The 576,716-nt window shown below is 41.7% G+C and overlaps 15 protein-coding genes, 2 long non-coding RNA genes and 1 pseudogene across 34 annotated transcripts; 10 read left to right on the top strand and 8 right to left on the bottom strand.

The window, feature by feature from the left end:
• The first annotated feature begins 1,419 nt into the window (after positions 1-1,419).
• Positions 1,420-2,495, top strand: LOC146644345 (uncharacterized). Its single transcript, XM_085395417.1, has 2 exons — positions 1,420-2,323; positions 2,407-2,495. The coding sequence occupies exons 1-2, from the start codon at positions 1,420-1,422 to the stop codon at positions 2,493-2,495; spliced, it is 993 nt and encodes a 330-aa protein (XP_085251543.1).
• An 898-nt stretch (positions 2,496-3,393) lies between these two features.
• LOC146644344 (uncharacterized) lies at positions 3,394-4,084 on the top strand. Its single transcript, XR_014909343.1, has 4 exons — positions 3,394-3,414; positions 3,599-3,715; positions 3,847-3,929; positions 4,028-4,084. It is a non-coding gene; the product is annotated as an uncharacterized LOC146644344 (long non-coding RNA).
• A 307-nt stretch (positions 4,085-4,391) lies between these two features.
• LOC146644343 (protein mono-ADP-ribosyltransferase PARP9-like) lies at positions 4,392-11,430 on the top strand (annotated as a pseudogene). Its single transcript, XR_014909342.1, has 15 exons — positions 4,392-4,451; positions 5,529-5,600; positions 5,694-6,348; positions 6,703-6,789; positions 7,306-7,380; positions 7,623-7,747; positions 8,279-8,399; positions 8,766-8,848; positions 9,150-9,351; positions 9,463-9,612; positions 9,782-9,925; positions 10,023-10,170; positions 10,287-10,352; positions 10,600-10,781; positions 10,879-11,430. The product of XR_014909342.1 is annotated as a protein mono-ADP-ribosyltransferase PARP9-like (transcript).
• Positions 11,431-16,237: 4,807 nt separating this feature from the next.
• Positions 16,238-19,611, bottom strand: LOC146644342 (uncharacterized). The gene is made up of 5 exons (XM_085396025.1): positions 19,472-19,611; positions 18,660-18,735; positions 18,404-18,559; positions 17,870-17,959; positions 16,238-17,429 (listed from the first exon to the last, which is right to left on the bottom strand). The coding sequence occupies exons 3-5, from the start codon at positions 18,506-18,508 to the stop codon at positions 17,214-17,216; spliced, it is 411 nt and encodes a 136-aa protein (XP_085252151.1). The 5' UTR covers positions 18,509-18,559; positions 18,660-18,735; positions 19,472-19,611; the 3' UTR covers positions 16,238-17,213.
• Positions 19,612-59,938: 40,327 nt separating this feature from the next.
• Positions 59,939-64,217, top strand: LOC146644341 (uncharacterized). The gene is made up of 5 exons (XM_085395416.1): positions 59,939-59,977; positions 60,544-61,581; positions 61,675-61,830; positions 63,192-63,281; positions 63,897-64,217. The coding sequence occupies exons 1-5, from the start codon at positions 59,939-59,941 to the stop codon at positions 64,215-64,217; spliced, it is 1,644 nt and encodes a 547-aa protein (XP_085251542.1).
• Positions 64,218-77,777: 13,560 nt separating this feature from the next.
• Positions 77,778-101,164, top strand: LOC146644339 (uncharacterized). Its single transcript, XM_085395415.1, has 6 exons — positions 77,778-77,810; positions 77,907-77,918; positions 78,026-78,045; positions 78,131-78,242; positions 78,321-78,494; positions 100,556-101,164. Exons 1-6 carry the CDS (start codon positions 77,778-77,780, stop codon positions 101,000-101,002), a joined length of 798 nt encoding a protein of 265 aa, XP_085251541.1. The 3' UTR covers positions 101,003-101,164.
• On the bottom strand, positions 82,340-91,770 carry LOC146644340 (uncharacterized). Its single transcript, XM_085396904.1, has 12 exons — positions 90,749-91,770; positions 90,325-90,547; positions 89,983-90,148; positions 89,819-89,901; positions 89,564-89,740; positions 89,031-89,123; positions 88,249-88,314; positions 85,743-85,829; positions 84,263-84,397; positions 83,204-83,257; positions 82,982-83,050; positions 82,340-82,438 (listed from the first exon to the last, which is right to left on the bottom strand). The coding sequence occupies exons 1-12, from the start codon at positions 91,768-91,770 to the stop codon at positions 82,340-82,342; spliced, it is 2,274 nt and encodes a 757-aa protein (XP_085253030.1).
• A 26,109-nt stretch (positions 101,165-127,273) lies between the features above and the next one.
• LOC146644338 (growth factor receptor-bound protein 10-like) lies at positions 127,274-180,158 on the top strand. Of its 3 annotated transcripts, none has more exons than XM_085395151.1 (17): positions 127,274-127,409; positions 131,218-131,323; positions 137,379-137,472; positions 148,625-148,862; positions 151,197-151,320; positions 162,979-163,135; positions 165,418-165,533; positions 166,635-166,709; positions 167,433-167,570; positions 167,725-167,835; positions 169,437-169,535; positions 169,637-169,714; positions 170,888-171,004; positions 171,477-171,543; positions 171,655-171,742; positions 173,350-173,443; positions 174,480-180,158. In XM_085395151.1, exons 2-17 carry the CDS (start codon positions 131,273-131,275, stop codon positions 174,624-174,626), a joined length of 1,794 nt encoding a protein of 597 aa, XP_085251277.1. In that variant the 5' UTR covers positions 127,274-127,409; positions 131,218-131,272; the 3' UTR covers positions 174,627-180,158. The 3 variants fall into 3 exon arrangements, with proteins under 3 accessions (XP_085251277.1, XP_085251278.1, XP_085251279.1); XM_085395152.1 differs by lacking the exon at positions 127,274-127,409 and adding an exon at positions 130,803-131,001; XM_085395153.1 differs by lacking the exons at positions 127,274-127,409; positions 137,379-137,472 and having other exon boundaries at positions 131,240-131,323.
• Positions 180,159-185,724: 5,566 nt separating this feature from the next.
• On the bottom strand, positions 185,725-265,035 carry LOC146644337 (triple functional domain protein). Of its 12 annotated transcripts, none has more exons than XM_085397047.1 (63): positions 264,298-265,034; positions 244,324-244,374; positions 229,337-229,411; positions 226,108-226,222; positions 224,294-224,486; positions 220,610-220,714; positions 220,195-220,391; positions 219,668-219,908; positions 218,827-218,949; positions 217,816-218,007; positions 214,963-215,094; positions 214,622-214,852; positions 213,830-213,952; positions 212,295-212,486; positions 211,689-211,858; positions 209,424-209,598; positions 208,363-208,558; positions 207,708-207,874; positions 207,465-207,584; positions 207,179-207,370; positions 206,952-207,101; positions 206,730-206,844; positions 205,279-205,394; positions 205,074-205,196; positions 204,789-204,983; positions 204,587-204,705; positions 203,849-203,915; positions 203,583-203,692; positions 203,406-203,475; positions 202,875-202,964; positions 202,699-202,791; positions 202,493-202,604; positions 202,191-202,381; positions 201,953-202,054; positions 200,846-200,875; positions 200,183-200,325; positions 199,976-200,075; positions 199,618-199,861; positions 198,907-199,029; positions 198,506-198,699; positions 198,252-198,422; positions 195,776-195,871; positions 194,798-194,946; positions 194,618-194,684; positions 194,413-194,516; positions 194,243-194,312; positions 194,058-194,147; positions 193,883-193,975; positions 193,684-193,734; positions 193,491-193,568; positions 193,211-193,402; positions 192,133-192,313; positions 191,762-192,019; positions 191,202-191,668; positions 190,194-190,441; positions 189,933-190,071; positions 189,824-189,851; positions 189,367-189,529; positions 189,106-189,227; positions 188,942-189,020; positions 188,649-188,849; positions 188,415-188,553; positions 185,725-188,273 (listed from the first exon to the last, which is right to left on the bottom strand). In XM_085397047.1, exons 1-63 carry the CDS (start codon positions 264,365-264,367, stop codon positions 187,722-187,724), a joined length of 9,285 nt encoding a protein of 3,094 aa, XP_085253173.1. In that variant the 5' UTR covers positions 264,368-265,034; the 3' UTR covers positions 185,725-187,721. The 12 variants fall into 12 exon arrangements, with proteins under 12 accessions (XP_085253173.1, XP_085253172.1, XP_085253174.1 ...); XM_085397046.1 differs by having other exon boundaries at positions 189,933-190,074; positions 264,298-265,033; XM_085397048.1 differs by having other exon boundaries at positions 189,933-190,074; positions 198,907-199,014; positions 264,298-265,033.
• A 9,704-nt stretch (positions 265,036-274,739) lies between these two features.
• Positions 274,740-278,445, top strand: cfap90 (cilia and flagella associated protein 90). The gene is made up of 3 exons (XM_085395626.1): positions 274,740-274,933; positions 275,363-275,479; positions 277,078-278,445. Exons 1-3 carry the CDS (start codon positions 274,817-274,819, stop codon positions 277,255-277,257), a joined length of 414 nt encoding a protein of 137 aa, XP_085251752.1. The 5' UTR covers positions 274,740-274,816; the 3' UTR covers positions 277,258-278,445.
• A 1,038-nt stretch (positions 278,446-279,483) lies between these two features.
• adcy2b (adenylate cyclase 2b (brain)) lies at positions 279,484-354,164 on the bottom strand. 2 transcript variants are annotated; one of them, XM_085395624.1, is made up of 25 exons: positions 353,375-354,164; positions 337,551-337,748; positions 326,834-326,998; positions 325,852-326,001; positions 320,683-320,831; positions 317,630-317,741; positions 316,723-316,850; positions 314,885-315,043; positions 314,161-314,293; positions 305,067-305,243; positions 304,948-304,991; positions 304,740-304,820; positions 303,510-303,579; positions 302,931-303,028; positions 302,204-302,288; positions 297,336-297,482; positions 291,618-291,737; positions 291,065-291,249; positions 287,009-287,093; positions 284,839-284,997; positions 282,383-282,529; positions 282,035-282,142; positions 280,717-280,831; positions 280,493-280,617; positions 279,485-280,404 (listed from the first exon to the last, which is right to left on the bottom strand). In XM_085395624.1, the coding sequence occupies exons 1-25, from the start codon at positions 353,762-353,764 to the stop codon at positions 280,252-280,254; spliced, it is 3,483 nt and encodes a 1,160-aa protein (XP_085251750.1). In that variant the 5' UTR covers positions 353,765-354,164; the 3' UTR covers positions 279,485-280,251. The 2 variants fall into 2 exon arrangements, with proteins under 2 accessions (XP_085251751.1, XP_085251750.1); XM_085395625.1 differs by lacking the exon at positions 282,383-282,529 and having other exon boundaries at positions 279,484-280,404.
• Positions 354,165-363,368: 9,204 nt separating this feature from the next.
• LOC146644334 (uncharacterized) lies at positions 363,369-366,003 on the top strand. Of its 2 annotated transcripts, none has more exons than XR_014909391.1 (4): positions 363,369-363,993; positions 364,379-364,557; positions 364,779-364,860; positions 365,385-366,003. XR_014909391.1 is itself a non-coding variant. In XM_085396804.1 (4 exons), the coding sequence occupies exons 1-4, from the start codon at positions 363,946-363,948 to the stop codon at positions 365,498-365,500; spliced, it is 387 nt and encodes a 128-aa protein (XP_085252930.1). In that variant the 5' UTR covers positions 363,373-363,945; the 3' UTR covers positions 365,501-366,003. The 2 variants fall into 2 exon arrangements, 1 of the variants encoding a protein (XP_085252930.1); XM_085396804.1 differs by having other exon boundaries at positions 363,373-363,993; positions 364,417-364,557.
• LOC146644333 (uncharacterized) lies at positions 365,691-367,248 on the bottom strand. The gene is made up of 2 exons (XR_014909393.1): positions 367,081-367,248; positions 365,691-366,296 (listed from the first exon to the last, which is right to left on the bottom strand). It is a non-coding gene; the product is annotated as an uncharacterized LOC146644333 (long non-coding RNA).
• An 8,276-nt stretch (positions 367,249-375,524) lies between these two features.
• tent4a (terminal nucleotidyltransferase 4A) lies at positions 375,525-397,916 on the bottom strand. Of its 2 annotated transcripts, none has more exons than XM_085395983.1 (13): positions 396,854-397,916; positions 392,561-392,684; positions 390,918-390,964; positions 390,660-390,780; positions 387,833-387,940; positions 382,370-382,498; positions 381,951-382,164; positions 380,592-380,718; positions 380,399-380,502; positions 380,076-380,257; positions 379,647-379,805; positions 379,355-379,408; positions 375,525-377,205 (listed from the first exon to the last, which is right to left on the bottom strand). In XM_085395983.1, exons 1-13 carry the CDS (start codon positions 397,669-397,671, stop codon positions 377,059-377,061), a joined length of 2,334 nt encoding a protein of 777 aa, XP_085252109.1. In that variant the 5' UTR covers positions 397,672-397,916; the 3' UTR covers positions 375,525-377,058. The 2 variants fall into 2 exon arrangements, with proteins under 2 accessions (XP_085252109.1, XP_085252108.1); XM_085395982.1 differs by having other exon boundaries at positions 379,235-379,408; positions 396,854-397,915.
• Positions 397,917-401,219: 3,303 nt separating this feature from the next.
• On the bottom strand, positions 401,220-414,428 carry srd5a1 (steroid-5-alpha-reductase, alpha polypeptide 1 (3-oxo-5 alpha-steroid delta 4-dehydrogenase alpha 1)). Its single transcript, XM_085396279.1, has 5 exons — positions 414,011-414,428; positions 413,615-413,781; positions 411,359-411,460; positions 403,696-403,846; positions 401,220-403,567 (listed from the first exon to the last, which is right to left on the bottom strand). The coding sequence occupies exons 1-5, from the start codon at positions 414,319-414,321 to the stop codon at positions 403,501-403,503; spliced, it is 798 nt and encodes a 265-aa protein (XP_085252405.1). The 5' UTR covers positions 414,322-414,428; the 3' UTR covers positions 401,220-403,500.
• Positions 414,429-417,063: 2,635 nt separating this feature from the next.
• Positions 417,064-434,823, top strand: nsun2 (NOP2/Sun RNA methyltransferase 2). The gene is made up of 19 exons (XM_085395668.1): positions 417,064-417,283; positions 417,722-417,879; positions 418,089-418,193; positions 418,273-418,378; positions 418,507-418,578; positions 424,490-424,574; positions 424,688-424,880; positions 425,409-425,483; positions 425,646-425,776; positions 427,345-427,418; positions 427,521-427,651; positions 428,174-428,270; positions 428,415-428,632; positions 428,783-428,875; positions 428,961-429,096; positions 432,599-432,679; positions 433,162-433,300; positions 433,948-433,987; positions 434,096-434,823. Exons 1-19 carry the CDS (start codon positions 417,218-417,220, stop codon positions 434,415-434,417), a joined length of 2,322 nt encoding a protein of 773 aa, XP_085251794.1. The 5' UTR covers positions 417,064-417,217; the 3' UTR covers positions 434,418-434,823.
• Positions 434,824-462,249: 27,426 nt separating this feature from the next.
• On the bottom strand, positions 462,250-479,012 carry ube2ql1 (ubiquitin conjugating enzyme E2 QL1). The gene is made up of 3 exons (XM_085396488.1): positions 478,789-479,012; positions 477,134-478,097; positions 462,250-465,724 (listed from the first exon to the last, which is right to left on the bottom strand). The coding sequence occupies exons 2-3, from the start codon at positions 477,878-477,880 to the stop codon at positions 465,593-465,595; spliced, it is 879 nt and encodes a 292-aa protein (XP_085252614.1). The 5' UTR covers positions 477,881-478,097; positions 478,789-479,012; the 3' UTR covers positions 462,250-465,592.
• A 2,492-nt stretch (positions 479,013-481,504) lies between these two features.
• Positions 481,505-484,477, top strand: med10 (mediator complex subunit 10). Its single transcript, XM_085396796.1, has 4 exons — positions 481,505-481,766; positions 481,854-481,937; positions 483,114-483,216; positions 483,625-484,477. The coding sequence occupies exons 1-4, from the start codon at positions 481,645-481,647 to the stop codon at positions 483,718-483,720; spliced, it is 405 nt and encodes a 134-aa protein (XP_085252922.1). The 5' UTR covers positions 481,505-481,644; the 3' UTR covers positions 483,721-484,477.
• The last annotated feature ends 92,239 nt before the right edge of the window (positions 484,478-576,716 follow it).

Raw genomic sequence — 576,716 nt, 5'->3', positions numbered from 1 at the left:
ATCTGCAGATTCTGACAGAAATCTACAGCTATCCTTTGAAGCACTGCTCCTCTCTTAAACGGCAATAAGGATAATTATTAGGTTATTTACATTATTATGTAAATAACAAAATAACTTAAAGCAAAAATTGGGAAACGTGAAGACCGAAGTCTTTATATTAAGGGCCATCAGTCAAACAATACTGTTGCTCTGGGTCTAAACAGAGCGCGTTGTGTGTGACATCTTCTTTTGCGCATGCGGGCCGCTTTGAGCGTTCACACTAGAGAGCGTTTGCTGTTGCATTTTATTTGTAGTGTGAACGAGCAGACAAAAAAATCGGATTTGATCAAAAAATCGGAATTGAGCATTAAGACCTGCAGTGTGAACGTAGCCTTAGGCGTACATTTAAAAGTAACACCCTCCATTTAAGCGTAGTGAAAACTGTTCAGTCGTTTGACTTTTGATGTTGTATCTTTTCTTAAATATATATATTCATTAAGAAAAAGAAGTGATAACACATTGAGATAATTGAAAAATACGTAACATTTTCTAGTACGAACAAATACGTTAAAACAAAATCAATGTTTGGTTGCATTACTTGTAAAACAACCATAATAAGTAACACTGTTCACCATGATAAATAACTCATCTTACAAAAGTGTTTTTGTCACATAAGGTCATAAATTCTCTTTTAAGCAACGATTTGCATTGGCTTGACACAATGACTCTTTCAAGTCATGGTGATTGTGATAATGATTGTAAAGTCCGTTCGGAGCAACGGTCTTTAACAGCTTGTTTTTGTGGTTTAGGAGCCACTCAAAATGTATATGTAACATAGTATGACATTATTAATATTAATAAATCAATTAGGGAATGTGTATTACACAGTGAATTAGTGCTTGTGTTTTTTAACTATAGTGTTAATTACAGTAATTTGCACTGTGAATTTTACAATTTAGAACTTAGAGATAGTTTCTTAGCAAATAAACGTTAACAAGGGCTGTGTTAGTTAGCGCGTGTATGTCCAAAAATCTAAATGCTACCTGTTATGTTGTTGGCATAGAAAAAGGATTTTCATAGAGACACTGTAGTGACAAACATTGAAAGTGTTTATATATATATATATATTTTTTTAATGTATATCTGAATGTTGCAGAGGAATGAATCAGATGAATCAGCTAAGGTCAACACAGACAGTAGCAGTTCAGAAGAAATATTTTTCACATCTGGTTTGCCACAGCAGAAAAGTTTCTTCTTCATAAATGAGAATAAATGGAAGGAGTTACGGCAACATCAGTCAGGAAGACTATTTAAAGGACTGCAAGTGGACAAATATAATTGCCAGTGGAGTCAGAACCCTTAATCCGTACTGCAGTTTTGGATTTCGGAGACAGTGTGAAAAAACTCTCTTCAAGATCAAAGGCACCGGTTTTCAGGTTTATGGGGTACTGCAGATTTCAGGACTGCCCTGTCACTGTGGCTGTGGTGGTTTATGACAAAGAGACACTGAAAGCAGAAGTCGTTTTCAAAGGAGGTGAGGTCTGCCATAATAACAAAGAGCTGAAAAGGCGGCCTGTGCGTGCACAATCACGTCAAAGTGCTGGAGAACTCCTCAAAAACAAATTACCAAGGAGCTTGTACTTGGAGTCTTTACAGAAAGTGCCACAAAAGGTGATCCAATCTGGCAACAGGGATGATGCTCCAACAAAAGAAATCTTGAAAAACATTACATGGTCTGAAAGAAAAGCCAGTAGAGCAGATCCCAACGAGTTGATTAGCTTACAAAAGATAATTCAACAGTATCAGGACACTGAAAAGGACGTACTGCAGAAGATTCTGATGCATCCAAAGGGCGTAATGCTGTGGTCTAAGAAAACCTGGTCAGTTTTCCATCAAAGATGCAAAGAAGACATTGTGTACTTTGATGCCACTGGAAGTATAATAAGAAAAGAAAGTGCTGGAACGCCACCATACTATGTGTATGAGTTGGTTGTCAGAAACCCATCCAAAGGTGCTTCTCCTCTTCCAGTTGCTACATATGTCACATGTGACCACACTACAGCCTCTGTGACATACTTCTTGCAGGCCTTTCAGACTGATCTGGTCAGAGCATTTGGTAATCGGGCCTACAACAGGCCTGTCATGTTCATGTGTGATGGATCCCTGGTACTCCTCCGATCCATTTCCATGACATTCTGCAGAACAAGTCTAGAGGATCTGCTGCAGAAGTACTATGTCTTACTGAGTGGCCAGCATTCAGCACAGCAATTCAACATTCCCATTCTTCATCGATGTTTGAGCCATGTCATGAAAAATGCCAAGGACCTTCGTAAAAAACATTTATATCAATAATTAAAAAAGAATACAAGATTTGTAATGTAAAGGTCCTACTAACAGTGATTTCATTCGTTCATTTTCCCAGCATTCCAGAGAACTACAGGCTTGGAATGCATGTGTTTGGGCTCCTTGCATGCTGGGATAACTTAAAAGTAGTGCTGTCAAAATTATCGCGTTAATTGTTAAGATCAACGCGAAATGTTTAATGCATTAAAAAAATTTAACGCTGATTTTGTTTTTTTTATTAATTTCCTGTAATCTAAGACCTTTAAATTCATGAGCACCTCTGGAGGAGGGGGCAACAGTGTGCTATGCTGGCGTTTGGCCTAACAGAAATGATTAGAAGAAGAAGTGACACCATGCTACTATCTAGCTAACACTAGCTAACACACGCAAGCATGGACGAGGGCGGACTTTTGGGTGGAAAGTTTCTCTTTAAGAAGTTGCCTGATGGCTTGTTGGACAAAACGAGAGTAAGATGCACAATTTGCAACGCTGAATTCAAGTACCACAGAAGCAGTTCATCACTGGCGTATCACCTGAGAGCAAAACACCCAACTGAATCCACCTCTACGGGACCTCGCCAGTCTACGCTTCAGGAGTATGGTGCTTGTGGACGAATAACAAAAAATGTGAGAGAAAAGGTAACCAATTCCTTGGTTGTTTGGATAGCTAGGAACCATTGTGTCGAGACTGCACACTTTGTATGGGGACCAGAGGGCTCAGCAGTCCAGCAAGCTTGTGCAAGTAAGGAATGTCGCTCTCACCGGAGACCACTGGACTTCGGTGAACAACGATAATTACTTAAAATATAAAGAATAAAAAAAATGTAATTGGAGCCAGGCTATTAATAAAGTAATTGAGATTAATCGCAATTAATAACAGAAAATTGTGAGATTAGTTAGTTAATTTTTTTTAATCTATTGACAGCACTACTTAAAAGACATGGATGATGTTGTCCATAGTGCAGCAATAGTGTTTTGCAGTCCTTGTAGTGGAAGGAACGTAACAAAACACTACAACAACTTGAAAATCCTTATGCAAAAACGGGGGACCCTGGATTTGGATGAAAAGACTGTGATTGCTGAAGATTACAAGGTTAGCTAAGATTTATTTTTTAAGTAACCATATTAATAACATTTTTACTTGTGTCTGACCCAAATGAATTAACGAATTCACATTATTTTAAAAATATGTATTTTAAACCACAATGACATTTTATATAATTAATTTTTCTATGGTTTGATAACTTGCTGAATACAGATATATATCTGTTTTACAGACTGATGTTCAGAATGCCCCCTTGAAGACCCATTTCCAGACAATTGTTGACAATGCAACACTGGACTGTGAGGGCGAAAGAAACATTTTTCATGCACCCAAATTTATTGCCGGTCTGGTAAATCACCTTCTACCACATGCAACTTTGTGGTCATCAATGATGTATTACTATCTTAAATTGATGTAAATGTGCTAAATGTTGAATTATCCATTTTAATTATGTTTTTGAATTACTTGTATTCTCCTTAGGGGATCTTGGACATCATGGTACTGGTCCTGCTTACCAGCAGCTCAGTAAACTCTATGGTGACATTCAGCAATCCAAGAACCAGGTATCATAGCGAGAAGAATAAGTGAAAAAGAAACATAAATTGTATATAAATTTACAATACATAGATACTGACTTAAACAATGTACTATTGCATTTAAGAATTTTACACAAGACAACAGAACCCAAGGAATCATGGAGAAAAGCCAGTGGGATTTGAAAAAAATCCATATCCAGAGAAGGAGACTGACAAGGCTTGATGACTTTGTGGAAATTTGTCAAAAAATGCACGATGCCCTCCTGCTTGAATATGCAGACATGAAAAAATCAAGACAAAAAGGTATGAATAACTTTCTAATAATGAAAATTGTGTTTTATACAACTAGAACAAGAAACTAAGAAAAAGTGAAAACATTTGGCTATGACTATAGAATTAAGAGATAATAAAATAAGTAAGCATTAAAAGTATGTATGTGTAATCAACAGTCTTTTCGCGTGGAAATGGAAAGACAAACGCCTTAAACGAAAAGGTGTGTACGTGTCACCGTTAGTGACAGAACTGCCACTGAAGAAAAAGAAAACTGAGGTAAGTCATCATGTTCCCATTATTTTCAATAATTAAACCTTGTGATGTCCTCCCGATTGCCATACTCCTTTGGTCCTCTGGGGTAAAGCGTCTGCTTTGACTATTTATAAAGCATCAATTATAAATTTGCCGCAAAGCAAGAAGGTCCTGAGTTCAATTCCACCATCAGGCCGGGGTCTTTCTGTGTGGAGTTTGCATGTTCTCCCCGTGTTTGCGTGGGTTCCCTCCGGGTACTCCGGCTTCCTCCCAAAGACATGCAGCTTGTGGGGATAGGTTAATTGGATAATCCAAATTGTCACTAGGTGTGAATGTGCGAATGAATGTGAGTGTGAATGGTTGTCTGTCTTTGTGTGTTGGCCCTGCGACAGACTGGCGACCTGTCCAGGGTGTACCCTGCCTCTCGCCCTATGACAGCTGGGATTGGCTCCAGCACCCCCCACAACCCTGAAAAGGATAAGCGGAAGCGAATGGATGGATGGAATTATAAATTATCATCCGTCTCCATGTTTCAATGTTTTATCAAACTGTATTCCAACTGATTACCTGAAATCTTTATGTGTTTTGACATTTTTTTACACCTAGGCATGGGCCTTAGTGAACCCCCACTTTAATGCCAAAAAATGCATGTCCATAGGTGACATAAGTGCAGGAGGAAGCTCAGGTTTTTTGCTTTTTGCTGGTCACACCATGTACAGCTTTGTTTTCAGCAGTTGTAGGCCAAGGGCATATGAATTAAACAAGCTTTCAAGGGTGATCATTGTCTTTTGGAGACCTACTGTATTTAGCAATCTACACTAGCATGTTCTCTGTACAGCTGGACCGGGCATCACATACTGACAATGTTTTTATCTCATAGTTCCTCTGTTTACTTGGGATGTAATGTTGGACAGAATCCTTTAAGGGGACTAGGCACTCATACACAGTCATATCAGTTCCTGTATGGTACACCAACAGCAGGACAGATGCTCACTCGTTACATACATCTCAAATCAGAACACGTTTGTCTCATTCATGACCATATTCTTTTGTATAATATATTCTATTATATAAAGTCATTCAAAAATGTTCTGTTAAGAGGTAAAAGGGAAGAACACTGTTCAAACCTTTAAACAGGAACAGCACAAACAATATGATGCTTGTCAAAACCAGGTATTTTTAGAAATGTTTTTAATGTCTACATTTATGTTTTGTGTGTTATTGTCATAAATGACTCTGAAAATTGACATGTGTCTATCTTTGTAGGATGAGAGCCAGGAACAAATAGCCGTTTGCCAAAAAATAGCAACATACATGGCTAATAAAGCATCGGTCACAGTACGGAAAAGAGATTTATGTGCCTTCAAAGTGGATGCAATTGTTAATGCAGCTAATGAAAGTCTCTCTCACATGGGTGGACTTGCAAAGGCACTGTCTGCTACTGGAGGACATACTATCCAAGCAGAGAGTGATCTCTTCATTGCCAAAAATGGCAAATTAAAAGGCTGGACAAGTTGCAGTTACCACAGCAGGCAAACTACCTTGCATGAAGCTGATTCATTTGGTAGGCCCGTGTCTGCAGAATGACCCAACAGTGCACATGATATCCCATGCAAAGAAACTTTTGACTAAAGGTATTTTGAACGTCATGACATGTGCAGAGGAGCACAAATTTTCCTTTGTTGCCATTCCAGCAGTGAGCTCTGGAATATTCAACTTTCCAGTCTCAATTTGTGCTGATGTTGTAGTCACCACAATCAAAAAGTACTTTGAACATAAGAACCGCACAAGTCCTCCATTTGAAATACACCTGGTAAAAAACGATGATCCAACCGTGAAGGAAATGGAAAGGGCCTTCAAAGAGATCCTTTTGGAGCCACTCTCTGATGTCAGGAGGACAGCGAGTATACCCATTTCTAAAGTATAATTGTCATCTTTAGTGTTAGAAAAACAATTATAACAATAAGCATGAATAAGTAATTATTATGAAATAATAAGTGAAACTTAAGAATTAGAGCATCTTTGATGCATAGAATAACCCTTTTCAAATTGTGCAATAAAAATTAGCAGTCATTAAATACATTCAGGCTATGTTGTTCTTCTTCATTTGTTATGATTTTGTAATCACCGCACTTAGTGAGTATTATGTGAAATATATCAACATTAAAAACGTGTAATTCATGCAAAAGGTAATGCAATTTTTTCCTTAATAAAAAAATTAAAATGATCACAGCAGTAACAAATATTTTCGTTTAAATTCAAACCACAAATCAAGGGGCCAGAGGATTCTCCATCTACACTGGAAAGGACAGAGCACCTTGTGAGAAAAACAACCGGTCTGACAAAGGACACTGCATCACAGGTGATGTTTCACAAACAAACTCATTCACAATCAATTCAATAACTATGTCATCTGTTTGAAAAACCAAGTTTGTTTGTACATATTTTTGTAATTATATATTAGATTTTATTATATGTATGTGTTGATGAATGAAAAGTACAGACCACAGAAAAATGACAAATGTCAGTCCAACAATAAATGTAACTTTTACATGTTACTGGCCTTAATATTACAAAAACAACAGTAACTGACTCAATTTTTAATTTCTTAATGTAGTTTAACATCTCAAATAAATTACATTAAAATCTATGTCAAATTTGGAGATGTTTTCGTGTTGTTGCGTCAGGTACAAAAATACTTTTAAAAATTAGATTTAAAACCGTTGTAATCGATTACAATGAATGTTCTCATAAGAAGAATTATTTGAATTTAGTTACTATTGTCTTCAAATGTGTTGTCCACAAATATGCGACACAGGTCGCATATTTGTGGAAACAACAGTAAACGGAAGTTGTTGTTTCTGTGGTCCCATCTCAGATTAGAGGTAACAACTTTGTCATACATCACAGTGAGTTCCTGACCCTTAGACCACACAGCTGGCTTGTTGGAGAGGTATGTAATCCAGTTAATTAAAAAAAGAAAAAAGTACTGCATAAGGTTAACGTTAAAGCTGGGGCAGAACATTAGTTGTTCCCTACACATTCAGTAAGTACTGCTTTAGATCGACATTCCAGGCATATCCTCATGACCGAATACTGAATATACGCAAGTAAAAAAAAACTTTATTAACCTTTGTATTCCAAAACTTTATCATGTTTACAAAGTAATAAAAGCTTATTTATTATACTCCTCAGGTCATTGAAAGTCTCCTGCACCACTGGGCCTTTCGGAGCAGAGTGAAGCTGACCCCCCCACCCACTTGAAACGTAAAGGCAAATAGGCGGAGCGGTTAGTGCTACGTTTGTGCAGATTTGTGCAGGTAAAATTAGCGTTTGTGCTGCTACGGTTTCCGAGATATTAAACTTTATTTTATAGGTCATTCAAAGGTCACCATCCCCCCAGACTGCTCCAAAACAAACCAAAATGATCTACTTTTTTAGTGCTACGTTTGTGCTGCTACAGTATCTGAGATATAATGATTTTAATTATCACGGCCTACGCTGTATAACACCAGTGTCTGTGGCAGTGAGTTTCAGCAGCTGTGGAGTTTTGCACTTTTTCTAGGCTTGCTGCATATTAACTTTTATTAGTTTACACTTTAGGAACACAATTTATTCAGCGGAAAGGTTGATATTTCTTTTGTTACTAGTGCAGAAACGTACACAAGGTAGGCTAAAGTTTTTATTTTTTCTGTGGCAAAACTGAGTTTCATGTGAAGTGATTCACGTATACCTAAATTATTATTATTTTTTACATACCCAGTTGGCCTCTATGATTTTGTTTTTTATTATATATGTTCATTATTATTAATGTAGCTGTCTCAGAAAAAATGAAGTGTTTGCTTTGATAGGTTGTTACCTACGTGTAGAAAACTGAATATTCCACAGCACCCAGGCGAGGGATCTTCAACCTGCGGCTCTAAAGCAACATGTGGCTCTCCGGCCCCTCCACTGTGGCTCTTATAAGACCAAGTAAGTCATTTTTTTATTATAAAGACAACAAGAAAGGGTTCTGTTAACAGTTTTTTTTTTTTATGAAATATCTGCATTGACTATTCACTGAATGTACAAGGCTTTTAAAAGTGATTTAATGTTTCTTAGGTTCAAATCTGTTTACTGTAATTTTCAAGTTGGTTGCCCATCTTTCCTAATTTTCAATTATTATGGAAAGGACTCACGTAGCTGGCTTCATTTTAACAAATACTTTTTTCCGTTATAAAGCTTTGATGATTCATTGTCTTATCAAATCTAAAAATAAGCATTTTTATTTACATTTCCATAGCTTACACGATACAACAACTCATTTTCTAGATATTTATAGGCTCTTTCTTTTTTTAGGCTCTAGACAGGTTTTGTAGCAGCAGGGGGAAAAGGGGCCCTTTGAAATGAAAACGATGCTGACCCCTGACTTAAGCCACCAGGTAAACACAAAACAAATACAGAAAAATTATTGACAGAAAAATGGAACGGGTACTTTCAAGGCTACGGGTGAAGGTGACTGGGTGTGTAAAAGCAAATATGCATCAGACTGACAAAGAAAAGAGTGTTAAAAGATTTTTAATTTAGAACTTTAACTTTATGTGCAAAACTGAACTTACTGATAACACACACTAGCCATTTGAACACATGTAACTGTAATGAACCAAATAAAACAGAAAAATGCAGGCAGCACTCATTATAGTGTGTATAACACAGCATGGGGTTGTATTTTTTTCTTTTCAGATGCTCCTGTCACTCCATTTCCCAGGTCATCATAGCACTCCCACACACATGGAGCTCTCCTGCAGTATGCAGTGTAATGCCCCAAACTATCAGTGGTCATCTTTCCATGGAAAGCAATTAATGCCCTCAAAGTGAACGACTTTCCTTGGAGAACCAGGTTGGAGGGAAATTCATTCAGTGGAAATTCTGTTTGGTTTGCAAGGTCAGTATCAATCCACACGATATCTCCAATGTTGTAGCTGTGAGTAACTGTCCCTGCACAGAGCTCATTTCCTGTGGTGCTGTCTTCTGTTTTGAATTCTGATGGACACAGAGATGGATTGGACAGTGGCCTGAGGCAGGTAGACTCAGGTAGGCCAAGTCCTGCTTCCACAGCCGTGCCAAGATGAGCCATACCAGACTCTTTGAGGACAGAGATGGCAGGAGAAACAAATGGCACTTCCCTTGTCATCCCTTTGCTGAGGTAGCAGTGCTGTGAGGAGCAGTGTTTGGTAAAATAAACACTTGAGATGTTCCTCATTGTCTTAGCAATTACAGCGGAGATATTGCACTGAGCATCGATTTGGATCGCAGCAGACCTCAACGAGACAGCTTCAAACATTACACTAAGCAGCTCTGCTCTCCTCCTGTAGGTTTGTTGGGTCACACCATCTGTGGCAATGGCTTTCACCAGCTGCAGGACTGGGTTTTCACTGTCTTTCAGAACAGCATTTTGAAATGTGGAGCTGTCACAGAAGGCACAACATAAGCACTGAAAAAATGCATCAAATGCACAGGTATTGAGCACAGAGATTGTCGATTCCCCTAATCTAATAGGCTGATTGAGGTTTCCATTTTTTAATAATCCCACTTTCACTCTTTTGGCCCCAAAAGTTTCATCTGCATGGAGCCATTCGGTACATGAAGAGAGGTAGGAAGTCCTCTTCCTTTTTTTGGGTGGAACAGCTAGGCCCCTCCAGTTCTCAACTGCATCCCCATCAGCCGGAAGAATGTTTGTGGCAGCATCAGATCCCACAAACGGGTGAGCATCCATTTTTATTTTGTCTTCTGCATTGTGAGTCGTCATGGATCCAGAATTGGCATCTGTGACTTTCAGTGATCCCACTGTTGCCTCATCTTTGACCTTTTCTTTTGCAGAACAAATCCGCATATTTCCCTCGATGAATGAAAGATGACGAGCAATGAAGCGATCGACTCGAAGAGGCAAGTTGTCATGTTTGAAAAGGCCATGTTTTATGTTTTTGAACTCAGCTTCAACAGTGGCTGAACTTGCTGTGATGCTGGTGCTTTGGAAGAGAGGGACCATTATTCCTGTCCAGAGTGGCAAGTAACTTGCCAGTCTTATTATATGAGGAATAATCTCAGGGAGAAAGTGAATATTATCTCTATCCCCGTTTGCTGCAGCAAGTGACCTGCTCTCCTCACATATTTCTGTTACCCACTGTCGTAGGTCAGTCTGGATCTCATCCACTGAATCCACTCTCTCACTTTCCTCCGTCTGTTCATCTGGAATGATGATGGAGTCTTGAGCAATTTGGGCTTTCAAGTATTTCTTGCACCTTTCTGAAGGAAGAGGGGCTCCAGAACTGTCATCACCTTCTGCCTCACTGAGGGCCACAACAGTGATAGCATGTAGGAGCTGTTTTGCATGGTCCAAACATTGAGACTGAAGAAGTTTTGCTAATGACCTGACAAAGAAATCTTTAACACAATGTGTTTTCTTCTTCAGGCAGTCCCACTGGCATATCATCTTGATGCAGTGCGCAACATCAACCCTGATATAACAAGGGGGGAGTTTGGCAGACTGGGTTCCAAGAAGGACATGAAAGCATTCATTAAGGTAGGACTTCAGATCAGGATGAGGAGTGAAAGCCTTGACCAGAGCTCCCAGAATTGCCAGAGAAAAGTCACTCACAGCTTCCTTTGGCACAGGTGCACCTGCACGAATCCATTCTGTCAACCAGTTTGCGATGGCATTAACATCATGTTTCTCTGACAGCATTTGCACCACTGGGACACTGGGGCAATTGTTTTCTTTCAGAATACCTTGATAAAGGAAGATATGGCCAGATTTGCCATTTGGTCTCAGCAGTTTTTTCACAACTGAACCGGTTGCATCAAAACACACAGTTGGGGGAGATTTTTTTGACAATGTCTTATAAACATGCATCTGTGTTTGACTCCAGTAGTGACAGAAAAACTTGTCCAGTCCAATATCTCGGATGCTACCACTGTGAGGAACACTATATTTTAACAATTGCAGAGATGCAATGGGGTCCTTATCTCCTAATTCCAAGTCTTTTCTCTCTGGTTTGGCTTTTCGCAGTGTGGCCAAATTTGGAAGGTGGCTTGGCTCAGGATCTCCAACATCCATCAGATCTGCTGCCCTCGCTGACCTCCATACAGCTGGTTCCATTCTGCCCTCACACAGCTCTTTAGCGATCTGTTCACGCAGGTTTCCAGACATGAACCGCTTGGAGTGGCCAGTGTGCAGGGAGAAATCTGTATTTCTCATGAAACACTGGAGCACCATTGGACTATTAATTGCTGGCTGTCTGTCACATGACATTTCTAACTGGCCATGACACTCCTTACAGTCGCCTCTGATGTCCAGATATTTATTGGTGACAGTTGGATGGACCTTTGCTCTACGGAACACAAGTGTACATGTATTTTTGATCTTCCATATAAGATCGTTGATGATATGAGTCCAAGTGCCAGGTTTCAAAATTGTGTATTCCCTTTTTTGGGTAGGAGAAAACTTGTCATTGTATTCAACCTTTTCAGGAATAAATTTAACCCAGTCCTCAAAAGGGACTTCTAGTTCAAAAGCTTGACAGTTTTCTTGTCCAGGAGAAATGCAATGTGAATCTAACTCTCCTTCACTATTACTTTCCTGATCACTGATTTCCAAAGCTGACCAGATGTTGTGTCTATTTAGCTTCACAAAAGTGTACAGGGCCTTTGCTGACATCTTGTCTTCTAGCTGCTGACTCAGCTCTTTCCAGACTGATGCAGCTGGAGTGGCTATTTTGCCATTTTGGACTATGGCCTCTTTTGAATTGCAAAGAACTGCAAAAATGGAAACCTTGTCTACAGATGGCTTTCGAGGCATCTAAAAAAAAACAACAACACACTGATTATGATGGAGCAAAATGTGATTTCTGAACTATATATACAGCCAGGAGCGACCCCTCCCCCAAGTTCTCCACCAATCTACACTTTCATATTTTGTGGAATTATTGTTTTTAAGATGGAGCTATTGAATTTGTGAGTTTATTAAATTGAGTCTGAGTATTTAACCCATGTACTGTACAGCACTTTAGTCCAGTGTACTACATGTTTTAAAGTGCTTTAGAAACTTTTTTCTTGGACATTTTTGAAAATGTTTAACATTGAAAAAAAATCCTTTTGATCCAGACAGTTAGCTATATCATGTATTAACTCAGTAACTAAAACCTCAGTATTTTAAATGTAAGCTTACCTTGTTCAGAAATCAGATGAACGCTGTTCTAAGAATCCTTCAGACACAGTAATGCCAAAAAATAGTTTTTTCTGCCAGAAAATGTGTATTTGATGCAAAAGACTGCTAGCTTGTTCGTTTCTCAAAAAGTGTTCATGGGAGTGTAAAATGTTCAAATGTAGTTTTCAATAAAGTTTTTTTAATCCACTCTAAAAAAAATAAATACTCAAGCATTTGCATCGTGGTTTCATGAACAAAAAGTGATTGAAGTAAAGAAATTGAAGTTTAAAAAAAAAATACACTTATTACAAATTTAGCTTATTAAATACAACAAGAGGGTTTTTTTAACAGAACTTTATTGAACAAGTGAACACACAAAGTGAAAGGTCATTTGAAAAAGACATTTTTCAGCAGTAAACCATAACAGGATATCTCAAATCACAGGAGCACAAACGCTAATTTTACCTGCACAAATCAGCACAAACGTAGCACTAAAAAGTAGACCATTTTGGTTTGTTTTGGAGCAGTCTGGGGGGATGGTGACCTTTGAATGACCTATAAAATAAAGTTTAATATCTCAAAAACTGTAGCAGCACAAACGCTAATTTTACCTGCACAAATCTGCACAAACGTAGCACTAAAAAAGTAGACCATTTTGGCCCGTTTTGGAGCAGTCTGGGGGGATGGTGATGTCATCAGCAAAAAATATAACTTTTAATATCTCAGATACTGTAGCAGCACAAACGCTAATTTTACCTGCACAAATCTGCACAAACGTAGCACTAACCGCTCCGCCTATTTGCCTTTACGTTTCAAGTGGGTGGGGGGTCAGCTTCACTCTGCTGCCATTCGGCTAAATCTGGGGAATAATATCTACATTATGAACCACTACACGAGCGATGTGATCCTCTATAGAGAGAACTAATCAGGAGACAAAGCTTGTCCAAGGTAAAAAAAAATAAATTAATATATTCTAGAATTAATTTTTTAAAATTTTATTAATGTCTCGAGATAAATGGAAAAAGTATTGTTGCAAATATGTAATTAATTTCTAATATGTCACAGGTGAACTTTGACAACTACAGAGCCATTTTATCCTTTGTGAACATTGGAAATGTACACTGGAAGTTTCTGGTTAGTACAAGCAGCATTTCTGTGAAAAAAAGTTTGTTTCAGTAACACATTCTTCATAATTTATGTACTTTTAAAATTTATATATCTATCGCAGTACATAAATGCAGATGACAGCTGTCTGTATTTTGTCGATCCGTCAAGAAACTCTTTGGAGCAGGAAGAGTCTGACCGTGCAGCCAAAAGATTCCGGTAATTATGCGTTATTACATCTATATAATAACATAAAATATTAGAAAAGTGACAGGAGGACTTAGGTCTTTTTCTAAAGGTGAACATATGGTCGTAGATGAAAGTTTAATAAAATCCGTGGTTATCAGTTCTTTAAAGAATTTAAAAAAAAACTTCAAAATTACACACATATGTAATTTTAAATAATAATAAAAAAAACCCTGACAGTGTTTAAGCAGTGAGACATTTGAGACAGTTAACATTTGTAGATTTAAAAAAAACATGTTATTAATTTTGATACTTCATGTAACATAATCTAGAGCACAGGGCTTTCTGACACACCATTAAAAACATAGTGATATGTATTATATGTGTCTGTGATTTATGAATGTTCTTTTTATGTGTGACTTTTATCTTTCATTTGTATATAAATGTGATACGTTATGTTCACAAAGTGAATACTTTCACATACTTTGTATGTCTTTGTATGTCTCTACCAGCTTTGCACATCTAGAGACTGGTAGAGACATACCCTAAAAGACTGGCAGCTGAGTATTGAGTCAGGGGGCTGAATAATTACGCACACCCCACTTTTCAGTTATTTATTTGTAAAAACTGTTTGGAATCATGTTTGATTTTCATTCCACTTCTCACGTGTACATCACTTTGTATTGGTCTTTCACGTGGAATTACAATAAAATTGATCCATGTTTGTGGCTGTACTGTGACAAAATGTGGAAAAGTTCAAGGGGGCCGAATACTATTGCAAGCCACTGTAGTAATTATTTTCTCATCAAATTCGTAATGTTGGTTAACACACTTACACCCCCCCTTCTCCCTCTTCAGGTGCAGTGTGAGTTTTGTCTCAGATGGGCACATTTTGGATGTGCTCAATATGAGAGCAGCCTGGTCAAGTACTTGTGTAAAAAATGTGCATAGTTTGTTATGAATACTGTTTCTTTTTCAGCTCTTTCTCCCTGTGTTCTGTTGGATCTGTAAATGTCAAATATATTTATCTGTAAATATATTCAGTAAATATATACTGTAACTCTAATGGAGTGAGTTCATTGTCAAAGTTTATATAGTCAGGTCATTTCAATGGTGACAGGTGTATAACTTAAGCACCTTGGCATGCAGACTGCTTCTACAAACAAGTGCCAAACCATGCTACCTTTGTTATTATGAGCTAGAAGCATACTCTGACAGGAAGAATTACGTGCCAAACCATGCTACCTTTGTGAATGTGACCTACAAGCACACTTTAACGGGTAAAAAGAAGTGGCAAACCGTCCTGGCTTTATGACTATGAGCTACAAGCTCATAGTCATAAATTTAAATTTATGCTGGAATTATTGTGTGGCAGCAGAAATGTGCATAAATTACGTACAGTAGGACATTTTGCCAAAGTAGGGCAGTTTGTCAGGGGACACCGTAAAATTATCCTACTGGTAGGACGGTTTACCAAAGTAGGGCAGTTTGTCAGGGGACACCGTAAAATTATCCTACTGGTAGGACGGTTTACCAAAGTAGGGCAGTTTGTCAGGGGACACCGTAAAATTATCCTACTGGTAGGACGGTTTACCAAAGTAGGGCAGTTTGTCAGGGGACACCGTAAAATTATCCTGCGGGTAGGACGGTTTACCAAAGTAGGGCAGTTTGTCAGGGGACACCGTAAAATTATCCTACGGGTAGGACGGTTTACCAAAGTAGGACTGTTTGTCAGAACACCGGTTGTTTGTTGAGCTGACTTTTGTGTATTTAATCACGGCTTGTTTTTGTTGTGTTTTGTGGTTGCAAAAATGGGTTACATGAGATTTTAGCTGAGATTCTGAGGTTTCTGAGGGTACCACACATGTCGGGACTTTTATATTTATATATTATATTTCTGACCCAGTGTTATAACCGATTAAACTTGATCTAATTCCCTTTTTCCCCTGGTACCGGGGGTGTGGGGCTTAATAGGTAAGGCTAGACAGCTTTATACACTCTAAAAAAAGATCTGCTGGCTTAACGTAAAAAAATTAAGGTAACAATTTGCATGGATCTTTTTAAGTTACTTCAGCTTAGCCACTATAGCGTAAATGCCACAAGAGTTCTCTAGTTAGGCAAACTCTATTCCTTACGTACAAACAACATGATTTGCTTTGTCCTCTACAAGCTTAATTAAGTTGAACCAACTTAATTTTAATTGTTTAAAAAATTACTCCATTTAGTTATTAAAACTTATTTTTTTACTTTTATTCTACTCAGAAATATCCATGCAAATTGTTACCTTAATTTTTTTGAGTACTAATAACTTACAATAACTTATAACTTACAATTATACAATAAATTACACATTGAAATTCCAGTTTTATGATCAAACTGTTTATTAGAACACCAGTCCACCATTCCAGACTCATTGACATTTCAATAGCAGACAAAATTGTTGCCTCCATAAAATAAATGACATAAAACACCCCTGTAAATCTGTCTCAAAAAGACTGAACATTTTGACAGTCATGCTCTGATTCAAGTTTGTTTGTGTTAAAGTGATAGTTTAGGTTTTTTTAAGTATGAAGTACATTGTGAGTGTATTACACACAGTAGACAGCAGTCAGCACATTCCTGCCACCAACACGCACGATAGGCTCAGTTTGTTTGTGTGACTTTGGTAAATCTGAACTAACCCGAACTAACACCAAAGTCACCAAATAACACAATTACACTTACTGATCAAGGCAGCAGGAGACCAGCAACTCCTGTGTGCTGTCAGGTAAAATTGCTGTTTTTGTCCATGGACGCTGGTGGGCCAGAGCAATTGAAACAACAAGCAGTAGAACTTCTCTTTCCTCACAGAAAAGGCTGTCTGATAGCAAAATAAAGCAGTAAACATATTCTTGATATAATGTACATTTAAACTGACATCAGTTTTATTAGGATGGAGGCTCATCTTGCGTGCCGGTGGCCCCGTCTGCTTCTCCGTAGGTGGAGCTTACTGACTGCCATCTACTGTGTGTAATACACTCACAATACATATGTACCTCATATACAGCCTCACTTCAAAAGACCCGAGCTATCCTTTTAAAGTGCATTATTTTTAACTAGGTGTACTTAATGCTCAACGCTCAACTTTACACCTACTGCCTACTGTACAGTATGTAACACAACACATTGCAAACAACAGTGGAACATTTCCCGTTTAATTTGAGGATAGCCTCACTCTTCACATTTTTTAGTACAACAGTTTACTTTTTAGTGACATTACCTTAGGACTGGCTTTCAGATCATCCAGCTCGAGGAATATCTTTTGAAACACTTCAAAAGTGTTTTTCAAAAGTGTTTTTCAGTTCTTTTGGGTAGCTGAGGTTGAGTGCATATATCAGCCCCATTAGCAAGGCACAGGCTCTGGGTACATCCAGGTCTGCTAGGACTTCTGTTCCTTCAAGTATGATCCTTGCGCTGGCTGGATCAGACGTTGTGGCACCTCTGGTTACAATCTTCATCACTTCATTGGTAATATCGCCGCCACCATCCTGGTAGATCAGAATCAATATAAATGTTTTAAGTAATCATACTTATACATGAGAGTAACACAAAATAGGGCTGCAACTAACAATTTTAGTTATCTGATTATGTCTGTGAAGGTTCTCTTTGCAAGCTCCTTTGACGATTATCTGATTAGTTGTTTGGTCCAGAAAATGTCAGAAAATGGTGAAAAATGTCAATGTTTCTCAGAGCCCAATATGATGACCTCAAATGTCAAACATATTCAGTTTGCTGTCATAGAGGAGTAAAGAAACCAGAAACGATTCACATTTATGAAGCTGAAACCAGAGAATTTGGACTTCTTTTTCTAAAATAATTACTTAACCCGATCAATCAATTATCAAAATAGTTGCCGATTAATTTAGAAATCAATTAATAATAGATTAGATCGTAGCTCTAATACAAAGTATAGTCATGTCTGATTTACCTGCTCTTTGAAGAGATCCTCCTCCTTTTCCCTGAGATACACCACTAAGCCACGGATAGCGACCTCTCGCCTTCTCTCCACAGAATCGTCCTGTGAATAAGAAAAAGAATGTCGAACTGCTCTTCGAGGAGGATGGGTTTTTGATAATTACATCCAAAAAAAAAAAAAAAAGGATTGACTTTATATGGCCTGAACTGTACCAATTATAGATTTCCAGTGATAATCAAAATAATGAATTGATCATTTCAAAGAGCCATTTCTCTGAAATGATCAATTCATGAACTTGAAAAATCCAGGTAACAAATAGAAAAACTGCAAAATCTTGCAAATTACTCTGCCAATCATGATCCACATCACCTGAGATTTGTTTTATTATTAAGTATTTATAGTTTTAATTGATATTTGTGCCTCAAGCTCTAAACAATAATTTGACATAGTTGAGTTGTAAACAGCTACCTTTTAAGACTCAATATCACCTATTGGAAAAAAAAAAGTGGATTATCCTATTTGAAATAAACTACATTTCATTCATACCTCTAGCAGCATGTTCTGGATGCGCCGAATGCGCATTTTTGCAGCCCCTCCTCTTGAGGACAGCAAGGACATTATTTTCTGAGAGTACTGGTCCAGCTTTGCCATGAATGTTGTCTCCAGGTTAACAGTGGTGATCCTTCTGAATTCTTGGTTTATCTGTATAAAAAAAAAGGCACAAATAGGCACAACATGTTAATGTATACAGTTTACTTTAAAAGAATACATACTGCAAATTATCTTATGGAAAAATATTTACCTGAACTGCATCAAAAAGAGCAGGCCATCTTTCTTTCAGGTCATTGATTTTTGGTGCTTGATTGACAACTTCCTGCCTGCGAATGGAGAATGTTATGTTATGTTTCCAAATCAAAGATATTTTTTCTTAAGTGATACAACTGCGCTTATGTATCTGCAGTTAACACCCAAAAAAGCAAAATTATATTTTATGTGCTAATGCACACTCAATGTAATGTCATTAAAACAACTAGTTTATGAATGTTACTTAAGATCTTTCCTGTGGCGTTTCTACAACATGGCGTTCGCTTCCTCGCCCGCGTTTTTTGACTGAACTTTGACACAGGCTGTTCTTCAGCTAGGGCTCAATTAACAAACTTCAATCTCACATAAAAATAACTCTAGGACTTAAACATCAAAATGCATCGATGTTAAACCGAATGTATACTCAGTAACCTACATTTGTTTAGTCATGAATGTAAAATGGCCCAGCCTTTTGCTGGTCAAACCATCAACGCTGCAACGATTTCAAAGTAGAAAGAAGAAAAACGTGTATTACCCTGTCTTTGCAGAGTTAAAACTACTGCTACAGAAGCTCAGTGTCAATTAACACCATTTGGCTGCCACCGTAAAACAAAACTTAACAAAGACTAATGTTACGGTCGAATTACTTCACAAGTTAGCCAGAAGTGTAACGTTACTAGCTTATCACCACCACTCGCCGAGGAAGAGTTTAGTGTTGTGTAAAAAGGATTTCTTGCAGTGCGTGTTGATAGAGTTAAAGTTAGAGTTATTAGCTGCTGTGAATAAAACAAGGCAAAAAATTGTACTCACCACAAAGCTTTAACGTTTGATAATGTTCCGTACAAAATGCCGCTTCTCTGCTTTCTCTCTTTGCCTCCGTTTCTTTCGATCAGTGGTCTGAGAGCACAACATGTCCGGGCAAGTCAGCCTTGTACTCAGCTTTTAAAGGACGCTTACGAGATTTTTAAGTTGTATTAACTGAATACACTTTCATGTTAAGTTAACACAGAAATGTCTGTTCAAAATCGATATATTACTGAGCTAAGACTGTTTTCTTTATTTTCATTTCGACCAACTCATTAAATTAAGTTATCAACTGATTACAATGTGTACATGCAACAAACTTAATTTTTTATGCAGAAAAAGCTATTAATTTTAAGCTTTACTTACTAACCCCATGAATCATTTTTTAGAGTGTAGTAGAGGATAAGAAGTCACTGAGCTCCAATTAAAATAACCTGGCTCAAATTATCTATCTATCTTGAATGTAGATGCCATTTGAGTACAGTGAACTCATTGTTGTGTTTAAGAATGCAATTTGAGATTATTTGAGCTTTGTCACATGGTGTATTATCCTCCTGGAAGCAGCCATTATGAGATGGGCACTTCTGATGGCTAGGACATATTTACTTTTTAAAAAGTATTAAATAACACACAATTGAATATTATATTACATTAGAGATTATATATTAATGATATATTTCCACCAATAGAAGCTTACTGTAGAGGAACCAGCTTTTAATATAAAAGAGAACATGGCAATATATGTATCCTTTATATGAAAGCATGGGCTTTTCTGCAGAGTACTCCAACAAAATTTACCAGTGTGATTAATAATAGTTCTTTAAAAAAAATACTTGAAACAAAACTATAGTTGCTTACAAATTGTCTATACAGTCTTACAGAGACACACTTTGTAGCTCCCTACTAAAGCCAGATGGTCTTTCAGATTCAGTCTCCTATTTGTGAAGATATTTTTGGAAAATACGCTGGTAACACTACATGGAAAGCAGACCCTCAAGACCTTAAATGGTGTTTTGAACTGAACGGTCTACAAAAGTTACCATGCCATTTCTATAGAAGAGAGCTTGTTTAAAAAAAAAAAAAAAAAAGCCTCATTCACACCCACTTGCATAAGTGGGTGTGAATGAGGCATGTTGTATACAGCGCTTTGAGTACTCCGGGAGAGTAGAATATATAAGAATCAGTCCATTTACCATCATGTTTTAAAATAGTCAGCTGAATTCTGTACTGATTGAACGTTCTGATTTGGGGGGGAGGGGAGATTTCTAAACACGTATGTCCTTTCAAAAATTGGATCATGCAAGTTAATCCTCACTGATATTTACAATACAGATCCACAAAGGGAACTTGGAAGTGAGGTAAAGTGGCTTCTTTTATGGTTTACATGCTAAAATTTTCCCAGGAAAATTGGTTGTAGCTTACTGAACGTAATAGTATTGTAAATATGTTTTTTTAAACTTCAGGTTATTAATGCTTATCTGACGCTCTTGGTGAGCAAATTCAACAAAGAAAGTGCTGACAGAGCATTTATGGTCAACACATTTGAAATGACACTCCTATGGAAGCAGAATAAACCAAAAATGTACGTATTAAACAATGTTCTGTCATTAAGTTGTCTTTAAAAGCTTCATCATTGAGGTGGGTCTAGTTAACGTGTTTTTTCACTGTCTTACAGATTGACCCAGGGTTGTACAAGTACATTTTGGGAGTTGCCAATGAAGGTCATCACTGGATGCTGGTGGTAACAATTTTTTCGTACTTCATGGTCATTGCCGTATATACGTAATAGGTGACAAATTAAATTCTCTAAATTATAGACTTGGAGAATTAGTTGCAATGAAGAAAAGAGAATGTTGAAAAAACATCTAACTAAGACATTGTAGGTATTGTTTTAAATAGTTTGTTACCCATGTCGATCTCATGGTCAAGCATAAATAAAGTAGTGCATTCAGTCTGTAACTCTAAACTCTAGTACTTCAACATTTAGGTGATCATATCTGGCGAGAGAAGCAGCATTTTTCTAGACCCACTGGGTGAAAGCAAAAAGCACATCAAACACTGCCAGGACATTACAAGGTAAAGTAGTCTCTGCATACTTGAAAACACAATGTAAATATAGTATCACAAAAAACATTGACAATTTAGACATTGACATTTAAAGTTAACATAAAACTGTAGTAGTTGCAGTGATCTTTAGAATAACCCATTTTATGAATCCCCGTCTGGCATTTCGGAGTTGATGTATGTTGGCAAAAATATAAATACACAAACCAATCAGACAATTTTAATTCTAACAAAACTCCACTGATGGTTAATCAGGTATTGTATGCATGCATGTTCTTTGTGTCTGGGGATGGGCATCCAGGTACACACCGGCTCACTCCTTGGCGGCCGCTTATCGGGGCCTGGAGCCTGGGGCTCGCTCGGGCCACTTCGGAGGTGGGGTGCCCCCGGCCTCTCGGCCTGGGGCTCGGTCACTCAGGCACGGCTGGCTGCCGGCGGAGCTCACGGGCGCGTCACTGCAACTCCCCCTGGCTTCTGCTCGGTGGCTGCTGAGTGAGCCCTCATCTGGGACTCTCCTCAGCTCTTACTGGGACAGTGGCGCGGCTGTTGGTCTTCCTTGGTCTCTTGTGTTCTGGGGGCCTCTGGATGTCTGGAGTTTTGATCTCCTCCATACCTGCCTCACACCCTGGAGGACGGGGCTGTGGCTCCCCACACTCCCTAGCAGATCGTTACATGGAGAAACCTTTGGAATGCAAGCATGCTGATCCACACAGGTATGCACACAGGTGTACACACGGGTATTCACGGACACGGACTACAGCTTTCTTGGCTGCTGCCTCAAAGCACATTGTGCGCTGTCTATCTTGCGTGCTGCACAATATCGTTTATTATTTAGTATCTACTGATATCTACTGCTAGCTAGTTTATTGTGATGAAGCTGTTTTGTTTTTTTTATTATGTTGCTCTTTGTTGTTTGCTTTCTCTTCTGTTTTTTCTCCATACAGGTGACCCAGGTGTTTTTTTTTTTGTTTTTTTCTTTCTTCCCCCCCTTCTCATCGTCTCTTCTCCCCTTTGGTTTTCTTTCTCTCCCTCTCTTTCTTTCATTCTTTCTCCCTGTCCTATCCCCCAGTCATGTCTGTCCCGTTTGTAGCAACTGAAAATAAAATAAATTCATAATTATAATAAAGGTCAATCAAATGGACTTGGCATCTTTCTTGGCCTTAAGACAACAATTCTGATGGCTAAAGATCCAAACGGGACACAAAAAAAAAAAAAAAGGTATTGTATGCATGCTACAGTCAGTGTGCCTAAAAGCAATTAATGCTTCTTGTGTGTAAACAGCATCTTCTTTTGGGAATAATGCAAAATCTGCTTTGTACCCCAGAAATAATTTTGGATAAGAGGGCAGATTGTATCCGTTAAAAATACCCTCAACCTTTTAAACATTAAAAGAAAAAACCCATTCCATGCGTGCTAGACGAGGTAAGACTTTCGCTTGTTAAAGATTATTTTTCCTCCTAGGATTGTATAGACTTGTTATGTTCCCTAAACACACTTAAAATGTCATTAAGTATTTGGATTTGTGGATTACAACAGCACAATTTATGTCACTCTCAGCAGATTGCTTCCCTGATTGGACATCATGAAATGGACATCCAAGGTGGACTGAGACAGCTCAAGATATGTAGCAAAAAACAAACAAACAAGACACCTTTATTGTCCTCCACATCTGTATCTCTGACTGGTGAAAATTCACTCATGCACTCCATCTCCATGTCCAGTTCTGATAATACATCTAAAAGAATCATGGCTGGCACGAATATGTAGCTGGCGCAGTGATGACTTATCTTCCAGACTACAAAAATAAATAAATAATAATAATTATTAAAAAAAACTGATGGAACCATTAAACTAGTCGAGGGTGTCGGTTGTGAAACATGACTGTTCAGGAATATCGTCATCACTACAGCAAATGTGCCAAAGTTGAAAATCTGAGCAAAGTGCTTGCGAATGAGATGCAAGAGTGAGTATAATACTATGTGACTTGAGGAGAAGGAGGACACAAAAGATTTGTCTGCTGTTGTTAAGGGATACCAGATCAGGATGGTGGTTTAATGTAGTATTTGATTATATTATAAAATACAAATTTCTATTCTTCTGCTTTGATATATAGAAGAATATTACCTAAATGTCACCTATCGTGCCCATCTGTAAATAAGAAAAAAAAAAAAACTTAAACTACTTGTTTGAGTTTTGTTGAAGTTCTTTTGTTTCAGCTACATTTCATGATTTACGGCAACCTTTATTTAATATCGCAATTTTTTCTTTGTATGCTCTGTCTGAATTAAGTTATGTGCTTATTTGCCACATATGCACACAGTCTCCTTCATGTATCATACAATGTGAAGTGCAGTTGGGACCGAAATGCAAGGATGCAGAGAGGCCAAAAAGAAGGCAAAAAGCATAAACTTAGCAGGGGACACGGAAGAACAGACTCTTAGCCATTAAACTGATATAAAGTAAAGCAACACGACCAGACAGCGTACACAGTGTGACAAGACAAAGAAGCATTACAAACGGAGGCTTTAAATACATGCAGGAGATAATCAGGGAGAGTGGAAACATAAGGTAACAAGTCACAGCTGAAACTAATTATGACAAAGGAGGCATGACCAACAGCAAGGCACAAGAGACAGTGGATTATAATCCTAAACATGGAGACAGCAATTTTACAAAAACATACAAAGTTGTAAAGAGGAGGCCAGAATAAACTAAAACAAAATTAAATATTAATATACTCCAAGAAAGACAAAGTCCCAATAAACAAACAGTAAAACTTGTTAAAAGCTACCTTTCAATATATTCAGTTTCTAAAAGGCACAATGACCAGATAAAGCATGTGGCAGTGTTGATATTTAACACAGACCATCAAAAATGTTTTTGATGAATCAACTGTGGAATTTAACGTATCTAAAATTCATATTGCGGTATAATTTGAAGCATGTGTGGTAACAATATATGTATCGTGATATTCTTTTCTTGTGTGTCATATACATGTATATGATCTTAAAATGACTCAACATACACATGTCAGATATATTGCAGATGAATAAACACACTTCAAAAAAGTACAGAATGCCGTTTTAAGAACATTTATTGTGCAAAACTTAAAACAAATTTAAATGACAAAACTTTAACTTTTTCCAAACAATGTAACACAAAATTCTTAAATAACAAATACAAATGAAGATAAATGCACGAACATTTCTGAGTAAAATGCAAGTAAAATATCAGTAAAACTCAAAATTGTTTAAAATAAAGTGCAAAATGTAAATAAATACACATTACAATTCTCCCTGCTGTCCTGATTACTTATTTATATTGCACATAAAGCTGCACATATTTGAATTGAAAACCCTTCACGTTTAACAGGTGTTACGGCCGAGACCGTTTTGGACGAGTGACAGGACTCAAACGCAGGACGCCGAACAGCTCGTAAGTAGATTTTAAGAATAAAGTTTAATGTTTCCACAAATATTCATAAACAAAAAGGTGAGAGTAGACAAGTACGACGTTCCACCACTGAAACTAAGTAATGATCTGGTCCGGGTCAGAGAGGACAGCTATTCCAGGGATTGGACTGGAAAGCAAGTCACATTTGATCCAGGAAAAGGTCGGGGTCACTGTAACAGAGTGCAGATGTTCAGATACGGATAAGGAGACATATGAATATGTTGCTGGTTCAGAATCCTCCTTCGTACTGCGTACTTGCCAAAGGAGGTCGGAGATGACGTAGAGGGGTGAGTAGTCCGGGTGTGAAATCCAAAAAACTCCTGGCGTGGAGGCAGAGAGGCAGGTAGGTAATTTGGGTAATAGCCTGTGGGACTGCCAGATGGTCCAGCATCCAAGTAGGTGCTCTTCGACAGGAGTTGACAGTTGGGTGTAGCTAAGAGAGAGGCGCACAAAAGACAAACATACAGTGAGGCAAAGTGATTCACAAAATACATAGGGAATGATGGTGGTGGCCTGCACTGACTGACGTTAGCAGAGAATCTGGCGAAGAGAGATTGAGTACGCTGGCCTTATGAGTCCCCGGCTAAATTACCCACAGGTGTAAGCGATCAGCAAAAACACTGAGGCCCCTCCCCGGGGTGGAGACGCCGGCTCGGAGGGAGACACACTGGCACACACCCGGACCATGACAACAGGTTCCTTTTCTGTTAAATATAGCACAACAAATTTCAAACTTGCGATATGTAGTGCAAATACAAACACAACAATCACACAGATTCTGTCATGTCAGTGCCCTGCCAAGTTGGTACCAGGTGCCTGGTTTTTCTGTCTGCTTTCAGGACCTGTGATTAGTCCTTCTCCTGTTCAAGCACCCGTTGAATCATCTGTTGTCAAGACTTTTTCCCATTGTAAGAAAAGGCACTTACTATTTTCTTGCACTTGCCAATTGCACGTTCAACACAGGTGTCTTTCATACTTCTCTCTCTCCAGTAGCTGGAGTTTGTAAGGGTGCCATTTGTGAGTAGCTAATATCCGCCGAAGGGATGTTCGACTAATGCCACTCTCCAGTGACATGCAGCGAGTGCTACGCTGTGGGCTCTTGCTGAATGAAGCTAGGACAGCCACTGATGTTTCTTCATTAGTGACAGTTTTCTTGCATCCACATTTTGGCAAATCCAACACTGAACCAGTTTCACGAAACTTAGCAAGCAGTTTGCTAACTGTAGCATGGGAGATGGGTGGTCTCGTAAGGTGTCTTGCATTGAAATCTGCTGCAATGACCCGGTTACTGCGTTCACCAGATATCAACACAATTTTGATCCGCTCCTCACGTGTTAACCTCTTTGTTCACAGCCATTGACATGTCAAAGAGAAAGTATTCAGAATACGTTGCTCTCATTGAGTGACATAACAGAATATGTTACAAAATACATTTTGGGCCATGTAATCTCTAATCTGTAGTGGAATACATTTTAAAAGTAGTCTTCCCAACACTGACAGAGATGATTGTGAGAGACCTACAACCTCTTTCCATAGTGGAGGATGATGGCTTCGGGAATTTTGTTTAGACACTTGACCCCAGGTACAAAATTCCAGGTAGAAAATCTTTAACGGAGGGGAAACTACCAGCTTTTTATGAAGACTGTTGTGCTAAGATTAGAAAGGCACTGAATGGTGTGGGCAATGTTGTGCTCACCACTGTGATGTGGACATCAAGAGCCACAGAAGCATATTTAACAGTCTCATGCCACATGATTGATGAAAACTGGCAAATGGTGGCATACGTGCTATAAACATGCTGTGTTCCTGGATAACACACTGCAGACAATATTTTTGCACAATTAACTAGAATTACAGAAGAATGGGCCATAAAGGAGAAGATTCTGGCTGTTTTAACAGATAGTGCTGCTAACATGGTTGCTGCTGTGCGCAAAGCAGGATGGAAACACTACTCATGTTTTGCAGACACTTTAAATTTGGTGGTGAAAGACTCCATTAAAGCCCTGCCTGACTTGCTTGAGCTTCAGCAGAAAAGCAGTGCTATTGTTGCTTTCTTTCACCACATCACTAAAGTTGCAGACAAGACAAGAAGCAGCAGAAGTTCCCTGAACAAAAACTTATTCAAGCAGTTGAGACAAGGTGGAACTCCACATTCTACATGTGGGAGAGATTGCTTGAGCAAAAAGAGGCAGTTACCACAGGTCCTCTGTGTCCTTGGGAAGAGCTCACTTTGTTTAAATGAGGAAGAATGGTCTGTCATTCATCTCTCCATCAATGCACTGAGACCATTTGAGGAAGGAACCAGAGAGAGGGATCAGGATCCACTACTTTGGTGGAAAAACAATGTACAAACATTCCCCTCTCTGAGCAACCTTACCAAAAAATACCTGACAGTGGTTGCAACATCAGTGCCAGCTGAGAGGATTTTTTCAAAAGCAGGGCAGTTAGTGATTAACAGAAGAAATGCATTAAAGGGAAAAAAGGTTAATATGATACTGTTTTTGAACGAAAACCTGTAACCAAAACCTTTGTTCTGCACAGACAAACTGAAGGCTTTGGGGGTTGTTAAGTTGTTTACTTAGTATTTATATTTTCACCAGTTGTTGTTTTTGTTGTTCAGAATTTTAATTGTTATTTTTTGTATTATAGTTTCTCAACTGTACTTGTTTGTTTAAATTTGTTTACTGGTTTGGGTGCACTTTTTTGTAAAGGTTTTTCTAAAAAATATTCATAATAAAGCATTTTCTATGTAATTATAAATTTTCTCCTGATTATGTCCTGGGTTTTAAAAAAAAACACTTAAGGTCATGAAAATTAATTGAGATTTATCAATTCAATGACGCATCCACCTTATTTTGGGGCGATCGTGGCTCAAGAGTTGGGAGTTCGCCTTGTAATCGGAAGGTTGCCGGTTCGAGCCCTGGCTCCGACAGTCTCGGTCGTTGTGTCTTTGGGCAAGACACTTCACCCGTTGCCTAGTGGTGGTGGTCAGAGGGCCCGGTGGCGCCAGTGTCCGGCAGCCTCGCCTCTGTCAGTGCGCCCCAGGGTGGCTGTGGCTACAATGTAGCTGCCATCACCAGTGTGTGAATGTGTGTGTGAATGGGTGGATGACTGAATGTGTAAAGCGCTTTAGGGCCCTTAGGGACTAGTAAAGCGCTATATAAATACAGGCTTTTTTTTTTTTTTTTTTTTACCATCAGCGATAGTGGCACGTGTTTACTTGGTATCGGATTGATACCAAAATATGCAGTATCGCACACTACTACTAATAAGCTTGTGTGCTGCAGGGTAGCTTTAAATTTTAATTTGATAAGTTCTGGGACCTGCAGGTAAAAGAACCTTGGGAGGTGCTGGGTATGGATTTAATTGGACCACTCCCAGAAACACGTCTAGACACACGTCCAGGACTGCAGCGGAGGTCTCTGCAATCATGAACTCTAAGTTACACATGTTTGGGATGGTCAGGAAAATCATCACTGACCAAGGAAAGGAGTTTGTGAACTTGTGAAAGTGTTATTCGTACCTTGACATATGATATGATGTATTTAGGCTAAGTCTGCTCATGCAGCTCAACAACAGCATTTTCAGCATGCTGAATGTTAAACATGCTGTCTCCAGTGCTTACCACCCCCAGACCAACATTTGGATATCTAACCTCGAGTAACTCATATGAAATTAGTCATGCTTATTTATCTATTCTACAATACAACTCAAAGGATGAGAGGACCAACCAGAACATTAAGCGTGCTCTCAGAAAGTACGTCAACCAGAACCACGATGACTGGGACGTTCACCTTGCTGCTGTGGTGTATGCTATCAACACTGCATTCCTGTTTTGACATTTTGTATTACTTTTAAGATACTTTACAGTGTAGCATCATTTTAAGAATGTGTTTTTAAACTTAATTTTAAAAAAAAGTTATTGACAAGTGCAAGAGAAAATGAAATAATGGAGAGATTTTGTGTGATCAGTACTCCACCCGTCACAGTCCCTATTTCCTGCTCTTCCACCGACATCCACGTCTTCCTGCTGTGATGAACACCTGTCCCATGGGTGAGGACTTTGAGGTTGCAAACCCAGAAGAGGACATCAACACAAGAGTTGAGGAGATGACGGTTCTGATTAAAACGGTCTGTACAATTAAAGAAGGGTGAGTGACAGGGAAAGGAGATCTGTTGAGGCAAAAAGGGAAAATGTAATACAGTGTGTTGGTCAAGCAGGTGATGATGCTCTTTTGTCAGGTGATCCAAAAAGGAGACAAACTGGAGATAAATTATTCAGCCAGCACCAAGGACCGTACACTGTGGCCAGCGTCACACCAAGTGGGGTGGCCAGTATTGTGAAGGGAGCAACTTGCCAGAAGGTAAACATGTCCAGGCTGAGGAAATACCACAGATCAAAAAGTAAGAGTATGAGTAGGGTTGCCAACCGTCCCTTAAAATACGGAATCGTCCCGTATTTCGAAACAAAAGTACACGTCCCGTATTGAGCTAATAAGGGACGCACTTTGTCCCGTAATACAGTGAGAATCAAAAGTAGTCTATAACTTTTAATGGAATTAACGCTTTGTTTGAAAACATAATTCCCAGCCCCTCTCCTGCTTTGTGACCAATGAGCTGACAGCACACTTACGAGTATGACAATTCAGATTACCGCTCATCTCATTGGTCGAGGAAAGGTCGCTTACGGAGAAAATACCGGAAGACAACAGATGACCACAACAAGAAGCATGGCCAACAGGGAAACAAACGCCGACACTGCGGTGCAAGTAGTGATGGTGAGATGAAGCCTCATGATGAACTGAAGCTTCCCATCCAACTGGTCGACTCATGGTTCGAAGCATTGTGATGATTCATTTGCTCTACTGCGCCATCAAGTGGACAATTCAAGTGAAACGGGCTCAATGATTATAATGATGTGATGTGTAAACCGCTAAACTGAATAAATAAATTGTTTTTCATGGTTATTTATCCCGAATATTGTCTCAGTATGTCTGATACAAAAGAGAAAGTGGAAACTATCAGTACACAGTTTTTGGGATGATTGTGTAACTGCGTAATCATGCTTATGTACATCTCAATAATGACACAAACTAGTGTGTGGCACTTCAAGTTGAATGAATAAAGGAATTACTATTGTTCATGACACCAATAACTGAACTCTAAATATTAGTTATATTTAATATTATAATAATTTTATATTATATTAATTTAATTAATGTTTGTGTATAATTGGCAGCTTAACACAGGAAACAAAAAGGGAGGGAGTTGTGATGTGACTTGTGACTTGTGACTTTTCCCTAGTGTCATGAGCACTGTTATAAAGTTTTCATTTGTTTTTATTCAAAAATAGCAGCTTTTCCACAGTGCTGGGCTTAAGACGGTTCCTCTTTTTTGAGAGGATTTCTCCTGCTTTTGAAAATATCCTCTCACAGGGCACAGATGAAGCAGGGGTTGCAAGAAAAACCACAGCAAGTTTATACAAGTTTGGATAAAGAAATTTGTGTCCAGTACTCCAGTAGCTATGTAACACGTACGTAATCCAATTCCACAACACGATGTGATGGGGGAATCAGCTGTGTTTTGCTGTCCATTTTATTTCGAATCTGGCGCGAACCGGTGAACCAGTTCCTGAATCAGTCACGTGGTACGGACTGCCCGCGAGGCCTCGAACGTCACTGCATACGTAATCAACGCAAGCCTCGATACGCGCTTCAGAAAAACGCCCCCGCGATTACCCGACGCGCGATTCGAAGCTTCGACACACAGGACACATCACTAGGTGCAAGTCTCGGACGACAGTAAACCTAAAGCTGGGCAGACACTGTGCGATTTTTTCAGTCACGTTATTCAGCTCCTGCTCAAACTGCACGATTGACTCGCAGGGGTTAGAAGTTGGTAGGTCACGATGTACTCTCACACTATACCGCCCGATGCTCTAATGCGACCTGAGTGCTCACACTGTGCCTCCATAAAATGAAGGTTATAACAGAAAATCTGTCGCGCTCTCTCTCTCTCCGTCTTACACTCACACAGACACACACCACCACCATCAACTTTGCTAAATTGCTAATGAAAAACATTGATCGGGCAGCTGTGACTGAGCAGCAATGTAAATCCAACTATTTTCACGGTTGTGTGCCTCCATCGCTTGTGTCCAGATCACACGCAGCACTGCCGTGCTGCTCCATCTTTTACACCAACGTTTACGTGTTTGCGCGCGAGCAGTGTGAGCGGCTGTGGTGAGACCCTCACGAGCGATTGATGATCGGGAGCTGGTCGTGAGGTGTTAATCACTTCTCGTTACCCCACGTATACTACACGATGCACGATGAAGGCCAAAATCGGTCCGATCACTCAAAAATCGGCTCAAAATGGGCCAAAAATCGCACAGTGTAAGCCCAGCGTTAGAGCAGCAATGTTTGTTCCCCTCAGAGAAAGGGAAGAATGGGAAAAGGAAAACACCTGGCTGGAAAAAGTTAATATGGGCATGTGCAGTGAATATCAGTGCTATGTGGCCAGAAGTGTGATAATATAACTTATTTTGTGTAATAAACAACTGCAAGGATAGATGATTACAACAAATAGATGACTAATACATAAAAGTAATACATAGATGAATAATGATGATGAGTTATGATGCGTAGTCATGGGAACAAGCGGGTTTACAAACAGGAGCAGCTGATTAGCATTAGAAAAGCTGAAATAATACCTCAACTGAAGCCAATTGTACTAAATGCACTAAATGTGCACTGTTACAAGAATGTTTTTCTTTCTATTGTTTTCTATTATTTTAAGTTAAGCAGGACAGAGTTAAAGAAAGATTTACCTGCCTGTACCGCCGGTCAGAGGAGGACACAAGAGATTCAGCAGGTTGTTTACGCTGAATAAATGGCTTACAGTGGGGCAAAAAAGTATTTAGTCAACCACCGATTGTGCAAGTTCCCCCACTTAAAATGATGACAGAGGTCAGTAATTTGCACCAGAGGTACACTTCAACTGTGAGAGACAGAATGTGAAAAAAAAATCCATGAATTCACATGGTAGGATTTGTAAAGAATTTATTCGTAAATCAGGGTGGAAAATAAGTATTTGGCCACCTCAAACAAGGAAAATCTCTGGCTCTCACAGACCTGTAACGTCTTCTGTAAGAAGCTTTTCTGTCCCCCACTCGTTACCTGTATGAATGGCACCTGTTTGAACTCATCATCTGTATAAAAGACACCTGTCCACAGCCTCAAACAGTCATACTCCAAACTCCGCCATGGCCAAGACCAAAGAGCTTTCGAAGGACACCAGGAAAAGTATTGTAGACCTGCACCAGACTGGGAAGAGTGAATCTACAATAGGCAAGCAGCTTGGTGTGAAAAAATCAACTGTGGGAGCAATCATCAGAAAATGGAAGACATACAAGACCACTGATAATCTCCCTCGATCTGGGGCTCCACGCAAGATCTCATCCCGTGGGGTCAAAATGATCATGAGAACGGTGAGCAAAGATCCCAGAACCACACGGGGGGACCTGGTGAATGACCTGCAGAGAGCTGGGACCAAAGTAACAAAGGTCACCATCAGTAACACACTACAACGGCAGGGAATCAAATCCCGCAGTGCCAGACGTGTTCCGCTGCTGAAGCCAGTGCATGTCCAGGCCCGTCTGAAGTTTGCCAGAGAGCACATGGATGATACAGCAGAGGATTGGGAGAATGTCATGTGGTCAGATGAAACCAAAGTAGAACTTTTTGGTATAAACTCAACTCGTCGTGTTTGGAGGAAGAAGAATACTGAGTTGCATCCCAAGAACACCATACCTACTGTGAAGCATAGGGGTGGAAACATCATGCTATGGGGCTGTTTTTCTGCCAAGGGGACAGGACGACTGATCCGTGTTAAGGACAGAATGAATGGGGCCATGTATCGTGAGATTTTGAGCCAAAACCTCCTTCCATCAGTGAGAACTTTGAAGTCCTTAGGGACTAGTAAAGCGCTATATAAATACAGGCCATTTACCATTTAAATAAATGCAGATGCTTAATAACACAAGCTGTTGCTACGAAATTGATCTAACCTTGTTCATTCTTTTATAGAACCTCACAAGACATTACAGAAAGGTCACACAAGAATTATTTGGTAGAGGACTATTTTTGTGTGTGTGCATGTGTTTGTGTCCATTTTTTGGTTTTGTTTTTGTGTCTCCCACAGCCTGTCATTGCTGGATTTTAGTTCAGCAGATTTAGCCTGATAAACTGGCAGATAAACACAGAGGCCACACAGTAAAATGTACTGCCAAATTTTGCACCATTCGCTAATATGCACTTCTGAAGGAACTTTGGCGGAGACATTCAACTGATGTCTTTTGTTTTCATGTGTGAGGATCGTTAGGGGAGGCGGGGGGGGACCTTGAGTTGACACTGTTGAAAGAATAGGGTCTAAGGTGAGACTGAGACACAAGATAAAACTTTGTCTTTTGAGAAAGCCAAGGGTGTGGACAACAGTTATGGAAAGTAGTCCCCTGCTGAATAAAGGTCTATCTACTAAAGGGAGAAAGAAAGTGTTGAGTACTGTTCACTGTGTTTCCATTAAAATTAAATTTGACATGACAAATGGCATATATCAATAAACAGTGAAGGTTCAGTTCAGTGTCCCATTTTAAGATATGGGACATAGAAAAAATACTCTATGAACTACTATGGAAATTCTGGCTACATGCAAACAAACACAAAGTGTTTATTTGGAAGAGTTTGTGATGAACCATTTGGAGAAAAGTGTGAACCTATGATTATTATCATGTGTTGTTGTCTCCATTTGTTTATTTGTTTTTTTAATAAGGTTTAGATGTATGCAAATATCATTTTTATCCATGCAATTTTTTGATTGCTCTATACATAACAAATGTGACTCAGGCCACCACTCAGACAGGGGAAGAGTTGTGACAGATGTGTGAATATGTTATAATAAATGTTCTTGTTTTAAATTTTGGTTTTCGTTGACTGTTTATTCATCCTTATGGTATATGTGTCATTAGTTTAAATTCTCAAAAAGAGATGTAGGAAGACTAAGAGGAGGATGAAACTTTTTCACATGAAATGTATAATAATAACAACAAGTATTGTGAATAAGAAATGCGTTTCTAACAGATGTTTATGAATCAAGATTTATAAAACACTAGTTATGTAACTGGTATCATTTTGGCTTTAAAATAAAAACAATCGAACTTGTGTTTTATGAACAATTTGATGTTTTGATAATAATTAATAACTGCATTCAATGTCACTGATAGTTTTAAAGACATTAATATTAAAATGTATAAATTACACTTGAAAGCTGTACACTACTTCATTTTCAGTGTTTGTGAGCTTTTCCTTGCTCAAAAGCAAGGTAAGCTTTAGGTGACACTGTTGAAAAGAGTAAGGTGTAAGGCGAGGGAGATGTTCAAACTGAGATGATAGATAAAACTGTGTCTATTGAGAAGGTCAAGATGTGGACTACAGATGTGGAAATTAGTACCCTGCTGATTAAAGCTTTTAACTAGTAAAGGGGGAAAAAGGTCTTGACTACTCTATGTTGTGTTTCCAGACTGTTTTTTAATTAAAACATGAAAACAACTTTGCTGTCCATTTTGACAGCTTCTTTGTTTGACAAACAAGTATCCTCTGTAGTTAAATGTAGTTTCTACTAAATGCATCAAATCCCCAAGGCCAAGTACTGCATACCACACGAGGACCTTAAGAAAGTTATTCATGCTTTTGTGACCTCTTGATTAGACTATTATAATTCCCTTTACTTTGGTCTCCACTCCACCCTTCTTTATAGATTGGAGCTTTTGCAGAATGCTGCAGCACGTTTTTTCCCAGGAATTGGAAGGTTTGCCTCTATTACCCTGGTCCTTCCTGACCTGCATTGGCTTCATATCAAATATAAGTTAATATGAGCATTGAGTTTAAAATTCTGTTGCTTACCTTTAAAATCATAAACAGTACTGCGGCATGTAACCTTAGGAGAGCCGTAAGACTATCAGGACAATGACTTTTAGTGCAGCCTAGATCTCAGCTAAAGCAAAGAGGTAACCATGCTTTTGCCCTGGCATGCCCGAGACTCTGGAACAATCTTCCTTCTGCTATTTGCGTCTTTTATTCCATCCATTCATTTAAATCAGGGTTAAAAACTTAACTGTTTGACTAAGCATTTTCAGTGAGTTGTTGTTCATTCCCTTTATTTTATTCCCATGTTATTTATCTTCTATTGATGTACCAATGTATAAATATGGCCACCTTATATTTACAAATAGTCATTGTGTTTTTTTAAATTATGCTGACATAATTTATTTCTCATTTTATCTGTATTGTTTGTTTAATTATCATTTCTATTTTGTTAGTTTGTACTCTGTTATGCTGTTATGTCTGTTATGTTTGAACCTTGTTGTGAAGCACTTTGGTGTACCGTATTGTAAATTTGACATGACAAATGGCATATATCACGGGAAATTCATGTAAATAGAGCTCCTCCAGATATTGGCTTAATTTTTATATAATAGGAAGTAATTGAGTAATGCTGCTTAATTTTTGTAATAATTATTGGTTATTTTGTTTAAAACCAACAACAAACAACCAGTGTTGTAGAAAAGTAGAACCCCTAACCTTTCCCCCTCCTGACCCCTCCTCTTTAGTTTTACACTCCCTTCCTTACAGTGGCAGTGATTGGTTAAATCCTGTTGAGTGATGTTCTCTTCAGGTTGGGTATTTAGAGACTACGGCTTAGATATTTTGTCTTAAACTTTATTGCACGGTCCGAGGTATCGGCTGAATCATCCTGTTTCCCCTTTTCGGCTCTTCTCCTTCTCCACGGCATCCTCCTCCTCTTCTTGGGCTTCTTCTGTACATCCTTTCATGTGTTGTTAATTATTAGTCCTTCCCCCAATGTCTTTATTCCCCACAATCCATAAAAAGGTATAGTTGACACACTCTGCAATGTCACCTTTTTTGATAGTAAAAGACCCATAGCCACAAATCTCCCATAACTCTCTGGAGGGGATTCAGGCTCCAAGAGAAAAGAACTTTATCATTTTGGTTTTCTTATTCATATCAAACAATAATATGTAACCCATGCAATTAGTATTTACAATAAACCATCACACTGTTAGTGTTTCACTCTCTGTTCAAACCAGTTATCATGCAATTCTGTTACGGGGACTTATGGCTATCAGGAGTACATATACCACTTTAATCTTGACTTTTTAGTCTTGGATTTTTTTTTTTTTTTTTTTTGTGACAATTTGCCCTGTAACACAATTATGATCTGTTCCTCCACATATACATTTCTATGCTTTAACAGCAAACAACAGATTTCCAGACCATTTTCTTGGTTGAAACTTTCTTTATTTCACACTATACCTCTAAAACCTTACCTCTATAAGTATATTCTAAGGTTTTATTCAATTTAGCCTCATATAACAGTCGGAGAATACGATGAGGTATCCGGGCTTGGCTCCTGAAAATTACAACAGGAAATCCAGATCTTTCTGCCCTCCCTCCCTCAGACATTGAAGTCTCCACGGATTATTTTAGACCATATTATATATACTTCATATTAACAACATCATAGGAATACAAGATTATTAAGATCCAAACCCATAACAAATATATACAAATAAAGAACCAGAGAAACGTATTTCCCACAAACGTTTCTCAGGCAGACACATTCAGACCCGTTGGCATATAAGTTTTCAGTCTGTCTATCCAGATCTTCTCCATCCTCCTCCGCTGACCGACCGACCAACCCGGATTAGCCTGCAGGCCCATGATGCTCAGGGCCTCCTCTGTGTGTTCCCTGAAGTGGATGGCCACTGTGGAACACGGCTCACCTGCCCGAACGGCATACAGGTGTTGCTGTAAGCGCCCTCTCAGGCAGGCCCCAGTTTCCCCCACATACATTATCCCACAACACCTACACTGTATTGCATAAACCACATTTTTTACCTCCAAGGAAAATCTTCCAGAGACCGCCCAAGAGGCCCCACTATGCGGATTATTAATCATGTGGCTATATGTCAAAAAGCGCTTGAGTGCATCAGGTGGTTCTCTTTCCCTCCCCCCCCAGTTTGGCCCTAACCAAAAGGTCACCCAAACTAGGATTTTTCCTAAAGGCCTTAATCAAACGTACCTCAAATACACGACCCCGAGTTTTCATGTCACCAAGGTTCTGTTGGACACCGGCAAGAAAAGGTTTGTAACTCTCATGGAACGTACTAACAAAAGGTAAAAGACTATCCCTTTCAACTTCATCCCCGATGGCATTTGGATCGAGAGGAGTGCCCTTATCATCCTCCTCACGGGCGCTCGGAGTGCAGAGGTTCGAGAGTGTATCTCTGTATACTCTCCTCAAAAAGGAACGTGAATAGCCCCTCCTTCTCAAACTTTTAAACAATATGCGCGTTGCATTATTGAAGTCCTCCCTTTTACTGCATATCCTGTGAAACCTTAATATCTGTGATTTTACAATCCCTCGGAACGTGTGAGGTGGATGGTAACTGGATTTGTATGAACGCATGCGTATCGGTGGGCTTAAAGTATACTCTCGTGTGCAGCCTCTTCTCCTCCTCCCCCTCCTCAAAAAAAACCCGTAGTATCTAAGAAATTAATCTCAATATGGCTATACTCATACTTCAACTTTATTGATGGGTGGTGAGTATTTAATATATGTACAAACTGATGGAAGGTGTCCTCCCCGTGTGCCCACAATATCATCCAAGAAACGTAAATAAAATACTGGCTGTAAAGGGCACTTGGCCAGCGCCTCTCTCTCCCATTCGCTCATATAAATGTTCGCGTATGAAGGAGCATATCTTTGGCCCATCGCCGTGCCCTCCATCTGTAAATAGACTTTATTTTCAAATTGAAAGTCATTATTAACCAGGCAGATTTCTAGCAGCTTCAGAATCTCCACGTCCGGACGCGCAGCATCCGGATAACGGCGGAAGATATTGCTGACTGCCCTCAGACCCATTTCAGTATTGATGTTCGTATACAAACTATCAATATCTATTGTGAATAAAAATGCATTGATGGGCACTGACATAGAGCGAATGATATTTAAAAAATGATATGTATCCTTGAGATAGCTCGGGTGCCTATTAGATAACGGCCCGAGAAACGAATCAATATATTGCGAAACATTATATGTGGCGCTACTACAGTCCGAGACAATCGGCCTCCCGGGTGGAATTTCAAATTTGACAGTCCAAGTATCGGGGCTCTTATGGATTTTAGGCAAGAGGTAAAACAAACGCAGGCGAGGATCATCCGGGCCCAAGAAATAGTCACGTTGCTTAGCGGAAATATGTTTATTATAGTACAATGAATAAATGATCTTCCTGATACTCCGCTGCACTTCAGATTGGATCGAATGTGAAATACATTTATAATACTTTGTATTGCCCAGCTGTCTTTGGGCCTCCAATCTAAACTGTTGTTTATCCATGATGACTATTTTGGACCCTTTATCCGCCGGTTTTATCACAATGTTTTCATTCTCCTTCAGTTCCCTCAGAGCCTGCCGTTCCTCCCTCGAGAGACCGCCCTCCCCACCCACCTGCGGCCGAAATGAATGAAATAACCGGATATCCCTCTTTATTAGATCTCTGAGCGATTCACTCAAGGTTCCCCACTCCGGCTCCCAAACGGATGGCTGAATAAAGGGCTCTCTACAAAAATCATCATTATCAAAGTAGTCCCTCAACTTTAATCGTCTATGATAATAATGCAAATCACGACGGAGTAGCTCTCGGGAGAAACTACGCGGCTTTGGGCTGAAAGTAAGGCCCTTCTCTAATAGACTTAGTTGTGCTGACGATGGAACAAAAAGCCTGGAAAGGTTTAACACGTTGGAGGAAGAGGACCAACTTAAATCTAGCAGAGGAACAGGATTCATCTCCTCAATCCGCTGCTCCACTCGCGGTTCTATCATCCCTCTAAACCCTCACTAAGTCGCAGGCTTTCGCACCAGCTCCCAAAGATTTTTCCAGCAGTCTCCTTCGTCCAGTGAATACCATCTGCTGTAGTGTGAAAATGTTGCTGTGATATACATGGCAAATAATTGTAATGCGTGCTAATGAAATTATTAATCATGGTGAGATTATACTGCTGAGTTTTGGACAATGACTTGGAGAAATGGACGTGAGCTACAAAAATATCCGCATTCGGAAACGCGATTTTCTCACCATTCACCACCCTACGCAATTGCTTGATTGAAGTCTTTTGAGGGTCCTGATCCTTATTATTTAGGCCTATAGATAGCACCACCAGTCCCGTATTGTCACATACCAGTGCTGTCTCCAACAAGTTGAAGAAATGATAGAAATTCGCACCCGGATAGCTCTCCACTTGAATCTGATCGTTATTGAAGGGGGGTATCCTACTTAGATTAGAATCTCCCAAGAAAACTATAGGTTTATTAACCTTAATTCTCCAATCCTGCAGTTTACGACTAACCCGCGCCCGATGGTAAATTGGCGTATGCCACACCCTCTCCACGCTCTTCGTCTCGGCCCTCGCCCCAATCGACTCTCACCCCTGTGGGCTCGCGTCTGCTGCGATCCTCAGTTTGCTTTTTTGACCCCACGGTTTTAAATTCTTCGACAGAGTCATTGCTCTCATTATCTTCCTCGCTCAGGTGAAAATTGCTTTTAATATTAAAATAGTAGGGATCAGCGCGGTCCAGTGAGTCACTGCTCAAGGCGCCCGCTGGCTCCTGCTGTTGCAGGGCCTCAATCGTCATCTCACCCACTTCCCTAACCCTAACCCTCTGAAGAAGCGACAGCAGTCGCGAAACGTTAGGGATGCCCCTCAGACCAGCGTGAACCAGGGTTGTAACTCCCCCAGAACAAGGTAATTTGGAGTAAAAACTGTTTTTTTAGCCTCACTTTTTTACTGGGAGTAAAACACAATTGGTTCTCCCAATGTGGGCTTAAATTGAATGATTGAACAAGGCAGTGGGTAATTTAAGTCTCCCACTTTTTGGTTTTAAACCTTTTTATTTAAACTAAGCAGGAATAAGCAAAACTAGCCCTCCCAATTCATATTTTACTTTTTTAACTAAGTGGGAGTAAGTTAACATAGCCCTTCTGCTTCAAGAATTATCTTCTGGGGAAAAGGAAAATTAGTTATTGAGCCCTAAACCAGGAAAGTAAGATTTCTTTTAACCCCCTTCTGGATTTTAAGAGGGGAGCTCAAGTGTGTTTTTAAGCCTATATCTTCCTGTGGGAACTACATAAGACTGCAGCCATCCTAAATGAACTCCAACAAAATAGACTATATAAAGGAGTAATATTATGGGGGAAAGGACACGGTTAAAAGAAACCCAAAAAGGTACAGCACACTGTACAGGAACCACGGAGCGGCAGGCGAAGATGAAATGCATTATGGTGAACCGCCCAAGCTGTTACTGGTTATCACGCATACCAGAAGACTGCTTCGGTGTGATCCAGTGGACTCAGGCTACACGTGGAAAGGCAGGTGAGCTCTCCGGTAAGACTCCTTTTGAAATCCAGATGGATGGGGGTTGGAAGAGGGTCGTAAGAGCTGGTCTGAGGGGACAAGCAAGGTGGGGCAGGGGGGAGAGGTTGATGGACATTCCATTTTTGAAAGCTAAGATAGGCACTTAACATGTAACACAGAGTATGAGTATGTTCAGGTATCTTTTTATGGGTTGGGGAGGAAGGAGGGAAGGATAGTGAGGGAGGGATTAGGTGTAGCACACATTTTTTTAGGAAGATAGCTAAGATGAGGTTTTATTGGATGTATTATTTATGAAAGATTTTATTGGTCTTTTAACTTTTTTCCCCTTGTTTTTGTATCTGGCCTGGTTAAACATAGACGCCTCCTCCACACGGGAAGATATATGACACAATCAAGGTAAATCACAGTCTAAACAGACAAACTATAGGGGAGATGATGAGAAATGTCCAAATATGAGTAATATCCCATGGTACCACACAGATCCCCTTTATTCTAATAGATTAATAAAGTGATACCTTAATTGAGGCAGCATAGTTGAAACTAACATTGCTGCCATTGAAAGAATTAGTCATGGAAACGTGTGGTTGTATTATTAAAGGAGGATGCTGCCACATTGAGGAGAGGGCTAGATTGACTAAAGGGATGTAATTCGGCTAGTTGGCCTTTAGGACCATTCAGGACGAATCTGCAAGAACTTTCAGGCAAAGTGTCCAGTCTGGAGATGCAGCTGGAACAGGAGAGTCAGGAGAAAGAGACGGCCCTGTCAAATCTAGATGTGGAATAAATCAGGACGAATAAATCTAACCGAAAATCGTCCGTTAATGAATATAGCATCCAGATTGACAGCTTCATCAGAGCGGGTCTTTTAGATCTACACAGGACGGCCTGGCAGACATTGGAGGAGTGATTCTTTTATGGGGAAATATGTTTTAAGTCTTTTATGCAATTCGGTGTAAAGAGGGATGATATAGTTCTGTTTTTATTATTTATTAATAATTTTATCCAATTTTATTGGTTTTTATGTTTTTTATAGAATAAATGTAGCCAGCATTGGAGGCTAAATTTTGACACTGACGGGTGGGCTGATCTTCCCTCACTGAGGAAAGTACTAACATTGAGGTGTGAATAAAGAGTTCAACTAAAACTAATATAGTGTGAGTGCTGTGGTTACTAACAGCTGCATGGACTCTGATATTTACTAACACACAAATAAAACAAAAAATGTCATAAAAACCTGAATTCTGTGAGGGTGAGATTCCCCTCATGGAGGTGAGGGAGGATCGGCTCACCTGTTGGAGATAAGTCCATTTTAATTCTTTTATGTTTTGTGCTTATATATTAAGCATTGTAGATTTTTTTTCCCTATTGGTTGCATTCACAGAAAATGGGGACTAAAAGCGCTGTATTCCCCTTATATTGTATACATATTAAGATAGCTAAGGCTGACACAGTAGGACGCAGGAGGCAAACAAAGGAGGAACATAAACCACACTGGGACATTGAATGGAGAGTAAGGGTCCAGTCGGCCGCTAGGACCGTGCACCTAAGCTTAAAAAAAGCCAACTAAGCCACAATTCCCTAATACCTAACCCCCTAACCCTAATACCAACAATCCTTTTCTTTAAGCAAATTGGAGCAGCAGACATAAGAGTTGGCGAGCATTATCTTAATGTCATACATTGACTCATTTACACATTCATTCTGGATGTGTAAAGTGCTTTGGGGTCCTTAGGGACTAGTAAAGCCATTTACCATTTATATATACACGTTTTGTCTTTTTTGAATGAATGTAATCGCATTACTGATCACTATTGTGAACTAACTACATGTTTGTGTGTAAGTAAAGTCTCTTTGAAGCTCTCATGTTTGCATATTGTTTGAATGTTGTGTAAAATGTAACTAATTAACCTCATACTTTATCATAAATAGAGAATTGTCATGGTCCTGGGTCGGTGACCCAGCGCTTTGAGTTCATGATTATTATTTTCTAGTTTATTCTGATTTTGTATTAGTTCTTGGGATTTGGTTGTCGTGTTTATTTTCCCTACCTGTGTCTCCCTCTGTGCTCTGTACAGGTCCCCGACTTTTGTGTTGTAAAGCAGTCTGTGTGTTTCCTGTTTTACTTTGTAGGTCTGTGTCTCGCTATGCCCATTAGTTCCAGCTGTGTCCCCTCCTGTGTGCCATTTCCTGATTACCTGGTGTGTGTATTTGTGTCTGCCTGTGCTTCTCGTCGTGTCGTCTGTGTTTCTCTGTGTATCTGCCGTGTGTTTAATGTTATTCCGTGTTTCTCTGAGTCTCTCTGCTCCTCGTCCTCCTTTTCCAGTTTAGGTTTATGTTCAGTTCTGCCCACACCGTGGTTATTGTGCACTGTAAATAAAACCCACTTGCACCTCCGCCACTGTCTGCTTTTGGATCCTCCTTCCTCAGCTCCACACAACTGCCGCCCCAGCCGTGACAAGAATGGCATATGCTTCCCCAACAAAGTTTGCTGGGATTAATGATCCCGAAGTTGAAGCGTTACGTCAAGAATTTCAACTATAAACTGTAATTAACAAATATTTAAATTGTATTTAGTGTAGAAAAATCTGTTTTTACGCTACATTACCTGTTACAGAGCTGGGCAGGATGCTGTGTTTAGGGTTTCGCTTGCTTGCTTGCTTGCAGTCACTGTTAAGCTGTAGACTTTTATGCAGCTGTTGTTGTGATCTGGCACTATTTTGTAATTTCAGTATGCCTGATTGGACCCAGGGGTGAGCAGAGATGATCTGTATACAAGGTGCCTTCAAGTTCATGCAAAGGCAATGGACCTCTTGGTTCGGCAGGTGCGGCTCAGGCGTGCAGCTGAAAGAAAGGTTTCTGTTTTAAAAGAAGTGCTGAATAACACTGCCCAGGAGCTGGATGCATTGCAAGCTTCTGTTATATTTGCACGTGATGGTAAGTCTTAGTGTATTGTTTGGATGGTATAAACAGTGAATGTTGGCTTACAGTCGGCGCACACCAAGAATCGCCTCTGGTAAGTCCAATGCTAACCCAAATGTTTGCATTTGTGCAGAGAAGTTGCAAGCATCCATTGTTGCTGGGACTGCTGTTCAAGGTGCACCATTCACTTCAGATGTGAATGCCTCAATTGCCCGCAGTGTTGTGGCTGCAATCAAGCATATGATAGCTCCAGTGTGTACATGGAAATGGGAGGATGTTGATGATATATGTGTAGAGGGGTGCCAGTTAGTTAGGTATATAGCTATGGCAAGACAGGACAGTGGCAGCAAGCATAGGGTTTACAGGCTGATAGGAGAGCACACTGTGTTTGGTCAAAAATGGAAAGTCGATATTGGCCCGCCAGTTTACAGATTTTGGGCTGTCGGAAGGGGAGGCTGTGTTGTATGGAAAGCAGGAACATCTGAGGGATGGCATGTGTCTGTTGGATCTTCACACTGCAGTTAGTGTCATCATTAATCACATGAATTATTTTGTTGTTGTTGATTGTGGCACACGTAATGCAGCTGGGCTGGCATCTGAGATTGGCACAGCTGTGGCTGTTTTTAAACACATGCCTTGACGACCTGATGCTTTACATCAGAAATCTACAGAAGTCTTTAGATGCACAATGGTATGCTGTTAGCAGCATTTCTGTGCAGGCAGGTCAAGCTGATGTTGACGTGGAGAGTAGTGCAGTGTTTGTGGACAGGGATGTTGATACAAATCTTACAGCTAAACTTGATAACACTTCTGTCAACCTTGAAACTGTTAATGCTGTCACAGGAGTTGGAGCAGAGGATAGAAGTTGCATTATAAAGAGTGTGAGAGGATCATTTCCCCAGGCTGATGATCAATTTAAATATGGAGGAGTTCAGTGTATGGCTATAAGTCTGGTTAGCCTGGCAAAACATAAAGTTGATAGCGTCCTTTCATGGGAGACAAAACATCTTGACAGAGTTGTAGTTTTAGGTGACCTTTTGTACATCAATTTGAGAGACTGCAACATGATAAGCACTTCATCCAGTGTGTTGTGTGTCCCCGATTTGCCTAAAAGTTCTTTTATTGATGGGCAAAACTTTGAGTTTAAGTATGGAGATTGTTGATGTGCTTGATGGGGAACTCATTGAGAATGGTGTCTACACTACCCTGCAGAGTGGACTGCAAAAGATTTGTGCCATGTATGATACATGTCTTCTGACATTGTGTGGGAGTACATGTGCAGTCATTTCTGAGAATGGACAATATGCAGTAGTTGATTCTCATGCACACAGTGCTGTGGGTTTGGTGAGTGAGCAGGGAAGAAGTGTTGTTTTGTGCTTCAGGTCTCTTGAAGATGTGTTCGGACACATCTGCCGGCTGGCAACTGGCCTGAGTCAGAAGCAAAAGCCTTTTGAAGTAGCTGGTGTTTGTGTTAGGTACCTTGTGGCGTCAGAAAGTGCCAGACCCAAAGACAGTTGTGAAGAAACTAGCAAAACCTTTACACCTGAATCAAGTTTTGATTCAACCCAAGATGAACCAGACATCAGTGGTGTTGGCATTGTGGAGTCTTTAATAGAGGCAGAGAGTTGCAAAGCTTCTGGTAAGACCATGACTAGTTCTGAGTATGATTTAGGTTTATTGTGTAATGATGCAACAAGAAAGCGCAAGATTTCAGTGGGTCACAGTGAAGCAAAAAAGTTAACAGTATGATGTGTCTCAGGTTAGTGAAGTGACAAACAACAAGCTGTTGGTTTGTCAGGCTTTGTGCACACAGTTTAATGTGGAGTTTGAAAAAATTAGTGTAACAGCATCTACATGTGTTGGTTTGTTAGGTGTTCCATGCAAAAATGAAAGCATAGTGGCAGATGGGAACTGTTTCTTCAGAGCTATTTCTCAGGTTGTGACTGGCACACAAAAGCACCATCGCAAGATAAGATTTGCCATTGTGAAAGAGTTGGAGAGGAATGCTGCAATATATAGAAATATTTTAAGAACAGTATTCATCAGTTGCAAACTACATTCAGAAATCTAAAATGAGAAATGTTAACAGCTGGGCTACAGAAGTTGAAATCCAAGCAACTGCAAACAGTTTAGGAGTTGATGTATTTACATTCTATGATGACCGTTGGCTAAAATACAGCTGCAATGGCAAGCTTTTGTCAGTAAAGGGAATATATTTAGAAAATCGTCATGGGAATCATTATGAGACGGTGGTTTGTGTTTATAAGCCTGAACTGCAGACCTGTTATGGCTACTGCAAAACCAGTCCATCTGTTATCGGAGGATACAGCACTAGGTCTCAGAGTAAGGATAAAAGTACTTTTGAGAAAACACAGGATCACACATTTTGTGCAGATGCAGTAGTACTAGATACAGATGCTGATCTTGAGGTTTTGAATGATGAAGGTCAGGGAAAGATTAGCTTTAGTCCTCTTTCTAATGGAGTTGCACATACTTTATGCTGCAAATTTAATGTTGAATTTGAGAAGCAGGATAAAAACGTTCATTCTGTGTATGGTCCTTTAGGTGTTGTTTGTAAAACATAAGGTTGTAGAGGATGGAAATAGTTTCTTCAGGGCTTTATCTCAATCAATGGTTCTCAGAAGAGTCATAAGAAGATAAGGCTTGCTGTTGTAAAGTACATAGAGAATAATGGTGAAAAGTACATGAAGTTTGTGGGAAAAGGTTATGCTTCAATATCAGAGTATGTTTTAAAGTATGTTGGACATTCTGCTACTGACACAGAATTTCAGGCTGCAGCAAATGCTTGTGGATTGGACATTTATATTTAATGGTGACAAATGGAAAATGTACAGCTGCACGAGTACTGTTGTCATAAATGAAGGGATATATTTAATGTGTCAAAATGGTCATTTTGAGCCAGTAATTTGTGTGCAAGATGTTGATATAACAACATAAGATGCGTGTTATTGCTGGTGTCAAATTAAAAAGGCAGCAAATGAAAGAAAAGGCAGAGCAGTCTGATTTTGTGATGACAAAATTTTTTAAAGTAAAAGATGGACCAGATTTTGTTTGCTGTGTCTGCCATAGGTTGTTATTTAGACATCAGGTGTTACATTGTCAAAAAAGCTATTATAACAAAACTAAAACTGCAGCACTGATTGCAGAAAAATGTATAACTGAAGACTATTTACACAAATGTAATAAAGATTGTGTAAATCCATGTCACTGGTTGGACACAGCTAAAGCTAAACTGTGGATCCGTTATACATGCCATTATAAAATTAAAAATGAAGTGCCTCCAGAGTCTGTAAAAAATAATTTAGAAGTGCAGCCAATTCCACCTGAATTGGCATGTTTAAATAGCTTAGAACAACATTTAATAGCTTTACATATACCATTTATGAAAATGCTAGTCTTACCTAAGGGTGGACAAAATGGAGTACATGGACCAGTGACATGTGTTCCAGCAAACATTGTAGAAACCAATGTCTTACCCCGTTCTAGCATGGAAGGCTCTTTATTACCAGTAAAACTAAAGCACAAGTTGGCTTACAAAGGCCATTATCAATACCAGTTTGTTGACACTATCCACATAAGACAGGCTTTGCAATATTTAAAAGAGTCAAATGTGCATTATAAAGATGTAGAATTCAATGAAAGTTGGCAAAATCACTTTTGTATGCAACAAGATGAAGCTCTGGAAGAGGAGAGCAATAAAAATGCTGTAAGCAGTGTTGCATCTTCAAATGTTGATGATGAGCTTTTGCATCACAGACAGCAGCACTGTATGTTTCAGGATACATGTCTCATGCCTGTTGATATTGGACAGGAAGCACTAGATCAATATTTTACTAACATATTAAATCTAGCTCCAGCAGAAGGGAATAATCCTGTAAAATTACTTTCTGATCATGCAAATGAAGCCAAATGTTTCCCAGTGTTGTTTCCAAAGGGGGTGAATACGTATCATGAAAACGGAGAGAAGCGTTTGACATTGTCCCGTTGTTTTAATAACCGAATTTTACATGCTGATGGGCAGGTTTGCACAAAATGTCGAATATATCTTTTTTTGCTCAGTATATGTCTGAGATTTAACAGGTTATCTCAAATGTTTCAAAAGCATTGCGACAAGGAAAAGGTGATTGTACATATCAGAACGTTAGCCATGAGTTATTGAAAGATGAAGAGTCTTTGAAGAGGTTGTTGGAGTTTGATGATGGGTACCGTTTTCTTAAGCCTATTAGAGGTACTCCAGCTTTTTGGCAGGCAGCACAGCGTGACCTCTTAGCTTGTGTTTGTCAGCTTGGTATCCCCACTTGGTTTTGTTCATTTTCGTCAGCTGACATGCGATGGACAAATCTTCTTTATAGTATTTTGAATCAGCAAGGTAGAACAGAAACAGTTGAACAGTTAGAGTGGGCAGACAGGTATGATTTGCTGCGTCGAAATCTTGTGACTGCAGCAAGGATGTTTGACTTTTGGTGGCATTGTTTTCTGAAGGAGGTACTCATGTCTCCATTGCATCTGATTGGTAAGATTAAGGATTACTTTTACAGAGTAGAATTTCAACAGCAAGGTTCACCTCATGTGCACTGTCTGTTTTGGATTGAGAATGCTCCGCAGACTGATAAAAATACAGATGAAGAGGTGATTCAGTTTATTGATGAATATGTAACATGTGAATTGCCTTCACAAGATGAAACTTTATTGGACATTGTCTCATTTGTACAACAGCATTCAAAGCGGCATTCTAAAACTTGCAAAAAAAAAAAAGAACACAGTTTGCCGGTTTAATTTTCCCAGGCCACCATCCAGTCGAACATTTATGTCGTAGGAAAATTGATGGCGGTGGCGCCACGGCCTCACTGTATCGCGAAAACTCAAAAGCTCCACAATTTAACATGGCCCAGGTGTGTAGTTGACACTGACCAAAGATGAAGCTTATACGACCAAATCCCAAGGAGGAGTTCGAAAAAGTTCGTGGCATGGAAATGGCAAAATTAGAGTCAAAATGTCACCTTCACTACTAAATTATGGACTTCCTATTGGGTTTGCGTCAATGGGCCCACTGACTTTGTTGTTCATCTTGCCATGATACATATGTGTGCCAGATTTTATACATGTAGCTCAAAATATGTGTTCGTAGGGCTGCTTTTAACAAGGCATAGGTGGTGCTACAGAGCCAGTTTCACATGCTCATATGTAAAACCATGAAAATACAAAATTTTTCACCAGACCTGGCATGTGTGCAAAATTTCACGAGTTTTTGAGCATGTTTAGGCCCCCAAAAAGGCCCTTGTTTTGCCTGATTAATAATAAGAAACGGAGCAGATACAATAGGGCCTTCGCACTCTCAGTGCTCGGGCCCTAATTAAGCAGTTTCCTATCAAAATTGCTTAAACATTTATTTTGTTTATTTTTATTTTATTAATATTTTCCTTAAATGTGTCAAATATATATTTTCTCATCAAAATGTCCACTGAGCTGTGAGCCAGCGGGCGGCAATGCGCCTTAACATTGGTTGCCAACCAAGAAGAAGCAGCTGTGAGCCAGGAGGGAGGGGGTGAGCGAGTGATTCGTTCGCTCTATGATTCAGCACAGGGAAGGGAGGGGGTGAGTAGCTCAAATGTGCTGTTAGCATGTTAGCAGAGCGATGCTACTGTGAACCGAGGAGGTATTGTCTTGATGTGAGCTTCTACTCAGGGTTTTTTCTTCCAGTTCAGAGCTGAGTTTTTTTTTTGTTAAGATACTGGATGTTGTGTTTTTCTCCACAATTTTAATTATAAGCTAGATACATTGCTGCTAACAGCAACAGGGATGAGTCAGTGAGTCAGTTGGGCTTGTGAATCATGATTCAAGTGATTCTCCAGTATTGAACGATTCATTCATGATTCGCGCATCACTAGTTGTTTGAGTTTTATTGAAGTTCTTTTGTTTCAGCTACATTTCATGATTTACGGCAACCTTTTTTTAATATCGCAATTTGTTCTTTGTATGCTCTGTCTGAATTAAGTTATGTGCTTATTTGCCACATATGCACACAGTCTCCTTCATGGATCATAAGATGTGAAGTTTAGTTGGGACCGGAATACAAGGATGCAGAGAGGCCAAAAAGAAGGCAAAAAGCATAAACTTAGCAGGGGACAAGTAAGAACAGACTCTTAGCCATTAAACTGATATAAAGTAAAGCAACACGACCAGACAGCGTACACAGTGTGACAAGACAAAGAAGCATTACAAACGGAGGCTTTAAATACATGCAGGAGATAATCAGGGAGAGTGGAAACATAAGGTAACAAGTCACAGCTGAAACTAATTATGACAAAGGAGGCATGACCAACAGCAAGGCACAAGAGACAGTGGATTATAATCCTAAACATGGAGACAGCAATTTTACAAAAACATACAAAGTTGTAAAGAGGAGGCCAGAATAAACTAAAACAAAATGAATCAAATATTAATATGCATTAATATAGTCCCAATAAACAAACAGTAAAACTTGTTAAAAGCTACCTTTCAATATCTTCAGTTTCTAAAAGGCACAATGACCAGATAAAGCATGTGGCAGTGTTGATATTTAACACAGACCACCAAAAATGTTTCTGATGAATCAACTGTGGAATTTAACGTATTGGTTCAGAAGGACAATCTAAACCACTTTATTTTCAACTACAAAGCCAACCTAGACTTTAACCTTTTAAAAGGCCACTAAACTGGTTTATGGCTTTGGACTTTCACAACCATTTTTAACAAAACAAATACTATTGTTACTATTTTTTACTTTATTATTATTATCATTTAAAGTGTTAAATGGGGAATAAAGTGTTAAACAGAAATGTTGGTTAAATGTAAATGCAGTTTATTTATGGATAGATTTGACATTAATAGATGCCACCGATGTTCAAAAGCTGCCACAAGGCATTAAAATAAATACAGGGGTTAGGAATATACAGTTCATATTAGAGCTGGGCGATATGGCCTAAAATCTATATCGCGGTATAATTTGAAGCATGTGGTAGGGATATATACAGGGTGGGCCATTTATATGGATACACCCTAATAAAATGGGAATGGTTGGTGATATTAAAGTCCTGTTTGTGGCACATTAGTATATGTGAGGGGGCAAACTCCTCAAGATGGGTGGTGACCATGGTGGCCATTTAGAAGTCAGCCATCTTGGATACAACTTTTGTTTTTTTCAATAGGAAGAGGGCCATGTGACACATCAAACTTATTGGTAATGTCACAAGAAAAACAATGGTGTGCTTGGTTTCAACGTAACTTTATTCTTTCATGAGTTATTTACAAGTTTCTCTTTATTCACAGCCATTGACATGTCGAAGAGATTAACACGTGAGGAGCGGATCACCAACCATTCCCATTTTATTACGGTGTATCCATATAAATGGCCCACCCTGTAGTTGCTTCATGAAAAGGTTCATTTCTCGAGGCTTCGCACGCACATAAGCACCCTCTACTTTCAGGTCCTGAAAGCAGACAGAAAAACCAGGCACCTGGTACCAACTTGGCAGGACATTGATGTGTTGGAATCTGTGAACAAGACACTTCTCCCCCTGATGGAGTTCACAGATGCTCTGTCGGGAGATGAGTATGTGAATGTGTCGTATGTCAAACCTGTGCACCACCTTTTAAATAATGCAGTTCTTCCTCTAGCTGATGAAGACACAGACCTGACGAAGGACATGAAGAGAGCCATCCTCAAGTATTTAAATGAGAAGTACACAGACTCTGCAGCTGATGACCTCCTGGATATGGCCTCCTTTGTCGACCCGAGGTTCAGATCATCGTATATAGCTGATGACTGAAGAGAGTTCATCTTGACAAAAGCAACAGCAGATATTCAGTCACAACCTCTGATGTGCAAGAAAGTTTAATCACTGCACGCAAGGACCATAAACACTGATGTTGTGTTTGTATTTGCACTACATATCGCAAGTTTGAAATTTGTTGTGCTATATTTAACAGAAAGGAACCTGTTAAACTTGAAGGGTTTAATTCAAATATGTGCAGCTTTATTTTTGTGCAATATAAATAAGTAATCAGGACAGCAGGGAGAATTGTAATGTTTATTTATTTGAACTTTATTTTAAACCATTTAGAATTTTGTGTTTTACTGATATTTTACTTGCATTTTATTCAGAACTGTTTGTGCATTTATCTTCATTTGTATTTGTTATTTAAGAATTGTGTTACATTGTTTGAAAAAAGTTGAAAAGTCTTGTAATGTAATTTTTTTTTTTTTTTCACAATAAATGTTCTTAAAATGGCATTCTGTACTTTTTTGAAGTGTTTATTCATCTGCAATTTATCTGGTATGCGAGTATTTCAGCCATTTTGAAAAACATTTTTTATATATCGATAGATAGATATTGATAGACTGAATTAAAAGCTAAATTTGCCCTGGGCCATATATAAAGTATAGCCCAGAGCCACCATATGAAAGTTTAGGCATTTCTTTTGGCCCGAGTTTGTTCAAATTTAAATTGTATTGGGGGGGGGGGGAAACCAAAACAAGTTCATGTGAATTAATTAATAGCTACTAATTAAACTTATTTTATTTTTCCACCAGAAATGGACAATATCATTAGAAGAACTGCCATGAATGATGACAAAATAGGGAACTGGAAAAGAAGAGATACGCAACTTTGTGTTCATGTGTCAAAACGCCAGGTGGACTCAATCATTAACCCTTCATTATAAATGTTTCAATGTGGGGTCAGGTGAAGACAAGAAAAGAGACTATTACAATTTAACCGCATCAGAGCTAGAAAAAAAAAATCAAAACAGCTACAGAGCAGTGGGCTTTAAGGCCTGTGTTTTATTTAAAATAATAAAACTTTGGAAAGACCACACAGTCATTGTGCAGCATGTCATATGATAAGCATTATGGCCACAAAAAATGCACATTCTAACAGTATGTGTGTTAGCCCTGTTGAGTCCTACTGCAACTGTTCATAAGTGGAGTTCTTTGCAAGTATCTAGTGCTACTTGCAAAATTAGCAGAGCTGGACAATGACAACTATCCAAACATGGAAACAGACATTTCTACCTTGGCCTACATTTCTACCTACACTGTGCCAGCCTCTCTCTTCACATGTTGCCTCCTGTGAGATTCCTGACACCCCTCCCCCACCCATCACCTTCACTCAATACCAGGTTGAGATGCAAATGAGGAGACTTCACTCAGGCAAGTCTGCTGGACCAGACGGAGTGAGTCCCCTTGTCCTCAAGGCCTGTGCCCCCCAGCTGTGTGGAGTCTTTCATAAACTGTTTATGCTGAGTCTGAGTCTGCAGAGGGTCCCGGTGATGTGGAAGACATCATGCCTCGTCCCTGTACCAAAGACGCCTCGTCCCAGTGGCCCCCAGGATTACAGGCCCGTGGCACTGACCTCCCACATCATGAAGACCCTGGAAAGGCTCATCCTGGACCAGCTGCGACCCATAGTAAGACCACATCTGGATCCCCTTCAGTTCGCTTATCAGCCTCGTCTCGGAACAGAGGACGCCATCATCTACCTGCTCAATCGTGTCTACACCCATCTGGACCAGCCGGCGAGCACTGTGAGGGTCATGTTTTTTGACTTTTCCAGTGCTTTCAACACCATCAGGCCGACCCTCCTGGGTGATAAGTTAGCAGCGATGCAGGTGGATGCTTCTCTGGTGTCCTGGATTGTTGATTACCTGACAGGAAGACCACAATATGTACGTCTCCCACAGTGTGTGTCTGACAAGGTGATTAGCAACACAGGGGCACCACAGGGGGACTGTCCTCTCCCCCTTCCTCTTCACCCTCTACACCACAGACTTCAGCCACTGCACAGAGACCTGCCATCTTCAGAAGTTTTCTGATGACTCTGCGGTGGTTGGATGCATCAGCAGGGATGATGAGACAGAGTACCGGGCTGTGGTCGACTCCTTTGTCACGTGGTGTGAGCAGAATCATCTGCAGCTCAACGTGGCAAAGACCAAGGAACTGATCGTGGACTTCAGGAAGACCAGGAAACACTTGACCCCTGTTTCAATCCAGGGGGTCAGTGTTGACATTGTGGAGGACTATAAATACCTTGGAGTACACATTGACAATAAACTGGACTGGGCTAAAAACACCACAGCACTTTACAGGAAGGGCCAGAGTTGTCTCTATTTTTTGAGGCGACTGAGGTCCTTCAACATCTGCCAGAAAATGCTGAGGATTTTCTATGAGTCTGTGGTGGCCAGTGCGATCCTCTATGCTGTTGCATGCTGGGGGAGCAGGCTGAGGGTCGCAGATGCCAACAGACTTAATAAACTGATCCGTAAGGCCAGCAATGTTGTGGGGATGGAGCTGGACTCCCTCAAGGTGGTGTCGGAGAGGCGGATGCTGTCCAAGATAAAGACAATGTTGGATAACACCTCCCACCCACTCCATGACATGTTGGTCAGTCACAGGAGCTCGTTCAGTGAGAGACTGAGATTACCGAAAAGCACCACTGAACGACACAGGAAATCATTCCTGCCTGTGGCCATCTCCCTGTACAACGCATCCACTTAACACACTGTTTGCTGCTACAGCTACACATGTTTCTTTTCCAAATATTTATTTATGAGTGACTTATGTATGTATGTATGTATATATATGTATATATTGTACTATTCTTAGTTAGCGTATTGTCTGTCTTGTCTTAATGTTGGTTTAAAATGGAGCACTGTAACAAAAAATAATTTCCCCCAGGGATCAATAAAGTATTCTGATTCTGATTCTGATTCTGATTGGCAAAAATTGCAATGAAAGAAAGGCATTACTCTGTACACTGTGAGGACTCAAGTGATAAAAAATAAAAAATAAAATACCAAGTTTGTTTGGAAATCTGTTTTTTTTTGGGGGGGGGTTGCATTGACTGAAACATTTCAGTGCACTTGTTGTACATTCTCTTACTATAACACTAGAATATCTAATGAACAATCTAATGAAAATCATTCTGAAAACTCCTTTATCAACTTTGAATGTTGTGTAGTACAAAGCACAGAAGATGCTGTTGAAAAACTAAATAATGTTTTAGAAACTGTTAAAGCCAAGTCTATGCACAAGTACAAGTAGACTCTGCATCTTATGTACATGTAGACATTTCAAAGGGACTGCTTCAGTTGCCTAACTTTATTGAAAACTAAAGCTGAATAGCTAACTTAACTTTCTGCCAAGGAAAGAAATTGTTTGGTCTCTAACTGTCAAGCAGGTGTTGTTTGAAATGTGTTTTATTCATTACTTTACTTACTACTGGGGGCGATCGTGGCTCAAGAGTTGGGAGTTCGCCTTGTAATCGGAAGGTTACCGGTTCGAGCCCCGGCTTGGACAGTCTCGGTCGTTGTGTCCTTGGGCAAGACACTTCACCCCCGTTGCCTACTGGTGGTGGTCAGAGGGCCCGGTGGCACCAGTGTCCGGCAGCCTCGCCTCTGTCAGTGCGCCCCAGGGTGGCTGTGGCTACACATTCACATCACAAGTGTGTGAATGTGTGTGTGAATGGGTGGATGACTGGATATGTAAAGCGCTTTGGGGTCCTTAGGGACTAGTAAAAGCGCTACATAAATACAGGCCATTTACCATTACTTTAGGTTGGTTGATTGTATTTTGTACTGCTTCATCTGTGCCCGTCATTTTTCAGTAGGGTCTTATTTTTATATTACTGTGCATTATGAATAAAAGATTACTTATTACTAAAGGTCTGCTTTTGTAATTGTTGGTATTATTCATAAAATCTTCACTCTTAATTTTTTGCTCCATAAAACAGTACCTGGCAGTTTTTGGACATGGAGTGGCAGAGGTTGAGGTCCTGTGAGTCATCCAAAAGGGAAGTAAAAGGTTTCAGCATCCAGCCTTTTTATGATTGAATGCAGAGTACTATAATAGAGTTATCGTTAAGTGATTTTGCTAAAAGTTAATGTCTAATTGCAATTAAGAATATAACCAGGTATAAGTCTTAATCATAATGATGAATAAGAAGAATCTATAATAGGAGTCTCAATATCTGACCTCTCACTGAGATTCTCTTTAAAGTGGCATGTTAGTGCTAATGCTGACCTTGGGGCTCAGAGGTTCTCTGTGTGTATGTATTCAGGAATGTTAACTTGACCAATGTCCAATGGTTTGGCTGCTTTCCTGTTGGATTGTATAACACAGAACTAATGCCCCAGTGGCCAGGGCGTGCCCACCCTCCTCTCTCTCCTTCACCCCAACATCAGTATTAGAAACCAGCATTAGCTCAGAGTAGATTGGATTTCTGTATAGTGCAAGTGATTTGATTCTATGATTATTTGATTCAGCTTTTGCTTTGCTCTTGCTAAATTAAATATCTCTTCAAAAATGATAAATTATGGACATTATCTTTTTAACCCTCTGTGAAACACTAAAGGTAAAAACCTGTGTAAAAAGTTTACATCTATTTAAATAGCTCTCACAGATTACTCCGGTCTTTAAAATGACCAGATCTCTGGGGCCTGTTTTCCAGGCCACTAAATTAAACCCAGTCAATTACCAAGTGCACCGATCCTAATCCTAATAGGCACACAAGTCCAAACATCTAAATGTTTAATACAATAGACAGGCACAACTCAAGCATGGAGAGTCAGACACCAATCCAAATATGGAGCATATACAAACTCAAAGTGAGTAATTATCTGATGGTTAAATAATAAGACTGACTCAATAGAGAAACAATAATAAGGGAAGACAAAGAGGAAATAAAAATGACAACAGTTTAAACATACCAAGACTCATAAAATAAAACAGGAAATTAACTGAAACCCAAGAGTGTGACACATATACATTTATTGACACATGTGATTCGTTTCTTTCTTTGCCACATTTGTGCGATATGTGACGTCACTTACGTAACATTGTGTGGATTAGGAACCAAAAATTTTGCTCAACAGTTAACTCAATACAAAGTCAAAACATGTGAACATTTTTAACCAATCCTGTTTTACAGATGACATTAATAGCAAAAAAAAAAAAAAAAAATTCAACAAGTTTCATAATTTAAGAGAGGTGATCCATTTTGTCACAAAGGAAAGAAAAAACAGAATCCACTGCTGAAAGACCAAAGGTGTTAACTTTCAGGTTTTCTTGGATTTTGCAAAGACTCTGTTATTATAAAATAAGTGTATTAAGAATATTAAACCAATAATCCAGATAAGTGGAAATGTCTCATATCACCAAAAAAGATATCATTTTCATTCCTTTGTTATATCTGCACTTGAAGGATTGATGCCTTTACAGACTTGTGTCCCTTGTGACATCACAGGCCAATCTTCCAGCAAAGCCAAGGCCTAACTCCCCAGCCTCTTCACTCAGGATACTGAACAGAGTCAGTTTAGTTTGGGCCTTCTTGGGGCTGTCAAAAACCATCGCAGGTACACTGAAAAAAATGTTTTTTTGGCCCTGTAATTATTATTTCAATTAGCTATATAAATTTTACAAAAAAATACAAATTCAGTGCTATTACTTTAAAATAGCAGTTTTTCTTGTAGTGCATTACTTGAGGATTGTTTGTAATTATGTGTCCTCAGTTTTGTATGTAAATTGAATCATTCGATCCAAGTAATATTCACTAAACCAATTCATTGGCTTAATTAGTTGATATTTCCAAGTAAAATGTAATGGAGTGACATCAGTGAATATGGCCACCTTCTCTGCATTCGGAGCATGACGTCAAAGCCCCTCCCCACATTTGAGCGGTCTTTCTTCAGACATACCATGGTTCACATTTCGACGGTTGGCAGACTTGACGGAAATGGGAAGAAGTAGAACCATGAATGTAAGTTTTAAGCGGAACAAACTTTGTACGTTCCTGTTGGCTCACCTACTTAAGTCAGTTTCTCCGCACTGAAAGAAGCTGCGCTAGCAAATAGTGTATTTTCCTGCTAGACTTGCTGACTAACTTTCCTGGCAGGAGGTATGTCCAGAATTTCCCACAGCACTTTACAGCTTAGATGGCCACCTAAACAACACACGCCTGCTGCCTTAACTAACGTCTTTGTGAATAAAACGACCACGGTCCAGTTTAAAATAATTGCTGCACAGCTGCCATGAGGTGTATTTTGAAAAATAACAAAACAAAAAACGATATACGCACTCGATTTCACTCAAGTCTTCATATTGACCTGTTTTAAATTTGCCACCGAACTAACATATGTAAAAAAAATAATAATAATAATAAAAAAAAAAAATTAATATCAGTGTGCATCCTTGAGTTAGTAGAAATTAGTTGAAAAGCATATAGATAACCTTTTTTCTTTTTTTTCCTTTTTTTTTCTTTTTTTTTTACAGAACATAGGACCTTCTGACTGCTAATTTGAACTCCACAAGGTAAGATCAAATTAGTAACGATTAGGTTTAACTTGTCACATAATTTGTCTGTTTAAGGTGCCACAACATGAGATGGATGTGTAAGATATGTAGCTTTGAGTCAGAGAAGAGGTTGGGATTGTTAAAACACTACAGACTAAAGCATGGAAATGGTGGTCGCAGCCAGTCAGTCCCTTGTCTTCACACTGATTGCCCTTGCTCGTTTAAAACATTTAATGCCCTTAAGACCCATTTGTCTTGACACCATGTGAAGATGGTCACACAAAGTGGACCTCTTTCATTTACTTGTCTACTTTGCTGCTCTGTTTTTTTTAATTCAGAGAAGCAGTATTTTGAGCATCTTAACAACCACTTAAGGAAGTTTGAAGTAGTTGCATGTGTCTTCAAAGACTGCAACTTCAGTACAAATATTTATTCCACCTTTGCTACACATAGACACAGAAAACACCAGTCACACACCCTTGAGGATTTTAAAACTGAAGTATTAAAAAGCAAACCTAATGAACCCATGTTTGCTCAGGATGAGACCTATGTGGAAGAGAGCTTAGAGCTTTGGGATGGGGAACCACAGGAGTTGTCTCAAGATATAAAAGAGAAATTTGGCCATCTATTTTTAAAGTTAGAAAGCATGTTCAATGTCCCAAACAAATGCATTGATGAAATAGTAGATGAGCTTCAGTTTATATCCACCTCTGCATCTGGTCCACTTTTAAGAGATGTGGTGGTGTCCACCTTGAAAAGCCATAACTGTGATCTGGATCCAGCCATTATCTCAGATTTAGTGAAAAATCTTTGTGAGACACACCCTATAAGTACTGCCTTGGGGACAGGTGGCCCTTTCACAACTTATTACAAGAGAAGAGAATTTATGAAGAAGCATTTTTCAGTTGTTGAACCAGAAGAACACATACTTGATAAAAAAAAAAGGGCAAAACCTTCCAGTATGTCCCAATATTGCCCTCCTTGGTGCAGGTCCTAAGTAAGTCTTTTCAAGAAAACACATTTGAAGGTGAAAAAAAAACTGAAAATGACTTTAAGTACCAGACATTTCGTGATGGATCTCACTATCAAAACAACAAGTTTTTCTCTGTAGAGGAGAACAGAGTGAGTCTCATCCTGTACGTTGATGACTTTGAGGTATGTAATCCTCTTGGGACATCTCGAAAAAAGCACAAAGTCACAGCTGTCTATTGGGTGTTGGGAAACATTCCGGTGCAATTACGTTCCACATTGACATCAATCTACCTTGCAATTCTGTGTAAGGCTGAAGACACCAAGCAGTTTGGATTCCAGCGAGTTTTAGAGCCACTGTTAACAGATATCCAAAGCTTGGAGAAAGATGGTCTTTTTGTTCCAGCGTTAGGGAAAGCCATTAAAGGGACTGTGGTCAGTGTGGTGGCAGATAATTTGGGGGCGCACTCTGTGGCAGGATTTGTCGAAAGCTTTGCAGGGTCATACATCTGCCGGTTTTGTGTTGGGGAGCGATCCAAGTTTCAGTCCAATGAAGTGAGATCTGGGTCTTTTCATCAAAGAACCAAAGATCAACATACACTGCATGTACAGACAGCTGTGTCTAGTCCAGATCACCCTCATTGTTATGGTGTAAAAAAACAGTGTGCATTGTCAGAAAAACTTGAGCATTTTCATGTTACATCTGGTTACCCTCCAGATGTTTTACATGATCTGCTGGAGGGTATTGTTCCAGTGGAACTGGCTTTGGCATTTGATAACTTGATCAAGAAAAAATATTTTTCTCTCATGGAACTGAATGATGCCATTTCCAATTTCCCATACAAGTGGAGTGATAAAACAAATCGCCCTCATCTCATTCCTGCTAACTTTTCGACTCGAAAATCAGTAGGGGGCAACGCACATGAAAATTGGTGCTTATTACGTCTTTTGCCTCTGATTATAGGTTTAAAAGTACCCCAACAAGAGCCTGTATGGCAGATGCTGATGACACTGAAAGACATTGTGGACCTTGTCATGTCTCGAGCCCATACTGAAGAAAGCATTTGCTATCTTGACAGCATCATTTCAGAACACCGAAGCAGATTCCTTGATGTTTTCCCCCAACATAAGCTCATTCCCAAGCACCATTTCCTTGAGCACTATCCTCAGCTCATTCGGGAATTTGGCCCCCTAGCTGCCCTCTGGACAATGAGATTCGAGGCCAAACACAGCTTTTTCAAGAAGGTGGTAAGACACACTGGTTGTTTCAGGAATATTTTGCTGTCTCTTGCAAATAAGCACCAGCTCATGGTTGCATATCATCAATCACATTCTGTCAAACCATCACTTGCGGTCACAAAAACAACAGAGGTCTCTTTAGATGTGCTTAAGGATGATCTAAAAGACCTGGTGAAATGCAGATTCCCTGCTGTTACAGCTGTGCATGTTGCCAATAATGTGTGCAGTTTAGGCACCAACTATGCAGTGAGAATGTTGTTGTGTTGTGGTTCCACTGCAGGACTGCCTGACTTTTCTGAAGTGTTACAGATAATGGTGATTTGTAACAAACTGACTTTTTTCGTGAGACAACAAAATACATGGTACAATGAACACCTGAGGAGTTATGAGCTGGAGAACACAGGGAGTGTGCAGTTACTTGAGCAAAGAGAGCTTAAAGATTTTTATCCTTTGGCTTCATACACCCTTGCAGGAAGACGCCTGACAACTTTAAAGCACCACATTTGCCTATCTTTTTGAAATGTGAGGAGAGAAGCTTGTGAATAAATGTCTGTATTTCTCTTCTGTTGTTGCAGCTTCTTCCTGTTGATATGGCACCCTCAGCGAAACTGCGGATAATTTTTGGGGAGGATGATGTCCACAAACTACTTTTACCTGCAGGCATCCCAAGCACACTTCAGGACCTCAATGATGTTCTTCGAGAGACATTTGATATTACAGGACCATTCACTGTTATGTACCAGGACATGGATTTCGATGGTCAGTTCTTCACTTTGACCTCGATTGAGGAAGTACAAGATAAAGCTAACCTCAAAGTAGTAAAAACTGAACCAGTAATCTTAAGTCTCACTACTGTGGACATGTCAGAAGTCGAATCTCCAGTTCCACTATCTACAGAAGCAAGCTCCTCCTCATCTGTATGCGACACAATCCTGTTGTCCTCCCCAGATGAGAGTGGACCATCCTACAGGTCTAAGCCATGGCCATTTAAGTTTGAAATACCAGACTTCTCTTATGATATAGACCTTGCACTGGAAGCAGGAAAGCAAGCTTATGAAAATGATGGCACACTTTTGAACAACCCAAGCGTAACTAGTAGCATTCTTGAGAAGCTTGCAGAGACTATATTTGGCTTCACAGCATATCCAACTGGTGTCCAGATTTTAGCTGTTGCTGAAGCCTTGGTAGCAAAATACCCATGCCTCAAAGAGCCAGGTTCTTTTAATGGCCTATATGGTTGGCAACAGAGGATAAAGTATAAAATGGGCAACTACAGGGCAAAGTTAAGAGGTCGCCAATTAGCCATTCCAGAGCTCGAGGTGAACACACTGAAGAGACGATGCTCCAGTGAAGAGGGTTCACTTAAAGGCTTTAAAAGGGCCAAAAAAGCTGAAGTCAACTATCTGCCACCACTGCCATTCGGTGAGACTGAGGAAACCTTAGAGATGGATAGACTAGATTTGCTGAAGGAAATGAAGAAGAAGAACAATGAGAGGGCAATTAATGAGAAAATGGAGAAGTCTTTCGCTATGAGAAGAAAAGAGGTTGTCAAGGATTGCCCCGCAATCCAAGACCTCTTAGAGAGGTGGCCTTCTCTGTTCTGTGAAAATCAGGTAAATCCAGTTCTTGTTCATGCAGCAACTAAGTGTATGTGAGATCTCATGAGTCATCTTTGACATGATTTTGTGTTTTATCTCTCATTTCAGATCAAAGAGGAGTTTAAGCGAATAACCACAATTCATCTGGAGCGAACGTTTTTGTCCAGATTGGACAGGTACACCACCAAACTCCTGGAGATATTTCGAAGGAAGGGCGGGACTGCAGGGACCAAAATAAAACCAATGTTGGACTCACTCAATAAGGTAAAATTTTAAATTGTTTTAATTACATAATCTAATGGAAAAGATGAGGTCATACACACTGAGAATGTATCACTCTTATTTAAAGGACAAGTTGACAAGTTTGTTATTTTAAACTTAAAGCTTTGTTTTCAGATTGTTTATGATGAAATCGAACGATTTTGATTGAAATTTGGACACATGCTGCTGGCCGGAGCTTTTTTGGTTTCTGTGGTAGCACACCCCCACCTCCACAATGGCTTCATACAAAGACGTGAAACTCACCGAGTGGTCAGGGGTGTTCACTGATATGTTCACACACAAATCGTTGCAAAAATGCTTTCCAACAGGTGTTTTACCATTTGTTGTAAAACTGGACCTATTTTTTCAAACGCCTTACACCTGTACATTCTTCCGCCGAGAGCTTGAATAATAGAATGGAATAGCGGCGGACTAATACCGTACATCACAGCACATCTAATACAAGTCAATGGAGTTGGACAAAAACTACAATAAAAACCAGTTGGAAAGTATCTTTTGCAGCGATTTTTGTGTGAACATATCAGTGAACACTTCTGACCACTCGGTGAGTTTCACGTCTTTGTAAACGACAGTTTTATGCATTTTAGGAAGGATTGTTCCAGTGCACCTATGAAGCCATTGTGGAGGTGGGGATGTGCTACCACAGAAACCAAAAAAGCTCGGGCCAGCAGCATGTGTCCAAATTTCAATCAAAATCGTTCGATTTCATCATAAACTGAAAACAGGGCTTTAAGTGTAAAATACTGAACTTGTCCTTTATTCTGATCAGTGTCTGTGTTGGCTGAAACTGTTCTCCTGATCCTGACACTGTGGCCACAATTAACAATTTATGCACATGATTGTCTCTACAAGTGTATACAAACCTGTCATCTCTCCCTTAATATGCGCTCAAAAGCAGAGAAATTTACAGAATTTTCAAAGTGACCCTCTGAGTGCAGCGAGATCCCTTCCTGCTGCCCATAGACTCCAATACAATTATTTCCCAAAATATTACTCTTGTGTGTGGGAATTCCTGTCCTTGACTGGTTAATATTGTGATAGGAGGTACTGATATGTTGCAAAAAATTCATTTGCATGTCCAGTGATGAGGCAGAAAACTTTCCTCACTGGGCAGAGACAGTTTCTGGACCCACAGATTATGACATGCACTGGACTCTTGTCTTAACACACATCGTTGAGAAATTCATGTTAAGTTGTACACTTCACAACGTTAGAATGTAGCTGCAGGCTTACATTCTCCATGGGTAACTTTCTGTTTACATCTGTATGTGCTGTTATGTATGTATGTTACATATGTTATGTTGTGTATTTTCTGCAATAAATTTTCTTTTTGGGTTTAATAGCATCATGTCGATGGCAGAAGGGACATTATCATTCGTTGCTTAGTTGAGTATCTTGGAGAGAGTGGAGAGGAGCTGATCAAAGACCATCAGGTATCTGATGATCATAATGACTGTATTAAAATTGTCTAACCTTATAATCTGGTCTTCACTTGTGATGATATATTGAAGGTCAAAGATTCTCTACACTCGTGATGTTTTTTAAAAAAGACTCAAGATTAATATTTTCAATCAGGCTTTTAACTAATTTCTTAAATCTTTATGCTCTTACCCTTTATTTTTTAAATCATATTTAATCTTTATCTTATCTGCCTTAAACTTTAACTTGCCTTTTGTCTGGTTTTTTTCTGACTATTTAACGATCACTTATTAACTTTATTTTATGAGCAAAAGAGTATTTAATTTGATTATACCTTTATAACCTATTTTAATGATTTAATGGTTCTGGTCTACCAACACGCGTGCCGTCCCATGGACAGCTCCAGGCTGGATGGCCCCCAAAAGTGATTTTCTTTGTCTCAGGGTCAGCCTCTGTGAAACACGTTCTGTAACTTTACGTATGAAAAGTGCCATATGAATATTGTTTGATTTGAGTATACTAAATTGAGTATACCTCTTTTTTATTTTTACATTTTTTTTCTCTTAACCTTTTCTTTTACTTGGAATCTATTCTAGTTATTTCTAATTGTGGTTTGTTTGTTTTCACAGGAGGACGTCAGCCAAGAAGCATTGAAAGAGGACTGCAGTAATCACATGATGAAGATCATCGTAATCCATCCCAATGTGGCACAGGAAAACCAAGATCCTGTGAACGTGTCGGTCATCATTGAGGGGACAGAAATTCTGGAGGACTGCGGAAGTGTGACAAACGCTTGCCTCCTGCTCATGGGTGTCATCTATGCTGTCAACTTAAGTTACCCACTGAAACTGAAATATACGTTTGAAGTATTTCAGAAGCTGTTTCTTGAGCTTGACATCCTTAAAATGTCACCAAAGGTCCAGTCCCTCCACAAGAAACTTTTAGCGTGAGTGTTCCAGTATTATTTGTGCTTTTGTCCAGTACAATTAATTTGTTTGCATTTTGTCTGTTTTCTGACAGTAATTTCAAATGTTGCTCAGTTTTATACAAGTTCTTTCTGTCCTGAACGTTCTGAGAATGTCTGCAAAGGTAGTGATTGCAACTGTTAATGGACAGAGTTGATGTATGTGTTCTGAAAGTTGATTAGAAGAAAGGGGACAGTGCACACTGAGTTTTTGAATAGCATGTTTTTTTTTTTTTTTGTATATGTGTATATGCTCTGTTTTGAAATTTGCGATCAAGAAGTTCTATGGCCATGTTTTTTGTGGTTATAATGTTATGTAGATATTTTAAATATATCTATGCCATTTCAACTGTGAAATAAAAGTGTCTCTTAAGCTGCAAATATTTGTTTTGGAAAATATTGATTTATTATTTAATAGAATAATAAGAATATTTATTCAATTCGATTAATATTAACTAGTACATTCATAATAAATATTACTTAATAATTACATAGAATATAACAAAGAAAAGATGAGTAAGAAACACAAAGAAATATCAGCAATGTTCACTTGGGTTTTGTAATTGGATGCAATGGTATTCTGAGTAAAAGTTACAACCTATAGATGAGTATTGCCAGTGCAATTTACTTGTGTATTTCACATAAAAAATAGATGGTTCTAGTAAGTAAATATTACTTAGAAATAGCCCGAGTAAAGATTACAAGCACTTTCTGTGTGGAAAAAGTTGCCTAGCTTTTTTTAAGTAAATGTCACTCCAATTTTTTTTCAGTGTAGTTTGCCTTTATGACCCTGAAGATGACATTTACCCGATATTCTGAAGGAATCACTATTTCTGTAAGGACAAAAGAACATTACATTTGGATGTGTTACACTTCTTTTTCATGAGTGAGTACAGCCATTCATTTTCATTCCATTACTAACAAGCTATGCTCTGTTGTGGGCAAAAGACCTGCAACTGACAAATAAAGGCTCTCTCATCTCTCTCTCATCTATCATATGATGGCCCAGGACAAATTTAGCAATTTTTTTAAAAATTGCCTTAGCTGAACCCACAGTGCGCTACACAACCAATACACACTTCCCCAGTTCTTCTAGTCACTAGTGATGGGATTTCCGGCTCTTTTTTTAGAGAACCGGCTCTTTCGGCTCGGCTCACTAAAAAGAGCCATCTCTTTCGGCTCCGAACCGGCTCTTCAGGTTGTTTTGTTGCTTACATTAATTTATTATTAACAATAATATAAAATTATGCACAAAAGGAATTACTAATGTAAAAAAAAAAGTGGTTTTATTTATATATGTTTATATATAAATATATGCGGTGGCCCCTAGAGACAAAACACGTACAAACTCCAAAACACATTTCTAGCGTTAACTGAACTTCAAACTAAAGTGTCCACCCTAAAACCAGTCTATTGTATTGTAAATTGTGATTATTTATTCTGAATCATTCTTAGAGACTACAATTGATTGTCTAATTGCTTTTGAAGGTAACATTTTCGTTCACTCAGCTTTTACTCGGGGTTCTTGGCTAGTTTAGCGTTACCATGCTGTCTTGGCGGATGCTTGCTAAGAACCAAAGTTATGATACCAGCTTTATTTTTGGTTGTTTCTGACCGGGATGCAGTTTTCCACTTTACCATTTATGCCATCTTTTGTGCAATAAAAATAATTGCTCATATCCATGCTGTAGACTGCGTCGCTATTTTCCTCCTCTGACACATGAACTGTAATCAGCTGTTTGTCGTGCAAGTGCAAGACCCGATAAGCAGGATTAATAGACAGTCAGAAAAGGAGTTCAAAGGAAGTGGACTATTAGGAGCCCGTTTTCTACAGGAAGCAGTTCTCCATTTCCATTCCTACCTGAAATCACCCCTGTCCCTGGAAATAATTTAACTTCATGGGCACAGTATGCACTGCCACTCAGTTAAATTTCTTGCATGTAAATTCAGCTAAGCAGCCAAGCCAACAAAGCAGACGTCACACACACAAGAGTGTCTGCTAGTGATGGCCCATTTGAAGCTGAAGCTCTGGCACATGTGTCAAAAAAGAAAAAAAAAAAGGAAAAAATATGAACACATTGCTTCAGAAACACTGAGCTGAAGCTTGGTTCGTCTGAACAGAGTCATGTGATCAATGATGTCCCGAAGCTTCATTTGGCACGTCACTGCTTCAGTACCCAATTCAATGGTTTATAACAGGGGTGCCCAATCCCGGTCCTCGAGAGCTACCGTCCTGCAGCTTTTAGATGCATCCTTGTTCCCCAACACCCGAATCAAATGAATGGCTTGTTATCAGGCCTTTGCCAAACATGATGGCATGCTGAAGAGGTAATCAAACCATTTGATTCAGCTGTGTTGAATCATTGGCAGGATTTGTGTTGTGTTTTGATTATTTTCTGTGTTATTTTTGAGGTAGTGAACCAGTGTGTGACATATTTAGAGACATGGAGCCAGACGCTCTGCCTACTCCTAAATAAAAACCAGTTCATCAGCAATTCTGCTTCCAGGGCCCTATTTCAGGAAGCCGGTTTAGTGCAAACTCTGAGTAAGTATACCCTGAGTTAACGAAAACTCTGGGTTTTCGGTTTCACAAAGCGAGTTTAGATTCATTCTGAGTGAGTTACTATGACGACACACTCCGTGAAGCTAACCTGCCCCCTAGCAGGTTTACTTCAACTAACCCTGACGTTCTCCGCCTCTTTGTCAGAAACCTGACTGTAGGAAGTGTCAGACATGGCGTGCTCCTTCCTTGAAGAGCCAGTAGATGTTGAAGCCCAAATTCTCCGCAGAGCTCTCCGCCGGGAGAGAGTGATTAGAGCGCGTTCGGACATTTTATCATTTCCTGATGATTTCCTGTGTGAACGTTACCGTTTTTCAGCACAGTCTATAATTTATTTGAATAACATCCTCAGGCCTAATATTGCTCATGTGACACATCGCGGACATTCTCTCAGTTCTGTACATATTATTTGTATTGCACTTCGGTTTTTTGCAAACGGGAGCTTTCTGTATAATATTGGTGATGCTGAGCACGTTTCCAAGGCTACCGTCTGTCGGGCAGTCAGGAATGTTACAGTTGCACTGAAACGTCTCCTGTACGTTTTTCATATTTATATCCTGTTCATAGCCTGTACATAGCTTGTACTCACTACAGCCTTTACATACTTAGTTATAGAATATTCACAACATACTTCATACCGTGTACATTATAACATACCATAATAGACCCATTTCTGTAGTATACTTACATATCTATACTATTGCTAATATATATTGTAATATATCTATATCACTAAAGCACTTCTGGATGGATGCAAACTGCATTTCGTTGCCCTGTACCTGTGCATGTGCAATGACAATAAAGTTGAATTCTATTCTATTCTACTCGTTTGTGGTGTTCCCCGGTCATAGACCCACAAGATTTATCAAAGAGGGATGCCACAAAATTGCAGGTATCAGGATGAACGAAACTTAATTCATGATGTGGTGATACTTGAACTACTACTTAAATTTTACATTTATGTTCACGGTTCCCAGGCGTGATTGGCTGTATAGATGGCACTCACATTCCAATCATTGCTCCTTCAGTAAATGAAGGAGACTATGTGAACAGGAAGTCTTTCCACAGCATTAATGTACAGGTACATAGTTCCCTGTAGCATTTCAAACTAACAAATTATTTCATTATAGTAATGGATGCTAATTTGTGTTCCTTGCACTGTGAAGATCATATGTGATGCTGCCAACATTATCACAAATGTGGAAGCCAACTGCTCAGCCTCTGTGCGTGGTGGTGGTGGAGGACCCCCACCTGTTTTTCGGGCCTCCGCTTTTTTTCTGTTGGCCATAACGGGTCACATTTGAGCATACAGAGTAAGCAAATATGTACTTGTAATGTGCTCAGATAATTTCAATAAGTGCTTACAGAGGGGAAATTAATGTAGCCTCTAACTGCAATTGATTTACATGGGACAAACAGACCAAGCACTATGGCTCATAATACAATTACACCTTACCTGTTTGGACTATATTTTTATATTTCATTTTTACTTGCTGCCAGGAACGTTTGGGGCCTGTTGGGTTGCACCTGCGCTCAAATCACATCACAAAATAAAATGTATGAAATACAAAATAAAATGAAATATAATAAAATAACGTGTTAAATGGGTGGAAATCCCTAGATCAATGTTTAAATTAACACTCACGCATTGACTCTGTCGGCTATGTTTTGCCATGCATGCTCCCTTTCTTTTGCAGCTGAGGCTGCGTTACTTTTTTTCCCGCAAGATTTGCATGTTATCAGCATATGCTGCCATCAGAATTTCGGCCTCAAGCGCTGTAAAATACATTGACCGCACCTTCTTTCCCTCCGTCTCCATGGTGACTCGCTTAATCTGTGCTCCACTAATCAGGGCTTTATGTATCCTCGTGCGCGCGCTTAACTTGGGGTTAAAGCAACTCCGCGTTGACTGAACTACTTGTTATCAGCCTTTCTGAAACCGAATATTCCGAGTTGGACAGTTCGGGGTTACTCAACCGTGAGTGTCGTTTTTCACTCTGAGTTTTCTTTTTTTTTTTTTTTTCTTTTTTTTTTAAATGACATCAGAAACAGCAGTATGCGACATTACGTGATGGCAGAGCTTCAGTTCATCCTTTGTCTTTTTTTTTTTTTTTTTTTTTTTTTTAATAAATAGGACAGGGGGAATGAATGAGAGAAAGAGGGGGAGAGAAAGAAAGAAAACCAAAGGGGAGACGAGACGGTGAGAAGGGGGGGGAAGAGAGAGAGAGAAAAAAAAAAAAGAACTCCTGGGTCACCTGTATGGAGAAAAAAACAAACAAACAAAAAAAACAAACAGAGGAGACAGCAAACAACAAAGAGCAACATAATAATAGAGAAAACAAAGCACCATCACAATAAACTAGCTAGTCATAGATATCAATATTTACTAAATAATAAACGATATTGTGCAGCACGCAAGATAGACAGCGCGCAGTGTGCTTTGAGGCAGCAGCCAAGAAAGCTTTAGTCCGCGTCTGTGAATACCCATGTGTGCATACCTGTGTGGATCAGCATGCTTGCATTCCAAAGGTTTCTCCATGTAATGATCTGCTAGGGAGTGTGGGGGGGCCACAGCCCCGTCCTCCAGGGTGTGAAGCGGGTATGGAGGAGATCAAAACTCCAGACATCCAGAGGCCCCCAGAACACAAGAGACCATGGAAGACCAACAGAGGGGCAGCCGCGCCACTGTTCCAGTAAGAGCTGAGGAGAGTCCCAGATGAGGGCTCGCCCAGCAGCCGCGGAGCAGAAGTCAGGGGGAGTTGCAGTGACGCGCCCGTGAGCTCCGCCGGCCCCCAGCTGCGCCTGAGTGACCAAGCCCCAGGCCGAGAGGCCAGGGGCACCCCACCTCCAAAGGGGCCCGAGCGAGCCCCAGGCCCCAGGCCCCGACAAGCGGCCGCCAAGGAGTGAGCCGGTGTGTACCCGGACGCCCACCCCCAGACACAAAGAACCACCAACACACCGACACCTGAGGGAGTCCGCCACCGGCAGGGGAAGTGGTGGTGGGTGGAGATAGGCCTCCAAACCTTGGAGGGCCTGAGGTGTCCCCAGAGAGGTGGCGTCTGATACCCAACCTGACATATAGACACAGAAATACAGGCACACACAGATACAAACATCCATTCCCACCCTCATGCTCTCATATGCACTCACTCCACACTCAACCAACGTGGAGACAGACATAAAGAGACGCTGTACACACGATCACACTCCCCAAGCATACTCTACAAACCGGGTCTAGGTACCCTTGCCCCTGGAGGGGGGAATTGCACCCAGACCCAGGTGGTGTTACCCTTTTCCCTGCGGTGGGGAGAGGCAGACCACCCCGACTCCGCAGCAGCAGGGAGGCCCCACACCCCAGACCGCAGTCGGACGGCCAACTCCTCCTACTAGCCCTCCCGCTCCAGCAGGCCGCAGAGAATGGGGGTGGGAGAAGACTCCAAACCTCCCTCCACCCGCTCATTGTAGTGTTGATGCATGTGTGTTCTAAGGTGCAATTAAAACCCAGGAGGGCATGGAGCTACCTGCCATGGAGCAGCAGGTAAGCGCATAGTCCCTCCTGCTAGCCCTCAATGACTAAGTGTATTTAAAATTGAGAGGTGGGCAACGACGTCAGGGGTGAGGTATACACCCTGATGGTAAATTGGACTCCGTGATTGTGCCCACCCCCAAGATCCTATATGTATGTGTAATGAGAGTGTGAATAATGTGAATGTCTAAGTTGTGGGATAAAATTGAGGCAGAGGCAGCCAGAAGGGGACGGGGGGGGGGGGGGGGGTAGCCTCCCCTGCACCCTGGTGACATACCCCCACTCCAAGGCCCTGCATGTGTGGGTGGTTGTGGAGGAGCGGGAAGAGGGAGGCAGCTGGAGATGGGGAGGGAAGGAAGGGAGGGGCAGGTAACCCCTCCCTGGGGCCAGCTCCCCCGCTGACCCCAGTAGGCACTCCCACCCTCCGCGACCCGCCAGGGAAGGGGGTTTTCTAAACCGGCTTCCTGAAATAGGGCCCTGGATGAAGTAATGTGAGATCATTGGGTGGCTTAAAAGGGGCTACGCATCGATAGTAGAAACATTGATCGGCAACCCTTTGATTGGTCGGCGAAAATGTCGAAGGAGCGCGCTCAGTATTTTTCGGCAGCAGAGCAAGAACTCTTTATTGAGGAATTTCAGGAGTTCCAGAGTTTAATTAAAACGCAAGGGAACACTGCAAAGGCTGCAAAAGCAAGGAGAGAGGGCTGGCAGAAAGTTGCTGACAAATTAAACACGTAAGTAATTCATTATATTATATGACATTATACCATATTATATTATATCATATTATATTATATTACATTATATCCTCTTTCACATTAGAGCCACAACAGGACCCACTAGAACATGGGAACAAGTAAAAGTGAAATATAAGAATATTCTACAGAATGGTAATATTCATCACTTATATTGCTTTTAGTCTCTTGAAAAGAGACCCTGAAACAATCTGTTTGGTTGTGTATAACAGCAACCAAGAAAAGGGCAGAGCAAAAAAAGACAGGTGGTGGTCCTGCACCCCCTCGTCACACCCCGGCAGAGGAGCTGGCCCTAGGGTTGAATGCCACCAGACCCATTGTTGAGGGCATCCCTGGGGGCAGCTCTTCCTTAGACCAGCAGCCGGGGTGCAGTAGCAGCAGCACCTACATAACTGGTAAATGAGCTCATAATTCTATTTGTAGAATGTAAAATATTTGGTTGTTGCCTTAATTAACATGCTTTTTGTACTTTGACATTTATTGACATTATGGGTTTTTTGTGTGTAGTTTTACATGACACTCCATCACTTTTACCTGTTCCCATGCAAGGGGTGACTGAAGCATGCACAGTAAGTTGGGAGATATATATATCTTTCTTTTTTCAATTATTTAGACCAATAGGCTGTACCACATCCCTTTGTAACACCATTTTGTTTCCATTGCACAGGACAGTGACGCAACCCTGTCAGATGACTGTGGTTTAGAGGAAGTCCCTGTAAGTTCATGCATAATTTGGCCTGAATTTCCATCTAATTGTGTACTGCTATGTGTTTCTGACTGCAGTATGATTTGCAGGCCAAGAGGCCGGCAGAGAGGCCTGATACAGAGGTGGGCAGTGTTGTAATTAATTTTACTTCCTATATGACATGTATTGACCGTTAAATGTTGTTTCTACAATTGAAACAGGGTGACATTCGTTTGCTCTATAAGAGCAGTCTCCAGCAAAAAATGGAGTATACTGAGCTGAAGAAACCAAAGCTCCTAGGTGAAATCGAACTTCAAGCTCTAATGAGGCAAAAACTTCAACTAAAATCGAGTTGCTTCAAAAGGAACTTCAGAGTAAGTAAAAATACACTTTCATACAGAGCACTATTGATGACCTTGCGTGATACAGTATATATGATTTTTTTTCCAGGCAAATGATGACTGGCTTGTTTTTGATGAGACAGACAAAGATGCTCAAATAAATTTCAATGACAAATATGTTTTGTCATGTTTTTAATATTTGAAATTGTGTTGCACAATTCTGTCCCGTGCAGCTCTGCCACTAGGTTGGTCCAAGTGTACTGGCTGGAGGTCATCATCAGGCTGCACCTCCACCACAGGAGTCCTCTCTTTTCTGATGGTGGCAATGTTGTGCAGTACGGCACATGCAACAATAATGTCACCTGCCCTGTCAGGTGCAACCCTCAGGCTTTTCAGACACTGAAATCTTCCCTTCATTTGCCCAAAGGTCATTTCAATGCGTGCCCTTGTCCTGGCTAGAGCTGCATTGTAGCGGGTTTGTGGCCCAGGGTTGGGGTCAGGGAACGGTGTCATGAAGTACTGCCTGCATGCATAACCCCTGTCTCCAAGGAGAATCCCATCGTAGGCCCCTAATGGAGGAATGCTGTTATGTTAGGCCCAAAATAAGTATGAAATATCAAAATAAGTCTGTTTTTCTTACCACGCTCAAATAATGTGCATAACCCTGACTCTCTGAAAATCCTCGAGTCATGCACTGATCCAGGCCATTTAGCTTCCACATTTGTGATATGGCACATAGAGTCACACACCATCTAAGAGATTTCATTATATGTGAACACACTCCTTCCATTATATATTACCATCTGAAATATTAGTATTACTCACCTGCATATTTATACTGTGAACCCCCTTTCGATTGACAAAGTCCCCTTCATTGGGGCCTGGGGGGGCCTTGATCGCAATGTGTGTGCAGTCTATGGTACCAATCACATTAGGGAAGCCTGCGGACAATCGAGCTATAGTTACAGACATAGGTCATGATTGCATCACATTCATTATCGAATGTAATGTACCTGCAATGGCAAAAAAGCCCTGTTTGACAACCTGTGGTCTTAAGTGGCTTGGAAAAACCACAAACACACCCAGGAAATGCTTGAGTGCCAGGTATACTTTGCGAATGGAACGGCAGACCGCACTTTTGCCAGAAACGTGCCACTTGCAAAGAAACGCAAGGCAATGCACACAGTTTGTGCAGTTGTTAATGCCCGACTACGGTGAGTGGAACTCTTAACATAGGGATCCAACAAGTTGGTTAAGTAGATAATACCCTCACGGGAAAATCGGTATCTCTCTATGAGCCAAGGCTGGACTGGGACAAAAAATCGGCCCCGGCATTTTGACTAGAGACCGGCCCACCAGGATAAATGTGACATCATTCAGGGGTAAAACCGCAAAGGATTCTGGGAACTTATGGCAAGAGGTACTAGCGCACGCAGGCTTTCAATTGAACTCCGTTACACAACGATAAAAAGAAACCTAAAAAATGGCCAGAAGCTGTTGTATTATTAACTTCAATAGCCGGTCGCATGACAGCCACGGGAAGCCGACGGGTAAAGTGATCGTTTTTTTAATCGGATTATGTCGTTGAAGAGAATTTTTTTAAGCCATGTTTCCGAAGTAAGAGCCGACGGATGGTCTGGATATACCAAATATAACTTCTCAGAACTCTCCAGCTCACATATTAGTCTGCTCCAAGCATTCCCACAAAGATCAGAGTTTTGTAGTAGTTAATACGTCATTTTTCTTAACATAATTGGTGATATAGGTTACAAGCAAGTCTGGCGCTGAACAGAAATTGTCGTGCTATGCTCCTTTGTTTATTGTGCATAAATAGTGAATTGTCCTGACACAATATTGCGTTTCGCTTCTGTTATTATGGTACACTGACAAAAACATATACTTTTATTCACAGGATAAAACAGTTGTTTTGTATCACTAATTGTCCAGTGCGATTACAGCATACAGTATTATTGTCACTGCTACATTTCTGTAATGAACCAGAAATTATTTCCACTACTAATTAATTACCGTTGAGCTAAAAGGTCCTATTAATAAACGGTTAACGAATGTGTATTTATGACGACGATTTGTGAGACTGGTAAACTTACCTTTGTTCGTACGATGGTCTTTCGTTCTACACGGTGCATTTCAAGGTCCTGTACCCATCCGTCGGTAAACTGTACCTGGGCTTGTTGCAGTGACCTGAAGTTACTAAACTTCATGAGTGTATGCACTCACTCCAAGAACCGTGTAATTATAAATATGAGCGTGGTGAAAGTGGGCAGCACGCCAACGTATTTTGTCCCTCTGTGTGCTCGTAAGGGTCTGACCCTTTCACTCCTTTGATTTTTTCCTCATATCTTTTCTTTGTCTTTTCGTCGAGTCAGTCTTTGTACAGACCGGCATTGTTCTTCTTTTGTTTTGTACATTCCTTTTTTGTGCGGCAAAGAAAAAACAAGAAGGTATTGGAACCAGAGAATGAATGTTTTGCGTTGCTGCAAATGCTTGCATTTGATGCGGTACTTGGATTGTTTTGCCACGGGTTCCCGGCATGCAATGCGTGAAAATCACGTGATTGCTAAACAAGGGGGAGGGTGCATCTGGCCTCCTCGGCTATAATTGGTCCAGCCCAGAGTCGATAATGACCAACTGGCCAATCAAACACCTTTCATTATAGATACCCTTCCTAAAAAAAAAAAATCCATCAGCCCATAAAAACAAAAAATCACCAGCGGCCCACCAGGCAAATGCCCAGTACGCCCGATGGCCAGTCCAGCTATGCTATGAGCACACTGTCGCGCTGAGCTAAAGGATCCTGTCTATCCCGCAATATACGCTGAATTCTGAAAACTCTCCTTATCAATCTTGCACCTTCCGCAATGGGTTGCTCGCGTACAAACGGACAGGACATGGCTGCGACAGACTTCCCAAATCCACCTTCGCTTTTATAGCCGTGGTCTCTCATCTTGATTACACGACGTAATTTACTATTACTACTCTAAAATATTGTTACGGCTGTGGCCATAAGAACACTGTGTGGGCTGTTTTGTTCTGTGTCTCTATACTGTGTTTAAGACTCTTTACAGGTCCCTCCCCTAATGAAGAGTAGTGAGCAGGGTTAGTATTGTCATTTGTTTGTTCTGTTTCTTTCTTAGGGTTTAGTTAGTTGGTTTTGTTTATTATTTTGGCCTGGGTTCACCCTGGAGCTATGCTTCATTACCTTCAATAAAATCACCTTATTTACTCACAACTGGTTTTGGATGTCTGGCTTGGGAACCAGGGCGGGGATTTGTCTCTCTCTCCTCCAACCTTATGTGCGTCTCTACACGCCTAGACTAGGGGCGTAACAATATGAATTACATCTGAAATAATCAAATACATGAAATAGAATGGTTAATAGTACATTTCCCTTTTTTTAGGAAATGACCTGTATGTATCTGTATGAAATCAATAAAAGGATCAAGTGCTGCATTAACTTTAGTTAAATTCAAATCAAATCAAATTCAAATTTTATTTGTCACGTACACAGTCATACACAGTACGATATGTAGTGAAATGCTTGGACAACTGCTCGTGACCTAAAGAAAACAAAAAAAGGAAAGGCTATGAATAAGATAGGAAATAAATATGAAAAATTAAAAAGGGTAAATTTAACTAAGAAGGAATAAGATAAAATATATAAATTAAAGTTGAAAATAAAATAACTGTACAACAAAATACACAATATAGAACTATATAAGAATGTATGAAGAAATATAAATAAATATATACACAATAACAGCAGCTGTACAAGTATTAACCGGAAATAAAGAAGGTAGTGACCAGTGTTGTGCAAACCACATTATGTCTTGTGCAGTGCAAATATGCTTAAAGTGATTTAAGTGATGAAGTGAAAACAAAGTCCAGAAAGTCCAGTGTGTGTGTAAGAACCATATGTGTGGGTCAGTACTGTGTGGTGGTGTGATTGAGAGACCGTATCGCCTGCGGGAAGAAGCTCCTCCTCAGTCTCTCTGTGTTGGTCTTCAGGGAGCGGAATCGCTTTCCTGACCTCAACAGAGAGAACAGTCTGTTGTTGGGATGGCTGAGGTCCTTCACGATCTTCCTGGCCTTGGTCCAGCACCGCCTGCTGTAGATTGAGTGCAGGTCAGGGAGCTCGGAGCGGATGGTGCGCTCAGCTGACCGCACAACCCTCTGTAGAGCTCGTCTGTCCTGCATGGTGCTGTTCCCGAACCAGGTTAAGATGTTTCCCGCCAGGATGCTCTCTATGGTGCACGAGTAAAAGTTCCTGAGCACCTTGGAGGGCAGTTGGAAGTCTCTCAAGCATCTGAGGTGGTAGAGACGCTGACGGGCCTTTTTCACCACGGTGTTGATGTGACAGGACCATGACAGGTCCTGTGTGATGTGAACTCCGAGGTATTTGAAGCTGTCCACTCTCTCCACTGGGCACTCGTTGATGACGGGGGTCTGGTAGTTCCTCTCCTGCTTAGTGCTGAAGTCCACTATCAGCTCCTTTGTCTTACTGACGTTTAGAAGGAGGTTGTTCCTCTGGCACCAGTTCTCCAGATTCCTAATCTCCTTCAGGTAGGCCGTCTCGTTGTTATCAAAGATCAGGCCCACCACGACGGTGTCGTCAGCAAACTTGATGATGGTGGTGGAGCTGGTAGTGGCCACACAGTCATATGTGTACAAAGAGTACAGCAGGGGGCTCAGGACACACCCCTGGGGGGCTCCAGTGCTGAGAGTGGTGGAGGCTGAGACATGTCCGCCCATCCTTACTGCCTGTGGTCTGCCAGTTAGGAAGTTGGAGATCCACTGACACATAGATGAGCTGAGTCCCAGATGCTCCAGCTTGGTGGTGAGTGTGGAGGGAATTATGGTGTTAAATGCAGAGCTGTAGTCTATGAAGAGCATTTTAACATAATTCCCCCTTCTAGTGTCCAAGTGAGTGAGTGATGTGTGGAGGAGATGAGAGATGGCATCGTCTGTGGAACGATTTGGACGGTAAGCGAACTGTAGTGGGTCCAGTGTGTCTGGTAGTGAAGAAATGATGAAGTCTCTGACCAGGGCCCTATTTCAGGAAGCCGGTTTAGTGCAAACTCTGAGTAAGTATACCCTGAGTATCGTTTTTCACTCTGAGTTTTCTAAACCGGCTTCCTGAAATAGGGCCCAGGAGAGCAAATGATAAACAAAGTGTTACGGCCCTAGCAGGGCCTCTCTCTCCTGAGGGTGCCTGTGTGGGCGTGTCCCACTACCTCCTGCCTGAGATGCCACCTTTCCCGCCGGTACAGCTGATTCCCATCAGCGATTAAAGGTATTTAAGCCCAGAGCAGGGTGAGCTCTGGGCCAGAGTGCCATTTGTGTGGGTACAGCTAGTGAGCTGTGTAGTGTGGTTTCCAGCTAGTGAGCTGCGCTTTCCTTTTGACTTTTTGCTTTATTTGACCAACGCCTGAGTTTTGTTTGTGTTTCTTTTATGGTGATAACGGCTTGTCCGTCTCTTTTAGTTGAATTACTTCAATAAAACTGTTTTATTTAACTGTTTCGCCTCCCTGACTCCTTTTTCTGACCCGGTCACTTTTGTTACTTCCCCCTCACCGCCTAGACCCCCCCCAGGGGAACGTAACAAAGTGATCAGCGGGTGCATATTAACCTCCACTAGCTATTACTAGGAGAGTTGCTCGCATGCTCTCCCGTGGAGCTGTTTTCTACAGTAGAGTAAGAGTCCAGTGCAGGGCTGGTCTTCTTTAAATCACATGAGGAACCATTTTAAGGCGGAGGCTGCTCGCTCTGTGCTTTCCGTTTCATTCTTAGACTGCAGCAATGGTGAGTAGCAGCTTTTCACTTCTTCACTGTCATCTTCTCTGCCACCAATGATAGTTATTTTATTCTGTCAATATTAAATTAAATGTTTTCTCTCATGTTCAAAATAGGCTGACCAAGAGCAAAACAGGTATGTCTGCAGATTCTGCTGAAGCCAAAGTTATCAGACCTCTTGTGTTTTTAAATCCCTAACAGCTCACTCATTATCATTTTAGAAAAGAAGAATTTCTGAAAACTCAAGGTTTCAGAGAAAATGCCTACAAGATTATCATGAAGATGGATGACTGGTCTAACATGGCCCCAGGAAGTAAACACTTAGTGGATGAGGTGGGTTAATTTTGGCACCTTTAACACTGTCCTGTTATGTCACTTGTAACATTAAGTAAATGTGTTTTCCCTCAACAGATTCTTCACAGCATCTTCTTTTTGGGCAAAATCAATAAAATCCCTTTTTCTCCAGAAGAAATAATCTCTGATGGTGATATTTTGAAAGCCTTAAAGGAAAAATTTCCCAGACCTTTTCAATTCTATCTGACTCAGCTTCCCAGACGGAGTCCGTTCTCCTGTGTGCTCGACACGGTAAGATGACTGTTCTCACATTTTCAGTCAATCTGTCAAACTTCCGTTTTAAAGAAAGTAAGAAACAAAGATGGATTTTTGCTTGTTGATTTGAAATTAGATATATTTTGAACTATTCCACTCCATCTCTTATCTAAATAAAAAGCATCCAATTGTCCTGCATAGCTAAATAACTCAATAGACTAAACATCTTGATCATATATATATATATATATATTAGGGGTGCAACGATATTGAACCGTTCGATACAGTGCTTTCGGTTCGGTACGCATATGTATCGAACAATACAACATTTGTAATTTATTTTATCAATTTTCCTTCTGACGATGCTGTCTGTGTTGAGCGCTCAGTGAATCTGCGTTCGACTACTCCGCCTAGGCTGCACTGTCGAGCGCAGATCCACTGAGCGCTCAACACAGACAGCATAGTCAGAAGGAAGAGCGCAGGGCAAGCTAGCGAGACAGAAGTTAAGCTCTACTTGCAACAGGCAAATTGAACCTCATTCAGATCTGACTGCGGTAAAGTGAGCCGTCATTTGTGAGCCGCGGTCAAGCCAGCCGCCTCCTATCCGCCGCATAAATTTCCTTGCGCTTTTACACCAGTCTTTACGGTAGCGCCTTTTCGCTTTATATCCTGATTGAAAGCCTAGACTCGCGCACACATGCACGTGCGTGAACAGTCACACGCACGCGCGCACACAAATTACAATGGAACAGCCCAATACAGCCATCGTGACAGTCTGGTTGCATATTCAAAAATTCATTAAAAATCATTCTTAAAAGTTGATGCCAAGCTTTCAACACAATCCTCTTCTCGGACACCTACTTTACCTCTGGGGCAGGTTTTACCCAGATTTACTGTAATATTACTCAGAAATCACAGTAAACTCATATTCAGTGCAATACAGCCAATGCACTACAATTATGTCAATTTTCAGAAATTCATTAAAAATCATCCTGAGTAGTTGATGTACAACTTTCAACACATCTCCCCTCTGGGACACCTACTGTACCTGTGTGCCAAGTTTCATCCAGATTTACTGTAGAATTCCTCAGAAATTAATGGGTACTTGTATTCAATGCAGTCGGCCAATACAGTAGAATTATGTCAATTTTCAGAAATTCATTAAAAATCATCCTGAGTAGTTGATGTACAACTTTCAACACATCCCTCCTCTGGGACACCTACTGTACCTGTGTGCCAATTTTCATCCAGATTTACTGTAGAATTCCTCAGAAATTAAAGGAAACTTATATTCAATTCAATACAGTCAATACAATAGAATTATGTCAATTTTCAAAAATTCATTAAAAATCATCCTGAGTAGTTGATGTACAACTTTCAACACATCCCCCCTCTGGGACACCTACTGTACCTGTGTGCTGGAAGAAACTTGAACATACAACAAGGCAAAAGCAATTTGTTACAATAACTGTAATTAATCCTGAAATGGGCGAGAGTAAAATACGACTGTTATTAATATTACTGTGACTATGTCAACACTACTACAGACCTGAACATGATGGCGACCAGCAGTATGACATAAAATATGAAGGGGTACACCCAAGACTTGAACATGAGAAAGGAAAACAGACTCTTAAAACAGGAAACATGACGAATGTATACCTCACATTAACAAACAAGGGCAATTGGAATGAATTGTAATGGTAGGTGACACGAAACGATCTATTTAAACAAAGCAGTAAAGAATGAGCAACTATGAGGTGTCTGGGAGAATTAGAAGAACATAACAAAGTATCGCCAAATAAAAAATACTAACTAATAAAAGCAAAAACAAGAATTACATACATTGATCAATAGTAATCTTAATCAACAAATACCAAAACTAATGCAAAAAATGTTGTGTCACAAACCCAAAGTGCGAGAATCGCATTATTTTCTAAACTTAGTGTAATTTTTTACAAAAGCTATTAACATGAAAAAGAATGGAATACAAAATCTAAACGAACAAGCTCTATTTACATTTCGGAAATACATAACCTACATATGTACACATACAAAATGTATAAAAACAATTTACATCTGTTCCTTAGTTTCTATCAATACAAATAATAATTTACATGACATTATTCAACCTTATATACATTTTATAAAATAAATACAAGTATTTATTTTTCACAGAGAGCGCACTCCCATTCTGCAGCCTCTGCCTTCTGAAACAGCTCAGTGTTCATCTGCAGGCACTGTGTGTGAAACCACCTTGAACAGCTGTCACACTGGATCTGTGAATTTTCAACAAACCAAAAATACAAAAAATTATTTAATCACATGATTTAACATTAATATCTTTATTAATCTGCCATTAGTATGTATTGCATATTTTTTCATTATCAACTATTCTAAATAACTGACACACAAACCAAAAAAAAATTTACATGCTAGTTAAGGCTATATTTCCCCTCTTCCTCAAAACAAAAAAACCAAATAACAAAAGCAACTATACACAATAGATTTTGTGAAATAATATCCCCAATTACAAATCCGTCTTACCCATTTGGTGATTGAAAGCCCTGGAAAAGGTGGTTTTGGAGTTGAGCACATGGCGCAATTGTTTTCTGCCTCGAACACTAGTACAAACATAGTAAAATTTGTTATTGACAATGAATATTTAAATCAAGTCATTTCTTTGTGCTGTAACACTTCACAAACCTGAGGCTCCCAGTATATTTAAAGCAATGGCTTCACGCTGCTGTGCCATTGCTTTAATTGTTGTTTTAAATGTCATTTCTGGTATGTTGGGAAATGACTCCATGAACGCCTTTGCCATCTATGTAAATAGCAAAATATTAAAAAATTATTTAGTCATATTCCTTTTCTATAGCAGACACAATTTTATAATGCACCATCAGCACAAAAATTATTTGAAACTCATGTCTTCGTTACTTTACCAAGATGACAATCACACCGCAGCTATTTGTCCTTCTGTACTGGGTGTTTCAAAACTCCTCCTTTTAACTTGACATCCACCCAGTCAGTCTTGTTGATCGCAGTACGCCTCATTTTGAAGAACTCCCTGTGAAAGGGTTATACTATCATGTCCAGGCAGGAAAAGTTAAGAAAATGCAGACTCACGGAAACAAAATTCTGAACTTAAGTACAGCTTTAATGCTGGACGGCAAACAGAATGTTCTGAACTAGAATACAAAATCTGCCCGCTCGGCACGCTGCCAGACAGGCAGGTCATTACCTTATTTTGAATGTTCAATGTCAGCACACACAGTTTGAAAAAAACTCTACTATAAAACATTTTGGAATAACATGTGGCTTAATTTTATGCCACATTCTTTATTTATGGGAAACAAAGACGGTCGAGAGATATCACTTAGACAAAAACTAAAATAGCACTGGCTTTGAGTACTGTATTAAATCATCTACAGTAATCACAATTCACTATTGATATTATTTACACAGTTCCAACGCCAATATGGCTGCACCACCAAAAAACACACAGAATAAAAGAAACTGTAATTCAATGGAAAAAAAAAGGGGAAAGTCATATATAATTAAAGAAAAAACAAAAATCAACCATCACATTACAAACACAAGCTGCTGCATCTAAACTGCTAAAGCAAGTTCTTAAGGCCAATGACTGACCCATCTACTATTGGGACACATACAGTTTACTTAATACTGTGATTTAACACAATATTAAGTAATATAATAAACTAACAACCAACTTGTACTTTTTCATGCTAAAATGTAATTACTGAGGCACATTACCATCCCAGCCCACCGATAAGGCCTGGCCTACAAATTTGGAAAACACTGCACAACTATAAAAGTAAATGATAATTTTTTAATTTTAATTTTGGAAAAAATAACATTTACCTGAATTTTTGTGCTGCCACTTTGGATTCTTCAAGCTCTCTTTTGTTGCGTGCTGGATCAACAAGGTAAAGACAGCTGTCTGCTTTACTTAGGTACTGTAACAGAAAAGATAATACAATTAATTCTCTAGCCAGTAATTACAGATAAAAATATGTCTTTTATCATGCTTGAGAGGTTTGAATAAAACTAGTTTGATCAGTTATTACAGCTGATTGTTAAAATGAGCCCAGGAAAAGCAGTTATAAAAGATATTATTACATCAATCCCCATCAATCCCTATTACAATAAGTCAAGGTGATTTACAGATTCCATTTGCTATTATCTTATTTGTCCACACAAGATTTACTACAGTCGAATACCGTAAATTTCAGTTTTTAATGGAAAATGATAGGAAACAATTAGCATTACAGTATACTGGCATTTGACGCGCAGGACTTCATAGTGGGAGATCAAAGACACCACAAATCTGGGTTTGATGAATCCATTTGTCTCACAAAGTAAAAAAGGTTTCCAGGGATGAAATTTTATGGCACTAACAGGACATAATTTGAAAAACAAAACCCTAATTATTCCATAATATTGCGTTTTTTTTATTCAAAATATGAATTTTCTGGAGGAAAATTTGTGTTAGTACTAACCAGGAACTTCCAGTGAACATTTCCAACGTTCACAAACGAAACAATTGCCTGGTAGTTGTCAAAGTTGACCTGTTAACAAAGCATTAACACAATGTAAAATACAAATATATTTATATTGAAATATGTATATGTATTTATTACCTTTGACAAACAGTGCCTCCTCATCATTTCTCTTTTCCCGAACAGGATGACACCGGCAGTGTAGTGGTTCAGTATGTATACCTTACTGCCCAAATCCAACTTTCCGGCAATTTCATGCAGGGCACACTCTATGATCTTGTACAAAAAAAACATTGAATAATGAAGAGAGGTCAACTTAAACTGCTAATTATGTTACATTTTAGAAAATATGTAATCCATGATTAATTAATAATGTAGTGCTATCAATGTAAGAATTTTACTCTCTAAAGCACTCAAACGCACTTTCATTTTCAGTGATTGGCTGACTGATTTTATATGTGATTTTCTCTATCAAAATATAGCTAGTTTATGTCAAACATTACAAAACGAAAGAATATATTGAGCTAACAGTATAATAACAGTAACTCAAATAAACACTATATAAAACCAAAGTACACAGAAGACAAATTATGAAAATACAACAAAGCAGATATCGAGGCAGAAGGTTTATATCAACCGAAGACCACACTGTGGGTGACTCCTGTCAGCCATGAACAGGAGATTGAAGCAACATTTTGTGCTTATTAACGTTTCACATTTTAATAAAAACAGATTTAAAAAACAATATACTCCAATTAATATCAAAGTTACAATATCACAGAACATTATTAAATCCTTTAGTTGTGTTTTCATGGAAAATCTGGATAACAAAATGTGACTCAAGACTGAAAGTTCGTCTTAGACAATTTCACTTTTTTAAATAATTTGATAGATATTTTTTTAATTTTTTACGGCTATTTATTTATTTTAAATTAAAGCAATGCTGGTCATTACGCATGAAAGTTAGCGATCTGGAGTTGTGACTGACAACAGTATAAAACCTTTTAAGATTCAAGTGCATCAGCACAGTAACAAATCCATTTAAGACTAAAGCATGTATAAACAATAGCTCTGTCTATAAAAACATTCCAACTGTGTAACGTGGATGCTAAAATGTGTTGTTGATATGGGAACAGCATTAAGATCAGTGATGTTTTTGCTCTATGAATAGCAATAAACCAAAACAAACACCAGGAAATTAAATTTTTGGTTTGAAAGGTTATGTAACACAGTAATTAAAATACAGCTTCATTTATTTTGTAGTCTGTCTTTTCCACGTACCTTGCCTGTTAACCATTGATGAGGTTCCAGTGATTTCAGCTCGCTGTGGTGAACTATAAAGTTGTTCCCTTTTATTTGTGATGGAATCACAGCAACAACAATTTCGGTTTCCTGTCTTTTCCACAGTGCAGTGACCTATGGGCAACATAAACAGTGTATTTGTATTTGTGGCACAAGAGTAAGTAATGCTTTTGACATTGTCAAAAAAGTACACAAATAACTCCAGATGTACCGCATCTTACAAAATGTACATTTGCATACTGACTCATGGGCATTTATTAGTGGTCTTTGATGAGTCGTTCTTGATCAATGGTCATACCAATTTGCATAGTTATGATGAAGCAACTCACCCCGCAACTGATCATTACTTCAGTTTGCTGGTTTAACTTAGAATGATAATGTTCTCTTTATAATTTGGGGGAAAACTGCAGTAAGATTAGACTGAAGAAGTCACTTGGATGATTGACGAAACTTTTCTCCCACTGAAAAAGCTACGTCCAGATGAATGGAATCAAGTTTTTCAGTTTGACATAAAAAGGATGATTGACAATTCATCAAGACATATAAATGACTATGTGTTATACCATTATAGAGACCTAATACATTTTTTATGACAAGTATTTATTGAAAAGTTGTTTGATGTGCACAAGATTGTTACTTTCAAATTTAATTTGTGAATACTAATAACTCAATTTGACATCAGTCTACCTACCACAATCAATAATTAATTAGCTTGGAAAAGCTGTAAAAAGGATGAATAGTTTAAAGGGAACAGAAAAAGTTTTCATCATAACAGAATACATAAGCCTTAGTTTTGCACAAAAATTTCAAACATAAAAATTCACATTGTAAGCGCCAGATGTCTGCTTTATATTTTTATTTACGATTGAGTTCATGTTTGTTTTATAATTCATAGATTCATTACATAAGTCATCTTTTCAGGATTAATAAATGTGAAAATATGTGTTTACATAAAGTAATTTTAAGTCACTGTTTTGGGATTGGAACCTAAAAGGGGGTACCTCTTACTAAGTATGTAAGTGCAATAGTAGCATGAAACCCTGTGTGAGTGTGTGAGAGGGAAGGGGAGGAGCATGGACATAGAGGTTAGGAGTCTCACGGTTTTCTGACCGTGTGCACAGCTAGTTATGGATAACTGCTATTTTTTGGAACTTTCATGCTTTTTTAGGAAGGAGTTCATTGTTACATCTTCAGTTTGTAATAAATAAACAGTCTTCAAATCATAATGCAACTGGAAGCATTTCTTTTGGAAACCAGGAACACGCGTCAGCCATAGACTCTCCTTTTTTGAACTTGGTTTATTGGAAATTACCCTACACACATGTTATTCTCATGTAACCCTCTGCATGTTTCCGAACTGTGTCTGAATGACATAGCAGCAACTCTAGTGATCATGATGTTATGACTTTTTGTTGTGATTTCATTGAAGCTACAGACAGTATAATACACATTGATTTACCTGTAATTTATCCAATGTGTTGCCCTTTTCCTCCTGTACTTTTCTGGAGGTGTTTCGCACATCGCATCGTTCTATATCGTCTGTGCTCTATCATAAATTAAAACACATTACCATTTAAATATTGTTTAATATGTGTGGTGTGCTACTATATTCTAATTCACTGTTTTAAAGTGTAATTTTTGCCTTGCATTTAATATTTTCAAATTGATATAAATCAAAAATACATTACCATAATTAAAACCTTAATATCACAAAAACCATGATCACCTGACTTATGGAAGTTGGAGTTGGATCCTCATTCTGATTTCCTTGTCCTTCACTGTTTGGAAATGGGTCCTTCAACAGTTCTTTGCACGCCCTCTCCAGTTCCTTTGCATTTTTTTCCTCCTTGTCCACAAGATTTATTGTAAATGGTGCTGATTTTTTAGTCTTATTTTTTACATGGTCATAGATTGTTTGAACAATCACATCAGCACATTCCCTGGCAGGAAAGTTGTATATTCCTGAACTTACTGCTGGAATTGCAATAGAACACATTTTGTGCTCCTCGGCCTTTTGCAAAACACTGATTATGGCCTGTCGCAACATTGGTTTTGCTTGTGTGACATCTTTGGCTGATGGTTTGCTTTGCAGACATGGTCCCACTACGTGAATAATTTTTTGGCAAGACAGGTTCCCAGCACTTGTTACAATAGCTTCTCCAGTCCGCAGAGGTCCGTTTTCTGCTATGTAATTATTGCTCTCTTTCTGTATTTTTGTCCCACCACATATACAATATTTATATCTATAGCCAATGATTAAAAACAAAATATATTGTCACTGTTCAGGGATGTAATTTGGCCATTGGTGTTGTTGTTTTCAAGGCTTCTTCGAGGAGCATCCGGGAGAACTACTTTCAAAGTATTTAAATGAAAAGCAAGCTTGCTTTTCTTTTAGAAGGTTCCCTTAATAAATATTTACTAGCAACATCTTTAAAATGATAATTAAGTGTTAGTGTTTACAAAAAAAAATAAAATAAAGTAAAGTAAAATCAGTAATTATAATAATAGTTTCTTTGATACAATTAAATAATTTATATAAATACATATATATATATATATATGGTAACGAATGGTAACAAAGAGAGGGAAGGTAATCAGAACTGAGGGGATTGAACTACCAGAAGGCAACATTGCAGACATAGAGGACAGTTACAAGTACCTGGGGATCCCGCAGGCAAATGGGAACCATGAAGAGGCCGCTAGAAAAGCTGCAACCACCAAGTACCTGCAGAGGGTCAGGCAAGTCCTGAGGAGTCAGCTGAATGGTAAGAACAAGATCCGGGCCATCAACACGTACGCCCTGCCCGTGATCAGGTACCCTGCTGGGGTAATAGGCTGGCCAAAGGAGGAGATAGAAGCCACTGACATAAAGACAAGAAAGCTCCTTACCATGCATGGAGGGTTTCACCCCAAGTCCAGCACCCTGAGGCTGTACGCTAAGCGGAAGGAAGGGGGCCGGGGACTGGTGAGTGTCAGCACCACAGTCCAGGATGAGACAACGAACATCCAAGAATACATTGGGAAGATGGCCCCAACTGACCGAGTGCTCAGTGAATACCTCAGGCAGCAGAAACCCAAGAAAGAGGAGGGAGACGAGGAACCATCATGGAAGGACAGGCCCCTGCACGGTATGTACCACCGGCAGATAGAGGAGGTGGCTGATATCCAGAAATCCTACCAGTGGCTGGACAAAGCTGGACTGAAAGACAGCACAGAGGCACTAATCATGGCAGCACAAGAACAAGCTCTGAGCACAAGATCCATAGAGGCTGGGGTCTATTACACCAGGCAAGACCCCAGGTGCAGGCTGTGTAAAGATGCCCCAGAGACAATCCAGCACATAACAGCAGGGTGCAAGATGCTAGCAGGCAAGGCATACATGGAACGCCATAACCAAGTGGCCGGCATAGTGTACAGGAACATCTGTGCCGAGTATAACCTGGAAGTCCCGAGGTCAAAATGGGAGATGCCCCCAAGGGTGGTGGAGAATGACCGAGCTAAGATCCTGTGGGACTTCCAGATACAGACGGACAAAATGGTGGTGGCTAACCAACCGGACATAGTGGTGGTAGACAAACAGAAGAAGACGGCCGTAGTGATCGATGTAGCGGTTCCGAATGACAGCAATATCAGGAAGAAGGACCACGAGAAGCTGGAGAAATACCAAGGGCTCAGAGAAGAGCTCGAGAGGATGTGGAGGGTGAAGGTAACGGTGGTCCCCGTGGTAATCGGAGCACTAGGTGCGGTGACTCCCAAGCTAGGCGAGTGGCTCCAGCAGATCCCGGGAACAACATCGGAGATCTCTGTCCAGAAGAGCGCAGTCCTGGGAACAGCTAAGATACTGCGCAGGACCCTCAAGCTCCCAGGCCTCTGGTAGAGGACCCGAGCTTGAAGGATACAAAAAATAAATAAATAAATAACCGCCCGCAGGGGCGTGCTGGGTGTTGTGTATGTATATATCAAACCTGTTTAGTGACAGCTTCAGTCTGCTCTGTGGGCACATCTGAGTGTGGTGGTTCTTCTTGATGATCCTTATAAAAATAATATTATTATTATTATTATTATTATTATTATTATTATTATTATTACTACTACTTTACATGGAAGAACACAGATTAATTACAGAACACACATGACAATGTATGTCTTTAGCAGAACTTAAATTATTCTTGATCTCTAATACATACATAGGTTTAGACAATATACAGTCTTTGTCTGTGTTTATATGTTACTGCATTTTCCGAACAAAATTTTAAGTGATATAAATGGTCTTCTACAACAGCAATAACTAACAATAATGATAATTATTTCACTAACATCAAGTATTTTATGGGTAGCTGTTGCCATGTGTGGAGTGTACAATATCAAGATTTTCATTAACAAAGTTTTCCTAAAAGCTGTGAAAGACTAATGATGTTTTTAATTAGAAAATGTATTATGGGACTTAACATGGTTATTTGATGTATACAAAACATTTTTAACACATAGATGAGTTATAATTACTGTACATTTATGTATAGTTAACATCGTTATTTACTTTCATAAATATGCATAAAATGAATTAAATCACAGGAGCATAAAGAGAATTACAGTAAGATTACAGTATTTTTTACATAACTAATTGAACAATTGTAAAAAAAAAAGAAAAGCAAAGTACACATTTAAATTTGATTAGAACACACAACCTTTCTAATAGAAAATGTTTTAGTGACATGCATAGATGATAGAAAAAATGATGATACCTTACCTGTTTGACTCGTTTTCCCATCAGAGGAGTTACATAGAAGCCTTTTCGTTTTCGACTTTTTTTCTTCCACTTCTCGGTCTCCACTCGGTAAGACTGAAAAGTATAATTTTTAAATAATTAACAATACTTTTTAGATCTGATCTTCATGTTTAAAAGATTACAAACATGCAAACCGTCAAGGACATTTACTGTAATCCCAAATTTAGTTACCGTAAAATGCTTAATGCTTCCTGTCTTTTGTTTAATTACAGTTGTTAGTCTAATAATCTCCTATATTTATCACGTCTGAAATGTCATTCTAACCACATGTAATGCATTTGAGAAAATGTTTGTTAATAACACAAAGTCACAATGACAGTACCAAAGACATTTTAGACTAAAGAATGCACAAAAAGAAAAAAACATTTCTAATGTGAATGTGAATATACATTACAGATTTGATAAATTCAAAAACAGCAGTGCGAATGACTGTTGTTGTGTAAAAACTGCACAAAATCTGTCCCAAAATTTAAATTATCCTATTTAAACCTCACCTTCATCCTTTTTTTGCCTACATCGCCATATTCTCGGAGAAGAGCATCATGTTTCCTTTGATATATTTGCACAAAGTCATCTAGTCTAGTGAGACGCCTTCGTTCAAAGCGAATCCTTTTCAGGTCCCATTGACTTTTTTCCATTATCCCTTGCGTTCGATTGTCTTCAGTGTAGTTCTGAAAATGTTAATTACATCATTTACACTTTGGCCGAATTCAGCATAATGTTTCTTTTACTGTATTAACTTATTCTACCTGCTTCTTAAACTTCGACACATGATTGTACCGTTTACTGAGAAAGCGATACGCTGAGCCTTTCCCATGCCGTCCAAGGTCTCCTAAAGAAAAGACATAATTTTTAATCAATAAAGCACATAAATAACAACATATAAGTGTTGATTGACCAAAACAAGACATACCAAGCAGCATTCCTGACCACAAGGTAGCATGTGGTAGAAAGTACTTTGAAATACTTGAAATGAATGCTGGTGCATAGTACACATTCAGTGGTCCAGTCACATCAAGGTGGGCACTGGCAATTACTTCGACAAAGTGCTTTTTAAGTGATGAATGAACAATATCTGTCTGAAATAAAAATTGAAATATCATATGATTACAATGTCTTTTGATTTTTAAAGAAAGTCTTAATCGTTTTTAAAAACACATAAATATACTACAAAACGATGTTATTGGTGTCACACTACATCATGAACACAATTAATATCTGAAACATTGAAATCCAAGATGAATTTTAAAATTACCTTATAATCCTCTGGAATGATGTCTGTTTCTTCAGCATCCCCATTCCCCGTCTGATCGATCAGCATTTTGAGGTTCTGCAGGTGTTTTTTCACTTCTGGTCCACTGCATGGACTTTTGAAAACAACTGTTGCACTTATAATGATGCCATCCATGTCTTTCAAGTTTGAAGAACAGGCCAGTAATCCAAAAACGTGTATGCCAAATTTGTAGTGTTTCTGTAGTCTATAGTGAAAAAAAGCATATAAACAATATGCATACTAAACACAAAGTCTAATCATTAGCAGAAAAAACAATTGCAAAATATAATTATAATAGACATGAATTAGAAAGTCAACAATAACTACAAGGGCAAGTACACTAACACCGGAGAAATACTTAAAACAGAAAAATAACAATCGTACTCACAGACTCGAGCACAAATACCTCTTTTTGCAAAGATCCTTTGCGTTCTTCATGATGTGACTCAAACACCGGTGGAGAATGGGTATGTTGAAGTTATCCGTGTCTAACTGTCCTGTGATAACCTGGAAGTATCGCTCCAAAAGGTCTTCCAAACTTGCTCTGCAGAATGTTACAGCAATGGACTGGAGAAGCACCAGTGAGCCATCACATATGATCATTACTGGCCTTTTGTTTGCCCTGCTTCCATACATTCGTGTAAGCTCTGTTTGAAATGCTTGTAGAAAATATGTAACAGAGGCAGTGGTATGGTCACATGTTACAAAAGTTGCTGTTGGTAGAGGTGATGATCCCTTGAAGAGATTTCTAACTATCACTTCATACACATAGTACGGATTAGCAGAAGCATTGTCTTTAGAGATAATGCTTCCTGTTGCATCAAAATATACTATGTCGTCTTTGCACCGCTGGTAAAACACTGAAAGTGTTTTTGTGGACCACAGCATTATACCTTTTGGATGCAGGAGCACTCTCTGAAGGACTTCGTTTGGAAGTCCTTGCTGTCTGTCTATTAACATTTGCAGACTGGTCATCTCATTTAAATGAGGTCTCTGTTTTTTTCTGTGGGACAAGGCAATATTTTTCAAGACATCTTTAGATGGAGCCTCATCCCGACACCCTGCTTGGAAAGCTTTTTCTGGTATTTGATTTAGAGAATCCAGATAAAGACTTCTTGGCAATTTGGTTTCAAGTTTTTCTGCTATTACATCTCTGGACTGTCCACGCACAGGTCTTGTTTTTATTTCCTTTGTGCTGTGGCACACCTCACCTCCTTGGAAAAGCACATCAGCCTTCAGGGTTTTTTCATCTTTAACCTCCACTTTCACAGTCACTGGACAATCCTTAAAACGGCAGTATCCCGTACATGAGAATACAGCCGTCTTAGAATGTGACTGACTGGTCTTGATGGTATGCCTCTTAAATCCAAAACTGCAAAATGGGTGTACTGACTTAATGCCAGTGGCTACAACATTAGTCCACTGCATACTTTTGAAAAGCCTCCCTTTCTGTGTTTTTTTTATGTCTTGCCAGTCTTTCTGATCAATGAAAAAAAAGCATGGCTGCTGTGGCAAAGAGCATTTGTAGAATTCCTCTTCAGCATTACTACTGTCACTTGTGTTTGATGAATTTCTACTCCAGTCCTATAATGCATCAGAAAGACTTTATTAAAAATAGGTGATGTAATTTCATGACAGAAATGTTATGTGGAAAATACTTTACCTTTTCGAGGGATGTAGACGATTGTGATGGAGACACACCGGGTTGTTTCAATTCAGGAGAAATGTTTTGGACAATGCCATTGTCATCACTCTCCTCCACAACATCCTTTGAATATCATTTTATTTGTCAAACAAAGAAATAACTTTTAAATAGAGACATTGTTTTCATAGAGTAAAAGTAGTTATAATTAATGTAATAAATAATTCCAACCTGTTTGAGCAAATGGAGAGATTCATTTCCTTCCATTGCAGATGGACACATCTCCAGTGTTTCGTCGCCAGTGTTTCCTTCATCCTGAGTGTGAAATAATTATTAACTCATGAGTATAGTAAGGTAAAACAAGAACTACATGTTTTATTTTAAAAGGTTTAGCATAGAGCTTACTCTATATTACAAATTTAATAGATGTTTATATAACCTATGCAAAAAGGCATGGAAACTGTATAATAGAAATGTGAAATCAACTACTCTGTATTGCATGTTGTCACAGCAAGTTCTTTAGTAGAGTAAAGAAGCAATGTTTGTTGAACACTACAGTGTTGTCAAGCCTTATATATATTTATATGGCTTTTATATGAAAATATTGTATTCTGCAGTGTGGACATAATACAAGTAATTTACTTACTTTATGTTAATGAGAGTGTGGGGGGTGAGTTGGAGGGCAGGGTGGGCTGCTTTTAACCATGTAAAGCACTTTGTGCTACATCTTTGTATGAAAAGTGCTTTATAAATAAAGATTGATTGATACACACACACACATAGATGATAAATGGACTGATTTATATATATTGCTTTTCTGCTCAACCAGAGTACTCAAAGCTCTCTGAGTCAGTGTCGTGTCGTCCCTCAAGCTGTGTGTTTCCTTGTGTGCCTCTCTGCAAAGTGTGAGTTTATATTTTCCAAGTTTAGTTTAGTATGCTCATTTTCTGTGACCAACAAATAAAGCTGTGATTTTGATTTGCCCTTCAAAAAACAACGGTTTATGTTTTTTGTGCCTCCATCCATTAATGCAATGTGTCTCATGTTAGGTGTTTATTATTAACCACTAATAATAATGGATTGGATTTATATAGCGCTTTTCAAGGCACCCAAAGCGCTTTACAATGCCACTATTCATTCACTCTCACATTCACACACTGGTGGAGGCAAGCTACGGTTGTAGCCACAGCTGCCCTGGGGCAGACTGACAGAAGTGAGGCTGCCATATCGCGCCATCAGCCCCTCTGGCCAACACCAGTAGGCAAGTAGGGTAAAGTGTCTTGCCCAAGGACACAACGACCAGGACAGAGAGCCCGGGGATCGAACCGGCGACCTTCCGGTTACAGATACGCTTCCCAACCCCCTGAGCCACGGTCGCCCCACTACACTATGGACTTACCACTACACTACAATTTATAGAAAACAATACATTCATGTGTAAATGATTGTTTAACCATGTAATCTAAACATTAATATAATTTAAAAAAATGCAACTTTTGAATTCATAACAATATATGTAACATCAAAGAAATCATGTAATTTTGTTTTGAAATACGTACCAAAGCAGATGAGTTCTCTGCGGAGGTCCCACTATCACCTTCAACATCGATATTTTTTGGTTTGTGTATGACTTCCATGGTTCTCTGTTTAATACACATGTAGTAATTACATTTTCATCTATCTGTAATGTAAAACTGTATCCTTCCACCTTGTTATACTTAGGTGTGCCTGTGCAAGGCCCAATTTTTATTATTCATCCACTGTTCTTCATGTCTAAACAAACTTCTGTTGCTCACTCAACTTTTGCTCTGTAATTAATTCAGAGCTTAAAAAATGTTTGCCACTCTCCTTGATAAATACTAAGTCCAGAGTAGTATTCAGACTCTAAACATAGATATCATAGAGTGCTTACCTTTTGGTAGTGCAGAGCAACATGATTAAGTTTTTTACGATTTGTATAATTGTTTGGCACTCCCAAGTCTTTGCACACGTTGCTCCAGAATGCGTCTCCTCGGTGAACACTGTGTTTCTTTCTGTTTTGTCTTTCGGAGAAAGTCTCAATGCATTTTAGTATATGTTCATGTTTCAAACGAATTTTCCGTGTCTGTAAATGCAAGTAAAAAACAAATAAAATAGAGAGAACTATACAACTATAAAATTATATTTCAATTTTTTTACACAATATAACTTCTAAATATTGTTTAAGGATAAAACTTGCCTTTCCAAAGGATGAAAATGTGGAGGTTCTGTAACACAAATAAGAAATTAAAAAACAAAGGCTTCAATGTATTTGCCAAACAATAACATTTTCAGTTTTTGTCATGCACTTGTTATATTTACATATTTCCTGTATTACTCGAAATGACCTATTTAAAACCACTGGGGTGAGCGAAATGGTCTCGGATGGAAACAGACTAATCATATTATTGTTAACGCACCATTACAGTCAAAGATATGGACAAAGCAACAGTCTTATGATTTGTGTTTCGGGTTCAAGGAAATAAGCCTACATAGGAAAAGTTATTAAATTATGTATTAATATCAAATTTATTTCTAACAAAGTTGTTTAAAAGTGGTTGTTTGTTTATAGGAGCTACCGAGAGCATCACGTGGTCATACCACATCTATTACGTAATGTGTCCCTACCTAAATACATAGTACTTAAAAACACGTTAAAACCAAATTTAACTTAGAAAACAGTAATAGGAAGCAAATAACATATGAAGCAAAAAGCCATAAGGAAAACTTCATAAAATTTTTTGTCAATAAGGCAAACGTAATGACTTGTGGCTTAAGCTAATTGCATGCTTACCTTATCTGTCGTTTTGCGTCGCTCATTATTGTCTGTTGCAGAACCACGGGAACTCGTAACTTTTCCAAGTTTACAAACGTAGTGTATTTAAGACTGTCAAGTAAAATTGTAATTCCGTAGTTCCTACAGTTGTTGAAGCATGTGCACGCATCACACCGCCACCGCAAGTACTTGACTCATTGGGCTATAGGCTACTATCACCTTCACCCTTAATCAGTGTCCCGGATCAATAGTCACCGGATATCCTCGGACGCATTTCAGAAAAGTAAAATAATGCGCGATTTAGAAATGTTAATACTTGCCTGTTCAATTTTAATCATTTGGATAATTGATATTAGTTACACATAAATAGTGTTTACAGATGACCTTTGACTTTCTCCCCACCGCAGGGAAAAGGGTAACACCACCTGGGTCTGGGTGCAATTCCCCCCTCCAGGGGCAAGGGTACCTAGACCCGGTTTGTAGAGTACGCTTGGGGAGTGTGATTGTGTGTACAGCGTCTCTTTATGTCTGTCTCCACGTTGGTTGAGTGTGGAGTGAGTGCATATGAGAGCATGAGGGTGGGAATGGATGTTTGTGTCTGTGTGTGCCTGTATGTCTGTGTCTATATGTCAGGTTGGGTATCAGACGCCACCTCTCTGGGGACACCTCAGGCCCTCCAAGGTTTGGAGGCCTATCTCCACCCACCACCACTTCCCCTGCCGGTGGCGGACTCCCTCAGGTGTCGGTGTGTTGGTGGTTCTTTGTGTCTGGGGGTGGGCGTCCGGGTGCACACCGGCTCACTCCTTGGCGGCCGCTTGTCGGGGCCTGGGGCCTGGGGCTCGCTCGGGCCCCTTTGGAGGTGGGGTGCCCCCGGCCTCTCGGCCTAGGGCTCGGTCACTCAGGCGCAGCTGGGGGCCGGCGGAGCTCACGGGCGCGTCACTGCAACTCCCCCTGACTTCTGCTCCGCGGCTGCTGGGCGAGCCCTCATCTGGGACTCTCCTCAGCTCTTACTGGGACAGTGGCGCGGCTGCCCCTCTGTTGGTCTTCCATGGTCTCTTGTGTTCTGGGGGCCTCTGGATGTCTGGAGTTTTGATCTCCTCCATACCCGCTTCACACCCTGGAGGACGGGGCTGTGGCCCCCCCACACTCCCTAGCAGATCATTACATGGAGAAACCTTTGGAATGCAAGCATGCTGATCCACACAGGTATGCACACATGGGTATTCACAGACGCGGACTAAAGCTTTCTTGGCTGCTGCCTCAAAGCACACTGCGCGCTGTCTATCTTGCGTGCTGCACAATATCGTTTATTACTTAGTAAATATTGATATCTATGACTAGCTAGTTTATTGTGATGGTGCTTTGTTTTCTCTATTATTATGTTGCTCTTTGTTGTTTGCTGTCTCCTCTGTTTGTTTTTGTTTGTTTGTTTTTTTTTTGTTTTTTTTCTCCATACAGGTGACCCAGGAGTTTTTTTTTTTTCCTCTCTCTTCCCCCCCCTTCTCACCGTCTCTTCTCCCCTTTGGTTTTCTTTCTTTCTCTCCCCCTCTCTCTCTCATTCATTCCCCCTGTCCTATTTATTAAAAAAAAAAAAAAAAAATGACAAAGGATGAACTGAAGCTCTGCCATCACGTAATGTCGCATACTGCTGTTTCTGATGTATTTTTTTTTTTTTTTTTTTTTTTTCTAAATGACAAGTACCCTTTTATATCTGAGGAATTCTACAGTAAATCTGGCTGAAACTTGGCACACAGGTACAGTAGGTGTCCCAGAGGAGGGATGTGTTGAAAGTTGGACATCAACTACTCAGGATGATTTTTCATGAATTTTTGAAAATTGACATAATTAAATTGTATTGGCTGACTGCATTGGATACAAGTACCCTTTAATTTCTGAGTAATTCTACAGTAAATCGGGCTGAAACCTGGCACACAGGTACAGTAGGTGTCCCAGAGGGGGGATGTGTTGAAAGTTGTACATCAACTACTCAGGATGATTTTTCATGAATTTTTGAAAATTGACATATTTGTAGTGTATTGGCTGTATTGAATTGCATATAAATGTCCTTTAATTTCTGAGGAATTCTACAGTAAATCTGGTTGAAACTTGGCACACAGGTACAGTAGGTGTCCCAGAGAAAGAATCTGTTGAAAGTTGTACATCAACTACTCAGGATGATTTTTAATGAATTTTTGAAAATTGACATAATTCTATTGTATTGACTGTATTGAATTGAATAAAGTACCCTTTAATTTCTGAGGAATTCTACAGTAAATCTGGCTGAAACCTGGCACACAGGTACAGTAGGTGTCCCAGAGGAGGGATGTGTTGAAAGTTGGACATCAACTACTCAGGATGATTTTTAATGAATTTTTGAAAATTGACATAATTGTATTGACTGTATCGGGCCGTTACATTGTAATTTGTGCGCGCGCGTGCACGTGTGCGCGGGTATAGGCTTTCAATCGGCACATAAAGCGAAAAGGCGCTACCGTAAAGACTGGTGTAAAAGCGCAAGGAAATTTATGCGGCGGATAGGAGGCGGCTGGCTTGACCGCGGCTCACAAATGACGGCTCACTTTACCGCGGTCAGATCTGGCGTTTGGAATTATTTTGGTTTTCATGTGACGTATGACCCTGAAGGTAAGCGAGTCATGGACTAAAGTAAAACAGTATGTTGGATGTGCCATGCAATGCTCAATTACATTGGTGTGAACTAGTGTGTTAGCGCCGTCTAGCCCCATGCACGGAGCGATCGGCGGTAGCTCGTTAACGGAGATTTGCCGTGTTGTGGCGTTAAGGTCATTTCAACGAGATTAACCTGAAAGCACTAGTGGGAACACACCGAATATGACTGCACATTTACGCCGACATCATCGTAGTGCAAAGACAAGTGGAAGCAGACAAAAAAAAGCAAGCATGCTACTAACTTTAGCAGAGTCATTTAGACAGCTGTTAGCACATGATTCTCCTTATGCTGCTGAGAATATAGCCCAGAAGAAGCGGATAGTATAGCTTTTATTTTGGAAAGAGCCATTTCTCTGTAATAAACTCTCTTTTCCAAAGATGAGTGATTCCGCAATCAGATACAGGGCTCGCAATATCGCTAGCCCGACGTCCTGGAGCTAGCGATTTTTTTCAGTCGGGCTACCAAAATCTTTCTCTTCCCTGCCCATCGGGCTATTGTAGGAAAAATATATGTCAATGCTTTTGCATTCTTTCAGAAATGTAGCTGGGTAATTATGTCATTGGCATCGGTGAGCCACTGTCAATATGTGACATATTGAAGTCGCGTTTGAATTTGCGCTTGTTTTTTTGCTTTCACTTTGCAATCGCGTGAACTGTGTATAGAGAGCGACAGCACTGATCTGTGAGTGATGATAATTTGCGCACCAATTCCTCTGACATCGTCTTATTAATCGTTAGCTTACTATGCAAACATGACAAGTGAAATCTCCCGCAGCTTACACATGTGAGAGGTTGATCGCGCAGAGAATCGCTGAGCTTATGTGAGTGAGCGTGTAAAAGCATTTCAGTTCTGCTGAGCCAAATAAGACAGGTCAGGGTGAAGAAGTGACAGCCAAAGAAAAGCTTACCACAAAACGGAGAAGTTATGACAAATCAGACTATGGCAAAAAGAAAGTGCAGCTTTATGGTTTCATGGACAAAAGAATTTCTGTGGCTGCGATATGATGAGCTAAATAACCAGGGCTGCACATAAGTGGTCCGCAGGTGCGCATTCGCTGTCAAAATAAAAAACACGCACAAGGGTTAGGGTTAAATTTAAAAACTGTACTTTTGAGTTAAAATATATATTTATAATTTTAATAAATGACAAATTAAAAATGCATGAACATTTTTTGTATCGAAAAAATATCGAACCGTGACACCAAAGTACCGAACCGTGAATTTTGTGTATCGTTGCACCCTTATAGATCGATCGATCTATAAATTTTATTTTCCAGTTTTTCCCAAATTATAGAAAGGTGGCTCTGTGCCCTAAGCCTACCTTTGTGTCTAAGGTTAGGGAGTCTACCATTGGAGCTATCAGTTTTTCATCCACCGGCCATTTGCTGATGAGAGCCAGAGGCGGCTTAATTCACTTTGTCCTGTCTGCGCATTATGCATTTAGCTAAACAGGACTCAGGGGTTTAGGAAAAGCAACCAATTCTTTGTGTCCTGGGCTACCTCTCATAGAATGAAGCCTATGTCACATCTATGGCACAGGGGCTATTATAAAAGGATGTCTGTGGACCCCGTGTCCTCGAAATTGTTGGTTCGTCTTCGAGAGACGTTGTGGTAGTAGAGCTTCCATGATTGGTCACGCCAGAGGGCACTTCCCACAGTGAGATATCTCACTTGGTTTTTAGAGAAAAGGGGTTACGGATGTCATCAAGCATTTCCATGTGTTAGAGCCCCAATTTAAGCTCAGGATATGAGGCTTGAGCCGACATTTTATCCAGATGACATTCCCTTTCCTTCATGTTTTTGCTTCTTTGGTGAACATAGATCCTTGATATCTTCAGTCTGAAGCTGCAGAGAAATTAAAAAAATGCCTCCATAGTATGTAAAAGAATATGAATTCTGCTCTGGTGAACTATGTATGCAGCTTGCCTCTCGCCACATACATAATGCGATTAGGCGGAACGGCGAAAAAATGTTTTAATATACAAGGAATTTCAAAATAAAGAAGCGGTATAATATGTTGTCAGTTTTTGTCTTAAATAAAAAAGTTATTGTCACACATATTATTTAACTGATGTTTTTATGCATAGGGTAATTCATGTTTTGTTTTGCTTTTTTGTCCTTTCACAGCTGACACACCTCAGCAGTCACCCAAGAATTGGACTGAATCTGAAGTAAGCACCTGGCTAAGATCAATTGGAGTGAAGGAACAGTACATAGAAAAGCTCCATGAAGAAGAAGTAAATGGACAAATCCTACTTGCACTAAATGAGGACTTTCTAAAAACAAAAATCTACATGAAGTCAGGGCCTGCTCATTTGATTATTCAGAGAAGAGATGAGCTTATCAACTCCCAGCAAAAATGTCAAGAAAAGAAAAAAAAACTACTGGTTCCAAAAGAACTGAGTTTGAGGAAAAGAGGAGTCAGAAATTGGTTCAGTCTGTTTCAACAGTAAGTGATGGTCCTCCAGCACAAACTACAGAGACAGAACAAGATGTCTTTGAGGAGAACCACGCTTCTCAGGAACAATGTGTGTTAATCTCAAAGGAAGACTGTAAACCAAGGCCATTTGATCAAGAAGGGATTGATTTTTTATATGTGAAACACAGAATCCTGCAGCCTGAATCAGGTGCTTTTAATCTGATATCGCCATGCCACGAATTTAAGTCTTTTGCTGTAGCTGCTACATTGGATCGCACAAGACTCCAAGCTAAGTTTGCCAAAGAGGTTCTTAAATTTGCAGCTGGTTGTATGAATATCAGATCAAATGGCACAATACACTTTGGTGTGATGGACAGCAAAGAGGATGGAGAATATGTGCACGGTGAGATAACTGGTATCTCTGTAACAGACAAGGATATTTATGTCGATGCTTTGGACTACATTGAAAGGAGTTTCAACTCTGACACAGAACACATACGCCAGTGTGTGCGACCGCCAAGGATCAACTATATATTAAAAGAAATCACAAAAATCTCATGAATTAGAGTCAGATATTTATAAAAATATTAGTTACAATATAAACAAATGGAAGCTGATCATTTCTAGGATGCTGGTGTAACATTTAGGCTGTATTTGTAACTATTTCCAGATTGTCCTGCTGAAGAATCCAGAGAACGAAGAGCAAATAAGAAAGAGTCTGCAAGAACTCGTCAAAAACCTTGCTCCACTTTTTCTGGTCTCCTCCACCATCTGCATTTCCCAGAAATCCAAAACCGACCAAAATTCAGAGAGGTACTACGGAGTCTCCATGTCCACCAACGGTCCTAACCCGGGGAAAATTGTGATTGCTGCCTCCTGTCTTAGCAAATGGGATGAATATGTATCTGGTGCAGTGATGACCTATTATCCAAAAAAGGTCAAGAAAGATTACTTTGATGGAACCATTGAAGTACCTGGAGACATCAGGTGTGAGGCATTTAATCTCAGTAATGATGAAAAAATGAACCCTTGCAGATCATGTCACAATTTGTTTGGCTTGAACACAGACGACACCAAAGACTGGCCTTTGGTAACTGTGCTGAACCCGAGAGCCTGAGCAACTTGCTTACAAATGAGGAAGAAGTTAAAAATAAAACATGTGCACGAACACTCAGCTGAAAACAGGCAGAGAGCAGAGGAAGAGGTTCGTAAGGATCTTATGAATGTGTTGCGAACAATTCAGTTTAAGACATGGACAGGAGAATTTTACACCCCAGAATCATAAGGTGCAGAGGTGACCTGATACATCTGCTTTGGTCTGATTCTGATGAATAAATGATGCTCTGACAGAATGAGTGTGGATTTGCTCAAACTGTTTACTCTCCAGCTCCGTATAATGTGCTTGTTAGAAATTATATGTAATAATAAAATCAGGCTTCTACGTTTTAAAATGCAATATGAAGGATGCGAGACAGCAATTATTGGGAAGAAACACCTTTATACTGGTCTATACCCAGGATGCACATGAAGTAAAAACAACAAAACCATTTTTTCCTTTTATGATCCCATCTATAACCTCTTTCATAAGCGCTACACATGTAGTTATAATAGTTGTAGCAGTTATAGCACTAATTATATTTCTGCATTGTAAAATCTAACTTGTTTCAGTTTAATCCTGTAAAGTCTCAACCATGAAATAATTGACAGAAAACTCAACTGGAGTGCTTATTGAACCTTCTAACAAATAAAATAAATAAACTGCATATGTGAGTTGTTTTGTTTTTTTCCCACATCCAGCATTTTTGTGCAATTTATTGTTTTTAACATTGTGTGTCTGCAGATTCTACTGATGAATTTATCAGAGCTGTGACGGGTTTTTAAATCCATAACTGCTCATTCATTTTAGGAGAGCAGAATTTCTGAGAAATCAACAAAAAAAAAAAAAAAAAAAAAGAAAGAAACTTGAAGGTAGTGATGGCCCGCTTGAAGCTGACGCTCCGGAGCGTGTGTCGAAAAAAAAAACAACACACTGGTTCAGAAGCACTGTGTCGAGGCTTGCTTCGTTTGGCAAAAGTCACGTGACCAGTGACGTCCGAAGCTTCATTACGCACGTAACTGCTTCGGTACCTGATTCAAACAGATATAAGGAAGTGAATCATCCACGGGATTCGTGGAGTGTGCTGATGGTGACAGATAGCGACGAGGTGATCATTCCACTGACAGATATGGAGCCAGCGAGGAAGAGAGGACGTTCTGGCGTGTGGGAATATTTTGAGTTGATTTTGCTCAATTCATTTTATCTGCCGAAGTGAAAAACTTGAAATGTCCAAAATCATGTTTTCATAATGTAAATATCATTACAGCATATGACTTTAGGAACACTTCCATGTGAATTAAAGCTGATGAAGACTACAAAAATGTATTTGACACTATACGTACATTACATTGCTACACAGTTTAGAAAATCATTTTGTTTATTGTTTTTAGGTGATAGTCTGCAGGACCCAGGAATACCTGCATATCTACCAGCTTGCAGTGTGGTTCCTGCACTCCACAGCCTCTTCTGTTCCATGCAAGTGGATTTTCTCCAGGGCAGGAGAAACTATTTCTAAGAAAAGAAACAGACTCAGCCAGCGCACAGTAACACTAATCCTCTTTTTAACTGTAAATAACAAAAGGGCTACCTTACATAGATCATGTTTTTACTTTGCAAGTTCTTGATTAGGGGTGGGTTTTGACTATCGCTTTTCTGATTACAATCCATGCTAAATTGAATAAAGTGATATTGATTCATTAAAATCCCGTGTCGATTTGTAAATTAACGTTATTATGCCTGAAACGCCAGCATCTCAGGTTAAACCTCACAACATGTCGTCAAACACCATACAGTAAAACAGTAACTGGGAGCAGGTTTACGGATTCTGCATACAAACGTGAACACAGAGCGCGGACCCGACGCGTCAGAGTCAGATTTTGATGTGTCGGCGGGTCCGCGCTGTGTTTGCCTCTTTTTTCGCTGGCTTCTGCAGCTGCAGGTTTCATAACTCTCTGTTTACATCTCTAATTAAGTCTCACATGTGTCAGCTTTCTTTTAATAGATACGAAATTATGGATATATACTGTTAAATGATCAGACTTGTAATATTTCTGACTGAGGCAAAACTTTCCAGATTCCAATCAAATTGAATCGGATCCTGTATCGAATCAAAATGATTCTACAAATCAGTGACGATGCAGCCGTACTCAGCTCCCTAAGCATTTTCCCTTTCCAGTTCACAATCAATCCCACCCCTAGGTCAAAAATATGTATAGGAATTGGCCTAATCTAATATTTTGTATGAACCTGTCCAGCTGTCCAGTGATTAAACGACAAGTAGATGGAGGCAGGACTTCACAGCAGGGGCATACTCCATAATGTGCTGTGCATTATCATATGTATATTATATATATTGCTCACTTATTGTATTTACCAACATCAAGGAGTTATGAGCAAAGAAAGGCCACCATAGTGCATGTTTAAATAGGGAAAGTTTATTGATCAAAATGTATTACGCAAATACGCATTACATTTTTTTCAGCCCCCCAATCGAGAAAACAAAACCAATTACATGTTCAAAGCAACGGAACGGTGGCCCAATATCAGAGAGAACTCCACTCTTGAGTGAGCAGTGATAATTGAGCAGTCCGTTTTATTTTGCAGATTCAAGCTGCTCTTCAAAATTTTCACCACCAGATGTCACCGGAGAGGACTGTGTTGAAAAGCTTCGAGTAATGAACCGTTTTTCAATACAAGCTTCAGTGCTTCGGAAAGCTTCATTTGGCCATCACTACTTGAAGGCATTTCTTGTCAGGGCTCTGTGTGCGGGCAGGTGGAAATGTGGATCCAAATGCAGGACTCAGAGACGAAATGTAACTAAAACCACAGCTTTTATTGCTGGCATGAAACCAAGCAGGCACACACAGGCAGGGTCTGAGGGTACGACGCGACACTGAGCACAGGAAAACACAGGGCTAATATACACAGGGTGGTAATCAGCGAATGGGCAACAGGAGGGAGACACAGCTGGGAGAGATCAGGGTTAACGAGACGGGGGGAACCAAGCTGCACACAGTAACATAAGACAAAGACTTTCACAATAAAACAGGAAACATGAATTACTAAACAAGCATGCAGACTTTACACTGAGAGACAGACAGACAGAGAATGACACATGGAACCTGAACTAAACTAAACGTGAGATATAACTGAGAACAAATCCTTAAGCACGGATAAACAGAAACAAGAAATAATAATCGTCATCACTACAAGAATAAGAAAACAATCCATGAAGCAGAATTAAACCGAAATATAATAAACTCAAAATACTGGGTCCAACGGACCCAGAACCGTGACATTTCTGCCTTCAAGATACTGAAACAGATGCAGGAGTGGTGTAACATGCCTCAAGGAAGTAAGAGGTGGAAGGAACGCTTAATGGACAAGGCGGGTTAAACTGCAAGCTTTGGAAACAGGACCATTGTGCAATCTGTAATTTAACAATGAATTCATGTGCTTTCACTTAGCAGACTCTTCACAGCATCTTCTTTCTGGGAAAAATCAACAAACCTCCCTTTTTTCCCCAAGAAGAAATCATCAGGGATATTTTGTCAGGCTTAAAGAAAAAAAATATCCCAGGCCTTTCGACTTTTATCTGACTCAGCTTCCCCGGCAGAGCCTCCAGTTTCATGTCATGTATAGTGCAGAGTACTTTCATACTGATGAATTCAAAAGCTGAAAAACCTAGTGTACATTATGTTTCAGCAACAAACAGTGAAGAGTCGGGCACTTTTTAAAGGATCTGTAGATTGCAAACACAAAGCTAAAAGACTGAATGTCAATACTGGACTTAGATCCTTGAGGATATCAACACAACTCCAGGGAGGTGATACTCTTTATTACTGTGGAGTTCATGGATGTGCAAATATCCATAATGTTGACATCTTCTTATACAAGGATTGCATTCAGCAGATGCTTTGACAGATTACGTTTTTGATTTCAAGTCTGAGATAACAATTAAAATTGTCTCTCCCTGTGTATAATAAAAAGTAATGGCCTCATTTATGTCCTCAAGAAACAAACCTTACGTGTCTCTAGCCAGTACAAAACATCACAGCTTAAAGTTTAAACTTGTACGCACACCATGATTTAACACCAGCGATGTGGCCGCAGTCATAGCAATAGCGATAGATTTATTTAACTGATAGAAAATGTGGGAAAAGAACAGCAGTAATGCTATCATTTTTATTATTGCATGTGGTGTTGTTATGCAATTAAATTTAGTATAAAAATGTTCAACCTGTGCAGACACACAGGTTTCTTTTCTTTTTTTCTTTTTTTATTTCATTGACACAATCGCAACATTTCACTTTTAAATGAATTACATCACCCTTAATTTAAACACAGTAACACAAAAGCTAACCAATTATGAACCTAATAAGCTTATATCCTTATATTTCTAAATAACATTAAAGCTACACTCGTTGACACAGTTCTAATTAGGCATAAATCCATCTATTCTTAATTCACTGAAAATAAGCAACTGTTAAAAAATAAAATTAGTAAATGGTATGTATGAATTTTTTTTTTTTTTTTTTAAAAAGCACTTACTTTCATTTTAATGACTGGAATTTAATTTCTAGCAGATCTTAGTTGGCAGTTGACTGTATCTGTAACCGTTTCCAGATTGTCCTGCTGAATAATCCAGAGAATGAAGAGCAAATTAAGCAGAGTCTGCAAGAACTCATCAAAGACCAAGCTCCACATTTTCTGGTCTCCTCAACCATCTGCATTTCTCAGAAATCCTGTTCAAAGAGATACTATGGAGTCTCCATGCCCACCAACGGTCCTAACCCGGGGAAAATTGTGATTGCTGCCTCCTGTCTTAGCAAATGGGATGAATATGTATCTGGTGCAGTGATGACCTATTATCTAAACAAGGTCAAGAAAAATGACTTTGATGGAACCACTGAAGTACCTGGAAACATCAGGTGTGAGTCTGAGTAATGATGAAAAAAAATGAACCCTTGCAGATGAACTTAGTTGTGATTTATCACAAGTTTGATAAATAAATCAAACTCTGCTGTTATAAGTGTGGACTTGCTGTAATCACAGATTCAAACACAGCACACTTTATTACCTCAAACTCTTTACTCTGCAGCGCCTCATAATCCTGAATCCTTTCAATTAAATGATAATAAATGTTATGCGGAAGTGTGCAAAGTCGGAAAAAGGTGTGTTGATCGTCCTGTTAATTAGAAAAGCAGACTGTGATATTAACCCAAGTTCCAAGGTACTGGTTCTAAGGTACTGACTGATAAAAAGGCAGGAATAAAGCTGGAATGTTTCTTCGATTTAAGAGCTGCTGAAGAAGAGACTGCTCGCTTTGTCTTAGAGCTATTTACTCAAAATTTATACATTTATAATAAAATCTAGGCCTTTATGTAACTTTTAAAATCAGAAGTCACAATGAGACTTCCCCAAGTGATGACTTATATTATAAAGTAATCGGGGGGGTTTTTAAGTTTCATGCTTAAAAAAAAAAAAAAAAAATAGTACAGCTGAGGTATTATCTTAATAACCGTGCATTCATAATTTGTATATATTGGCAAAGACACATCAAGTGTTTAAAATAAACATCTAATGACATTTTCCCTCCACTAGTCTGAAAGAAAACATTACAAAGAATGAAAACAGCTCCAAATCTTATATTTTTCACTTTCATGCAGCTAAAAACGACAGAAGCAGCAAGTGGACGCAGTGTTTATCCCCCTTTGTGTGTTTCTTTCAAGCGAAAAATCTGTGTTGTCACATTGTCCCCAAAAAGTCTCACCAGTTTTATGCTTTCCATTAGCGCAGAGGTGAGAAACTCCAGGCCTCAAGGGCCGTTGTCCTGCAGATTTTATATATTTCACCCTGGGCCAACACACCTGAATCATTAGTTCATTACCAGGCCTCTGGAGAACTTGAAGACATGTTGAGGAGCCCAAAAAGGTTGATTCTGTTCATGTGGACGTAGCGTTTTCAGTGGGAGAAACGTTTTGTCACTCATCCAAGTGACTTCTCCACTCTCAGTCTGTTGAGGAGGTAATTTAGCCATTAAATCAGCTGTGTTGGATCATGGACACATGGAGTTCACCCCCACTCTAGCGGGGGTTGCCACTGGCCATGTGCACCACTAGATGGCAGCACAATCATTTCAGTTAAAATTTGCTGTAAGAGGCAAATCAAAGTAATTTTTCCAGCTTATGTAAAACTATTTTGCTCCTGGCAGCCACAGGAGAAACACATTTTCACATCCCACCCTGGATTTGATTGGACTTTGGAAATAACGTGTAATCCTAATAAAATGTCCTCACGCTTGTATTGCAATCTTACAGATCCTGCTCCTTGAGCTAAGGCCTATCCCTTTAACTGCAAACAATGTGAGGAAACATAAAGAGTCTTTACTTCTTTTATGGGGGGGAAAAAAAAAAAACCTCATTGTGCAACAGGAAGAGCAAATAATTCACCTGTCATCAGGAATTATTTTAGGGGTACTCAGAGGAAAGGAAATCCAGCGTTGAATCTAATTAATTTAAAAACCATGCAAACAAACTAAAAATTAGGCTGCAGGTTATTTGGATTGTTTCTCTAACAGTGATCAGGGAAGTAGCTCAATCAAGACAGACTGATTAATCATTAATCACAGAGCCTGTCTGTGCTTTTGTGTGTTTCTATGCGTTGCCAAGGTGGTCATTTCTGAGTCTTGAGAACCAAACAAAATGCCATTCATCAGGAAGGCTTTAACGTCTAGTGAGTGATGGGAAATGGGATTTATTTTCAGCTGCCACGTCACAGACTCTTTGTCCAGCTTTCCTGTGGCCCTCTCTCCAATAACATGTTTGTTTTCAGGTTGATATTTGTGTAGCCAACTGCTACCGGTGAGGGAAATCCTGTCTGACCTTCTCAGCTTGTTTCTGGTGAAAACACTGGCACTCTGTGACGTCCGAGACACTAAATTTTTCTTTACACCTTATGTAATATAGAACTGTGTCTGAACAGACAATCCTGGGAGCTTTACAGGAGCACAAAGATGTGGAAGTGGCTGCCATGGCAGGACCCTCAAACACTGTTTACTATGGGAGCACACACAGATGATGAGTGCTGCATCACGCTTGCGTGCACACACGCAAACACACACAGATGGTTGCACTTAGACTGTAATATTTTTGCTGAAGTTGCCCTTGGTGTTTCATGTCTGGAAAATCTGAGTCATGCTTCTCTGTCAAATAATCTCTGATCTAATGTAGGCTTTGTTTAATCACCCTATAATGCATTAAAGCCTTTTTGTGGGCAAAACAAACACAGATAATTGACAAGCATCGTTGCTGTACTAATTTACAGTATGATTAATAGCAGCGCAGTTTATTTTCCGTCTGTTTAATCATTTAATTCCAAATGTGTGCAGGGTATATCTAGAATCATGAAATTTCCAGTTTACTACCCTTAGCTTCAATTAACGCAGTCTAGCCCGAGAGTCCTGCAATAAAGCCCAGCTTCATAAAGGCTATATTTGTCAATGTGTTTTAAGTGAGTGGCAAACCAGTACACAAAAACCAACCCACTACCTCTGGACATGATTTAATGACCTCAGCTCCAGTTAGACCTCCTGAAATAGGAAGCCATCACATTAGCTCCCACTCCCAGAGCAATGTACATTTATGGTTCAATGGAGTCACAGTGGTGTGTTTAAGCTGTGTGCACCTAGTGCCAGCTTGTTCTGGGCCTGAAAAACTAAGCAAATGAGCATGTGCCAAAAACTGTGGCCACTTGATGCTGGCTCTAAAAGGGATACTATAGTCATATACTTCCATACTGAAATGCAGAAAACATACTTACAGCCTGGCACTAAATACACAAGGTATGCTGATACTGAGGGCTGTTGCTAGCTGCATACTTGTCCTCCTCTTAGCTAAGTCTAGGAACTAAACTAGACTACTGTTGCTAGTGTTAGCCGCACTTGAAGCGTTTCTAATAAAATTTTCTGACAAATACTGTGGGTTGATGTAAGGGATCCCAAGAACTCCAGTTTGGGTGAGTGAAATTATAGAGTTTCTGTCTATAATTGTATGACAGTGTGTTACAGCAATGCAGTTTATGGATGTAGCTTGCTAATCAAGCTTGCTAGTCTTAGCATCCCACCTTCTAATCCAAATATAGTAAATAATAAATGTAATAAGTTATAAAGTTTAAATTTATTATTATTTTTGCTTGGATGTTATACTTCTAACACCATTTTCGAAGTAAAAATATTTATTCTCCAACTAGATGGTAAGAAATTGCTGAAGGTGTCAGTTTGTTAGCAAACGCTGGCTAGCTACTAGCTAAGCGATAGTGAAGTGCACAAATGGCAAATAGAGAATGGTCACCTTCAAAGTAAAAGTGCGTCTCAGCGCTGCAACCAGCACGTTTCAAAATCCACAACTCACACTAAACATAAACAGTCCCTATTTGCGGTTTGTGCTGTACCTTTTGGTTTCACTCCCACTTACCCAATAGCTTTGGAACAAGTTGATGTCATCCATGCAAACTACAGGCGATAGCAGCAACCTGCCAGTGACCAAAGCAATCGCAGAGATGGTTGCAGACTGGTCTCCAGTCCAGACAAACAAAACATGAACAATATGGCATTGGCCATATAGTTCACGGTGAACACTACTTTCTGTAGCTAATGCTAAGCTCTTCTTAGTACGGACCTTATTAGCAAAGCAGCGAGCAGTATCATTTGTTTGGGTGTAAACAGTGCAGAAGAGAAACTGACGTGTGTGTGTGTGTGTGTGTGTGTGTGTGTGTGTGTGTGTGTGTGTGTGTGTGTGTGTGTGTGTGTGTGTGTGTGAGAGAGAGAGTGGGAGTGAGAGAGAGTGGGAGTGAGAGTGAGAGAGAGATGAGAAGAATAGTGGCCTGACATACTCAGCTACTTGTTGCTTGTTAGGGAATGCTGAAACGGGCCAGTCCTTGCCACACACATCGACTGCACTAACAATAGCTTTTGTGAATGAATTTTTTTTGAGTGTCTGTCGTGTTGTTGAATCTGTCTACAACCACTGATCCAGGTCAGGCAGCGCAGCAGGGGGTTTGGGGGGACCACCGGACCACCACTTCCAATCATGCCGTTCAGTACAGCTAGTTCTGAATGAGTGACTCAGCGAGCCCATGATGGCCATTCTCATGTCACCGCTCTGTAACAAAGACAGGAAAGCAACACAATGCCCCGCGTTGTTGTGTGCATAGATTAAGTCTGGCTATCAGAGCCCAGGTGTTGCTTATACAGTCCCTAATAAGACTGTGTGTGTGCTGTATGTTTTCCTCCACTGATGTATTTTTGCCAACATTTTGGCGTCACAGTTGTAGGGCTAATGGCATACTTGTCACAGAGATAAACATGAGTAAAAAGAAGAGTACGAGTGTGACTGTAGCACAAATTGGGAATAGGTGCTCCTCTTTGGCACATAAAACCTGACATGAAATCATTTATAAAGTGTTGCTGTTGGAAAATACAGCAAACGCACCCGCATCATTGGAGGTCTTATATAACAGGTCATATACCGAGCAAATGGGCCCCAGCCTCTGTGAAGCTGTCATCTGCTCGAGTAGTAAAACAATCGGAGTGAAGGGTGAGAGATAACAGAGCCCTTCCCCTGCTGTGATAATAACACTGTGCGATGGCTATATTTAGGGCTCTCTTTTGACAAAACTGCTTGTTGCCGCACTGGTACACTGGGGTGCCCGGAGCTCCAAGCTATGCAGCGCCACAACAGCTCATAATTTAACCTTGCCAGTAAAATCGCTTTCCAGTGCACTAATGTATTCGGCACCCCTCCCTCTGCAACAGAGATACGTGGTGTCAAATAAAAAGATCGGTAGACAGTTTTATTTTACAACAAGGGCTTAATCGGGATGCCTGTTCCCTTTAAAACTCTATAATACGATATAAACTTTCAGTTCCCCTAGTAACAGCTTGTGTCATATAGCTAGTGATTGGAGGTATGGTCTGTTCGCTATGAGGCCCACAAACACAGGCACACACTCTTCTCACAGTTTTAAATTTGACCTTTTCTTAAAGGGACATGCTAACCTTTCACCTAGATTCTCAGGCCGAAGCAGACTGCTCATTAAACCAGCACCAGAGCCTGCAACAAGAGCTTTTCTCCAATAAAAACAGCTCCAGCCTGAACAGCAGAGGGATAACTTTTCACTAGATTTTTTACTCAGGGTTTGAGGCCAGCTGATGCGTATGGATGATGGGAAATAAAGCTTTGCTGATTTGCTGTCTCTTCCTTGACTCCAAAAACGACTGAAAAAAAATAGTTCCTCGCCCCAGTTTCGTTAAGTTAAATAAAACCTGGCAAAGAAAAATAGACCGATAATCCATTTTAATGTGAACTGTACACAACATTTATCCCAAGGACAGCAAAGGTGTATAATAAATCAGAAATGTGCCCTGGCGCTGTTCATGCTGGCTCACAATGACATTAGTTATACCTGATTTTCTGCTACGACTAATTAAAAATGACATGCAAAGGTCACCTAATATAACCAGGTGGCAATAAGAGAAGAGCAATCTCATAAACAAGAAAAAGATCCCTCTCTTTCAGGCTTCTGCAGTGTTCTTAGCTGGTCTTCTGCTTTTATTATACTTCCTGTATCCGCCCCCCAAATCTTTTTTGGAGCACAATTTAAAGTATTGTGAAAAAGTGTTAAGCCAACCCTCATTCCTTTATATGTTGCTAGGAAATATTTACACCAATTTACTGAAATGGACATACAGTATAATTAAGACATACAGACATAACAGGAAAATGAGTAGGGAAGAGGTTAATGTGGAACTCAACAGGTGGGGGAACCCTGAAATCAGTTGTAGTGGCTCAGTGTGGGGATGATCTTGGATGTAATTCAACCAGATGTCAGCAGATGTTTTATCTTGTCCTGGCGTGTTTTCCATACTCTACACTGATAGTACACGGTTTATGCTGTTTATTTTCTATACGGTATAAAGTTGGTATGAAGGTGGAATTCAGTGAATCTAAGCATCATCAGCTAAAAATGATAGGAATCTCTGCTACACTTGATGTAACCTGACTGTGAAACCACAGCCACTGTGTACAGGTCACACACTGTTCTTTACTTTAAATCCATCACAGGACAGTAAACTGAACTGTTTATCCTGCAGAGGATTTTCATGCAGTCTTTAAATAACACAGTCTACCTCAGTTTGTTTTGCAGCATGTTTCACAATATGAAAAAAAACAAAGAAAAAAAAAAAACCCCAACATGTTACATGTACAGACCCAATAACATGAGGACTTAGATGTAAGCTTTAAATTTGCAGTTCATCAAATCCCACCGAGCAGTCCTTACCGTTAAATCTAACCTCTCTCTTCCTCTCCTGTCCTGTCTTTCTCATCTTTCTCCATCTTTGAGTGAAGTTTTCCCTTTCTTTTCTCTTCCTGTGAAATACAGCAGCTGGACCTGTAGTCAGCAACACACTGTGACAAACTGCACACAAACAGTTTGTGTTTGCTGAGCTGATAGAAACTCTGCATTTGAAATTAGCTAACACAAAAGTAACTCCCTCTCATGCTCGCTCCTCTTCAGTAGGACTAGCAAGATCCCAAAGTACTTCAACCGCAACTTACAGGCACCTGCAGTCATTCCAGTGTTGTGGCAAAAGCAAAACACCGCCCTCCAGAAATAAATAAATAAATAAATAAATAAATAAAAAAAACACTACTCAAGTGCAGTAATGAATTATATCTGAAAAGCACCTATACCACAAAGAGGTGAAGCCTAACATCCATCTGTCAGTCAATGTGACTACACCTACAACTAGAAATTTTATGTAGTCTTCTTTTTTTGCAACAAGCATTTTAAAATGGGAGTCAGACTTTTGTAGCCAGCCCCAAGTGGCCATATGGGGAACTGCAGCTTTTGGAACTTTCTTGTTGATTATTCTCAACCTGATTTAACCATGAAAAAGTAGCTACTGACATTCTTGAACCACACTCAACATCACATCTTGTACTTGTTGTGGCCACACTTCACTATGATGCAGTGTTTCCTGTTGCTAGCTCTGCATAGGGTGTGAAAAAAAAAAAAAAAAATCATGCTGTCATGTCTGGCATGGAGAGCAGGATTAAGACCATCTGCAGCTACTCTGGACCTGAGCTTTTAAATTTACTATATGTCTGGAAATGAATAAGAAGCTGAATAATGTGCAGCTTTATTATGGAGCGGCATAGGTTGGCCTACCTTAAAACCGAGCAGATGTCTAATGTATCGTTTGCTTAAGTAGCTACAGCAAGCTTGCTAATGTCGCTACTGTGGTTATACCTAAATTCATATTTTGCTTTGTTTTTCTTTTGCATACTCAAAGTAGCTTTACAAAGTGATAATATGTTTGCTACAGCATGCAGCACTAAGTTTGTATGCCTTCATAAACCAGCTAAAAGAAATTAAATTATTTTAAAAACAATATGTGGAAACAACCTACAGGGGGAATGACAAGGCCTTGCATGTAATGAAAGGCTATATCTAGTGTAGACTCCTCACAGGTTCACTCCTTGTGTGTCTCAGCACAACGGGTTTTCTCGACATTGACTGGGGCAGAGTGTTCCCTCCAAATGTTTTTATTGGCTGGCAACCAGGTTTTCTGAAGCCATCGTGCAGAGATAAGCCAATCAGAGCGGCCAGGTTAACCTCAGGGTTATCATAGCTACTATTTACCTAACCATGTTCACCACAGATACTCAGCACGTTTGGACGTGTGTTCACAGCTCCGGAGTGTTTTGCAGGCCTTTACAGTACAGTGTGTGTCCTTGTTACCATTTGAAATGAGCGTTCACGGGTGTGATTGGAATTAACCTATAGAATCTCTCTCTCACTCACACACACACACACACACACACACACACACACACACACACACAAAACAGCCACACTGTGTTCCCCCTCCTCCCTCTCATTTGGTCGTTAGACTCTGGACAGATGTGTCAGGGCTTGGGGGAATGCCAGTTCCAAAGATATAAGAAGTTCAGACACAGCCCTGCAGAACAGGCTCTCTGTCATGCGCGCGCGCGCGCGCACACACACACACACACACACACACACACACACACACCTCTCCCCCCCCCCTTCCTGTTGGATTTTGTTCCTGCCGTTCTGAGAAAAATGAAGCTTGACTTTTAAAAGAGAATGTTCTGGACTCTGTCAGCAGGGTTTGGTACCGGCCGCCCAGCCGCACTCTCAGTCTTACTTGTTACATCATGCTCCTCAGATTTGCTCCTACTTGACCTTTCCTCGCCACTTTTAACGGAAAGTCCTGCTGGGCACAGACAAAGCAATAATCTTTTGCTCCGAACTGAGCTGCTGGGCTGCAGTGAAAGCAGGAATCTGTGCTGTACTACACTTTAGATTATGGGTGTCACAGTGTGTGCTGCACCTGGAGAGATGCTCTGAAAAATACCCTCCTCCCTAGCTAACAGTTTGATCCTGAGTCACCCGAGTGGACAAGCAATGGGTCTTTAGATTCTTTACAGCTCTGATAACTTCCACCAAAATCAGCGTTGTGCGCTAGATGTCGCTGTTTTAAGTAGACGCCTCCACTTATTTGAGTTCTGACACTTGCAGAAAAAGTCTGTTAAAGTGAACACCAAAGAAAAGACAAATGTAATGAAACCTAACACTGCCATTTGAATTCAAATGCATATTTATAAATGCTAAAAATAAACTGCTCAGAAAGCTCAGTTGATTGCTGTGCAGCAGGACTCACAGATCCCCCTCACTCCAGCTGGGATAGTCCAGCTCCAAGTTGCTGAATGCTTAGCTCGCACTCACTGCCACCAGTTTCAAAATGATTAACGTCCTCAATCGATTTTTCCATCTCAGTCAGTTAGCTCATCGTAGATGTGTTTAGTTTATCTCGTTGCATTGCCAGAGTCATTTGAATTACTCTGTTTAATGGACACTGAGCTCAGCCTTGACCTAAACAAATGTGGTTTAGATTCTGGGAGTGTTGCTATTAATATCCAGTCAGGCTTTTGGCAGCAGATAGCTGATACTTAAAGAGGGAGACGGGGCATGATGGGAGGCAACTGCCTGCCTGCTTGGTGCACAGAGGAAAATCTTTGCATAACCTAAGAAAAGTTTGTTGTAATCTGTTTTACAGTCAGTAGTTTAATATATCAAAGAGTCTGCAGTTACACAGCAGTATTTTCAATGGTATGTTTTTGTTGTCGTTTTTTTGTTGAGTTGGAGTAGAGCTGATAAGCACCAATTGGAGTGCAGTTGCTTTATTTATATGACTCCGTTTGAGGGGTTGTATAAATGAGAAGTTCCATCCAAACTGTGGCAACATGTTGATTTTTTATCCAATGTCAGCAGTTACCCAGCAGTTCACAGTTTGCTCTGGACATTTCAGATCTGATTGCAGTTTAGGTTGTAATACAGATAAATCCTCACTCTGAGAACTTGATGACAAATGCGAAAAGATTAATGTGAAACACCTTTTTGTTTGTTACTTCAGAAACTAATTTACAGTCCTCACTGAGTGTTTGTTGCTGTGTTTATCTTTCACTTGACAGCTCTAATTTTTCCTGCCAGCCTTCACTTTCTCATAATGAAAATCTGTGGTGCCGGGACAGACCCCCGTTTTGGAGGTGCAATGCAAACATTCCAAGTGATTTAGCTGAGGCAAAATTAAATTCCTCAAATGATTATTGCTCAAGTACTGTTTTGTTCTGGTGTGCTCATAAAAGTGAATACTTAGCGATGCAGGAAGAACATTCCTCTTTTAGAACGGGACTTCTGTTCCCCGCTTACTCAATTGCTGTGGCCTACAGAGGCTGAAGCAGAAGAAAAGAGGGCACTCCACAATGAACAACATTAACTAGATTATTATACTGCACCCATTCTTGTTTCTGAAATTCCACTGAACAGATTAGAGAATTTAGTAAGCATATGCCACAATTGTACCTCTCAGCAGACTTCTGTAAGGATGGGGATGGCATTGGACAATAGATTGATGGATGGATTCAAAAGTGCTAATGCAGTATCCGTCTGCAGAGTGTAACAAAGGTCATTTTTTAGCTTTCTGCTAAAGACGTCAAACAGAGGCAGTAATTAAGTTAGTTTTGAAGAGAGGGCAGCTGTTATGATGCACACAATGAATGTGTCTCTGATTGAGCCCGTTCAAAATGGCCAGATTGCACGTTATAGCTTTCTTGTGAACTGCTTATTCAAACTCCAAGAGTGAGAACCCAGTTAAGTTTTAGGGACCACATTTTGATTGAGTAGGAACTTTTTGGCTGGTTCTTTTTTTCAGAAGCCAGTGTCAGGGACAAAATTAGATTTTAGGTTCAAAGTTGAAATTTGGTTTGTGCTACATTTAGTGTCTGTCACAGTGAGCTGTGTGGCGGGTGGGGATTGGACCCAAATGCAGGACTCTGAGATGGAGTATTAAACTTAAAGGTGGCAGTTTTTATTCACTGGCAAAAAATGACTAAGACACGCAAAACATGAACGCTAGAAACAAAACCACAATTCAAACTAGGAAGGATGACCTGAACTAGGAGTTGATGACCTTGCATGACATAACCTGACCAAACATGACACACGAGAAACACACAACTAATGCGGAGGATACAACAACAGGCAGGGAAAAACACAGGGCTTAATCACCTAGTGAGGTGATTAGGAAATGTGAAACAGGATGGAGACACAGCTGGGGGCAATGCAGGCATGATGAGGCATGGGAAAGCAACACAGAAAACCCTAATCCAAAGACTAAGAATATAACAAACAGAAGATCACAAATCATAATAATAATCAGAACTAACAGTTCATTACTTAAACATAAAGCACAGTGTCTTGCACTTAGCTGTGATGTTTAAACTTGTGGGTAAAATGCTCTATACAAGCAGCAGATGTTTGCTTTTTCCGAATGGTGGCTGAGCTGTCCCTTAGCAATAAGATAAGGTGATCCAGCTGAGATGGTTCAGGCATCTGACTAGGATACCTCCTCGTTATATCTCTCAGATGCCTTTGAAATGGTTCACTGTCCCACTGGATGAACTGGGGGAGGTGGTTGGGATCAGGGAAGTCTGGGCTTCTCTGATCGCAACAACCTCTTGATGCTTAAAACTCTGAAGCTAAAGATCTACAGCTTGCCTTGAAAATATACTTTGTTACCACGATCCCCTTGGCCTAAAAAGACTAAATGCCTTCTGATTGAGTCCTTCTGTTCAGTCTGGCTGAAAGGAAGTAGCATATCATAACAAAACATTTTTTAGTGTCCATCATAAATGCACTTCAGTTCAATTTAATTGTGCACTATTAATAGAGCACCAAATCACAACAATGATTGCCTCAGGGCACTTCATATTGTAAGGTAAAGATCCTGCATTAATACAGAGAAAACATTATCAACAATGTGAAAGATTTCTAACATTAGTTTTCTTTTCTTTTTTTAATTTATTGTGAAAAAATGCTCACTTTTTTTGTTATTGAATGGCAATCAAGTAAACAGCAGTGCAACCCAAACACCTGCCTGGCAATAGCCAAGGCCCCATGCAATATCATTTTTCCTTTTTCGGTGGAGACTAGCTGCTTCAGGCGGGGAGATAAGCATTTGAAATAAATTTGGTAGTACTGGAAGTTCATGCAGTTAATGCTGATTTTTATCCAGGCACTCAATCAACTGTCATACAGAGAAGTGGAAGCTTCTGTTGCTTTCACGTCAAATGCTAAAGAGACATTTTGAAACTTGAGTTCAACACTTGCTAGCAGTGCGTGCCTTTTAGAAATACAACCAAGACAAAATCCAAAAACACTTCACACTTCAATTTGTCTTCAACTTTGGACATCGAGTGGCTTCCCTCACACTTTGGCCGACAGTTTACCCCTATAAATCTCCCAATCATAACAGAAGAATCTCCATTGTTAAGATCTACGGTATTTAATAGTTGTTTTTAAAATTAGAGCTCAGATATGATATCTGTGCGCTGGTGCTGCTGCCGACGCTCGCTGGCACTGATGTACCAGGCAGCCAGAATGAAAAGAATGTTCTGTTATTAGTGGAAAAGCTCCTGTTATGTGGATTAATCTACAGCTTTGACTTTGATCTCTGAGTCACTCTAAGCGACTTTGGAGGGGAGTGGGGGCAGCGCACACACATCAACACGCTCAGAGAATACAGTACATGCTGTGAATAATGTCCATCATGTGTCATATAATCTAGATTGAAAACACGGTTAATTCTTTCACAGCGAGTCAAAACAGTCAAATTTCTGTGTTAATTAACAAAAAAAGTACAATAATACTCTATTGAAGTTTCCTAATGATGACACTTTGCTTTAAACTGACCCAAACAAATGGAGCTTGTACAATTCCTCACCCAATTAGTACCAATGTTCCCATGTTAAATCCTGAAGTGGAGATCAAAGGAGGTTTTGTGTTGGATATAGATTTACTGTTAATAAAACAATTAAAATGTACTTGTCTGTGAATGTCTGTGTGTGCGTGTTGTGGGCTTATCGACATCAAGACGAACTCCAAATCTCTGAATCCAAGCACGGTGTTCCAAGCTCTTAATAAGATTTAAGTTTGTAATGTAGATGCCTGATTATATCCCAATCCCACAAGGAGGAGAAAAGACTGAAAAAAATATTTTGTAACTAATAGATTTAATGATTATAAAGGTTTTGGGGGATTAATGAGGCTTGAAATGATATCAACAACCAGGGTTAGTTTTAAAACAACAGTGAAGCCCAGAGAAATGTGCCAGATATGTGTTGGAAAGCAGTGACATTCTGCATCTTATGTTTGGGAAATTTTATGGAATACATTTTATGGAAAATGTCTAAAGTTTTATTTGAGTGGAAATTAATATGTGGTAATGTTTTCATGCTAACATAGCTACAGGGAGAGGTTTGTTGAAGGCTTTTAACCATAACACGGTCAGGAATTATTCAACTTAATCAGAAACCTGCTGAAACTAAATATTCACATAAAACGTAAAAGTGCTGTGGCTGTGTGATGCCATCATATTTTCAGTTTAGTTCAGTTTCATCATATGAATCAACTTATTTACTGCAGGTGAGTCCAACTTAATTTAATTGAGTTAATTCAACTCGTGCAAATTACGTTAGTCCAACAAAAGTACTTAATGCAAATAGAACCTCATTTATTATGTGGAAATCCATTCCATGATTGTTTTAAGTTCATTTAAAGAGTTGTTCTTTGGTGCATTCAACAAAGTGTAGAGTCTAATTAACACATTCATAGGCAATTTAGAATCATCAATTAATCGAACCACACTTGCATGTCTTTGAACTGTGGGTGGAAGCAGGAATACCCAGAGAGATTTGAGTCCACCTTCTTACTTTGAGGCAACACTGCTAACCGCCGCACCACCGAGCTGTCACTGCATACTTCAAACAACAAGGAAAGCTATGATTACAAAGCCTAATACAGAATTTTTGTTACATTGTAATCTTGTGAGTCCAGGCAACTGACCACACTTTTGCTAGACTGTATCACGTCATCGCAACAAGAATAAATTTAACGAATGTGTTTGTTCAAATTTCACTTTTTTGGGTGTTCTGTTCAGACAACTTGCACTTGCACTTTTCAGTGCACCACTGATTGCTTCAAAAATTTAAAGATGGCAACTTTTCAGCTTGAATTTCAGTTTGGGAAGAGTATGACGTCACAGGGTGCCAGTTCTAATGAATGAGGCTGGTGTAGGTCAGTTGGATGAAATGGTCTCGGAACGTATCAGGACATTATGGTAGAATGCTGTAAAGGCAGTCTTACACCAAGGGGGGAATTTTTACACTGAAGACTACTGTTTGGTGTCAGGGCCATAGCCAGAGACTTTGACATATTTGCTCTCTGTCTCGGCCAAATAGCCAGGCTTGAAGGTGATAGGGGCCAAATGCAAATAAGGGGTGGTGCTTGATTTTCAGCAGTAGAGTTCCATAAATTTTGATTGCTCCTTATGTATTTAGCCCCCATTTTGCTAATTCAAGTTTAGAAAAAGCTTACAGTTGCTATCGGAGAGCTAATTCCAGCTTTCTGGCATAGTGAGTGACTCTTTCATTGTCTTCTCTCTAACTACAATTTGTTGAGTTTTGTGAAATGGGTTAAAAGACCACCACTGACACACCGACTGGAAAAATCTCGGTTTATTGCTTGTGTCACATATCTGTTTTCTTATATAACCTTTAGTGATGGCCCAGGAGTACTATTCCAATTTGTGAAAAGCAAATCTCCCTTTCTTGATGTCTAATAGAAATTATAGCAGTATAAAAATCTCTGAAGCAGAAGTTGGGAAAATCCAGCAAATTTTCAAAATTTACAATAAGATCACTGTGAACATTGGCGTAGCACAGGCCAAAATCATCCAGTACTGCTGAGCTTTTTCCATCTGGTCCAAAGTGTTGGAGGGGTGGACCGCACTGCTATTCCTAGAAAGAACTAATCATCTCTTGTGCATTATTTCATGTAGGTCTTTGCTTTCTTGGCCACCATTTTCACCTCTCTGCACCAAACCGAAATCTCTGTGCTCTATTATGTTTGGAGAAGCAGTGGCATTCCAGCTCAGAGGTGAATATCAATTAAAAAACCAGCAGGCTGTCAACAACGGCTCCTAGACCACCCAACCACAGTCAAGTTGTCCACACGGACACACCCACAAACACAAACTTACACAATGAATCACCTGCAAAACATGCTGTGAGTGCACACGCTGTACCCTGCAAGAAAGGACACACACTAACACCGGCATGCTCTGACCTAAATCCATGTGATCGGATTCAGTTTTGTGAACTTTGTGGAGCTTTCACAGGTTTCAAGACTCTTGTGGCACGATAGGTCGAGTCTGTGACGTAACCATTCATGGCATCCCACCCGTTTTACACGTAAGTCTCCCGTTCACACCCAGACCAGGGTAGTGCTTTGAAGTTACTTTAGGCTGTCAGACGTCACGTGTTAACATGCTGCACACTGAACTTACAACTGGAGACAATTAAGCCCACAGTGTTGTGTGTGTTTTCTGAACTGACCTCCCATGTCCTTGAGAGACTCAGATTCCACCACATCTGGGAAGGCTGTTTCCCAACAAGGGTCAGAGGAATTTTTATGTAACAGCCACGCTTCTCCTGTGTTTTCAAAACACTGCGCACGTCCATGTGTTTGTGCGGCTGACCCATTTCAGTGGGAAGCGTCAAGCTGCTTCTGCTGCCATTGTCTGTTGCGTAACGCTGCTGCATTTAGCCAATGAATGCAAACAAACAGAGCGGAGGGACCAACTGGTCATTGGACCAAGCCAGACCTTTAAAGCGTTCCTAGAAGGCACTTTACTTTGAAGTGGCTCTGGGTCTCTGGTTTCAATTGGGCTCTGATTTCTACAGTCGCACTGTACCTATTAGTAAAGAAAGGGGGAAATGATTAAAAACTGAACAAATCCTTGTTCTTTGTGTTTTGTCTTTTTACAGTTTCCAGATGCTTTCCTATATAGCCCGTTAGAAACAAGAGATGTTGCAGGGAAAACAAACACTGCCATTAATTTAAAGAAACTTGAAACATTCAGAATTCACTAAATTTGTATGCAGATTATGAATAAATGACAACTATACTGTTATGTTGAATGTTCGATGGCTCAAGTCTTTGAATAATACCCTTTGGACCTGAGGAAGTAATACTCATAATTTTTGACTTCCTGTAAAAACCTGTTGAAGGACAGGCATTCAACAAATGGTTGGGAGTGTTTGAGGATTGACTTTAGTAACCTTTGAAGAGCAGAATTAACCAGAGCTCCAACTGTCTGGGCTTTTTTCCCTAGCCAATCACCTCTTCCACAGTTCTGCTGTCGAATAACTACTAGCATCAGGGGATGTGCACAACTGGAGGCTTGGTGCAGCCATTAAGCTAATATTTTGTAGTCTCAGCAGTGATTTCCTGCCCCACATTTCTTTTCCTGGACTCTGCTAGAGCAGCTTTGCATGATTCCCAGTTAATAAGTTGATCCTCTGTCTGAAACATACCATTTTATCTTCTTTCCCATCCTTTTAAACCAACTCTCTCCCGATTGGCTTCCTCTTGCAAACAGACGCCCTTCACAGCAGGTGGGTGAGACTTATTTTTGTCTTTTATTTATTTATTTTTGCATCTTACAGTTTGTGTCAAAATTGTCGCTTTTAGACTCACTGGGCTGAGGTTTCTTATTGTGCTGTGTACTATTTTGAGCTCTGATTGTGTACTATTTTTGATACTCTGCTCTGGCTGCTGTAAACACCAGCCCAAAGACCACAACACACCGCTTGAAATCTTCAATCTGATAAGAACTGGAGTCTTTATGTTAATGACTACAACTGCTACAGAACTGCCTCAGATGTCAGACCAGTTCTGCCAAGTTCTGGGTATAAGCACTCCCATGTGATGATGAGGTGTTTTGATACTCCATATGTTTTTCCTCTCTATCTTCTAATGTGGGTTTTGTAAACAAAGCCCTACATGGAGCCCACGATCTGTAACTAGCTTTTACCTTTGACCTATTTACAGAGCCCAGTTTCCTCTGAAAAGTTCATGGACATCCAAAATACACGTGGCATCGGGCTCATGCACATACAGGCTCATGTTTGAGATTTTGCAGGCTTACACAGAGGGATGTCTGCTTGGAGCTACAGAAAAGCTTATTTCTACTGTCAGAAGTTCAGCTGTCATACTGGCAGAGGCAGCGTCACCTTAAGCGTCCAGAAATGTCTGACCTTGAAACAAATGAATGCTGTAATGAAATAAGGGTTATCGTCATCCAAATAAAGTGTCCTTCTCCTTGCCGAATCTACTTCTCCAAGCCTCCTTGTTATCTGCTGTCAACCCCCAACATGTGTCCTCAGTCTGACAGTAGATAAAGTGGAGGGCTTAGTTAACCTATAAGTGGATGAAACCTGAGCTTGCAAATGGCCACTGGCTGATAGATGCAAATAAAAGGAGGTGTTGAAGATAATCTAGCACAGCGCAGACAATCTAATGCCTGTAAAAGAAGTTGTTGCTAGTATTGCTGAGAGCTGTGTAGTTGCAGCTACCACTGCTGTGACTTATTTCAAGCTCTGTTGGTTTGGGATATGGGTTATTACTCACTCACTTAAGCCAAATATTGATGATGCTGACTGTTTAAGCCTTGAGATTGAATGGGAAAAAGCACTGGAGAAGTTAAACAAGCTGCAGTTTGAGATGTGAAAGCTAGCAGGCAGACAGCCGTCTTTGTATAGAAAATTAAAACAGGTGATAGGTGACTCATTTAAGCATTAATGTATTGTTAAGTATAAAATAGACCTATACCTACAACCTTATTAGCCAGTAGTTCCTCATCAGTTGCTGTCTTCTCAAGCACATCAACTGAAGGCTGGCAAAACAGAGTCTCTCATGATCGTGCAAATCTCAAGTGAATTCAGCCTCCTCACACTCACAGAGTAAATGCACCACTGCACTGATGGGATGTACTCAAAGAAGAATGACCACAGCAGCTTAACACAGCATACTCCAGCCCCACCATGACCTTGATGAGGATAAGCGGAAGAGAATGAGTGGATAGGTGTCTTATTATTACTGACCTCCTTGTTTAGTAGGGGTGCAATGATACAGAAAATTCACGGTTCAGTCCGGTTCGATACTTTGGTGTCACGGTTCGATATTTTTTCGATACAAAAAAAATGTTCATGCCTTTTTAATTTGTCATTTATTAAATTTTCACGGCACATTCTGCACCACATCTCTGTGCGTTCATCATTTGTTTGAAGCCAGCTCACCTCCTGCAACTACTTTTCCGAGAATACGTGCTTCTTTTGTGGTTCGGACTCCTGACATTTCTTTGGAGGTGGAGGAACATCACAGTAATTGCTTAAAGGAGCTTCTTCGACATCTTTAAGAGTTCTAAACAAATGTCTGTCCTCCTCCTGAAAATCTTATGTACGCAAGCACGCGTTGCAACTTCTTATCTTGTGCGCGTTTTTTATTTTGACAGCGAATGCGCACCTGCGGACCACTTATGTGCAGCCCTGGTTATTTAGCTCGTCATATTGCAGCCACAGAAATTATTTTGTCCATGAAACCATGAAGCTGCACTTTCTTTTTGCCTTATAGTCTGATTTGTCATAACTTTTCCGTTTTGTGGTAAGCTTTTCTTTGGCTGTCACTTCTTCACCCTGACCTGTCTTATTTGGCTCAGCAGAACTAAAATATATATCCTGCTGCTTTTACACACGCACTCACATAACGCTCAGCGATTCTCTGCGCGATCAACCTCTCACATGTTTAAGCTTGATGCGGGAGATTTCACTTGTCATGTTTGCATAGTAAGCTAACGATTGATAAGACGACGTCAGAGGAATTGGTGCGCAAATTATCATCACTCACCAATCAGTGCTGTCGCTCTCTATACACAGTTCACGCGATTGCAAAGTGAAAGCAAAAAACAAGCGCAAATTCAAACGCGATTTCAATATGTCACATATTGACAGTGGCTCACCGATGCCAATGACATAATTACCCAGCTACATTTCTGAAAGAATGCAAAAGCATTGACATATATTTTTCCTTCCTACGATAGCCCGACGGGCAGGGCAGAGATAGATTTTGGTAGCCCGACTGGAAAAATCGCTAGCCCCGGGACGTCGGGCTAGCGATTTTGCAAGCCCTGTATCTGATTGAGGAATCACTCATCTGTGGAAAAGAGAGTTTATTACAGAGAAATGTCTCTTTCCAAAATAAAAGCTATACTATATGCTTCTTCTGGGCTATATTCTCAGCAGCATATTAAACATATCAGGTCCCCATAAGGAGAATCATGTGCTAACGGCTGTCTAAATGACTCTGCTAAAGTTTGTAGCATGCGTGCTTGTTGTTTTTGTCTGCTTCCACTTGTCTTTGCACTAGGATGATGTCGGCGTAAATGTGCAGTCATATTCGTTGTGTTCCCACTAGAGCTGTCAGCGTAAATCTCGTTGAAATGACGTTAACGCCACAACACGGCAAATCTCCGTTAACGAGCTACCCCTGATCGCCCCGTGCATGGGGCTGGACGGCCAACACGTTAACGAGCTAACTGCGCTAACACGCTAGCGCCCACCCATGTAATTGAGCATTGCGTGGCACATCCAACATACTGTTTTACTTTAGTCCATGACGCGCTTACCTTCAGGGTCATACGTCACATGAAAACCAAAATAGTTCCAAACGCCAGATCTGAATGAGGGTGGGGGAGGTTCAATTTGCCATGTTGCAAGGAGAGCTTAACTTCTGTCTTGCTAGCTTGCCCTGCGCTCAGTGAATCTGCGTTCGACTACTCCAACACAGACAGCCTCGTCAGAAGAAAATTAATTTAAAATTTTGTATTGTTCGATACATATGCGTACCGAACCGAAAGCACTGTATCGAACGGTTCAATGTCGATACGAGTATCGTTGCACCCCTATTGTTTAGCTTTATGTACAGAAAGGTGGTGTCCCTAGTGAAGGATCTGTCAACCAGGCCGAGCAGCTGCATCCAAACCTTACCTCACCAAGTACAAGAAGGAAGAAGGAACTTCAGCACACCAAGACATTTTGGACAATTTCACGCTTCCAACTTTGTGGGCACAATTTGGGGATGGCCCCTTCCTGTTCCAACATGATTGTGGACCACTGCACAAAGCAAGGTCCATAAAGACATTAATGAGCGAGATAGGAGGAATTTGACTATTCTGTACCAGACAGAACCCCTTTGGGAGGAATTAGTCTGGAGACTCTGGGCCAGGCCTTCTCACCCAATGTCAGCGTCTGACCTCATAGATGTGCTTCTGAAGAATGGTCAAAAATTCCCATAAACGCCTAAACGTTGTGGAAAGCCTTCCCAGAAGAATTAAAGCTGTTATAGCTGCAAAAGGTGGACCAACATTATATTGAACACTATGGATTAAGAGTGGGATGTCACTCAAGTTCATATGCGTGTGAAGGCAGACAAGTGAGTACTTTTGGCAATCTAGTGTTGCTAGTCTCATACTGTAATCCTTATTTTCCACTTTTGATGCTACCGTTCTGACCCAAATCAGTCCATGACATTCTTCTTCCGCCACACCACCCTGCCCTCACTCTCTTCTTCACATCTTTTAGGCTTTGTCCATTTCACTGCACAGTGAAAGACAAGCACTTAAACTCTTGCCTTCACCACCTCTGCTCCTTGCATCGTAACCCTTCCACCGTCCTCTCTCTCTCTCATTCACAAACGTATTCTTCCTCGGATCTGCTGAATTTCATTGCTCCAGTCTTCTTTCCAAAGCGTACCTCTGCCTCTCCAGCTTCCCCTCAACCTGCTCTGTCAGTACAAACCATGTGCTCTTCAGATATAGTCCACAGAGAGTCTGAGCTTGTCCATCAACGTGTCCATTGCTGTTGCCAAGAGGGGAGCCCAGGCTGTCAAATGTGCGCCATTTCCCATGTAAGATATGACCCCAAGCAACACTAACAGTGTACAGCCTTGGAAACAGCTCAGTGTGATTTGATTTAGATGCAGAATGCTTATCTGTCCCCTTTTTCCGTGCTTACCTGTCAATAAGGTTTAAGGTAATATTTGCCATGCTAACTCTTGCATGCTGTTTAACAGAGCTTCTACTTTGCTAGAGACCCTTCCCTATTGCACAGGTGGTCAAATATGAACTTTCAAGCTCATTAGAACTGCACAAACTCTATTTTTGCCTTCATATACTTTATTTCATGCATGTTTGGAAGTTTCAATAAACACTTCACTTATTTCCCATTTTCCAAACAAAATATAGAGAGATAGGAGGAGGCTCCAGGCTTTTGCACAACACTGTATGTTGCTTAAAAAAAACAAACAACAAAAAAACTTCATGGTGACTCCATTTTTCATATGCAGTTTCCACCATATGTAATTTTTTTTCTGGGGCTGCCACTGGCTCATACATTGAAGTCCTCCTTCTGCTCGGAGGGTTACAGCCAGGTCTTGAACACACTGCAAAAATAGTCCACTTTTACAGACATGTCGAGCCAATAAAGTAAAAAAGGGGTATTTTTTGCAGTGTGTTCTAGTGAACAGGGCGGGGAGAGAGAAGGAGGAGGAGGCTGTCCTTCGCTGGCGTGTGTCTGCGTGCATGTGAGAGAGAGCGAGAGGAGTCAGCTGGTCGAAAAGTGCGGAGTGAGCTGTGCATGCATGCGTGTGTTTGCATGTGTGCGAGCGCGGGTGAGCGAGCGTTACTTGTGTGAGCGTTGTACGTGTGCAAGGAAAGCACCTCGGGGTGGGGTGGGGAGGGGGGAACAAGGTGAAGACAACAGAGTGGAACCTGGGGGGGTGGAGGTAAGGGGGGGAAAGCAGTTTGTGCGGACATCCAGACGAGGATAGCCGGAGCGCACCGGGTGCTTCTCCGTCCTGGACACGATTTTGCCTTTTCATTACCGTAAGCGCTTTGCATACTTGTTTGGGAACTAATATCTCTCATCAGGACTGCATATCGTTAAACTCAGTATCAGCCGGTCTATACATACTTACTGGTCATGCGCCGGGACGCAAAGGAGCTTTAGAGATGATGTAAACTCAATTTATGAGCTACCTTGTTGGTAGAAAAAAGGTATTTAATGACAGTTATTGCTGTGCTGTGAGAGGCAAAGTCATTATGTAACTCTTTAAATTTGCCACACTACTCTAAGTGATCAGATTCTTCGCTTTTATGGAGATGACTGTAAAGTTGTCATATATTTATTTTTTAATATTAGAAACACGCGTTGGCTGTAGTGGTGATAGTGAAGGAGGGGATTCAATCTTTCAGCTCACAGCCGTCATATCACCTCATAACACAGTCAGACTCAGATGCTCCATCAGTGCCTAAAGCTATTGTACCTCCTCCCTCTTCCACTAATTCCGATTTTGAACTGGGACAAGAGTTATCTGAAGCATCAGCATGGTAGGGAACTGCTTCCCCAGAGAGCATAAGCTAGGTGTGTGTGTGTGTGTGTGTGTGTGTGTGTGTGTGTGTGTGTGTGTGTGTGTGTGTGTGTGTGTTTTAATGGGCTGTCATAAAGCTCCAAGCTGTGCCTTAATGTAGGTTTAATCTTTGTATGCTGTTAAACTTCCTTCCTTCTTATCTTATGCACAAAGTAGACTTCATGTCTGTTTGGGTCTCAGGTAATATTAAGGAGTTTTGTGAGTGTGTGCTCTTCATAAGACAACAGACCGTGAGTGTAGCTAAAAATCTGAATCCTTATGCACTTGGAAAGATGTGGTAGTAGTAGTGGGTGTGTTAAACACACTCACACACGTGTGACATTATTAAGTTGCTCCCTGCCCTGTTTAATTTCTCCAGATCTCCCCATATGACCAGCGAAGCTGAATTGTTCCCTCTCTCCACAGGAGGAATCACAAATGTCAGGAAATGTCAAGCACACAGAGCTCTGTCTTTGGCACTTTCAGGCTTATTAATTTGCACGTACGACGGCGGCACTTGCCCTTTTGGCCAGGACTTTGGTTGCTGCGAACAGCCTGTGCAATAACATGTAATATATTAAGAAAAAAAAGTGTGCAGTTATCAGGAACGCAGAGGCTGCACTGCAACGTATGCCTCTGACAGAAGAGCAAACCTAAAGATAGCAGAGCCCCAGTGGAAACAGTAATTAGTGGGGTGAAGAGAGAGGGAGGAGAGGAGAGAGGAGGAGGAGGAGGAGGGAGGATATTGTTTGAACCATCTGATATCTGTTATATAATGACCTGTACAATGGAGACATGCTGGGAGAGAAAGTGAAGAGGAATCGTCAAAGAGTGAGAGGAGCTATTTAGTGAGAGAGAGAGAGGCAGCTCTGTGTGTGTTTTCAGCAGATTGGGTTTGCTGAACCTTTGTTGGAAGCAGTATCAGTTGCAGCAGTTCCCTAAAAAATGTGTATGTGGGCTGCATAACATCATTTCTCTCTTTGAGGAAGCTTATTATTTTTCCTCGAGCTCACAGATGAATCCAGTCTGTGAGCTGGGCATCTCTAATATGTTATTGCAGCTCTCCGTGAAATTGGACAGGCAGATAGGAGTTAAAGAGGATCAGCGATTAGATTTCAACAGTGATCTGTAGGGCTGAACGATATATTGCATTTGCGATAATATCGCGACATGATCAAGTGCAATTTTCTAACCGCAAAGGCTGCGATTATACTGCGATTATAAGGCTGTCCAAATTACTACCATATCCCAGAATTCATAGCGCGGCCCAGCCAAACTCCAGTTTCCAGCAATGGCGGCCGCTACTAAGTTTTAAAATTACTCATACTAATCTTTCTGGGTCACAAAATAAACTTTTAACATATTTTCAGGCGAGAAAGTAGTTGTGTAAACATCAAATATCTGCTCGGTTTATCAAGATATCCCATATTTGCAAAAGTGCTTCGACGTTTTCAGAGGCGTCTGCTACCCACCAGCTCGACAGCTAGCCGGGAGCTCGAGGGTTACTGATGCGGCCGAGAACGGCACAACTCCCGGCACATCATTTTCAGATCACCGCGGAGTTTCGCTGCTCGGGTTAAACGTAATATATAAGTCACTTAGACAACCTAAAAATGTTATTGTTGGGCTTTTTTCAGTGTTTTGTTTGTTCGTGAGTAAATCGGTTTGGCTGAGATTAAAGTTATTAGATTAGATAAAATAAAACTTTATTAATCCCCCGGGTGGGTTCCTCCTTGGTTTTCACACAGCTGACTAAACGTCAAACAGAAAACTTATTAAACAGACGTATGAGACAGTCGAGAATTTACACCAGTGTCTGGTTATATTTTAGATAGCAAGAAGCAGACGGCCGAGTTTATTAAACTCCACCGAGACAGCGGTGACGCTAATCAGAACTAGACCGTCCAATTTCACGCCTTTAAACTTTAAAGGCGTGTTTGTGTGTGTGTTTATACAATTGCTATTATGTTTGCACTTTATGTGTAATGTTACTGACTGCAGAGATCAGTAAGATGTGTGTATTTTTTTTTTATTAGTTTTATTTATTTAATATTATTTTTTAATTGAATGACAGTCTAGTAGTTCACAGATGTCGAAAAACTGAGTGTGGTAAAGCCACTGATTTTTTTTATGTATATTTCTGCAATCTGCACATTGTACTGACTTTCATTTTAATGTTTACACCAGGGTTCCTTGTCAGCACTTTATGCTCAGATGTTTGTAAGCTAAAAATAAACTATTGTGTATGTTCAAATATACTGTTGTGATTGAAGAAGTTAAATAAAAATGTCAGTCATCAATTCATGCATCACCTCATGTCATCATAACAGAGGTCTGTCTTCCAGGAAAGAACAGTTTAAAATTAATGTAATATAGTATTGGCCATACTATATGATGTATTGCTTGTCTTTGTTTAATAATACAGAAGACAAAGACCTTAAAAAATAATCGCATATCGCATCGCAATCGCAATATTGGGGCAAAAAATCGCAATTAGATTATTTTCCATAATCGTTCAGCCCTAGTGATCTGGGACTTCCACCAGCAGGCGAGCTAAGACGATGAAACAAGTTTAAGACAGAAATCTGATTCCAAAGTGACATTACACGGGGCTTATAATGAGCCTGTTTATCTTCATATGAATGTGACTGCAAGGAGTTTTTGGTATGTAAATGCAAGTAAGAGTTTTTTTTCTTTCTAAATGCTGCAGACAAATAAACAGAAGACTAAGTGCTGAACAGCTTGAGATGGATTTTTGTGTGTGTGTATGTCTGTGCTTGCGAGTCCTCTTTCCAAACACACACATGCGCGCAACTTCCTGCTGCTTACTCACAGCAGATAATGCAGTGGAAATAGACGACTCCTAGACGACACACACACACACACAGGTGGTGGAGAGTGGTCATGTGTTGCTCACTCGGAGAGGAGAAATTCTTATTTAGTTCTAAGCCACTGGCTTTGTGAAGGAACTGTGTGTGTATTGTATACAATGACTGTGTTTACACTGTGTGTGCACATGTTCAACCGTGCATGCACACTAAGTCGCACAGACAAGCTTTGCTGTTTAGGTGAGAAGGAGGTGCAGGACTTTTGTCTTTAGAAAATTGATACCAGTTGTGCAAAGTTGTTGTGTAATGTATAGCACAAAATCCCAGATCCACCTTTAGTAGTTAGTGAAATTTGTTAATTAAAACTTCATTTTAACCCTGTGTTTTTTTTTCTTACTGACTTTTCTCTGTGATTTTAGTGCTGTTCTTCATTCAGTCTGTTTCTTTTTTGTGCAGAGTGCTGGTGAGACCAGAGGGTTATTCCCTGCAGAGGGAACGCTGAAGGAACATCATGGCATTAGCGGGATGCCCTGACTACTTCTTACGTCATTCGAACTACCAGGTAAACATTTAATGTTCCAGCTGTATGTGGGTTTGTTGGTAGAACGGGAATAAAAGTAATGTTAAACTGGAGTTAGTCTTAAAGTTGATTAACTGTTACGTGAAAACTAAGTGACACTTGCTGGTTGATGAAGAATTCTTAATTTTTGTGTAATTTTAGACAAATTTTGGTATAATCTTGGACCGAACAAAAATTATTTTATTTTACTTTTATGAGTTTGCCTGTTTGACATGGTGCACATTTACCATCATGCTTTTAGAAGATGGTGCTGTCCTGTGTGCATGCTAACACTAAAGGCCTCGGTATACCAGTTACGTTGGTTGTTTCATGCAGTGTGCACTAGGGGACATTGCTTACCTAGCGCACTGGTTGGTAGCTAGCGTTGGTTGGTGGCTCGCGTTGGTTGGTGGCTCGCGTTGGTTGGTAGCTAATGTTGGTTGGTCGCTTTGTCCACTAGGCAACATCACCTAACAGTCACTTATATTTATTCCTGTTTTTAAGGCCTTGGTCGCTGCTGCGATACAATAAGTGTCGCCACTAAGACAATACTGCCACATCAGCGCTGTTATAGGAGGAGAAGTCAAAGCCGGGAAAAAAACCCCATTGCCAAGTGGGGTTTTTTCACCAAGTATTTCCCATGTCTCATGTTTTCAAATTGTTGTAATAGCGCCCTCTGTATAATCTTTGACTATTAAAATGGCCGTAAAAACCAACATGATCATGCACTGGTGTCTTCAGCCCAGCTGCAGCAGCACAAAGTTTGCAGTTGGCTAACTGCTGTGCTAGAAATAAGTTGGAGACTAAAATGTTATCAAAACGGATACAAATAATAGAAAAGATTGATATTCTCCGAGTAGTAAATAAAAAATATGACATTATTATTTTATAATATTGTCAAGAGACTAGCAAACAGTTGCCTATTCATATATAACAGATAGTTAAATTATCATTTGTTTGAAATTTGTGTTGCTGCTCCAAGAATAATTGCAGTTGTTCAGTTCTCCGACTTCCTAGTAAGCTAGCCACCTTTGAATGCACTCTGGTGCTGAGTGCTTAGCAGTAACGATGAGCAGAGCTTTTTTTGTGGAAACCAGCTGCTGTACTGAATATGTCAACTGGGTAACCAAGATAAACATTAACAGATGAAACCACCGAAATATTGATTATGAGGCAAGACCAAGGTTAAAGTTTAGCAGTGGGCTAAAGTTTGCTTGCCTCAAAGTGAGCGAATCCCAGCTTAGTTTGGTGAAATATGGCATTGGTGCAACACGACAGACCTGGTTCCACTGTCCAACTCCTGCAGAATGAGCCCTTTGTTTCTCAGCTTGGATTTTCTCCTTTCCAACCCTCCAGTAACCTAAAGAATTTGGCTAAAGAGCTTCATGGAGGTCTATAAATAGAGTGCTAAGCAAACAACAATAACAAGTTTGGGCTTTGTTGTGTGACAGGCCTAAAAGCACTGGATTGATGGTATGATGTCTTGCTGGGACCCATGGAATGATGGAGGTGATGTAGTCTCCGCTGTCTTTTTTTCTCTTAGTGGAGGGACAAAAATCCTGCTCACCCAAACTGTGGGACTGCTGAGCCCCTGCTGAGCTGACATTAAGTTGGACTGGTTCACGTTAGCTTCCAGGAAAGAGTTTTGCCCCAGTAAGGCTGCAGTGAATAGTGAATTGAATCCCCATCGAAAAACAACATTCCTCCACCCTGCATGTAGCAGAGAAAAACCAAAGTTTGATAGTTTGATGGAGAGAAGTGGGTTACAACATTGCTCTGTTTGTGTTGGTCTGTGTGTATGTTGCTCATGTAAAGCTTGCCAGTTGTCATGAAACAGCATGGCACACATGGAGTCTCTGCGCGGCAATGACTTTATGCTCAGTGTTTAGAGATAAGGAGCAAATAAGCCCCTTTTCTTTGTACTTACATAACACTATACATAATGGTGGTCATGTTTGGGAATTTGGGCAGCAAAGTCTTATGTGTGTTCCTGTGTCTCGCACTCTTACTGAGAGCGTTGGACCTGTGCCAGGGAGGTCTCAGATTAAACGGGCGGCGACCCTTGCTTTCCCTTTTTTTCTTATGGATGTATTTGTAAATGTGCACACACATGCTCTCCACAGACCAAGAGACCACTGTCCACAGTCTCAAAGCTCTGATGAGTTATGACTTTAACTGCTAAGAGCGGAAAGAATGAAGCGTTTAACCTCTGCTCCTCTCCTTCAGCGTCAGCATTGATACCATTTGTTCCTAAACATGTCTGTTCTGCCTGACAGTTTGTGTCTCTATATTCTCAGACGTCAGGTAAGTGGTTATGTGCGAGCATGGTGACGGGCACGCTCAGTTGTGTTTGTGCTTTCGAGGAAGCGCAGCCTTTAAAGCACTTTGTTGAAGTGCCTTGATGTCAGTGCTTTGGGCAATGGAGTGAAAGGGGAGCTCGCTATTTATGAAGGCGATGTCAAGAGAAGTTACAGGATGTCTGTCCAAAAGCAACCCCAGTATGTCAAGCTGATGGAAACTGTAGAGCCACAGCATTCGTTCAGTGAGATATAGCTTTAATGCTCCAAAACCCAGGACAAGAAATCACTCAAATCTTGGAAAACTGCTCTTCAATATTTAATGCTAGTTTCTGGCCCAGAGACATTCTGGAAATCAGCGTAATGCGACAGCGAGACGGAGAATCAAAGCATCGTTTTGAGAAAAAGAATGTGCAGCCAACACCGCTACCTCCAACGTAGCAAATCTTTCAAAGATGGTTTTAGCACAGATTTTTGTTAATGCATATAGAAGTATTTTGGCTAAGTCGGATGAGATTGTATGCTTTGTCAAAGATACAAAAGCTTCCCATCAGTAGACCGGAAGTATTTATAGTGGCACCATTAAGAAATTATAATTTTCCGTTAAGAACTAAAGTCAACTTCTAGTCTTAGGCTCTGGATCCACACACAGAAATTGCAGGTATTGCCCCACAAAAAAACAAAAAGATGTGCTTCTACTGCACATAAAACAAAGATGAACATTGTCCACAGTGGCTTCAGTGTTTACTTCCATATTACACAGTGCTGTGTTGTTGTGGTTGCTTTGGGCAAGCCAGTCATTTTAGGGTCATGATGAGAGTTACAGTGCTGTGAATAAGCATCTGACGCCATTCATTTCTTTATATTTTGCTTCCAATGAGACAGATTTTCTTTGAATATGTTAAAAAGGTTTTGAGCAGTTCTCTAGGCTTTCAAAGTTTTCTTTGGACATTGGCTGCTTTTTCATTAATTTTCATTCCATTTCAGATTATTTTATATGTGTCATTCAAACATAAAAAGGTATCTCACTCAGACAACGTAGCAGCTGTTCACCAAAATCTCATCAGAAATGATCTTGGTGGCTATCAGTGGGGAGAAAAGTTATGTGTTAAACACGGTGGAGGCACAGTAATGAATTGGGGGCTGCATTTAGGTCAGCTGTGTTGAGGATGTTAGCCAACTTAGTGCAATTATAAACACAGAAAGGTAATATGCAAAACCATCTGTCAGCAGCTTTATTTTTCAAAAAGACAATGATCCCAAACACACTGCTAATGTAGTAAAAGCATACCGGGATAGAAAAACACACACACAGAGGACCAGTATCAGTCATGGACTAGCCCAAATCTCAACATTACTGAAGCAGTGTCGGCTCATCTGGACAGAAAACAGAACAAAAGGCAGGCAAGATCTAAAGGAAAGATTTAAATGTCCTTCATGAAGAACTATTCCTGAAGACTAGTTAAAGAAGACAAGAAAGCTTCCCTAAGAGGGTTCAGACTGTGTTGAAGAAGGAAAGCAGTTACACCAAGACTTTTGCACAGTACTGTATTAATAACCTTTGGTCCTCCGTGCCCCCTGATCAGACTTATGCTTGCCCATAAATGCAAAGCCACAATGCTAAAAAGGCTCTGTAACTGTAATAAACTTCTATGGAAAAATACTAAGATGAACATTCAAAGTAATTCAGTGTAAATGAGATTTGTTAAACGATGCTGTGTGTTGTGAAACAGAAAACACACGACTGCAGGAATGACTCACAAGCCGTAAAACTACAAGAAGAAAGCCTCCCTTCATGTACTGTGCCACTCAGTATGCCCTTAAGACTAGTTATATGAAGAATGCTGTTTTGTTTGCTATAACTATTGTGCAAAACAGTCCACATCTGGTAAATGATTTTAGCGGGAAATCAGTGCCTCTTTCTAAGAAACAGGTTCATGTCTTTCAAAATTGGCTTTTTCTACTCATATAACCACCCAGGTGACGGCTGATGTAGCATCACTACTCGATTTAGAGTTCCAGGTGAGTTTTTTATGGGGAATGTGGCCATTAAAGCTGACCCTTTTACTGCAAGAGCGCTGCAAAGGAAAGGGTAATTTTCCCTACGTTTGCTTGTAGCTATATGTTAACACTGCTGCTACTGATAGCTCTTTAAAGACCTGGAACATCGTCCTGCCTCCAATTCCAAACAGTGTATACCCTTGTGCCTGGGAAAGCCCAGACTCTGAACAGTGCCGAGAGAAGATTGATTAGTATGATTGCAGTGAGTAAATCACTTGATCACTTGATATCATCAGATTAAAAACATTCACTTATAAATTCTCTGCGTACTTTTTCCAGCTTTTCATTTTAGCTTTAGGTATCAGGTTTTGCTGTTTATGGAGATATTCTGTCTTTATAGGTGTGGTGATAAAGTTTTTCCATCTGACTTAAAGGAGTAGCATCCCTGATTTGCTTTTGTGTTCAGGGTTTGGTGTGAAAATTAAGATTAGGTCCATTAAAAGGGGTTACAGCTAGCACTTAGCTTAGCACAAACACTGAGCACTGGATTAAAGAGGTGGTCTGGCTGAAAACTTACCTACCGGTGTATTTAAAGGATATTAAATAATATTTTCATAACGTTTTCTTAAGATATATTTAAAAATTGAGGTGGATATCCACATAATCATGGAAGGTTTTACTCTCGTTGTGCTAACGTAGCCTAGCTTACCACTAGACTATTTGTTTTGGAAGGTTTTAAAGAAAGAGCCACAAGTAGATCTGCTAGTAGTTAAGATGCAAATAAAAGGTCATCTCAGTTAATTTGGTAAAAGTCTCACTTTCTGTAGATTTGGAGTAATGCCTGGTGTTGTGCAGTATGTATGTATTTGATATATATGTGTGTATATATTTATGGGTGTTTAGCAGCTTGTAAGTTATTGTGCCTCAGTCTTAGCTATAGCCTGGCCTGCAGACTTTCTCTTTCAGCCCATAGGCCCTGCAGCCAAGTTGCCTTCCTTGGAAAGCTTTTGGCTGATGCTGCTTCTCAGAGCTATAAATCTTACTCTGGGCATTTATGGATGTTTTCGAAGCACCGAGGGGAGCTGCGAGTGTGTGTGTATGTGCATGAATGTGGACTGAGACCTCTGGCCACGAGCAGTTCCTGGAAGCAACGCTTCCGCGTTCTTCTTTTTCCTGGAAAAGAGAAGATTGAAAATTTCATTGGCTTTTTTCCCTCTCTTTCTCCTCTGCAGCTTTCTTGCCTTGAGGCTGCTTCAAATTAGACAATGTGTGAAGAACTTGGCAGGATGTGTGCGTGTATCTTCAGACGTGTGAAATTGTATAAGTGGGCTGGGACTGGTGGGTTTTTTTGGGTGGATTTTTTTTTTTCTAAAAATTATTGAATTGATTGATAATCTTCTTTTTTCATGAAATACATCAAGGTTTAGTTAATTAGTGAGTTTCACAAGTTTAAAATAAAGCTCAGTATACCTGATACAGGGAGAGAGTGTGCATAAAGGAAAGGTCAGAGGGGTCAGAAAGCCAAAGTGACAAAGTGTCACCGGGCTCTGAATGCCTGACTTGGCATTCCTCGACAGCCGAGGCCTGAACCCACCCTTTGCCCGACCATTTGAACTCTGTGAAAATGACACGCTGTCTTCCCGTTTTACTAAAATATCTGACATCTTAAACACATTGCATGAGGCTTTTTTTAACCACGTGCTCAAAATTGTTCTTTTTTAAAATGTTTTTTTATGTCCTTTACTTTTTTTTTGGGACAGGAAAGGATGGACCGCACTTCCACTCGCAGGCCTGACGAGCTTATTGTTCCTGGCTTTCAGCGCTCAGCCAGTCAGAATTTGCCACATCACCATGGTAACTCTTCTCTCTTCTCCTTCTTGAACCTATGTTGGATTTATTAAAAAAAATTGGAACATTTAGGTTGGATTATAATAACTGGTTATTACCATTGGTCTTTTCTGGTATGTCCTGAGTGATTAATGAAATCCTTCCATCTAGGGCTGAACGATTATGGAAAATAATCTAATTGCGATTTTTTGCCCCAATATTGCGATTGCGATGCGATATGCGATTATTTTTTAAGGTCTTTGTCTTCTGTATTATTAAACAAAGACAAGCAATACATCATATAGTATGGCCAATACTATATTACATTAATTTTAAACTGTTCTTTCCTGGAAGACAGACCTCTGTTATGATGACATGAGGTGATGCATGAATTGATGACTGACATTTTTATTTAACTTCTTCAATCACAACAGTATATTTGAACATACACAATAGTTTATTTTTAGCTTACAAACATCTGAGCATAAAGTGCTGACAAGGAACCCTGGTGTAAACATTAAAATGAAAGTCAGTACAATGTGCAGATTGCAGAAATATACATAAAAAAAATCAGTGGCTTTACCACACTCAGTTTTTCGACATCTGTGAACTACTAGACTGTCATTCAATTAAAAAATAATATTAAATAAATAAAACTAATAAAAAAAAAATACACACATCTTACTGATCTCTGCAGTCAGTAACATTACACATAAAGTGCAAACATAATAGCAATTGTATAAACACACACACAAACACGCCTTTAAAATTTAAAGGCGTGAAATTGGACGGTCTAGTTCTGATTAGCGTCACCGCTGTCTCGGTGGAGTTTAATAAACTCGGCCGTCTGCTTCTTGCTATCTAAAATATAACCAGACACTGGTGTAAATTCTCGACTGTCTCATACTTCTGTTTAATAAGTTTTCTGTTTGACGTTTAGTCAGCTGTGTGAAAACCAAGGAGGAACCCACCCGGGGGATTAATAAAGTTTTATTTTATCTAATCTAATAACTTTAATCTCAGCCAAACCGATTTACTCACGAACAAACAAAACACTGAAAAAAGCCCAACAATAACATTTTTAGGTTGTCTAAGTGACTTATATATTACGTTTAACCCGAGCAGCGAAACTCCGCGGTGATCTGAAAATGATGTGCCGGGAGTTGTGCCGTTCTCGGCCGCATCAGTAACCCTCGAGCTCCCGGCTAGCTGTCGAGCTGGTGGGTAGCAGACGCCTCTGAAAACGTCGAAGCACTTTTGCAAATATGGGATATCTTGATAAACCGAGCAGATATTTGATGTTTACACAACTACTTTCTCGCCTGAAAATATGTTAAAAGTTTATTTTGTGACCCAGAAAGATTAGTATGAGTAATTTTAAAACTTAGTAGCGGCCGCCATTGCTGGAAACTGGAGTTTGGCTGGGCCGCGCTATGAATTCTGGGATATGGTAGTAATCCGGTTGTTCAGTCTGACGTCACTAGCTGTGTCTGGGTCTAAACTCCGCTGCAGGTCCATATATCAAACGATCACTATGGCATTACTGAGAGTTGAAAAACTGTCTAAAGTCTTTCATCTTTAATAAAATTATCAGCGTTCTGCTCTACCAGGTGTAACAATTGAGTTTAACATCCAGGCATCCATGAAAACGGAATTTATGACATTAAACGGAGTTAGAAGTTAGCAGGGAGTTAGCTCGCTAGCTTCTATCTAAATACAATATAGCATATCCTGACTGCGGGGTTTTGGAAACAAATTAAAACGTACAGCTCTGTTATCACTTCCAGCATAAATGAAGACAGAAAACTAAACAGCAGTGACGTTTGTAGGGTTACTGAAGTTGGGCTAGCTGGTATATAATGATGTGCTACGTGACCGCTAGCAACACAGCTATGTTAGCATAATATAAACAAGCTAACTTTTTTTCCACTCGATAAAAGTTAACGTGAGTGTTCTCGGTGGTCAGAAACAAATGTAATCGCATGGCAGAATGCTGTAAAAGGACCAAACTTCAGCTAGGAGAACAACTGAGATAATCCATCCACAATACGAGGTTAGTCATTCATATACTGCTGCATGGGCTGGGCTGTAGTTACATCCTAAGGTTTTAAAAACTGAGCTTAAATAAATGATTAGCGGTAATAAAAGCCGAGGAGGTCAACAGGGATCACTGACTGTTTTAGGAGCTTTTTGAGATCAAATAGAAGAAAATACATAACATTAAACATGTTAACAACACAAAAGCCATATTAAACGCAGACTACTTTAGACCCGGAAGTAGGATTCGTCGCGTCATCACTGAACAACCGGATTTGGACAGCCTTCGGCGCGTCGCTGTGACGTAATCGGTCTACAAATGCGGCCTCAGGAGGATGCAGCCCATGAATTTGGACATGTCCAGAGTATAATCGCAGCCTTTGCGGTTAGAAAATTGCACTTGATCATGTCGCGATATTATCGCAAATGCGATATATCGTTCAGCCCTACTTCCATCTATATTTCTTTTGTCATTTCCTTTCTTCATACCTTTCTTTATGGGATCAAAACCAATTTATCGGCCTCTTAACACTCTTCCTGTCTTCCTAGAAATCCCCCCCTCCTGCTCTATCTCCATCTCCATCAAGGACACTGTCTCCCTCCATCACTACATGCTATGCTCTCCAGATGGAGAGATTATTGACAAATTTTAAACTCTCCCCTCCCTCTACCGCTGCTCGGCACTATTTTGAACTCTTCCCTTCCCCACAGTGCCTCAGTATTAAATCTGCCCCCATTATATTTCCAGAATTTCATTCACACTTCCAGGAAAATCTTGGGAATTCTTGGCTAGTGGTTATCCTGTGGATTAGCTTTTTTTTTTCTTTTGGTTTGGTGATTTATTGGACTGGCTTCACTTCTGCTGCTTGTTGGTCATGCTCGTGTATTGTAAACATGGTTTCACAATAAGTGAATGGGTGCTTACATAGGTCTATAGGTCAAACAGTTCAGAGCAGAAGGGAGTTCATAGAAAGTAAGCCATAGGTCTGTGGGTCAGGGTTGTAGATAGTAGGAGGTCAGCAGGTTCATACTCTATTCAGGCAGTGACGCCACTGGAGTGATCAGCCGTTTGCCACTATCACACACTAGACAGTAAAACAGCACTTCCAGAATCTTTTCTTGTTGTTAGTGATAGCTTGTAAAGTGTAACTGCTACAACTAAATATGGGGTCAAGATCATGCAAATGTAAATGCATTGGCACAATAGACGCAAGAATCTCTCAGTCTGTGCACAACTTTTTATAGTAACTCAACAAACCAACAAGGAACAAGTCTCCACAAGGAACCATTGAAATGATGCTTCTAGTTTCTGGAGCTTTTCTCTGTTTTGTTTTTTAAGTTAAACATTTACCAAGTTGAATTCTCAAGTACAACAATAAAAATAAAGCAAAACTAGCCTGCAAAAATTTATGGACATGGCCAATAATCAGTATATGCATCCATTTCCCAAACCCAGCTGATAACATGCAGATAAATAGTCAGCCCCTCAGTTATGTAATATATGATCATATATTTTGTACACAAAATAATAGACTGTTCAAACAAATTGGTTTGTTTACACAGGGTGAACCTGTTCTAAACAGTGAAAAGTACACAGTGCCTATTCTGGTATTCTCTGGCAAATCAATCAAGCTCCTCGGTGCTGGGCAGTGAGCACAGGGTCCACTAGGATTCTCAGGTCACCCTCATGAAGTCAGTTTCTGGTTGTTTGGTCAGAGACAGTCACACCAGTGACCTGCTGGAGGTCATTCTGTAGCTCTCGCAGTGCTTATCCTGTTCCTCCTTCCAAAAAGAAACAGATAGCAGTCCTCCTGATAGTTTAAGGGCCTTTGACGGCCCTGTCCACTTCTCCCAGAGTAACTGCTTGTCTCCTGGAATCTCCTCCATGCTCTTGAGACTGTACTCGGAGATACAGCAAACTTCTGGCAATGGTACGTGTTGATGTGCCATTTTGGACAAGCTGGGCTACCTGTGCATCCTCTCTACGCTCCACGTATCGCCTCATGCTACCAGTAATGACGCTGACCGTAGCTAAATACAAAACTACTGAAAACCAGCCAGAAAAGATGTGGAGGGAAAAAATGTCAGTGGCCTCCACCTGTAAAACTATTCCTGATTTAAAACCACTGAAACTGATTAACGACTCCCTCTGCCACTTGACTGACCGAATCAGTGTCCCAGAAGTTTAACTAATTTGATGCTATACATATAAAAATGTTTCTTTGTATTTTCAGCAGTGTACTTACCTCTCTTGATATCTGTCTATATAATTCACAGGGCTCTATGTAGTACTAGAAAAACTAAGTACATGATTTAGAAGCTTGCAGAAGCACCTTTAGTAGTAATAACTTAATAATCATTTTCCGTAAGACTTGCTAGAGACTATCAGTCTCTTACATTATCATTCCAACTTTGCATCAATTCACTGAGGTTTGCAGGCATTCGTTTGTGCACAGTTCTCTTGAGGTCCCACCACTATTCTGCTGTAGGTTCCAGTTTCCAGCCAGCTTTAGCTGACAGTCAGATAGCCTCACATTTGTCACTAGAATACTTTGGTATAAAGAGGATGTGTCCAGGTCTGTAGGTGCCAAACAAACCCAAATCATCACACTTCCACTACCGTGCTTGACAGTTTGGTATGAGGTATTTGTGCTGTATGCTCTCTATCCGGTGTTATTCCAAATATGGTTCTAGAAGTCGTGGTTTGTTCAGATGAAAGCATGCAAACGCAAGCTGTGCTGCCATGTTCTCTTTAGAGAGAAGAGGTTTTCTCCTGGAATCCCTTCCAAATAAATTATACTTGTTTAGTCTTCCTCTAATTGTACTTTAATCATAAAATTTAACATTTAACATGCCAAATGAAGTCTAGCACCAAATCACAACAACAGTCGCCTCAAGGCGTTTTATATTGTAAGGTAGAGCCTACAATAATACATACAGAGAAAAACCCAACAATCAATGAGCAACTATGAGCAAGCACTTTGGCGACAGTGGGAAGGAAAAACTCCCTTTTAACAGGAAGAAACCAGGCTCAGGGAGGGGCGGGGCCATCTGCTGTAAACCAGCTGAGGAGAGAGAAGGAAGACAGGATAAAGACATGCTGTGGAAGAGAGCCAGAGATTAATAACAAGTACGATTTAATGCAGAGAGGTCTGTTAACTGAAAAGGAAAAACTCAGTGCATCATGGGAGTCCCCCAGTAGCCTACGCCTATTGCAGCATAACTAAGGGAGGATTCAGGGTAGGGCTGCTCGATTATGGCAAAAATGATAATCACGATTATTTTCACTGAAATTGAGATCTCGATTATTTGACGATATTTATTTAACAATAACAATGTATTGAATAATGACTTTAAAGATTGTCAAAAAATAATATAAAATAGTGTGCAAATACTGATAACAGTGCAAATGTTTGCAATATAAAAAATAAATGAAAAATGTAAACATCTATGTTTAGTGAACTTTGCAGTGTTGCTCTGTGGTGCAGCTACGACACCGTAGCAAAGTTTACACACTATGTCTATTTGATCCATGTCTGACTCCGCGAACCCATAATGTTTCCACACCACTGAAGTTTTTTTACCTCTCTTTTCAACCAACGGCAGTCACTCTCCTCTCCAAATAACTTCTGCTTAGCTTTCCGAGCTTCCCTCGGGTCCTCTTAATCAGCGGTCCCCAACCCCCAGGCCTCGGATCGGTACCGGTCCGTGAGTCGTTTGGTAATTCAGGGTCACCTGGTCCAGCCCTAACTATATGCTTTAGCAAAAAGGAAAGTTTTAAGCCTAATCTTAAAAGTAGCGATGGTGATTAAAGGGGAATGATGTTCAGTAATCAGGTTAGCAACACTTGGCTGCTACTTCCCCTCTTTTCCTTGGGGGCAGTAGGGATGTACTTAGTTTATTAAAGGACTGTATATAGTTTATCTGATAAAATGTTGTGCAGGACAACACTTCACTTCACTGAAAAGGCAAGAGTCAAAGTCACCCATCTCCAGTTTCATTCTGGCTTTGGTTGGTAGCTGAACCTTACCTCAGCCTCACTGATGGATGTGCTGTATTTTTAGATCATGACTGGCTCAGATTACATGCCCTTCATTTATGCTAGATGTGGGGTTTTTTTCTTACAATCTGATGACATGTTGTCATCTGCATGTAAGCCCACCAATTAACAGTAGATTTAATATTTTGTTCATAATTTTCTTTTATCTGATTTATGTGCTGTCCTCCGGTCCTGCAGCTGAGTAATAAGCAGATTTCTGCAGATAGCTTGAGGCTTTCACAGCAGTAACACTCATTGTCACGATAGAAAATCATTCATTTTATGCACCTGTAGTTACACACTAAAGTAACTTTGAGAGTGTTTGTGCCTCCAACAATGCAAAATGTAAATGCACTGACAACATAAATCCTTTTCAAATAAAAAACAGCAGCAGCAAGAAAAACCTACTGAGAAAGTACCAACGCAAAAAGGATGCTAAATATAACCCCTGTGTTTTTGTTGCATAAAAAGAACTCCGTTGCGCTTTGCCCTTGAAAATCTGAACATTCAGCTCTCTTCGCTGACCTCTAGACTGCTGTCAGAGATCGATGATTGCAGGTTGTCGTGGCCAGGGACAGAGAGCACTCATTCAGTATATTTTGGGATCTTACAGGACTGAACTGGCCACGTTTGTATGGTAGGTTTTGTCATCAGATGCTAGCCAGACGGCTGGAGCGAGTCATCTACATTCCAAGTTATAGTTAGCGGAGGAGACGGAGAAGACATTTTCATTCTATATGTCCTCTGGGTTCCCTGTCCATAGCCAGCAGCGCCGTGTGGGCCAAGCCACAGGGGGAGGGGGAGGAATGCCAATGATACCATCATTATCCTCTTAAAGTGGCACTGGGATACTTTTTTTTTTGTAAAAGTTCTCTTTTAGCAGCAAGAACAAAACCTTTCAAACTCACAATAATTAGGATGATGAAGAATCTTCCTGTGAGCAACTTTAAATATTATTGCAAGTGTTGTTTGCCATTGCATTGATGCACATTAGCAGTTGAGAGAAAAATAGACTAAATGTTAAGTTTTAGCATCCTACCAAACGTACAACACTGTGCAAAAGTCTTGAGCCACCCTCATTTCTTTGTATTTTGCTAGTAAAATGGGAAGTAGCTGCAGCCATTTAGAGAAACGCATGTAAACAGATGGAAATACAGCATATAAGATGAAAACAGAGTTTGTACATTTCTTAGCTTTAAAGTCAATATTTGTTATTACTACGTTTATTCTTCAACAAAGGCTGAACTCTCTTGTAATTTCTTTAAGTAGTCTTCTGGAATAGTTCTTCAGACTTCTTGAAGGACTTCCAAAGCTCTTTTTTGGATGTTGGCTGCCTTTTGTTCTGTTTTCTGTCTAGATGAACCCACACTGCTTCAGTAATGTTGTGGTTTAGGCTTGTGAGACCAACCTATGGGTTGATACATTGGTATTGTGTGTTTTTCTATCCAAGTGTGCATTTACTGCACTGGCAGTGAAGGCTTTGCTAATCAGACAAAAAAATCTGTGGTACTTTTCTGTGTTCATCGTTTCATCATCGTGTTGCATTCAATATAAAATGTCGCCCCAAACCATGACAGAGCCTCCACTATGTTTCATAGATGGATATGAACACTCACCGTTTGTTATACCTCAGACTTTTCTCCCCATTTTGCTTCCCAAGCAATGGTTTCTTTAAAGCCATCCGTCCACTGAGACCATTTCTGATGAGGCTCCAGGGAATAATAAATGAATTAACTGAAGGGCCAGATGTATCTGTCAGGTCTTGGCTGGACTTGTCCTGCTTCTTAAGGACGCAACTTTTACTAAAAATCACAAAGTAGCATAACTTTTATTATGCTATGGAAGGAAAAACACAGGCATTAGTAATGAGACGAATGACAACACCTCTCGCTTTTACAGATCATGAGTCCACATTATGTTACATCTTTATATAACAGCCATGACTGTCTCTCCTCCTGCGTGGTCTTGTTCTTTTCCTAGAACATCTTTTGCACACACAGCCCCCACCCCACCCAAGCAACCATGTCCCACTCATGAACCCCAGCATCACATGACCCAATGTCCCAGACTGTGCTCTGTGTTTGTGTGTGCGCGTGACATGCATAACTCCTTATAACCTAAGATGAGCGACTCCTGTTGTTTTTGGTGCAGCAGCTTTTCCCCCCTGCTCTCACTGTGGATGTTCACAGTGTTTGTGTACATTCGGTGCACTGCTGCGTTTCCTTTTAAATTTCTCCTCTTTAATTAGATGCACATGTACATCAGCACTGCAGAGTGCACATAGTGTCCTGTCCTCATTCCTGTGTGTCTGTTTTGATGTCCTACTTTGTCCCAGTCATTTGGCCACCATGTGTCATGAAAAGGCCTGGTTAACGTTCCCAGAGTGCTGTAATTTCGTCTGAGAGGAATGTCAAGAATTCTGTGTGTGGTGTTGGGGTGGGACTCACGGAGGACCAAAGGCCTTTAGACACACATACACACACATAGCGAAACACATTGAGACCACAGTTGTGAGGACGTTTAACAGAGCTTATGTAAAAGTTGATTCACTAGAGAGATTTCTCTCCCGCTAGCAGGCTTTTCCCCCACAAGCTGACAGTGCACATTTACTTTTTAGAAAGTTAAGAGTAGAAAAATCTATTGCTGCGAGGTTGGAAAACTGTTAGTAATGACTGCCATACACAGGATTATCTCCATCTGTCCCCAGAAGGCATTTCATTTTGCATTATAGAGTGCTGCAAGAAGTGAACCAATTCATCATCAGATAGCACCACATGAACAGCATCAAAGCCTTGAGGGAAGCCCAAAGTGGGGCTTGCAAATCCGGGCCTGGCTTTAGCTAATTAATAACAGTTTACGGTAAAAGATCGGCATCGACATCTGACCTGCACGACCAGGGGCCCATTCACTCTGGTTTGCTTTGGTTAGTCGTTTGGTCTGTGGGCGAGTGCTGGTTCGAAACTGCTGCTGGCTGCCAGGAAGGCTTGTCAGCCCCTTGAATGACAGTTTACACACAGTTAGGCCAAAGGCAAGCCAGGGAGGTGGTGTACTACACAGGAATTGAATGAAATCCAAGCCAAAGAGGAATCCAACACAAGGAAGAATGATACTTCACATCAGGGCTGTGCTTTCTCTCACTCTCTCTGTCTGCTGCCATGCTTGATAATTCAGGGCCGTGATGTTTTTCTGGCAATATTTTTATTGCTTAAATTGCTGCTCTATCAAAGTGCCATTGAGGTTTCAGTGTCATTGTCTCAGTATGTACTGTAGACATGATACAAAGGTTATGAGCTGTTTGCTCAAAGTAAAACTAGTGCCCAGTCTGTGTTTAATTGCAGACATAGATAAAGAAAAGGTTCACTGACACAATTGTCTCTCTAATCAGACTTTATTGGTTCCTCTTTTTTTTCTTTCTTTTTTTTACATCTTATAATGAGTCTTTTATTTCAACTGCTGAGCCTGCCAAGGCGGGAAAACTGTGTAGATAGGTGTGGGAACATGTTTTAATAGGGTTAGTTGGGCATGTGAGTTGAAAGTATAAGTTGGCAATTCTCGTCCTCCGGAAGCATTCTTGCATCGGGATTCTGTTTGATGAAACTTCTAACTCCTTGGCTACCTTTCCTCTTGCTGGTAAAAGTTTACCTGAGATACTCGGCAGGGATGCCTCCAGAATTTTTTCATAGTGGTGGCCAGAGATGGGCAGTAACGCGTTCCGCGTTACTGTAATCCGATTACTTTTTTCAAGTAACGAGTAAAGTAAGGGATTACTATTGCAAAAACGGTAATTAGATTACCGTTACTTTCCCGTAGGAACGCTGCGTTACTGCGTTACTAAAACCGTGATTTTTTTTGCGAGAATGTCTCATGACAGTGACGTAAGCGAGTGCGCCGTTAGTGACAACAGCTGTGTGCAGATCAACAATCCACATATCGATTGTGGGAGAGAGTATGAGCGTGCAGCGTTTAAAGCGTGGAAGTACTGACCTTACTTTGAGTTTGACTCCATAAAAAGTGACAAAAACATTAGTGTCCGCTGTGCGTGGGAAGAAAACTTCTTTTTACAGCGAAAAAAACCCCTAAACTTCCAAGCAAACACCGAGTAGCTACGACGTAATGGGAAACTCACAGAGAAACTCGCGGATTCTTCAACTGACCGCGGCACACCTGCACCAGGGTAAACCTCCGCCTACCCCACTCCTGCTTTACAGGTGAAAATAGAGCAACAGGACCGCTGAGTCTTTGACTTTATTTATTTTCTGCTGTGTTTTACTTGCATCTATTTGAAAGACTGAGTGTAAACACAAAAAATATTTTATTTTATGTGCTGGAATGTGCAGAAAATAGGTTTAAATGTTAAACTAATTTCTTCCAGTCAGAGAATGTTGCATATAATTAAATTTTTGCTTGATGCATAAAGTTAAAAGATTAAAACTGATAAAACAAGTTAAAAAAAAGAGACTTTTCCATTTGATTACATTTTGTATGATGGATTATGCAGAAAAAGTAGAATTGGGCTGAAAGATCTATCGCTTTATCACCTCTTCAGGTTGTAAATCGTGTTTTAAAAAAGTAACTAAGTAACTAAGTAATTAATTACTTTTGAAAATAAGTAATCAGTAAAGTAACGGGATTACTTTTTTGGGGAAGTAATCAGTAATTAGTTACTGATTACTTTTTCAAGTAACTTGACCAACACTGGTGGTGACCATATGAGGGCCACTAAAAATATTAGGATGGCAGAATTTCCAGTTTTATTATGCTGTTGTCAAATATAGGTTAAAAATAAAAGAAATATGGCAAAAAAAATAAAATAAAATAAAAATGTTTGTAATAGAATGTGAAAAATAACTTTTTTAAATTTCTATTTTAGGTTGTAGTCCTGCCACCCAGCAGGGGGCGCTGCAGCATTGTCACCCTTTCTTTTCTTTACTGTCCTGCTTGTGATTCCACAGCTGTGTTTTCTTCATCACTAACTTTGGTTGCTGTAGTGTTAAACTACACTGGGATGATTTTGATGACTGTCAGCTGCTTGTAGATGCAATGCATCACTGTCACTCATTTCATTCTCCCTTTGCTCATCCCGCTGTCCACCTGCATCCGCAGATGATGACGTGGATCTGGAGCAGCTGGTGAATGACATGAACTCCTCTATGGAGAGTGTGTACTCCACACAGACAGACACGGCGGTTCTTCTAAACAACGGCCACGCCCCTCACCACCACCATCAGGTGCACTCTTCCTACCTGGGACACAGCCGTCGCCACACCCCAGCCCTGCCCTCTTCTTCCCCCTCCAGAGAAAGGCTGAGACACTCTCAACCCATGCACATCAAAGCTGTCAGGTAAATGCTCATAACCTGGGCCTCTACATTGATCGCACTGGTTTATGTTCAAGATAAAGATAAAAAGATCGCTCTGCTACACCTGCAGAAATAAAGATATGAATAAAAGATAACGTAGCACTGCCAGCAAAAGAACACTCTGCTATTATATATCTGTCTGTCTGTGCCATTCTTGTAAACATGCTATCTCAGGAACACCTTGGACGAGTGATGACGTTTCATATCCCAAAGGTCAAAGGTCAGCTTCACCGTGAAATCAGTTTTCTGCAGAAACCTTTTTTTTTCTGGCCACTATTAAAGGCCATGATCAGGAACAGAAGGGGAGAGTGTGACCATGAATTAACTTCTGGTAACTCTGTAGTTGCAGTGATATTATATATTGCTTTTTTGTGTTGCCACATTTAAGATGTGTGTTGAACTTCTCTGTGGGTTTAATCAGAATCAGCTTTCCTGGCCACAGCATGTGTATACATACAAGAAAAGTGACTGCTTCTAATCACTGTCAGTGAACCTACGCACTAATGAAATAGAAGTTCAACAAAATAAGTCATAAATTAAAAAAACAAAACATCAACAACATAGACATCAAAGGTCTGAAGCGCAAACATCATCCACCGTCCTTACACCCTCAACTGAGATGATGAGCATTTCTCATTTTCGGGATCTAAACTGCAGTCTGACTGCTTGTCCCACACAGTTTGCTCATGTTTTTACAAATCTGGCAGGTGCACCATGTGATCAGGCAACCGATCTGTCTCCAGTGTTCCCTCACTCTATTTCAGTTCCATCTCACCAGACCTTCAGATAGAGTAGACTCAATAAACACTTACACAGATTAACTGCACTCATACAGCGTGTTATTTCATTCACTTTAAGCCCTTTGGCACCCTCACATTGCCAGTTAACCTAAGATTCTTGTCTTTGGAATATGGGAGAAACATCCCGGCTGACCAGGACATTCATACCCAGAACCTGCTTGCTGTGAGGAGACAGTGCTGACCACTGCACCGCTGTGTTAAACAAGAGAGTGCGATACTCTGTAAAAATCATATTTATTGCGTTCTCCAGCGTTTTAATGTTACTGTAACTGTATTTTGGGGTCGTCAGGGTATCTGCTTCCACAATTTCCAAAGAGTGGGACATAAATATGTACAAACCTAGAAATATTACAAATGTAATAGTTAGAAGCCGACAGATGATGAGAGGTTTAATGTAATTGACCGACGTTGACGTTAATAACAGCCGATAAGTTAAAATTACACACGTAAAGAAGAGACGACACCCTTCAACCATGTTACGAGTGTTGATGTTGCATATTTTACTCACCAGAGGGCACTGCAGTTTCCTTTTTGGCCACATGGCACAAACAAAAATGAGCTGATCCAAGCAGAGTCAGAGTAAACAAGGTTATAAATGAGTACACATAACAAATGTGTCTATTGAAAGAGATTAAAGGACTAGCATTAGCTAAAGGTAGTCACTTGCTTACATTAATCCCTGCCTGTCCAAGGTGCTTTGCAACCCACCCCCATCCCAGATCCTTCAGTTCAAGCTGTTTTTGTTTTTTCTGACCATCTCCATTGTTATTGTCAGCAGCTCTTGCAGTTCTTGCTACTGCTCTCTCTTCCTCAGGCTTTCGAGGCAAGTGGACAGCGGGGTAGGTCAGGCCGATGCAATGGAAACTCTACTGTATATAAATTACTGCAGATCTAATAAAGAGGCCCGACAGAGCTATAAGTCTATGCAATTTAATATTTTAACCATCTTCATGCAGAATAAAGGTTATAATGTGTTGAACATACTTGCACAATGAGTGTAAAGCAAGCTTGGAAACACAACAATTTAAAAGAAACGTGCAATAATTGGCAGCAAGTCTGAGCATTTGAGCATGATAAAGTTATTTTAAAGAGAAATGCTTGTTGTTTATTTAGACAGAAGTGGATTAATATCTAGGCCAGAGGCCGTCCAGTGGTCAGTGAGCACCGACTGTCTTCTTGCCCTTTTCCTCCACTGTTGACTCTGAACTTTAACAGAATATCCAGATCAGTGTGCCCTGTTTGAAAGTGTCATTATTCAGAGTGACACTGAACAGAGTGAGCCTGGGACAGCTTCTGCTAATCTGTGTGAATAAATTACAGTAGCTAGAATTTAAACTTTTTAAAAAGTTTAGTGGTCCAGTCAGAGTTCAGATTAACTTTTAAGCTGAAACCATGTTGATTTGTATTCCTTATTATACCCAAATGACACCCATAATCATGTGTATATATATCCTCCAGTGTTAGTCTCTCACTGGTAACCTGAGGCAGTGTCATGAATGTGTGTCTCCCTCTGCAGGAACCTGCAGGAAGAGCACCAGCTGCGTCCAGCCTCGCTGCCAGCCATCCCCAACCCTTTCCCTGAGCTCTGCAGCCTAACTGGATCCCCTATTCTGAGCCCCATACAGACCTCTGACAACTATGTAAGTTCACCTACACACACGCCACGTGCACCAGCACGCAATCACTGAGAATGGTACAGCTGATTTGGTAGAGGCACAAGTGGTCAAGGGATTGGCTACATTTTTGTTGCCCATGTTAATTAGATCTTGCATTTGTGTTAGTGTGTGTTTTCAAACCAGCTGACTGGCCTGTTATGTGCGGGTCAGAGCAGCATGTGTTGACTTTGGCTGCGCACATCCTTTATCCATTACACAACAACTCAGCCGGGGTTATCTGGCAGTACATGTGTGTTATTGTGGAATCATCATCATCAATCATATTTACACACGCATGCAGACATGTGACGGACATGTTTTGCTGTGGAAGAACGAGGTGAGCCGCGTCTCCAGGATGCTGCGGACAGAGTGCAGACTTCCCGTGGCAGAGCCAGGAATACGGCTGGGAACATCTGCAGGTCGGATCTCTCTGAACCTTCTGAATCCGTCTGCTGGCTCCGGCAAGACAGGCGCCCTTTTCCGGTTCACACGCTTCAACCTCGGCTCCTAGCGTCACTTCGAGAGAGTCTCTGTGTGTGTGTGTGTGTGTGTGTGTGTGTGTGTGTGTGTGTGTGTGTGTGTGTGTCACAGCCTTGCCCTTCCTTCCCCCTGCTGAGCCTCCTGTCCCAGGAATGTTCCATCCTCCTCAAAGATGTTTTCAGGATGCCCACCCTGAACAATAAAAGTTATTTTAGATGCTTATTCACTCGCTCGCTTTCTTTACATACACACGCACACTTTTTTTGTGTGTTGTTAACGCAGTTATACACACACAGGTGGCATTATTCAGTTCACACACGCACAGAGACATGTGATAAGCCAAAGCATTATTTTTGCATTTCGTTGACATCAACTCACAAGGTCTGGAGTCAGAGAGCAAGTTTGCAGTTTGTACAAAGGATCTTTTGTGTGCGCGGTCGAGTCTGTGAGAGCTGACTAAACATTGCTTCATTTCTCTTTCCCAGATCATCTTCATTTCGTCCACAGTTCTTGTTCGTTCAGCGAGCCAAATAACCAGCCAGTAGCAGTTACGTTTCTATTTTTCTCTTATCTCACGCGGCTTTAACTTGTGTTTTCTGTCCAGTTATTCATACAGATAATGGCTGAGGCTTGGCACCATTTTCATTCGTCCTTGTGTCATTTTTCATTGCTCGTGACAACTTTAGAGCAGGCAGGACATTCTTTAACAGTGTTTAAATGCACAAAAACAGGATGGCGGTAGTATTTCTGTTTAGGCGATAGAGCTTGTGGAAGGAGTAAAAAGCACGTGGAAAAATCACCTCTAACATTCCACCATGTTTATCATAGTCAGCAAAAGCATTTTGTCCAAAGGAGAAGAGGAGGTGGCTGTGAGACTGATAAATGTGTGGCTGAGGGTGATGGGGATCATGGGAACTGGACACCACCCATGTAAAGAAACATCTCCACTGATTGTCAGCAATGATTCATTAATAAATAACTGGGATGGCTGTGTCAGGCGGGTGGATGGCCATGGAGTTTAGCCAGCCAACTTCTTGACTTTGGCTTTTACCTCTTTGGTTTGGGGTCTCATAGCTGGTGCTTGCAAAAAAGTCCAGAATTATTTTTTTAAGCAATTTTAATCATGTTTTCAATCGTAGGAGTCTAAGCAATAGATATAGTTCAGTTTTCAAGAGGTTTACAGCAGCAGCCTTCTGACAACATGTTCAATCCTCCCAACCAGCTATTTGGTTTAACTCCACTCTTAACGCTTGTTGTAAATACTTTTTGGAAACTGGCGCCATCGAAGGACTATTCCTTGCTAAACTGCTAAAGCCCCATTCATGCAGGCTTAGAGACCTGCCTGAATGGGTGTTTGCTGGCTGTTGTCAGTGTGAAACTGGTTACAGAGAGGTGTCCTACACAGAAACCGTCCTTCTGCTAGCAAACAAATTAATCACAAGGAAGTTTTGGGTGTGACTAATAACCAGCAACCACACACCAGCTGGTCAGGAAATACACATTTTTTTCTAATTACTGCATATTACCAGGTTAGTCTCCAAACCATAATCGACTGAGGTCCTAATCAACCAATCATCAAAGTGCTAAAGTTTTATGGACAAAATTGAAATCCCTGAAAGAGAAATGCAGGAAAACTGATATTATATCAAGTCCAGTCACGGGTCTCAGTCAAGCAACTCCACAGCCACACGTGGCTCGTTTGCTCACCTCCATGCTACCTGGCTTAGAGAAAAAGAGATTACAAATGTGATGAATATAAAAATGGGGGGAAAAAACTTATTTTTATTCATGATTCTTCAAAATAATTAATCAGTTGTTAAAGAAAAAATAATAATTTTAATATAGTTCTAATATCTGTGTCATAGCTTGCGTGTGTCATCTGACACCATAAACTCTACATTTTGCTGAACCTCAGTTGTGCGTCTAGCATGTAGGTAAACACATGAGGACTAGTCAGGATTCCAAAATCTTATTTGAAACTGACTAACAAGTTCTAGCGGTATGTCTGTGAAGGTTCTCAGAGCGGCTTTTGGTGTAGCCTTTTGGTGTAGCCTGTAGATCCTTTTTTGTTTTGGGTGTTGACCTTCTAGAACATATAATTAATAATAATCTTTGTGTAAACTTAACTAGGGCTTAAGTAATCATTTGAGCAGTTTAGTTTAAATTTGTCAGTACTTGATTAAGTACAGACAAATATGACTTTGGCTCATTACTAAATACCTGCAAAAGTCATGTAACTTGCTGTTACTTGTAACCAGCGTGCTTCATACTGATCATAATGCCGATAAACAAACTGGTGAATGCGTTAATCCTTATTTTTCTAAATGTCTGTGTTAGCTTTGTTGCTGAGCACAGTAGAGAGGGCAAGGCTGATGTTAGCATTTAGCTCCAAGCACTGCCGTTCCTGAGTACACTCTCACAGAGCTGCAGGCATGTCTGTGGGCTGCTTATTTACTAATTTGTTGACTGTGTAAGATCTTCCTAAACCAGCCTCCTATTGATTGGGCTGCTTTGGGGCATGCCTTTTGAAACATTGTACACTTTAATGGATTCTAATGCTCTAAAATGAGCTTTTTCTAAATCAAATTAAGTAAAACGTCCACTGATCAAATTCCTTAAATTCAGCAAATTTAGGGTTAGACTGTCTACAGCATGGCCTTTCAGGCTTTCACTGTATCTAAGATAACAGAAAGTTAGCGAGTTTAAATTTTACTGGCGCTGGAGCAAATATGTGCATTGATGTGTGCAGATCAGGTGAATATATTTAAGCCTGAGGAGTGCTGAGTATGACTTACACAACAATGCAGATGGGACCGTCACACATGCGTGCGTTGGTCTGCAGACATACTTGCATTGTATTTGCATTGGCAAAGGTTTATCGGAGGATCTCGCTCCCTCCAGCTGTAGAGTTGGAATCTGGACATTCTTCACTGAGCTTCGGTTTTTCTCAAAGCGATATGCTGCTCACATTGTGAGCCAAGTAGAGCAGTGTCCTCGTAGAATCATAAGCAGGCTGGAAATATAAAAAACTAACATGATGCTGCATCTCCATCAGATTTGTGAAACTTTCTTTCAGTGGTCTGATTCTGCTCAATAGTGGACTGGATAATGGCCATTTCCCACGCATGTTGTTGCAGTATTACACCATAGAGTTCAGTCATGTTCCCCTGGCTTTCACAAGGATTTGGTCAGGTTTTGTCTGTCATTGCTGGGCAAATGAGTTTGCTTTGGCACCGCGACCATGGCTGCAATGCAACTTGTGCTTTTATTTGTGGCCAGAGAGAGCATTACGAACATCAGTGACAGCAGGGAGCCCCGGTAGTTATAGAGACCAATCTCTCAGCCTCAACCAAAGCACCGAAGCCCCATGTGTTGGCTAACCTCCATTCTTTTGAAGTAGTTAGTGAGCAAGACACCGAACCCTTTTCAGTGACCTTGACCTCTGACCTCTTCTGGAAAGATTTAAGAGAAAAGAGGGTTTTAATTTAAAAAAAGGATGTGAAAAACCCCTTTTTCTCATGGTTTGTTGTTCAGCACATGGTTTCATTATTGAAATGTTTGATGCTTGCAAAATATTTCAAAGGTTAAAGCTGATTATGTACAAAGAGGAATCATACTTGGCTGCGGTCTACGGTCTTTAGCTGTGCCAGCGGCAGGACTCTAGGGATGATTTTTCAGCAGTGTTGCCACTCGCCAAAACTAGCCATTAGTTTTGGCGAGTCCTTAATTGAAACATTAAACAAGAATTTAAGGATTCAGATTCTGTTACTGATATCACTTATTGATTCCTTATTGATTCTCACTGGGTTCTCATTGGCTTTGAGAGTCACCACCATTGATAAACAGCATATCAAAGACATTACATTCATGCAGATTTATTGATTGCATTGTGGTCAAATCTTTGTGCATGTTGGAGGTATTTCCCCTCTTCGTTGTGATCATTTTGTGGTCGTTACTCAAAAAAAGTAATTATTACCCCGAACACTTTTCTTAGAAGTAATGCATTACATTACTTGCTATAATACTTGTTACATTACTTTCATGTTACTTTGTAAAATAGCTGAAACACAATGTCTTAGAACTACCATTTAACAGTTTAAACCTGAGGCTAGAGTCCTACACACCAACACAAATCCCTATTCTAATGAGAACACACGTGGTCTTTCTCTTAGTATTACATATGAACACAAAGCCAACAACACAAAAAGACTTCAAAGTGATCTCCACAGTGATTTCACTTTGAACAGGTAGAAACAGAGGCTGCAGCCTGACTGCTCAGGCTGTGGCTGCTGGGCCGGGGTCGGCGTTGACTCGGCGTGTTAACGTCACTCTTGGTTCTTGGCTAGCTTAGCGTTAGCAAAAAAGCTGAAGTTATGTTAGCAACATAATGCATTTGTGTCTGTCCTGGATGCACTTCGCTCTTTACCATCACTCTCCATAACGCTGTAGACTGCGCCGCTGTCACCTCAGATGTACGAACTGAAATCAGCTGATTGTAGCGTGAGGGCAAGTAGAACTGATTAGTGGGATCGATAGGCAAGCAGACTAACAATTCCCCTAGCAACTCCAAGGAATTGAACTACTGGGAACCAGTTCAGGCTAACCCAAGAACTGGTTCTTGAGTCCCATCCTACTGTGGCGTTGTCCTTGAGCAAATGTCTGCAAACATCAATGAACTAAAGCAAATCTGTAAAGAAGCGTGGACCAAAATTCCTCCACAGCAATGTGAAGATAAAGATAAGAGAAAAGGTCATATAAAAAACAATCACTTGTGGCTAAAGGTGGTTCTAAAACCTGCTGAATCATTTTTCACAGGACTGTGAGTACAACATGTAAGTATTCACTGGTACACACAAGTTTTGAAAACATTTATTAAATAAATAATGCAAAATATTGTTGTGAGCAGCTATTTAATAGCTGTTCTGTATGCAGCCGTTATTCTTATACATAAGTGTTAAAAGCAGATTCATGTGGTGATCTGTAGCTGTGTTATTAAAAACTAATTTAAGACTAAAGCCCTGAGTCATTCAGTCTCTATTTAGTACTCCTACCTCCCTCTTTGTCTGTGGTCAGCTGATGTACTTCTGCACGCAATGGTCTGCTGACCCACTGCAATCAGATAAGGTGCATGTGTGTGTGTCTCTGTGCATGTAAAGATGGCAGTGAAAGCTTGCTCACCCAAGTCAGCCTGTAATGACAGGATGCACAAGCTCCTCGTTGCATAGTCACGAGGTCGCTGCATAGTCTCGCATAAATCATCATGCTTTGTGATCAATTTTAATTTAGTTACTCACCTGAATAGGATTCAGTACAGTTATGTGTGTGTGTGTGTGTGTGTGTGTGTGTGTGTGTGTGTGTGTGTGTGTGTGTGTGTGTGTGTGTGTCATGATGATTTACAGGACTCTGACACACATACTCACTCAAGCTTGAATGTAATTTCTGAGGATTACATGGGTCATTTCTGTCATAATAGACTGTAGATTGAGTTTTCCCATTGAAATCATAATAATGAACGGAAACAATGAAAAGTCTTCTAAGGGATTCAAAATGTAGTTGCTAGTGTTGTAATATTGTGGAGATATTTCCCTGAAATGACCTTGGTGTTCTGGTGCAGGAACTTTTTGCATGTTCTCTGCTGAAAAAGCAGTCACAGCAAAGCCTCCGTAGATTTCATCGTAAAGCAGAGCAACAGCTGTATCCACAGCTGCATCCTCAGCTGCATCCTCCTGCTCTGACCATTTGGGGGTGCTGTACAGATCAGTGCTTGTTTCAGGTCCTTTTCTCCCAGTTTGGAAGACAGAAATTCTTTGTCGGCATCTGATTGCTGCTCTGATATTAACATGTGCTCAATCCAAATTCCTGAAGAGGGAGTTTACCCACATTCTTTGGACTTTTTTTTAATCAAAAAAGATCAGTGAGACTGTATCCTCTACATAACCAAACTATGCAGCAGGTATTGATTTTGCTGTGGAACTGGAGAATGGTGAGCTCAGACAAACTAGATGAAAGAAGATGTGTGGAAGGGATGTGGACCTTTGCATGGAAACATAATGTGCTCTTTTAACTCTTTTTAAAAAAAATATTTTGCTGTGTGGTGGAGCTAGAAACTTGTTGTACATTCTGTCTTACTGGATTGATTTCACCGTGCCCACATGAGCGATCTTTAAACCCGATAAGTTCCTCGAACTGAACAGTAGATATCCATCAAACTTTTGGCTGATATATGTTTGTGCGTGTGTTTGTGCGCGTGCAAGTGTGTGTGGGACAGACGGTGTGCCCTGTCCGTGGTGGGTCGCAGGGAAACGAGCCACTAGACGAAGTTCTGCGATGGCTCTCCAGTGAGGTAAAATTGAGTTTGGCCTGTCTGCAGAGCTAATCAGCTCTGTCTGGCCTGAAACCCGACCACTCAGACATGAAAGGCAGATGACGCTGTAACAGAGCAGGGTGGGAGTCACCAGCAGCCAGCATTCAAAAATTGGCATTAGTGATGGGTGTGTTAGCTGACTGTGGCTGCATAGTCAGCTATCAGTGGAGGTGTTGGTTTCTGCTGGTAATACATTTTCAGTGTTTGAAAATATTCAATTAAATTCAGTTTTATTTATATAGCACCAAATCACAACAACATTCACCTTAAGGCTCTTCAGATTGTGTGGTACAGAAACTACAATAATGCAGAGAGGACCTAAACAATCAGATGAACCCCTTTCAGCAACCACTTGGCGACAGAGGGAAGGAAAAACTCCCTTTTAACAGGAAGGAACCTCCGACAGAACCAGGCTCAGAGAGGGGTAGCAATAAACCTGTAGAGTTTGAAGGGGCCTAGATGAACAGTTGTTAAGATGGAAGAAACAGATGTCCATACAGACATTTCTCAAGTGCGTCAGTCAGATTTTTCATTTTGCATTGGATGATAACAACCCATTAAAAATGTTTAGGAGACTGGAAAACGTGTGATGCTGAAATAAACTCCCGGTGGAACAATTCAGGTGGAGTAATAAAGTTATTTATTTATTTATTTTAAAGATAAACATGTGCTTATAAAACATTTGTAATAAGTAAAATTCCGAGAGTATTCAGTTAAAGTTAAGGAAAATGGAAAATTGTAGGTATTTGTTGTATTTCAAACCAAACCCCCTCACCAAAAACTTTGAACAAACTCCAGAAACACTGCTGCCTTCCATGGTCCAAATGTCTCCTTAAGAATGCACTGAACCAAAGTGAAAAACTGTCCTATGGTCTGACCAATCCAAAATTTGGACTTCTTTATGTTAATTTATAGGCCTTGCATCATCTGGGTTACGGAGGAGAGGGGCCACCTGGCTTCTTATCAGCACACAGTTAAAAAAAAAACCTAAAAAAACCAGCCTGTTTGATGGTACGGCCTCATTGATGATACCAAGACTCTACATTGCATTGTATATATATTACAGCAGCTTGGCTCCATAGTCAAAGACCCTACACCTGTCAGCCATTGGACTACATCTAGCAAGATTTGAAACGTCAAGGACAAGAATGGGGTGGTGGTGGAGCTCCGCCAGTGTCCGGGCGTTGCTGTCAGCACAGCAGTTTGTCCCAAACAACATGCTTGGGAACTGGAGGGTTGGGGGTTCTTTTTAAAAGTGCCGCGTGCATCATTTTTCATTTGTAAATGTTATTTAAAATATTTAGGAAAGTCTGCCTGCTGGTGAGCATTTGCAGCTTTTGTCTGTTTATATGGATTGTACTGCTGGCTACACTAAATGTCCTGCGTGCCAGAAAACAGGAGAATGAATCTATATTCTGAACATTTCATGGTTGATGAGCAACAAGAATCACATTTATATACAGTATGTATGCAATTTTCCATTTCTCACAACGGCCAAGAAACAGTAAAGCCTTCCAGAGTTTATCAGTTGTGCCACTTAAAGTTTTTACAAGATGGAAAAAAACATGTTAAGAAGTTTCAACTAGGCTCCCTGTGGATCTTCTCACAGTGGCACTGGCATGGATTTACACAGTAAACTCAAAGTGTGTGTGTGTGTGTGTCACTTTTAGCTTGTGGTTTAAGGTCCCATAAACTTCCTGGTCAAGTGGGTTTGACCCTGGTGTAAGTTATTTTGTTTGACCTCTGACCCGATGTGTGCAGTGTGTGTGCACGCGGGTGTCTGTACATGACCTTCCAGTCCGGTATATTGTTGCTCACGGCCCTCTTTATGTGTTGCTATAAGCAGCAGCAGGCGTGTAACCTCAGCCTCAGCCTGGAGAGAGATGAGAGGGAAGTGGAGGGGGGGGGCGGCAAGGTGAGCTAAGTTTCATGATGGAAACATGAAACTAGGTAAAGGGATTTTAAACTTTCCAAGGACCCTGGCAGTAAAAACATCGACTAAAAAAAGTCGAAAAACACAAATTGAAGACTCCAAAAGTGAGCTCATTATCTCTTCCAATCTTTTCTCTCATCATATTTGGGATTCTCTAATATCTGTAATCAACGTAAACTCTGAGTGCCAAACTGCAGCATGAGGCTGGAGCAAACGTCGAGCAGTAACGTATAGGAAAAAAATCTCCTGGAGCTCGTCTTCATAGTTTACATTTTGTCTTCCCCCTTTGTACCCGTGTCTGTGCTGGAGCGCATGCACCTCATAGTTGGCGTGCACACTGTATTAGGGGCCAGCTGGGCTGGCCTGTGCTCTACACATGAGCCTGATTATGACTCAGTATTGCATTACTGACATTCCTCCATAGCTCTCGCTCTTTTCTCTTTCTATCCCCCCCCCCACACACACATGTTATCGGCATGTTCCTTTTTCCTCCAGATTTGCTGACCAACCTACCCGCCTATCCATCCATCTATCCATCCCTCCATTTCTAGCCCTCCCCTCCATTCCCACCCCAAAGACTGTTTGCCCAGCCGGCACGTGATCCGTGCAGCTTCAGATCGAATCACCCCAACTTTTATTCCTTTTTTTTGCCTTTAAGACTTCCTGCTGCCTTCTCAGCGACCCTTGAAGCCGTCATTGTGCGTTACACATGTTGCTCTGGTCCTAACACCGTCTCACAGTATTTCACATACAGCTGAGGAGGAGGAGAGGAAGAGGAGGGAGGACAAGGGGGAGGGAGGGGTTAGAAATTGAAACCATTAGGCAGCTCAAAGAAAATGTCAGTGTGTGTGTGTGTGTGTGTTTGCTCAGTGATTGGCTTAGTAGTTTGAGCTTGTTCTTTCTGTCCTCGTGCATGTGAGGAGGTGTGGGTGTGTTTCAGGGAGAGGGACTGCTACTTCTGGTGCGGCGCCATCAGTAAAAGGAGCTGACAGTGTTTTGTTTTTGGGAAGTCGGGTTTGGAGGAGAGGATTGAAAAGCAACCCTGAAGATAAGAGTGGTAGCGTACGTGACAGGTAGCAGCTCACCGTTTTAAAAATCCCACACTGGGTTAATCCTGTGTGAGGAGACGAACGGAGGGAGGGGAGTGGTGGAAGAGGAGGAGGAGGAGGAGAGGAGCTACTGTTCAGACCACTCCTTGCAGCTCAGTCTTTATGCTGCCCAGCACGAGAAGACTGGAGAAGTCGGGGGCTGTCTCTCTCTCTCTTCCTCTCTCATCCTTCCTCTGTCACTTCCTCCCCCTTCTTTCCTCTTTCCTCTCTAGCGCTCTCCTTGCCAATCCGTCCCTCCCTCTCTCTCTCTCTCTTCCTGACTTCCTCTCCTCTCGCCTCCTGTTTCCCTTCCCCTCCCCTCTCTCTCTCTCTCTCTCTCTCTCTCGCTCTCGCTCTCTCTCTGTCCCTGTGTGTCACTGGAGAGCGTCTCAGTGTGAAAATGCCATCCTGCTCTCCAGACTGTTGCCTCTTACAGGCTGTGGAGGTAAGAGACTTCTGCATGTGTGTGTGGGTGTGTGTGTTTGTTTCTTTTATGGGTCTCTGTCATCAGTTTTGTGTGTGCGTGTCTGGTTGCCAGTTTGCATCCCCCCCCCCCCCTCAGGTCAGTGTGTTTAAAACTTTTCTCAAACAAACTAATGCGTCATAAATGCAGTTTTTGTCCCCCCTCCTTTGTGGCATCTGGGAAGAGAGGAGGCGGTCTTCGGGCTCTGCAGGGGCAAAGAGTGCCGTGACGTTGTTTCTGGTTGCGCTGGGAGTTTTTCTCCATGTCTGCATGCTGTTGCTCCTGACGCTCTGTGTCGTTTCCAGACCACCGCGGCTGCCGTTTACTTGGCATTTTTGCGTATTCCCGCTCTACGGGGGCCTTGGTCTGAATTAATTTTCCGTGAACCCCCCAGCCGCCCGCCAGCCGCCCACCACCTTCCAACCCTTCGCCCATCACTAGGTTTTTCTCTTGTTTCATGTAATTTTCAACAGTTGCTCCCTGGTTGGCAGTCTGTGAAGTGCAGGGCAGCCGAATCCCCGGCTGTGACCAGAGGATGTTGGGACGTGGGCGTGTGAGAACACACACAAGAGCCACCTACCATTTCTGAGATTTAGAAGATAATTTTGCCTCTGTGGTTTGCTCATATTTGTGAGGGCAATCTGTCCCTATGTGTGTGTGAATCTGCTCGTAGAGTGGTGTGAAGCAGCTGGCCTGTGGTTGTCTGTGCAGCAACACACTTGAAGAAGCCAAAAAAAAAATACACCCGGCTTAAATGTCGGTCTGGGCACTTTGGCTGAAATGGTTCAAAATGGCGCAACACTGGGAGGTACTTTGAACTCTGCCCGCTTGCTGCTCCCAGCGGTGACATTTTTAATGACAATATACAACACGTATAAATCCACCACACGGTTTCGCCATCAAAGTTCAAATGTCGGGGTGGGGGGGCAGATTTTTAAGCTTTTCCAAGTGCAGATATTCTCGTATGTGAGGGGAAACGTCCGTTTCGCTGACGTCCGTTTGCTGCGGACAAAAAGGGCTGAACTAAACACTCAGGGACCAGCCAGCCTTTCCTGGACGTCATCCTTCTTCTTATTTTAAGACCTTCTTGTGTTCGAGTGACAGAATATTGTGAACGGGACCAACCAGAGCACCTGGTTATGGAGGTAACTGCAGCTGGTCATCTGTTGTAGTCTCAGCTTTTGTTTTTCCTCTCTCTGCAAATGCTCCTGACAGCAACTTCATGCCTCGTACCTGTTTTTGAAAACATGACCTTTGCTGCTGTCATGTACACATATCCTCACCATCCCTCTTATGTGTGTGTATGTGCTTTCAGATAGTGAAGGTGTGGAGCGAGGATGGGGCCAGCAAAGTCGTGGAGATCCCGGCCGACATGACGACTCGAGATGTGTGCCAGCTGCTGGTCTACAAGAGCCACTGCCTGGATGACAGCGCCTGGTCGCTGGTGGAGCACCACCCCATCCTCGGCATTGGTAAGAATCTCAGTGTTCTGTGTGGATCCCAGTGCGGACAGCGATGCTCGATCCTCGCCTTTTTTTTCCTCCTTTCTTTTTTGCAAGAAAAGGGATTAAAGCTACTTTGGTTCTTGTATTGTGTTTATGCAGTGATGAAAAGGTGATTAAACACCATTAGAAGTTTCAGTGAGGTCGTCAGATTGTTACAAATCTGTTACATTATAACATTTTCTAAAAAAAACCTGGGAGCTTTGATTTTACTTTCCTGTAGATTAAAAGAAAAAAGCACATAATGCGATCCATGAAAAAAGGAATTTTTTTCTTGTAGCTTCTAATAAGAGAATAAACGCTTCCTGCTAAATCTCTGCATATTTGCCTTGCGTGTGCTTTTCTGCAGGTGTGTGTGCCCTGTGTATTCACTTGATCACAGCACCAGTGTTTGCATGGCTTTACCACTTGAGAGGGAGGTGTGGTGCTTGTAGGATTAAGCATTTTCCATGTTCTACTCACATGCTTTTCCCTCCCAAATAGTTTGCTCAGAGAGAGGGTGGGGGGAGCGAGAAAAAAGAGGTAGAGGGGGCGGGAAAAAAAAGGAAAACATAGGACTCGTGCTTCGTTTCTTCACTTTTGCCGTGTGTCCCTTTTTGAAGCTTTATTTTTTTTCTTCTTCTTCTCTGGGTCTGCCTTTGTCCTCAATGAGGCTTTCCTCCTCTCGAGTCGTATTTTTAGAGTCAAAGGATTGCTTTGTGCTTTCCTGCTTGATCTGCGTTTCTGGGGGGGGAAAAAAGTGCACCGGAGCGATGGAATGTGAGGTGAGGAGAGGAGAGGGAAGAAGGGAAGGAGAGATGAAGGGAGAAAGAAAGAGAGAGACAGACAGAAGGTGGGGGTGGAGGGCGGAGAGGCCTGGGACTGAAGCGTCATACCAGAGCTGCGAGGAACCAATCGCCGGTCTCTATTGGACGAGCCCCTAGCCTTTCTAGCCAATCGGCCCTTTCCTGACTGTCCACAGGAAATTCCCCCACTTGTAGCCAACGAGGGCGTGCACGAGCGGACGCGCGCAGAGTCCAGACATTTCCACCCCTTAACTACAGCCAGAGCTAAGCAAGAAAAAAAGAAGTGAGTACAGCTTCAGTTTAGAAATGTGTGTTTGTGCCTCAGTGAAACAGGAGAACCCTGCCTGCACGTCCACGTCTAACTGGAACATCCCACCACTATCAAATTCTTACCTGCATCACTCTGAGATCATGTGCCCTCAACTTAAGATAGACGAGGACACGCACACACAAGCAAGCACACACACAAAGAAAGTAACTGGGCCTCCGTGGTGCACAGTGAGCAGGTTAGGTCTATGTGAGCCTGTAATGTGTGGTTGTGTGTTTGTCTGTGGTTTGTACTTTGCTTATGGCTTTGCTGCTCTCAGCAATCAGCCTAAATAAATGACATCATCTTCCTGCAAACCCCCCCCCTCCTCCTCCAACACCACTACCTTCACCTCCTCCCTCCTCTGCCTCACAGCGCTTCTTCCTCTTCACCGCCCCTCCTTATTTAACCTCTTAGTTCCTCGCCCGTCTCTTAGTAACAGGCGATGTTTTTAAAAAAAATCAAAAGTATTTATTTCTTGCTGCGTCATTGTACACAATGCTGATGTGGGGGTTAATGTGGCTAAATTTCTGCTGGAGACATCTTATATGGATCTCTGCATGTTTTTAATTCATGGACTCTGGCATAGCAGCTTTCCATGAATCACAGTTCTAAATAATCCTTATTATTATCTTTGTTCATCCTCTATCTGAAACAAGCCAGCATTCTTCTGATTGGCAGCAAGCAAACAAAAGGTTCTTGTATTTATTCATATATGTGAACAGCTTATTAATACTCTGTTACTCTGCGAGACACTTTAAAATAAAAATATCCTCGACGGTTCCAGTGTATGGCACTAGAATTACATTCAGGTTCAGCGCCTCAAAAGCTGTTTTGTTCAGCATGCTAGGGGATGCAGTTACAGCTCACAGTAAGTCCTTTAGTGACAAGGACACTTCTAAATATGCTGTCAACACAGGAGGGAGGAAAAAAAGTGGAAATGTATGCAAAAGAGCTGCTTGTTATGCTGTGGATGAATCCCTAAAATGAATCTAAATAAGAACAATGAACGGTGTTTTTGACATGAAAATCTTTTTAGTATACAAATGAGCCCTAAAAGCCGCGCTCGCAGATTTAAAACCGGACGGTTTCTGTTCGACGCCGTCCCCAGAGGGCAATTTCTTTTTTTTAACATTGCCTGTGTCTGTGCCCTCATTCAGAGAGATGTGTGGAGGACCACGAGCTGGTGGTTCAGGTTCAAGCCTCCATGAGCGGTGACAGTAAATTCCTCTTCAGGAAGAATTATGCCAAATATGAATTCTTCAGGAACCCCCTGGTGAGTCTCCTGCATCCCTAAAGTGACCTTTCTGTGACTGCCTCGGTTTAGCACGCATCCCCCACAGAGCCACGTAGACACAGCAGCACACACACACACAAAGAGTGAGAGAGGGGGAGAGAAATTGGGGTTCAAAAGGTTTTTCATCTTTTGATGTTTTTGAAATGCAGCAACAAATTTGTTGCTAGCAGCCAGCACCTCTGTGTTTAATCGTTTTAGCCAAAAATTAGAGGATTGTTGTGTTTTCGGGGTTTTTAAATCACCTTTTAGTCATTTTTCTGTTCAGGAATCGTCAATTAGTATAAGACAAAGAGTCACAGCTGGGGTTTTAAGCCCTCATTACATGACGGGTAAATGGCAATGCTAAAGTATTTTAGCTACACTCTCTGCATTTCCCGTTTCATTCTTCCTCCTGGAAGAAGCTAACGGTTTCAGTTAAAACTCATCATTATCCTTTTATCCTACCTTCAGACAGGTGCTAAAATCTCAAAATGCAAAGCCGATCGTCGTTTTTTTAAAGACGTACACGTCCCTACTTCTGGCAGCCAGCGACTCTGCGCCGAGCGGCCTGCGTGGCATCTTTTCTGGCGATGGACGCAGCGTGGGGCTGTTACTGTTGTGTGCTGGCCGGGTATACGGTGACATTATTGCTGTGGGTGATTTAGGTGTGTGTCAGAGCCAGCAGGTGACCTCAGCTCTGTGGTAATGAGCACAGTAAAACACAGGAGTGCTGGCCACGGCTTGTCAATCACGCTAAGAGTAGCGCTGCTGGTTAAAGGGGATTACATCAGCGGGTGAGATCATACTGCATCTACTCCGAGGGCTGGAGTGCCCTCTCTCTCTGTCTCCGCACCACTTTGGCTCTTAGTCCTTGTGTTGATTGAACACTCACACATCCCATACACACACACACACACACACACACACACACACACACACACACACACACACACACACACACACACACACACACACACACACACACACACACACATTCTGGATAGAGAAGCACTATCCTAAGTGGTCTGTAGTGCCTCTCTCTCTTTCTTTGTCTCTTTGTCTCTCGCTCACTGGCGATCTCCGTGTGTCTTTTCCATGCAGAACTTTTTTCCGGAGCAGATGGTGGCTTTTTGTCAGGAGTCTGATGGCTCAATTCCTCCGTCACAGCTCTTACAGGTGAGTTGATGACTCAGTGAAGCAATACTATGAATTATACGAGCCCTGATATCTCAAGAGCGTTACCATCTGTTCATCCAAAAATATGCATGCGCATGCACAGACAGATTATGGTGCTGCGCTCAATTTGCTTCCCGATTTTTAGAAATATAAAATAAGCTGCCTCATTATTTCACTGCGATATTCATTTTTAATTCAGATTTTCATTATGATCTATTTTAAAAGCAGATACCCAAACAGTGCTGCATTCACTTCCCCTGCAGCAGTGCTATTATAGTTATTTTTATTTTATTTTGGCTTGTTCTTTTTAATTCAGTTTAGTTTTTAATATTTGAAAATGTTTGTTTAGTTTTGTTTTCTCTTAGCTTCAGTTTGAGTTTTAAGGTCACAGGTCAGATTTGGGGAAAATCACAGTTATTGCAATAAAAACACAGAACGTGTTGAACGCGGTTGACTCATAGAGACTCATCCAGACTTTCAGCAAACACGTCCACTAATGCCTCATCAGGCAAGCTGTAATACAACTTTTTACCCAACTAACAAACACTCAAACTAAGGATATTTATTTTAGTTTGTTTTCCAAGTTCCACCAAATTATTTCAGTTAATTTTATTTATTTATATTTTATTTTAGTTAACAAACCATATTTAGTTTTGGTTAATTATAATATCCTTGCCCTGCAGCAGTATTAACGATAGATGTTGTTGTGCGTTCGTTTTCCAGAACTTTCTGAACTCAAGCAGCTGTCCAGAGATTCAGGGCTATCTGCATGTGAAAGAGCCTGGACGCAAGTCCTGGAAAAAGCTCTACATGTTCCTGCGCCGCTCCGGCCTTTATTACTCCACTAAAGGAACATCCAAGGTGAGAAAGTATTGCTTTATTGATTGTGGAAGTGGTGTGAAGTAAACTAGATCTAGGGCTTGTCAGCTGCCTAATCCCACAATTTGTGTGTGTGTGTTTGCGCTTGTTGTGCATTAGCTTAAATCATATATCGCCACCCTCACAACCCCCACAGGAGCCCCGGCACTTGCAGGTACTGTCAGACCTGGAGGACAGTAACGTCTTCACCGTCATCACGGGCCGAAAACTTCACAACGCCCCCACAGACTACCAGTTCTGCATCAAGGTAACACACAGACAAACCACAGACTGTAAATAAAGATGCAGCCACAGTGACATCACCCACTGGTTTGTGAAATCATGTTTTGAGGCTTCAGATTTTTAGGATTTTGGCCGCTTGGTTGTTATTTTTGTGGAGCCAGAGGTGACTGCGTTTGGGTGGTCAGAAAGCTGCATCCATAAACAGATATGTGCTATATTTAGCCATGATTTCATCCTAATTTTTGCTAAATAACATGGAAGTAGAACTTGACTCAGCAACACTGAAGCTAAGAGTTCTCGAATAGTTTGTTAGTAGAAGTAGTCACACTTCAGGCCTTATTATTAGCCACATAATTACACACAAAATGCTCCAAAAGGTACCAAATGCACAAACGCAGTTAAAGTGCAGTGATTCAGATTAGCTGAAATGTAGCTCAGCGGGCAGCTAGCAGCTACAGCTGCTAATCCGCTAATACTGCATAACTTCAACTTTAATAAAGTTTCAGTGCATCAGTAACAATGACTGTATACAGTCATTGGTCAGTAACAACACATCTCACCTCTCATTCTGTGGTTATAGAGGAAAGAACTGGCTGAACAGACTGTAAACATGCTGGGAAGTTGTGCTAACATGGGAGTCTGTGGGGATTGGTTCAGTCTTAGAGTCAGCCTCTAGTGGTCATTACAGGAAGTGCAGTTTTTAACTTCAGGGCTCCCACTAGAGATGAATATTATTGTTCTTTAATAGCTAAAAAATGTCTCATTTGACAGATTTTTTCACAGTTTTGAAATCTTTATTTAAAGTCAGTACTTCTCTGCATATGTTGTATGTAGTGGGCGTGTCTGTGAGGACACATGGGTTTAAAACAGCACAGCAGGGGTTTAAACACACTCTAGTACTGTGCCCCGCTCCGGGTGGTATCTGCGGTGGGCGTACCTGCTGATCTGGGATAAGCTCAGGGGGATAAGCAGGGATGGCACAGGGAATCTGGCCCACCTGACCTCTTCACCTCTCTTTTACACACACACAGACACACACGTGCTAGACGATTGGCGTGTCAGATGCTGTCAGCGGGGGTGACAGTGCAGGATTGGGTGAGGGATTTTTCTTGGTGGGGTGAGGGGGTGGTGGGGTTTGTTGCCATGGTGACATGAATGAATTTATCAGTATGGGGTTGTATTTAGGGAGCAGTGTGCCTCATGCCCTTATTGGTGGTGGAAGGAGGAAAGGAAAAAGGAAAAAGTCTAAGCTGTGATTTTGGACAGAGTTGCCTGGAAAGTCGCAACTCTGTCCATAAATAAATCATAAAAAAATAGATTTTCCTAACCTTACTGTATCACTTACTTTCATGTTATTTGACTGCATGCAGTGTATAAATATTTAATAAAGATTGGGTCATGTGGAAAATGCTAAATTCTTTTCAATCGACTCCTGATTGCCACTCTAACCCCCAAAGCAGTCAGATCTTTGCTGTGATTAGGGCGCAGACCTGTGCTGACGAGCACAACAGTGGCTGCACTGTGACTGTGTTCTGGCACGGTCACATGAAGCCTTATTACTGTTCATGTTTGCGATGTGCATCTCGTTAATCTAATTCCCCGCTGCGTCCTCTGTTTGGTCGACAGCCCAGCAAAGTGAGGAGCGACTGCAAGGAACTGAAAATGCTGTGTGCGGAGGACGAGCAGAGCAGGACTTGCTGGATGACTGCCTTCAGGCTGTTCAAAGTAAAAACCCTGCACTTTTCTTGCGTCGCAGTTAAACATTAATTAGTTAGTTGGTGCTTGGATGTTAAGCTGATGCCTTCTCCTCTCTCCTGCCCCCGTAGTACGGAATAGTGCTGTATCAGAGCTACAACGTGCCCCAGCAGAGGAAGTCTAACCTCTCGCCTTTTACTGCACCTGTGGTGAGGATCTGCTCTCTGTGACATCGCCTTACTGCAGCTCTGCTCTAACAGCAGGGACGAATCCAGATTGATGCATGAATTAGCCGATAGTAATCTTGGGACGAAGTTCAAAGCTTCTTAAGAGGAAAAAACTTGTTTTATTGAAATGCTGAAATAGATTTTTATATTCGGATGACCAGGCTACTGCTGACGTTTGCTGCTAATGTAAGCAGACAGTTTACAGCAAAATGGCATCCATTAAAAAACATCTTATCCTATTTTTTTAATAAGTGAATATTTACATACTGTTCCAACACATGCACAGTTAACAGGAGAATTGTTTTTTGCAGGTGTGATGTGTAATCCCCTCGCACCATGAGGTGTTGAAAAAGGTGTCATAAGCTGCTTTGGAAAGATTGTGAATAGAATTAGTCGCAATTCTCCACAATTGAAGTCTGTGCCCTAACCTAGAGATTAGATACTTCTACAGCGAGTTAGCCTGTGTTTAAAACTTCACACACATACTCACAAACCCCGCTATCTGAAAGTGTTAGGCGATCAGTGGCAGCTCAAACTAAAAGCAGTTCCACTCAGTTTTCCTGATGTTTCCTGAACTCAGCGTTCAGTTTAGAAGCTGAAGCTGGGTTTGCCACTGCGCTTGTTCAATAGAGTAATGGTGTATGATTATCAAAGCTTTTAGGAAACGGTTAGAAAGACCGTGAGAAAAAATTAACACAGCAGATCTTCGAGCATTATGTTTAATTAATGTAACTTCTTCTGAAAGGTGTTAGGATATAATATAACAACGACTCCTAAAAAGGGGAAAAATTAATGTTGGATTATTTTGTGAAGAGTAATATTATTATATTATATTATATTATATTATATTATATTATATTATATTATATTATATTATATTATATTACATTTATTATAAGAAAGTCTTGACTAATTTGAGTCCCACAGCCAGATAGCCAGCAGAGGCTTGTGCTTTTCCTCAAAAGGGGCATTTGTGGATTGACTAAAGTGGGTCTGTGTGCAGACAGGATTTGTCATGCTCCAGTGAGTGTGTCTGGCTTGTTTAACCCTTGACCCTTGTCTACCACCCCTCCACCCTTTTTCTTGTATGCCCCCTCCCTCTAACCCCTACCCAACCACCATCACCCTCCACCCACCCTGCCGCTCTCCAAACAGCGAAGCGTATCTGAGAATTCCCTGGTTGCCATGGACTTCTCCGGGCGGACCGGTCGCGTCATCGACAACCCCATCGAGGCCCAGAGCGCCGCCCTGGAAGAAGGGCATACCTGGAGGGTAAGCAGAGGGAGCAAGGATTCTGTTCTGCAGGGTGGGCTTAGATAGGAAATAGAGGATATCTGACTAGAAGTGCAAACGTATTCAAGCCGCAGCTGCTTTGTGTGATTACCACAGAATATGCAGGAGTTTCCCAGTATATTTAAAAATTGACTGCTTTTATGGATGGTATGCACTGAAGCCTTTCATACCCTACAAGGCTGCGTTTTCTTTGTGAATTAAAGTGTGTAGTAGTTGCACTTTACCAAAGCTGTGCATCCTTCAGTAGAGTGTTTGTTATTGGACTAAAAAGAATTGAAGAGAGTGATTCACAGTAAAACATTCCTGTGTTTGTTTTGGTCCAAAGTGATGTTTAAACATAGTTTAGTTTGCCATGAGGGTTACACACGTGATGGGCATGGCTTAGGGACTTTGACTTTGAGGGAGTTTTGTTTTACATGATGATATCTAACGATAAATGTGGTGTTTATAGAAAAGGAGTCAGCGTATGAATGTCTTGGGCAGTCCCAGTCCCCTGCATCCATCTTCTCTGAGCACAGGTACTCTCATGTGGCCTAGCAATAACACCATGAGCAGTATAAATACATTTACAAATATATATAATATGGTTGTGTCTGTCTGTGTGCGTGAAAACCTCCCGTGTTTTTCAGTGATTCACAGGACACAGGTGTGGTTTCATGGTCGTATCATGAGAGAGGAAGCCCACAAAATGATGATACAACAAGGCCAAGTCGATGGGTGAGTTACGACATTGTCGAACGGAGAGCGCTCCTCACGTGAAGGCTCCGGGAGGAAGATAATTTTGTCAAAGTAGTCCAAGTGCTGTCAGGATGATTGTGCTTTGGTTCGTCAAAGCAACAACACACACAGAGCAAGTTTTAATGCTTTCCAGAAACTGCAAAAGAACACTGCTCAAAAAATTACTGGAGCACTTTTTAATCAGAATATTGCATCAAGTCAGTTAAACTTCTGAGACCTGATGTGGTCAGGTTAGTAGCAGAGGAGGTTTTAATCAGCTTCAGCTGCTTTGGTGTTGATGAAATAAACAACAGGTGAACTAGAGGGGCAACGATGAGACAACCCCCAAACAGGTGGAGGCCACTGACATTTTTCCCTCCTCATCTTTTCTGGCTGTTTCTTTCACTAGTTTTGCACTTAGCTTGGGTCTGTGTCACTACTGGTTGCATGAGACGATACCTGGACCCTACCAAGGCTGGACAGCTTGGACAGTACAAACCAATCAAGATCAATGCGAGCCATTACTAGAAGATTTGCTGTGTCTCCCAGCACAGTCTCAAGAGCATGGAGGAGATTTCAGAAGACAGGCAGTTACTCTGGGAGAGCTGGACAGGGCTGTAGAAGGTCTTTAACCCATCAGCAGGGTCCACTGTGCAAGGAGGAACAGGGTGAGCGCTGCCAGAGATACAAAATGACCTCGAATAGGACACTGGTGCAAATGTCTCTGACCAAACAATCAGAAACTGACTTCATGATGCCTGAGGGCCCGACATCCCCTAGTGGACCCTGTGCTCACTGCCCAGGACATTGGAGCCAGATCTGCTTTTGCCATAGAATACCAGAATTGGCAGCTCTGTACTTTTCACAGATGAGTGTAGGTTCATCCTGAGGACGTATTAGAGACATTAAAGGATGTGGAGAAGCCGTGGAGAACATTATGCTGCCTGTAACATAGCATGACCGATTGAGTGGTGGGTCAATGATAGTCTGGGAAACACACAGACCTCTACAGGTTAGGTGACAGCACTCTGACTCCCATTAGGTATCAGGGTGGAATCTTTGGAGCCATTCTCAGACCCTACTCTGGTGCTGGGTGGATCCTGGTTTCCTCCTGTTGAATGGGAATCTCTGATCTCATGTGGTGAGAGTATCCACTCAATTCCTGGAGGATGAAGAAATTGATACCATTGACTGGCCCTGCTGGCCTGACCTAAATGCAACAGAACACCCCACATTATGTTCTATGTTTCAGTGCATCTGAGCAACCAGGTTGCACCTCAGTCATGCCCTGGTCCAGATCTGGGAGGAGATGCCCCGGTACACCATCCATAACCTGCTGCATCATTTTAAATTTTCAGGATGTCTTTGAATTCAGCTTTCTGTAGGTTGATCATTTAGTTTTCATCAAACGATGTGGCATCTTTTCATCCTAACACATTACCCAGTGGAGTAATATCCAACGTGATTTTTCAAAGTGGTCCATTAATTTTTTTGAGCAGTATATTCAAGGTGTGTATTATCAAGCATATGGAAATTCATGGTAGATATGTCAGTCCTTTTTATAAGGTGGTTGAACTAGTTCTCATGATGTAATCTTTTTCTTTCAGGTTATTCTTGTTGCGGGACAGTCAGAGTAATCCCAAGGCATTCGTGCTCACCTTGTGCCACCACCAGAAGATCAAGCACTTCCAGATCCTACCGGTCAGTGTGATTACAAAGCAAGAAAAATCTCACCGCCTCTGTTAAGATGCACTGAAATGAGAAACGGTGTGAAAATGACACAAATTTGACTTCTTGTTATAGTCTGACTGCTAAACTGCAGTCACAGTCTCATAAACCAGCTGCTGTGGCTTGTTGGCATCACCGGCAAAGGAGTATATTTGTCCCCAGAAGCAGGTCCATCTTTAAAAATAGTCTGCGATGCAGTTTAATTCTATAGTGTAAAAAAACCCTACGGCAGACTCTGCCCAGCGAGCCTGCTACACTCATTTAGCATCACCACCAACCCGTGTCCAAAGTACGCTGTGCTTTTTTAAGATTTTAAAATGTGTTTTTTGCTTCCTCCCAGGCAGCCGTGCACTTAGATTTGTTTTGCTGCAGGACAGAAATCAGCTCGAAACAGCTCAGAGGAAACAGATCAATCAGTTATTGACAAAGATGCAGTTGCATGGAGAAAGTGTTTTAACTTTATTTGGAAAAAGGTATATATGTATTTCAGACTGATTACATTGAACTGATAATAGATGGCCATTCTCCTCCAATGGAGTTTCTGTCCGTTCAGTCAAAAGTGTAAATGTTAAAAATGCCCAGTTGATAAAACTCATTCATGTTCATCCATCCCTGATATTCTAGTGTGGATCAAAGTGACTGATAGACAAACTAATCTGTAGGAGTATAAAATTTGTTAGTTTGTAGTTTATATCGTCAAAGAAATGCAAAAAGTAGCCAGTCGGATCACTCCACAGACTGTACTGAATATTAATGTCATCTCCAGGTCTGAGAAGGGATAATGTCCTAAACCTAACCCTAAACCTAACTGGCTTCATTAGTGTTTGATATTAAATCATTTGCTTATCTTATAAATGCAGTACAGTGGCCTGGCTATGTAGACCTGGATGTGATCATCTGTTTGCACTCCTGTCAGATGTTCCATGTTTTATCGTTACCTCATAAAGATCAGTCTCTGTCATGTGGTGTCTAAACTATCTCCTCTCCTCCATCTGATTCTGCTCTGAAGTGTGAGGAGGACGGTCAGGTATTCTTCAGCCTCGACGACGGCGCCACCAAGTTCACCGATCTGATTCACCTGGTGGAGTTTTACCAGCTTAACAGAGGAGTGCTGCCCTGCAAGCTCAAACACCCATGCACCGCTGTGGCCTTGTGACACTCCTCCCCCCCAAACCTTTCTTTGCACACCTCTCTCCCTGAGATCTCCCTCCCTCCCCTTCTGTCCCCTTTACCCCTTCCCTTACCAACGCAGTGGGGGTTGAGGAGATGGAGAAAAGTTACGTCCTGTTTTGCGGATGTGAACAACTCTGCTAGGAGCCAGGACTGGAAGTCGATGTCCCCCAGTGGGTAACGGCCAAGTGTCGAAGACTGTGGACTCCTGCGGTTGTTTTGTTATTGGTGTTCAGACCCCAGAAAAAGACCAGCGTGATGTGAAACCACAAGATGGCTACAGTATGTTTCCAGTGGGTCTCTTGGATGGATCCCTTCCTTTAGAGTCCCAAACCTTTCAGCCCCACCCACCCACCTTCCCCATCCTCCAGGCCTGATAAGCTGTGGTGCCCGCCCTGTCCTCGATACCGAGGTGGGCGGGGAGCGCCACCTTCTGACTTCCTCAATGATCATCAGGGATGGACGGGAACCTCCCTGGGTCCCATCAAACTTGATCCAGGAGTTTTCTCAACCTGTGCAGTCCAGTCTGGATAAGCTGACACCCTGCCCTCCACCCCCCCGGAAACACATGACGTGGCATCGCTGCCGTGTCCCGACCCACAGACCCCTGATGCAACCCCAATCCCGCCTCCACACGAGCTCAGAAAAAAGTCGGGAGAGAAACGAGAAGTCGCTGAAAGGCAAGACGAGCAGAGCAGGGGCGAGGGTTTGCTGAAAGGACAGAGGAATGTTTATCAGGAAGGCTGTACAAGCCTCTCTTGTAGAGTTGATTACTTGATGTCATTTTAATGCTGTTTTATTACTGTTGATTCAATGAAGAACTTGTTTTGCACTCCCGAGCGGACAGACGACAGCTCTTTAGCTAAGAGAAGCTGCCTCCTCTTCCTCCTTCACTCCCCTTCTGAAAAGCACGCATGTGAATTTCCATCAGCTCTGGCTGGATTACGGTGGTGTGGGAGCACAGTCACATCATGCAGTGCTTTCCAGTAAGGTTTAAGAACATCTAACTAACCTCCCCAGCCGTGTGTGTCGTACCAACAAGACCACAACAATTAAAAAACATGAATGTGCTCTTGAACCAGCTGTAGGTGTCTCAAGACTTTAAGGAAGAAGAGGAAGATTTTCAAATAGACTCACTTTAAAGTGTGTCGAGCCCAAGCTTTCTACCATTTCGGTCTTTTTTTTCCAATCAAAATGGTTATTTTATCTGTTGGTGAATTTGTCTTTGAATGTTTTCCTTTTACTAAATAATTTCTGAGCTCTCTGCTTGCACATTTTTAAAAAAATCAGCCTGATTTGTTGTCGATGGGTTGGAGCTGTCGTGTTCGGATTCTGACCACTGTTCCCTCGTTGAAAGCAACAAAAGCACTCTCGAAACTTTTATTAAAAACATTTTAAATATGAAATTTGAACAAATTACTTGAAACGTGAACTCAGTTGTCTGTGTGTCAACAAGCAGTCAAATGAGCTTCACTCGCCTTAAGTGAAAATTGTGAGCCTTGTGTATAAAATTGAAGCTATGTTTTAAAAAGTAATGCACATAGAGTAACACGTTTGGGATTTTTTATTCAGGGGTGGTGGAAGAACATCATGAGTGGGGAGAAATGGTGGGAGATTTGGGAAACAGTCCTTTTTTGCTTTCTTGTCAAGAAATGTAACACACTCACAGGATCTGTACGTTAAATATGAGGCTAATGCTAGCGTGACTAGCAGTCTTGACTCTGTGCAGTTAGAAAGTCTGCCTAAAGCCACCTCTAAAGTCAGTAATCAACATGTTTTATCATCCTGGAAACAACAGTTTGTGAAAGTTATCTGATGTTTTTACTGAGCTTGGCTAGCTGGCTGTAGACTGCTAGCTAGCATCACACATAACTAGCTAGCTTCTCATCTCTGCCTTCTTTTCTAACAGGAAAGCAAAAAATATATTTTCCAAAAGGTCTAAAAGATTCCTGTAAAGTAAAAATCCATTGGAACAAAACTTTGAAAACATGTACTGGTGATGCAATCTCAGATCTGGATAAAATGTCAGTTAACTCTATATTTAGATATTTCCATTAGCTGCATGAAGTGAGCACCATTGTTAAACATCAACAGGGTCGCTAAATTACAATCAAGCAGAAATGGCTTCTTTCTTGATTTTACAATCAAGCAGAAATGGCTTCTTTCTTGATTTTACAATCAAGCAGAAATGGCTTCTTTCTTGATTTCACAACCAATCCATCAAACAACAAATCCACCGCTACAGAGACATAGGAAGCTAACATTACAGAGGGGTTTCGCTTAGTTTAGTAGTACCAGGTCATTGTTTGAGTAAATTAAGGGCCAACAAGTATTTGTTTTTGTTCTTTCATTTTGAAAAAGTAAAAGTATTCAATTATTCAAGCTTCTCAAATAACAGGTTTAGTGAACTGAACCTCCAGTTTCAGATTGTTGTACTAGCTGTGTCACCTTTGGTTCTTGAGATTTTTTTTCCATTCTTTATTTTTTGTAGACACATGACCCCTAACCATGTGACATTAACTTGTCGGCCATTTTGGACATGTGACAATGTAGGATAAAGTGAACAAGGCCCCAATCACACAAGCCTACAGACTGGTCTGCAACCAGCTGGAAACCACTGGTCATGATGGGGAAATAAGTATTACTTGAATGCTTGCAAGTAGTTAATGGAGGTTGATGGTTTTCACTCGAAAAATAAAGTCTCAGTCACACATGCCTTCCGGGTGGTCAGTGGCCCCTATTTTTCCCCAATGACCCACCTGTCAGTATGGAAAACATTTTGGAAACTGTAAAAAGTGCAGCAAAAAAAGGAAACAAGGAATATTTGTATTTATGTAAAAGTTGTCCTTTTTTGAAACATGCTGGTTGTAAATCTCAAGCACAGCTTTTACTTTGAAGAAGGAATCCTCTCCATCTCTGGTTTGTGTGACAATTTACTACTGCTCAGAGAGTAATTACAAATATCTTTCAGACATACATGACACACAGCGATGCAAATATGCTAGCAACCAAAGGAGTCATTGGGAGGTTTCCATTATAGCACCTACTTTGCAACTGATTTCACCCAGCGAGAGCCACCAACCTCCTGGAAGTACTACCAACCAGTCCGTAAATATGTTTCCCTGACAACTAGTGGTTGTATCGTTTCTAATATGATGCCATGTGAGAAATCTCAGTACACCAAAATTTGACCAAAATCTTCTAAATTGACTAAATTGGATATTAGTGATGGTTAGTCTGTAAGTCTAGCTGCTGTGATAGTAGATCTCATGGAAAACATTTGTCACGTGAATGTGTCCAAAATGTGTTACCATTTTACTGTTTCGGTTTCCTTGAATTTTTGGTTGAACGCTAGCTTTATACTAGAACATACCACATGTATGTTACAGAGAACGAGTTTGCTAATAGGTGGCTAAATGCTAAACACAGAACCTTAACCTTATGCCCAATCTTAGCATTCATGGTTCAAAACTCATTAAAGTGGCATCAGTTTGTGAATCAGTCGGTATCATAAGCTTTTTCCCCCCTCTACCTAGTTGGTCTACTGAAAAAAAATGAGCTGTCATCAACCAATTCATGACATGTAAGAGAAAATGCCAATTGTTGATGCTTGTTGCCAGGTCTCTAAAAATGAATCTGTAATAGTCAGCATAGAGATCAGTTCCAAAGAATTAGATTCACATAGAAATTCCTCTCAAAGTAGCTTAAACAGATCACGAGTTAGTTTATTTTTGACCTTATTTATAGTAACAGGAAAAAGATGCCCAAGAAAGGAGACGAGGAATCCTTTTTGTCATTCCTACTGTCACATGACCAACTGAACCCGTGTGACATAACACCTGCTTTTGTGCAGCACCCGTCCCGCCCTCACCTGCAGTTTCCATCCATCCTACCCCAGATTCACAGGGTTAGAATGAGGTCGGCAGACTCTAAGCACCGACACTGATACACACACACAGACACACACACAATCCACTGCCGCCACCAGCCAACTAATCGCGTGACTTAAACGACTCACCAGCTCTGCACTCCACCAATCAGGCCTTTCTGGTCAGTCAGGTCAGACTCTCTCCAGGGATTGGATAATGCTTGAATCCCCCGCCCCCCTCTCCCACCTGTGTCCAGCCTGTAAGCTATATGACCCTGTGGTAAATGTGTGTGTTGGTGTGCGGATGACCAGACTGTTATATTCACTCTTCAGGAAGTCTGCTGGCTAACGCGCTTGCCCTTTTAGAGGCGGTAAGAAGACAGTCTGGTAAAGTCGGGGGGGTAAGCTGCAGATTTAGAGGAGACGGGAGTTTGACTGGAAGTTTCCCAGCATTCCCAGTCATCAGTTTAGGTTCTTCCCTGTCTGACAGAGGATGAAAGCCACGTCACTATGGGTCAGCGGGGACAAAATCACCGTCCTCCCTCCATTTTTTTTTTTAAGTCACTGTGCTACAATGCAATCGTTCACAGAAGTCCAATCATATGAATATATACCAGTATAAAGTCTTGTTTTCAAAGTATGTGAAGCTATGGAGAAGATGTAGATCTAACACTGTACCTAGGTCACAGATCACTATGTATGGGCTGTTATGCTTTTGCTCATAACTCCATGTAAAATGAAGAATGATTTGTTTTTTCCTTTTTTTTATTTTATGATTGTGTGTATAACTTTATTGTGTATTGTCTTTGGTTTGCCACAAAATGACGTATACCACAGCATATACAGTATTAATTAAATTAAACTTCTTTTTTTATTTTATTTTAAGAAATCAAACTGGATTTTTGGCATGTGTCAAATTTCTGAACTTCAGTTGTGTTTATAAGCTGACAGGCTGTCGGAGTCTTCATCTCTGCCAGGTTTCAACTCTTTCAGTATTCCCTCTCTGTCATTTATACTCCATGTTTGGATATTAAGCCCACACACACAGCATTGTTTTTTGATGGAGAGCGCACACGCTAATTCTTAAGCTTTTCATCACAAGTAGTGCAATTATAAGCTGTAGCTCCAGAGGATTGTGCATCTCATTATAATGTCTATGTTGTCTGATTATTTTTCTTAAAGGCGCGTAACATTTTTTTGTTTTCTCTCGCAGCACGTGCCTCTTTCTGAAACGGTCACAGCTCCCTAGTTGCCGTCCGTCCACTCTCACACTGCGTTTCAAATTAGCTGTGACTGTGAAATGCAGCCTTACCGGAACTAAATGCTAATGTGGACGTCACACGTCAGTCCCACTGAACTTCGGTGACTTACACTATAGGTGCAAGTGAAGCTAACTCATTGTTTTTATTGCTGGGTCAAAGTCATCATAAGTTGAAGTCAAATATAAAATTCCAGGGAGGAAAAAAACAAAGGATCAAATGAACTGTAATCATTTTTTCTGATGTACACTCCTCCACTGTGCTTTGCTTCATTCTGTCTGTGCGGCTCCTGGATCTACATTGTATCCTTTTCAGGTATTTTTTGTACAAATAAGGGACTGATATATTCTCTGTTTATTGGAAATTAGAATAAAAGACAACATTGCTATAAACCAAACATGCCTGACTCCTGCTCTGTTGTTCTCTGCTGTTTGAAGTTTGGATTAGATACGCTATGTACTCTCACTCGCTTTTATTCTTGCAACCAGATTCCAATTTTGGACATTTTCATTCTTCATGGAAGATTTTCAGGATTAGTAAATCAGATACTCCTTAGAGTATTCCAGTCTAATAAGGTACAGGAAGCTGTCTTTCTCATTTTGCCTTTTTATCATCAATTAATCTTTCATTTGAAATGTGAAGCAAATATATTTAACTGTAATAAATAATGTAATTTAAAGGCTACAGAGATAGCTAGTTAGCTTCTAGGATTGTCCATTGTATCCAAAAAACAGTTACTTTTGAGTATTGTGCCACCCCTTATTTCTTTATATTTTTCCAGGAAATGGGAAACAGCTGCAGAGATTTCTGGGGGGAAAAAACACCTGACACCTTTTGCCGGTTTCTAGCACAAACTGTGATGGAGCCTCCACCGTGTTTTACAGGTGACTGTAGATCCTGCAAGTCACTGTAGAGTTTCTGCAAGTTTTTGTTGCACCAGAACTTTCAAATTTGGATTCATCAAACCTGTTCCTGGTTTTCAATCCAGGTCTCGCATACTTTGCATATCTCTACATTTCCCTTCTCGTGCAGAAGATAAAGTAACATTAAAAGGAAATTGCTTTTGTTTATTTATTTTATTCTTTTATTTACTTCTTTTGATAAAACCCACTAGCCATTTGAGTAAAAATAGATGAGCCTTAGACCCCAACCAGTCACGGCAGATGGCTTCCCCTACCTGAGCCTGGTTCTACTGGAGATTTCTTCCTGTTAAAAGGGAGTTTTTCCTTCCCACTCACTCATACAGAGTTATCTGATTGTTGGATTGTTTTCTGTGTTGCTGTATGGTCTTCATCTCACAATATGAAGATCCTTGAGGTGACTGTTGTTGTTAGTTAGCGCTATATAATTACAACTGATTTCAATTGAACTAATAATTTGTGCGGAGTGTAGTACAAATGATACTTTTTGTTTTTAGTCACATCTCCCGGATGGACCACTTCACTGGTTACCTGGCTCTCCACTAAGGTCCCCAAATATTCCGTTTTTTACGGTGGCTCGAGATTTAGAGCACATTGTCCAACACTCATAAGGTCTTCAGGTAAGACAGTGAACCCTCACTACCCCCCGATCTGTCCATCTAGGTGTGTGGATGCAGCTTGCAGTGCAAAAAGCCAGTCCAGTGCTTTTTTTTTTTAGACCAATTACCACTAAACTAGGACAGGGTAGAACACTAACTAACCTCACATGTAGTTAGGCTAATAAATGTGTAAGTATACAAATAGCTGGGCAACACAGTGGTGCATCTATCACCTCACAAGTTGCTATTATCAGTGTTATCAAATGTTACTGAAGCAGAAAAGGATAACACCTCAACCTGCACCACTGCATCATTGGAGCAACATGTTGAATGTCACTGGAATTACTTTTGTTTACCTGAATCAAATAATTTATTTTATTAGTTTGACTTACCTACAGACAAAAGCACGAGTAAAGTAAATCGATGCAATTTGATCTTGCTTGTGTAACATGTTATATTCCTGTTTGCACACTTTAATCTTTAATCTTGCCCGTCCTGTGCAAAAGCTGTCAAAGCCAGTTCAAGGCATGTGGAGAGGTGTGCCCATGCTGAGGTCAGTTTTATTTCAGTTAAAAAGTACTGGAACATCCCACTGCACGTGAACGCCCCCAGTGTCAGAAACCTGCTGACTTTGAGTCATACAAGTTCAAATAAGGCACCAGATGGTGCAAAGATCTGTTCACACATAAGTGTTTCTAACTGGTCTTTAATGTCTTATAAAGAGTGGAAACTGTGAGCACGAAACGGAAACACCGTATCGGGTTTTTAAACCCACATTTGTGCACATCTGGAGAAGAAATAATAATTTCACGGTATTACAGCAGCAAAAAATATTCACTAACCCAGGATTAGAAAATTATAAATGCTGCTTGCTTCAACCCTGCAGTAACAGGTTTTATTATATACTAATTAACCAGAGCTACATTCAGCTGCTCCCTTATTTCCCAAGAGGTCACCACAGCAAAATGATCCAAATGTCTGATTTGGCACAGATTTTACACCGGATGCTCTTCATGAGACAGACTTCCCAACAATCAGGGCTTGTGAACTAGCTAATGACCCTCTGAGGGTGGGTTTTGTGTATCCTCACAGTACCAAACCAGGAAACTTTCACGTATAATGCAGATGTTTTAACCACAATACCAGAAAGCCACATTTGACAAAAAGATTAAATAAATACAATAAAATATTAAAAAAAAAAGATTAATAACGGCTCTGCTATACCTAAAAAATTGTCTTTAGAAGGCATTTTCTACAGAAGCTTTTTGGACATTCTGGATGGTTTAAATGAATGAATTTGGGCAAATGTTATAGGATATTTGACCTATCGCTCTGTTCATAAGGTGAAATGTAGATATGTGTACACAGAATATCTGTTTCCCACCCAAAACAACTTTTAAGTCGTCAATATCTGTGAGGTTTGTAAAGCAGCCGCTCGTAAATATAAGAGAAGAGCCACTTGGGGGCGGTACAGACCAGGTATTTGACTAGAACCCTGCAAAGGCCGCTTCCATAGCTGTTAAAGGGTAACATTTTTCAGTTGTTCTTTAAAGAAACTTCACTACTTTGTAGCGGATAGTCAAACAAGCTTAGCTTGCTTTACTACCTGTGGCAGAGATCACAGCCAGGCCGACAGGGGAGACCGGGGATAGTTGTGACATTTTTGACATTTCTGTAAATTAGAGCTCTTTTAAGGTAGTGGATTCAAAATGTAATGCAAAGTATTTACATGTCTCTGCTATTACATAGTGCAGCTATTTTCTCTGCAGCACAATTACCCATTGCATGGTATGGCCTCAAACACAAAGAGTGAAATGTTACAATTAACCCCATAGTCTGGGTTAGTTGACAGTACTGACAAAACATTAACATGTAATCTTTTTTATTCAACACATGAATGCACTTACATCCATTTATGTAGCTGTGTGTGTGACAGAATGCAGAAATCTAGCTTTTGAACATATTCCAACCCCCCAAAAAAGACAAGTTATGGAATTTTCTGCAACTGAATATTTCATTAATTTTGGTTGGTCTTCCTTGAGTTTGGCCTCATTGGCTCAGTGGGCATTATAACCTACAACTCTTGCACCAACTTTTGAACATAACAATGAAGCTGAAAAAATGTAGTTGTTCACCAGCATCGCAATTCCATTACTTTTTATCATGGTTTACCTTGGTGTGGTTTGCAAAGTGCTTCAGAAAGATGAGGAAATCTGTTTCTTGCACTCATCCTGATTTATTTCCACTACCAGTATTTCCTACTGGTCCATCTCTGACACAGTGGTCTGCATAATGTATGTGTGGGAACACAAACAGTGGAGGAATTGTGTTGCCAATGGCATTAACCGCATATACAAAGGTGACCAGTGAACCTCTCTCTGCTGATGTCGTTGCCCCAACTTGTTTAATATAAGTTAAAGTAATAGTGTGGTAAGTTGTAACATCTGCATCATTGTTACAACTGACCCAGACTCCTATAGCCATGAACTAGCTAACATTACAGCCAATGGCTAAAACATTAGCACTAAAGACTTACACAGAATATATCCCCATAGGCATACAAATAACATAATTCAAGTTTGATGAGTTTAACTGCAAAGCAGATAATGCTATTAGAAATTGAAATAAAGTAGAAAAACTTACTTTTTGGCATACAAATTACTTTTTTTCATGTTAAATTGTCTGTGTTTGACAAAATGTGCTGATTTTTCACATGTGATAGCAGAACTGAGTTGGGCATGCACAGGATGAGTCACATCATTTGAAACTTAGCCCTGATTGGAGAAACTGGAAGTAACTGACCCACGTTACAACTATCCCCGGTCTCCCCTACTGATCTTTGTAAATGTTTCGTGGTAACTCAGATGCTAAATGGCTGCTAATCTAATCTAACTACACACACACACACACACACACACACACACACACACACACAATATAAAATGTTGATGTAAAATGATGTAATCGACTGATTACGCATATCGGACAATATTAAAAGAATCCTGTGGAGTTTTCTTCATTCATTTACTTACCATAACATGCCGTTCAGTACAGATACATGTCCTCACCTGTAAGCAACAACCAGTGGCTCCACAGCACTACTAGTTGTGGGAGTCTTTAAAATTGTTATTCAAGTATTAGGAGACGTAACAGCTGACAAATTATGAGTGTTATGGTGAAGAAACAGCAGATATGCAGTGTGCAGATAAGTGTCTGTACCATAGACCACATATAAAAGATGGATGCAGCCAACTGTGACATTTCTTCATCTTGTGGCCTGATATATAAACAGTGGACACACAGAACAACCTTTGCTTTCCCCGTGTTTTTCATCTAATATATATTATTCATATAAATTTATTTATAAAATACTGATGAAGTACGTACAGTTTAACAGACAACGAGCTGAAGTGCAAAATATGCTTAAAAAAGTAAAGAATGTTCACTGAAACCACTGTCTTTACCTTTCACGCTGTAGTTTTTAATATTTATTTTAATTTGTTCTTGCTTTTCTCCCATTGCTGGTGAACTGTTTCACCTCACTCGTCAACAACTCAGCATGTGAGCGACACACAGCGTCGTCCACGTCGAGCAGAGTGCAGCAGGGATTTCTGAGGATTGCACTGGTTGAAAACCTGTCTTCTGCAGGCAAATACATGCACAAACGAACATGACTGCCCTGCTGTGAATGAAGCGTGAGGCATTCCCAAGCCAGCTGAGGGACATCTTCTTTCTCCTGGTCTGGGATGCCTGAAACACTTCAACTGCCTCCCATCGATGTGGAGGAAACTTTGGGTTTAAGCATAGTCATTTCATAATAACACCGTGTAGGAACAGTTAAAATATGAAACCATGGACTGAGACCATAATTGTATCATGTGCATTTTTAATTGCATCCCCTTTTAATTTTCTTTGCAAATGCATCAGTCTCCCCCTGCTGGTCACTAGGATTAATGCCACTTTAAAGCACATGTGCACTGGCTTTTAAATCCTGAAAGTTCTGTTTATCTTTCATATAGAGCTCAAACGGTATGAGTTTCCAATGCAGAACAAATCAAGAAAAGAAAAAGTCCCAATGAAGAGTTTTGAAAGTGTTAAGTATTTGTAGGTATTTTAGGCAAGTGTGAGCGTCAGTTTGTTACCAGTCCTGTAAATGATGACGTCAGCCTACGTCACTAAACTCGAACACGGAATTGTACAAAATCAAACCATCTGACCTGTACAGAGAAAAAAAAAAAGAGAGAAAGAAAGTGGTGAGCAGATGATGGGAAAATGAACAAAGTCTTGAAAATGTTGCAACCCGATCTAAACAAAACTTGCTTTAATGTTTATTTCAGCGTTTAAAGACCCTCCGCCCCACTCCCCCCACAAGAAAATAAATAACTAAACAAACAAACAATAAAAACAAACACAAAAGAACGTAAATGTCAGACGGGGCCTGTGTGTTCATGAAGTTTAATTTTCAAATGAGTGATGGCAAAATGACACTATTTACAGGAGAGAATATGTATGATTTGTACAAAGAAATATACATGCAAACATAATAATAATAAAAAAAAAACAATTTATGAAACAAAAACGGGAAAACAAAAACACAGCAAAGTGACAAAAACAGAAAAATCAACAAAAAAACCCCCAAACTGAGGTATCCAGTCCAGTCTTCTTGTTTTAAAATGGCCTGTGTGTACACCTTTTGAAGTAAATTAAAAAAGGTTAAGAGGGGGCTGATTTGATCATAACCCCTTACTGGACTTATCTGTGCTATTGTTACCATAGTAATCTTGTGTGGTTACTGGTTAGGTGTTTTTTTGTTGTTGTTGTTTTTTTTGTTTTGTTTTTTTTAAATGGAAGAAATATTTTGGCAACATGTATCTGTACATAAAGTGAAAACAACACTTTGTAAGTAAAATCTTGCATTCAGCTCCCATCCAAGAGTACATTTCAGTCCTTTAATCTCCCACCTTTTTAATAAAGGTATAAAGAGAGTAAACTAAAAGTGTTCCTCTGACATTTACTCGTGTAAACAATCTTTTAACATGGTCATGGATGGCCTAACGCAAGTGAAACGTAATCACAATAAAACCATTTCTTTATTAAGTACTATAAAGCTAGAGCAACTTTGGTGTACCAATACTACAGAGGCATACAGTACAAAAAAAAGTGTTAAATTAGTTTTGATCAAAACGTGATGATTGTAGGTCGTGACCTCTGACGCGGCCTGGCCCCGGAGCGGTCGTTAACACTCGGCGATCGAATGAACACAAACTACCAGCAGTGCTTGCAGTACCAAGTACATGCTTTTCTCTAGATTTATTACAGATACAACAGATGTTTTCATAAATAGTTGCATAAAATGTTAAAGCCGCAACATTGCACATGATAATCAAACATAACATACAATGAGTGCATTTACAGTAAATTCATCTTCCGCCGCCTCCACATTCAGCGCTGCCACCGAGGGCTCCAACAGTCTCGAGTCCACTGCGAACGTGAGGGGGAAGAAGGCCGAAGTCTCTATACAAGGTAAGGCTTAAACATGTCATATCTGCGCAACACAGGAAAAGACAAAAGAAAAAAGAAAAAAAAAGACGAACGTCTATTGTTTCTTCTCGGGTTGGACAGTGCAGCATTTGTTACTCACGACACGGTCATCATGGTGTTCTCAGATTAGATTAGGGTACATTAATGTAAGCGCAGCCATCGAGAAGCTCTGATGTATAAATGTCTCAGCTGATGAGCTCTGTCGCAGTTTCCGCCTGTCTGCAGTGTCCAGAGTAGCACACGAATCTTCAACTTATGAGCGTTTTCTACAATGATGTGTTTGTTTTTTTCCTCCTTGGAATCAGAGACACTACTGTGCCTTTCTATACACTGTTTCTATAAGAAAGGGTTGCTTCTCAAAAGTATGCCAGTTACTGTTTAAGGGTAAAAGACAAAAACACACCGTCTGTTCCTGGAGGGCGATTTGCTCTCTGTGGCGAGCTCCGTTGGCATCGGTTTCTCCTGAAAGAGCTGCGCCCGTGTGGTGGCGTTGAGGCTCGATCGATTGGCTCTTCTGATCAGCTTCAACTCGCGCAGAGGAAAATAACTTACTTCATAATAGTTTTTTTTAAAACTGTTTTTGTTCACTTAACTACAAAAAGACGAAACCAGCAAGCAGCAGTAGACGAGGGCATCCATTCATTTATGATTGGTGAGAACTCCGTTCTCTTGGGCTCTGATTGGCTGAAGACCTCAGCAGGTCTCAAATAAACAACCTAAAAGGATAACAGGATTTTATTTAGTGAAAAATCTGTGAAAGAGGATGAGATCAGCTTTCATTTTTTTCTCCTTCTTTTTACATCGAGACCATAAAGAGTCTCTTCAACCTCAGTGCTGGACCCCAAACTGAGCAGCGTCTCCTGCTGTGGTCGGAGCGCTGAGGCTGAGAGCTGCTCAAACCCGAGGCTGAAGGCGACCGTGAATGAAGCTCCTGACCCCTCCGATGGGCCGGGCATCGGTCTGATGTTTTCTCCTGTCAATGAAAGAAATGAGGCGGGAGGTGTCCAAGCAGCCCTCTGCCCGGCCGTCGCCTTGGCCAGCCTGCAGCCACGGCTCCTGGAGGCAGAGGCCGGCCGGGGGCCTTCTGCCCGGGTCGGTCTTCAGAAGCAGGCAGACGAAGTCCCGGGCCGCCTGGCTGACGCCCTGGAAGTAATCCCTGGGGAAGCTGAAGTCCAGCCTGCAGATGTTCAGGCAGGTCTCCTCTGCGCTCTCGTCAAGAAAGGGGGAGGCGCCGCTCAGCAGCACGTAGGTGACCACGCCCAGACTCCACAGGTCAGAGGTCAGCAACACGGGCTCTCCGAGGACCAGCTCTGGGGAGGCGAACTCAGGGCTGCCCAGCAGAGGGTGAACATAGTGGGCACTGTTGAGCTGCACGGCATCACCGAAGTCTGTGAGCTTGACTATTGGCTGGCCGCTGGCGGTGTGGGACACCAGCAGGTTCTCAGGCTGTAACGAGAGCAAAGATTAGCCTCATGGATTCTCATTCATTCATCATCATGGTTTGTACATGACCGCACTGCATCCACATGTCAGTCAACCTTTTTATGGCTTCAATGTTTGGAGGAAAATGAAAAAGTGAGGACTCACTTTTATGTCCAAGTGTGCTATTCTGCAGTTGTGTAAGTAGTGTAAAGCTTCTAAAACGTTCCTCAAGTAGCAGGCCACCTTCTCCTCAGTCAGATTCCCCCAGCTCACGATGTAGTCCAGCAGACGGCCTTGGTCGGCCCTGAAACCCAAAGCAAAACATCAGGTCGGAGGTATGACGTGTCAGAGCTGTGTGTGTGTATGTAGGGTTTAACTCCGCCTTTGCTGTTTACTCACATCTCCAGGACTAACGCGTAGCTGCTGGGAGTTTCGTAGGTGTCAATCAGGGTGACTATGTGCGGGTGCTGGAGTCTCTGGAGCAGATTGAGCTCCTGGGTCACTCTGTCTCTCCTCATCAGCTTCTTGTTGACGTGTTTCACAGCCACCGCGCGTTTGGTGCCCCGGTGGTCGCAGCGCTTGACGACAGAGAAACGACCCCTGACGAGAAGACGACACAGTCGGTCCGTTTACTTTATCGTTTTTTGTTGCCGTAGCTTTTATATTCTGAATTCTCACAGCGTGTCTGTTACCTTCCCAGTTCAACCACCTCAGTGTAGTGAGACTCAAAGTTATCCTTCCAGCTCACTCGGACCCCGTCAGTGGACACGGCTGAGACACATGAAAGCAGGAGGTGGTTCAATAAAATCTGCAGTGACACTCATCGCATACGTTTCACGTCTGTCTCTACGCTCACCCAACACTCTGAGGCTAGCTGATGATGTCACACTGCCCAGCTCGTTGGTGGCAACACACGTGTAAACGCCATCGTCCTCAGAGGCTACGCCGATTATCCGCAGAGTCGCTTCACCCGTATCACTGAAACAAACACACACTCCTTTATTCATCTATTCCATCATAACAGGGTGAGTGTAGCTGAGTGGGGCGGCAGGTTCACTCTCGAGTTAGTGTGTTCAACAAAGCTGATGCGAGGAGTAAAACCTGCTCGGCTATTTACCTGTAGGCGATGCTGAAGTGTCCGTTGTTAGTGAGGTTGCTCTGGTTGGGCCCTTTCCAGCTGACTGTAGCCCGGGGTCGCCCACAAACCTTACACCTTAGGGTGACGCTCTCTCCGTTGTCACATGTCACATCACTCAGAGGTACAAGGAACTCTGGGGGAACTGAAAGGAAAGAAGAGATTTGTTGTTGTCATTGTTTGACAGACAGGCTCCAAATCTGTGTAATGCCACATTGAGCCAATGAGAATGCAGGTTATGGAAAATCTGCAGGGAGCAAGTGAGCATCACATGTCCCGCCTCCAGCAGCACCCTCTACCCCACACCTAGCCTAAAGCCAACTGATATTTGCAGTGCAGTGAGAATGCGTCTGATACAGACAAGCTCCTGCAGTGTGCTGCAGTGACAAAGAGAAACCTGGAACGATGTTGAGGGATCGGGTCTGGAGCTCAAACTCACCATCATAGATGTAGTTTGGGTTTAGAAGCTGGAAAGAAAGATAAACAAATGTCAACAGTCTGTAACTTCGAGGCATCGCTGTAGAGTTTTGAAGTGAAGTGAAACTCACCTTTACAGAAACTTTATTGGCCAGGCCATCTCTGGACTTCCTGTAACCATTTTCCAGCTTTGTCTCCTTCTTTGCCTCCTTCTCCTTTTTCTCAGACTTCTTGCGAATACGCAGGGATGTGTGCCAGGATGAAGACTTCCTGCTAGGAGAACGAAAATGACGGCAGTGAGCTCAGTGTCTTGATAAAAACGGCAGATGAGAATCTCAAGTGCACATATTATGAATTTGAAAATAATCCCCCCCCAATCATCGTGCTCTTACTTGATGGATCCCTCGGGACAGTCGGGGACAATGGTCGACGTGTGTCCCAGCACAAATCCGGGGATCCAGCCCTCGGCGGCGGGGCCCTGCTCGGTGGATGCTCTGAACACCAGAAACATGTTTTGCTGGTTGCTGGCCAAGATCTGGACCACCTCGCCCTGAATGACGCTGATCTCATCCTCCTTCACAGCTGTGTAGTCCTGGGTCACCAACATGGTGGATACGCTACTGCTGCTGCTACTTTCACTCTGCACCACAGGGATGGAAAACGGTAAGGGCAAACTCAGATGGACATGCAGCGATTATGCATTAAACACGGTAACTTTTTCAAATCTAAACATGTGGGGTGACATCTCTAGCGAGTGCCACTTTTGATGAGATAAAGAGAAAAAGAAGTGGAGGCTTTGTAAAAAGAAATTCGAGCGGAAGAAAGACAAAACAGGGAGTTATTAATTTCTTCTCGGAAAAGGCTAACTGGATGAAGAAAGGCAGGAATAAGATGAAGTTTTCCATTTCACTCGTCTTTGCTCTGCAGCTCGACGCAAAGACGAGAGGAGAAACGTTAGGCTGAATGAAAGGATCTCTGAGTACGTTTGCAGGTGAACCGCAAACGTCAGAAGTTAGTTGCAGGAAAAGTACATTTAAGTAACACACCATGAAGACGGCCCAGAAGAAGTCAAGTGTTAGTATAAGCTTTGTTAGAGTTAAGAATCTAGAGACAGCCTTAAAAGATAATCAGTGAAGAGGTGAGCGAGGTCCGCTAGAAAGATTTTGAGCCTGAAAACATGTTGACAGTTGAAGCCTTGTCTAGAGATTGTCCTCAGAAACCGTCTAAAGCTACAGAGGATGACGCTGAAGAGCAGTGGAGGTTGTCAGAGATGCGTAGTAAGGGACAGATTAGTAGCGCTGGCAGCAGGACAGGAGACAACAAGGCAGACAGGACAGACCGACCCCCCCTCTGCCGCTGGGTTAGTCGGATCAGCACTGGGCAGCAGGTAGTGGTCTTACCCCGTTACTCTGGGTGGACTGGATGGACTGCTCGCTGGCCGATGAGCACGTACTCATGCGGTCGGCCTCCTTGCTGTGCGTGGAGTGTCTGTGGGTTTGGCTCTGATTTGAGCTTTGTCGCACCGGAGTCTCTCCCGCTTCACCCGGAAAGGTAAATGAGCCAGGCCGGCTGGCTGGAGAGCCCGGCATTGAGCTCCAGAATCCAGATCCAGACTTTTGGTTTTGGCCTGGGCTGGGAGGGGGAGGGGGGAGAGTGTCCTTGCCAAAGGCGGGAGTGGCCATGGGGGAGGCCATGGGAGACACGGCTCCTGGCCGTGGTTTAGAAGTGGGTGTGGAGGGCAGAGGCCCAACGGTAGCACGTGGGATGGGGGTATAAGCTTGGTCCTCTGTGGTGTGGATAGGGCGCTTGCCCTGCGGGCTGCCCCCCACAGGGAGTAGAGGAGGAGGGACAGGACGAGGGGACAAACCTGGATCACAAGCGAGTAAAACTCAGACTTCAGTCACATCTTTCATTGGGTCAAACAAGTCAAATTTCACAAGGACAGACAGATGTTTCATACCTGACATCTTATTGGAGCCATCCGGGTCGGCCCCGGGGTGGTGACGTAGGGGTTGGGGCAGGCGGGAGGGTTGCGGGATCCTGGACGGCCGACGAGAGCCACCCTGGGGTCCCGAAGGGATGGAGCTACTCTGGGAGCTTCCACCTCCACCTCCGGGGGCTGCACTAGAACCGCTGTTGCCCCCACCTGGAGCTCCGATGCTGGGCGCACTGCTTGCCCCTACATGGTTCCTCTGATACTCTATTGGTGAGGTCAGAGCTGTGATAAGATGCAAGAGACAAGGGTGGCCATGTACACAGCAGTTCTTTTACATCACCTATAAGTCCTCTGTGTGTGTGTCTGTGTGCGTCTGTGTGTGTGTAGCAGCCTACCATTGAGGAAGTTGCGTTGGCTCTCGAGTATTTGGCTGATCTGAAGGGTCCAGACCTCGCGCACCCCTGGATGGGAGGAGTGAAGCACGAAGGACTCCACGGCGCCGTTGGCTGACCGAGAAGTGAGAATGAACTTGCAGGGATCACCTTCCACATTCTCCTCTAAACCCAAACAGCTTATCTGGTGTAAAAAAAGAAAACAGGGAAAACACATCAAACAGAGTCAGCGGCACAGAAATATTGAGATTTAATCATGTCAACCTTTCCTAAATTTGTATTTTTTTATTTCCCATGGGCTCAATTTCCTTACTTTCCTCTGTTATACGCAAAGGCTTAAAGGTTCACTACAGGCAGAAGGAAATGTTTGAGAAATAAAATCAAATGTCATTAAAAGCAGCCCTGAATGAAGGGTTAACGCCAACTGAGCACAGGGCTTTTAAATTAATGTAACTACATGCTCCATCAAGAATGGTATACAGTATTTTGTCCCAACATCTCGACCCCTCCCTCTCTCACACATGTGAAAAGTGCTCTTGCAGAGTACAGCGAAGTTCAGGATGCGTTTTGAGGCTTAACCAGCACTGTTATTGAAAGCGCGGACACGCCGTCCTCTCACCTCACGCTCACCTGCCTTACAGATTTAAACTACTCATAAGAGATGTTTAACAAAGGCAGCTTGGGACTGCACTACTATTGTGTGTCAAGAGTCCATTGCTAAAATCAGTGCAATGCAGCAACTTAAAAAGAGCAGCGTCTGAGCTTTTGTTACATGAACTTGATGAGGAGCCAGACAGACTGACAGACTAAGCTCTGCTTCAGGTAAATGTCTTTTGCTTTTGAAGCTGAGCCAAACGAAGCCTGCGGCCTATTTTTATAGAAAACATGGTTTATTCTTCTGAGAAAGATATTCTTCTGACTTTAAAACTGCTCACTAAAACAAGATTACACAACTAGGAATAATTAAATCAAGTTAACCTGCAAACAACAAGGAGAAATGTTCGTCATTGTTAGCATATTAACAGACATTCTTCAAGTGGGGAAAGTAACAAGTGTACATCCTCCCTCCTTAAATCATTACCTTGATGCTGTTCTTATAGAGGAAGCCTGGCAGAGAGAACCCTTTCTTTTTGTCCAGGGGCTCACTGAAGATGACAAGCTGCTCAAACAGGAAAACCCTCCTCTCCTTCATCCGGCCGAGCAGACCGCCGTCGGGGTCGGACACCATGAATGTGTCCTGCAGCAAAAGGCGGCCCTGAGCCACAATCTTCCCCTGGAGGCAAAGAGAGAGAAATGTTAACGCACGCTTTAAGGAAGATGTTGTATTGCTTGACCGATCACTGAGAAAAATGGCTTCTTACATCAAACCCTTGAAGCCGGCCGACATTCATCATATCGTTACACCTTTTTGGAACAATGCACATGACCTCCACTGCTTTCTGGAAGAGTCAGAAATAAACAAGACTGGTATAATCGCTCAAACTGTTTTGCATAATTTCTTTTTCAAATTTATGTTTTGTGTTTTCTTTTTGGGGTTTTTTATTTGGATCTCACTTCCAAATCCGGAGACTCGAGCCCAGCCTTTTTAGAGTGCTTCAGGAAATCCTAAAATGCACAAACAAACACAAGTAAAATAATAGCTTTGTACATTACGTGTAACAGCGAGGGGCATTTGGATACAGTGCAAAATATAAAGGGTATGTAAGCAGCAGCTGGGGCTCTGGCGCCCTCTACTGCATAGAAACAGCCTAACCTTGAGCAGCAGCTGGTACTTCATGATCCTCTGGACTGGCTTGATGAGCAGGTCTGTGATCTGCAGTCTGTGTCCCAGCCGCTGCTTCAGGTCCTACAAAATCAAATGTGTCTCTTTAACAGCTGCATAATGAGTTACACTTGAACCTAAAGCTGCCAAAATACCAGAGTCTAACCTCAAAGTAGGTGTCGATATACTCGGACACGATGTGCTCTGACTTGGGCTTGTTCTGACAGTACACTACGTACATGTTTAGTCTCCGTTCCTGGATAGATAAAGCACACACACAATTACACTTTGATCAGATGTGTGGAAGCAATTACAAAGAAGGCAGGAGCTGGAAATTCCCTGCAGACCAACCTGTTTGAGAAAGAGTGGTCCCAGTCTGTCAGGGTCCTCCAAACACTTCTCCAACTCCCTGAGGAAGAAACTGAGCGACACAGAAACAGAAGTTACTGAAGCGCCGATTCTGGACAGGGAAAACTCTACAGTCTCCACACGTCTGTGTGTGTGTGCATTCCCCTACATACTCTTTGTGCCAGTCGTAGATCTGATGGATGTTGCCAAACACAATTTTGTCTTTTCCCTTCATATCATCAGGGACACCCTCCTCCTTCATTCTGCTCATGTAGCCCTTGTGATGGAAACACACGAAGGATTCACAACAGGAAGTCGCCAAAGCTCGCAGAACTCATTTTAAGATCCATCACATAGAAAATGTTTCACTAAACTTACCTCCACCACCAGGCCGAGGTCTCTGACGTAATCTCTCTCCGTCTCCACCAACTCCAGCAGAATGAAACTAGAGCAAGAGAGGAGAACCACAGATGGCAGACTTAAAATGAGAGCTATAAAAGCAGCGTTAGAGCTCCCTAAACATTAGTCTACTGTTGCGTGAGATCGCAGTAGACTTACTGTCTTTTTTTGAGGACGCTGGCCCTGCGTTCGTCCATTTCTTCAATGGGGGAGGAAGAGGAGAGGAGGGAGTTGTCAGAGGGGTTGAAAGAGGGAGAGCTGCTGTCTCCTTGTTCTACAGACAGAGAGCTGGGTCTGTCCTCCAGAGCCTGCACAACAAAAGCAGTTTGTTCACAAGAAGAAATCCTTCTTTCCTTTATATAAAGTCTCTTAATCCTAATGACTCTGAAATGGACACAACTAAGCTTAATAAACAGAAAATGCAGAAAAATATATTTAATTTAGCTGATATGAAGCTAACAAAGAATTAATGCGATTGAATCAAGCAGAAACTTCTGGAGCTGGAAAACAAAGGAAAAGTCTAATGCCAAAACCTGCAGTTCCTCTGATGGCCACTTGAGGCAGACTCATTTTCATCATACTTACTTGATTGCTAGATGGTTTCTAAAGCTACTTTCGCTCTTCGTAAACACTGGACTGTTGTTTTTAAACTCACCTAATTAGATTTTGTTCTTTAAAGTTTAGGGCATGTGGACACTTTCAGTGACAGCTATGCTAACGTGGGCTATAGCTATAGCTGCTAGCTATCTGTCCTCACCACTTTTACTCAGAGTCACTCAACTGGACCTCAAAACCATGTTTCCTTTCTTTTGTTTTCTTAATGTTGGTGTATTTTTGAACATTTTAATCAAATTTTGGACAAACAATGCAACCTTTGTTCAAGAAGTTTATACTTCAGCTTTACTGAGTGAAACTCAGCAACTTGCCAATTTAAGCTTGCTAGCATTATCTTAGTATTAGCTTAGCACTCCACCCTCTCGTCTTAATATGTTCACTCCAGGCTCCGAAAATTCACATGATGGCAGTCAAAATAAGGATTTGGCAATAGCATGGTTGCTACGTCCATCTTTTATATACAGTCTGTGGTATCTTCTGATAAACTGGGCCTGGTTGGTGTGAGTATTTGATATTTCCTACCATCTTGCTTTTGACTAGCTCCTCGATGGCGCTCACCAGCTCAGCGGCACTGGGCGTTTCTGAACTGGACGGGCGGACCGACAGACGAGAAGAGGTCTAGGCAAAAAGCAGAGAGATGAGAGGAAGGAAAACCAACAAGCGTGAGAAAAGCCATGCAAGTCGACAGTCTAAATTTTGAAGTAATAACTCTCTTTAGGGAAAAAAGGAACCACTAAACTTTTCAGAACTGAATCAAGCCTCATCACACTTTAGGAGTAATTTCCATCCTTTCTGAAACAGAAATAAGTCTGTTTCTAACGTAATCCTAAAGTAAGTTGTAAGAGCTTACAGTTAAAAGCCATGCTGGAGTTTTCATTGAGAATAACTTGAAGACAAGATTCAATTATCTTTTGGTGGTGGCATTTAAGTGGATTTTAGTTGTTGATGTGAACAATGACTTAGTGAAAATGTTTGTTATATGTTGCAATCTGAAGAGATTCATCCACGATATGCTCCCATCAGTGAAACCCCCAGGACAGGGGGCGGGGTTTTTATAACTCTAGGTTAAAGAAAGTCAAAACGTATATGAACTTCATAAAGCGGCCAATGAAAAGGTAAAAAAAACAAAACATGAGGCTGAAAGTAGGGTGACTGAAATGAAGATAAGAGAAGAAAAATAGAAGTCTTTGAAATAGTGATGGGCAGAAGGTCAAAAAAATGGTGATGTGTGAGTGAAAGATGTTTGTGTTGCTTTCTCAGATGGTGATGAGCGGCCTTTGGAATAAAAAAAAGAATGCTAACAGAGCTAGAATGAAAGAGGTAATATGTAAGTATGCATATATAGATATATATATATATATATATATAGTTCAGGAGACTCTCACCCTTGCTGTGCTGTGCTTCAAGACATTCCCCAATTAGGTTTTCTGGGTGATGCTGTGTGCCCTTCTGGCCTCGCCAGCATTTAGAGATGCCAATTACTCGCATGGTTAATGAGGTTAACGCACAGAGGGTAAAAGGAGATGAGGACGAGCAGGCGGGGGACGGAGTGGGTGGTGAGGAGTTGGGGGAGAGGAAGAAGGGGTGCTTATGAATTTTCACCTCATTGTGGCCTCTTCGTTAGATTATCCAGCGGGGCTGCTGGGGGATCTTACCGCTTTATTTTCAGATTTAGATCCACTAATTTTATGGTCAATCCCAGCCTATAACTGACAAACATGCAGAAAAAAGCTGGAGTCTTGCGCTATGCTTACAGACTAACGAAAACAGAGTTAGGAGCTACATGCATCCTCTCCTTATGTACATTTTGCTTTAAAGCCCTTACTCATCCGCCAGACACCTCTCTGCTCCAGAGGTGTGATCAAAGAAACGAGGCAGAAGTCAAAACATGTAAAGCTTAAAAAACATAGACGAAGAAGAAGAAAAAGGGGGAAATCTTAAGTAGAGAAATCCAGGAATGTTTAAGAGTTTGCAAAAAATACAAAAGTTAGGCAGAGGGACAGAGAAATGTGGATTTCAAAAAAAGGAAAAAGAAAAAAGCTTCTATCTTCATGTTTCAGGTTTTAGAAAATACAATTTTGAGTTGAAGAGTAAGGGGGAAAACGATAGAGAACTGAAGAAGTGACCGAGGGAAGAGACAGAAGGGGAAGAGCGGGACACTTCAGATGGAGAGGTATGGAAACTGAGACAAAGCAAAGACAGGACATAAATCAAGGTAATGCTACAGCATGGAAAACAGCAAACAATACAACCAGGAAACAAAACAAAAAAAGAGAAACAGAAATTAGTGTCAGAGGAGTCTCCACTTGAGTCGAGGAGGAAACGTGGGCTGCGTGAGACTTTGCATTGCTTTCTGTTTTAGAAGAGAGGGGAGAATATGATGCAACACGCCAAGATAAAATGCTATGCACAACTGAAACTAAGGGTCACTTAAACCGTGTCAGGAAATGGTCCTATTTGGGAAAAAGTGGGAGAAACTTAAATGAGTGAAAGTGTTTTCCAGAAACCAATGACTGCAGATGTTACACCACCTCTTACACCAACCCCCGGCCTCGGCAAGCGACCAAATGTGGGTTTGATTCGGTTGCAGATTTAAAATGAATACTTACTAGATCACAAATAAATGTATTTAAAAAACCTTTAGGACACACTTCTATTGAAAGAAAACACTGCAGGCAGCTAGAGATGACTTCAGATATGCATCTCATCATTTTGAGCAAAACAAGCCAATTTTGAATGGGGTAGATTTTTGTGGATAGTAAATTTAACACTTTCTAACACTTATAAATACTGAAGACAAAATCTGTGTGACTCCGTTTGTCTACCAGAAGTTCAGAACACAAAGCACGCTGGCAATTTCCAGATCAACACAATCCTAAAAAGCAAGCCTCACAACACGATTCTTCATGCCCTTTCTTGACCTACAATCTTAAAGAATGATGTGAGCTGATTACATCTGGTCCCCGGTCCCCCGCTGTAACGCCCCAACTCTCCTCACCTTGTCATCCTGTGAGTCTGGCTGCAGCAAGCTATGCTGCTGGATGGCCATAGGTGGAGGCAGAGGTACTGAGTCTGCACCCTCCTCGCCCTCCTCCTCTCCGCAGCTCTGCATTCCCGAAGAACTGGACTTGGACAGCGTACCGCTCGATAGGCCCTCGTTACGAACCCTCTGCAAAACACGAGGACGACAAAGCACCATTTAACTCTCTTGTAACAGGTTTGAGGAGTGTCAAGCGTTCTGCATCCACCCACCTCCTCCAAAGTTTCATCCTGAGGCGTAGCAGCACTGTCGTCCGAGTCTTTCTGAGAGCCTATCGTCATCTCTCCGCTCTTCCTCACCTCACGGCTCTTCTTGTGCTTGTGGGCCAGCTTCTTCACGTGGCCATCTGCCTTACCGCTGCTTAGCCGTCGCACCGGGCTGGTCAGCCACTTCCGTAGCGTGTTACCTAAGAAACCAAAACACACGCACAAAGCACAGGTTAAAGTTAATTCACCGGAACTGCAGCGAACAGTTAAAAACTCTGGATTTTATCTACAACTACAGTTGACAGCTTCATCACTTTGTTCCTCAGTTTGAAATTTAAAATACTTTGTACTTTTTTTTTTAAACAGATTTTTTTCAAAGCCTTTCAAATAAAGGTTGGCGATCTCACCTGGTCGTTTAGGCCCCGGGGAGGTGTGGGAGCCGATGCCGTGACCGGGCTGCAGCGTAGCAGAGGAACCTGGCATGATGGAGTCATTGCTGCACACTGACAGTGTGTCTGTGAAATACAGAGCTGTAAGTGAAAACAAGCCCTGTGATGCCAATTCCAGAAATGAGACCAAAAACAACAGCTGTACTCAAAAAAGACAAGAAACAATACAGTCATCTGTAAAGTTAAAGCATATTTTTTAAATATTATTAATTTTTGTAGATGGCAAATCAGAATGTGAAGGCCGAGAAAATTCATTTTAGTGGAAGAACATCATCTGATTTTGAATATGATGCCAGCAATATGTTCCAAAAACATCTGGACACTGAGGAGACCAAATGTTGCAGCTTTCTAAGTGAAATGCTTAGAAAAGGCCAGGATTTCAGCTGCTAACCAGCCTGCGTCCCAGACCCTTTACTGCAGAGCCAATGTGTGTAATATGTGCAGTGCATGGTTAATAAGACAGTTCTTCTCTGAAATCATCATCATAATCATCAGCACAAGCTAGATAGCAGCATCTGTCCCCAAAACAGTATATAGTTATTCAGCATTAACGGTGCCTTCAGAAATATGAGTGTTTCCATGGCAACATGGATGCAAGCTTGGATTTTCTACACTTCATCATATCAGTGACTTTTTGCCAGTGAAGCAAATTAGGTTACATTTTTGTACCTTTGTGATTGAAGATGCCTTCCATCTCCATGGAGGACCTGGAATGGGCGATGCAGAGCATAGAGCAGGGCACCAGGCCCTCCTGGGCAGGAGAGCGGTCTGTGGTCCTGACCAGGCACCAGTCTGGTTTGTCGTGACAGCGCTCCAGGACCTCCACAGTCTGACCCCGCCGCACCGTCAGCTCGTTGCTGTTGCTGGCCATAAAGTCGTGTATGACCACAGTCAGCTCACAGCCGCCGGAGAGCTGTGGAAGACGAGACCATCACTGAGACCTTTGCTCCAGATGACATTTGTTTTTAAAGCTCATAATTGCAGAAGGTCTGGGCATCATTTCTGAGCTCTGTGTGTGTGTTCTCACCTTGTCGCTGTCCAGTGTGTTCTGAGAGGTGCGTGATGCCAGAGAGATGGTGTCTGGTTGGCTGCTGCCTTCACCCTGACTGTCCAGGTCCTCTCCATCCCTAGCAGGAGCACACACGATCAATAAAAGGTTTCTTCCCTTCTTGTATAAAAACAGTGAGATAAACTTCCTGTTCATAGATTAATCCCCATTTAGAGCTGTGTTTACCTTCGTCCCTTGTGGTGCTTGGTGGTGGCTGTTTTGGGAATATGAATGGGTTCTTTAAGTGCTCCTCTCAGGTGAATGGTGCGCTCTTGGATCACCTCTCTGATGTGTTTGATCCAGTCTTGCTTGTTCTCAATGCTGGATGCCTGTTATCGGCAGTCAATCATTGTCAAGAAGGCAAAGCTTGTCAAAAAATCCTCAATTTGAATTCTTGATTCACACATATCTGATCTCTTAATACGTTACAAAGCCTTTATTTCACATATACATTTTACTCAGGTTCTCTCTGCCTGTAAATGCCTAACACAGTGGCTTCCCTGCATTTATTTTGTACAGCCACTGCAACAGCTCTCAGAGATGAAGAACCACTTCCTCAACACCACCCACCATCTGAATAATCTGAGTTAAAGTGGATGTTACTTAATGTATTAGTCATACAAACATGAACAGTGAACAGTCAGTGTTTAGGTTTACTTTACTACCCTCATTTGGGAATCACCGTTATTGATTATTTTGTACCTTTCAGGTCTGAAGATGTGATATTGCTAAGGTTACAGCGGCTTGATGCTAAAGCTCAAATATGCTGCTTTAACCCATTACACTAAGCTAACTTTAAGACTTTTGAAAAATGGTTGAGGGCTGTGTTGTGGGATTGTTTGTACTCACCATGGCTCCATGTTTGGATCCCTGACTTAGCTTTGAATTTAAAATATAAAAAAGGGAATTTCACTGGTTTGCTTTTAGAAGGTGTACAGGACATTTTACAAGCTGACAGAATGATTTGAAATGATAGAAGTGCACAACACTGACATTTTGGTTTGACAGTATAATGAAGGCCAATAAAATGCCTAGTGAATAGTAATGGATAGTGTGTGTGTGTGTGTGTGTGTGTGTGTGTGTGTGTGTGTGTGTGTGTGTGTGTGTGTGTGTGTGTGTGTGTGTGGTTAGTAACAAGACACACCTAATTTACAATACACATAACACATGACTGCTTCTCAGTGGTTAGTCTGGGAGTCGGTGTGTATTTATGTTGAAATGCTCAGTACTGAACGTGCTAGGACTCTGGCTTCATGCTGGTCCAACAGCTGACAAGTTTTAATCCATCTGTGACACTACTCAGCAGGAAGAAGTCTTACATGGGTGATACGATATTTAGAAAAATTAATTAAAAACTTCAACAGTGGCTGTAAATCATTATTAAAATATATATTTTGTGGTAGAGAAGGATAGCTAAGTCGCTGCTTTGATAAAGCAGCAGCGAGTCAGGCTGGGCGATTGTGGGCGTTCAGGGGCTGAATCAGCATCACCAGCGTTGGTGGAAGCATGTCGGCCCACATAGAGAATTAGAGATACAAACATCCACAGAAAACACAGCCCCAGATATACACATGTGTGCCGTGTTTTGTTAACAGATGGAACAAAAGCAGAAATCTAACCAGGCTGGAAGACGAGAAGGAAGGAGGAGACAGAAGAGTGACTACAGAAAGCTTCTCAGCCACCCTGAAGCTGCTCATGCATTTAAACGGGACAGAAGAGAGGACAGTAGAGATAAGAAGAAGAATAGAAAAGGTCTGAATGTGGAGAGGAAACTGGGTTAGACCAATATTTATGCTTTCAGCACACTCACATGGAAGATTCACGTATTTTCAATGCTAGTATTTGGACTTTATTGAGACCAAATTACTCATCAGATTTGCTTCAGGAAGCTATATTGGTCCAACCCAAGAGGAGGAGTCTGCGAAGCAAGGAGGAGGAGGAGGAGGAGTGTTTTACCTTGAGTACAATCTTGTTGTCAGAGGTCGGGGTGCGTCCCACCCATAGAGCAAACTTACAGGGGTCTCCTTCAACGTGTTCAGTCACCCCTAACTCTGATGTCTGCAAGGAAGAGTAATATGAGAAAACGTCAACTTTACTTTGCGACTGTCAAATGATTTAAATTTTTGTAACTGTGTAAAGTTCTGAGGTTTCCATAATCACAAAAATGCTCCTGACTTCATCATCGTGTACTTACAAAGAGTTTGCTCTTATAGATGTATTTGCTCCGGCCATTTGAGTCTTTGACCTCCTTGCTGAAAACAAGAGACATCTCAAAGAGGAAGAGGTGGCGCTCTCGTCCCTTTCGGATCAGAGTCTTTGGATCCCAGACCTGGAATGAATCCTGGAGAATGAGCTCACCCTGCGACTCGATGTTTTCATCAAAACCTAGAGAAAAAGGCCAGAGGATGACTTGATGAAAAATCATTAAAGAATAAACACACAGAGGTTTGCTGTGAAATTATAGCTAATAGTACAAATACGTGATCAATGTCTGACCTTCCAGCATTGAGAGGTGCATGGCATCGTTGGCTTTCTTGGGAACACTGAGCATCACCTCCAGGCCGTCCTTGATCTCTCCTTTACCTTCTTCGCAGCACGTCAACAACTCCTAAACAGGATGCGGGCACAGAAACCATGACAACAGGAACCATGGAGATGCTCAATACAAGCATCTTGTTGTTTTTTTCGCTGTGGTGGCTTACCTTCAGCAGGAGCTGATACTTGGTGATTCTCTGCACTGGCTTGATCAGATAGGATGAGATGGAGTTGGCCAGTCGGTGCCTCTGTTGAATTTCCTGCCATTAACAGAGGAGAACAGTGAGGTGACTGTACGTGACTGACATTCAGTCTCATCTCAGTGATCAAAGGTGGTACTCACATCAAAGTAGTTGCCAGCATGCTCCAGTATGAGCTGGGTGGAGTCCGGCTTGTTCTTACAGTAGTTCACATACATCTGGAACTTATCAGCCTTGACCAAGAAAGAAACAGATGACAATGAAAAATTAATACCCATCAGATCTCAGCTTATGAACCATTTTTCTTACTTCCAGAAATATTAAAGGGACCATTGATGCTCATTTTCAGCTCCATTTTTTAAATTTGTGGACACTGCTGGGAATATGTCTGCAGAGCCACTGTTCAAAATAACCTTAATTTATGTTTCTCTTTCTGAAACAAGCCTTTTGCTTTTTGCTTTAAGCCAGCCTTCTTTTGATTGGCTACTCCTTGTAAACAAAAGGTTAGAAGAGCAGGTGGGTGGGGCTTCTGTGCTAACAGCCAGAGCTATGTTCCTGACATGACATCATACTGAGCCAGGAGTAGAAAAAAGCTCATATGCATTACTTAGAAATCTAAATGCACACGTACACAGTACAAAATACATTTCTCTGTAAGACACAATAATACATACCCATGTGACGAAGCAATGCCCAACATCCTCTGGTAGCTGCTCATATTTCTCCAACTCTTTGAGGAAGATGCTGATTGAAAGAAAAAAGAAAGAGAGACAGAACCATGAGATACCAGAAGAAAAGATTAGAGCTTTCTCTAAAAATGAAAAATAGTGGAAGGAGGACACGTTTCTTACTTATGGTGGAATTCATAAAGGTCTTGCATGTTTCCAAAGATGATGTGCTCCTTGTTGAGGATCCCTGGAGGAATCTCCTCCACTCCACTGGTCATCTCCCACAGGTAGGTCTGCAATGGAGGAAAGAGGAGATCATAACTATAAGAATAATAATGGTTTTATTTTTCATAGTAGGATTCTGAAAGATTTTTAAATTTAGTTGAAAAGTTGTTGCACAACTCTGCACTAAGCAGGTTAACAGTGGTGGGTTGACAAGTTGAACTTACATCCATGCACTCCCGCAGGTCTCGCACGTAGGCTTTCTCTGTCTGAATCAGCTCTGCCATGATGAACCTGACCACACACAAAACACACAGCGACACAAATTAGCAATTTTCATATCATCCTTGTTCACGCGGTGATAAATCAGCAGCTCCCTTTCAGCCTGTCGACTTCAACCATTTACATTAATGAACGATGACTTATGGGCCATAAGACGTGGTCATAAAGCAAGCCATGAATGACGGAAATCATGCTTGTGATTTGTGCCGCTCATATAAAAATGATGCAGGCGCTTTTTCCTGGACTGTGTCCGTCCACTCATTTGTTCTGAGCCACAGCTCGATGGTTCAGTCTGCAGTTTTTGTGCTGGCACAGCAGAGAGGAGGCCGGACGGAGGAGCGTAAATCAAGCAGGTTCATTATGTATATACATTTACACTGAGCTCCTCTTCCAGCTATTGACCAGGTTCAGTGCTGACACTGCTGTGGACAGGGACACTGGCAGGTAACCTGCTCATAGTCTGTTAACTCTGAGTGCTTTGCAGTAATAAAACATTTTTCAACAAGTGGGAAAAAATGTTGCTGACGTACAACAAAGACGGTTCACACGAGGAGCTTTTAACTACTAGCTAAACAATTCTTCAGGTATAACCTGGAGCACTTGCCAATTTGCTAAATAAGAATTATTCTTCATCTATTAATTTTTCTGTTTTTCTGTTTTTAAAGCAGGAGGTGGTAACATACTCCTTTCTGCGTGCAGATTTGCGTTTCTCCTCATTCAGCTCATGGGCGGCAGCATCCCTCAGCTTGACCTCTGACCCTGGAGCCGTGGCTGGGATGATGTCCAACTGGAGATCCTTGCTCTGACACGGAGAGAAGCAAAGTGAAAGTTTAGGTTTCGGGGTACAGAGCGAGCAGCTGCCTAGCAAAAAACCTGAGCACTCACCGCCTTGTTGGAGTCGGAGGAGATGCCCAGAGCTTTCTCAAGACTGCAGCGGTACTTGTCCATGCGCAGCGAAAAGTCTCGATAGCGCTTGTCCACAGCTGTCACCCATTTTTTGATCTCCCCTGCATGACTGTGGCCTTTCTCGCAGAAACCATCGGCCAGCTGGATCAGCAGCTTAACGCGCTCCTTAGTTTGCTAAGGAGAGAAACAGAGCCAATGTGGTCCTGACGCACATGCATGCAAAGATCAACACAAGGTTTCTGTGCGCACGTTCGCGAGCCCAACCTTGGCTGTGATGTGGAATTCCTCATGTTCCTTCAGCAGCTCCTGCGTGTGATGGATACTCGAGCCTGTGGATGTGTGTGTGGACAGGTAAAACTCCCCGGTGTCGTGAATCCACTCCAGAGCCTTAAAAACACACAGAGGATGTTTGTCATAAGTAGAGTGTGTAGATGTGTCGCTGTAAAATTGCAGCGTGCGCTTTGCGTACCTGTTTGGCGCTCCGTTCAAACACCACGTACTGCTGGCATTGATCCAGCCTGCGTTTCTTCATCGTCCAGAAGTGGAGAACGCGGTTCTCTCTTTGCAGTAGCTCATTAAGGATGTCTACACGCAAAACAGGGAGAAAGAGATTTAAGCCAAAAGGTAAGAACCTTCCTGCAGCCACAGTGCAAAGTGTAAGAACCATTTTGCTCAAACTCCCCTCTCTATGATTTGGCTCAGTGTTCGTCACCACAGCTCTGCTGCAGGGTCAGGTTTTCCCAGCACCACCGGCGGTGTTCCAAACATGTTTGTAAGTAATCTTTACTTACACTGTGCTCCTACTTCAAACGTTAGGAGCCAGTGGTTTTGATCATTTATCGGTTATCGGAGTCTTTCAGTGTTTGACTCCATCATGTTTGAGTTCCTATATTTTCTTAGATGTTTTTTCATTTGAATACTTTTTAATATTTTTTTTCAATTCGGTTTAGTTTCAGTTCGTTTCTAGAGTGAATTAAACTGTTTCTGTTTGTTTACTGTTCTTAATCCTGAACTTTTCTTAATTCTAATATGAAGGAACAAACACAGACTGAACCAGCAGCCATGTAACAGATTATTTTCTGCCACTGACAGAATTATTTTTTTTAAACAATGGTGGAAAAATCTGAAGGAGGTCCGTCTTCAGACAGATGACTGACTGCACGAGTGAATTATTCACAGTTACTATAACATTAAATAATTCACATGTAACAATATCAACAAAGGTGCAGGCAGCACCGTCGATCGATCTCTTTCAGAACCGAACATTAAACATAAACTGTAGAATCTTCCCACCACGGTGCCATCCTATTACAGCGTCACATCTACAGGAGCTGCGCAGCACTGTTTTTGTCAGCAGAGAGCTCGTGACGATTATGCGCTCGGCGACATCGCTCTGTGACTTGTTGCAACAGTGCCATCCTACTACAACATCACAGTGGTGTTCTTGTATTTAGTTGCTTTTATTTAGTACTTTTACCCCTAAAGTGAATCTAGTACAGCTGCTCAACTGTGAACTGGCTCCAGTGATCTCAGTGCTCAGTGTAGAAGCAGAGGTAAGGTTCAGCCTCTGGAATCAAATCAAATAAGTACAACGTCTCTGCAGCAACCTCCCACGATGCATCAACGGCTCAAACGAGCACACAGTTTAAATCTCTGTTAGTTCAAATTTGTCTGTTTATGGTGTTTTAGTGCCTCCACTTCAACTGCAGGGGAAACATTCATTTTCTTTTAGTGTCAATGCGAGAAGTGAGCGCACAGTTGGTGTGCATCTCATGTCTTACGCAGCGCTATTAAATATGTGTCAATGTGAATTCAAATGAAAGGTAAAACAAACTTTTGCTGGACTTTATCAAAACGAGGGCTAACGAGGCCGTTGATTAGAAAGTCTGCATGATGTTAAACGTGTCTTCTTATACTCACTTTTGACCTGCTGTTCTGGTGCTTTGACGTGGCTCAGCATCCCGGGCATGTTAACACTGTTCCTGTGCATGTACTTGAGGAAGACATCCGCATTTCTCCTTGCCAGCGTGCACGCCTAATTAAAACGTAAAACACGCACAGTAAGATCAGAAGTGTGAGTTAAAGCTTTGCTCCGCTCTGATTCTGACTCATACTCTGTGTGTGTGGGAGTGTGTGTGTTACTTTTAGGAAGGCCTCCTTCTGCTCCAGGTGCTTGCTGATCATGGGGGTGACGTGGTCTGTTTCACAGTTGGGTCCCAGTTTGTCAGCTCCTCCACACCAGTCCTCCTCTCTCTTGTACTCTTGCTCCAAGCTCTCCAACACGCTGCACACCTGTTGAGAGAAACGTGCAGTCAGTTGTGTTTGTGTGGACTGTCGAGGAGACGGTAAAGCTAACTCTTCTCTCATACCTGTTCAGAGGTCTTGTAGAAGGCGACAGAGGCATTGACAAGCTTGAGTCGGTCCTCCATCTTCAGCATGAGCTGTTGCCAGTGTGAAGCCACGCTCTCGGCACAGTCTCTGATCAGGTCCATGTCGTAGTGGTTGGCCTGAAGCAGAGCCTCCGCTTTCTGCTGAACCTGCAGGGCACTCTGGTGTGTTTTCTGCAGAAAGGGGAAAGATCAGGATTACAGTTAGTCAAAGAAGAGGAGAAATCTAGCTTCAAACGGGCTGATGGGATAACACAAACTCTGTTACCTCAATAGCATGCTGAAATTGTTCGTGTTCCCTCTGCAGCTGCTCAGCTTCCTGCAGGGAGCTGGCTGTTATCAGACCAGCGTTTAGCATCGACTCGCCATTACGAATCCAACCCAGAACCTGTAAGAGAGACAGAGAGAGCTTTTTCCTCACAGAACTTGCAGATTTCTTGGTATTCTGGCGTTTGAACCTGTTTAACCTGCAGATGGTGCCTTGCTGCAGGTATGTGACCAGGCATTTTACCTGCTTGACTTCTGCCTGCAGGTGTCTCAGCTGGACACACTGCTCCAGGTGTCTGCGGTGCTGCTCAGCTGCTAAATCGAGCTCTTGCTGCTTTTCATGAAGAAACTCCAGCAAGTCCTGAACCCGCGTGGCCATGTCCACATCCCGATCGCACAGCAGCTCCACACCTGGACGGAAGACGCGTAACCGTATAAGACTTGGTGTGGAGGAGCAAGTCAAATAACTTTCCCGACAGTCTTAATTATCAGTCACGTGTGCATCAATTCAAACTCATGTTTAATACACGTGGCATGGCGCAACCATTCCTTGTGCCGTTTTAAAGAGCACCTATTAGCATGTGAGATCACAGGTGAGTTATTATGGTTAGTGAGTGGGTGCCTCTCATCACAAACGCTGACTGAATCTGACCCGCGACACCTACACAGCATCAATATTAAAACTAAGTTAGCCAACACAGAAATCTGTGCAGCAGCAGCCAACATGAGCTACATCCTGACTACACCCTCAGATGGAAGATGACAGAGGTCTGAGGGAGGCCACCGGGCGACAGTCAAACACCTCCACAGGTTTACTTTACAGCACTTAAGGGCAGATGAAGAACTGGTAATAAGAAAATGTCTAAAAAAAAATAATGGAGTCTGAGGAGCGGACTCACCGGAGGCCTGGACTTCGTTGACATACTGCAGCAGCTCCTGGCCCTGGTGGATCACATCGAAGGTGAGGTTGTTCATGGTCAAGGCCTTGTCAGCGTGGTGCTGGAGCCTCTGCTCGGCCAGCGTCAGGTCCTCCGTGTCAAAGTCATTCATCTGACCTGTCAGCTCCTCGTTCCACGACTCCAGGTCAGAGATGATCTGAGGAGGGAAGAGATTGAATTTAAAGGAAGCGTAGTATAGAGTAGCTTTAGTGAGTCACGAGTCTGTGAGATTGCTGCACTAAGGCACAATGCTGCGTGGGTAGATGTTTTTCATACAAATTACACGCATTATTCTTCCAATATCATTAATTCTAAATGAAAAATACTTTTGCATTTAAACGTGTGAACAGCACATTTTCACTTATACATTATACAGAAGCACAGGTTGTTCGATTCTGTGTCCACACGCAACCGTCTTTGTACTTGAAGCACCCGTGACCTCATTTTCAGAGCTATCGAGGGATTATTGTTGCTTAGCTACAAAAAACGGTTTCTAGTGCTTCTGCATTCCTTCTTTGTGGACATCAGGTCTCTACAGTTTGCTTAAGACTGTTTAAACATTCTTATAATGGCAGATAACTGGGCTGTCACTGAGAACAGTTCAATTCTCCTCCACCCGTCTTGACAGTGTTTGATGTCCTAATTTCCTCCCCTTTCTTTGAATGTTTACCTCTTGAAAGCCTACTAGGAGTAAGCACTGACGCTCTTTTATGAACGGAGCAGTTTGTGTCACATTTCAGACCTTGCTTCTCAAATAAAATGACTGGGTTTGCATCAGCAGTTAGCAAAGGTAGTCTAACCTTGGAAAAAATACACAAACTATTCTAACGATCATTAGAATAGTCAATAATTTGTAATTTAGGGTACAGGGGAGGTATTCAAATGTCTGATGAGAGAGAAGTGACACTGATCAGTTGTAGCTGAACCATTTACAGCTAAAAGTGCAGTGAGTGAGGCTGAACTGAGAGTTTCTTTCGTATAAACAGCTTCCTGTGGAAACAAATCCACCTATGAGGACTCACATCAATGGCATCCCTCTCAAAGATGCGGAGCTGCAGGAAGAGCTCCAGTTTGATCTTCCTCTCCTGGAAGAGCTCCTCCATCTGTGCCTGGGCTTCATCCAGCTGCTGGAGGACGCTCTCGATGTGGTTGATGGAGCTGTTGTGGGGCGTCTTGTTGCTGGAGATGGCGGAGTCCCTGCAACACAAATGCACAAACGGCTATTAAACCATGTGATGAAGTGCTGACCATAAAAACAAGGGACGCAGAGCAGCTTTAAAGGGACACCGCAGCACAACAGGGAGAGCCATTGTGCCGATATACTGTCTTATATCAGGATTTGGTTCAGCCAAATCACAAGCAGCTGCCCCTTTATGTTTTCCTTCTTCTGATTGGCTGTCCCTCTTAAACAGGAGGGTTGAATGACTCCCGAGTGAGACTTCTGTGCCAGTTATGTTTGTAAGGGGACAATATTTGGGATGTCCGCTCACTTACACCACACAGAGCAGAAGAAACTGAGACGCTGTATTTGAGGAATTACATATTCAATGCACATATTAAAACTGTGGGCATGTTTAATAGGAGCACCCAGCATCGTGACAGACTCCCTCTGTCCTTCATTTTTGTGACAATATATTGAGTGTTTGAAATCCTGCAGCCTGTCAGCAATCTTAAATGGATTTCATTACTTAATGAGAAAGATTTCTAGTCCATAACACAGCACTGGAGCCAAAATAGCAACATATATTTTACTGTTTCACCACAAAGGAAAACTGAAGTCGTGCATTTAAGCCATCGAGCTGGGATCTTCATAAAGTAAGACAAAACATTAAACCTGCACAGAAGTGTTAATGCGAATATTAAATTGAATAAACAAATCAGACGACCCTCTGTGAGCAAGCACTTGGCAACAGTGGAAAGGAAAAACTCCCGTTTAACAGGAAGAAAAATCCGGCAGAACCAAAACCACAATCAGAGCCGTGACTGGTTGAGAGTGGGGGGAGGGAGACGGGACAAAAGAGAGATTAGAGGTGTCTGAACACATTGAGAGTGAAACTGGATCATGGGAAGCCCCCAGCAGCCTAGAACTATTACAGTGTAACTTGGGGGGGTTAGTGTCACCTGAAAAGCACAGACAGCATCTGTGTCCCGATCCCAAACTGGGAGCTGGTTCCACAAAATTACAGAAGCTCCTCATCTCTTTTTAAAGAGAAGGACTATTGCATATTTTCAGGGATTTTAGAGCTAGAAAAAATAATAATGAATACGTATTTATTACAAGAGGTGAATGAATGAATTAATAAATACAAATTAGTGGCAACTGTGGACCCAGTCCCAGCCTTTCACAGCTCTCACTCTCAACCAGATGCCAATCGTTCAAATTTATAAAGAATTAAAACGGCCTAAATCGCTCCGAAGCGCACATGTCGCGTGGGCAACGGGGTCTGCAAAGATGCATATATTTTTGTTTGAGAAGAGAGAGAGAAAATGAAGCAGCTCATACACATTCTGACTCATCAGTCTCACAGATACACGTATGGTGCACAAACATGCAAACAACAGTTTTGGGGAGGCTAGATATGAGCAAGCAAAGAATCGGAGGTCAGGTGTGTTCTGATTGGCCGATCGCATTGGTTAATCTGTGCAGCGGGTGCACTCCTAGTCCTGCGCACACTCGTTAGCAGAAGGTGTGTGGAGTTACAGTTGCCTCCTGGGGAGAGTGTCACACCATTGGACACGCATTTTTAAAAGCAGTGTTATGTAAGACTTCACCGTGGAGCCAATACACCGTGGAGAGCGAGCAAAGAGAGAAAGAAAGAGGAAAAAACTGGGGGGGGGGGGGGGGACTGGAACGTCCTCTGCATAAAAATAAAGCTGGATAATGAGGGTCAACTGAATCCTCTTCTCCAACACCTCCTCCTTGCCTCTCAGCTTTGTCGCTTTTCACGCACTGCCATTAACGTCTTCAAAATGACACATATTGAATATTTTGCGCTTTCGCCACAAATTTGAATTCCAAACTCATCCCCGGTTAAATTAACCTGCCAAAACTACAACTGAGAGAGACACGGGAAGAGTACTATTACATAAGGAGACATGAGTTTTTTCTTCCCTCCTTGTCTTGACACGTTTTAATATCCCTGCATATACGTGGGCAGAACATGTGCACCATTATCTGTTACTAGTAGCTGAACGGATTTTAAGGATCGGTTGGATTGCATTACTTTTGCATCAGAACATCTTTGTTTTGAGAGTCCATACTCGAAATACAATCTCATTTGCACTACCTGAGCTGCTGGATGAGGTCCTCTCCCTCCTTGATGACGTTGACGGTGACCTGCAGCGTGGTCTGCTGCTGCTGGCCGAAGCGCTTGATCAGATCCTGGACGGCCTCCACAGACTCGGCATAAACGTCGTCCAGCAGCTCCTTCTGGAGCTCCTCCAGCCATGTCCACAACTAGAAGAAGGGTCAGATTTTTTAGAAATCTTATTCAGTTTGATTGCAGGTAAACTAGTCTAATGGTTTATCCACTGGGTTTCTGGTAAGTCTCATACACTGCATATACATGAGCCTGTGTGACACCTCTTTTTTGTTAACACTCGTGTTCTCACCCTGACCACAGGACAGGATCCGGCATACATTAATCACCTTTTTCTGTATTACAAATGGCGATTATCAGAACCTAAAGGGAGGACAGTATAGTTACTGACCGAGTCCTCTCACCAGTTTGAACAACGTTAATTGCGCTCTGACTAAGTCCATTAAACACAAAATATAAACATTTCACCTGGTAATTATTTCCCTCTTGCTCAGAGAGCCCTGTGAAAGCTCTCAACCACACACACATGCAGCCCACCATCCACTTCAACGTTATGTCATCCCTCCTGCCCACCTCTTTGACGTGCGTGTGGAAGGCGACAGACATGTCCAGCAGGACTTTGCGCTGCTCCACGCGGCGAACAAAGTCTTGGATCCTGTCTTCGAGCTGGTGGGCGGCCTGGTAGATCTCCTCTGGGTCGCACTCTCCTGTCTGGGCCAGCTGCTCGGCCGCCTCCAGCAGCTTGTCTGCATTGGTGTACGTATTCTACACCGAGGCCGGAGGTAAAGGGGGAGACGGATTAGCTGAAGAAGGCAGTGTAAAACAAGCGCAATGCAGTTCGAAGATGGGCAGAGAGAGAGAGAGAGAGAGAGAGAGAGAGAGAGAGAGAGAGAGAGAGAGAGAGAGAGAGAGATCGTACAGGCAGAGACAAAAATAAAAAACAGGATATGAAGACGTGTATACTGATTAAATCAGTGACAGCAGAGCTTCACAGAAATAGGTAGTGAAAGGAAACATACAGACAGCGGGTGAAGGGGATATACAAAGAAAGGTGCAGAAGCAAACGGAAACAAATGGCTGTGTTACGGTGGGACGTCAACAAGTTGTTGATATTTTTTGGTTAAAGTTAATGAGGCTGTCGGAGTATTCTACACTACTAGTGTGGAAATATAAAAGGATTACAGCTGTAACAAATGCAAAACATAGTATTTTTAAGTATATGCAAGTAATATTTTACATGCTTGCTGTATAAATATAGTATGCAGTAACTGAAGGTGTTAGATAAATATATGCAAGCAAAGAGTAGGAACACAGATGTAGCAGGTGCACACCACTTCTTAGTGTTTATATAAACAGATAAAAAAATAAAAATAAAAAACCAGTACAGTTAATACAACATCTCAACCATATATGGCAGTATAACCCAAACTGAAGAGTCACGGGGTAAGCTGGCATTAAGACATTTTTACTGCAAACAGCTGCACATGCAGATGCAAGTCTGTGTGTGCAGCAGGTGTCTACACATTACTTTGGGTGAAATTGTTAAAAACCTACTAAGAGCTTATCTAGTTTGTAAAATTATTTTAATCAACTAAAATCAAGGCAAGAACCTGACCTTGGCCAAACACCTTCACAAAATGCTGGGAATGCGTTAACTTTTACTTGGGACAAATACTGTTCATAAAAAACTATTTAGAAAATAGAGTTAAGCTAACACTGAAACTAATAAAACCAACAATGTCAAACAATAAAACCTAGAAACTAAGTCTTTATAAACAAAAACTAAAGTATCTCTGCTAGCTTGAATAGCTAATATTTTACATTAACAAATTAAAGCTAATAAGCTTTAGCATAGCCGAGATTTGCTAACCCTCACTGCACCTTTACTTTTTTTCCATTTTTTCCCCCAATGAGTCAGAGTGTCTTTCACTAATAGTGAAATACCCAAAGATTGTAAATTAATATAATAACATGGAGACACAACAGAGTAGAAAACATTACAGTGGCAAAAGAAGAAGAAAAACAGCACACAGAAACAATACAAACACCAGCAATGCAGTGACTGGTGCACTGGTTTAAACCTGACAAAAGGCCAGGAATCAAGCTACCTGTGCCACTTCCTCAAAGTCTTCATGGCGTTTCTGGAGAGCTCTGGCTCGGTGGAGAGACTTTCCCACCCCTGTGTGTTTGCTGAGGAAGGCCTCGCCATGGTTTTCTATCCAGTCCAAAACCTGTGCAAAGACCACATTACCCACTGTGAAACGTATAACACCACAAGGGGGCGCTCTGACGTGGTATTACTGCCACAAGTGTTAATGATGAAACCTGTACATGAGTGCAAAGGAATGGCAGAAATAACCATGAGCGCGGTTAACAGGAGCCACAGCACGGAGTCTTTCTTTGCACACTCCCCTCTGTGCACTTTGTCCTTCTTAGGATGAACAGCATCTGCATGGCCATATGACCCAATTCAGTTGCCATAGCAATAGTTGCCATGTCAACACACTGAGGAATGCCTATGATTTTTGGACAGTGTGCAGCGGTATTGTCATGTTGGGACCATTTGATTACAGTATGCAAGCTTTTATTCTGCAGAAAGCCTTTTTATTTCAGGCCTTCATCCAGTGCTCCTATCCACAGCGACATGTGAGGACTGAACGTGCATCGTCCCAGCAAATAACTCAAGGACATGTCGATAGGAAACATGCCTGCGGTTGCAATCAAACCCTCTATTAAGTGTAGTATTCATCTAGCCATAAGCCTAGCCTGCTATTTTCAAATTAATGTCTAACCCTGGCAATTAAGCTCGGTCCTTGGAATTGCAGTGTGCTCGAACAAATGCGCGCATGCATGAAGGTATAAACAAAAATACACGCAGTAAACTGGAAACGTGTGCGTACCTGCTGGACGTCCTGCTGAAACACGCAGAGCTGCAGGCGCTGGTGCAGACGCACTTTACGGTGCTGCCAGATGTTTTCCAGCTGTCTCTGGTGATGCAGCACCTCGTGGATGATGTCCAGGACGTGGTGCACCGCCTTAGAGTAGTTTGCCGTTGCCGTCAGTGAATCGGCACTGCCTGGGGTCAAAGGTCGCTGCAGCTTGTCCAGCAGAGTTTTGCCATCTTGACTCACCTGAGGTTAGAAAATGTTTTGAACTCTATGTGAATCGGAAAGATAAATGCCACTAAAGCTAATTCTGCCCTCTGGACAGCAGACTAACTCCATCGTGTGTGTGAACTTGCCTCCGAGTAAGCAGCTGTGATGTGCTCGTACAGGCCTTGGTGATGGTGGATGGCATCTTCGAGGTCTTGTAACTCAGAAGGCAAGTCCACCTCGCCACATGCCTTACACCAGGAGTCCACATTACTCATGTACTGCAGCGAGAGGAGAAGCATAGTTCACATGACACACTGGTGGTTTATACAGTGGGGCAAAAAAGTATTTAGTCAGCCACCGATTGTGCAAGTTCCCCCACCTAAAATGATGACAGAGGTCAGTAATTTGCACCAGAGGTACACTTCAACTGTGAGAGACAGAATGTGAAAAAAAAATCCATGAATCCACATGGTAGGATTTGTAAAGAATTTATTCGTAAATCAGGGTGGAAAATAAGTATTTGGTCAATAACAAAAATACAACTCAATACTTTGTAACATAACCTTTGTTGGCAATAACAGAGGTCAAACGTTTACTATAGGTCTTTACCAGGTTTGCACACACAGTAGCTGGTATTTTGGCCCATTCCTCCATGCAGATCTTCTCGAGAGCAGTGATGTTTTGGGGCTGTCGCCGAGCAACACGGACTTTCAACTCCCGCCACAGATTTTCTATGGGGTTGAGGTCTGGAGACTGGCTAGGCCACTCCAGGACTTTCAAATGCTTCTTACGGAGCCACTCCTTTGTTGCCCGGGCGGTGTGTTTTGGATCATTGTCATGTTGGAAGACCCAGCCTCGTTTCATCTTCAAAGTTCTCACTGATGGAAGGAGGTTTTGGCTCAAAATCTCACGATACATGGCCCCATTCATTCTGTCCTTAACACGGATCAGTCGTCCTGTCCCCTTGGCAGAAAAACAGCCCCATAGCATGATGTTTCCACCCCCATGCTTCACAGTAGGTATGGTGTTCTTGGGATGCAACTCAGTATTCTTCTTCCTCCAAACATGACGAGTTGAGTTTACACCAAAAAGTTCTACTTTGGTTTCATCTGACCACATGACATTCTCCCAATCCTCTGCTGTATCATCCATGTGCTCTCTGGCAAACTTCAGACGGGCCTGGACATGCACTGGCTTCAGCAGCGGAACACGTCTGGCACTGCGGGATTTGATTCCCTGCCGTTGTAGTGTGTTACTGATGGTGACCTTTGTTACTTTGGTCCCAGCTCTCTGCAGGTCATTCACCAGGTCCCCCCGTGTGGTTCTGGGATCTTTGCTCACCGTTCTCATGATCATTTTGACCCCACGGGATGAGATCTTGCGTGGAGCCCCAGATCGAGGGAGATTATCAGTGGTCTTGTATGTCTTCCATTTTCTGATGATTGCTCCCACAGTTGATTTTTTCACACCAAGCTGCTTGCCTATTGTAGATTCACTCTTCCCAGTCTGGTGCAGGTCTACAATACTTTTCCTGGTGTCCTTCGAAAGCTCTTTGGTCTTGGCCATGGCGGAGTTTGGAGTCTGACTGTTTGAGGCTGTGGACAGGTGTCTTTTATACAGATGATGAGTTCAAACAGGTGCCATTCATACAGGTAACGAGTGGGGGACAGAAAAGCTTCTTACAGAAGACGTTACAGGTCTGTGAGAGCCAGAGATTTTCCTTGTTTGAGGTGACCAAATACTTATTTTCCACCCTAATTTACAAATAAATTCTTTACAAATCCTACCATGTGGATTCATGGATTTTTTTTTTCACATTCTGTCTCTCACAGTTGAAGTGTACCTCTGGTGCAAATTACTGACCTCTGTCATCATTTTAAGTGGGGGAACTTGCACAATCGGTGGCTGACTAAATACTTTTTTGCCCCACTGTACATCTGTGCGCTCTTCCCAGGGGTCAGAAACAGCAGAGCATAGAAAGACATCGCCTGGGTGTAAACCTGCAGAAATCATCTTTTGCCCATGAGATCTATTAGAAGAATTATCTGTAGCTGAACCTGCTGTTCATTGGCCTGTGGTGACTTCCTAGAAGCTTCCTGTACCCCCCTGTAGGAGTGATGGGTGAAAACATAACAATCATTAAGATTGACCTCTGGGAAATATCTCCATCTTAATGATTTGCCTTTTAAACACCTCTCACATCATAATTGGAATCACATACAGAAGAGAAGCTTGTTTTAAGTCTTTGTTCTCTTCATGTATGTGTGGAGTGGAAAAACCTCTGGGAACAAAATGCCCTTTTCTATTTCATCTTACAAACATGAAAGGCTGGTCTGATGACGGCAGCATTCCAGGTCGGAAAAGTCGCACCGCCCATGTTCCCTGGCTGTTATTCTGCTTGTGTACTTTTTAAGGCCATGAATCATTCCATAGTGGCCAGACTAATGAGCTCGGGCAAAAATACCAGCACACACACACACACACACACACACACACACACACACACACACACACACACACACACACACACACACACACACACACACACACACACACACACACACACACACACACGTAAATGAAATGTATGTGCTAGTGTTTATTCAATTAAGCCAAATGGGTACTTTACAATCCAAAAAGTGTGCACGTGTGTATTCATTTGCATTCATTACAAAAGGTCAACACCTCGGCTACCTGAACAGCACATCAGCACGAGGTTTACCGATTGGTTCCCACTGAACCAGTGTTCAAGGACTAGTTAAGACTTTTGAGAAACAAGCTACTTATCATAAGAGCTAAAAATTGATAGGGTTGAGCTTAATTACTAAAGTGAGGGTACAGGATCTATTCTTTTTTGACATTTCCATTCATTTATAAAGAAAACAATTAAAGCATGAGTCCAGCATTTTTCAAATCACAACATTAAAGGCTCAAACGATAAATTCTAACAGATTCAGTCCATGAACATTTCTTGCCATTTACCAAACCGTCACACTCACCTGGTCACATTTCTGATGGAAACTGGCTGACATCTCTAACAGCGTGCTACGTTCATCCAATGCGGCGGCGAACGCCTTCCACTCCTGCTCCAACTGACTTGAGATCTGCTTGATCTGCTGGGAAGCGTAGTGACCCGACTCCAGCAGCCGGTTCCCCACGGACATGATCCGGTTGATGTTGACGTACACATTCTGTACAGGACGATGAGGAAGAAAGGCGCGAAATGGCAGAATATTTTCAATCACTAATTCATAAAGAAGCAAAAACTTGGTCTAACATCCGAGGCCACAGGTACGTGCAGACGAGAGAGGAACTGAGAGGAGGAACCAAAAGAAGGTTTAAAGCGGTATATTATTGTGAGAATGGGTCGTTCTGCACATTGAGCATGTTTACTTCAGGTACTCAGGTATATTTTTAAGGTAAAGCTTCCACGATTACTCAATTTACATTATAACATCGGTATTAGGTCACACGGCTGCACATTACCCAGAAAATAATGCACATATTTTTGTGTTTTTATTTCTGAAATACCAATAAATAGTTTTTTTGTTTAAAAAAAGTATTTTTTTCCATATGCAAAAAAAGACAAAAAAGTGCCTTAGACGTGAAAACACGGTTAATACATCATCGTTTAATAAGTGAATAGGCCAGAGAAAATGGCAAACTGAGGAGCTTAAGACACTATTGGTCTGCTACTGTTTCTTTCTCATCCGTAAGCAGAAACCCTCAGCGGCTGGATTGATTCCTCGTCTCAGCAGTTTCATAATGGTTATGTAAGGCGGACTGTGGATAGAGAATAGGATTACTTAATACCTGGTTGTGTTGCTCCTAACATGGAGAAAATGTGCAAGCGCACGGAAGCGCAGGCTGCTCTAAACAAACACTCAAACCCAGCAGTAGAGCTTGACACTAAGTGCAATAACTATATTATTATACAGTGTAGGGCACCGACTTGAGTCCAAGTGGGAAGAAAAGCATTATCTCCTGCTGCGAATCAGTGTGTGTCTCACCATGCAGTTCATGGCGAAGTGGCTGTGCTGGGTTTGCAGCTCCACAGCATGGGGGTGGTTGTTGCCGATCTCTGTGTAGCCTGCCAGGAACAAACCCTTGTTGTGCATGATCCAGTCGAACATCTGAAGCATGACGACAAATACACACACAGAGAAAAAATATCAATAAAAAAAATGAAAGCACAGACACACAAGGGTTGGGTTCATTACTAACTCCTGCAGATTGTTGCAAGAACAGGCACAAACAGCTGGGACTGAGCCGTGTGGGCAAACCTGAGCGTGTTTGCTCACTGCTGCAGTGTTCGAACATCTATCCAGGCCAGCATACAGAGAAATGGACTGCCTCTATTAAGAGCATCCTCTCTGGCTCTCTTAGAGAACAACTTGTGGCCTATGGTGTCCTAGCAACAAGCTCCTACTACTGCAGTGTATCCAAGACTGCAGCTCGCTCTGTGTTGCTGCAACCTGCTATTTTATTCTACTCACTCCAACACAGATCTGTGCATTTCTCTCCCTGTCTCTTCTTATTTTGTGACGCAGCTGTCATCGCCTGAGCCGTCTGTGTGGCAGCCAGAGTAGGTGGCGGTGCACCCGAGTGAGCTAGCCTCCATCTTCCCGCCTCTCACGGTGGAGGAGGGCAAACCTGTTTAGTGTTTAAGATCCCGAGGGCTCGACTACAGTACACGAGGTCTTCGCAAACAGCATCAGTCGATGCTTCTCAGTGTGTGTAATTGCATTTTTTTTTAAATATGTATATTGGCATTTGTGTGCCCTGCAGTGATCACCAGCTCTGGTTATAGATTATCACTACATCACAGCTCACAGAGAACCAGCCACAGACCTTCTCTGCATCCTGCTCGAACAGGCGCAGCTGGAAACACTGATCCAGTTGGAGCTTGCGGACGTGCCACGCCTGGTGGAGGTGCTGCCGGGTGGAGTGCAGCTTGTCCAGCAGCTGGGTGATGCGCGGCACCAGGCCTTGGGTGTCCGCGTTGCACACTCCACTGCCGCTACTGCTGCTGCCGCCGCTGCTGCCATTGCGATTGGAGAAAGACTCGCTGCTCTGAATGCGCTGGAGCAATCTGGAAACAGATTTGATGTTTGCATTAACATCAAAGACTTTTTGCTACTGTTTCAGTCAAGCTAGCCTCCGTTGTTAACTGATAACCCCAAAAAGGAGAAAAAAAGGGTGGAAAAAAGAGCACTGCCCAAACTCTTGATCACGCTCCAACCTGTTGCCCTGTCCATCTTTCATACAAATGATCTGGATTCACATACACAACCAGAACTAAGACTTAAAAACAGGCATTTCTGATACATTATATATGATATATAGAAAGATGCAAAACCACTGTTTTGTTTTTTTACCTTTGCCCTTCAGTGTCCAGTTCCTCTATAGGAGCTTTAATGACTTTCTTCTTCAGTGTGGCGTGCTCTTCTATCATCCGTCTGGCTCCTTCCAGGTCTTGGGGAAAGTCTTTCCTTGACACGGTTTCCTGCATCTCTTCTAGTCGAGCCAGCATTTGGGTAGCATGGCCAGAGAAATCCTCAAATGCTACACGCACCTGGACGGAAACACCAGCAAACAAAAAAAAACACTGAGTTATGGTGACCCACTTATGGGCAGTTTGGTTGACTGTCTTAAGAAGGAAACAATCAGATCAGAAAGAAGAATAATCCTGTGTCCACTTGTGTCTTAATCATCCGATTTGGACATCACTGGGGATTTGGGGGATCTTGGCACAGACAGTCTGAAGTGACAGGACGGCTGAGCTGATCGTACCTCTATCCACTCTTCGTGGTTGTAGTCCAGGCTGCCGTCAAAGTCTGCTGTCAGCTGAGAGGGGTCCACCACTTTCGTCAAGCCTTCGAGTGACACCATGGTGGTCTAGTGGAGCGAGAAGCAAAGAACGAGGGTTTAAAGGAGGGAGTTCAGGTGGACACTTGAGTGGTAAATGCTTCTAATCTTTCACCTTCTGCCGTGTTTCGTTGCTGAAAAGTACGATTTTTATTTACTCACAGAAAAGACAATGCGGAGATCGCGGAGCTTCTGCTGAAGGTCACATAGAGATGTGACCTTCAGCAGAAGCTCCGCGATTAATAACATTGAGATGCTGCTAATTTAAGAACACTTCTCCCCCATCTACCAAAGAGATCCTCCCCAAACCAAAATGTTGTCTTTGAGACTTCAAAACTCAGAACTAAACCTTTAACAGCCTGCCGCAACGTTTCTTTGCCTCCTTGATGTTAGACTTAAGTGAATTTCAAATCCCCAGCATGATATCAATTTCAGTGATACGCCGAGGAAAAGTCTCCCTGTGTTGCCTGTGTTTCCACCTCCGCACAAAACACCCCCACACACATGGCCAGAGATGGATGGAGTCGGAGCGATCGCTTGGATAGGCTTTGTGTAGGCCAAACAATGCAGAGATGCACTGTTGTCCTTGGGTAAAAAAGCACAGCGGCTCTTGCCAGGGAAAAATACTGATGCTGCCGCGTTCGCTATTGTACCGATTTGTACTCTGCTGAATGGAGCGATAGTCGGCCAGGGACGTTTGGGTAGCATTTTATGCTTGTGCTGAACTGTGCCATTTATCAACAATCGAACGGAAAAAAGAGAGATTGCGACCGGCTCTCTGAGCTTTGCTTTCTTTGTGTATGAACTGATGACAAAAAGGGAGGAACATGTCCTACTTCTGGTTTCTATTGCACAAAGCGAGAGAAAAATCCTTGATGCACACACTGAATGCTGGACGCTCACACACATACGCAACTGTAGTCCTAGCAACAGCCCTATATCAATTTTGCATGAAGAGTGCAAGATGAAAACTTCTGAAATCTTAATAAAACATAAAGCATGGACAGGGGGGATGAAGCCTGCACATGAATGCACATGCACGCTATCCAATCAATGCTTGTGCGGCATGACAGACCGGTGCATGGATAACTATAATGTTCCCTGTGGCTATTCTTCCTATCAAAAGATCAATATGATATAATGAGACTACAGTGAGGTCGTGTTCATACACGTGTGAGCAATCACAGTAAATTTCCACACTCGTGCGTTCTCCTACGTAGCTATAATCAGAAGCTAGAGGGGAAAATTTCCACTCCATATCAGAAAAACGCACTGCATAAAAAACCAATAAAGACAACACAGGAGCTTATGCCAACCCAAGTTTCACCACAACAAATGAGAGCTGATGATCATCGTAGTAAGCAAGGCTGGCTAATGACAGATCAAACAGGGGGAGGGGAATTGTTATTCCGCTCTCATCAGAAGACATTTACTACACAGGCTTGTAATCAGATGAAGTCGAGAGCTCCGCTGGTGCACATTTCAGTGTCGAGTTGATGACGACGAAATGGTCAGAGGGTAAAAAATAAGCCTGTTCGTGTGAACGCATCACTTAATTAGCTGTGAAAATGCCTTCTATCGCTTGACTGACAGCATAACGAATACTCGTCCTCGTGATCTGCAGCGAGCCGTTTTTGGGTTCGATGTGATGAAATGTTTTTCCCTATGGCAGACAGCTGGCTGGTGGTGTACGCACCCAAAGCAGCGGGGAGAGGAAAATAATGAAATGTGCTGACAATGAGCAGCTCGGGGGTGTGGAGGGAGGGGCGGCGGCAGAGCGGTTGTTATCACAGCTCAGCTGACAGCAAATTGGAGGGAGGTGAGGGTGGGGGCTTTTTAAAATGCTTTTGTGACGAGTTCCTTTAAAATGCCAAATGTAAAACTGATACGCTTGACAACAGGCAGCTGTGAGATATATATGCTCACATATCAACTGCAACAGTTCCCTTAAATCAGGGATGTCAAACTCATTTTACATTGTGGGAAACGTACCGCCCACTCTGAGCTTCAGTGGGCCGGGCTGGTGTAAAGAAGTTATTTTAACATAAAAAGAAGTGCAAAATAACACATCTCTATGGCAGAAAACAGGAACTTTCTTACTTTTAATTGTTTACAACTTATTAACTTTGGTCTAGTATGAATGGTGATGGGGGAGGTCCTTATCAGCAGAAAAAAGCAACAAAATACAGTTAAAAGTCCAAAATTGATGCCCTCCTTCACACTTCCCAAAGTCAACCAGTGAGCCGGACTGGAGTCTTTGGCGATCTGGTCCGATTCTGGTCCCGCTCCCCTGAGCTTTATGTTTAACGCCCTCGTCCTAAACCTTCCTTGCTTTAAAGACCGATATAAATCGTTAGATAATAATTTTTAATCCTTCTGAGGATTAAGGTGATGTACACTGGATGAAAAAGGTACTTTCGGCATGTAGATGGATACTTTCATTTATCCGAGCTCAGAATCGGCAGTAGGAGTTCACCGGGCAAGGTCTGTGTCTCCAACCGTGGATCTTTTGGATGTAAGGTAAACGTTTAACCACTATGCTGTGGACACGACGATGACGACATAGAAACATCTGTTTATTTCACAGTGTTGCAAAACTGTGTACACCAGTGTTTATTTCATCATTTGGATGGATTGTTTTCCACTTTAAAATGCAAAATTTTAAAATGTAGAACAAGTCCTTTGTATGTAGTCATTATATTATTTGACAGAAAATGTACTATACTGTTACTTTTAGCACAATCGGGGTATGAGATTTTGGTCATCCAGCCCTGCCACCTACTAAACCCTCTCGCTCTTATTTTGAAAGCTCAGTCTCTGCTAAACATCCAACACCTGCCGACAGTCAAACAGACTCAAACTCCACCAGCTTGGACTGCAGCTGGTGACGCCAGTCCTTGTTCTTTTGGGGCCACTTTAACCAGAACCTGCAGCAGGTGGAGGTCTGCTCCGTGCGCCGCTACGCCAAGCTCACCGACCGAGGCTGCACAGCAGAACGAGCATTAGCAGCTGCAGTCCAAGAAGGCGAGACTCCCTGGAGAGGCAGCTGATTATTGCGAATGTTATTGCTTATCGCATAACGTTTATTAGAGGGAGGGAAAAAAATGTAATGAAATTCTGGACAAATTCTGAGTGAGAATTTAGTTGACGGCAATATTGTTTCCCCCTGTTATTTATTATTCCCCTTTGCACCAGGGAAATAAAATAAATCTTCATTTAAAAAACAAAAAGAAAAAACAAATTAACCCGTTTTAAAGTCTTTAAGCTCTTGATTGATAAACTAGAGCAAAACTGATGCCACACACTCGATAACTACCATCTTGTTAGGTGATTTCAGTCAACATGGCTGATATCTGCTCATATTTGGATGATAAAGCGCCGCATCACCAGTGTGAATAGTACAACCCCTCCACAAACAGAGTCCGAGTCTTTAAATCTAACAGTGTTAAGATCACTGATTAATCTGGCAGTGCGAAACAAACCAGAACCTGTTATTTCAATGAAAATCACTGTCTGTTGCTTCTATTCACTCAACAGCTTCCAAAGCTATTTTTGAGTAAGACATCAAAATATTCTATCACTGCCTCGAACACTGGCTCAACATCCTACCTCGAATTCAAACTTGGAGCTGCCGAAGTTGGTCCTCTGCTTCTGCCAGAAGTTGTCCGGTTTGATGATGAGCGCGACGTGGATGCAGGACGGGAACGACTCCTGCAGGATCTTCAGCAGAGGCTTGATGCTGTCCCACTTGGAGCCACGCATGTCAACAATGACCGTGAAGCCATGTTTACACACCTCCTCGCTGGGATGGACAGAGGATGGACAGAGGATGGAGGTCGGCGGGAGTGGGAGGAATTAAAGAGAAGAGATGGGGGGGTGGGCATGGGGTGGGTGGGGGGAAGGGGGCCAAGAGAGATTGGTGAGAGTTTAATCCGGAGAGAGAGAGATGACAGTCGTGGGAAAGGATGAAAGAGGGATGATGGAGAGGAAAGGACAGATGGAAGAAGGAAGAATAGAGAAGAAGAGGAAAGAGAACCAAAACAAACAGTGAGATGACGCATTTTCTATACTGTGAGAAGCCTACGCAGCAAATCCCACACACACACCCACGCACCCCTATGCACACACAGTCACACACACACACCCACACGTACGCAGAAACCTGCGACGAATGAATCACAAACGCATATATGCATACATATATATGTATATATATAAAAATACAGTTCAGTCCGTTTGTGCATCAGCAGCCTCTTCCCCCTGTGGTGCTCTGCTCTGACCATCATCATCTTTATTATCGCTGCACAAGCTTGCATACACGCACTGAAGCTGAAACCTGTCACAGTTATCTGACATGCCACAACAAACAGAATTTGTCTTTAGGATTCAGAATATTTTGCAGCTCATCTGCCATCTGTCCGTTTCCATGTCATTCCAACCACAACTACTTTATTCAATCCACAAACTCAGATCGCTGCATTCCCTTCTAGTATGTCATCGTGTTGTTTAAAAAAATAATAATAAAAAATACATCACTTTAAAATCTTTCCATCACTGCATCCCTAAATACCTCCATCCTTTCCCAAGCCTCTCTCCCTCCCTCTCTCGGTGGAACAGCTTGTCGCTACACACACAGTGTGCAGCGATGTGCAGATGTTCCCTTTCACAAACACAGGGATGCCAAAAACCCCAAAGTTAAGAAAGATGTGCAAGATGTGACACGATGACGTGAGGTTTTCAAAGCCCGAAATTCAACTTGGAGTCTAATTTTAAAAAAGCAAAAAAAAAAGCAAACATAATGTTATGGAGGTGAGTGTAGATGAAGAGGGTGGATGCTTTTGAGAGATACGCAAGGAGGAGAAGAAGAAGCAGCATGCCGGGTCAAAAAAGGAAGGAGAAGGAGGCGGATGAGCGACGCTTTACCTGGGAGGTGAGGAGCTGCTCGCCTACAGGAACTGCTGCTGCACTGCCTCGGCTACTGCGACACTTTGTTTTGCTTTCATACACTCCCTCCCTCCCTCACACACACACCTCCTCACACATGCGCTCTCCATCTCTGTCAGCTTTAATCCTTCCACCCTCTGCCCATCTCAGCAGCCTCCTCTCTCTCTCTGTTTAAACCTCTTTCCTGTTTTTCCCTCTCCATTTCTTTTTCTGTTGCATGTCGCCTCTGTTAGCTCCAGGCTTCTCTTCTCTGTCTCAGCATCTCACCATCTTTAGAAGCGATTTCTGGCAGCCGAGAAGCTGCAGCAAGATAACTGCTCCTGAATTATTACGCTCTCCGTTCCTATCACATGCTCATCTCAGCCCTCTCACGTGTTCGCTTATAGAGCTTTGAGCACTTGCTGTGGGAGTTCATGTCATTCTGAGGCACTGCCACACACACCCACCCACACAAAATCACATGCAATGAAATAAGTAACCTGGGGATGCCGGCGAGGTAAGCGATCAGTCTCCTCAGGTCGTCTGTTCGTATTCTGTCGTGGTTGCTGCGTGATGGGAACGTTAACACAGGACCACCACGTCTGTCTCTGCCACCTGAGGTGATGCACAAGCACACACACACACACACACACACACACACACACACACACACACACACACACACAGATTGGAGTAAGGACAAGTGTGTATGTGGCACAGAGTTTTGCAGGTTTAGTGGTATCATTTGCACCACTGGAGCATAACAGAGATGATCGTAGGCAGTTAGCTAACCCAAAAATGAGCGACAGGCTAGATATATGTGTGACCCCGAGGCCGCTGAGCCGAATGCTAAAAAAATAAATAAAAAAACAGAAGTTTTTGTTTTTTTGTTTTTTGGGTTTTTTTTAAAGGACAGGAGATAATTTAGACTGAAAGTGTTTTATCGTTCTCTCTGTGCAGTCGAGCTGTGAAAAATGAAGTGGACCTGCTTGCAATGGGCTCGTGGCCACGCTACAGGCTGTTTGAGACTGCACGGCGGCACGGCAGCACTCACGTTAGCTGATGAGCAGCGCATGCAGCAGTTCTTCACTGTAGTAGTGGTGGTGTGCTTACATTCACTAATTAAGAATAAACACAAAACACAGCTGGTGATGACAATGAAGTTAAGCTTTCATTTATGAGCAAAAAAGGGAAAAACTATCTTAACAGGGTGAAGGTCACAGACGATAAGTGGACCTTTTATCTTTGACAGAGTCCTGTGCAGACCCTCAGTTCATCCACTGTCTGAAACAAAACATACAGAAATAACCCCTGACGCCCCTCTCTATGACCTCCATTACTCCTGATGAGCTACTAAACACATTTTGTTTTGTAAATGATCGTCACCATTAGGGCCAGAAAGGAGGAGAAAGCTTTACTTTGTGTTAAGTGAATCATGACACTGCGTTTCAAAACAAAGTTTCTTCAATTATCTGCACGATGGCTGAACAGACTGATTTCAGTCTATGTGCAGGCAGGAGGAAACTGTTTCTTCAAATATGAAGATTCCTTTGATTTTCAGTAAACAGAAAGGATGAGAGTGCGATGGCCAAGTGCAAACACCATCCAGGGCAGAAATGACTGAATTATACTGCTAACACAACATCTGTGCAGAGAGCCGAGAAGTGAAGTTAAAGATGAGCTCAGCTCAACACAGAGGCAGCGATGAGCAGTCCGGCTTGTAGCTTACATTTCTACCTGCACCTTTTTCTACAGCGCGATCACCGTGACGACTGCTCTAAAGCCTCTCTGGGCTGGTTCTCAACGCTGCTTTGTTTTATTGGCTTTGTGTTCGTAATTAATCGCTAGAAGAAAGATCTTGTGTGCGCACGTGTTAGTATAATGATTTATTTTAGGGTGTGAGACTGTAGCCTAAGCTTGGTAATTATGTGACAAAGCATTTCAGGCCATGCTGCTGAGTAATGTGAAAACAATGTAACGTCTATTATATCAAATGACTTTTTCCTGGCAACGTTTAAGTAAGGCAATGCACTGCTTTAGAAACAAAGTAGCGAGTCGTTTGTGACACACCATTTTTGTGCACGGCCCAACATTGCTTGTAAATGGCTACATGGTAGCATTTAAATGTGCAGTGTTCAGGTTCTCAGTTAGTCGCCCCTTCTGAGTCACATCTTCTAAACATCAAGATGGTAACGCTGGTGGCTACATCCATCTTCTATGTACAGTCTATTCGCATAGCCATAGCTACGTGCCTGACCTCACCTGATGTCACAGAGCCCAATGTTAAAAAAACAAAACAACTACTGTCTGAATTGAAGCATGTAGAGCAGTCTGAAAGGGTTTTGTTTAGACTGAGCATTTTCTGAATATTATTAAAGCCATATCTAATATTAACACTGCACTATAACAGAATACGACACAACAAGGAGAAGCAGAGTCTGTTCCTTTAAAAGAACAGAAAAGATAAAGAAATAAATCAAACATGTATATATGATTGGCTCTCTCCAAACAGCAAGCAAGCCAAATGCATACATTTTGTTATGCAGAAACTGTGCACTGTTTTTTTGTACATGGTGTTTGAATTCTGCAGTGTTTGTTTGTGATATTTTGTGGTCTTTTAAAGGATTTTTCAGACCTTTTATCTTCTCTGCAGTCATATTTTGTGCTGTAATAATATTTTGCTCCTAGTTTCTGGCCACTTGCAGAAGAAGAAGGCTGCTTCGCTCACGTGGGAACTCATAAACACAGGCCCTCTCTGCTCAGCCCGCAAATTAGTGAGTTCAGTCGGGTTGCTGGGCGCCTGTAGGCTTGACCCTGCCGCTCAGAGGAGAAAATCAAACGCTCACGTGGCAACAGACAAACATGAGAGAGGGCGAACATGGCCGATTTATTAAGGGGCCAAATTGGGGATAATAGGCTTAGCTTATTTACCCTGCTTTTCACTAGCGGTCCCTCCTCTACCTTCATTTCAAAGCCAATTATTCCACCAGTGTCCACTATGGGAAGCTGGCAGTAAGTCATCTCCATGGCAACGCTGCCCTGACTCTCCTTCTCTCAATTTCGCTGTTTGTCAGAGTCCTTTTCCTCGTCATTGTGTTTCTAACTGTGACCTTCTCTGCCAGCGCACGACGCACACACCGATTTCACTTTGTTATTCCATTTGGCTCTTTGGAGATCTGAGTGCTTGCATTTGCACGAATACGCACAAACGTAACAGTAACACGCACGCACTCAAAAAAAAATGCTTTTGTGTGTTGTGCAAATAATCCTGCTGGATGTTCTTGGCAATCCGCATCTCCAGCTCAGCCTCCTGTGAGTTTTCTCTGGCACCACTCGAGTGTGTGAGTGCGAGTGTGTGTCGGACGTGGTTGCTGTAGCTCTCTACGCTAACTGTCCTGCTGATGACGGTCAAACAACAGATATCTGTGTGCATGTCAGCGTGTGTGCTGTGTGTCAACTGGGTGTACATGCGTGTGCTTAAAGACAGGTCAAGAGCCAAGTGTCTGGGCCTCAGCCTGACCCCTGCACAGCTTGTTACTGTGTGCGTGTCTGTGCGCAAGAAAAAGAGGAAGTCAAAAGTACAGCTTACTACCTAGCAACTGTCTGTGTGTGTGTGTATACAAACTAAGTAGTACAAAGTATACATCAGGCTCTATTAGCTTTATTTGCCATGATCAGACAGCAGGGGGTGGTACATTTTTGAGACCAGACAAACACACATAACCTTACCTGACAGAAAGGCAACCTTCTCTTTGAGGATGGGAAGCACCTCCATCGCTCTCATCTCCTCATTTCTCCTGAAACCTGTGAAGAGACGAGGAAAGAAAACATGGGGTTTGAATACAAGAACGAAATTTAAAAAAGCTTTTCCCTTTTTCACCGTTCTTGTGCAGTTGAAGAGCCCAGATTATTTGGGACAGAGCAGATTTTGTCTAGTTGTAATCTGGTGATCTGCAGCTTTTAAAACTCAACGTGTTCAGTCCCAGTTTTGGATTGCTTGCATCAAGAGGAAAAAGTCTGTAAGATTCCCGCTCTCACGCTCACACATACACACAATGAGACAGCGGTCAGAAACAGTAATGGTGAGACTGTGAGGCCAGACGCAGAGCTGCTAAAGCTCTTAGTGTAGCAGAGGTGAAACGGGGTAAAGAAACATTAAATGTCACAGGCCACTTTAGCTCCCATCAGCTAGAGTAATAATAAAATGTCGCATTTATTGAAAAAGACTGAGTAGCTGGTGAATTTTCACATCTACCAAACATTGAGTGGTGGAAACGCTTGGACTATGAAGATTAAACATAAAGGAACCTTTAACTAAACTTTGCTCTGCAGTGTAGCGATTAACATATTCACCTGACATGTAAAAATAAGAGCTTCCCAGTTAGAGAGCACAGCAGACACACATACACAGTTCGTCCCACCCCTGGGTAAGAGAGTCACTGAAAGCATATGTACTGTGTTCACAGTGAAAGCAACGTGGCGACCACAGCGGAGCATCCACAGGCGACCAGAGACAAACTTTTCTCAACTTCCAGGTGAGCGACTGATGCAACGACCAATGAGAATGGCGAATACGGTTCGCATAAAAGTTTTGAATGTTTTACTCATTTATATACAGGCTTTGCAAATAACGGCTCACATACCAGGGCAGAGCTATTACCATGATGGTTACCACGTGGTGACACGGACTTTGATCCTGTTTTTCCAGAGTTGTTTTATAACAACTCTAATTATTCAATTCAATAAGAATATCTTCTATGTCCACGTCACTCTGTAATCACTGCAACTTTGATTGCAAGCAGATTGTGTTGGAGGTAACGAAAATGAACAAGCGGCACTCTGAAAGCGCGAGGCAGCTGGGCAGCATTTACTTTTAAGGGATTAGTGTTGGAATTTTTACATATTCGTTTTGCTTTCTTTGTCCTTTGTAAATGTACAGGTAAGATAGTCCAGCACAGAAGCTCAGACACAGCTATACAGAGGGTGATGTTGCAACTGATTAAAGCTGTTATAGCTCAAGATTCCTGTCTAACTTAAGAATTATAAAGTAGTGTGCTGTGTTTTTATTGGACAGTCATAATGGCACCAAGCGGACCAATCATAGTCGTCACAGTCTACACTGTACTATATATCAACAGATGACTATAACACATGAAGTCTACGGATTGCCAGATTGACTGCATTTTATTCACCTTGCAGGACTATAAAAGTCAGCACCAAAGTGCACAGCAGTCTATCAAATATCTATAAATGTCAACCTCATTGTGGTTTTAGGGGTCGTCAGGGATGCCATATCATTACGACTGACCTTCTAGAAAAGGTGGCTGACAAAATGTTGGAACGGCAGGCAAGAGACAAACACTGTTAACCATAAAGCCACAAAACAAATGATTCTGCTACATAAGTAACAAAGCCTGCCTCCTTATTAGCCCAACACAACTGTGTGTTTTAATACCACAAGCACTTCTGTCTCTGCGACTGCAACCCATAAATCCCGGGCAACTCCAACTGACTGTCAGCAACGAATGTAGAAAGCATCTCGACTTTCCTAATTCCCCTTCCTCTATCTGAGGAAAACATGATGATTTCTAAATGGCACGGTTATTGAAGGCCATCGAGCTGTCAGCCACAAAACATGAATATAAATAAAGTTACCTTCACCGCTTCCTCTCTCAGTCTCCCAATGACTGACATTTTCCTATAAATAGTACTTGCTTGTATTCACTGATGAATCACACAATGGTGGCTGACCCTTTGGTTTCCTCATGAAAGCATAAACTTTCTCTTCATCGCGGCTTCTCTGATACTGCCGGAAAAACTCCTCTGGTGTAGACCATAACGACTGATGTGTTTTACATACTGGTTTGTCTAGAATAGATAATGAGAATAAACTGGAGAGAAACCCAACAGTGATAATGTGGGCTGTAAACTGTCGCCATGGAAATGTCAAGCTGAACCTCATGGGTGTGACGGTGTCAAACAAGAGACACCTTGCCGGAAGAGAGTGAACAGCTGGACGGGGATAGTCAATAAGAGCAAACCTTTTCAAGCAACTCCTGTAAACACAGAAATCCCTGAAGTGATTAAACCCACGGCCTTAAAACACACACACAAACACACACAGGCAGAATAAGCCCCAATTTTGTCCTTCAGACAGAGCAGAGGTCTAGTTTATATGACTGATGGCCCAGACGAGTTATATTTCCCATGTGAATCTTTTTCTCTTATTCTCTCCTTGACATTCTGTGTCCCACTGACGTTTGCCTCCTTTTTATTGTCAACCTGGGTGTCAGAGTCATGCCTGCTTTATTTTACTGAGTTAAACCTTCAGTGTGTGTAATGGTGTACATCTATCCCCTTATGGGCGATTCCAGAAATATAACTCCACAGCATGGCAGCAGGTAGGTGTTTGGCAGTAATATGCAGTGTAAACACAGTGTATGGATTAGCACAAAGATAATACAGTGCTGTGCAAAAATCTTGAGCCACTCTCCACTCTTACATTTTGCTAGGAAAGTGGGAAATAGGTACATAGAGTTATTGTAACATGACTGATGGTGCTCCTTTGTGTGTTATCCTGTCCAGGTAAGCTTCTACTGCCCTGGCAGTGTGTTTGGGATCATTATCAGGGTAAAGAATGAAGCTGCTGCCAATCAGATGCAACCAGATATTATCGCAAGGTGGATTAAAATCTGATGGTACTTTTCTGCATCCATACTTCCATCAATTTTGACAAGATTTCCAACACCACTGGCTGAAAACCACTGTTCAGCCAAGTTCTTTTCCAATTCTGTATACCTTCTCCCTGTTTCCCTTCCTTAAGAATAGCTTCTTGAATAGCTCCCTAATCCAGAATTGTATTCAACATACTCCTCCTCGCATACAAGGTCTTGAACAATCTTATCTTAATGACCTTATAATACCGTATCACCCCATTACACTACTTCACTCTCGGACTGCGGGCTTACTCTGTGTTCCTAGAGTATTTAAAAGAAGAAAGCTGGAGGCAGAGCCTTCAGCCTCTTCTGTGGAACTGGCTTCCAGCTTGGGTTTGGGAGACAGACACTATCTCTACTTTTAAAATCAGGCTTAAAACTTTCCTTTTTGCTAAAGTATATAGTTAGGGTTAGATCAGGTGACCTTGAATCCTCCCTTAGTGCAATAGGTATAGGCCCAGCAGCCTTTACCTATTGCAGCATAACTGAGTATTTCTTTTTCAGTCACATTTCTCACTCACTCTGTGTTAACTGACCTCTGCATTGAATCTTTACTTCTTATCAATCACTGGCTCTCTTCCACAGCGTGTCTTTTATCCTGTCTAACCAGCCGCCCCTCCCTGAGCCTGGTTGTGCTGGAGGTTTCTTCCTTTTAAAAGGGAGTTTTTCCTTCCTACTGTTGCCAAAGTGCTTGCTCATAGGGGTCATATGATTGTTGGGTTTTGCTCTGCATGTATTGAAGGGTCTACCTTACAATATAAAGCACCTTGAGGCGACTGTTGTTGTGATTTGATGCTGTATAAATAAAACTGAACTGAATTGACAGCCACCCTTCCACTGTGATCATTTCTGATGAGGTTTCAGTGAATAAAAGATGGGTCAACTGAAGGGCCACATGGTTTTCCCAGGACCTGGATATTCCCACTTCTGTTACCCTCCATTTTTCCAGGCCCTGCAGGACACACTCCACACCATGCCGAGATTTGCCAAGTTTTAGGAACTCTTTGGGAATCACCACGTTGGTGCAAAAATGTGATTTCATTATTTATCATAGATTCAGTTAAAAAAAACAACAAAAAAAAACAAAAACCGGCTGCTAATAATAAACTGCCTAAAGATACGAACTCCAGATATCGACAGACTAAAGTGAGAAAGCAGCCGATGTCCAAGAAAACCTTAAAGCCTTGTTCAAACCCACTTTAAATAAAGCAAAACAAAGACTGGCTTCTTGGAAGGAAAATATAAAGAAATAATGGATTTTTTCACGTACACTACCTCCATGACAGAAAATGTAACAAGCGGTTACTGTATTTAGCTCATTATTGTGCAGTAAGTGTGTAGACACACACCATTGGTATTATTTCCATAGTTCTGGCAATTTTAAGTCTTGTCTCCTTCTGAGAGTTCAGTTACATTAATCATTTTCCAAGATTTATCAGCTCCAAATCCAGCTCAGCTTCGTGATGACAGAGCTAACGTAAATAATAACACTACCCGCTGCAGAGGAAATTGAACGCAGTACTACAAATTAAACTCAAGAGCCCTACGCTGCGTCCTCTCAAGCACCTTCAATACGTGTACCTTCAATAAGATTAAATAATAAACAAACGCTCAGAAACACACCCCTCTCGGGCACTGAAGTGTTTTTGAAATTGCACTCCAGTCTCTGGTCTCTGCATGGCGTCGTATTTACGACTGTATGCTAATGAGATGCTAATTCATTCCTGCCACCGGAGGAGATGGATGAGAATCAGGACTTGTCTCTATTTTTACTATTCTTCTCTCCTCTCATTTGTCTCCTTCCCTCCCTCAGGGTGCCACAAAAAACAAATTAGCATGATCAACTACATTTCCCACTGCGCTCCTGTAGAGAATGAGCTTGTAGCTCTTTATAGATGAAGCATGAGAGGAGGGGAGTGCAGACAGAGAGCGCTTGCTCTGGCTCTATTTCTGGGAGCTGCACATGGTCCAGATCCGCTCTCTGAGGAGACGGAGAGCGCTGGGGGAGTCAAACTGGGTTGAATCTCAGGATTATTTATTGATCGCTGCGTTTCAAATTCGACTTCATCAAACTTAAAAAGACGTAAGCTTGGGTTGTCCGAGCAACACTTAAAGCCAAAAAAGGGATGGTTCCAAAATGTCAAAGAGGCATTCATCTGTCACGTTTGAGAAGCTGCAGCCAGTGAGACATTCACAGTTATTCTGTGGCAGACTGGAGACCTGTGCAGGCTACACCCTGCCTCACCCTACGACAGCTGGGAAAGGCTCACCCCCACCTCTCTCCATATGATCCTGCTGCATCGGCAGCTTTACCTTTAAGTCTCTTTATGAAAAATTAGGACACAAGGTATTAGGAATCGCTAAATGTGCTATCAATATGGGTAAAAGTTAGCCTATTTTTCTCATCTGTCACAGACGGTATGTTCCAACAACACACCGTCATAACAAACAGTGATGTTTTCTACCCTTAACTCTCTATAATGTGAGTGAGAGTGGCTCACTCCAACATGGTCCTCTCAGGCACAAAGCTTTGGCCTACCGACCTGCTGATCACAGCTTCCGTTTACAACGAGCAGCCAATCAGAAGAAAGACGTCTTAAAGTCATGGGGAAGGGAGCTAAGGCAGCTTGTTTCAGGCAGAGGAACTGAGAAGCTGCAGAGGGCCCAAGTAAAAGATAAACAGGGATTGTTTTGTTTGTTAACTCATGTAAAGCTAGTGTAGTGGAGTTAGAACTGAAAAAAGTCACTTAAAAAATGTTTATACTTCTTCTAGGTGTTTTTAATGTTACATTGAGTGATTAACACATTAGCAAGAAATGAAACACCTATTCAAGGTATATTTATTGTAAACACCGATAACAATTGTGAGCATTTACTTGTTTTGACTTACATGACAAGGTTTGGTTGGATTTTAGAAAACTGGGATAAATGCTTTTCATTTTCTAGACAAAGAGGTGTAAAACATGTGACCTGGGAGCCAGAATTGGCCCAGTAGTGACTTCAGAAAAACTGAGCTGTGCTATTTAAAAAAAAAAAAAAAACAAATTTTTTTCTTATACAAGGATAACTCAGGAATTAAAAGTGTCTAAATGTCTTTACATTGACAGAAGGCAGAGTTTCACCAGTTCGATCTATCCTATGAGCTATATGTGCCGTACGTCCCCTTTGATTGAAGATGAGTTTGACATCACTGATCTAGACCAGCTATGAAAATGATCATACTTTCTATGAATTACAACCTTACGCGACACATACAACTGCTTTGGAACAGATTGTCTAATGCTGTGGTCATCATGTGACAATACGGCCATTAAATTACAAGAAAGCTGCTTTTGTAGCAGCTGCCTACACGCTGCTCCCTGAACATTACCTCGCAGCTTAGCTCGAGCGCGATGTTTATCGGCGCCACTTATTTACAGCAGCGATGCCAAGCTAAATGCTCAAGAAGCGCGCTTATCGAGGTGAACTGCAGCATATGCGCACAAACAGATAAGTCAGCATGTTTTCACCACAGAGTGATTCATCTTCTGAAGCAAAGACAATCTTTGATGTTGCTTGCAAACCTGCTGTCTGATTGGCCGGCTGCCACTGAGCAGGAGGATAATCAAAGGTCAATGAAAAACCTAATGTTGACAAGAGACGAGCAGAAAACCGCTGCGTGTTTGGAAGAGTGTGAGCGTGTAAACAGAGCGCACAGTGAGGCCTTGTAGTTGTTTGAATTTGCTACTGTACGGCGACTTTTATCAGATTAAGGTTTCACGCAGACTGACCAAAACACACACACACACACACACACACACACACACACACACACACACACACACACACACACACACACACACACACACACACACACACACACACACACACACACACACACCCCTTCTTATTTCCAGAGTTTATCTGAGCAGTATTTTGGGTGGATTTCTTCTTTAATCATCAAAAGTAAAAGGTAAGTTTAAAGACACAGCCACCCCATCCTCCATCACCTCCCAGCACTCTGCAGTGCTCTGGGAACAGAGAAAGTGGCACAGCAGCTAAATATAGAGTGGCCAGGTCACACCCACACCCGCACAGAAGCAGACTGGAGAACAAGGGTTTCTGGGTAAATGATGAACAAAACCAACTAGGAGGAACCAGGAAAATTAGTAAGCTAATGAAACACATCATTGTGTCATAACTAGGCTGAGGAAAGAGAGAAGCGGTGTATGACAGCGAAGGAGGAATAAAGTAGACGTCAGGGAACGATGGAGGGACGACTAAGTTCAGTTTCCATTGGGTTGATTGAGGAATGACGAGGAAGAGCACAAAGGAAAGGATGGTGCTGACTGCATGGTAGATTCTACGTCCCCCTCTCCTGTGCATCACCAGACAGGCAACACTGTACCTGTCAGTGGGACGAGGGAGGAACCAGTATAAGCATACTGCCACTTGTGATTGGCTGTCCAGCAAGCCATGCTTGAAAATTCTTCCCTAAATTGTAAAACCTCCATAAATTGCTGTGGATTTGGCTTCGGCTGCTGCTGGAGAAATGCAGCCCGCTCGCAGCATCATCTAATCATAGAGTGACTGGCCGATGTGCCGACGGGATCCCAGTCCGCTGCAGGCAGAGCTGCCGCAGCTGAAGCTAATCCTGAGATTCCTGAGGGGAGATATTCCAACCCTGCAGACAACCAAAACCACCCATTTTTGGTGATGTCTACACATCCATATGGAAAGCTGGAGCAAACATTTCCAAGGAGAAATTGGGTTACCGGTGCAGACACTTGGGCTCTGTGGATAAACAGTGAGAACCTCGTGTGGCATTAGGTGAGCTGCTAATCTGTCTGTCTTTTGGAGAGACAGGTAAATGGAGGTAATCCTCAACGTGCAGGAGGGGCAGCAATTATAATATGCCTGCACTGCATTTATGAACGAGGAGAAGCCGCTTAGCACAGGAAGTGAGTCGTGAGGTTGTAGGCAAAACGCTTCAGCTCCGCCCACGTACAAAGTGATCTTCTCATAGTTCACTGCTTTGCAGCTACTGTAGCTAACCCTCTAAGGTACTTAGCAGATTGCCATATGTCAATCGAGTGCTTTTCCTTCACTCGTATAGGTACTTGCTTCAATCGGCTCAAATCACCCATGTTGTTGCTCTGCAGCCGCTCAGTATTAACCTATGCTAGTAGAGGCTGGGACTGTATATGTAAACGTTGACTGTATCGACTTGGATTTACGGCACCTCCTCCCAAGAGCCAACAGCACTTAACTCGATGGTGATGGTATGCCAAGACAGATTGCTGACTGGTTGAAAGTGGGACTTGCACACCAAAAAGACCGATCATAGCTGTGTTCACTTGACAAAAAAGAAGCAGAAAAACGAAAAGGAACAAAGTATGACCCGATGATGGAGCGTTGTTATGTTTATCTCTTTACTACAAAGAAGTTCTTTATATATCAGGATTTCTGTCTTCTCTGTTGGGCTAAAGTGAAGAACCAGAAACAGCACGAAGTACTGCATTAAACATTAGTTATTATTAATCTAATCTCACCTCGCTTTCACTGTGCATCTTTTCCTTCGTCTCCGTCCCCTCACTGGTCACAGCAGATGGCTGCCTCTCCCTGAGCCTGCTTCTGCTGGAGGTTTCTTACTGTTAGAAGGGGTTTTCCTTCCCACTGTCTTCACTCTTTAGCTAACAATCTAAAGCACTTTGAGGTAACTTTTGCAATTTGGTGCTTAATGGCACGTTATTGCTACATCTTTAATGCATTAAACAGATGTGATTTAATTCTAGGGACCTACAAAACTTTAATCGTCTGATTAAAGTATTAGTATAGTAACTACATTTCAGCACTACATGCAATGTTCAGTAAGTGCAGAGAAATTCATGCAAATTGGTTTTTAGTTCACCAAGTCTAAGAATTCTTAAAACTTAAAGAGGACAGTGTATTAAATACAACCATGACTCTGTATAAGGACGTATTCGTATTAACGTCACAGAGTTTATGTTACAACCAATGCTTTAACTGAGTCACGTTGGAATGCTGAATTCGAGGAAGTGCTTGCTACGAGAGTCATCAAACAGCCTAACAAGAAAATTTACGATCCATTCACAGCGCAATGAAGTACACAGCCAGTGTTCATTTGAACTTTTCCAATTCAATGACAAACTGTGAAAAACAAATTACATTCCTCTTTTCTTTATGATCAATAAGCCATTAGCTACCAATGAGGAGGTCATTACCTTGCTGATGATGTCTACATTCAGGAATTCAGGGAAACTGGCGTCCAATGCCAATCACTAAATGAAGAATTATCTGAGAAGTCGAGACAGAGGAAAACCGTATCCCATAAGACGAAAAAAAAAGCACACCTGGGTGAATTTTTCCAAGGCAACAAAAAGTCCCAACATTTCCCGTGTCGCCTGTGCTGTATGAAGTGGGCGAGACAAAGTTATCACTGATATGACTACACCCATGGGGGTGATGCCAGGAATGTCCATCATCCTTTGCTGAAACTCCCGGATCACGGCCAGTTCTTCTTCGTTGCAGGCCACGACTGGAACTGGGCTGTGCTTGTGTTACAATATGTACATACTTGGCACACACCTCAGAGGCCTGAGATTTGTAGTGGCCTCTGAGTGGGCATTACTCAGTTTGCTAAACACCACAACAACAACAACAACAAGTCTTCCCCAGAGGCACTGTAACAAATACCTCAGGGGTCGGTGTGTGTGTGTGTTTCTGAGTTCAATATGAAGACAGAATGCGACAGCTGTGTGCACACCAACAGATGGGACGGGTGGTACAGTCAGCTGAGAGGAGGAGGAAACACTCGCAGCATCTTCCCGTGAGATTAAAGAGCAGTTATATCTCATGAGGGCTATCCAGCAGCTGACTGGGAGCCATCGCTCCTAAACCAGCTGTTACGGGTCAACAGAAACCAGATTCGCGCGCAAGAGTGTGAATCAGTGCATAGCTGTGGACTTCCCACATTCACAGCGTGCCATAAATTCCCTGCTGAGGGATGTGTGGGACTGGCAGGAATTCCTCTGGGATAAAGGAGTGGACAGCAGTGTCTCCATGACAAAAAAAAAAGATACCAGACAGAGCAATTTTATTTGATTGCATGCCCATTTTACTCATAAATACTACACGCTCAATGGATTTAATTTCATTTCTACACTTTAAATTGATTTAACCGAAGCGTGCATTAAGCTATTTTATGTTTCCTGTGGTCTAAATGTTAATTTGAAGGCATTTCCTTTCCTATGAAGAAAAAGCAGTACTAGAAAAATCTAAATGAAATACATTTAAGACTATAATCTTCCAGACAGATTCATCTCAGATAAATCCTAAACTGCTAAGCCTTACCTCCTTAGTAAATATTAAGCTTCTCAAGCTCCCCCCCCCTCAATTTGCATATGAAGTTTACAGTGCCCCTAGCATTGTTCCACAGAGTGCTGCTTTTCTGTGTTAAACACATTAAGAATATTGTTTTAAGAACAAACAGAAAGGGAGACACAATGGGGAACAACAGCAGCTCTCCTCCCCCTTTGCAACTCTATTACAGCTAACCTGGCTGTATCGCACTTAATAACAAACATGACACACAAGTGTTCGCAGGTGTGACTGCAGTTCCAGCTCTACTGAATCGACTGTATTTGTCTTTTTGTCAGCAGTTGGTTAAACTCCTCTGTTACTTTTAATGTTCTTCTGAAATGTTTCTATAATGCAATGATGCCATTTTGCTTAGTTTTAAGGCAGGCACATCAGCAGATACACTTCTACATATCACATAAGATGCCTCCGCCACAGTTAGAGACTGGTTGGTGAACTTCTGGTTGCTAGGAGGAAAACTGCCACAAAGAGGGTGCTGTACCAAAAACCTCCTTGTGATTGCCTTAGTTGCAAGCAGTCTGCAAATGCTCACTAACCACTAAAGGGGTGCAACCCCATTTGGAAATGGAGAAGGTCCATCTTCAAAGTAAAAGCTGATTTTTATCCTAAAATCAACCCATTTAAAACAAATAAAAAATGAAAAAAAAATGTGCAGCTTCTGCTTTGAAGAATGACAAAGACAGTTTCACAACCACTTGGTGATTGGTCAGTGAGTTTTGCACAAAAGTCTTCTCTACAAACTAAATGTGACAATCTGCTAGCAACCTAAGCATTCCCAGTGAGGTTTCCTCTTCGAGACTGCCAGCAACCTCCAGCAATCACCCAAAACCAGTCAGTTAATGCTAATTTTTCCCTACCAACTGGTGGTTGCCATGCAGTCGCCTACAGGTCTCTGCGTCTGCGTGACCAGGGCCTAATGGACTACTTGAGCTGCTACTTTTGCACAACCTGCAAGCAGCTTAATAGCCCACCTGTGCCCTAGCTCTGCCTTTAGTGCCGTTTATGATTTTATCACAGTTATATCTGTTGCCACAGACTCCTGTTCTGTGAGATCTCAGAACAGAGCCACAACGCCAGATCAGTGCAGATGAAAAGAACAATCTTCTTTTGTCTATATGTGGTTTGAATTCTTGACAAATGGCTCATGTCCCATCTATCAGTCCTACTGAAGCAGCTCTGATTAGCTGCTGCACAGCTTACCTTTGACTGGCTGCTGTGCCAATATAACAATGACCTCACTGTGGCCACAGCTCACACTGACTGTACATACACACAAAGTTAGAAACCAGTTTAAGTAAGAACGTGTTCATCTGGTCAATTAGTCATGTTTAGGTGCCATCTAAGTAAATTCTGCATCAAATGCACTCTTTCAATCCAATACAGGGACAGTGTCACTACTTTCCCTTTACCACCCTTACACTGATAAGGTATCTGTGTAGCACTTTCATTGCAGTGAAAATCATTTGCCGTTGATGAAAACGAGCAGCGATCTAAAACACCGAATTGACAGCATTCAAGACTGAACAGCACAGCCTGGGTGTTTGTTTCCAGTCCGTTCAGATTCTCCGTGTCCTTCCCAATTTTCCCCTTTGTGTCCCCAAATCGGAGTTTTGGCTTGGGAGACCGAGACAGAGCGCACACCATCTTTCCCTTACCCCCGCCTCTTCCTGTTCTCCCCATCCATCCAGACCTCTAATAGCAGGGTAGGCTAACCGAGCGAGAAACAGGCCAGGGTTACCCCAGCGACCCAAACACAGCAGGGGAGAAGGGAAAAGGGAGAGTAGAGGAAGCAGGAATAAAAGAAAGACAGCGAGAGAGACAGAGAGAAAGAAAAGGCAGCTTGTTATTGGTGCCAAGAGTTCAGTCGGCCGGGTCTTTTAATGCCACCTGATCCTATTCTGACGAACCGTGACGAGACAGAGAGAAAAAGACCGTTACAACAACAAGTTGTTTTGTTTTTTTGTTTGTTTGTTTTTTAACCCTCCACCCCAAAAAACCCTTCTACTGCTGTAATAGTGAGAATAAAAACTCATTTTCCTTCCACACGTTGCTCCTGTCACTTACTGAGATTACACAGTAAGTGACAGAGGAGTGGCTCTTCTACAGACGACTGCTGCAGATCAGACACTCCTGCAGCATTTTTGTGCTTCAGCTCTTCCAATCTGCTCGAACACGCCATCTTGAGGCGATGCTTTCAGATTGCAGATTGCAGCTGATTGCTGAAGATTTATGCCAAATCATTTCAACAAGCACTGAGGCAGATTACACCGGGTACTTCTGGACAGACACAGACGAAAAGGGTTGAGAGAGAGAGTGAGACGGTGATAGAAAGCACATCTGTCAGGGTTCGAAAGCTTTAACATCATTACATAAGAGCACTCGCCTCACCCTCCCATCCCTTGCAACCCACTTTCCAGTCACCCAGTCAGACCAGTGGATGAGGAGGCCCAACAGATGGACAGACATAATCCCCCCCACCCACCACCTAGTCTAAACCACGAAGTGATAACTGTTAAGCAGCAGGATGCTTAAGAAAAGCACCATGCAGAAAGGCTAAACAGTCACACTAAAGCCAAGTGTTTTTCAGATATAACCGCGTTTGTGTTGCTTTCATCGCCTTTTTCCTACGGGCACTGAAGCTTTCTCTATAAAGACCCTGAGGCTTTGGAGCAACCTGCCAACTCACTGTCCTCCTTTGTGTGTAGAATTTGAGGGCTGTTTTTGTTTCTCTTTACAAAGCCAATACTGCTGATAGTCTTAGAGTTTCTAATTAAGAGGTTTGCACAAATGGCTCTATTCTAATTTCCTATGAAATAGTAAAATTTCTCACTGAAGAACAGAGCAGAAATAACTTTATATGTCAAATTGGTCATTAAATGTGTCGTTTCAGCAGCACATATTAACCCTCACATGAGGAACATAGCCTACTTTTTAAGTGTCAGCTGCACCATGAGGATAATAAAAGGGAAGATTCAGTACAACTGATTGGAGAAAGGACACAAGGAAAAGGTCATTTAGGGTGAGTGATTCTGAATGAATGGCAGTTTGTGTGAATAAATCATGGAGCAGGCAGCGTAAGTGTCCATCTCAACTCATTGCTAATAGCCTGTTATAGCTATGGGGAGAGGTGCCAGACATGGGTAGCTGTCCACATCCTGTATGTTTTGGGAATAGATGGGAGAGGTGGAGACGAGGATGACAGGAAAAGTGAGGACATGTGAGATTTAGGATGACAATGACCTGTATTGATACTGGGAGGGGCAGAGCATTGAACCGCCCTTCATCAGTGCTATTAGACAAGAACCTTACAATGTCCAACACCAGCAGACAAGAGAATGGACAGGAACAGGGGCGAAATTTAACAGAGCATCCAAAAAGTATTCACCCCATAATGACAAAGTGAATAAACTCTGCTTGAAATTCTTGCAAATTTATCAAAAATGAAAAACAAAAATATAACAAGTACATGTATTCACAGCCTTTTCCATGACACATACAAATCGAGCTCAGCTACCTCCTGTTTCCAGTGATCATCTGTCAGATGTTTCTGACACTTGATTGGGGCCCACCTGTGGTAAATTCAGTCGACTGGCTATGATTTGGAAAGGCACACACCTGTCTTTATCATTGAGGATAGTAATGAGCACAGTGGCCTCCATCATCTGAAAACAGAAGAACTGTGGAACCGCCAGAAGTCTTCCTACAGCTGGCTGGCCAGTCTGGGCAATCGAAGTAAAAAGGCCTTGGTCAGGCAGGTGACCAATAACCTGATGCTTACTCTGGCAGAGCTCCAGCATTACTGTGGAGAGAAGAAAACCTCCCAGCAGGACAACCACTTCTGCAGCTCTCCAACAATCAGGGGTGTATAGTAGAGTGGCCAAGCTGAAGCCATTCCTCAATAAAAGGCTCATGACATGACCTGGAGTTTGCTAAAAGACACCTGAAGGACTCTCAGAGGATGAGAAACAATTTTCTGGTCTGATAAAACCCAGCTTGAGCACTGTGGTCTGAATGCAAAGTATCACATCTGGAGGAAACCAGACACCGCTCACCAGCTGGCCAATACCATCCCTAAACTGAAGCATGGTGGTGGCAGCATCAAGCTGGGGGATGTTTTTCAGCAGTGGGACACTAGTTACGGTCAAGGGAAGGTGAATCCAGCAATGTTCAGGTCCACCCTTGATGATGACCTGGTCCAAAACGCGCTGGTCCTCAGACTGAGGCAAAGGTTCATCAACAGGACAACAACCCTAAGCAAAGAGCCATGATACCAAAGCAGAGGCTTCAGAACTACTCTGTCAATGTCCCCGAGTGACCCAGCCAGACTTGAATCTGACTGAACATCTCTGGAGAACATCTCTTTACCCACTTAATGTATGCTAAAACCCTTAGCAGGATAATACTTTTTAAATTTAAAAAAGGTCTACATTACATCTGTAAAAGGGCTTTAGTCTGCTCGTGTGCATGTAAAAATACACCAAACACACCATATTTCTTTTGAAATATACCGACCTCCCCGACCCTCCACCCTCAGTAAAATACACTCCCCTCTTGCACCACCAGCACACACATGGATATAAACGGGCCTTGCAAGAAAAAAAAAACAATCTTATGTTTTACCTGCTATCTGGCTCGATACATCTCCTTTTGGCTCTTTAGGGAGGGATCCATCTGTAGAAACACAGATAAAAAAAAGAGCAACTGTTTTTATCCCCAATTAAAATGCATGACACAGAAATAAAAATACACATCGCAGCCAAAACGAATTTGGCAAATGAATTCACTCAAAACGAAGTGGAAAGAAGTCCTGTAAGCATGACTACATGAAAACATATTAAAAGAACATTGTATCTTTAACAGCATTAATGATAAACATCATATGAATGTTTTTTTCAATATCAGAGTTACTATCAATACCAGTGTATCATAAACACTTCCAGTTAAAATGCTCCTACATTTGCTATTAAATAGAATAAATGGTAAGTACGGCTGAAGGAAAGTTTGTGTTTTAACAGTTTCTGGTAAAGTAGTGGAATAATAACAACTATGCTCTATGCTACAAAGTGATTAAAGTTGATCTGAGCAGGATCAGAATGTTAGCGATCAATTCCATGAAAAACCATCCCATATTTGTTGAGGCTTTAAAACTCCAAAGCACAACAAACACAAACTTGTCAGGTTAACATGCCATCAATGTGGCTAAAAAACAGAAGACTAATCAACTTCCAGAAAAAATCTCAATAATTAAGAACACTGTTTATTACCAGCAAAGCCTTGGATAAAGAAGATAAACAAGAACTGGCTGTCTTGAAAGGGCTTCCGCATTACTTAGGATGGAAAAATCCCCAACATTAATAAGAGAAGTGATATTGCCTTAGTCACAGGAAACACCTTACTATGGGGGGAAGAGACTACCTTCATCATGCTCTCCTCCCTTAACTAGTAAAACATTATAGCAAGGCACCAGGAACGTGATGATTCCCACGACCCCTAAACAGCATGTTCTGCTTACACCGGACCCGAGCATGCCGGAGTCATCTTCTCATCAGCCTATAACTCATGACCAAAGCCCGGTGGTTTCTCTGCAAATTCAACAATCAGTCCATTGATGCAGCCTATAGCCTGTGAGTGAGTGAGGCCGCTGCTGTGACGGAGGGGAAGATACCGTCAGCGTCATGTGCTGTCAACATGTAAACAGGGTGGACGCTCGACTGGCTGACTCACTGACACATGCTCGATCTATTCTGACTCAGGATTGCTGCTTCCTGTTTAATGGTACAGATCGCTGCGCTGAGGCAGAGAGATGCTGACTGTGGTACTGAGTACATGATCTATACCAAGTATCTACAATATGCACTGAGGTACGTGCAGTTTGATTTCCACTGTTAAGGTAGGTGCTCATATGAAACATGGCCAACATTTCAAATAACAGGGTCGGTGTATAAATGAGCAGAAGAATGATTTTCCCCCTTTATGATATCACAGAGAGCAGATATCCCTAATATGGCCATCCCAGGCATAGATCTCCAGCTGTGAGCACACAATCTCTACCTACTGACCCTCTCTTTGCAAGAGACAACCAATCAAAAGAAAGTATCTTTAAAGGAAGGGCAAGGGAGCTAAAACAGCTAGCTTCAAACAAGTTAGACTGAGTGCATAAAGGCCTTTTCACATAGGAAGCAGTACCTACTACACTCTGAAACCTGTCTATCCTATTACTGAGCAAAGCGCAGCATAAGCTCATTGGTGAGGAGTACTCACGCATGACGTGCTGTGACCGACGCCTACAGTTGATTCTGTGCGTATCTCAGTTTAAAGAACTTCATGAGAAATTTACGTGCAAAGCAGTGTTGTGGAAACATGCTTCGAGCTGTCGATCCTGCAGAGTCTAGCAGAGTCCATCACTAAAAATATGGAGCTGGAAATCAGCATTAGGGCGTTTTCACACCTGCCTGTTTAGTCCTTTTAAAGCAAACTGCAGTTCATTTTCTCACTTGGTGCAGTTAGTCTGAGTACTGTGTGACATTGCAAGTTTGGGTAAAAATACTTCTGTACTGGGATGTGTTGAGGAGCTGTAGATGTTCAAATGTCAGTGTGAGTCGGCAACTAGATGTGAAATGAATGTAAACTCTCAGTATTTTCCAGTTGTCCAGAACGCAGCACCTTGTTCCTGTATTTACATTTGTTGCTCCCAGACACATCTGGCCAATAAGCGGACAGGACATTCTCACGTGGTCTGTAATGACACGTTGTGGTTTGCTCAGCGTTCACTTAGATTTTTCTCTGTGTAAAAAGAAACCAAATCACAGGGAAAAGCTACACGTTTACAAACTCATCAAAGGATTCGGACCAGAGTAAACAAACAGGTGTGAAAACACCCTCAGTGTAGAAGCTCATTTGAGACATAACTAGAGGCTACCTGGATCCCTCTGAGGAAAGCATGCAAATCATTTGTGTTGCGACACACTTTTGTTTACCAGGAAACCCTTTCGGCCCGGATGGCACTAAGGCATCCCTGTAAATTTCTACACTGGCATTACAGTTCCTCTCTTACAGCTGAAAAAAGATTTCTCTGAAGTAATAGTTTAAGCCGCATTAAATAAATTCCTTAAATCACACCCAGAAGAGTCCGCTTTTAATTAAAGCAGCAGCAAAACCTGCTCTTCACTGAACTTGCAAACTTATGAGACATCTATCCAACATATACCACGTTCATAATCAGGTGGTTTAAGGTAAGAAAATGAAATCCAAACCAGGAAGTCCAACAGCAGAATAATGCTCTGGACAAAGATTTATAGCACTCTTTGACAGGATTGCAATTATTTTTCATTAAACAATGATCCATCAGGAATCTGCACCTGCAGGTGTGTGACCGAGCAGTAAAAAGCAAAAGCTGCACTAGTTTCAAACTTTTAGCCAAGATTGAAACTAGTGACTCTGCTTTGTTTTGCAAAAGTCTTCTTTAAGGAGGTCCAGCCTGGCTCCATTCATGCAAAAATCAAACATCTTCTGCTGTGAGCTTAGGTAGTAGGTAAGCAACATTTTGCTGGTGGCAGTTCTCAGTAATGAACATTTAGCAGCAGAGTACACATAAAACTACACAAGACCTAACTTGCAGGCAACAGCAGCCTCACGCACAAAACACTGCATGGGAAAGTAGAGCCGAGCTGTCGAGAGAAGGCCAAAGATATCAAGGAAATGTTCTCTAAAGCCGTGTACCTGGAAAACCAAAATCTTCACAAAGACTGAAAGAGGTGAAGGGAGAAGGCAAGAGAAAGACCAAACACCTACATACTTCACATATTTGCCATGCCAAAGATGTCCGCTTAAGCCACAGTGTGCAACAATGTAATACCAGACTTACAGTAGTGGCAGCCCACAGCTTATCCCAATCTAAACAACAACACTTGTAGCTGAGCCAGTAGTCAAACATGCATGAAGGGGGGGTAAAAACACAACACGTGTGCACGAAAACAGGCTTTTCCTCTGCGATGTGGCCGTTACAGCAGTGGGTTAATCCAACCGCACACAAACAGACATGCATACACTCTGAGCCAACTTTGTTAAGACCATAGTAGGATAAGCCCACTGCTGAACCGTCAGCCAAGCTCTTTGGATGAACTTAAACAGAGCTCGCACACATACACACCAAACGGCTTTTGAGGAAATGACACGGCCAAAACTCCAACGGCCCGATTCCCATTGAACAAATCCAAACTTTCCTCTCCCAAAAACTGAGATAGAGTGAACTCACCGAGCCCTGCTGAACACTGGCTGCACTGTATCCTTATGGAGCCCCTTAAAAAACAGACAGCTCTCTCTTGTCCCGACACACACCGTTTCTGACTCTTAGCCCGCATTAACACGGGACCACCCTTTCTGTGGGCCCCTGCCTTCAGCTTCTCGGCAGGCACACTCATCGTTTGACTCACACACAAATAGGAAAGAGTCCCTTTCATTTAAAAATACCGACTGTCTGGCTCACACTGACTGAACTGAGGTGAGTGTCTTAAAAACAATGAGCAATACCCAGCTGTCAAGGCTGCGTTGGAGAGTTTAGAGGCAGATATAGCTGCAGGGTGGAGAAAATGTTTAAATGTCAGAGGCCACAGAGAGAGCACTTAACAACATATTACCTAAGGGATCATCTGTGTGAGAGGGGGTTTTGTTGCTTGCCATGAATCATTACACAATACACAGATATTTGGGAAACAGAAAGTACCACTACTGACTGAATTAAGGGGTGGGAACTTGATGCAGTATAGTATAACGGTCTTTTGCGTGGTGATTTTGCATCCATAGAGGAATACCAAATACTACAAGAGGGCTCAAGTCTCATGATAGAAGGCCACCTTTCTGAAAACAGTCGCAGCCTGACTTGGACGGACTGCAGTCGCTCTCAGAGAAATTGTCAAAGCTTTGAAAATAATTCCTGTCTAATTTACAAATGCAGACAAATTATCAACATGTTGCCATCACTCTGAATGAGTGTGTCAATAAGCACAACACAAGGGGACTCAACTCCAGCACAGAACGAAGGATCAAACAGATGTGATTTTTTTGTTACAGTTAATATCTGTTTTATCAGAATCAGACTGCATATAATTGCCAACTTGACCCCATTCAGCCACAGACTGATATCAGACTGACTCAGGTATTGACCAACTTTAACTTTAAGGACATCATTTGCAGTTGGGGGAAAGAATAAAAAGGGGTATCTGTTCCCACTTTAAGCATCTTTATAGGTCCTGTGACGTACCCATCCCACTGACAGCATTTATCCTGGTGTTACTTCCACTGCAGCTGCACTGCCTAAACGCTAACTGATAGTTACAGTGGGGCAAAAAAGTATTTAGTCAGCCACCGATTGTGCAAGTTCCCCCACCTAAAATGATGACAGAGGTCAGTAATTTGCACCAGAGGTACACTTCAACTGTGAGAGACAGAATGTGAAAAAAAAATCCATGAATCCACATGGTAGGATTTGTAAAGAATTTATTCGTAAATCAGGGTGGAAAATAAGTATTTGGTCAATAACAAAAATACAACTCAATACTTTGTAACATAACCTTTGTTGGCAATAACAGAGGTCAAACGTTTACTATAGGTCTTTACCAGATTTGCACACACAGTAGCTGGTATTTTGGCCCATTCCTCCATGCAGATCTTCTCGAGAGCAGTGATGTTTTGGGGCTGTCGCCGAGCAACACGGACTTTCAACTCCCGCCACAGATTTTCTATGGGGTTGAGGTCTGGAGACTGGCTAGGCCACTCCAGGACTTTCAAATGCTTCTTACGGAGCCACTCCTTTGTTGCCCGGGCGGTGTGTTTTGGATCATTGTCATGTTAGAAGACCCAGCCTCGTTTCATCTTCAAAGTTCTCACTGATGGAAGGAGGTTTTGGCTCAAAATCTCACGATACATGGCCCCATTCATTCTGTCCTTAACACGGATCAGTCGTCCTGTCCCCTTGGCAGAAAAACAGCCCCATAGCATGATGTTTCCACCCCCATGCTTCACAGTAGGTATGGTGTTCTTGGGACGCAACTCAGTATTCTTCTTCCTCCAAACACGACGAGTTGAGTTTATACCAAAAAGTTCTACTTTGGTTTCATCTGACCACATGACATTCTCCCAATCCTCTGCTGTATCATCCATGTGCTCTCTGGCAAACTTCAGACGGGCCTGGACATGCACTGGCTTCAGCAGCGGAACACGTCTGGCACTGCGGGATTTGATTCCCTGCCGTTGTAGTGTGTTACTGATGGTGACCTTTGTTACTTTGGTCCCAGCTCTCTGCAGGTCATTCACCAGGTCCCCCCGTGTGGTTCTGGGATCTTTGCTCACCGTTCTCATGATCATTTTGACCCCACGGGATGAGATCTTGCGTGGAGCCCCAGATCGAGGGAGATTATCAGTGGTCTTGTATGTCTTCCATTTTCTGATGATTGCTCCCACAGTTGATTTTTTCACACCAAGCTGCTTGCCTATTGTAGATTCACTCTTCCCAGTCTGGTGCAGGTCTACAATACTTTTCCTGGTGTCCTTCGAAAGCTCTTTGGTCTTGGCCATGGCGGAGTTTGGAGTCTGACTGTTTGAGGCTGTGGACAGGTGTCTTTTATACAGATGATGAGTTCAAACAGGTGCCATTCATACAGGTAACGAGTGGGGGACAGAAAAGCTTCTTACAGAAGACGTTACAGGTCTGTGAGAGCCAGAGATTTTCCTTGTTTGAGGTGACCAAATACTTATTTTCCACCCTAATTTACGAATAAATTCTTTACAAATCCTACCATGTGGATTCATGGATTTTTTTTTCACATTCTGTCTCTCACAGTTGCAGTGTACCTCTGGTGCAAATTACTGACCTCTGTCATCATTTTAAGTGGGTTAACTTGCACAATCGGTGGCTGACTAAATACTTTTTTGCCCCACTGTAGATTCATTGCTGAAGTATAAGTGTTAAATCCTTCCAACAGATTAGGACTCCACTACTGGCAAAAGCAGTGTTGGTAGTGCTGAGCACTTTAAAGGAGGAAGAGGCAAGCTTAACAATATTGCTGTGTTTTAGAAGACTTTGACTGTTAAAAGAAAATATAAAAGAACAGAGCAATAATCCTCTAGTTGCACAGATAGAGTAATTGTTCTGTGCACGGCGGTGCAGGAAGCAGTCAAATACCCCCTGCAGATTCAGGTTAGAGCTGCAGTTTGTAGCCAACTTCTCCAAAGAGGAACGAGGACTACCATCACCAGCTGTGCGGTCTCTAACTGGGAGATGAGAGACTTAACCAAATAATCTAAAGTCCACGACAACAGTGACTGGACTTTCAAAATAAAAGGGAGCAAAACATGCACCAGTGTACTAACTGCGGATGACAATACATAAAGAGCTTTTTTGCCAAAGCCAACTGTTTTGCCAAGTTGCCAAATGCTTACACCGAACTTTGGCATTCCACCCAAGTAAAGTCTAAGCGTGGGAAACACTGCCTGTCCTGACAACTACAGTCAAGTAATTTTGTGTTGCTCATGGCTCCTGATATTTTTAGCAGTAGCCCTTAGATCTCAGGATAACACCTTCATACCAGCTTTATGAAGCTGAGATGAAAAACATCACATGTACGCTTGCTAATTTGTCAAAAGCAACGAATAACTGTTAATAACTTTATTTTACACCAAAATATGGAGATTAGAATCAGTAAAAAATATGTATGTCATATGTCTGAGATAATGAAATATATTTGCCAGCACAGCCGGTGTGCTTGCAGGATTGAGTAGTGATCAGGACAGAAACGCCACAATTTCTTCTTTCAGAATGATTAATTCTCTATAAGAAACATAAATATACATGACTTTCATCACTCCGACTGATCTGAGGTTCAAGGAATGTGACATTCCCACGTCCTCGTTTGTTCTTGGCATACGAACCTCACTATATACACGTGCTTACTTGCACACTACTGAGAGAAAGCAGTAAAATATACATGACCAACAGTCCGGAGAGCTTGGCGTTCACGCACACGCAAACACTCAGGTAAAACAGAGCTCTTATCTAACCCCAAACATCATTCACCATAACTCAAACATCAACCACACTCCAACGCTGCTCACCAGGAAACACGCCAGAGAAAGCTGACTCAATCTTTACTCAAAACCTCAACTGTGGCAGAAAAGAGGAAAATAAATGTTGGGAATGTACTTTATATTCATTTATCAATTACAGACGTGTTTCTAGCCACACTGGTATCTGCCCTCAGCATGGATCCCAGGTGTATCCATGCTGAATGCCAAAACAATGAAAAAAGCCTCGCTCTGCCCCCCAAGATCAGAGCTAAAGGCCACCGCTTTAAACTATTCTTCATTTCGGCTGGTACCTCTGGGACCATCTCAAGGAGCTCAGCAGTCAACAGCCTTTTGCTTTAAGACCTAAAAAGCTACAAATTGTGATGTTTGCAGTGAATTGGTTTCTTTTCTTTCTTTCTTTTTATTACTCGATGCTAGGAGAAAAAAAGGAGGTGAAAAGTAGTCAAAGGAAGTGAGCGAGATGGGGAGGGCAACAGTGAGATAGCAGTTTTGAATGCACTGGAGACCCAAAGAAAAAGGAGTACAATGGTCTTTCAGGACCTGTCCTAGTTCGCTTCACTCTCAGTCTTTCTGCTCTCAGAAAAAGCCCACAGATCCCGGCAAATATTTCAAACCGATCCAAATCAATTGTGAGGTAATTCAGTCTTTTTAGTGACCCCTTTCATTAACACAGTTTGCCACTCAAAGGTGCGCTTCTCTCGTTGTTTTTCCAACGTCTGCCTCTCTCGCTCTCTTTGAATTTCCCAGCTCTCTCTTCTTTCTCTTTCACCTGCACTGAGCAGACTCTCTTATCTCGCTCAAGCACAACCCAATAATCACTCCCTCGCTCCAAAAGCTGGCTGTTTATGCTCCTCTTAGGAGGTTGCATAAAGACAGCAGCTATCAGCAAACAAGATTTCACAGCAACTCGCAACCTGCGCCCGCCCCCCCCCGACTCCTCTCCCCTCAAAACGTACCTCCTGTCTCCTTCTTCTCCATCCTCTCTCCATTTTTCTCTTTGCCCCCTCGACTCGCTCGCCTCTCTTGTTCCAGTTTGGGTTTTTTTTAAGGAAGACGGCGGCGGGGCGGCAAATCTTTCCCGAGCTTGCGCCAATTAGATATCGCGCCGGAGAAATTACAGAACGAGAGCGCGGTAGATGAGAGGGAAAAAGTGGGACAAGCTCCTTTTTATAAACACGCAGCGAGCGGCGAGAGGTTTGCATATGTGTGTGCGTGTGTGGAGGTGCGTGCGTGTGCTGTTCACTTGCTCCTGAGGGGGATTTTTAAAAAAGCCCAAATTATTTCCATTTGCACATCTGACAAACACTTTACCACACTAATGGCCTATATTTGGCATTATTATATTTAATTTTAAGCAACTTTAATTCAACAGGGGGAAAACAGTGCTTGTAAAGGCCAACTGCTGCTCGACACCCCTCCTCACTCCCGCCCGCCTTGTAAAAGTTTTAAAGACGAAAATACCTCGTTTTGCAGGTTGTGATTAACACGTATTCTCGTGGACAGCCACGCTGCTTCACGAGCAGCCCTTTAGCTCTGCCTCATGTTCACACCACACAGCAAAATCTGTTTGTAATGCAACCGAATGCAGAGCGTGATCCGCCCTTGAACTGCAGATTGCAGAAGCTCACTGTGGTTATTAGCTCTTATCAGCTGGCCTTTGCTCTTATCTGGGCGGTGACTTACACGCCTGTGCGAGCAGTAAAGGCTCAGTGAGAGTGCAGGCGTTTGCCGACCTGGTTTACATAGACCTGTTTGTACAAAAAATAAAAAAAACATAACACGTGGTCAGACAGGATGACATGGATAGCTGCTGTTGCCATGGTGACAGACTGAAAACTCAGTCTGGACATTAAAAAAAAAGGGAAGATAAAAAATGTCCCTATAGCACTAAAAGACTTTTCCCCCCTTTTTGTGCAAGTGTTAAACGTTCATACCCAGATACAGCGATGCATAAAACCTCAATGCTGCTTTAAATATGAAAACAAAGTATCCCTGGCACACTCAGTGTAGTTATAACTGTAGCTGCTCTGTGCAGAAAGTATTTTTCACTCATGAACAGATTAATTCGCATAAAATAATCTGTGTAAAGCATACCATTTAGGATTCTCTGTTTTATAAAGACACTGTGACAATTCTGGATACTCATATGAAAAAAACAAAAACCCCAAAACAGTTCCAAATAATGAAGTCAGCATCTGTGTAATTAATCCCTGTGAGCCAAAATCTCAGGCTTTAAACTCCTCTAAATGCTCCTTTTAAGACTCTTTTTGTTTTTTTGTTTGGCTGTAAATAAAGAAGGTGTACAACCACACGATTTTTAATCAAAGAACTTCTAAACACTCGTGAAGACGGACTCACTGAACTTCTTGTTTCACAGAGTTTACTCAAAAGACAGCCCAGAATGACAGGGCTATGCAGCTGCAGGAAACACTTTTAAACAAATATCTGTATGTTTTTAATAGATGGGGCAGAGATAATGGATGTATTTTAATTTTTTGACTTTTTACAGCTTTGACTGTAAATTATTAACAACATCACAGCACTACAAGCCGCTTTATGGCATCTGCTCTTTTGATTTTATGCACAAAGCCAGTACCCGGAGATGATCTCCACTAGTAGCCACCTGATAGCGGGCACCTCTGAGCAAAACAAGCAGCTGCTTGTTTTACACATATAAAAAAATGGTGTGATGCAACAGTGTTTCTAGAGTATAGTTAGAAAACGGTGCCATCAGTATGGAGTATATCCTGCTGTAAATCCATAACCAGCTGACCAATCAGCATTCATTCATCCAGAAACGGAGACAACATTTTTCTTAGAAGTAAAAGTTGTGCAACTTTTACTTTTAAGGCAACCGTCTCTGTTCTTGGTTTTTATCAAACTGTTCTCAGTTTCACTACCACTTGGGGAGCAGGTGGCGAGAGTTTGCAGATAAATAGATCTGTACCAACAACTGCAACAATCCGCTACTGACCAAAGCAATTGCAAGGAGGCTTTCAGTCAAGAGTTGTGCACCTCTTTGCAACCAATTTTACCAGTGAGAACAAGCAACCTCCAGTCCAGGATAAACCAGGCCCCAGTATAAAATAAATAGAGGTTATTTTGAACTGTCAATCATGCAAAGCTACTCTAACACTCCAAGAGAAAAAAAAGCTGAAAATTAGCTTGGTAGGACCCCTTTAAAGTTTTGCCAATTTTTATGTATATATGTGCAAAACTGTATTCATTTTCTTAAGCAGATGATGATAACTACTCTCATACCACTGAAACCCACAAACAAGCACCTGGAAGCAAAGGGATACAGCTAGCTTGGCACTGCTAACATTTACAAATCACCACATTATGTTTGTTTAACTCTACACACCCCCTCTGTGCGTGTGTAACTGTGGGTGGTGACTCACACAGATTTGCTCCACCCCTATGTGCACCAAACCCACACACACAGACTCACACCAAATCCACCCTTTGCTCCACCTCTATGTGCGCCACACACACACACACACACACACACACACACACACACACACACACACACACACACACACACACACACACACACAGTGTAATCCCAGAGAATAAAACGCCAGATTGGATTAGGTCAGCGTGTGTAATCCAATGAACTCTCACCTCTAAAATGCCTAATGCTGTTAGAGCTCACATCATCACACTGTCACACTGCTCGGCTGCCTTACACATCACATAGAAATACATCTGTACAGTTTAATCGTTCAGCATAAAGCACTGCACACATCTGGAACATAACTTCACTGCACATATACAGAAACACCCCCCCCACTTAAAGATTTCCAGAACTAGTCCTCCCTGATTGGTAAGCTCCTGCAGAACATTTTGCATTGGCATGTATGGCACATCTGAAGACGTACAAAACTAGTTTATCTGCATTTGACTGTTGAGGAAGTGAGCGTTGTTCCCTCTGAAAAGAAATCTAAGGCTTTTTGTTCGAGTTTAGGTATTATATTACTGTGTACAACTAAAAGTTCACACTGACATCATTTCTCCTTTAGGCTACAAACAAATCAAGTGACGCTGTTTGTTCTACTTCGTGGCTCTTGATGGCTTCACTCACTGCCTTCTGATTGAAAAATTACAGCCTTTATAGTCCAGCCAGTCATCTGTGAGTCGGGTTTTCCGATCGTTTCTGCAGTGGACCCAAAGTCTTTCAGGTCAAACAATAATCTTTCCCTCTTTGTCTGTTACTATGATATTTCCCAATATCCATTTATCCATTTGGCACAGGAGAATTGTGCGTCTAATCTCCTTTCTGGACTGCATTTTAAAATTGCTGATCAGTTGGTTATAATCTCATAAAGTTCTCCCTTTTTTTCCCTTCAATCTATTTGCTCGTAATTGATAAACTTGGTACAGTTAAGACAAGACGACCATTAGAAAGTCACCTCTTGGTTCATCTCATGACATTAATTCAAATTCGACCAGAATAAAAAAATGCTAAAAAGATGGCGGGGGAGCAAATCTTGAGTTGGCACACTAGAACACGTCATTCCGACACTGAACCAGATGACCGGTCTTTACGAGCCTGTGATACGATACACAGATGAGCGGCAAATGCCTTGAGCGGGATGATGCAATGTGCCAGTTGGGCAGAAAGTTTACCCACAGATGTTAAGAGCCAAGCTGACAACCACAGCTGTGTGTTTAGCAACCTCATGCTAAAACCAGAGGCATGGACCTATAGTGACCAGCTGGCCAAAATTATTTGATTTTTTTATATTTTGGAAATGAAGCGCCTCCCAAAGTGTCCATTTAAACAACTCTCTGAGCTCACAGGCTCTCTTCACGCTCTTGATTCGCAGCTAGATTCTTCTTCTGCTTCTTCCAGATAGCTAAAAGCAACCTAATCCAGCCAGTTTTTAGGGGTGGATTGCTGGACTGATGAAGGCTGGCTGAAAATACTTAACAAATTGTCCAACCCTAAAGTGCACTTTCTCCCTCTTCTTCTCAGCGTTAATTTACTTTCTCTTTGCCGTCCTTGCTGGTGTGAGATTAGCTGCTTTTATGTGTCTGCGTTGTGATTGTTAAGACGACTGTTTGATGTTAGGATGGCTTTCGCAACCTGTTAATCATTTACCAAAACTTTGACGATAACGCCTCAGCTTTCAACAGATTACAGTTTAAACAAAACAAAACCCTCCCACAAAAAACAAACAAACAAACGAACAAAATATTAGCCTTCCTCTCAAACTGACCTCAGAGCAGATTTAGGGGGTCTGGCTTGCTCTGCAAAATGCCTTTAAAATTTAATGCGCCTGCACCTGTTACAAGGGGTGAAAAAGATTATGTGTTTACTTAGCTACTCATGGGAAATGTAAGCACTTTAAATTATTTAAGCCAAATTTTGCTAGCTGGCTGATTCTCAGCATTTTCTGAGCAAAAACACGAGTATATCACAGGGGTTATTTCTTATTTGGGACATGAAGCAAATGCTGGCACAAAAGCGATCACATATGGCTCTCAGTGATATTATTTGTTGTAGTTTTAGCACCAGATATAAAAATTTTTATATGTTGATGAAATCCCTTGAAATTTCCATCCTTATCCACGTGTAAAGACGTTTGCGCCCCTCTCTGCAGCACTAATGGTTTCCAAGTGCCTGAGCTGCTGGTCTTGTTGCCATGTGCTCCGCGTTATATTAGTGCTTCATTTTAAGGGATGAATGCCTTTCTAAGTGAAACATTACATTTTTAATGCCACAATAAAGAGAACAGTTCAAGCAGAAAGAGGCTTTTTTTTATCCTTGTGTTTTAGCCTAATCTCCGGCCCTTTTCAAAAAGGCTTTTTACTCAACCATCCATTTGCTTTTGATTGAAGCTGCTTCGGCAAATAAAAGCTTTAACTCTCATAACCATCATCTTTCCCTCCAGCTGGCTCCCATTTACTCTGCCCTTTTTACTCTCTTCTGCGTGGTTACTTTGAGATGCGTCGACTACCTGATTTTCATGTGTGCCTGAGTAAAACGAAAAACAGCCACCCTGTGTAGTGAAGCAAGGCAGAATGTAGCACGCCGTGACAATACCAACACAAATGACGGGGGTCAGTGGGAACAACAAATTGGGAGAAAGTGCTCGTGTGAGTTAGCGTGAAACGCCATTGACAGAGAACAGTGACTACTGGTTTCACAAAGAGTACTGCGAACCACGTGATGCCCGAGTGCAGAGACGAGTTCCACTTGATTACTCAGACGGAGCATCTCAACATTTGGGTTTCAAACGCACTGATTTCTATATTCTGAAACATTTAATGAATTCTGACTGAATTAAACAGTACAGCCATACACAACACACCTTTGCCATCTTCAGGATGCAAGCTTGTCATGTCTGCATTTGCCCCTTACTGTCCTATTACCTGATATTTGGCAGGTTATAGCTGTTTAATGCAAACACTTATTATTAAAACAAAGAATAAGAAAAAAAAAAAAACAGGTTAAAGTATATGCCTGTTTAACTGCTCGTTAATGCAAATATCTCATCAGCCAATCATGTGGTAGCAACTCTATGCGTTGGCTTGTAGACAAAGTCAGCAGGACCTGCTGTAGTTCAAACCAGAATGAGGGACTTCAGCAGTGACTTTTAAGTGACTTTGAACGTGGCACGGTTGTTGGTGCCAGATGGGTTGGTCTGAGTATTTCAGGAACTGCTGATCTGCTGGGATTTTCCCACACAACCATCTCTAGGGTTTACAGAGAATGTTCCGGAAAAGAGAAAATATCCAGTGAGCAGCAGTTCTGAATGAAAATGCCCTGTCGATGCCAGAGGTCAGAGGCGAATGGAGGACTCCTTGGAGATGATAGGAAGAGAACAGTAACTCAAATAGCAACTTGTTACAAGCAAGGTGTGCAGAAGAGCTTCTATGCACCAACAACATGCTGAACCTTGAAGCAGATACAGCAGCAGAAGACCACACTGGCCTGTTCTCCTGTCATCTAAGAGCAGGAAGCTGGGGCTCTAACCGGCACAAGTTCACCAAGATTAGCCAACAACAGACTGGAAAAATGTTGTCTGGTTTCAAGAGCTAAAATTTCTGCTGGAACATTTGGATGGTAGGGTCAGAACAACGTGAACCCATGGACCCATCCTGTATTAGTGGTTCGGCGTGGTGATGATGAGATATTTTCTAGGCAGACTTTGATACCAGTTGTGCATCATTCTAACGTCACACCTTGCTGAACATGTCCATCCCTTTATGCCCACTGTGTACCCACAGTCACAAAGCTCAAATCACCTCAAACTGGTTTCATGAAAATGAAAGGACGTTCACTGTACTCAAATGGGCTCCACAGCCACCAGATCTCAATCATAGAGATCTGATGGAATGAGAGATTCCCAACATGGACGTGCAGCAACTGTGTGATGCTGTAATGTCAACATAAACCAAAATCTAAGGAATATCTACAGCACCTTGTTGACTCTATGTCTCAAAGAATTAGGGCATTTCGAAAGGCAAATGGTGCCCCTAATACAGTGGCCAATGACTCTACATGCTAGGTTGGTTTTTACAGAGGAGATTTTTGTAGCTAGTTCAACATTTTTATTTAATTCTTCCTCTTACAAGTCTCCAACATTTCTCAGAGAAAGTAAATAGATGCCTCAATTACAAATCAAACTATTGATTTGCTGATTTGCATTGATAAAAATTCAAATTGCAAATAGAAAGAAATGTAGAAAAATAAACCAGTTTGTGCAAATGAATGCAGTAAATAAAACTGATAAACTTAAATTTTAATAACTTGATCAATTAAAGAACAGAATTAATACCACTTCTTTGTTTAATTCATCTAGTCATTTATTTTGGATTTTGGCCGCTCTAGGCTAAAAGAGCAAAACAAAGTGACAACAACCTTAGCCTTGACTTATTTGTCTGTATTGATCTGCGATGCACCAATCCTTTCGTTTGCCTCCATCCAACAAACACGGGATGATAAAAGAAATCTGCTTTGTGCAGCATTAGGCTTTAGCCTCTGCTCTGCGTCTGACTTGGCAGCTTTAAGCCTGGAGGAAACCTTCACTGAGGGACCTCAATCAGTCTCCATCTCCTGGATCAATATCCATTAGTCTCAGAGAGAGCGCATGTGTGTGTGTGTTCGCATTGAGCGTGTGCAGAGATCTCAACCTGGGTGAATGGGCCTGAGTCATAAATGCAAACTCTGGATCACATTTCTCCCTCCCTCTTTCCCTGCTTGTCTGTTTCACTCAATTTCTTGCACACACAGACGCACACAAACACACGTACACACTGGTGTCCATTCAAACACAGGCCGACGTTATGAACGGCACTTTGTAGCCTCTAAATGTTCATTCACGAGGGGCCAGTAGTGAGGACTGTAAATTTTCCCGCTGCGAATGGTGCCCCAGCACTACCAACAAGTAATAAATGTATGAAACTGACACCAAATCAATCTCTGAGTCATCGTCGGTGTAGCTAAAGATACATTCGGAGTGGAATAATTTGAGGATTGACAACATGCCACAACAAAGCTCCCTGTATCACAGCTCTGAGGCCTTGGTATTAATTCCAGTCTGGGAGACAGAGAGGAAAGAGATAGACAGAGACGCAGGGAAGCATTTTTCTTTTTTAATATTAGTTGTCATTTTGCATCAGGACGGAGAGGACCGACACGACGCAGCATGAACGAACAGGGAGGGAAAACATGAAACAGACATCGGCAAATGAACGCTCAGCCAGCAGGCAGAGAGACAGACGGACGGATGGAAGGCGAGAAAGGAAAGAGAGAAGACATGGGAAAGACAAAGAAACCAAACGCTAAAGGATGGAAAAAAAGAGACGAGGATGGAGCTGGGGACGGAAAGAAAAAAAAAAAAAGCATAGCCTGCCCTGTGGCGAGACACTCAAACCTGTCAGAACAAGATTCCCACAAGTTCAGCAGCAAAACAAAAAAGGTGGAGAGCCCGAACGTGACACTTAAGCTCCCACCGAGCTGGCTGTATAAAGACAGTGGTAGGCTGAGGCCTGTATTAGTTTCAATACTGGTTTCACTACAGACATGGCTGACTCACAGCAATACAGGGATGCTCCATTTAAAAATGGTTTGAAACAATAAGAAAAAGCTCATTTATTATCAGACAGAACAGAGAAAGCTCAAGGAAGTGGAGACTGCACAGTGTGAACCAGCATATCAGACAAATAAGCATTTCCTTATACCCTAAAGAGCTGCACACTGGACGTGGCTCGCAGGTTGTTACCCAGTCCAGTTACATTTACAGTAAATCTCCATCCATAACTAGAATGATCTCATAAAGTAGGTGGTCTTGTCAATCACTGTCCTGCTGAAAGCAACCCTGTAAGTGCCGGACACACGGGCACTGAAACCTTTCCACTAGTACCTACTCGACTTGGCTCACCTTCGTTTTAGGATCTTCCACTCATATTCATATACGAGATGTATTGTTGAAATTGCCCTTCATTTCACGAAAATAAATATACTTGAGGGATTAAAAGTGTAGCTAAACTTCTGGTGCGGCCGACTCCTGATCAAAGTGGGCTTTAGTAAGGAAAACTGAGAATGTGCCGACTAAGAAAGTCTGGATGGATACAGATGTTTGATATTGTTTTTATACCTCCTTAATTTTTCTGTGTAATAATTAAGTTCCCCAATAAAACAGACCAGTTGTTGGGCATGAAGTCTTTCAGCTCTTAACTACAGTAAACTCTGAAAACTGAACTGACATAAACAAATATCAGCCGTCGATTTCAGACAAGAGGCCTAGTATCGGTATCACATCAGCTCATTTCTAAGGAAAAACAGGGATATACTTTCCCTTAACACAAACGGATACACACTCTTGTCACTCTTAGCTTCACATAGTGTTAAAAATCAGAAATAGTCGCCTAAAGTTTAAGGTTAGTGCTTGAACACAGGCAGGATTTGAATCTCTGCCCATTGACAGGTTGATTGAACGCATCAAGTACAGACTGGCCTGAAATATAAATGACACTGGTGTTAAAATATTCATACGATTAAACAAAGCCAGCTGCAGATAATGGCACGAAATGTTCATTCGCGACCGTCGAGTGTGTGATTTCTTCTCACTGTATCAACAATTTCAGTTCTAATAATTTGACAGAGGCAGCCCAAACCATGCTAAGTTCAACCCCAAGCTCACACACACAACACAAGCTAATTATCGCTCTCACTGCTTCTCGCAGACAAACAAAAGTTAATATAAGGCTGAAGAGCTCTTTTGGTAACTAAAGAGCTATTTCTAAACTATAAATTAAAACTGGAGCAGATGGGCTTGTGGTAATAAGAACAGGGGGTGGGGTGGGGGGCATATCTAGAAATTTCAATTATACAATAAATAAATTAGGAACGGATCCGATTAACAGTGAGGCAGAATGGCTGCAGCTGTGCAACATCAACAAAAACACACAAAGTGCGGTCGTTAGCGAGTTACAGGATGCCTCTTCTTGCCTCTCTTTCCTTAAGAGGAAGCCATCAGATCAGCTCAATACGGATACCAAACTTCCCTCTGTGGCTTATTATCTCACTAGACACAAAACCACAGGAGCCGAGGAGGCTGAATGTCAATACGCTGCATTCTCATCCTTGTTTACAGCCCCTCTAAAGTGTACTTCAAAATCTACCAGACATGATGCTGTAGTAGAACATGCAGTAATTTTTGGCAGAGTACATTAGCACCCGCTGCATTTTATTCCTCATACACTTCACTGTTGTATATTTCTGTGTCAGGTACTAAAATGCATAGCACCTGAAAACAAACAAACAAACTGCAGATACCATTACACATGATACGCAACCAACAACCGATTCACTAAGAAGAAATGGTTTTAGCGCTTCTCAGCAGGTTACTCTTACAAACTTGCAGCGTGCAACAGTAACCACTGGGGTGTATTTAAGTGGAGTTAGATGATGACACTTGCAGACATGACATCAAGCACTGGATCTCAATCAGCAGCCCCTCTGAGACGAGCTAAGGGTTATCCAGCACATGCAAGAGGATTTTCAACGGGATTTTCACATGAAAGACCCACAAACACTGCAGGCAGACCTTCAGCATTTCATTCGAGTATATTGTGATTATCTGTACAAACTGTGTGTTTCATGCTGCACGTTTACTGACAGCCATGCATAACAAACGCCATCCTTGAGTCACGTTTTCACGGTGTCAAATCGTGAAAGTGATATCAAATCGTACGGCCTGTATTCCACTGTGCTCAGACGTCCGGTAGTGTCCCCAGGAATTAACATGTTTTATGAGCTATTGTTGGAGCCGATGCAATGACTGTAGGCCCGTGTTAAGACTTCAACACAGTCCTCGCTGACAAATTAGCCTGCTTAGCTAATGCTAGCGATTATGCACATGCGACGGGGTAACATCTCTATATTGATATAATAAAGTGTGTGTTACATGGAGAAATGTGTGTCACTGACATTCGGAGGTTTGACCGAGGAAAAAGACGCTTTCGCTTCTGCTAGCCATGTTACAAAACTAGCTTATCCTGCACAGTGCACACCCAGGCTATACGTGCCACGCCGGGTATTGTTTACATAGCTTGCGCCGTTGTGCTATTTTTTTGACAGCATGGAAAACTACAAACAAAACCGACTTGACGGAATACCAAAGCTAAGCGGACACTCCTCATATACGTTTCCTCCCAATACACAAAAAAAACCACCCACCAACAAACCAGCTTTAACTGCCAGGCTAACTAAGCTAAACCAGCTAGCGAACAGGATTCACCAAATCTGATCAGGATTCACTAGCTCTGAGGTTAGCAGCACTGGTAGCTGCTGTTGGAATAAGCAAGCTCCTGGGTCTATTATCGGACAGCTGTGTACGGCTCCATGTCTCTTTCTAATAAACTCTAAAACTACTCCGCTAGCTTAAACCTAAATATACATTAAAGTTGTCCCACTTTAACGCTTAATTAACACCAATAACCAAAAGTCGGCAGAATCCAAACCAGTCAGGCTGCGTTTGAATAGAAAACGCATATTTACAATTGCTGTTTTACCCCCTTCTTTTATTTCTCCTAACGCCAGCCTGTGCCATTTCACTTATTTTTGCTGTCAGTTTACATCGATGTGAGTGGTTTTAAGTTATTGGATCGGGAGGTTGGTAACACGGAGTGCTGCACTTCTTAAAATACTGCAATATCTAGGCGAGGTGTCCGGAGATGGAACTCTGGTCATTAGCAACCCGGCAAGCGTTGTCTTTCCATAGTCTGGTTGAGCTATAGGATGCAGCTGCTCAGAAAAGGAAGTCAAGGAACATATTTCGGAGATGCCCGCAGCTGTGTGGGTCACTGGCATTTATTGTGAGTTTCATTTATGTCGACAGTTATGAAATTCAATGGCTAAAACCTCCCATATTCTTCACTGTGCGAGCCCCAAACCTTTCAACATGGACAGGAAAAAATGTCCCTCACAGAGCTGGACCAGAGGAGAGCTCTCCGCGGAGCTCAGTCCGACCTCTCCCACTCTTTTCCTGGGCTTACCGGTTTTGAAGAACGCCTCTATGTCGCTGGCGTCCTTCGTGGTCTCATCCGCTCCTTCCCCGGAGCTCATGGCTGCCACAACCCGAATCTGGAGCTCGGTATCTCCCAAGTAGAGCCCCCCAAAATATCGACAAAAAGATGGCACACAATCACTCCTGTCCTGACAAAAGCGTCATTAAAGCCACACGGACGGTTGCGGGGAGTCGTTGACGCTAGCAGTGCCATCTGCAGACCTCCATCTTGGGGTAACGTAATTGGAAACGATCAGCCGGGGGCACCGGGTTCCTCCTCGGAGTGGAGCCGAGGGGAGAGTCGCTGGAGCGGTGACGAGAGGGGGGGACGGGAGGGGCTGGGTCGCTGCTCGGTGAATCTCCGTAAGCTTTCGGAAATGAGCAGAGGCTGGGTCATCGACGAACGACGGCGGTCACAGTTAACGCGTGTGCGACCAACTTACGGCGAAATATAGGTAAAAAAAGCCGACACACAAACACTGAAAAGAAAATAAAGTCCGACGGTTGTGGTAAATACGTAAAAAGGACCCGTTTAAAAGCTGTCTAACCCACACTTTCGGGGAAAGCACCAACTTTTATGGAGAAAAAATACAACCGTTCCACATGGTTCAAGTGCTCCTGATTGTTTCAGCGACTCAACCATAAAAAGTGTATAAATGTTACGTTAGCCTACTGAAAGCAAAGAGCAGAGATAAGATAACCTCCCGGATACAGCCATACATGAAAGGTCCTCTGTTTTGATTCAGGCCATCTCATGATAATATTTTCCCGGAGCGCTGATTGTGACCTGGACTACTCACGCCATCTGCCGGCCAATCCTGGAAGTGCTGCTGTATCAAGCAAGACATTTACCCCCCCCCCACTATAACGTCTACAGCAGGGGTGTCAAACATAAGACCCCGGGGCCAGAATCGGCCCCTCAAAACACTCCCACTTGGCCTACTGGACTATATTTTAATACATTTTACAGCTTGTCTTACTGATAAACACTTCCTCCAGTCTTTCATACTACACCAAAGTAACACATACGTGACAGAAAAGTTCTTTTTTTTTCTCAACTGCTTCACAGTATGTGGCAAAGCTGCTGTAATATGTTAAGAATGTGTCTCAACATTTATACTTTTCTTCAAAGATTTAATTTAATTCACTGAAATGAGCATGTGCATGTGTCCTAATACAGGTTGTGCTTTTCTATCGGATGGTACTTGATGGGCTGTCCTCCATAAAAGAGCAAAGTAGACAGCTGCAAAAGAAAAAAAGTGCATTTTTGAGTCAATATCCAGCCAAATTTGATGGAAAACAACAACAGTGAAGTATAGAGCTGCAGAAAACAATGTACAGTGACAGATAACAAGAACTAAAAAGTAGCATTATAACTGATGGTATTCCTTATTTTCCTTATATGAAATTCAATCAAAACAAAATGAATTACAAACATAGAATTACTAAATTATTAAGTAAGCTCATAAAACAAATAAAACAACCAAAACACATCCAACATACCACTTATTCTATGTTTATAATAAGTTGTTTGTTTGTTTTTTAGAAATAACACAAGTATGGCTCACCCATAGAATAACGTTTAAACTATGTAATGCGTGGTTTTCATCAGCTTACCACTGGTAGCTTTGATGTGACGACCACAAGTGTGGGAGCAGGTTAGGAGCAAAAAACTCAAATTTCCCAAATTCAGTAAAAACACTGAAGTTTGAAATGCTCCAGGCCATTATTGATTGGTCAGATGCAAATATGTCACTATCTGTCGCACAACCTGATCTTTGCTGATTGGCTGGGAGAAATCCATGTTTTTCTAATAATCTCACAGTGGGTCATGTGGAGGGATAACTTAATCATGTCTGCACTATATTTGTGAATAAGAGTCATGGTTCATTGTTTTTTGATGACAAGCAACAAAATAGCAGGAAGCTATGAAAGCTGAGCTGTAACTGTGGTGAGGGGCACTGGTGTCAAATGAAGATTTGAGCTGCAGTAAAGGCAGGATTCATGTGCATTTTTGTGAAATGAAGATCGATGAAGTAATGTAAAACATTCAGATACATCCAGATGAACAAATGGATGACATAAGGTCTTATAAGACTGAGCCATCACTTGACTCTGCGAGGGACAGCAGGCCTGACCGAGAACATAGCTTGAGCTCATCAAGCAGAGGTCTTCCAGCTTCACACAGCTGATGTTTCAGTTTAAAGTAGACTGGTTTTGCTCCCTTTGCCCTTCCTTTGAGCTCGCTTTCTTCTGATTGGCCTCTCACAGGCCAAAGCCTTGAACAGCAGCTGGGTGTGGCTACTGTGACTCACACTAACCTAGGTGTTCATTGTTTGTATGGTTTCTAAGCTCATCTTCTCTCTTTCCTTTCACTCTAACCGGTTAAGTCGGACGTCTGTCGAGCCAGAGGCTGGTTCTTCCTGTCTCTAGGAAGTGTTGTTGTTGTGTTTTTATGCTTGCTTACACAAGGAGGACCAGTTTGTTTTCTATAACATGAACATTTCTGTGTAACCTGTGAAAGTAATACACAAACAGACCCTTACCTCCTACACCCATATACGCAGCATGCTATCAAATAATTGAGCAAGTGAAAACAGTTATATTGACGTCTGAGGAGGTGTAGTGTCCCACAGCAAAATTGATTTATCAGTGGGATGACATTATAATGTACTCCTGACTGGAGTTCAGCATGAAAGTGACCTTTAGCTGTAATGTATTCGCTGCACTAGGTTCAGGACTGGAGATGCTCTGCAGTCTTTCCTCTGAAGCAGCTGTTAACAACATGATTTCAAATGCAGATCTACAAGTAAAGATGCATTTTTACCTGTGTTTGCAAAATGAGAAAAAAAACAACAAAACAAAAACAAACTATGATGCATGTGCTCACAGTTTACGGCCTTTTACGTGTGGAATTCAACTTTGGACCGAGTTTATTTTTTCTGCCCATTCATTCATTAACAAAAAGTAAAAAAAAAAAAAATCCCTCTGAAATGAGAACTATTCTTGTTCCTTGTCTCACTTTAAAACAGGTGTGTCAAACATCAGGTCTTGGGGTCAGAAATAGCCCACCAGAGACTCCAATCTGGTCCGCTGGACGACTTCGGAAAACATGCAGGAGGGCAGACATTTGAGACTGTATTTTCCTAGGTTTTAAAGCTTTTATTAATGATAAAGACTTCCTCCATGGGTGCTCACACTTCACCAGTGGTAATAAGTAATACATAAACAATTAACTAACAGGGAGTTTCTGTTTTTCCACAATCTAGTACAGACATTTATGACATTTACATTGGCTCTAGCCCACTTAAGAGCAAAGTGAAATTAGGTTGACACCTGTGCTTTAAAACAGATGATGAGTGTCAGTGGCTTAATGTGCATCCACTACAGCTGATGTCATTCCCAGCCTCTTACCTGTAAACCCAGTAAGACAAAGACCATGTCGGAGTTTGTGTTAAACATCACAGACCTCTGTGCTGATATCATAAGGAATAAATGATCTTCTTCGCTCACCAACAGCTGATTTAAATAAAGTATGTTGGCATTTTAAATCAGCAAGTGAAGCTCATTTATTACCTACTTTGCCTTCTTATGCAGGCGCTCATGTGTTGCTTGTGAAACATCCAGAAGGGGGCAGGCTGACACTAGTGACTGACTGGTCTTCTTCCACATGGGTATGTAAGGTTTTACATATCAGGATATAATAAACATCATGTGGTTCTTAGCGGGCCTTAAAATGAGGGTGAGTGGCATCCAAGTGCTGCTAATCAACTGCATTTGATAAACTGATTAAGGTGGAAAAATATCATCAATGACCTTAAGGAAGCTGTCTGGCTCATCTACAGAAGACCTTTTCCAAACATTCTGAACAGAAAGAGATTATTCAGGAGCGGTGAACATTAAAGCTTGTTGCCAACCTTCCCAGCAGTGGATGTCTCGGTGAATTCACCCCAAGGTCAGACCAGCCAGTGCTCAGAGAAACTACAAAAAACCCAAGACTCTACAGGCCTCAGTTATGTTAAATGTTAGATTTCATGACAGTACAGTTAGAAAGAGACTGAACATGTATGGTCTGATTTGAAAGGTTTCCAGGAAAAAGCCTCTTTTCTCTAAAAAGAACATGGCAGCGCAGCTTAGATTTGCAAAGTTGCATCCGAACAAACCCTAAGACTTCTGAATCTTCTCAATGCTTGGCGATAATGCACAGAGTCGTGTTTGCAAAGAAACAAACATGCCATATCAGCACAAACACAGCCACGGGACCTGGACACTGTGCCGTCACTGAGTCGGCCATGATGTCCTCTGTGTACCAAAGTCCAAGGAGCTTGGAAAGAAAAGCGTCTGGACTTCTTTAAGTTTCTTCAAGTTCTCAGATGAAAGGAAGAAACTTAAAGTCCAGATACTTTTCTTTCCAAGCTCCTTAGACTATGATGACCTGGATGACTGAGAACTTTCACAGACACTTTGTATACCAAAGTATTCTAGAGTCAAATGTGTGAGGCCATCTCTCTTAAAGCTAACACTTGGCCGAGCAGCCGTTCTACAGCAGCATGGCTGGAAAAGACAAGAATCAAGGTGTTGCAATGGCACAATCAAAGTCCACACTTTAACCCCGTTAATGTAGCAGGACCTTAAGAGAGCTGTGGATAAACAAATGCTTGCAAACCTCATTGAAGTGAAGCAACACTGTAAAGAAGAGTAGGCCAAAATCCCTCCACAACAATGGGAGAGACTAAAACTTTCAAACTTAACTGAGAGAGGAGGTACTTGCTTTTAAATTAAGCGGCTGTTATTAATGATTAAAAATTTTTTTTTTTTTTAAAAAGAGCTCGAAATCTCTTGCAAAATTCTTCTCATATAACCTTTTTGTCTCTTCTTTGAACAAGAAACTACACCAATAAAGACATCATGCCTGGAGAGATATGTGACCAGTCAGTTAAAGGTTGCAACTTTCGCTAAAATCTTGTTTTCAGCGTGAACCAAACTGCTTTTGTATTGATACTGAATGAGAAAAACAATTTTGAAGGCCTTTAATTGTGAGTCCAAAGTTGATTTCGTTAGTACTTTAAATCAGTTTGGATTAGAATTTAAAGTGATGCCTGTATCGTTTCTAATTAGCATTTCATGAGTCATTTGCTGCTCAGGTGAGTTATCATTCTGTACAACGCTTCTGCAAGAAAAACCCCTCATCATCAGCTGAAGCTGTGCATCCGGCCTCGCACAGATGAGGACTTCAAATACCCAACGCTGCTCTGAATGACATAAACCAGGTGGATATGCCACATTTCATTCCGCATTAATAAAACACAATGTGAAGAGATGGGATGAAACTATACAGATGAGAACGCGGCTCTGTGGTGGTGATCTCTATTTAATAACTCGGAACCACCAAACGGCTGACTCCTTCCTTCAGGTTGTTTCATTCCCACAGTAACCCCTGCCAAATAGCAATACATCCCTCTGAAATGTCAGCAGTAATTACTCCTGTGCTCTGAGACAACCTCTGAAATGAAATGAAAGGAAGCGGGAAGTGATGGGGCTCTGTCTGTCCCCCCCCCCACCTTTTGTTTGCACATCCCCGACTTTCCTCTACGTCACGCCTATTGAACTGTGCCACCGAACCTCTGCGTCAGAACCCGGGCTCCCCAGATCTGCTGCAGTCAGGGCCAGCTAACAGCAGAACGGTGTCCTCTCATTGGCCGTCTCCTGCTCCTCCGTAACAGTTACGTGGAAGGAGAGAAAGACAAAAGGGTGGGTGAGACTGGCACAGAAACAGAAGGTGTGTCAGTGCATCACGGCTGCTAAATGGAAAAAGGCTGAGAGGTTAACTGGACTGTCATGTCTCTAACAAAAAGCTTTCTTTCAGTTGACTATTACTGTGCAAGACACACACGTGCACACTCTGCACACTGATAGATTAAAGCGTGCATGTGCGAGAAGCTCCTTTTGTGGTCATTTCTGTGCAAAAGTTAGTGTTTTGTCCCATCATAAAGAGACTGCTTTGGTAGCACGTGCAAATGTTTTAGGAAATGTAGACAGGTGACTGAGTTGTCTACAATTTGGATGGACCAATATCGGTCGCTGAAGAAAACAGACAGCGTTCCAATATGTGCTGACATTTCTCTGTATAACTGTCAAAATCTGCAGGGGCCAGTGGTATAAAATACAACAGCAGCATGCAGGAGATTCAACAAAACACCAGCATTAACCTGGGAAAGGCTGTAACTCGCCCAGAATCTTTCCTCCATGTTTTTGAGTCACTGAATAAACCGTTTCCTCCAAAATGACAGCACATTTTGACAACATATAACCCGGGGTGATCAAAATGTTTGAGAAGGAATCTGGAAGAGTGCTCCTTCACTGACACCGAGTGTGCTGTCTTTAAACGAGGACATTTCTAAATAAAACGAACCTCTGTCGTGGATCAGAGGGAATACTCTTAAGATGCTGATTTCCACAGCATGTTGCTATATTTAGAAAAAAGAGCACTTATGTTTGCATGAACTGAGAGGAAAAATATTTGCCTTTTTTAAATATTTATGTTTGAATTTTGCTTTTAACTGACAGTTGAGCAGTGATGAGCAGATAGAAAGGGAGGGCAGGCGGAGGCATACAGCAGACGGCCTCAGATCGGGGCTGATCGGCAGCTGGCAGCAGGTTCGCTCCTCGACCAGTGAGCCAAACTGACACCCGAGGAAAAATATCTTTCATCCAATGGTCACAGTTCAATAAATTATAATAAACAGCCCCCTCCACCCACAGCACACACATCCATCCTCTGCACTCTTCTGTATCTTCTATTCTCTTTCCTTCTCCTTACTAAACTGACTAAGTGACCAATTTATTAGGTATACCTTGCAAATACTAGGCTGGACCCCCTTTTCATGTTTTAATGCAGATTTTACAGCTGCACATCCACGATCTGAGTCCCCCACTCCAGCTCAACCCAAAGATGCTCTACTGTGGAGGTCGTTTGAGTACAGCCTCAAACGGCCTCCACAGTAGGAGGAGGCCGTCTCAAACTGGTTTCCTGAACACTGTCGTGTTCAGGAAACCAGTTTGAGATGATTATTTGGAAGCAGCCATCCAAAGATGGTCAGCATCAATACTCAGAGAGGCTGTGATGTTTAAATGAGGCTCAGTTGGTACAAAGAGGCCTAAAGTGTGAAAATCCCAGTAGATCAGCAGCTTCTGAAATCCTCAGACCAGCTCATCTGGCAACAGCAACAATAATACATTCAAAGTCACTTTAATGACCTTTCTTCTCCTTTCTGATGCTCAATTTAAACTTCACCAGACATGTCTCCATGGATAAATGCATTAACCCTGGAGAACCCATGGGGTCAGAGCCGACCCCATTGGTTTACTAGGGAAACCATGGGGTCCTGCCATGTGGTTAACTGATCAGATATTAACATTAATAATGAGTTCAACAGGTGTACCTAATTGGGCTTCCTCCTGGATGGGTAGCTGCTGTTCACCTGAGCAGACCCCGCAATGTTTCGCTGTAAACCAGCTGTTGAGGTGCCGTTGCAGTAATGCTGTATGAATATGTTTTACGAGACTCGCATAAGTGACTCGACTTTGAAGACTAGATGGACTCCACTCTGCACTCACACTTAAATAATAAACAATGCCAACATATTTTGGAGAGGAGAACTATTCAGCAGATTGAAATATTACCCACTTATTCCTTCCAGACTTCGTTTGTGCCAGAATGTCCTAAAATGAGAGAAGTGAAAGATTCTTTTTATTCCACGTACACAAGTAACAGACAGTTTTCATAAACAGTTTAGGGGGCACGCCTTGTCCTCTTCCTGCCTGTAGAAGAGGAGTGAGGATGTGAAAGACAACAGAACACAAGAAGGCACAGAAGATAGTTGTGGTGCACTCTCCAGCTCTTCCTCCCTAAGGAATGCAAAGAATAGCACTGAAGAGGATCTGTGATCAAACTAGAGGGCCTGGATGTCCACTAATCCACAGCACTGTTGTATTGTATGTATGTCCTGTTGTATGTGATATAGTATTGCATACAGTAGGCAATGCTTTGTTTCGTTTTCACCGAATGTGTTATTTTGGTACTGACAGTTTATGTGTTGGTCTGTTCAGGGCTATGACTGCTGTCCCGTGTGATTGAACAAATGTCATTTTGACACTAGAACTAAAGGTTCAGGGAGCGTTAGTCCCCGTTGCACACTAACTGTAGCTTTTCTGAAAATCCATCTTCAGGGTTGAGACCTTCAAAAACTATGTTTGAAGTCTTGTATTTCTAGCAGCTTTCTCGGTTTAGCCGCTGAAATCAGTCTGCCACGATGAACTCGAGGTGCACCATCTGTATCTTTATGCAGTGCTGAGGGACTGAGAGGTTATTTATACTTAATCTGAAGCCCCAGCAAATTGGGCTTCCTTGTCAGCCGTAACATAACCGCATACACCACACCGCGCTTGAGGCGTAATCTGTCCGCTGTTATAAACTAATTCTGCTGCCAGACTCACACAGCAGATGCAGTGAGAGACCTTCTGAAGGGCCTCCGAGGGACAAGTGTTATTAGCATAAAGGAAGACAGTGATGCAGCTGTGCAAAGATGTGCCATCATTTGATTTTCCACCGCTGACTCTTAACAACCTTGTAGCAGTAATTCAACTGTGTACCGGCTGAGAACAGCAGGCTTTCAGTCATTTATAGAATTTGGGTCAGTAGACCTTCCTGTCTTTAACTTTAGTTAGAAAATATGGTGCACCATAAACCAGTTTCATAAACAAATGAAATCACAAGATTGTACTGGCCTCTCCACGAGTTGCAAATGAGCAATTATAGAATTGTTGATAATTAATGGCTGCATTAATGCAGCTGTGACAGTTAATAAGAAAAGCCCCCGTGGTTTGGTATCTTCTTCCAGTCACAATAGCTGAGAAGTCAGAAAATTAGACACCAGTAACGATTTCCCCAAGAGGTCGTTTAACAGAGTGTGACTTTCAAAATGTGTCCAAAGGCCAAAAGCAGCCAATGGAAATATCCCCTCGCAGCTGATAGTTTGGTACCAACATACATCTATGTGTCACAATGATTTATTGCGCGTTGGGATCTTGTACTAATAACACACACACACACACACACACACACACACACACACACACACACACACACACACACACACACACACACACACACAGAGAGAGAGAGAGAGAACAAACTCAGTTGAGTTAACTGTGTAAAACAGGGATGTCAAACTCATTTTTCAGAGGTTTAACTCCACACTGACTTCCTGCAAAAATCTCAATATAAGAAAAAGGAGGAACTTCAACAGCACATCTCACGTTTTACTTCATGATAGAGACATGTGGCTCTATTTCATGAAGGAAATCTGTCTGCACGACTCTTTGGGGCTTAATTGTTAAAGGTATACCTGTCAAATTACAGAAAAGGTTTTAGTAGCTCACACCACAGACTGTACTGTAACTAAAAAGAAGGCAAAGTTATTGTTAATTCACAATAAGGTCCTATTTTATTAATTATTTTAGCATGAGCATATTGTAAAAAGACAGAAATTTCTATAGTAGATTGTCACAGTCTGGCTGTGTTGCTAAAAAGGACTCAAGTGCAGACCAAAACTATGAAACGTGACGTGGATTAACAGAAAACAAGCAGTTTATTAAGGCTGGCAAAATAAATACAAACAAAGGGCATGGGTGAAACTAAATAATAACCTAAACTGGGTGAACTAAAACTAAAACATGAAAAAACCCGAAACATGGTGAACTGACATGGATACCTGAAGATGCGACGTGACGAGCAGACGACCTGACAAGGAATGACTGAAAACTAAACTAAAACTAAACACAGAACACAGGAACACAGGACTTCTTCAAAATAAAACAGGTAACATAATGAGATGCAGACATGAGAACATGAACTTGACAACACAAGACACACAAACATGAAACACATGAAGGGCAAGGGAGACTTAACAGGGGTTAAAAACACAAGGGGAAACTAATAAGCAAATGAACTTATAGCCTAATGAACTTAAACATACCATGAACATCAAAATAAACTAAAACTCAAAACGCTGGGTCAAAAGACCCAGGATCGTGACATAGATAGTGAAAAAAACCCAAACTTTTCTGTCATTTAATGTTTATCTATTACTTTGGTGTACTGTGAAGAATGTTGCAGAGGTATTTCTCATTAGGAAAAGCTGTAAACGTTATGAAAACACAGTTAGAATTCCAAAATGTGCGCCCTCCTTCATATTTTCCATGGAAGTCCAGTGGGCGAGATTGGAGTCTCTAACCTGATTTTTAGGTTTAACACACCTGCTTTGAAAACACTTGATTTAAAACCTTCAGCAGCAAGAGACTCGGAAGTACACGAAACTCCAAAAGCATGTGAAGGCAGCACATCAAGTTGCTAGGTTGGTATCTTAGCAACCCCAGACGCCTGCGGTCTGACTGGACAGTTTGACTGGACTTTTCTGGGGTTTTGAGACAGGTTTTGAGCTAGAACGATGGACGTTTCACTCGAGGCAAAAACCAAACCGCTGGCTACACTGTCAGCCTTCAGCTACGTCACACCGCGAAGAAATGAGCCCAAACAAATGTCCTACTTTAACAACGAAGCGAAGGTAACACTGGTTAGCTAACAGAACCTAGCCAGTTATATTTATTACTGAGTGTTATTTAGGATAACGCTCAGTTATAGTTATAGTTATAGTTATAGTTTGTATCTATAACTATAACAATTAACAAAATCTCCAGTTAACAAAATTGGGAATATTAACGCGGGTTAATACATTAAATTGTACCTACTTAAAACTCCTTTCTTAATAAAGTTGCGTTGGTGCTTTTGAACTCCTTTTGAATTATAAACTATATAAAAACGGTTCACCACTCACCCTTTGTATATTTATACATGTATTATGTATTTGCTAGCACTCTTGCGTTCCCCTCTACTATTAACACCTACTTCTCATTGCCCAAAGTGACAAAAAAAAGCATCTCCTTCCACAACAGGAAATACTTTGAATGCTGGACTCTTTCTTCTCCACATTTAGGTCTCAGATGTGTCCATGTATGACCGATTACACAACCATGTTGAGGGTTTTGATATGTGGCTCCCCCGGGATGACAGAAAACACTGGAAAGGAAGAGGACTTGACATAAATAAAGAGGTAATGGTCACGTAATGTAGTGCATACACCTCTTACGGATGCAGAAATACGGGGCATTTAACAAACATTAATTGCATTAAACAACTGCCGCAGACTCCAAGGACAAAAAATATGGAGTTAAAAATGAGAATAATAATTTAAAAATGTTTCATTTTTTTCTCATTAGAGCATGATGACAGTGTTCTATTTTTCTTCTTCTGTTTCCACTGAATGTAATTGTAAAAATATAGACCTACCAGAGCCAGAAGCACATACTGCCTGACCTTTCTGAAGTCAGAGGTTCCTGGTGTTAACAGAGCTATTGAAAAAGCCCACCCAGAGACACCTTAGTGCCCTCGATAATAATGAGCAGCATGTGTATTTCAGTTTTCCCAAAGACAACAGGGGATAGCTCATACAATTTTGGAGGGCAGCTTTCATTTCTGTCAGTGTGGGACGTAGCAATAAGAAAGAGACTAAATCGAATCTAATCAGAGGAGCAAACCACGATAGTTTCATTAAGTGCAAAAATACCTTTACTTCAACTGTCTTACTGATCAGAACAGTAGCAGGTTTAGTTATCGACCTGAAGCTGTACACTTCAAAGCAACAGATTCACTGGTCTGGTTTTGGGGTTTAAACAGTTAACAGTTAGTTGTTGTTATAGCATTGTTATCTAATGGACACACCCTAGATGTGATGTTTTTAATAGCAAAGAGCCACAATTTTACTTAATTTGCATCTTGTAATAAAAGGTGGAAATATAGCTGTATTATAGGAAATAGTTATATTGAGGTGATAAAGCTGTCCTGGTAGCAGCAGCTCAGAAATATGTTATACAAGGTGTTCAGCTGTATGTCCAGTGAGTGGTGAAGTGTGTGGTCACTAACCACAGCTACAGTCATTTTTTTCAATGAATTCTGTCTTAACTGATGGAGAAATCCATAAACTGTGTCTGCAGCAGCTGATGGAGGAATCCATTAGCTACATCTGTAACAGCTCTGGCGTGCTGATTCAAACAGCAACAGGAATGATGAATCCTTTCAGCAAGTAATACGGACACGTTCCAACAGCTAGCAGTTCAGTATTCATGCCACAGACACATTCCTTCTGTGCAACGCCTCCACATTTCTTTTTACCGCTCAAATTAATGTCTCTGTTCACCTGAAAATCAGGTACAGTTACACTGTGGTCCTTATGAAATGTAAGACACAAAACCAGCTATGTGTGTAACAATTAGCAAGAAAAAAAATCAACTTCAGCAGGAGATAATGTTGTTTAAAAAAAGGCTGCCTGGTGCCAGAAAAAAAATAACTAAATCTAAATGATCAGTGATGGGGTTATTTTATATGTATATGTATATCTGTGTGTGTGTGTGTGTGTGTGTGTGTGTGTGTGTGTGTGTGTGTGTGTGTGTGTGTGTGTGTGTGTGTGTGTGACATTACCTCAATGTAACTTTGTCATATGAACATAATTGCTGTGGAAACCTCCTGCTTCATGTTTCCCTAAACTTCCTCTTTTTAAAATATGCAACTTTGTGGAAAGAGAAGTCCAACACATGCATCACAGCTAGCGCAGCTTTAACACTTCTTCCATGTGGCCATGCTGCTCCCTTCCAGGAGAGGTCCAGAACTGTGCCGGTGCTGTCCTCGTCAGAGTATGGCCGTCGTCCCGCTCCCACACTCTACTTCACAGAGAGGCAGTATGCGCGTGTAGCCTGCATTAAATCTGAAATCTACATGAAAAATGGGATCTTATGGAGTGTGGAAGAAGGATACGGATCAGTGAGACCTTCTTAAAAGTCTGACGTATCAGTGCATGAAGGCGTTTTTTTCTCACTGTGGAAACTCTAATAATAAACAATGTTGTGCTCTGTAGATTGTTTAGTAAAAGAATGCAAGTGTAAACATTTAACCCACTGACATAACTGTTGACTGTAGTAACAAGACAGATTTTTATTCTTAATGACTAGAAAAGACCTTTATTTTCTACGAAAGTCCACCTACATTTTCTTCTTCAATCAGCATGAATATAATGTTTCAGTCGAGACTGAAGTGAATCATAACGTATTTCCCAGATTTAGTGGGTGAATTCTCTGTATGGCTCAAAGATTAGATTTTGTTTTCTGACTGCCTTCTTGTGTGATGTTTGTTTTTACACTCTGGGTGTCAGGAATAATGTGAATTTTTGTAATGGGATTTTGTATGGAGCAAATTTGAAAGGTTGAAGCCAGCGTTGGAGTAGCTGGCCAGTTTCTCTCAGGTACTGATCATTTGAACAACCCATTCTTTTTAAATTAGCTTCTACATCAGTGTACGCTGCACTCCCTGCATTTGATCTGTTTTTTTCTTACTGTTTTTTTTTAGTTCACCTCGCCTTACATAAATGCATTTTTTTTACCTCACTAACCTCCTCGGTTCACTAAGTTCTCAGATTCTTTTTGTGTATAAATACTAAACCCACGCAACAGAGATCAGCCTCCTACACGATAAGATTATTTTTGAGTGCAGACAGCTCTCATTTGCTTCTGCCTTTGTACTGTGGCTGAAATAGAGCTCTTATTCTTAGAAACTTGACAAGATTTAAATGTATGTGGTGCTAGAACTGCAGTGATGTTAGGGAGCTGTTAGAGGAGTTGGTGTTTCAAGGTTACAGTGACAAGAAATACCCCGCCCCATAATATTTCCTGGTGTTAGTCCAATTTATGAAGTCCAAAGTCTATTAGCCATCTACCACAACTCTACCAGGCTCTTGTCCGTATTATGTCTTTTGTCCTGTCTGTCTCCCCCAACCTCAAACAGTCCATAGCTGCCCCTTTCTGAGCCTGGTTCTGCTGCATGTTTCTTCCCGTTAAAAGGAAGTTATTCCTTCCCACTGTCACCAAGTGCTTGTTCATAGGGAGTGGTCTGATTGTTGGGGTTTTCACTATTATTTTAGGGTCTTAACCTGGCAATACAGGCTGATACAAGTGTTGTGATTTAATGCAGTATAAATACAATTAAATTGAAATGAATTAAAATGAACTTCATGCTTTCATCTGTTGACAGTCTTTATGGACATGCTCACTTGCTTTTCCAGCAGCACTCAGCACACCTGCCCACAGCACTTAGAGTACTACCGAATGGTTTTACTGTCCATGTTATTACTGTACATGATTGACCAGTCAACTCACCTGATCTGTACCTCACACTGTGGTGTATTATTAAACTACTACAAAAGGAAGACAGGAAACAGACGAGGTGAAGGCTATGATCAAGAACATTTTAGCTGTGCCATAAGCCATAAGAGCGCTGCATTGATCCTGGAATTAATGATAAACGAGCCTCAACCAAGCACTGAGTGTAGAAATATATATATTTTTCAGAAGTTGGTCATTTCTATATTGTAAAGCAGTTTTGATTTTCATCTATTGTGTATTGAATTTCTAAATCTCAGGAGCCATAAACCACAATGATATTTTCTAAAAGATTTAAAATCTTTGCAATCGTGAGCAATGAATATAGAGTATATGAACGGTTACCTTTTTATGAACCTGTACATATATAGTACATATATTTATAGCAAAAGATGCTCAAAATAAACATGAACAGATGTTCAAATAATCACTATCAAGCTTGTAATGACATTGAGATTAGCTGTTGGTTATCAGGGTTTTGACTCTTGGCTCTGTGCCATGTCAAAGAGGTAAAAAGTTCCTAATATATGTAAGTTGAAACCTTCTGTTTATGAGGGGCAGCCAATCAAGAGAAAGCTAGCTCAAAGGAAGGTGAATGGCAGAGTGAAATACTGAGCTTCACCATAGCTCTGAGCAGGTAAACACTCTAAGGGTTATTTTGAACTGTGATTCAAGCAGCGTAAGACTAAAGATACAGAACTGGAAATGAGCATCACAACTTTAAAGCTAATGAAACTAATGAGCTACTGACTCCAGTGAATACTTCGTGTGTTTACAGTGTGACAGATCTTTTATCGTGCTCTTCTGTTTAGAGCACTAAACCAAAGACAGACAAAGGACGTCAGTTTATATACAAATGTTTAATGAATAACAAAAGAATGGCAGTGGACATTTACACACATGCGGTTGGTTTGGTTCCAGATGGATTATAAAAAAGAAACCTCTACTTTTGAGCCCGCGCCTGAGTCCACCTGCTCGAGTGGGACACAAACGCGGCTCTGTAGTTATAAATACAAATCACAGGTTCTGGCAAACTAACCATCACGCTGGCATTTTGTTGGCAACAATAGCTCTAAATGACAATAAACTATTGTAACATCCATTTGCAATAAAATGGAACAAACCGGCTCACATTGCCAACCAAGCGTAGATAGGGAAAAAACAAAAAACAAAAAACCACAGCTCGGCAGGCGGCTCAGTTTGCTCGAGTGTAAGGCTCTGAAGCACAGCAACACTGGCATGGGTAATTAGCTCCACACCGCTACTATTGTACAGACGGGTGACTGCGGTCCTTGAGAGCTGCACTAATTTAGCAAACCTCCCTTTGAGTCAGGCACTCCTTTAGACAGTCAAGTGACCCCTCAGAGTGAAGTCCTTGTTACACTTGAGATGTGAAAACCATCTTAAGTGCAGCCTTGAAGGACTGCGGCGGTGCACCTTGGCTCCAGCTTACACTGTGCTGCTAAGGACAAAAGTGGTTCTTTACAATCATCTATCCGTCGTGCTGCTGGCTTCTGGTAATGGGTTTTACTTAACAGAGAATGACAAATCACTTCTACGGCCACTTTGTGTGCGCAATTGTGTCGTCAAGTCTATTTGTTCGGTTAGCGTGGCGTGCTCAAGGCATCACGGTCCCTTGTGACAGAGATCTGGTCATCTCTGTGTGAACAAAGTAGGTCTTCAGCTCTCCTTTACCCTTCACATTGATGATGCCGCGACATGAACACATGTACCCTAATTTTGTTAAGATTTCACGTGTCTCCTCTGTTACCTGCACAGAAGGACGAGATGTGATTAAAAAAAAAAAAAATCAATAAAATTTGGCAAGAAATACAAGAGTGCTTTGGAAGACATCCCACCTGTATTTTTCCCAGTAACCCAGTGGTTTCCATCCTACTGGCCACATTCACACTGTTTCCCCAGATGTCATACTGAGGCTTCTGGGCCCCAATTACTCCTGCAATCACTGGCCCATGGTTTATGCCTTACAAATAGACAAAGCAGTTAACATTTCAGAATGATTACACACCTTTATGTAAAGTGAAATCTGTGCCGTGTTCATGCTACGAGGAAGAGCTCTCACCGATCCGCAGTCTGAAGTCATTAAAAGAGTGCTTGTTGATGACATCCAGCTTCCCAACGAGAGCAAATGCAAACTCCACCATTGTGCCAATGTGCATGTACTGTCTGTCGTGTTCCTGAGGGTAATGAAGAGAAAACAGTCACAGGGGACACTAGTGCGAGATTGTGACTGTTTATGTTTTTAAAGTGATAGTAGCTTGGTTTTACACTGGGCAGTAAACGCTTTGGAGATGAAGTTTACAGCAGCACAGCTGGATAGCAACAGAAACAGGTTGCTAAGCCGGTTACGGTTGGGCCATAATAAAATGTTAAATTTATAGTTTATTACACCTAGCCAGCATTTCCTACATGAAAATACTTCCAAATCTCAATGCTCTTACAAGATGTTCCCCTTATTTGTTGTCGCATAGCTTAACTGAGTAATATTTCTGCCTCACAAGGGTTAAGGCTTTTAATTTAATTGTCTAATTTAATAACTACGCATATCCCTAGTATCTGGGGAATACTTGTCTCTGTAACACCACAAAAAGGGGTTAGGAGTAAGCTAGTTTCCCAAACTTGCTGCTTAATGAGTTAATGCTAAAATCCTCAAAACCTTTTCATGCCCAGATGTAAGGCAAAGCATTTAAAGAAGATAAATCCTGGTTCTCTACACAGAACAAATGATCTAGCCAGGGCTGTGACTGATCTGCTCTCATTCCATTTTCATTTATAATACTGGAACAAAAACACTTGATTCAAAACAAAGCTAATCCCCCCATGTTATTTACTGATGTCATGTACAGTATTGTGCGATCAAGTGGGTTTTGTTTTTTTTTAGCTTTACATGCTTCTTTATCAGCAAGCTGGAAACATTAAAAAGTGACAGAGTTGGCAACAGCTGATACAATCAGCCTGCAGCAGTCCAGCAAATCAGCCATCAAAGAGACGCCTGCTTCTGTCTGCCCCTGTGTGAAATCAGCTACGCATTGTTATAAAAATTACCAAGGATTCTGAGTGCAGAGCGCTCTTATCCCTGCAGACTACATTATGTGCTCTGCTAGAAGATGCAGGTGCAGCAACAGTGACTGGGGGGTTTGGGTGGCTGGTGGGGGCTTTGCAAATGTCAATTAAGCACATTTCCACCAATCAGGAAGGTTTTTTTTCTTTTAAACAAAGCACAGTGCTGCCACATTTCTGAACGATGATCTAATTTGCTTACACTGATGTATTCAAAGTGCAGTAATGAATCACTGGTGCTTGAATGATATGCAGATTGTCTGGAGCAGCAGTAAACACTGTGTGGCTCTTTGTGAATGCAGACGTGTGTAGAAACTTGCCTGTGCACAATCTGGTCCTGGCGTCACGTTGAGTCCAGTCGCAGCCATGTAGGTAGAACCGATGGTCTTAATCTTCTCCACTCCGCTGAATTTTGGCTTGGACAGCAGCTGCGGGCGCAGGAGGAAAAGAGCCCATTATATTACATCTACAAGAAGCAGGAAATAGCGGTGGCTTTCAGCCAAACGCTGGCATTTTCTTCTGCTTTCCCTGCTACTTTAGAGCATAATAACCAAGTGTGATTGCTTCTCAAAAAAAAGCAGCAGGGGAAGGTTATTTTTTCTTTTTCGTTTTTTCCTTTTTCCATTGTGACTGAGACAGCAAGGATGATCAATATGAGAGGAGTTTACCTCATCAAAGTCTGCTATGATCTCGTTGAGAAGACGGAGACACTCCAGTCCCTCCTTATTGACATCAGACTCAGTATAAAACTCTTTGAAATCTGGGATGGAGGCGAACATCACACACACCGACTCGTACGACTGATGATAAAGGTCCTGGTAACGAGCGAGAAGAAGATAACGGCTCTATGGGTTGTATTGATCTGGCACAGGTGAAGGAAATCTATGAGCTGAATAGCTCGTGCTGAACAATGACACCGACTCTTTAAATAAATACGAAGAAGCTTTAATCATGTCTGCGGGGGGACTCTGGGTGTTTGCAGGAGCAAAATAGTAACAGCGTTCATTACAAGACAGACAGAAGTAAGAGCAGAGCAACTGAGGTGAAGCACGGGAACGGAAAGTATGTTAAGCAAGTAGGCCACGTCTAATACAGCGTCTGTGGAAAGAGTGAAATAACAGAAATCAAAAGGGAATGTGTTTATTAAACTCCACTGGGAAAGAAAATGATTTGAACAATATGTGACAGATAAGGAATATCATTATAAAGGATATGTGTTAACAGCACATATAAAATATGCAGTTTTTATCATGTATTTTTCAGTCAGTACCACGATAGTCAAAAGAAGATTATTTCCATCTGCACTGATTTATGCTTGGTGGTGTGTGCTATTCTAGTAGATTATCATGAAGATGCCAACCACGAAACAGAGGAAACATTAGTGACGACAGATATGACCCTAATTAAGTCAAATATAGCATTAGGAGGTAATTTATTTTATTTTTGATATTTTTTTGATTTATTGATTAGCATTCAAATATCTCAGTGAATACAGAATAAAGATTACCACAAAGCAAGAAAGCGCGAGACAAGGGTAGACAAAGGTATTGGCTGAAGCATATGCTTATTACGCCAACCCTTTTAACAAAAGATCATTTAGCATGCAGCTCCTGTACACAGGGCTCGAAGCAAAGCTTAAAACAAAGCAAAAACAAACAAACAAACAAACAAAAACTTTCCACCTTAGATAAGTAACTACATCAAAGCAAAACAACCAAGAGTTCCAGTATTATTATTTTTGCTCTTTTCATTCTTGATTTATATATTTTTCTAATACTTTATTTTTAAACTTGTTTTTAAACAAGGAAAATGAACTCCACCTTTTTAAATCACTGTCATAACTATTCCACAAGTTATCTCCTCTAACAGAAACACATCTCTGCTTTATGTTTGTCCCAGGTGGAGGTGGGTAATCAGGTGGAGGTGGGTTGCAAAGTGGCTTGCAGGTGCACAGCATTGGTGGGAGGACTATGAAAGCGTAGACCTCATTCACAGAGGATTAGAGACCAACCACTGGTTGCTGGGAGAAAATATAACCTTCCTGACCAGTTGGCAAGTGGTTGCTGGCTGTCACAGGTTGATATCGGTCACAATGTGGTGCTGCACTGAAAACCTCCTTGCGATGACTTCTGTTGCCAGCAGATTGCCATCATCACCTCTAGCTTGTATGGAAGATGCCAACTTGTTTGCAAAAAAACTACTGAAACTTAAAAAAGTGGAATGCAAAATGGGAACAAGGAATGTTCACCTTCAGAGTAAAAGTTGCATCTTACTGCTGCAAGGTTTAGGTGAACAGTTCCCATTTCCATATATTAGCCGTGGCCAGTTTCACATAGCGACAGCCAGAAACCTTCCACAACTACCCACCAACCGACTGGGCCATACTTAGTTTTCCCTAGCAACAAGTGTTTCCCAAACAGTCTCTGACTGGTCTCTAGGCCTGTGAGATGGGGGCCTATGTGAAATTTGCTCATTGGGTCTTTAGAAGGGTATCAGCTGTATCTATGGTGATGGGGCGGACATCAGGATCAACGTATCTTCTGGGATAACGGCTGAGCTACCTGAACTACCTCTTTACACAATTAGTTTGATATTTTGTATTTTTCTGCATGGTATATTTGAAATAAAAACAACTATATTAGCTTAAGCAAGAAGATTTAAAACAGCGGGAAACAGGTTCTTTTCTAAGTACTAAATCTCATTTCAGTACTTAATATTTCTGGGAAGCCAGTGTTTTTTGGCCCAATTCAGTAATTTCCTGGGGAAACTGCTGATTTCAGAACATAACACTCACAATGTGCTATTCTTTACTCTTTTCTTTTCTTTTTTTTTGATTAAAGCCTTTCACCTCCTGAAAAAAGGGTCGGGAAAAGAACAAATGACGCAGGGATGTTACTCGAGGTGAAAAGATGGGTGCATTAAATCTCATTCTCATTTATTGAGTCATAACTCATTCGAGTCTCAGCACACAGTAATGTGTATCCTAATTTTAGGTTCACTGCTGGTTATTGTAATTAAATGTCCATAAATCTGCTAAAAAACTGCGGAAGGCTTTACCTTCTATAGTACTAGTGCTAAAAATGGGTACACTTGAACAGGAATGCATAACAATACAGCACTCTACCTCATTTTTCCAGTTTCTCCCCAGGAAGTGTTCAGCCACGTGAGCTGGTAGGACGTTCTCCAGCAGAACCCGGTTGAGGTTCTCCATGGTTTCGATCTCCTCACACTCCCTCTTGAACTTATCCCTCCACAGGAAGTCTAACCTACAGTAATATTCATTCTGTTACAGGAGGACACAGAGTAAAGAGACACCAGCGTCATTCACACCCAGCACTCTCTCAGTAGAAACTTGAACCAAAAACAGGGGAAAAAAAAAACTAATACACAGAGAAGAAAGCGAATTTTAAATTAGAGTTAATTGCAAATATTCATTTTTTATAACACAAATCTAATCACAGACAGGATGCTGTAAAAACATCTTCCATATATTCGTCCACGATATGGGAGCATTTCTCAGCGACCGGCTGCCCGTATCCCATTCTAATCATCGCCACTGAACGGAAACTTCATAGGCTATCTCGAGCAACCTCACCGACTGAAACTAAAGGGCATGCTTGGTATTCATAGAAAATTAAAGCTCCAATAATACAACAATGAAACAATGCGTGAAGCTCCGCCATGATGGCTCAAGGAAATCGAGAACAGACAGGGCTGTTTTGCATAAAAGATAGCCACTGCTTTTTTTTGTTTTTTCTGCTCTTTGCTTTTTCAAGCTTGAGGTAGTTTTGAACCGTCTAAATATGTCAGGAAGATTCATATAGGGAGGTCAAAACATCCCAGGAGTGTGTGTGTGTGCATCAGGCAGCATCCCCTGAACGCACCATCATTATGCTCTCATGTATGTGAACGCTGCAGGCTTCTTGTGGGCTGGCCCCTACGGTGTGTGTTTGCGTGTGCGTGGGAGCATTTTTAGTGTCCTTCGAGATGTACTTCATGTGTGTGGTTCGTAGTCTGGATGATGTATGTGTGCACTAAATACGTTTCCCCTGAGATTAAAGTATGATGCCTATTTAGAAGACTAACAGCGCTGAGATCTTGCGCTATAGTGTTGATAGCCTGAGGCTGAAATGCAAATACAGAGGAGCTTCTTGCCCTCTGAGGACAGCAAGTCTGAACCACTTGTCACGGCGAGTGAGAAGAGCCGTGTGAAAAAAGGAAAAAGAGAAGAACTGTGACACCACTTGTTCGTGCGCATGTATATATGCGCCTATGCACAGTATGAGTATGTGCAGTTTTGTGGCACAATAAATTCCAGTACCTCTTTTAGGCTGAAAAAGTAGGCCGAAAGAAGTAGAGCTCATATCAGATGCTGTTTAGAAACCAGCTAAAAAGCCTGTAAATGAGTTTTGCTCCATTGCGCAGCTGTTCTTCAGGGATGAATTACAGATGCCTTGTTTACAGTAACCTGCTTTCCCCTCTCTTTGACTAAATGCCTGGGAAAAGCCTCATTAGAGCTAAAGATGAAGAATTTGTAAGGCAAATTTCTTAATAGCAGCCTAAAGCATATACAGCCAACTCCAGTGGAAAATGTGAGCAATACCACTCGAAAGACCTTTTGACCTGTTTTAGAAATGATATTTCTCAATAACCCAAAAGCATTGTTAAAAAAAAAAAAACCCAATTACCTCATGATCTGTACGTGACAAAGAGTTTCACTCAGCAAAGTTGTGTTTCCATAACAAAGTCCCCCCTCTTTTCTGCTGAGAGTGACCCAGAATGAGAACAACACAGGGAGCTAGTTTGGACCAACTGTGCCTCTCAGAGGAGCCCCAGTTTGGGTACTAAAGCTCTTGTGGCTGTCCTTCTGTCCCGAACATCAGCTTTGAGGTCAGAGATGATGGATGGTATACCTCACAAAAAAAAAAAGAAGATAAAACACAAACACCCAATGTGTGTCAGATGAGTTTGGGTCTTATGAAGTGAGGATGGTGGGCACAGAGGAGATGGAGGCAGTGGGCCAAACTGGCAGATCTAATGCTCCAAAGATATTTTGATCTTTCTTTATAATGAGCCAAGTCCTCCAACACTGTTTAACTGTCTTTCATCTGTTCCAGAATAATTTCTACAAAGTCATAAAAGTCGTTCCAGAACGACCGGGGCTAAATTTCCCAAAAACATCTCTGCTCCACTGAGTCAGTCGCTGATTCTGCGATTGTGCTGAATGACCTGAAAAGAATCGTAGCGTTCAAAGGGAAAAAATTACACGAGACCACTTTGAGGAAGCTGCTCACCTGCCTGGCTAAGACCAGTAGCGTAATGAAGAAGATGAACAGAGATACAGAACCCATGGTCTTTAGATCCTTCAGGACTCCCGGTCTGTAAGGAGAGGAAAATGCTATAACAACATTCAGCATTTTATTCTGAAAATTCAAAAGCTTAATGCTCTCACACACAAACTGTGGTTTACATTATTCCATCACACATACACTCCATCCTACTGCTGGAAACAGCTACTGGTAAACCAGGTTTGTGCATGAATCCACATGAAAGCCCATAAAATGCAATTTTTCCTCCTGCTTCAGTAACATTTGGTAAAAGTATGGATACCGACTGTTATTTTAGAAATCACTGAGCCCCTTTTAAACTAAGGCCATAAATAAATAAGTTTTAACATATATACATAAACAGTATATTGCCAAATGTATTAAGTTATCTGCCTTCATATGAACTTGAATGACATCCCATTCTTCATTCATAGTTTAAGATGATGTCAGCCCACCCTTGTAGCTATAATGGCTTCCACTCTTTTCGGAATGCTTTCCTAAAGGTTTTAGGAGTGTGTCTATGGGATTTTTTGACCACTTCCTGAAGTGCATTTGTGAGGTCGGACGCTGATATTGGACCTTGGTCCTGGCTCAAAGACTCTGCTCTAATTCTACCCAAAGATGTTCTGTCAGGTTGAGGTCAGGGCTCTGTGCAGGCCGGTCAACAAACTCGCTCATCCCTGTTGTGTTGTAACAGGAAGCGGCCAGCTCCAAACCGTTTCAAGAGTTTCTTTCATAGAACTAAGGGTCCCAGTCCAACTCCTGAAAAACGAACCCCCACCATAATCCCTTTTCCAGCAAACTTTACGCTTTATGCCGTTTTCCTGGCAACCGCCAAACCCACTGGATATCCAGATGAAGAAGTGCGATTCGTCAATCTGGAGAACATGTCTTTACTGCTCTAGAGCCCCGTGGCAGTGTGCTTTACACCACTGCATCCGACACTTTGCATTGCACTTGGAGGTGTAAGGCTTGGATGCAGCTGCTCGGCCATGGAAGCCTATTCCTTGAAACTCTCTATGCACTGTTCTTGATCAAATCTGAAGCCCATTTGGAGGTCTGTAGCAATTGGCTCTGCAGAAAGTTGGGGACTTCTCTGGACTATGCACCTCAGCATCTATTGACCCGAATCTGATTTTACGTGGCATATCACTTCATAGCTGAGTTACTGTTGTTCCCACTCACTTCCACTTTGTTATAATCCCACTAACAGTTGACTGTGGAATACTTAGTAGTGCGGAAATTTCACGACTGCTTAGGTGGCATCCTATCAATGTACCACACCGGCAACACATTCTTTCACAAATGTTTGCAGGAGCATTTTTTCCCTTGCTTTTATATAATTGTGGCCATAGAAGTGATTTAGATAGGTGGTGAGTGAATACCTTTGGCAATATTGGCCTAGACACAGGGTTTGTGACATTGCTTCATCTGTGTCTATGATACAACATGCATCTGTATGTTAAACGTACCAACAGCAGAGACAGAGAGAAAACACTTGTCGCACTTGTGGAAATGAGTATTCTCAGCATCAGCTCTAGTTACGTGTAACCACACTTTTCAGCGTGTAGTTTTCTCTGCTATTGTCACTAAGTAAAGTGGCAAAGTGAGTGTGTTTGTGTGTCGCTGGGTGCTAAGGTGCTGCTGCAGCTGCCTAGTTGTTAGATGAATGTGCAAATCTTACTGGAAATAATAAAAGCTGATCAGACATTTGCAGATCTTTCACAGAAAAGTGCACAGGGTGCTTAAGTCACGAAGCTGACACATTCAGATGCTGTCAAGGACTGTATGTCTGAGAGAGGACTGACTGACTGCTAGGTTTGGCCTTTTCTTTGTAACTGTTTGCTGTACGGCTTCTCTCACATCGATGTGGAGGGATTTTAGTCCACTCTTCTTTACAGTGTTGCTTCATTTCATTAAAATCTGCAGGCATTCGTTTATGCACAGCTCTTTTAAGATCTTACTATTTACTACTTCAGTCAGGTTGAGGTCTGGACTGATTGGGCCATCGCAGCACTGTGATTCTTTTCTTTTTGCTGCTTGTCTTAAGATAATTGTCCTGCATCACTCAGTTTGGGCTAAGCTTCAGCTGTCAGTAAGATGGTCTTACCTTTGTCTCTAGAATACTTGATATTACTTGAGTTGATAAGCTTTTTGTTTTGGTTAAGAAACAGTAATTCGATTGAGTTTTATTTTTTTAAGACTCTAGTTTTGAAGAAACAGAAAAGAATTTGGGAAACAATTAGCCCCCAAAAAATCAGTGTCCACAGTTTTTATAAATTGGCATAACTATGAACAAGCACTGCTAGATTCTTCTCTTTTGTATCTATTCATTTTTTGAAAACTTCCCTTATTATCCCATTTGAACCTTGTGTAAATTTTCACCAGTAGATTGTGGTCAGCCTAATTCTGGTTTTACTGCCCCTCCTAATTTAAGTTCATAATCCTAGTAATGGTAGATGATAAAGGACAAACACATTTTAGTTAGCCAAAAGAGAGAAAAAACATTAAGGTTAGACTGAAACCCATAGCAGTCATGGCTATGGGGTCCAGAAAACAGATGAGGTCAATTAAACATTATGCAGTGTTTTATATTTGGACCCCTGGCTGTGGTTCATCTGTAGGAAGTGTACTCAGACAGCAAAGTGACTCTTGACCTCTAAGTTTTTCCCTATTGAGTCAGCTGTTTACCTCAGCTGTCAGTGTTGGGTGAGAAACATCCACTTTTTATATTCTGGAGGAAGCTGTAAAACTTTGTGAAGGGACTCTGAAACGAACGAGTTGATGAGTCAGCGAAGCTCACTTTTGACTGAGTTGTTGAGGATACCCCGATCTTTTCTATTCATAACTTCTGCTGTTTTTGCTTTTGTTAGCTGCTGTTGGATGTCTAATCTGTTGACAATAGGTAACTGTGACAACTTGAGGAATAAATGAGCATGTTTATGCAAATGCTCATGTGTTAGAGCCTTGACTTTGGTTCAGGAGGTCAGGCTTGAGGTTAGGAACAAGATGACATTTTATCAATACTGCTTGTCTCTTTCTTTTTTTGGTAAAGGGGACCCTTTCTCCGATGATAAAATACAGGTATAATATTTCATGTCTGCAGTTTAAAAGGGCAGGCATGAATTGAAATGTGCCTCCACAGCATGCCCAGGCCTAAAACTTCCCTTCTCCTCCCCTCTCTTCTCCTAACGTACTTTGTATGTGGCTGATGTGTAGTCATATAATTAAAATCTATTTGGTCAGAAGGGAGATATCCTTCCTGGCCACTGTATTTAAAAATGGCAGAAAGCCTGCACCCACTCCTCTATATTTTTAATACATGAACTATAAATTTATCAACTTACTTCAATGATTAGTAGCTGTAGCTTCTAGCTCAACAGCCTGTGGATATGTAATCCTGTGCCTGTTATAACACAGACAGTACAACTAAAGTTCTCCTTCAAGATACTAAAGTGGAAATTACTATTTGTCAGCCCTGGTCTGTTTCTTTTTTGTTTTTCCACTTCATTGCTATTCTTATTTACTTGCCTCCGTGCTCTGGCAAAAGCAGTATTGTCTTCATGCTAATAACAGCTGAGGTGAAGAAGACAAACAAAAGGAGAAATATGAGCTTGAGAAAAAAACTTTTTCTTTCCGCAGTCTCTCTAGGTGCCCTGGAAACTTTTTGCATAATGGGATTTTGTCAGCAGTGAGACTCTAGCTGTCAGTCAAAAGTGAATTGAGCTCCATCAACACAAACTGCTGCCATTCATCATCCCCATCTCCAGGGGTTACACTTGATCGACAGTCACATGGGATATCGCTGCCTCAGCATCAGTCTTCCCCCGTGGTCCGGTCTCATTAGTCATTTTAATAAGCTCTTTTCTACTGATGTGAGCAGGCTGCAGGGTCAGCGTGATGGAGGGTTTCAAACAGATAATATTAACCTAAAGTTGGCCTAAAAATGATTTCATCATTTCCTAAATAATGAAGCAGAAAGGATGTGTGGAGGAAGAAGGGAGAACGAGTGCATGCAGGTACCTGTCTGGTTTATCTGTGCGGTATAAGGCTTTGTTAAATCCATCCAGTAGAGTTGCATGTGTCTGCAGGATGATGATGTTGTAGATTACCACGGCGACCAGCATCACCACCATCTTCAGCTCGTAGTTGATCCTCAAGAACACGGAGCATGACACCAAGCCCAGTATACAGCAGTAGATAAAGTACTGAAAGAGAGTAAAGGAACATCAACAACAGATGACCCAATATGGCATGTGCTGTGTGACTGATAAGTTATATTGCATACTTTGATAAAAATGTGGGATACTTTTAGTTTTGTGAGGCCCAAATGCTGCCTTAAAGGGAGCACAGCTAAAACAGCTCGTTTCTGATAGACAATGAACTGAGGGGCTGCACCAAGGCTCACCTGTTCTACTAGAGTCCAAGAAAAGATACAGAGCTGGACACGAACACAACACAACACAACACAACACAGAGACACAGATGTCTCATTTTGCTTGTTTAGATGTCATTTTAGATGGCCGCAGTACTTTCTCTGCAGGTCATGTTGCTGACCTCTCACTGCTGTACTTACTGGCAGGTAAAACTTGTTTTTGCCTGTGTTGTCCACCATGTAGTCCAGCTGGCTGTTATTGGTTAGATTCACAGTTGGCAGGATGTCATCCACAGGTCCTCCAGGATCCTCCACAAAAAACTAACAAAACCAAAAGAGATCCAAGCAGAATACACAGAAAATAAAACATGTCAGGCGTTGACATTTCGTCAATGTCATTGTCAATACAAATCCATATAAAAATATCAATCAACAAATACATCAGTTTTTTTCTAAATTAGTTTCTGTCAGTCACATCACATGGGTCTCTAGCCTTTCTAAAGCTCTTTCCAAGGTTTTCTTTGGTCACTGGCTGCTTTTTCACTCCAGTCCGGTGCCAGACCATTTTCAGAGGGATGTGTTTGAGCACTTAACACTGACCAGTGAATCACTCAAGCATAAAAACGTGCCAAACTCAAGAAATGAAGCTCTATTTTCTCTACACATAACTGACAACTGAGCAAAGAACCAATTTAATTTGTATCTTTAGGCACTATGTTTTTAGCAGCCTGTCACAAAAACACATAATTTGTTCCCATTACTTTAGCTGAATCTATGAATATGGCAATGCCAAAGGTTACACACATTTTGACAGGAATAAAATAGCATTTTACCACGAAAAAGGTGATTCCAAAAAAAGATACTGATAACAACTTTGATTGCTATTTGAAGCTATTCATTTTTAAAGAAACTCTCTTATGATGAGAAATAGAACCAAGCCCACAAACCTGATTATGATTATAAATGGATTAGATTACTGTAACTTGAAGTAAGCTACATTTTTAACCAAAGATCTGTGTAATACTTTGCTATGGTATGACACCTGCATACCTCAACATCATGCACGAATTGAGTCCAGAGATGCACAAAAATAAGACTATTAGTTTATGAAAGTTCCTTTAGAAAATAAAGGCAAAGCCTCCAGTTTCATAAGTATATGTGAACATATCTGATGTATGAGCATCACATTCTGAAACATCTCCATTCTTCGTTATAGGCGTGAATCTGGATCAGTTCCAAGAGTTAATCTCTAATTCGGTGAAACATTGTAGCCTTGGGAGTGAATTTCCTGTTTCCATCATTGAACAGAAGTCATTCTAAGAGAAACATTTCAAGCTTTTGAAATATTCTTTTACACTTTGGCAGTAAAATTCTTTAAAGATTTCACCTTTATCGTTATTGTATAACATACATGTGTAATGCGCATATTCTGTGACACATTTCACGCCTGTTTCCTGCTGCATGCCAAATGATGCTGTTCACACTGACAGCGTGTCTATTTAACATTTGAAAGAAATCCCCCATTTAATCACCATAAGCAGGGACTCTCATGCTTGACCTGGACAACATATTGTATGGAAAACCACAACGCTAAAAAAATACAACCATCGCTTTTGGGAGAAAAACCTCAGCAGTGGTACAATTGACCTCCACAGCTGCTGTGGTGTAATCAAGTGGGTAAAAATAGAATAGAAACAGTAAATAATGAATGTGTATTTTTGATCTTGTGTATTTCTTCTACAATTTTCAAAGGAACAGCAGCTGACTGACACAGGCTGAATGCACTAACTAAAGGGAAATTCCTGAAATAGTCCAGTTTTGTGTGGAACAGTACAAACCCAGATTTTAATGACGGTCCCTGTTTTTTTGCAGAAAGTGTGCACCAGTGATATAAAACAGCAAGTTTTTTGTGTGTGCCACGGGAACTGTATTCTTGCTCTCTAATTACTCACATTGCCTGCAGCTACATGACATTTAGCTGCCAGGAGTTGAAGGTTTCAGGTGTAATTTGGGGGAGAAAAAGCTATTCTTCACAGACTTGTTTTATGTTATTTTTATTTCTTTGTGCATTACTCCTGTGTGGGTTGTTTTGGGCCATCGTAACAGTGTGAAAGGCTCACGTGTATATATATATTTGTGTACTCACATTTTAATGTTTGTGTACAGTGATGTGAAAAAGTCTTGTGAAACCCCAGTTTCTTAATGTTTTGCTAGGAAACTTTATTGAGACATGTGCAAACATACATGGAAATGAAGCTCATGGGTAAGTTCAATAAGGAAGATCTGTGATCAGTCATCTGCCTGCTTTCATTGGTCTTCGGCTGCTTTTCTGTTGACATTATGTACCGCGTTCCCACGCTGTCAATCTAAATAATGACATCATTACTCTATTCCAATCATCTTCTCGCCTGCCTACTTTGAGCCTATCAGCCTCCACTTTGTGTTCAGACTTTCTTTCTCTGAGACTTTCTTCACCACCACTAGTGTCTAGACTCTGGGAGGTCCTGTCCTAAATCCTATCACCGTTGGGATTCTGTTCTAACATGTTGGGTTGGAGTCTAATTACTAAATACATTAATTTCTATCTCAATACATCATGTCAAATTCTTCCAAGTGATCTCTCTGTTATTGAAATACAGGTTATAGTTTAGACAAGTCTAACAAGCTTATTGACATGAGTTGTGGATCAGGACCCTGAATGCAGACTTAGCATAGGCAGGTGAGATGGAAATTAAAGCATACCTTTATTGAATGGCAGCTGAAACAGTCTAAAAATAAAGGGTAACAAATTTAGGGGAAGAAAGGAGAGCAGGAACAGAACTAACTGAAAATGCTTAAGAAGGGAAAACCAAACTAAAAGTGACTGAAAATATTACAAGTGTAAATAACAGGATCTAAGGCAGACTGGACACACCCTGCGAGGGGTAAAGAGATTTACTGATAAAAGAGAAAGGCCTGATTGGGCTCATATGCACACACAGTAGGGAATAATGGGAACTAGAGGCAGCTGTAGGGAACACACAGGTGCAGACAAACGGGGGAAACAAGACTCGGGGAAAGAAAACTGAACAGCCACATGAGACAGAGAGTACCAAAATAACACAGGAAATGACCAAACATGAGAACACCTAACACAGACGGAGACTTAACAATAAGAAAACACCAGGACATACAAGGACTGGACTGAAAGGGAGTGAAAAAGCATCCAGTGTTCAAAGAAAAATGTCAAAGATTTACAGTAAAGTCTTATTCCTTGGAAGGAAACCTCAGAGAGTGCCAACCTCTGCCATGCTCTGGGCAGTATAGTGCTGCCTTTTGTGCATACTCATTTTGTTTTCGTTGTCCCTTCTAAACATAATTTAAGACATTTGTAGTGCAGTAAAAACACATTTTTGGGTCAACTTGAAAGAATGGCTGGTGTGACATGTAAAAGTGAGGTCAGAGGTCAAACGTGACATGATATTTGGATGCAGACTTTAATGCATTACTTTAATGGAATAATTCCCATAATGAGTATCGTATCCTAAATGTTGCCAACACAAACAAAGGCAGAAGAGTTTTAATCACAGTTTTAAAAATTAAAGGCATTTTATCAAAGTTTGGCCTTATTTGACCTTGAAGACGAGGTCAAAGGTTCAAAGTGATGTGATATTTAGAATCCCCACATATTCACATTCCCTATATGCCCATATGTTGTCAATACAAACAATGGCAGTAAGAAACATAGTTTTAAATAGCTCTGTGTCGTATTATTATCACTCTGACCTTCGGATCAATCTATTGACCTTGAAGAAGAGGTTAGTGATCAAATGTGACATGATATTTAAGATACCATATTGTAAGATACTTTAGATATGTTGATCAATTGTTCAATTTTCAACCACTAAATCATTAAGTTGACCTTGAAGACCTTGGTGGGGGATGACTTTGGGTTGGCTTATGTTTATGTTACGCACGATTGTCTTTCAGGAATGACCATTAAGGTTCAGTTTATGCTCTGTGGGCACCATTTCCCTCTTCGAAACAATCTGGGTATTCATAGAATCCATTATGTCGACCACATGATCAGGTTCACCAGTTTCCTTAAAACACCTTTCCACAGGAAGGGCATTAACCTCATTTCAAAACCTCTGATTGCTCTTAGAGAAGTATTCCTGTTTCTCCCACTTATAAGTTTTAAACTTCCATTGATCTACTTGCCTTTTAAGGTGTAAGGACATTTTTCTGACCTTTGATTTTGAGACAAGACTTGTATCTGGATTACTGAAGAAAATTCAATGTAGTTATAAAGTTCCCCAAAAGCTTCATTTATAAAAACACACACTGGTAAACGTCAGTTGTAGCAAGTGGTTAAAATTATTGTTACTATTAAGAAGGTTTGATTGCAACCCCGTGGCAACTGTTTTTCTCCTGTTCTGTCTGCAGCACTGATTTATTTCAACTTGACATAGTCTGCAGTGCACAAAAAACAACATAAAAATGTTAACCTCTGACCTCAAGGTCAGGAAATCTTGTAAATGCGATAACTTGAGAACGAGGCGACATAGGAGTTTCAAACTAGGTACATCTACTAGGAGGCTGAGTTGAAGTCACCGGTGAGACTTGTGAGATTCCCGGGCTTCGTCTTTGCCTGTTTTTGTTTTGTTGTTTTTGTTTGTGCTGCGTCACATTTCTGTGATAAATAAGTGGCTGCTGCCCTAAAAAACAAAGAAATGCTTGACAGGGGCTGAGGCAGTAACTTGGGGGGGGGGGGGGGGGGGGGGGGGCTTAGCTAACGGTCAGCATGTTGTCTTGCACTTCGTCTGTTGGCTCCACGGGGGAACCTAAAGAAACTATTTTAGTAACGGAGATGATTTCTTCTTTTGTCACAAGGATGCTGAAATGTGAACGAGATGACAAATACTTTGTGTACATAATACCGATTTCATGTAACATTTGGCATTAATCATCGTTATAAGCTATGTTTTTCTTTTTTTAAATGTATTATTGTTATTTTCCTCTAATGAAATGCCTTTTTTTCTTTTCTATTTTTTGAAAATTCAAAATTCACCAAATGGCCAAAGTGTAAAATACTGATATACATTGTACATAAAGAAAAATACGAGAGCAAATAATGAACACGGAGGCGATCGGAAGCGCTCACAGTTGGCAGTTAAGTTGATGCTGAATTTAACTTAGCAATTATCTATGCATTCTTTTGATCTGGAGAAATGGAAAATCATGAAAAGCCTTGCATGCTCTGGGATGGCTGAGAGAGAGAGAGAGAGAGAGAGAGAGAGACTGTATGTATTGAACAGAAATATTTTTTATTTTATTTATTCTATTTTATAAAAGGTATATACTGATTTTTATTAGTTGGGGCAAGTAAAGTCTCATGGCTGTCATCGTCTCAGTCCCCGGTTAAGTCACAACGCTACAACAAGCTCCGCTTTGCAGAACACAGCAGGTTATGGCCTATATCTTCACCTTGTACAGTGTACCGAGAGCTGGGAGTCCACTGCTCCGTCTGAACCGCTGACCGGAGGGTGAGGAGGAAGATTGTAGCAGCAGTGGACTCCTTGCATCTCTTGTCAGTCTTGCACATAAACAGCGTGCGCACACACACACACACACACACACACATATATATATACACTATCCATTTCCCACTGATGGATGTGTCTGCTTCCGTTTGCTGCTCACTGATTTGTACACTTTATCAATGTAACCAATTGTGAGAATAAACAGCATTATAAAAAAAAAAAAGTTAAAGTTTAAGCCAGTATTGGTGCAGTCTATTCAAACCAAATCATATAAATATCCGCTGTGCTACTGCAGCTTTTATCAGAAAATGCACGGCACAGTTATCTGACGCTTCAGCAGCACTTCCAAGAACCAGCAGTCAAACCACATTCACAACATTTAAAACTGGCTTCTCACCATGTTAAAGACAGCCATGACCAGCACGAGAGCAGTGGTCGTCATGGTGAGGACCAATCGCAGCCAGGGGTTATTGGTGACGATGATGCGAGAAGAAGTCGGAAACCATGTAAGAGAGCAGAAGGACCCCTTCCTTCCCTGCTGTGGCTACAAAGAAACAGAGGGAATGACATGAAGGTGAGGAAACAGGGAGTGGGAGTGCTAAACAGAAACACTGCTTTCCTCTGGGGATTAATTAAAAATGATACTGTAAGCTGGAAAACAGTATATTTAAAACATCACATTTATTTTATTTATATACAGTCCAGGGTAGATGATTCCTAAGGCATAAAGATATAGCTACAGCAAGCACATGGCACAAGTTCAAGAAGGTCATTCATTCCCATGTGGTGTCTTGTGATATAGGAATAATTAGTGTGCGGAATTCAAAGAAAACAGAAAGATCTCTGAACTGGAAAAGTTGCATGCTACACATCCATCTGTTGTTAATATGAAGGTAATGCTGGCAGCAGGACCATCTTTGGACTCTCTTTTACTTAGAAGGCTGAGCAGTGTATTAAATTTGCATATGTGGTAGAATGTAATATACAGTAGAGCAGTGGTCCCCAACCTTTTTTGCGCCACGGACCGGTTTATGTCCGACAGTATTTTCAAGGACCGGTCTTTAAGGTGTCACGAATAAATATAACAAAATAAAACCAGTACCGGTACCCAAAAAAAAGAGATTTATTCATAACACACTGGAAACCGAGTTAACGATAAAAACGATAAAAAAATCACAATGAAACCCTGAAAACCATAAATTTCACGGCCAAGCCTCAACTATCGCGGCCCGGTACCAAATGACTCACGGACCGGTACTGGTCCAAGGCCCAGGGGTTGGACCCCGGCAGTAGAGTGCAGTAATACTGTAATATACGGTAATATGCAATGTAAATATATTATGAGACAAGTAAACAGGAGGCAAGACTCACAGACATCTTAATGCATGCAAAAAACAACTAAATGGTATTAATAATGAGTTTTACCAGTGACCTGAGCTAAATGATAAACAGCAATAGATCCAAACATATGGGATTTGATTTTATAGTCAGAACTTATTGGTCAATTCAGTTCTATCTGTATAGCACCATATCACAACAACGGTCACCTCAAGGTGCATAATACTGTCTGGTAAAGACATTACAATAATACAGAGAAATCCCAACAATCAGACAAACACAAGAGCAAGAACTTGGCGACAGTGGAAAGAAAAACTCCCTTTAAACAATAAGAAACCTCTGGCACAAGCAGGCTCAGGCAGACGCACACATCTACCACGAACAGTTGGGGATGGGGGAGAGAGAAAGACCTCCTTATCTGGAGATGTGTTATGATTCCTCTGATAAAGGCTCCCTTTGCCAGATCCCTCACTGAGGCCAGTGTTGCCTTCACACATACTCATTCATGCTGTTCTAACACTATCACCTTCTAGGTTGGTGCATTTCAAACTGTGGCAGTTTTGGAACAGATGTGTGTAAATTAGAGGCCGACTGGACACCAGCCTGTTCCAATCACCGGCTTATTGATCAGTGCATGTCTAATAATAAGTTTAGATGCAGTAAAGGCCTTTGAAAGACTTCTATCCACTCTGCTCTGGCACACAGTACATTAGAGGGTTATGCAAGCAGAGCCTGGAGTGCCCACTAATGACCAACTGTCATCCCCATGTACATACACAGGGAATAATGCTGCCATTGGCTACGTTGGGCTTGCTTTTACATGCAACGAAAGCTCTACTAAGGCTTCGTTTTCAAATGGCAACCCCAAACCTGATTCGTAACAAGAGCAGAAAACCAATCAGTTGGTTTATTTCTTTAGAACAAGCAGAAACTAGCATTAATAAAAGGATAAGCTACAAAAAGAGAGAGGTCTAGCAGTTTTATTAAATAGTTAAGAGGATTAATAATGATCCTTAATCAGCGTGGCTAGATATGGAATTATTTAACCCAGGTAGGATACTATTAAGTCTATTCTTTGCCCTATAGACCCAAGAAAAATCAAGACTGATGTGGATAATAACATAATAATTTGAACTTCTCAACAAGCCTGGCAGGGGAAAAAGAAAGCTACTCAAGAACATTGTCCTCCCTGGCTGCCATACAGAGTAACATTGATTTCTCTGAGGCCTGTTCAGATGGAGGATTCAATACCAGGAGGAGAGAGGGGGATTTTGACAATGGGGCATCTGTTTGACAAAGCAGTGATGCTTATACTAGAATAAATCCAACACAATTATCGTCTCCTCTTAAGAAAAAAAACCCCCCAACTTTTCAGGTCTTTTCAAATTGTAGCTTTTGTCAGAGAAACATTATTTTGTGCTTTTTCTGTGCTCAATTTAACCACACTACTATAGTTCCGTGTCCTCGGGACACTTTCAGCATATATCAAATGATACATTTAAGCTGACAAATAAAAGAAATTTGGCAATTTACCTCAGGCAGATATATGATCTAAAGTAAGTTATATAAGTGTATATTAGCTTGCCGGCTAGTTTCTGATTTGTCACCCTTCCGGACGGTATGTTCACACATGCTTTGTTTTGTGTCCTTGTATTTTGCGACACTACAGCAGTGACAAACAAACAAAAAAAACACCTACTCTGGCTGAAATGGTGAGCTTAGCTCATCTGACTTGAAAAGACATTTTCCAAGAAATGTGTTTGATCACAATAACCGTGTAATGCACTCTTTCACAGATGAATGGAACATGTCCTTTAGCTATTATATGCCCCATTAATAATGACTTACACAAACCCAACCGGGCGCACGGAACCAAAGCACACAGAGCATGCAAGGTTTCTCATTAGTCACATGCGTGACCACTGCAGCTTTAACTGGGAACATATTGACTGTTAAAATCATGGTTAGTGCAAACTCATCAAACTTAAGCTCTCCTTATTTTTCCTTTTTGAATATCTAGGTCAGGAGAGACCCACAGTTATTGATATCTCCCCACTAACTAGAAGTGACCCACGTCTATTGTGTGATAATACTCTCTAGAGAAAGGAGGACAAGGAAATGGGTTCTTAAGGGAGAAACCATTATTGATTGTCCATAAATCCTGTGTCAGCTTCTTGTGGCTGACTGAAAACAATACCCAAACCAATACTTATGTTGGAAAGCTAGCTGTAGCAGGGAATTCATGCATGCGCTAATTTATGAAGGAGAACAAAAGAGTGGATTAGCTCGTATACTCCTCACATGTAATGATAGCAGCTGTTCCTCTGCTGAACATCTGTTAATCTTTTCTCATAATCAACCATCTCTCAAGTATAAAGGATCTAATTACACTGTTATTTATAGAGATACATTTTATGTAGGAGGTAGTAAGTGCAAAAAACATTGTCGTTTTACTGTATATATAAAACATAGTTACGTGTGGGTAGGACCAGGCTGGTTAATTCCTCGTGGCACTAATTCAATCAGTTGCTGGAAACATTCCTCTGAGAGTTTAGCCCATATTGACATGATAGCATCACACAGCTGCTGCAGATTTGTCAGCTGTACATTCATGAGCAGAATGTCCTGTTCCACTAATTCCCAAAGGAATCTGTTAAACCGAAAGACCGTTTGAGTACAATGCACTTATTGCCATGTTGAAGAAACCAATTTGAGATGATATGAGCTTTGAGACATGGTGCGTTACTCTGCTGGGAGGAGTCATTGGTCAGTAACAATACTCAGTCAATGCTCAGTGTGCCAAGAAAATCCCCCACACCACTACACTACCAACAGCCTGAACCACTGATACAAGGTAGGATGGATCCAAGCTATCATGTTGTTTATGACAAATTTGACCCTACTATCTGAATCTCACAGCAGAAATCGGGACTCATCAGACCAGACGGGCTTCAAGGTTTGATATCTTGTGTATTCAGAGATACTCTTCTGCATATCTTGGTTGTAATGAGTGGTTATTTGAGTTACTATTTCCTTCCTCTGACCTCTGGCACAAGCAAATCATTTTTCAGCAGTCCGTCTTGACCATGTCTACAAGCCTAAGCGCACTGAGTTGCTGCCATTTGATTGACATATTCAGGATTTGTGTTAATGAGAAGCTGAACTGGGGTACCTAATCAAAGTTGGCTCGTAAATTTATATAGCATAGTTAGAGCTTTACACCAAACATCAACCTCTGGCCAATGTTGAGATCCCAAAAGCTGCAATTCCTTAAATGGCCACTTGGGGCTAACTGTAAAAGTGAGCTCATACCCACAGACTCTCACCACAACTTCAGCTATGAAATGAACAAGTTCACAGTCTGATTGGTCCCTATTTGAACATTTAAACCAAACATGTTCTGAGGTACAGCCTGTCCAAGAAGTTTGCCGTACACTAAAAACAAGTCAAGTATTTATTAGTGTTATTGAGCACTTTTTAGAAGGCATGCATAGTTTAAGAATGAAGCATTTTAACCCAGCTTGCTAATAACCTACCACACCACCCAACTGTCATCTTAAAATGGGTATTTCTGGCTCCACAAAAATATAAATAGTAGCTTCAAGTTGTAGGGTTGAGAAACCAATGGTAAAACCACTGTGTTCATCATTTACATACAGTCTATGATTCTGGTGGAGCGTTATCAGGTACCACTAGCAAACTAGGTTAATAAGACACATCGCGAAGCTGTATTGACGCCATATACAGACAGCGATACTGGCTAATTAGTGCTAAGTAACAGACTAATGACATACTAGAAGTTAACTCATCAAAACTGGGGCACAGACTTATTAAACAGGCCATCTTAGGGTTATGTTGTGCATATGTTTATTAAAACTGGGGTTTCTTTGAGTCTGCACATGCTTTTCTGTGTGTATTTGAACCTACCAGAATGTGACCAGCGAAGCAAAGGAGCAGGATCAAAGCCAATAACAGGAATGCCATCCCAAAGGAGATCCCGAGCACAGCAGTTCTGCAACACACACACAGACACACACACATTACTCTTTAGTCTCTTGGCACCTCTCAGCCTTTTAAAGTGCCATCCAGGCCAATAAATATCACAGAACTTTTAATGTACTCTGCCTCAGACCTGCAGTTCGTTTACACTAAGGCAGAATAACATGGATCGTGTGGCTCAAAAACAGGTTTGCTCATGTTTCAGTTTTCCTGTGGAGTAACACGGTAACGGCTGATTTAAGGACGCCTGCCATAAAACTGATGATGTCACGTCTAAAATGTGCGACGCGATGCTGCAGCAAACAGAGCAAAGGTAAAGAGGGTGAGACGGCTGAATTAGAAAATCAATGGCCTCTCAGATGCTGAATTACACTTTTGGCTCCCAGAAGCAGTAAATTAGCATGACCGCGAATCTCTCTCTCCCCGCTATTAAAGAGACGCCACACTTTGATTCACCTGATCTATAATCACTAGCAGACACGCTGCCCTTTCATCTCCATCGCCTTTTTTAACATTCCGCCTCTTGCTCCCCTGCCTCTTTCATTTCAGCGCGGTGCCCGTTGATGAGACAGCTGGCGTCAAATGGCTTTTTCACATCAGCCCTGCTGTCACAGCTGGAGTTCGCGTAAACCCTGTAAGACTGGCACAGACTTACTTGGGCAAGACGAGGACCTGCACTATGAATATACAGGAGAATATGAGGCAGGCGCAGGTGACGTAGTACTTGAAGGCAGGTAATGTGGTGGATCTGTACTGCAGAGAGAAGATCGAGACCATGAGTGCAGAAATCAGAGTCAGAACGAGCACTAAACATGCATTGCAAACAAGTTAGAATTGTTCATGTGTGAAAAAAATGATAGTGCTTAACATTTACCATGTAATTGCTGTGAATTCAGGGTTCAACTTTCAGCACCTACAAGTTTATACTGGTTTCTAATGATACTCTAAATTTAGGTAGCGTAAAACAAAAGAAGTAACAACAATCAGTTTTAATGGAAAGGACACTCTAGCTATAGTGTACTAGTGTAATATAGTGGTAATCTCCAAATGATGAGACGAGCATGGAAATTTGAAGTCAGAGGTGTAGTATAGAATATTTAGTGGACACCCCTGTGTTCTATAAGCCTTATATAGCCTGCATAACAACTTCTTTTCCACCGATACCCACACAGTTGCATTGATTTGTTTCTCCCAGCGAGCGATGCCGGCTGTTGTTTTGTATGCAGTCGCCTACCTCTTTCTCCAGGGCTTTGTTGTGAAAGAACAATGAGATCCTCTGGATGTCTTCAGACTTCAGCCACTGTCTGGAGACAACAAGTGAGACAAAGTCCAGAAGTCATTCCCCGGATGACTAATGGTCGCTGTATCCTCAGTGAGAGATAAAATCAGCTGGCGCGGAAAAACAATATTACACGTCACAATGTGCCAACGGCTATGTATAGAACAATAATGCACGTCCCAACCACATAACAGCTGAAGAGTGTGTGAGCTTCGGTTTTACAACTCATCCATTTTGATATTGCTGAGGTCAGAAGTTAGGGGTGCAGCCCACTTCCTTTATTTCCCAAGGGGTGGGCACAGTGGATGGGTCCGCATGTTTGATTTGGCACAGTTTTACGCTGGATGTCCTTCCTGATTCAGCCCTCCTGGGCGAGGTATGACCAGCACTAAGAGTACACCAGCTCATGACTCCCCTGAGGCCGGATTTGTGTCTCCTCTGAGTCTTGAACTGAGGATCTTTCACCTGTACGGTGAATGTAGTGACAACTACACAATTGTGTACTACTATGGGAAAAGAACTCCATTTATAAAGAGCTTTTCTATCCCTGTGATACACCAGAGCCACTTTCACCAACTGCACACACATGTATACAGCGCTGGAGAACATGCTGAAGACAGGGTTCATTTTTGAGAATGACTCTCTGAGGACACTCTGAGGACACCCACTCCACTTCTCGAGAATACACATAGGGTATTTTTTTCCACACGGAGCAAAGTACATTTGGATAGCTTTGTTTTCCCTTCAAGAAGAAAAATTAATTTTTGTATTTACTCAGGTTATCTTTGAGCAAAAACAAAGAAATTGGGAAAAGGAAAATACTTTTTCACTGCACTGTATTATACAGTATTTCTATTGTTATACCTCTCATGGGAGGGTCTTTTTACTTGCTTGAAACAATATCCCAAAGGTGCTTTTTCTTATAAATGCTTACTTTACTTTAGATTTATCTGCTTAGTGCTGTAATCGTCTCCTTTTTCCTTCATCATATATTACTTAAAATTATTCATCAGTGCATTAAAGACTGCTTCATCATATTTAAATCATAAAACATGACTAAAAAAAACAGACCTTCATCTGCATCTGTCACTTCGGCCCTGAATCCGATGACGTTCTTTGACTGCAGACTGACTTCAGAAATGTGAAGCAGAACTAGATAATGCAGCGGACACAGCGCTTACTTACTTTTGTGAGTTAATGCCGTCAATGGTGCGAATCATCCGTTCATTGAGTTCTTCTTCAAACCTCCTCCTCTGGGATTTGGACCTGGGTTTAAAGTGAGTGACAGAAAGAACTGATACATAAGCAGGATAAAAGTGGTTCTGTGTAACTGCTTGAATAAACTGTCCTGAGGGCGGAGCGATCACGTGTCATAAATATGCCGCTTGCTAACCTTTCTCGTCTCATCTGGAAGTGGTACTGGCCCATCGGAACGTCCTGAAAGAAGAATCGGACCATGAGTAAGTCATATCTGAACCTTTGTGTTCGCATCTGAGAAAGAGCAACACTCACTCTGGTGTTGATTTTGCCGTTGTCTGTGGTCATGCTGTCTCGATGGTGGAGATTGGCGAAAGGTTTGGCAGCTCCCCAGGACTCCAGGTATCGGGTCATCCTGACTGATGCTCTCATCTTCCCGCTGTCCAGAGAGGGACGAGAGCGTACACCTAGCAGCGGGCTGTGCCTGTCGGTCTGGGAAAAGCATCGGGAACAGAGAAAAACAGACCTCAGAATGAGTGGACGCTAGAGCAGGGCCAGCAGGGTAGTCCTCGTCACTTTGATTGGTTATGCATGTCAACAGTCAAGGCTGCTGTGGATATTTTACTGCAAATATCCAATATTAGCATCAGGTCCAGAGTAAAAACCTCATTGTTGTACTCTCACTGCAATGGTGTAGTGTTCAAAATGGTAAAAGAGGACATTCAAACCCCATAATAGTAAAAAGCTAGCACGCGAAAGGACAGCTGACTGTGATCCATCAGTTGTGCCTGTGTAATCCAGACTTTGACACATAAAATGTGCTCAAACCGAGTGGGTGTGAAGTGAAAAGGACCGGCTGCTTTGAGAACAGTGGTCATTTGACAGCTCTTGGTGTCTCCGACCTGCCCGTCAATCTTTTTGAGCTACTTAAACACTTTCAGTCAAGAATAATGCATCTCTATCTCTCTCTGTCTGTTTTTTTTAAATCCAAATTTTGTGATGAGTGCTTTTTCCCTGACAAAAAAACGTACCACTTTAGCACCGCCCGAAACGCTGACAATCTGGGAGGATGACAAATGCCACATCTCTGGTGGTATATTTTAATTACTCACAAAGACAGGTATTGCGAGGGACTAAACATGCGCACACATGCTTGTGACGACCACACCGCACACACACACACACACACACACACACACACACACACACACACACACGGTCCACGATGACTGTGTTCATTTCCTGAGGGTGTACCCAAACAGCTCTGACAGTGACAATCAATGAAAGCGAAGGCAGGGATGACACCTCTTGTGATCGATGCTCCACGTTCGGCCTTGATCCATTTTAAGGCTCCTTGAACATGACAGAGACCTGCAGCCTTTTCACAATATCTGATAGGAAATCAAAAAGCCATCTCTAATAAATAATAAGGGCTACAGAGTGGCATCTTGAGAGACACTCGTGTAAGATCATAACACTACTGTATTTTGTAAGAAGGTAAGTACCACAGTTTAAACACCCAGAGGCTTGGGTTAGGTCTAAAACTGCTGTTTTTGTAATTACTGTAGCGCTGCATTCAGCAAAAGTAATTTAGGTCTCTCTACTCAAGTGTCACTCTGCATTTATAAATAGGATACTAGGAGAAAATAATGAAAAAAAACTTTCATAAAAAAATCTAAGAAATCAACACGATGAGTGCCAATCTCCCATAAAATGTACCAATCTACTGGAGAGAACAGAGGGTGCTGGTGAACATTTACGCTTTTTGCATGAATATAACATAAACTCTGAACCCTGAATACAAGTCTAAAGACTGGACACAGGCTAAACAAAAGCACGAGAGAGGCAGGAGAGCACAATCCTCCACCAAGGCAGCTCACTCTGTGGGTAGTGTTTATTTTGAAAGGAATGGTGTTGTACTTCTTATAGAAACTTTTGTAGAAGTAGTTAATGGATAATAGGTATTGATTTCTACATTCAGCTGGAATATTGGTGGATTTCCTCACGCAAGCTCTGTGCGAACCTTCAGGTTTGACTCAGCCGTTCCAAAACATTAACTTTCTTTGGTGGGCCAGCGTGTGTCCCGCTCACGAGCTGCATGAGCTGGTTTCTGCTGGGATTCGGTTCACAAATCGATGTTCTGATATTGCGCTTTAGAGTTCGCTGGTGTAATTTAAAAGTTAGTGGCTCCATCAGTGAAGTTGAGCCGTCCCTACTTAGGTGGAATGAAAGACTCAAACGGCTGAATGATGGAAAAGATCATCATAACAGTGACCTCACCAGCAACTCAGCTGGTAGGAAAACATGAGGAAGGACCAGGGCTCCTCACTTCCTGTTTGAGAAATGAGTAGCTCAAAAGGTTTAAAAATGTTTTCCACATGAGCGTGGAAAGTTCACCAGTGAACTAGCTTCAAAGTCGTGCATGACGAGTGAATTGGGCCCTGTGTAGACGCAGCTTTGGGGGCAACAAATTAAAGTGTAAGAAATGTTAGAATTCTGCATGAAGTGAGCACAACATGAAGTCTGAATTTAGGGGGGTCACCCAGTGGGGGGCCTTGGATGTTTTTACACACTAACACCCTTCAGGGTATTTGTATCTCTGGCAGGAAGTGAACCAATCGACCTTTTGCTTGCCAAACAAACTTGCTAACAGTGTCCTGTACATTAAAAAATAGGGCTGCTGTAATCCCATACGAGTATTTGTAATGTAAAATACAATCCAGCATTTTATACTGAATTCTTATTTCTTATTTTAAGCACAAAAACTCTCCAAGTTTGTTTTTTTCTCAGGTTTGCAGACCAAGTCATCAGACATCTGAATGCCGTTCCAGCAGCTAATGACTGCAAAAAGCCTGACCGAGTTTGAAGTTAGTCTTGGTCAGGCAGCTCAGATTAGTTCAGAGCTGAGTTACTGAAGTGTGACCAGTTAATGATGAAGAGAAATGCTTCAGGAATTTAAGTGGAGACTTTTACTCTCTGCTGCTCGGCATGACTCTCTGTTTGAGCCATCGGGAGCCTCTTGAGCACCGTGTATAAATACTGACAGGCGGAGTGCATTGCTCCATTAATGAAACTGCAGCAGTCGAGATTCCAGATTGCACCGGCTTCACTCCAAACTGAAAATCTATGATCTTGCATGCAAATTTGCCAGATTTTTATTGAGCTGAAGACGCCAGCAGATAAAGATGAAACCATCGAAAGCATGCTCTCAGGGTTTGGTGAAACGTTCTTTGAATTCACTGGAGTGAGTGTTAGTGTCGTGCAGGAAAAATAAGACATTGTTTTTCTCATGCAGAAAAAAATAAAGCTAAAGATTCTTGGTAAAGCTCTAAATAGAAGAAGAAAACACACAAGCATATTTGATTTGAAAAGATGTGGGGAGAAACACAAAAGCCAAATTTCTTTTGATAACACATGCCGGCGTTGCACCGAGAACTGAGCCCGGTGCAGACAGTGAGCAGAAGATGCCTGGAGTAGGGATATTTTGGGGAGTGGGTGTGATGTAGCCAAGTTATGGGGGGGGGGGGATTAGGAAGGAAGACTGTTAAGCACGGGTTTTCATTTGCCAAGCTAAAAACTCTGAGCCCAGTCTGAATGCCAGCAGCATATTCTATACAGAAATAGTCTCAACACAGTTCACAGAGGAGGCCGATCTCTTAAATGCCCTTAATCAGCCCTCCATGCCCTGTGTGGACAGGAGGAGCCGTGCGGTGTCACAAACCACTTGCAATGCCTCGAGCTTCCAGACTAACCCGGCTCGTACTCAAATGTTGTCATTTGATAACAAACTGTGGGCGCACTGCATTATTTTCCTCTTCTTGACATTGCCAGTATTGACTAGCTGCTCGCTTTAGCAGGATGAAGAGGGGATGATGTATTTCAGTGCATTTTTCGTGTCAGCCTGACCAGCATCCAAATGATTATGAAGCAGCGGCATTGTCCATGGTGTTGAAAATAGATTTCCCATGTGTTTGTGGACTGCCTCTTTACATCTACAAGAAGTTACATAAAAGCTTAAGTCATTACCCAAAATATATAAAATGTAAGTAGATACTGTGGTCAAGGTTTGACGGGTTTGATCAATAAAAGAGATTTTTTAGAAATCAGGGAATCAGTGGCTTTCCTAGATAAATCTCCTTTCTGGTGGAATTTTTTTGATAAATTACTGTAAAAGTTTTGTTTTTTTATTTTTTACCCCAACTACAGACGTATCCTGTCACAGCTTTGTTGCTCCAGCTGTCTGCCAGCAGCAGAAGATACACCCAAGCCGAGCTTGATATGAAACAGGTATACTGTCTTTGGCCATTTAGCAGTTTCCCTATGACTGATCAGCTGGCTCTAGTAGTGGCTATATAGTTTTCTCACTAGCCTAGTAGTCAAAGCATTACTCCATCACAGCAGCGTTCGATACTGTTGACCATAATATCCTATTAGAGCGATTAGAACATGCTGTAGGTATTACAGGGACTGTGCTGCAGTGGTTTGTATCATATCTATCTAATAGACTCCAGTTTGTTCATGTAAATGGAGAGTCCTCTTCACACACTGAGGTTAATTATGGAGTTCCACAGGGTTCAGTGCTAGGACCAATTCTGTTTACATTATACATGCTTCCCTTAGGCAGCATCATTAGAAGACATAGCATACATTTTCACTGCTATGCAGATGACACCCAGCTCTATCTGTCCATGAAGCCAGATAACACACACCAATTAGTTAAACTGCAGGAATGTCTTAAAGACATAAAGACCTGGATGGCCGCTAACTTTCTGCTTCTTAATTCAGATAAAACTGAGGTTATTGTACTCGGCCCTGAAAATCTTAGAAATATGGCATCTAAGCAGATTCTTACCCTGGATGGCATTACCTTGGCCTCCAGTAACGCTGTGAGGAACCTTGGAGTCATTTTTGACCAGGATATGTCCTTCAATGCACATATTAAACAAATATGTAAGACTGCGTTCTTCCATTTGTGCAACATCTCTAAAATTAGAAATATCCTGTCTCAGAGTGACGCTGAAAAACTAGTTCATGCATTTATTACTTCCAGGCTGGACGACTGTAATTCATTGTTATCAGGATGTCCAAAAAACCCACTGAAAAGCCTTCAGCTAATCCAAAATGCTGCAGCAAGAGTCCTGACAGGGACTAGAAAGAGAGAGCATATTTCTCCTGTTTTGGCTTCCCTTCATTGGCTTCCTGTTAAATCCAGAATTGAATTCAAAATCCTGCTCCTCACATACAAGGTCTTAAATAATCAGGCCCCATCTTATCTTAATGACCTTGTAGTACCATATCACCCTATTAGAGCACTTCGCTCTCGCTCTGCAGGCCTACTTCTTGTTCCTAGAGTATTTAAAAGTAGAATGTTAGGGAGAGCCTTCAGTTTTCAGGCCCCTCTTCTGTGGAACCAGCTTCCAGTTTGGATTCGGGAGACAGACACTATTTCTACTTTCAAGATTAGGCTTAAAACTTTCCTTTTTGCTAAAGCATATAGTTAGGGCTGGACCAGGTGACCCTGAATCCTCCCTTAGTTATGCTGCAATAGACATAGGCTGCCGGGGGATTCCCATGATGCATTGAGTTTTTCCTTTCCAGTCACCTTTCTCGCTCACTATGTGTTAACAGACCTCTCTGCATTGAATCATATCTGTTATTAACCTCTGTCTCTCTTCCACAGCATGTCTTTATCCTGTCTTCCTTCTCTCACCCCAACCGGTCGCAGCAGATGGCCCCGCCCCTCCCTGAGCCTGGTTCTGCCGGAGGTTTCTTCCTGTTAAAAGGGAGTTTTTCCTTCCCACTGTCGCCAAAGTGCTTGCTCATAGGGGGTCATATGATTGTTGGGTTTTTCTCTGTATCTATGAAGCGCCTTGAGGTGACTTTTGTTGTGATTTGGCGCTATATAAATAAAATTGAATTGAATTGAAATGAAATGTAACATTCCAACTTCCCCCTTAGTGTGTTTGTTGGGCAGCTTAGATAATGTCACTTCAGAAAAGAATATCGCCCATATGGTTTTCACTGCCCTATGCATAGCCAAGAAAACTGTCCTCATGAACTGGAAAAATAAAAATAATCTTAATTCTAACCAATATAGAAATTATCTATTAGATTACATTAGTCTTGATACAGCCTCTGCCACCACATCAGATCAATTGCTCTGGGCTCCTTTGATCAGCTCCTTCACCTAGTGGGGGTGGGGGGTCATAGTTTGGTCCCACCTTCACTGTTGTGATTGGTGTGGGGGTAGGGACAGGCTTAGGGCGTCGGGGGGTTCCCCGGAGGCATTTTCCTTGGGGGGCTCAACCCGGGGTAGCGGTCATGTCCGGGTGGGGGCTCTTTTGGCTCTCGGGTGACTGTTTCCTCGCGGCTGCGTGCAGCGGGGCTAGGGGAGGGTCTGTGCTGACGGACGTGGGTTACTGACCTGGTAGCCTGGCTGCCCCTGGGTGGGTCCGGGATGGGCGTGAGGTTCTGGGGGCGCTCCGTCTCTGGGCTGGGGCCCAGGCCGGGCCTCGGGGGCTTGGGTCCTGGTTGGTGTGTTGCCAGGGTTGTGGGCGGATGGGTGCATGGGGGCCCAGCCCGGGAGCAGGGTGCCGCCGGTGCATCGAGCCACCTGGGCGGGCTCTTCAACTGGTGGGGAAGATTGTCACATCTTGCAGGAGCTTTCCTCTCCTCAGGGGCTCTCTCTGCAGGAGGGGGAGATACAGGAGAGGTGGAGGAAGATCTCAGCCTGGGTGTTTATTGTCTTATGTAGTCTGGAAGATGACTGGATGGTGGGGTGGGTGCAGTTTTCTCTGTGGTGGGGTTGGGTGGACTGTCCCGGGCTCTGTGGGGCCGGGAGGCGCTGCTGCGCTGGGCCCCGGTCTGGATGGGCCTGGGCCCCCTTTCCCTGGCGGGTCACGGAGTATGGGAGTGCCTACTGGGGTCAGCGGGGGAGCTGGCCCCAGGGAGGGGTCACCTGCCCCTCCCTTCCTTCCCTCCCCATCTCCAGCTGCCTCCCTCTTCCCGCTCCACCACAACCACTCACACATGCAGGGTGGTTGTCACCAGGGTGCAGAGGAGGCTACCCCCCCTCTGTCCCCTTCTGGCTGCCTCTGCCTCAATTTTATCCCACAACTTAGACATTCACATTACTCACACTCTCATTACACATACATATAGGATCTTGGGGGTGGGCATGATACACGGAGTCCAAATTACCATCAGGGTGTACACCCCACCCCTGGCGTCGTTGCCCACCTCTCAATTTTAAATACACGTAGTCATTGAGGGCCAGCAGGAGGGACCATGCGCTTACCTGCTGCTCTCTGGCAGGTAGCTCCATGCCCTCCTGGGTTTTAATTGCACCTTAGAACACACATGCATCAACACTACAATGAGCGGGTGGAGGGAGGTTTGGAGTCTTCTCTCACCCCCGTTCTCTGCGACCTGCTGGAGCGTGGGGGCTAGGAGGAGGAGTTGGCCGTCCGACTGCGGTCTGGAGTGTGGGGCCTTCCTGCTGCTGCGGAGTCGGGGCGGTCTGCCTCTCCCCACCGCAGGGAAAAGGGTAACACCACCTTGGTCTGGGTGCAGTTCCCCCCTCCAGGGGCAAGGGTACCTAGACCCGGTTTGTAGAGTACGCTTGGGGAGTGTGATCGTGTGTACAGCGTCTCTTTATGTCTGTCTCCACGTTGGTTGAGTGTGGAGTAAGTGCATATGAGAGCATGAGGGTGGGAATGGATGTTTGTATATGTGTGTGTCTGTATTTCTGTGTCTATATGTCAGGTTGGGTGTCAGGCGCCACCTCTCTGGGGACATCTTAGGCCCTCCAAGGTTTGGAGGCCTATCTCCCCCCACCACCACTTCCCCTGCCGGTGGCGGACCCCCTCAGATATCGGTGCGTTGGTGGTTCTTTGTGTCCGGGGATGGGCGTCCAGGTACACACCGGCTCACTCCTTGGCGGCCGCTTATCGGGGCCTGGAGCCTGGGGCTCGCTCGGGCCACTTCGGAGGTGGGGTGCCCCCGGCCTCTCGGCCTGGGGCTCGGTCACTCAGGCACGGCTGGCTGCCGGCGGAGCTCACGGGCGCGTCACTGCAACTCCCCCTGGCTTCTGCTCCGCGGCTGCTGAGTGAGCCCTCATCTGGGACTCTCCTCAGCTCTTTCTGGGACAGTGGCGCGGCTGCCCCTCTGTTGGTCTTCCTTGGTCTCTTGTGTTCTGGGGGCCTCTGGATGTCTGGAGTTTTGATCTCCTCCATACCTGCTTCATGCCCTGGAGGACGGGGCTGTGCCCCCCCCCCCCCACACCCTCTAGCAGATCATTACATGAAGGAACCTTTTAAAAAACAAGCGCGTCCATGCTCACAGGTGTACACACGGGTGATCACACCCACAAACTACACCCTTTTTGGCTCCTACCTCAAAGCACACTGTGTTCTGTTGATCTTATGTGCTGCACAATAATGTTTAACATTTAGTATTTACTGTCATATTCCCATATATCATTGTGATGTTGTTTATTCTATTACTCTTGTTCTCTTATGCTTGTTTTCTTTTTTCTTTCTCAGCAGGTGATCCAGGTGATTGATATATGCATATTTTTTTTCTTTTTTTTCCTGCTCATTCTGTTGGTTTTTGTCTTTTGCCCTTCTCCCCCGTCCCTATTCTCAGCTGTTTCTCTTTCCCTCTTTCTTTCTCCCCTTCTTTCCCCCAGTCAAGTCTGTCTCGTATTCAGTAAGTGAAAATAAAATAAACAATAAAAGGTGAATCAAATGGACCATTACGGCAAGGCTGGGATGGTCAATTTGGTAAAGTAAATCCGTTGGGCATCTTTCTTTGCCTTTAGACAACAATAAAAGCATTCTCCATCAGCCTCATTTGTGTTTATCATTAGCAAATATACATGCTAGCATGCTACTATGCTATAGCTGACCACGCATATTTAGGCTAAAAGTTTCTGCTGCAGTGACTGCTGCCTGCTCCACTCCGTATGTAGGGGGAGAGAGGGGCACCCACAGGCATGCTCGTTTGGCTGTCACCCACATACATTAATGCATTCCCAGCAGTAAGTTTAGCCTTCAGAACTAACTATAACCTAAACCTCTTTCTAACTTTAACCCTGAACTCGAGTCTTTACAAAAGGCTGTTGGAAGGTTGTGAAAAAATGACGTTTGCAAAATGTAATAACTCTGATTGTCCAAAACTAGAACGGGTCATCATAAAGATACATGGACATGCTTTATCTTAACTCATCACACACACATGGACACAAAAACATTCAGTGAGCGTATTCTTACAGCTGTCCTCTTTTCAAGACAGTAACTTTATAACTACCATGTGATGCGTTTAGGGCACATCTGTAAATTTTAGCTAACAAGAAAAACTCCTCTGCTGCTTTCTGACTGAGACTACAAGAGCTGTCATGGTATCTGACCTTGGGGTTGATGACCAGGTAGGTGACCACGTTATGTTCTTTTAGGTAGGAATCTCTGGTCTGTCCATCTCCAGGCTCTACCTTGTATGAGCCTTTCAAATGCTCCAGTGTTACTGAAGAGATATGGACCCTCCTGGAAAAGAGTAAGTGGATAGACGAAATCAGTTGAAGACTGAAGAGCTTGCATCACTGCACCACCGACGGCTCAATTGAACTTTTTTTTCTGCTCGAGCTTTGTAACTACACTACCCTGTAATTCTTGCTTTTCAGCTCGGTTGCCCTGCAAACAGAGATGGAAATATGTTTTGGTTTTTTTTCATCTGGCATATTTTTCAGATAGCTTTCAGCAGGCATAACAGGAGACAAACTATTAGCAGCCCAGTGAGACAACACTGTGGCATTGGAGAGCTTATTTTCAGAGTAGCATACACATAACCACCGGCCAATTTTCTGGAGCTTGCTACAGCGCTGGGATGGCAGCCCTAATGGCCACAGAACAAATGCAGAGCTGCTTGTCAAATGAAGTAGCTATAATTGACAAAAATGCTCATAACAGGTAGAATTAGAGGAGACGGATCCCATGTCCAAAAATGTCTCAAAATGTTACCATTATTATGATGTAAAACATCTCAACAATGGAGCAGGGAAGTCAAACACTAATTGCAAAGTAGCTTTGCACCAGCAGTGAGATGAAGTAAAGCATTCTTCGGTTCATTAATCTTACCCAGGCACACCTCCAGCCTCCATGTGATTTGCTAGCGTTACATCATGTGACCACACATCATATTGCCACTTCCGGAGGCCAATCACGCCACAGAGGACATTTCCAGAATGAACGCCAACACGCATGTTGATGTCGACTCCAGTGGCGTCTCTGACCTTCCTGTGGACAGTACAGAAACGCCCTGATGTATTGTGCTCACTTTCTGTAAACAAGATCAAAAGCTTAAAGATGACTTGTTACGCCAAATTCAAGATTAATATTTTTATTCCAGGACTGTGGAATAGCTTTGCATAGTTCACACCCCGATTTGGTCTTATTGGCTATCCTTTGCAAACAAAATTTGAACAGTGGGTGGGTGGAGCTGTGTGGCTGTGATGACATTAGGGATACCAGCTATCACTGGCATTGTTCAAATCCAAGCATAGAAAAAAATTCAGAGTAGCCTGAAATCTGAGATTTTGGCTCGCAGCATAAAGCATTTCCATCCATCCGCTTTAAAAACGCCCACCATTATTAAAAGCACATAAATGAAAGAAAATAAGGAAAAGCATAACATGTTTAAAACAAATCACAAAGTGTAGCAATGTTGCGGTTCACCTTTAGCATAAATCTGGGAGTAAAAGGAAATAGCTAGCCTGGTTAAATCAGAGGGTGAAAAGCTATGAACCGCAGACTATATAAAAGATCTGCTATCAACAATGTGTAACTGCTTTAACTCTTTACCCCCTTGCAAGCCTACCAGCAGTAATCCTTCAAGCTGAGCAGTTTCTGTCATATTTCAGACCTGCCTATAGAACAAAATGACTGGGTGTGCATCAGAAGCTAGTGAGGGTGACACGTTAGCCAAAGTGCTAGCAGCATCCCCGACTCACGTGTGCTTCGCGTTAATGTGACATTTTAAGCTGGAAGTGCTTCGGTGAAAAGAGAATTCCTTCTTGCACAATGTGCATAAGACTTTATGTCGGTCGACTGTTCCGTCTTGTTAGTCTTTTAATACTCAAATTTCCCATCGAGGGGGCCAATCTGCGTTTATCATCTTCCATATTGAGCTGATTGGTTCAGCTGCCCGTCACTACCAGATCAACTGCCCATTTGCACATGTGCGAAGGTAACTCTACTTGGACAAACTGCCCGAAACACGTTGATGGAAACATTTCAGGGATTTTGAGTCATTCTGCACTCCAGATGCGTTAATTGCGTGAAAATTTTTAATCGTGTTGACCGTGATGGTGGATTAATTTGCGTTAACGCGTTCATTTTGACAGCACTAGTTTATTTTGCAAATTATGGCTGCATTTAGAATCAGAAAACAAGAAAATTGTTGAGTTTTTTTCTGTATTATTATAGGGTCTTTACGTTATAAATAAAGAACCTTGAGGTGACTGTTATTGTGATTTTGTGCTAGATAAATAAAACTGAATTGAAAGTGTCTAACCAACCAACCACACTCTGTCTCAGCATGTCACAGGTGGCCATCTTTAATCTGATTGTGATTAAAGGTCAGTGTTGAAAAGCTAATATATTAGCCTATGAAACGAATGCGCGTGTGTTCACGCGTGAATGGAGACACACAGACAGATAGCAGAAGAGGGAGAAACCAGGCTAATATATTTTGTCGTTTGTTTGAATATTTTATTTGTCCATTCTGGAGGCTTATCGTATTGCGTTCACACTGTGTTTACTCCAGAGTTCAAACAGAGCTGGAATCGAGTCTGGCATTCCTTCTGCTCAGTCTGTTTGACAGCTGTGTGTTTGTTTGTGTTTGCGTTTCCCTTTGTGTGAGAGAGAGCGGAAAAAAAAATACGGGTGAAAAGAGAAGTAAAGATCTGGTGTTTTACTTGATGGCCTCACACATATCCAGGCCCATCTTCACGCAGTTCCTGGCGTGGTCAGGCAGCGATTCGGGCAGGCCAGACACACAGTAGTAACAGTCTCCCAGGATCTTGATTCGCATGCACTCATTTTCCTTTAAAAAGCAGAAAGAGAGAAGGAAGCGAATTGCAGCCATTATCAAACTCTTTCATATCCAAATCTGTCCAAAATTATTATCATCTTTATTAATCCTCAACTATTTTATTCCTTCCTTACCTCCATCTAACCCTCATGCACAGAGTCACATCCATCAAGCCCAAAATCATACACCCACACGTAAAGCATATTAGCTCTTATTCCACATGTGGGAAGTGTAACAGCTCATCGTTGGACTGGGTTTATGTAACAGCAGCTTTGTCAGACGGGAGGACAGAGCTGCTGGACACAAAGCAAAGACAGCCTGACTAAACTGTTGAGACCCACGTAGCTGAGAACCCCCGAGACCGCGAGATACACTCTGACCAGCCCACGCACGCACGCAGGGCGCTCCGGGAAAGCGCGGCAGGAAGGCTGACAGAGGCCGCAGGACCGAGAAAAAATGTATTTCGAGGCCACGTTTCATCTGGTAGACAACACCAGACAGACCTCGTTCTCTCATCTTGGTTACTTTCTAATTAAGCCGTTCTAATTTAGTACATTAATTCAAGCTTCAGATGACATTACCCTGAAAGCACTACATGTGAACCAAGACCAACTGTTTCATGTCTTCCATTATTTCCTCATTAAATTCAAATGAATTTCTGATTAAAATGCCATTTGCTGCTTTGATTTATGGATGCTCTTACTGCATGATGCATATGACTGTGTCTATTTTAATCATACAGAGTGGGTATACGTACAGTAAATTCAGTTGAGAGTGTCTTTTCGGTTTACCTTCGCGATCTGGTCAAACTTGCCGAAGAGTTCGTTCAGCATGTGCACGAGCTCGCCTGGGGAGCAGTCACTGGCCAGCCTGGTGAAGCCCACGATGTCTGCGTAGAGAATGCTGTAAAAACAAAGATAAAGAACACTGTTAAAAGGAAAACCATTGTGTAATGTAGTGCAGTGCAAAAGTCCTTCTTTATATTTTGCTTCCATGTACTTTTAAAGTGGTCTCGAGCAGCAGTTTTCCAGACTTTTTGAAGCAATTTCAAAGTTTTTCTTCAGTCATTTGTTGCTCTTTCACTCATTTTCAGTCCAGTCCTTTTACTGACAAAGGATCAATTTTAAATGATATCTTTAAGTACTTTGTTATCAGCAGCAAGATGCAAAAATGCCAACACCAAACTTTTTGTCAGGACCTGGGTCTGTGGGACCCCAAGGTTTGAGCAGTCAGTAGACTTGTTTACTTGTTGTTGATGTGTGTGTATATTATGCTGCTGTCCCTGTTTCCCTGCTTGCGGGCGCGTGTGTGTGTGGCTGTACCTGGCAGGGACACCCACCTTCAGGTCTGGTGGGTGTGTCCCTGCCAGGTAGCTGGCCACACCTGAGGAAATGATCACACACCTGCAGCTGATCAAGCCTCGTCGGAGGAGCTACTTAGGAGTGTGGTGGAGCTTTCTCAGTGAGAGTAAGCCTGCTGCAGTTTGAGAGTGTCTAACGTCTGCCTCTGTCATTTCCCAGGAGGAGCGTGGAAATGAGAGGGCAACAAGCATGGGGTGCGTGGACACTTGGAAGCGAGGACACAGAGAAAACACGGCACCGGAGTCTGGGGCGCGCAGGGATTTATTTGTGTGTGATTATTTACTGCACTGTAAATAAATGCACTGCTGTCATTGTAGAGTCCTGCATTTTGGGTCCTCCTTCCCCGCCTCCCCACGGTCTGCCATACAGACCGTGACAATTTTATTCATTGATAAGAGTTAAGAACACAGAAAACCACCATTAGATTTTGAGCCACTACTAAATACCACCTAGGAAGTATCTGAATGGTTTAATTTTTCACAATGACAATCATTCCAAACACTCCCAGTGCAGTAAAAGCATATCTGGATTGGAAAACAATAAGTCATGGATTGGCCTCCCCAAAACCCAGAACTCAACATTATTGAAGCAGTGTCGGATCATCGTGACAAAGAGTAGATCAAAAGGCAGTCCACATCCAAAGAAGAGCTGTTAATGTCCTTCAAGAAGCCTGGAGTACTACTCCTAAGGACTCCTTAAAGAAATTACATGAAAGCTTTCCTTTGGAGTTCAGGCTGTGTTGAAGAAGGAAAGCCATTAGAACTGTTCAAATTTTGTTTTTACCTTATATACTTAAGCAATTTGGGATCATGTCGACAGCAAACATCCAAAGAAGAGCTTTTAATGTCCTTTAGGAAGCCTGGAGAATTATGCTTGAAGACTACTTGAAATGATGAGAAAACTGTCTAACAGAGTTCAGACTGTTATGAAGAAAAAGGTGGCCATACCAAATATTGACTTGTATATACTGAATTGTGCCAACTGTGTTTTTCTGTGCTGTCTGGGAGCATTTTTAATGGAATTATCTGACAAATAATGAAGCTTCTGTGGGCCAAGAAATCCAAGAAGTTGTGTTTCAGTTTTGTTGGATGAAATTCAAGGATTTTATTAATCTATCGCTAAGCCAGCAGGTATCTGTGAGTGTGCACGGCGTCTGTAAAGTTTAGAGATAAAGATGAGCTTATAACTTTAGCGCTCCACCATCTGGTTCAAATATAGCTTCAAAAAATTAGCACTGCAGTTGGCAATATACCGCCACTGAGGCTTTACAGTGGAAACTAGGATACCCAGGCAATAATATGATTTACATATTAGCAGCAAGTAACGTTGGTAAGTTGATACAAAACGCTGGAGAACTCGTGGGATTGGAGTCCAGAGTTCACAAACCAATAAGTGACGTAACGGTTGCTGCATCAGCCTTTATGTAACTCTATAATGACAACAGCTCTCTAACACCTGTGCTGCTGATTCAACTTTTGGAGGCTGTAGTTTCTCATCATTGTAACTCTTATATAGCAGCATAAACTGCATGTTCTATACTTATATACAATTTTTAATGGTTAAAATGTATTTTTTTAAAAATAGGAAAGGTGTGTGCACTTTAAAGCAACCATATTCACACGTTACATTTCCAGCTATCTATCTCGCGATGTGCCAGCGTTTAGTATGTGACCATCTCCCGAAAGAGAAAGAATGGTATGATCTTCAGCCAAGCCTATTACTGCAGCTGGAGAACTGATAATGGGGTAGTACCTGTTTGGCTCTCTGCTAGCTGATTCATTTAAGAGGATCCCAGCAAAACTGCATTTCCACCTGTACCTGTTCTTTGTTCTGGAAAGATTTCCCTTGTCTCGGCCATCACTGTGAGCTGGACCATGTGAGATTTTGTTATTATTGGAGAGATAATAGGCAGATCAACATGAGACACACACATTCATCCACACACACACACCTGAGGCCTGCTTAAATGAGGCACGGTGCTATTTCTCCTGTGAAGCTCCATGATGAGGGTAAAAACAGATTTTTAGAGGGCATTTGGTGAAGAGGCTCTCATAGTAAGCCTGGGTTTGTGTACTCTGTTACTATGAACCCCCTCAGTACAGAGGAGGATGTCATCGGGAAACAAGGACAGAGGCTCCTGCTCATTTCGCAAAGTGACCTCAGAGGACAATAGAGGTGGATTAACTCTGAGGTGAATTCAGTCATGAAAGGAAAGAAGAAAATGGGATGTAAAGAGGATGGCCCAAAAAGAGTGGTTTGAGGAAAAGAAATGAAATTACAGGACATGACAGAAGATGTGAAGATTGCAGTAATATACAGTAGGAGAGATCCACCTATAAGAGCTGGTGGAGGGTGGAGGACAAAGGTGGGTGAAGTGTGAGCAGGAGGACAGGATAGCATACGAGCAATCAGGAGCTAAGATGAGAGCAGAAAGTAATCATCTTTATCATGTGGAGGTACAGAGAAAGGAGAGGGACACTTACCTGACATTGGTGTGCCGCTGCACGTAGAGGTTGTGGAAGTTGTTGGTGCTCTCAGTTCGACCGAAATTCGGTCCCTGAAGCCTCTGGATGATCTCAGCTTTCATCACTCTGGCTATGTGAGCAGGCAGTAGGGATAACAGCAAGCGCTCCTACAGGGAGGGAGATGTGGGGGGAGGAATGCAAGGCAGGCAAGGCAGGCGGTTAACGTAGTTTAAATGTTAACAGTGAATAACAATGGCAGGTTGATAAAGAGACTTTGTCTTTCTGATATACTATGATATGGAAATAATCGGTTTTGTTTCCACCAATCAAACAGAAAGGCTCCACGAGTACAAAAATCTTAATTCCCATTCAAACTGGTTTAAATAATTTGCTCCCTGAAACTGAAAGCTGAGCTCCTTTTCTAGGAGACCTAAAGGATCACATGTAGTGTCTGACAAGGAGTAGTGCATAATTAAGTCTGTTCTACTCTATTCTCTTCTGTTGTCATCCACAGCTAATATTTAACCTATTTTTACATCCCTTAATGATGGCTCATTGGGGCTAATTTTTCAAGCACTGAGCACAGGAAGCCAAAGTCAAGCACTGAAAATCTCTCGAGGCACATTTTCAAATATGCAGTGTGTCATGGGAAACCAGGTTCTGCGCATTTTTAGGCTGCCGGTTAAATGAGTGATTGAATGGAACATTAAGGTAAATGCACTTGGTAACCTCCAGTGGTGTCAAAATTAATGTGGAAGTGCAAAAATTGCAGTTCAGTCAGCGGTACTATAGATAATAACAGTAATTTATATTTGGAGTTGTGGCGCTGCTTGGGCGCTAACAGCCACTGCTGAAAAGATCGGCAGAGAAGTTATCAATGACAACAGAGCTGACACTAATTCAGAAAGAGCAAGAAAGCATAAGATGCGGTCCAGGTGGGTTGCAAAGTGGCTTGCAGACAAAAGCATTTTTTTAAGCCGCTTTCAGCCACTCCCTTATTTACATGGGGTCCTCGAAGCAGGTAGCTCTGCATGTTTGATTTGGTAGATTTTTGTAGGAGAAACCCTACCTGCCATAATCCCAAAGGCATTTGTGTTTTCTCTTGAGACTGAACCAGGCATATGAGTTTTGGCTGTCAGCTTTTTTGTCAGCATTGAATCAGGAGATTTGCTGGGATTGCAGCTGAGGTGAGCTTGACGTTGTTGACTATGTGAGCTTCCACCATTAAAAAATAGTTAAATAGCCCCACTGGGAATTTTTTTTATAACCACCCATTCAAATTGTATTACCCATTTAACATCCACCAAATCACCTGTCTACTCCATTAGGATCCATCTGTTTTTATCAAATTTTTGGGTTGTTGTGCATAACTAAATGGAAATGCTAATGAAAGAAGAGCTGCATAGCAAAATGCACTGTTGAAACTTTAGTTTCTGAAAAATGTGATTCTTTAGCATAAGGTACCAAATGGTAGTCCTATCCCTAATGGGTGACAGGTATATGTTGTTCTATTATTGTAACAGCTAGCTATCTGCTAAACATCACCTCAAGCCGGTTTTTAGTCAGTGAACTGGATCCCTGAGTGTGTTTTGGGGTGACAACTGATGACTTGCTGAGAGGTTTATTATTGTATTAACAGTCCAAACAAAAAATGAGCTCAAGTTTTATATTATTTTATTTCAGTATGTATATGTAGGCACTTAGGCGCTACTTGCATCTGTATGATGCGCCAGTTGTCACAATGAGGATTGATGAGGACCGAAATGCATGTTAGCTAGCTGATCACAAGTCAAATATGAACCAAGTCCAAAGGGAGGTGGAAACAATCAGAGAATTGATGGGAGACAGACATGAAGTAAAACTACAATAGGTAACCTACAAAGTTGTACAGCAAGTTCATGAAATGCAAAATAAAAAATGCAGCGAGAAGGTCCGTGCTAAACATGAAAGCAGACAAGGGAACAGGCAAAAGATAAAGATGAGACAGAGGACGGAACAGACGGGGAAACACATAGGGAACTAAAACGACTACAAAGAATGAAAATAAGTGAATGACCCAAACTGTGAAACTGAATCATGTACATCCATTTTTTATATACAGTCATAATGAAAATGTAGATGCCATATAGATGTACCTTTGCAGTGATGTAAAATTTATTTGACCTATTATAGTCCCTAGTCCAAATCATTGATTTCTTTCTCATTTTGTAGGTTTTTCTACATTTCCCAAAAAGCATCTTAAGCATCTGATGAACACTGCTGTGCAGCTGCATTTGCTGGAATATCTCAGAAACTGAAATGCCTCGTGGCTGAAGTTAACAAAAGCACACAGGTGGCTGTTGGCAGTGATCTGGGTCTGTTTATCACATTTTGCTTCCGAGGATTCATCTCTTGTCTGATTTTTGAAGGCTACATTATTGTTGCACAAATACGACTATACAAACGACTCTGACAGCTGCTGGTGATTTTTTAGAAAGTTTACCTACGCTTTGGAAAAGTCATGTCATTATACAGTGAGGAGAAAAATGCAGAACCAGAGATGTAAGATCCATCACCCTTCGCTGTTGTGTAACCAGAAGTTTTTGCTTTAATTTAGCACCATACACACTTGCATAGAGGGTGATTTTGGCGTGCATGTGCAAGCGTGTGGGCATGTGTGTGGGTGTGTGTGCATGTTAGAGAGAGTGAATAGCTGCCTGAGGGGGTGTGACTCATAAATGCAGCTCACAGCAGAGAGGGTCATTACATTGTTCACACACCACGGGCTCATTTCCTAAAACACAGCAGCAAATTAAGTCGAGAGAGGGACCAGGGGCTCTAAAAATAGAAACCAATAGCAACACTTGCTCTTATTTACTTATTCAGCGCCGGAGCAATATGAACACTCCACTGTGAGCATGCACAATAGGTATAATAGCCTGGGGAGATGTAGTGTTATTAATCATGTGTTTGATTAATCAACTAAAGTTGTGTGTTCAGTCGCTGAATGAGATTTGTTTTATGCAGTGGCATTTGTGTGCGTCCTCACACAGTGATGCAGATACTGGTGCTGAGGAACAGATGCCAGCTTAGTTATAAAACATAGATCAACAGATAGACTCTGCTGACCTATGTTCACAAATAAAACATGTAAATAACTTAACAAGAAATAACAAGAAATGGTAACTACACCTAAATTCAGCGTTTTTACAAAAAAGATTCCTGTAGTAAGTAAGCAACTTTTTACAAACTTAGCAAGTTAAAAAATGATTTAAAAACTCATAGTCAATGCCAAGTGCGTACACTGCAGGTTATTAGTGTGCACGTTCATATGTCATTTCCCTGGTTGGAAAGAATGGCTAATGTCAGGGCAAAGACGCTAATGTCAAGCAAATGTCACCGCATAATGCCACTTAGACATGACGGACTTACCAACTCCTCATCCCTGACAAAACTAAGAAGTGAAATATTTTGGCAATTAAAACAGAGGCGGTTTGAATTTAATGTGGGCACTCATATTAAGAGACAGATAGCAATAACGAGGCTTAGGACAAGGCAGAGGCCAGCAAGGCCTTGAGCTAATTATAAAAATCAGCATGCAAATAGGATGCTTGCCTTTGCCACTTAGCAGTAAACACTAAGTATAGTCAAGGCTAAATAGAAATATTACATCTGTGTGTTTGTAAAGGTAATACATTTTGATTGATTACGGTGCTTGGTAGAGATCACGCAAGACATCAAATCCTGGATTAGAATCCATCTAACCCAGGACCATCTTTAGGGTTTACAGAGATATATTCACTCAAATATCCAATCATTACAACCAAGGTATGCAGAAAAACCATCTCTGCACCAACAACATTTTGAACTTTGCAGCAGATCATTTACAGCAGCAAAAGACACTCTGTGAGCTAAGAACAGGAATCTGAGACCATAATTCGCACTAGCTTGCCTAAATTGGACATTATAAGATTGGAAAACGGTTGCCTGATTTGATGAGTCTCAAGAATTCATCAGAATTTGGTATAAACAGCATGAAAGCATGGATCCATCCTGCTTTGTATCGGCGGTTCAGGCTGGAGATGGTGATGTAATGGTGTGAGAGGATATTTTCTTGGCACAGTTTGGGCCCATTAGTAGTTGAGTATCATTTAAATGGACATAATGGGAGTGACATTTCGGACTATATCACAAATCTCAAACTGTTTTCTGAACAAAACAGTGAGTTAACTGTACTCAAATGGCTTCTGCAGTCACCAGATCTCAGTCCAGTAGAGCACCGGTGGGATGTGGTGGAATTCGAGATTCAGATGATTGATTGACAAAATCTGCAGCAATTGTGTGATGTTTTCATGTCAACATGGACCAAAATCTCTGAGCAATGTTTCCAGCACCTTGTTGAATCCATGCCATGAAGAATTAAAGCGGGTCTGAAGGAAAAAGGGAGACCAACTCAGTCCTAGCAAGGTGTAACTAATGAAGATTAGTTGGGTACCATTAGTTGATGTCAGTGGGTGAGTGTAACTAATCTCAGGACACCTGAAAGAGATCCCTGAATCAGATATGTGGTCAATGGATTGATATGTTTACTAATGAGTGGATGAATGGAGCAAGAAAAGAAGTCAAAGATAATGACTCTCTACCAAATTCACTGCAATCTATCCAATTAGCGTAGCTATTTTTGAATGTATTTAATACTTTTTTTAGTGCCAAAATTTGACAGGCCTGTTTTGTAACTTCAAAATGGGAACTTCTCCAACTCTTAACAGCTTGTGGAGTAATTTCTAAGGGAACCGTGGATGGATGGATTCTAGGCAAAAATACATAGGATATGACGCTTGTCATGCACAAAGTTTCAACACAAACTCTGCTTGAGAACCAAAAGCTGTTGTAGTTTCAGATAGTATTTTGTTAGCGATGGAACAAAATGATGGAAAGTGGCTGGAACGTTGGGAAGGAATCAAGCTAGTTAGCAAGTTAGCCCCATAGCTGCTATTTTGGTAGCTAATGAATTGTCCGAGTTAGCAACAAAACTAAAGCTGACAAACATTAGCCAGCCTCCAGTACACATAATGTTTGAGCCCCAGAGTAGAGTTAGCATGACTGTTGGATTTGCAGACAGTCAAACTAGTGGACAGAAGAAGCAAAAGCAGGATAATAACCAAGAAGTAACTTCAAGAACTAAAGTATGGCTCTCAAAGTGTGTACCTGTTGGTGCTTTTCAAACTCCAGCTTGATGGGAGACTTGATGCAGTTGCAGGTGTCCTGATAGGTCTGTTTGAGTGCCAGGTCCATCAGATGCTTGTGATATGCCCCAGCCAAGTTTCCACAGGTGAAGATTATCACATTGGCTAAGATCTGCCACACACAGGCACACAAACATGGAAGAAATAAGCAATTAAGAGCTGACCTATATTGCAAATATGATTGTGCCAGTCATTTTTCCACTATACGACCTTTCCACTTAAGCCTCTGTTATTACCTTGTAAAACCAGGCGAGAACACACACTTTTGCAGTGCTTTCCACCACCGTGTCAACCACAAGCTCTTTACAGTGTGGACCTGCATATGAATAAGTTGTCCTTGGTGCCGTATCCAAGATCATGCTTTGCCTTTGAACACTGGTTTATTGGTAGAGTACTTTTCCACTCTGCATGTGTGAGTGTGTGAGAGCGAAGAAAGCTATTGAAGGCTGTTGTGATTACAGTGTTTTTACTCTGATGGTTGATTGGAGTGTGTGTGTGTTTGTGTGTGCGTGTGTGCCAGCAGCAGCAGAAATGGATCTGATGCCAAATCAATTCTAGTTCACTTCATGTTTCTGCACGCTTATTGACGTTTATGGATAATATTTTTCTCTTATCGGTCTGCGGCGAGACTCTCTTTGTTTTACTGTATTAACAGTCCATTCAGTTAGAGCCAGTTTTGAAGGGCTGTTCCCTGAGTGCGGTAAAAGGCCCTTCACATTACTCTGGAGGCCCTGCTGAATGTGCTCGATTATACAGGATAGGTTCATTGTTTTACAACCCAGACACTGCACCTCATCATTTTTAATCATGCTTGGAAAAACATTAGAGAACAAGTTTTCATGCTGCAGCTAATATGGAGAAGAAATTACATATGCAGCACAAGCAGGAAGTCATGGAAAATATATCGGCAGATTCCAACAGCGTGGCTGTGTGTTCAGGTTTACCTGCCAGACTAAAGGATCCTCCAGGTCTGTGTCGCGGGTGGTCAGACAGACACTGAGAGTGATAGTGTGTGAGAAGCAGGTGATTCCACTGGCGATAATGGCCCCTCTCATGGAGAAGGGAAGCATGGTGTAGACAACAAACACGATAAAGAGGAAGAAGGAGACCTGGAAACGGGAAAGCAAGAGCAGGTGAAGGTGCAAATTTTTCTAAATTAAACCACACGCATTAATACAAACAGCTTTGACAAGAAGTTCCCAAATGTAGAAATATGCTTGCAGCTGAATCCCAGCAGAGATCTCTGCTGTACGTGTTCCCACTTTGTCTGCTGTTTGCCTAAATACAGAACACAGCTGAGTGGGCTGCCAGTGCTTCTTTGCTAAGAGATCCAACGATAAACTGCTGATCCTGTGATAAATCATTAGAGATGAGTGGGCTGCTCACTTAGTTTTCACAAAAATCCTCTGCTAAATTGTCCAGAAAACAAGAATACAACAAATCAGAGCATCAAGTTATTAAATGACTGCTCAAATATGTCTTTACATGTGGGAATAACATATTGTAACAATTACACGAGGAGTTTGTTGCTTGATTTCTGTGATCAGTTGTACCTCTTTTTTTGATTTCCATGAGACATTTTTACTCCGATTGCTTATCAGCTCCTGCTGTGGATGTGCGCATGCATGTTTCTGTGTGCTGTGCGTGCGCATCAGCATATTTTTCACTGATACCTCATGCCTTAACCTCCCACTTCGTCTCTGTGCACTTCCCCTGCTCTCACTCCACCTCTTCCTGTTATGGTGGCTGTGGTGGCAACCAGCGTGATGAGGTCACAGCTTCAACTAGGACACCAGATCAACTTTGACCTTCCTGCCTGTCTGTTTATTTCCTGTGCCTATCAGGTTCAGAAAGTCAGACTGCAAACAGTACTTCACTACAGGTGACAGCTCTGAGTGGATGGTTTCTCCTGAAAAGAAACCGATAATTCCTAGACCTCGATTTGTGTCTTACCTTATTATGCATGTAAACTTTAAGCTTTAAATACACTATGGCCTGCATTTCTCAGTTATTTCAGGGTTTATATGGATGCTTGGAAATCCTTTGAGTCCTTGGGTTTTGGATAAAGTGTTTGAAACTGCTAGAAATTTATTAGCTTTTTTAATAAGACTAAATGAAAAGCTTGCTTTTGGGAAAACATTTCTCTTTGAGCCTCACTTAACACACAGTCTGTAAATGTGTGGTTAAAGTATGAGCGGTGCTCTCTAATGATAGTGATGTGCGATACCACTGATTTCCTTTCCGATCCGATACCAAGTAATATCCAGGGTGATATCGACGATACTGATCCGATACCGATACTCTGTACAAAAACTTATTTTATTTATTGTATCTCAAATTATAGCGTCATAATGATTACAGGACATCAGATTACTTGTTCTTATCACTTAATAACGCAGGATTCATCATATAGAAATAAAAAAAAAAAACTGAAGTTGTGTGCTATTTGAACAGCTTGCCTGCCTGCAGCACTAAAGTACTCCGTGGGAGACGTCTGTCTCGCCCTAGCAGCACCTGTCCCTCTCCTCCACTTCAGTTCGCCTGAACATACGCTCGTCATGTTCTGTGATGTGATTTACTCTGAGGTGTTTGACAAGGTTAGTGATGCTGCCACAACCATACATGCCAACCCTGCTGATTTTTCCGGGAGAATCACGAATTTCAGTGCCCCTCCCGGAAATCTCCCGGAGCCACCATTGTCCCGAATTTCTCCCAATTTTCCACCCGGACAACAAAATTGAAAAACCATATCGCAGAATTCATAGCGCGGCCAGCCAATTCCAGTTTCCAACAATGGCGGCAGCGTCTTAGTTTTAATATTACTCCTATTTCTCTTTCTGGGTCGCAAAAAAACCTTTTAACATATTTTCAGGTGAGAATGTAACTGTGTAAACTTCAAATATCTGAGCTGACCTACACATCGTTTTCAAACCCCCGCGGTCTTTCACTACTCGGGTTAAACATGATATATAAGTCACTTTGATAACTTAAAAATGTTATTGTTTGACTTTTTCAGTGGTTTATTTGTTCGTGAGTAAATCGGTTTGGCTGAGATTAAAGTTTACATTAAATTAAATGTAACTTTATTAATCCCTCGGGAGGGTTCCTCCAGGGTTTTCACACAGCTGAATAAACATCAAACAGAAAATGATCAAACAGAAGAGTTTACGTCAGCGCCCGGTTATATTTTAGATAGCAAGGAGAAGACGGCAGTTTCACTCCACTGAGGGAGCTCGTGACGTGCTACCCGGCTTTCTTTAGACCGCGAAGGCCGGGTCCTCAGGTAGAAGCAGCCTCTGAATTTGGACACCCCCGCTGTTTCTGAGCCGGCCAATAATAACAGTGACATTTAACGTATTTTACCCGATAAATAAACCCTGTAAAATGTATCTATCACCCCCCCAACAGCCCTTTTGAATGTCTCCCTAATTCTGAGGTCTCAAGGTTGGCAAGTATGGCTACAAGACCTCACTTTTTTGCCACATGTATCGCAAACCACATCTCAGCTGTTTGTGGAGGTAAAATACGTTCACACATGACTCCAGTTACGCTCAGCCATTGTTGTGAGTGCGCACGCCAGGGGGCTGCAAGACATTTATACAGCCGTATTTCGCACATGACTATGAAAGGCGGAAGAGGAAGTAGTTCCTTTGAAAGTAGACAATCCGAATGTTATAGTTTCTTTCCACTGCGTTCATTTTAATGATAAACTACAAATTTACCCTAAATTACTAAAATATCGATATTTTAATGTGAGAATCGATTCTAGAACATAAATGATTGGTATCGGAGGAATCGATATTTCAGGATCGATCCACACATCACTACTAATGGAACAGTGGGTGGGACAGGACAGCATGCCAGGAGGTTGCTGTTTTAAGAAACATTGGCTTTAAAAATATAAATCAGGGTTCAAATGAGGACCAAATCCTCAGTGATGCTTCAGTAACTGATGGAGTCATTTACAGTGGGGCAAAAAAGTATTTAGTCAGCCACCGATTGTGCAAGTTCCCCCACTTAAAATGATGACAGAGGTCAGTAATTTGCACCAGAGATACACTTCAACTGTGAGAGACAGAATGTGAAAAAAAAATCCATGAATCCACATGGTAGGATTTGTAAAGAATTTATTCGTAAATCAGGGTGGAAAATAAGTATTTGGTCACCTCAAACAAGGAAAATCTCTGGCTCTCACAGACCTGTAACGTCTTCTGTAAGAAGCTTTTCTGTCCCCCACTCGTTACCTGTATGAATGGCACCTGTTTGAACTCATCATCTGTATAAAAGACACCTGTCCACAGCCTCAAACAGTCAGACTCCAAACTCCACCATGGCCAAGACCAAAGAGCTTTCGAAGGACACCAGGAAAAGTATTGTAGACCTGCACCAGACTGGGAAGAGTGAATCTACAATAGGCAAGCAGCTTGGTGTGAAAAAATCAACTGTGGGAGCAATCATCAGAAAATGGAAGACATACAAGACCACTGATAATCTCCCTCGATCTGGGGCTCCACGCAAGATCTCATCCCGTGGGGTCAAAATGATCATGAGAACGGTGAGCAAAGATCCCAGAACCACACGGGGGGACCTGGTGAATGACCTGCAGAGAGCTGGGACCAAAGTAACAAAGGTCACCATCAGTAACACACCACAACGGCAGGGAATCAAATCCCGCAGTGCCAGACGTGTTCTGCTGCTGAAGCCAGTGCATGTCCAGGCCCGTCTGAAGTTTGCCAGAAAGCACATGGATGATACAGCAGAGGATTGGGAGAATGTCATGTGGTCAGATGAAACCAAAGTAGAACTTTTTGGTATAAACTCAACTCGTCGTGTTTGGAGGAAGAAGAATACTGAGTTGCATCCCAAGAACACCATACCTACTGTGAAGCATGGGGGTGGAAACATCATGCTATGGGGCTGTTTTTCTGCCAAGGGGACAGGACGACTGATCCGTGTTAAGGACAGAATGAATGGGGCCATGTATCGTGAGATTTTGAGCCAAAACCTCCTTCCATCAGTGAGAACTTTGAAGATGAAACGAGGCTGGGTCTTCCAACATGACAATGATCCAAAACACACCGCCCGGGCAACAAAGGAGTGGCTCCGTAAGAAGCATTTGAAAGTCCTGGAGTGGCCTAGCCAGTCTCCAGACCTCAACCCCATAGAAAATCTGTGGCGGGAGTTGAAAGTCTGTGTTGCTCTGCGACAGCCCCAAAACATCACTGCTCTCGAGAAGATCTGCATGGAGGAATGGGCCAAAATACCAGCTACTGTGTGTGCAAACCTGGAAAAGACCAATAGTAAACGTTTGACCTCTGTTATTGCCAACAAAGGTTATGTTACAAAGTATTGAGTTGTATTTTTGTTATTGACCAAATACTTATTTTCCACCCTGATTTACAAATTCTTTACAAATCCTACCATGTGGATTCATGGATTTTTTTTTCACATTCTGTCTCTCACAGTTGAAGTGTACCTCTGGTGCAAATTACTGACCTCTGTCATCATTTTAGGTGGGGGAACTTGCACAATCGGTGGCTGACTAAATACTTTTTTGCCCCACTGTAAATGGTGAGCAACTGTTGGAAATTTTCAAGTAGGCTAAAATTACACGTCTCATTTGTTTAAGCTAGCTAAGCTAATAGCCAATTTTGAAACTGTGCTAGTATGAGGCCTGTCAGTCACTTACAGCACTTTCACTCATATATACCATCATATGCACACTACCTGTACGTGTTTGCTTGGAGTGTGATGGTTTGAAAATGGAAAATGTCCACTTTTTCTATATACCACTTATGCTAGTTAGCCATGTAGAGCTGTCAGTGGCTAAAGCGCGCTAATCTGGTGAAAGCTACAGCGCTTCAAGATTGTTCAGGTAATTAATGAAACTGGAAAAGCATCAAAATAATAGAGTTTATCTTTTTTATGATCCAGTAATAATGGACTGATCATTATAGTTGAGAAAGTCTTTCTTGAGTCGCCCGGGCTGAAGAAAAATATGGACTTGTTTTAGTAGACCCTGTGTCATAAAAAACAACACACACCCACACAGTATTTCACTGTCAAAACTTGTACATAATGTATATATTTTTTTTAACTGAATTCACTTAACTTACTTTAAATTTTTATATACAAATTTCAGCCGGCACAGTGCATTTCAGAATTTAATGAAGCATAACATACAACCATTTTAGCAGTCAGATTTGAAGAGTTGGTTGAAACAGCATGAAACCTCACATGAAACTGAATTATTAAACATCCATCACAATAAAAACAGCTAAATCCGTTTAGACTTCCTCTTCCAAGCACCTGATGTCCATGGAAATAGATTTCTGAGCCAAGGTGATAAGGCAACTTTTCAGAGGATTAGCAAAACTCTAATTAAATTTTGAATTAATGTTTAGCTACTGAGTAATTTTTTTCTTGATTGGAGGTCTAAAATATGTTTAATCGGTACATACCCTCCAATGCTAGATGCTAAAATTGGGTTCAAATTGCTTAAAAAGTCAAAGTAAAATAGATTTCTAGATAAAAACTAAATAGTCCAAAAACAGTAAATGGGCTGGTTCTTATGTCATCTATGTCATAAAAGGAGCTTTTTACAACATATCTCCTCATAACAAGAGGAGTGTTCTTGTTTGGCAACGTCATTCTTAATATCTTTTCAAGGTCTTTTTGTTGGGTGGGTCCCAAACTTCCTGTCTATGAAGTTCTCACTGGAAGTGTAAATTAACTTTGTTCTGCTTTCCTGCAGTGAAGTCAACAATTGATTGAAATTTACAATCATTTCTAATTTAATTTAGTTGCACTTTGAAAACCCTGGCTTTAGAATTTGTCAGAATTTTTAGCACAGGACATGGCTTTAGTGTGACTATGTATTCTTATGTGTACCACAGATGTCTTGGGCTAAAAAAATCCATCTTTAGAGTGACTTTGTGAGAGCTGTAGAAACCCTGCGCTCTGTTCCGCTTGAGAAAAAAAACAGATAGTCAAAATCAACGCTGCGGACATAATTTGCAGCAACGGGTTACAGAGATTTCTTCTCTCGCTAGCATGCAGTGTTTTATCAAGCCAAATCACAGCTAGAACATTGGATATAAGTAATTTTTTGGTTGACCTGAATGCAGCGAGCGCACACACACACACTGAGGTGTTTTTGTGTAGGCTTAGACCTTCTGTTACTAAGGGAACCAACAAAGGGAAGGATGCTGACGTCGGAGCAGATGTAGCGTTTTGAAGGCCTTGTATATTTTTGCCATAACCTTCAACTCCTTACCCTGAACTCTCACCTCAGCATCGGGGAGGGGGGTGACTAAAGGGGTATGTGGTTAGTCAGAGTGTGTGACACTGGGTGTGTTCAGGTGGCTGCGTGGAATTGAGAATGGCAGTCCAATTTCAGGTGCGTCACCTGCTTCTGTGTGCCACACAGACAGGCAGGCAGACACCGTCTCCACGGCTTTCTATCCTGAATCCTAATACAGCCTCAAACACTCCCTCATGAGTCCTGCAGCCATCATATCACTTCAGCACCTTCCATGACTTTTTCTCCCTCTGCCCTGCTCTGTGTGCTTCAAGCATAAGCAATGCATGCTTACCCGCCTCCTAATGCAAACACAGACAGATGCACAGATGCATGAATACTCCCATTTATTCATGCTCCCCTCCTAAGAAGCAACACCCTGTTTTTTTTGGTTTGTTTGGTTTTTTTGGGCAGGTACGTACTAACACGCACAGGTAAAAGTGACTATATCTTGATTATTTGGCACCAGGTGTGACAGCTATGTTCCATCTGCCTTCTGGAAAGAGCCGTGGCCTTCAGAGAAATTAAATAAAGAGCAGACTAACAGGCTACTGCGGCTAGATAGTGCCACACATGGCTAAAGATATATTTCTGTGTGCGTCTGTGTGTGTGCGTGCGTGCGTCTGTGTTTACAACAAAAGCAGGTGAGCCAGCTCAGAATGGGGTGGTTGAGAGTGGTGGAGGGTGGGAGTGGGAGAGAGGGGGTCCAAAGTGAATGGCTGAAGAGAGAAGCAGCTTCTCCCGGCCTCTGTCTTTGTGGCCTTTCTTTCTCTTTCTGTCAGACCCTTACTGTTATTAGCTCCGTGTGCTCCATCAGACATGCTGTTCTCTCAGTAATCACAATCAATCCAGCCCACCGAGAGCAGGCAGCAGCTCCAACTGTTCTCCTCTCACAGGATTTCTGCTCCCCTGCATCTTTCTTTCTTTCTTTCTTTCTTTCTTTCTTTCTTTACCCTGTTTGTTATTACCTTTTTTCCTTTTCTCACTCCTTTCCTGCCTTCCTTTTCTCATTTTTTCTTTTCGCTATCCTCCTTTCTTTCCTTGTTTTCCTTTCTTGTTGCTTTCTTTCCTAATGCTTTTATTTCCCACCTTTTTCCTTCTTTTCCATTTTCCTTCATTGATTAAGTGTTTCTTTCCTTACCTAATTCTTTCCTGCTTCCTTGTCTTTCTCCTTTATTTTTTTTATTTCTCTTCCCATTTTTCTCCTTTTTTCTTTCCGCTTTCCTTTTTCTTCTTTTTTCTCCTTCTTTCTTTTCTTAAATATTTCTTTCCCTTTCTTCTGTCCTTCTTTTGTTAACTTATTTATTTCTGTCTTTCTGTTTTTCATTCTGTCATTCTATCTATCTATCTATCTATCTATCTATCTATCTATCTATCTATCTATCTATCTATCTATCTATCTATCTATCTATCTATCTAGATAGATAGATAGATAGATAGATAGATAGATAGATAGATAGATAGATAGATAGAGGAAGAGTCATGGGAGCAAAATAGCATAATTAATAATGCAGAATGATTATGCTCTCACAGGTGGCCGATGTTAAAAATATCCCCAACCCCACCGTGGAATCGAAGAAGTAAAACGAAGGTAAGACGGAGAAAGAGAGGTGGGGAGTGGGTCGTGGGTGGAGGTTAAAAGGATAAAAGGAGGCAGGTGGAGAAACCAAGGAGAGAAAAATGGGATTTGATGAATAGATGGAGACAGGGTGCTAGCATGAGAAAATAGGAGTCCTGAAATGGAGAAAGAAGGAGCCTGGCGCTGAAAACTAATGTGTCTGTCTGCTGATCTGCTCACCTCCAGCTCTCATCAGGGCTCATTAACACGTCAAATTAATTCTGCACTCACACACAGCCTCAAACGCACACAGTCACACACACACAGCCATGTATGCATTCAAAAAATACACATTTAAACTAAATGACAGGTGTGTGTGCGGAAGCAAATTCTTTGTCACATGAAATCCTGAGAAGACTCTTGAATGCACGGCTACGTGTCGAAAGGCCAAATTATCAGGTTCGGGTAATCGTAAGCCATTTTCACGCACGTACTGCAGCGCTGAACGTTTCTACGTGTAACAGTGGGAGACGCATGCAAATCTCTGACACAGTTGGCTTGGCATTAAATGGCCTTTAACCTGCCAGCTCCCTACTACAAAGTCTGTGTGATGTCCTGTGGCACTGATTTGCATCAGTGTGGAATCAGTGGAGATAAAAGTCTGCTGCAGCGAGTGGTCATCCTGCGTCCTGTCTCCTGCACGCTATCTTAAGGCAGCAGAGTATCTGGGCTAGAAAGAATGTGTGACCAAACAGCTTAAGTCACATATTTATTAATTGTTTGTTTTTGTAGACTGTAGATAAAAGTCTTGTCAATCACAAGCGCGCCCTGTATTATCCTCCTTTTTCACTCCCATGGAAATCGTATATTAAACAATAAACATCGTGACGCATTCATTATGCTCTGAAACTAGAAGATGACTCATGAAGAGAGAGTGTTTACTGAGAGTATGGATCATGGGAGTCATAAAGCTGTGTTTTTGTTTGTCGCAGACTTTGAGGCCCCCTTAGTCGCCCCCTGCTGGCTATCTGAAAAAAATGTAGCTTTAAGGCTCATTTACATAGGCTTCACCCCAATAATTCTTCACCCTCAATAACATTGAAGCTATCCAATCTTTAAGTGATGACATATGAACCTGGCTTCCGGGTCCAAACTACTCTGTGTTTATTAAGGCTGTTGTGTTTTTAACTTGTTTTAATGCTTTGTTTCTTCTATTCAATCTGAACAAGCCCTTAAAAAAAAGTCAGTGATCACTGTCGGCCTCTCTCAGTTTTTATTACCACTATTCATTTTAAAGCTCAGTTTTTAAAACCTTACGATGTAACGGGAGCCCAGCTCATGCAGCAGTATATTAACGACTAACCTCGTATTGTGGATGGATTATCTCAGTTGTTCTCCTGACTAAAGTTGAGTCCGTTTACAGCATCGTGCCATGCAATTACATTTATCCCTAACCTCTCGGGAGCAATCATGTTAACTTTAATTGAGTGGAAAAAAGTTAGCGTTCATCCTCCATCTTTACTGTGTTTATGTTATGCTAACATAGCTCTGTAGCTAGCCACCACGTAGCACATCATACCAGCTAGTCCAACTTCAGTAACCCTACAAACATCACTTCTGTTTAGGTTTTTGTTTTCATTTATGTTGGAAGTGATAGCAGAGCTGTACGTTTTAATTTTTTCAGAAATCTCTCAGCCAGAGCATAATAAATTATGTTTGGGTGGAAACTAGCTAGCTAACTCCCCGCTAACGTCTAACTCCATTAAATTTAATAAATTGTAATAATCATGGATGCCTGGATGTTAAACTTAATTGTTACACCTGGTAGAGCAGGCACACCGATGATTTTATTAAAGATTAAAGAATTTAGACAGTTTTTAACTTTCAGTGATGCCGTAGTGTTCCTTTGAATTTGGGGCCAGAAGTGAAGTTTGGACCCGAAACGGCTTAAAGACCGGATAAAAATAATAATAAATTGAAATATATATGATCAACTTTACACTGAATCAACTGATTAATCATTAAGGAAAATGTGCTTGGTGTAAACTAATCATGAAAGTACATTTCATTTACATTTTATCAGATTCCATTAGATTTAAAGTTTTTCATGGTACTTATGTGACTAATCTACATGAAAAATCTACATGTAATTAAATGAGCTAAAGTGTGAATTTTGGGCTTAAACCCTCTTTAAGTGTACAAGCTATGTCCATCTTTTATATCCAGTTAGTTTACTTCACAGGAAGGTAGCATCTGATTAAGTCTTTCAGAGTCTGCAGAAAAGCTTTGCTGCTTCCATTTCATATTGAAGTTTTAATCTGAAGTGTGTGAATCCTTCAGCTTTATAAAAGTATGAAAACGTATCTGCCGAATATGACTTCAAGCTGATGCATTTTCTTTGCAGGGCTCAAACACCTGGCTGTGTTATTATCTTTCCTTTCATGATTTTTACCAGTATAATGATTGTTCCACCATTGTTGTGACTGTCAACCAGTGCTGGGTGTAATGCATTACAAAACAACACTTTACTGTAATCACATTGCATTTTTCAGAAATGCAGTAATGTAATGCATTACTGTACTAACTTCAGTAGTCAAGTTACAATTTCAGGCATTATCATCATCACAAATCACAAAATACAGTCACAATACAAAATAAAGTTGAGCATGATAGGGTCCCCTTCAAGTCACTTTTACAAGATTCTCAATTCCAAATTGGACAGCTGTAAACATTTTAAAGCCATCTGCTGAACTCTTGTTGATCAACCCGAACACTCACACAGAAAATAAAGAAAACGATCTACCTGGTCCCAGGGGCTGAGTCTCCCTCCAGAGAACATGAAGAGGTAACCCATGGTGACCAGACAGGCCCATATTAGCAGTGAGAACAGGCGAAGCATCCGCTTGAAGACAGATTCGATGCAGACGAGGATGAAGATGGACAGGAAGAGGAAGAGCGCAGTGGGCACTGTGATCAAGAACGTCAAGTGGTCTTCTGTATTCTGGAGCGAGACAGAGATGGTTGGAGGTGAGGTGAGTTTGGTGAAATTGAACACATTCATGCTTTGGCCCTGGGTTAACCAATCACCTCTAATTGGCTCTCCCGTGGCATCAGAATGCGACCACTTCTGTCAGTATCTCACCTAACCCCGTTCTCAATGCAGATAAAATGCCAGAGATTTACATGTGCAAAGAGTAGTTCTTTCTCTCTACACCAAACCACATAATGGAACGGCCGAAATTAAACACAGAGAGATAAGGCAGGGTAGGAAACAAAAGTAAGATTAAGGAGGCAAACTCTTGATTGTACTGTGACTCATCTGATATCATCTCCCCACCTGATTCTTAATATAGGATTATATCTGCACATCGGAAAATGATGCTAAGGAGGTACCACTTCCGTTAAAGAGAAGGGGACCTGATGACCAGATCTCGGTGTGTTTGCTTCTTCTATAGGTCAAAACCATGCACTCTGACTAATGTGTAAGCACAATTATGGACGGATTTTGATTTAAGAAAATGTTACTGAATCTAATTTTCAGCTTCTTCCTAATCCCTGATGCTCACCCCATAATACCTACAATGTCTTCTTCACCTCTCTTTAAAACTGTCCATTGCTTTGGATGGTTGACCACAGGACTCATCTGTCTTCGCTATCTCTGCTCTTTGCATTTTCACTTTTCCATCAGCCTCCCTCTCATTCACACTTTCAACTGAGCTTCATTCCTCTTCTCGCCAATGCGTACCTCCACCTCTCCACACTCTCTTCCACCTGGTCCCTATATCTCGGTACAGAGATCATCTGCAAACATTGTCCTGCCTAACCTCAGAAAACAAAAATGGGCTCAGGGTTGATCTGTCTCACATGGGAGGTCTCTGCTGTGGGAACGCACAAAAAAATATGAGCCACCCAAAAACATACTTGAAAACGGCCAGTACTGAAAAAGGAATAATTCACCTTCGAGGCCGAAACCATTTTGCACCCGTTCTAAATTGGGGCATCCTCTCAATTCATGTCCCTTAACCAGAGCACAGCCTGAAGGCAAAGAAGCACCTACCAGACCACACAGATGAGTTCTGATATTGTTTTAGACACTCATGTCTAAAAGCTTCAACCTTAACTCCAAATTGACAAAATGTTTGCTCATTTTTTTGTTTGCTAGTGATGATGTTAGGTCCTCAAAAGGATGGTGGTACTACACAGCGTGCACGCACAAACAGACGAGCAGACGGCACAGATCGGCAGGCAGACAGTCTGAGCCCAGGGAATGTGCTACAGCATCACTTCCACGCTCACACTATCAAAGTCAGCATTTAGAAGCTGTCACCACACAGACAGAACACTCTCTCGTCCTCATTTGGCATATATGCAGGTCAAGACGTTAAAGGCAACAAAAACTGTCCATCCCGTCAAGTCGTAATTTCTTTTGTTTCTCCCCCACACAGTGGTTCAGCTTTTTTCTCTCATTTAGCTTTGTGCAATTACATGCCTTATTAATATATTGATTCTTCTTTGTAGAAACTTGTGAAATCAAGTGCAAATGAGCTCATATAACTGCCAGATATATACAACTGGTTCAAGAAAAATGGCTTCATATGAGACTCATTAAAGCTTATGCAGCTTTTGCTTATTCTTTATGCAATCTTTACCTTTCTGGTCAAATGTTCTCAGCATGGAGACTCAAAAAACCCCGAATGCAGTTATGGGATTCAAGGTAGATTCATAATCGTCTTATTTATCATTTTTATAATTGTTAACATGAGCAGACTAGAACAAATCCAACAAAAACTGTAATGGAACGAGTCTGCAGGGTTCACCAAACCTACTTGCTGCTTATATTGAGGCTTCTACATACGAGTTCAGGGGGAAAAAGTGCACTTTTTTTTGCAACAATATTCATTATTTGGAGAATAATACGTGATGAACATGATGATGAACTCATGATGTTCATTTTCCTGCTCCATATTTTTTTCCCTTGCACTCTAGAAGGGCCAGCCTGGTGGTCAGCTCTGTCTTCTCACAGCATGAACATCCTGGGTTTGAATCCTGCAGCAAGATAGTGATGTCATGGTCCCAGCACTTTGACCCACTTATACAGAAAATCAAGATACTTCCTGCTTGTTTTTTTCATGTTATATTCTCAGACTTTCTTACTTTTAATCTCCTGTCTCATTCTCAGTGATTAGTTTCACTAGTACCTTGTTTCCTTCAATCATTTCTTGTGTTTCTAATTAGCCTTTAGTGTATTTAAAGCTGCAACTTGCCTTAGTACCTTGTCACGTCTGTCTCCCAGAGTGTTTACCTGTTTGGACCTCTATGGACTTTTGTTTTTTTGTTTGTTTGTTTGTTTTTACTTTGCCTCAAAGGTCTGCTTTTGGGTCCACATTTCCCTCAAACATGACAGAATGATGGACCCAGCCGACGTTGATGTACATTCTGGGGAGCTTAAAGACGAGTTTGTGTGGTGCTGTAAGATTTCCACCTGGATTCTTGGATCCACAAACATTAAAACCCTGTGGGTGGGAGATCAACAAACATCCACAATTCCTTCAGTCTCCCACAAGTTCGGACAGTTTTCCCAATAACTGCAAAGCGGAAAGATGACTCTCTTTGAAATCATACAGAGCCTGTGCTTTTGGCTCATAGAGATTACTTGCACATACACTTAATTCATTATTTGACTAAGTGTATGGCCCACTTTAATACCAATTCCACAGTCATGCTAATTAAAGACTGATGACAGCCAAGAGACAGTTGTTAGATTGTTGTCCCTTTTCCCTGCTGGATGTATCACGGATTCCTAGCTGTAAAAAATCACTGGCTAATTTGGCCTGGACCTACAGAAGAGGTATGACTAATTAAGTTAATATTTTGCTAAAAATTTCACTTGCCACTTATGATCTGATTAGCTGCTGAGCCTCTGCACCAAGAAATAATGACAGTAGTGTTTTCAGCAGGTCTGATTGTGCTGAGTGAACGTCCACAAAAAAAGGAGTGCATAGCCTCCTAGAGCTCATTCTACTAATCCGCCTGTGCACTCTGCAACTAATGTGCAAATAAAGCACTCCGCAACATCTTTTCAGAATTTATACACTCTGAGGGGAAAACAGGCAACAAAATAACCATCATTCACCCAAAGAGCAGGATGTGAAACACCTCACAGGCTCCATCCTAAAGCCAGTGCCCACATAAACCATTTAAACTTATTCTAGTCGAGTCATGATTACACTGACAGGTCCGGCATGATAATTGAGCGAGACTCTCTGTGATAACTTGTCAGCCATTTTACAGTAAAAGGCACGCCGGTGTGGGCAAAGAAACGCATTGGATCCTCTCCGCGTCCAATTCAATTTCTGTGAGAGAAGGAAAAAACAAGATGTCACAGCCTCAACCTTCAGTAACGGGATGTTTTGACAGTTTATTGACTCGAGCTGCTTGTTAAAATACAGCAGAAGCTATTCGGTCAGAACAAATCCAAGATAGCAGCATTAATGTGGCAACATGGTGCAGCAGCGGTAGCATGAGTCAGGGTCTGGTGAAGGGATCCCATGGGATCCGGCTGCTGACGCCACGGCAGCTATACAGTCAGCCCGGAGCACAGATTGAATCCTAATGAGAATGTAAGCAAGACTGCAAACTCTTACAACAGCAGAGGTTCTTTTAGCGTTAGAAACACACGCAAAACACACATGCGCACACAAGTCAGAGACATACAGAGAAAGAAAAGGGAGGGACCTCCTTTCTCGCTACATGCGCATTTGGAGTGAAGCAGCTGTTCACATCGACAGAAAGAAGCATCTGCACTTTGCACATTTCTGATCGTAGGCCATCTAATCCTGTTAAAACCCCTTTGAAACTGGTTAAAGCGTTTTCCCTTGACATAGCACAGAGGGAGTGGGGTGTGTCTGCCTGCTATATTGTGCAGCATTGTCACCCAGAACAATAATTTCCTTTTTTAACCCAGTCTGTCTCATCCAGCTATTATACTGGGAGGGGAAAAAGGCTGGGGAGGGGTATGGGGAGACATAACAGTGGCAGAAAGAGACGCAAAGATTCAAAAATCTAATTATTCAGCAGCAAAATGACAAAAATGCACCAAATAAAGAAACTGAGGAGAAATGGGGGCCAGAGAGGGTGTGTTGCGATCGCGGCAGCGTATGTTCTTTCCACGTGCTTGTGCCTGCTGAATATTTATACTGTCTGATGAAGCAGCACTGGTGGCATATTCCTTCAATTTGCTCTCAGCCTGGTAATGAAATTCATCAATAATCAACAACCCTTTCCCTTGAAGGCCCATCTGCGGCACAGAGAAATGTTAACGCGCTCTCCACAAACAGGTCAAAGGTTGCAGAACATCCAGCGCTGAACCTAAAAGTTTATGGTTCACATTATTAAAGCTAGTTTGGAGTGAAGTCACAGTCACTTTAATGGAGGACCTACCATCACGAAAAGGACACTAACTCACTGCAATGATGTTTTATGGGCGCTTTAGCAGCTTTTGTTGTGTTTAACTGTCATGACTGTTTTCATTTCATCTTGAGAGATTGCGTTACTTCAACTGTGTGATCTTACATCCGTTCATCACAGCACCATGGTGAAGGAATTCATCGGAGGCGAGTGAAGAAATGGTCATTTTGCCAGCAGAATAAAAAGAAGCCTGATGCCCACAGCAGGGAGACGGTGCTGCTCAGTGGATCAAACCAGTTTGAAATGCTTCTGCAGATTCAAGAGGCCCAGCAGCTGAGTAAAAAAAGATCACTTATTTAAAGATGAGCCATGAAGAAATGGTAATCTTGGTCGCATTTCTGCTTTAACTCTGGAAATGGATGAACTATGAATTTCAAAGAAATCTGATAAATTTAATGTTAGTTTAAAGGCTCAAGGGGCTAATGAGGACTAGATCGTATCTCAAACTGAATTCAAATTCAAATTCAAATTCAAATTCAAATTTTATTTGTCACGTACACAGTCATACACAGTACGATATGTAGTGAAATGCTTGGACAACTGCTCGTGACCTAAAGAAAACAAAAAAAGGAAAGGCTATGAATAAGATAGGAAATAAATATGAAAAATTAAAAAGGGTAAATTTAACTAGGAAGGAATAAAATATAAATTAAGGTTAAAAATGAAATAACTGTACAACACAAATTAGAATGAAGGGTAAATTTAACTGGGAAGAATAAGATAAAATATATAAATTAAAGTTGAAAATAAAATAACTGTACAACAAAATACACAATACACAATATAGAACTATATAAGAATGTATGAAGAAATCTAAATATAAATAAATATATACACAATAACAGCAGCTGTACAAGTATTAACTGGAAATGAAGAATATAGTGACCAGTGTTGTGCAAAAACAATGTCCAGAAAGTCCAGTGTGTGTGTAAGAACCATATGTGTGGGTCAGTACTGTGTGGTGGTGTGATTGAGAGACCGTATCGCCTGCGGGAAGAAGCTCCTCCTCAGTCTCTCTGTGTTGGTCTTCAGGGAGCGGAATCGCTTTCCTGACCTCAACAGAGAGAACAGTCTGTTGTTGGGATGGCTGAGGTCCTTCACCATCTTCCTGGCCTTAGTCCAGCACCGCCTGCTGTAGATTGAGTGCAGGTCAGGGAGCTCGGAGCGGATGGTGCGCTCAGCTGACCGCACAACCCTCTGTAGAGCTCGTCTGTCCTGCATGGTGCTGTTCCCGAACCAGGTTAAGATGTTTCCCGCCAGGATGCTCTCTATGGTGCACGAGTAAAAGTTCCTGAGCACCTTGGAGGGCAGTTGGAAGTCTCTCAAGCGTCTGAGGTGGTAGAGACGCTGTCGGGCCTTTTTCACCACGGTGTTGATGTGACAGGACCATGACAGGTCCTGCGTGATGTGAACTCCGAGGTATTTGAAGCTGTCCACTCTCTCCACTGGGCAATCGTTGATGACGGGGGTCTGGTAGTTCCTCTCCTGCTTAGTGCTGAAGTCCACTATCAGCTCCTTTGTCTTACTGACGTTTAGAAGGAGGTTGTTCCTCTGGCACCAGTTCTCCAGATTCCTAATCTCCTTCACGTAGGCCGTCTCGTTGTTATCAGAGATCAGGCCCACCACGACGGTGTCGTCAGCAAACTTGATGATGGTGGTGGAGCTGGTAGTGGCCACACAGTCATATGTGTACAAAGAGTACAGCAGGGGGCTCAGAACACACCCCTGGGGGGCTCCAGTGCTGAGAGTGGTGGAGGCTGAGACATGTCCGCCCATCCTTACTGCCTGTGGTCTGCCAGTTAGGAAGTTGGAGATCCACTGACACATAGATGAGCTGAGTCCCAGATGCTCCAGCTTGGTGGTGAGTGTGGAGGGAATTATGGTGTTAAATGCAGAGCTGTAGTCTATGAAGAGCATTTTAACATAATTCCCCCTTCTAGTGTCCAAGTGAGTGAGTGATGTGTGGAGGAGATGAGAGATGGCATCGTCTGTGGAACGATTTGGACGGTAAGCGAACTGTAGTGGGTCCAGTGTGTCTGGTAGTGAAGAAATGATGAAGTCTCTGACCAGGCGTTCAAAGCACTTCATCACTACTGAGGTGAGGGCTACAGGGCGATAGTCATTGAGAGAAGCAGGGTGGGGTTTCTTCGGGACAGGAACAATGATGGACTCTTTGAAGCATGTGGGGATCACCGACTGAGATAAAGAGATGTTGAATATCTCAGTGAACACAGGAGCTAGCTGGTATGCGCAGTCTCTTAGGATACGACCTGGGATGCCGTCTGGTCCTGCTGCTTTCCTGGTGTTCACTCTCTTGAAGGCTCTCCTTACTTCATGCTCGGAGATGACGAGCACGTTTCCGGTGCTGGCAGTATCTTCCTGTCTGCAGCCGTTAGCGCCGCTAACACTAGCATTGTTGGAGACCTTAGCTGCAGCCTCAAAGCGAGCATAGAAAGTGTTCAGCTCGTCTGCCAGAGTCACGGCCGCGTTCGTCATACCAGTTGTTGGTGCTTTATAGTCCGTTATTGTCCTTAGTCCCCGCCACAGGCTCCTAGAGTCACTCTGTTGGAGTTGTGACTCTAGTTTCCTCCCGTAGCGCTGCTTCGCCTCTTTCACCGCCCTCCGCACGTTATATGACGCGGCTTTGTACGGGTCCATGTCCCCCGTCATGAGTCCCGTGTTGTAGGCAGCGGTGCGGGATCTCAGAGCGTTGCGGATGGTTTTATCCACCCACGGCTTCTGGTTGGGAAACGTTGTGATAGTCTTTGTCTCCACGGTATCATCCGCTAGTTTCCCGATGAATCCCACAACCGCTTCCGTAAACACGTTGACGTCATCGTCGGAGCTGTTTCTGAACATGCCCCAGTCTGCGTCATCGAGTGCGTCCTGTAACGCGGCCACCGATTGATCCGTCCAGCGCGCGACCTTCCTCTGAACCGGAACTTCCTGTTTCAGCCTTTGTTTGTATTTTGGCATGAGGAAGATGGCGGCGTGATCAGATTTGCCAAACGGGGGGCGGGATTGTGCCTTGTAGCCGTCCTTGACCGTAGTGTAGCAGTGGTCCAGTGTCCTTTCACCCCTGGTGGGGCAGGTGATGTGTTGATAAAAGTTCGGCGCTGCGCGTTTGAGGTTGGCGCTATTAAAGTCCCCCGTCACAATAAGCGCAGCGTCCCGGTGTTGTGTCTGGTGCTGTGTGAGTGCCTCATGCAGCTCGCATAAGGCGGTGACCGTGTCCGCTTGTGGTGGAATATAAACGGCACTTACAATGACCGATGTAAATTCCCGAGGTAGATAAAAAGGACGACACATGATGGACAGTAGTTCCAGATTTGGTGTGCAGGAGCGTGTGAGAGGAACAACGTTCGCACTGTTGCACCAGTTGTTGTTCACCATTAAACACACGCCGCCTCCCCTTGACTTCCCCGAGTCCCGTGTCCTGTCCATGCGGTGAACTGAGAAGAACTCGGCCGGCTGGATGGCGTGGTCCGGCACCGCTGGGTTCAGCCATGTCTCGGTGAAGCAGAGGAGATTGCAGTCCCGAATGTCTCTCTGGAACTTTATCCTGGCCCTGAGGTCGTCAAGCTTGTTCTCCAGTGACTGGACGTTGGCGAGCAGGATGCTAGGCAGAGGTGTGCGGTGTGCACGAGCTCTCAGCCTGTTCCTGACACCGGCTCGCTTCCCTCTAGGCCGCCGCCGCTTCCCTTTGTTCTCCCTCGAGATCTCACTCGGCCAGCTCGGATCCGGAGTTAAAAACTTCGAATTGTGAGTACATTGTATACCAATAGAAACAAGAGTGTCACTGTCATACCTAATGTACCCAATGGTGATGATTTTGCCGATTTAGAAATGCTGAAAACTAACTTAAAAAACAAAGACAAAGAAAAAGTGGTCGGAGCAGTCGTGACGGCAGCCGACCTCACCGGCGCCATCTTAATTCACCTTTATTACTCCTTTATTTATCACAATCACGAGGGAGACATGTCGGGTGGATGTCATTTTGAGACAGAAGTAACAAGAGTTGAAGATGGAGCACTGTCAGCTAACACCAACAACCTACATCCATAAACAACACACAGACACACATACTTGCTAATCAGTGCTTAGTAATAGCCTAATAGCCTTCTGGATGATCTGTGCTACATGGCAGGTCGCATCAGAGAATTCCACTAATAAGACAGAAAAAAGGGGCCAAACACTACAACACAGGGGAGAGGTTCAGTCAGTCAGTAACTCGAGTTAGATGAGGAAGTCTATGGGAATTCACTCACTTTTGTCTTCTCTTAGGAATAATAGCAGCTGTCTTGAATATTTCCCACACTCAAGCATTAATAGTTTAGTTGGTTTTTACACAGTGCTTGTGCATTTTGACTTTTTTGTTAAGGGTACAGCATCAAAAATTTCACCACTAGATATCAGGAGACTGCATATCCTAGTCAACTGAATTTTGTTTCCTTCCAATTCAAGTGCATAATCCTAGCTGTTGGGGATATCCTGAACTTTTCTATCAGTATCGCTCTTTTTCATTTTTTGTCCTTCTATTAGCTGTGGTTAGCCTCTTTTAGCTACTGCTACCCTCTCTTACGGTGCGTTCACACCGAACGCGATAGACGCGACCAAAAAGTACCAGACGCCCATAGCTGGTCACGTGCACATTCGCACCTCAACGCGCGACCAATTTGCAATTTTCACGCGCGTGAAGCGGACATGTGGGATGAAGTAGTGCCAGATGGTATGTTTGCAAGATGGCAGCTGTTGATCTAGCGTTTGAAGAGAGAGTCTCCTTTCTCTATTTACTGTGGAGAGCAGAGCAGCGGCGTAAAGGACGTCCTTGCCATACCTGGGTCCATCAGGTCCTCCAGACACGTGAGCAGTTTGGTGAGTTTCACCACTTGCTCCAGGAGCTGCGTCTGGATGACGGCTGCTTTCAGCGGTACCGCCGACTTTCCCTCGTCCAGTTTGAGGAGCTGCTGTCCCGCGTCGGTCCAAGCATTGCCCACCTAAACACCAACTACAGGCGCTCAATCCCACCTGCAGAGCGCCTGTCCGTCTGCCTGCGGTTAGCAAAAGTGTTTAATATGGTAGTCCTTTATCGATACCTGTGCTAATATATGCTCATTTGAAGTCCCAGTGACTTCCCGCCACCCACAAACCTCTAAAAAGCGTTCCTGCCTTTTTAAAAAATTTCTTAATAAATGGAGCTTGCCTCCAAAATAAACTAACCTCTCTTAAATAATTGGGCTTCACTATGTTCCTATATAGTAGTATATTTTTTCATTGGTATAATATGAAATAAATTCTACATGTGTCAAGTTGTGTGCCAATATTTGCTGTGTAGTAGAACTGAGACATTAGTCATTACAAAAATTTATTTGAAATAATATTAAAATTCTTGGTAGAGAAAGCAGCTGGTGTTGTACAGCTCCGGGTGGTTTGCTATGGCGTTGATGAGCCTTTCCTCCATATTGAATGAAGAATGAGGGGCTTTGGCTGGACCTGCCAATTTGAACTAGGCCAGAGCATCATGTAACCAGGCTCCTGATTGGTTGTCGCGGCGCGACTTGACGCTGAGTTCAGATTTTTCCAACTTGAGTGGTAGACGCGATACGCACGAATGCGCAAAATGCACCACACAAACTGCTGTGCGTATTTTTATTCGTGCTTCAAACGCGTCAGTCGCGCAACTGGTGCATTTTCGTGATTTCACGTTTCCGTGATGCAAATCTGCTTCTGAATTTTCGCGGGATCCTCAGTCGCGCTTCATCGCGCTCCTCCATTGACTTTACATGTAAACCTGACGCTCTGGTCGCGTCTATCACGTTCGGTGTGAACGCACCGTTAGATATTGTTAGCCTCTGTTAGCTACTGTTAGCTAGTGTTGGCTATTGTCATCCACTGCAGATCTAACATTGTTAGACTCAGACACTCAACAAACTCTAATACGATGTGAGAATGTAATCAAACTTTATCAGAGGGAAAGTGTGATTTTTAGAATACTTGAGCCTAACATTAGCTGGTGTAATATTAGCTTATAACCAGCTGTTCTTGTTGTATAGCCAGTTTGCCACCAGCTGCTGGAAGATGGGAGGGTCTTCTCACATCTAAGACCTCCATGTCTAATCTGCTGACAAGAAGTAACTGCGGAAATATCTGAAATAAATAAGCATATTTTCGTGTATTAGAGCCCTGACTTCAGCTCAGGAGATTCAGCTTAAAGTGAGGAGGAAGAAGGTGATATTTTATCCAGATGTTGGGCACATTGTCTCTTTCCTTCTTGTCTTTGCTTCTTTGGTGAAGGTAAGATAAAGGAGAAGATAAAGGGTAGGTATGATCAGCGTCTGATAGTGCACACACAACACCATGCAATTGCCTATGAGTTCTCTTCTCTTCCACCTTTGGCATACTACTTAGCTGGTCTCTAACCACACACATAAAACATGATTAGTCAGAATGGCGATATCTATATCTATGTATTCAAGATAGCCTGGGAACATGGTGGCTTCTACAAACCAAATGGATTTATTTTAAGTTTATGTGAACTCACTTTGTTGGGAGATCTGATTTCCCTAATTTGAAGACCAGATTGTTTTTATGATGTCTTGGTACTTAAAACCTTAGAACTGACTGGGGGACATGTTTTCCTTTTTTTTCTTTTCTTTTTTTTACCACGACTGTGTAATTATATCTAACTGTGATTATATCTTTTTTAAGGCACTTTAATCAAGAATATACAAGCAATTGAATATAGTTCAGAAAAGGTCAATTTTTCGCAGCATTGTTGCTTGAGGTCTCTGTGTCTAGTGGATTATTTTTACCCTGTGTAGCTCCAACCACACCTAGTCAGTGACGTCACAACATCTATTTCATTCCACTCGGTCACCTTACTTCTCTCCCAGTAACAGCTGGTGATCCATCATTACAAAAACACCCTTCCCTCACTGCCTCCCATCGATCTAACTGTCAACGAGAAGGAAACTAAATCTGTGTTGTTGCTTTACTTAAAATATCAACAGACTGCTCACGAGCCGGCAGAAACAGTGCTGGAATCAGTGATGAGCACCAAGGCAGCAATGAGAGCGGTTACAGTTCACAGATTACCAATCTTCTATAATCAGACGGAATATTGATTTTGATTAAACTGTCAAATTATGTTTTGAATGACCTTAGGTTAACACGGAGGACACACACCACAGAAAATACAACCTCAAGGCAGAAAGAACAAGAATGATTTTCCTCTCAAAATTACTCGGACAGAAATTAAAAAAGACTTCCTCAGACAAACACACCCAAACAGCACAATCGCTGATATGCACATACCAGCACACACACACGTACTGCGCAAACTGGGTGGAGGGGCCGGCTTCTTAAAACAGCACTTTGAGCCACTCCAGCCATGATGTGTGGCGACAGATAAAAGTGGGCAGCAATTTTGGGAGCATTAACGCTGCTTTGGTTGGGTTTCTGTCGGCTCACTGATAAAGCCTCGGCACTTACAACAACATCCTCCCCTCTCTCTGCTGCCCAGCCTCCTAGCTTCAGACCCAGCCTCTATTTATTCCTGCCATTCTTCTTGCTCCAGCAGTAATAAATACACACGCCTCGCTGAGCAACCGCTTCATCACTATAGACAGGCTTGGATGTTATTTAATAGGAGCAAACTTGGGGGGAAAGAAATGAATGATTTCAATTTGCATTGAGAATGATGGGAAATTACCTGCGGGATTGTAATTTAACCAGTGAAGCACAGAGCCTAAGAAGGAAAGGAAACTTGGAGGATTAGATCGACCAGCGGGGAGTGCAATAAATTCTATTGATTTGTTTTAAATAGAAGGCATCAATAAAGGTGGAGGTGCTACTGAGAATGACCCCCACAATTATTGAGTCGAGGTGCTACTTAGAGAGCAAAACAAATGTCTAAAGACCGTCCTGGGCATATGAGAGCAAAACAATCTTTATCAAACAACAACAGCAATAGCAATGAGTGGGCTTGCTTTTGTACGGCTATTCCATGAAACACAAAGGCAGCGCTGGCGAAACAATAGCTTGTGTTTATGGTTGAGTGTTTGTGGCCAAAACAACACTTTTCACTTGACAAAAGCACCAACGCCCACGTAGCCGCGAACTAAACTGTCATCGTGCTCTTGATCCGCTCTGCAAACCCGGCGTTGAGATTTAAAGTGCCGCTTCACGGCCTCTTATGCTGCCACACGTAATCATACACACACACACACACACGCACACACACACACACACACACACACACACACACACACACACACACACACACACACACACACACACACACACACAGCTCCCCATCTCCCCACCTCAGTCTCATTCAGTTTCATGCCAAAACTAAAACTCTTCTTCTGATCACAGCGCTCTTCGATGATCCCGAGAATAAAGCTTCTTTCTGATTCTTGATAATGAGAAACATAATGAAATCCAAAGTCCACGGTACTCTTTATTCTTATTATAAATGACTTAGAACTTGGAATGTGATAGCATTTTCATTCTGATTTCAACAATTATGATATCAAGATAATTAAGATGAAATGATGTGTCTTGTTCTATAAATACAGCAGTTTTATTTATACAGCGCCAAGTCACAACAACAGTCTGTTTAAGGTGCTTTGTATTATAAGGTAAAGACTCTACAGTAATGTAGAGAAAAGCCCAACAATCAGATGAGCCCCTGTGAGCACAACTCCCTTTTAACAGGAAGAAACCTCCAGCAGAACCAGGCTCAGCCACAATCGGTTGGGGGCGAGGAGAGGAAGAACAGGACTGCTGTGTTTTTTTGTGGCAGCTTTAGCTCAAGCTACATTTGATTTTTCAGTTGAATTTATGTTAAAATTCTATGAATTTCACACCTGAATGGGACCTTTTATGTGTTTCCTACGTTTTTCCCCTATATGTATATGTACTGTTACAGTGGTAGGTGACCATATTAAACATGGTTAAAGTTTGAAATAACGATGTCAGCTTATGTGCAAATAAACCAAGAGTCATGATAAAATATTTCTGTTTGCACAAAAAACAAAAACTACCAGTTGTTTTTACTATCATTACCCCCTCTGAAAATCTGATCTTTTTATTGGCCCATAGCACAAAGCACTGCTGTGCTTTGATGTGCTTTAACTTTGTAATTGTGAAAACTTGTAAAATAAATTGAAAAGAAACTGTTATCTTCCAATTAACAAACAGTATAAATACTTTAGTAAGGGTCTGAGCTGTCACTTGTGAAAGCATCATGCTAAAAACAAAAGAAATCAGTTTGGACTTGAGAAAAACAATAATTGATGCTGACAAAGCAGGAGCTGGATATCCAACTGTAACATCAAGAAATTCAAAGAAAGCCACGACGTGCAGGACAAACCTGGCAGAGGCAGGAAGTGAAGGATTTCAAAGACTCAAAACTAGTGAGAGATTTGCCTAAAAACCCAGAACAACTGGCAAGACACGAGTGAACAACTTAACCAAGTTGGGAATTGTAATCTCGAAGAAGACGGGAATGGCCTGCGAGGCTGCAGAACAAGAAAAACTTCACTTCTGCAGAAGAAACGCCTTCAAGCCAGACTGAAGTGAGCTAAATACAACCTGGAGAAAGATTATGCGACAGTGGAATACACTGGAAGCGCATAGTTTGGTCAGATGAGATGAAAATAGAACTATTTAGCCACAGAGATGCTGCTTATATTTGCGTAAAGAAGGTGTATAACCTAAAGAACTCCGTACCCTCAGTGAAACACGGTGATGGAAGTATTTTGCTGTGCGGACGCTTCAATGCGTCTGGACCTGTGGAAGGAATCATGAAGGAAGAAAGATGTGTGAAGATTTTGAAAGAAAACGTGAAGAAGTCAGCAGCAAAACTGGGTCTGGAAGGGCACCTCGCTGGTTGAGCAGGTGACACACTTTGAGAGGGGTACTGAATGAGCCCGAGTGCGAGTCTGTCTCAAAACAGTTTCCTGATTTCCTCATGCTGTGTGATACTGACCTTATCTGTTATCGATCGAATACTAAGTAATTACAGTATTGTGTAATGCAGATACCATTACTAGGGGAAGAGCGGTTTGTCATGATTTATGAGACGAGTCATCATCATCATCAAGTATTGATCCAATATCAATATCAACATTGGTATTGATACTATCGATACTTGGATCTATCCGCCTACTCTGTACCGTCATGTCTAATAAAGGCAAAAAAAATCAAATCATCCATTAATCTTCTTCTGCTCATCCACTTCAGACTGACAGTGGGGCTGCTGTGAGCTCTCATGGGGCTAAAAGTGTGGCAAACCCCACACACTTCACCGGTCTGCTGCAAGGCTAACACACAGAAACAGCCATCCATAGTTACTTCTAACTTAGAATAGCCAGATAACCTAACAAGAATGTCTCTAGACCTTTGGAGGATGCTTGGGTACCTGGAGAGAGCCCTTTCCGCTCGGGAAGAACATACACTCCACACACAAAATTCCCGCTCAGCCGGTGGATTCAAACACAGGACCCACCCTACCATCGAAATAACACACTAATGCAAAAAAGAGAGAGAGAAACAAAAGGGAAATGCTGAAATAAAACTAACTCTGCTCTACGCAACTTTACTCAGACAGGGAGGACCCTCCGGTCTGTCCTGTCTCTTTTTCGTTGACCCTCTGCTGCTGCCGCTTGTTTCTCTGAACACAATAATATGAAATATTTATTCAGTATATTTTTACTAAATGACTCATATCGCCACCATGGCTGATTGAAACAGTCTTTCACTTGACATGAGAAACATTTTCCCACATGGCAGAAATAATAAGCGGCAAGTGTGCAAGAGTGGTATGGATCTTCTCATTTCATTATTAAAAAGAAGGCTAAAGGCTGAAATTACTCCGTTAATAAGCAATCTGTCCTTGTGGTGACTAAAAAACCCTCAAAAGCAGGAATTTGTGCTGATAACACAGAGCACGTGCTCGTGTGTCTATTGTTCAAACACAACAATGACAACATTTTCGCTCTGTAAGCGTTTATTTTTAGACTCAAACTAACCTCGGACTGCTGTGTGGATTATTCACCACACCTCTAAAATCCTGTCAAAACACTTCCCCCAGGACACACACATAGACAGCCTGTTAACACACACACTCACAGACACATGCACACACACTCTCACCAGTCCCGAAGCAAAGAACACCGCCAGCAGTGCGAGGCAGGTTCCCATGACGATCAGCAGCAGGAACACGATCAGCGGGTGCTGCTGGCTCATTCGGTAGTACGACTCGTACAGCCAGTCCTGGGGCTTCTCGCCCTCCGCGCACACGTCACCCTGGAACCCCGGGCACCCGTCCCCCAGGCTCTCGGGCCCCTCAGGCCCCTCGCCTCCATCGCTCTTCTCCAGCAGGTAGCGTCCGCGGGTCCACAGAGCGTCCTGCCACATGGGTAGCCTCCTCTGGATGGATAGTGATGCCTCCTCGTTGCCAAAAAACACGTGCGCAAGGAAAAGGGTGCTTTCTTCCTCTCTTCCTCTCTTTCTCTCTCCCTCCTCCTCCTCACTCTCCAGCATCCACCGCCTCCTCTTCTGCTTTATTTATTTATTTATTTTAAAGTTTGCTAAGCTGCAGAGTGACAGATCGACTGCCGAGTGAAGCAGAGCCAACTTTCCAGCTCCTGCAGCTTCCTCTGCATCCTCTGCCGCTCCTTCAGCCCCGAGGTGCCAAACTGAGTCAGGACAGTGAGAAACCGAGCGCTCTCCTCTATCCCTCCTCCTCCCGTCAGAGGCTCCGGAGAGGGAAGACTCGAGGGGAGGTAGGTTCTCACCTCTTGCCTCTCCTCCGGGCTTTGCTCTTTGTGTCTGGTCAGTCTGATGGGGAGCTGGCAGCAGTCTCTTCTCACTGCTTAGAGATGTAGTTGTGCCGAAGCAGCATGTTACTCTGCTGAGGTGCGGATGGGAACTGAGAGAGAGAGAGAGGGGGGTGTAACTGGGAGGGAGGGAGAGAGAGAGAGAGGGTGTTCCAACGCGTGTGATAGAGAGAGAGCTAAAAGTGTGTGTGCTGTACCTACCAGAGCAGTGTGAGAATAGTGATGTGTGAGATTAGATAATGTGGAGGGAAGTGGTATATGACTCAAGACTGTGTGTGTGTGTGTGTGTGTGTGTGTGTGTGTGTGTGTGTGTGTGTGTGTGTGTGTGTGTGTGTGTGTGTGTGTGTGTGTGTCTTTGTTTACAAGGTACAGAAAAGGAAAGAGACTTAAGACATTTACATAAGAGGAAAAAAAGAAGACACTGTGAAGTTGGCAGAAGAAGAAAAACAGTGTGTCAGCGTGTGTGTGTGTGTGTGTGTGTGTGTGTGTGTGTGTGTGTGTGTGTGTGTGTGTGTGTGTGTGTGTGTGTGTGTGTGTGTGTGAGAGAGAGAGAGAGACAGAGAAAGTGAGAAGGGTTGTAACAGCTGTGCAAAACCAAGGAGATGGAGTGTTGAGAGAACAAGCACAAAATACCATCCAGCAGCCAGTGACAGAGATAAAAAGGACAGGCAAGACAAACACTCGGAGGGGGGAAAGAATGGGGGAGGAATGGGAAGAAGAAACAAAGTCAGGAAGGAAAAACCTCATGAGACAGAGAGAGTGTGGGAGGAAGAGAGAGAGAGATCAGTGCTTCAAATGGGAGGGAGGGGTAGGAGGGCTGGTAATGAGTGAAAGTTTTGAGAGGGGCGAGTGTCAGTGGGAGTAAAAATGAGATGTGACGAGCCAAAATCCCAATATTCTCCTCTCCTCTCTCTTAATCTCTTCTCCGAGCCTCATGCGAGGTGAGAAAAATGCAGTTTTTTTCAATGTGTCAAATCCACAGCTTCCAGAAACAGAAAGAGCATGTGTAAGCAGATTCTGATAATAACACAAGCCCAGCAGTGCACAGAACTCAGGGCTATTTTTAGAAATCATAAAAAAAGCAAAAGTAACAGAATGAAAAAAGAAACCCAAAAGCAACAAATAAATCATCCACTATAAACCCACCCAGTGGAAACCTGGTAACAACTTATTCAACCTGAAAAGGCTGCACAGTCCTGAACGCAGCTTGGCTAGACTGAGCTGATAGGCTGTCTATCAGTATATGCAAGGTAACTTTGATTTGAAAAACTCATGACTTAATTACTTGATTCCGCCCAGAACATAGAAAACATATAGACTGCATAAACCAATTAAATTTATAGTTTTCAGAAAAATACTGGCTCGTTTTGACCTAGACGGCAGCGGCACGTTGGATTCTAGTTGCTCAACAGTCCCCGGTCTTCTTTGGGGTATTTTTCATTTCATGATGGCTTAAATGAGAACATGAAAAAAGAATTAAAATTTTAATTCATGTGACCCGAGAACAGCTGTTGACTTTTCCTCAGTCCATTTTAAATGAGCTGTGGTCCAGAGAAGACAGTAGTGTTTCTGCGTTATACTCACATGTGGCTTTTTCTTTGCATGATGGAGCTTTAACCTGCATTTATTGTTGAACTGTGTTCACAGACGGTGATTTCTGGATTCTGAGCCTATGCAGGGATTTCCAAGACAGAGCCGTGCTTCTTTTCAATGCAGTGCAGTCTGAGGGCATAAAAATCATTGGCATGTATTATTCATTTTCAGCTTGTCCGTTGCGCACAGAGATTTCTCCAGATTCTCGGTTTGATTAAGTTATGTACCAATGGGATGGCTGTGCATCGGAAGGTAGAACGGGTCATCTACTAACTGGAAGGTTGTCAGCTCAATCCCCGCTGCTCCAGTCTGCATGGCGAAGAGTTGCCACTGATGCGTTTATCTGCATGTGTATGTTTGATAGCTCTTAGATGTAGAACAAAGTGCTTGCATGAGTGGATGGTTTAAGCTTGAGTAGAGGAGAAAAGCAGTATATTTAGGAACTTTGCCTCCAATGTAGGTGATGAGGTGTTCAAAGTCTTTGCAGTTTGACTCTCAGGAAAATTATTGTGAGATTCTTCCAAAATTTGATGCCATATTTTACAGATTCTCAAGCCCTTGCCCATCTTTACTTCTGAGAAACTCTCTAAGTTGCTCTTTTTATACCGAGTCATGCTACTGACTTGTTGCTAATTAGTTAATCTAATTAGCTGCAATCCTATTTCTTGTTTAGTACTGCTTACTTTTTCAGTGTTTTGTTCCCCCGTTCCAGCTTCTCTGAGACATATTGCTGGCATAAATAGAAAATGAGCCAAGTGTCTCAGTTTAAACATATATGTTTTTATATATTGCATTGTGAATAAAGTATGAGTTTATGAATTTTGTAAATCACTGCATTCAATTTACATTTGAACTTTTTTGGAACTGGATTTGTATCATTTGATATAAATTATTGGGTGGGGCGTGTTGGGTGCAGTGCCACACCATGCCTCCCCTCTGGACACGCTACCAGCTTCAATGCAATGTAAGGACAAACGTCCTGTGGTGCACTCAACAATTAATAAAGACTGAAATGAAATATAAACAGTTTTTAAATATGTTTATTAATGTGAACACAAAACTATCACTTTGTTCCAAATGCAACTCAGCTGTCCCACGTTCAAAACGTCTTTAATATACAGCACAGTTCACTTTAATCAGCAGTGCCCTACTTCTACTGATGCAGTGCTGCTGCCTGATCTGAAACCTACTTCACACACACACCTGTCCTCTATGGGAGGGGCTACAGGACATTCACCAGTGATTGGCAGATGCTGCCTGTATATTATGCCCACCACTGAAATGTGGACCACTGAAACAGTCCTCAGATGTTGGTGAAAAAGACAAATCATTACTCTTAAGCCATTAGTCCAATTTACAGTACATAGGTAAATGTAGTCCCATTTACATAGATCAGCAACTCCCAGTCTGTGAGCTGAAGCCCCCTGGTGGGTCTCGAAGGCACTGCAAGTGTGTTACAAGAAAGTTCTATGTTTTCAGATCTATTTTTGATCCTGAATTTGTCTTATACTTCATCACTATAGCAACAAAAAGCTGTTTGATAATCAAGCTACTGATGGAAAATCAGCCTCAACAAGAAAATTGTCTGGAGATCAAAAAAAGGAGGAAATGCTTCATCTCAAGCTTTTCTGATAATCAGAGCTGTGATTAAAGACTTGGATGCGCTGCAGAAGATTTTGAGATTTCAAAACGAAGGGCACCGGAATGGGACTGAAGAGATATTTGTATTCTCAAGATGCATCTCCTTACAGTGTTTGTTGTCCTGTTTTGACTGATTGCACACTTGGTCAGAACATGTACGAAATGAATGATTAACAAACAGGTTCATGCTATTCAGATTACCCCAAAAATCAGTTTCACCCGGTGGAAGCACTTTGAAAATCCTGAAATGCAGCTATGTGACTATGAGAAGTGTTGCTCTCTCTAAATCTGATTAACAAAGTCTTTGAAATCTGGAACAGAAATAAACAAGCAGACGAATGATTCTAAAGACTCTTTGTAGCTTCTTGGTCCGGGAGTCTGCAGAGCCTGTAGCATCGATAGCACCGTCTCAAACAAAGCAGAGGATGATGCAGGACGTCTTCAGTGCTGCAGGAAAAAAAGGAAAGAAAAGGAAAGAAATATTTCTATAGCAATTTTCAGCAGGGGGTATGGAGCGAGGAAATCAATCACTCTGGAGAAAGCAACATGGGGGAAATCTATAGAAAATTGCTATCCAGTTTGGCATTGATGGTAATGACAGTGACAATGATACCCGTGCTAACATGTCCTTCTGCACATAAGCCGCAAATATCCAGCTTGTTCACACAGATAAGTCAGGCAAAGCTGACAGAGCTCTGAAGAAGAGACTGCAGTTGTCTGACTGTCAAATAGCCAGTACCACATACAATGGATCGCATTCTAGTATCAGAGATAAACTGATTCTTTTAGTGCATGCAGGGCTGTGAGGTATTTTTGATTAACCATGATTAAAATGCTGCGTTGTTTATTATTATGATTCCCACAATCAGTGTAACGAGATTCTGGCCTCCCACACTGGCTTCCAATTGAATTTAGGCTCTATTTTAAAAATCCTTTTACTGGTTTTTAAATCCTTAAATGGTCTGGTGCCTGAATATTTGTCCGATCTGCTGAAACCCTATGTCCCCCCTTGTTCACTCGGGTCATCTGAGCAGCTGCTGCTCTCAGACCCTAAATCTGAAACTTAGAGGAGACCGAACATTCTCTTTTGTGGCCCCGAAGCTTTGGAATGATCTTCCTCTTCACAGTAGGCAACCTACTTCAGTGGTGGTCTTTAAATCCAGGTTAAAAACTCATTTTTATTGGCTGGCCTTGTACTCAGTGGGTAACTGACACTGTTATTCATTTATGGTATTTGTTATTCTTATTGTACTTTTGATATTTCTGCTGTACAACACTTTGGTCGGCCATGTGTTGTTTTAAAAGTGCTATATAAATAAATGATGGTATGGTAAACAAACCCCTAAACCTTGTGGAAAACTTCCCAGAGGAGTTAAGCTGTTATAGCTGCAAAGGTGGGCTGACATCACCTTAAACCAGGCTTGGCCAACTCCAGGCCTCGTGTCCTACAGGTTTTAGATATCACCCTGTTTCAACACACCTGAATCAAAAAAATAAGTTCATTACCAGGCCTCTGGAGAACTTCAAGACATGTCGAGGAGGTAATTTAGCCATTTGAATCAGCTGACACATCTAAAACCTGCAGGTGAGCGGCCCTCGAGGCCTGGATTTGGACACCACTGCTTTAACCCTCTGGATTAAGAATAATGAATGAATACTTTTGACAATATCGGCATTTGAAGATGGCTGGATTAGCAAATTCAGTCAAAGCATGAAGATTCAACTCAAGAACACTTATAGCATCAGTACAAGATAAAGGAGACAAGTCCAACTCCAAAATGTGCAGCCACTGAAGCTTTAACATCGTGCACCCCAGTTCAACTTCAACCCCAGGTCTGAGAAATGACAGAATTGGGCAAATTGACTTTATTAAGGTCAGATGCTCCGGCGAATGACCGGATGAAGCGGATCAGGCTCTCTGTGTCAGTAACCTCCCGAATGTAAAACAGGGCGCTACTGCGGCTGCAGAAGATCGGGCCTTCTTCTGCAGCGGTACAAACCCAAATATTTATTTTAGTAACAGGAGTCTCCAGCACTCAAGCACTGCAATAACCCAGATTTCCCCTGACAAGCCAATATCTCTATGACATGAAGTGTGATGCATTTGCAGCCGTTCAGAGTTGCTCATCCTGCCTCCTCTGACTGAGTTTCTGTCCTGAAGTCCTTTTTGACTCTGGAGAAATTGGTGTGAATCTGTGTTTCATTGTCACATGAACTCTCCCGTCTGGTGGAAACAGAAGGATTTGGAAAACGTGTGAAGAAGTCGTTCTCTGCTCTGCGACATATCTGTTTTATCCCCGTCTGTGTGTGTGTGTGTGTGTGTGTGTGTGTGTGTGTGTGTGTGTGTGTGTGTGTGTGTGTGTGTGTGTGTGTGTGTGTGTGTTGTGCGTGCACATGCCATATTGCAACATATGATAGACTTCCTGTTCAGCTCCCTTATACTAAGCTGTGTAATGTAATCTAATTAGGTCTTCCTTGGCACAACAAAGACAAGATTAATGAGCTGAGCTGAGCTTCACGCACGCTGATGCGCACGCAACCCCCATGACAGTTTGGGAGAGCGTGTGCAGTTGTGCAAGTGAGAGACAGCTTGCACTGTGTGTTATTTTCTTTTATCAAACTTGAACTTTGTGTTTTTTGCTTTTTTCTTTTCCATGTGCGCCCTTAAGCAAGTTACTCAAATAAGGGATTCGCATTTATTTTCCCGGCCACGGAGAAACTAAACTGTGAAGTGTGAGAGGAAGAGGAGAAATGTAAGGAAACAACAGCACACATGAAGTCAAGCACACGTGCACACACACACACAGCAGTTATGAGTGTAAGCCACGTCACAGACGTTACTATGATCCTTGATTTTCCTGTGTCATAAAACTGCCTCACAATCATGATCCACATGTGTTTGTTGTGCTATAAATGGAGTCTTCTATATAAGGTTTTATTCCCCATCACATTAACAACAGGTGTGGCTGTGCTCACCACCTGCTACCCACTCCACACAAACATAGACATGCACACATACACGCACTCATCAAGCGCCAAAGGCATTGACAGAATGAGAGCACACTGAGGAAGAGTGGCCTTAACACACTAATTCTGCATCAACACCCTCCCACATACAGACAAAGGCACAGCGGCAGGACAGAAGATGAGGCAACACAAGCAGATGGAGAAAGGACGAAAGGGCTCGGCTGCCTTCATGTGCTGTGGGAGATATTGCCACTATGAGATGAGCGTGTACGTCTAGTAGTCTCACCGAGAGGCTCGCGTTAAAGTCCGAAGGCCTTGTTTAACGCAGCTGGCGGGGATGGTGAAAAAAGAGATAGCATTAAAGATGATCTTTTTTAAGTTGCATGGGAACAGGGTCATAACACAACACCTGACAAACCATTGACTTGTGAAGTTTTTTTGGGAACTTTGGACCATGTTGGCATGTGTGAGGACCAGACCATCGCTTAGATTAGATTAGATAAAACTCCGGGAAATTCAGTTTCCAATAGCACAGCACCGATAGAAGTTACAGAATGTGAGCAGAAATATACCATATATCCACATATATAAATACAGAGTATACAAAAGGGACAAATAGAATAAATAGGAATAAGAATACAAGGGAATTGCACATTTCAAGTACTGAAGTCTATTGCACTGTTGGATATTAACAAAAATTATTGCACAGTGAAAAGGCACTGCAGCTTAGTTGTCCCCCTCTCTCTCCCCTCAGGAGAGGAGTTAAACAGTTTGATGGCGTGTGGGACAAAGGAGTTTTTAAGTCTGTTGATTCTTGACTTTGGGAGAAACAACCTGTCACTGAACAGACTCCTCTGGTTGATTATGGCCGTGTGCAGAGGATGCCCAGCATTGTACTTTACTCCTAGGTGACTTATTCTCACCAACCCTAACCAAACACCTCAAGACTTTTATCTTGATAGCCACAATTTTTTTAAACTTAATTGGAAAGACTGAATTATGAATAAATCAGTGGCTCAATTTTCTAAAACATGATGCTAAATCACCTGTATTTGTCAGTAGATTGAAAATTGCAATCCACTGAGCTCTGTTTTTTTACCCCTTCCAATTCAAGTGCATAATCCTAGCTATGATGGCTGACGTAGGATCAGCACATCTTAGTCATCCAAGAGAGATCAAAAAAATTAAATGTAGCATGTGCCCATGATAGTTGTAGACAGCCAGCGTGTTTCTACTACTGTTTGGACTGGGTCTGAAGTTTCTCCCTGTCTGCGGAAGGCTGTCAGTCCACTTCTTACCTCAGATGTCAGTGCCAGGTGACAAGCATCCAACTCTGTTTACTCTGGAAAGGATTCAATAATTTATAGAATCTCACATCTGACTGGTGACAGCGATACTGCGGTGAGTTGTTGAGGATAAGCTGAACTGTCAGTAAGCACTGTTAGCCTCTGTTAGCTGCTGTTCGTCTCTGTGAGGTGCAGTTCTCCACTGTTAGCTGCTGTTTGTCTCTGTTAGCTACAGTTAGCTGCTGTTAGCCTCTGTTAGCTACAGTTAGCTGCTGTTAGCCTCTGTTAGCTACTATTAGCCTCTGTTAGCTGCTGTTTGCTAGCATTGGTGAAACTTTCTTTGAAGTGGATCTGATGTTGTAGGACTTAGATACTTTGTGATAAACTCTCACATGATGTTTCTCACAACTGTTTATCAAAGAGAATGTGAATTTTTAGGACATTTGAGCCTAACATTAGCTGGCATGACCTTATCTTATAACCAGCTGTTGCTGTTGTTTAGCCAGCTCATTGTCAGCTGTTCAGATAAGGTAGGTTTGCATGTTTAATATTTGTTTATTTAATCAACCTTTAAGAACAATTTGACCCCATTCCAAAAAAAAGGTGTTACATGTTACATCCATAGCAGATTCCTCTTATCCTACCTGCCATGTACATATAACAAAAATGTGACAAGATGCTAAGACATCGTGACTGGTACATACAACCCATTTATTCTTTTTACTGTACAGGTTTTATATGTTTGTTCCCATGTTTAATGTGAAACACCCTGATCTTTGGTATCTTGTATTTATTTAAATAAATAAACAGTAATAAAAATATTTTTTTAAAGAGAAACTGCTGTGGTTAACTCCTGCTCAACATAAATTTTATTGGTTGAACAAAAACCTTTCCAAATCATTCCAAACCTGAATGTGCCAGCAACACTCAAGTTTATATCTGTGGATGCCACCATACATGATATGCCCTGTTTGTGGTCCAAACAACTGAATAACTGAACATAATGAAAAGGCCAGTGAACACACAAGGCAGGAGAATAAACCATAAACCAAACACCACCAGTCTACCACAGGCCAAAACATTTAAGAAAAGTAACAAAGTATGAAAGAAAAAAAAAATATATATATATATATATATATATATATATATATATATATATATTATGAACTTCAGATTTGGAAAATAATTCTTTCATCACAAACCCCCTCATTCTATTACTCATATGTCAGATGTCACTGTTAAATATCAATTTATGCTGCTTTTTGAAAGCAGCCCTTTGTTCCTGATCAGTTTCGCACTCCCGTGGTTCGTCGTTCCGTTCCCCCCTGTGGCGCTGTCTGTGTTTACGCTGTGCGGCTGTGATAGAGCACACACCACTCCTCAGCCAACAAGTGATTCTCCTCTGTGCAGCATTAATGATAGGGTAGATTTATTTTGGGGGGGGGGGGGGTTCTTGGAGATCTAAAACCAATGCGGGCTCAACATGTGACCATACATCTCTGGGTAATTTTGTATCCAGTGTCTCATGCCTTATTGTGCAGTTTTAATTGGTGGTCTGGAGACACATCCTCGGTCTTCTTTTTTAGCTTATCTTTCGCAATCAAATGAAAAATTAGGATGCGTGAAGACAGTGTGCCTGCCTATGGAACTCCAAAGTGTTCAAAATTAAATAAATAAATAGGTCAAGATGAAATAAATAACTATGTGAATAAATAAGACACAGATATGTAATGTGAGAATGATATTGTGAAATCATGGAACACATTTTGAAAATAATGCTCATTATTGTGAAATATATTACATTCTGCTATATAAATTTACTTATTATTGTGAAATATTATTTCATGGTCATTATTTTTCACAATAACAGAGATTATTCCTGAGGCATTTTATTTATTTCCAGCCGTTTTTATTCCAAAATGACCTTTTTTCAAAGTCAGTCTTTATTTCAAAATCCCGTTTTTCCCGATGGTCTATTTATTTCATAATGCGACTTTTCAGCAGAATGACTTTGTCTGTCAATCAAGAGAGACAGGGCGGAGCCAGTTGTGTGATTGGTTGCTCCTTTACTCAGACATAAGTAATAGCACATGAATTGTCGATTTAGGTTTAATGGTGCAATGCATCTCCTATGCAGCTGGCGGCAGTATGCAGCTCAAAATAAACTTAAGGCACCGACAAATGCAAAACACTGGGCGCGAATAACGTTACAGGTGTATCAATTCTTGTGAAGGGCATGGCTGCAGGAAACAAGTCCGTTTCTGAGTTACTCAGAGAACTTGCTAACCGCTTAGATTGAACGTCTTCACCTCAGTCTGAGTATTGCAGCAGTGTACTGGAGATGAAGTGGTCCCTGGTCCAAGTTCTCATCACAACCGCACAGGGTTAACGTTAGCAAATGCTAACGCTATCACAGCTAGCTCCACTCCACGAAACGCTGTTCAGGGTAAGTAACGATATGTTATTATTGCTTGGTTAGTCTGTCTGTCTGCCAAATATGAGCTTTTTAAACAGTTTAGTCACAGATTTTTTTTAATACTGTTTTTTATCATAGCAAAGAATTCTATAAATTAGGTAAGAGAAAATAATTGTCTTCTGGGTTAATGTCTGTATTACTATTTACATTGTTGTAGGTAATAGTTATTCATGACTGTTTTAAAGTGGCTTATCTTCTGTGCTAATATGGAAGACAAGTAATCTATGTGAAAGAAAAGAAAGCAATTTTAGTTCAACGTAGTGATTTTGTAAGTGGGTATAATTTGAAAATGCTTTTACTAGTATAGTGGATGTTCTTTAAATATTTAACATTTAAAGTGTATGTCACTTTACAGACTCCAACTTCAGTTTTGGTTTGGTCTCACCGTTGTAGGTCATAACACAAACAAGTCGTCAAGTCAAGCAGCTGAGGAAAGGGCTTAAGGAAACCATGGTATGGCCGCTTCTGACAGAAAGATCAGACATCATTCCTCCTTTCTTACCAAGGGAATCAGAGACTGCTCCCTGTTGTGAGGTAAGGTCAGGTCACATCTTTTAACATCTGAATAGTAAAGCTATTTGGTTAATTTATGAAGGATGAACATTAATTGTTGACACAAAACACCAATATACTGTTTTGTATGCTTGGGTTAGTTGAACAGTTGGGTTACATTTAATAAAAATACACCTAATGTTGCTGATGCTCTTAAGACTACAAGATAAGTAAAGCTATAAAATGACTGTGGCCTGCCACAGAAGATGAAGATGAGGAAGAAGAGGAATGCTCTCGAGGATAAATGCAGAGTGGCAGGTTACCTTCGGTCCTTCATTGAAAATGGTAAGTCTGCTGCGATAGGTATTTTGCCATTGGTTTTCTCTGATTATACTTTGGTAAATTACATACAGTCCAGTGATCTTGGGTCATTAACAAAGTACACTATAGTAGAGCTGGGCGATATGAGATTTTTTCATATCACGATATTTATTTTTATTTATTTTTTTATAAAAAGGACAAGAGCGGTGAGGTCTATCGCAATAGTTTAATTTTTCTATTGAGAAAAAGTTATTTCGCAATACATATCGTTATCGTTCTATCGCCCAGCTCTACGCTATAGTATAATTTTGTTTTGTTATTTGCTCCATGCAATACATAAGAGTGGTGGCATTATCAGTTGCACTAGAATTGTATGTAGACTACTTTTAGCTTTGTTAACATAAAAATATCTATAAAAGCTACAACAGCAATTTGAGTGGGGCAAAAATGTCTGGTGCCCTGTATGTAAGTGGTCATCTTTTATGGTAAAAGATTCAAAATAATGAATATAGGATGTCATTATAGTTTAAAACAATCTTCTGTTGCAGCATCTTGTGCACAACAAAAAGCCCTCATCAAGTTTTGGACAGGATGGGAAGTCTTGCCGAGAAATGACTGTGGAAGTGGTCAACAGCAATCTTCCAAAGTCTTCCACCGGTTTTGAAGTACTACGTCTTCCTGCACACTACTGTACCTATGAGTCATTTCTAATGGACATTCAGGTGTGTCTCAACTCTGACTCAGGTTTTGGTCTGGTTTACGATTGATTCCATAACCACATGGTAAAATTAGACCATTTCTTATTTCTTGCATCACATTACTGTACTCAGTGTTCAAAGAAACGGACAATCTAGTGAGTTCTAGTTCTTTTTAATACACTTGACAGTGAAAAATACACACTACAGGTGTGCATTTATGGCTTTTTTAATATAAACTGATGAAGAGTTCAGATATCAAAATCAGTTGTTCACTGTACATTATAAATTACACAATATGTTTTGTTTATACTCGCTACTGATACAAAAAAAATTTCTAGAAAAAATTATTTGAATTAAGATGTTACACTACTGTACTGTGTTCATTGTATTAAATCTGCTCAGAGTTGACATGTACTGTATATCCAACCAAGAAATGAATATCATTAAAGTGACAGCTGTATAAAACAAATCCTGTTTTATAGCCACTCACTGTTTTGTTGAAAATGAAATTGGTTATGCTGTTTTGAGTCAGTATTAGCTACAAAGCTGTAGAAATTAAAAAAAAAAAAAAAAAAAATCCTCCTGACATAGAAACTGATTAAATGTAATAATGTCTTTCTACAAGTGATTCTGAAGTATTGGTAGCACAGCAGGGTCTTGTTCATTCAGTGCATCTGGGAGCTGAATCTCAGGAATGGTGATCTCATTTGATGGGCGGCGATTATGTTGTCCTGTCCAGTCCACACCATAATCCTCATCAACCTGAAAGAGCATGCACATGTTTTAAATCTAAACTGAAGAGGTGTTTCCTGCAGCTGTTCCTAGATGGACTTATTGAGTCTGCCAGGGCCTATGTGAGTTGCTTAGGCATTGGCTACCAACTAATTATTCATTCACCCATTCTAGGTCAGGATTGGTTCTCTTCAGGTATAACAAATTTAACTTTGTTTAAAGTATTGCCATCTATACCTGACAGGTGGGATAAAAAAGAATGGCTTGGGAGACACACAGCAAATCTCAAAGTTTTCCAATTAATGCTGAAAGAACCAAGGATGTAAATGTATTCTTGTTTTAGCTTTGCCGAAGACACCAGAGAAAGTATGATATCTATAATGCTGCTGAAATAGACAAAACCATTTCAATAAACTCGCTATTTAACATCAACCTTGTTATGCATTATCAGAGAACAATCAACTGCAAACAGCAATGAAACATTCAACTATGTACTATTTAAAGCACTAATGACCCTGTTGTCTAACAAGATGTGATAAGTAAGTAGACTGTGGAAAGCTGGTGGGTCTACTCTCTGTGTAAAAGGTTCCTACAGGCTCCACTGACCCCAGTCTCCGAGTTAACAGCTAACACTGCTAAACGTGTCTCAACGCCGAGATGGCGCCGATAGCTTTAGCCGTAGCTGCCCCACTTTAGACAGTAACAAAAAAAAGTAAGCGATAATAATTCATTGTCAAACGTCATAATTAAGGTCAACATCTAAACAATGCTGTGTACAGAATCACACAGGTGCTCAATTACAGCATAAACTTACCTTAGACCTTCCTCCGTCATTTCCCTCCTAATTGTGCTCGGAGACACAGAAAACGTATCGGCAATTACCCCGATGGTTATCCCGGACAGCACTAAAGTCCTGAGTGCTGCACCGGGATTTCTAGACGTGGACGGCCAACATTTGAAGACTGTTCTTCCTCGGCGTATTCCAAACGAACACGGTGCTGAATTGCTCTTAAACCTTCGACAATGCTGTCATCGATGCTAAGATTTTGAAGAGCAATTATCATCCAGACATTTCAGAAACATCATCTAAACGACTCAAAACAGTATCTACAGGTAAATGATCCCTCTCTGATTTGCTTAAATGAGCAGAACTGGCTGAAGTTCACACCAGTCCGCCATCCTCCGTGACTTTTGACCTAGCACGCTGTTGCTAGCTGCAGTAGCCGTCCGCGGAGCCGGTATCCAGGAAAACTAGTCGATGGTAAACGATAAGCCAATAGGTGCAAAGGTCCAGCCCACTTACATTGATTGACAGACAAAGTCATTCTGCTGAAAAGTCGCATTATGAAATAAATAGGCCATCGGGAAAAACGGGATTTTGAAATAAAGACTGACTTTGAAAAAAGGTCATTTTGGACTAAAAACGGCTGGAAATAAATAAAATGCCTCAGGAATAATCTCTGTTATTGTGAAAAATAATGACCATGAAATAATATTTCACAATAATAAGTAAATTTATATAGCAGAATGCAATATATTTCACAATAATGAGCATTGTTTTCAAAATGTGTTCCATGATTTCACAATATCATTCTCACATTACATATCTGTGTCTTATTTATTCACATAGTTATTTATTTCATCTTGACCTATTTATTTATTTAATTTTGAACACTTTGGAGTTCCATACCTGCCGAGAGAAATCTGAAGCACGTCTAAAAACTGAGAGCAGTGTGACCTCAGGAAGAACAAAGAGGATATGTGTGTAACAGCTGTAAACTAGAGGTGGACAGATCAATCCAAATATCGATAATAATGATAGCCATGTTGGTATTAGTATTGGATCAATACTTTTTTCTGTCTATATAAGTTCAGTATGTAGCCCTAAATAAGTTGCCATAAATTAATTATTTTATTGGAGAACAGCACTACTGTAAGCAGAGCAGCAGAACAGCAAAAGCACACATCCATTCATAGATGTGACTTGTTCTTGCATGGAGTCACACATGGGAAATCAACAGTGATAGAGGTCAATCCTGTCATGTGGACTGAAGCACATATTCATAAAGGGCTCAAAACAGAATTGGCTCGTGTATCTCCTGTAAAGCATCTGAAAGTATCAAAGGCAAAAAAACAATCTAGGCCATGGATGTTGAATTATTGATAAAACTGGATGTCATCCTAGATGGAGCTCAGCACAAACAATGATGTTGCGCTAGAAATAAACCAAGTTTCCCACCTTGATGAAAAGAAAAAGTGGGCTTCATCACCTAACTGGGTCTAGCTCAACCCAGCGGTGATTAAAACACACTGAGATGACCTAGATAAGCAGCAATCAAGTCAGGAAGGTGGCGGGGAAGAAGAGTGATGGGGAGTGAGGGAGGGAGAATAGACGACCGTGGGCTTCATTAAGTACACACGTATGCAATTTTCTCAATTAAAGTCTTTCCTCAATCAAACACGGTAATTTAAAGCACCCTGTACAGTCTGTTTTGCATTTGATCCCCTCGACAAAAATGGCTTTTTTTTCTGAGAGGCGCACAGCATTTCTGGGAATTGGCAAAATACTGAACTAATCAGGCTTTTAATTGCATTTGATTGCTATTGTTCTGGGGTTTCTTACGAGGCTTGTTAAAATGCAGTTTGGCTCAGTTTCCCACTGTAGAGAATGTAGAGAAGTGGAATAATTTTGGAGTTTAAAGGCTCCCAGGAGTCTTTAAATACAGAAGCTTCACAGCATCATTAAATGCTATAGGCGGGGATCTCTCTGTAGGAAACAGTTAACAGTGAATACAATGTGTGTAAGCTTCACTCTTATGTTTGAAAACCATCACAATGCAAAACAGCACAACGTTAATCAGAAAGCCTCCAATAAACAAAAAAAAATAAACATATTCAACTGCATATGTGATATAATTTAACAGGTTATCAAGCTGTGTACAATTTGCACTAATTACGTTTCAATTTTCCTTCCCAGCCAGGGATTTAGGAGCCAGTATTAAAATAAAATATTACATACACACATAAAATATCTTCAACTTCTTTTAAAAATCAGGTTCCTGAATAAGACTGGACCCTATTCTAGGGCGAGAGGTGTCCTACACCCTGCATAGGTCACCAGTTCATCAACAGATAACCACAGAAAGAACAGATAAACCACTCATCTACTACCAGTTTTAGACCACCAGTCCCTCAGTCTGTGGACACTTCCCACAGTGTCCCACAGAGCCACTGCAGGGGGGGAAATCATGGAGTGAAACTTAGCTGAGGAGGTAAGATAAACAAGAGCTTGCTGATATTCCATTAAAATCCAACTGAGGTCACTTTTGTTATGTTCATGATATGAATAGTGGGGACAAAGTCTGACCTAGATTCATGTGAATGGACTGATTTTTGAAATTTAAATGGGCATGTCACCAGTGTACATAGGCTGTATACAAAAGACAGACCCCCACGTCATTCCCCAATCATGTTTTGAAACCTTGAGCTGAGCATTTTGGCCGCCCAAAATGATCTGAGTAATCTGAAAAAGGTAAAAAAAAAAAAAAAAACTAGGCTTAGCTCTGACTCAGAAAATAGCCAACCGTATTATTATACAGTCTGAACTTATCATTCATAAAGCATACCCCATTTTACTATCACCTTTGACTCTAATGGGGACTGTGATTTACAAAATGATTGAGCAAAACTTGAGAATGGCAAGTAAGACCATGAACCCGCCAGAAAAGTGTACACTGAGGCCACAGATCAAGTTAGCAGCAGGATAACACTCAGCAGGCTAGCTTCTGCACTTTCTGCACTTTTCAGACCCAGAAGCAACATCCATCTTTTTACAGATGGATGTTTTATGCCAGCCAAATTGTCCTACAAAGATACTTGACTCATAACCAGCTAATGGCTCCATCATGTACACAAGCTAGCAGCAAACTGTGCTTGGAGCTAGCATTGCTCACCCTCTGCTAGCAGTGCTAGGTCATAGTGCAGTCAGGTTGAAAAGCAGCCATATTACGCTGCTTCTAACAAAGCTGCAAAGAGAAGTGCAAAAATTGGGGCCTTCAAATTAACACGATAACTGTAAAGATGCTGTAATGCTCCTTATGAGGAAAACTTCACCGTCATTTGATCCAGTGTAATAAATACTGATAATAGCAGTCTTGAGTTCTTATAGGTTAAGATGTGGGCTACATGTAGACATGCTTTGTTTTGAGCAATATTCTAAAAGATTTAGTCTACAGGATAATTTTTTTTTTTTAAACTTATGGTATTTTTTCCTACAAATAAACACCTTTTTACAGCCAGGAAAGAAACTTTATCGTGAATTTATGCTCCAGCCTCTCTCTCTCTATCCTGCTATTTCTGTCCAAAAAGAAAAAAAAAAATCAGGCTAAGTGTGGAAGCAGCTAACCACTGACTTGTGAAAGACTTGTTCATTCAGCTATGCAAGAAGCTTTTCCAGTCAAAGTGTTTTAATTCAGCTCTGGCTGAGGACAGACCCTTGGCTTCTGGCTGGCTGGCAATGAATATACCACATCCAGCAACCCGAGTTATTTCTTAATGTTTTCTGTTTATTTCCTGTGAGAATGCAGCCTTTTCTAGGCTGCATAGACATATTCTTTGTCGTTTTAAGGGCGCTCTGTCCTAACCTCCTCTCCACTTCTTTTGTCTGTTCAGCCTTGTCTGTGCTGTTCATGGCTTTTGAACACTAAATCCAGTGTCTCACCTCCTCTCTTTACAATTGAAATGCTCCTACATTTTGACCTCTTTCACCTTCTTCAACCAGAGCTCAAAAGTCAATTATTTTCAAGCGTCCTCTTATGTTCAGCTTTATTACTACATCGAGGTCATATGGGGGAGGTTAAGGAAAATGTCATAAACATTCCTCGGCAGGCATTTCAGATTTGCCTGGGCTGATTTTCTGTTTCTGGAAGCACTGCTGTGGATACAGACAGGGCACCTAATCCAGAGCAAAAACACACTTTTCTATTGAAGGCCCTGTGAAGCTGACAAAAGCTGATAATACGGCATCAACACTCCTTCCTTTGGTTTGGGGCTTAAGCATGTTGAAGACTCCTGGGAGCTGAGGCACAAAGCAGCCATGCCTCGGAGACCTTCGCTTAATCCAGTTCTGAAAAACAACAGTAAGTGTGCTCCACCCAGTGTTGATGAAAGGAACTGCAAGTGAAGAGATACACGGCAAGGTGCACTAATCTGTTTTTATATCAACAAAGGGTCACATGTAAGGTCAACTGACCCAGTCTCATCAGTGTTGTATGAGCACCAGAGGCTTTTAAACACGTTACACTCTACTTCTTCAGCCCAAGCAGCAGCTAGCTGACATTTCTCCCTCAGAACCACAAATTTACAGCTGTGGTTAGAAGTTTAAACCCACTCATCATGGGCATGAATGCCACGGTAATTTGGTATTTTAATGCTTTGGTTGAAATGTGGAACGATTGCTCAGCATAGATCTTTTATAACTTTAAAAAGACAAGAACTAGGTGCACAAGTTTGAATTTATTTTGATTTTCTTTAATCCACACAAAGTGAAATTTATACATACAAATTTATAAATACATACACTCACGTAAATCTTTTAATAAGGTTCTACAATGACTGAACTTGAAAAGGCCAGAACTATTAACTTCTTACTACAAATGGTAAATTCTCTTTGCCTCTGTGAAGAGGATCTGACGGCTCTAACTGGATTAATACTGAGAACAGTAGCTTAGGGAGGAACTAAGGAGGAGAATTAGAGATTTAAACAAGTTTAGAGGGTCTGTTTCAGACATTTTTAAACAACTACAGAGTAAGATTATCAGATCAAATAACTGTATGCAAGCAAAAGTTCTATCTGGCCTCAGAATCCATAGAGGACTAAGGTGAGGCGTTCGAATCTAAGAACACTATCAGCTGTCAAGCATGGTGGTGGCAGTACCATGCTCTGGGTCTGTTTTGCTGCGAGTGGTAGAGGTACATCAAACAAAGGGGATGAAATAATGGAGGCCGACTACCTCCAAATTGGACACACTCTGCTTCTGCTAGCTTTTACTGTTCTTTCAGGTTTGGGGGATCAAGAACCAGAAGGCTTCAGAGGGGCTTTTAATTCATTCAGGGGTCCTAGTGGAACCCTTTCGAGGGTGGAGGTGTTACGCCCCTCTGCAGCGGCAGTGCAAGAGTGTCCAGCTGTTGCTAACTGACCACACCTAGTCAGGTGTGGGTAAAGGCACACCTGAGACAGGCTTTCAGGGAGGCTCACTAGTCTTTGCCTTGGTGTACCAGGTATTTCAGCCCACTTGCTATGTAATTTAAGATAAAACATCTTGGCGTTGACATTCTGGTGTTCGTCTCCATATTTATGTTGTGGCTTTTGAGCCGGGACCTCGTGTGGATTAGAGAAAATCAAAATAAAGTCAAATTTGTGGACCCAAGTCTTCATTTTTAAAATGAGCAAAGATGTATGCTGTACAATTGTTCCACTCTGGAAAAAGAACTGATCACAGAAATTGTTAAAAGCTCTAAATTACTTTCACTCCGATGCCCATGTGGGGTGTATATCAACTTTTGGCCTCAACTGTACATTCTGGGTTAGAGAAATTAATCCAGAAATACGTTAAATCTGCATTCTACCTAAAGGGTGCCAGATGGAGATCTATGGTTGCTAAAAAAACCTCCAGTCCTGTACAAGTTTATGGGAAATTGGCTTTCCAACTTTATCTCTGTAAACATTATTCTGCTGAGCTTCGGGGCTCAGTCATTCGTTTGAAGGAATATTGAATGAAAATAAAGTCTGTTTAGTAAATGTAGGTCATACCATGTTTCATATTCTGTGCTATGAAATCATTCGCTTATTGGCTAATAAGTCATTGTCAATCACAAGTCACAAACCAAAGACTGTACGGTTGCCACGGTGCTACAAATGGGTTACTTTGTAGATAGCTCTTACCACCTTGTGAAACATGGAGTAATCTCTTTACACCATCACCTTAGGCCTCAGTTGCACAGGTTTATAGATGTGTCAGGAACACCATGGGAAGGTCCTGGAAAGATCCCCGTTCTCCACCAGTTAGAGACTGGTTGCTGGCTGTCACTGAAATCTGTTACAAAGAGGATGCTACACCAAAAACCTTGTGACTGCTTTGGTCAATAGCAAATTGAGGCGCTTGATGACCTGTCTGCATATACTCACTAACAAAGAGGGAGAGAAACTTAAAGTACAAAACAGGAAACTTATTTTGACTTCAAAATCAAATTATGCCTTACAGCAGAAACCAGTTTCAAAAGGGGCAACTTTTACTTGGAAGGCAAATGGTCACTATAGACTGTGTACGTAGCACTTTTCAGGTTCACTACCACTTTGCAATTATTTAGTGTTTGCAGACATCTTCCACTCAATCCAGGCGTGACCTTTTCAACCAATTTCTCCCAGCAACCACTCGAAAACTCGCAGAAATCGAGGAATATTCATGTTTTCTTAGCAACTGGTGGTTGCAAACCGGTTCCTAGGCTTGTGTGACTCCGTCACTCACACTTAAATCAAATAGACAAACCCACACACAGACTGGCAGTTTTAAAATGTTTATTAAAAAATAAAATAGAAAAAAAATATTTACATAAAAATGTCAAAAAGAACAAAAAGAAAAAGAAAAAAAGAAAAGCTGGGCAGTGGTTCCCTCTGGCCACTGGTGTCCATTTCGAGGGTCACTGCTCACATGAATCAGCCAGGACACTGAGGGGCTGCCATCTTTCTCTGAACAGCAGCCACCAGTTTAAAATCCCTCATTGTATTGCAATGAAGAGGGGGGGTGTTAATATTACATTGCATCTACATGTACATGTGTATGGCAAAATCTCAGCGGTCCAAGTCAAGTATCCAACTCTCCTCGCTTCCTTTTCCGCCTCACTTTTAAAACCATCGGGAGAAGTCAGGACAATGTGGAAGAGCGCAACTGAAGCTTTGACCTAATTGTTTTGACCCTCTGGTGAGGAAAAAGGAACAAAGGAAAGTAGACGGGGTGAGTTGGCTACACCGGACCGCTGAGATGCACAATTCTTTATTCCATAGACTTCCTTGGATACTGCATGTCAGTCTTTGCTGTTAAGATTGCAGGCAACTCTAACAGAGCCAACAGCTTTCGATCCCCAATTTAATTTTTTTTGTCTCAAATCATTGCTGGTTCTGAGCTCTAGAAGCAAAACGCGGCTGTAAGAATCTCAGTTTGAAAGGGTAACTTCATTCCTCTTGTTATCAAATTACTATTGGCCTACAACTGCATGAAAGTCAGTGCTGAATGTTCAATTCTGATTATTACCCTACAGACGGAAAATTATCTATAAAAAAAATAAAAATAAAAAAATGTAATAGGGAATAATAGGGTGAGAGTGTATACGCCAGAAAACATCAAGAACTTCTCACCCTTTCCATTGGTCAATGATTTTGATTTTTCTGGTCAAATTTATAAAGTATGAAAGGAATTTGTAAGCTGGAGGTTATGATTAGCTCGTAATCAGCTCTGCCCTGTGACCTATTGGCCAAAACAGCAAACCTGCTGTGCAGTTCTGACCGACAGATCCGAGCTGCCATGGTTCAACAACAAAAAACAAAACAAAAAAAACCCCAAAACAAAACAGTGCAACAGCAGTGAATGCGTGCAAGTAAGAAAAAGTCAGGAATTGTTGACGGACACTTTGGCCCTTTGCGAAGAGCACCTGCAGAGAGCAAGTCGCTCTGTGGGTGGCGCTCGTTCGTGAACGGTCGGGCGTACGATTACCAAAGAAAAAGAAAAATTCAACTGTGGTGGCGAGTCACGAGTCTTTCTCACACACGTTTCACTATGTCACACACTACACAGACTCAGACCCGACCACTGACATTAACATCCCCCTTGTTCCTTACATTTGACTGACAAGATGCAGAAATACTGGGTCTTAAACACATCATGGCCTTCATACAAACACAAGGGAGTTGTGGCACGGGTGGGGGTCAGGGGATGGGGGCTAGAGTTTACATGTGTTGGCTTGAGAAGTCTGACAGTCAGTAACATCACTCTAGTCCAACAAGCAGTGAGTGTTTTTTTTTTTTTTTTTTTTTTGGGATACATTTTTTTTTGCTTTTTTTGTCAATGGGAAAAAAATAACCCCAAAAATAAAATACAAGAATTGACACAATAATTAGAAGAATCCACTTGCATAGTAATAACACCGGCATGTGTAGTGTTTCTGGGCGAGTCACAGCCTTCGACAGCGTGTGTATTTGTGTGGCGCGGTGTGCTCGCAGGAAAACGTGGTACACACACACATACACACCCCGAGTAAACACAAAGAAAGGCATTGCAAACAATTAGCGGAAGTACCTGGCAATCGAATACACACAAGATTCCTTAATGGAATCAAAATATAATTCCCTTCACTCAGGGTCCTTGGTTCAGGAAGAAACCCCCCACGCCCCCACCCTCGCTCCCTCCTCCTTTGTCCAGGACCACAAAAAAAGGAGAGAAACCTTATCGCTGAGCATCTAAAGTGTTGGTCTGCGCTAATTTACAGCTGCGGGCGAGAGCTGACCTCAGCCCTGGGATCAGATTTTCCACAGCCACGCCCCCTCTGACACAGCTCAGTGACTTTCTGCCCGCCATTCTTGATCTTCTAATTCAAGTCAGATAAGCTGTTGCCTTCGTGGCCCCCAATGCTCCTACAAAAAATATTAACAACAACAACAACTTTAAAAGAAAAAATGAACACAAAGCCTAAACAAAACAGGCTGAAAATCCTCCGGGCGGAGAGAGATATGGCCAAGACAAAGCTATCAGGCCAGCCTTCTTTTGCCAGCCTTCTCTCCCCAAACGACAAAATGAGACAACGACACATTCCCGTAAGAGACGCAAACAGATACGCGCAGTCACACAATCCTCAGGTGGCCACAAAACTTGAGCCTCTCCCTGTGCTTCAATATCCCAGGGCAGAGTTTCATTCCCTCAACTTCCCCTCAGCATGCCTTAGAAAAACTGGAGCGAGGAACAAAACTTCCATAGGGAATTTTTTTTTCCCCTTTTGTTGCCCACCTCGCCCATTTTCAGAAAACATGTGAAGAGAAATGATCAGAAATGCCAAGATGATGCTTTTCTGATACGGCTTCCCTTGAGCAGACCACATTTAAAGAGGAGAGAAGAAGAGGGGGGAGGGGTCATTTCAACCTGGGTCCATCTCAACCTGATGGAGAGATGCGCACACACACGCACACTTTAGAGATGCTGCCTGGGGAAAGGTTTCGTAAACAAAATTTAAAACTCTACAAAAATAAAATAACAGTATAAAAATGCCTTTACATATACACACACACGAAATTAAATAAGCTCTTACTTTAGTTTCAAAAAGAAAAATAACATTATTGCACAAAATGGAGAAAAAAACGTTTGTTTTTAAGTGTATTAACTGTAAAAAGGAAACCGTGGGCAGCTTGGCTGCAAGGGTCGAGATGAGGTCAAGTGAGCTTAGCAATACTGTCAATGCCAAGTTCCAAAAAAGTAAACCGACCTGAACGCAGAGAAGGAAGACACAATACTGAAAAAAAAAAAATGGAATTAAAGTCATGCAAAAAAAAGAAAAGAAAAAGGGGAGGGAAGGTACAGAGAGGAGGAAGATGCAGAGCTGAAGGCTGCTGTTCCATGTTGAGGAGCCCTCGGAGTAAAAACTGCTGGTCTCTGGTCCTCTTGTCTGCCTGTCCATCCTCCTTCAAGACGAACGAAGAGCCACGGCATGCAGTCGGAGAGGAGACGGAGGAAACGGCGAGGAGAGGTTTCTATCTGCTCAGGCTAACCGGCAGGCTGTCCCTCTTCCTGCGTCGCCAAGTGTTGCGGTGATGCTGCGCGTATCCACGGTTAGCCATAACAGCGTTGTTGACCAGTGGCGGATTGTGGAAGCCCTTCCCGTTGAACTTGGCTCCGTTCTGAAGAGAGATGGAGACGAGAAGAAGACTGAGGGAAAAGGATCAAGGCTGTGATCCCAACAGATTTGTGTGCGGACTTGTCTTTGTGGTTGCTCTGTGTTTAAACATGAGCAAAACCACAACACAGAAATAAATGCACGCTGGAGCTAGAAGGCAGGAACTGATATACAAGCTGCCACTGCTGTGAAGAAGTCTTTGCCCCCTTCTTGGTTTCTTTTGTTTTGCATATTTGTCACATGCACATGATTCAGATCAAATAAATTTTTATATTAGACAGAAACATAATATTTGGCCCACTCTTCTTTCCAGGATTAAATTCAGACATATTGGAGGGTTTTCCACCATGACTGGCCTGTTTAAGGACACGCTAAAGCATCTCAATCAGACTGAAGTCTGGACTTAGACTAGTCCACTCCAAAACCATTAAAAAAAAAAAAAAAAAAAAAAAAAAAAAAAAAAAAAAAACTGGTTATAACCCCAGTGTGTTTAAGCTTCAGAAGACAAACTGATGGTTGGACATTTTTCTGGATTTTCTAGAGTTCATGGTGCTCAGTTAAAACAAGTCATCCAGGTCCTGAAGCTGTAAAGCAGCTGCAGACCATCACACCATTAGCACCATCATGTTTTGATTGTTGCAATGATGATCTTTTCTATAACATTCTGTGTTAGTTCCACAGCTGATGTTTGATGGGCTCAAACTTTACAAAAAGTTAAACTTTTGTCTCGTCAGTCCACAGAATATTTTCAAAAATGTGGGACAAACGTTTTTGTTTTTTTAGTTGGCAGCGTTTGTTTTTCCTAAGGAACTCTTACTGAGGCAAGTAAGGCCAGCAGTTCTGTATTTGTTGTTCTGGGTTCTTTTGAGACCTCCTAGATGAGTTTTTGAGGCTCTTAGACTATTTTTTGGCACACCAGCCAATTCTGGAAAAGTTCATCAGTGTTTCAAGTTCTCTTCATTTGTCGACAGTTAATTGGCTGGATTCACAAAGCTTTGGAAATGTCTTTGTGACCTTTCCCAAAATAATAGACGGCAACGACTCCACGTTTCATCCTTTGAGTTTCTTTAGTTCACGGCATGATGATATGTTGCCTGTTAAGATCGTTTAGCCTACTTCACTTTGTTACACAGGATATGTTTTAAGTGATATCTTGATTCATCAGGTCGTGCAGTAATCAGACCTGAGTGTGGCTAGTGAAACTAAATTCATTTTTCCACATAATGTTAGGTAGGTTTGGATGGGTTTTTCCCCTTTAATACTCCAGTTATCTGAAACATTTAAGTGTGACAAATATGGGGGAAAAAACCCCAAAACAAAATAAAAAAACAAAAACAAAACAAACAAACAAACAAAAAAAGCGCACAGTATTATTTGTGCTCTTCTTTGATTGAACGTTTCCAAACGATAAAGACTCACAGGATTGGACAGACGAGTCATTTCAATGCTGAAGTAAACTCTTCAGTTTTTACATTTCGCAGTCGGTTTTTTAAAGCACTCACCACTTTTTAAACGTCACCAAAACATATGAAAAGCCAGCTGCAGATTTTGTCATATTCCCTTTTAGATATATTATGCATGTGGTATGGAAAACTAATTTCCATAAATAGATGTCTGGCATTTGTATCAAAACCAAACCTCTTCATGGTGCATGCATTAGGAGGCGTGGCTCCCTCTGGGTAATGCAGCGGCCACATTGACCAATCATTACAATAAACAGCAGCGACCAATGCGGTGCATATGGGTGAAAGCTAGCTTGGTTTAGCATAAAGGCGGGCACAAGAAAATCACCAGTTTTTAAGCACTATCACAGCTGCAGCAATGTCATTAGTTATTGGAACGCAAATAGCAATTGAATTTTTTATGTAACCTGTACAAAATAATGACAGCATAAAATGAGAAATAACAAACGTGACATAGGATGAAGACGCTGAAGAGAGACAAGAAATGAAATGACAGAGTGGAAACCCTGTGTGGGAGACAAGGTTGTCTCAGTAGTACATTTGAGTGTGGTTGTGGCATCCAGCGCCTACCTTATGTGTGTGGCTGGAGTGGGGACTGGGCGGAGGCTGGGGGCTGGAAGGGGCAGGGGCATGAGCATGGGCTGGGGGGTGCATGTGGAAGAAGGGGGGGAGCCCGGTGTCTATACACACCTGTCTGCCAGGCATGGAGTGCATTGCTAGACCACCGGGCAGTGAGACGCGAGCCTGGGGAAAGAGAGGCAGAATTTAAATTGGAAATCTAGTAGTTTAGTTTTTTTTAAATCGAATACTGCAATAAAAATCTGCAAAAACCTGCACATTTTATGTCTTGTTCTCTACCCTACTGATTTAATATGCTTCATTTGTAGTCCAAATTTTAACCACCATATAATCCCATTTTACATGTAAAATTCAGGCTAATTCAGGCAATCACTGCTGCTTGTCGCCACGGCTGCGTGCCTACCTGGGAACCTGGAGGCATGAGCAGATGGTGTCCCCCCATGCCAGGTTTGCCGGTGCTCATGTTGAGGCCTGGAGTTAAAGCTAGGCCAAGTGGTGGGAAAGGCGGGTAAGCTGGCAGGGTTGGTGGAGGGAGGGGACATGGCAACGCTGAATCAGAGTCCTGATGGATCAAAGCAGAGGACATTGTTTAAAAAACAAAAAAAAACAACAGATTTCCATCTGAATACTAGAATAAAATGACAGTAAATTAAGCTGTACTACCATGAGAAGGATAAGAGGCATGTAGTTATGTCATGTGTGTGGCAACATTATCCTTTTATGCTGGATGTCAAGTGCATAATCAGAAGAAACTGTTTGGTATTTTTCAAGAACTACATCAGAAATACAAGCAGCGTGTGCATTGTTACTCGTCCTGCATGGGGTTTCTTACGTTATCAGACCCAGACAGTGAGGACACTGATGAGGCGGACGAGTGCTGCTGGGGGCTGGAGATGGACATGGGAGAGTCCGCGCTGTGGGGTGACACCGAATCCCTTTGCTGCTCATCTGACCCAACACCACCTCCCAGAACACAGTTCTCTTGCTCCGACACAGGCTTTTTGGGAGGCGACACTAAAGAAATAGGATTAGTGGTAAGAATATATATCATGCTTTAAAAAAAAAAAAAAAAAAAAGCTGATGCTTAATGAGACAATTTAATAGCATCAATGGGAAAACTGCATCTATTTTGTTTTGAAACCCAATGATTTGTACCTCTGTTGTCCGGTCGCACCAAATCTCTGCCCCCCCACTTCTTAACGATCCATTCCCTGTAGTCGATCACTTCCTTGGTCAACCTGATTATCCTCCCCAATGTGCTGCAGGGACAAGATAGAAACATTTAAATAAAAAAGCTCTTCTCTTATCTAAGGTGTCAGTATTACTTTTAAATAGCTTGGATTCTAACCTTTCACAGTCTTTGTTGGGATATGACTGTGCAAGCGGGGAGACAGCATGACTCAGGACAATGAAAGCATAATTAAACACCTCCTTGACTTGCATGGCACCGTAGGAACCCCTTCCCACGTCATTACCTACAAGGTGGAGGGGAAACAAGAGAGGAAAATTTAAAAAAAGACCAATTTAACCGGTTTTAACCAAGTTTTACATTTTCTAAAATTGTTAGTGGCTGTTAGACTACTTGTTACTTAATTGCAAAATGTGCAAAGCATGACTGATCTTAAAATGTATTATTCAACACACAATGGACAGAGTATTGGAGTGAGCTATATAAAAATACATGTGATTAAAGTGCACTATGCAGCATTTTGTATAATACAAGCTTTAAAAAAATAAACCGTCAGTGAGTGAAATGCGAAATGGGATATTTGGGCCCTACACTAAATGCCTCAACGCTTTTCTTCAGCTTCCCTGCACCCCAATAAGCTAACGTTAGCCAAAGGAGAACACTAATCACTAAAGCCAGCAAATATCAGCTCTCAACACAAGACAAAACCGAAAATAGATGGCACTCTCCCCAAAGAGTCCACACTAGCTAGCTGCTTTAGTGGGTATTTAGCAAATTGTCTAAATTAGCGAGTAGTATACTGTTAGCCAATGCTAACCAGAAAAAAAAAAAAAAAAAAAAAAAAAAAAAGCCCCTTCTGGCCAAATGCGTAGATGATTCAAGACAAGGACAAACTTGGGATAACATCAGCAGGGTATTTTCTTGACTGACTTTCATTTCATTTGGAGAATATAATTAGACTATAAGCTAGCTCTGTTCTGGCTAATGCTAGCATGCCTTCTAACACAGATATAAGCTAAGCTCCAACACTGTGAGCTATCCAGCTTAGTAACATAAGGCCAGTTAATACACTCCCTGGGCTGATCAGGATAGTGAATTAACATTTTATTTTCAAGCTACTTTATCATCTAACACTGCAAACTACTACCAGAGTAACATAGCATAGCTAAATTAAAGCCAACTGGCTAAGTGTAGCTTTCAATAGTAAAAATATCTTAAAGTATTCAAAAAGTTTTCCAAATGTTTGTATTTTATGTCTGTTTTACATATATACAGCATCTTTAAAAATCATTTTATTGTTTTAAACAAATCAATCCAGGTTTAAACCTTTACAGTACCGGTAATTGGTTTAAACATTTAGCTGCTGTGCCAGTCTTAAGACGAAGACCAAATGATACTAAAAATTAAAATCAAACATAGTATGACACACTGATGACCTCTCTTTGGATCATAAATGCCAACCTGAAAATGTAGCTTAAAGTCTTATTTGTTTAGAGACAGATGGTATTTCACACACACCTGGAAGTAGAGGGTCCTCTATGTAGAGCATGGATGGCCTGTATCCATTTGTCATGCCCTTCATAATCTCCTCTTTGGCTATGTATGCGCCTCCATTTTTAATGCGAATCCCTGTTTTCAAGTAGTTGAAATTACGGCCATACAACTCAAAGAACTCGATGAGTAACACTCCCAGGTTCTCACTGGGGTTGGTGGGATCGATACGAGGATGGAGCTGAAGAGAAAGGAAAGAGACTGGATTAGGGTGTATTTGAGACAACTGATTCACTAATAAAGATTCGATTTTATGTTGTCCTACAACAGCTAATAAACTACTTCTGCTTATGCCACTATAAATACATACATACGCACACGATATTATCAAGCAGCACTACTACAACATAAGCCGCTTCAACTGTTGTGACATGACATCCCTGTACCTGTAGGAAACTGATGACCATGAGGATGAGACTGTAGGAGCTGATGCCCCCGGTGAAGACTTCGTTTAGATCCCTCTGCAGCAGAAACTGCTTCAGCACGAAGATCAGGTAAGGCAGCACTGGATACTTCTGAAAGCAAAATGCAGGGACAGATGTGGAATGAAAATGCCTGATTCAAACTATAGATTAAGTAAGAAAACACCAGAGCGCAGCATCTTAAGAGTAAACGCAGATAAAAACAAATTGACTTGGGCTCCAGCTACATAAATCACTCAGGAGAAAGAGGGTTTCTAATGAGATATATGTAGAACTGTGAGTCAGAAACGAGACTAGACTACATTATAAGTAAAGAGATGAAATGATGCGGCTGACTAGCACGTCAATCATTATCTCATTAAGGGTGTGAATCTTTGTCTAAAGAACAGCCTAATTCATGACTCAGGGACAGGCTGGTGCTTTGAGCCAAAGCGACGGTGAACAACTTTGAACGTGACGCAGTTTAATCTTGTAAACTAACTCGATTCAGAAACCACCCAAAAAAAAAAAAAAAAAAAAAAAAACCACTTAGAACACAAGCCCAAATGAATCCAACAAATCAATAAGTCAACTTTAAATAAGAAGTGTCTTATATAATGCTTTTCCTTATATTCATCATAAATATTGTTAAAAATTTGGATGGTCAATTTTTTATTTCCCGTTTTTGTTCTTGGCTTTGTATGATTTGAGTGATCCAAGTGATTTGATTTGAGAATAGCAGATATCCTTATACAGTCACTGCAGGCACACAGAGACGATTACTACTAGGGCTGCATGATTAATCGTTAGAAAAAAAAAAAAAAAAAAAAAATCGCAATCTCGATTCATACTTATGTGCGATCTCATTTCCAAATGACAATGATTTAAAAGAAAAAAAAAAGAAAAAAGGAAAAGAAAAAAAGACGACGACTGTACCGCATTTTTTGTTTTTATGTTTATTTGATGTATTTTGATGTAGGCTAGGCAGCGCCTGTATCACCTACGACAACTGAGGAAGTTCAGGGTCTCTCCAAAGATCCTCAGGATTTTCTATACAGGCGCTGTGGAGAGCATCCTCACACAGAACATGACATCGTGGTTCGGGAACAGCTGTGTGAAGGACCAAAAAGCTCTCCAGAGAGTGATCCGTACAGCAGAACGCTGCTTCAGGACACCTACACCAGGAGATGCCGGACTAGAGCAGCGCAGATACTGAAGGACCCGTCCCATCCTGGCAACAAACTGTTCCAACTTCTGCAATCTGGTAGAAGGTTCCGCATCTTCCGGGCAAGGACAGAGAGACTCAAGAGGAGCTTCTATCCCCAAGCCATCCGTGCCCTAAACACACACACCCGCCCTCTCACATCATCTATAATTGACTGAGACAGGACTCTTCCAGACACTCTAAACCAAGGCACAATGTACATTTCAATTCCTTTAACTTTAAATATGTTTATATTGTCTATCCTGTAAAATAGTCAGATGTCTATTCATATTAATGTACAGAATTCACCCTGTGTGTGTGTGTGTGTGTGTGTGTGTGTGTGTGTGTGTGTGTGTGTATATATTTTGTTCTTCCTCTACACCCCCACCCCCCAATTTTTGCACATGTCGAGGAGCGTGTCAGGCTACATTTCACTGTGTGTTATACTTGTATAACTATGCATGTGACAAATAAAGAACCTTGATTTATTGTTTTTATGTTCAGTCTCAACTGTTACGAAGTTGATGTGCAGTTAATAAGTGCAATAAATATTTATACTGGAAAAGAGAATCGTGAGAAAATCGTGATCTCAATTCTAAGCCAAAAAAAAAAAAAAAAAAAAAAAAAAAAAAAAAATCGTGATTCTCATTTTATGCAAAATCGTGCAGCCCTAATTACTACTGAAAGTAATGTTTTATTAGCAAGTCAACGAAGCTAAATACAGAAACTTTCAGTCGTTCAATGTACGAATTGTTACAACCCCGACTTCCAACTGTCAAGCTGCCAACTGGGCCAAACTTTCTAAAAAGCTATCAATATGAGCTGCGTGTGATAATCCAGAGGGACCTGTTTTTTGATTTTCCAATTGAAAAGGCAGCACAAGCTCCTGGCAGAATGTGTGTATCTGTGCCAGTGGAGCAGCAGAGCGCTGTCAACTTTTCAAATATCCTTTTAAGGAGTAAGAACAAGACTGCGGGATGCACTGAGGCACCTGGCCACTAGGGGTGCAACGATACACAAAATTCACGGTTCGGTTCGATATTTTTTCGATACAAAAAAAAAAAAAAAAAAAAAAAAAAAAAAAAAAACGTTCATGCCTTTTTAATTTGTCATTTATTAAATTTTCACGGCACATTCTGCACCACATCTCTGTGCGTTCATCATTTGTTTGAAGCCAGCTCACCTCCTGCAACTACTTTTCCGAGAATACGCTTTTGTGGTTCGGACTCCTGACATTTCTTTGGGGGTGGAGGAACATCACAGTAATTGCTTAAAGGAGCTTCTTCGACATCTTTAAGAGTTCTAAACAAATGTCTGTCCTCCTCCTGAAAATCTTATGTACGCAAACACGCGTTGCAACTTCTTATCTTGTGCGCGTTTTTTATTTTGACAGCGAATGCGCACCTGCGGACCACTTATGTGCAGCCCTGGTTATTTAGCTCGTCATATTGCAGCCACAGAAATTCTTTTGTCCATGAAACCATAAAGCTGCACTTTTTTGCCTTATAGTCTGATTTGTCATAACTTTTCTGTTTTGTGGTAAGCTTTTCTTTGGCTGTCACTTCTTCACCCTGACCTGTCTTATTTGGCTCAGCAGAACTAAAATATATATCCTGCTGCTTTTACACACGCACTCACATAAGCTCAGCGATTCTCTGCGCGATCAACCTCTCACATGTTTAAGCTTGATGCGGGAGATTTCACTTGTCATGTTTGCATAGTAAGCTAACGATTGATAAGACAATGTCAGAGGAATTGGTGCACAAATTATCATCACTCACAGATCAGTGCTGTCGCTCTCTATACACAGTTCACGCGATTGCAAAGTGAAAGCAAAAAACAAGCGCAAATTCAAACGCGATTTCAATATGTCACATATTGACAGTGGCTCACCGATGCCAATGACATAATTACCCAGCTACATTTCCGAAAGAATGCAAAAACATTGACATATATTTTTCCTTCCTACGATAGGCCGACGGGCAGGGCAGAGATAGATTTTGGTAGCCCGACTGGGAAAAATCGCTAGCCCCGGGACGTCGGGCTAGAGATTTTGCAAGCCCTGTATCTGATTGAGGAATCACTCATCTGTGGAAAAGAGTTTATTACAGAGAAAGGGCTCTTTCCAAAATAAAAGCTATACTATATGCTTCTTCTGGGCTATATTCTCAGCAGCATATTAAACATATCAGGTCCCCATAAGGAGAATCATGTGCTAACAGCTGTCTAAATGACTCGCGTAAAGTTTGTAGCATGCGTGCTTGTTGTTTTTGTCTTTGCACTCGGATGATGTCGGAGTAAATGTGCAGTCATATTCGTTGTGTTCCCACTAGTGCTTTCAGGTTAATCTCGTTAAAATGACCTTAACGCCACAACACGGCAAATCTCCGTTAACGAGCTACCCCTGATAGCCCCGTGCATGGGGCTAGACCGCCAACACGTTAACGAGCTAACTGTGCTAACACACTAGTTCCCACCCATGTAATTAAGCATTGCGTGGCACATCCAACATACTGTTTTACTTTAGTCCATGACGCGCTTACCTTCAGGGTCATACGCCACATGAAAACCAAAATAGTTCCAAACGCCAGATCTGAATGAGGGCGGAGGAGGTTCAATTTGCCATGTTGCAAGGAGAGCTTAACTTCTGTCTTGCTAGCTTGCCCTGCGCTCAGTGAATCTGCATTCGACTACTCCGCCTAGGCTGCACTGTCGAGCGCAGATCCACTGAGCGCTCAACACAGACAGCATCGTCAGAAGGAAAGTTGATAAAATAAATGAAAAATTTTGTATTGTTCGATACATATGCGTACCAAACCGAAAGCACTGTATCGAACGGTTCAATATCGATACGAGTATCGTTGCACCCCTACTGGCCACCATGTGAAAATCAACTCTGAGGTGACCTTTCAATGACAAGACTGCACCGAGTCTGTCACACCCACATGTTCACAACATCAGCTCTCTGGGTTGGTGTAGTTTGTGGTTGTCAACAGCAGGCTTTCTCGCTGTGACGTGCATTCCCAGCGATCGCCGTTCCAACATGCAACCACGGCAGCAAACAAAAGCCCCAACAAAATCTGATAGCTCGCGGCAGCAGCGGCACCTGGAATTCCTTTCCCGCATTAGTTCCTAAAACTGTGACTAAAGTGGGCATGGATCAAACTCGAGCAGGAATTTCTGTGCGAAACTCACCTCTGCTGTGCAGATTTAGCAACAAGAGCTTCAGCAGGACACAGACTCTGACGGAGTTAAATGGGGGCTTGACGGAGCGATGTTGCTGGTTCTGTTCCAGCTTCACTTTGGACATGAGATGAGCCGGTACAAGATTGGAGTGAAGTAAAGAGTAATGGTTTAAACTGCTGGGTAAGCTATATTCAAAGAGGGAATTTCCAATTTCCACCTCACTGCAAGACAGCAATTATGTGACTCCTCCAGTGTTTTTTTTTTAAATTCAAATATGAAAACATGACCTTTTCCTGCTCTCTTCCTCCATCTGAGTGTATTCCTTCTACTGTGCACTGTTGCCTTCTGGTCTAAGTCAACAAAGAAAGCAGTACCAGAACTACACATAGCCATGAAGTTTGACTTTAGACAACAAATTATAGGAAATAACTAAGTCTCCCCCTCTGTGCCTGGTACGATTTAACACATTGCTCATAAGTAAGCAGCAGCAATGCAAGTCCCCATGTTAAAAACAGCAAATAATATGCCTTGCTGTGAGCTAATTCATTTAGCTAACAACTTGTCAGTCCATCACTACACCAAACATGGCCACTCCTAGCTCCATAAAGCCAGCGCCCACAACCAGGCAGCAGACTGGTGAAGTGTGTGAGTGGGGTAGTTATTTGTGCTACTGCAAAAATAGGAGAAACATCCACAGCCAGCAGCCAGCGAAGCCCTGTGAGAGTGCTTTAAGATGGAGGGGTGATCATCAAAGAAAGGTCAAACAGTTTCCAGTGACTTTCATGTGTTTTTGCTTCAGAATCCCAGCTCTGTCCGCAAATCACAAATGCATCTTCAACCAAAGCCGTTGATCTAATTTGCAGTTTTAGGGACAGTGATCTGGTTTAAACCAAAATGGCATGGGTTCTAACTTCATGCTTTGTCCAGCTCTCCGTCAAATTTGATGAAAAACGGCTTAGTTTTGTGTGTAATCTTTCTGACACACAAACATATATGAAGTAATACCCCGTCTGTATCGCCAACCATGTAAAATCTCCAGCGCTGAAGGCACCTCTCACCTTCATGTAGCCTTTAATGAAGCTTGCAGCCTTGACTCCAGTCTCTACGTTAAAACTGATGTCCACCTTGACGTCAGTCCTCTGGTCAGTCAGCTTGATGATTGGCACCTGAAAGATGAAGTGAAATGGCTCAACAAACACTACAGTCATCTCTGTTGCTTGTGAGGCTCGCACACAAGAATTTCACTCGCATGTGCTGTGCCAGTGTGCCTGCACATGTGATGTGACAATAAAAGTGATTTGATTTGATCTGTGTCCTGGAACACAAAGGGGGAAAAAAAGGAACAACTGTCCCAAATGACAAGCTTTTAGAAATAAAAGCTAATCCAAAAATGAAAACTCAGCCATTAACTACTTATTATCATGTCAGTCAAGAAGGCACTGAAGCCTGTGGTCGCTTGCCTGGTTGTGTGCACAGCCCACACGACGACTGTGCGGGCCACTGAGTTGCTGTTTTCAAATGTATCCCTGCAGGATAGGAGCTATAAACACCTCCGAAGTAGGTGCACACATTAGCCCGAGCTGCAGAGTGATGGCTTTGACACAATGAAGGGAAGTTGCTGTGGAACCGAAATGAGTCGATAAGTAAAGTATGACTGACCTCGGCTGAACAGATGACGGCAAGTTTTCATTTTGGGTGAACAAGAGCAGACAAAGTACGCACTTCAGCATTCGCATCATAGTGGTTTCCAAAAAACAGCAGACTATTAATCAATAAAGAAATTGACAGAAAGTCCACCACAACTCAGGAAATGTGTCACCTGTGAGGCAAACAGATGGACGACACTGACGGTGTCTCACAGGTTAAAGTGGACATTAAAGGGAATAAGTCAAAGCTTTATACTTCTGGGCACTGGAAGTGCACAAGAGCTTTTTGGTGGCAAATTTTGTTTGCCTGGATTTCTTCCAGCTCTCCTCTTGATTTCTCTTTACTGGAGCTACAAGCATTTATTAGTTAGTGTGAAGAACTATCATTTTATCATTAGGCCAAAGCAATCAATTACTATTTTATACACAGGGTGGAAATTTATCATGTAGTTCCTTACTGAGAAATAAGCAGTTTTTAATTTTGACATTTATGTTAATTTTCTGAATTGTCTTTATTAATCCGTCTGTTTCTGTAGAAACATTTCACAAGTTTCTTTTGTAGAAAATACTGAGCTATAAAGATACAGATGTCATGTAGAGCCCAGCTGATACAGCAGGTGATTTAACAATGTGACGTATTTGACAACTGATTTTTTTTGAGGCCCACAAAACAGATTTCCATCAAGTTTATTATGAGTTTCATTTATGTTTTCCATTTTCTTCAAATACTCTTTTATGCTACTCCGGACTCTGTTGCTAACCAGGAAATTGCAGATATCGTGTCAACAAACCATGCTTTTCATTTAGCAGCCACTGTGAATGGCAATACAGTAGGGCTGCTCGATTATGGCAAAAATGATAATCACGATTATTTTCACTGAAATTGAGATCACGATTATTTGACGATATTTATTTAACCCTTTAAGACCTACTATAGAACCAAGTCCACCAGAGCTTATATTATTTTTTATATTATTTCAAGTTGCTATACATCAATTCAACTGTTATAGCCCATATTTTAATAATATGTATGCATTAAGTCCATAGTAATTACATAAATTGCAAAAAAGTGCAATAAACTACAAAAAAAATTGAAAATCGTTTTTGTTTTTTTTACATATATTTCTACTTGGAGAAATTTAAGAGGTTTATCCCTCAAAACTTTAAATGCAATAAAGTTGCAAAAAATAGTTTACAACAACAGGAAATTTATTTTGAGTGTCTTCATAGTTTTATTTTGGAGATACAGCAATTTTTATATACTGCAGGAAAAACAAAAAACAATCCTATGATGCAAATTTGCAAAGAAAACAGCAGGTGCATCATTTCACTGTGGGAAGTGTTACGAACAGCTGATAGGAACGGCAAAGCGTGTTTCTGGAATATTATGTTTTTGTTCCTGCAAGCGCTTTTTAGCTTACACGGTCCAGGTTCTACAGGGATTTAAAAATAGTTACACAAAACGGAGCGTGCTGCTCTGACCGGCTTTAAAGGGTTAACAATGACAATGTATTGAATAATGACTTTAAAAAAATAATATAAAATAGTGTGCAACACCACTGAAGTTTTTTTTTTTTTTTTTTTACCTCTCTTTTCAACCAACAGCAGTCACTCTCTCCTCTCCAAATAACTTCTGCTTAGCTTTCCGAGCTTCCCTCGGGTCCTCTTAATCAGCGGTCTCCAACCTTTTTTGCGCCACGGACCGGTTTATGCCCGACAATATTTTCACGGACCGGCCTTTAAGGTGTCGCGGATAAATGAGGGAGGGGCTAATAATCGGCTCAGTCATTTTTAATGATCGTTGAAAGCCCAGATCGTAATCGTGATTAAAATTCGATTAATTGAGCAGCCCTACAATACAGTTAGATTTGCAAGTCGCCAATCTATGGTCCAACAATAAATCAGTGCGACTCGACTAGCTAACAGGTATCCAACTAAACCTATGGGATAGTTTGGACTAATATATTAGAAAGCATTTTTCACCGTCAAGTGTTAGTTTTTCTTTGTTTTGTTTTTTTTAAGAAATACCAGCCAATAACTCGTTAAAGTCTTCTCAACCAGCTGCAATAAAGGATCAGTTGCTGGCCGCTATGAACGCAGAAAATAGCCAATATTGGCTGATAGTATTGTCCCACCAATAAATCAGCTGTGCTCCAGTGTGATGGCCCAAATGCAATGACATGCTATAGGTGCACACAGGCACAGAGTGGAGAAGCACGACCTGCTTGTCTCTACTTACTGTAGCCTTGTCCAGCACTTTAATGGAGTTAGGGTCGGCAACTTCATGCTTGCGAAGAGCTTGTTCAAGCTCTTGCAGTGGCGGGCGCTCCCACTTCCCAGTCACCATCAGGTCAATATCACTAAGGGCAAAAAACATACATGAACTAATTTAAACAAACATTAGTCCTAAAATTTAAATGACCTCGCAGCAAAACAAATCAGAAACAAAATTAAGTTGGCTATTTAAAAACTGAATAAATTTAAATCCTGCTCTTACCTTGTTGGAAGGTACAGCCCTGTGCTGAAGCTGCCATATATTTGGACCTGGTAAAACATGGTTACAGAAGTGTGAAAATGACCGAAATCACTGTCATTCATGGCATACAAGCTGACGTGTTACAGCTCTTCACATCACATTTTAACCATAAAGGGCTTGGCAACTTGCAACAACTACACTTCTAGCTCATTTGCGGTGGTGCTGTATATATCCAGTTCAAATGTTTGCAAACGACCAGGACTTAGGCATTTCCGGCTCCCTACTTCAGAGACTGTAAACACTGCCAAGTTAAGTACGCTGCCAAATTAAGTACACAATAGCAAAGAACAAAAATGCTGTGCTTGAGGGCTGCAAGTGAATGCTCTCCAAAGGAAGCGGAGTCATTTCCTTTTCCGTCAAGGCAAAAGCACCACGACAGGCCAGGGTAAATACATGGAAATGAAAAGGGAGGCTGGGACAATCTGAGGCTTGATCCATTTACCTGACAATGTGGCTCACAGCAGAAGTGGTGAAGACTGGCAGCCAACAAATCACTGCTGCGCGTGTTTTACATGATTAAGCAACGAGAGAGGCGGTGCATCAACTGCGCCTCGCTGTACTTTTCTCAACCAGCTGCAAGATCCTCCATCACCATTTCTACACCTCTCAAGTGCGAGTACAGACACTAATTTTTCTGTTTTAAAGAGTGTCTCATAACTGCTTTCCAGTTAGTTAATTATGTTCTCATTCCTTCTAAGGAAACTACAAAACAGTGGTAGTATGAGGTCAGTTTTTGTTGGGTCTGACACATAGTACTTTTGTTAAAGAGGAACAGTTTGGTCAAAAGTGTGAGTAAGAGATCGATGCCAATCTCACGTCTGTCTGTTATTTAGAAAATTAAAACTAGGAGTCTGTTTGTTAGCTTGCGGTTTAACAGGAGGAGGGGTGACATGTGCCAGACTGAAACTTGGACGTGCACACCTACGGTCCTGTGACGCTGCCAGGTAATTAAGTCACTAAACCTGGCCAAAAAACATCCGAGCTGACTAATCTCTCACGCCCAATCACACTTCCTGATCGCAATAACTGATGTCATCTCTTGTCCAGTGATATTTCAAATGTCATATTAATACATTTTGTCTTTATAGTTTTTGAAATGTTTGTGCCTAATTTAAGCTCATTTTTAAGGGTTGTAGCCTAATGAAATTATTCAGTCAAAAATAAATAGTTTTTAAAAAGCACTAGCCGAATTTTCAAAATTTAAGCATGTTCCTTTAAATAATAAAATCATTGAATTAAAATGTACAGCTGTTAAAGGAGGGTGTAGTGAGAGCAAGGCTGGTATGCATAGATGTGCACAGTTAAAAAACAAACAGTTGGTGCTCCACCTGCTGTGGATCCAGGTTAGTTTCAAAGACTGCCAGCTGCGGCCCAAAAAGATCAAAGGTAGCGTCTTTTTCCCAGACAGAGAAAGAAAAAATAAAAATAATAATTATTTAAAAAAAAAAAAAAAAAAAGGGGGGGGGGGGGGGGGGGAGAGACACTGTACTGTATTGAAACATTTGATAGTTTCAGCTATGATTTAGGAACACTGACAGGATATCAGTGAAGTCTCTGATTTATGCTGATCCAAACAAACGTGTGCGTGTGCATGCGTAACATACATCAACAGTAGGCCACAGCTCCTTGATGACCACCTCTATCCGGTTCACCACCTCCTTCCTCATAGCTGCCTCCTCCGGCCGAGGAGATATGTATTTGTAGAAATCCATCACCTCTTCGTGGAGTCTGGACAAAAGGACAAATAAGGGTTAAGTACAAGAATGAACTAAAAATAATCCAACTACGTGGTCACTGCTCTGGAAAGGTTCACACTGCTACTGCCGATGTATACATGTACTAACAAAGCTCATGATTACATGGACACTGCAAACTGAGAAACACTGCAACAGCTTATTAAAACATAATCGATGCCACAAGCAGATCTCAAGGTGTAATGAATATGCACCTCAGCCTGGTAGTGTTACAGCACTAATGAAAGCTTCCCTAATGAAAATGAACTTCGACTTGCAAGAGTGTCACAGGGTTCAAAACCTTCAGGAAGTGGCTTCTCATTTTAGCAGGTACTGATCGTCATGTTCAGTGTTTAATATGACAAATGCGGCAGGTGGCGGATTGTATCAGCTGTTGCTAATGAACCTCAACTCTACAAGTGATTGATGACAGCCCCCACCCCCAAAAAAAGCATCACTCTGTAACATCCCGGTAAAACCAGATCACGAGTAATGCTTCTTCTCTGCACCACAGTGTCATTTGAGAAAGCGCATTATCCCAAATAAGCTGCCATGTAAGGGGACTTATACTCAGTTCCAGCTTTGTATTCTTATTCTCAGACTCCAGATTAGCTTTTCACAATTCACACATCAATATAATCCTTAATCATCTTACACTGGTCCCCAGTTCATGCTCTGTCTGAAGGGTGAACAGAAGGTTTGAACAGCAGGTGGGAGGGCTGGGAGATGACCATATTGGGGATATCTGCTCTCACTGACATCATAGAGAGCCAGGAGTAGAAAAAAAAAAAAATAGTGTGTTTAAAACCATCTGAGGCCAAGCTTTCAGGTCACAGAGGTACATAAACTGACCTCAAACTTTGTTTAACGTTTCTATCATTGAAGCATTACATATGTGAGACAATGAGAAAAGAATTTTAGGTCTCCAAGTATTTTCAGACAGTAAGTTTTATATTATATTGTTAAAGTGATTAAAATGGGTAATATTCCAGTGGAGTAAGAGTTACATTTAACAGTTGCATATTATGTTCTTTGGACATCTAGGCAAATTTTATTTGAAATCGCTGACGGCACATTAGACTAGCATGGGCCCACTTTAAATTAGGAATCCATTAGCTAGCAGTGACCCTGTTGACTGATATCAACATACTGGAAAATAAAATGCCATTAACCAGTGTCGCTGGCCCATATGCATCAGCTGTGGTGCTGTGCGATACTGCAAATTTTGTTATGATCCAATACCGAGGAAATGCAGCCATATTGCAGACACTGATACGTTTAGTGCATCAAACGGCTTATGCAGTGGAGAACACTGTGTCATGACTTATGAGATTAATTATCAATAATTTGTAAACTGAACATTTTAATTTTTCATAGTGGATGTTTGAGATTTTTGAGGGGGTTTCTTACATTTCCCCCAAAAGTAAAACGTTAACACAGTTCAGTGGGCTACATACTGAACTCGGAGAATACAAACAAACGATCAATCCTATTCCGCTAGTATCAATCCAATACCAGTGTTGGGGTTGGGTCATTTAGACTGATCTGACCACCTGTAATTGGCTGTGTCGCAAAAATTTTAAGATTCCTTCTTTTAAATAAAAAAACTAAAAAAAAAATTTAAAAAAAAAAAGCTGCGTAGATGTTACTTTGTTATTTTATTGATCTGTTGTCAGATCAAACAGATTTCTTGGGAAAATGGAGATAAATATTGGATTTGACTGGAAGATTCCCAATACTGTGATAATGGAAAACTCAATTAGGAAATCTGGTCTAATTGTGAAGTCTGAAAATGCATAAATATATTTTGAAATTGCAACTTTGTAAAACCACGTTACTAAACCTGCCTGCTTCAGTAACAGTCAAACTGAAATAATTTGATATATTTGGTTTTTGTTAAAAAGACAAAACATAAGTTTTTCTATGCCTTTATGAGAAGTCTCTTAGATCAGTACCAATTTAACCATCATAGATTCGGCTAACTGTAGCCCTGCCCCATATTGTAACCACCAGGCCAAAAATAAGCCTGAACTAAAGTGGTCAACGTGCAGAGGAGCTATGCTTTGCAGAATACTCATCTTCACTGAATACATTTGGCTTACGGAAAGACAACGGCACAACACACACCTGAGGTTTTGAGTGGAAATTGACCAAGGTTTAAGCAAAACACTGGAGGGCCAGAGTAGGCCTGGGAGTCTCCCAGGCCCGTTGTTGATATGGATTTGTGTTTGACAGCAGGGCACACATAATGTACAGATTTCTGACCAGTTAAATGCCTTCGAACAGAGGAAGTCTGTTTGACCCATTCATTTTTTTTTTCCCTAGGAATGCATGCCACGATGCCAGTGTGAAATACAGAACAGGGGGGGGACTGTCACAATCAATTACCAGAGCCCTGAAGAAAATGCACTCAGCCCCATGGGCCCACTCCTTGGTGAAAACTCTGTCAGCAAACCAGTCAGTCCAGCATGTATCCATGCTAACTGTCCAACGATTACACTCCACACAGCCCACAGTTAGAATAATAGCTATTACCAGAGCCATCCCTGACAAGCAATCTTACAGTAAACACTCAAAGCTTACAACTTTACTCCACCACAACATACAAGTATTTTTATGTTCACACTGTTCCAGTTTGTAGTGAAACTCCCTCTCTGTGCAGAACTTTAAAGGGCACCCCTGAAGGCAAACCAAAGCAACACTAGTCGGCACACAAGCTGAAACTTGTGTCAGAAAACTTGTAGAACCACGAATTACAAGATGAAATTCACTGTGGTTTCAGAAGAAAACATTCATTAACAACTTCAAATTTCTCAGCTCACTTAGATTTCACTGCAATTGGGAAACTCTGCATCACGCATGTGGAACTGCTTTCGTGACAAACACTGTTTCGTTGTTACAGAAGAGTCCCAGATGGGTGCAAGCAGCCATTACAAATATCACAAATTCCTGCAACACATTCAGAAATTCTTCGCTCATTTGTTTCAGGAGGGCTTCGGTTAGTGCTCAGTTATACTTGAAAATCAAAAGCTATTCAGTTAGTGTTTTTATTACACCAACAATGCAGATATTGCAAATTTAAACAACCCTTATTTACCATTTATAGACATTAATTTTAGGTGAACTCAATACTAAGAAAATATAGCTAATCTGTGGCTAAAGCGAGTTCCTGGAAACTGATTTTAATCATACTTCAGTACTCTGGGATCCACCCTGTATGTTATGTCATATTGGCAGATCTCTGCAAATAGGGAGTGCACCCAAATTAACTTGGGCACAAAGGTAATTAATTCTGAACTAAAGCACGTACCTTGCACATAACTAGTCCTTTCCCCCACAAATTGTATCGAATTATGTTTAAAACAGTCAATATTGAGAATTAATCTCGCAGGTTTCACCTCCCACGCTCACTGTCAGATTGCCAGATTACTTTTCGGATTCACCACAGCAGATTGCTAACAGGTTAAGTGCAGTTGTCCATATCGTTCAAATTAAGCTGGTTTCAACCTCGTCAACAAAAAAAGATGTTGTAAATAGATTATCATATTTAATTTCTAGTTCTGTGTAATTACATTTCACTGGAGGAATAAAAAGGTTGTAATTCTGTTTTAAACAGTTTTTCCCGTTAAGTCCAGCCTGCATAGGAAACCGTTGGGTAAATTAGCTTTAGGCTCCTCGTTTAGGCTAACTAACGGACTACATTTAAAAGCAGCGTATCCGGTCGGCACCTTCTAAATAAATAAACCATTAAGAAAATCTACTCAAACTCGCTTCACGCCAACACATTATTCAACACTTCAGAATACATTTTATTGCTTTACTTAATAGTTGGGCTCGACAGCTTGCTGGAATTATCGTGTTCGGTAACGGCCCAGTTTAACCTTCTGAATACCAAATCACGGCACTTCCGGTCTTTTTCTGGCCGTCTGCGGCTGCCTTTACGCAGCTGTAACGGTTAGCTAATCAGCCAACGGCAAGAAGAAAAATGTCCAGCTTACTCTCCAGTACTCAGTGTACCGCCATAATCCAACTGCATTGCAAAACAAGAGTATAATATATAACTATACTGTTTATATTGCCAAACAGACGACAGCGTCAGGAGACGTTTGTCAACTTATTACAGCTTATTTCACCACAAATCAGCGATGCGGTTAAGTCACTCACCCGAGTACCCCTGGGCTGTACTCCCTCGTCTTCCAGGGCGTGCAAGTGCTCGCATAATTGCCATTAGTGCAGTTAGAAATCGAATAATTCATCCCATAAGTGCTCGCCTTGTTGTCACTTTTCCTTCGGCCCGGGTGGTGACTGTGTGGTTGATTAATAGGTACAGAGGGGTGAACCTGATGCTGGTTCACGCAAATCTGCTGTAACTTGAAAGCCTGGTGCTCCTGCGGGTGACGGTGATGGTAAAGGTTGACATTATTGTCCATGCTGTCTCTCAAGTTGAAGAGCAGGTTGGCACCCCCGACGTTATTATTAATACTCCCCGTAACATTTCTATCCATAGTCCTCTCGAGTGAGCAGCTGGAGGGGGGACTGTCCGTCCCGGATTCCTGCGAAGACGACGAGGCAGATCCCGTTTTATGGGACGCAGTTTTCCCCTCACCTGGCTCGCTGATGTTCGACGGGGTTAAAGAGTTGTGTACGTTCCTGTTGGACAGTGCTCTCCCCAGCGGAGGAATCGCATTGCCGTTACCGCTACTACTGTGTGCAGCGCCGTTCGTGATGCTACGATGGCTGCTGCCGTTGCTCAGGCTTCCTGTAACGTTACCGTTGCTGCTGCAGATGCTCTTGCTCGAAGCCACGGCGGTCGCCACATTTTTTAAAACCGCGTAATTCACACACTGGTTGTGGTTTTGATTGTGGAGCTGCTGCTGAGCGGAGAGAGTCCGTACTCCCTGAGAGGTCTCCCAGACGTGCATCCATAAGGCGTTCGCAGGTCCTTTCTGTTCGGGCTGAATCCAAGCTACCCTCGGATCCATTCAACTTCTTTCTCTGGTAACCCCCCCGACAAGTCCCTAACACTTCCGAGCCCGTGATGAACCTGCGCCGCTTCTCGGACCTTTCAAAGGTCGCTACGCTGTCCGGGGTTACGAGAACAGACACGTTTGAACATTAAACCGAATTAGGACCATTGATAAAGTGGCCCCCTTTTACACCGCTAGCTCGAAAATTTGCTAGCCGATTCCTACGGGAATTCAATATGGCGTATGCTCTTCAAAATCCACACGCATGCGTCCTACCAGGGATTTCTTAAATGATTACTGCGCGCCCCCCCCATCCGCCCACTCCTTTATCGCTCCTCAGCCGGGAGACTGATGATTTGCAGGGAATAAATATTAGAATTTTTATTTGATAAATAATTCACTGGACAACAAATGAGGTACACGGTAAACGTCGATAATGAATAAAATGACCTGGGGTCTTTCTATTTTTTTTATTTTTTAAATAAAGCAGGGCCTGGCAGTCCGCAGATCCTTGTGCGCTCAGTTTCAACTTCCCCGCTTTCACCAGTGGGTGGAGGAATGGATGGGTGGGTTCAGAGGGGATCCCCATCAACACGAGGCCGGACAGAAGCTTATTGTTGCACAAATGATTGACTATTAACGTCCTGGACACGAATGCATGTCTTGAAATATTCACGGATTAAAGAGAAATCAGATATATAGATTTCCCCAATTTATATGTTATATACTCATTAGACTAGAGTTCGGGGACATTAACAGATTTGGCCCTGCAGAATACCTGACCTTTTCCGTGGGTGATCTAGCTATGGATCCGCAGCTTCCTCTGAAAGACAAAAACTGGAACCATGTAACTTTTAAGGAAAGTATAATTTACTTCAAAAGAAGATCAGGCCATGAGACTGTCGGCATCCCAAACACTTGCTCGAGGCCACAAACTCTGGCCCTTGAAATGCTGCTCACATACACACAGCAGTAAGCCTACACTGCAGTGCAAACACAGACTGTATATAAGGACATAGAGGCTTTTCATACGATCTAAGTACAACAACACAGTAACATGGTCCCCCCCCCCCCCCCCCGTCTAAGCTTAAAAGGGCCTCCTTTTCCCCCGTTTATTATTTCAGATGCACACTGCGGACCTGGATTCCAAATGTTCATTTTGAAGTGAAGCACAGCAGGTGGTGTTCATCATCCCAGTATCTCAGTACTGCCCAGGCCCCACCGGTAACAGCAATCCCAAGCCATTAAACACTACGGTGAAGGAGTGGCAGGCAGGATAACCAGCACCTTCTGGGATGTGTATGTATTTCTTTTTAAAGAGTATCTTGCATAATGCCTGCCCCCAACCTCTGCTACTCACGTGCAGCATGTGACATAGCCAAAGAAACTCCCCCCTAGAGCAAACTATGTGTCGGCTAGGATATGCAGCTCGCCATAAAACACACTCGGGCACACACACAGATGCTTACTCCCACTGTACGCCTGCAGAAAGCCAATCTCTTCTTCCTATCTTTTCCATTTTACACTGCATGAAACACGGGCACTGACAAAGTGCACTGAATAGGTTATTCCTCTCATCTCTCATGTCACGGACTCAGCTCGAGCCGAGCGCCGACACCGACTATGTCTCAGCGTGCGTGTCGTTTCAAGGCTGGTTTGCCTCATTGTCAGCTTTTATGGGATTACAACATTGGTGACGACTGGACCGTAGCTGACAGACACCTAAAAGATGCACACGAACACACACACGCACAGAAACAACAACACAGGAGAAGCTGGAGAAGCCACTAATATGCTCACAGGCAGAACAGTAATAGGAGATAATATTAAGGAAGCAGGCAGTTGTCTGAGGCTGCATGTGGCTTGAATAGTAATGAGGCTGCAGTATGTTCCAGATATTTAACCCACATTAGTGGGAAGCTGCGCTTACAATGTCGGCAGCCATTACACTGTTTCTACATGTGAGCATATTGCCTGTGGTGCGTTGCCCCCACTGTGCAGTTAGGTACAGTAATAACAAGGACATCATTAGAATGAACCCACTGATTATCATCTAACCGCAGAGCAGGTTCAAAACTGCAAATCTGGGCCATCGACTTTATATGCAGTCTGTGGTCTGAACCTACAGTCCAAACTGTACCACCTGAATGCAAGATGGGGGGGTTAAAAGAGTTTAAACCTAGGAGGTGTAGGTGTGTTAATATGCGCCATCTACAGGTAAAGAGAACATCTTCAAACTGCTGTCCATCGCCTGCATTCTGGGTGCAAAGGAGGGATCCTGCACCATTTACAAAATCATAACCAAGGGATTTTAAGACCTCAGTAAACACAAAGGAAGACCAAGAGATCATACTGATAGTTATGACAGGGCAGAAATCAGTGCAACACCAAGTACGCTGTTTTTCTTCATGCATGACAATAAACTGAATATTTCTGTTAAAGTTAATGTTAAACAATTTGACATAAAACAGAAACTTTATATATTATAAAGTTCACCTGCACTGTTACACAGAAATTTTACACGGAATCTAAGACTAGGACTTCATGTTTCCTTTAATTTCAGACTTTTTGAGATAATATTTTGTACAAAGTCTAGTCCTATCCATGGGAGGCAAGACTGGAGCCATAAATAAACAAATAAATAACTAAAGCAGCTATCACATTACCGGCTGGCTTAGGACTCCATGTTGCCATGTTGGTTTTCCCCCTTTTATAGCCAGCAGTGGCCATATTTGAAGAAGAGGGTGGATCGCTAACTTATCAACTGGACTTGACTGTTTTGAACCCTTCGTCATTTTCACTGTTGCTTCCAATGGCCACTCATACAATAAATGGCCTGTATTTGTATAGCGCTTTACACGTTCAGTCATCCACCCATTCACACACTGGTGATGGCAAGCTACATTGTAGCCACAGCCACCCTGGGGTGCACTGACAGAGGCGACAATAGTGACTTGTCAATCACAAGGTTGATCCAGTCATAAACATTTCATGCTTTATCCTTATTTCCCTCTTATTGGGTCCACAGTTTACAAAATGAACATCTTATTGTTTTCAATAAATCTTGAAAGTAGATTTCCAGGCTGGCTTTACTTTTCACATCGGAAAGCGGTGTCCATCTTTTATATACAGTCTATGGCTTGCAAGACGGGCAGAACATGCAGCAGTGGCTTGTTATTTTACTTTCCTACCACAGACGTGTGTTTGTTCGCATGCAGCAGTCTTAAAGGCTGAAGGTTGTTAATGCTGCTTAGTTGTTGCTTTTCCATGTTACATTAAATTATATAGCATGCGTATATTAAATATTACTTGTATCCAGAGCCTGTGTGTCTAAGTTTGGGACCAACAAGCCATTACACAGTGCATGAAGATGAATGGTATTACAGGCAAATGGCACACTCAGTTGTAAATAGTGTCTGTGTAATATAGTGATGCAATTACAAGGAGCCCAGACAGAGGATGCACAACTAGAAAAAAAAAACACCCTGGAAAAAAGAGAGAGAAGGTGGGGGCACGAAGGACGTCTCTCTGCAAAGCAGCCATCATTTATCATCACACTCAGACGCAGCAGTCAAAGTATTTATTGGTGACAAAGTGTAAAAATCCCTTTATCAAATTCCTAAAGACATGACCTCAGTTGTGACAGGAAAAGGACTTCATCAGAAAATGAGTGAGCAAACTTTAAAGATAACTGCACTTCTTTTGAATAAAAAGTCATTTTTAAAACCCACCCAAAAAAAGGGCACCTGAGTACCAACAAACCATGACATGATTTAAGAAAAGTCTTAACTTACACTGACAAGATTATGACTCACAGTAACAAAAATGAAACCGTAATGGAGCGAAAGAGACAAGTCCAATATTTCCTGTTCCTGTCTTTACTTCCAGTTTTTCTCCGTCCCTTCAAAAACACATCTCGCACAGCTTTATTCATTCAGCACGCGTTGTCCTCCTGCTTTCACCAGGCCAATATTTTTCTCTAATTTCTTCTCCACTTCTTCACCATCTCTCTGAGAAACTCCCAGCATGGGGCATGTTTTGGGGCAACTCTTATTTTCTAATTTCAGGCATGGGTGACTTATTGACGCCTGTGCTTGATCTTCATTCTCTGTCCCCGCAGTCCATGAGTGGGGGACAGGCCTGATGCAAGTCTCAGTCTTTTTTTTTTTTTTTTTTTTACTTTGTACATTTTTCCAACTTTGTAGTACATGCAAACAAAAAATACGAAAAAAAGAACACAAAAGAAACAAACTAAAAGGAATAAAGCGCACCTAATCTGTGGGGTGAAGAAAACAAAGAATAATTATACACATATGTATAGAGAAGTACTGTCTTATCAATCCCGTCCCAAAAACACCATCCACCCAGACTCTTACATCCATATGAAGGCTGCCAGACAGGGCCCGAAGTCTGGTCCTCTCCCCGACAGGTCCAGTTCCATTCACAATCATAACATATTTGAACCCGGAGCGGGTATTAGCAGGACCCCATTCTCTCAGGGTCTGGCCGTCCGCCTATGCCTCAAAGGACCAAGAACCAAAAGCTGTTTGAATTAAGAAGAGGAAAAAAAAAAAAAAAAAAAAAAAAAACCCTCAGAGGAGAGGTCCCTGCCTTATGGGGTTGAGTGAGTCTTATAGGCTATCCATTTTGTCCACAGTTTATCAGATTTCAGTCTCAAAGTGTAGGTCATCTCTATCTCTAGAGATCTATCTATATCTATCCTCAATTACATCAGTCCATTCTTCCAATTTTAAAGGGTCACTTTTCAGCCAGTTTTTTGTTATTATCTTTTTGCTTGACAACAACATAATTTTAAACAAGTAATGGTCCTCCTTTCTTACATTTTCCCATATTCCAAAATACAATACTCGTGCCTCACATGACATGCTTTCCCAGTAAGGTTTGCTATTTTTACACTTCCAAAACACATGAGAATGATTGGCGTCCCAGTCTCCACATAATCTCCAGCATTGTTGGGGTGTTTTCAGCTGCTTGCTTTTGATATAAGGTGTAATAAAGAACCTAATCACATTTTTCCAGCCATATTCTCTCCATCGTCTAGAGCTGGTGGAATTATGCTATGAGAGACAAACGGATCGCCAGTCATCCTCTGACATAATTCAGATTCCCACTTTTGTTTAATATATAATGTTTCATTCCTATTCTAATTTTGCAGACCAGTCTTTTTTTGAGTCCAGATATGCAGTTACATTCACAAAGTTGCTTCTCTTTCAGGACTTTGAGATGACGAGGTCAGTAGATGACACCCAGAGCAAAATCCAGTAGAAAACACGTTCTACGTGATTCAGAACTCGTCTATTTGATGTGAATCGACATTAAAAAGATTTGCAACAGCTGAATCTTGAGGATAAAATGACCATTTTAAATGTCTGCTTTGCATTTCCAACTTTATGTTCCAACTGGGAGAATATGCAGAGCAGGAGGAGAGTCTTAAAGCTGTTTACTGCTGATGTAGACTGTCATAAATCCCGTATATTACCATGGAGCTACTCCATTCACAACCTTTATTTCCTCTGGAGGAGAGCTGAATGCCGCCTCTCCTGCAAACGCAACACCTCCAGCACATTCAGTCCATGCTTGTTGAGGTTCCTTGGTGCTTTGTGATGTTATTACCAACGTAACAAATGATAAAAACCTTTCTGAGATGGTGACTTTTAACAATTGCTTCTTCACACCAAGAGTGCGCTTGTTTTCAGTGGAAAAAAAATAAGCTGTGTTCAAGGTTTGTTGCTACATTAGAGAATTTCTAAATTAGGCAAATGATCACAGGAATGTTCTTCGCCATTGCAGGAGAACACATTACCTTTCGAGGTGTCCAGCTTTCTAGAACAGAAAGGGAATCAACACCTTCCTGCTTTTAGGGTAGTCCTCAAACTTGGCAAGGTACCATCTGCAGAGCAAGAACAAAGGAACAAGAAATTTTCCTGTGTTAATTCTGAATTTTGTTTAAAATGTACAGTGTGCACACTCCAGGAAAATTGCTCCGAGTGTGAGAACGCTGCCTGTTTTTGTTCTTACTTGTGGTGGGCCACAGCTCTGCTAGCGAGGACCACTGCGGTAAAGATGGCGAAGGCTGCACTGTGAACAGAGTGACCAGCCAGAGTGAAGCCAGCCCACTCTGTTATCTCGCCCAAGAAGTTGGCCCCAGACACGTACTCGAACATGCCGCCTGTGGGTGGAAGACAGCGACATTAGAGCAGGTGGGTTTCTCCTTTGATGTGCTCACTGATGCAAAAATAACCCAAACATTTTAATGTTGAGGGAAATAAAATCCAGTGACTTTTTGCAGAATACAATTTGATACTAAGCTGAAGAAGTGGTGACATTTCCACTGCCTGTGAATCTTATTTGGAGGCAACATGCAGTTACAAAATGCAAAGGGCATTCACAGAGCTGGCTTCATACCACACATACATGGCTGAGCACTCAGTATGCGACTGCAGGCTATGTGCTCAGCAGTGCTGCTACCCTTTATGTGAAAATAGCAGATTCTTGGCTGAGGGGATTCCAGACGTGCCTGTAGGCTGATCTGGAGCAACAAAGCTCACAGCTTCCTCACACCTCGCCTTCTCTGCTCTATTTTCTTTAAGGTTCAGGGAAGGATTGTTTCAACAGGTTCAGTGCAAGTTCAGGCTCAAGGTGCTTTTGTTGTGACTACGCTCCCAGTCAGGGGAGCCGCTCACTTTGTGAACCCGTTATGATTACAGATTTATTTAACAGAGGTAGAAGCCAACTTATGGTTTGGATTTTTCAGAGAAAACAGTTTGATTCCATGTACCCACCGTACAGCCTGTTTTGCAAAAGGAATTTGGACGTGAACCAATGCCTTGTTTACCCAACCCCCTCCTTACATGTCACATCTTATACAGTGCTCAGCCAGTTAAATGCAGTACAAGGTCACACACACACTTAAAAAAACCAAAACCAAACCATAAATCCACTCATGTTTCAGTTGTTAGGTCTGTTTTAGCCAAGCTGGGGCGGGCTGCACAGCAAACTCTTCCTAAAATGGGTTTACTCATCAGAGAACGTTGATGTGTTGCATTCCCCTCCCAAAAACACCGAAACAAACAAAACATTTATCGACCATTTGTACAGAGAACCACCAACCATCATTTTGACACTCAGTGTTAAATGCTGCAGTCCTGACTGCCTAACAACATGAAGGCTGTATAGCATGACCCAGATCTAGCTAGATAGCTCAATATATAAGGCACTGTCGTTAGATAAAAGATTAGTAATTATCACAGGGATTGAATGGATCTGGGATGGAATTCTGATCCAGGGTGTTGGATAACAGATGTGTGGAGAATTAGACGAGTTGCTGCCTGTGTAGAGCAGCAAGTGAACCATAGCTGAACTAAACAGAGTCGAGTCTGTAGAACAGGGGTCGGCAACCCTAGGCAGGGTTAACTGATGGCACCATAGCTGGACGGGCATACCAGACATTTGCTCGGTGGGCCGATGATTTTTTTTTTTTGGAACGGTATAAACAATGAAAGGTGGTGGATTGGCTAGATACTGGTCGGTGTGTAAAAATAACTCAGTTGTTTGGTGGTGGCTATGGCGGAGCTTCCGCAGATTCAGTAAAATTAACAAGTGGTGGAGGCCAGCAGGTGGATGAGGGAGAGGGGAGACAGGAGGAGGAGAGACCCGAGGCGGCCGCCAGTCCGAGTGTCAGGTGAACTGAACTTCAGGTAAGAAGTTACGACCTGCAGTCTATCTGGGTCAGATATAAACCAAGTTTAGGTGGAGTTTATTTTCGTTATGCTGACTTTTTACAGTCAGTTACAATAACTCGTACTGCGTGCTAACTAGCATGACGGAGTTTCTATACAGCTGGGTGGTGCTATGATGTTACTGATAGTGAACTTTATTTTATCCATAAGGTCAGCTAGTAGAGTTGCCACCCGCCCCGTACAAACGGAATCATCCCGTATTCAGAGACATTATTACGTGTTTCGTGTTGAGCTGAGATGTCTAGGATGGAAAAAGACACAAAGCTGGATTTATTCTGTCTTTGCTGCACAGCTGCCTCTTCTTCTCTCATTCTCCCCCCTCTCTCTCCTGTTTCTACTTCAATCATGAAACTGATCAATGATCAGCTGATCGTCTCTCTTGTTTGTTTATCGCCCACTTTGCGCCAGAAAGAGGAAACCAGTGGATGTCGCGCTAAACAACAGCAGCACGTTTAAGCTTGATCAGCTGTTGTTAGAATTTATTTAATATTAACTTCTAGTATCAGCTGATGTTTGCTGGAGCCACAGCTGTAAAGCTGCTGGTCATGATATGGTTTGGTTATCTGGTGAGAGGGAAACATGAAGATGAAACCAGGAGATGTCCTTACTGAATCATCAGAGCTGAACAGGTGATGGAGAAACAGGTTTACCTTTTAGGTGACATGGATGAGTTGAAGGGAAGTTATGAACTGTTTCTGAGAGACAAATAACACCAGGATCCTTTTCTATGTAGCTGACAGCTGGTAACTGTACAGGGGCAGGTCTAGCAAAGTTTTGCCAGGAGGGCAGGTAGGGCATTAACAGGGAAAGGGGGGCACAAAGAAATACTTTCTTATTCTCATTTAAAATGTCTGGCTGTTATTAAATTATCTGAAGCTTACAATGAAAGTTTTTATCTGATGTAAAATGTATAGAAATCATACATATACCAACAAGACTGTACATCACTGTCACAACAGCGTTTGTTTTCATTCAAAGGCTTTATGGCTTTAATACCTGGGGGGCCGGTCTCTAGTCAAAATGCCCGGGTCAATTTTTTGTCCCAGTCCAGCCCTGGGCACGACACGCAGTGAGTTAATCTGAGAAGGTGCATCAAAAAAAATAAATGGTCGTGCCACCAGTGCACATCGCAAATTAGCTCGCATAGACACATTAGTTGTGCCTCTTCTTAATGACGGTATCTTAGCTAAAAACCCAACTACCAGATTCAACTTGTAATTGGCTAAAAATAACTTAGCCTACTGGTGAGAGGGACGCTGTTGGCTTTCCACATTCCGACACTTCAAAGGTTTCTGGAGCTTTCCGCTCAGCACAGCATCAGCACCACGGAAATACTCTGATACATACATAGACTCGAGACACAATGCATTTTGGGACTTTCAGATGTTTGGACCAATGTTTTATTTTCTGATCAAACCAGAAATCTTTAATGAGCAGCTGGATTTGTCTCGCATTAACTGAGTTAATGCCAGTTAATGCAACATCGAAGCAGCTGGAATCCACAGCTGTGTGTGTTCATGGAGCTGGATTTTCACCTGCTGGACGTCACTATCTGACAAGTTTAACTGTCCTCAGAACATTGCAGAGGCCTTATTGACAGTATTTGGCTCTACATATCTGTGTGAGCAGATTTTCTCTCACATGAAGAGAGTCCTCAGGTCTGAATGCTGGACCCTCGGAGACCCGAGTCTCTGAGTGGGAGACCAGAGATCACATTAACATGTGTGACTCTGTATTAACAAACATGCCATATTGGCCCAGTTTATTTTTCTTATCATTGTTGTGAGGAGACCATAAATAGCATTTGTATTTTCTGTTGTTCAGTTCATTTGCTGTTATGGATAAAAAGTCTTTTTTTGTTTCAAAATAGCTGAGAACTATTCGCTGACAGCTGCCAACATCTACGAACAAATATAATCCTATAAAGTGGCTCTATATAGTGTGTAACTGTTCATATAGAGCGTTATTCAATTTATTGCTAATGCAATCATATGGATGGCACACTGACCTCTGAGGAAATTTTAAATGGCACTTGCCATCAGAAAGGTTGCCGACCCCTGCTGTAGAAAGTAAAGAGTGAAGTCCAGATCAGAGTAGGGCTGCTCAATTAATCAAATTTTAATCACGATTACGATCTGGGCTTTCAACGATCATTAAAAATGACTGAGCCGATTATTAGCCCCTCCCTCATTTATCCGCGACACCTTAAAGGCCGGTCCGTGAAAATATTGTCGGGCATAAACCGTCCGTGGCGCAAAAAAGGTTGGAGACCGCTGATTAAGAGGACCCGAGGGAAGCTCGGAAAGCTAAGCAGAAGTTATTTGGAGAGGAGAGTGACTGCCGTTGGTTGAAAAGAGAGGTAAAAAAAAAAAAACTTCAGTGGTGTTGCACACTATTTTATATTATTTTTTTAAAGTCATTATTCAATACATTGTCATTGTTAACCCTTTAAAGCCGGTCAGAGCAGCACGCTCCGTTTTGTGTAACTATTTTTAAATCCCTGTAGAACCTGGACCGTGTAAGCTAGCGCAATAATTTATTTTGCATATGAAACCGGAGGAGTTGTACTTACATCTTATGCCATCAGCTTGTCCTCGGTCACGGTTTCCTTCCACATAAAGCTTTACAAAAATTGCATAAAAAGCGCTTGCAGGAACAAAAACATAATATTCCAGAAACACGCTTTGCCGATCCGATCAGCTGTTCGTAACACTTCCCACATTGAAACAGATGTCAGCGCGAACTATCACATGTCCGCCATTTCCTGGCTGAAACCGGAACTGACATCATTTTCGCGGAAATGTAGTTTTTTACTTGTAGGCCTTAAAAGCCTATACTGGTCATGTTTGACTTTTCTGAATAGTTGCTGGGATGCTTAGAACTCGAGTTGCACTGCTGGAAATAGTTTATTTTGATGCACCTGCTGTTTTCTTTGCAAATTTGCATCATAGGATTGTTTTTTCGTTTTTCCTGCAATAAAAATTGGTGTATCTCCAAAATAAAACTATGAAGACACTCAAAATAAATTTCCTGTTGTTGTAAACTATTTTTTGCAACTTTTTTGTATTTAAAGTTTTGAGGGATAAACCTCTTAAATTTCTCCAAGTAGAAATATATGTAAAAAAAACAAAAACGATTTTCAATTTTTTTGTAGTTTATTGCACTTTTTTGCAATTAATGTAGTTACTATGGACTTAATGCATACATATTATTAAAATATGGTAAATGGTAAATGGCCTGTATTTATATAGCGCTTTTCTAGTCCCTAAGGACCCCAAAGCGCTTTACATATCCAGTCATCCACCCATTCACACACACATTCACACACTGGTGATGGCAAGCTACATTGTAGCCACAGCCACCCTGGGGCGCACTGACAGAGGCGAGGCTGCCGGACACTGGCGCCACCGGGCCCTCTGACCACCACCAGTAGGCAACGGGTGAAGTGTCTTGCCCAAGGACACAACGACCGAGACTGTCCAAGCCGGGGCTCGAACCGGCAACCTTCCGATTACAAGGCGAACTCCCAACTCTTAAGCCACGATCGCCCGTTTATGGGCTATAACAGTTGTATAGCAACTTGAAATGCTCCCACAAATGGCACTACAACATGTAAAAAAATAATATAAGCTCTGGCGGACTTGGTTCTATAGTAGGTCTTAAAGGGTTAAATAAATATCGTCAAATAATCGAGATCTCAATTTCAGTAAAAATAATCGTGATTATCATTTTTGCCATAATCGAGCAGCCCTAGATCAGAGTAGCTGAATCGGGCCTGAGGAGCTGAGGGAGGTGACGGGCTGCAGAGTGAATGGCAAAAAGCTGCAGAATGACAAGTGAACAGTTTTCTCCTTTGCAGCCTCTTTATCGTGGTTAGTGAAGAGCCGTGCAGAATAATTTGGCTGTTGGCAACTTGGTCTGTCACAGATCAAGAGGCAACTCTGACTGAGAAACCAAAGGTCATCATATGTTCTTACATTACGGACTTTTCAGTCACATGGTTGACCCAGCCTGAGGCATGCTCTGCATTTAAGCCTCCCTTCTAACCAACTGGGGCAGTGGTTTACAAAATGAACATGTTATATTCAATGAGACTTGAAAGTAATAAGTGAAAACACCAACAGCTTGTTTCAGAAATCCCATGTGAAATGTGATTTTTTGTTTTGCTTTTGTAGTGTTGTCAACTGACCCTTCTGTGCTTAAAACACTCCAATGTTAAAAATGTAAACAAATACTATAAATACATCAATCTGAAAGCACATTAGTCTCAAATAACATGAACACTTCATAAAGATGAATTATGTACACAGCCTGAATACTGAATAAGTGAGGGTTTCACATTTACACACATCTTCCACTGTACGCCTGGCTAACTGTCTAACAATTACTGTCAACTCTGTGTGGTTTAAAAGATTTCCATGTTTGTGTCAGTGAAAGCAAACACACTAAAAGTCCTACAAGTTGGACCGTATTAGAGGATGTGCAGCAAGAGCTGTTTATACAGTAATGTAAGGGCTCACAGAGGCCCAGGCAAAGACAGCTAGTGACAACCTGTGATTCTGCTTAGTGTGATCTGTATAATCATGAGACCACACTGGAAAATTAGCATCTAGCACACAGAGACCGCAGCGTCGAGGGCCATTATGTGATTGCAGGTTTTGTGACTTCCTTCTCACTCATCACGTGTGCTGCAACAAAAACATTCAGAGTCTAAACCTAAGAATAAGTAGCGCCACAATGTAAAAACGGCACCGTTTACAAGGAAGGACTGTATCCTAAAATTGAAGAAGGCCCTGTCTCAGAATTTCATGAAAGTATTTTATGCTTATTTCAAGCTGTATACTTTTATTTTTGGAATTTGCTAGAATAGCTTTATTGGAAACCATGCTTATTTATTTTATACTAATCTTAGCATGGCCCCTCAGTTACTCCTCTGCCTGAAACTATGTTTCACAAATACGTAATCGATTTGATCAGTTTCCCCCTCTACATTCTGTATGCATATGCCAGTTTTTACATGCATACACAACGTATAAAAGGTAAACTTGGTGTGACAGTGTTCTGAGTTAAGCTCTTAAATAAATAAATAAATAAATAAATAAATAAATAAAGTTTACCAGCACAATCGATGTACAGTTCGCCCAGGACTGAGAGAAATTACATTGCCCCATTCTTTATAGCTTACTTTACAGAGTACAATGAAAACCTAATGAAATGATTTCATTATATATTGTTTTCTTTCGTCGTTTAATGATCAAATTACTAACAAAAATGTTGCATTGCTTACTTTAGGCTGAGTATGCAAAAACTTAAGACTACACTTACAGAAATGATTTATCCTTAATTACTGGACACCTGCTGTTGAATTTATTTCTGAACAGAAAATTAAATAGTCTAAATCAAAGGTGTCAAACATTAGGCCTGGGGCCCAGAATCAGCCCGGCACAGACTCCAATTAGGCCCAATGGACAGTTTTGGACAATATGAAGGAGTGCACACATTTTGAACTGTATTTTCATTTTTTTTCTCCCCCTCAACACAGACGCTACACTTTTTTGGTTGTTTTTTAACAACAAGTCCACAATTTTTAAAAGGCTATTTTATTGCGAATTAACAAAACTTTCTGCTGTACAATTACAGGACAGTCTGGGTGACAAACTTTATGTAATTTTAAACATTTATGTCTTACAGCTTAAACTGAGCTTGAGTAGTGCTGACAGATTATTTCTTCAACACAGCAGCATTTCTAGAACAGATAGAAGAACTGAGACAACCTTGAAACGACACCACTTTTTCCTATGAAGTTATCTCAGGGACAAAATGTGTACCTAAACTCCTTTACGCTGACAGAAAGAGTTTCACTGGTTTGACCCACTGGAGATTAAAATGAGTTTAAAATCCCAAGTCTAAATAAAATGTCAGAGTCTGACTGAAGCTCTTACCTTTGGGAACCTTGTAACCAGTCTCTCCGGGCTTTCTCAGGTTCCTAAGGATGTGGTCAGATTGTACATTTATAAACCAGCCGACGAACCACAGTACTGAGCCTGGAGACAAAAGCAAAAGCTGTTTCAGCAAGTGACTGTACTGACAAAAAGCCAGAGAGCAAACCTTTGCGTTTCTTTTTCTTTTAGCATTTCCACATTTTGATGAATACTCCTGGTTTCCTTCCGAAAGCAACCTTAAAATATCATATTTTAAGTTTTCCTGCTAATCCAACTTAGGGTCACATACAGACTCGATATTTTCCCAGTTGTAACAGGACAAAAGGGAAGGTTTTAAAAGAAAAACTGCGTTGAGAAACTGTTGTTATAAATAAAATACATACATACATGATGCTTTAGACAATGTGCACAAATTGGCGAACGTATTAAACTGTGTAATCACTGTCATCTGTGAGGTACAGCTCTCCAAATATCCACCCACATCTATCATTTCCTGACTTTTCAAAAATAGCTCACACTCCGGCTGTGGTTCTCAGACAGAAAGAGGGCAAAGTGCCCACAACAGGTCACTTTGTTGTGGGCAAAGTGCACCTTTGTAACCTTGTATCTCTGAGTCTCGTTGATGAGTTGATGACTGAACCTGGGGTTATTTGGCATGCAGCCACCCCACTGACAAATCTGATAATTCTACCTTTCAAAAACCTTTATGTGTGTACAAACACCAACAACTATACATAACATCTTTCTCACTCACTTAGAAAAACTCAAATACATGTGGACGAATCACCTGATACCCACAGATCACATAGAATGCCCACATGGGCATTCAACATGTAAAACAAGAACATCTGGGCTTCCAGTGTATACCGAAACAGAACAGCTCGTAACCATTCTACTAGATAACACAGATATTTTTTTTTGGCTCAGTAATGCCTCCAGTCTTCCCAGATGAGCTGGAGGAAGGGGTGAGTCAGGTCTTAGCTCGTCTGCTTAGGCTGCTGCCTCCATGACCCGGATAAGCAGCAGAAAATGGGTGGATAGATACATGGCTGGACTTATCCCAGATATACTGCCACATGTGTATATGTTGCTTTATATGGGTTTTTGAAAACTGTCCAGCAGATGCTCTGCTGGACAGTTTTCAGCACAGCACAGTGCATGTAGAGGACTATGCAATCAGCAGAGCCTCACCTTCCCCTACTTAAAACTGATACTATGTAATCCAACTGATGCAGTCTACAGCGTGGTTATTTTTTAATTGCACAAGAGGATGAGAGTGCAATTGTAAAGTGGAAACTACATCCAGGACGCTTGGCTAGCCAAGAACCACAGTGAAAGCTGAGTGAATGCCGACGCCAGCCCATCAACCAGACCTTGAACTTCAACCGGTAACAAATTGATGAGCAGTCAGGCTGCAGTCGCTGTTTCTACAGTAAAATCACAGTGGAGATCGCTTTGAAGTCGCTGTGTTGGTTTTTATCTTTGTTTTGTGCAATACCAAGGACAAAAACCCCTGTCATTAGGACAGGGGTTTTTGTCGGTATGTGAAACTATAGCTTACAGGTTTATATTGTTAAATGGTAATTATGAAACAATGTGTTACGGGTCATTTTACAGAGTAACATGAAAGTAATGTAACAAGTAGGATAACAAATCATCTTGAGTGCGCATGCGTCAACCATGCATGCAGCCTGTTATAGTTGCTCCTGTCTTTTCTCTTTAGTTTAACTTTTTTTCTTATTTATTTCTATGTCCTTTACTTTTAACTTAAATACAGAATTTTCCTTGGGGATTAATAAAGTATTCTGATTCTGCTTCAGACAAATTACTGAATCCTGGGAGTAATTAATCAACGTACTGCATTACTTTTAATAAATGTTTTATTTGTAATATGTGTGATAATTATTTTTTTAGAGTAACGACCCCAACACTGATCACAACAAAGAGGGGGAAATACCTCCAACATGGACAAACATTTGACCAGACAACATGCAATTAATTTGCATGACTTTAATGTCTTTGATATGCTGCTTAGCGATGGGGGTGATTCTCAAGGAAGATCCAGTGAGAATCGGTAAGAGAATGAATAAGGGATGGAATTGATAAGTGATATGGATATTAGCTCAATTCTTATCAATTCCCATCCCTATGTACACTTATAAAATACTAATTACACTCAGTACAACATTTTAACTTCTGCACACAACAAAATAATTCACATTCCTGTTGCAAACAGTCAGGGAACAGGACACCTACCAATGAGGAAGCATGGATGTGTAACCCAGTATGCTGGGTACTCAGCATAATGGCTCAGGTACCTGATCTGCATGAAGCCATTATAGCAGCAGAACACAAAGGCCAGAGCGAATGAAGCGAACGGTGTCGGTTTCCCTCCTCTGATTAAAAATGGATAAATGCAGGCTCTGCAGAAGAAGAAGAAAAAACACAACAAGAACACATTATTTTGAGTAATGGCATGTTTATACTGAAATGTATTCATCTGTGCACATTTTGACATCTCCTGTATCTGAGTTGCATAATCAATCAGGCGTTTCTTTGCCCAGTTGAAGGGGTACTTAAGCACTGCTCCTTGCGCAAGCCTGCTTATAACACTGTATAAATAAATAAACGTGACTGCCCACGGTTGCTTACCTCTGGACATAGTGAAGGAAATACATGGCAATGAGGAGCTGATTAGGTAGTAAAGACGTCTTGGAAGAAGATGTCCAGAGTAGCAGACACATAGGGAGCAGTAAGGCTGGCAGCTCCTGGACGAACCAGGCGAACCTGGCGTTAACTGGAAATCCATACTTGCTTGTAGCATACCGCCCGTAAGGAACATTTTCAAACAGCAAAGTAATAAAAGTGCAGGCTGCCATTAAAAACATGAAGTAAGCCATGCGGTCCAACATGTACAGCTCCTCTTCCTCTGAGGAGAAGAGCAGGGAGAGGAGAGCATCCATTTCGACCTGAGGGCTAATATTTAAAACTAAAACGTTCGCAATTAGCTAACTATACATACCGGTTATTCCCTAGCTTGCAGACAAGAGCCTGGACAGCGCATACGCTCGCGACCGATTCGGACCAATTAGGAGTTCTTGAACGATTACGCAACCGATCCTTTCAGCCAATGAAAGCGCTCGGTCTTTGCATCAGCATGTTAGATTGGATCCGATAGGTTTCTGAGTTCATAAAGTCGTCAGACTAAACTCTCGCGAGATCATAACCCAGCCGGAGAGCCGGCTGTTCGTGTATGAAAATGCTTATAAAAAGTCCAATCGGGGAAAAGTCATTTAACCTTCTCCTCATCCCCTACTTGCCAAATTTATACATTAACATTTATATCGACTGCTTTGTGCAAAACTCAGCTTGGTTAAACATCTCTCGGTTTAACATACGCAAATTGTTGCTGCAGTTTATTGTTGTAATCACAGCAATTCCCAGATGAGGTTGCCTATTTAACCCATCTCTTGGGTAATAACTTTCTGCTGGGTTAATGTGACGTTGTGTTATTTACTTCAAGCCAGGGTTATGCTACAGTTTTATATTTTCCTTCTTTCCAGGCTGCCACTACTGTTCAGTTTTAATGACAAATGGTTAGTCGATCTTTCTTAATGACTCTTTCTCAAAATTGAACTATAATGTGGAGTAATGTGGAAAATAGCAACTTGTACGGTCACTTTAATACTGTTATATAAAACATTGTTTTTACTTTTCATTGCTGTTAACATATAAACACACACAAAAAGAGACAAAGAATGTTTCATATAGAATACAAGCATTTTCAGTTCATCAATATTTTTCACAAAGAGTGGCTGTGTTTTCACTCATGTTTACACATTTACTACATTTTAAAATTAACATGAAGTGTTAAACTTGGGGACATGGCCATCATCTTCACCAACCAGCAGGCGAAGATTATGGAAAGTGTGAGAGAAGAAAGGCCAAAGGACCAAACGATATCATAACAATAATAGTAACAGATTTGTGTCTGTTATGTGTCTGCATATCTAAGATGATAAGATGTCAGCGATAAAAGTATATTATGCAGCCCCCTATAGGCCAAAAAGAATTCCTAACATATGTTTGGCAAACTGCTTGTATAGTGCTTCATGCTGTCGGCCATGAAGTTATAATGAAACAATGCTTTCATAAGATGTAGGTGGCTTATTGCAAAAAATGGGTCATTGCTAGGTGGTTGCTAGGCAATGATATTATGTTTAATACAGCGTTTGTCCATATAAATTACATGTTATTGTTATGGAAATAAAAGAATAGGATGCTTTCATAGGGGGTTGTTGGTGGATAAAAAAAGAAAGAAAAGAAAAACAGATCATTTTACCTCTTTGCTTGCTGGTTGCCATGCAACGTGAAGATAATATATTTAACTAGTGTTTTGTGTGTATAAAATTGCTGTGATGAAATAAAAAAGATGCAACATTTTAAGGTGCAAAAAGTGCATAATTGCTAAAATAGGTCAATTTAACGGGTTGTTGGGTGGTTACTAGGCAGTATGATGATTCATAATATAGGACCTTTAAGGGACCCGTTTGGTTGATCAACTCCTGATCGTGTAGGATCACTGGTTATTATTTATTTATTTATTTATTTATTTATTTATTTATTTATTTATTTATTTTTAAAACAGAAATTTGATGAAGTAGGATTAATATAACATTCAGGGCCAAATAACGAACACATGTATGTTAAGGGAGTCTTTGTTATTTTCATAGACAATGATTTGCATAAAATCCCACAATGGCACATATTACGATTATATTAAAAAAAAACGAGTTGGGACACTTTTTAAATAATGTGTAAAAAAGTGAAGTTTGTGATTTCGACAATAAATATTAGTTATTTAATTTGCACAACTTTAATGGCATTAATTTAGGAAAACATACATTTATACAAATTCGGTCATCGTCATTCAAGCTGGAATGTATATAGTAAACAAGAAATTAGAACAATGTATTTTATATAATTCAATTTTTATGGTTGCAAAGTTTCACGTAAACAATTTAAACTTTATTTTTGTAATAATATTTCAGAAAAGTGCAGACAGGTGTTGTGCCAAAAAGTGATTGTCTGCCAAAAACTGATTTCCGGTATTTGCCAAAAACTGATTGCTCGTATTTAAACTGCTATAAGTAACTTGTTGGGCTATAATATGTGAAACATATGTCAAATGCATCCCTCATGGATGACATAAAGTCATCTTGAGCCACAAACAACATTCGTGTAACAAGATAGAAGCCGCAATCAGTTTTTGGCAGTGACTTTTATATAACCTTTATTTATCCAGTTAAAAAAAAATCTCATTAACATTAAAAATGTCTTTTGTAAGAGTAAGTTGGCCAAGAGGACAGCAGAAATGGCAGCAAATATTACAATATTTCCGTAAAAATATTTTAAGTGGGGATAAAGGACCGGATTGGTTATAATGTAAGTACAATAGCAGAGAGTTGTAAAGATACTTGAAAAACAGATATTGTTTTAATTCTCTATATAACCCCTTTGTAAACCCTGTTCACCGAAGTCTATTTACGAACATACGTAAAGATATTACACATAAAAAATACACAGAAACATTGGAAATCAGTTTTTGGCAGACAATCACTTTTTGGCACAACACCGGCTCGTTGAAGCGTTTCTGCTTTCTTTCAGGCAGATTTTGCGGCCACCTCAAGGGGTCCTCATTCACGTGCGTCAGAGCAGCACGTTCCGTGGATACACAGCCTGTCCATCATCAGGCGCCTTGCACGTTTACACTTTAGCTGAGCAACAGCTCTGTTTTGCTCGCGTCCAGTCACCACGTTGTTCCGCAGACTTTTCTCCAGAGTTGTCTGCTATTCCAACATGGGGAAAAGAAGCAGACAGCGGCAGAAAAACCAGAATGCTGGCAGGGACAACAGAGACACCGCTGTAAGTAAAACTCCTGCTCCAGACAAACTAGCTAGTGTTTGTGTTTAGCCACGCCGCACATGAATGTTTAAATAAAGTAACTGCAGAAAGGAAGCGACTGCAGGGATAATTTATATCTGTTACCTTTACTGAAAGTAGCAGATATAAACTGCTGCTGGTTACCGTGCTGTTTTCAAAGCCATGTGTGACCACCATTCCCCCCCCCCCCCCCCCCCTTTTTTTGAACAAAGATCTGTATATCTTTATATATGTGAACAGCTTGTTGTACTATAGGCCAAATTCAGCACGACACCAGAGTTAAATGTAACAGATCGTATGGTATGTTGTTCAGGCTGTTACTCATAAGCAAGTAAAGTTTAAATTTGATTTTATCAAACGACATTCAGTGTAGCAATTTTGTCTCCTGTTAGTTTGCATGAACATATTTGTTTGTCCCAGGGTTGGGGAGCTGGGTATGCTGACATTATCAAGGAGAACAAGCTGTTTGAGAACTACTATAAGGAGCTAGGTCTGGTACCTGAGGGGGAGTTTGAACAGTTCATGGAAGCAATGAGGGAACCTCTGCCAGCAACCATCCGCATCACTGGATACAAGAGGTGAGCTGGACAGATCTACAACTTGGGCTCATGCTTAACGCCATGTAGGAGGTTGTCATTGGAACGTATGTGCCCCTTTGTAGGTTGTTCTGAACTTTTTCATGGAAATTCCACTTTTAATTACAAGGTGAAAATGCTTAATCATTAATTACATTCATAAGGAGAAATATTAGATCCCTAATGTAAATGCTACTAATTTCCTTTTCCAGCCATGCCAAGGAGATCCTTCATTGTCTGAAGGAAAAATATTTCAAGGATATTCAGGAGCTGGAAATCGATGGTCAGAAGATCGAAGCTCCGCAGCCTCTCAGCTGGTAATATATCATGTTTTCCCCAAGACTAAAAAGATGCACTGATTCAAATTAAAACCAGATTGTGGACTGTCCTCTTCAGGTACCCTGATGAGCAGGCCTGGCACACCAACATGAGCAGGAAGATCATAAGGAAGTCTCCCCTGCTGGAGAAGTTCCACCAGTTTTTGGTCAGCGAGACAGAGTCGGTGAGTCAGTCACAATCCCAAAGATCACATTTGTGTTACCAGTGGAAGGGGGTTAAAAACCCCCAAAACATGTCAGGAAGTTGGTAAAGAAGCGGAGAGACTGACATTCCTTTTGTTTGTCCTCGCAGGGCAACATCAGCCGACAAGAAGCTGTCAGCATGATCCCTCCTCTACTTCTGAAGATTGAGCCCCATCACAAGGTAAAAGCACAGTTTTATTATACTTAATGCAATTGAACTTTTTCTCTGTTTTAAACTCGTGTGCAAATTTACCCTCTGTGCTGGTGAGGGGTGTGTGCATAAATCAGATGAACATGGTTTCATAAATAAAATCTTAGGTCCTTACGAGTTTAGAATAATCCTTTAATTAATTGTCCCACAAGGAGAAATTTGGTTGTAACAGCAGCCAAAAAGACACATATACAAACAAACAGTACACAGGACATGGAACAGAAACATACACAATTTTTCTTACATATTTACATCAAGGACAGTGGTTACTATATACAATTATATATAAATTAAATAAAAATAACTACAGATAAGAGGCAAAGCAGCTTGTAGTGCGAATCAGTTAATTAACTTATTGCAGTTATAGCGGAGATGTAAACATCTATGTTTGTTGGGAGCAGTTCTGATTGTGCAGTCTGACAGCTGCAGGGAGGAAGGACCTGCAGAAACGCTCCTTCATGCATCGAGGATGCAGCAGTCTGTCACTGAAGGAGCTCTGCCGTTCAGCAACATTTATATGCATGGGGTTGGAGACTCTGTCCATCAGATGTTATTTTGGCCAGAGTCCTTCTGTCTCCCACCACCTGCACTGGGTCTAGGGTGCATCCCAGAACAGAGCTGGCCTTCCTGATGAGTTTATCCAACCTCTTCCTCTCAGCTGCCGATAAACTGCTGCTCCAACGTACAACACTGTAAAAAAATGACAGATGCCATCACAGAGTCATAGAAGGTCTTTAAAAGCGCTCCCTGGACTCCAAATGACCTCAGCCGCCTCAGCAGGTAGAGTCTGCTCTGACCCTTCCTGTAAAGAGCATCAGTGTTGTGGCTCCAGTCCAGTTTATTATTCAGGTGAACACCCAGGTACCTATAAGAGTCCACTATCTCAATGTCCACTCCCTGGATGTTCACCGCTGTCAGTGTGGTGGGTCTGCGTCTCCGGAAGTCCACCACCAACTCCTTGGTTTTCCCGGCGTTGATCAGCAGGTGGTTCTGCTGACACCAGTCAACAAAGTCCAGAGTCCACTGTCTGTGCTCTGAGTCGTCCTCACCTGTGATGAGGCGACTATGGCAGAGTCGTCAGAGAACTTCTGTAGGTGGCAGCGTGGGGAGTGGATGGAGAAGTCTGCAGTGTAGAGGGTGAAGAGGAACGGTGCCAGCACAGTTCCCTGTGGGGCCCCCGTACTGCAGACCAGCGTGTCAGAGATACAGCCCTGTGTCCTCACATACTGTGGACGTTCTGTGAGGTAGTCCAGTATCCACTGGGACATGTGGTGGTCCACTCCCGATATCTCCAGCTTGTCCCTCAGAAGTCGTGGCTGGATGGTGTTGAAAGCACTGGAGAAATCAAAGAACATGATCCTCACAGTGCTTCCAGGCTTCTCCAGGTGAGTCAGAGCTCGGTGCAGGAGGTAGATGATGGCGTCCTCCACCCCGATGCCAGGCTGGTAAGCAAACTGCAGCGGATCCAATGAAGACCTCACCAGGGGGCGCAGATGGTTCAGAACCAACCTCTCGTGGGTCTTCATCAGATGCGATGTCAGGGATACCGGCCTGTAGCTGCTGAGGTCCTTGGGATGGGAGGTCTTTGGTACCGGTACCACACAGGAGGTCTTCCACAGCTGTGGTACTTTCCCCAGTGACAGGCTCAGGTTGAACTGATATCCTAGGATGCCACACAGTTCATCTGCGCAGCATCTCAGGAGCCTGGAGCTGACGCCATCTGGACCTGCAGCCTTCTGCACCTTGATCTGCACCCTTTTTTTAAGATGGCGCCGGTGAGGTCGGCTGCCGTCACGACTGCTCCGACCACTTTTTCTTTGTCTTTGTTTTTTAAGTTAGTTTTCAGCGTTTCTAAATCGGCAAAATCATCACCATTGGGTACATTAGGTATGACAGTGACACTCTTGTTTCTATTGGTATACAATGTACTCACAATTCGAAGTTTTTAACTCCGGATCAGAGCTGGCCGAGTGAGATCTCGAGGGAGAACAAAGGGAAGCGGCGGCGGCCTAGAGGGAAGCGAGCCGGCGTCAGGAACAGGCTGAGAGCTCGTGCACACCGCACACCTCTGCCTAGCATCCTGCTCGCCAACGTCCAGTCACTGGAGAACAAGCTTGACGACCTCAGGGCCAGGATAAAGTTCCAGAGAGACATTCGGGACTGCAATCTCCTCTGCTTCACCGAGACATGGCTGAACCCAGCGGTGCCGGACCACGCCATCCAGCCGGCCGAGTTCTTCTCGGTTCACCGCATGGACAGGACACGGGACTCGGGGAAGTCAAGGGGAGGCGGCGTGTATTTAATGGTGAACAACAACTGGTGCAACAGTGCGAACGTTGTTCCTCTCACACGCTCCTGCACACCAAATCTGGAACTACTGTCCATCATGTGTCGTCCTTTTTATCTACCTCGGGAATTTACATCGGTCATTGTAAGTGCCGTTTATATTCCACCACAAGCGGACACGGTCACCGCCTTATGCGAGCTGCATGAGGCACTCACACAGCACCAGACACAACACCGGGACGCTGCGCTTATTGTGACGGGGGACTTTAATAGCGCCAACCTCAAACGCGCAGCGCCGAACTTTTATCAACACATCACCTGCCCCACCAGGGGTGAAAGGACACTGGACCACTGCTACACTACGGTCAAGGACGGCTACAAGGCACAATCCCGCCCCCCGTTTGGCAAATCTGATCACGCCGCCATCTTCCTCATGCCAAAATACAAACAAAGGCTGAAACAGGAAGTTCCGGTTCAGAGGAAGGTCGCGCGCTGGACGGATCAATCGGTGGCCGCGTTACAGGACGCACTCGATGACGCAGACTGGGGCATGTTCAGAAACAGCTCCGACGATGACGTCAACGTGTTTACGGAAGCGGTTGTGGGATTCATCGGGAAACTAGCGGATGATACCGTGGAGACAAAGACTATCACAACGTTTCCCAACCAGAAGCCGTGGGTGGATAAAACCATCCGCGACGCTCTGAGATCCCGCACCGCTGCCTACAACACGGGACTCACGACGGGGGACATGGACCCGTACAAAGCCGCGTCATATAACGTGCGGAGGGCGGTGAAAGAGGCGAAGCAGCGCTACGGGAGGAAACTAGAGTCACAACTCCAACAGAGTGACTCTAGGAGCCTGTGGCGGGGACTAAGGACAATAACGGACTATAAAGCACCAACAACCGGTATGACGAACGCGGCCGTGACTTTGGCAGACGAGCTGAACACTTTCTATGCTCGCTTCGAGGCTGCAGCTAAGGACTCCAACAATGCTAGTGTTAGCGGCGCTAACGGCTGCAGACAGGAAGATACTGCCAGCACCGGAAACGTGCTCGTCATCTCCGAGCATGAAGTAAGGAGAGCCTTCAAGAGAGTAAACACCAGGAAAGCAGCAGGACCAGACGGCATCCCAGGTCGTATCCTAAGAGACTGCGCATACCAGCTAGCTCCTGTGTTCACTGAGATATTCAACATCTCTTTATCTCAGTCGGTGATCCCCACATGCTTCAAAGAGTCCATCATTGTTCCTGTCCCGAAGAAACCCCACCCTGCTTCTCTCAATGACTATCGCCCTGTAGCCCTCACCTCAGTAGTGATGAAGTGCTTTGAACGCCTGGTCAGAGACTTCATCATTTCTTCACTACCAGACACACTGGACCCACTACAGTTCGCTTACCGTCCAAATCGTTCCACAGACGATGCCATCTCTCATCTCCTCCACACATCACTCACTCACTTGGACACTAGAAGGGGGAATTATGTTAAAATGCTCTTCATAGACTACAGCTCTGCATTTAATACCATAATTCCCTCCACACTCACCACCAAGCTGGAGCATCTGGGACTCAGCTCATCTATGTGTCAGTGGATCTCCAACTTCCTAACTGGCAGACCACAGGCAGTAAGGATGGGCGGACATGTCTCAGCCTCCACCACTCTCAGCACTGGAGCCCCCCAGGGGTGTGTCCTGAGCCCCCTGCTGTACTCTTTGTACACATATGACTGTGTGGCCACTACCAGCTCCACCACCATCATCAAGTTTGCTGACGACACCGTCGTGGTGGGCCTGATCTCTGATAACAACGAGACGGCCTACGTGAAGGAGATTAGGAATCTGGAGAACTGGTGCCAGAGGAACAACCTCCTTCTAAACGTCAGTAAGACAAAGGAGCTGATAGTGGACTTCAGCACTAAGCAGGAGAGGAACTACCAGACCCCCGTCATCAACGAGTGCCCAGTGGAGAGAGTGGACAGCTTCAAATACCTCGGAGTTCACATCACGCAGGACCTGTCATGGTCCTGTCACATCAACACCGTGGTGAAAAAGGCCCGACAGCGTCTCGACCACCTCAGACGCTTGAGAGACTTCCAACTGCCCTCCAAGGTGCTCAGGAACTTTTACTCGTGCACCATAGAGAGCATCCTGGCGGGAAACATCTTAACCTGGTTCGGGAACAGCACCATGCAGGACAGACGAGCTCTACAGAGGGTTGTGCGGTCAGCTGAGCGCACCATCCGCTCCGAGCTCCCTGACCTGCACTCAATCTACAGCAGGCGGTGCTGGACCAAGGCCAGGAAGATCGTGAAGGACCTCAGCCATCCCAACAACAGACTGTTCTCTCTGTTGAGGTCAGGAAAGCGATTCCGCTCCCTGAAGACCAACACAGAGAGACTGAGGAGGAGCTTCTTCCCGCAGGCGATACGGTCTCTCAATCACACCACCACACAGTACTGACCCACACATATGGTTCTTACACACACACTGGACATTCTGGACTTTGGTTTTGCACACATTGTTTTTTTGCACAACACTGGTCACTATATTCTTCATTTCCGGTTAATACTTGTACAGCTGCTGTTATTGTGTATATATTTATTTATATTTAGATTTCTTCATACATTCTTATATAGTTCTATATTGTGTATTGTGTATTTTGTTGTACAGTTATTTTATTTTCAACTTTAATTTATATATTTTATCTTATTCTTCCCAGTTAAATTTACCCTTCATTCTAATTTGTGTTGTACAGTTATTTCATTTTTAACCTTAATTTATATTTTATTCCTTCCTAGTTAAATTTACCCTTTTTAATTTTTCATATTTATTTCCTATCTTATTCATAGCCTTTCCTTTTTTGTTTTCTTTAGGTCACGAGCAGTTGTCCAAGCATTTCACTACATATCGTACTGTGTATGACTGTGTACGTGACAAATAAAATTTGAATTTGAATTTGATCTTGCGAAGCTCGTTCCTCACTTGAAGTGCTGAGATAGAAAGAGTGGATTTTGGGGGAGGGGTGTGTATGTTGGAGTCCACAGAAGCCGGGGGTGTGTGTGATGGCTGGGAGGTGAGAGGTGTGAAGTCCTGAGATGAAGGACAGAGTTTATTCCTGACAAATATTTTATATCCCAGTTAATTTGTGTTACGATAACTGCAACATAGTTAGCTATTTCTCATCCTCAGTCAGATCGAGCTGTTCTGTCCTTGTTCCACAGTCTCGATTAGCTCAGTGTGTCGGCACACGAACCAGTTCTCCACCCACTCCGGGTTCTGGTTACATTGGTCCTCTTGCTCACAGGGGATCTCCAGAGTAGAAGGCTGACTGTTACCAGCAGAAAAGCAAGACAACTGAGTTGGAGTCGGTTCCTCTGTGGGACGAGGCAGCTGAAGTCTGTGTTGAGTTCTGCCACAAAAGCAGTTTTGCTAGGGAGCCAGTCAGATGGGAAAACACAGGACAGGAACAACTGATTAGCAGAGACTACACTCTGCCAAATGTCCTTCAGCGACCGTGAACTTATTGTCCTCCCACAGGAGTCTGTGTTGGTAACAATAAAGTGGCATCAAAGTTTAAAAAGAGTTTCTATGCAGATCCTGGACATGTGTGCAGCTCCAGGGTCGAAGACAGCCCAGCTGATCGAGATGCTTCATGCTGACATGGATGTGCCGTTTCCAGGTAGGAAAACTGGAAGAAATCCATGTTTTGTCTTTAAATTGAAAAAAAAAAAAAACCAAGATTCTCTTGCATTAATAGTGTATATAAGTTCAAACCTGATCTCCACCTTTCAGAGGGCTTTGTCATTGCAAATGACGTGGACAATAAGCGGTGCTACTTGCTCGTGCACCAAGCCAAGCGGCTCAACAGCCCCTGTATCATGGTGGTGAACCACGACGCCTCCTGCATCCCCACCCTGGAGATCAACTCCAATGGCAAGAAGGACGTCCTCTTCTATGACCGCATCCTGTGTGATGTGCCCTGCAGGTCAGCAGACGTATCCGCTACATGTCTGCATCGCTCATGCAGAGAGTTGGGGTTATGAAGCTGCTAAAACAGTGAATGATCAGTAAGCTCTGATTTATGTGTGGGTGTTTGACAGGAAAGCAGATTTTATGAGGCAGATGTAGATGACGTACCACACTCTCCATCAAATGCACCGTCCTCATACGTTGCTGTTAGTGTCTTTGCGACCTTCAGGTTTCAGTAGGGTGGTAAAACATTTGTCCACATCTTTCATCTCTCGAAATTTAGCATCATTTTTTGGCCAAAGCAGAACTGCCCCGGTTTGCAAATGCTGCCTGAGTTTGGGCAGCTGTAGTGCTGAAGCCAGGAGTCTCCTGCCAAAAACAACATAGGGAGGGGAGAGGCGTGGAGGGGAGGAAAAGCAGTAATGAAGCTTCGCAGACATTTTATTTGCCCCATGACAAGTTGAAAAAAGGCTCCGTGGAAGTTTCACCGCCTCGGGCCAAGACGAGGTGGGTGTTCTGACTGTTGCTGCTCTGTGCTCTGCAGTGGGGATGGCACCATGAGGAAGAACATAGACGTGTGGAAGAAATGGACGACCAGCAACAGCCTGCATCTCCACGGGTGAGTGGAGGAGAGTGCGCGCTCACACCTAAGCTACAACACAGGAATGCAGTCGTGTGGTACACCAAATTGACTAAACGGCAAGGGAATGGAGTGTGTCGCTTTTGGTCTTAATTTAAAACGTTGGCAGGATTACAGAGCGCACACGTGTGTTTTCACCAGGCTCCAGCTGCGTATCGCTGTGCGTGGTGTGGAACAGCTGGCTGTGGGAGGGAGGATGGTCTACTCCACCTGTTCACTCAACCCCATAGAGGACGAGGCTGTCATAGCAGCACTGCTGGAGAAAAGTGAAGGTAACAAACACACATTCTGGGTCACACAGTAAGAGGTCAGCATTCGTATAAATGTTTTAGCTGTTTCATGCTTCTTACTTTGAACTCCTGTTGCTGTGGAGCAGGGTTTGATAATAAAACAATGGCTTCATTTACTAATATTTGTGTGGAATCGTTCTTACTGTGGACAAAAAATGAGTTCGTGCACAAAATTTGAGTCGATATGAAACAACAACCTTGTGGATCTTCATACAATTTGCGTACTAAGGAAACACGTTTACATCCAGGTGAAGAAGAGAAATTGGTGATGATATAATTTGGGTGGATACAGACATTTGTTTACACACTTTTATAGTAAATGAGGCTCAATGACTTGTACTTAGGTTTGTGACAGAAAAATTGACAAATATTCATCGTAAATTGTGTTTAGACACTGAAACCCAAGTCAGCCGCTCACACACACAGTCAGATTTAGACTACAGTCCCTCTTGCAAAGTTATCTCTAAGATTTCCTTGAATATTAGAAAGCATTGACAATTTTGACCAAGTTTAAGGTGGCACATTTTTCATTTTTGTAAATCCAGTGTGCCCCCCCCTTTTTTTCTTTTAATTTCTTTTTCTAAACTGAATCTTGTAAAATAAAGTCAAATGGTACTTCCGGCGGTGCCATGAGCAGGCAGCGGCTGATAGCGCTCCAGCAAAATACAGTGTTTTTTCTTTTTTTTTTTTTTTCTTTCTTTTTTCTACGGCGTAGATGTTTTATTTGGTTTCCCGACCGAGGAATTCTTTTATTTATTCATACTGTAAACTGTAAAGCTGCTATGTTGGTCATTTTAAACCACTTCAAGGTCACTTTAAATTTCAGTTGTAAATTTTAGACTGTTATTAAGCCTTTTTACCTCAAAGTGTATATTTACTCTCCTTATCTTAGTCCTAAAGTGTATATTTATTCTTACTCTTCCTATATTTCTTGTTCTTTTCCACTGAATGCAGCTGAAGCCTTGTCGTCTCGGCTCTCTATATACTGTACTGTATATAGCAGAGATGAAAAAGTTTACTTGACAAATTTAGATTAAGAGCAGGAGATCATTTAGACTATATTTACCTTGTTATTGACAAGTGGCTGTTCGAGATATCAGTTCTGGTGGCATCTGTGGTTGCTACTGTAAGAGCAATTCATAGTCAGATCATCTCCATCCAAACACCAAGATGGGATGGTTTAGTGGCAAACTCGCAGTTCCACAAACCAAATTTTTCACCGTGGCTTGTCCATCATTTAATAAAGTCTGTAATCAAACTACCGTTTTTCTCTTGCATTCAGTCTGACATGACAGGATACCTTGCATTCAGTTGTGTGTTGGACATGGTAATGTGTAATTATGCTGTCATAACCTGAGATGATACATGAGCGTGGACATTCCCTAAAGTTCATCCATGTCAGATCCACAGGAAATGATCCGTCAGTGTCAGCAGCTACACCTCAGCTCTTCAATTTTCAACAGGCTAAATATTTCACTTTGTTTTATGAAAGTTATGTGTAAATGTCATGTCTTATAAAGACTGGCTGCTCTCTTGCTTCATGTTACCAGGAGCGTTGGAGCTGGCTGACTGCTCAGCTGACCTACCGGGGCTGAAGTGGATGCCTGGGGTCACTTCCTGGAAGGTACTGGATTTTATTTAATTTATTTATTTATTTATTTATTTAATGCCAGTCGTTACTTTTGAATTGTAGATCTGTATCCAGACTATTTCTGTTTCTTTGTAGCTGATGACTAAAGAAGGCCAGTGGTACACGGACTGGTCCGAGGTCCCGAGTAGTCGTCATACGCAGATCCGACCCACCATGTTCCCGCAAAAAGACTCAGAGAAACTGGCAAGCTTTCATCTGGAGAGATGGTAAGTGAGCAGTCCCAGACAAACAGATGCAGGTCCATGCTAATGCGTTTTAGAATTGAAGGTGTTCTCTTAAAAATAGTGTGAAATAGCTTATTAAAGTGTTCAATCTTGGCATGACAAGTGTCCTTAAAACGTTTCTGTTAGCCTGCTTTGTTTTGGCTGATTTCTTTCAAGAATCGTTAAAATACAGAATTTCATTTTACAGAATTGGAGTACAGTAGAGAGCATCCTACACCGTCACCTCTCACCACCGTAAACTGTGCTTTTTGAACTTACATCCAGTGTGCAGTAGATGCAGGCGCACCTGCCAACCTCACATTACGGAGGATGATGTCATGTTTAAGCGTCAGTGCTCACAATGACTTGATATTGGCAGCAGAGGGAGCTGTTGTCACATGTTGATTAAGGCGCTTTTTCTTTTCCCACATGCTGTCTTCACAGCAGGGGCTCTATCAAACCCCAAGCTGTGATTTATTTATTTATTTTAAATTAATTTTTTTCTGTGTGTGTGTTTTATGGCAGTATGAGGATTCTGCCACATCACCAGAACACTGGAGGTTTCTTTGTGGCTGTGCTGGTGAAGAAAGCCCCGATGCCTTGGAACAAAAGATATCCTAAGGTACTTCATCTTAAACACTCACACACGATGCCCCCCACCCCACGTGCCTCACCTCACCTAACCTCGCCCACCTGGTCAGGTTATTAACCACACCTGGAGCTGTTTTTTCTTTGTCCGTTCACTCTCCTCCTCTTCCATCTCCAGCTGAGGAAAGACTCCAAGCTGTCGAGCTCAGCTGCCCAAACCAGCAGCTCCAAGGAGGCTCCGTCACCAGGAGACACTCCACATCTCCCCCCTGAAGGTTCCACTGAGAAGGTGGAGAGGAACAGCCAAGAGGAAAAAGTGGACAAGGAGGCAGATGAGACGCCCGAAGGAGCTTCTGTGGGTCAGGATGCCGGTGCTAAACCAGAGGGGATGTGTGGGTGAGTCGCACTGAGCTCATGAACTAATAAATGGAAACTTATGACTCTTAACTGGTTATAAATACAGATAAAAAAAAACAAAAGCAGTTTTGGACCCACAAACAAGCTCTTTAAAATGTAAGTAAACATTTTGTATCTGTCCTTTTTCAGGCCTCCACCCTCAAAGAAGATGAGGCTGTTTGGATATAAAGAAGACCCCTTTGTGTTCTTAAGTGATGATGACCCCGTCTTCACCACCATACAGTAAGTGCACCCTTGTCTTCAATGTAAAATAGGTGTTTTCAACATTTTTCTGCAGCATAAATGCGTGTTTCCTGTTTTCCTCTAGGTCTTTCTATGATCTGTCTCCCGACTTCCCCAAACTCAACGTCCTGACTCGGACCCATGAGGGCAAGAAGAGGAACTTGTACATGGTGTCCAAAGAGCTCCGTAATGTCCTGCTCAATAACAGCGAACGCATGAAGGTAGGCACACGTGTTTGATAATGAAGATGAAACATTTGTGTTTTTGAAAATTGATACAGCCAATCCATAATCAGTTATGTCCTGGAGACATTGTATCGATCCTCTGGAGGAAGAAGCATTATGTTTACCTAAGTGCTGATTTATGGGCTTTACATTGATTCGTTTGTTTGGTTGGTTGTGTTGTTGTTATTTTTCCGTTCTTTTTGTGCGTTTGTCTCTGTGTGAGGGAAGCAGCTTAAACAGATGGGAGCCTCTCCTTTCCCAAATCCCTCTGGTCCTCCACCCTGCAGGACCTGCACAGGTGGCATTGTGGGGACTCGGGCTCTTTGTTCTCCCCGGTGTTTGTTGTTTCTCAATTTTTAGTCACTTTGTCTTAAAGGAACCGGAAACTTCAAGATCTTAATTTTCATATTTTTCCTCTGGTTTGTTGTCCTGTTTATCCATTTAAATGTGTTACGAGTTGCTCAGTTCTGGAGCGATCGTGTGCAGAAACGTCTACATTAACATAGTGGGAGTAAATGACAGTCTGTGTGTGGTGTGGAGTGCCTTCACCTAACCTGTCATGTAGTGCAGTATATGACCAGTGAAAATGCGGAGGGTGTCTGTTGATTGCTGTGTCAATGTGTCTCGTGAAGGCCGGGTTAGATGTTGTCGGACAAGATGCTGAAACCCAGATTGTTGTCATTCAGATATCCAGGTGTGTTGGTGTGTATGTGATGGATAAACGCACTGTATAAATACTAGAAATGGACCGATCCGATATTACGTATCGGTATCGGTCCGATACTGACCTAAATTACTGGATCGGATATCGGAGAAAAATTAAAAATGTAATCCGATCCATTAAATATCACGAAAGCACCTCACAAAACTTGCAACACGCCGTAACTCACCTCAGAACGTTAGCACGTCGGAGCAGTATGCATCACGTGATAGAGCGGCTGTGGCATGCGGGACCTGTCGGTGGTCTGGATAGCATTTGGAGCTTCGCTAGCAACCCGGCATTTCATCTCCGACAAAGTTATCCCCGAGAGAAGTAAAGCAAGTGTGTAAGTCCATCTCTGAATGTTTGTAAAGCATTCCTGCCTTAAGCTTAACGAGCGACTGCCTCTCGCTCTCCGGCTGCTACTTCAATCATGAAACTGCTTAATGATCAGCTGATCGGCTTTTCTGTTGCAAGTCCGTGTCTCTAGTTTGCTTTTGGCCCACTTTGCACCAGACAGAGGAAACCAGCGGCTGAACAACAGCAGCACGTTTAAGCTTGATCAGCTGTTGTTAGAATGTATTTAATATTACTTTCTACTCGAGGATCTTTTTCTACGCAGCTGACGGCTTGTAACTGTCCAGGGGCGGATCTAGCAAAGTTTAGCCAGGGGGGCCGATAGGGCATGAACAGGGAAGACGGGGCACAAAGACATACTTTTCTTTCTTATTCTCATTTAAAATGTCTAGCTTTTAATAAATAATTATCTGACACCCAAAGTTTTAATTTGATGTAAAATGAATAGAAGTCAATTACTGTATATAGTGACTATTAAGTCTAATATATATACCCTAGTAAGCTATAGTACTTTTTACTTTGGGAAGGTACCATCTGTGCAGTCTGCAATTTTGTTGAAGAAAGATGTTGAATCTATTTAATATTTCTTGAAAGATAATTGATCTCTGTGCATTTTTTTTCACACTGCATCAAATTTAAAAAAAAAAAGTGATTTGAAATTAAGGTTGATTACGTCGATTAAGCATCATGAGGTGGAACATGAGGGGTGGTTCCCTATTTTTTTTATTTTTTTATTTTTGTTGTTGCTGGGAGTTGGAACCCTATTAGTTAGGTTGCTTAATATTTACGCTAAGTACTCTTTAAAATACCAGAATAGGGAGGATGGTGTAGGTTTAAGTTTATTAGATTGATCAGTATTGCTGAACTATGAAATTTTTTTTTGTTGCATACAGGTATAACAGAATAGCTTTAGTGTAGTTGTTGTTTTAAACTTGAGTATGAACTTATACAAAATGCAGCAAGATATTTAAAAAACAGTTTTGTTGATTAAAAAACACTATCGGATTCATATCGGTATCGGCAGATATCCAAATTTATGATATCGGTATCGGACATAAAAAAAGTGGTATCGTGCCATCTCTAATAAATACCAGGCCATTTGTGTATGTGTGGTAGGAAAAAAACATGCATAATCTGTAGGCCTATTTCATTTTAAAAGCATGTATTAGTGTTTGTATACTTAAGGCTTTGAGTGGTCAGTAAAACTAGAAAAGCATGATTATAAAGTATCTGTTTAAAACCAGGAATTAAATCTGGCAACAAGAGAAAAAGTGTATGTAAAGATTTCAGAGCACCATCATTAAGACACAAATTATCCGACTAAAATTACAGCTGTGTGTTTCACTGAGTTAATGAGATGCTCAGTGCATTGTAATGGTGTGTAAGACCAGCTGAAAGAAATTCAGCCTCATTCTTTCAGCGGGCGCTAAATGGTCTGAGAAATTAAAAAATAAACATCAGAACATGTTTCTAATTGGTAAGTAGGACCTGTGTTGGCATCGGGTCTTTAGGCTTTTAGGCTCACTGTACACAGAAGTCTGAGGAGTCTTCCAGGAATGAGGGGACTATTTTCTAGAGGACCGATTAGGGAGTAGATGGTTATTTTGTACTTGCAGCCCTCTTATCTGGAACATAAAGTTACGGTCGTGATATATCCTGCTGAGAGGTGAATCACCTTCACAGCCTCGCTTTACTATACAGGCCTCTGGCTCCATTATGTTCAAGAGAAGGCAAACATTTCTACAGCAGGCATCTCCAATAATGTTCAGCTCACACCAAAATAATCCTGACATGTAAACAGCACCACAGGAAAACCTGAGCGCTGATTGCACCTTGGTGAAACAAGCCTAGACACTGGCAACATTTTCTGTTTCCAGTTTTGTTCAAGTTTCACGTCACCTCTGAGAGTAAAACATGAGTGTTTGCATACAAGTTGGCGTCTTCCATGCAAACTACAGGTGACAGCAGCAGTCTGCTAGTGATCAAAGCAATGATGAGGTTTTTGGTGCGCCAGCATCTTTGCAACCTCCAGCAACCACTCGTCAATCAGTTGCCAAGGGGTTGCCGACCAGTCTCTAGGCCTGATGATTGAAGCCTTGCGGATCACCTTGACCTTAGTAGTCTCATTAAATTGACTTTAGTTCCCTTATAAAAAGAACAGCATGTGTGTGGTAGAGTTTTTACTATGCAAATCACTGACACAGTTGCTCCCACACCTGCTGGGACCCCAGAGACTGGCTGGGCTGTGTGCCGATGTCTTGTACAGTCGTTGCCTGGAGGAAGAGAGTTCAGTGTAATTACAATTGCATCACCAGGAAAGCTACAAGAAACATAATTAGTCACTGATTGGAATTTAAATAACCTGTCTCTTTTTTTCTGTTTATTTCAGTGTGGTGTTTTTATATGGACGTGGCTCATTACACTCTGTTTTTTGTCTCTCAGGTCATAAACACAGGGGTGAAGGTGTGGTCTCGCAATAGTGAAGGAGAGGAGTTTGGCTGTGCCTTTAGACTGGCTCAGGAGGTAACACACACACACACACACACACACACACACACACACACACACACACACACACACACACACACACACACACACACACACACACACACAGAGTTTTCAGGCAGTCACAGTTCAGTCCTGTATATAAATCTGTGTTTCCATTTGTTCTTTGGCTATCATCTTGACTAAAAGCTGCATGATTTGGAGACTGTTCAGTCATTCATCAGTGACGTGATGCACAAAAACTTTATAGTTCTATTATTTTATCAACTTAAATATACTTTGAGGTTATAATACATTTAATTTAATGTTCAAATATGCAAGAAATCCTTCCTGCTGTCTTTACTGTTGCCAACGCAGAGCTGTAGCCGAATAACAAGTGAGCCAGACGGCCGATTTCACACTCAAACGAGTTGATAATGAATTCATTTTATATGCTGCGTGTAACTGGAAAGAGTTTCTTTGTGCCGATTGTCAGCCACATGTACTTTCTGTCCTACCAGGGTATTTACACTCTGCAGCCATATATACGCTCCAGGATCATTAGGGTGAGTGTGGAGGACATCAAAGTGCTGCTGACCCAGGAGAACCCCTACCTCAGCAAGCTGGAGGATGAAGCACATGCACAGGCCCAGAAAATTGGTACAGTCAAATATAGATATGCTCTCCAACTGTGTGTGTTCGGGGAAAATATATCCAGGGTGCACACTGGTCTTTAAATTGTCTTAGATATACATTTATGGCGTCAGCGTATTAAATCACGGGACATTCAGTTTGGGTGGGTCGGATCACTCTGAGAACGCAGTTATTTTTGTTCCTCGACACATTTTAAGTCACTCGCCGTGGCTGAAGTTTTAGGGTCGTGCTCGAGAATCCCATCCATGCTCCGATTCAGGAGGCGACACCAGCAGGAAAACAGTGATTCACTGGTTCATTTTGACCCTGTTGAGTTCACAACTGAGTTTTACTGTCGACCTTTAAGTATGATTTTTATGATGTAATTTTTTTTCCCCTTCCCAATGGAAATGATGTAAGTTAGGAAGCAGCAGATAAGTGACAACGAATGAAAGTGAAAATGGAATCTGTAATTCTCATCAAAAAAATATTTTTACAGATCAACTTTGACCAAATTCCCACTCCCACTCTAATATATCCCACCCACCCACAGTGTTACTCATGTCACCTGTCAGTGGTCATATTTTATGTACGTTTTCCTGCCGTATAACCTAACGTCACGGTAGGTTGTATCACTTTCTACTTCCTGTAAAACTTTAGTTTTCTCTCCACAGGAATGGGAAGCATTGTGCTGAAGTACATCCCAAACCCAAAGTAAGCGTGTAACATGTTTTTAGTGTTTCTGATGTTTGCATTTTGAAGTGACAGCCTGTTTTTTGTTTGGTTAAACTGTGCGACCCACCATCGTCCTTTATTTTTCAGTAACCCGGGGGAACCTCAGTGTCCCATCCAGCTGTGTGGCTGGAGGGGAAAGACGTCCATCCGAGCATTCGTCCCCCGCAACGAGAGGTTTCATTACCTCCGAATGTTAGGTGTGGAGGTCTTCAGAGACAAACAGGGCCTTGGGCAGAAACGGAGTGATGGAGAAAAGGACGGAAAGGAGGAAGCAGAGGATGCGGCAGAGAAGGACGAAGAGCAGGAAGAGGAAAGAGCAGCAGACAAAGAGGTGGATTTGGAGAACGGCAATGAAAATGGATCATCAGAATCAAAGACCGACTGTGGTGACAAAGAGACGAGTAGCTGAGAGTGTGAAGGTGATTGTAATGAGAAAGGACTGACTGACGTATCGGAGCTTTAAGAGCTGTTGACCAGGTCCACAACCACACGCCGTGGTACAGGAGGGTAACGCACCGCTACGGCTTCCTCTGCTCACCACACTGCCAGTGCACAAGGATTCCCTCCCAGAGATGCACTCCCGTGGGATTTTTCATTTATTGGAGCCTCTCTAGGAGTCAGCATTTTAGTTAAATGGCTTATATTATTTTATAAACTTTTTTTTTTGCATTTTAACAAATATAGTCCACCGATAAGTGGAACAGATCCATTTCATTCAATTGCTCACATTTCAGGAGGTTTCTATTAATTGCTGTTTTATTTTTTACACCTGTAATTAAGCAGAAGTACGAAGCTGATTAAATGCTTAAAAGGTTCACTGTGTCACTAGTCAAGTGATTTCACTTTAAGATTAATGCGGCCCTACTGATCTGCAAAAGGGTGCTTGAGCAGGGATTGGCTAGAAGTAGATGGTGAAGGTTGGATATTAAATAAACTCTTGCAGGTAAGTTACTTTCAGTGACATGCTTGTGGTTTCCAGCTATCAAAGACAATAAAAATGAACAAGTAACAAGTTTCCAGCTGGTTGTAGAACACAGGGCACAGAGGCTGGGGCATAGACTGTAAATAAAAGATGGCCACATCCACCTTGTCGGTTTTAAGGAGCCACATTTGGATTACAGGCTGATGTGCCAAATTAAATCTGATACTGGCAAGCTTGGTGATAGCTACACATTCATTTATTTTATGGAGTGGAGAAAAGAATCCTTAAGGTTATATAAGATTAAAAGTTAGGTGGGGGTGGGATTTCACTCTGGTCCAAAATGGTTAAAAAAAACAAAGTGTGTATGACATGACCAAAAAGCCTCCTGTAGATGTGTCTCAATATTATTTGAGAAAAGTATTTAAACACTGATGCATCACAATGCTGAGTTTCAACAACAAGTCCACTTCTTAAAGCGAAGGTCAAACCACATTTCAGGCAGCGGTTGCCACGGCGCCTTCACTTCACTGGCTGGCTGGACATTTCCTCCTTATGTTTATTACTCAGTCCAGCTGCCATGACAACAGCTGCCATGACAACCAGCCCCCTTACCTCTGTCTGGTGATAGAACAGAGGGACCACGGAGAGCATCCTGCACTCCTCCGCTCTTCTTGTTTTCTGCTCCAAACTGTCCTTAATCCGTTCTTCCCTTCTTTTTCATCTGTGACCTCTGAAGTGCAGAGCGCTGGGTATTACCTTTCAGGAAAGCAGCTTTCATGTCACTTCCTAAAGCTGTGGGTATGTAATAACAGTGTTTGCGGTGGTAAAAGGGGACAAGTATGGGATAGGAGTTGGTGTTAGATGTTAAGAACTAAACACTGATGCACTCACGTTCCTGGGTAGCCGACTGAGATTGGCAGCCAAAGCGAAACAGTCCCCACAGACTCCTGTTTTCAAGTACCGAACATCAGTGATGGACATGTTTAGCCTTGTACTGGTTATCTGGTACATTGTGGTCCTAAAGGATTGCACGTGTCTGACCATGTTGTTTACGCCAAATTCTTTCAAATGTTGCACCAGAAATTGAGACTCATCAGACCAGGCTTAGTAAATTTGGGTCTGGTGGTATTTGGTATGCTCTTCTGCTGCTGTAGCTCATCTGCTTTAAGGTTCAATATATGCAGTCGCAGATGCTCTTCTTCATAAGTTTGAAATGTTTGTTATGTGAACTTCTAATATTTATTTAGTTTATTAACTAGAATTTGCGATTGCTGGAGAAATTGCAGTGGGATTGTTGCTACTTGCAGACTGTGATTTTCTTGGATGTGTTTCTGTTAATCATAAGGTAATTTCATAATGAGAAACAGAACAGGTGTACCCAATAAATGTAAATGGCTGACATTGCAAAAGCAGTATGATTTTTTTTAAAAAAATTTTTTTAAATGCTGAACATTGTGCGATGTCGAGTAAAAGAAAAACAGCTCATGCTATACTTGAATCTACAACCTTCAGTTCAATAGAAGGGAAGTAGCAGTTTACCCACCGAGCCACTCATATCAGTAGGACTATGGCCAGACACAGGCCGACCAATCCACAAATAATACTTATATATGAGAAAAGCGCTTTCCACTCCTATTACAAACAGAACGTGATTCTGGTGGGTTTTAAAAGGTGTGAGCATCCTGACAAGATGCTCTACACATCTGTGGATTTTGGTGTGTCTAGTGCTTCAGTTGAGGTCAGGAGCGCAACTTCAAAATTGAGTTTATTTTCTTTCTCTCCAAAACTGGTTGGAAAAATTAAACAGGGAGTGAATGGGAGCACAGGATGGTATTCCTCTGAAACAAATGGCTCTGTTCAAAAAGTATACATTTCTGAGGAAGTGTTTGTGTGAAAGAAGGCAACTGTAGCTACATTTTGAGGCTAAAATAATGGTTGTAGGGTTGTAGATTTGAGTAAAAATAACAGAAAAAGTAGAAAGTACAGTGAAAAATAAAAAAGATGTGTGACATCGGTGTCTGTAGGGTCAGCAGTGTGGGAGAACATCGGCCCAATTTACTCCCACAGCAGAAAATTGAGAGAGGCTGGTCTCTCTATTCAAAGTCAATGTCAACCTACCGACAGAAAAAGTAGAATATTTCAGGAACTGTACAAAATTTCACAAATCTGAAGAAAAGCACGCAGTGCACGAATGGCAACTGGTGTGAAACTAGTTAGCAGAGGAATAATAATAATAAACAAAATGGCCACCGACAATAACACATAATGGGATTGTTAGCCAGTAATGCTAGCTAGCTTGGTAGCTGAAAATCGAGCACATCACCACCTTATCTAAATATGGTCACTTCTGCTTCCAAAGAGCCAGAATTGCAGCAGCCAAATCGCTAACACTGTCTTCACAATGGAGAGTGTAGAAATCAGCGAGTGTCGCATTAGTTGCACTTCCATCCTTTATATACAGTGTGTTGGACATGAAATGTTTTATGGTAGTTTCACAGACACAGATCTACAGTATTAACAGTGTGTGTGGGTAAAGTGCTGACATTTAATTTAATGCGTTAAATGTTTGTATTCATTAAAATGCTATCAGTCAAGGATGAAAGAAGGGAAGGAAAAATGCTTCATTTTCTTCAGGCCGAGGCAGGATGGCACGTGAAATTGGAAAGAGTTTGGAAATGATAAGAGCCTTGAGAGGATGACGAGAGATGGGAGCATGGATGGAGGTTTAGAGAAAAGGTGGCGACGAATAAATTGAATCGGAGCAATAGCGAAAGGTTTGGAGATGAGGCAAAAGCCGTTACTGAGTCACAGTCCTGTGTGTGCGTTTTGGCAGCTTGAGGGATGCCTTTTAGCTGTGACGTTTACTGCCAGCTTAATAATGCTGGTAATAACATCAGCTGTGCTCAGGGACACACATTAACTTTACATCGTCTTTTCCTTCCTCTCCTACTGTAGCTCCCCACTGTTCCCTGTTTGCCTTTTACTTTGCAGTTAAATTTCCATTTAGTCCTTGTCTCAAACCTTATTCATACCACTAACCATGTCTTTCCATTTTGATTATCTTTCTCCCTCAGAGGAGCTTTGTAAAAACACTCGCGGCCTCCCAAAAGCTCACACTCTAAAATGTTCTCATACTGTCAACTCAGTTTAAGCTGCTGCTCTTGGTTTTCCCTGAGAACGCCAATTTTACTGGAGCGCTGTTGTGCTTTGTTTTTTTTTCTTTTTGTGTGATTCACTGAGATTTTCTAGCGATGACTTTAATGTAACCCAACACTCGAGTTCTGTGGTTGTTTTCTGCCAGTCTCTCCCTTTTGTCTCATGTTTCTGTGTCAGAGAGGTCGATGGTTCCAGGTTTGAAACAACTGTCTGACTGATGTTTCTCGTCCTCCACAGTTTTTGTATTTTCAGGGAGCATTTTAGTTTAGAATAGTTCTGTGAACCCTTCCCTTCTGCACTGTGGTGCAGATTAAAAGGTTTAGTAAAATGTCCTCATAGGAGTAAAGAAACCCTTCATCCTTTATTAATGATGTCATTTCTTAACCATACAAAAAGCAGGATAAGTGGTGGAAGAACTGCACCAGCAGTGCATCGGATGTGAAAAGTTGTAGCAGCTACAGAGACATTGTTCTGTTTCAGTTTTTATCAGAGGTAACAAGAAGCTTGAATATTAGGCTTTGGCTTTCTGTGAGTGGCCAGCAGAGGTGGGTAGTAACTAATTACATGTAATCAGTTACAATCACCTGACTAACCTTTTAGAAAAAAGTATCGCTACTCTTACTTGAGAAAAAATTCTGGATACTCTACTTAGTGTGAGTAACTTCAGTGAATGAATAAAAAAAACGTGTTTTAACCAAAACTGCATGCGACAGACACAAACCTACAGTTTATCTTAAAGTGAGACTTCTTGTTTGAACATGAGGTTTGTTGTTTTTATGTTATTCTAGCCACTGAACCTGTTGTGCCATTTGGAGATGTAGAGTAGAACTGGTAGGTAATGTATATGTACTCGAAATATTAGTTTAATAATGATGTGGAAAAGTGTTTCTTCTGCTTAGATTTATTATTTTGTAATCATGGTTTTGTTTTTCAGTCTTTAAAATACCAAAATTGGCGCTAAACTTTGTTTTTGTCTGTCTGATTATCTCATTTTTAAACATTAAATCAGACGTTATGATCAGTTACTCAGTACTCAAGTAGCATTTTTTACTAAATACTTTGCTACTCGAGTAATTTCTTGGCTACTTTTTACTTTTGCTTGAGTAAAACTGAGTTGAGGTAGTGCTATTGTTACTTGAGTCTAATTTTTGGCTACTCTACCAGTAACGTAAGTCCTCAAATTATAATGTGTGTTGCTATAGATCCTGTCTCCAGGACACATGGGCATACTGGGCCATCTTACTCACCCCTCTCTAATAATCTGATGGTATCTGAATGTGTCAGCTTCAGATGCAAATATCTGAAGGCATGCTACCCCATTAACTGCTCACACAGGATTTCAACTTTGCCACATTCGCTCCTGCATCTCAGTTGCTCAGCAGATCAAAAGATGGCCACTCTGTAAAATGTCCAAATAAGCCCCCCCCAAAAAAGAAAAAAAAACCAAACCCAAACTTTTGAGCTGCACAGATAACTGAAGAAACTTTGTATCACAAGTAACGACATAACTGTAATGTAATTAACACATTACTGTGCAACTGAAAAATGCAATGTGATTACAGTAATGCATTACACCCAACACTGAAAAATGAATCACTTGAAACTAGAGCCCAGCTGATGTTATGAGTCAATAAATGGTATCATTTATAACAGCTGATATATGAAAATGTAAAAAAAAGAAAATTAGTTATGATTTAATCAAACTACATCTGAGGAATATAATAAAATATCTACTGATCTATCAAAATATCATATTTTTAAATCAACAAATTTCGGTATTGGACAAATAAATCCTATATCTGTTCCACGGGCACGGTCAGTGATTGAAGGGTTGTTTTATTTTGAAGGATGCTGTAACAGGTTATTGCATCATTTGGCTGTTACACAATCCTTTGCATGTCACCTTGTACTAATTAAAGAAATGAATGATTTAAAACATGGCGGCTCCTCTGCCAACATGTAGTGAGAGCTTACATCAACATGAAGGGATTTACAGGAGTAAATGTGGGATGGTGTCAGAATCTAATCCAGATGGGAAGTACGCTCACAGTGTCCCTCCTTCACCTCTTTCTTTTCTGTCTTTCCTCCTCCACCTCCTCCTGCATGTCACCCTCACTTCATTTCGATGCTCTTGCATGCTTCGTGCCCTCTAGCGCTCAACCTTGTGGCCATGCATATATGTTTGGGATTATATAATCAAGCTGTTATGCAACACTAAAAGGGACTGAGGGAGGCAAATACACACACACACACACACACACACACACACACACACACACACACACACACACACACACACACACACACACACACACACACACTTAGAAGGAGAGAGAATGACAGAGAGGAGGTGGAGGAGGAGGAGGGCTGGTGTGTTGAGGGAATATAGTTTCATGTTTGGCTTAACCAAATCCCACTCAGCTCACAAACTCACACACACATGCACACACAACTGCTCGCCCTTTTAAAATCCGCTGGTAAATCTCTGGTTATGGCTGTTGGCTCTGCCTGATAGTGCTATTGTGCAAAGCCGGAGTGTGACTGTGTCCATGTGTGCACGTGCACACTCAAAATACAACAATTTCACAGCAGGCTCTCGTCCCACTCCACACATGCACACGAGGCAGAGCCCGTCCCGTGCTATTTTCTTTCTATCTCTGATACACACTCTGTTCTTCAGTGCATGATGCTGCAGCTTTCACAGGTTTTAATCCTTTCATTTTTTTCTTCCCTCATCCTCTGTTTCTGTCCCATACGGGCATGTGGGCATGTCCTTGTATGCACATTTCTGATATGGCACGATTAATGCTGCCATATCAGTTTAAACCCTGCATCGCCTTAAATTCATCTCACCTAAATCCACATTGCACAGGGTAGCAGGAAAACTTAAGTCCTCCCCACAATTACTGGAACCAGCAGCTAAATAGAGCCCACACGCAATGTTTCTAACACTATACAAGGCTCCTAAAAGTAGCAACAAAAACGTCAAATGTTAGACAATACCATGTTATAATAATCAGAAATATACTGCTCAAAATAATAAAGGGAACACTTGGAGTTACATTGTGTTGTTTAAGTGTTTTTTAGCAGTATATATTGATAATAACATGCACTAATAATCGATAATTATTATGCATGTTATGTCATTAGTTTGTGGCTTTAAATATTCTTATGAATTATATATTGGTTTATGTAGTTTATAATGTTTCATCGATGAGAGAAAATAAAAATAAAAATCTGTTGACTTTGCATTTAACATTTTCTATATCATGTTTTGTGTTTGTTGTGTTGATGATTACCAAATGTTATGTAAATCAAATGTCTGTTCCCTAAGTTCCCCAAAACGTGTTGATCAGTATGTATGAAACATATATAAACTAGGGTACCAGGATTATTAACGTCGATTATTTTTTATTTTATAACATTCAAATCCTTAAAACATATAAATGTAATTACGTTTAGAAGCTGATCTCGAACAGCAAAATCACGTCTACGTCGCTGATGTTACGTGTACGTTACCTTACATATATGTTAGATATATTAAGTAGGTTGTGTTACATGTATGCGTTTGACGTTATGCATATGCTACATTATATTATGCATGTTACAATACATGTAAGTTGTTGATATCATACGTATGTTATCTGCACATTGTATTACACTTTTTACATACGTTTTTATTTATTTATTTATTCGTGTTTTTCCATGGTTGTCAAAGTTTCAGAATGCTTATCCAAATTCAATAAGTGACGCCACGTTGGATACTTTACACAGAGCACAGTCTTCTCCTAAAACTAACCAAGAGTCAATCGAACAGGGGTCATTTCTTACAAAATCTTTTCTAAGCCTGTCAGGTTGACTGATCTTATACATGGTGCCAAGATTTATCCTTCTCAGCAGTACAGCGAGAAAGATGGGGTAGTACGTCAAGATGACAGTTTGGGGTTAATTTTTACCTGTCGGTACCCCCTGAAGTGAGCCTGCTTCATCTCCAGAGCCCCAGAGCCGTCATCCCGTCTCTGCTGATAAATCGCCAAAAGAGAACTGCTCATAATCTCAAGTTAGAACACGGGTGGGCAGTTCATTTTACCAAGGGGACCACATGAGAAACTGGGACTAGTGTGAAGGGCTGCACATCTCTTTATAAGCTTATTGATACGGCCCTCCACAACAGTCCCAGTTTTTCATGTGGTCTCTTGGTAAAATTAACTCCCCACCCCTGAGTTAAAGTGAATTAAAATGCAGGTGAGGGTCAGGGAACCTGTGAACTGCATGCTTTTTAATCCGTGCATGCTCATGGGATCCTCCAGAATTAAATTAGCAGAAACGCCTCCATTCAGATTAATCTTTCCTAACAGGTACAGCTTAACTTTTCTACTCTTAACTTTGCAAAAAGAGGCACATACAGCCTTTTGCCATCACTTAATCCTTTAAGAATGCATGAAATGCTAGCTAAAAGAGAGAAAGCTCGAGAGCATTTCTGTTGATGTCAGTGGAGGGAATGTATTGCAGAGTCTGATGCACTTTGTATGCAAATAATATGCATTCAAGAAAAGAAAAAAGAAAAAGCCTCCACTGTGTTACAAATGATCAACTTGTAGGCTTTAATTCAAAATCAGCCCACCTCAGCACTCTTTTCCTCATAGTTGGCTTCTCTGCGACTGCAGCCACTATCGTTTTTCTTTGGTGCGGGCCATTCAATAAAGCATTTCATGGCTTTTCTTTAAAAGTGCCTTGAAGCACTTCCTGCAGCGTCTCAGAGGCAATCTAAATGTGCGTATGTGAGTCACAGACTGTGGGATTTTCATTAAGTCTTCATGGAGGTTCCATGTCTATTATTATCAGAACTGATTAGAACCAATCGACCTGGCGCCAGTTGCATTTTTCCATGTTCAAACATGACCTACTTATAACCAGGAGGATTTATACAATATCCAGAGAATGCCAAAAAGACCGTTTAAAATGAAGACTCAAAGAAATTAAATATGAATGTTAGATAAAGTGATTGAAAAGTGATGTGAAAAGATTCAATATTTCATAATGTTACAGCACACCTCAGGTTATTAAACTGTGATATTTTGCTAAATGACCTAGTGACAAACCTTTCACAATATATATATATATATATATTTTTTATTATAAAAGATTAACTTATTAAATTAAGCTGTTTTTTCTTAGCAAATGTAGCCAATATGTTTAATTGGTGCACATGGTGCTACTGCTAGCTACAACATAGCAAGGATTTATCTCACAGGTGTCAGACTCCAGGCATCGAGGGCCGCTGTCCTGCTTGTTTTCCAACTAACCTGCCCTTGTAGCTTGTTATTGGCAAAGCACACCTGATCCAAGTAATCAGTAGCAGGTAGGGCAGGGATATCTCAAAAACAAGCAGGATGCAGGCCCACGAGGACTAGAGTTTGACACCTTTGAAGTCTTAACACTAGTGTTTTGTAGCCAGTGGTGGAGTTGAGGCCTAGCAGGCAACTGCTGCCTGTAGCCTTCTGTGCTAGCACACATGTCAATCAAAGGGGCCACACCCCCTGCTTTAAAACTAAACAAAATCCAACAAGGTGACTATTGACTAAATCATCCATTCGTATATAGTGGTGTGACACTAGCTATAGAGACCAAAATTAATTTTTGCATAAGGCTGTAAACATGTTTATTTTATCAGTGAAATTGGCCTTTTTAAGAAGTCACTTTTCAAGCCAGCCTCCAGTGGGCATTGAAGGAACTGCAGGGTTTGTTTTTTTTTTTCAATTTTTGTGAGATTGCTCTTGAAAAACAACAATGATCTTGATTGTTTAATTGATCAATTCAATTTTATTTATATAGCAACAGCAGTCGCCTCTAGGCGCTTTGTATTGTAAGGTAGATCCTACAATAATACATACAAAGAAAAACCCAACAATCATATGACCCCCTATAAGCAAGCACTCTAGCAACAGTGGGAAGGAAAAACTCCCTTTCAACAGGAAGAAACTTCTAGCAGAACCAGGCTCAGGGAGGGGCGGGGCCATCTGCTGCAACTGGTGAGAGAAGGAAGACAGGACAGGTCCTTAATGATCCTTAATAAGGAAATGCAAACTTTATCTTAGAAGCATTTTTTTACAAGGTGAGTTATTTTGTTCCTCTTGATTAACCACCTGCAGCTGAAGAATGAGTAACTTAATTTCAACACTGAAAGAGGATTTCTTAAAATCTAGCACCAGCACCAGTCATATAATTCCCTTGCAATCTGTGTCCTTAACCTTTTTTTATTTATTCATTTTCTTTGAAACATGGAGTTCTGTTGTTCCTGCTCAATGTCAAAATAAAAAGGACAGAGAGAGACAGTGAGAGGGTGAAAAAAGCCCAAACTCCAGTACAGTCAGGAGGTGATGTAGGAGGAAGAGGATGACATAAGAAAGAATGGCATGTGCAAGAAGGGCTGAAATATATCGGCGCTGGGATGATGGGATGGAAGTTAGGGGTTCTGGTGAGTTAAGGGATAAATGAGAGAAGGCAAGATGGATGAGGTTGATGAAGAGAGAGACAGAGTGAGAGTTGGAGGCAGGGGGAGTGGGTGGTGGGTGGATGGGGGGGGGGGGGAGTGGTGGGGGGTGGGTGAATAGTGGGTACAAGGCTTTATTTAGTGCATGCCTGCAGGTGTTGCCTAGTAACAGAGAGGAAACAGATCGAGGGAAGAGCTGGAGAGCACACCTCCCTTTATCTTCTTCATTCTTTCTGTTTCTGCTCCTGGCCTTAGTCTGTTCCAAAACCCCAACACAGGCACGCACACAAACAAAGACACACAGTCGCTCTCTGTGTGTATGTGTTTTTCTCCCTTAGACACTGTCACAGCAAAAGCCCTATCCCTCATTAGCAGTCAGGATGGCTGCTGTCCTCCTGTCACGAAAGAAGACGAGGAAAGGAGGGCAAGGAGAGGCAGGAGGAGAGAATTAAGGAGAAACAGACAGAGAGGAAAGAAAATGCAGTGTAAAACACACACACAGACACACACACACACACACATTCATCAAGGTTGTTGCCATAGCATTTGTTGCTCTGTTCCTCATTTTGCTGTTTGAAAGAGCGTTTCAGATGGGTGTTCTTCAGTTCAAACACTCGTCATATCTATCCAGCACGATGCGTCTTAATGAGTCTGTTTTATATTCTGCATGGTACTGGAGACCTAATAAAACGAGCGAGGAAAGCAGCTCAGTAGACTGATCGATGTGCAGTTGGATCTTCCATCCAATCATGGCTCTTTCAAATTATTTATCAGGGTTTGACCAGTCTAGCTACCTGTAGCCTTGTAATCGAAGCTGATCAGGTATAATGTGTTTAATGTAGACACACACACACACACACACACAGACACACACACAGAAATGTGGCCACATATTTGAAAGAAGTTTCCTGATTATGTCTAAATTGAAAAATCACGCTCAGAAACACACAAATTGCAGCCGTGATGTGCTTAATGATCCAGGGATAAGTCTAATGTCTGGACTACTAATGAGAATATCCTTTTTTTTCTTTTTAAATATTACTTCAGTCTTTCAGATGTAGTGAAAGGCTACATCCTCTATGACTGTCTGACTGCCGTCTGCTGCTCATGTTCATGCATGCATGTCTTGGTGGCAGGGGAAGAGTGTGCTTTGCATTTTAACATCCCACCGCTCACTGCAGACATGTGCAAAATGCACAGTGTGCTATCATTTCTCTGTCTTTCTGATTGTCCTCTTGAAGACAGAGGCATCATCCTGTGTTAAATCCCTGAAGTGTTGAAACACAGCTCCTTAAAACGCAAACTTTATCTGCTTTAAAGCTCACACAGGCACATCCCGCCCTAAAAGACATAATTGAAAATCAATGTAACCACCGCCAGTGGAAAGCAGTCAGGATTGATTGAATTAATCAAGGCTCGACCTTGATGCAAATACACGTACGCGTGCAGAGTCAAACGAATCCACACCAAAAAGCTGTCTGGCTCCACAAAAAGGTGGCTTCTTGTGAATACGCCGAAAGAGGCTAAAAATACATTTTTCCCACATGCACTGTGCCATATAAAATATTTATAGTGAGTCCTAGTCTGCTAAGTATGGCAGAGATGCTACACAGAAAGAGAGGGAGGAGCTGCCAAAGCTCGCTGTAGCTTCCATCTCGGCGCCAGAGCTTACATAAGAGCTAACTGCAGTTTGAAAGAGAGGAGTAGAGGCTTTACCCTCTCTATCTGTATTTAACACACACACACACACACACACACACACACACACACACACACACACACACACACACACACACACACACACACACACACACTTGTTTAAACAGAGAGTGACTGAAAAAGACAGACAGGAAGGCAGAGGACTGATTCTACTATCTGTTTCTACAGGAATCTATTCTTGTCAGATCCCTTTTTATACACTACTATGCACGTCCTGATTTTGCCAAGCTTACAGTATGTGGGCGTAATTCGTCACCCAAGGCCAAATATAACAAGGGAAGAGAAACGTGTATGAGAAGCATCCAAAATCATAACCTGGACTTTGTCATTAGACAAGAACTAACAGACTTAAAAACTCCTTTGTCCCACACGCCATCAGACTGTTTAACTCCTCTCTGGAGGGGAGAGGGAGGGGAAACAGGAAACAGGAGGACAAAGGAGGGGGGAACAACTAAGCTGTAGTGCCTCTTCACCTCACTGTACAATACCTTGTGCAATACTTTTTGTAAATAGTCAACAGTGCAATAGACTCAATACTTGAAATGTGCAATTCACTTGTATTTTTATTTTTTATTCCTATTTATTCTATTTATCCCCTTTGTATATTTTATTTATATTTGTCTCTGTATTTATATATGTGTGTGTGTGTGTGTGTGTGTGTGTGTGTGTGTGTGTGTATATATATATATATATATATATATATATATATATATATATATATATATATATATATATAACAATTCTGTAACTGTAACTTCGGTCGTTGCTGTGCTTTTTTTTGGAAGTCGAATTTCCCAGAGGAACCCACCCGAGGGATTAATAAAGTTCTATCTTATCTTATCTTATCTTATTACTACATTATTTACATTGTTACATGTGGATAACATCAAATCCAGGTCCTAGCTTGTAGCCCTGCACAGCAGAATATGCTGCTCTTACACTGGAATGCAAATGCAGTATTCAGAGTAAAATATTGTAAATAATACATAAAACATACTTTAAAAGATATTCACTTACTAAGTCTGTATCTGTCAAAATGATGATGCACAAACTATGTTTCAATAACTTGCAGAATCACCTTTAACAGCAAGAACTCAACAATAGAAATGATTTTCTATTTACAGACATTCAATGATGCACAGCTCATCTTAAGTTTTCATTTGTATCAGTCTCTCACATCATTGTGGAGGAATTCTAGCCCACTCTTCTTTACGACATTGCTTCAGTTCGTCGAGGTTTGTGGGCGTTAGTTTGTGCACAGTTCTCTTAAGGTCCTCCAATCTGACGTTGACTGCTATATCGTAGCACCTCGATTCTTTTTTCTTTTTCAGTATTTCTTTTGTAGATTTGCCGCTGTGCTTGAGATTGATGTCCAGTTGTAAGATCCAAACTGGATCCAAGCTACAAAGCAAGCTGAAATCATCACTCCACCACCGCCGCGCTTGACAGCTGATGTGTTTGGTTTTCTCCAAACTTGCCCAAGAACACTTTGGCATGATGTGGATCGAAACACTGACCTTCTGATTAGTACACAACATGCTTTGCCTCTCACAGTGAACCAGCCTCAGCTATTAAATTAGTTATTTGAACATGAAACATTTACACTCTTTAGAATGCTCACCAGGACAAAACTGTATAATTTGTGCTCCTCAGGTTCTATTTCATTCAATAAAATTGTACAAATTGTTACTGTTAATATTTTTGTTCTTCCAGATGCATGTGCAATTATAATATTTAACTGTAATTAAAGGTAGGAAAGGTAGAACACTACAAAATTACCTGACGATTTACACCAATCTACTTAAGTGTGTCTATTGTCTGGACAATAATGGGCTCCCATGCCTCATGAAAGATTACTCGTCAGAAACCTGACATGCTGGAATTCATCTAAAATAAAAGACCAGTATGCAGCTAGAAAGCTTTACAGTAGAAAACCCCTTTCTCCATTAAAAAGTATTGAATTATTTCAGAACAAACAAACAAGCACAACATGAAGAAGTCGAGACTTTCTGCCTCAAAGAGCCAAAAATAGCTGAATCAATGACTAAAAGTGTTTTTCAGATGTCAGTTCAGAACAATCCAATCTCTGCTAATGTCCTTCTCATACTCTGCCATAATTATGTAAAACAATTGACACTGATATCGGCTGTCTCCTGCGCTTGTCAATGTCAGTCTGTGCAGATGGTCTCAGTTTGGACAACATTTATGCCATGACTAAACGTGTGTTCACACCGAACACGATGGACGCGAATAAAACGCCCCAAACGCCCCTAATTTGACGCGTGCACATTCGCGTCTCAACGCGTGTCCAAGAAAAATCCATCGCGCGTCAAAATATGATATTTTGACGCGCGTGAACCGGAAATGTGGGAGGAATAAGACAGGAATAAAAAGGACCCAGCTGCTCTCCAGAGCAGGAACAAGGCTGAGGAGGAAATGCTCCATTGGAGACTGGTGTGGCCTCTTCAGGGACACCAGGATGGCCAGCTCCACCGCCGATGGACCGTCCTGGGACCCGTCCCTCATCTGCCTCGGAGCCGTCCTCCCCTGTGGGCCTGTAAAACAGCACAAAACACAAAGAAATGAGAAGGCTGCTACTAGATTTTAATTTCAACATTGAAAAAAAAACAAAAAAAAACAATAACAGGATATAATCAGATTGGTTGTAGATATTTAGTAAAGGTGATCACAAGGCAATCCCACCGACTAAAAAGGTATCAGTGCTTGCTGTACATACAGTGGGGCAAAAAAGTATTTAGTCAGCCACCGATTGTGCAAGTTCCCCCACTTAAAATGATGACAGAGGTCAGTAGTTTGCACCAGAGGTACACTTCAACTGTGAGAGACAGAATGTGAAAAAAAAATCCATGAATTCACATGGTAGGATTTGTAAAGAATTTATTCGTAAATTAGGGTGGAAAATAAGTATTTGGTCACCTCAAACAAGGAAAATCTCTGGCTCTCACAGACCTGTAACGTCTTCTGTAAGAAGCTTTTCTGTCCCCCACTCGTTACCTGTATGAATGGCACCTGTTTGAACTCATCATCTGTATAAAAGACACCTGTCCACAGCCGCAAACAGTCAGACTCCAAACTCCGCCATGGCCAAGACCAAAGAGCTTTCGAAGGACACCAGGAAAAGTATTGTAGACCTGCACCAGACTGGGAAGAGTGAATCTACAATAGGCAAGCAGCTTGGTGTGAAAAAATCAACTGTGGGAGCAATCATCAGAAAATGGAAGACATACAAGACCACTGATAATCTCCCTCGATCTGGGGCTCCACGCAAGATCTCATCCCGTGGGGTCAAAATGATCATGAGAACGGTGAGCAAAGATCCCAGAACCACACGGGGGGACCTGGTGAATGACCTGCAGAGAGCTGGGACCAAAGTAACAAAGGTCACCATCAGTAACACACCACAACGGCAGGGAATCAAATCCCGCAGTGCCAGACGTGTTCCGCTGCTGAAGCCAGTGCATGTCCAGGCCCGTCTGAAGTTTGCCAGAGAGCACATGGATGATACAGCAGAGGATTGGGAGAATGTCATGTGGTCAGATGAAACCAAAGTAGAACTTTTTGGTATAAACTCAACTCGTCGTGTTTGGAAGAAGAAGAATACTGAGTTGCATCCCAAGAACACCATACCTACTGTGAAGCATGGGGGTGGAAACATCATGCTATGGGGCTGTTTTTCTGCCAAGGGGACAGGACGACTGATCCGTGTTAAGGACAGAATGAATGGGGCCATGTATCGTGAGATTTTGAGCCAAAACCTCCTTCCATCAGTGAGAACTTTGAAGATGAAACGAGGCTGGGTCTTCCAACATGACAATGATCCAAAACACACCGCCCGGGCAACAAAGGAGTGGCTCCGTAAGAAGCATTTGAAAGTCCTGGAGTGGCCTAGCCAGTCTCCAGACCTCAACCCCATAGAAAATCTGTGGCGGGAGTTGAAAGTCCGTGTTGCTCGGCGACAGCCCCAAAACATCACTGCTCTCGAGAAGATCTGCATGGAGGAATGGGCCAAAATACCAGCTACTGTGTGTGCAAACCTGGTAAAGACCAATAGTAAACGTTTGACCTCTGTTATTGCCAACAAAGGTTATGTTACAAAGTATTGAGTTGTATTTTTGTTATTGACCAAATACTTATTTTCCACCCTGATTCACGAATAAATTCTTTACAAATCCTACCATGTGGATTCATGGATTTTTTTTTCACATTCTGTCTCTCACAGTTGAAGTGTACCTCTGGTGCAAATTACTGACCTCTGTCATCATTTTAACTGTGGGAACTTGCACAATCGGTGGCTGACTAAATACTTTTTTGCCCCACTGTACCTGTGGGTGCAGCAGCAGGAGCTCAGGGACTGGGGAGCCAGGAGAAGCAACAGGGGATGCTCTGCTGCAGAATCAGTTGGCTCTATCAATACAGTATTAAATGTTAACAGGTTGAATATAATAATCGTAGAGTAGACAGTTGTCCCTCATTTATTGCAGCAGGGGTTCTCAGAATAACTAGCCCCTGGCCACACACTTTATACACTTTTTTCCCTACACACATGAACATTGGTCACAGTTCTCACAATTGATTCTCAAAGTGCAAACCTTTGTAGATTGCAAAACGTAAAAGTATTATTATGCCGCAGTTTGTCTTCATCTGCCCGCCACTTTCGTGCGCCTTTTTCCCTCGCGGTGCAGGTGTGTATTTCCGAATGAGGCTCATAGTTATGGGTGTTTTTGTGCTGTTTTTTCTATTGGACGTGATGGTTATCAAAACCAAACGTGATAAATTTGGCAAGCACAGGAGACACGACACGGAGCAGATTTGTCAATCAGGCTGCAGAATGCAGAATCCTATCCATACATCTGATACACTGACAGGGGAAACAAATCCATTATTTAACACCACATTACCAAGTGAAACACCAGTGTGTTGGACATGGAAGGATAATGTGTGCAGCTTGCATCAAATAAAATCCGATCTCCAGTGTCTCGGCACTGTAAAGCTTCATGGATGGAGCTGAGCATCACTGAATCTCGCTGTACCTCCTGCTATTTTTCCTCCTGCTGTGGAGGAGACGCCTTCTTCATCTTTTTTCCCCAAGAGATCATTACACCCTGTGGGAAACATGATCAACAGATAATATATAGTGTTTGATCTGTAAATCATTGATGCACTTCCAATAGTTCATACTTTTTGAAATCATGGATTGACTCACGTATGTTGAGGCAGAGGTGATCTATAATTCAAAACAGGCTTTTTGATGGCATCTCCCCGCAGATTTCTGCTCCTCTTCTTCTCTTTTCATTCTTCTAATTTCAGGCCCTTCCCTGCCTCTCTGGATCCTCTTGACAATAATGCCATCACTACTTCAGCAGCAAGTGTTTTTGTGCATGCTGATAGAGTTTGATGTACTGCCCATGTGCCTAATAGGGTGTATTTGTGTTCTCTCTCACATTCTGGGAAATTTACTCAGTACTGTGCGTCTGAGGATGGAGCAGAGGAAGTGGAAGAGGCACAAATCATATTTCATCTAATGATGCTAATATAATTGAGATAGAGATGAGAAGCCAAACCCCTACTGGTTGGGTGCCCTTGGATCACTGCTTAGCTAGATCGGATCAGCCTTAGGGACTGCGGCGACTGATTGTAAGAATTAGGGTAGGTTTGGTTGGACAGCATAGCCATCCCATCTTCTCTTATATCTCTTACTTCCTTTCTTGTTTGCAAGCCCCCCCCCCCCCCCCCCTTTTTAAATCATGCCATGCCATTATGTCATTTGCCCTGGATAATCCTCTTTTCTGTTACTTTGAATAATCAAAATATACAGAATAAAGTTAGTGTTTTTTTAGTGTAACCCAAAATGAGTGACTGAGTCCATAAACTCATCAGAAAAGTGTTCACAGAGGTCAAGAATGAGGGCCGTCCCCATAGACTTCTAAATAACTGGAAGTCTTTTTGCAACCACAGCTATCGCCCCCCTAGTGGGCATGAAAACAAATGTGTGGGCTTCATTACTCAGACCCAGAAGCCAGGCCTATCTTTTATACCATCTATAGTATGGATCAGTCTAAAATCAGTGTGTCTAGTTAAAGAAAAAATGTTTTCATGTCTGTTTATTTTATTGGACCATGAATTAAAGTTGACCTTTAACCCAGTTCTTAGCTTGACTCCACCACTGAATAATTTGGAAAAATACTATAAAAGTTTGCCCGAGGCAGAGAGTTGGTGCAGGTAGAGGCTGAAGTGTGAGCTTAGTGCCATTATATAAACCCTGTGTGGTACTTTGCAAACTCTGCAGGTCATGCACCTCTTGACTTTTGTAACCCGTCACTTTGTGAGGTTGCTGCCACACTTGGGATAAAGAGACAACTGTGCTATCAGTCGGCTTTTATCCCTGTTTTAATTATAGATCAGAGAGATTCACAGATTATACAAAGGGAGATGTTTTAATGGTTTACGTGAAAAGGGAAAGACCATCCCTGAATCGAGGAGGGGGCCTAAGGGTACATCTGTCACCATCGTACAATGCTGTGATTGCAGCCATTCCCCAACTCTCTGTGAATGGTACTCATGGCCATTGATTAGTGGTCTTTGATCAGTGGTTGTTGATCAATGGTCATGAGAATTTGCATAATTATGATGAAGGTGACCTCCCAGCCCATTGTTCCTCAGTGGGCTGGTTTCAGTCATTATGCAAATGTACTGTTTATAAGATTGGAGAAACCTGCAGTCAGCTGAGACTGAAGAAGTCACTTGGATGAGTGACGAAACGTTTCTCCCACTGAAAACGCTTCGTCCAGATGAACAGAATCAATCTTTTAGAGTTTTAATGGTTTGTTAACAGGAGTATTTGTCAAAAAAAAATTGAAAAAATATGTTGGCTTCCCTCAAGTCAGAACAACTTGGAAAATCATCAAAACCAAAAAACAAAACCATACACGAGTCATCAAGTTGTTAAAGTTAGAGGCAAACACACTTTGATCAAAGTAAACTGGTGATAAAAAAATGTTTAATAGATGATCCAGATACTTCATATGAGTGTAATTTAAATAATTTAATATGTGGTATCAGGTTAGTTGCAGACCACACAGAGTGACTTAAAACACTCTGCAAAAGTCCTGAGTCTACCCTCATTTTTTTATATTCAACTTCCAAGCAGTCTTTAACAATGGTTTTCCGGGCTTTTTGAAGACTTGAAGGTCTGAAGAATTTCTTTGGACATGGGCTGCTTCTTCCCCCATTTTCAGTCCAGTCCTTGTACCTGATCATTTCCAGGTGAATATTTTTGTTTGTTTGTTGAATCATTTCCTTTTCTTTAGATGAATCTTTGAAAAATGCAAAACATAACAGGTATTCTTGTGCCAGCAGGATGATTCCCAAAAATCTATTAGCTGAAAACTTGAAATATGGTGTGTATGATGTGTCCGTTAAAAATTTGGGGAAATTGAACTGTAAATGGTAAATGGACTGGTTCTTATGTAACGCTCTTCTACTCAAGCACTCAAAGCACTTTATACACTTGACATGCCTCATTCACCCATAGTCATACAAGACATTTTTTCTACACCTATGTGCTTTCTATCTAGCATTCACAGTCCCACAAACACATCTGAGAGCAACACAGGGTTCAAACATAGGTTTGTCTTGCTTAAGGATACTTTGGCAGGCAGACTGGAGAGGCAGGGATCACACAACCAACCATGCATTTAGTAGATGACTGGTTATATCTCCTGAACTACAGCCAGATGGACTAAAGAAGAAGAATGAGTAGCAGGCCTAAAAAAACTATCTACAGCAGTGAACAGTATCTTAAAAAGATAGAGCAGGTCATCTACTAATGGGAAGGTTGGTGGTTTGATATAGTCTGCATGCCAAATATTCTTGGGCAAGATGCTAACCCCAAGCATAAGATAGAGTTCCAGATGGGATGGCTAAGTCAGGACTGTGTGAGATCGAGGAAAGTGCAGTTTACTGAGTATACACAGCCTCTTCAGTTACACCATCAGGAGTGTCTACTGGTACTTGTTAGGTTTTGTATTGTTGATTGTCATTTATGCTTAGAAATATCTACTTATATAGGCTTAGAGTTTTATAATTAGTTGTAGATTGGTAGAGGTTTGATCCTTAATAGTCTGTAAACTTTGTGCATTCCAGAGCACTCTGGGAGCATGGGAGAGGTCGTACCTTCTCTTATTGTTTTATGGTAGGATAAACGTATCTATATCTGTTTTAGTCTAAGTGCCTTTTGTTTAGATGAACTGCTGGACTTCCAGACCAGCAGGTTTAGGGAAGTCATTTATGGGGTCACACTCTGACCCCACACATACACACTTACCCAACGCACAGGCAAGGTACTCTTTGTGTGTATGTATACGTCGTATGTTAATGAACCTATGCATATTCATGTAACCTCAATAAAAGAGCAGTGTTACGGGGGAGCGGACGAGAGCAACTGGGGTCAAGTGAAGGAACAGCGTTTGTCCGGTTCTCTCCCGTGCACGAGAAACATGAAGAACTTTGCCTACTTCGTGTCTTGCTTTGCTGTGTAATTAGATTGTCTTCAACGTTCCAGCGAATAGGTTCAAGCTACAAACCTATCATTAATAATGGGAGTGAAGTTATCAGATTAATGTCTGTGAAGGTTCTCAGTCATCCAGGTCATCGTAGTCAAAGGAGCTTGCAAAGAAAAGCATCTGGACTTCTTTAAGTTGCTTGAAGACGTTTCACCTCTCATCTGAGAAGCTTCTTCAGTTCTAAGGTCAAATGGTGGAGAGTCCCAGATATAAACCTAGTGGGAGTTTCCCCCCACAGAGGGACAAAAGGACCCCCTGATGATCCTCTAATCGCCTGAGCCAAGGTGTGAAACTGGGTGTGGGTCCCAATCAGCCAGAGTTTCGGGTGTGTTCATTGTGAAACCTGGCCCCACCTTATCATGCGAATTCCTGAGGTCAGATGGCCCAGGATGTGAGTGGGCGTTAAGGCGTCTGGGAAGGGATCTCAAAACTGGATTATAGATGGCAGAGAGTTGGTGTCGTAAACCACCGCCTCTGTTCAAAGATGGTCGCTCACAGTGGACATAGATGGCTTCTTTCACTCCTCTTTCAAACCATCTGTCCTCTCTGTCCAAAATGTGAACATTGGCATCCTCAAAAGAGTGACCTTTGACCTTTAGATGCAGATGGACTGCTGAGTCTTGTCCTGTGGAGGTGGCTCTTCTGTGTTGTGCCATGCGCTTGTGAAGTGGCTGTTTGGTCTCTCCAATGTAGAGGTCTGGGCATTCCTCGCTGCACTGTGTGGGCTTCCGGTAAACTTCGATGTTGAGGTTGCCATTCTCTTCAATGTGCACAGCGCAGTCCAGGAAAGGCAGCTTCTCGGATGGGAGGTGAAACGTCTTCAAGCAACTTAAAGAAGTCCAGACGCTTTTCTTTGCAAGCTCCTTTGACTATCAGATTAATCTTAATCTTCTTTCTTTTTTCTTTCTCTCAAATTAGTCACATAATTCATAACCCTCAACTGATACAGCAGATCATAATTGTAGTTCTATTTAAGATTATTTCCAGGAAGCATTTTTGCAACACAGAAAATATCAACCAAACACAAATTTCCTTACTTTTTGTGCTTAGTTTGCATAGCTGCTACTTCTATTCCTATACTGGCCTGGAAATTGATTTCGTGTATATATTTAGGTTACACTTATACATGAAGTATACATAAAAGAGCTTTAAATAAAACAGATAAAAGCCTTCTTCATACTGAGAAGCAAACTTTTTTTTTCTAACATAACTATATTCCACTATCCTTATTGCAGCGATATATCCTCTTCTCCCACTTTATCATAAAGATTTATGTTCACACAGAAAAGCAAGGTAAACTAGTATGTGGCTGGACTGTTTCAGCAGTGTTACCATCACGAGAGAAACGAGAGAAGAATGGCGAAAGCTTGCCGTAAGGTCATAATGATAGTGAAGACGGCAGCACTAAACTGGCTGATACAGTCAAAGATGAAGAGCTGACCGCATTGCACTGCACCCATAAGCCTAAACAAAGCTGTGACACCACCCATATAAAACAGCTTATCACTGTGTCCTTCCTCCTATTAAAATCTCATTCAGACGAGTTAAACCATGAAAACAGCTGCAGCGTCCAGATTTTCATGGTGTTACTTTAGCTTGTTGCACGCTGCCTTTACAAATAACACAAACACCCCTCTCTCTCTTTCTCCTTTTTGTTTTGTCTCCGAGCTTGGCTGAGGTTGTTTTGAATGTTTTCTGTGTCAAGGTAACCTTCAGGGGATTCAGTCTTCTTGTCTCGCGGCTGAATAATGAATGTTTTTGTCTTTTTGTTTTTGTCACTCAAGCAGGAGTGCGCTCAAACACATACACGTACATTTTGGACGTTCGCGGTGTTAACTAATCAGAAAATTAAGCTCCTTTGCTCGCCTCTGTGTCCTCAGAGTATTCAGCATTGTGTCATCAATATTGTGCGAGCTCTCTCTGATCTGTGCGCTCCAATGTGTTTCCCTCAGACTAATGAGCAGTGGGGAAATATCAACCAGACAAAAACAAGAGAGCTGAGGGATCAATTAACCACTATATGTCAGTAACGATGATAGCAGTGTGTGAGTATAAGGCATATATGTGCTCATTTAGTTCTTGTCAATTTGCATAAATCAGCAGGTGTGATTTCATTTTTTGTGCTCTTGCACATCATGTGACAATTTGACACTTTGGGTTTTGTGTAATGCAAACCCCATGTTGGCAGGTCAAGCAGTGGATTGTTGGTTTCCTGTATGTCTGGATTTATGTTGGTGTTTTGTAGCCAGAAGTGGCCATATTTGGATGAAAAGATCACACAGACAAACATCCATGCTAATTAGTGTTTGGCATCAAAGTACTACCAGAATTCTGTGAAAATGTGTGGAACGGTCTGAAGGCAATATTACCTTGCATTAAAATGCTCCAGAAGGTACCAAGAGGTCCACTTTAGTGACTTCAATGAGCTGAGGTGAGACCCGGCAGACAGCTGTTTGGCAAGGGTGCCAATCAAAGTGGCCCTAAATATAAGCCTTATCAAGATCCAGACACACGATACTGAGTTTTAATGAAATGCACCCATATGCAGTTGTTACAAAGGGTGAAATTAGACATTATAAAAAATGAAATCTTGCTTGTGTCAGGCCTCTAAACATGTTTTGCAATATTGTAAAGTTGGGCATTTTAAAAAGGGAGCTATGGGGTCTAATTTGGTTTTGGAGCTAACCTCTAAGCTTCAACTAAAAACAGGAAAGAAATAAGGAAAAAAAAAAGTTTCAGTTTTTTTCATACACGTTTGGTCCGATTACAATCAGGACTCGAAATCTAATGTTGCGTTTTTATAAATTCATACTTTACGTCATTATTCTGTTGATGGAGAATTGGCCTGCAGCTGAGACAGATCTAGGGTATTTCACTACAGATCACCTTGATAATGTACAAATTTTAGTGTGCTCTGCAGTTATTCAGGGCACCGTGTTCAACGCACAGGAATGCATTGTGGTTTCTGGAAGCATCATTGTTTGTCAATGTGCATTTTTCCTCTATGCTGTCCACTTTTATTGAGAAAGCATTTGTAACATGATCTTGGAAGTTATTTTGTATCTTTTGTTTTTTTCTTTTTCCACCAATCAAATTCTCACCCTGCTCAGTCTGGGGTCAGTTTTAATTTTATGGATATATCCAGGTTCACTAAGATCCGTGAAATGGCCTTTTATACTTCAGCTTGAACTTACTCCTCATTTCCTCAGATACCTCTCTGTTCTTTTTCTTGTACACAAAAACATATAGATACGCATGAAAAAAGATAGTTTCAGGAAAATTAAATATCAGTCTTTTCATTTCATAAATCACAATTGTTTTGATTTTCATATGTTTCATTAATTTCATCATCCCTCTGCAAATGCTATGTTTAGTTCACAGCATTTGTTTCACATGTCATTTGATGTAAATAGCTCACACGTAACTTAATGACATGACAAAGTTTTGTTTGACTCTGTCATGGTCCTGGGTCGGTGACCCAGCGCTTTTAGTTTGTTATCATTTTCTAGATGATTGTTTAAGTTCTGTGTTATTTTCGATCTGCCTCTGAGTCTGCGTCTGTATCTGTCTGTCTATGGTGTCTCCCCATCTGTTTGTGAATCTGTCTGTTTAGTTCAATGTCTTGTCTGGTTCCATGTATCTGAGTTTCCTGTTTTATTGTGAAGGTCCGTGTCGTATGTGAGTGTGATCAGTTTACGTTTCCCCTGTCCCGTCAGCCCAGATTCCTCCCAGCTGTGTTGCCCTCCTGTCTCTCATCCCCTGATTACTGGTGTGTGTATTTAAGCCCTGTGTGTTCTCCTGCCTGTTGCCGGTTCGTCTGTGTAACTCTGTGTCAGTCTGTTACCCTGTGTTCCACGGTGTCCTGTTCCTCGTCTGCGTCTCTCTGCTATTCATCATCCGTTGTCATATGCTCCCAGGTCTGTTATTTTTAGTTCTCCCAGTTTAGGTGTCTTTAGTTGTTTGTTATACCCCACTGTTTGTTTGCCACTACACCTCTGTAAATAAAACCACCGGTATCTCATCCACTGCCTGCATCTTGGGTCCTCCTTCTAAATCCACACGGCTCGCCTCGGCAGCCGTGACAGACTCACTGCTAAATATGGAATAAATAACTGGCTGGTATGACTGATTCCACTTATATCTATCATAAGAATCCAGAATCCTCAAACTCAAAAAGCTAACTTGAATTCAACAATCATACATTTTACACCTGTGCTTTCTCTGGTCTGTCTGTCATGAGAAAAGTTAGTGCAGGTACATCAAAAGAAAGTCACCTTGGCTGTATCCCAATTCAGGGTCTGCAGTAGGGGTGGGTTTTTATAATCGATTCATCGATTAAAATCGATTCTGGCTTGGATAACGTAAAATCGATTCATTAAAATCCTGAATCGATTTTTTTAATATAAATTTATTTTGCCCGAAATGCCAGAATCTCTGGTGACATCTCACAAAATTTCAAGAACCACCAAACAGTTAAGACAGTAAATGAGAGCAGGAACACGGATTCTGCACAGACTTAAACACACAGCGCGACCCGCGGATCAGAATCAGTGAGATGTCGCCTTTCTCACGGTCGGGGCTGAAAGCCGACAGCTCGCTGATTCTGATCTGTCGGCGGGTCCGCGCTTTGTGTTCACGCCCTTTATGAGCCGATTCTAAAGCTGTTAGTTTGATCTCTCTCCAAACAATATTGACCGAACCAGCAGCAGAAGAAGATCCAAACGCTTCACATAAACATCGTCATGAATTCACTCTGACTTTTACTGTTTTGCTTCCACCGCGATGCACAGCTCTCTCTCTCTCTCTCTCTCTGTACTTCAAGAACAGTTTCCCTTTCTTCATTATTCGCTTGCTTGTTACACAAATGGTAAATGGCCTGTATTTATATAGCGCTTTTCTAGTCCCTAAGGACCCCAAAGCGCTTTACATATCCAGTCATCCACCCATTCATGCACACATTCACACACTGGTGATGGTAAGCTACATTGTAGCCACAGCCACCCTGGGGCGCACTGACAAGTCTACTGTTGTTTACAGCGCTGTCAGCCGCTGTTTTTTTCCCTTTTACATTCTTCCGAAAAGAAAACCTCATTTCTGCTGTTCAATACTGAATAAATTTAAACTTTTTAAAATTATTCAAAATGCAAAACGCTTAACCGTGTCTCTAATAAAACCGCTGTAACTTCAGAGGTAATGTTCATATGTTGATTAATGGTTTTCTTTCGTTTTTGATGTACTGCAGAATATTTTTATAAAATCCCAGGCCAGGAAAATCACCTTCATGTTTTTCTGTGTTTTATCTTCAGCTACTTTGACACAAAAGCATCTGCTGTGACGCTCACACCTTTGATAAAGTCTTGCGAGTGTCAGCTTCCTTTTTATTGATACAAAAATATGTAAATGTACTGATCTGAATTATAATATTTCTGACTGTCAAAATTTCCCAGATTTAAATCGAATCGAATCGAATTAAATCGAATTAAATCGAATCGTGGATCGAATCGATTCGGGACCTTGTGAATCGGAATTGAATCGATTCTAGAAATCAGTGACGATACCCAGCCCTAGTCTGCAGCCTTAAAGGCCGCATTTTAAGACCGATTACGTCACAGCGACGCAACGAAGGCTGTCCCAATTTGAAGGCTGCTCGAAATGCGGCCCTCAAATGCGTCCTTCATTTCCCTGAATTTCAAGGACGTGGCGGTGTAGACTTCGTGGCCCAACATATCCCAGAATGCATAGCGCAGCGGTGGGTGTGGATAATTTTGCTGAAAAAAACGGTGGAAGAGGGGCACCCGAAGAGTAAACTTTAAGTAAGTACTGAATATTATGTCATTTATTTATGTGCAAATGTTTAATAACGAAGAACATTAAAACATTACTGTTCGCCACATGTCTGCAAAGTTGGCCCTTGAGGATCGTTGAGGCTGCATACTTTGAGGCTGCAGACCCTGAATTGGGATACAGCCATAGTTTAGTTAGCTGTGTGAACTCACATACTTCCATAGTTAAGATAATATTTCTAAATGTATAAATGCTAACGACTATGGCTACTCTCTGTATGATTACTACAATATGCAGTAAAAAAGCCAAGCGTGAAAGGCTATAAACTTTTAATGGTAACCTCAGATGCTACTATCTTGTCTACGTAGTGGAAATAGAGAGACCGCCAACCAATTTTCAGATGCAGCAGAAAGAAACATCTTCCTGCTGCATCTGGTACCGAAGCTAGCTAGCAAGCTAACAGTGACAAGCCTGTTTTCTGTTATTGAAGGTACAACCACACATTACACTGGGTTGGGTGTTTTTGTATTAAAATTATCATCTTCATTGTGGACAAAGTGAGCATCATGTGCAGTTAAAGGCTTGGCAAGTTGCAAATTTTCCCGAAAATCAACTAACTAGCATGACAGTCAAAGTTCTGGTAATTGCAAAATTTGCTATGTTTGATTTGAAGCTCTACATAGTCAAAATACACCATACATGGTGTAGTACATAAAAAAATCTACTGAAATAAGTATCTGAATTGAAATACACCATGAATATTTATATAAAATTTGTGGAATAAATATTTTGAAAAAGAGTTGAAATCAGCTAAAATGAGTAACATTTCCTGTTTGTTTGAACTAGTTGTGCTGTATTAGTTATTGATTATTGCAATAGATCAGCTGTTTTACATGGGGTTTTAACTCACTCTTTTTAATTAATGTCTTTGCTCTGCTTAGCTGTGCTTTCTACGTTCTTTGTAAGAGAAAGTAAACGTGAACACACCAAAGATAGGAATGCTATTATTTTATCACTGCTAAGAAAACGTGGCTGCACAGCTACGATAGGTAGAGTACAAGAGGTCAAACCCAGGCAGCAAAATTGTAATGATAAGCGAATTAGGTCTGATTTTACGGTTAATTTGAATTTGGCTAACACTTCTGCTTTATGGTCTTACTGTCATAAGCCCAGAAGTGCAATTTCTGATCATTATCACAACTAATGATCAGGAATGAGATCCAGTGTAAAAAGTAAATAAATAAAAAGATTTTTTTAACCATCTCACCTTAAACAAACTTTGCACTGTCTTTAACACATCCATCTACAGATGTCCACTACCCGCCATATGCGGGTAACCACACTTGGCCATACAGAGGGAACACTGTGTCTAGGAACTAGCCGAGGAGACAAGGATGGGTGATTACAGTCTGTCCTTACCATGAATGTCAGCTGCAGTAAATGAAAGTAGGCCAATGCAGGGGCCAGGCTGAGGACACAGCAGATGGAAGTGTGTCTTTAGGATGTTTGAGAGCATAGCAGGGACATTAAGAAAGCTCCCAGATGTGACATTAGCTCAAAAAACAAACCAACAAATCAGCAGAGGTTGAATAAGCTGTAACTTTTATTGCACATTCCTGTTTGGTCTTGCAATGACCTTTCACCTTTTTGAACTTGTAAGACCTCGGTCTGGACTAAACACTCAAGTCAGAAGTGGGACGAAGTGACCCAGGGTAACTCATCACAGGTCAGATTCCCTTAAGAAGTTTGATTTGAAGCATAGGGAGGTCACACTGAGCTCCGATCTGTGACTCGTGGGACTTCAGATGTTTGTGTTGACTGCATTACCCACAAACCAAATCGCTGTTTAGAGAGCAGGATCAATGGGGAAAGGGACAGTAGTGACATCATGGAGGGCACCAGAAAGTATTCAAGGGAGCACCATGTCACTTTCTTGACTCCACTTTGACACACTCCCAAAAATACTCCCTTTATAATCTCGAGGCTTCACTGCCTTCTGTCCTTCTTTGCTGCCTGTACCCTCCACCCCAGCCCCCTCCCCAAATCTCTGATCACACAAATACATAGGCTATCATTCTTAGTAGGTTTTTTTTTTCTTCTCGTTTTCTTGTGACAGTACCTGCAACATGCTTCAAATCTTCATTTTGGCAAACCACAAATAAATTAAAACACAAACATTCATATAACACAATGTGACATTTTTAGGACGCTTAGAAAGAAAAGAAAAATACATACAGTACAGAACCAAAAAGAGAGAGAGAAAAAATATATACCAAGAAAAGAGAAGCATTTGCATTTTTTTGTTTTTTTCCCCATATTTTTCCTCACTTTTCTTGAAAAAAAAAAAGAGATACAGTAGCTAGCTACCAATCACATCACATGCAGATATATTACAACATAATCAGTTCACCCAGTTAGTGTCTGCAAACTACCGATCTAAACTATATCACAAAAGTATTCTCTTGAAACCAGCAAACACTCAGCTGTTTGAGATATTTTGTCATAATAATTCAGTTTACAGTTTTCTCTGCTGACAAAGCCGAGAGATCACTATACGACCGACCCTGAAATGACTAGCCAAATTCAAAAGAGGACTAACGCGCTTTCGTACATGATCACATACCAGATGGTGATGGTGATGTTTCTGTTTCTTTATTAATTTTTTTTTTTCATGATGGGAGTGTGACACACATATGTGCTCACACGTGCACTCAAACCCAGACTTGCTGTCGACCGTGACTCGAAGGGAGCGTCGGGACGAGATATGACCTGATCCGAATCGCAGATGGCTCTGCGATTTTTGAAAATCCCATGGTCGAGGACCGCTGAGCTGGGAGCTGGCTCCAGTACCCCTCACCTGCCTGCCTTCACCTTGCCAAACCCCCATCCCTCCAAAAATTAAGGCAGGAGAAGAAAATGACAAAATGTCAGAGCCGAGCGGGAGCTCTGACATCGTCCATCCATGTGCCCTCGCGGTCTCCTCTAATGACGCTCTGCTGAAATGTCAGACCAATTAGCAGCCTTCCCTCTGACATTTAACTGGCGGCAAGCAAAACAAACAGAGCTCACTGGACAGAATGGAGAGATAGCTAGTCTGCGGCTAGCGGGCCCCCTCAGCTGATTGAGACCGACGCTGTTGCAGCCGTACAGTTAACAGTAGATATATACTAAGTCCTTTTAAAAAGGTTGGAGCTCTATGCCTCTTAAGTAATCACGGCCGTCTTCGGACATTTTCAATCCACCTGACATTTCCAAGAAGCAGGCGGCGGTGATCAAAGCTCTCGCGATTGCCTCCCATCCCTCTGTTCTCCTGCCTTCGGTCTCTTGCTTTCAGCAGACATCAATCCGGCGGGCTCTCAATTTAAAGCACCACCCCAGCACGCCATCCTGTCTGTCTTCATTTCTAGGTGTTACCGCCGAAGGCCGCAGGTGTACGCTCCAAGTGTGTGAGCTGTGCAAAACATCTGGGCGAGGCAAAGCGTATTTTCTGCCGACCTTTTCTCCATCGCGTGCATCCAATAGAGAGACGAGGCTGTGTGCGCGCAGATATTTGGTCACAGCTACACGCGTGTTTTACGCTAATAACAATCGGGAGCTGACGTCGACGGCGGGACAAGAAGGCAGGTAATCTAGCAAAAAGCCAGCACTCCCTTCAAATCTTAGTGTCATTCACAGTAAATCATATTTTTCTCTGTTAAGTGTTGTCTCCCTTACTCAAACGCGCACACATACACACACGTACTGAGGTCTAGCCTTCAGCTGTACCATCTGGTATCTAAATCGCGAGAATTATAGTCTTCATTCCTCTCCTACACACACACACACACACACACACACACACACACTAACAAGAACATGAGAGAGAGAGAGGTGACTGAGTGTCATTCTATTTATCATACATACAGTAGTTACTGCATAAAGCAGCATGTGACTCTTTTTCTCCATTAAAAATCAATATCCATCTACGCAACAGTGAGCTCTAAATTTAGCCACAAGAGATGGAGAGAAGGAAACAAAGCGAGCTAAAGAAAGAAACAGATAGAGAGAGCAAGAGAGAAAGAGAGAGCACAGCTCCATGTAAATTACAATCTTCATGTTGCGTTGAACTGTGAGCAACGGCACAGTCAAAAGAAAGGGGAAATGAAGGTGCGAATGAGTGAGTTTAAACGTCAGTGCGCTGCCCTTCTATAAAACATTAACAGCTTCATTTATATGTAAATGACCCGACAGCTACAGAGAGAGAGATGGCGGGACGTAATGCCAGTTCAAGAGAAGAAAGGAATGAGGGATGGAAAAGGGAGGGGAGAATGGGGGCGGGATTGCAAGGACAGGAGAGGGAGATGAGTCTCCTTCATTCAGTAGTCTTTCACATGGGTGGAAAAGTCCACACTGTCCGATTTGTCCCACTGCACATGCATGCGTGTGCATTTCAAAAAAGAAAAAAAATCCACCCACAGTAGAGCACACTCCGATGCACGTGCACACACTCCCAGCGGATGTCCAATGCAGCGACATACACACACACACACACACACACACACACACACACACACACACACACACACACACACACACCCCCACCTACCCACCCACACACTCGCAAGCAAACACTGCCCTCTCAGGTCTTTCCTAAACAGGGGAAAGAATCCCTGGGTGAGAGGGAGGTGAAGCAAAAGTTGTTTTCTAGGTGTAGGTGGAGTGACGGCGATGAATGGATGTCAGCTCTTCTGGAGATGGTGATCAAAATCCAAAATAACAAAAATAATTAAATAACACATAAAACCAGAAAAATAAAATAAAATCTTGAGTGAAACAGCAAAAGGTGAAAATGAGAGATTGTTGAGTTAGCGTGGTGTGTCGTTTTGCGTGTCGGGGCTAGCTGGGTTTGTCCGGCTAGCGCGGGGGTCGGAGGGACGGTGCCGGGGCATTCAGCCGTCAGAGACGGGCGGAGACACCCAGCCGTACTTCTCGTGGGTCTTCACCAGGGATTTGAAGGTAGCCTCGGCTTCCTTGCGGCTGAAAGCTTTCTTAGATTTTCCGGCTTTCCTACATATACGGCCCTGCGACAGATAAAGAAACAAAGGAAAAGGAAAGGGTGGGGGACAAGGTTAGCTCCATGTGTAAAAGATTAGTAAAATACAGAAGCAATTAAACAGCCGACTAATGAGGAGTCTGAACACATGACGTTTGTCGTTTCAGGCATGATGGACACAGACATTAGTGTTGTGTAATTTAATTTCAGTGAGCGACACCATGATAGTGGTGTAGCAAAACTTTAAATTGTCTTGGTATTAGAGCTGGGGGGAAAAAAACTTGATATAGCATAATAACACAGTATTTTGTGTGGCTATTTTGTATACTGAGACACCAAATATCGACATTTTAATAAATAAATGAAAATATGCTGGGAACACTACTAACAAGGGCTCATGTCATGCACCAAATTTAAATAAAATTAACCGAAAAAGCATCCAAACGGGACACACTTAGCTTAAACATTACCTCCTAGTTTAGAGCTAATTGCTCAGTCACACAAGTAAAACAGGAAAGCAACATTATTGAAAAAAACAAACAAACCAAACAAAAACCAAAAATAGCAAACCGGTGGCTACTGGTGATTTTATTGAACATTTTCACATTTTGGTATCAGTTGCAGCTTCAAGTAAATGGTTGCCTAGAGCTTGAGGGTGTTGCACACTTATGACCACTTTTGATCTCAGGCGATTGCAGAGGTCATCTGATTGGAAACAACCATTCTGCAATCAGTTGACTTGGAGTGACTACAATTACCCTCTGAGAGACTGTCAAAGGTTTGCAAATAATTGCTGTCTGATTTTCAAATGCAGACAGATAGCCAACGTGTTGCCATCAGTCTGAATGAGTCTTTGTCAATAAGCACAACCGAGGGGACTTGAGTAGCTGTTACCTCATTGTATTCTGTCTATATTCCTATAGAACAGATGGTTGCTCAGTGCAAATGTAACAAGTCCATGTAGACAGCAACAGATGTGATTTTCAACAATTTATGGAAACATTTGATGTGTCTGTGAAGGTTCTCAGTCATCCAGGTCATCGTAGTCAAAGGAGCTTGCAAAGAAAAGCGTCTGGACTTCTTTAAGTTGCTTGAAGACGTTTCACCTCTCATCTGAGAAGCTTCTTCAGTTCTAAGGTCAAATGGTGGAGAGTCCCAGATTTAAACCTAGTGGGAGTATCCCCCCACAAAGGGACAAAAGGACCCCCTGATAATCCTCTAATCGCCTGAGACAAGGCGAAACTCTGGCTGATTGGGACCCACACCCAGTTTCACACCTTGGCTCAGGCGATTAGAGGATCATCAGGGGGTCCTTTTGTCCCTTTGTGGGGGGATACTCCCACTAGGTTTAAATCTGGGACTCTCCACCATTTGACCTTAGAACTGAAGAAGCTTCTCAGATGAGAGGTGAAACGTCTTCAAGCAACTTAAAGAAGTCCAGACGCTTTTCTTTGCAAGCTCCTTAAACATTTGATGTGTTTTACTGACAGTGTTGGTATGCACGTCTGTCGCATTTTATATCAAAAAACTCAAATAACTTATTGGACAAAACAGATATTAAAACAACTACATATTTTGAACCCAAATCACAACATTTTCCTAAATCTAATCAAGCAGTTTTTTATGCCTACATGTTACCAACATGTGAAACCTAATTTAATCAATAAATGAAGGCAAAGTTGTGACTTCACCATTCCTCTAATTAAAGTAACTCAACGGAAGAGGATTTGGGCCTCTGGGAAAAACAAAGAAAAGTGGGCACATCTTTTTTTTTCTTTTCCAGAATTCTGAGATTAAAGTCAGAAAAAAGGGTCAAATTCTGAATTCGGACTTTTTTCTCAGAATTCTGGAAAAGAAGAAAAAAAAGACATGCCAACTTTGTTTTTTTCCCCATGGTCCTAATCCTCTTCCGTGTAACTCTGCCTTTGGCGCTCTTCAAAAGAAAACTACTGTGTAGCAGCAGCAGTATTTCCTGTCACAGAATGAGAACATTAATATACAAGATATGAGCCATATTTTAGCCATAATTGTGAACAGAAACAGGCTTGCTGCTGTTTTGTTTGATATTTTATATTAAACTAAGCTGCAGCCTCACACTGTATTTAACGTGTTCGTGTTATTTTGTGTCCCGTTTCACACTCAATGCCAAAAAGTAAATATTTATTGGTACCTGCCAAGATGTGCTTCTGATATTATTTTGTCATAAATGTAGACTATTAAAAAGGTGTGTCTTCAAATGTAAAGAAATTATAAATTTGGCAGTGTGGTGATTTTTTTAAATAGCGATATTGATTTACAAGCTGCTGGCAAAGGTTGCACTCATGTATTCACTTTCTGATGGCTAAAGTGCAGCCTCTGCCAAAGACACTACTTTCATGCAGTACATTTGTTTGACTGGCTCTCTGTCTAGAGGAAACACCCAAATTATGAATTCCTTTTCACTAAATTGGATAGATCCAGAGCTATAAAGCTATTGATTAGACGTCAGCCATGATCTAAATCTAGGATCTTTGCCATTAGGTGGCAAATCTATTTTTTTCCCGCAGTATAAAACTTACGGAGACAGAGGCTTTCTTCTTTCAATGTATTTTGATAGCTGCTATTTTTTTAAATAAAATATTTTCATGTTCTTTTTTTATGACAAAAGTTCTACATTACATTTTTAATAAGCATGCGCAAGCCAAGTGTAGTGCCACAAAACCAGCCTTGATGACACTGACGATAAAATTCAGAAGATTGTTGTAACATAATAGACATTTACATATTTTTTTTGACAAAGTTAAAAGAAAAAAATGATTTAAAGCTAAAAGATTTTCAGTTTATGATGACAGAAAATTTAAAAAAAGCTGCGATTAGCAGAATGCAACAGTTTAATATGTCAGCAAACTAAACTCAACATCTAATAAATAATACACATAGGAAAAAAAGGACTTTTAGGAATATCAACAAAAATCTATGTGAAAACTGACGTAAACCTTTCAGTTTATTTCCCTCCAGCTGTTTGTGGTATTATCGCAAGTCCAATTCATTGCAGATGAAAAAATCCTTGATTTATGGTATAATTTTTGCCTGTGCACATTCATTTTGATTTTTAAAAAGCAGAATATAATTTTGCAAAACTTCAAAAGGAAGCACATATCAATACTTTGTGGTCTGGATATTCAACGTCAGATCAAAAGGTTCATAATTGTCAGCAATCTTGTCAAACGTTTTATGAAAACAGTTTTTTGAAATCTTTCCAAACCATACACAGAAAGACAGAAACGCAGCCCACACATGCACATGGATGAAGTTGATGGTGAATGCACAGCCGCAGGAGGGATGTTGACAAGACAGATAGTCTGAAAGCAGGTTGACCAACAACAGATCAATGTTTAAAGGCGTGCAAAAAAAAAGCTTTTAAGACGTCAGGTTCAATCAGAAGTAAAAATACACCCTCTGGTACTCGGAGAAATGAGGAGATAAGTGAGGAGCAGAAGCACCTATGGCACTAAATGATGAAAAAGTGTGTATATACGTCAGAAGAGCCATTTAACTGCCTCGTGCACAATGAAAAGCACTGTGATATCTGACTTAAGGATTTTCACCAGGCACCATGCTGCTGAGGCCCTTCCTCCTTCACACGACTAATAATAAATGTGTGTGTGTGTGTGTGTGTGTGTGTGTGTGTGTGTGTAAGGGAGGATATGGAGGAAAGAAGAGTAGGCGTCAACTGAAATGATAAAGCTGCCTTTTCTGTTACTGGCAGTAAGTCTTCCCTGAAGAAAGCTGTGTAGGAGGATGAATGGAAAAAGAAACAACTCACTTAATGCTGAAAAACAAATATATAGGGAGACATTCAATGCCATGACACCACAGCCTGGACAAAGGTGTGACTCATACCAGTGTCACTAGCTTTTTTTTTAATGTAATACAATCACCTGAGAAACACGGGAGAACCACAAATTTGACTGCACAGTGGCTCTATGTACACTGGTCAAACTGTAGGTTAAATTTTGTGGTGATTCACAGGAAAATACTGGGTACTCTACACACTATGACACACTGCACCACTTCCCTTTACCCGTAGCATTGTTCTTGGCAGGGAGGCACCGAGGCTTTCCACTGAAACCAATACTAACACAATTCCCTCACTTGGTGAGCGCCTCTGAATGCTGCAGTGCAGTGCAGAAAAATTATACACCCATAGCCGGAACATTAATCCGTCAGGTATACTACGCTTCTGTGGAGTCAGTTTTCTGCAGTTAAGGACGGTTATCATTGTTGTAGGAACATGACATCTGAGAGCCTGAACAAAGTGACCGTTATCTTTTTTTTTTCAGTATTCCTTTTTCAGTCTGCTGCTTAATTGAATAGTTTTGGGAATTGGGCTCGTTTGAGTTCTTTCCAAGAGTAAAAAAAGAAGATTAATACTTCTCTGCATACAGTTTGTGAAGCAACAGCTAGTGGCTAGCTAGTTTAGCTTAGCACAAACACTGAAACATGCTAACATGCATCTTTAAGACCTCAGAAACTCACCAATTATCTTCCTTTTAATTGGTACAAAACATTAATAGCAGGGGTGTCAAACATAAAGCCCGGAGGCAGAATCAGCCTGGTGAGCACTCCAATCCAGCCCAGTGGACAGCTTAAGAAAATGTGACGTGCATAGATTTTTGAAATTGTATTTTCTTGCCCACCCAACCCCGTTGCCAGTCATACTACACAACATATAAACAATAAAAATATATTATAAATGTGAATATAATAACTACAGGACAGTCTGAGCAATAAATTACCAGAAGTTAGAAGTTAGTACTTGCAATAAACAGTCATTTTTGTTAGGGAATATGTTAGGAGTTGGGCCATACTATGCCAACACTTCATAGTAATTTACCTACACAAACACACACAAACCCTCTATGAGTTGCTTCAGTTAATATGAGTTACATGATTAGTACTTGTGGTGCTTTTTTAACTTGTGTTAGGGGCGATCGTGGCTCAAGAGTTGGGAGTTCGCCTTGTAATCGGAAGGTTGCAGGTTCGAGCCCCGGCTTGGACAGTCTCGGTCGTTGTGTCCTTGGGCAAGACACTTCACCCGTTGCCTACTGGTGGTGGTCAGAGGGCCCGGTGGCGCCAGTGTCCGGCAGCCTCGCCTCTGTCAGTGCGCCCCAGGGTGGCTGTGGCTACAATGTAGCTTGCCATCACCAGTGTGTGAATGAATGGGTGGATGACTGAATATGTAAAGCGCTTTGGGGTCCTTAGGGACTAGTAAAGCGCTATATAAAATACAGGCCATTTACCATTTACCATTTGTGTGTTAGCAAAAAACATTGAGAAAGATAAGCATTCATTTTTGGAGCTTGCATTCGACATCGTGTTCCCATGTAGCACCGTCTTACTCAAGGAGCCAAAAGATATCAGGTCGTGCTACTTTTTCTGCCTCATCACCAGCATTTAAATTTAAAGGGGACCTAATGGACCTTTGGAACCTGTGAAAACGGTCATGTCCTTAAACAAGATGCTGAATTTAGGACTACACTTCTAAATTGCAAATCCAACATTAATTCTCAGCTCCCCTGACATCTGGTGAACCGTAACCGTGTGCCATGCATACTTGCTCGGCTATTCTGGGTCAATAAAGAATAGCTAAAAGGAGGTGAGGTGGTAACGCTGAATGATCTGGAGATTAGGGTTAGAGTTTCCATTCATGTAGCAACAGTGGCCTCATTTCACTGCGAGGCTTAGCGACACTCACTCTGCCTCTACGTTTGTCACTCTGTCTCTCCAGCAGACACGTTTAAAAAAACCTCGTCCGATTACTTTCATCAGTCTTGACATCGATCCCAATTAGAAATGTCCATTATGACAAGTCATTTAATCTCATATTGAAACACTTGAAATGAAGTCAGACAGCTGGAACCAAGGAGAATGCGGCTGATCTCATCTGAAGATTGAAGACAATCGTGAGTTTTAAAGCTGATTAGTGCTTTGGTAGAAGAAACTTTACCATCACGGTGAATTTTTTTTCATTCCACTTGTTTTGAAGAACTGAATGCATGACTCACCGGGTGACTCACTCAGATGAGATATTATACGCAATGTTGCCTTGGGATTTGTTTTCTGTTTCTCTTTTACTAAAAAACACACTTTAAAGGACATTCTCTTCTTTTCTCAGACAATGGATCAACACATCCTTTAAAATGTAAAACAAACCGACAGGGTTTCACCTGATCAGCTCTCCCTGAAACCTGCTCAGCTTCCCTCTGCTGCCAGAGGCCTGAACACAGATTACCCAGGCTGACAAGCACAAATAATGTTCCGGTTGGCTTCTGTCAGGGAGGTGAGAGGTGTTATTCTCTTTTGAAATCACATGCAGACTCATTATCCATGCGTCCCGCCATATAGTTGCTGTCACCACATCAAAATGGCGGGTTACTTCCTTGGATGGATATGTTAAAGGAAACCGGCTATTGTTAAAGAGGTGAGATTACCATGGAGATCGATGGCAGAGCAGAAGCTATCCCAAAGTGAACTGATTGGCTTGGATGTTATGTGGAAGAATTTGTGAGCAAGTGAGCTGCTTTTGTGTGTCTGTGCGAGACGAAATAAAGAAAGTCTGCAGCCGCCAGCCTGAAATACTCAAAGCGCAAAGAGGAAGTCTGTGAATGGGAGACTGTGAAATGTACACTGGTGCACAAGCCTGTATTAAAGGTTTTTGACTCCAGTATGAAACGGAAATTGAGTATCAATTACCTCTATTGTGCTTGCAGTCATCTGGGAGAAAGTCACAGTGTGACACAGGCAACGATGGACAGAGAGAGGAAGTAAAGAAAAGTCTGCTCGTGAGAGAACCAGTGGGCAATCAAATGGGTGTGTGCCTGTCTGGGTGAGTGCCCCGGGCCTATGCAGCGCCATGTCAGTGTTTATCTATTTCAGCTAAGCACTCGCTCATTGAGAGAGACACACTTGTGTAGAGTGGCTGCCGCGTAATAGAGATCAGTCAATGGGCAGACCAGGGAAGGCCCCAGTGATGTTGGGAAGCAGCTTTGAGGCCTGGGGGGGGGGGATTACATAACACAGACATGTGCTAAAAAGTGTTGGGATAAACAAATGGGGATCAGTGCCATCAACATCATCCTCAAAGGGGAGCCCAGTGGGACTGATGGCGAGGTCAGTAAAGGGTAAATGATTGCTAGTTTCACCAGTCTGGGTTCCTCAATCTGCACAGAATCACACACTACGTAATGCAGGCAGCAGTGGAAGAGCGCAAATCACAGAAGACGGGATGTTTTAAAGGGGAATTCCCCTGATTTTACACACAAAGTTACGCTTTGTCATCACGGCGATGATGACGGATTCTGTGAAAACAGCATTTTCAGATTCCAGAGGGCTAAACAAACAACCTGGCGATGTCACCTGTGCTATCTGAGGGTTGTATAAGCCTAACACGGACAGCGGAGTAAAATATCTCTTGCTTGGAGAGTTCTTTTTCATAAATTATACATTTTTGTAAAATCCTGTGGTTCCCACATCTCTAGTAAAATGACATTAACAGTGAAACCGTTGGAATAGTCCTTTAATCAAGGTCTGCAAGTGAAGACTCTTATCATTTATCAATTATGCTTCAGTCCAATTAATTAATTGTCCAACCTTGACTGATTTAGTTAAAATAATGCAGGTTAAAACTAAATTTGGCAGCAAAATAACCAATCCTCTTTTCAAGAGCATGGAAACTGTGTAAAGGTAAATCCTTCATTCAACTGAAAAACCAGGGTGAAAAATAACAAAGAAATTCTCTAAACTTTTAAAAATGTATCCAGTACGTATGACCAGTACTGTGACACCCCTTGTTCCCCATGTTCCTTTTTATTTTGTTTCCAACGAGCCAGAATTTCTTATAAGTTTTTAAAGAGCTGTTGAGCAATAGTTCTCTAGGATTTCTGAAGTTCGTTTAAAGCTTTCCTTTGAACATCGGCCGCTTTTTCACTTATTTTCAGTCCACTTCTTATATCCGACCATTTTCAGAGGAATGTTTGTTTTTTTGTTTGTTAAGACATCTAACACTGGCCGATATAAATGCACCGTCGTTGTGTCTAGAACCAGTTTTAAATTGTGTCCTTAGGCACTTTGCTGCTATTAAAAACACAGCAATTTGTACCAATTTTTTTTAGTTAATGCTATTAAAAAATACCAATGGTAGCACAGATTGAGAGGCATAAAATGCTATTTTTGTACCAACAAGGTGATTCCCAAAGATCTATTAGCTGAAAACTTGACAAAGTTTGTATTGTCCTTAAAAAAAACTTGTGAAAACTGCGTAAGTAGAGGACAAAAGAAGAAGTGACGGGCCTAAAAGACTATCTACAGCAGATGAACTGTATCTGAAAGTCATGTCCTTAGAAACTGGAAAAAAAAATCCAGCAAAGACCTGACACAGGACACGAGGATTCAATTCATCCATCTGCTCTTCACTGAAGCCTGGTCAGAAATGGTCCAAGTGGAAGGTTTAGGCTGTCTTGAGGTTTTTTAAAATGATACACAAAAACAGTTCTGAAAATCAGTGAGAGCAGGTCCTATGTTGGTTCAAATCATCATCAACATGTACAGAGGTCAGGAGAGACAACAATGAGTCTACAGCCATGTGTAATTGTGGAGGCTCTGTTGTGGTTTGGGGGCTGCATTTCAGTCAGTGTGTGTTGGGAATCTTGTCAAAATTGGTGGAATTATGAATGTGGAAAAGTCAAATGAGATTTTGATTTGCGTTGCAATGGCCAGGCTTTCATCTGATTGGCAGTGACTTCAGTTTTCAGCCTGACAATGACCCAAACACACTGCCAGTGCAGTATAAGTATACCTTGATAGACAATGGAACAAAATCAGGTGTTGGAGCATATGTGTTGTTGTCCAGATTACATCCTTTTTCAGGAAAGGTTAAACGTGCCTCCAATCCACGCCTGTAGGTGTAGTTGGTTAACACATTTGCCTTCCACGTAAAAGGCCCCCTTTTTAAATAATGGGAGGAAACACCCAAGAGGTCACAGGTTAGTGTACTACTCGTCCCAGTCCCAAGTCTTGATAAATGGCAGGGTTTCATCGGGAAATGCATTTGCCATAAAAACTGTGCTAAATCAAACATGCAAATCCATCGGCTGTAGGGACCACTTGGGAAATAAAGGAGCAGCTGAAAGGACAAGGCTTATTATACAACAAAAAAATAAGGAGGCCATGAACTGCAGAGGAGCTGACATCTTCACTTTAACCAAGAATGGGAAAACAACGGTTCACTGTCAAAACCACAGCAGTTGTTCTCCCCAGTTCCCAAACACTTACACAGCTTTAAAAGAAGACATGATGCAAAAACTTTTTCAAAACTTACTGCTTGCTTTAAAAAGAGACATATTTTTTTAAAAAAAACCCCAAAGTTCTCTTTTTATTTTTGTGTGTGCTGCATTTGGTTTTTCTTTACATTTTGCACAGTGACCCAGAGAAAGAGAAAATTTGGTGGAACTGCAGATTTTCTTGCAAATTAAGAGTAAAGGCATGTCTGCTTTGAGAACTTGCAAGAGAATGGATTATAGTACTATCGGTATACTGCCTGAACTCTACTACACAAACAGCAACATATCATTTACAAAATTGGATGTCATTACAAAAACACCTATATTAAGCTCGATTTCCCCCCATCCCAGCTGGTGTGATGGTGTGTGCGTGTGTGTGTCTATGCTTCCTTACGTCTGCAGGTGGAGACACATGTATCTCTGTTGACTCTCAGCTCAGCACCGTGTCATTTGTGTATCCTCTAACACTAAAAATAGGGAGGAAGCTTCTAAACTGGCCTCATCACTGTTGTTACAGGGAACCGGTGGCCAAGGACAAATAAATATATCCTGTGTGTTTAGTTATTTATAGACACGTGTGCGTGTGTTCTGTCTGTCATGAGTAAGAGACCATTACACCTCTCTGAAAACTAGGACGGGGTACATGCGAGTGCCTGTGGAGATGTACAAAAGAGGAGAAGACACACACACACACACACACACACACACACACACACACACACACACACACACACACACACACACACACACACACACACACACACACACACACAGGAATAATTAATCAATATTGTTTCCATTAGCAAGCCAGATAAGGAAGACACTGCACCATAATTAGGAGACACTGCAGAGCTGCAACCTCCTCTCATCAAGCAGTAAATCAAGATGTACACACACACACACACACACACACACACACACACACACACACACACACTGCAGGCCTTTTTTTGACCTCACGACCTCTCTTCATGACAGATTCTAAATGACCACAAATGACTCAGGAATGACGTTTTGTTATGTCATCAAAAAGGGGTTAGGGCAGGCCAATGCAGTGACAGTTTACATAAGGTTTAATACATCAGCAATGCCCCACTGCTGATTCCAAAACAGCCCGAGTCAGCGAGAAGGGGGGGTAGAGTGTACAGATGAAAGAGCTGAAACGCATTAAAGAAAAAACCGAATCTTATCTGGGAGGAGAACAGAATATCTACTCAAACTAAACGGTTAGAGCAGGCAGATGCGTTTAGAGAAGCAGCCATTTCCGCTGGAATTGAAGAGCTGCTGCTGCGGTGCACTGAGGATGTAAAAAAAAACCCAGATTTGACAGGATTACATAATCCAGACACTCTAAGTCACTCAGGTCTACTAGGCAGGCAACCTGCCGTCTCTGTTTTGTTCATCCACTTATCTTCCTGCCCACCATCGCGAACGATAGATTAGAAAAGCCTAACAGGACTGCAGAGTTGAGTTAGACCGCGTTAGAGCATGCAAAGAGACTTTTCCATCGCATGGGAGCGGGTCTTTGTTGTCAAAGGGTGCTATCACGGAGGTGATAAAAAAAAGGAAAAGGAAAAAGGGAGAGCACGGCGCAACTGCAGACGGAGAGCTGATGCATAAAGGAGAGACTGCGTGAAATGGCCGCAGGAAAATCACATAAAGATGAATAATATTGACAATGAGGGGTTTGCTCACAGCAGAGAGGAGGGGTGTGAGGATCTAAGACATCACAGCCATGCATTGACAGAAAATGACAGAACATGCTATAAATAGGCCGGATGTAGAGAATGAACACTATTTTTAAATAGAATTATATTGTAGTTCGGTGGGATGTAGTTCCACGACGCAATTAAAAGACAAATGTGCTAATTCAGCAATCTTTGTGACAAACATGCCTCGAGAAGCTGAAGCGGAGGCTGTTTTACGTTAGAAAACAAAGAATGGCCAAGAACACAGATTTTAAACTCTCTCTAAGTCTAAAAGCTGCTGTACCTGCGTGTAAAAGTGCCACAATTACGCACGAAACATCAGCATCAGTAATAGCAATAGATCTGCTACAGATGGTTGATGATATTCCAAGCAAGGACCCTCACCCAGCAGCCCCTGCTTCTCCTCACCTGTCCTTTTACGAGGCTGGCAGCAAATTGTCTCATGACGGCCTCCACCGTGTAGGCACTGGACCATCCGCGGGGGGTCAACAGCTCCATGCATATGGCCCCGCCGTCCAGCACGTAGCCGTTCTCCAACCGGGGCGTCAGGACCCGCATGAACGGCGGCGAGAAGGGGAAATTATCGGGAAAGGTGACGTTGAGCAGTATGAACTCTGTGCTGGTCTCCTTCATGTCCTGCCACAGCGCCGAGTCCTTGTCCACCTGATGCAGCTTGACGTTCCAGTCGTACAGGTTGTCCTCCACCAGCTCCACCGTGATGAAGTTGTCTCCTAACCTCCTGATCTCCTGCAGCTCCTTCATCAGCCGTCGCGTCCGGACCTGGGTGCAGTGTTGCCGATGAGGCGGCAGCGGTGGTATCGAGGAGGCACTGGTAGCTTTACTGCCGCCTCCTCCTACGCCTCCTCCTCCTCCTCCACCGCCGCCACCACCTCCTCCCGTCTGCTGCTTTTCCTTCGCATCCTTGACCTGCTTATCCTTGCCGGACGGCTTGTCCTTGCCGTGCTGGTCCAGCTTCCTCGCTTTAATCTCCGGAGTGCTCAGGATGTTGGTCTCGTTGGCGGTCTGACAGTGTTTGCTGGTGTTGTTTTTCTGGTTTCCTTTGCTCCCCTTTAACGAGCCCTGGTGGTGCTTTGGGTCCTCGGTGTCTCGGTCGTGCAGACGGATCAGACCGATCTTTCGCAGTAGGGTGGCCATAATTTTTTTTACACACTCACGTTGCTCCGCCGATCCCCCCGCACAGGGGCGAGATTCACCCTTTCGATTGTGTTCCGGGCTAAAAGAGACGACCTTTATTGATGCCGATTATTAACCTTCTTATACCGCAATCCCCCCTCCTCCGTTCACTGCAGCCTCAGGATGAACACAACCGGGGGGAGCCTGTGCAGTTCTCTCCTCAGTGCTTCATCTTCGACTAAAAGCAAAGAAAAACAGAGAGACAACAAATGAGTCCAGATGGACAATCGAATAAAACAGCTTTCCTCACACAGACCAGAGGAATCCAGTCATGTTTCCCACAAGTGGACGGACATCACGTCTGTGACTGCAGTTGTTCGGTGATAGGACGATGCGTTACGCAGAAGCACAGATGTGATCGTGTGGGATATTTTAAGAGAAAGCTGCATAGTATCCATATTACCATGTCAAAAGCAAGAGGCTGTATAAGGAAAATCAAAAAGCCGCAGAGAGCAGAGGTAGAAAGAAAAAACACGCCATTGCATTTCAAGGTTGCTATAACCTGATGTAATGGACACACTGGATCCCCACAGGACATGATATAGAATAGCGACTGTGGAAGATCAACACACACACACACACACACACACACACACACACACACATATAAGTAAATATATATATATGTTGACGTAACATTTTCGCTAAAGGGACGCACAAACTGGTATAAACACTGTGGAATATGTTACCCCTCAGGCTAATTACCATGTCAACCAGATACAGGTCTCCATAAAGCCGAACCTGGGCACACTTAAAGTCCCGCACTATGCATAATAAAACGAATTTTCCTTTATGTGTGTACTCCTGCCCACAGACAAACCCGACACTGCACACACACACATACACACAAAAATTCAGCCTGTTCTTACCGTGGTCTGCTGAAATTTCCGTTTAATGTCCCGCTCTGTGTGCGTAAAAGAACGGAAGAAACAAAAATACCAAAAAAAGGAGAGAGGGTTATACCATCCAGCTGATCCGCTGTCTGCGAGAGCTGCAGCGAGGAGGAGAAGGAGAGCCTTTGATGTGTGTGTGTGTGTATGTGTGTGTGCAGCTGCGGTAGCTTCGGCTTTAATGCAGCCGAGGACGAGCCAGCCCCCGGTAATCCTTCTTCAGCCGGTCTGCTCTGCACCGGCGACGTTACATTTCAAAATAAAAGCCCAGCTTGAAGCAAACCGTGTGTGATCATGTATGAAGGGGTAAAGGCACCGTGTTCCAGCTGACGAGTGCCAGGTGCAACACAAGAAATCCGATGAACAACCTCGATTTCTTATAGTCCAGCTTATCTGCTTTTCATGGTGAATTCAAAAGCAAGGGAATAAGGTGTGTGTGTGTGTGTGTGTGTGTGTGTGTGTGTGGCAATCCGTTACAAAAATATAGGGTGGGGTTTGAGGACAGTTTTCAAGTTACTAAATATTCATATTTTTATTATTATATTCCAAATTTAGCCACTGTTATGCAATGCGCCGTATTTGTTATCACAATATTGCTTCTATTTTGATGGAAAATGGATTACTTCCTGGTTTATTCTGGCTAACTTGGTGTTGGTGCTGAGAGAGGAGAGGTTAAGGAGAAGGAAGATGCCAGGATGGTGTAACGCGCTGCGTCACTGGCCTTTACTTTCACTTTATGGATGCCTTTTGTCCCCAGCTAAGTCAGCGCCAGGGTACTTTTACTCTGGGTAAAATTGCCCTAAGCGGAGCTCAGTATTATTTCTGAGTGTAATCAGAGAAGACGAGAGTTTTTAAACAGCTTTCTTTCGCTGTCTTCCTTTTTTTGTGTGTGTGGAATATCTGGATCATGAGGTCATAGTGAGGTCAAGAAGATTCTTGTTCTTTCGCAAAAGTTTTAGGACCACAGATTCTGCATCGATTTGTTGAATGTGGTCAGATCTTTATGTAAGGGTTAGTTTTAGACAAACCGCCTGAGTGATCAGTGACAGCTGATTCTGGAAAAAAATTAGTGAACCTCTGTGCTAATGATTTCTCCCAAGGCAACTTGAACTCAGGTGTTCCAGTTAGAAAGATGAGATGAGCTTTTTTGAGAAGCTCAAGTGTAAAATGAAATTAAAGACTATTACAGTGAAACAGAACAGAGCTGTTTTCAATGGTGTTAATGGTGTTGGGATCACTGTCTTCTTCTTCTTCTTTTGGCTGCTCCCTTTAGGTGTCACCACAGAGGATCATGTGGCTCCATCTCACCTCATCCCAACCATCTTTTTTTTGTCACACCACCCCTCTGCATGTCCTCCTTCACTGAATCCACGAACCTCTTCTGTGGTTTTCCTCTTTTCCTCTTGCCTGGCAGCTCCATATTCAACATCCGTTCTCCAGTATATCCACAATCCTTCCTCTGCACATGACAAAACCATGTCAGTTTTCCAAAGAAAATTATCCCCTATTATCCCCTGTTCCACTATTGGGATCACTGTGAGGAGTCAGAAGTATGAATTTTATAGGTGCATCATAAATGAAGACATTAAAAGACTTAATCGGCTTAAAAGAAAATCGGCTCAAACCACAGAATTTCTGTGACAATATTCCGTTTACAGATGAGACAAAAGTTTGTTTTTATTTGTTTGGAAAAAAATGCACAGCCCTTTGTTTGCATTGAAAAAAAACACCTACCCCAAAACCTCATCACCACTGTGACGCATAGCGGAGGTAGCATTGTGATTTGAACTGCTTTGCTACCTCAGGACGATCTGCAAGAAGTAATAGCCATTTTTTAAATGCTTATTATGGGGCTAACACAAAGACACAGATAACTACTCACACCTACAGCAAAGTTCGAATCACTAACAAGCATGTTTTTGGAAGCAAGCTGGAGTACCCAGGGGAACACATGCATTCACAGGGACAGAAAGCTCCACACAGAAAGGCCCCAGCTGACTCCAGGAAAGGCTTGCTGTGAGGCAGCACTGCTAACTGCTGTGTCAGGCTATTTTACAGTGGAATAGAATGCACAAAATTGAGTGTGAGTCTTTCTTACCATTAAGGAACTCTCCTATGCAGTAACAGGAAATGTTTTAAGAGTTTGTTGTTCCTAAAGACGGTTCTCTGTTATTAAAGTAGTGAGCTAAATTGCTTTTTCCAGCCTGTGCTGTGAATACTAAGTCATATATATGTAGATTGATTTGATTATTATTATTTATTTACTTTGTATTTTTGGATACCTGGGATTTTGGTATGTTTGCCTGAATATAAAGTACTTTGGGTCAGCTATTGTTGTTTTAAAAAAGGTGCATCTTTTTTGTTACTTTCAGTACCAGAATGATATGACACAGCAAAAGTACACCTGATTATTTGAGAAAATCTACAGCAATTTCAGTATACACTGAGCTGGGCAGGTACAGTATGAACAGAGGACATTAAACATCACAGAATACACAGCACTACGTGCACCGAGTAAATGTTGTGTTTACCTAGTAGTGTATAAACTGTTTAAACTCCACTAAGATAATTCATCTGGTTTTCCTCGACAAAGAAGCTAGTCTCGCGACACTTTGACGCTTTGAGCGTCATTAAACGACAGTCTGCCATTGGTTGTTACCTAGGTAACGGAGCAATAGCCGCAGCGATTGGCTGAAATACAGCCGTAAAGCACTTCAGCGTTGAGGATGTTGTAGAGTTGTAGCTAACAGTAAACAGAGGTTATCTAATAAAGACAGTAATTTAAGCGGAGGCATTTTATGTGACATTTTGGTGGTTTGGTAACGATTAATTACAATGGCGGAAAAGTTCGATAACCTCGAAGAACACCTGGAGAAGTTTATCGAGAATATTCGACAGCTGGGAATCATCGTGAGCGACTTTCAGCCTAGCAGCCAGGCAGGACTCAACCAAAAACTGTGAGATGTGTTTCACTTTGCTGCTTCCACCGCTAAGATTTCGCAAATAAGCCCCGTGTTTACGTGTCCGGTCGTTTTTCTCTGCAGAAATTTCATGATATCTGGGCTCCAGGACATCGAGAAGTGCCGTCAGCAGCTTCATGAGATCAACGTACCCCTGGAGGTCTTTGAGTGAGTATAATGTGTGCCTATATTATTGTGTATGTCACCTTCTGTTACGTAAATATCTGTATTTTCGTTATATTTATGTTACTTACGGTGCAGTGCATACTAGGTGCCGACCACCGAGCTTTAATATCGCCGTTTTTGTAACTGGGCCAAACCCTATTTAAAAAGTCCTTGATTTTTTAAAATGTAATCAATTGGTGGTATTTTGGTTTGCCTTACATGCTTCATATGAGTAATTCGTTATTGATGAGAGCCCCTTTTACATTCGGCATAATCTTTAAATTATTTTTTCAGACCCATTGCCACAGGTGTATAAAGTCAAGCACCAGCTGTGCAATCTGCCTTTACAAACATTTGTGAACAAATTTGTCATTCTCAATAGATAGATTAAACGTCCCCGTGGTCAAGCAGGTGCATGCAGGCCTTACATCAGCAAACACAATAACAAACATCAGGTGAATTGGTGTACAGCACTTAGCCACTGGACTCCACTGTAGCAGTGGAAACATGTTCTGTGGAACAAATCATGCTTCTTTCTTGCAGTCGTATAGACATCCTGATTTTGGTGAATGCCGGAAAAACAATACCCAGCCTGATTGTTTCGTGCCAATTGTAAAGTGTAGTGGAGGAGGGATAAGATTGTGCGGTTGTTTTTCTTGGATCGGCCTGGACCCCTTAGCTCAAGTGACAGGAAATCAAAGTGCTTCAGTTTACCAGCATATTGTGGACAATTCTCCATTTCCAGCTTTGTGAAATTTTTTGGAGAAGTCCCTTTTCTGTTCCAGCATGTCTGTGCCCCAGTGCACAAAGCCAGGCCCTCTCATCTAATATCCAAATCTGACACACTCCAAAATCCCGATGGAAGCCTTCCCAGAGGAATGGAAGCATCCATAGCTGCAAAGGGGCACCACCTCCATATTAATACCTGTGGATTTAGAATGAGATGTCATAAAAGCTCCTGTAGGTGTAATGTGTAGGTGGGCCAGTACCTTTGTCCTTATAGCGTTTCAGTTCTATGCATTTGTTTTGATGCCGCTCTAATAACGAGGAATTTTTGATTACTAAAGTAAATACATAAACAAAAACATCTCATTGCGTCATTAAAAATGTGTCACATTTATTTGGCAAGTTCCTGGAGTTTTATCAAAGAAGGCTGATATATTGTATTTGTATTTGCAGATACATTGACCAAGGTCGGAACCCTCAGCTGTACACAAAGGAGTGTCTGGAGAGAGCCTTGGCGAGGAACGAGCAGGTCAAAGGGAAGATAGACACTTTGACGGTAAGAGATAGTTCCAGGGGCAGTGAGATTCCTCGGCCAATGACTTTTCAAGAATAAGCAGAGTCATCAGCACGTTTCACTGATTAAACAAGTGTGTTTAGAGTGTTTTAAAGATAAAGGTCCCATTTCATTGTACAAACAACCCTGTACTTGTTATACTGCTGTCTGTTAAGGCAGCCTTGCTGATCGTGATAAAATGATATCCTTGGACAAAGTGCTTAAAAGATTTTTTTTTTCTGCTTCAGTAAAAACTCTGTCCCAGTTATTTGTTCACATAAAAAGACACGAGACAGATTTACTTTGGACAGTACTTGTTGGGTCGTAACTCACTAGTTATTCTTTATACATAAAGTATTTATACATCAACACTAAAGCAACTTCCACTGTCATATTTCTGTTTTATTACAGAAGTTCAAGAGCCTTTTGGTTTCCGAGCTCAGCAAAGTTTTTCCAGAGGAGATGGCCAAGTATAAGGCTATACATGGAGAAGATGCCCCCTCCTAGTGACTACTGTACCATGCCAACCCCCTCCTCCGACCTCCGACCTGTGACTGTTGAGATGAAAAGCCGGAGTGAAGATTTAACATGCAGGATGTGGCTGCCCGCATGAATGCTAATTGTTACTTTATGTATGATGTGATGCTGTCACCGATCCCGAAGGAGAGGGTGTAATTTTTGCTCGGCACCTTGATTCAGCCATTCCCCGTCCTTTCCTTACATTTAAACTTCACATTACAAATCAAAGGCAAGGGGAAAAGAATCAGTTGCTGCAAAGGTACACATTTATTCTCAAGCCTAATATTTTTCCAGGAAAAATAAACACACTTCCAAACCTCCTGCCTGACTCTGCTTTAGGGAATTTATCCCATCAGATGTACATATGGTCTATTTATACTCCAACTCTCTATGTTTTACAATGCATCCTAAACGTTGTTCAACATCTCTTTGTACCACACACAGTTCATGATGATTTGTATTAAGCTCAGGTTTCTACTGGCCGTGATAACTGAATGCAAATGCAAGGTTATTCTATGCCTGATCACTTAGGATGGTCAGAAATGAGTCTGCTCTGTATTTGTAACTTTGTATAATAACATTTGTAAATAAATGATCCTTTTGGATTTTTCGTCTTTTGTCTGTTTTGTTAGTTTGAGACATTTTGGGTTATAATTTTGTAGAAAATGTTGGAGCAAATTATGTTTTTATCTTTGAAATAAAGCCATCTTTATTGATAAATTTAAGTGTCATGAATACATTTTTTTTTTAATTGAAATTTTCTCATTAATCTGTAATCAATCAGCTTTGTGGAATTTGTCTTAAAATCCTGGGACTGCAATAAAGTACTAAAATGTGAGCAATTGTGTCAGTGGGACACGTGTGTGCACCTGTTAAAGTATCAGTGACGTCTTTGGAGTCATATCAAGTATCACTTCCAGAGCATCTTGTGCAACTACACGGCCTGGATAGGAGTGTCTGACACACGTAGACATGCTGTAGAAGCAGACGGGGTGTGTCATGTGGCAGGTCGCAGCCCGACACGCCTCCTCCTGCTGGGGCTTAACCACAGCGTCACACCCTTGTGCCCCTGGAGGCCAATACTCTGAGGCTGAAGGAGTGAAATGAGCTCTGCTATTGGTTTGTGATATATGCTGCGGGGTAATACTGCCAGCCCTCTTTCTTCGCCAGCCATCCCTGCAGATTTTTCAACACGTGTCTCATTTACTCAGCCTCCACCTTTTCAGGGCAGACAGTATTGTTATGCTGAGAACCCATTTCTGTTTGGTTTCTCAGCTTAAGATTGTTGTATTTACTGTAAGAATGACTATGCAAAATGCAATTTTCTCATCGCAAATAATCATTGTTAATTCAGTTCAGTTCAGTTTTATTTATATAACACCAAAGCACAACAACTCTGTGATCTAACACTTGGCAACAGTAGGAAGGAAAAACTCCCTTTTAACAGGAAGAAATGTCTGGCAAGAACCAGGATCACACACGTTTGCTGAGGATATTGTAAAAACAGTAACATACGACGAGAATACAAAGGAAAGCATTAGTCACTTTATGCCTTGTTTAGCCAGTATTAACACAACAGTAGACAGATGATAACATAGTAAACTGTGTTGTTAAACAGATCCACTTATAATTGAGAAATGAATGTGTCCAAGGTTAGAAACTGTTATTACAGGTCTTTTATTTTTTTACTTTTTACATTTAAATAAAAGAAAAAATGTGGCTAAGGGCTTAATTCCCATGTAATTAAATGGAATTTCAAGGCATTTTATTTGCAATTTAAGTATAATTACATTCACCTACACATGCTTTTTTTTTTTTGACCTTTTTGACCTTTGTCAATTTTATTTGATAGATACAGTGGAGAGAGGACAGGAAAGCAGGGGCAGAGAGAGAAAGGGGAAGACATGCAACAAAATGCCGCGGGTCGGTTGCTCTCAGCCATATCACTAATATTAGTTAAAATTTTAAGTAATGTCTAAGTTACTATACATGCATAAGTAGTACGTTTTGCATAACTTAAGATATTTAACAGGAAAGGAGACACAAATTCTTGATTTCTTCTATTTTTGAAGAAAAAACAAACAACATTTCCCCATCTTACCTGGTAAGTACGCCGCAATATGAATCTGGCACATTTACATCATTATTTAACATTCGTTACTTTAATGGTAGTCTCGTTACTACTTTATAGTACCCATTTAGTAAGTAAATTTACTTAAATGTACTTATAGCATAATTTTATTTTTGTTTCTTGTAAAAACCTGAAGTGTTACCTACTTATTCTACTGTACTACTACTGTACTTTTGTAGGTAAATATAGTTAAATTTTAATTTCAAATAAAATCAGTGAAATTTGATTTAATTATAAGGGAATTACACCCCACATCAGGGCCGTATTATAAAGTGTTCATCTATTGAGTTTATCCAAACAGGCCCAGATTCAAAACACAGTCCACTTGAACGCCACCAATCAGCGAGCAGCCAAAGACCCAAACAGCTGAAACGTGTCCCTCTCCACAGTTCACACTGTCTTCTTCCCAATAATGAATATTTCTCACCACATGATCACAGCTTGTTCTCATATTATGAGATATGCTGAAAGCAAGTCCTAGGACCCAGCCTATCCTAACGAGGCAACACCTTCTCATCCCCGGATGTCACATAATGCAGTTTTGTCAGATGGTCCTGGCGGGGTCACTTCTGTTTGCTTTCACTTTCCCCCCCAACCTGCTGCTTTGTTTCATTTTCACTTGCTTTTCAGTTTGGCTTTCATTCTCTCCTGAGGTTTTAGCACCAATAACTACTTGATTAGGAAAAGGCTGTGTAAGCCCTTTGCACCAGTAACCACTTGTGGTGAAATACGAGTCACACACTCCTGTCACTCCTGCACATCATGCACTGCTTCCTCATAACAGAGACCTTATTCATAAACTGCATTTCTTTAGGATAAGACAAAAATGAAATTTGGCCCAAACCTGGCTTATCCCCCAGGCTTTGTCTCAGTAACCCAAATGGACATCAGAAAACAACAGATTTCATCAATACAATGTATAGTAACTCCCTTTTCCCTGTAATTATAAAACCAAGTAGAATAACAATTGATACAGCTACATTGATAGATAATATATTCACAAATAAAATTGACTATGAAATAGTAGGTGGACTGATATAAGTGTGTAACTGATATAAGCGATCATCTTCCTGTTTCTTCCTGTTTTTGCAATTTTTCAAAATTATTTTGGGATCAAAACGAAACAAAAGAATCAAATATTTGATATGATACGACATAGAACAACAAGAGCCATTGCTGCCCTCCAGATGGACTTAAAGGAACACAATTGGAAGGAGGTTTTTGCAAATGAAGATTCAAATGGTGCATATGATGCATTCCTATCAACTGTAATTTCACTATATGAAAAACATGTCCTTTAATGAAAATCACTAGAAAGCATCACAGATCAAATAAGCCATGGATCACAAAGGGGATAGAAGATGCATGTACAAAGAAAAAAAAATCTATTCAAGAGATTCATAAAACAGAGGACAAAAGATGCTGAAATAAAGCACAAGTTATATAAAAATAGATTAGTAAATATTATAAGAACAAGTAAGAAAGAATATTAACACATTATTGGAGCAAAGCAGAAGTAACACACAAGAAACATGGAGGATATTAAATAGTATAATCAAAAAGGGCTCAAAAAATAAGAATTATCCAGATTATTTAAAAAAAGATGAAGATATTGTGCTTGATAAAGCTAAAGACATTGCAAATGGATTTAATGATTTCTTTGTAAATGTTGGCTTTAATTTAGCAAAAGAAATTCCAGAGTCAAGAAATAATAACGATCTAAATAAACATATTACTCAGAATGTGTCCTCCATGTTTATTGGTGCTGTAACTCATAGAGAAATAATTAACATTGTGAAGACATTTAAAAATAAAAAGTCCACTGACTGTTTTGGTATTGACATGATATTAGTTAAAAGTATTATAGAATATATATAGTGCAACCTTTCGCATACATTTGTAATCTGTCCTTTCAAACTGGTGTGTTTCCCTCACAAATGAAAATAGCAAAAGTTATTCCAATCCATAAAAACGGAGAGAGATGTCAGTTTACCAATTATAGGCCAATATCAGTACTCCCAAAAGTTATTTGTTAATAGACTTGATCGAGAAGCATAATCTCCTAAGTGATAACCAATATGGCTTTAGAGTGAAAAGGTCCACTTCGATGGCAGTGATGGAACTTGTAGAAGGGATATCTAATGCTATAGATAATAAGGAATATACTGTTGGTGTTTTTATAGACTTAAAAAAGGCGTTTGATACAATTGATCATTCTATATTAATGAATAAACTAGAGAGATATGGCATAAGAGGGATAGCAGACAAGTGGATGAAAAGTTACCTGGATGACAGATATCAATATGTCGAATTCAATAATGTAAAATCTAAGCAGTTGAAGGTAGCTTGTGGTGTTCCTCAGGGCTCTGTGCTGGGCCCTAAATTATTCATATTATAGATAAATGACATATGTAATGTTTCCAAACTGTTAAAATGTGTATTGTTTGCTGATGACACCACTCTGTACTGCTCAGGTAAAAACCTAGAACAGCTTCTGACTACAGCGGAAAAGGAGTTAAATATATTAAAAACCTGGTTTGATGTAAATAAGTTATCGTTAAATATAAAGAAAACAAAATTGATTATTTTTGGCACTAGACAAATGAAAAATGTATCTAAAATCAGGGTTAATGGAATTGAAATTGAAAGACTGTACAAGAATAAATTTCTTGGAGTGATAATTGATGATAAGCTGAGTTGGAAGTCTCATATAAACCATGTGAAAACAAAAATGTCAATAACCATTGATTTTCTCTACAAAACAAAGCATGTCCTGAACAAGAAATCATTATACACACTTTATTGTTCTCTGTTGCTTCCATGTATGACTTATTGTCTGGAGATGTGGGCTAATGCATATAAAACAAATACTGTTCCTATTTTCAAGTTACAAAAAAGAGCTATAAGAATTATAAACCAATCAAACTATATAGAACAAACTAACATTTTGTTTATTAATCTGAATACCCTGAAATTTTATGATTTAGTTGAATATAAAATGGCACAGATAATGTGTAAAGCACAAAATAACTTGCTTTGCCACAGTACTCAGAAGCTGTTTAAAGTCAGAGAGAGTCAATGTGACTTAAGGGGAAGAGATTTCTTTAAAAAAAACAAGATAAGGACAAACATAAAGCAGAGATGTGTTTCTGTTAGAGGAGTTAACCTGTGGAATAGTTATGACAGGGATTTAAAAAGGTGGAGTTCATTTTCCTTGTTTAAAAACAAGTTTAAAAATAAAGTATTAGAAAAATATATAAATCAAGAATGAAAAGAGCAAAAATAATAATACTGGAACTCTTGATTGTTTTTCTTTGATGTAGTTACTTATCTAAGGTGGAAATTTTTTGTTTGTTTGTTTGTTTTTGCTTTGCTTTGTTTTATGCTTTGCTTCGAGCCCTGTGTACAGGAGCTGCATGCTAAAAGATGTTTTGTTAAAGCGTAATAAGCAAATGCTTCAGCCAATACCTTTTGATTAGCCTTGTCTTGTGCTTTCTTGCTTTGTGGTAATCTTTATTCTGTATTCACTGAGATATTTAAATGCTAATCAATAAATCAATAAATCAAATCAAATCAAATTAAGTATTCATAAAGGTAATCGGAGCACTACTTATATAGTGTTTATTGATTAATTCTATTTATGCTCAAAGTCACTAGAGCAGACAGAAAAGCCATAACTCTATCTGTCAAGTGCAACAACCTCAGGTGCGTCACGTTAATGATGTTCAAACTGTGTCACTCAAAGCACGCTGATCATCACTGAACAGCCTTCAGCTGCCTGTGTTCCTCCCCTCTTTGCTTCAGGCTTCTTCTTCTTTTTTCCCGCCCCACTCTCTGTGTGCACAGATGACGAACATCCTCACTGCAGTGGCTGCGGTCAAGGGCACCTTTTCAATCCAATAACGAGGCAGTTTGGAGAGACGAGAAACTAAATTAAATGTTTTTTAAAAAAAAAATCCAGTTTGTGTTTGTGTCTGTGCACCTTGACATCTCTTTCATTGGGTGACACTGTGTGAGCGTATGCGTGTCGTGATGCTTGACTAACCAGAAAAGGGGAAAAGCAGAGGCAGAGACTATTGTACTGTAAATATGTCTCTGTGAAATACTGATGTGTGTTGGATGACTCACTGGAATTGACTTTTTCTCCTTTTTCTTGCATCAAGGTCTTCTCCTGCAAAGGTCTTCCCTCTTTTTCAGCGGACACTAGTTTTTGTATTTTTGATGGCTTGACTTTCTGAATTAGCAGAGGAGCAGCTGTGTGTCTTAAGAGTATGAGAGGGGTTTATTGAAATGATTCATGTGGAGGTGGATCCTCTTCCTCCGTTACCATGTGTCATCTCACAGCCTGAAATGGTACTTTAACACTGAGGACATTGCTCATGTAGCACTCTGGGTGGAGTAAATAGTGTAATTGCCTGTGATATTTTATTTTGTCTCCTGGAAGAGCCCTCAGCTCTCCAATTTCATGGTGTAAATAGGATGCTCAACAAACTGCCTTCGAAAAGCTAAGAGGTCAGTGCTCCGTGCCTTTGATTTAGTCCTGCAGGTATCACATTGTTAGGGTGTTTGGCATATCACATTCTCTGTGGCCTTTGCAGTCTGTAAATACTTAACTTGGTTCCTTGAAAATCTGAATGTTGGTCAAAGTAAGGTGTTAAATAATGACGCAGAGTCAGTGATCATCACAAGATAAAGCAACAATTTCTTAAAGTCTGCAGCTGTGGTCGGAGGCTTATATGCACTCATCATGAGCGTGAATATCATAGTAATTTAGAGCCTTTAATAATCTATTTGAAGAGTGATCGTACCACATACATCTTTAATGACTTTAAAAAAGAAGAATTTGGTGTACAAGATTTAATTTATTTAAGATTTTTTATTATCCACACAGGGTCAAACTATACCTACAGGCTCAGCTATACACATACACTGAGAGTAAGTGGTGCTGAGAGTTCTACACTATCTTTACTTGACAAGGTCAAGGCTATCATAGGTCAAGGGGATCATGATTGACTACGACTGGCAGTTTCTCTCTGTAAGCATGAAAAACTTCGATTTGTTTGACAGCACTAACTGGATTAACCAATACTCAGAAGAACAGGTAAGTCCAAGGAACCCAGTGAAGATATAAGAAGAAGAACGTTCTCATTTCATTACTGCGTAAATGAGAGAAAATCTAAAATAAATTCAAACTGACCCAATTCATGTTTTTTAAGCCATTAAAGGCCATTAAAGGTGGATGTTGTACAGTCATCTCGATTAGCGCAGGTCACTGATGCGGAGCTCTTCACTGTGTTAGTGGTGTTAGTACCCTTTGAACAACAGTCCATCCAAAATATTCACACTACAGTTTTATTCACTGTAAGTATTATTAGTATTTAGTCTTGTCTTGTCTTTGCAGATGTACTATATGTTAATGTTACAAGGGGCAGCGTCAAAAATACACGGAACAATCAGTAATGTGGGAGGATCAAAGAACGTAGGAACCGTCACAGTACTGCAGCCAGGCTGAGCCTTTTTTAGCCTCTCCTCGAGCCTGTTTCTGCTGGAGGTTTTCTCCTGTTAAAAGGGAGTTTTTCCTTCCCACTATCACCACACCAAGTCTTTGCTCATAGGGGGTTGTGGGACTGTTGGGTGGTAGAGTTTAAAATAAAACGCCTTGAGATGACTGTTGTTTTGCAGTGGCCCCACATAAATAAAAATGGTGAACATGGTGAACTCATGGTCATCTTGCTTAAGTCAACTTTTCAACCAATCACTAGTCAACTCTTATAAAGTGTCATCAACACAGGAATTGTGCTTTTTGGCTTTTAAATCCAGCTTTATTGTGGAATACCAGATTGTTTAACCTAAGCAAATTGTTTGGATGACATCACATTTCTGAGTATCTGAATCATAAATAGACAAAAACAAAGCGATGCAGAGTCATGGTAAAAGAATTTTGTCTTATCAGGAAACAATAAACACTCATCTGAGCTTCAGCAGATCTTCAAACTACATGAATAGAATTTTAAATGAACTACAGAACATGACACCATTGTCATTATTTGTTTTAACAAAAATCAATCCAAAAGAAATTAAGAGGAGCCATGTATTGCTCATCAAATCCACTCGGTTAACTCATTATCAGCAAGTGTCAGGAACTCTAAAAACTGCTAAAAACTGAAGCTTTGTTTGCAAGCCTGAAGCGTTCATGTGTCCATTTACATAATCAAATCAAGGAGGAAAGACCTCACAGCGGTGGAGGGTGATGACTTGGGAACCTTGCAGTCGTTGAGGTTACCATGAACTCCTATATGTGGCAAAGTACTTTAGAGTCAAATATGGGGCCATCTGTCCAACAACTAAACCTTAACCAGAACTGGATAATTAAACAAGACAATGATCCCAAACAGCCAATCAGAATGGCTGAAAAAGAAAGGAATCAAGTGACCATGTGTAAGTTGAAATTTTAGAGATTTTAAAATCCATTTTCCATTTCTTCATCTTAATTCGAATCACTTTTCCATCTTCTTCTGTAGAACATTTAGCATCTGTTGTGCAGCCCTTTCCCTTTGTACCTGTTGACTGTTGAGGCCTGCAGAGGCTTGGTTGTGCTGCATCATTTCTGTAATGTATCACATTTTTCTCTTTTGCTTTGTGTGTTCAGGACTGGGAAGGCAGTTGAAATGTAAAATCCTCCTGTGCCCTTGAGTTGGTGCAGAAAACACAAAGGCGGAGGCTGCTGCCTTTGATGCTATTAGCATAATGTCTTTCTGATGCTAATGCTAAGTGCCTCGGACTGACCGCCGAAGCTTACACGCCCCACGGCCACGATGAGCTTACATGGCTGTTGATCGCCCTCTCCCTCGCTCTTCTCGCTGCTATTGTGATCACTGCCTGTCTTGCCTCAGCTTAGAGACATTCACCTCTCACCGAGGGTCAGGAGGCGGATCCCCTCTTCCTTCTGTCGCCCTGGTCACCATGGAAACACCCCTCCCATTTGCCATCACCCACCCTGTGCCCCTCTTATCCCTGGACAATGGCCTTTGCGAAGCGTGCGCCAGCGCTGTATGCTAAATGTTAAAAATGTGTACTTGTGCTGGGGGTAATAAGTCTTTCGTCATCGTGGCTGATTCATGCCAAAGTCCTCCAGAGCTCAGATGTGAACTGCAAAACACAGCGGGACAGCCACGCTCCTTCATACCGCTTTACGAACATCTCTTAACTCCACGCAGACACACAAATACACACACACACACATACAGAGTGTGAGTCAAGTTGAGGAGGTGAGCGAGGCCTCATTGTGTTTTAGATTGTAAAGAGACGCAGCAAACAAAGGCTGCAGAGGAACACGACTACTGAGAATCTACAGAGATTGAGCTATTGCTCATAGTGGTATGAGCACCGGCAGCCACACTCAGGGGCTGCCAGTGTCTGCTTGAATGTGCACATGTGTGTGTGCATGTGTGTGTGCGCATGTGTTCAATTATGGGGCTGTAAAGAGACCAGATGAAATCCATAAAGTTACCCAGTGATGTGTGCTGCATGACACTGTCACTCATTGAATTATTATGCTATTAAAGATGGAACTGAATAGATGGAGAACCTTTCATTTTTCATTCATTTTGTGTCCCAATTGCTTCTGTGTGTCCATTAAGGTTTTTTCTTTTTTCAAAAGAAATTGTGGCAAGGTTGATTTGCTAGCAAGCAGGAAGAAGCAGAAAAAAGAGCAAGAGAGAAGAGAGGGGAGGAGAGAATTTAGAATTTCCCTCTGGTTTAATTATCTGAGCCAACACCCCCCCCCCCAACACACACACACACACACACACACACACACACACACACACACACACACACACACACACACACACACACACACACACTCTCCCCTGCTGTTAAATGTTAGAGGTGAAAATACGAGCAGCGTGTGTGTAAGATGCATGTGTGTGCGAGCGACTTTTCATTTCCCTGTGTGTGTGTGGCACGCACAACAATCCGCCGGGCATGGCAGCAGTGCAGAGCAGGGAATAAGTGTCATCCCACTGTAATGTTTAAATGTTGCTCATTACACTCTGAAAAGAGCAAATCAATCAGTTTCATCACCTGCTGTCAGCGTGTGATTACTCAACTCAGTGAGCATCATATTCATGGTTCAGATTTACAATCCACTTGTGTGAGAACCCCTCCCCACCCCAGTGCACCGTTTATCGTATGAGTGGAGCATCTAAAACTGTTCTCTCTGTTTAAACACGGCATGGGAAGACTTTCTGTGGAGATTCTCACACCATCGCGATGATGACCATTGGCAGAGGCTGTTTTAGCCTCGGGCTGTGAATTTTCAGGATGTTGAGGAAAAGCTCTGAAGGTTCTGTTTATCATAAACTGTGTGTTTTGCAAAGGGGTGGCTGCATTAAATTGATAGAGCTTACCTTTTCTCACAGCAGACATTTTGGCTCTTGAAGCAGCACAGCTGTAGGCAAAGACATCAGCGAGGGCACAGTCCAATTAAATGTTCCAGTTTGCCGGAGCACGGCACGCCAGGATCTTTGAAATGGCTAACCCAAATGCACCTGTGCTCCTTCTGTGACATTACAGTTTTTACATTTTTGCTGTGAAAAGGCTTCAGAGATGATTTCTGATTGATGACCAATTGTGCAGGTCTGGAGAGTCTCGATCCATCTTTTGAAATTTTGAGAAAATAACTCGATATTTTGAGCTAGCTCTTCCATACAGGAAGCTCTGTGAAGGAACGCCATTTCTTTGTTACGCAGAGACAGAAGGTGGAAAGCATCAGCTGTCCAACAGTTTCATATGATTCAATACCTTTTATGCAGTTATCGTTAACTAGAAGATAAAAGTTCAATAAGGAGAGATTGTTAGGATGGATGGATGGGTTAATTGATAAACAGAATTCAGCCAAGTTATTTGGTGATTGAACTTTGATGGCCCATCATGGCTGAATGGATTCTGCTCTGATTAATGTGAAAGAGGTGGAGATGGGCTGCTTGAGGGAGTCTGCAAAGGAGAATGACAGACGAGCAGTGACAGTGCTGTGGAGTGAAAGCTGATTGGCCTGAAGATTGGTGGGCAGAAAGATAATTGGATTAGCTTGGACTAGAGCAGTGACGTTAGAAATGAACTTGACAGTGTGGGAAAGTGGAAGTGATGAAAAGTGCAGACTAGCCATAAACACCTGGGTATCAGACAGAATTAGCTTCAAGATGATCCTTCTACCATACCTTTATGACAGAAGACAGTCAAAGCTGGAGAACCTGGTGCCCATTTGATCACATTTGCTAAACCTTGGGAACTCATTGATGCTGTCGCAAAGCGATTTTGAGTGCACGTGTCTTCAACATCTGCTTCTGGGTAACAAGGAAATAACGTTTCTCGGAGCTTCCTGATTGGCAGAGTTAACTCTAATATTTCAATGTATCAAATAAATATTTTGCGTTAGTAAGTCATTTTTTTTTTACATTTTGAAGCTTCCATGGAAAAGTTTTTAATTGCAGCAGCGGAAGTTTCCTTTGGTCTTCTGGTCTATGACTTTAGTAACATTTCTCTCACGGGTTTATCATCTTGAGTACAAGTTTTGAGTCTTCTTTAGCTGAAGATGGAGCTCATTTAGTAAATTAAGGTACCACGTAAAGAAAAATAGACAAAGTGGGGTATGATTATTGTTGGGCTTTCTTGTGACTGACATTATAGTGACATTTAGACTATATGGGTCAAGTACTGGGCCATTGACACATTACACAGGAGCTGTTTGGCCATGAAAACCATACCATGAAGCTTCCAGCCGCGTTACGTGCCTCAACACATGGTGACTGGGCTCTGTAATTTCACCCAGTCTGTCGCTGTGTGGCTGAGTTGCTGTGGTTCCTACATGCTTCCACTGTCTTGACTGACTTGTTATGAACGATCTTGTTATAATAGTGGTATCCTATTACAGCACTTGAATTGATGCTATGTATGTATGTAATAATGGTTATATTCACCTGTAGCTATAGAGCTATGGTGGGGTGTGGTTTGTGGCTCATCTGCAGGGGAGGGGTGGAGCAGTGGGTTCAATGGACAGTGCCAGGGGAGGCTGGTGGGCACAGCTGTTATGCATCACACTAACTACGCCTTGCCTGTTTCAGCAAGAGTGCTGTGTATGATGCAGTGAGCAACACAAGGCAGCTGCAAAGCTGTGCACGGTCTACAAAAAGCAGAACAGTACAAATAAACATTACTGCAACGCCATGTGCGCCAGGTCCTGTGTGCTACAACAATCTAAACTAACCACAAAAATGTTATTTGATCCATTTTAATCTAAACAAAAACTACTAGGCAAGGGCTAAAGTGCCCCAGAACAATCTGGAATTATGTTCCAGCACCTTCAGTTAATGAGCAATTCAGTCTGATAGGCAGGTTTAATACATGCTGTCCAATAAGATAATTTTTCATCTGTTTCCAGCTGATGGCGCAGAGATGCTTGCTCAGTAATAAGAAAATAATGACATCCCACGGCCTGCTTACATCTTCAACACATCGTTTTTCCTTCTGTTATGGATCACTAGCGCTGCTGTTGTTTTCTTGTGCTGTGCGTGCATTTAGGTTTTGACTTGCTCCTGAGTTCACAAGCCCTGACGATACATGGAGGACACGCCCGTCCTCTATTTCGCTACCCAGCCTTTGGGCTTGATCTGGGGATCCTAAAACTGTGGATCTCGGAACCCTAGCTTGTGTTACATTCACTTCGCTGTCTCTCTGGTTAGGTTTAGACCCTCCAGTATTACATAATACTAATTTACTTACAACATCCTTCTTCTCACTTACAAATCCCTCCCATCTGTCTGACTTCTTTCACCCATACACCCAGTCTCAGACCCTGCAGTCCTCAGCCATGGATCTGCTTTTTGTCCCTCCCAGCATACAACCACTCCAAGTTGTACCGCCATAACTTTATACAGTCTGGGGACCTTTCACACCCCTTCTCTAGAAGCTGTCTTACAGCTTTTCCTGCTGATAAGGACCATTCATATATATGCAGCAAAGTAATTATGTAAAAGATAAACAATAACAATTAAAACAAAGAAAAGTTCCTATTTTTTCCATTATCTACTGTAGAAAAGGACATTTTATGTGAATCACAGTGAGTCACCAGAACTTTGTATTTATATGGGCTGAAAGATTTGTTTTATTTACTACAGCAGCATTTCTATATCATGTAGTTAAACTGACATGTACTGTAGAAATTACGTTTCGTCTTTATGATTTTAAATGGGATTAAATATGCAGTTAAACACCTTTACACTCCCAGAAAGGGACAGTTTTGCTGGTCCAGCCCACTTCAGACCAGAGTGAACGTAGCCCATGCTGTATAATACACTCCTGGTTTATAGGGAGACCATTTTCATTCCCATTTATGTGACAGCTGTCTCATAGTACAGCTGCTGATGGACACCATCAGCCATAAACAATCGATAATACATTATATTGCTTAGAAAATCATAAATAATACAAACATAAGCTACAAATATGTCATTGGTGGAGTTGGTAGTGTCTTTGCTATAAGTGCGTGGCTGCTTTTAGCACTCCCCGAAATCAAAGATATATCAGTAAATGTGCGGCGAGCAGGGCAGGAAACAGCAATCACTGCTTTTTGTGAGCAGTGAAGATGAAGCATTTTAGAAAATCCGGATGAAACGCAGCTGTATTATAACAGTATGTAACACAGAAGCAATATACTGTGAGGAAAATATTTTTAAGACGGCTGTGCGAGATTAACAGGAAGCGTCCCAAGTGGTCGAGTGAAATGTTAATTTGTTTCTTGAATAATTTCTCCTGTAGTCAGCTGCTACACATAACCTCTGCTGTCCTCAGGGTGTGTCTTTCATCCCTATGGACACACACACACACATATGCCAGGCGCCATAAAACTCGCAGCCACGCCCCGCCTTTGTTTTAGCATTTGGCTTCGACTCCGGTCTTCTGATGTGACCCCTGCTGAGGTCATCACATAAATGAATGCCAAGCAGGGTGACCCCTTCTTCTGTACGCTAACGTACTCCACAAATGCATGTGACCTGGGCACATGCACATCAGACAAACTTTCACCCACGCACAGCTGACTATGAGCCAGTCAACTCATCCAGAGAGGTGAAGAGAAAAGAATTTAAAGACAGGAAGAGAACAGAGCTGTTTCCAAAAAACAAATAAATAAACAAAAATCCAGAAGAAAGTGCACTGACACCAGGATTAGTATTCACTGAATTTAACCTTTAGCTCTTTATAAGATTGTAATGAGCCGAGATAAGTTCAGCTGAAACCAAAGTCTAGGTCAAAACCAAAAAGTGATGTTGTCATTCTACACTACAGTACAATCATTCGGGGGAGGGGGTGGGTGTGCGTTATGACAGGGCTCAGGTGTCAGTGTGTGTGTAGAAAGGGAGGTGGTTTGAGGACAAACTGAGGTTGCCACTAGCATAATAAGGGCAGAAGTGTATGAGCGTGTGTGCTTTAATATGACCGGTCACTGTGTAATGAGCCAAATAGTCTATATTGTTTTCGTCTTGTGCCGAAGTCCTCGCGGCAGCAGATGTTGTGTCAAACAGCAACACAGCAACAACAAAAGCTCATTAATCAGTGTCTGTGAGGGGTGTGTGTTCTTACCCGGCAAGATTGTTTTGCATTTATGCATTTTTTTTCTGCATACCTCCTCAGTGCGTCCGTGTGTATATATGTTCATATTTGCAAGCACAGCCACTTGTCGGTAGTCTGATCCCGTCGTGGGCTAAAGAATGTAAGTGTGAAGCAGCGTGTGAACTCTGCGGAGCTCTTGTGTGCCTCTTGGGACGGGGTAGGATCCTCACGTTGGTCTAATTCAAAGCCTAGTTGGGGGTCTATTACAGTATGTGACACTGGTATCATAAAACAGCAGTGGCAGCTATCACTACCCATTGATTCTGCTCACACACAATACACACACATATACACACTCCTCGTTTCGTAACAACACACTCACACATTGTTTTCAAAGCTGGTTGAAGGCCCTTTCTCTGGTTTCTACAATTACGTGAGCTATTTGATAAAGTCAGAGTGTTTGGTGCCCACACATTACACGCCACCTCGCAGATGAGTCAAACCCACACTGCCTGGACCCACCTACTACCTCCACTTGACTTAATCCATAGCAGTGAATGGAGATAGGAATCATAATCGTCCCCCATCCTTCCTCTCTATCTCCCACTCTTACTCTCTGCCTCTTCGTTTGACTTTTTTTCTCTTCACACAGTGATTGAATGACACACTTCTAGCTTCATCTGCGTTGTACTAGAATATATATAAAGGATGAACATAGCCATCGTGATATCACAGACTGGTTAGCGGAGTCCTGCTGTGAAGCCTTCAGCTGTTTTGAAATGAGACATGCAAGAGGTGGAACTGACTGAGAAACTGAGGGACACTAACACGTTAGTTTCATGATCCCAAGCTTAAAATATTACCTACTTTATCATCTTTGTTTAAATAGTAATTTACAAAACAAACATGGTTTTTTTTCCACTAAAGCCTTGAATGTAGTGACCAAAATCATAAGGTCACTGAGATCAAGTGAACCAAATAATCGTTTCCCGTTATTTAAAACAGTAGATTTTGTTTTGTTTGTTTGTCTCACTGGACATCGACATCCGGATTCACTTTTCAGATGCTTCACCCTCTTGTATGATTAACCACACCAAAACACTTCATAAAACTAATCGATCTAGCACTCCAATACAGCTCTGTTTTCATTATGAACCTCACCTCAATCCCACTGCTAGGCTCAAGTAGGTAAGAGTTAAATGTTTAAGAGTCACATTTCTTTCAAAAAACATTTTTATTGCCTAAGAAGTCACTTTTTAAAAAGATACTGGGTGTATCTGTGTGTCTGGTCTCTGTTAGTTATGTCTTATTTAGGCAGTAGCTGCCTCCTGTGTCTTCAGTCTGGTTCTTGTTTCCACTGATGTCTGATTTCCTGATTCTGTTCACCTGTGTCTTGTTCCTCGGCTGTTTCCACTTCCCCTGATGTCCCCTCCCCCGCCTGTGTTTGTGTAAATATAGCTCCAGTTTTCCCTTTGTTCTTGTTGCGACATGTTGTATTACCCGTGTGTTTCCTGACAGTTCGATTCAGTTTGCTTCCTCTTCACCGGATTCTGTATTTTGAACTGCTTAATAACCACAATTCACCTTAACCGGTGTTGGCTTTTCACTTAAATGTAACCATATTACGTAACATGTGTGTTTAGCCAAAAACACACAAAGTCTTCAAGTGATCCAGACTGATTGCTTTAATCCTTTTTTCAGTGTTACTAATTTGAAGTTGATTTGTCGACTGCAATATGTAAAATTTAATTATTCAAATAAAAAATCTGACAGATAACATTGGTTTCTAGAATTTGGGAAATTATTGTCATGGTACTGGGTTTGTGTGTTGTCTTTGATCTCAAATATCAAAGACAAATAACAGCTCATTTCAATCATGGTATGTAGAAGAGGCACATCATATTGAACCTTGAAGCAGATGGGCTACAGCAGCAGAAAACCACACTGGGTGCCATTTCTCTCAGGAAATTGAGGTTGCAGTTCATGTGGGCTCACCAAAATTGAACAATAGAAGATTGGAAAAATGTCGCCTGGTCTGTCGAGTCACAATTTCTGCTTCAACATTCTGAGTGTAGGGTTAGAATTTGGCGTAAATACCATGAAAGCATGAGTCCAGCACCTTGTTGAATTCATGCCACAAAGAACTAAGGCATTTCTAAAGGAAAAGGGGTCCAGCCTGGTATTACCAGTCTTTTTCTCAAATTTTCTGGACTTAATTATTCTTTAGTGCGACCTCTTAGTTCTCCCTCCAGCTGATTTCTGACACACTCTGCAGTACATTTGTTCTTTAAATATCATGTTCCTTGCAAATACAATCAAAGCATTAATTCCTATTTGAGCACTGAGTTGTTTTTAGTAGCTGTGTAGAGTGCAGATCGATGCAGAAATAGAATGTTTTTTGGGAGGACAACACCAAGAAGAGCTTAGTCTGGAATCAAACCAAGACATTCAGAAATGCAGCAGCTTAGGGAGGTAACACTGCTGCTGTCACCATGTCACATAATAGTATCACCGGAGATGCCCAACAGACTCAGGTGCCAACAAACACCTAAATCCTGCTGCGCGTTACCTTCACGGCGGATGCACATCGCCCTCCACACCTGCTGTTATCCAACCCCCCTCGGTACACTCTTACACTGTGGCTGAAGCCCGAGTGAACCTACACCCAGAGTAAAACACACAGTCTCCAATCAGCCCCGAGACACTGCTTTCAGTCAGCGTATCAGCTAAGCCTGTCGAATTTAGACCAGTTAACTTGTGTTCGTAGGGCAAGCAGCTTATTGGCTTGTCCTGACTGTCAGACCATCATTGGCGACACTGGCGGGGAGTTACATAACATCACATCACAGGGCTGGATGTAGCCTTTCTCTCAGCCTCACAGCTGGGAGACCAGTGTTTTTGGAGCTGACGCATTTAGAGTCATAATTCGTATGTTATGGTAGTGTTGAGCGCGTGGACGAGTTAATCTGGAATTAAGATCTGTGATGCGAAGGAACCTCTGTGAGCTCCGAGGTGAAATACAGCCAAACTCAGTTGGACCTGAGAAAAGGCGTTTAAGAAAGGGTCATCGAATATTTAAGATTATTTCATGTTAGTTGCACTATTTTCACATTTTACGCCCAAATCCAAACACTCTGCAGAGAGCGCATTCACTCGGTTTCATAAATAAGTTACACACACACGCAGGGCTGCAGATTGGAAATGGTTAAATGGGTATAAATTATTCCTGCTTCCTGAATGTATGGCAGCGGCTTTGAGAGCGTTTCCATGCTGCCTGGAGAAAGTGATGACTGTGAATTAGCAAAGCAGCAGAGAGAAGGAGCAACACCTGTTCACGGTCATGATTCATGCCCGAAACAATCTTTTTAGACAAGGATGAAAGTAGGCCTCGATGCTGCCTCACATGGCTGCTGCACACCAGTCACCTCAGTGCATTAAAATGAGAGATTATGCTTGTGTGTGACTGTGTGTGTGCACGTCGCTGCAGCTCTGACTGCCAGGTCTACCTGTGTGACAAAATTACACGGTGAGGAAATTTATAATTGCCTAGTTGCTCGGGCTTCAGTCTCTTGAGTCTCACAGTACAGCGAGATAGGTGGGCGTGGGGACGGAGAGGAGGGGGTTACATTCAAGTGCGCGGTCGTGAGTTGGCCATATTTACAGACGTCAGCTCTTTGTCTCCAGAGGGGGCACGAGCAGAGAAAGGTGAGCAATGAGGTGGTGTAAGGTAGGTCCCTGTGGGTGAAGCAGATTTTAGAGAAAAAAACCCCATCAAAAACATGCTCATTAAATTTTACTCCAAGGGAGAAAAGAGAATTCACCTGCTTTTGAAGCATAAAGGTAAGCTGATTGATAGTTAGCCTCTAGAACTGGTATGTCAAACTCATTTTACAGTGTTGGCGACATACTGTTTTGATCTTAAGTGGGCCTGACCGGTGAAACTACATTATATATGTGTAAAATTACAAAAAATGTTATGGTTTAATTACAGACTTCCCTATAAATACAACATATAAAGTTTTTTAACTTAGTTTTTTAACTGAAAGAAAATGTGCTTTTTTTCTGCGCACCCACTGTAAAAAAACAAAAAAAACAAACAAAACTAAATTCATATAGTGAAAATTGAAAAAACAGGAACTTTCTGTCATTAAATTTACTTTGGTGTAGCTCCTGGCGTACTCCTTCAAATTTTCCAGAGCCGTCCACTGGGCCAGATTGGAGTCTTTGACGGGCCGATTCTGGTTGCTGGTGCTTATGTTTGACACCCCTGCTCTAGAAAACAGCTGTGTAACACAAAATTTGTAAAGCATTACATTTAGAGTGGCGAGATGTTTCTAAAACTAAAGCTACTGCCACACTAAGGAAAACAATTGCAGCAGTTAACAGTCATAACAGAGCAAAAACTGCAACCCTGTCACTCTCTACGGTCACAGAAACTCACAAATAGAAATTCAACTTAACTTCTTCCATTCAGAGTCCGGCCAGAACATCATAGACTTTAAAATGAAATTAAGAATTTCTTCCACAAATATTGACATAGTTGATACAGGATGCCAATTTATCTGCAAAATGACAGAGACGCTTGGCAACCTTGCTTTTATATAGGGATATTGCCAGAATGCAACCATTGGCAACCAGCCGAGTCGAGCCCTACTGTGTCATCAGCTCAGGCTGCCTCGGACTGACTGCAAAGGTGTCGGTAATTCTGATTGTTTAGAGCCAGGTTGCCTTCCACGTGTGCAAATGCTTTGTGACTGAAAGTGGTCGCCCAGAGGTTGAAGGTGTTGCACGCTCAGTCTCTGGATAACCAGCTGGTCACCTGAGCTACTTGCAGTTGGTAGACTTGTAGTCAAGACCGCCTAAACCAAGACTAAGACAGACTGAGTCAAGACCAAGACAAAGTTGAGACAAGACCGAGACAAAAAAGTCTTTAAACTGCAGCCAGATGCTGCTTCATTTACAGGTCTCAGCCATATTTATGTGTTTTTGCGATGCAATCGCACAGCCCTCCTCACGGCTGTCTACTGTCTCACTCACTTACTGAGAGGACAGACGCACTCTCCACCTGACTGTCGCGTCTCTCACCCTCTCTGTTTTTCACATAATGATCCATCCATCCATCCATCGTCATCCGCTTTGTCCGGGGTCGGGTCGCGGGGACAGCAGCCTAAGCAAAGAGGCCCAGACCTCCCTCTCCCCAGCCACCTCCTCCAGCTTGTCCGGGGGAATACCAAGGCGTTCCCAGGCCAGCCGAGAGATATAATCTCTCCAGCGTGTCCTGGGTCTGCCCCGGGGCCTCCTCCCGGTGGGACATGCCTGGAACACCTCACCCAGGAGGCGCCCAGGGGGCATCCTTGTCAGATGCCCGAACCACCTCAGCTGGCTCCTTTCGATGTGGAGCAGCAGCTGCTCTACTCTGAGCCCCTCCCGGATGGCCGAACTTCTCACCCTATCTCTAAGGGAGAGGCCAGCCACCCTTTGGAGGAAGCTCATTTCTGCCGCTTGTATCCGCGATCTCGTTCTTTCGGTCACTACCCACAGCTCGTGGCCATAGGTGAGGGTAGGGACGTAGATCGACCGGTAAATTGAGAGCTTCGCTTTTACACTCAGCTCCCTCTTCACCACGACGGACCGGTGCAACGTCCGCATTACTGCAGCTGCAGCCCCAATCCGTCTGTCGATCTCCGGCTCCCTTCTCCCATCACTCGCGAACAAGACCCCGAGATACTTGAACTCCTCCACTTGGGGCAGGAACTCATCCCCGACCCGGAGTGGGCACTCCACCCTTTTCCGGCTGAGAACCATGGCCTCAGATTTGGAGGTGCTGATCCTCCTTCCCGCTGCTTCACACTCGGCTGCGAACCGTTCCAGTGCGAGCTGGAGGCCTTCACCCGATGAAGCCAACAGAACCACATCATCTGCAAAAATCAGAGATGAGATTCTGAGGCCACCAAAGCGAAAGCCCTCCGCCACTTGGCTGCGCCTAGAAATCCTGTCCATAAAAATTATGAACAGAACCGGAGACAAAGGGCAGCCCTGGCGAAGCCCATCACCCACCGGGAACGAGTCCGACTTATTGCCGGCAATGCGAACCAAGCTCTTGCAACGGTTGTATAGGGATCGAATGGCCCGTAGCAATGGGCCAGACACCCCTTATTCCCGCAACACCTCCCACAGGACACCCCGAGGGACACGGTTGAATGCCTTCTCCAAGTCCACAAAACACATGTAGACTGGTTGGGCAAACTCCCATGCACCCTCAAGTATCCTGGAGAGGATAAAGAGCTGGTCCAGTGTTCCGCGACCAGGACGAAAACCGCATTGTTCCTCCTGTATCCGAGGTTCGACTAACGGACGAACTCTCCTTTCCAGCACCCTGGCATAGACTTTCCCAGGGAGGCTGAGGAGTGTGATCCCCCTGTAGTTGGAACACACCCTCCGGTCCCCTTTCTTAAAGATGGGGACCACCACCCCGGTCTGCCAGTCCACAGGTACTGCCCCTGATCTCCACGCAACATTGCAGAGGCGTGTCAACCAGGACAGCCCTACAACTGTCAGGGCTCTGTGTGCGGGCAGGCAGAGAGGAGGATCCAAATGCAGGACTCGGAAAACGGAATGCAACTCAAAAACCTCAGCTTTATTGCTGGCCAGAAAACAAAACATGAAGTGAGGACTGAACACCGAAACCAAAAACACACAGGCATAATCTGAGGGTACGACGCGACACTGGGCATGGGAAAACACAGGGCTTAAATACACAGGGTAGTAATGAGGAAATGGGCCACAGAAGGGAGACACAGCTGGGAGAGATCAGGGCTAACGAGACATGGGGAACAAAGCTGCACACACTAACATAAGACAAAGTCTTTCACAATAAAACAGGAAACATGAATCACAACTCAGAGACATGGACTCAACACAGAGACAGAAAATGAAACATGGAACTGAACTATACATGAAACCACCATTCCTAAAACATGGATAATAGAAACATGAAACTCTAATAATAATAATAATAATAATAATAATAATAAACATCACAACAAGAGAATGAGAAACAATCCAAAGCACCAAGATAACTGAAACACAAAGTACCAGAGAAACAAAGAATAATCCATGATGCAAAAGTGAACCAAAACATAATAAACTCAAAATACTGGGTCCAACGGACCCAGAACCGTGACAGTACCCCCCCACAAAGGGCTGGCTCCCGACAGCCCCAAACAAAAAAAGCACAAAGCACCAGGCCAGGGCGGGCGGAGGGGGTCCAGGACGGAGGGACAGAGACCAAACAAAAAACAAGGAGCTCTAGAGTCCACGACGAGTTCAGGGGGCCGACCGTGCACACGGCAATGGCGGCGACGGGCGTACAGTTCCGGAGGGCGACCGTGCACACGGCAACAGCGGCGACGGGCGAACAGTTCCGGAGGCCGACCGTGCACACGGCAACGGTGGCGACGGGCGAACAGTTCCGGAGGCCGACCGTGCACACGGCAACGGCGGCGACGGGCGAACAGTTCCGGAGGCCGACCACTTGGAAGGCAGTGGCGGCCACTGAGCAGGTCCGGAGGGCAGCCGCGTCCCCGAAGGCCATGATGCCACCTTATAGGCCTGGAAAATGGCCGGCAGAGGCTAGGCGGAACAGGTCGAGCTGGCTCTGACGGCGGTGTGGCAACCGCAGGACCAGGCGAGGCAGGACCAGACGAAGCTGAAGCGGAGGCTGGACCAGACGAAGCTGAAGCTGAGGTTGGACCAGACGAGGCTGAAGCTGAAGCGGAGGCTGGACCAGACGAGGCTGAAGCTGAAGCGGAGGCTGGACCAGACGAAGACGATGCTGGACCAGGCGACGGCGTGGGCGGAGCTGAAGCTGAAGCGGAGGCTGGACCAGACGAGGCTGAAGCTGAAGCTGAAGCGGAGGCTGGACCAGACGAGGCTGAAGCGGAGGCCGGACCAGACGAGGCTGAAGACACGGAGGCCGGACCAGGCGTGGATGAAGACACGGAGGCCGGACCAGGCGTGGATGAAGACACGGAGGCCGGACCAGGCGTGAATGACGGCAGCGGGACGGCTGCGGAGCCTGACGGCAGCGGGACGGCTGCGGAGCCTGACGGCAGCGGGACGGCTGCGGAACCTGACGGCAGCGGGACGGCTGCGGAACCTGACGGCAGCGACGCTGCAGGCGGTGATGCGAATGGTGATGATGTGAATGCTGTAGGCGGTGGCGTGAATGCTGCAGGCGGTGATGTGGATGCAGGCAACGGTGTAGGAGTCACAGGGGATGATTCAGCAGATGGTAGCTGAACAAACTTCCCCGGACCGCCAGCAGATGTGAGGATATGCTGGCTGGGTCCTCCAGGACCCTCAGCTAACGAGGCGTGGTGCTGGGTGGGCTCCTCGGGCCCTCCAGCAGACGTGGCTTGAGGCTGGACGGGCTCCTCAGGCCCCCCAGCAGACGTGGCTTGAGGCTGGACGGGCTCCTCGGGCCCCCCCAGCAGACGTGGCTTGAGGCTGGACGGGCCCCTCGGGCCCTCCAGCAGACGTGGCTTGAGGCTGGACGGGCTCCACGGGCCCCCCAGCAGACGTGGCTTGAGGCTGGACGGGCCCCTCGGGCCCTCCAGCAGACGTGGCTTGAGGCTGGACGGGCTCCTCGGGCCCTCCAGCAGACGTAACATGAGGCTGGCTGGGTTCTCCCGAACCCCCAGCAGACGAAACCTGAGGCTGGCTGGGTTCTCCCGAACCCCCAGCAGACGAAACCTGAGGCTGGCTGGGTTCTCCCGAACCCCCAGCTCAATGCAGCAGCTTCGGCAATGGAGACGCTGAACATGGTCCATTCGGACTCAATGTCCCCGGTCTCCCTCGGAATGCTGTTGAAGCTCTGCCGGAGGTGTGCGTTGAAGATCTCGCGGACTGGGGCCTCTGCTAGACGTTCCCAGCACACCCTCACTATGCGTTTAGGTGCACCAGGTCTGTCCAGCGTCCTCCCCCGCCACCTGATCCAACTCACCACCAGGTGGTGATCAGTTGACAGCTCAGCCCCTCTCTTTCCCCTAGTGTCCAGAACATATGGTCGCAGGTCTGCTGATACGATTACAAAATCGATCATCGACCTACGGCCTAGAGTGTCCTGTCACATAATGATATTATCATATATTATATATATCATATATTATTATTGAAACGCTGCAACAACCGATCTTTAAGATGAGGGTGATGAGCTGCAGGTTCTCAGGAGAGAGAGAGAAAGAGTGAGAAAAGATAGAAAACAGAGAAAACCCTATATCTTTGTGATAAATTGACAGGAAGTTATTTTGCCCTTATGTGTTGGCTTTTAATCCAACACCATAATCATTTTCTTAATTGCTTAATCAAACCTGGCTATCTCTGCTGACACTGGAGAATTGTCAGCTGGCAACACGGTCAAAAAGCTGCTACACTGGAAAGGTGACGCTCACAAACATTACCTGCTTAAAGTAATCATGCTGGCATTGTCATTGTGACCATGTTAATGCGACTTTGGCTTTTAGCTCAAAAATCACAGCCTCAAAGAGCTACCGCGTGGCTGGTATATTCTTCTAACTTCCCCCTTGTGGGTCTTTCAGCTTCATGAAAAGAGAAACCAGATCTTTGGTGTGCCCCTTTAGGGGCTGGGATGAGGGGAAAACTAGAAAATGCTCCACGCAACCAGCATATAAAAGTAAATTACAAAAACCAAAGCTGGTATGCTAAAAACAAAAGATAGGACCCTGAGGCAACAGGGGCAAAAAGATGTGAAGTGTTTGTGCAATAATATATTCATCCTTTTAATAATTTTCATGCAATGTCTTTGACTTAAACTGAGCTCATGTGCGAGCGTGTGGGGAATATGGACTAATCTCCTCCCAAAGACCTAACAGCTTTGCATTTAATTTTTCAGACCCTCTGCCTTCATCTTTCTTTCCCCGTAACCCACTTTCTCCCTCCTCATGCTTTCACACAATGAAAAAGCCGGAGCAGAGCCACGGTAAGTGTGTCTTCAGCCGTTCTTATCCATGTCCATGAGCTTATTTAAGGCAATAAATCTCCCTAGGTTTGTAGGTTTTACTGCTCCTGATCGAATAGAGTATGAAGACCTCGTGTTAAACACAGGTGATTTTCTACGGATGCTCCTTTTGTTTTATTGTTTTTTTCCTACACCTCATTCATATCAGCCTCTCTGCCTTCTTTAGAGTTGAGACTACTGTAATCCTTTCTCCCATAACACACACACACACAGGCACAAAAGAGCTTTGCACAAATATCTTATTATAAATATTAATCGCTCGCAAAATAAAATTTATTCAGCGCCCGATTCCTTTTATTAAAAGTAATCCTTTAATCTGACACCGCTGGCTGCTGCAGCTCCATCTTCGATCTGTTGGCCTCTGTTTCTCATCATAATGTAAAAAAACAAAAAAATCCTCCAACAAAATATCCGATTCTCAGGTGATGAAAGCAGCAACTGGAAATAGCTTTGACCTGAGTCGGTGATTCACAGAAAATCCCAGCAAACACAATGATGTGGCTGGACGTTGAGGTCTGCGTCTAAAAAAAGGACTGCTGGCAAGTCTTTACACAGAGGTCATCCTTTACGGCACGTTGTTCCCTTGACAGGAATAGAGCAGGATGAAAATGGATTAGACGGTGATGTCATGAATTGCGAGAAAAAGTCATCCCGTGTTGGAAATACGTCATTGAGCTCCCTGGAATAGCAGAAGTCCACGCTAACTGGGCTAAGGCGTGTCTGGGCCATGGCTTCATTCTGGTTTGTTGAAAACTAGGCTAATCTTTATTGATCAAGTGAAACCCTGTTTACCTCATCTTAGCATTAGTCTCACTAGCATTCCCAGTGCTGGCCTTGGTGGGGGAGTTGTGCTAATTATAAGGAGCAGCATGTCAGTGTTATTGTTGTGAAAATGAGATTTGAGAGCATTGATACACAACTCTCCAGAGAGAGATAATGAGGATGTGCACTGCTTTCCAGCAGCCTGCTTCAAATTTACTGCCATCCCTTTTCACATTAGCAGGCTCCATGCTGCTCCGGAGAAAGATGAAGGCTGGTGTTTTACACCGAGGCACCGAACCTGTAGCTCTTAAACGGGCCGAACAGATTTCTCTTACCTTCAGGCTACAGCTGATGTAATTTGCCTTCATGTAACATCAACATTTCAGCAGCATGAGCGCAACAATGCCTCAAATCCAGGTAATGCGTGCAATAAGATAACGGCAGATTTTATTAAAGGCCCGTATCTTTAATCTGAAACTGAAAAGTAATCAACAGTGTGTGACAGCGTAGTCAGATATAGGATCCTTAGTAGGTTTATGCAATATTGAACTGTCAAACTCAGTTTTACTGAGGGCCACAGGGGGTAAACCTATGTTGTTTAGTGACAAGGTTTATTAAACCATAGAGCTCTCTAACATACTAGCTGCTTCACAACATCCATCCATCCATTTTCTTCCATTTGTCCAATTCAGAGTTTCAGAGGAGGATTCAAGGTGTCTCGAGGAGAGACGCTGGGACCCCAGGGCAGGTTATCAATCTACTGTAGGGCTAACACAGAGAGACAGAAAGCATTCACCTTAACATTCACGTTTATTACCAATTAACCTATAATTCACCTTTGGAGGCTCCGAGCTATCAAACGTGCTGCACCTTAGGAAAACACTAGCATATAAATAAATGCTGCAGAAGCACACAAAACATGTCGGATGTTAAGTAAAACACAGCAGAGGCAGGAAAAACTCAAAATCTCACAAAGTACAACCAAAGTGTTTTTGGAGAGACAATAATGTGACTAAGAAAATCTTGTGATTTGTGATTCTTTTCTCCACACTGAGCCATTACGGCTGATTTTAGGGTTCCCTTTCCCCTGCTTATTTTCCTGTGTAGAGGCAAAGTCATCGTCTATGATGTAGGCAGCAGAAAAGTGTTCTTTAAAATGTTCCTTCTTTTTCACTGCTGATGTTCTGCTTAACAGATTCAAGCTAAATAGTTTTATTAGAATTAACATTCAGACTAAAATAAAGTTTGTATTCCTATCTAGTCATACTATTTTATTATTACATTAATATAGTACAAGGTTCAGTTAGCTTCACATAAAAATAGCTGGTAGACACATCCATAGAGCTACTTTTACTTTCTGACTTTGAGTACATTTCAGTGCCAGTGCTTTTTTTCACTTGAGTAAAGAAGTTGAATCAGTACTTCAACTTTTACTGGTGTATTTTAACACTAGTATCTGTACTGCTACTTAAGTACAGGATGTCTGTACTTTTGCTAAGTCTAGCTGCCGTAACAGCTGCACTAACTGTGCTCCACTAACATGTCTTTGGAAAGAACCCGTGCAGACTTTGGGGAGACCATGCAAAGGAACTGGGCTCCAGCAGGAGCTGTCTACTCCAACAGAGTGATAATATGACACAAACAAAAACAACATGAATAGAACATTTATGATGCAAATATGCAAAGATATAAATTATGGACTAAATAAGACATAGATAATTAGTTACTGGATTTGTACGAATCCTGAATCAAAGGGCAAGTCGACACCAATGATATTTTTTCTGCGTTTCTCATGGTCCGTTGTAGTCTGTTCTTGTCCTGTTTGGCGGCCTATCCAAACCATACATTGACGAATAAGCAGAGAACAGAATGGATTATTGCAGAGTAGAAATGGAGCAACACCACCTGAGGCAGGTTGAACTCCCTAAGCTAACGCAGGAGGTATATCCTCCGCTTGGGCATTTTGATGATAGTGTCTATATTATCTGTTTGATATATTGGTTTTTTTTTTTTTTGCTTACCTGATTTTTAGCCAACTTAAAAAAAATTTGTATTGAGCCTAAAAAACATCAAGGTTCAAGGTAACTTTATTTATACCCACAGGCAAGGTAAATTTGCTTTACAGAAGAATGATAGCATTTGGCATCCCTTCAAAAACAGACATACCTAATAAAAATATATACCTCACTGTAGCACATATATAGTAATTTAATGTTTCGAATCAAAAACAAAAATAGTTCTTATTTAATTCAGTGACAGCAACAGGGACAAAGCTGTTTTTATAAGGCTTTGTCCTGCATCTTTGAAATAGAAACCTCCGTCCTGAGGAAAGAAGCTGAAATTCACCCGGTAGAGGATGGGAACGATTTTTAAGGACTGATAAAGCCATCCTCTGTACCTGTTTAGAGTACAGGGAGGCTAAACAAGACTGTGGCTCACCTATCACACGACTTGACCGTCTCACTATCTGATTCAGTGGGTTTTTGTCTGTGACAGAGGTCTGACTGAACCATGCCACCAAATAAAAGGATAAAACAGACTCAATAAAAGAACGATAAAACAAAGTTAAAATTTTTTGGTCAATGTGGCAATGAGCAAGTTTCCTGAGGCAGTAAAGGTGCTGGCGACCCTTTTTACAAACTGTCTTGATTATAGTCCCAAGATATTTTTATGATTGCATGTTTACAGTCTAGGAAAATACACGATAATAAAATATCGTGTCTACATTTAATATCCCCCTTCATGCAGATCTGTCCAGAATAAATTTTGCTATAGCTCCCATTTTGGATTATGTTAAAGCCTAAAGTTGACTGCTTGGTGCTGACACAGGATGTACATTTGCAGCTCACAAACCAAGCTTGCTACAACTGACTGATCACTAAATCCGAACACTTATGGCTCCAAAAAGGTAACATGGCGGCAACTAAAGTGTAGCCAACGCAGTGGCTTCATTTATTTTATATATATATATATATATATATATATATATATATATATATATATATATATATATATATATATATATATAACGGTGGTGTCATAGCCCAATAACGGTGGTGTCATCTGCAAACTTGATTAGCTTGACAGACTGGTGGGTGGAGGTGCAGCAGTTGGTGTACAGGGAGAAGAGCAGAGGAGAAAGAACACAGCCCTGAGGGGAGCCGGTGCTGATGGTCCGGGAGTCCGAGACATTCTTTCCCAGCCTCACATGCTGCTTCCTGTCCGTCAGGAAGTCAGTGATCCACCGGCAGATGGGATCAGGCATATTCATCTGGGAAAGCTTGCCTCGGAGGCAGAACTGAAGTCCACAAACAGGATCCTGGCGTAGGTTCCTGGGGAGTCCAGATGCTGCAGGATGAAGTGTAGGGCCATGTTGATGGCGTCATCTACAGACCTGTTGGCTCTATATGCAAACTGCAGGGGGTCCAGGAGGGGGGCCGTGAGGGTCCTGAGATGGGAGAGAACTAGGCGCTCAAATGACTTCATGACCACAGATGTCAGAGCCACGGGTCTGTAGTCATTTAGTCCAGTGATCCTAGGTTTCTTGGGGACAGGGATTATGGTGGAGGACTTGAAGCAGGCAGGCACATGACATGCCTGCAGTGAGGAGTTGAAAATGCCAGAAAACACTGGGGCCAGCTCGTTTGCACAGTGTCTGAGGGTGGCAGGAGACACGCCGTCTGGGCCGGGAGCTTTCCGAGCATTCAGGTTCTTAAACTGCTTCCGCACATCTGCTTCATGAATATGAAGAGTTGTGGTGGGAGGAGGTGGTGTGAAATCCTCTTTTGTGTGGGGTGAGGAGGGGGGTGTTGTAGGTGAACAGTTTGAAGGTGGTGATGGCTCTATGGAGGGGGGAGAGGTGGGGGAATTAGTGTCCAAAGTGCCTCTATTGTTGGGGCCGTTGGAGGTGTGAAGGCTGCCTGGTGGCTCGTCAAAACGGCAGTAGAAGTCGTTGAGGGTGTTGGCCAAGAGCAAGTCATCAGTGGATATATATTTGCATGTTCTCCCCGTGTTTGCGTGGGTTCCCTCCGGGTACTCCGGCTTCCTCCCACCGTCCAAAGACATGCAGCTTGTGGGGATAGGTTAATTGGATAATCCAAATTGCCACTAGGTGTGAATGTGTGAATGAATGTGAGTGCGAATGGTTGTCTGTCCCTGTGTGTTGGCCCTGCGACAGACTGGCGACCTGTCCAGGGTGTACCCCGCCTCTCGCCCTATGGCAGCTGGGATAGGCTCCAGCGCCCCCCGCGACCCTGAAAAGGAGAAGCGGAAGCGAATGGATGGATGGATGGATGGATATATATCTTGCCCTCTAGCCTCCTTCTCCATGGAGGCTAGTGGCCTTCAACTACCAACCAATAACCTGCCTCAGTACTACATGGAAGCTCCTGTCAGGCATCATATCGGCTAAGATGAACAGGCACATGGGTCAATACATGAGCGGGACACAGAAAGGAATTGGCAAGAATACCAGAGGTGCAAAACACCAGCTACTGGTAGACAGAACAATCAGCCGAGACTGCAAGACCAGACTGACCAACCTGTGCACTGCCTGGATTGATTACAAGAAGGCCTATGACTCAATGCCCCACAGCTGGATACTGGAATGCCTAGAATTGTACAAGATCAATGGGACCCTAAGAGCCTTCATCAGGAACTCAATGGGGATGTGGCGTACAACACTAGAGGCCAACTCCAAGCCCATAGCACAAGTTACCATCAAGTGCGGGATCTACCAAGGAGATGCTCTGTCCCCACTGCTGTTCTGCATAGGCCTGAACCCCCTCAGTGAGATCATTAACAAGACTGGCTACGGATACCGACTACGGAACGGAGCAGTTGTCAGCCACCTCCTGTACATGGATGACATCAAGCTGTATGCCAAGAGTGAACGAGACATCGATTCACTGATCCACACTACCAGGCTATACAGCAATGACATTGGAATGTCGTTCGGACTGGAGAAGTGTAGTCGGATGGTAACAAAGAGAGGGAAGGTAGTCAGAACTGAGGGGATTGAACTACCAGAAGGCAACATTGCAGACATAGAGGACAGTTACAAGTACCTGGGGATCCCGCAGGCAAATGGGAACCATGAAGAGGCCGCTAGAAAGGCTGCAACCACCAAGTACCTGCAGAGGGTCAGGCAAGTCCTGAGGAGTCAGCTGAATGGTAAGAACAAGATCCGGGCCATCAACACATACGCCCTGCCCGTGATCAGGTACCCTGCTGGGGTAATAGGCTGGCCAAAGGAGGAGATAGAAGCCACTGACATAAAGACAAGAAAGCTCCTGACCATGCATGGAGGGTTGCACCCCAAGTCCAGCACCCTGAGGCTGTACGCTAAGCGGAAGGAAGGGGGCCGGGGACTGGTGAGTGTCAGCACCACAGTCCAGGATGAGACAAGGAACATCCAAGAATACATTGGGAAGATGGCCCCAACTGACCGAGTGCTCAGTGAATACCTCAGGCAGCAGAAACCCAAGAAAGAGGAGGGAGACGAGGAACCATCATGGAAGGACAGGCCCCTGCACGGTATGTACCACCGGCAGATAGAGGAGGTGGCTGATATCCAGAAATCCTACCAGTGGCTGGACAAAGCTGGACTGAAAGACAGCACAGAGGCACTAATCATGGCAGCACAAGAACAAGCTCTGAGTACAAGATCCATAGAGGCTGGGGTCTATCACACCAGGCAAGACCCCAGGTGCAGGCTGTGTAAAGATGCCCCAGAGACAATCCAGCACATAACAGCAGGGTGCAAGATGCTAGCAGGCAAGGCATACATGGAACGCCATAACCAAGTGGCCGGCATAGTGTACAGGAACATCTGTGCCGAGTATAACCTAGAAGTCCCGAGGTCAAAATGGGAGATGCCCCCAAGGGTGGTGGAGAATGACCGAGCTAAGATCCTGTGGGACTTCCAGATACAGACGGACAAAATGGTGGTGGCTAACCAACCGGACATAGTGGTGGTAGACAAACAGAAGAAGACGGCCGTAGTGATCGATGTAGCGGTTCCGAATGACAGCAATATCAGGAAGAAGGAACACGAGAAGCTGGAGAAATACCAAGGGCTCAGAGAAGAGCTCGAGAGGATGTGGAGGGTGAAGGTAACGGTGGTCCCCGTGGTAATCGGAGCACTAGGTGCGGTGACTCCCAAGCTAGGCGAGTGGCTCCAGCAGATCCCGGGAATAACATCGGAGATCTCTGTCCAGAAGAGCGCAGTCCTGGGAACAGCTAAGATACTGCGCAGGACCCTCAAGCTCCCAGGCCTCTGGTAGAGGACCCGAGCTTGAAGGATAAACCGCCCGCAGGGGCGTGCTGGGTGTTTTATATATACACACATACATATATGGTCTGTGCATTCAATACATGACACACATGCTTTTATTTAACTATGAATTCTCCATGATTACTGTGTGTGTGTGTGAATATGGGTGCCATACCACCTTTGCCAATGTGTTGGTGGGCTAATTTGCATACTGACTGACGAGCTTGTGTGCACATGCCTGCTGTATGTGTTAATTAATCCATATTCACACTATATAAGCAGAATGGACCTTTAACACACACACACACACACACACACACACACACACACACACACACACACACACACACACTCTTCCCTTCCGCCGCATGAACATATGCATGCAGCACATATGTGTGATGATGCATGTATGAGAGAGAGAGGGGGCCACGGATTGAAGGCAGTGCAGTCAGACTGCGCGGAGCATGTACAGATGACGAAGAAGGAGTTCATAACAGGAACGTCATCTCACCTTCTGCTCTGTTTGAGTGTCACAGTGTGAGGTTAGTCTGACACGTATGCACTTACACACACTCAATGTTATGGTCACTCAGCAGTTCACCTCCTTAAGCTTGTGTAATCACCTGGGCGCTATAGTCGGCACAGACAAGAATAGCTCCTAATAAGTGGCTTAAACACACACACACACACACACACACACACACACACACACACACACACACACACACACACACACACACACACACACACACATTTCCAGATCTTTGAATGAGGCTAATCTTCTTTTTCCCATGATGGATTCGTTAATGGAGGGTTTTTAGGAGGCAAGATCTTATTTTTTCCACGTCAAGCAATGTTCTGTGACTTTATTCCCCTAAATGGAGGCAGTGAAACTCTAGGATGGGGTTAATTAGGTTTTCCTTTACAAAACAGAGAACATACAGTCCAACCCCATGAATAATTCCATAATCTAGCTGCTCGTGTCCAGTCAGGGAAAGGTTAAAGTGACCTGTCTGTGCTCTGGAACAGTCCTGCCCTGGGCGCCTCTTATGTAATGGATTTTATTCGGCCTGGTGAGTCGCTGGTGATTCTCCCCTTATTTGGCAACAGCTGAGGATGACACAGCAAAAAAACCCAACAAAAAAATCCCTCTTACCATGTCATGTCATCTGTTGATATTTTAAGGTTAAATCCTAAATTGGCTCAAAAACAGGCACATGTATGTTATTCAAAGAAGTAGTGTTGTTTAGTCTTCTAATCTGTTTATAGCTTGTTAATCTGTTCTGCTTGCAGGTCCTGGAGAATAAATGGATAACTCTGTTGTTGGTTGTGATGTTCTCCTGCTGATAAAAACTGTGCGTAAACACACAGTAGTTCCATTTGTAGTAGTCACAGCTACAGTAGGCAGGAATTAGCTGTATCTCCTGCTTTTTGCAGGTCATTTTCCTTATTGAAACCACACACACACACACGCGCACACACTGCAGTGGACTTGACAATCCTGATGTAGCAAATTAAGCCAACATGACCACAGATGTAACCTTTTGTTCTTTTACAAAGATGGTAGGCTCAGGCAGGGAGCAGGAGCAAGCTGGTCCATCCCAGCTGTCACAGGGTGAGAGGTGGGATACAGGTCGCCAGTCTATCACAGGCCCAGGTTTATCTAATTTTCTCATTTTTATAAAAATGCCTATAGGCAGAAGTTGCTGTAAAATAAGGAGAAACATTTCATAATGGTCTGTGGTTGTTTATACTGTGACCTCCTCCACTTTGTTTTTGGCTTTTATCCTCTGCAGATTTAAGAGTCCATCATCAAAGTGGCAGCTAAAGTTGATCCCCGTCTTCCTCAGGCACACGTTTTGCTGTGCAGCAAAACATCAATTCAATTTATATGGCGCCAAATCACAACAGCTGTCACCTTAAGGTGCTTTATATTGTAAGCTAAAGATAGAGATAATAGATAATAGAGAGAAAACACCAAAAAGGAGACAACCACCTACGAGCAGAACCAGACTCAGGGACGGTCAGAGAGCCGTCGTAACCGACAGGGGGTCAGGGGAGGGAACCAGGACAAAAGATATATATGGAAGAGAGTCAGAGTTCTGTGCAAAACTTTGATTTAGTACGCGGCCTTGCTTCCCCTATTTCCAGTCTGTAAAACACATGGAATAAGACGAACCTCTAGAAATGTGGGAAAACTTTGGATACCTGAATCTCCATTGCTTATTTGAAAATTTTTAGTCTAATTTCTACAGCTCAATCACAGCTGAGCCGGCTGTGGTTGCAAGTATATATAAGCAGTCTATGTGATGAGCAAACTATTGACTTTTTAAACTCACAATCATTGTCAGACTGAACATAACTGAGATAACTGCTGGTTACATCTAAAGCCCTAAACTTTTTTTCTTTATATAGAGAGACTAAGTAGCAGACTGACCACCAGTGTTGGGGAGTAACGGAATACATGTACCGCCGTTACGTATTTAAAATACAAAATATGAGTAACTGTATTCCGTTACAGTTACCGTTTAAAAAGGTGGTATTTAGAATACAGTTACTTTGTTGAAATAAATGGATTACACGGCGGTACTTTCCTGTTTCATATTGTGGCGGGTCAGGACTGTTTGGGTTTTGTTTGACAGCTGTGTTCTGTTGTTCCAGGCGGCAGCGTTACGGTTGCCATGGTTACTACGGTTTGGAGCCGCGGACCTTCAGTAATAGAAATAAATCACATTCATGTAGTTGTAAAAAGCATGATAATATATTAAGTAATCCAAAGTATTCAGAATACGTTACTCTCATTGAGTAACGTAACGGAATACGTTACAAAATACATTTTGGGGCATGTAATCTGTAATCTGTAGTGGAATACATTTTAAAAGTAACCTTCCCAACAGTGCTGACCAGTGGGTTTCCAGATTACACTGTGTGTGATAGGGAACATGCTCCAGAGTTCTTGATGTTCATTGATGCCATTATGGAGTTTGCTCAATATATCAATGAACAGGCCCTTGTTTCTGTCCTTGTCCACACTAGACGAACTTGTGTTTTGCACATTTCAGTTACTCTCCTAGAGCTGGCCAGCCATTCACACTCATACTAGATATATTAATTAGCTGTATCTACTTTTTGCCACCAGAAGAAGTGTGTTTCTCGGATATTTTGCTCTGGATGAGTCAAAATTCCAGGTTCTGAACAGCATCACTGTGTGGGACCTGAACTTATTCTGTTAACAGACCAGAAATTCAGTTAATACTGCTGTACAGATACCATAAACTGGACGGATGAATGTCTCTAGGTTGAGAAAGCCAAACTAAACCATTACATTAAGGAAAAACGCTTCTCTTGCTGTTTTATCTGTATCAGTGCCCATCTGCATGTCTGTGCCTACAACAGTAAAGGATCCCCTTGGCTCCTGGATGGGTTATATAACTGTCTTGTCCTCTGCTGTGTTGTCCCATGTCACCTTGTTCCCTGTCCCTGCCGTTCCTGTCCTGTCTCTTTCAATGTTCTCTTCACTGGCTCAGTCTGCCTCCCTTTCTCTATCTACTCAGGTCTGCGCAGCTCTTGCATCATGTAGTATAATCAGGGACAATGAGGGCTGGTTGAGAGCTTGGCAGGACTCTAGAGAGCCTGCTAAGAGTTAATACTTGACTGGTATTTGTTCTCACTCCTCCTTTTCCCACTTTCTATTCCCTTTGTTATAACTCCCATCGGTATATTTCCTTTTCTTGTCTTATTTTCTAAACAATTACAGATTTTAATTCCTCCCAGGACCCCGACAGCACAGAAGGAGTTAACCGTATGACAACCAATCAAATGTTAATCAGCGTCTCTAAGGAACACGGCTCTCACCAGCCCGCCATTTCCTCCCCCTGTCGGTCTTTTTATTAAACCATTCTTTTCTTCTCCTCCAAGGGTGTGCTTTCAGACTCTCTTTGTTCACTTCTATTAATGCTGTGCATCAAAGTGGGTACAGATGCCGTGGCCTTATTCTGACAGATTGAGAGGCTTTCGACAGTCAAGGACGGTGCGAGCATTTTCCTCCCTGCAGCTTAATCGGAAATAATTTGCAACTTCCTTTCTGTTTAATTTGCCAAAAAGAAGCAAGTTCATTCTGAGACGCAGTTTTATGGCCACTCAGTCCCTGGTTTCAGTTTGTTAAAGCTGTTAACCGCAAAATGCTTTTCATTTTGGAGCGCTTTTTGTTTTCAGGTGTAGCCCAGGCTTTGATTGTTGTGCAGGTTTTTGCACACAGTGTCCTCTTGTGCCCTTGTGTCCTCTCAGTTGTGTGAGAAGAGCAGTTGTAAATGCTCCGGGGTCAAAGTGACCCAAAGAAGAAGAAAAAAAGGTGAAAAACAGGTTAAAACCATGTCTAACACTCCTCTGAGTGCAGTGTAGACTAAACCGACTACACAGCAGCCAAGGAGCAATGCTATGATAATGATATGATAATTGGGAGTAAAATAGGGTTGAAACTGAACATGTGTCTGGATGCATAATCGCTGAGGAGTCCCAGGCTGTTTGATCTGATGTATGCTAATTCAAGGCATGTGAAGCATGGTAATTTGATAGCATTTCATATTCGGCAGGGTTACCAGATCCCACCCCCCCAAACCCCAACATCTTAACCTTTTCTTTCTGCATACCTCAGCACTGTCAAGATGTCAGGACTATTGTACGCTCAGAACTGCTCATAAAAACAAAGGAAATTAACTCTCTGGGAAAGAACGGAAAATTAAAACGTGAGCAGGAGGATTTTCTTTCTTTCTTTCACCCAGGGTTCACATTCTTCTCTTTTTTATTCCTTTTTTTGTTAATAATTTGCTTTGAATGCAGAAAGAATGAATGAGGTTAATTATTCCAAAAATAAATTTTGACAAACATAATGCAAACACAAACTTTGAATGCTTTCATTCTCTAAGCAACCTTTAGATCAATTGCTTTGCTTCCTTTGGACCTGCTGGATCTATCTGCTTGGATAAATACAGCTCTTTATATTTGACTGCAGACACGGTGCAATAAGAATAACAAAGTTTCGCTGCACAACAGGAGCATCAAAAACACATTGCTGATGTGCTGGTCACCAATATCAGTGCGATGTCTCACAGATGGAGAGAAGTGTAAGCAAGTAAACCTGTTCATCCACTACTATGAAATATTCCTCTGCAGCAATGGGAAGCAGAGACCACCTACATCTTAAGGAGGGTGCTCGAAATAGGCGCTCCTCCCTCCCAGCTGTTAACAGAATATGTTCATCTGGTCACCTTGTAAAATTTTAAACTGTGACAATACAGGGAAAAGCTCTTGAGCCGACACCACAGGACTGAAAGCTGGTGGCTATTTCTTTTTATTTTCACACGTTTTAATCGAAAGAGCTGCAGTGAGGTGGCAGGAAACGCAGCAAGCTAAACCAAATTCAAAAGACAACCAGAGTAACTGAAAGTAGTGAGCCACAAGCAAACAGAGTCGAGAACTCAGAAATGTGACGAAGATTAGAGACTATAAATACACACCAGGGAGAGTAATAACAATAACTCTGTCAAAACTCAATTAGACACTAAAAAGGGCAGAAACAGAATAAATGATTATCGTAGAACAAAGGTGGGAAGTAAAAGCATAGAAAACCACACAAGGGACTAAACTTTAAAATAAAAACACAAGTAAACCAAAAGAGCCAATAGATCCCCCCCCCCCCCCCCCCCCCCCACACACACACACACACACACACACAGAAATATCCAGGAATATCCAGGGAATTGAGGGTAATACCAAAAACTAACAATGAAAACGATGAACAGTCATAGCAAAGAAGGGGAATTTTGTGTTGTGTTTTGTGCAGTTCCTCTAATGGTCATTTAGTCCCAACAGACCCAAATGTTCAGCCTTCCAGCTTCAAAAAACAGTCTTATACCCTGCTATTGTTTTATTTTGGTTTTTTTAAACACTGCCAGTTTTCACTTAATAACTTCAGGGGGTGAAATATGTTAATAACACTGGGCTGTGATGCCTCACCTCTGCTAATAGGAATCATCAAACTGAACCTTGACTGTTCTTGTGCTGTTTTTCTCTGTATCATTGCCGGGTCTTCACCCTACTCTGTTAAGCAACTTAAGGCAGCTGTTGCTGTGATTTGGTCCTATAGAAATGCACTGGACTGACTGAATTGAAATTGAATTGGTGCCTTTTTTAAAAAATGCAGTTTTTATGGACAACACAATAGCTTGCTCTACTCTTTGATAGTCAGTCCAAGATGTTTGTGCTTCAGTGGTGCGTGTTTTGTTCCTCTCTCTGCGTCTCTCTGCCCCACATCCCGTTTCGTATGTTCTCAGGTTTGTTATTTAGTTTTCCCAGTTTAGGTTTCTTTAGTCATTTGTCATTCCTCACTGCCTGTTCCATCACCCTATTACTTGTAAATAAACGTCACTTGCATTATCAGTCAACTGCCTGCATTTTGGGTCCTTTTCCCTCCAACACCACACGGCTCGCCCCGACAGCCGTGACACCATACCTGTACACTCTGCATGGGAAGAAAACTTCTTTCTACAGCGAAAAATTAAACTTCAAATCTGAACAATTACCTAGCACGCTACCATGGGAATGTGAAATTCACAGAGAAACCCTGGGATCCCCCCACTGACATGACCGCTGCGGCACCGGGCAAACCTCCACCGGCCCCACTCCTGCTAAACAGGTGAAAATAGATTTAAGAGCGACAGGACTTAGTTCCGCTAAATCTTTGATTTTATTTATTTTCTGCTGTGTTCTACTTGCATCTATTTGAAAGAGTGAGTATAAACACAAAACATTATTGTATTTTATATGCTGTAATGTGCAGAAAATAGGTTTAAATGTTAAACCAATTTCTTCAAGTCAAAGACTGTTGCATACAATTAAATTTTTGCTTGATGCATAAAGTTAAAAGGTTAAAACTAATAAAACAAGTTTTAAAAAGAGACTTTTTCATTTGACTCAATGTTATATTATGGATGATGCAGAAAAAACAGAATTGGGCTGAAGGGTCTATTGCTAACCTGTGTATCGTTTTTTTAAAAAGTAACTAAGTAACAAAGGACTAAGGTAAGTAATTACTTTCAAAAATAAGTAATCAGTACAGTAACAGGATTACTTTCTTGGAGAAGTAATCAGTAATTAGTAACTAATTACTTTTTTTCAAGTCACTTGACCAACACTGCATGGCTGTATCTATCTTACATGAAAGCTTAGTTGTAAAGCTAAACGGTAGCCAATCCCAGCGCTGTCAACATCATTTCTATAGGTTACATGGAAAATGTTCAAATGACTGATTTTTTTAAAACATTTACTTCTTGTTTTTGCAGCACTCTGTGCAATCCTGTGAAAACTGTGTTCTTTCACATGGCTGTGCACACCAATCCACTTATAATGGTAATTTCCTTTGACCACACAAGCCTTACTATGCACCTGCTACACCTGGAGATAACAAAACTGCTACTGTGAGATGGCTCATCACCACGTTTGTGGTAATTCTTTCTGTCAGGTAAAGCCAAGGTCAAATTCCCTTCCGTGAGTCTCCTACCACTGCTCTCTCTAAATCAATTGCACCTGCATGGATCCCACTGTTGAACAAGTGAAGCCATGAAAATAAAATGCTGCTCGCTGGGGTGACTGACAGATGACTGGCAGGTTGTGTTAGAGGGAAGGGAAAGCAAAGGGAGTCAATAAGGTGTTTTGAGGCAAACAATTGTACGTCCTTCATGAAGGGTATCCAATTGAGACACACAATTCAAATGATTTAAACATTCAAATACAGCAAAAGAGGTGATGTATCTTTCACACAGAACAAGGTAGGAATACATGCAGCCCCGTCAGAATAAATCAGCATCATTTATAAGAGACGGCACTATTTATAAAGAAAAAGAGCCGTCCACTCCTGCACAGAGTTATTGCTTATGTGACTCTTGTGTCAGCAGTGTACGTTATTAGATGCGCTTCATTTCTCGTCCTGTTGTGACAATAGACTGAGAGGGATTCAAAGTAGCGGAGCAGCATTTGAGTAAAAAAGTAATACTGGATATATTATTCATTTGATATGAAGTGAATATTTCATGACCCGCGTGGAGAAACTGCGCCAAGATTATTTCAGAGTCTGGGTCAAAACTCAGTGGAAATCAGCCGAGTCTGAAGCAGCAAATCACATCTGCCAGCATGTTTTCCGTGTTACTGTAAATCTCATCCGTACAGATATTTTGGGGAATACCAATGCACTCCCACTCTTCCTCTCTTCTTTGTAACAGAATAGAAGCTCGTGTCCTGTAGCATTCACAGTGCTAGTGAATAAAATATACCTCATATTGGCATTTTATGATGTTGTGTTGATTTTGTGGCCGGTGAAATCTCTTGTCTCGCTCTGGCCCTGGTAATAAACACGGGCGCTACAGCACATCAGTAGTAGATGCACCACTTTGTTGTACTCTCTGCAACAGCGTGATTCATCGACTCTGTTTGCCCACACCGAGGGCCTGCAGGTCCAACAGAACAGACTGCGCTGCCTTTAAATAAAGCATTAATGCTGTCTCGAACTCAAAGTCAGCTAAAGGAACACGATACCATTATTTGTTTCCATCCCGCCTTGCAGCTGAAGGACGTCTCGAACGCCAGACTTCTGCATTCTGTTGAATATTCTTTAAGGCTGCGATGAAATGAAAGGTTAATGAAAGATTCCTATCTGCTGAGGCTATTGACATTCCTGATGACCTCAGGGATAAGCATGTAGTGATTTGGCAAAGCTGGAATGGAAGTGAAAAAGTTTCATTTAGCAATAAAGTGCGTTGGCCGTATATTCCTGTGCGATCCCAGTGTGTTATTTCGTTTTCTTTTTTGGCTGAGTCAAAATGACGTGATGGGAGTGGAGACGATAAAAGATTTATTCACCTCTCAAGGCCTGACTTCTCCGCCTGCCTCCTCCTCCCCATTTAAAGCAGTCTTCACCATCTGTGAGCGTGACTAAGAGTCAACATCCATCCTTTCCTGCAGCAAAGTGAGGGCTGCAGTACAGAGTCATACTGAGGTATGCACTAACACTGAAATATTGTGATTCCATCTCAGCTTGTTTTACCTGTGGCTCCCGCACTCATCATTCTGTCTCTGTCCCCGCTAGCTTCCATGGCAACTATGGGCAGTCTGCTTTAGGAGAAGCTAATGAGCCCTGCGCACAGCAGAGGAGGACAAACAAGCAACATTAATGTTAACCTTCTGTTTCCATGTGGATGAGAAGCAGTCAAAATTGGTTCAGGGGGCAGTTAAATGAGGTTTAGATGGTTAAGCTGAAAAAGGAAACAGGAAACTTTCATGGCTGTTTGAAACAGTGATGGAATTTGATCTTTTCATCCATGTTTATTGGCATTAATTATCCTTTTCTTGTGTACATAGATGCTGAAATTCTTTGTACTGCCACACAGTAACAAGGCGGTCAGAAATCTTGTGATTATGGAAAAAAAAAAATATATATATATATATATATTTAGATTGTGTTTCATTTGCTTCACTGTATGTACCAAAACTTGCTTCCATGAACACAAATGAATAGCTCGTGATTTGCCTTGATTTAGCTCATCAGATTTAGCAGTGGTTAACAGCTGGGCTCTTTAAAGAACACTTTTTTTTCTGCATAGAAAATTTTTGGAGTTCCCCTAAATGGAAAATCACCTAAAACAACCAGACTGCTGTTAAATAAGGTAACATGTATGCAGACCAATCATTCCTACAAGCTTAGTCACCCTAACCCAGAATCAGGTAAAACCCTGCAGTGGTTTTTGAACTAGAATACTTTTTCCATTAAAGCCCTTGCCAATACAGGAAAAGTTATGTGTTAAAGATGTGATAATGCAGTGTTCTCTTTCTCCAATGATCATGCTTTTTATATAAACCAAAATGTGCTATTTTGAGTTCATTGACCCTCAAATCATTGTTCCTGCAGCCTTATTGCTTGTTGCTCAGTTCTTATAGGAAAGTGTTGCTCCTGGTAGTCCTTTCATGTACACCCTGTTCTGACAGTAGGCTCTTGAGTATTACCCATTGTGGTTTAAGAGTTACACTTGGTTCCTTTGTGATCTGAAAAACTATCACCTTTTTCTAGGAGTTATCCCATCTCCCTCGTTTCACATATTTAACTACATTTTTATTGGCTCCAATTTTCACTAATCAGCACTTCAGGACAGGTTCTTTTCAAAGTCTTTATGTAATGGCTGTGAAGAAAGCAGGGCAGGCTGGGGTTGTGGGTCAAGTGCAGGGTAGCGCCTTACCATGTTTTGCTTCCTTCACTTCACCCAACAGGGAAAATTGTAAGTCACTGGAAAGTAACAAGCTCTGCAGATTTTGCCAAAGAGCAATGAAATGATCACATAGTGAAGGAAACCCAAACACAACAAAAGAACTACTTGTTTCTTGGGTAAAGCGGACAGCAGGTAATTCTCAGAAAACATTTTTAAAATTCTGTTTGCCAGAATCATCTTTCAGCTTTGCCCAGTTGAAAATACAACTTAAAGCGACATAATGCATGAAAAATATGTGGCGCAAAAAGTTTGGCAATCTATGGAGGCATTCTTACTGCATCTCGATGATTACTATCATGGCCCCCTCGGTTGTTGACTCAGAGTTTTGAGTTGTGATTTCCTTTAGTTTTCAGTATATTCCTACATTCTGTTAAAGTTTTTGTGTTTCCTTGTGTTCGCGATTTGTTTGTTTTTCTATTCTAAGAACTTAAAAAAGTGACTTCACCAAATGAGAAAGAACTCGACCTATATACCAGTAGAGCAAACCATTATAAACAGGAACAATAAATAAGGTCAATTAAAAACAACCCCATTCTCCTCATGCTTTCCTAGTATGTGGTCCATTTGTTATACATTTATACTTCTGTGTTAAACCTACCATTGTAATTGAAAACCCTCTGAAATCTTACGCCCATACTTGCACCTTGACATGCACCTTCCTTAGAATGTACACGTCGCGTTGACACAGCTTACAGCTACTGTGATTGGCCGGTTAGCTGCAGTGGCTATCTCCTATGCTTTCTTTTCTTGTTACTTTTGATCAAAGTTTTTGAATAATTCAGTAAGAGAATAATAAACATAGCCTCAAATATAAGGTGTCAGCAAAATCACAGGGGGAGATTGAGGCAAAATTGTCAAAAATGGAAAAAAATGTTCGCCTCTGTGAACATTTTGCTCTGTTTCTGTCATGACTGGCAACACAGATAAAACACCAGGAAACAACCACAAGGTAATCAACACAATGCACCAGCAAAAGCTGAATGCACACTACAGTCACTTACACAGGTCACATTTTAGGCTCTATAAAGATTCACTGCAGAAGAAGAAGCAGCCAGTCTCTTCTTGTCTAGCCAGGAAGAACTGTAGCAGTAGACGACTAACTCCAAGACAAAATGTCATTAATGCAACTTATATCAATTCAACCAGTGTGTTCAAGCAGTTTAACCAAATTAACTAAATCAAAGTAACTGTCTAATATGCATCTATCCAGCAAACATGGTTGAAATACTGGCACCATCTCCTTGGTCCAAACTGGTTTTTGCCCAGTAACAAACACTGAACCACAGAGAGATGGACATTGATCTTCCCACATGGAATAGAGGTCTAGTCAGGCTGTCTCTTATAAAGTGAGACCACCAGCTGACAGTTATTCCCCCACCTCTAACCGGTTGTGGTAGATGGCTGCCTGATCCTGTCAGAGGTTTCTTGCTGTTTAAAGGGAGTTTTTCCTTCCCACTGTCGCCAAGACTTGTTCAAAGCAGGTTGTCTGATTGATGGGGTTTTCTCTGTATTATCGTCAGGTCTTTACCTTACAATATAAAGTACCATGAGGCAACCTTGGGGGGACTTGGCGCTCTATAAATACAACTGAATTGAACTAAACTGAATGGAATAATATGTGAGCTGGATAGTGCCTACAACAAAAAGGATCTTGAATGTGGTAATGATGTGTGAAATGCCTTATTTATCTGACGTGTCGTGTCAGTTGTGTGGGTGTGCATATAGGTATCACAGTTCTGTAAGCTTGCCTTAGCATTCACAGTGTTAGTGAATAAAATAAAAACGATGCCTTAGAAATCTTACTTTTTTTGTGGATGTTTAAACTTAGTGTGAAGATCAGACCTTGAAAAGACTTTAAAAAAAAAGTAAATACAAGAGGATGCCCACACATCCATCCGTTTTCATTTACAAAGTTACTTAATGTTTTTTTCCCACTCACAGATAAGACTATCTAGATTGTCCTCCTCAGTAAGTCCAGTATTTTCACTTATTTCAATTAATATGGACATTTTTGAAAATATTTTCAGTTATTTTATTTCAAAATATGTGAAAGTTTAAATTTTTACCTTTTTTGCAGTTGGACCTCTTTTACAAAATTGTACTTTGACTGTATTTGACTTTGTGCTTCCTTTAGTGCACGGTATTTTAGTATCACCCAGAGATTTCAGTCACCATGGAGATTTTCTTTAGAAAACTTGGTGTGCCAGACAAGAAACAAACTGCACGAGAACACAACAGAATCCTCCAGAACACAGCATCACACCCAACCTGAGTCTTATAATTCTATTCACCCAAATTCTAAAACAATTCTGAAGATGCCAGGACAAGTTTTATGCTATGCACATCTTAAATTGTGTTAAATTAACTCAGGCCTCAGTCGCTGTTTGCGTCCCCATCTGGCTGTTTGATGCTTTGCTTTGTTTCTGTTGATTATCATTTTTATGCTTCCTCTTTATGTTCCTCGTGAGACGGGAAACCCCAGTCTGAATGATAATAAAAAATGCTGAAAAACAAAGAAAAAAGGAGCAGGGAGGGAGGGAAGGTGGAAAGACACTATACATGGCTGAGTCAGTCCCTGTCCTTGAGCCAGCTGGGGTTTAGTCTGCCTGGCTTATTGGTTTTGTTTTAATAGAGGCTTGACTGGCGTATTAGAATTTGATGGACAGATCATTTGTGCTATCAGCTGATTCTGTCCACAGGCCAAACTATTCGGGCTGGGCGGGCCTTATCTCAACAACTGGGAAATAGACTGCAGTCGATACGCCTTACAGGAATAGCAATCCTTTCTGTCTGACTGACATTTAGATATGTCGCACGCAGTGGCACTGTATCTGTGTGTTGGTTGTTTACAGACTTGTAAATGAACATTGATTTGTTAAACTGTCTACTCCAGCAAAGAGTTTCCTGCTCGCACAATAAGAGAACCGTCAGACATCCTGGTGAAGGAGAGCCGGAGAGCATTGTGGCTTGAAAATTAAAAGTCTGTGCTTCCCCTGACCTTATCTGTGATTGACCATTTTCTAAATCGTATCCACTCGTTTTCTAAAAGAGTTTGAACACTAGGGAAATGAGAAAAGGCACAAAAGAAAAGAATCAGCTGCTTGCACATTGCAGGTTTCTGTTTTTCCACACCAAAAATAATGCAATACTTCCAGCACACCTGCTCATCATCAAACAGTAACACAAGCGTAAATCAGATGCTGCTCATTACATCGTCTGCTGACATGGAGGAACATGATGAAAGTGTATCTGTTTTTCCAAAGCTGTCATAGAACAACCAAAATTTCATTTTTAATAATGTATAAAGTGCTACAGTGCAGTTTTGAGCCAACTCTCATGTATTTTTTATTTTGCTGGGAAAATAGGTGGAGCCATTATATGAAACATGGAGATATAAATGGAAAATATATTAGGCGAAAACAGAGTTTGTACTGTTCTAGCAACCTTGAAAGTCAATTTGTTATGAGCAACTTTAATCTTCAACAGAGTTTGAACTCTCTTTGATGCTCTGGCGTTGTTGATGCTCTTGGGAGGCCAATCCAGGACTATGCTTTTGCAGCTTTTGCAATCAGTATTATGATCTGAGTGCAGTGTTTTTGACAGTTCTTCTCTTTGGAAATCACCTTGTTGGGGCAATAACACTCCTTTATGTCTGTCAAACTGTGTTATATTGGGTATCTGTGGGAATGACACAAGGACTGGACTGAAAATAGATGTAAAAGCAGCCTTCAGAAACCCCAGAGAAATATTGCTCAATACCACTTTAGGAAAAATGCATCAAAGTCTGACTCCTTGGAAGTAAAATATGAATAAATAAGGGGTGGCTTAAGATTTATAATACTTTATTTATCATATTTCACGAATAACAAGATAATCTGAAATTAGGAAAAATCTGACGAAACATAAGGTTTTGACCTTTTGTTTTTCTTTTTAATATTGTTTTCATTGCAACAGTTGCAGTGAATAAATTCATGTGTGATGTACTCTGATACTTTTTTAGTAATCCTTCTTGTCAGTTTTCATAAGTGGCTCCCTGCGAAGCAAGCTGCCTAAGTGGATACCATTATCTGTTTTACATAAGACCAGTCTATCCCATTTCAATTAGCTTAGATGTTGTAATTACATACTGATAACATGGCTGCATATTAGATAAAATCCTCTCCTAAAGCACCACTGATGGAGAAAATACCTCAAGACATTATAGATGACTTACCATCCTAACAGTGGATTATGAGACGATAACATACACCACCTTTCCAAATCTCTCTGCCTTCTGTTTACTCTCATATCCATGGATATCAGGGTTTGTTTGTTTTTTTTTTTTTTTTTATTCACAGTCATCGCCTTCTGCCCTTCTGCCTCAACCCCATTATTTGGGAAACCTCCATCACTACAGGGGTATATGGACATTACACAGCATGAGAGGAACTCTCTTCTCATCTCAGCCCACAACCTCCCCATGCAGCGGACACCATATGCCCTCAGCACACACCCACACACATAGACACACACCCACACACCCACACACAAAACGCAGGCTACACCCTGGGGTTTGGTGCTTAGGTGTAATTTTCTCAGCATCAAGATAAGCTTTCTGTCTTGCCGTTGCCATGACAACGCGCCGTGGCGATCATGCAGCCTGGTGAAGAGTAATGAGGTGTCACGATACTGCTGTGGGTTACCAGTGACCCCTGACCTTTAGGGCCAGTGAGAACACAGGGACTATGGGAAACAAGGGTACGCAGTAATAATCCCTGTGAACCTAATCTCACGCTTGGCTGTTTAAACCCCTCTAACTGTATTTGGGAACAGCACAGGAGCCAGCAGGGTGCCAGACAGACGGGCGTGAACTGCACGGGGAGGGATCTGATGTGCGAAAGGTTGCCACTCACCTCTGGGTTCTGACATTTCTTCCTGTATGATGGATTCTTCACCCCATCTGCAGAGATGACAGCTGCAGTAGTGGGGTATTATTTTTAAGGCTTATTTCAATTTTGCAGAAGTACCAGTCACCAGGTTAGTTACTGTGTGTATTTTGGAGCACGTTGCCACTTTAGTGTTTGCGAACCTGCAATTAAAAGTGACCTTTAACCTAGCCTTTGAAGAAACTGAGAGCCACAGACTTTAGAATGAACACTGGCTGCTGGACAATTTGCCTAATATTTTTTTTTTATCAATACACACTACCTTAGTCCATACGGTTAATCCAGACAGCTTGAAGTTCAAGGTCCACTCAGTTTCTGCAGACATACCAAACAGCCAGTCGAGACAAGAGAAATGTGTCACAGGAGCAGCTCTGGCCAGTCTGCCAGGCCCGGAGAGGACTGCTGCACACACTGGACATACAGTGCACAAGTGTTAAAACAGAACAACCATTTGTGAGTCACACAGCTCTTTCCATGTCTGACTGTTACCCTGACCCAGATACAGTAGCTGAAGGAGCGAGAGGGGGTAGGGAGCTTCTATAACACAAAAAGAACATGAATAATAAAAGGCTGATGGCACAAAATTTGGTTTCAAACTCGTGATGATATGTCTACTTATTAAAAATGTCTAATTACTAGCATGTAAAAGAAATAAATAGGTCATGATCTTTTTAGGCAAGTCTATAATCTTTAGGCTACTTCTCAGTATATTTTATGCATCCATCTTCTGCTCATTCATGGGCTCGAGCCTATCCCAGCTGTCATAGGGTTGGAGGCAGAGTGTATCCTGGACAAATCGCCAAGTTATCACAGGGCCAACACAGAGACAAACAACCGTTCGCAATCTCATTCACACCTACAGCCAGTTTAGAGTTACCACCAAACCTGCAGTAATATCCATGTCTTTGGACTGTGAGAAAAAACAGAGGAACTGGAGAAAACACAGAAAGGTCCTGGTCAGCTTGTAGATTCAAACCTCAAATCTTCTTGCTGTGAGGCACTGGTGCTAACCATTACACCACCGTGCCACTCCGAATTTATTTTACCACACCTCATCTACTTTCATGTGGTCCAAAAAGGTGAATTTTCAAATTAAAGATAAAAACTTAACAGTAAGCTTAATTTTTACTTCTGGATTGAATCTGCATAGCCTATGTAAGTGGTTGACATGACTACCAGACTGTAACTGTGCATGGTATTTCTCTGCTAACTAAAACATTAGTTAGCACTGGAGATTCTCTTTTCAAGTCTCTTCCATTTGATTTGATGAAGGGTGGCAGAAAAGGAGCCTAAAATACACAGAAGGAAACTGAATGGGCTAATGGCTGTCATTGCAGGCTGTGGTGACATGGCTGGCGTGAGTTACGATGAAGGGTTTCAGAAGGATTTGTAGTTATGATGTATTTAAAGCATGGATTTAACTTAAAGCATAAATAATAAAATATTGGAACTTCATTCACTAAATCTAAAGCATAAACTTTATAAAATAAAAAATAAATCCAGTAAAAGGAACTCTTACTGCTTTAGCATACCAAAATTATTTTGGACAGCTTTATGCTTCCAACTTTGTGGGAACAGTTTGTGGATGCCCAGGACCCAGGGGTGAACACAGACAAGGAGACTGAATTAACTCTAACAAAAGGCGAGAAAACAAACTAGACTGTGACACTATGAACTGAACTATGAGTTCCATGACAGGGGATAGATACACAGACGACGCAACGCTGAACACAGGAAGACTGACGACTTAAATACACACACGAGGTGATCAGGGGAAGTGGAGACACATGATGACACAGCTGACTCGAATGAAACATAATGACACAGTGGAGTGTAAAACTAACCACATGAACACAGAACACAAGACCCTTTTCAAAATAAAACAGGAAACATGGAGACTTAGACACGACAACACAAGCTTAACAGACCTAAAACACATGACAGACTAGACAAGGAAGGAAACACAGAAACCAAGGAGACAGATGATAAATAATCGTTAACCTAAACCTCCACTAAACCCTACATAAGAATAACACAAACTTATAGTCACCAAACTAACATGAGAACTTCAAAATTACAAAATAAGACTCAGCATGCTGGGTCAGAGACCCAGCCTGTGACAGTCCTGACCTCGACCAGATAGAACACCTTTGGGATGAATTAGTGTGGAGACTGTCAGCCAGGTCTTCTCATCCAACTTCACTGTCTGACCTCACAGATGTGCTTCTGTAAGAATGGTCAAAAATGACCACAAACACAATCCAAACCTTTGTGAAAAGTCCTCCAAGAAGAGTTGAAGCTTTTCTAGCTGCAAAGCTGGGCCGACATTATATTAAATACTGTGGATTCAGAATGGGATTATCACTCAAGTTCATATGCCTCTAAAGACAGACGAGTGAATACTTATTGTAATTCTAGAGATTATGGATCCTTTAATACCAAAAGGAAAGACATTACATTAATTGTTATAGTGGTGGTCTTTGTATTAAAAGACCCTCCAAATTTCTATTTTGAATTTGTCTGGATTTAGAAGTAGACATCTTTAAAAACATAAGCAATTACTTTGTCGTTCAGGGAGACCAGGTACAGACACGGAGCAGGTGGAAGGTAAAGAGTTTACAAACAGTAAAGAGATTGATTTTGTTGCCTAAAGCTAAGTTTCAAAGGATTCATTTCACCACAGAGTTATAATCTGGTTGGAGTGCACGGTTGTGCAGGACTCGTTTGTGTTTTACGTGTCCCACTTTAACAATACCATATGGCACCTGTCATCATGAGATGTATCAAAGTGTGTCTCATTTAAAAATATTCACAGTCACAAGTGTTAAAAAAATACTATTAGAAGCAAAAGTGTTGGTGTGAGAGACAGCAGGGATAATAAATATTCATCAATATTCGACTAAACTGTCTCAGTTTTTTTCTCTGTTGTGTTTCAGAGATGGATTCTTCATCACTCCTCATCACGTCCGCTCCGTCCTTTGCTTCCTCGTTCTTTTCCTTGTTTCCTTCTCTTTCTCCTCTTTTGTCTTTTGTTCCAGCGCATCCTCGTGAGTCATCCAAATTAGACACGATGCGGTCTCTCCCCCTCTCTCTCATTGCATTATTGATCTGAGCAATCTAAGCAGACTCAACCTTGTAACAGTAGCACACACACAGACACACACACATGCACACACACATTAGTTTGAGTCACCTTCCCCCCTCCCAGTCTTGATTCCTGTTAGATAAGACCATTAACTGAACCAAGAATGGGGAAGAAAGTGTGAAAGGTTCTCGATGCACAGTGTAACACCACCCTACCATTTCACGTGTGAGCGCGCGCTGCTGTGTAATTGTGCAGCCTTTGGTGAAAACTGCACTTGGCTGATGTCTATTATTCTGTTCTAGATTACATCCAGGTCTGCTTCAAACATTTTTTGAAGGGGAGAAAATCAATTTTGTTGTCCTTGGCTGTAATGAAATGGTTAAAAGTGTGTTTTATTCCAGAGGAGCTGAGAGCAGCATTTTGCTGTCGCACTGTTGCATAGTGGCACTAGTAGATTTAGTATAGCATCTTTACGTTTGAGATTTTTTTATTTGTTTTTAGAAGGTGGGGACCAATTTACTGTTGTGATAGCCTAATTTTCTGTAATATTTGGTGATGTCAAGTGACAATAAGCAGCACATGTTTTAAGGGGCAATCGTGGCTCAAGAGTTGGGCGTTCGTCTTGTAATCGGAAGGTTGCCGGTTCAAGCCCCAGCTCTGACAGGCTGGGTCGTTGTGTCCTTGGGCAAGACACTTCACCTATTTCCTACTGGTGGTGGTCAGAGGGCCCGGTGGCACCAATGTCCAGCAGCCTCGCCTCTGTCAGTGCGCCCCAGGGCAGCTGTAGCTCCAATGTAGCTGCCATCGTGTGTGAATGGGTGCATAACTAAATGTAGTGTAAAGCGCTTTGGGGTCCTTAGGGACCAAGTAAAGCGCTATTCAAATACAGGCCATTTACCATTTAAGTGCTGTGTTGAAGTTATACTTTCAGATTTGTGTTTTGGACTTTAGATAAAATTAAAATTCAGTTTCTGCTTCCAGCAGTGTTCAGTTGAGATTGATGCAGTTTGAGAGTTTTTGTTGTCTTGTTTATAATGATGATGATGATGATTTCAGTTTGTCTCAGCTGATTGGCTGCTGCAGTTATTTGCTTAATCCAACACAACTAAAAAAAACAACCTTGTCCAGTGTTATCTTATTTAAATATTTATATTTTTAGCTAGCTTGGTAACTTTAGCTAGGGGTACATTCAGGGGCTAAAGCAAGTTGGAACAATCTGGCACCCTCAGTTAAATAGTAATCAATGAGTAATTCAATCTTTTAAGATGAAATTAGTTTTTTTCCATGTTGCTTCCAGTGATATTTTCACAGTAACAAGAAAATAATGATATCCCACCCTCTTTTTGCTCCTTGTGTCTGCATGGATTCATAGTGCAGAAAAAAAGTCACAGTACTGGTACTTTAGCATCTAGCTATCTACCAAAGAGAAACAAGCATAAACAGAGTAACAGTATACTGTTTCAGCTGAGTTTGTTAAAATTTGTCTGAGAGCTAAATGTGCATATGGCGGATTTCTCAAGGTGACGAAAAATATTAATGTCTGAGACTAAGAGATGGAGGAAGATGTACAAAAAGCAGGAGAAGGAGCAGCAGGAGCAGGAGCCTTATTTTCAAAAGTAAGGACTGCTCAGCAAGTGACATTTACTTAACTGTAATTTTAAATTTCACTCTCATTGATTGTTAATCAGAACTTGTATTTATACATGATGTGTTGCTCAAGTTATGTTTTTTTGTGAAATGTCTTGCTAAACAAATTAAATTATGCTAATTTAGGCTAACTGCCTACCAGGTAGTTTGGTCCAGTGTACTGCAGGCTAAAGTGGTTAGTCTGCAGTACTGTAATGAAGTTCACGTTGGACCAGCACAAAGCACACATGGTGTCTATGGTCAATATTAGGTTACATCAAGGCTAGGGATGGGTACCGGTAATGGCACCGGTTCTGACATAAACGGTAGTAACCAGACCGAAAAGCAGCGCACATTTCGGTGCTTTATTTCGGTGATTTTTTTTCCCTGAAATGTCATACACTTTGGATTCTAGCCAATCATTTTACCTTTGCAAGCATAGTAGGCGGGCCCAGGTACGTACGTTCTTTTAGAGCAGAGCTACAGATTAAAAATGCCCAAGGCGAAGCGGTCAAAAGTCTGGCTGTACTTCACAGCAAAAGATGCAAACTCAGCAGCCTGCAACAAGTGCTTTAAGCTGATACTGTGTGAAGGAGGTAACTCCTCGAATCTGATGAAACACCTGGCGACGTATAGCATTTTGTTAAAAGCCGAGAAATGCGCCGTATTTGATAGCTTGCTGCGAGACCTCACACCGTGCACATCTACTGCGGGTGTGGTGCCTGTTATCGGACCCGGAGTTAGCAACATACGCCAGAGTCCTGGCCCCTAGCCCTGCCAGTGTAGCAGAAATGATGACGGATGATGATGGCAGCAGCAGCCGTTCTTCTCTGAGTGAGTAGCTTAATGTTGTCCGTGTGTAATTTACGTTGAGTACGCTAACCACGTTATTACATGCATGTAAGGTGAACTAGCAAACACCGTCGTAGTTACATGAGGCTGTCTTCTTGTTTGATGGCAGATACTCCCTTCACCCTGGCCAAAAAGGCTAAAATGACCAAAGAAAAAGTGGAAAACAGTTAAACATGAGAGGTTTAGGACAAAGTTTGTGTTTTTTCCATTGTTTAAGCACTGCTTCCAGCCAAGAGTGATACCAGAAATCCCCTATAGCTGCAGAAAAGGCTAACATTGTTATCTTTTTACAAAAAAACTGCTGAACATGAGAGGTTTTTGGACAAAGTTTGTTTTCTCCATTCTTTAAGCACCGGTTCGAGCACTGTTTAAGCACCAGCACCGTTTCAAAAGTACCGGTGTATCGGATAAAACCTAAACGATACCCATCCCTAATCAAGGCTAGCAAACATGAATTTATATTTAAGGTGATGATGTTGATAGTTCATTGCACACTTGATAGCACATTGTTGACTCATTGCAGCTACTTGTTTTTGACCTGAATCACCTGTTTATTTGCTCTTCACCTGCACTGCAAGGGGACGTTGGCTAGTTCCAAACAGGCATTTTTTAATGTAACTGTAAAATTCCACATTTTCTGCTGTTTTACTAAATGTAACATATCAATTGAGCATTCTAGATTACGTTTTGTATTTTAGCATTTTAGAATCCAATGCTCTAATGCTTTTAAAAAACTTTATAAAAATAAAGAATAGCTTCCAGCTTTGTTGGAAACTAAAAGCTAAAAGAAAACCATTTGGCAGCACTGATGGAGAAAAGAGGCAAACTTCACTGATACCTGGGCCAATGCCAAGCTTGTCAGCTGTTGTTTCTGAACTTTTCCTGGTCCCCAGCCATCAACAAATTCAGATTGCCTCAATAATGGTTTGGCATGGGGTGCCAAGGGATGAGAATTTGATTCATGGCCGTCAAATCTTGTTTTTCAGCAATACAACTTAGTTAAATAACTAAATAAATAAAAACACAAACGCAATCACTTTTATGGAACTTGTGGAGATTTCTTCATTATCTCTGGATCCCGGTTGATGTACAGTGTGTAAACTCCCACTTTAGATACGAATCAGCAATGCCCTGGGAACCCCAAGTTGCTATGGAAAAAAAGTGTACTCTTTGACCTGTTAGTGACTGTTTGCTGGAGCTTGCTGGCTGTGGTGAGGTAAAAGCAGTCCAAAGAGCGTGCCACACCAAAAACCTATGAATGATTGCTTTGGTGGGTATGAGACTGGCATGGTAATTTGTGTGTGGCAGTATGATAAACACCAATTTGCCTCAAAACACTCACCATTTACTCTTTAAGCCGTAGTGAAACTCAAAAAAGTGAAATACAAACTAGAAATAGAAAACGCTCACCTTCCAAGTAAAGGTTGTGCCTTACTGCTACAACCAACACATTTCATAAGATGGAGATTTTGCTTTGAAGGTCGTCAAATTTGAGACACTTCACAGTTTCACAGTTTATAGACTAGACCAGTTGGCATCTTCCACCACTGATGATTGTAGCAACCTGTTAGTTACCACAATGGAAAAGCAGTCGCAAGTAGGTTTGGGTGCAAGACTGTGTTGGCTCTTTGCGACTGATTTCACATTAGCAACCACCAGCAGCCACTCATTAGCTGATGTACTTGTGGTGCAACGGATCATGGTTGATCCATAATCCGAACCGATCCCACTCCACGGTTCGGCACGCACGTGATCCGAAGATTCAAAAAAGAAGAAAAAAGTATGTGTATGGTTCGCGTGGTCAGTCTGTCAAGCGATAGCTACGTTCAGCGCTAGGCCGTATTCCATTGTGCAAAACAAGGGGTTTAAACTAGTCAATGCATTAGTTGACGCATTGACGCCGTGCAGCCCCACGCACGGGGCGATCCGTGGTAACTAGTTAACGGAGATTTTCCGCGTTAATGCAGTTATGGCATTAATGTAATTTTAACGAGATTTACGCTGACAGCACTAGTTTAAACTATGATGAAGGTGCTTGAGCCACGCTATGACATCCCGTCGCGCGTCCACTTTAGTGACAAGATCGCTCCAAGCATGTATGAGCAGGAAAAGTTTAAAGTTATGGCTGAGCTGTCCCAGGCATCTTCTGTTGCCCTAACTACAAATGGGTGGACCTCCAGGGCAACGGAAAGCTACGTGACCATGACAGCTCATAATATCACAGCGGAGTGGTAGATACAAAGCCCTGTACTGCCCTATATTGCACCTTAATTTGTTTTTATGTAATTGCGTGGAATGAGTCTTGAGTTGAATGTTTTTTAATAGGCAATAAATACTTAAATAAGTAAATGGTGAGTTACATTCTTGTCTTCTTTTTTTTCTTCTACTGATCCGAAAATTGATCCGATCCGTGACAAAAAAACGTGATCCAATCCGAACCGTGAGACTTTTGATCCGTTGCACCACTACTATGTACTACACATTTTTCCCCAGCAACCAGATGGTCAGATGGTTGTCAGATGACTGGATCCTGGACCTGGATCTTTGGTTACATACAACGCCCACAATCAATGATTAATTTCTATCAACATCTTTAAGCCTTTACCATAAAATAAAGTCCAAGCTTTAAGATTTATATTCAAACTGCTAAGATAAATCAGTGAAATCAGTATTTTTGATTAATTTACTAAATTCTTCATATAAATGTATCAAAATAATAATATTGGATAGTGTCTTCACAATGACACATACACTGTATGCGCCTTCAGTACCTTCTCCTGGATGCAATCAAAGCCTTTCACACTGTCCATAACCGGTCAGAGCAGAGTGAAGCATGGACAACTCTGCATTGCTGTGTTTTTAATTGCTCCAATGCTTCCTCATTACAAGCTACAGTGGAAGGACTCCTGCCAGTGTGGTAGGAGGTGGTTGGCGTCAAGAACAATACAATCAATGCTATGCTCGCTTTGCTTGTTAATCACTACCAATCAAAAATACATTAGTCATACATACACTCTGATGTGATCGTGCAAAGTCAGTTCCACACATAACTAGGCTAAGTGATGGGAATAACGTTATGAAAGATATTTTCTCCTTTAGTTTAGCCCCACCCATGTTGTTTTTCCACAAAATAGTCCATAAATATTCACTTAACATCTGATTGTGCAAAGTAACGCTAACCCCTGTACTGTTTTGAAGAAAAACTAAAATGTCAGAAGTGTTTTTGATGTTTGTCCCTCAGATTGTTTTTCTTTTGTCTACTGACCAAGACAGGGGAGAACATTTTTCAAAAGGCAAAAATCTTACATTAGAAGGTTAGGATTAATTTATTACGTGTGTGTGTATTTGATAGGAAATATTTGATGTGAGAGAATAAATCTCTGACTCAACACTGACATAAACTAATAACATGTACTCGGGCTCTGAAGGTCAGAGCAGCAGAACAAAACACACACAGGAAGCAACAAAAATGGCATTTGGCTGCAAAGGCTATCTGGAGCTAACGGGTGTGTGATACCAGTCTTTGTCTCCTCTCAGCTTTTTCAGGTCAGAGTTGGGTGAGCGTGTGGACATTTAGCCCGACCGTGGCGCAAGACAGAAAAACCTTTCAGTGCAAACAAACAGTGTGTTGCTTTAAAGCACCTTCTTTAAAAAAACCTCCAAAACACAAAATTGTGCTCCTGTTGCTGAGTGTGAAGTGTATAATTGAAATAATCAGTGCTTCTCATGAGCCCTAAAAGGTGGGTGTTTTAGTAGTGCTGATGTTCTAACTAGCATAAAAGCAGAGAAAATATGTTCATCTTATTCTTTGTGTCTTCTCGAAAACTAACCCCCCTCCATCACACATCCATGCTTTTACACCACCTTCTCACATCACCTCCCCCCTTGCTGCTTTTTTCTTTATTGCCTTATCCTTCTAGTCCAGCATCTCTTTCATCTTCCTTCATCTTTCTCTCGCCCAGCACTTTAACATTTTGTTGTCCTCTGCTTCTTTCCCACCTCAGCCCCTGCTTCATCGCTAGGACCCTCCATCATCATCCCTCAGTATCATCCTCCCTTCATCTATCTCTCTCCTCCTCTGTAGGTGTACTGTTTTAGCCCCTCACCCACTCCTGCTTTCCCCTCTGCCTCTTTCTTCCTCTTCTGCAGGGGGCTGCAGACTGGCCGTCTGTCACGAATGCACATAGTTGAACACACACACCTCCCCAGGGTGCATTGGACACGAGTCCGTCTGTCCTGCTGCGGTACCGATCTGCTCACGAAGGTGAGGGGGCGTCTGTCCATATCTTATCAATCTGCCTGCTCATCTGAGAGGTTGAAGTCATGGCTCTTTGGAAACAGACAGTGGCCCTTACATTTTGGTTTTACATTTTGATGCAGTCGTTCACGTTCTCTGGTATAGATTATAATATTTTGTTACCCTTCATTTTGAAAAGGATAACCACAAGAAAATAGATAGATGGGGGTTTTGTTAAATGCAAAATTAAGATATGCTTTACTTGTTTGCTGTGCATATAACATCTCATTCATGCCAGAAGATTTCACTTTTCTATTTCATAAAAACTGATGTATTTGCACTATACGTGTAAGCGCATGCACCAAATCTCGATAGACAGCATCTAGACCTTTTTAAAATTCATGTGTTAAAGGCTATTTTAACCTCCATTTTCACCCCTCATGTAGATTTATATGTATTTGTACCCAACCTCTGCAAAAGGTCATAGTGTGATTAAAACATTGTTTTAAAGTTGGAATACACCAGGTGGACATCCGTGCTTTAAAATCACTGAAGATTTTGGTGGCATTGTCAAACTATGCGTATTATTGATGCGGTTTTGGTATTATGAAGTCTATAACGGCACTACTAGTAATTACATATTGTTGTGTAATATGTCTAATAAACTGGGTGGCTGAAAGCATGTAATTATTGATTATCCAGAGCAGTCATGAACTAATCCTTAACATTAAAAATACCAATAATCATAATAAAAAAAGTCAGAATTTAAGAACTGAAGCATTTTTTCTTCCTCTATATTATTTTGTACACCACTGACTGTATTCACAAGATTTAGCCTTCAGGTCTGACAAGTGTAGCCAATGTGAAAGTGGCTTAAAGTGCTGCACAGTTAATCAAATTTAAATCTCAGTCACGATTTTGCCATCTGCAATAGTTGGAATGCAGGCTCCACCAAAGCAAAAGCAAATTAAGCTCTCAGTAACAACCAGTGCCTTACCATGTGACTGCATGTGCCAATCAGAGCTGCCCCCTGTCACTGTGCAGCTTAACATTTCCTGGACTAGTCAGGATGAGTAACACTACGTTAAAAGACAGATGTACAATAGAAACCAAACGTCTGGTCTTGATCTGTTGGAAATACTTGATGATATACGCGATGATAACCAAAGAGAAAAAAAAGTGCTGTAGGGTTCTTTCTGCACCGTGAAACAACATATTTTATTTTGTCAGAGTTACATGTCCAGTAAACACTGTAAGGAAAAATAACATGTACACAAATATCTTCATTTCTATGGTTACAAGTAAAAACTCTTATTATCGATATTAATGTGAGTGTCATGGTCTGGGTGAGTCACAGTGTTTTTCCACAGTGCCTGGCACTCTTTCTCTGGGTGGAGTCATCACTCCTCCCAGGGTTCCTACCTGGAGCTCATTAGACCAGCTGTATTTAAGACCAGCGCTCACAACTAGCCTTCGCCAGACCGTCTGCTAACCTATTTGTTTCTTGGAACCACACCATCGCCTTGCAATAAACAAGCTCACCTGGACGCTGGTCTTTTCTGTTCCACTGCAGCCGATAACCATCCTCGGTATGCTCTCCACGCTCACCTGCCTGCCTCAACGTTTGGAACTCTGGATCTATTCGTTCAGATGTTCAGACCTCACCCAGACCTCACAGCAGTGCTTCCCCTCTCCTGTGTGACTCCACATGCAAACTCCACCAGCTCTCGAACCACTGTTTCCCCACCAAGCTTTGCCAATTCAGGCCCATGCTCACGGCCACCCCAAGTCCAGGAATACCATAGGTCATGCTCATGCTCCTAGCCCATGTTTAGACTCATTGCACCTAGCTCATGTTCATGTCCATAGCTCTAGTTCATATTCTCAAGTTACCATTTCTAGTGTTTGTTTCGTGTGTTGTAAATAAAGCTTTCGTCCACATTACTCTGAGCCTCTTCTTTAGAGACTGTCTAAATGTGTAGTTTTAAATGCTGCTCCAAGTAATAAAGCTTATGATTTATAGGTAGATCAACATTTACAAATAACAGAAAACTTATGTAGCTGACCATATGAGGCGCACCACATACAGGACGGGGTCATCACCATTCTGTCTTGTATTATGTGTCGCACATTCCTAATGGTGCCAAATTGTTAGTAATTAACAATTTTCTTTAAAATTCTCAGTTGTAAACTTGGATGGTGGGGTTCCAAGTTTGATGCAGGCCTGGGGTTGAGTTTTAGTTTAGACTTTCTTAGAATTCCTATGTTTGAGACACTGTACCAAATAAAGGTATACAAATCTCTAATATTCTAATCCTGCTATAAAACCTTTCCTTCGTTCTTTATCTTAAAACACTCTTCTCCTCACTCTGCATGATGTGCTGCTAACATTCCCTGTGTTGAGAGGTGTATGTTTGACTGCCTAACTATGTGTGTGTAAACCTTAGGCTTTTTTTTGTGATGTATTTTTTTGACAGCACTCAGTGCGCAGTAAAATCTGGACACAAAGCGACACCGGCTCTGCTGAAATTATCCCAGTCAATGAAAAGCGATTTAAGTCTTTGCAAAGCTGCTTTAGCCTTTCATTCACCAAAGTGGTCCCAATCACGTCCTCATTAAGAGTGACTGATTGCCTATTTATTGTCTCCAGGATAATAACTCCAAAATGATCAAGGATCCTAAATTGCACTTAAACTCACAACTTAATTTATCCAGTTTTTCACGTTGAACAATGACAATCATTACTTTTGTTCTTCTTTTTTTAAAATTCCACATCTTTCACCAAAGTCAACAGTGTGTTTCTAGCCTTTACTTTAATTATTATCTTTTTGTTCAGGCCCCATTTAGGACGCCACTCTCTGATTATAGCCTCTCAGTTTCCACAGTGATGCTGAAATGAATTATGGTTTTAAATGGGACAAAAGAGAAAAGAAAGCAAGCGCGGCACTCCAGTCCCACTCTGCCCCTTTCTTCTAAATACTCACTTCAGCCCCATCAGCGCCACACTCCACCACCCCTCGCTGAATTAAACTGCTGAACCTTTTCCAAACGCACCGTCTGTGGCAGCTGGGAGGTGGGGTGGGGAGTTCAAGGAGAATGTGAGTCTGCTTGCTCCATCAACCATCAGTTCCTTCATTTGTCTGTTGTGTTGCCTTGATGTACCTATTGTTCCTTTTTGTTTTGAGTGGGCACATAGAAAATTAGGCAAACCTAACTAAGACACCTGAGAATCAGAATGCTTTATTAATCCCAGGGAAAATCGCTCATTTCCTAGAAATGCTCACAAGTCCCACATTGAATTAAATGTTAATATGAAGTTAAAACAGTGGTATGCACAATATCGACAAGATATCGCAAGTTAAAATAGTCTATCAGGTTTTAAAAGCAGGAGTTGTAAAGTTTGATGGCCACAGGTAGGAATGATTTCCTGTGATGTTCTATGATGCAGCGTGGTTGAAAGAGTCTTTTGCTGAGCGTTCTCCTGCAGCTGTCCAACATGAGATGTGTGAAGGACCAATATCGACCTGGACTTAGACAGCACCCTCCTTTCTGAAGCCTCTGTCAGAGAGTCATGCTCCACACCCACAAAGTTACAGCGCTTGCAGATAGTTTACTGAGTGTTTTCACATGTCACTAGTTCATCCATCAATCCATCCATCTTAGGGTGAGAGGCAAGATACACCCTGGATGGTTACCACTCTGACTAAACTATAAACCAGTCAATAGTTGCTATAGTTAAATCACAAGTAACTGCATTTGCAATTAGAGAGGGCTGCAAAGATCAGTGTTGGGCAATCGCATGTTACCGTAATTACATCCCATTTTTCTGTAATGCAAAAATGTAACACACCACTGTACTGACAAGTTACACCTACAAATATGATGTTACTTGCATTGCAAAAGTTCTTCAGCTGATTTCAGGTTATGAGCCGAGAGGAGGAAACTGGTGGAGCAGTCTTAGCAGTTTTTAATAGTTGATTATCTAATGTTATCTGCCATCAGTTTACATCCTATCATGGTAAATGTCATGATTTCGGCTGTGTGCAGGCAGGAAAGGACCCAAACACAGACTCAAACAGCTTTATTTGCTGAATGGCAAAACGATACAAAACTACACTGGGAAATTATAGCTAACAGGCAATGAGGCACACAGGGAAACACAACCATGGATGAGGGAGAACGCGACACAGGACCGAGGGAGATGCTGACATAAATACACAGAAGGAAGTGAGAACACACGAGGAACACAGCTGACGCGAATAATCATAACGAGACATGGGAAGCAAAACTGAACAGAATGAACATGGAAAAGCGAGACCTTCACAATAAAACAGGAAACGGAGGATCATGATGCAGGAGTGAAGAAGAGGCAGACGAGAGGGAGCGAAGGAACCTGAGGGAGAGAGAGCAGATATGAGGGGCTGGAGAAACATAGATAGGCTAAACATGATGGGATAAAACACAAGGAGGGGAAACAAGTTACAGGAACTCACACAAACACATAAACGCAGGCACACAGAGGGAGACACAGAGGGCAAAGACACAAGGGGGAATCTAACAAACCTAAGCTAAACAGAACAAAATAGGTACTACTTTATAGAATAAACCTAAGACTAACAAAGTGGACTTAAACATAAATCATAATACAAAATGACAAAAACACAAGAAAACTCAAAACGCTGGATCAAATGACCCAGGACCATGACAGTAAGGTTATGTCCAGCTATTCTTATGAGGAGTTGAAGTCTGGCTTTCGCTGACACTAGTGATCGGTGGACTGTTGTTTAGTAAACTAGTGTTTCTCACTGTAGATACGGGTAGTAGAAGGCCACTGGCTGAGTTTCTCCCTCACTCATAAGGAATACACCAAGATACTTGAACTCCTCCACTTAAAGCAGCAACTTGTCTCTCACCAAAAATAAGCAATCAACCCTTTTCTGACCAAGAACCACGAGCTTGGATTTGGTGGTTAAATTCACATCTCAGCCACTTTGTACTCTGCACTTCTTTAAAATGTTGTTTTTGGACTACTTTGTAACAAACTCGCCAAACACCTTGGAACAGTGGCAACCTAAACACACACACACCTACAGAGATGCTTCAGGCCCACAGAAATACCAGCGTAAAATGTGTACCCACGGTACATGTACAATAAACTAAAACACACTGTGGTCGAAGAATATAAATGAAATGGCAGAGATGATTTGCTACAGTCCAGTTTAGCCAGTTCCCTTTCAGGCAGAGCATCGAGAAAGTTCACTTAGTGTCACCACTGATGCTATTATGTCAGGTTTCCTTGACTGACAACTGAAAAGACTAACATCACTGTGCAATGTGTCATACAGAGTGAATACCATTAATCTTGGGAAAGACTGTAGACAGTAAACTTTGTTAGACGACAGGTTGATTTCAGACTGAATTACCTTCCACATCCTGGGTCACGGCTCGTAGCGTCTCTCTTTCTCCAGGCTTTGTCATACAGCAAAGTGGTCTGCAGGTTAATTACCCACAGTGGAGCTGACTATAAGGCGTAAAGACTGTAATATCTGATTCTGTTACACAAACACTTTTGGTAAGCCATAAAGCCCCAAAGTGAAGTTGCTGTTTTGTCTTGTTATTCGTGTTTGGGCAGTGGAGCACATAAGAGAGCCGGTATCAGCAGAGTCGAGTCAGGATATGGGTTTGTGCTACTTTGTAGCAGCTTTTCAACATTGTTTTTATCTATGCATCCAGTGTTATTGTGCCAGAGAAAAAAAAAATTAAATTAAGTTTTTACCAAAGAATGCAATAGCAGGATGCATGTAGTTATTTTATATTGTCCTTTCTGTACAATTGTTGATAGATGTGCATGAACATGAACATAAAAAAATAACCACATTACCTCAAATAAAAAAAAATTGAATTACTGGGACATATATAATAATTTATCATGGGCTGATTCCTGATCATTCATTTGCATTACTTATAATCTTCGAAACCTTCGAACCTTTTTGATTGTAATAAATGAAATCAATAAAGTCAGAGCCTTGAGCCAGACAGCGTTTTTCTGGTCTTCTGTCCAACAACAATGAGTGAACTGGAACTTGAGTCATAGGTCGACTTCAGTTTTGGGTGTCGGTGTTGTAGACGGTCGGCCTCTCGGGTTACTTATTCAGGGAGTAGCCGTGCTGCAGTGCAGTGTCAGGTTGCGTGGCGATGATGTCACCCTGTAATGAATGGGAATAGTTTTGCGCAGCAGAGAGCAAGAGATGAGATGGATGGGCTGGCGAGTGAGGGGTGAGGACGGTTTGGTTTAGAGGACCTCGTGGCTGAGGAAGAGAGAGGCTGGGTGACTAATGAGGATTGGGGATTGGGTGTGTGGGTGACATATGGTGGCAGGGTGACTTCCTCAGCTGGATGCATTTGACCAGCAGCTCTCCTACAGAGAGCAAACCCAGTTTGCGTTTGGGTTGTGTGCTCATGCACCGTGAAAAATGTCCCCATCTGTAATCCACACTTCTATTGTAGGGGCAAATAAAGGTTACACACGGGGACTGCTGCCATTACACACATGTTTTGTTTTGTTTGTTTTTTTACCTCTTTGTCTCCATTTTGACAGAACAGGTAGACGAGCTAAAGCACTCACTCATCTTTACAACCTCTATGAAAACACCTCATATTGCTAGACCTTCAAAAGCAGTCAAACAATAACAGGACAGAGTGATTCTGATGTCTGTTTCTTTCTATTTTTCAGCACAGTGGAGCGCGACAGACAGGAAAAAAGCTTCAGAAGTGTCTGTTCTGTTGCCTTGGGCAGCATGGACAAATAATCTGAGAGCATGATTTTTTAAAAGAAGGGAGGTCAGCAGTAAAGAAATGATAGAACAAGGGCATGCAAAAAAAAAACAAAGGAGGGAGAAAGAAATGGAAAAACTGTGAGCATGTTTGTGCACCTGCTGTGTGGAGCAAGCTGGGAAAGATTTAAAAAATAGCTCTGGGCAGGATGAGAAAATTGCTCACACAAAGATATTCCTGCCGTCACACCTTGATCTGTGTCATCTTCGGTCCTTTTTTCTTCATTTTTATTTCATCCCTCTGTGTCCGTGTCATTCCCCTGTCATTACTATGACACATAGCAGTATGAGGACCAGATGGAGTGCCATCGCTCATCCAGTGTGTGGGTGGAGCAGCATGTGTACGCCTTCATATCTATATCCATATGTGTGGTTGATCTTTGTGTTTCTGTATGGGTTGAAATGATATCCATCCACTGTGTCCTTAGTCTGTTGGTCAATCATGGTTTCCTCTCTTCCCTCATTCGTGATCAAAATCCTGAGATACTTAAACTCCTCCACTTGGGGCAATAACTCGTCCTTTTCCCAGAGTGGGCCTCCACCCTTTTCTAAGAACCATATTCTCACCAAACTATGAACAGAATCCATAACAAGCTGCAAACATCCACTGGAAATGAGCCCGACTTACTACCAGTGATATTAGCCAAGCGCTGGCTGCCGTTGTACAGCAACTGCATGGGCTGTAACAATCAGCCTGACACCACACACTCCTGAAGCACCCCCCAACAGGATACCCCAAGGTCAACAAATCAAATCAAATGTAGACTGGTTGGGCAAACTCACACTCACTTTGAATTTTCTAGAGAGGATAAAGAGCCGGTCCAGTGTTCCCTGACCATTGTCCCTCCTGAGTCCGAGTGACTGACTGACTCTCCTCCCCATTACTCTGGCATAGACCCCCCTTCAGTTTTGATCCCCCTATCGTTGGAGCAAATTCACCAGTGCCCATTCTTAAACAGGGGAACCATCACCCCAGTCTGCAAATCCAGAGGCAGTGCCCCAGAACTCCATGGGATGTTGCAGAGATGATGACAAATCTCTGTTTAAGAATACTGTTAAGTGTTGGGGATTTTTCTCATGTTCTGTCTTTCCGATATTCCTATCACTTGGCACAGCTACAGCTATCACTATGGCTGTCTTTCCCTGCTTGTACACCACTACCATGTCCAGTTTGTCCGTCTGTAAATGGAAATCTCACAGGATCTTAGCTTGGTCATTCTCAACTACCTTGAGGGGCATATCCCATTTTGACCCAAGGACTTCAAGACCATACTCTCACAGATGTTCCTGTATACTACGGCAGCCACTTGGTTATGGCGTTCTATGTATGCCCTGGTTGTTAGCATCTTGCACCCTGCGGGACTGTCTCAGAGGCATGTGAGACAATCTATCTGTAATGATGGATATCCTGAATCAAAGCCTCTTGCAGGGCAGTTTTTTTCCCCATGTTTACTGTCTCTGGCTCTGTAATTGACAGGAATAGATCTTGGGGAGTCAAGCTAGTTGATCAGTTTTTAGAGTAACTGAGCAGTAGCTTGTTTATTGGTGGAAACTGGTCCACACACACAAGCAGGTCCAATCCCAAAAGTCAGTAAAACTGAAAAATCCTAGAGGTGCATGGAGAGCGGCCTTAAAACGAAGTCATCATCATTCATGATGTGGATGAGTTTGAACAAGAGAAGAGAAAGATCAGAGGGTGAGAAAATGAAACGTGTAAAGTGAAGACTGGCTCTCTGATTCACCTCGGTCTGCTTCTTTTTCTCTTTACTTTGCCAGTTCAAAGCAAATCTTTAGAACCTACCTCGCCTGTGTTTGTCTAGGTTTGTTTGATCTTCCTCTCTGTCTTTCTCTGTCTCTCTCACACACATTTAAAAACATAACCAAATATGCACCAACACACACACACACACACACACACACACACACACACACACACACACACACACACACACACACACACTAGAACAGTGAATTATTCATAGAAAACAGTAATAGTAATAGAGACTTTACATTATTCATAGTTTGAGGTATGGTTACGTAACCCTCTCTGTTTCTCTTCCTCCCTCTCCCCTTTTGTGTTTAATTGTTGCCTGTTTTGCTGTGTCTTATGTTGGGTCGAACCTTCAAACATCAATTGAAGATCTCAAATCAGAGTTCAAGTCGAACGTTTAGTTATAAACGTGACAACATTATCCACACTCATGCATACAGTAACTGAGTTGTAACCAGCTAAGCCTTGTGGGTAACCTGTGTGTGATGTAGGTCAAGTGAGCAGAAAATGACCCTGGTGTGGACTCACACCTGTGGCTGCTGTGAAGTAAATGAGGACAGGTACCGTAAACCGTCACGACCGCTGGCTTTTTCACTGTGTGTTTACGTTTTTTGGAGTTTGACATTTTTTAATAAATATTCTCAGGTTGGTTATTTCTTTTGTTTATTCCTTGATTTTCCTGTATGGTCAACCTTTGGTTCTTAGCTCCAGTTTGCACTGGTGTTTATTTTGCTCCTTCAGTGATTCCAGTCTCATCCTCCTGTGTGATTTCCCCTGTGTTAAGTTCATTCTTATGTCTGTGTTTTCCTGTTTAGTTACTGTCCTCACTTCCCGTTTTGGTAGATAAACCTGTATCTTCTCTTTAGGCTACGACCACATGAATGCGTTTTCGTTTGAAAACGTATCGTTTTCTCTCCGTTTTGGCCTCATGTCCACACTGAGACGGCGTTTTCCCCGAAGGAAAACGCAGCGTTTTGAAAACGCTCTCAAAAACAAATACATTTGAAGACGGTGCTTTCGCGTCGCAGTGTGGACTGCGAAAATGGAGACTTTCGAAAACAATGACGCATTGTAGTCACATGATGCAGTCATGTGACCAATTAAACAAAGATAGGGGAGGGCATTACACAGCAGCTCTTTTGTTTGCTCTCAATTTTGACAGCCCAGTCTGTACATTCTTCAGATAGCTTTTCTTCAAATTCTTTAACTCTCACTCGCTTTTGCAACTTTGTACTTTTGTGTTACTCGCAGCAACAACTCCACCTCATTGTTAGTTCATTTAAAAAACTCAGTGCTCAACGGTAACCAGTCACAAAGATTTCACTGTAACACATGTTCCAGTGCTGTGTACCTTTTCCTCTGCACTAAATGAATAAAGGTTGTTGTGAGGTTTTCTCTTTTCCTGTCATTGTTGAAGAGTTGGTTGGAGAAGTAAAGGTTACCATTTACAGCACCTCACATGGTACAATGTTTCTAGGCTATAGGTGCTACACAGAGCTTTGAAGAACCATGTCTATGTTGTAGCAAGGACACATGCTGGTAATCTTTTGGCTTAGCTTTGCTGCAGATGAGACAGATTTAGATGAGACAAAATTTCCATTCCATTTGATGATCTCTGATGTTTTTATTTCCACACTTCTATCTCTTCTGTTGTTCCCTTTGCTGATCAAGCCGATATTTCAGTCAACCAGCCTTCTACATGGAGATTTGTTGTTGTGAGGTTACAAACTCTTGCCCTTACTGACGGCTGCATGCAAGTGTGTCTTTGTAGCCTCCGCATTGCCACAAAGCTACATAAATGGAGAACCATAAAATTCTAAGATAATTATAAGAAAAGACTGACGTGAACGAAAAACACAACTCTAAAAGTAAAAGCTAGAGTAATACTCTGATCAAAATCAGCAATTACAAGGATAAAGATGTGAAATGTCAGTTATTTCATTGTTTTGTTTGTTGTTGTTGACCAGACTTTGAGGTGTTTTTAACTTGGCATTATCATCATAGTAAGACTCCAATGACTGGGAAAAGCCCTAGTCTCATGTGCTTTGAGTAATCCTTGTTTGCCCTCCCTAAGGAAATTTGTAATAGGAGCTTATTCTAAATCCTGGTTAAATGTTACAGAAAAGATATTTTGTAAAAGAAGAAAAGACCACAAAAATGTTACTTTAAGTTAAAATGACAAAGCCCTATGATGGTAGAAATCTGTCAGGACCAAGGTCACGCTCAAGAATGTAAACTAAAGCGTCAGTAAGTCATTGTACGAGGCCAGGGTGGATGGATTAGTCTTTGTTTCACATTACAAAGATCAGCATTTCTAGCAGGTTTGCAACCTTGACAAGAAATCTTCCAACCTTAGCAAAGTCTTTATTTGAACCCAAAAGATGACCTTTCCCTTGCCGTTCTACAGTCTTCAATAAGTTATTTTTTAGTCTAAAACCAGCAAAACTTTAACCAACTATTAATTCTTTTTCAGCAGTTAATTGTTGAAAAGTAATTGGAAAGCTTACACGGGTCGTGTCAGTGGGTGATACGACCTGTTTGGCTCTCCAGGTCTGAGGACTTTTTTCACAGTGTTACAACAAAGCACTAAATGTGCCGTTAATCTGGGTGCAGTGTATCCATTGTGTTGTGCATTAAAGTGCCAAGCACATGGACTGCGGTCATGATTTTTTCCCTTTCTTTCTGGTTATAATGCATGTGTATTTGTGTGTCTGTTGATTCATTAAACAGGAAGTTGGCTTCATAATTAATTTCCTGTCTTAACGTTGGGAAGATGGATGAGGACGATTACGTGTTACAGAGACAAATGCAACAAAGCAGATAGCAGAGGATTTGGCTTTCTTTTGTGAAATTGCTTTCGGTAGATGGATCACTGTGGGGACCTTGGACTTCTTCAACTGATAAAAAAGTCATTTTCCACATAAACTGCATCAGCAAGCACAAAAGATAGCAAGAGGCACACAAACACTCTGCATTATGAAATCTTGCAAATGCTAAAATTATACAAATTTCCCTATGATTTTGTGATGTCTGAAGGCTCCAACTAAACTATTGCATAACACGTGACTCATATGACCATATGAACGATGTAACACCAAGCAGTCACTGTAAACATGACTGTGTGTGCGTCATTCTTCCCTAAAACAAAGTGTCCACACATGCTTACGCTCACTATAAACTGTTATCGGATTATCTTTCAATTGCTGACTCTCATCATATCGAGCTTAAGCTTCTCTGTGACCGTTCGTCCCTCCACATACTGTTACATGTACGCATAAACACAAACACAGGCACAAGCACCACGGGTATACATATGTGTCGCTAATCTTCTTGGTTTTATTTGGACACACAATCAATCAATTAGCCAGATTTATATTTAGTGCTTTTGAAGACGCTGCCATTAAATAACTGGCCCCAAATGTAAGAAAGAATCCTTCTCATATAGTTTCTGTTAATTCTTAGGCCACTTTGGGGCAGCAAAAACTAGAGAACAAGAGGAATTAAGAATAGCTACAACAACATCCCACAGACACCGAGCAACAACAATCAGTTTTGATTCTGGAGATCTTAAAAAAACAGATGGATCCCCTTCATAGCTCCATTTTGCTCTCTTTCAAGAACACAGGAAATTTAGACCCGGTAAAGTTTCTATCGTTCCCAAGCACAGGATTACTGATTCTCCCCCCTTATAGCCTCTTCATGCTTTTGCATTGGATATATGGTGAGCCTTAGCTGCAATGTTCCTCCTGAGCACATCTCAGGCATCTCATAGCGTGCAGTGCGGGGACCAGCCTCTCTTGAATGACTCACTGACTCAGCTTTGCTCAGCTAAGGAAAATACACACGATGCACTATGTAGGTTAAAGAATGAGCTGGATGACTGAGCTGAGTCAAGCCCACACTTGACACACTAATTTAAATAAATTGCACTGAGGATATAAATGTGTATCATAACAACTTGTGCCCTGAGTCTGTGCAAATGTTCTTTTTTGTCTTATGCAGCCACTGTGAGCCAGCATATCTGATTGTGATAGATACTAATTTTAACACAAAACAACAAGCGCGAACTGATGATACACTGTGGAGCCGCTAATGACATGAATACAAACACACTGATGCAAGCCTCCTGTCCTAACATTCAGAGGACACAGTGACGACGAAACGAGAGCACCAATCACAACACCCCACCTTTTCCTCTTTGCTCTCCTTCCTCCTCCTTGTCTTCGGTCCTCTCTTTCCTCTTGTTTGTCCTATTATACATGCAGCCATGCAGCTTTGTCTGTTGTGTAGGCAGAACTGCAGAGTCGCACTTCTTCCCGTTCCTCTTTTAGTCGTCTCCATTCATCTTCGTGTGTCATGTGGAGCAGATCCAGTCTCTGCTGTACTCGAAACCCCGCTGCAGGACATTTCTCAGGGCCTGGACCTTTGCTGGGTGGTTTTTATGCATGTGCTCATCTGTGTGTGTTATTTTCCAGTCTCAACACCACACTCACTAGCCTTCTTGTTTTCTTTCCTACATTCTCACTCTGACTTTGCAGATGTCTTGAAGGTTACAGGTACAGTGAACACAATCACTCCAGAAGGATTTTACAACACTGGGAATGGACATGTGCAGATAAAAATATCTCATAGTAGCAGGGTATAGTGCACTTGTGAGCATATATGAGGGTGTTCATATAAATTGACCACATGCTAAACGCCCCCTTTTTAGATCTAATTTGCAATTAATTCAATCGTAGCAACTGCAATAGCTATGATATACATTATCTCATAAAAGTGAATGCACCCCTCATATTTTTTGTAAATATTTTGTTATATCTTTTCATGGGACAACATTGAAGATATGACACTTTCATACAATGTAAAGTGGTCACCAGTCCCTTCCTGGTGTCATGTGACTCGTTAGTGTTACAAGGTCTCAGGTGCAAATCAAGAGGAGGTGTTGAATTTGGTGTTGTTGCTCTCACGCTCTCTCATACTGGTCACTGGAAGTCTAACTGCCACATTATAGGAAAGAAATCTCTGAGGATCTGCAAAAAAGAATTGTTACTCTACCTAAAGATGGCCAAGCCTACAGGAAGACTGCCAACACCCTGAAACTGAGTTGCAGCACAGTGGCCAAGACCATACAGCAAACCTAGAACAAATCTCACCATGAAAGAAGTTGACTGCACATGCTCAGCAGCATATCCAGAGGTTGTCTTTGATGTCGAGAGGTTGAAGGCATGAAGGGTCAGCCTGTCAGTGCTCAGACATACGCCACACACTGCATCAAAAGGCTGTCGTCCCAGAAGGAATCCTCTTCTAAAGATAATGCACACGAAAGCCCGCAAACAGTTTTCTAAAGACAAGCAGACTAAGGACATGGATTACCTGTGGTCTGATGAGACCAAGATAAATGTATTTGGTTCAGATGGTGTCATGGATGTGTGGTGGCAACTAGGTGAGGAGGATAAGGACAAGTGTCTTGCCTACAGTCAAGCATGGTGGGGGGGATGTGATTGTTTGGGCTGCATGAGTGCTGCTGGCACTGGGGAACTACAGTTGATTGAGGGAACCATGAATGCCAACACGTACTGTGACATACTGAAGCAGAGCATGATCCCCTCCCTTCAGAAACTGGGCCACAGGACAGTATTCCAACATGATAACAACTCCAAACGCACCTCCACAAAAACCAGTGCCTTGCTACATAAACCGAGGGTAAAGGTACTTGACTGGCCAAGCATGTCTCCAGACTTAAACCCTATTGAGCATCTGTGGGGCATCCTCAAATGGAAGGTGGAGGAGCACAAGGTCTCTAACATCCACTAGCTCCATGATGTCATCATCGAGGCGTGGAAGAGGATTCCAGTGGCAACCTGTGAAGCTCTAGTGAACTCCATACCCAACAGAGTTAAGGCAGTGTTGGAAAATAATGGTTGCCACACAAAATATTCACACTTTGGGCACAGTATGAACATTTAGACATAAATGGTTGTGTGTTGAGTTATTTTGAGGTGACAGCAAATTTACACTGTTATACAGCCTGTACACTGACTATTTTACATTGTATAAATGTGTCATATCTTCAATCTGTCCCATGAAAAGATACTATAAAATATTTACAAAAATGTGAGGGGTGTACTCATTTTTGTGAGTCTCACTCCTGACACATGACACCTGTCACCTTGGATAAAATCTAAGTGTTTTTTGTAGCTCCTGTCTGCTGGTGGCAAAAACTTCTATGGTCACGGAGTCATAAAAACTACATATACAACATGACTGGCTAGTAAGTTTCTAGTTTTGACTGCTGATTGGCTCTTCTGGAGGAATGGGCGGGGCAATCTGCATCTTTAGGATTTCACAGTTTCCCTGCAGATTCCTGTTCTAGATTCTTTGAGTGCAGGTCTCCTCCTTATATAATGTCTCTATAACAGCACACTTTAATACCTCTTTCATCTTTTACCCAATCTACATGCTATCTCTTTCGTTTTTGGTCTCACTTTGCCTGCCTACGTCTCACCCTCATCACCCTTCAGTACAGCTCCCCCTCATACTCCAGTCCAGACTTGCAAACCTGAAGGGAGTCAGTGGGTTTTGCCAGTTGTTATCCTCTGAAACAATCCTGCAGCCTCTTGATAACAGAAGTAAGCACCAAATCCTCTACCAGGGCCATCCTCTGCTTCTGTATCATATAGAATAACTGAGTCATTAATCCATTACTGTAAACTATCAGCGTATGATAAATAGAAGGTAGGGAAATACAAAGGAGGGAGCGAATGCAGAAAGCAGATTTTGATATACCTTTTTGATGGATGACAATGGCTTCCCTGGCAAGAGATATTTTTCTTTATTCTATTCCTCTCTTTATTGAACCTGATATCCGTGTATAAAAGAACCAGAGGTTGTTGGATGTCCTTTTATTTGTTTGTCAGATGGTTAGTGAATTTCTCTGCATGCGTTTGTGTGACAGTTCAGCAGTTATTGCTGAACTACATCACAAAAAGACAGGGATAAGGTGAGAGTACCTGTAGAAAAGGGAGATGGATATGTTTGGTAGGATCTAAATGGACAGAGATAAAGAGATGTTTTGGCTCTTGAGAATAGCAGGAGGGGATAAAAGACAGCAGGGAATGTAAATCTTTATCTTTCTTCTTGCTCTACTGACAGCCAGGCCTGGGTAAAGAGCACTGAAATGAATGGCTGAGTGAAGAAGAAAGAAGGAGGAGGGAGAAGGACTAGACATGAGGGGAAAGATGGAGGATGAGAAGGCAGGAGGAGGGTTCGTGATCCATCTTTTGGGACCTGACAGCAGATCAATACTCTCTGATCCAGGGCAAAGCGCTCACATCTCTCCACAATCCTTGCTTTCCTTCTTGTTCTCAATCTCCACACTCAGCTTCATTCATCTTCTCCTTCCATCCTCATCTTTTCTCTGGTGTCTGTGTCTGTGACCTCTCTCACATTGTTCCTTACAAACAGGCCAGCAAGCTGCCATCCCGCACTGTACACATGCTGCCAGTGTTTGTCCTGATAATAACCCAGGAAATATGAACTTTCAAATATGAACCAAAAATCTGAAATGTTGGAAAAGCTTCAAAACGTTTACTCATTTGTCTGTGTGTTGAGCCTTTATGTTTTTACAGAGCCCATCCATCCATCTTCTGAAACTGCTAAAACTAGACTACATGAACAAATATTTGCTTACGTTTACCGGAAAACAAAAATGTTATAGTTAAAACTTTTGGTATTGGTGGCTACAGTGAAATAAAAGCCTGCTATAAATTATTCCTGATGGAATTATAAACAATTCAGGGACACCACCATATTTTGATCCACCATGCAATACCATCAGGAAACTGTTTGAGTGCTTCACTTTTCAACCTGACAATGATCCCACATACACAATCAGTGCAGTAAAAGCATACCTGGATTGAACAACACACAGTGTAACTCTATCAGTCATGGATTGGCCTCCTCAGAACCCCAGACATCAACATCATTGAAGCAATAAAGAGAGCCAAGAGAAGAGCTTTGAATGTCCTTCAAGTAGCCTGGAGAACTATTCCTGAAGACCACTTAAAGAATTAAAAAAGGAAAGCACACCTAAGAAAGTCCAGGCTGTGTTGAGGAAAAAGGTGGCCATACCAAATATTGACTTTCAAGCTTGTTAGAAGTGTACAAACTCTGTTTTTGCCTCATATCCTATATTTCCATGTATGTTCGCGCATGTTTCAATAAATAGCTGCAGCCGTTTCCCATTTTCCCAGCAAAATATTAAGAAATGAAGGAGTGGCTGAAGACTTTAAGTTCTGTCCACAAAGCTCTAATTATCTTATCTAATTCGTCTTGTAACCAGAAGGTTGCCGGTTTGAGCCCCGGCTTGGACAGTCTCGGCCGTTGTGTCCTTGGGCAAGACACTTCACCTGCCGCCTACTGGTGATGGCCAGAGGGGCCGATGGCGCGATATGGCAGCCTCGCTTCTGTCAGTCTGCCCCAGGGCAGCTGTGGCTACAACTGTAGCTGCCTCCACCATGTGAGAGTGAATGAAAAGTGCTATATAAATGCAATCCATTATTATTATTATTAATATTATTATTAATATACAGCTAAAATTCAGCATCAGATAACATGCAGACAGGTTACAGTAGGCTAATACTTGATGACCAAAGTAAAGGAATGACTTCATTTTATCTATATGACCATTCACAGTGGCTAGCTATCGGCTGATTTCTAAAACAGCACGTGTCTTATTAAATCTCAAAATGCAACCAGCTGTTCACTGACACCTTTAGTCAAGACCGAAGAACCTTCCATACAGCTGTCAGCTGACGCATTACATCACATCTATCTAAGAGTATGCGAGTAAAATTGATGTGTGTGTGTCTGGTCTGCAATCCTTCGATCCATATGTTTGCATGCTCTGATGGAGCGATAGAGAGAACAGAGATCAGGTTAAACCAGACGAGGCAGAGATAAAGTATGAAAACACGAGGCTGTGGCGTCTTATGTCATCGCATAAGGCAGCAGATGTGCCATCAAATTCAATTAACAGCTTAGCCCCCCCCCCCGAGTACGCTGGCTTAGCCTGACCAAGATGACATCAGGGAATATGGAAGCTTTTTTCCCCCCCTGGAAATCCCTGTAATGTTTTCACTCATCTTAAACTGACACCGGCTTCCGCTGCCTGCCACTCACAGCTCACAGATGACTGCTGTAATGGACTGGCAAGAATTGATTATGTAAGCCAGTAGTAACATATCATTTGATTACTAGTGGCAACCCCACAGAAAACACAATTATTTCAAACACATTAGGAGGCACCGAGTTGACCTGCTAACCTAATGAAAGATAATGAGTTAATAATCAGTAGCTTAGAAACTGTACTGAAGCAGGAGGATCTAATTTTAATTCCATCAACCAAACTGAAATCGATGGGCTGTCTCTACAGTGAGACACTGACCAATCACCTCCTTACTTTTTTAATCTTCCTCCTGAACGAGAATGTAAAGGTCAGTGGCTTAAAGATTTGCTATAAATCTGTAAATCATGTTCTTATTGATGACCGTGCATATATCTCTTAATGTGAAAAATTAAAAAAGTTATCCACATGTTCACAGAAATAAGAGCATTATCAAAGTGACTGAAATCTTCCGCACTCACTCACCCTGCAAAAATGAGAGGAGTAATGAATAATGAAAGAGACGTATTCATCACTTTCTTTTCTGACAGCAGTGTTGAAGCCGTTAAAGGAAACTTACTTGGAATTAAATGTTCTTCTTCCTGGTTTCTGTTAATGGAAATCAATATTAGGTGACTGGATATATATGTAAAGACTACTGCTTGTTGTTTTTACCTGTACAGCAGGAAGCTTCATTCAGGACAATCAAAATTTTTACGCCATTTTTTTTCATCTGTGCATCCATTTGTATTTATTTGTGTATATACACATGTGGTGTGTTATCTGAAGCTAATAGAGAAGTCAGGGCTTCTATTTCCAGTGGCGGTGTGCGGATCGATACTGAAATATCGATTCCTCCGATACCAGTAATTCATGTTCTAGAATCGATTCTCATATTAAAATATCGATATTTTAGTAATTTGGGGTAAATTTCTGGTTTATCATTAACAGGAACACAGTGGAAAGAAACTATACAATTCGGATTGTCTAAACTGGAAGGAACTACTTCCTCTTATGCCTTTCATAATAATATGCGGAACACGGCTGTATAAATGTGTCAGCCCCTGGCGTGCGCACTCACAACAATGGTTGAGTGTAAACGGAGACGTGTGTGGACGTATTTTGCCTCCACAAACGATACATGTGGCAAGACAGTGAGGTGTTGTGGTAACACTACTAACCTTGTCAAACACCTCAGAGTAAATCATATCACAGAACATGACGAGCGTATGATGAGGCGAACTGAAGGGGAGGAGAGGGACAGGTGCTGCTAGGGCGAGACAGACGTCTCTCGCGGAGTCCGTTAGTGCTGCAGGCAGGCAACGTGTTCAAATAGCACACAACTAAATGTTTTTTTTTAACTTTCTATATGATAATTCTGCATTATTAAGCAATAAGAACAAGTCCGATGCCCTCGAATCATTATGAAGCTTTTATTTGAAATACAATAAAACATTAAGTTTTTGTACAAAGTATCGTATCGGATCAGTATCGTCGATACCACCCTGAATTTTACTTGGTATCGGATCGGAAAGTAAATCAGTGGTATCGCACATCACTAATTTACAGGCACCACATAGTCAGAGGAAACTGAGCTATAACAGGGCAGCTTACTGTCTGAGAAAGAGACCTGATTTCTCCTCTAGAGAAATCCTACAACCACAAAAGCATGTCCTCGTGCCATTGTTTTATTCTTTCCGTTTTTTTCTGATTTTAACTCCAGAGAGCAAAGAAGAGAGAGAGGGAGTGAAATCCATTCTGAATTTAAACAACAAAGAAATATACCTAACATTCAAAGAATATCTATAACCCCTGCGGTGAAAAGCAGCAAAGTGAGGAAATAGAGTAGAATAAAAGAGAAAATTTTAGGCATATAGTTGGGTTAGATCAGGTGACCCTGAATCCTCCCTTAGTTATGCTGCAATAGGCATAGGCTTCCGGCGTGATTCCCATGATGCATTGAGTATTTCATCATAAGCCACCTTTCTCATTCACTATGTGTTAACAGACCTCTCTGCATTGAATCATACTTGTTAGGGGGTCATATGATTGTTGGATTTTTCTCTGTATGTATTATTGTAGGGTCTACCTTACAATGTAAAGCACCTTGAGGCGACTGTTGTTTGGATTTGGAGCTGTATAAATAACACTGAATTGAATTGATTTGGATTGGACACATCAAGGGTGTGCATTATCTCCCAGGGAAAGAAAAAAGAAATGCACTGTGGGAAAGATTTAATTGGACTGTGGCAGGAAGTGGCACTTCTGAGCCAGTGACTGGAAGGTCACTGGTATGAAAAGTGGGGGGATGGAGTCACATGAAGAAAAGCTAGAGAGCTGCTCTGCTAGAAAGAAGAAGGGGAAACGTGCTCAGTGACTGGACAAGGTCAGAGGTCGGTGTGACAATGTCACCACGACCCCCCTGACGCAGTGTCTGAAGAATGCTGAGGTAGGGGGCCATGAAAGAAAGGGAAAGGACAGATGGTTGAAGACAAGCAAAGATGTCGCCTGTTAGCATCAAAGTGCACTGAAGGAGGTAATAGACTTACAAGTTTGTTGCTAATATAGGAAGAATTAAACTTTGAATTCAAATAACTGTTTTGTTTTGTTTAAATCTAAACAAATTAGCACAAATTCTCTTTCAGGCTATAAACATTGAAGGTTACACTCAGCTTTTTGCATACTTAAGCATACACTTTGATAAGATTTTCATGTAATTCATTTGCATTAATTTGAATACCTTTTGTTAATGCCAGAATGTTAGCATTCTATAATTTGAAAAAAAAAATTTTTTGCACTCACCTATTCTTCATGCCGGAAAAAGGTGGAGTACCCACTCTGGGTCAGGGACAAGTTCCTGCCCCAAGTGGAGGAGTTTAAGTATCTCAGGGTCTTGTTCACGAGTGATGGGAGATGGGAGCAGGAGATCGACAGACAGATTTGTACCGGTCTGTGTGGTGAAGAGAGCGCTGAGTGTAAAAGCAAAGCTCTCAATTTACCGGTCGATCTACGCGCCTACCCTCACCTATGGTCATGAACTGTTGGTAGTGATTGAAAGAACGAGATTGTGAATGCAAGCGGCAGAAGTGGGCTTCAGCCGTCCGGGAGGGGCTCAGAGCAGAGCCACTGCTCCTCCACATCAACAGGAGCCAGTTGAGGGGGTTCGGGCATCTGACAAGGATGCCTCCTGTGCACCTCCTGGGTGAGGTTTTCCGGGCATGTCCCACAGGGAGGAGGCCCCGAGGCAGACCCAGGACACGTTGGAGAGATTATATCTCTTGGGAACGCCTTGATGTTCCCCCGGACAAGCTGGAGGAGGCGGCTGGGGAGAGGGAGGTCTGGGCTTCTCTGCTTGGGCTGCTGTCCCCGCAACCCGGCCCTGGATAAGCAGAAGAAAATGGATGGATGATGGATATTCTTCATGCAGCCTTTCACTCCGACCACACAAGGATGAGTTTACCCAATTTTCAAATTTTTTACATGCAAATAAACATATCTAACCAATTAGATCACTGCAGTTAGCAACAACTGTGCTCATAGCTACAAACACACAGTGGTACTGAAAACACAATGATATAGAAATAGTAAAATAAAACAGTTTTACCACAGACACACAGCTAGACTCTGCTCCAGGTTAATCGGCTCTCTGTTTTTCTCTCTTTTTTGCAATGCGTTTTTTGAGGACACCCTTTTTTGGAAAATCACAAAGCTTTCACTGTGTGCATGCATTACGCGACACATTTGCCTCGGAAAAGTTCTGAATTTTATGCACTTTTTCTTTAAGCACTTCATAAATGACGACTGTGTAGAAGAGAACCTGAGTCTGGTGAGCTGGTGATCACAAGCTGAAGTCCAACACTGTCTCCTTTGTGTGTGAGTTTTCCTTTCTTGTGATTTTTTTTGAGTGAATGGCGGGATCAGAGGGCAGAGCAGATCATGATATTGATATTGATACATCATTGATATTGGGATTGTCACTTTTTCGCGAATAAAGTCAGAACAAATTTGGACTCAAAGAGAAATACGTTAACCTCGTACAAACCCTCACTTTAAAAACTCATCGTAAAGCCTAGCATTAGCTATCACAAGCCAGGGTGTCAAACTCAGCCAGCTTTTTGGATAACCCCCTGTGCATCCTGCTGGCAAATCTCACAAAAGCCACACTGTTTAAGCTGCTTCTGCCAGCAATCAGCTGCTGCTGCTTCCGCAAGCGACCCCAGGTCCTATATTTCATGCTATTAATGCAACCCAGTCCCAGACCCCCAGCACAGTCTTGGCTCATGCCAGATCTTAAGCATGGGTTAACATTTGAATTTTGGTAATTAGCATAGCTAGTTTTTTTTTAAATTTTGTTTTAGCAGACTGATTATCTATAGACTATATTCAGACTTGTCGGCACTGCTAGTGTAGCGGTATCATGTGGAATTCCCGGTCTCGTGACCTGGGTTCAATTCCCAGTGCAGTGAGTGGTGCTTGAGCGCCATGTTAGTAGGGTTGGATCATCAAGGGCAGGGCTGTTACTTGTAATCTCTCTCATCAAAATATCTGCTACATTCAGGTAAAATCAGTTATTGTATCAGTACTGGAAAAGAATAGACCCGATGTATGGAAAATGTCTTTAAAGACAGACATCTTGAAAAAAGAAAAAAACAAACAGTTTCAAAATACACGAGTACGTGAAAAAATGAAAGGTGAGTTATGTTGTGTTAACTCATTACTGTGAAAAGTTAAACTCACATTTAGTGGTTCAGCGTTCAATAAAATGTGTTCAGAATTTGCAAATTGATGATGATTCAAATGATGGAGCACTGCTCTACTTTATAAAAGCTGTCTTTATAAGTAAAAGTACCATTACTGGTAGTTGGTAACAGCAAACTGGCCCTGTATTTACTTGGTATCGGGTCAACACCAAAACCTGCAGTATCACATAGCGCTAACACAGACTTTAACCAGTAAAGCTGATTCTGACCTTTTAGTACACACAGAGCAGGCGCTTTTGCCTACATGACAAATATGTCGCCTCATTTATTGATCGTTTGGTCATATTTCCACTTGACCAGAAGCCATAAAAAACACAAGCATGAGTCGCCCATGGACACACACACACATTTGTATGCACACGCCTCCTGCCTGTATTATTCCTCCATTTACTGAATAATGTATGAGTTGCCTACCAGTGCGCTTCCCTAACAGATGCTCCCCTCTGTCACTCATCCAGCATTACCCGCCCCCCTCGCTCTCCAGCACAGACTCACACATCCTGAATATGTCCAGAGGTCACACAAGGGCATGACAGAGACAGTATGCTACCGCACAAAACAAATGCTCTCCCCAGTTATTCCCAGCAGTGTTGTGGCTGCCTTGCAGCTCATGCTCATGCTTCGCTCTCATTAGCTTAGGGCAAGAGTAAAAGCTTGATTAAGTAGGTATTGTTCACACAAAGCACAGGAGACAATGAGGGAGAGCGCGGTGGCATCATGCTGCCAGCCAGGCTCTCCTTTTAAGTTTGAATCAGTGGAACTTATCAGAGCTCTGGAAATCAAGATGAGAGGGTGGAATGAGAGGCTTTTTTGGAAATAAGAAATCTGCTGGCAATGAGCGCAGCCGTATAATTTCCTCTCCTGGCTCTCAGATGCTCTTCCTATCAACGCCATTGATCTAGTGTGTCTGGGGGGATCTCTCTATGTCTCTGGTCTGTCTGGGAAGAGAAACCAAAGACGAGGATTGGGGTGGGAGGGGGAAAGAGATGAGGAGGAGAAGAAGAAGAGCAGGAGGAGGGAGGAGACGGGGGAGGAAGACAAGATGAAAGGGGCTGGTGGAAACGTGAAGATAGACACCACAATTAAAGGCAGGGGAGGGAAGAGAGATGGGAGGAGAGAAGGGGTGGGGGGTGGAGAGTGCTTTCACCGCCACCTCTACTACTCTCGTTTCAAACCTGAGCCTCGATCCTCTCCTCCCAACCTTGATGACGTACCCTGCAGCGAGCACATAATGAATGCTACTCTGCTCTCCGTGGACTAGAGCAAGGATGCAAGGCCATTTATTCCCAGCGAGGACAACGGCATTAGAGTCACACAGCAAATGCGCCACAAACCCGTCGGATGAACCGGGGTCTCGCTCACCCCATTAAGTGTGCACTTATCCAACACGTTCTCACACACCTGCAATAAAACATTAGTGCTAACAGGTGGAACAGGAAAAAAAATAAATCCAGACCTACACTCGCTTTTTGTCCTCCCATTTCCTTCTGCCACTCTCGTATCTTAACAGATTAGCTGCATTAGCCATGAAGTGATGGCGATTTTCACAGCTAGGATCGATGGCCAGGGGAGATAATTGGGATAAAACCATTGTAATATTCATGTATTGCTGTGAGCAGTGCAAGCTGGCTAAAAATACCCCTCCAATAACATCAATTAAAACGCTTTCACTGTTCGGCAGGGTAGCTGCCTTCCTGAATATACCACAGTATAATGTAAAGTATTTGCTGACTGTGGGCTCCAATTAACAGCACACATGATGATTCTGCTGCGCTTAAACCAGGTAACGACCATCTGATGATCACTGCTCTGAACAGGAGAACTGTCAGCCACCCCTGAGCTGTATTTGACTTACTGGTTAAAGCATTTGACAACACTTGAAGGTGAATCTGAGTACAGTATTATGATCTTTCTTACTTTATTCATTCATGATACTATTGCCACTCCATCCTTTGTGTTCTGCTCTTTAGCGTTGGGTAAGGAGCATGCTAGCATGACAACATGTCCATGAAAGCACTGAGACTGGTCCAAAAGAGTAAAGCTGTGGGCTGTAAAACCGAACAGATGAATTTAAGGATGCTAAAAATTCAGAATTGTGCTGCTTTGCATTCAATCCCGACTGAGCCTTGTAAACATACGTGCATGGTAAAGTTTTTGATGGAGGGGCAGCTTTAATGGCTAAATCATCACAACTGCTTCTCCTCGACTGTTTTTGCAGGTTGAAACTTTCCAGCACTTCAGTTCTCACTCCAATCAGTGATGTCACAGCAGGTGCTTTGCCTTTGACAGCTGATGGAAAGCTCCTGCTGTGACATCACTGATTAGGAATGTGGTGAAAAGTGCAACATGCCTGAAAGTTTCAACCAAAGAGAGACAGCAAGAGATTTTTCATCTCTGTGTGAGTCTGTCTCGGGTGATATATATATATATATATATATATATATATATATATATATATATATATATATATATATATATATATATATAAAATGGGAGATGCCCCCAAGGGTGGTGGAGAATGACCGAGCTAAGATCCTGTGGGACTTCCAGATACAGACGGACAAAATGGTGGTGGCTAACCAACCGGACATAGTGGTGGTAGACAAACAGAAGAAGACGGCCGTAGTGATCGATGTAGCGGTTCCGAATGACAGCAATATCAGGAAGAAGGAACACGAGAAGCTGGAGAAATACCAAGGGCTCAGAGAAGAGCTCGAGAGGATGTGGAGGGTGAAGGTAACGGTGGTCCCCGTGGTAATCGGAGCACTAGGTGCGGTGACTCCCAAGCTAGGCGAGTGGCTCCAGCAGATCCCAGGAACAACATCGGAGATCTCTGTCCAGAAGAGCGCAGTCCTGGGAACAGCTAAGATACTGCGCAGGACCCTCAAGCTCCCAGGCCTCTGGTAGAGGACCCGAGCTTGAAGGATAAACCGCCCGCAGGGGCGTGCTGGGTGTTTGTGTTGTGTATATATATGTGTGTGTGTGTGTGTGTGTGTGTGTGTGTGTGTGTGTGTGTGTGTGTGTGTGTGTGTGTGTGTGTGTGGTGTGATGCAAAACAACATAGTTCTATGTTGGAACTTCCCCTTTCAAAAAGTATATTTTGGCTTTATTATACCTGGCATGGATATTTTGTGCTGCTGCTGACATAGCTGGCATGACCTCACCCACTGCTTTCTGCAGAAAGGGATGTATCTGAGTGAGACCCTAACTTACCAATCACATTGTGAGACAGTGATTCAAGCAAACCCTGTTTTATTGTCTAACTTTATAATTAAACATCATGCTGTGTGTTTAAGACTGGAAACTAGCCGTTAGGATCATAAATGGGGAAGGCTGTGGCTCAGGATGTAGAGCAGGTTGTCCACCAATCAGAATTCAAGATAGTTCAATTTTCAATTCATTATTATTGATTATGGAGTCAAATCACAAAAACAGCTGCCTTAGGGTGCTTTATATTGTGAGGTAAAGACTTACATTAACAAAGACTAACCTTAACAATAAATTGACCCCTTATGAGCAAACAGTTAGTGACAATGAGAAGGAAAAACTCCCTTTTCACAGGAAGTAAAAGCTAATGATTAAATGCAGCGTGGTGTATCAACACAACGCGAGTATTGAGTGCAAGTCCATTTATAATTAATAGGGAAATACTAAAATGGAGGAATTTATCATAAGCCTCTAAACAGTCAGCTCATTTCGGAGCCAGAGGAGTCGCCCCTGCTGGTCATAAGAAAAAACACTTGCAGGTGTAAGGAACTTCTACATTGGTTTCACTGTTCAGACTCAGAGACAGCATCCCTCTCTTTAATACAGTCTGTGGGTGGTAGCTGTTTAATTCTTTAATAGGCAAGACTCTAATCAAAGCTACTGATGAAAGTAGCTTTTTCATATAGAGACGAATGCAAAGAGGAAGGAGCGTCCAGAGCAGGGTCAGGGCTTTGTGCTCAAACTGCACACAGCCAATAAAATCCGGGAATTCTACACACAATACCCCACAATGACAAAACATTTTTTTTAATTCTTGCAAATTTATAAAAAACATACTTAGCTTTTGCAATGACGCTATAGACATCTCACTTGGAGCCCTGCTTAGACTGAGAGCGATATTGACTTACCCTTTCTGTGTTTGTAGTTAGTTTCTGGTTAAAACAAGGGTTAAACACACAAAGCACCCTCTTGTCACATGTGATTTTTCGGACAGATGAGGGAAGCTGTGTGGATGCCAGACTGATGTTGGCATGGTAATCAATCAGACGAGTGTGGAAAATCATTGCGATATGTTATTATTAGAACAAAATAGCCAATTTGTCACTCCATTATGCACGCACACACACATAGGTAGCCTTCAAAGCTGCCTGTGGGCCACAGAGTACATGCGTTGTTTGCACAGCAGAAATTAGATCACTCATTAAGTCCCCAGGGTCATAATTCCTCAAGAGAAGGCTGAGAGGAAGCTGTGGATGAGAAGAGCCTCAGCTTCTTCGGCAGAAAATGGAGACAATAGAAAGAGTGGTGTGTGTGTGTGTGTGTGTGTGTGTGTGTGTGTGTGTGTGTGTGTGTGTGTGTGTGTGTGTGTGTGTGTGTGTGTTGGGTTTATCTGGCTAATGCGGGAGGAAGCAGGATGAGTGTGTGCTTGGTTTTTAGAGTAAAGCATGACAACAGATAAGAGCAGGGAACGATGTGACACACAAGTAAGAGAGGGGAGAGACGGGAGGCAGGCTGATGCCCCGGTGCATTTTTATCAGGTCTGCATCCGAGTCGCCATGGAGATGGATGAAGGGTGCAGACACAGTTCAACATTCAAGGACACCTTGTCACCTCATCACATAATCTTGTCCCTTTGTGCTCCTTCTCTATCCTGTTAATTATCATCTCTCTTTATTCCCTCTTTCCTTTTACTTCTTTCTCCTCTGTGCAGCCAGTGTGGAACTTCTACAGCTCCTTCTGCCTTCATTAAAAAAAAAAGAAAATACTTTGCATACAAATATGTATTTTCATAACAGTATTATGAGTTTTGTTAAATGTCAGGGCACCTTGATTTTTATTCTGCTGTACGGCTAATGAGATGCCCTGCATTGTTGAAAATATTCGTGCTTGGATTTGTTTCTCTAGCAACCCTCTTAGCTTGTTTGCACATCAGCCTCAAATGTCCTTAATTATCATTTTGTCATTTATTAAAAATTCCTCTTGAAAAGAAAGCAAGAATTTCTTCTAAGTCCTCATTCAACCTTGAAAATATCAGCGCAGTGGGAAAAGGGCTGGGTGTAACACGATTGCCCCCTGGTGGTCATCAGCAGCTGGAGGAAATGGCAGCTTTAACATTTTCATTAAGGTGTTTCTCGGTAAGTGACTGGCTCTAAACACACGACCCTTTCGGCGCTGTTGCTCCTCCATCTTTCCCACATGCACTGCACTTCATCTCCATATTCATTTGGCTGGAATCAGCTGCACCACACTACCCAGAGGTGGCAGAGGCACGCCAGCGCTGGGACCTCCTGATTAAAGTCCGCCTCTGTATCCCGCTTTGAAGTCAGTAATGATATTCGGCAGACCTGGATCACACAGAATGAGAATTATAATGAAGGTGAGATTCGAGATAGGATTAAAAGGGGATGCATGCTACTGTGATACAAAAAATACATAAAAAGAGATGAGATACAAACTCTCTCTCTCTCTCTGCATATATATCTATCTATATCTATCTATATCTATCTATATAGATAGATATAGATATAGATATAGATAGATATAGATATATATACACATTCTTTTTTATAAACCACTACTATACTTGCACACTCACGTGGTCACTGCAACAGCTTTACACTTGCTGCATCAGGAATTAGCCAACTCGTGTGGCTAATTAATAACCTATGATGGACAAATAGTAAATAATAGAACCAGGCAGATAAGCTTTCTCATTTACACCATATAAAAACAAAAATCTGGCCACTACTACAGCAGTATGCTAGCTAATCAGTGTTTAACCAAAAATAAGTGATAGCTCTCTCTGGCCACATTTATTACAGTATCTACAGAATAATTTGGAAGAATAATAACACATCAGTCAAATGCTTCGTTAACTTTGTTTATTATGTGTTTTGGTAAACGAGTGAATGGAGGTGGACAGAGAGTCTCTAAGTATGACTATACAAAAACTTGCAAAAGGGAAAGTCATTGATGTTACTGTGGTAAATTAATGCTTCATCTTTAAAATAAAAAAGTGAAAATGTGTTATCAGTAACAGTCTATCCCATACCCTTAATGTGATATAAAGGGTTTGGATAGTCTGGGAACAAATCTATCCAGATTACACGATACAGAAATGTGGCTCTGAAATGTGAGATTACAAGTGTAAGCATGAGTTTAAGATACGAAACTGTTCACAGGATTGTCTTTATATTCAAGCAAAAGTATAAAAAAGAAATTATACAAACATTTCACTTAAGCTGAACATATGCTACAACGGTACAAACAGGCTAAGTGTGCTGCTGTTTCTGACTGGCACTTCTTTTTAAGTTAAGCTGACTGTTTTACGTCTATGCTGCACCAACACATCATACTGAGCAGACAGCTCCAAAAGGGTCCTGCCTGAAGAGTTATTTCTGAGATGCATGTCATCTAATTCATTTTTATTATTTTATTGGTGGTGAAGCTGACCACTGCCAGCAGGCCAAAGGATCCACAGGCTGTTGGGAAATGTTCTGATGCTTCTGGCAGCCAGTTTGCTGCTGGGCCAGATGCGTAAAAACGGAGACAAATTCCATCCATCCAATTTGTCCTGCTTCTGTCATAGGATGAGAGGTGGGGAAAACCCTGGACAGGTCATCAGGGCGAACATTGAGAGACACACAACCATTCACACCGACCGGCTGGTTAGAATGACCAGTTAACCTGACGCGGTTGTTTTAGGAGTGTGGAAGGAAGTCAGAGTACTTGGAGGAAACCCACACAGGTAAGAGCGAGAACATAGAACGTGACACAGCTGGTCTGATGCAGATCACAGCATCATGGTGATGTCTGGTGAATTAAAGGTTCATTAAATGTGAGCTTTCTTTAAATTAAACAAAAATGGATTATGGGATTATGGAATGGATTTTGTGGGTAGGCAACGCTGTGCAATGATCAGCTCTAGTGCATCACAGCAAGAAGGTCCTGGGTTTAAATCCATTTATCTGTTTGGATGCACCACAGAGGCTTCCGTTACCTCCCCCACAGTCCAAAGACCAGCAATTTAGGTTAGCTGAGGACTGTGAATTTGGTGTGGGTATAAAAACACATTAAGCTCATTTGTGTACAGAATGATTTGTAGTGTAAAGGTCAGCGCCTGTCTCTTTCTACTGCCCTGGCATATCTGAGATCAAAATGAGTCGTATCTGGGCTGAAACTGGTTTGACGGCCCTGACCTGAGTGCCTCTTCCGCCGATGCTGCATTCGGGATTTAGTATTGCCATCTGCCGTGTGTAAGATTAAATTACATCTTCATTTTGTCACTTTTCACTCTGACTGGAAGGTGGCAGCAGATACCAACATCTGAGTGTAACCCAGAGAACGCTTTCTACTGCTGTTTATGCTAGTAATTACAGAGTCATTAAAGCTCACAGATCCACCCTCAGCTGTCGCCGCTGACTATTATCTGCAGATCAATGACACCGTGTGTGTGTTGCAGAGTGGATGTGCTTGTGGTGAGAACGAGGGTGGAACGAATACTTGGGGTTGAGTGCGAGTAATGGGGCATAATTAGGGGTGAATGTTGACACAGTCGCACACACACCAGGCGAGCACACATGCAATAGCCTGAGGTAATTTGGCGGCACTAAATGAGATTATCAGTAGCGAGGTGATTAATGAGCATCCCTACTGCAGAGCCTTATAATCAACAGCCACCGCTCTGCTGTGATACGCACTAGCTGGAGCCCAGCTCAGGTACATGATACCCAGCACCTGCTGCTAACATCAGCTTCTCCGCACCACATCACCGCACCAGGATACACAATCAACTCAAATCTGAGGCGATCAGCGGGCTCCCAGGGAAACTTTTAATTGCATTATTGGGTACTGATTGAATATATTCACCTGCTCCAGCAGTGGATTTAATTAAGTTTGTCTTTTTAGTAGGATTGGGTTAAATGGAAGTTTTCACTGTGCTGAAATTAGGTAAGTGGGTGAAATTTCACCAGTCAAAATACATACATAAATCTGCAGCAGCACATTACATCAGAATTTGACCCGCACTTGTTATATTGTAAACGTGATAATAATTGAAAATATTATATGGTTGTTAAATTTTCCAAAAAAGAAAGAAAAAAAGGAAAAAAAAGATTATGTTATAAATATTTTGGTGCAAAATAAATAGTTTCGACTACAGTCAAAAACATTTTGTTTTAAAACGTGTAGGCTGTGTTCATTTAGAGAAAAGTTACTTAAAACTCCTCTAAATATCCTCTATAGTATTTTTAAAAAAAAATCTTGTTGGGGTTTTTTTTCTTAGTCAGTATGTGTCTGTACAAAAATCTCTGCTTAAAATTGAAAAAAAGAGGCAACTTTAAATTGCATTAACCTAACTTTTCTGAGTCAAAATCAATGATGTGCAACTTGTGCAAAGCTGTTGCTTACTAGCATACAAGATTTTATGATGGCAGCTAAAACATGATGTTCCAACTGCTCCAGAGTCACATGTTCCACTACATGACATTTTGAAGTAGTGAAAAACATCATTTTTCACAGGATGTATTAATATTAAATATGTCAGCAAAGCACGGCTCCTTTCACCGTCAGTGTGGCTGATTTCAAGTGGCTGAAGAGATTCACTTGCACAGATTTCACAAGGAGATCAGAATGAATTTTCTTTTTTTTTTTTTAAAGATACAGAGGTATTTTTAGTGGTACAACAGCACAAGCCCTTGGTAAAGACACGTGCAACACGATGGCTTCTTGTGTTAAATTTAAAATGACTGAATTTGGTCTTTTGCTTATTAGTGAAAATGTGTCCAATTTACGAGTAATTAATTCACACAGAGTTCTTCTATTAAAAAGATAGATTTTTTTTAAAAATTGAGAGTGAGTTATGAAAAGTCAAAAATGTTACAGTTGCCTGTGATCTCCCCAACAACGTGTCAAAGAAAAGCTTTTTTGAAACCCTTACTTTTGAGCAAATGCGGCTAAAAGTTTTTTGTTTCTTTGACTAAAAATCATTAGAAATAATATTAATAGTTAAAAAAATACTCTCAGCTACTTCTATAAGATTTGTTAATTTACAAGTTGTTTTAATATTTTCATTTTTCACCTGATTTGATGGAAAAAATGGAAAATCAAAGTAAGCCAAAGAGAGACAACTGCCACCAAGCGGGATAAAACTGGGGGGTTGTGGGAAATGTTGTCTTTTTTTCTTAAGAAAAAAATTTACCAAATCAATCTTGAGAAAAACACGTGCAATCGTCTCCAAATCCTTTTCTGTAATACTTTACCCATCATCCGTGTGTGCGAGCGTTGATTCGTTTTAGGATGGATATTTTCAGAAGCTTAATATTGCATCAACAGCCATCTATTTTGTTCTCACCTCCTACTCAGCAGTGGACTAAGCTGTTTCAGCACCTCTGTGTGCAGACACCTCAATCAGATAATGCTCTCTAGGTCTCTATAGCGAGCTGTTTGAAGTAGCTCCAGTGAACCGCCGCCTCCCCCAGCATTCGCCTCTTGTTCTGCGAGAGCTTGTGCAGTGTGTGCGGGGTGACAGGGTCAGGGTGACTGGGTCCCCTCTATCTCCATATAGGCTGTAGGCTACAGCTGTTCCTATGAGATTGGTACCTCAAACGCACGGACCGAGCCTTAGATGTCGCGGCGTGTGTGTGTTTTGTGTGTGTGATAAGGGCCAGAGGATAGAGACATCTTTACAGTGTAGAAGTGGGCGGATTATCTCATCATCGCTGCATTAAATACAAAGATGGAGGGAGTTAACCAGGTGCTGCAGCACCCACCCTGACTGCAACCTTTCACCTTTACTACAGCAGGCACCCTTTTTAAAACCCTCTCATCGCTGCTGCACTACACACATTATGATCCGCTGTCACTGTACTGCATCTTTTCCTCCTACTTTCTAATAAGGCATGCACTATATTACCCAGTAACTAATAAATAAACCAGATGCTGTACAGCTCATTCCTCTGGAGCATGTGACAAATATAGACCCTAGTTGTGTGCATTAATCTACACCTGAATGCAGACCCCGGCAAATTCATATGTATTTGAGTTTATGTGCATATAAATCACAATGCTAATAATGTAGATAATGTAAAATATAGGCGCTTCTTTACATACCTAACTTCAAACACTGCTGGTATAGTTGTTTGTGGCACTTTCGGCTTTGCCTCGCTGTTTTTGACTATCACACATCTAAGTTATTATTAGAAAGTCTTTCATTTTTCTCTTTTGTTTGTTTTATTATTAATAAGAACATATATAATTAATTGTGAGCGTTTATCAAAACCTCAATTTCACATTATATAACGCCAAATAGCTACAACAGTTTCCTTAAGGGGTTTTATATTGTAAGATAAAGACCATAGAATAATACAGAGAAAACCCAAACAATCAGACCCCTTCTGAGCAAGCACTTGGTGACAGTGGGAAGGAAAAACTCCTTTTTAACAGGAAGAAACCTCCAGCAGAATCAGGGGTGAGGGGAGTGAGAAAGGACAAAAGAAACAGTGTGGAAGAGAGCCAGAGATGGATATTAACTAATGATTAAATGCAAAGTGGTGCATAAACACTGAGCGAGTGTAAGGAGGTGAGTGAAGAAGAAGGACTCAGTGCATCATGGGAAACCTCCAGGAGCCTAGGCCTATTGCAGTGGACCTAAGGGAGGGCAGAGGTGCACCTAATCCAGCCCTAATTATAAGCTTTATCAAAATACACACGGCACACCGTATTCAGATTATTCTATTATTATTATTCTGTGCTGCAGTTAGAGGAACATATGCATCTGAGCACCTTCACTAAAGAGGTCAGTGATTGGTTCAGCTTGTCTGATTGGTTTGTCAATTTGGTAGCAGGATTACTCAAAAAGTTATGGATGGATTTGAATGACTCAGAAGTGTTTAACTTCCAGATTTGGAACCCAGATTTAAACATTTTTGCAAAGACTGGATATTTTGCACTAACTCTTCACAAATAAGCCTACAATAGACTGGTGCACCTGCCCCTCACCCATGGAAGACAACGGATGGATGGAGGGATCTTCAGAAATACATATCATATTAAAATAAGCTAATTTGCTATTCTGAAGTTAATATCACAAACTAATCGAAACCAAGATATTTTTCTGGATCCAGCTTGGTTTGGAGGGAATTCACGGCCTTGTTTGTCTCTACTTTTATTATTACAGGTTGAAGGAACGTTTGTTGTTGCAGTTTATTCATACATCCTCAACATGTTACAGTGTGTGTGTTTTAAATAAAGGTGAAATTAGCCATGAAATCACAAGAGGGAATATCCAGAGCTGATTAATTCAGTTTTCACAAAACACTGCTGACACCACTGCCACACTTTCCAAGTGTCGCTGGCCCAAAGCAGAGCCACTAAGTGATCCCAGCTACGGCGCGACGGGTGAAAATGTGTGTGTGTGTCTGTATTCTCTGCATTTATCATCCTAGCGATCAGCACATGACTAATATTTACCCCGACCTCATCACTATTCATCTGTTGATGGCTCAGCGTCGCCGGGATTGATTGTTTATCATCCCAAGCAAACATACGGTGTGGAACAAAGAATGCATACGGTAGGAATATGAAGCGCTCTCGTGTTGCCTTCTGAATCAGGAACATGTGAGCGTGAGTGCTGCGCACTCAGGAAATCTGCTGATGTCCGTGTCTTCCTAAATCTGTTCAATATGCTTCCTTAAATCACAAAGTGACAACCTAATGACACGACACATCGGCGCTGTCGTCACTGCACAAATATGTGCTGCCGCGTGTTGTTTACAGTCGCACGCTGGCTCTTTGATCTTTGGCTTTTTCAAATAAAATCAAGTTTCTTACAATACCGCAGTACACTTTGTGTAACATATACTTGTATTTATGTATTATAGTGGTGCTCTTGCTCTTTCCTGCTTCAGCTCTGCCTGTGCGGGTTGCCATTTAAAGTGGCTGAATAATTGAGGGGTAACATTTGCGTCAGCCATCCTGGTGTGTGTGTGTGTGTGTGTGTGTGTGTGTGTGTGTGTGTGTGTGTGTGTGTGTGTGTGTGTGTGTGTGTGTGTGTGTGTAAGAGAGATGAGTGAGAGGACGAGGAGACACTTCTTCGAAACAGGTCACATGCACCCGCTGGATTGGCTGCAGCTGAGCAGCCATTATTAGCTGTGCCATCATCACATCACATAACACCTTTGTGTGCACAGTGTCGTTCACAGAAACCAAGGCTTTTTTGTGCTGCGTTACCACCTTATAGTGACCAGATATTCCAACAGTAAAAAGATAAATAAATAAAACAGTAATCTCATATGTAGTTTTTGTGGTTTTTATATAACCTGAAACAAACACACATTAAAGGGTAAAACTTTCTTTGTTCTATATTGTTGTCAAAGGGGACAAAAATAAAAGACAAACACTGCTAACTACTAACACTTTCAACTTCCGTACCATGCATTTGTAACTAGATACAAATTAGTTCATAAGTATTAACATGTTTCTGTTCTTGGACTAGAGCAGCTTTGCATGACTCAAATTCTGATTGGCTGCCCTTCTTAAACTAACCAAGAAGGGCAGCCAATGTGCCTAAGATGACCATATTAGGAATATCTTCTCTCACTGACATAAAAGAGAACCAAGAGTTTAAAAAAAAGCACAGAAAGAGTGCATTTTGAGCAGTCTGAAGTCTTTTGGCTCACTTACTTGTACATAAGCTGCCCTTGTTATCGACCATGTTTTTTCTGAGCTGTTCACTTTACACGACAGAAAAAAGGGGAAATCATAAAAGTTCTGTGTTAAAATGTGGCTAAAAATTATGAATATATTTGGGACTTTTTTTTTTTAGCTGTGGATGAATTCATATCGATTTATAGAAGCAGGTTAGCACTGTCTCTGTCCAGGGTCAGTCTACTGTGGCCTTTGTTCAATGCAATTTGTTAAGAAAGCTCAAGAAACTTATCCTTTTATCAAAAAAACTATTTATCTGGATTCCAGGTGTCAGCTTCCCCCATGTGCTGTATTTTGCTGGTGGTGATTAAGTCAGCGATTGAGAAATGATTCATTTCCTCGTGGGATTACCTGAAATAGACACAACTCTAAATAATTTCAATGTTCCCTCAATTTTCTGGATCCCCCTCAGCGGCCTCTCTTCATGCCTTTAAGTTAATCACTTAAATCCACAAGACTTTCTGTTCATTAGCGAGCAAGCGTGCCCGACATTTTGCATTTCTTTTGTAACAGTCACAACCCTGACCTTTGAACCGCAGCGTCTCAGAGGTAACCGAGGCCAGCCGCAGGAGTAATCCTCAAAATGGCCGCCTCGCTGAGATGACCTTTTATTAAAGCAAGGTTCCCTAACCTGAGTGAATACTGTTTCACTGGCAAGCACAGGCTGACCCAACTAATCAAAGCCTGGTGTG

Source organism: Rhamphochromis longiceps, linkage group LG22 (assembly GCF_057381845.1).
Source record: "Rhamphochromis longiceps isolate RC_006_pf linkage group LG22, R_longiceps_female_GT1.1, whole genome shotgun sequence".
Classification (NCBI taxonomy): Eukaryota; Metazoa; Chordata; class Actinopteri; order Cichliformes; family Cichlidae; genus Rhamphochromis; species Rhamphochromis longiceps.
Note: the sequence above shows the minus strand (reverse complement) of the source record. Positions and strands in the feature narration are given on the sequence as shown.

Excerpts from the sequence above, each read along its gene's own strand:
- LOC146644345 (XM_085395417.1), top strand. The coding sequence starts at position 1,420 with ATGGGGTACTGCAGATTTCAGGACTGCCCTGTCACTGTGGCTGTGGTG. Across the intron at positions 2,324-2,406 it reads CCTTCGTAAAAAACATTTAT|CAGAGAACTACAGGCTTGGA; the intron begins ATCAATAATTAA and ends TTCCCAGCATTC.
- LOC146644342 (XM_085396025.1), bottom strand. The coding sequence starts at position 18,508 with ATGGCAAAGCTGGACCAGTACTCTCAGAAAATAATGTCCTTGCTGTCC. Across the intron at positions 17,960-18,403 it reads TCCAGAACATGCTGCTAGAG|GACGATTCTGTGGAGAGAAG; the intron begins GTATGAATGAAA and ends TCTTATTCACAG. Across the intron at positions 17,430-17,869 it reads AGGATCTCTTCAAAGAGCAG|GATGGTGGCGGCGATATTAC; the intron begins GTAAATCAGACA and ends CTGATCTACCAG.
- LOC146644341 (XM_085395416.1), top strand. The coding sequence starts at position 59,939 with ATGAGATTCGAGGCCAAACACAGCTTTTTCAAGAAGGTG. Across the intron at positions 59,978-60,543 it reads ACAGCTTTTTCAAGAAGGTG|CTTCTTCCTGTTGATATGGC; the intron begins GTAAGACACACT and ends CTGTTGTTGCAG. Across the intron at positions 63,282-63,896 it reads AGCTGATCAAAGACCATCAG|GAGGACGTCAGCCAAGAAGC; the intron begins GTATCTGATGAT and ends TTGTTTTCACAG.
- LOC146644339 (XM_085395415.1), top strand. The coding sequence starts at position 77,778 with ATGCTCTCCCGTGGAGCTGTTTTCTACAGTAGA. Across the intron at positions 78,046-78,130 it reads GCTGACCAAGAGCAAAACAG|AAAAGAAGAATTTCTGAAAA; the intron begins GTATGTCTGCAG and ends TTATCATTTTAG. Across the intron at positions 78,243-78,320 it reads GTAAACACTTAGTGGATGAG|ATTCTTCACAGCATCTTCTT; the intron begins GTGGGTTAATTT and ends TTCCCTCAACAG.
- LOC146644340 (XM_085396904.1), bottom strand. The coding sequence starts at position 91,770 with ATGCAGTGGACTAATGTTGTAGCCACTGGCATTAAGTCAGTACACCCA. Across the intron at positions 84,398-85,742 it reads ACACATTGGATAAATTACAG|GTCACTGCACTGTGGAAAAG; the intron begins GTAAATCAATGT and ends TGTTGCCCATAG. Across the intron at positions 83,051-83,203 it reads AGTTGGATTTGGGCAGTAAG|GTCAACTTTGACAACTACCA; the intron begins GTATACATACTG and ends CTTTGTTAACAG.
- LOC146644338 (XM_085395151.1), top strand. The coding sequence starts at position 131,273 with ATGGCATTAGCGGGATGCCCTGACTACTTCTTACGTCATTCGAACTAC. Across the intron at positions 163,136-165,417 it reads CCACCCCATCCTCGGCATTG|AGAGATGTGTGGAGGACCAC; the intron begins GTAAGAATCTCA and ends GCCCTCATTCAG. Across the intron at positions 165,534-166,634 it reads AATTCTTCAGGAACCCCCTG|AACTTTTTTCCGGAGCAGAT; the intron begins GTGAGTCTCCTG and ends TTTTCCATGCAG.
- LOC146644337 (XM_085397040.1), bottom strand. The coding sequence starts at position 264,367 with ATGAGCTCCGGGGAAGGAGCGGATGAGACCACGAAGGACGCCAGCGAC. Across the intron at positions 224,487-226,107 it reads TACCTCGCCGGCATCCCCAG|CGAGGAGGTGTGTAAACATG; the intron begins GTTACTTATTTC and ends TGTCCATCCCAG. Across the intron at positions 199,030-199,617 it reads AGGCATCTTCAATCACAAAG|CTCTGTATTTCACAGACACA; the intron begins GTACAAAAATGT and ends TTTCACTTACAG.
- cfap90 (XM_085395626.1), top strand. The coding sequence starts at position 274,817 with ATGGACGTTTCACTCGAGGCAAAAACCAAACCGCTGGCTACACTGTCA. Across the intron at positions 274,934-275,362 it reads ACTTTAACAACGAAGCGAAG|GTCTCAGATGTGTCCATGTA; the intron begins GTAACACTGGTT and ends CTCCACATTTAG. Across the intron at positions 275,480-277,077 it reads GACTTGACATAAATAAAGAG|GAGAGGTCCAGAACTGTGCC; the intron begins GTAATGGTCACG and ends GCTCCCTTCCAG.
- adcy2b (XM_085395624.1), bottom strand. The coding sequence starts at position 353,764 with ATGCTGGAGAGTGAGGAGGAGGAGGGAGAGAGAAAGAGAGGAAGAGAG. Across the intron at positions 304,821-304,947 it reads TTCCAGATGAGACGAGAAAG|GTCCAAATCCCAGAGGAGGA; the intron begins GTTAGCAAGCGG and ends CTTTAAACCCAG. Across the intron at positions 287,094-291,064 it reads CGCACAGATAAACCAGACAG|ACCGGGAGTCCTGAAGGATC; the intron begins GTACCTGCATGC and ends CTCTCCTTACAG.
- LOC146644334 (XM_085396804.1), top strand. The coding sequence starts at position 363,946 with ATGCTAACGCTATCACAGCTAGCTCCACTCCACGAAACGCTGTTCAGG. Across the intron at positions 363,994-364,416 it reads TCCACGAAACGCTGTTCAGG|GTCATAACACAAACAAGTCG; the intron begins GTAAGTAACGAT and ends TCACCGTTGTAG. Across the intron at positions 364,861-365,384 it reads TCGGTCCTTCATTGAAAATG|CATCTTGTGCACAACAAAAA; the intron begins GTAAGTCTGCTG and ends CTTCTGTTGCAG.
- tent4a (XM_085395982.1), bottom strand. The coding sequence starts at position 397,671 with ATGGATCCGAGGGTAGCTTGGATTCAGCCCGAACAGAAAGGACCTGCG. Across the intron at positions 382,499-387,832 it reads TCATTAAAGGCTACATGAAG|AAGTATCCAGTGCTGCCTTA; the intron begins GTGAGAGGTGCC and ends TTTTGCTTTCAG. Across the intron at positions 380,719-381,950 it reads AGAGGACCCTCTACTTCCAG|GTAATGACGTGGGAAGGGGT; the intron begins GTGTGTGTGAAA and ends TCCACCTTGTAG.
- srd5a1 (XM_085396279.1), bottom strand. The coding sequence starts at position 414,321 with ATGGATGCTCTCCTCTCCCTGCTCTTCTCCTCAGAGGAAGAGGAGCTG. Across the intron at positions 413,782-414,010 it reads TTCCTTCACTATGTCCAGAG|AGCCTGCATTTATCCATTTT; the intron begins GTAAGCAACCGT and ends CTTCTTCTGCAG. Across the intron at positions 403,568-403,695 it reads AGAGCTGTGGCCCACCACAA|ATGGTACCTTGCCAAGTTTG; the intron begins GTAAGAACAAAA and ends CTTGCTCTGCAG.
- nsun2 (XM_085395668.1), top strand. The coding sequence starts at position 417,218 with ATGGGGAAAAGAAGCAGACAGCGGCAGAAAAACCAGAATGCTGGCAGG. Across the intron at positions 418,194-418,272 it reads GCTCCGCAGCCTCTCAGCTG|GTACCCTGATGAGCAGGCCT; the intron begins GTAATATATCAT and ends TGTCCTCTTCAG. Across the intron at positions 428,271-428,414 it reads GGAACAAAAGATATCCTAAG|CTGAGGAAAGACTCCAAGCT; the intron begins GTACTTCATCTT and ends TTCCATCTCCAG.
- ube2ql1 (XM_085396488.1), bottom strand. The coding sequence starts at position 477,880 with ATGGCCACCCTACTGCGAAAGATCGGTCTGATCCGTCTGCACGACCGA. Across the intron at positions 465,725-477,133 it reads CCAGCCTCGTAAAAGGACAG|GGCCGTATATGTAGGAAAGC; the intron begins GTGAGGAGAAGC and ends TATCTGTCGCAG.
- med10 (XM_085396796.1), top strand. The coding sequence starts at position 481,645 with ATGGCGGAAAAGTTCGATAACCTCGAAGAACACCTGGAGAAGTTTATC. Across the intron at positions 481,938-483,113 it reads GTACCCCTGGAGGTCTTTGA|ATACATTGACCAAGGTCGGA; the intron begins GTGAGTATAATG and ends TTGTATTTGCAG. Across the intron at positions 483,217-483,624 it reads GGAAGATAGACACTTTGACG|AAGTTCAAGAGCCTTTTGGT; the intron begins GTAAGAGATAGT and ends GTTTTATTACAG.